Raw genomic sequence first — 563,264 nt, forward strand, 5'->3', positions numbered from 1 at the left:
AGACAGAGCACGAGTGGGGGAGGGGCAGAGAGAGAGGGAGACAACAGAATATGAAGCAGGCTCCGGGCGGCTCAGAGCCATCAGCACAGAGCCCAACGTGGACCCATGAGCTGTGAGATCATGAGCTGAACTGAAGTCGGACGCTTAACCGACTGAGCCACCCAGGAGCCCCAAATAAATAAACTGGGGGAAAAAAAGAAAAGAAAGAAAAAGAAAAGCACTTCCTCCGTAGGATGAAGAGTTGGTGCTCAGACAGGCTCCACTAGGCTGGGCCTACCCTGAGCTGACCCAGCTGACAAGCATCCTCCTCTTCACAGAGAAAATGGAAAATGTTAGGTGCCGCGGCCTGGGGAAAAGCAGGAGAGACCTTGAGGCAAAGCGAGACAGGGATTTCGCGGCTCTTTCCTTCTTCCAGCTCCTCAGCTCACTTTCTCTCTGGAGCTTTCTCCCCCTCACCTGTTCCTGTAACACTGAGGAAAGCAATTCACACCATTCCGTGAATTTAATCCCCTTAATCTTTCTCCCATGGGCATTTGCATTGGCCCCTTTGTCTCTAACCTTGGAGGTTAAAGGGAGCAGTGGGGAACCCCGGCACCCCTGGGCTCCACAGCCCCCACCGCAGGCGTCTCAGGAGGGCTTGGCAGCCACATGAAGTGGATTGGAGATCACACTGGCTGCAGCCAAAGTCATTCCTTCAGCAAATATTTTTTTGAGCATCTACAAGGGGTTCTGGAAATTAAATGGAAAATAGAGCAGACGAGGTTCTTCCCTCACAGAGCCCACAGTCTAGAAGGGAAACAGGAAAAAAGAAAACCGCACGGAAGCAGAAAACAGATAAATTAAGTACCAAGCGTGGTGAGTGCTATGAAGGAGGCAAATGGGCCGTGAGCAGGAGAATAAAGTGTGGAGGATGATCTTGGCGGGGTGGGAGGAGGTGGGGAAGGGAAGATAAAGAGAGGAACATTTGTGTTGAGACCAGAGGATGAAAGGGAGGTTGCTCTGGGAAGAGCAGTGTTTGGGGAAGTGCTTTCCAGGTAAAGAGATATTTATAGGGCTTGAAGTCTGGGTAAAGGCAGATCTTTCAATATAGAGATCTGATTGGGATTGGGCAAAGTTTGTAAGATAACAGTTCAGGATTGGAGGATACGGCGAGGGGAGGGTCTTGCAAAATAAACAATTGTTTGATAAGCTAGTGGTTTGCCAGGTTAAGCAAACTATTGTCCCGAGAAGGGGGCCGTTTGAGCAGTCTATTGTTCAGATAAATTGATTTTCAGGAAGTTCCTGGAGCAAATAATAAAATTATTTACCGGTTTACGGGCTTATCTTCCTGGGCAAGAAATTTCTGGAACAAATATTAAAGTCATGTCGATGTAAGCAGCCTTCGTGAAATTATGTGACTGCAGGTGGTCTCAGTTCTCCGGAGCAGCGAGGCTTTGGTGGTCTAGCTGAGAGATGAGGACGATCTGGGCCAGGGTGGGGACAGGGAAGACAGAGAAGGGGAGGACTGGGACATATTTGTGGAGACAGATCAACAGCACTCACTAATTTGGGTGGATGGAAAGAAAGAATCAAGGATGACTCCTAGATTTTTGGCTCAAACCTCGGGGTGGTACCATTTCCTGAGATGGGAAAAATTTTACAGGGTATATACATAGGCTTGGGGGTGATGGTTAGAGGTCCACTTTGGAACATGTTAGGGTTAGGATGTCTGTGAGATCCTTGGGTAGAAACGTCAAGTGGGTGGTCAGATACAGGAGTTTGAGGTGCACTAAGGCGTCTTGGAGATTTACATAAAAAATTGGGAGACTCATCAGTACATAGCTGGTATTTAAAGCTATGGAAACATGAAATTTCACCTATGGGAGAAGGTAGAGAGGAAAATGAGATACAGAAGGGAGTCAATGGGAAACACTGATGCGGAGATGAGGAGGAGGAAGGATATAGATAAGGGAGGGCGAGAAAGGGCAACCAGTAAGGTCAGAAGAAATTTAGGGGTGTAGAGTCATGAAGTGAGTGTTTCAAGGAGGGAGTGGTCAGCTAGGTCAAATAGTGTCATTTTGGGGTGTTCCCAGGAAATGAGGTAGTAATATAGAAAGACCTAGAATCTTCAAACAACTTCCTCCCATCACTGACTGGCCATGACCTTGAGCTTCATTCTTCTTACCTCTAAAATGATGGGGCACCTGAGTGCCTCAGTCAGTTAAGCACGCAACTCTTGGTTTCCACTCAGGTCATGATCTCACGGTTCATGAGTTTGAGCCCCGAGTTGGGTTCTTTGCTGACAGCACAGAGTCTGCTTGGGATTCTCTCTCTCTCTCTCTCTCTCTCTCTCTCTTTCTCTCTCAATAAATAAACTTTAAAAAAAGGGGGGGGGAATAATGATACCAACCTCATAGAACTGGGATAAGGTACAAATAGATACTGTATATGAAAACAGAATTATATATGTATATTATCTTACTGTGTGTAAGATGTAGTAGGCAGATACTTAAAATATTTCAGGGGCACCTGGCGGGCTCAGTCAGAAGAGCGTGCAACTCTTGATCTCGGGTCATGAGTTCCAACCCCATGTTGGGTGCAGAGATTACCAAAAACAAACAAACAAAAAAAAAAGATTTTTTTTATTTTTAAAACTTTTTTTAAATTAAAAATTTTTAAAAAGAAAAATACACTTCTTTGACAAGTGAAAAAAAGATTTATTGATGTACTAAAAATTAACAGAAAGTAAGACAAAAACCAAAAAAAAGAAATTTCAATTTGGCGGCTGTGATGGGGAAGGGTGGTCGCCAGATACAGTGGATGGGGGCTGTTGGAAAGAGGAGAGCCCATAGCCCATCTCTCTGTCTTCCTCTCTCACTCTGCTGTGGCAAAGGACAGGGGAGGGACCCACAATGAAGGTGCCCGTTGACACGGATAAGGGGCCAGAGGAAAACAACCAGGTATATGGAAAACACAAGCATGCTGGCTGGGAAGAGGAAGGACTGGTGGCACTTGGGTGACTCCTGGTTTCCGAAATGGCTTCATCCAGTCATCCATACTTTGACCTGTTCCACCTCCATCCCCCCACTTCCTTCTTTCCATCCTCCCTATCCCTAGCTTACCTCAGGCCTGTGACTTTTTTACTCTGGTCACTGCCACTGTCTGGTCACCGGCCTCCCTGCCTCCAGCTAGACTGATCTCATTAGAGGCCCTCCTCAGAATCCCTCAGTGACTTCCCATTCCCTTCCATCAACCAATTGATCAACAGCTTTTTATCAAGGTCCGGCTCTTTGCCAAGCCCTCACTAGGCACCAGGGATGTAACAGTGAGCCAGCCAGACATCTCCGCTCTTAGGGAGTTGGCAGTCCGATGGGGGGAGCCACACACATGAACAATGACCACACTATCTACAACCTGGGGTGGGGGTGGGGCTTCTGGAGCCCATACTTAGATGGGGCACCTGACCCAGATTGGGCTGTCAAGACATCCTTCTGGAAGAATTGATATCTGGGCTGAGACCTAAAAGGTGAATAAAGGGAGTTAGGTAAGGAAGGCTGCGGGAAATGATGAGATCCAAAGCCCTCAGAAGGCCTTATGAACCTGGCTGACCAGCACCTGCTGAAAAGCCACTGGCCAGCACGTTCTCTGCGGTTTCGTGATTGCTACTCCTTTCATCTGCTCTACTTTCTGAGCCCCAGTTCAGAGAACACCTCCCCAAGAAGACTCTGATGCTTGTCCCCCCCACCTGAGTGCCCTTGGTGGTCCCCAGGCCCCCTGTGCTGGTCTGATCTTGGCCCTCTCCCACTTCTCTGTAATTCCACGTTCACTCATCTGTCTCCTTCACAAAATGGGAATCCAGAAAGGGCAGGGCACCCTCTCTCATCTGGTGTCCCCAGCACCCTTCTGGGCCAGGCATATTGTAGGTATTTAATAAATACTTTGAATTACTCCTTTATAAATATACTCCTTTATACAAAATATATAAATATAAATACTCCTTTATACAAAACAGCTCAAGGGGGGAAAGAGAGAGAGAGAGAGAACTTGTGAGAGTGCCAGATGCCAGGACTAGAGAATGGTCTGAGGCATTAGGAAGCAGTGTAGCCGCAGGTGGGATGAGGGTCCCAAGGGAGGTTCAGAAACAGGGTCTGAAACCCTAAATCCTGGCTGGCCGGAGGGTGAGGGGGGCCGGGAGTTGGATGGACAACTTCTTGGGTCTTGCTCTAAGGAGCGAAGATTCTTAGTCAGCGACCCTCATACCTGAGCAGTGGGAGGGGGCGGAACCCACCTCTTTCTTTTCTCACCCACCCCCCGCCGCTCTCCCCTTTCCGACAGAGGTTTCCAGCTGCGGATGCCTGGATGGACCTGGCTGCAGGGAGGAGGAGGGAACTCTCTGTCCCTCCCTCCTTCTCCATCTCCCCACCCTTCCTCCTTCCTCCTCCCCTGCCCGCTCTCTGTCTCCCTCCCTCTTTCTCCTCTGAGGCTGTGGAGTCGCCTCGCAGCAGCGAGCTGCGAGCGCCCAGCTCCCAGTCCCGGCTTGAACTGAACTGTGCAAGTGGCGGGTCCTGGAACCCCGGCCCGGGAGCGGCGAGCCCAGGTCTGAGCCCGGGCCAGCGGCCAGCCGCCGAGAGGCCCTGGTTCGGGACCGAGCCCGGGCGCAGAGGCGGGAGAGCCGGAGAGCCGGGCGGGCGGGGCCGGCGCAGCGTCCCGGCGAGTCAGGGAGCAGGACCGCGGAAGGCAGGGAGACGGCCGCGAGCAGAGGGCAGAGGGCAGAGTGCAGAGAGAGGCCTGGCTCGGCGGAGGGCGCCGCCCGGCCGGAACCGAGCTCTCCGCCCGGGACGGCGGCCCGCGGTGGGGCGCGGACCCAGGGTGGCCACGAGTCCGGAGCGACTCCCCGGCCCACGGCGGGGGGCGTGCCTCCTCCCAGCCCGGCCGCCCCAGCCCCGCGCGCCGGTCAGCTGCGTCGCCGGGGCATGTGAGCGGGAAGCCCAGGCTGCCAGCCGCGAGGACCCGTTCGGAGGAGGAGCAGGAGCGCGGAGCCCCGAGCCCGGCGCCTGGCCGAGTAGTAAGTGCGCCCCCTCCGCGCCCGCAGCACGCCGCTGCGCCCCTCTCCCCAGGCCTCCGAAGTTTGACACTCGCGCCCCCGCGTTTCTGGGCACACGCCGGCTCTCGTCTCTGCGAGTTTCCATCTTTTGCAAAGTTTTTCGAGAAGGAACGGACCCCCACCTACCCCCAACAACGCCGGCCAGTGGCGGCTCCTCTCGAGCAGACCCGGGTCCCTGTGCAGGGGGTGGGGGGGGCAGCCTGGTAAGGCCGTGGGGGGGGGGCTGTGTGGGAGGGGGACCGTGCGCACCACGCTTAGCCAGCCTTGGGGTGCCCGCCCCCCCCCCCACCTCGCCGACCGGCCGGGGGCACGGGCACTGGGGCTTTCTCACCAGCCTGTCTAGGCGCCCAGTTCAAGGATTTCCCAGAGGGAAGCCGCGGCGACCTGTGCGCGCCCCGCGTGGGGCTCGGGTGCGGGCGCCCAGAGGCAGATCCACCCCCGCCCTGGTTGGTTGCGGTGCGTGGGGCCGGCCACGCAGTCCTTCCCACCCCTCGGGTTTCGCACCCCATCGGACCCGCCGGGCGCTGCATCCTGTTTTCTGCTCCGGCCGCTCCTGTTTCACCCCTTCCCCACCTCCCACCCTAGCCTCCTTCTTCCCACCCCCCACCTCCAGCCCTTTGCTGTCGGAGGTGAATCTCCGCATCCTGATTTCCCCGCAAAACGAATCTTGCCTGGGGGGAGGGAGGCGGGGATGTGGGGAGGGGGGCCCGTCGCTCTGTTCCCAGCGGCTCGCCATTGTTTTCCCCACCCCGCGCGTTCCGTTACGTAAAACACACACACACACACACACACACACACACACCACACAACACACACACGTGCGCGCCGGCGGCTGTGACACACGCACACACTAGCGGGCGCGCCCACACACACACGTGTGTGTGTGTACGCGCGTGTGCGCGCGCGGCCGGCTGCTGCGAGTCCCGGTCCGCGCAGGAATCGCCCGCGGGATTTTCCCAGCCGCCCGCCTGGCCTTGCAGGCTGGAGGAGCTCCATGACTTCGGGGCTGGGGAGGGCGAGAGACGTGGGGCTGTCGGAGAGTCCCGGGCGGGGCCGCGAGCCGGGCCTGGGCGGGAAGTGAATTTTGAACTTCAGCCCTGGACCTTTCCGGGAGGACCCCGAGCGCACAAGCGGCGGCTCCCGCCCCGGGAGGGCCGACGGCAGCTGCAAGGACTCCAGCGGCGCTCTTGGCTGCCACCTCCGTGACAGGGGCTAGGAGGAAGCCGAGGAGTTTTCCTGGAAGTTCGCTGTGACTCTGTGGGAATTTCCGGCAGGGCGCCTCGGCGCTGGCGAAGGGGCCTGGCCAAAGCCAGGGGAGATGCTGCGGTTCTGGGCGGAGTTTCGAGATCCGGGTTTCCAGAGTGCTCCCTTAGGAAGTGGTGCTCCAGATGCTGGGTTGAGCACACTTTGGTTTGAATTCCTCTCCTACGGGCAGCGTGAGCTCAGGCGAGTCCTTTAACTTTTACAGAATTTCCCCTCTGCAGAACGGGCAGAATTATGCACACATCTTTGAAACTGGCCTCCAACAATCAATTAAGCGGTATTGGTTTGGAAGGCATGAACTCCAAAAGGATAGCCCTCCCCCCTCCACGGGGCCACATATAGCTCAGTGGTTGAGTCAGGGGCTCTGGAGTTAGATGCTAGATCTTAGATCCTGCCACTGGCGACTTGATCTTGAGCAATTTAATCTTCCTGCTCTGTGCCTCAGTTTGTTCGTCTGAATCTCCTAGAACAGTACCTGGCAAGTAGTAAGTGCTGGAGAAATGTTAGCTATTGTTGCCATTATTACTTACTGACCTTGTAAAGAAACCAGAAGGGCGTTTTGAGATTGTGCTCCTGTAGTCAATTATAACAGCTGTCCACTTCTGGAAGGGAAGCAAGCCTCCCCACTTCTTTACTTCTCTGATTCTTCCTAGTCCTTGTCTAGTTTGGTCTTAAGTCTATTATCATCTCCCCTCATGCCCCCCCCCCCAATTATTTCACAGTGTTTATGAAAAGCAGTTTATTCCCTCCTTTTCCTCATTCTTAAAAATTAATCTTGGCCCACCTGCAGTCTTCTCTCCTGGAAATCAGGCCCCGGAAGGAAGCGGCTCCACAAGGGTGTCCCCTGAGTATCCTGGCTTTGGCTGCTGACACAGGATTGGATGTGCATTTGTGTCTCTGGAGCTGGGTGAATTTCTGGAGAGAGGAGCCCAGGTGTCTGGGGCCCCAGGGAGGGGCGGGGGAGGGGCGGTGGTGGAGGGGTAGTCAGGTGGGATTGGGCTAGGCTGTTCCTGGGGGAGCTCTGCTACCCCAGGCAGCGTCTGGGTCACCTGCTGCTGGGGCTCACTTGGGAACCTAGAATATCCCAGCTGCCTGGGGGGATCGGAGACGAAGTTTCATCTTCAACTTTGCACTTTGCAGTTAGAGTATTTCTAGCACTTGGGTTGGTCACAGGCCCTTGTCTGATTCTGGACTCTGCGAATGCACAGCACCAGTAAGGGATGAGCTGGGTGAGGGAGGGAAGGGCGGGGTGGATGCCACCTCGGACAATGGGCTCCTCTGTACTTTCTCTGATACCCTAGCCCCCACCCCGGGCATGGGGGGTGGTGGCCCAGGTCGGTGCTTGGAGAGCCTGCTGGTGGCTGGTTTTCAGTGATGAGAGTCAGTACCTCAGTACCCCCCATTCATTCCTTCAACAGAAATGTTGTTGAAAACCTGTGATGTGCCAGGCCCTGTGCTAGGCAGCGTGGCTTTAGGGACGTGAAACAAGACAGGTAGTGTGCCTGTCCTCACGGAGGTCTTCTTTCTGGTGGGAGAGGAAGCAGGCAATAAATAACTTGAAATAAGTAACCAAGACAACATTAGACCCTATGTGGCTTGGAAGAAATACAACAGGGTCATGTGGCTAGAGAATGTCTGCCTGCGAGGAGAAAGGCAAGGGTGGCCCTGGATTGGGAAGCCAGTGAAAGCCGCCCTGGGGGAGGCTGGCTCAGCGGAGCCCTGAGGGATAAGGAGCCAGCGGGCTCAAAGACCTGAAGGAAGGATTCCAGGCTGAGGGAACAGCAAATGAAAAATCCCTGAGGCCAGATCAGGTTTTGCAACAGCAATGTGGCTGGAGGAGGAGAACTCAGAGGAAGAAAAGATCCTGGTCACAGAGGAGCCCGGATTTTATGGCCAGGGCGATGGGAAGACATTGGAGAGTTTTAAGTCGGGGAGTGACACCATCTGATTTATGATTTAACAGCTTATTGAGTATAACAAGACACAGGTAATCAGAGTTGCCCCAGGGGAGGGAAATGAGGGCCGAGGGGTGGGATGAGATGGAGGAAAGGTGGTGTTTTGGCTCTCGATCCTTTGTCCTCTCGGAGTGTAGGACACCGATCACTATACCATACAAACCAAACCCCAAAAAGCATAGGTAAAAGAGAGTAGCTGATAATTTGGAAGATGTATATCACCAAAAGTGTAAGATAACCTATATAAAGCTCTGTAGGACAAACTACTTCTGCGCGGATAATTGTACGTATACACATGCACATCCTGCACACATACATAAAAAGATTCAAAGGCTGCCTCGAGATGTTTACAGAGCTAATTCCAGATGCGGAACAATGGGTGATTTTTATTTCCGTCATCTTCTGTTGATTCTTCCAATCTTCTACAATGGCCATGAATTACTCTTGTAAGTGGGAAAAAATGTAAAAGAGAGAGGTCGCTCCAGCTGCTAATAGAGGATAGTTTGGAGGGGAGCCGGAATGGAAGAGGCTAACTAGGAGGCTGGATCGGAATCGAGGTGGGGGGTGGGGGGGATTGAGGAAGGGTGGGCCAAGGGGAGATGGGTCTGGGGGTGGAGACAGCAGGTCTCACTAACTATTCTTTGCTCTTGCCCAGAGAGGGCATTCTATCCCCCAGCTCAGATGTCATGATCAGGAGTGTTGGGGTCAGTGGCGGTGAAGGGCGATTTCCAATGCTGCCTTGGCTGGAGAAGCGTCTCACATTCCAGCTTCATCCTTACCCCGTCGTTCCTTAGTGGGGAGAGCCCCGTTCTGAACATGCTGCTCCTCTCATCATGGGCAGATTTAGGGCCACGTGATGTACCCGGGAAAGATTTAGAGCTGGGAGAGATGTTCATCACTGCACGCCTCTGAGCCTCTGTTCTCCCGTCTGTGAACTGGGACAATAACAGCAACAGTGCTTACCTCTGACAGCTCGGGAGCTCACCTCTGGTTAAGCCTTCGGTGGCACTGCATGAATGGCATGGGCCTGGGGTGTGCTGTTGCCCGACACATATTTGCTTGAGAGGCCTGTTCCTCCAGAGGATCTAACATTCCTGCCCTTGAGGAGCTGACATTCTACACGGGTTTACTCCTCTCTGGGGGTGCTTTGAGACCGGCCTTTATTGGGCAGCTCCCTGTAGGTTGCCAGGAAGCCTCTGGGAAAGAGTGGAATTCAAATGCCACCATGCCTGCGCGCCCCTCCCCCCAGCCACATTCAGAGGTAAAGGGGAGCCTTTGAAAAGGGCTCTGTGCTGGGAAGGCCCAGCCAGGCCCACAGTAAGTCGTGCTTTGAATGGGAATTATTTTTGTGCTCAGTGTTTGCTTAAGAGGCCTCGCTCCTGTCCAAACTCGCCGAAGTCCTCACCCTTTGCTAGTCCCCTTTCTGGAACCTGGCTATGTCAGCCAGGAAGGTTGTCACAAGGCCCGTGGAAGATTGCTTTCACCTTTCCTGTCATCTCCCGGTCTCCCTGCTCCCAAGCAGGAAGGCATGCCCTGGATGGGGTCTTTGCTTGGGGTCACCTCCATTTTGGCTGCCTCTTCCTTGGAGTCCCCCTTCCAGCTCCTTGGGAAGCCTCGATTAGGAGATTTGTTACAGGCCAGTTCAGCAAGGCTGCCTCCGACCTCTGCTTGCTTCTCTGGTCGGGTGACTCTGTTTCTTTGCAAAATTCAAATACTCTTTCTGAGCAGCAGTGACATCGTGGTTTCTTCCTGAGCGTGGGTGCAGTGGAGTAGGGTGTCCATTTGGGCCCGAGTGCCTGTTCTATCTCTTGGACCTAGCCAGAGACCCCTGAGGTCATTCCTGCCCAAGCCTGAGGGTGGTGAAGGCCCTTGGAGCTCCCCTAGGAAAAAGTTATTGTCTACCCTGTGTGGCCCACAGCATAGAACCTCAAGGTTACCACCTGCTACTCCAGACATGTTCTTACCTCTCCTGCCCCTCTTTTATTTTTTTTTTATTTATTTATTTTTTCAACGTTTATTTATTTTTGGGACAGAGAGAGACAGAGCATGAATGGGGGAGGGGCAGAGAGAGAGGGACACACAGAATCGGAAGCAGGCTCCAGGCTCCGAGCCATCAGCCCAGAGCCTGACGCGGGGCTCGAACTCCCGGACCGCGAGATCGTGACCTGGCTGAAGTCGGACGCTTAACCGACTGCGCCACCCAGGCGCCCCCCCCTCTTTTATTTAAGAGGACCCTCTGCTCCTGGGACCTGCCTCGTTTAGGAGGAGCCAGGGGCCCTGTGGCCCCTGCCTCCCTTCCCCTCTGACCCACTAGGTGCTGTGGCGGGGGGGTGGCGGGGGGGGGGAATCTAGAAGGACCCAGACATGGAACACTGACAGTGGTCAGACCTCCAAGAGGCCGTGTGGTGAGGAGGAAGTGTCTGGGGTTCCCCTACCTCCTCCCAAGGTCATCCGCAGGCAAATCCAAGACCTGGGCATGGCCCGGGATGTGCCCCGTGTGTGGCTCAGCATCCCAGCACTAAGTGTGCGCGTGGGAGTGAGCCAGGAGAGCAAGCAGCCGGGGCTGAGAGGTGTGCCCAAAGGTTGCCGTGTCCAGTCAGGAGTGTGTTTTCGGGGGGAGAGGTGTGAATGGGCTGGTAGAGGAAGAGGTGCGGACAGTGTCTCCGGCTTCCACGTTTTTTCCTAAATAGCATCCTCTACCCAGGCCCTTTCGATCTCTCTGGGAAGCCTGACACACCCTGTCAAACCTGCGTTCAGTCCCCTGGACACACACAGTCTTCGGACTCCCCCCCCCCCCCAGTACTCTAACATTTAAGCATCCCAGAGGATTGTGGCCAGGCTGGGAGTGGGGAGAGGTTTAGTGTTCCCCCCACATTGTCCCCTGTATCTTCTGGGGACATGTCGAAGGTAGGGTTTCAGTGTTTTGGTTTGAGGAGAGAACAAGAAGGGGCCCGCAGACCAGGCAGGAACTCCGGCCCCCCCCCCCCCCCCCCCCCCGCGTCTGCTCCCTGCCAGGCCTGGAGCTCCCTGGGGGATCCGCCCCAGAGGAGGCCAGACTGTTCTTCTCCCCTCGGCCTTACCTCCCCCAGTCACCACCCCCTGCTTGAATCAGAATGGAATGTGCAGCCTGTGGAACAGGATGGGGTGAAAACTAGTTCCCAGAGGGCCTTGGTCCAGGCCTTCTCCCATCCCCCCTCCAAGGGAGCGGGGAACCTTGGGGCTGGGTCCTGCTCCTTGGCACGCTGGAGGCACCCCGCTGCCGATTCGATTCCAGGGGGCTCAGGTCCCGCTATTTGAAGGATCCCCCCAGGGTGGGGAGAGGGCAGGGGGCTAGCGGGCCAAGGGGGACCCATCCCAGCTCTAGGAGCTAGACCTCTACCCTTTGCTGACTTCTTTTTTTTTTTTAATTATGGCTCATATTTTTATTCTTATTTCTGTGTTTCTGTAGTTTCGGAAAGTAGTCCCACAACGTGCGTTACCTTTGTAATCAGAGTGAGAAGGATTTAAAATATATCCAGAACCTGCCACACGCTGTAACAGAAAAGTAGTCAGTGTTTCTTCTCTGGAAGACACACGGGTTCCTGGCGGGAGGGGTGATAGTGGGAAGTGGGAAGCAGCCTGAAGACTGGACCGGTGGTACCCTTTCAGGATGACAGGCGAGTGGGCCCATGCACCCCGGCCCATGCCCTCCTGTTGGCCCTGGCACCTGGCAGGAGGCAGCAAAGGGAGTAAATCTTGCCTTAAGCTGCCCTCACACTGACTCAAAAGAGTTAACTCTTGCCTGGCCCGCACAGGCTGAGCCAGGCAGGCCCTGTGCCCTCCTCAGAGGGGAGAAAGACGGGAGTTTTCTGACTGCGGGGTGTGAAGTTCTAGAAACCGCCCCCAGCCCTGTTGAAGGAGCTGAAGTCATTCCTTTATCCTGGTGAGGCTTCGATGCCAGGCCTGTCCCCGGAGGGGTGGGTGCGGTGGGGAAGGAAGGGAGAATAAAAGGTTAGTGGGGAGGGGCTGGAAGGAGGCCTGGGTGCAGGTATGACTGGGTTCTCAGAGGCAGGTGGGGCGAGGGGAGTGGAGAATGAATAGGGAGCTGTTGAAAATAGAGGGAGTGGCCCCTCCAGCCCTTACTGTTTCTGTGGCTGACCTGGCTCCCCCCTTTCCTGGCTGGTTGGCCAGGGCACGCGAGCGTGGTGCGTGTATGCGTGCGTGCATAGGCAACCCGGGCAGGGGTGCTGCATTCTAGACCCTGGTTAGCCCCTCTGGCCTCTGGGAGACCAGGAAGTGCCTCTGAGAGCCCCAGGGAGACCAGCCTCAAGAAGGAAAGGAGAGAATGGACTGTGAGGCCAAGGAGAGCCAGAGGGAGGCCCTCCTCTTGTCCCTCCTCTGTGACCTTCAGTATTCTCCAGGGCCTCAGGTTCCTGACAAACCCCAAAAGGATTGGGGTTTCAGTCCCATTCTTCCTGGGGAGGGGCAGGGCAGCGGGTAGTGACCCTCCTTCCCTGCTTTCCTCTCTGTAAATTCAGTTGCCTCCTGCTATGTCCTTGTGAGCCTGGAACCGCAGCCATACCCTCTCCCCGGGAGTGGAGGGTGTCTGGGAGTCTGGCCAGGATGAGGGGCTGGAGGAAGAGCAGAGTATGGAGGCAAAGAGTTAGTGGTGGAATCATGGGGACCCCTAGCTGGAGCTGGTGGGGCAGAGAGGGGGAGGCCTCTCTTAGTTGGGGTGAAGGTGCCCTAGCCAGGAAACAGGTCAAAGAACGGAGGAAGGGGATCTGTGTCACATCTTGCCCGGAAAAGAGGTGTGGGAAGCAGGAGAACTTTCTCTTTGGTAACTGAGGACGTCAAGGGATGAGCTTGACTGCCATGTAAGTTGTGATAAGTGTACAAGTCTGGGTGAATGGGGCTCTGAGGTACATGATGGCCTTACTGGAACTGGGCAGAACGTCGGGGACCCGTGGTTTCCAGGATGTAAGTTCACGTCTCTCCTGGCAGCTCTGCCTGGCCTCAGCTCCATCCTCCTCATCATGACACCCCAAGTTTGGAGGTGATTTGGCTCTTTGGTACCCCTTTCTGGGCACCGATCGACTTGGAGTTTGGGGAACCAGAATTGAGGGGAGGGTCAGTTGTGAGCGGGGGTGTGTGTGGGGGGGGCGGTTTAGTGAGGGTCTGTGTAGCTACCACCCTCCTCGCAGAACCCGAGTCCTGTTGGGACCGTTGGCCGTAGAAGCCAGGTGGCCATAGCAGCGAGGCACCTCCTGATTCCCGAGTCAAGGCTGGATGGATGTGGGAGCCCCAGGAGGGAAGGGGCAGGGAAGACTGAAGAGGGGGGCGCATGCGAGGAGAGGGGAGTTCCTGTCTGGCCCGACAGCAACCTCTACTGGACCCTTTTGCTGGCCTCCGACCCACAGGATCTTCCTTGAGTCCTTGCCCTCCTGTCTCCCTGTCTCATGCTCAAAACTCACCCATCCCTGTCCTTCAATATCTTGTTCTTTGATCTCTGAGGAGATAACTGGCTAAGCGGATTGACCAATCTAAGTTCATGGGCTGGTGGGTAATTCTCGAAGCCTTTTAACCGGCCACAGGGCCTTATTAATCCAGGAGGTGACTGTCAGAGAGGGAACTTGGGGTGGAGGTGTAGTGGATGTTCGGGCCTGTGGGGGCCTGCTCCGTTCACGCAGCCACTCAGCGGGTCCGCGGGGAGTGCCTGCCTCACGGCTGTGCCCTACTACGCTGGGGCTAGGAGACCAGCACGGCCCTGTTCTACTTAGTGAGGAAGGGAAAGAGAAGGAAGTCATTGTCAGATACTGACTGACAAAGCGGGGGTCGGGAGGTGCAGGGCGGAGTGCTACAGGGGCACCCAGGAGGGCACTGCCATCAGAGTTGGGCAATCAGGGAAGGCTCCCCGTAAGAGGAAACCTAGAGACCTGGAGGGTGAGGAGGAGATTGCTTGGCAAGAACAACTCAGAGAGAAGAGAAGGTTGTAAGGACAGATCCCTTCTGGTCAACCAGGGGCCCTACCTGGCGCCCCAAGGGCATGGCAGCTGGTCCTGTCCCTTACCAGGGCCCGAGGGGGCATCAGGACTTTGGAGGGAGGAGGAGTGCTAGGCATTTGAAAACAGGGTGGCTAGAGGCTCCTGGAGCCCAGAGGCCTTGTTCTGCTCCGAGTTGTGTGTGTGTGGGGGGGGGGGGGCTGAGTTGTGTGTGGGGGGCTGCCCGTGGTGTGACGCTGCGGGTTTAGGCGGGACTCGGGTGTGTGGCCCAGGCGGCCGGGGACTGGAAGCCAAACTCTCTCCCAGGCCGCTGGGGCGGGAGAGGATTGCTGGGACCAACTGCAAATTAGCCAGGCTGGCGTTAAATGCCTTCGCCGCTTCTCTCCTTCTCTCCCGTCCCTCCCTGCCCTCCTGAAAATCAACAACTGTGTCAACAGCAGGGTGATTGTGCTTGGCCCGCAGCCCCCGGGGCTGCCAGGACCAGGCAGGTGCTGGCAGGGGCTGCCGGAGCCCCACGCTGGGAGCAGGCTGGGCCTGGCTGCCAGGGCTGTGGGATAAACAAGGCCGCACACAGCCCGGCCAGGAGGGAGGGAGGCCACAGGCAGGCAGGAGGGAGAACAGGTGTCTCAGGAGCTCTGCAGACACAAAGGGCCTCTTGTCTCCTCCTCCCTAGCCCCGGGGAGCAGCCCCCCTCCTCGGCTCTCAGGCCCAGCCAGAGACCAGTGGTCAGGTCAGCCAGGGGGTGCTGGCAGCGAGGAAAGGGCAGGTGCTGACCTCCACACTGCCCCTGCAACTTGCTTGTTTTTTCTTGCCGGAGGCAGAGGTAAAACCAGTCCGAACGAGGCGCCAGCCCCATGGGCAGGAGACTTGCCTCTGAACAGATCCGCTGGCCATGAGGCCTCTGTGGGTCTCAGTTTCCCACTGGAAAGACAGCAGGACCCCTCACCCCTGCTGGGACACTCAAGGAAGGAATGGACGGGAGATAGGAAAAGCACCTGGAGGTTTGGGCAAGAAAGCAGCGCTGGATGTCAGAAGGTGGGACCAGAAGTAGGGATATCCGGGGCCGAGGAATTTCAGGTGGGATTCGGAGCCGGGGGTAGCCGGGGTGAGGCAATACCTTCCTCCTTCTCTACCCTTTTATGCCACAAACCTTTACTGAACACCTAGCATGTGCCAGGCACTGCATTGGGGATGGGGAGGCAAGACAGTACCAGCCTGGGCAGGCAGACTCTGGAGCCAGACTGCCTGTGTGGTCTTGGGTAAGTAGCTTAACCTGTCTGAGTCTCAGTTTCCCCATCTGTAACGTGGGAGTGATAATAGGGGCTGCTGTGACTGTTACATGTGAAGAGGTGCTCGGTGTGGTATCTTGAATAGTAAGGGTTGTATTAGAGAAGGCTATTACTGTCCCTGTCCCTGGGGCTCGGAGCTAGCTGGAACCTGAATGCATAATTGCAGTCCAGTCAAGGAGTAGAGACCAGGGATCTCAAAAGACTCTGGGATGCCCTGGAGGCGCCATCAACTTTTCTAGGGTTATTAGGGAATGATTTTTTTTTTTTAATGTTTATTTATTATTTTTGAGAGAGAGACAGAGTGCGAGTGGAGGAGGGGCAGAGAGAGAGAGGGCGACACAGAATCCGAAGCAGGTTCCAGGCTCTGAGCTGTCAGCACAGCCCCGACGGGGAGCTTGAACTCACGAACTGTGAGATCATGACCTTAGCTGAAGTCGGATGGTTAACCGATTGAGCCACTCAGGCGCCCCGGGAATGATTTTTAATTTTTTAAATTTTTTTTAACTTACATCCAAATTACTTAGCATATAGTGTAACAATGATTTCAGGAGTAGATTCCTCAGTGCTCCTGACCCATTTAGCCCATCGCCCCTCCCACAACCCCCTCCAGCAACCCTCAGTTTGTTCTCCATATTTAAGAGTCTCTTATGTTTTGTCCCCCTCCCTGTTTTTGTATCATTTTTGCTTCCCTTCCCTTATGTTCATCTGTTTTGTCTCTTAAAGTCCTCCTATGAGTGAAGTCATATGATGTTTGTCTTTCTCTGACTAATTTCGCTTAGCATGATACCCTCCAGTTCCGTCCACGTCGTTGCAAATGGCAAGGTTTCATCCTTTTTGATTGCTGAGTAATACTCCACTGCATATCTATACCACATCTTCTTTATCCGTTCATCCACTGACGGACATTTGGGCTCTTTCCATACTTTGGCTATTGTCGATAGTGCTGCTATAAACATGGGGTGCATGTGTCCCTTTGAAACAGCACACCCGTATCCCTTGGATAAATAACCCAGGAATGGTTTTTAAAGAAAGGGCAGCATTTGAGCTGGGCTTTGAGTGAGGTGTAGGAGTTTTCTGGTCAAGAATGTACGAAGGGCGTTCTAGGCAGGGGCAGAGCCAGAGCCCCGTGGCGTGTGAAAGTACACGCCTGCATTACAGGATGGTGAGGATGACTGGGGTGGGTGGGAGGTGGCCTGGGTCAGACTGATAAAAGGGCCTACATGGCCGGTGAAGTTCAGGCTCATCCCTAGCTTGCTCCAGGGTTGGGTGCCAATTTTGGTCATCATTTTGTACCTTTCTTCTTCCTCCTCTCCACACCGATACATTATGAATAACTCAGTCTCGCTCTGGAATAGTCTTCATTTTAGGAGAAGGATAATTCAATGAAAACACCCTGGAGCTGTATAGTCAGAAACTTCTGGATTTGCAGCTTTTGGATTTTGAGTCTCAATATTGGGCATTTTGCCTAATTTCTTTTTCTTTTTTTTTTTTTTTTTAACATTTATTCATTTTTGAGAGACAGAGGCAGAGCGTGAGTGGTCTGAGGGGCAGAGAGAGGGAGGCACAGAATCCAAAGCAGGCTCCAGGCTCTGAGCTGTTAACATAGAACCAGATGTGGGGCTCAAACCCACAAACTGCGAGATCGTGACCTGAGCCGAAGTCAGACACTTAACTGACTGAGCCACCCAGGTGCCCCTTACCTAGTTTCTTTTAGCTGCGTTTTTCTTATCCATATAATGGGGCCATGGGGTCTCCCCTGTGGCAACTTATTGTGAGGATTCTAGAAAAAGGTGTGCCATGGGCTGATGCACAGCAATTGCACAGTAAAGGGAACTGTCGGGATTATTCTCTGTCTTGTCCATGTCATAAGCCTTTTTGGAACTTGGTTTCTGTTATCTGTCTCATGGAAATGGTGGTCTGTCTTCTTCCCATCATTGTCAAGTTGGAAATGGCCAGGCTGCCCCTTTCCTGGGCAGGTCAGTCAGGCCGGGAGGCCCAGGATCCGAAGGACCAGCGGTGGCCTTCCTGGGGCACCATCTAGACCTGCCAGGTTGAAGGGGGGACTGGCTGACCCCAGAATTGTGGCCGATGTGCCCAGCCCAGCTGTCGCTCCCTGCGCATCAGGCACTGGGGCCCCTGTCCTGCCTTTCTTTCCTACGGGAAACCCCTGGGGTGAAACCCTCCAGGAGCCGCTAACGTCTTCCTCGGACTGCTGTGCTGGTGTTTGAGGGTCAGTGGGCAGCTGGGGCCGAGGCCCTGGTCCAGCCTCCGTGCCCTCAGGCTTGTCCCTTCATCTCTTGGGGCCTCACTCTCCCCATCTGCAATTTGGCAAGGATGGTTTTGACCCCTCCTAGGAGAAGACGAGAATGCTGTGATGCTGTGACCGTAGAGTCAGATGAGGGCAATGACGGCCACCCTGGTAATGTTTGCTGCAGTTTCAAATCCAGATGTGGAGTCAGACACTTTGTCACAGTCCGGCATCTGCCGTCTCCACCATGTGCCTCTTTCCGGGCGGCTTGTCTTCGGGTGCCTGAGAAACCCTGTGAGTCGGGGAGGGCAGAGGGTATCTGACCCCTCATTTTGTGGATGAGGACTCTGAGATTCAGAGACAGAGACGCCTCCGAGTGGCGGGGCTTCCTAGTCCCATGCCGGCAGGGACAAGGCTGGTCTGTGTGGCATGTCTGACCCCGTGCAGACCAAGTGGAAACCCACTCTGGGATCTGGCCGCAGAACCCTCTGGCCTCCTGCCACTGGTTTTGAGCAATTGGTGATGGGAAGGGTTGAGGCATTGACAACTGGAGCCCAAGGGGTCTCCTGACAGTCCCATGGAGCCCATCCCGAGACTAGATCGGGAAGGATGTTCACCTTGGCTGAGGCCGCCCTTCTCCCCCTTTCCTCCCTCACCTGCCAGCTTGACTGTGCCCGGTGTGGGCACAGCCCCGTTGTCTCTAAATCCTCTGCACGCCTGTTTTCTCAGGTGGTTGCAAGGGGAGGGGAGGCTAAAGGGAGAAGCCGGGCTGAGGGGCAAAGCTCTGGAATGTCCCGGTGAGGTGGTCAGGTAGCTTTCTAGGTGGCTTGCAGACTGCCTGAGTACGAGCAGGGCAGAGAGAGCAGCAGTGACAAGTGGGTTTGTCCAAGGGCCACGTACATATTTACATGCAATTTGCACATAACCTAAACCCTGAACACAATTTTTATAATCTATCCCTGGGAACATTCAGATTTGTCTTTTACTATGGTTCTTTCCAAAGATGGCGGCTTCTGGCTTTGACTCCTCTCTTTGCCTCCCCACTCCTGTCCCATTTCCCCCCAGATGGCTCTTGCACAGGGTAGGTGACTGGGAACAGAGTCCGGCTATGGGTGTGAGCCCAAGAGGGCTGGGCCAGCCTCAGCACCACTGTTCTTTAGCACCACCCACACCCCCACTGCTCCCTGGCAGCCACCTGTCATCTGTGAATGGGGATTGGGGCACCCCCGGCAGCCACCTCTCCTCTGTGAATGGGGATTGGGGTAACATCCTACCTGGTGCACAGTGCTTGGCACTTAGCAGATGCTCAGCGAACCTAAGGATAAAGTGAAGTTAGAGATGCGGGGACACAAGGAAACAAAGACATTCACAGAAGAGCCTCCTCTGGGCCTGGCTTTTGTGCCTGTGAGGGGCAAGGCTGGGGGGGTGGGGGGGGAGACTGATCCCTTGGGAGTCCTGGGGAGGGGAGGAGTTGATTTCCCACTCTGTGGCCAAAGGAGGCATTTCTTTCTCTTCTTGGCCTTGCAGGAAGCAGTGTTGAGGATGAGAGGAGCAGAAAGGAAGGGCCAAGCCTTCTATTATTTTGTTTTTCAGATTGAGAATCTGTTATTAGCAACTTAAGACGCCCAGGTCTCTAGCCAAGCACATTCTGTTCTCCAGTCTTCTTGGGGGAAGACTCTTAGGGGCCACGGCGGGGGCTAAACAGGAAAGGGGAGCAGGTCAGCAATTTGTGATGGACTGTGTGGTGTCCTGGCCTGTGCTAGGGAATAACTTCAGCATGGGGCCAACTTGAGCCCAGCCCCGTGTGGGGAGAAGCCCTTCTGGATGGCACAGCATCCCCATGTGATCCCTAATGGCTCTTGTACCTGGGGTGAGTGGGCTTCCCTCCCTCGTGCATGCTCACCGGGCCTTGGGCTCCAGATTTCTCCCTGTGAAGTGGGGTCAGGGCTGTGATGCTCGGAACAGAGCCAGCGTAGAGTTTCTCAAGAGAGCAGATCTGGGAAGACACCTACAAGGGAAGAAGAGTGTGTGAGCAGATCCCGGAAGAGGGTGAGCGGGCAAAATGGCCGCCCCTGTGGAAAGAGTGGCGCACAAGCAAAACAACCCCCTTTCTGCAAAAGTGCTGAGCGGATGGAATTGAGCTTGGTGACCACGAGATCGGGCCACAGATAGAGCTCTGTGGGTGCCTGGGCTTTGTGGTGCAGGTTGTTGTGGGGGGTCCTGGAAGATGATGCAGAGGGCAGGAACAGTGCCCGTGGCACCTTCTCCCCCGGGCTGGCCTCCACGACCCCCTGGACTCATCACCGGTCCCTATTCCTGGAAGCAAGTCCCCTTCCTGTGTCCACTCACGTAAGTCGACTTCATTGACTTCTCCTCAGTCTCCTCCCAGCTGGCTTTGACGAGAAATAGCCGCATTGGCCGTTCTTCAAAGGGTCAGCGTCCTCCAGGCATCCCTGGTGCCAAAGGGCAGAGAACCCTGCAGTGGCGGGGGAGCTTCTTAGAGTCAGGGACAGTGGTGCCGGATGCCCTCACCTCTGCCTCATGGCCGGGAGGAGCCCAGGCCGCTTTGGAGAGAGCAAACCACTCAAGTGAGTTACTTGCATCCCAACCGGGTGCTTGGTTGGTGCCCTTGGGTGGTTGGATCAAGGGCAGATTTGCTGGAAGGATCGAAGCTTCTGTGGAACTGTGGAAAGAGCCGGGGCTGAGAATGTGTGCATGGGGGGTGTTGGGGGAAAGGGGTGTTGGGCAGTGAGAGAACGGGCCTGGTTTCTAGCTGTGAGATTTGGACTATTATTATTTTCCTCACACAGCTGACGGCCACTCAGTCCCCAGATGGGTTACTTGTCCTGTGTTCTCTGAGTTGACATCCTCTTCCTCAGCTAGCAAGGCTCTTTCCAGGGGTTCATGAAAGGATGAATTACAAGATCCGATTTCTTGTAGTTACGTTCAGTAAGTGTGTATAGAGCTCGTACTCTGGGTCTGCTACCGGGCTTGGGGTTCATTAGCCACCCCTGGGTCCTGCTAAGATGACTGTTAGTGGGGTACCTCTGTGCCAGAAACTTTAAGGAGCAATGGTGGCTGAGCTACCAGCCCTGAGCCTTGCACAGTAGAAAAAAGGGGCATTAGCTTAGATTGCATTTAGGAAAAGACCACCAAGGTCAGAGCAGGTCAATGGGGAACCAGAGAATGTTTTCAGAGAACTTTTAGAATGGCTAGCTCATTCATTCAGACTGAAACTTCTCTCATTGTTCTATGAAAAATTCCAACAGAACCCTGTTCTTTTCCTTTCCATTCAAAGACATTTTTGCTGCCTCACATCATGCTGAACCATTTGGTAATCGAGACAACTTTCGCTTCCCTGCCAGGGCTAGTGGGCTCCCAGGGTGTGGGGCTGGCAGTCCTGGAGGAGTGAGGGGGGAGGGATATTGCGTTTCCCTGTCTGCCCGGACCCATGCCGCCCTCGGCTTTGGTCCTGCCAGGGCCCAAGTAAGTACGGATGGCCAACTTTCCTGGGAAAGCCAGCAGGTGCCATTTCTTGACAAATGGGCAAATTTACGTTGTACAGGATTGAGAATTATTAATCTCTAGATGCCTTTTTTTGAAGTGTTTATTTATATTTATTTAGAGAGTGGGGGAGGGACAGAGAGAGAGGGAGAGAGAGAATTCCAAGCAGGCTCCTCGCTGTCAGCCCTGAGCCTGACAGGGAGCTCCATGCCACAAACCGTGAGATCTTGACCTGAGCCACAGTCGAGTTGGCCGCTTAACCGACTGAGCCCCCCAGGCGCCCCCGGGGTGTGATGTATTTTTGAACAAATATGATACTCGGGGAATGGATAAGTGTTACCAAGCCCTCATGATGTGAGGGAATCAGGTGAGGTGGGGGGGAGAGGAGACCAGACTGTGCCCACAGGGAGGCTGACATCTGTCCGGGGAGGTGAGGCAGAACCCTAGGCAACAGAGCTACGCCACAGGAGCAACGCGGTTCAGCCGAGTTGGCCGGGGCGCCAGGACTGATGGAGCCCTTTTCCACCTCCACAGCCTTCGGTTGGAAGGCTGGGTGCACGGGGGAGTCAGAAAGACCCAGGTTTGAGGGCTGGCTCTGCTGCTTCAGAGCTGTGTGATTTCCGGTAAGATACTAGAATGTTCTTAGAGCCTGGTTTTCTCACAAAGTGGGAAGAGAATAAAATACCTACTTCACAAGGTGAAAAGGATTCCATGAAGTGATGTACATATTACAGGGCCAGTTTGGTTCTGTACCTGGCTTGGTACAGGGCCAGTTTGGAGAAGGTTCTGGTGAGTGGAAGCTGCTACTCATATGGTAGCCACTGAGGCGGTGCTTGTTGGGGCTTGTGCTGCGGTGGGAGAGGTGCTGCTTTCCCGGCCCGCCTGGATGTGCCGACAGCCCTCCCTCGGGTCTCCCTTGGGTCTTGGCCTCTGGGATCTGGGAAAGGGAGAGGAGCACCTCTCCAGAGGGGCGGGGCGGGGGTGGGGGGGGAGATGGGGTGTTGGCTCTGACACCTCCCTCAGCCTTCCAGAGTTTTCCTTCTTCACATGCCACAGGCAGAGGCGCTCGCCGCAAAGCCCTCAACTGTAAAATGCTGCCGTGTTGGAAGGTTTCAGTTAAAAGGACTGATTACGTGGAAAGTGTTCAGAGCAGCGTCGGGCGGGCGGGAATCTTATCCAGGTGTTTGCTGCGGTTCGTGTTGCTGCGGTCATTCTGTTACCAGCGTGACCCATTCACTCCAAGAAGCAGGGGTGAGAGTGGCTGCCCCAAGTGTTCCAGAAGCTTGGAGCAGGGGCGGGGCGTGGGCCCCCGTGTGCGGACCCCGCCATGCTGGTGCTGGGGAGCAGCCCAGGAAAGCGAATGAACTTGTTTGTCACGCACTTGTGCAGACGGGGCGTTGCCGGGTGTGACAGAAATGACCGTGCGGCCCTGAACATCTTTGTCCTTTGCCCAGTGTCGTCCCTTAAACTGGTCACTAAGGGCGGGGGCGGGGGTAGGATAGATTGTTGTAAAACCTATGAAATTCACATGCAGTTGGGAGTGCTTTGAGGCATGAAACCAGCAAGTTCGCAAAACCCAGCTGCCAGTGAGTTGTAACAATTCATGGTAATAAACAGCCTTTAACCAACCTTTGGACTCCCGGCAGCTCAGGAGCTGTCGGCGAGGACCCGGCAGGAAGTGGAGGCTGCCCCTCGGCACCCAGCCCTCCCGGTGGAGAGGGTTCCTCGGGCTTGGCTGGCCTGTGGGAAGCAGCCTCTTCTCCAGGTCCCTTGTGCTCTGGTTTTGGACTTGGAGTCAAGCAGATCTGAAATAGGATTCTGCCTCCATCCCTTGGCTTCAGGTGCCTCGTCTGTAAAATGGGTCTTGTTGCTGCTGAAAATATCTGTGAAGTGCTCAGCTTGTTGTGATCACTCAGTAGGTGCCGTGGCGATCTTTCTGCCGATTTGGGCGGCAGCCTGAAGGTGGAAACCAGGGGCTTGGTGGCTCGTGTGTTTCCACGGCATCCAAAGACCTTGGAGCCCTTTCCCACTTAAAATTTTATCTCTGGGAGAAGTAATAATTCACAACCTGTGCAAATGGAAGATCGGAGACCTTAGAGGTCGGGTGATGCCTCCTGGGCCCCACGGTGAATTAAAGGCATCCAGATCCCTTTCCCTTGTATGGAGCTTTATAAAGCATCAAGCATATGAAGTGCTTTGACATTTTTAAAAAAATCACTGTGCTGAGGCTCCTAGCAATCTGGTATTTTGACCCCCAATGTACAGATAAGAAAACTGAGGCTGAGAATTAGGGCTTGCTCAGGACTGCGTACTGAGTTTGTTTCAGAGCTTGGGGCTCAAACTCAGAACTTCTGCTTCAAATCCAGTGCTGTTTCCAGAGCACATTCAGAATTCTTACCCGGGCCTGTGTGGACCCCGTCTGCAATTATTTTTCCCTCCATTCAGGTAGTTCTGTTAGGGTGGATAGTCATGCGCTGGCAGGGAGAGGGTTAAATTCTCTAAGCGCCAGAGCTGGTTTTGAGCTAGGCGCCTGCAGTGACCCCAGCGTTGACCCCCACCTCCACCCCTATCTCCCGGGTCAGGGCAGCAGGCTGTGGGGGAAGGGAAACAGAGTGGCTCTAATGGTCCAGTGGGGGCAGAGGGAGGGCTTGGGGAGGCAGGGGCAGGGAGGAGAAGCTCCTCTCCCACCCTCTTTGGACAAAGATGGACAAAGATGCCAGTGGCCTTTTGGTTTCCATAGAAAGTGCGTAAGGGTCCCTTGTGGTAGACCGCCGTCAGCCTGGCCACAGAGCACAGGCAGCTCTTAGAGATACTGGGACCCTGTGATGTGTTCTTGCTTAAGTGGAAACTGGGGCAACCTTTACGAGTAAAGGCACCGCTGATAGAAAATGGAAATAGCAAATGAATCTTAGGGCTGGATGGGACTTTGGTCCCAGTCTGCCATTCATCGAGGAGGAAAAGGACAATTCGGGTGGCCCTCGGAAGCCAGCATCCGTGGAATGAGTGGATGAGTCCCTGATCATTTCCCTTCTCTCCCAGGTCCGTCTGTCCCATCCCCCACCCCGTCCCCTGCCTCTGTTAGCTCAGACCTTCTGGTTTAGAGCTTCCATTTGGACCACTGTCGCTATGTACTCTCCTCACGGACCTTGAGAGAGGCCCAGAGCAGTAGGATGCCTGGCCCTGGTGTGCACAGCAAGTTGGGGCAGATCTGTTCTGGAAACTAGGTGTCAGCCCAGTGCTTTCCTTGAAACGGCCACCCTAAGAAGGACATCGGAGAAAAGGAGTTCGGGAAGGCCAAGGAACCGACTGTAAGGGAACCTAATCTCTTCTTCTCTCCCCCTCTTCCTGCCCCCAGATCCCTTTCCTTCCCTGCTGAGGAATCCCAAATACACCTGTCTCTGCATGGCAGGTGGAAGCCTTTAATTGTTCCTAGAGGCGAGGGAAGCATGGAGGGGACAGCCTTCTAGCTGGTGGGGCAAGTCTGGCACTGTCTGGCTCTGGCCTTTTCTAGACACTTCAATTAGTGATGTTAATTATGGCTTTGTGAGCATGGGGTTCTCCAAAGGTAGCCAGTCTCCAGCCTGCCGCTCTCCCTGACGCCCGTCTGACATTGGTCCCCAGTCTGTGAGGCCGTGTTTATGCTCTTGCCTCTGCCCATCTGCAAGATTAAAGGTGCCATGAAAGTGTAAATAAATTATTAGCAGCTTCATGGTCTCCGTCTTTTTTTTTTTTTTTAATGTTTGTTTATTTTTTAGAGAGAGACACACAGAGCACAAGCAGGGGGAGGGGCAGAGAGAGAGGGAGACACAGAATCTGAAGGAGGCTCCAGGCTCTGAGCCGTCAGCACAGAGCCCTACATGGGGCTCAAACTCACAGACTGTGAGATCATCACCTGAGCCCAAGCGGGATGCTCAACCGACTGAGCCAGCCAGGCGCCCCATTATTTAACCGTTTCTGATTGTACAGTTCGGGGGCAGCGAGTACATTTCACGTTGTGTAGCATCGTCACCAACCATCTCCAGAATTTTGCGTCGTCCTGAACTGAAATTTGTACCCAGTGAACAACTCCCCCTTCCAACCCTCTCCTTGCCCTTGGTAACCTCTATTCTACTTTCCGTCTCTATGAATTTAACTACTCCTACTTCATATAAGCAGAACCAAATATTAGTCCTTTTGTGTCTAGCTTATTTCCCTTAGCATAATGTTTTCAAGGCTCATCCGCATTGTAGCGGGTGTCAGAATTACCTTCCTTTTAAGGCTGATAACAGTCTGTTTTATTATATATATATATTATACACACACACACACACACACACACACACACCACATTTCGTCCGTTCATCCTTCCATAGACACTTGGGTTGTTTTTCCACCTTTTGGATGTTGTGAATAATGCTGTGATGAGTGTGGGTGTACAATATTTCTTCATAGACCCTGCTTTCAAATCTTTTGGGTGTATCTTTTGGGTATATTCCAGAAGTGAAATTGCTGGATGGCTATGGTTATGTTTAATTGGAGGGTGGGGGGGATCTGCCATATTGTTTTCCACAGTGGGCGCACCATTTTACGTCCCCATCAACAACTGCCCACATTCCTGCCAATACTTCTTTAAAAAAAAAAAAAAAAAAAAACAATCCATTGGGGCGCCTGGGTGGCTCAGTCAGTTGAGCGGCTGACTCTTGGTTTTGGCTCAAGTCATGATCTCGCAACTTGTGAGTTCGAGCCCCACGTCGGGCTCTGCGCTGACAATGCAGAGCCTGCTGGGGATTCCTGTCTCATTCCCTCTCTCTCTCTGGCCCTTCCCTGCTCGCACGCGCTCTCTCTCTGTCTCTCTCAAAAATAAATAAACATTAAAAAAAAATAGAAAAATAATCCATCATAATGGGTGTGAAGTGGTATCTCGTGGTAGTTCTCCATCTTTTTCAGGGAAGTCAAGGCCCTGAGAAATGCTGCGGCAGGCCTTCCCCAAAGTCAAAGCCGTCAGACCCTGGGCCTGAGCTTCCGGGCCCCCATCTTTCCACCCTCCATCTTGTACTCCCTTTGCTACTCTGTCCCCAGCCTATCAGGAGGGGGCAGGTGACGTCCTTCCGCTGCCTTGCCCTGCCCGTCCTCAGATTGTCAGGGTGCTCTCCTTCCCATCTGTCACAGGAGCCGAATGGCCGTGATCCACCAGAGGTGTCCAGGGAGTGCGTGACTTTGAGGGCGGAGAGGTTTAAGTAACAGAAAATTTCAAGAGTGGAACCATTTCAACCCTGTGCTTTGGTTAAAAAGAAATTGTGATGCAGCCATAGAGGGGAGGATGTGCAAACATTACAGTCGACTTTGTAAAGAATTTAAAAAAAAATTTTTTTCAGTAATTTCTGATGTTTTAGGAACATGAAGACTCCCCCTGATAGACTGTTTTTTATTTTTTAAGTGTATTTATTTTGAGAGAGAGAGAGAGAGCGCGCGTGCGTGCAATTCGGGGAGGGGCAGAGAGAAAGGGAGACAGAGAATCCCAAGCAGTCTCCCCACTGTTCGCGCACAGCCTGATGTGGACTCTTACCCATGAACCACGCGATCATAACCTGAGCCAAAATCTAGAGTTGGATGCTTAACGGACTGAGCCATCCAGGCGCCCCATGACAGACTATTAAGTGAGGGGAAAAGTAGTCTAAAACTTGCTTATGAGCTCAATAGGGGAAAAGAATACTGCATAGAAAAAAGATTTGATGGAAATCTGCCAAATTCTGTTCAGTGGCCACCTCCAGATTGGTGGGAAATGGGTGACTTTCAAATTTCTCGGTTACCCTAAATTTTGCAGATTTTCTACAATGAGCACATATCCTTTGTATTTAGGAAAAAGGATGATAAGAAAATCAGAATGAGGGCAACCATTCATTAGGCATGTGTGTTGCAAGGGACTATGAAGCAGTCAGTTCTGCGCGATGCCGTTGAGCACGGCATGGGTGGGAAGCTAAGGCAGCAGGTGTGGAGGCGTGGGGACAGGTGGCATGGAAAGAAGGCCAGAAAACAAAGAAGCTGTAACCGGACGGGAGGTCAGGGGCGAAAGCAGCCCTGTGCCTTCCGGAATGCTGCCTCTCATGCACCCGGAAGATGCCGTGGTAGGGACGCTGGCTTTGGGTCGCTTTATCTCTGCAAGTGGTGCGACTATTCCCAGGACTGTTGAAAGAATTAAAAGAGCTCATCCCTAAACGTGACACTTAGCATATTGTGTGCTCCGTTCCTGGTGTTTGAGAGCTGGGTTCTGATACTTGCCTGCTGGGCTCAAAATCACCTCTAGGCCTCGGTTTCTCCACCTAAGACGGAGGCAATAATACCATCTACCTCTGATTATTATGAAACCTAAATAAATTAATATGTGAAAGGTGCCTGGCACATAGTAAATGCTCAGTTAACGTTAGCTACGATCACAGGGGGTCTTCAGCTGATACACACCAGCGTGTCAACCAGTTGTTTGTGGTCAGCATCTGCCACCTCATCTGATTGTCCCATGAGTCCCATCTAATTGGGCAGTGCCCATCACTAGTCCGTTATTTTGACTGTCCCCCTTACTATCTTATTATTAGCATTGTGAGCTCCAGATATCAGGGTCCTTCCCAGAATCACCTCATCCTACCGCTTTGCCGGTATGACTCTTCCGTTGAAGTGGTCCTGCTTCCGTTTCCAAAGGGTGCTGGTGATGCAGGCAGACTGGGGTGCAGGCGGCTGCACGGGGGGGGGGGGCGTTTGATGAGCATTTGGGGTGAAATCAGAGATTCCCTATCATGCTGCTCTCCTCCCCTTGCTTCCCTGCCCTTCTGAAAAGGAGCCAAAGCCAAGAAAAAACAGCCACCCATAAATAAAGGAGACCACGAAAATAACAAAAAGAAAGAAGAAATCTTGCTTTTGTGGCAGGCTTGGCTGCCGATGGGGTAGATAATGGGGGAGGAAACACGGCCTTCGCGGAGAAAAAGAACGGAACGCTTTGTTCGCCTGCAGAATGAATGCTGCTTGAGCAAGAGCCGCCGAATTGGGGTTTCCGATGAGTGAGCTTGTCTTGGGGGAGATGGTGGTGATTAGGCTTACACAAGGCACAGGTGGCATCCCACCCAGAAGCCGTGGGATGGGGGAAGGGGAGGCGACGGGGGAAGGGGAGGCGACGGGGGAAGCCGCAGACCTGAGCCGGTGCCTCATGGTGAGGCAAGGGTGCCCAGGTCCAGCCCAGGGGCCCCGCCCCCATGACCTCAGTGCTGCGGGTCGCCTGGTTCCTCCACCGTCTGCCCAAGCTGGGGAGCTAGATGCTTGAATTGCTCGGGAAACCCCCAGACCTTCTCTCGCTGTCTTTCTCCGTTCTCTCTTGTGGCTCCTTGCGGGGGAGGTACATCCCAGGGAGGAGAGAATGAGGCCAAAGTGGATTTGCTGATTACTCGCATGCTGGCCTTCTGGGTTCCAGGCTCTCTTCCTGTCGACACTGCCTGGTGGCCTTCTTTCTTGGTGACTGGCATTTGCCGAATCCTCTCTCTTGCACCAACTACCCGTCCCAGTCACCTGCCCCTGCAGTGAGCGGCTGAGGCAGGAAGAGGGAAGAGAATCAGGTGCTTTTTCCTGAGCCCTCGGGGATCCAATCCCAGGATGCAGTGTGGAGGTGCCCACGTCGAGAGGGGGCTGTGGGCGTAGACATGTGTGGAGGTTATGTTTGAAGTGACTTTAAGGACGGCGACTGGAACCTGTGCTGGTTTGGGCTGAGCACTCGGGCTAGCGGAGGTTCCCTGGGGGCACATTCATTCATTCATTCATTCAACCTCAACAAGATGAAGTGCCCGTCTCCTTTGCGCCCAGCATTCTGCTGAGTATTTCTTGTACACTACTTATTATTTTTTTAAAAAGCTTTAATTTGGGGGCGGCTGGGTGGCTCAGTCGGTTAAGCCTCCAACTTCGGCTCAGGTCTTGATCTCACGGTTCGTGGGTTTGAGCCCCCGAGTCAGGCTCTGTGCTGACAGCTCAGAGCCTGGAGCTTGCTTTGGATTCTCTCTCTCCCTCTTTCTGTCCCTCTTCTGTGCTTCCTCTCTCTCTCTCAAAAATAAATAAACATTAAAAAAAAAAGTCTATAAAAAAGCATTAATTTTTAGGGGCACCCGGCTGGCTTAGTTGGTTGCTTAAGCGTCTGACTCTTGGTTTCGGCTCAGGTCATGATCTCTTGGTTTGTGAGTTTGAGCCCTGTGTGGGGCTCTTTGCTGACCATGCCGAGCCTGCTTGGGATTCTCTCTCCTTCTGTCTCTCTGCCCCTCCTCTCTCATGCATGCTCTCTTCCCTCTCTTTCTCTCAAAATAAATAAGCTTTAAAAAATTAAAAAAAAATTTTTTAATGTTTATTTATTTATTTATTTAGAGAGAGAGACAGAGTGTGAGCAGAGGAGGGGCAGAGAGAAAGGAAGACACATAATCTGAAGCAGGCTCCAGGCTCTGAGCTGTCAGCACAGAGCCCGATGTGGGGCTCAAACTCACGAACTGCGAGATCGTGACCTGAGCCGAAACCAAGAGACGGACGCTTAACCGCCTGAGTCACCCAGGCGCCCCAGCTTTAAAAAAAAATTTTTTTTTTTAAGATTTAACTTTTAAAGTAATCTCTACACCCAACGTGGGGTGCAAACTTAACGGCTGCGAGATCCAGAGTCGCGTGCTCTTCCGACTGAGCCAGTAGTGATGTTCACTACTCATTAATTCCCCAACAACCGTGAGAGTGGGGTCTCGTTGGCCCCCTTTACCGATGAAGAAACCGAGGTGTAAAGAGGGTAAGTGTCAGGCATTCATTGGGTTCCCACGCAGAACAGTATGGAACTGGGTGACCCCCCCCGCCCCCCTCCCCCAGCCACTCATCGGCTCCCTCACCCCCCAACTTCAGATTCTGATGTGGATGCCCGTTGTGGGGGTTCAGCACGGCTGTGTGCAGGTGCCGGGCCTGTCCTGGAAGGCCTCGATGCCACCCACCCGCTGTTGGTCACTAGTCCCAGGAGAGTTGAATGCTTGGCCTACCCATGCCCCTAGGGAGGGGAGCGCGGGGTTTGAACCAACTGCGCGCTGGCCCACGTGGCTTAGACTTGACGCCAAAAGCAAGAGCCAAGGGCTACCCAGCCCACCCTGGCACCGCTGGGAGGAATTGCTGACCAAGCCGACGCTTTGCCCAGCCTGGTGGGTAACCGTGGATATTTCGAGCTGTTCCTACTCGCCCCTGTCCCCTCCTGGGGGTGGCAGGGGACTGCAGGGGTTAACAGAACAACACTTGATCTGCGTGGGCTCCGGAGGAAAGGAGGGAGCTCCTGAGTGCAGCAGAGCTTTTGTGTCATCAGCCGGGGAAGGGAAGGTGCAGTGGCGTGGCCAGATAAGCAGTGGCCCCGACTACGTGGGGTTTCCTTGGCAAATCCGGGTTCTTTCGGCCTGTCCTCACTCTGTGGCGCCTGGGTGCCTGACTCAGGCCAGGGGAGATTCCGGGGTAGCTGGGGACACTGCCGGAACATTCAGACCGCCCGAGCGGGGTGCGGAGACAGGGCCAAAGGGAGGGAGGCCTGCTGGCAGCAGATAGAGAAGGAAGAGGGTGACGCGCCCCATTGCCCTGTGGGTCTTCTGCGTGTCTGACCACGCGGGGGTGGGGAAGCCTTCCCCAAAGGGTGATGGGGGCGCTCAGGGTGCAAACTTGGGTTTTTTTTTGCTTGGTTGTTTTTTCTTGCTTTTTTGCAAACATTGCATGGGGTCCCCTGAATAATTCTATGAGATAGTTATTATTCGTTCCATTTGAGAGATGGAGAAACAGAAACTTCCTGTGGTCACACGGCTAGCAGTATGAGGAGGGGCCAGGCTTCAGACACAGGTCTGGTTGGCAACAAAGACCATTTTCTTTTCTTTCTTTTGTTTTTGGTTTTTTGTTTAATGTTTATTTATTTTGAGAGAGAGAGAGAGAGAACGAGCAAGCAGGGGAGGGGCAGAGAGAGAGAGAGAGAGAGAGAGAGAGAGAGAGAATCCCAAGCAGGCTGCCCACTATCAGTGCAGAGCCTGATGTGGGGCTCGAACTCATGAACCATTAGATGAACTCATGAGCCACGACCTGAGCTGAAATCAAGAGTCGGATGCTTAACCGACTAAGCCACCCAGGCGCCCCAAAGATCATTTTCTTTTTTCTGTGCCAGGACACTTCCCAGCAGTGCTGGAGGGTCACCCCCGTACTCCTGCCTCCCGGAGAGGTGGGGACAGGGGAGCCTGGGGACCTGCCAGGCATGCTGGGGAGGGAAGCCAAGGAGGGAGGGGGGACAGACACTCCTTGCTTTAGGTCTCTTCCTCCTCCCGCTGAACATATGTTCGGTGCCAGGTTCTCTGAGTATATGCTGCCTTCTAATCACAAAGTAGGTATTGGGATCTCCACTTTCACATGAAGAAACTCAGGTCTTGAGAGGTCGAGTCTTTTCTCCAGGTTCTCAAAGCAGCCTTGATTTCTTTTGACTAATTCTTCCTTGGCCGCGACTCAAGTCAAAAACAACTAGAATCCTCTGAGCGTTGAAGACAGTGGCCAGTCTGTCTGTGCTGGACCGGATCCTGTTATCTGGGGTAGAGGGAGAGCGACGGCGTGTTGGCCGATAGGAAAAGATGTCGCTTTGGGCATCACTGAGGCCTGCGTTCAGACACCCGCTCTGCCGGGCCTTGGGGAGGACAGGGAAATGCGCGGTGAGCTCCTCACTCAGTGCCTGCAGCTGGAGTGAGTGCTGTGCCCTTGAATGCTCTTTAGCCTCTCCTTCCTTTGGTTAATGTTCGGGGCTATCCCCAAAGGGAGGCCTTTGCCAAGCCAGTCAGCCCCGGCTGCACCATTTCTGCGGTGTGCCAGCCCTGGGCTGGGCATGGCTGGTGCAGAAGACCAGACACATTCCCCTGTCTGGGACATAGGCCTAGACCTGGTCACCGGGAGGCAAGAGCAGGACTGCAGGGGCCCCCTAGCACTTTCGGTGGGCTGGAGACAGATCCAGTCACAAGGGCAGGAGGGCCCCCAGAGAAGGGACTCCAGGAAACACTGTTTACTTCTCAGTTTTACCCAGGCATGCATCCCACTGGAACCTCACCAGAACTTCCAAGCTGCCCCCCTGCCCCCTCCTGTCTTTTCCTGGACTCTCATCCTGGGCTGGAAAAAGACTCAGGTGCCTCAGAGACCTGGGACAACCAGATGGACCCATGGATGGGACCATCACCGCTATGGTCTCTGCCTGGCTCCTTCAGTCCTCTGTGCCCCGGGTTCAACTCAAACTGGCAGTCATGAAACTCAGGCTGGATCTGGGCTTCTGGGGGAGCCTGCCGGCTCTCATAGGCTGGAGGACAGGAGCTCGGGAACTCAGAAGTTTCCGTCGGTTGGTATCGGCTGCTCTGTCAGGTGAATACCACTTTGGCCTGCCCAGAACAGCCCAGGGACTGGGGGTATTGTCTGTGACCCTCTCCTGAGCTGTGCTAGACCAGAGAGCGGCGCACGCCCTGGACCCGGTACCCCTGGGGCCCGCAGAGGCTGGAGACGGTGAGGGGGCCCTCTCAGGAAAGCTTTTCCCCACCCTTGTAGCCAGCCCAGCTCCCAGCTCTGAGTAAACATCAGAGATAGGATCGGGCGTAGCCAGGAAGGGTGGCAGGGTGCGGCCTGGGAGAAGAATGGCAGGATGTGGCACCGGGGCACCGTTCTGGGCACCCACGCCTCGGGCTATTGTTTAGGGCTGCCTGAGGCTCTCAGCTCTCTGGGGCTTTGAGAGGAAGTGACATTCCCCTGGGACTCAGGCCCTGCCCCACCCCTGCCGAGTGGATCTCTCCCTGGCTGTGCCCCTTGGAGTGGGCTCAGTGAGCTTGGAGTGGGGGGCCTGCAGGCTTGGCGTGTGCCCGCTGGGGAAGTGTAGTCATGGCCCTCCTTGGGGGGTCTGCCTGTCTGCTCCAGGCCGTCTTCCTGTACCCCTGGGTCTGAGTCACCCGTCATGCTCCGATGACTGGATCTCTATCTTTATCTGCATCTAGATATTTTTTGCGGGGAGGGGGCTGTCGTTGTAGAGGGAGGAAGGGCTGAGGGTGCAAACTCCTTTGATTCCAATCCAGCTGGGCCGGTCGTTGGCTGATCCGGGAGAGGAAGCGGCTGGTGATTTGTTTTGGGTAGAAAGGGGCTCGTGCGCGTGCGCCCGTGGGTGGGGGTCGGAGGGCCCAGGAGAGGGTTGGTTGTGGGGAGGAGAAAAGAGAGAGGACCGGCACCTGCAGTCAGCTTTGTCCTATAAGAGCCTTGTTCTGAGCGGCTGGCCCTCTGGAGTGCAGGCGTCTCTCTATGCCTCGTGCAGGGCGCTGGGCTCTGGCCTGGGGCCTCTCTGCCGCCGGCTCACAGACTCAAGGCTCTGGCCCCTCAGGGGTGAGGATGGCCTGAGCCCTCTCCCCCAGAGGCCTTGACCTCTTACAGATACTCAGGTGAGAGAAGGCCCAGGAGGAAGGCTGCAGGGGGCCTGGGGAGTGGATGCCCTAGAAGGGAAGGGTGGGGAGAGCAGGGGTGCTGATCTGTATCCCAGCTGGTTCCGTGTCCCTACACCCTGCCTCTAGCCCAGAAGCGGTACTGCCGAAACAAGCCACGTGAGCTGGGCCTCGGTTTCTCCATGTATAAAATACGAGTAAGGCTGGGCAAGAGGGGGTGGAGACCAGGTTCACAGGAGCACTTCCTGGGTGGGAGGCCGACGGGAGTGTACGTACTATGGACCTGTGACCTCTGACCGGGACCTGGGGGAGCCCAGCAACTCACAGCTCGCAGGAGCCGAGGGTCCTTTGGCTTTTAGACCTCTGGGGAGAGGGGCAGGTGTAGCTGCTGACCTTCAAGTCTCCTGAGAAACCACGTGTGTAATGGAAACGTGGCGCGTGCTTTTTGAAGAAGGGGTAAACAAATCGAAGGGGTTTTAAGTCTGGAAAAGAAGAGACTTAAGACTCCCAATAGGGTCTTTATTTATTTGTTTTTTATCTTGGAGAGTGCGAGCAGGGGAGAGAGAGGGAGAGAGAGAGAGAATCTCAAGCAGGTTCGACACTCGACGAGGAATCCGATGCAGGGCCCAATCCCACAACTCTGGGACCATGACCTGAGCCAAAATCGAGAGTCTGACGCTCAATCGACTGACCCGCCCAGGCGTCCCCCAATAGGGTCTTTAAATCCAAAAGGGGTGGAAAGTGTTTCTTACCTGTCCCAAGGTAAGAGCAAAGGAAAGGGGTTTGCTTTGGTGCCAGGGGGATTTAGTTCGCTAGCCTGTAGGAGCTTAGATGTGAGGGGGAGGCAGCTGAGGCTAGCTGGAGGCTGGGTGATGTGTAGGCAGCTTCTACCCGATGATGATAACATAGATGGTCTGATGATGGCTCAGCTTAGGAGTTTTCAACTTTATGAGGGTCAGAAAGCCATACGCATTCAGTAGAAACGATACTTTGAATTTTGATCTTTTCCCAGGCTGGCGATTATACGCTATGATGCAGAGTCGTGATGCTGGCCAGTGGCAGCTCCCAGGTAGCCACCAGATACACTTCTAACGATTCTGTGCCTGTTTTTTCCCTTTTGGTGCGGTATTCAGTAAATTACATGAGCTCGTCAACGCTGTTCTACAGTAGGCTTTGTGTAGATGATTTTGCCCAACTGTAGGCGAAAGCAGCTGTTCACGTTTAAGGCGGGCTAGGCTAAGCCCAAGATGTTCGGTAGGTTAGGTGGGGTAAATGCATTTTCGACCTAACGATCTTTTCAACTTCCGATGGGTTTGTTGGGACATAACCCCCTCATAAGTGGAGGAAGATTTGTCGTAGCTGTCGCTCATTATGTGTCCAGGTCTGCCTTGTGGCTATTTTGCTGAGCTGTATACTCCGCTCATTGTATGAATATTTGTTGAGCACCTACTATGCTCCAGGCATTGTGCTAGACTCTGGGGCTACAGTGGTGAGCAAAACCAGGTATGTTTCCACAGTGTCCTGGGGTGGGTGGGGTGCGTTCCCAGGCTACTGGGCAGTCTGAAATAAGCATGTAAAGGTATCATTACCAACTGTGATAAGTGTCCTGAAGGCCAAGTTTAGGGTGTCATAAGAATGTAAAACAGGCACATATTATAGAGTCTGGGGAGTTAATGGAAGGCTCATCCCTTCATGCTGGGTTTTCTTCTCATTTTACGGAGGAGGAAATGAATTCAGAGAGGTTAAGTCACTTGCTCAAGATTGCACGGCAATTAATTGGGTAGAGTTGGATTTCAGATTGTACCCAGGTCCGTCTGACCCCAGGTAACTTTTCTCTTAACCACCTGAGTCTAGCCCATCCTGGGCTATAGGACAACCTAATGGATACTCACCCCCTTATTTAATCTTCTCAGGCACTTGTGAGCTGGGGATTATTATACCCATTATATGGATGAGGAGACAAGCTCCGAGTTAATGAACGTGCCTAAGGTCACACAAGTCAGCTGGAGGCACAGCAGGAATTTGAACTCACGTTGGAGAACCCAAAGGCCTGAGTTTTCCAAATTCTGTACCATTGACCACCTGCTGACCCCCAGGTACCTTTGTTCTACAACAGAGCCTGCAGAGGTGGGGGCACCTGTGCAGGGACCCTCAGCTGCGAAGTGGCAGAGCAGGGACTGACTGCACGTGGACTCCGTACCCTCCACCTGGTTCTCCTTTCGCTCTTTAGTTTATCACCTGCAACGTTTGCTCTGCACTCAGGGAAAAGAGAGCGGGATGGTTTGGGGTTCAGAGCCTGGCACTGACCCTCTTCAGGGGGAGTCTCGTCTCTGTGGGCAGGGAAAGGGGCTGCCCACAGCCCCTTTGAACAGGCCTGTGCTCTGGGAACTTGGGAGGGAGGGAAGGAAGGAAGGAGCTGCCCCAGGACCCTCTCCCCCAGAATGTGAGACCCTGGAGGAGCCCATCAGGTCTGGGCTGTTGCTTCTCCGACAACAAACGTTGGTCCAGAGGGACCAACCGAGAGCCAGTGCCCGACGTTGAGGCAGGCGCCTGTGGAAATGGAAGGGCCCTTGTCTGGGCAGCAGGGTCTGGCAGGGCTGTCTGGTGGGCACCACGCCCTGGTGAGCGGCTTGGCTGGTCACCAGGAGTCCTTTGCGCGTACCGCGGCTTCGCCAGAGGCCAGGATAAGCCATCGGGAGCCCCAGGAGGAAGCAAGCTCCCCAATATAAAGATCCTCCACAGCCCCCGCTGGAGGTACTCCTCGGGGTTAAGTGTGGGTAAAAAGGCCATCAGCGCTCACAGGGAGATGTCCTCGTGCGGCACTGTCCGCCAGAAACATGGTGTGAGCCTCCTGCCTGACTTGAAATGCTCCAGCATCCACGTTAAGAAGTGTAAAAAGAAGCCAGTGAAAACAGTACTTCTAACTCCGTGCATCCAAAACATTGCAGTGTCAACATATAATCAATAACCGTTTATTAATGAGCTGGGTTGCATTCCGCTTTCCATGCTAACCCTTCGAAAGCGGGGTGTCGTTGACACTCAGCCCGTGCGCATGGGATCTGGCCGCGTTACAGGCTCGGTGGCCGCATGTGGTGAGTGGCTCTGGGAGTGGGCAGGGCAGTCCGAGAGTTAATTAGGACTGTTAATCACCTCCTCTGGCTTCACCTTCCGCCCGAGGTGGGGCGGGGGGAGGGGTGGGGAGGAATGCACGGGGCAGCATCTTGCGGGGGGGGGGGGGGCCTTCCGGCCGCCCGTCTAACCTGCGCCCTGCTGTGCCGCTGGGGTCTCTGGGCTGCAGTGGGAGAAAGGCTTCGAGGTAGGAGCTGGAAGGCCAGGTTGGGACCGAATGGAGGCGAAAACCTCTTAGGACCCGAGTGGGGAGCGCGGAGGCGACCCAGTGGCCCGCCCACGCCCGGCGGAGCGGTGGTGGGTGTGGGACGAGGTGGCGCGGAGCGGCCGGGGATCACAAGCCCACAGGCCCGCATTGTTCGCCTGTCACACTTCCTTTGGCTTTATTGCCTTTGTCCAACACCCTATTGTCTGGTTTCCTTTTGTCCCCCTTTCAGCGCGGCTGCCTTTTATTTTCCAGCCAGCCTGGTTGTTTTCATTTCTTTTGTCTGAAGTTCCTGAGAGGAAGGTTTTATTTTCAGCGGTTTGATTAATTCACAGCTTGAGCCCGGGGTTTGTTTGTTATGTAATTGCTGCCCTCAGCTTCGGGATAATACCCCCACCCCGCCCGCCCCGCCCCCACGGCCCCCCCCTGCTCGGGGCCTGGCTCGCCGCCCCTCCCTGTGCCCGGATGGGCCGAGCTGCCTGCTTCCTGGACGCTGTCCAGGCCCCTGCGTGGTGAGAGGGGACCTTGGGGCCGGGCCCTGAAAGCCCTCGGGCGAGCTCGGCTGGGGTCGTGTCTTTTCTCCCGGGGTCAGCGTTCTTCGGGTGGGGTCCGCCCCTCCGTCCTCACCCTGCAGTGCCCGGTCCTGGGTCCCTTGCCAGTCCCCAGGGTACCCAGTGGCAGGAGAGTCTGGTCTGGATGGCGTCAAATCAAATACATCTTCACCTGTCATGTGCGTTCGGCTGTTTCATGTAAAATCCTGTCCTGGGCTCTTGGGTCACTCGTTACAAGAAACATTTTGTTGCATGGAGTTGATGGAATATACAATATTATATATTACACCTGCAACTCAGTTTTAGAAGTTTTACGAGATCTGATTTTGGTCTTACACGCCCCCTCCTAAAAATTTTGCACAGGTGTTCGGTTAAAATTTTTATTTGACGATGCTTCTCAAACTAGTGGGTATCAGCGTCACCTGTAGGGTTTGTTAAAAACAGACTCCTCCACCCACAGAGTTTCTGATTTGTGGGTGACCCACGACAAGCTTCCAAACAAGCCCCCAGGCCATGCGTAGCCTGTGGCCCCCTTGTAGGGACTGCATTTCAACTAGGTGGTTTCACAAAGGGGTGCTCCCTAGAGACAAGTAAATTTTAACAATTCGTAGTCCTCATGAATGCCCATTTTGCAGATGAGGAAACAGGTGTGGAGAGGTTCAGTCGTTTACCCAAGGTCACTTAGCCGCCAGTTGAGTAGCCTGTGGGTACCTGGAGCCTCCTGCTGGGTGTCCCCACTGGTCTTGTCACAGTGACTTTAGGGAGCAAGTGAACTGTAGACATCTGCTCCTTTGGCTCTTAGTGTGGAATGACCACCAGCAGTCGCTCCCCAGGATCCTTTGATCCCCCAGGTGTCCAGGCAGTGGTGACAGCAGGGGAGGCGGTGATGGGAGCATAGTCTGCTTACACCAAGAATTGCCAAGGCATAGGCGGCGATGAGAGCAACTCTACATGAGGGACTCCAGGTAGATCTAGGAAAATATTTTTCTTCAAGCTCTACATCTCTCAGCCTGTTATTTTCCCACTTTTGGTGGTTACGTGGATATGAAAAACAGTTTGCTCTTGTCTTGCCTCTACTATGCGGGGGGGGGGGGGGAAGAATGTGTGTATATGTAGGATAGTTGATGCTTGGTTCCCCTTTCAGGGGGTATTAGGGAGTGGTAGGGACTAAGGAAAATTGGCTTGTCCTTAGGGAGCCCCTGCTCTTCTGCTACTTAATCCTAGCCAATGATTGTCCCGGACAAATTTCAAGAGAAGTTCAAATCCAGATTTCAGATTTTATGTGATGTCTCATGATTTTTAAGTTTTGGTACCTAATTACACACACACACACACACACACACACACACACAGTTTTGGCTTAATGGGCTCAGAAACCGCGAGTTGACCATCTCTGCCCTCTTTAGGTGGACCATTCCACCAACTAGCCCCAACACTGCACCAGGCAGGGACTGCTGAAAGTTGGGCCCAGTTGGCCGTAGACCTTCCTGTTGAAGAAAAAGTGTGGGGCAGAAGCATCTTTTCTAGTTTTTCACTGTGGGTTCCAAAGGGAAGTTTGTGTTTTGCGATGATGGAGCCGCTGTATCCACCACCACCCGTTTCATGCTGTTCCTCCCCCCCCTCAGGATGTCCATGAGGAGCCCTGGCTCTGCCCAGCTGGCCCTGGATGGCGTTGGCACCATGGTGAACTGCACCGTCAAGTCAGAAGGGAAGAGGGAGCTCTGCCACGAGGCCCTCCAGGCCTCAGCCGCTGCCGCTGAACCCCAGCCGGGAGACCCAGCCCGGGCTCCCCAGGATGGTGCTGACTCCCAAGCTCCAGCCCAGGTGCCCAGCACTTTCCCCGGGGCTCCTGGGTCAGTGTGCCCACTTTGCCTCCGTAGCCCACACACCTCTCCTTGAGGCTGGGCGGGCACCCCCTCCCCTCTCTTCAGGCAGACAGGAAGCAGAAACCTCTATCTCTGGGTGGGGGAGGCTTAGGTGGGTGGGGAGGGACTGCCAAGTTCAGTCACACCACCTGTCTCAGCGGTACATGGGTTCAAATCTTGTGCGTGCTCACCGGATCCTAACTACTCCCCCATGTGTGACCAATCCTTATCTCTGAGGACTAGTGGGGGAGACAGGTAATCCAGCATATGATTTGAGAAAATCAGCCTTATTACCCAAGCCTGAGAGAAGTCGCTCAATTCCTCATCCTCAAAATGGAGGCGTTGTGAGCTACATGGGCAATAAGGATTCTCGGAGTTCTTAAAAATCCCGATTCCATGCAAGAGATGTAAAAAGGGGGAATATGTAATTAAAAAAACCAAATGAATGAAAATGAGAATTTTAGGGCTCTGGGGAGGGAACTAGCCTGGAGGGGCTTGGGGAGGGGGGAGGGGTAGTGATAGAGGAAGACTTCCTGGAGGAGTAGGGCCTTGAGTTAGGCCTTAAAGAATGGAGAGGACTCTGGTAAGGAGAGGGGGTGGTGCCCTAAGGAGGGGTGAGGCGGGGGTCCCAGAAGTAACGCACCCAGCTGCAGATGTGGGCGAATGCAAGAGAGTAGTGATTAATAGCTAGCTTGGTACTTGACCCTGAAGCAGCGAACCTCATTCGTGCACATTAACTTCCTTGACCCCAGCAACAATCCTGATAGGGGAGGTATTAATATCTCCATTTTCAGAAGAGGGAAGTGAGTCAGGTTCAGAGAAGTTCAGAGTCTCATGTGGGATCAAGCGCCTCGTGAGTCACTGAGCCTGGACCGAGATCCAGGTATCTTGTCTTCAAACCTTTTGTTCTTTCGCTAAATGCAGCAAAGACCGAGCAAAGGTAGGGAAGGTGGGGAGGGAGGGCCCTACCTGGGGAGGTGGGGGAGAATGGGTACACATGGATTTCTCAGGGTGCACATCACATCCCTGGGGGCTCAGATCCCCCCCCGCAGTCCGCCCTCTTCTCGTGAGGGTGGCGGTGACATTCCTTGTGTTCTGCAGGACTGCAGCTCCCCGGAGAGCATTGGGTGTCTGGAACCCAAGAGACCGGGAGGTTCTGAGGCTGCTTCTGGAAGCCAGGAGAAGCTGGACTTCAACCAAAATTTAAAAGAAGGTAAGATGTCTGCCCTGGCTGGAGGCGGGCCTGGGGCGGGAGGTGTTAGGAGTGCTACTCCTCACCCCCTGGTGTCTTCTAGTCGTGCCAGCCATCGAGAAGCTGCTGTCCAGTGACTGGAAGGAGAGGTTTCTGGGAAGGAGCTCTGTGGAAACCAAAGATGTGAAAGGTGAAGGCCTGTGTGGGCAGGCGGGGGAGGAGGTCTGACCCCCTGTCCCTTCTCCCAGCCTGGCCGTGCGGTCTGGGCCTGTAGGGTGGTTTTGGAAGCTCTTGGTCCCCTCATACCTGCCCTGTGCCCCTCGGGCTCCTGCCCGGCCGCGGGGTCCAGCACCTTCCCTCACCTGGGGACTGAGCATTTGGTCTGGCTCGTTCCCGTGCAAGAGAGGCCTGGTAGGAATCCCATCCTGTGAGTATGGATCTGGGCTCTTACCGGGGACCCTTGTGACCTCAGGCACGTCCCTGCCAATTCCCAGGTCTAACTACATAGAATGAGCTGGATGTTCCCTTTTACTGCCCAAAATTGATTCTAGGCCACCGGGACTTCGCTGTATGAATTCAAGGGCGCCTGTTTGGTTTGTGAGCGTGGCTGTTTTTCCGGTGTGGTCGCTCTCCCCCGACAGGGGAGAGCCTTTCAGACCAAACCAGTGCCCGGGCTCCACCCCACCTGCTGAGTGAGAACCCCAGGGGCTGCAGGCCTGGGCATGTGTATTTTTCAAAGGCTCCCTGAGTGATTCCGAGGCGAATGGTCTGCAGCCTGGCACAGCTGTGCCCGACGCGAGCTGAGGTGGAGGGCAGGGGAGCACTGGCACTCGCGGGTGGACGGCCACCTGCCAGATTCTGGACTCTGCTTTACGTTCATTATTATCTTCTTAACCCTGATAGCACCCCTGGGAAGTGGCCATTCTTGTGCTCATTTATAGATTGAAAAAACAACAACAACAACAACAACGAAGTGCAGAGAAGTTGTTTATTTGTCCAACAACTCCCAGACAGGATGGATTGAAATAAGGATTTGGGGGCGCCTGGGTGGCTCGGTCGGTTGAGCGTCCGACTTCGGCTCAGGTCATGATCTCACAGTTTGTGGGTTCAAGCTCCGCGTCAGGCTCTGTGCTGACCGCTCAGAGCCTGGAGCCTGCTTCCGATTCTGTGTCTCCTCTCTCTCTGCCCCTAACCCACTTGCATTCTGTCTCTGTCTCGAAAATAAACATTTAAAAAAAAAAAAAAAAAAGAATCTGAACCCATGTCTGTCTTGCTCCAAGGCCTGAGCATGTCCCACTGGGCCCCTCCTGTGGGTTAGTTCTCCACGCCGACGCTGTGCCCCTGGGCACTTGAGGACATCCAAGAAGTGATCCGGGACAGAGATCCCCCCCCTACCCGCCCCCCTACCTCACCCTGCCGCCCCCACCAGCGTTTCCAGGGGCTGGAAGCAGCGGTGGATGGTGGGGAACTTCTAGGGTAGCTGCTTATCAGACAGCAAGCCAGCCGCCCCTCTGGGGCAAGGATCAGTCTCCATCATCTGTCGCTCAGCCCCTAACAGGGGCCTGGGAAATAGCAGTTGCCCAATAAGTGTCAGATGGGTGCATAGGTGGACAGATGGACAGACGGACATTCTCACTGGTGGCCGTTTCACTCTGGCTCAGGGACCCAGGAGAGCCTGGCAGAGAAAGAGCTCCAGCTCCTGGTCATGATCCACCAGCTGTCTACCCTGAGGGACCAGCTCCTGACGGCCCATTCAGAGCAGAAGAACATGGCTGCCATGCTGTTCGAGAAGCAGCAGCAGCAGATGGAGCTGGCCCGGCAGCAGCAGGAGCAGGTGCGCCTGGCTTAGTGTCTTTCTTGCTAGGGGAGGGGGTCTGTCAAGGCCTAGAGGGGAACATGCTAGGGGCAGGTCGCGGAGGGGCCGGCGGCCAGGGCCGTAGTAGTCCCGCTTCCGGCGGTTCATAAGCCTCGGTGGGGGCCTGGGAGTGGAAGGGGCCCGCGGGGCCCTGAGTCTGAGCGGCTGGCTACTTCCTGCCCAACCTCCACCCTTGGGCTCTGGGGGAAGAGAACCTGCTCCTAAGGTAGACTGTCCTGCTGCCTGCCCCGCCCAGTGTGCGGTTTGTCCTGGTGTGGACGTCATGGAAGGCCGGGTGCGGCTGGCTCCGGGACAGGGCTGACGTCCCTAATGTCCGTGCCCGCTGCTCTTTCCTGCCACCAGATCGCCAAGCAGCAGCAGCAGCTGATTCAGCAACAACATAAGATCAACCTCCTCCAGCAACAGATCCAGGTAAAAAGGTGGGGGAGGGCCAGAGGCTGAGGGGGTGACAACAGCCTGGAGATGCCTGCCAGGGACAGGGAGTGACGGCGGGGGGAAGTGGGGGGGATTAAGCAGAATCAGACATGGCCCTAAGGAGGGGGCTCATTTCTGCTCGAGCCTGGAACCTCAGTTGTCTTCTCCTGCTTTAAGGGAGGGGCCAGAGTATCTCCTTCCCTATCTGGGGTGGAGGGCAGGTGGAAGGAGGTGATGTGGGGTCAAATGGAGCCTTTTGAAGACTCGCCCTGCACCGGTCGCTGTACCTCTCGCGTCTGGGTTCATCCTCTGTGTTCTGGGCTGAGCTGTTTGGGCCCCCAGGGACTCACACAGGGTTTCTTTGCCCTCAGCAGGTCAACATGCCTTACGTCATGATCCCGGCCTTCCCCCCAAGTCACCAACCTCTACCTGTCACCCCCGATTCCCAGCTGGCCTTGCCCATACAGCCCATCCCCTGCAAACCAGGTGAGTGAAGGCAGGGGTTGAGCCATTAGCTGAGGCTGTCTTGAGGTCAGGGAAGGAGCTCAGGACCACTCTCGTGCGTTACTTTGCAATGTGGCCTTTCTGGGCCAGTGGAAGCTGAATCCCTTCTTCCTGAACCTCTCTGGGTGAATCGAAAAAGAAATTGCACTTGAAAATGATGAAGCGCTTCCCAGATATAAGCGGATGTAGCCCATCTAGTGTCCCCAGCTCTGGTGCGTTTCCTGGACCGGGGTATTAATCTCTTGAACACTATTTCCCGCCACTGAAATCCAGCGAACACAGACTGGGCACCAGCCACACGTCCGATGCCCTGTCGTTGGCAGGTGGCTATGGGGGTGATAAGAATGGAGTTGGAGCTCAAGGAGTTTTTACAGTCTGGGGAGGGAGAAAGGATATCGGTAAGCAGGGAGTCTGGGAAGGCTTTCTGTAGAGGAGGTGCCCGATTGGGTCCCTGGAGGTGGACTGGGGGGGTGAAGCCGGGACCTGAGGCCTGGAGCCTGAGGTCGGCAGCTGCAGCTGCGGGGGTTGGAGTGGAGGGGAGCGTGTGACAGGGTGATGGGACAGGCTGGCAGGAGCAGTTGGGGCCGAGCCTGGCGTTTGGAATTTATTTTGTAGAATGCAGACGTGCTTGAGCGCCTGGGCTGAGGTGTCTTGTCACGCTGACTGGGGGCGACAGGGAGTTGGAGCCTGGGCCGGTAGGGGGCCGCTGAGGTGGTGGGACAGAGGCAGAGATGGAATCCGTTGACCACGATCATGGACACCTTGTTGAAAGGTCACGGGACAGGGCGGGGAGGTTGCCCGCAGTTGCCCCAGGAGTGGGGACAGCTTTGAGGCCGAGCCCATCCGGTCTACCCTCCCTGTTCCGTGTGCGAGAGGAGGCAGGTGAATTCCTGTCATGGGCCACAGGTCATGGGTCAGCACCACTGGCTGTGCTCCCACCTTGCTCTCCACTAGACACTCTAGGGTGGGGGTGGCGGAGGGGGAACACAAAGGACTGAAAAAGTCAGGCCCCAACTTCAAGGAAGTTGCCACTTGGGGAGGGGGGAGCACGCCAGCAGCACAAATTCAGGGGGAACAGAGCCGCAGGAGTGAGGAGGGCAGGGCCTGGGGGTTGTGATGTGTGACGGTGCCTCCGACTCCCTGCTTTCTGGACAAGGAAGGCAGGAAATGCGCCGTGGACGACTTGAACTGGCCAGCCTGCCACCTGCCTTGCTGGCTCCAGAGTCCCCGTTAAGCAGAGGGCCACAGGCTTCCAGATGCCCCTTCCCCAAGCCGAGTGAATAATGCCTCTCCCTCACTCACAAGCCCTGGATGGTGCCACATTGCCTACGGCACGGAGCCTGCAAATGCCAGGCTCGGCCATCATGGGCCCGTCTCCTTTCCCACTTCTTGGCTCTCACACACCCATTTCTCCCCCTCTGCCTGCCTGTCTGCCTGCAGCCACCAGCCCCCCTCTTGCTGGCCCCCCGCCCCCCAAGAAGCCTGCTCCAGCCATCCCAGCCGGAACAAAGTTCTCTGGCATGCTACCCCTGCAGCCCTTGACGCCACCAGCCATGTGGTTAGGGATCGGTGTATACGGCTTCGGTGTATCGGTGTATACGGCTCTCTCTCCACCTGTCCGCCCCTTGGTGCTGGGCTGGGTTGAGGACGAGCGTGGTGGGCCAGGTAGAACAGAGAGGGTGCCGTGTCAGGGGGAAAGGATGGGCTGGGTTCAAATGTCAGGGCTCCCGCTTCTGAGCCGTGTGGGTAACCCACATAACGTCTCCTGGTCTCCGTGTCTTATCCGTAAAATGGGGTGATGTCCTGAGCGCCGGTTCTACGCCATACACTAGGGATTATTGTGAGCTCGTGCCTGAGCGGCATCACACCCGGGGAGCTGCGTTTGTACCCTGCACGTAGTAGGTACGAAACACAAGCGTCCGTAGAACGAGCCAGTGTGTACCTGCCCTCGGGTCACCGTTGGGTTGGGAAGGGCAAGAAAAGGGTGGAGATACCGATCAGTGTGCAGGGCAGGTGGGGGGGGGGATGAGGGCATAGGAGGCCTCCAGCAGCACTCGGGGGCTGGGGAAGGCCTGGGCTGGAAGCTGGGCCAGCTTCAGGCCTCTGCCCGCCTGCTGCTGCTGGGACCTCGTCAAGCAGGGCGTCTGCTGTTCTGTGCTCATCCAGGACTTTTCTCCTTGCCGCCTTTTCCGTAGCGGAGTACCCCCTGCAGTTGCTACACAGCCCCCCCGCCCCGGTGGTGAAGAGGCCCGGGGCCGTGGCTGCCCATCACCCCCTGCAGGTACCGCCCAGCACCCCGGCCCTCGGCTGCCTCCCTTGCCTGTGCCCCGGGGGGGGGGGGGGCGGTGGCCGTGCTCCCCTTCACCTGTTCCCGCTGTCTCTTCCTTTCCTGCCGCGCCCTTGTCTGTTCCGGGTAGGTTTGTCTTTCTGTCTGTGGCCACGTGTCCCCTCTTGCGCCTCCGTGGGGGGTGTCTCAGCCTCTGGTCTCTGGGTCTCCCGCAGGAGCCCTCCCAGCCCCTGAACCTCACAGCCAAGCCCAAGGCCCCCGAGCTGCCCAATGCTTCCAGCTCCCCCAGCCTGAAGATGAACTGTGGACCCCGCCCCCCCAGCCATGGGGCCCCCACACGGGACCTACAGTCCAGCCCGCCCAGTCTGCCATTGGGTAAGCTTTCTGCCGGGAGTACATGATATGACCTTGGGCGTGTCCTTCCCTTCTGCGGGTTACGGTTTCTGTAAAACAAGGGGTGAGACCTGCTGTCTTTGGCCTCTTTTAGTTTCTCCACTGTCTCAGAAGATCCCCTGCTTCCTCTTCCCGACCCCACATCTGGCTGGGCACCCCCACCTCAGGGCTCCAGGCCACCGAGTTGCACAATTTCAGGGAGTGCGATTCTCTGTTCTAGTGTCCTGGCCCAGTGCACCACAGTCAGTGTAACAGCGCCCCCTTGGGCATGTGCAGGGCAGCTGTCCGGGAGGGGCAACAGGCAGCACCAACCCCGTGAATAACTCGCAGGAGTGACCTGGTGTGAACCCGACTGACCCCCTCGGCTCCCCCGCCCCCCCTTTCTCCTCCTCCTCCCCCCCCTTTCCCATAGGCTTCCTTGGTGAAGGGGACGCTGTCACCAAAGCCATTCAGGATGCTCGACAGCTGCTGCATGGCCACAGTGGGACCTTAGAGAGCTCCCCCAGTACCCCCTTCCGCAAGGTATGGGGGGCCTCCCTGCACTGGGGCAGGGCGCAGGGAAGGTTGGGGGCTGGGGTTGAAGACTCAGTCTGAGTCTACTGGAGGGATGGCTGTGGGGTGATGCAGAGGGGCCGATGTGCAGATTTCGTCTGTCAACCCCAGGACCTCATCAGCCTGGACACGTCCCCGGCTAAGGAGCGGCTGGAGGAGAGTTGTGTGCACCCCCTCGAAGAAGCCATGTTGGGCTGCGACATGGATGGTGAGGGCCCAGGGCGTCGGGCTGATGGGCGGGAGGGCCCACGTCTGCTTCCTACAGGGGCCAGGGTGGATCAGGTTGTGTCTCTCCCCAGTGCCTTTTCTCCCACAGTCTGTCTCTGAGGTCCCCTCCCGTGTCTGTCCCTTGTCAGTCTCTGGGTCCCTGGCTGGACCTCTGCTGAGGTCTTGCTTCCGGTGTCCCTGGCTGCGTGGGAGCCTCCCCGTCACCCCCTAGTGGTCAAGTAAGGGAGGTCTCTGCCAGCCCTACCCCAGACGAGCTGCGCTGCCTGGCTGACTCCACCCCTGTCCCCCAGGCTCCCGCCACTTTCCCGAGTCCCGGAACAGCAGCCACATCAAGAGGCCCATGAATGCCTTCATGGTGTGGGCCAAAGATGAGCGAAGGAAGATCCTCCAAGCCTTCCCGGACATGCACAACTCCAGCATCAGCAAGATCCTTGGTAAGGGCCAGTGGGTAGGGGCTCTCGGGGCTCCAGGGGCCGTGCCAGCAAGACCTGGTGGCAGGAGCCAGCTGGGTTTACCTGGGGCTTGCTGGGCGACCGTCCCCGTCACGCTGAGCTCCAGAGGAGTCTGGTGGGGTGTGGGGGTCAGGCAGGAGGACGTGGGGCAGCTGGGTCCTGGGGTGTCGTACCATTGTAGGGTTGTTCTGCACCCCAAGAACTGAGGAGTGTGGTACGTGTGTATATATTCTTTAGCCCCTGATCTCTCCCTAAGCTGTTCTGTTTGCCTGGACCTTTGGAGCTCTGGCTCTGGCAGGAAACAGGGAAGATTGGTGTTCTTGGGCTGTCCCTAGAAAGGTGTTTTTTTTTTTTTGTTTAATATTGTATATTTAATCTGTACATCCAACACGGGGCTTGAACTCCTGACCCCAACATCAAGAGTTGGATTCTCCTAAAAAAAAAAAAAAAGTTGGATGCTGTTCTCCCTAAGCCAGTCAAGTGTCCTAGTAGAAAGTTTTTTAATTTTTTAAAAATGTTTATTTTCGAGAGAGAGCACAAATGGGGGAGGGGCAGAGAGGGAGGGAGAGAGGGAGACACAGAATCTGAAACGGGCTCCAGGCTCTGAGCTGTCAGCAGAGAGCCCGACGCGGGGCTCGAACCCATGAAGCATGAGATCATGCCCTGAGCTGAAGTTGCTTAAGGGACTGAGCCACCCAGGTGCCCCTAGTAGAAAGATTTTTTTTCAAAAATTCTGTGTCCTGATTGGAAGCCAAGGAGGCAGGTGGGGTGGGACTAGAAGGTGGCAGTTGTTTTCAAGACTGAGGCTCTTCTGTCTCTTGTGAACCAAGAGTTCACAAGGTAGTTTGTCCTCAGCAGGGGGCCTGGGGTTGGCTGCTCTTCTGTTCATGCAAATCACGCAGACCAGAGGCCTCCCAGAAGTTGCTGGGTAGTTTGGCATGTGGTTACTCCGTATATGGACACCCATATACATGCCAGCTTCATTCATTCATTTGCTCAACTGGACATCCGAGGGGCACCCATGTTGGTCCGGGTCCTTGCTAAATGCTTGCACATCTGTCACCCGGTCGACCCATCTGGGGACCAAAATCTTGGGGCATGCAGGGGGCTGGGGGTGGTCAGCCAAGCCCAGCACTGACCGCCTGCCCCCCCTCCTACCCCTTGGGGGCCGGGCCAGGCTCCCGCTGGAAGTCCATGAGCAACCAGGAGAAGCAGCCCTATTACGAGGAGCAGGCGAGGCTGAGCCGGCAGCACCTGGAAAAGTACCCGGACTATAAGTACAAGCCTCGGCCCAAGCGCACCTGCATCGTGGAGGGCAAGCGGCTGCGGGTGGGCGAATACAAAGCCCTGATGAGGACCCGGCGCCAGGACGCCCGCCAGAGCTACGTGACCCCGTGAGTAGGCCCTCCGTAGGCGGCTGACCCCCTGTGCGTGTGCCCGTGCCCCTGCTGCTCTTGTGAGTGGCCACTAGCGTGTGGCGTGCATGCCTTTGAGTGTGACTCCAGCGGTGCTGTCTGTCGGCTTGGAGCATCGATGTGTGTGGGCGTTATCTGTGTCTGCCTGGGCCTGCGTGTGTGGCCGCAGGGGTGGCCCGGTGGCTCAGGGTATAGGATTGTAACTGACTGTGGGAGACTGGCCACGTGTACCTGGAGAAGCGTACCTGTGAATCACAAACTCAATAAAAAAAAACCTCAAGGATACTAAGAATGAAGGTGCTTATTATACAGAGGATTCCCGACTTGACAAAAGCAAGCACCTGCATGGATTCTTTTAAACGGGGCTCCTCCCCCCGCCCCTGCCCCCGCCCCCGCCCCCGCCCCCGCCCCAGGGCATTGAAATATAGAACCTCCGAAAACTGGATTCACACAGGAACCTCCAGGAATAGCTGTTGAACACGCTCAGGTTCCTGGGCCTGCATGTGTAAGCATGTGTCCGCTGTTGCGGACAATGAACTTGGCCGTCAGCAAGCAAGCCAGGTGGCTGTGTGCGTGTCTCAGAGCCGTAAGGGTCTTGGGGGGGGGGAGGGCATGCCCTGAAGCAGGCTGGAGGGGAGCTGGATCGGGGGTGCAAAGTGGGGGTCCATCTGCCCGCGTGCTGCTTCTCTGCCCCCGCAGCCCCCAGGCCGGCCAGCTGCAGATGAGCTCCTCCGATGTCCTGTACCCTCGGGTGGCAGGCGTGCCCCTGGCTCAACCCCTGGTGGAGCACTATGTGCCCCGGAGCCTGGACCCCAACATGCCTGTCATCGTCAACACTTGCAGCCTCAGGGAGGAGGGTGAGGCCGCGGAAGACAGGCACTCGGTGGCTGACGGCGAGATGTACCGGTACAGCGAGGACGAGGACTCGGAGGGCGAGGAGAAGAGCGACGGGGAGCTGGTGGTGCTTACAGACTGATCCCGGCCCCAAGCCGATGGGCACAGCCAGCCGGCCTGGACTACGTTGGTACTTGGACATGCCCGGGAGACGGGCACAGCTGTGCACGTGTAGATAGCCTCCTGAGGGGAGATGCCCCACCACCTCCCCTGTGGCCGCACCCGAGGAGCTGCTGGCCGAGGTGGGCAGGACCTGTAGAGTGGCGATGGGCCGAGCGCCGTGGCCCTTGGGGCTCGTGGCCAGCGGACACTGTGTGACCCTCCCTTCCTGCAGGTCTATCACCCCAGGGCTATGGCAGCTCCAGACCTGTCCCCCTGGGGCCACGCGCTTGGTTTCCATTCTTGTCCTGGCTGGACCAGCCCCTGTAGGACCAACCCCCTCCCTCCCACGCCCCTCCTCACGCGCCCCACCCCCCCTCGCCACCAGATCGCTCCTCTATCATAGGATCACTTTGTGCAGAAAGGTCTGGCTGTCCCTCGCTGTCTTTATATCTCCTGCCCAGCCTGTTGTGCCTCTGGCTGCTGGAAGTGTGTGTGCGTGTGTATATGTAGGTGTGTGCACATGCTCGTGTGTGTATTTCCATCCGCTCATTCATTGCACAAGGTATTTATTGAGTGCCTGCTGTGTGCCAGGCACCGTTGCTGAGTTCCTGTGGGTATCTCTCTCGATGCCACCTCTTGCTTCTCTGGGGGCCTCTTCCTGTGCTTCATTGTCCCCAAATTGCTACCTCTTTGTCAGTCTGGGTGTCTCAGGTTCTGTGTGTCCTTGTGTTCCTGTCCTTGTTTCTCTGCAGGGCTGTTCTTCTGTCTCTGTCCCTTTCCTGGCCTCGGCCTCTGCCCCTTTTGACATCGCTGGTCAGCCCCTGGGCCCACCAGCCGCCCTGACCTCTCCTGACCGTCCCTTCACTCCCTCCCCGACTCTGCCCTAGGGTTGGTTCCCACAGAGCCATTTTTAGCTCCGAGCAATGTGGGAATGGGTTCAGCCTTCAAGGGCCTCTGTCTTGGTGCCCCAGTCCCTGGTCCCAACCTGAGTGCCAGGAGTTGGGGACAGGAGGATTGATGGAGAGTAGGGCTCCCCCCCGTGGCAGCTGGTGAGTAGGGAGTGGGAGGGGGGCTCCTCCTCCTTGGAAGGGGTCAGCGAGGGGAAGACTGCCTCTCCACCAGCCTTCTCCTCTCCCCTACTAACACTGGGGACCTCGCCTCAGCTCCTCCTGCTCACTTGGGACAGGTCATTTCCCTAAGAAAATCACATCCCGCTGGCACCTGACTCCAAAGATCCAGAACAGCCCTTGGGATCAGGGTGGGAAGGGAACCCCAAATCCCACAGGGGCAGATGTGGATTCTGGGCCTGCCCCCCATCTTCTCCCTGCCCCCCCCCCCTTCCCTCCAGCCCAACTTCTCTCCAGGCTGTCTCTTTTTTTATGACTGTAAACATAGATAGTGCTTTATTTTGTTAATAAGATAATGATGAGTAACTTAACCAGCACATTTCTCCTGTTTACACTTGGGGGATTTTTTTGTTTTCTGTTGGCATAATAAAGACAGACCATTTCAGAATCTGGCCCTTGTGCGGGGGAGGGAGGGAGGCTGGCCCAGGTCCAGAATTTCTACATGTGCCGCCAGCCCAGCCACCACTGCCCCCTTGTGGCGACACTGGGGAGCTTCGGGCCTGGGACCTGGGAGGCCAGGGAAGACCAGACCAAGCTTCTGGAGTGACTGCCACCACCCACAGAGCCTGCACTGCGAAGACACTGCCCCTGCCTCAAGGAGGTAAGCCAGACCCTCCGCAGATTGCCCACCCAGATCCTAAAAAAGGCAGTAGCGAGAGCACTGTAGGGAGTCAGGGAAACTTGGGTTCTCTCTAGAAGTAGCCACGTGGCCTTGGCAGAGGGTCCAGTGTCCCTTCTGGGCTTCATCATGCTCATCTGAAAACACCGAGGCTAAGCTTTACCCATAATTCTTGTCCCCTTGTGGAGAAGGAGCCCTTTGAAAATCTCATGAAAGCCGTGGGCCCTCATCCTGGGCTCGGGCCATCCACATGAGCCTTCTCCCATGTAGGAGGCCCCCAGGATACTGATTAATGAAGCAAGGGAGCTAGTGATGTGCTTCAGGGCTCTGCGACCTCAGGTTTTGAAGGAGGATTTCAAACATGTATCTGAGAGGACAGTCCATTGGACTTCAAAGGGCTGATAACCAACTTTCAAAGTGCATATTGATAATGATTGATAGGGTCAAAAATTAATCCCCTTAAGGTGGAATGGAGCAGCAAAGCTGAAGGGCAATTCCAATGGAAGTTAGATTTGGGTTGGATTAAGAGAGGTTGTGTGTTCACAACCAGGGAGGTGGTAGAAGTTAGATGTGGTTGATTCCGTCAAGGAATGAAGTCCTGGCCTTTTGATCTAGGGAGGGTCCTGCCTACTGGCCTTTGCTGGTTTTTCCCAGCCTACCTTCCCGGAGCTTTGGGTCTCCTCTCCTTGTCCTCACAACCCCCTGTCCTCTCCAGCCTCGCTGGCCACCCAGGGAAAGACACAGATGGTCCTCCGGAAGAGGAGCGTGGCTGACTGTGGCGCCTGCCCTCTAGCGGTCAGGGGGGAGAATTGCTCATCATCTTAACTTCCTCTGTCCTGGCCTCCCACCCTCCGGTCCACACCACCCCACATACTGTGTTCCTAACCAAATCAGGGCAGTCCGTCAGGACACTCCCAGCCTGGCTCCCCCTCACACCCTGCCTGCCAGTCCTGAGTTCGTCTCCCTTCCCTCTTCCCAAGTCCTCTGTGGCCTTAGGGGAGACTGAGGCCAATACTGTCCTCCTACTATAGGATCCCTTATCCTGCCCTCCTTCCAGCTGCTGGATTCACATGCCCCACATCCTCTTAGGATGGACAGAGCCCTCCACGAAGACCTCTGGTTGGAGCCCTGTCTCCCCGAGAGGCACCACAGGGTCAGGGAGGCCGGGAATAGAAGATGCTGGTCAGGACCAGGGAGGCTGGGGCGTGAGCCTCTGCTCTGTCTCCTACAAAGGCCGAGGGTCCGAGCTCCTGCTAGACCCTAAGGAAGGTCTGAGGGAGTGGAGCCCTGCCCTCCCCCCGGCGTTGCCACAGCCTGGCCCTTGGAACCAGGGGGCAGGGGTGCTGGTTAGTCCGGGGTGGCAGTGAAAGGACAGGACTCCAGGCTTTGAGGGGGAGGGGTGTCCTGAGCTCCCACCTGCCCACTCCCCTGGAGAACTGGAGCAATGAGGATGTTTTCTCCAAGGCAGTGAGATGGTACCTGCCAGCTTAAGTCCTTTGGTGCAGCTGGTGGCCAGGGCTGTAGGGGCACAGGATGGTACCCGGGGGGCCCTGTCCCAGCCAGCTCCTGCTCACCACTGCAAACCGTCTCCAACGCTGTGACATCAAGGCCCCAGGAGGCTGGGAACGAAGCTGCCTTCACAGTGGTTATTTCTGCCCTCAGCTCCAGAGGTGGCTCTGAGAGGAACAAGGAGGGTGGGCACTGCCATTTAGTTCACGAGAAGGCCCCATGCATGAGCACCTGACCCCGCGGTACCCCTCAGGGGCCCTACCTGCCCAGCCCTGGCACGGTCCCCAGGCCGGGGCACATCCTTCCCCGCGTCCTCCGTGACTACCCTTCCTGGGCTTGGGACGGCTGTGCCTGGGGGCCCGGCCCTACTGGATCACCGTGACCTTGAAGGCCCCAGCTGCTGGGGCCAGCTCCGCTCCAGCGGTTGCCATGGCATCCGGTACTTTTGTCGGCAAAAGCCAAACAGCCAGAGTCTACCTGGCAGGCAGCCACTGCTGTTGCCACTCTTAAGGGCACTGGGTACCTTCTGGGGGGCCGCGGAAGGAGTGCAGCCATAGCAACCTGGGCTGCTCAGAGGGGGCAGCCCCGCTCACCTCGGAGCTTCTCTCCCGCCCCTCCGGCCTTGTGAGAAAGCGACACCTCGGGTCCAGAAATCATCCTTGCGGGCTAGCCAGCAGGACAGCACCCTTCCCCCTCAACAGCTAGGAGCCAGCGGTGGCCCGGGAGGGAGTCTCGAGTGCTCCCCCTTCAGGGTCTCACTGCTCCACCCCCTGCCAGGAAGCCACAGCCTAGCTCCCTGGTAGCGGCACCCTCCTGGGGTCAACTTCTAGCCAGACGGTCAAAGGCAGAAGAGCAGGGAAACCAGCAGGCCAGGCCTCGGTGAGCCAGGCGCACGGAGACCGGGGTGGAAAGACCATGAAGAAGCAGGTTGCAGCACCCCCCGACCCCCACTGCGGGAGAACTAGTCATACCCGATACACCAGATCCTCACCATAGGCACTCAGACACCAGAGTGGTCCAGAAATGGCCATTTTAATGCAGAAAACCATGAGAATTTACAAATGAGTCACTTTTTGGGCCAGAGCCAGGAGGCCGTGAGGGCAGAGAGGAGGTGGCGGCCGTTGAGAAGCTGGGGCCATGAGCTCAGCACCTTCACGACCCCTCCGACCCAGGCCCTCGTGTGCCCGGGCGAGCCCTGGAGGTCCCCCGGCCCCTGCCCCTTAGCGCCCACTAATTTCCTAGTGGGAAGACCTTGGGTCAGCTTTAGGACAGAAGGTAGACAAATCTTGGAAATGAGGGCCTGGAGGGCACAAGGCAGGAGTCTGCTGGCTGCTGTTGGCCACCCCACCCGTTGCTACACCCCCTGGGGCCAAACACGAAGCAAAGCCGGGCTGTGGAGCCCCAGGACATCACCCCTCCCTTGCCTTCCCTCCTGGTGGGTGGCAGAGGGACCGAACACAAGCAACGGAGCAAAAAGGGTGAGGGAGGGGAGCACGGGTCCTGGGGCTGAGGTCTGGGAAGGGGCTGTTTGACTGGATCTGGCTTGGAGAAAGGGAGGGATCTCAGATGAGGCGGCTTGGGGGGGGAGCCGTCAAACCCAGTTCTAGACCATCCCCCCAAGCTATGTACATCCATCTGTCAGAGATGGCATGATGCTGGTTTGGGTTCAGCACCTCCCACGTGGGGCATGCAGGGGGAGATGGGCTGGAGGCTCAGGGCACTGGAGGTAGAAAGGAGCCCTCCCACCTTCCCCTTTCCCCTAAGCCAGGAAGGTCAAAGACACATCTAAGGCAGCCCAGATTCTAGCATGGCCCGAGGCCGTGAATACTGGGCTTCCCAAGGGGTGGTTGTGGTCCAGGCCCCCCGCCGACTACAGGCACTTCCCCAATCCCCCCACCCCACCACCCCCCAATCTGGCAAGGTGAAGGGGACCCCCCCAGAGCCGGGGCGTCTCAGCCCCTCCCAACAAAAGAATGTGGTCTCCAGCAGCTTCCACTGGGGGCAGGGGCGGAGCCTTCGCCCTGGACACCCACCTGTCCCCTCTCCCACCTTGTCCGAGGGCGCGGACCCCAGAGCAGAAGTGAACCCTGGAGCACAGGTCCTGCCAGGCATGGGTAGGGGAGAGATGGGGAAGCTGGTCACTTTGGCATCTCCAAGGCTGACACCTGGGGCTTCACCTTGAAGTACTGGTGGAATCGGATCACTGCGTACCTGCCAGGAGACCAGAGGGAGCCTGGAGTGAGAAGAAAAGCCACTGGGCCCCACTGGGGGCGCTCACACCACAAGGAAGTCTCACCAGCTCAACCCCAGGGCAGACGGATGTTTTGGTTTTTTTTACTTCAACTATTTTATTTTTCTTCTTAGATCAGACTAGAGCCGCTCTTCCCCAATTTTTTTTTTTTTAAGAGTTCAGCAGTGTTAAGTACATTTATATTGTTATGCAACAGATCTCTGGGACTTTCTCGTTTTGCAAAACTGAAACGCTGTACCCATGAAGCAGCAACTTCCCATATCCCCCTCCTCCCAGCCCCTGGCAACCACCCCTCCACTCTGTTTCTTTTTTAAATTTCAAGCAAACTCCGCCGCACAGGTGGGGCTCGAACACACAACGCTGAGATCAAGAGTCACAGGCTCTAGTGACTGAGCACCCCTAATTTATTATTAACTAATTTAGTTATTTCATGAAAGTGGAATCCTACGGTATCGATCTTTTGGGGACTGGCTTGTTTCCCTTTGAGGACATGGTACTAAGGTCATACGTTGTAGCACGTGACATGATTTCCTGTCTTTAAAAGGCTGAGCAATATTCCATCGTCGGTGCATACCACATTTTGTTTATCTACTCAGCCATCCACGGCTGCCTCCTGGCTATTGTGAATAATGCTATCAACATGGGCGTGCAGGTATCTCTTTGACACCCTGCTTTCCATTCTGGCCACGTACCCAGCGGTGAGAACGCTGGATTGCACAGGAACTCTATTTTTAACGTTTTAAGGAAGCACAGCATGGTTTTCTCCAGCAGCTGCAGTTCCCCCCAGAAGGGCCCAAGGGTTCCAATTTTCTGCGTTCTCACCAACACTGGTTTTCTGTTTGATAGCAGCTGTCCTGACGGGCGTGAGGTGACAGCTCACGGTGGCTGTGCTTTGCATTTCTCTAATTGTTGTGAACACTGTGAAGCCAGGTGGGGGGGAGGAAAGGGCAAGAAGACTGGCCCAGAATGGAGGACAAAAAGGACTCCCGGTCCTTGGGGACATCTGTTACCTTACACGGTGGAGCCAGCGGTCAAGATCCAAGTATGGTTTCAGTACAGACCCTAATACATCACGGAAGGAGGTCCGACAGCCCACACAGTAAGCGCTAAACCCTGAGTGACCTCACTGAGCCACCTCCACTCTCTGGAACTCTGTCCCCTCCGTTACGGAACGGACAGTTCCATTCAGCACCAGGCCCCGTGGCTACGAGCGCTGGCAGGAGAGCAGGGGCAGTAGAAGAGGTCGTAGGATGTAGTAGGAAAAGCAGTCTCCCACCAGGCACGAGGGGAGGGTTCGAGAACTTCCACTTTCAGAGTGGTACTCTCGGCTCACGTGTGACCTCACCGTGGTGACCTCACCGGCTACGGGCTGGCTGGAATGGGAGCAAGTTAGCAGACCAGAGGACGGGACTTTGGATGCTCTCTCTGGCCTGTTCTCTGCCCCCACGCCCTCGGCTCAAGCTTTTCCTTTCCCCCCACTCTCTGCCGCCCCAACTTGGCCCCTACACTCACCTGAGGAAATCAAAGTCGATGGTGGAGAACTGGTTCTGGATGAGGGCCCAGAGTGCCCAGAAGAAGTGAGATGCCTGGAAACAGACCAGAGTCAGTCAGCAGGGCAATCACCCACTGCTGTAACGGACCCCACGCAGCTAGAGGAAAGTCACTCTGGAAGACACGGAAGTAGGCTGCTGGCGGAGACACGATGGGGTCTCCCCAGCACAGGTCAGGGGAAAATCTTGGAGGTCAGGTCACTGGACAGCATTTGGGGGCTTCGCACCCTTGGGAAAAAGGTGGAGTCGATTCTACTGCCCCAGGAAGGGGTCGGCAGGGTGGTGCTTCCAGGGCCCTCGCTTGTCCCCCAGCCTGGATGACGCCATCCCTGGCTTCTCCCCTGCCCGGGGGAGTCTCCTGGGGTCTTCAAGGCCAAGGTATCCAGGATGAAATGAACCCCTGCACCAGATCACAGGCCCAGTCCCGTGATCATCAGGAAAGACCCCCTTAACTGTCCTTCACCCCTTTCCCTCTTCTGTCAGGAGGTGGGTTGGGTTGGAAAAGGAGTGATGTGTGAGCAAGAAGTCCTGTGTCTGGGCTTTGACTAAGCATTCAACTGCTCTCCTCAGGGCCAGAAGCACCCTCGGGGCCAGGCCACAGCAGTGACATTACTATCCCAGGCCAGGGCCCCCTACCCCCACCCCATGTCCTCTGGGGTTGGCTATATAGCCCCTCCCTCCGCTTTGCAGGACCTTCCATGGGTACAGACCAATTAACAAGTACAAATGATTACTAAAAAATGGTAGCAAGAGAAAGGCATAAGTGGAAGAGTTCAGAGGAAGAACCTGATGGAGAATGTTTTGTGCCAACGAGGGAAACAGGAGGCAATCCAAAATGACAGGTAAGATTCTACTTAAGCTCCACTGAGGTATTAGGAAACCCGGAGCAGTGGGCTTGTCTTCTTGCTTATGCAATGGCTGGCATTACTAAGCCTAGCTGGCAATCCCCTGGACACACGCCACGAGGACCTGGTACCCTGGATAAATGCCACTCAACATCAGCTCAGTACCGTGTGAGCAGGAAGAGCCTCACGGGAGAGGCTTACACAGAGTTCTGAGTCAGCAGAGGTAGTGAACAAGGAGGATTAGAACTGACATTCCTTATCTTCTCCAAAGGCAAAGAAAAAAAAAAAAAAAAACACAAGCATTTAACTGCAGCATGAAAGGCTAGAGAGAACTACTTCTCCAAAAGAGAGAACTGCTGAAATAGGAAGCTGGGATCTTTCTTGGAAGTCTTTCCTTAGGAAGAGGAGAAAGACCTGATGGGGTAGGGGAAAGCAGGGGACAGGGCATCTCGGTAAGATGGGGATGCCCAAGAGGGCGTCTAGGTGGGGTGCGGGATCATATGCTGGGGCCCCAGGACCTCACACCTAACCCCAGGCTCTGCTTCCTCTGCCACAGGCTGTGACAGGGTGGGAACCGCGGGTGGGCCCCTCCCTCCCCTGCCCTCTTCCGGGCTCAGGCACTCACCAGGGCAAACTTGTTGACTTGCACATAGAGCCTCTCCACCTCCCTGGGGGTCACGGCCATCCCCTTTTGAGCCTGTAGGTAGTAGCTCAGCCACTGCAGCTGGGTGTCCCGCCCAGGGTACCGGCAGTAATCGACCTCATTCACACCTGATGGGGAAGGGGCCGCAGGCGGTTGCTGGGGGATGGGCCCACCTGGGGGGTCCTCCAGCTCAGATGTTCCCTGCTCCCCTCAGCACCTCCGTGTGCTTTGCCCCCGAGGGGCTGTGCCCAGGAAGACAGCCTCTCGACCACCGAACTTGGCTAATGGGTGCAGCTTTCCGTGGGCTGAAGGAAAGCACAGAGACACCGTCTTGGGTGGGCCGGGGAACCCCCCCCCATCCCCACCCCCACCCAAGACAGCATCACTGTACCCGGTGCCCTTTACAGAACTAGGGCCCACAGGAGGTGCTCGGTCACAGCACCGCGTCTGCATCCTCATCTTCGGTCTGTTGCTAACTAACCTTGCACGAGACCTCCCCTCCCACTGGCCTAGGCCCCTTCCTTTTGGGCGTCTCAGACGCTGCTTCCTACACCAGTGCTGAGCTGGCCACCTAAAAACATCACCTAGAGAGCTTGGTAGAAACAGATTCCCAGGCATCTCTACCCCCGCCCCCCCCCCCCCCCCCCAATTCTCCAGAGGATTCGGAAATGCACCCAGACTTGGAACCAGATGGCTTCGATTCCTTCCGGTCCTGCCCTTCCTTGAGTCCTCAAGCTGCCAGCCCGATCTGCACCAGCCATGTCCTGGGCACGGTGGCAGAGGCCTTGGCTTCAGAGCTGGGACAGAAAGCGGCGGTTCGTTTAAGACAGGACCAGGACCCGGCCGCCTTCCCCATGGTCTCTTCCTCCCTCTCCTTTCCTTCTTGTCTTTCCCAAGCTTCTCTCCTATTCCTGAAGAAACACAGTCTCTGGGGCCCCAAGAGTATGGCTGGAAAAGAAGCTCCTTGCACGGTTGTAGAAACTAAGGCCCAGAGAGAAGAAACCTGCGCCGGTCACAGAGCCAGTTAGAGGTGAATTCAGGGTTGCAACTCTTCTCTCCTACTTTCAGTACTGGGTCTCCCTGCTCCCAAGAGCCCAGGAGCTCCCCGCCTGGCTCCCAGTCTCCTTCCCTGCCCTCCTCCTTCCCCCATGCTAGGATCTGCCTCCTTCATTCTCAACTTGGGAGCAGGATGCAATCTGGCCCTTTGGAGAAATTCCAGCTGGACTTTGCTCTGTGTGGTGGGTGAGGAGGGCTTAAAATGCTTAAGAGATCGCCCTTCTGGAAAGGCCAGTGGGTCTGGCAGCCGAACACTCACAGGCCCAGGGCCCTGCCGGTGCCAGCCTCTGCTCTGTGCCACACCCCACAGCGTAGCTGCTCTGCCCAGCTGAGGCCCCCTGGTCCCTTGGGTTTCCAGATGCAGCTGGTGGCCACCCCAGGGAGTCACAGCCTCAGGTGCAATCAGAGCTTGACAGACCTGGTCACCTGAGGTTATGGAAGGGACACGGTTGGCCAGGATTGGGCCCGGGAGTGGCTGAGGCTGGGCCAGGTGGCAGCTTTACAGCTGGCCTGGGTGTGCCTCACCTGTCCTAAGCCACAGGGGCTGAGCACACCATGCATCCCACACTGTCAGCCTGGTGATGTCCCTCCAGCCCCAGGGCCCAAGCTCCATCCACGAGTTGCCTCTTTAGCCCCAAACGGTTTAACAATTAAGCCCTCAAGCTGGCAAAACCTACCCCGCTCCCTTTACACAAATGATGCGATTGTACACACTGTGCCTTTACTGAACAATCGGCCACCCCTACGAAACACCCCCCGCCCCCGTCCTCCATTCCTGCGCCGGTCTCCCTTCGCCGCCAGAAGGCCTCCCTGCCTGACATCAGCAGCCGATGCCAATATGATGCTTAGCATGTGCTACTCTCGTGTGTGTATCTCACACTGATGCTACGAAGCAGGCACTAATAATAGCTCCACCTTACAGAGGCACAGAGAAGGTAAGTAACCTGCCCAAGGACCACACAGCGGGCAAGCAACAAAGCTAGGATTTGAACTTGGACAGTCAAGTGGCAGAGTGTATACTTTTAACTAGTTCCACCTAGATTATTCTCATCAGGCCACTAGCTCATTCTGCTCCTTATCCACAAGCAGGATCCTTATTCACAATTGTGCAACAGGAAGCTTGGGCAGGGAGGCAAGCAGAGACTATGGTTGTCCTGTGCTGGCCCAGCTGGCATGGGCTGTGTCTGCCCAGAGGAAGGAGTTGTTTTTGTGGGTTTTTTTAAGATTAAAAAAAATTTTTTTTAAGTAATCCTCTACACCCGATGTGGGGCTCAAACTCACAACCCCGAAATCCAGAGCCACGCGCTCCACTGACTGAGCCAGCAACGTGCCCCAGGGTTTTTTTCTAACTCACACGCCAAGCCGAGTATCCTCAGGGATCCCACAGAGGGCACATTTTCCTGATTTGTACCAAACTGCCATATGGGCTGGCAGGGGTCTGCTCTGTGTATGTGGGTCCGGCCCCCACCATGAGATCCGGAGCTCCCTCCAGGCAGGCTGTGCCTCCCCCAGACGAGTTGTGAGATTTGGGAGGACAGGGGCTGTTAAGCCTCCACCCAGCAAGTACACAACCCCCCCTCTCATGCTCAACCTGGACCTGGCCTTCCTTCATAAGGAAGGCAACTTGGACAAAGACCAAATGGTAATTAATACCCTTCTTACCTGCAAACTCATTGAAATGGTTGCCAATGTCAAAAGCTTGGTAGTTGTAGCCGGCGTATTCATAGTCAATGAACCGTACATGGCCTACAAGGTAGAAGAGAGGCGATAAAAGTTGGTCCCAGGAGACAGGGAAACAGGGCCAGGGCACGTTTCCACGGGCCTCTGGAATGCACCCACTGACTCTCACTGGCCTCTGCAGCAACCCGGCCTAACACACCCTCCTCGGCGGTAATCTTCTAAGCTGTTTCTTTGTCCATCTGCCCTCCCCCTACCTCTGGCTGTCCCTCTCACACAGGGGGACCCTCACGCTCTGCTCATCTAAAGGCATCTGTCCTCAGCATGGCTAAGGGCCAGAAATAAAGGTAAGTACTTCCTAGGGGTGGAGCTCTCATTAGGAACACAGGAAAGTTCTGGCTCCATGAAGGTTTGGGCCATCCAAGAGGTCCTTGGAACCCCAAAATGTGGTCAGAAGGAATAGCTCAGGTGTCCTAACACTGAGGACCTCTGCAAACCAGGATTTTGAGTTCTTTTTTGGCAGAGGTTTCTAAGGGGAAATTTGTTTTCCTTTTTTTTTAAATATTTATTTTTGAGGGAGAAAGAGCATGAGTGGGGGAGGGGCAGAGAGAGGCGGGGACAGAGGATCCCAAGTGGGCTCTTCGCTAACAGCAGAGAGCCCGATGCGGGGCTCAAACCCACGAACCACAAGACAATGACCTGAGCCGAAGTCAGATGCTTAACCAACAGAGCCATCCAGGCGCCCCCTTTTCTTAGATCACCTTGAGATCTAAACTAGAAGGTCTCTTTTTGCTTGTCCAAGTGCCAGTCTGAGGAACAGAACCCCGAAGGCGGCTGATCGATCAGCCTGAGCCCTGCTACTGTCCAAACAGACCCAGAGAACTGTACCTTTGGTGCTGTCATAGATGATGTTCTTGCAGAGCAGGTCATTGTGACAAAACACCACAGGGGAATCCAACTGGGACAGGTGCTCCTTCAGCCAGGCCAGCTCCCGTTCCAACACCTCCACCTTGGGGACATCTGCAGAAAGGCTGGGCAGTGGTAAGAAAGGTGGCCGGTGAGGGGAGGGCTGATAGGAGACAGGTAGGTACTTGGCCTCAAGAGCCCTGAGCTCTGGCCTTATCACTACCATTTACCGCAGAGGGGCCCTGGACAAATGGCTCACCCTTCAGACCCTCACTTTTGTCATCTGTAAAATGGCACTAGGGCTTCCTGATCTCCTGACTTCCTGTAGTTACCCTAAGAAGCTTATTAAAACATGGGCATAAGAACATTTCGCAAAGCATAGAAGTGCCTGAGCCCACGGCATCCCTGCTACTTTGTGGAAGGGATAGGAAGGTAAGGAAGGAGGCAGAGAGAGAGGACAGGAGGGGAGAATGAGCGTCCGCATTCAATGATTCCAGACCAAGACAACAAGGGCAGAGGGGAGAGCTGCAAACAGGCCTGTCTTAGCGTGCTAGAAGATTCCTAGAGGAAGGTGTAGCTCCCTAAAACTAGACGGTCTGTGGAGGCGTCACAGGGCCCTGTGGAGAGGCTGGCCCACTGGCATTCGAGGCGGCAGAGGTATGCCCTGGTATGTCCCCCTCCCTCTCCAGCGGCTGGTGTCACAGGGGGAAAGGACCAGAGAGCTCATAAAGCCTAGCTACTCAGCTCAGAGAGAGACCACTCAGGCCCACTTAAGAAAGCAAACGAACTGCGTCTTGGGCTCACTCCTATAAGACCAAGGGAACATTAGGGCCTTTCAACCCAGCACTCGCTCTGTAGCTCCCCAGCGACTCGTCCCTTCCGCCTGGAAGTATGAGCGTGTGCTTCCTCGACCCAGGCCAGACTGTGCATTCGTGGGCAACTTGAGGGCGGGAACAGAGATGATGGAGGTCACCCCTCCTCTGTGCCCTGCCCCGACCCGCAGCACATGACGCACCACTGCGGAAGGAAACACGCGTGGAGAAGTGAACGAATGGGTCGATCAGGGCTGGTAACAGAGGCCATGCCCTCACTGGTGAGGGCGCACCGTGCTGGGATGCTCTGAACTTTGGTCCCCAGGAAGCACACAGGTCTGTGCACACTGAAAAACCAAATAGTTAGCACAGCCCTTGAAACCCCAGAACCACCAGTGGGTGGAAGAGAGGAGGCTGGGGTTTTATCTCCTGTTCTATCTCCATGTATCTCCTGTTTGCTTTCTTATCCAGAGCGGCCAGAGTATGTGCAGGAGGAGGAGAATGGGATACGTCCTCCTGATCCTCCCCCCAAAGGAGGCCCCGTCACTCCCTCACCCGGTCCAGAGGCTGAAACATGGCAAAGAGCGTTTAGCAGGCATCCCCCTGTCCCCATGGAGAAGGACAAATGGCAGGCTTCAAGAAGGTCAAAACTAAAGAGGATCTTAGGCCTCTAGGCCAACTCTATGGGGAAACTGAGGCTCATGGAAAGACAGAGGCTCTCCAGCTTCCAGAAGTCTCTTGCACAGCTGAACCCTCTTCCTCCTCACCTAAGAAAGGCAACCCCCAGCCTATCCATGGATCCAAAGTCAAGTCGAACCTCCAAACCGTGAGGGCCTCGGTGCCCCTGTCAGAGGCTCTGCAAAGGCCCGGCAAAGGCCAGGAGAATCTGTTAATGGGGGGTGATCTGGGGGAGGCCTTCCTTTATCCTCACTGGAGTTTATCTGTGTTGACTGGTCTGCATAAGATGCGTTTCAATCTTGGCTCTCCTTAAGGAGATACCTTTTAAGATTTTTTTCCCTTGGTCCAAGACCATCTAAAGATAAGAATTAGGAGGCTTTCTTTGGTTGGCCAGGTCTCAGCCTGAAAAACATCTCTGACATCTAAGATACCTGCTGCCCAGGCTCTGACCTCTGCCTGACCCCCACCTTACCCACCCCAAGGCCACGCAGATGGTTACTGTGGGAACAATCCAGGCCTCCTATCTCCCTGGGCAGCCTCCCTTGGCCACCCCGCTTCCCTCCCCTGAGAACTTGAAACTCCCCCAGCTTTGCTACCTTCAGCCCGGACACCACTAGACTCTTTCAAGGCTGTGTGGTTGGCAGAACAGTAACGACCAGTGCATCACAGAAACCATCACACCTCAGGCAGACTGTCCCCTAGAGGCAGCAGGAGGGGGACGCAGGGGCTGCAGGGCCCCCAGGGAAGCCTGGGGGTTCCTCCTGATGAAAAAACTGCTCCCTGCCAAGTGTCCTCAGCTTTCAGGATCCGGGGGGGGAAAACGTACCCACAGTAGGCTATATGCTGGAGCTTCCTGGCCCATCACCTTTGCCCTGATAGCACTCAGCCCATCCAAATCTCCTCCTGATGCCCCCAAAGCAATGATTGCCACCCCCATTGTCCCAGCCACCCCAGACACCTCTATGCCCAACCAAATACCAAGGCTATCAAATCTATTCCAAGTCTCTGACTCACCCCCCATTTCCATCCCCCCCTCCCCCCCATGAAGCTGCCCCAGGGCAATGTTCCTAAAAATGTGGTTCCTTGATCCCCCCCCCCCCCCAGAATCACCCGAGGAACCTGGCAAAGGCAGAATTCTAGGGTCTAACGCAAGACCTCCCAGTCAATCACCAAGGTCAGCCAGGGCCGGGAACCTGCGTTTAGCAAGCACCCAGGGGAATGCTATGCTCAAACGTGGGGAGCCCTAGTTCCAGATCTTGCCCATTCAGTTTCAACACTCCCCGAGCTGGCCGCCCCCCTCAAGTCCCTATCCCTGCTTCCCCAAATCCCACCTGATGCTGTCCTTTACAACGTAGGAGGGCTTTCTTCCTAAACCACAGTCGTGGTCCCTGGCTCAATGACTTCCCGCTGCTAAATGAAATCCTGGCTCCTGAACCTGGCATGGAAGGGCCCTTCCAGACTAGCTCCAACCCACCTCTGCAGCCCCACCTCCCGTAGCCCTTCCCGATCCCTCCGGAAGGCCTGCTCCAACCACCCTCAGCCACTCGTCACCCATGAGCCAAGCATATTTCTCCATCTCCTCCAGCCCGAGTGGCCTCCCTTCCCAGCTCTGCCCGCTACCTCTGCCGAGAAAACTTGCCCCGGTTCTCCCACCCCCGCACGCATTATACACCCGGCCTTCTTTGGTAGCTATGCACAGGCAGGTCCTATGTACCCTTGCTCCTTCCTGAGGTTCCTAAGCTCCTTGAGGGCAGGGCCAATGTCACAGCCATGGTTTTCGTTGTTTTAAAATCCCCGTCAACGTTTGGGAAATGCAGGACTAAACCTGGGTTATTACCCTGTGACTGGAGCTCAAGAGCTCTGTCTTGTCCAGGTCACTGCTCAGTACTACCCGTGTGGGATAGGTCAGGCAGTTTAGGGCAGGCACCGTCCCCAAAAGAGGCTCTGAGAAGTTAAACAACTTGATTTGCCCGAGGTCAAAGGTACGACAAGAGCAAAGGTAGTTGGTCAGTTCTTCTCCAGGGACCACCCTGCTCCCAACAAGGTCACCCCTGAAGGTTACACGGTGACAGTACAGTCAAAGGAAGCTGAGGTGGCAAGGGTCATGCCCGAGCACCCAACCTGGACTCTAGCCCCTGAGCTGCCACTGACCTTGGACAAGCCCCATCCCCTTCTCCAGACCTCAGTTTTTCCATCTGTCAGATGAAAGTGGTGGGTTACGTGATCAGAGGGTCCTGTTGACTTAGACACCCCAGGATCCTGCTCTCCATGTGCTGTTTCAGTCCTGAGGGGGTAGGCGACTCTTGTCCCAGAGATAACATTTGGCATAGAAGGTCTGAACGTGGGCCATCCTGAACAAATAGTCCTAAAGCAGTGCTTGATAATCATTAAATGGGAGGATCCAGATAAAATCGTGCGTGTGTGTGTGTGTGTGTGTGTGTGTGTGACACATGATTGGGATCGGGTTAATTATTGTCCTGTCATCTTAGAGGAGGGAAGGAGATACCTTCCCCCCAAACCTCTTCTGTACCCTACTCCCATGAACCTCTGGAACAAGGGTGATGTTCAACCCAGCAGGGAACATGGAGGGATCAGAGACTCACTACTGCCTTTTCCTGGAGGGGGCAGGGGGGACACTCTTCTCTCCAACTCCCCATGCCTACTCCAGCACTCGAGGGTATGTTGGGGAGCCAGGTACCTGGAGGCTAAAAGGACTCCCAAGTTGCTGGCCAGAGAGCCTCCCTTGCTGTCTGGGAACCCTGTCTTAGCTGGGGAAAGGCAATGTTGGGGATGAGTGGAGCACCCCTTCCTTGGAAAGAGCAGGGAGGACACTACAAGCTGTCAGTTTGAATAAGGTGGGAAGCAGGGTCCCCAGAGGCACATGGGGACAAGAGACATCCAGGCAAGTAGCAGGAGTCTTGATGTCCCAAGGGCTTGTCAACTGATGAGCTGAGTTCTTCTGACTGATCATGAACTCAGCCTCACCCCGTTCTCAGAGGCTGGGTTCTCCCTACTGGTTGCTCAGGAGTCTGCTTAGGTAGAAAGGGCCCTGGGCTGGGAAACAGAACCCTGCCTGGGACGAGCCTGACACTGGGTAAAGCTCTGAGCCTCAGTTTCCTTTTAAGTAAAGGGGAAGACAGTCCCTAACCCCGGTCTCTACCGCAACCCAAAGACTCAAGGAGAAATGAACACTTAGGTGTAAAACTGGGGATCTGAGTTCCTGAGATCCGGTCAGTCGGCTCAGCTCTGCTTGGAGACAGAGCAGTCAGGACTGAAGCCCCTCAACCTCCTGGTGGGGGTCAGATGGAGCCTAAAGAACGGAGGCGGGATTGCATTAAGGCGGCAGAGACAGAAGCAGCCTCGAACCCTCCCAGCTCTTTGTACCTGGGGTTGATCTCGTTCTTCACGAGGGTGAAATAATTGTGCATCTTGTGCCAGAGGGTGGGCTTGGGCAGGCTGCCGTTGGCGTGGATGGTGTGAATCTTTGCCATTTCTAAGGCGATTAGCCTGCAGCAGAAAACAGGAGGGGTACAGTATCAGCATGGGGCAAGCCCATCCCAGCTCAGCCCCTCCTGACCAGAAAGGGGGCCTCCAGGGTCCGTGGTGGGGCTAGCCAGAGGGCCGAGTATGGAACTATCACAGATCCTTTAGGGGCTTTTGCTCCCGCAGAAGGCAAGTCTGGGCAGAAGGCATGAAAAGGAGATAAGGCCTTTGGCCCGGCAGCACCCTTTCCAGAACCAGAGCTGGGGCTGCCTCAGGGAGCGGGAAGGCAAAACAGTGGGCCGTTGGCCACAGGTCAATGACCCTGTCCACCCCCACCCAGGGTCACGTACCCACAGCAACCCCTGGGGACAGAGGGGTCACCTGGGGATGGGGGGAGCGGCCCTCCTCCCTCCTTGGACTCTGATCCATGCCCTGGGTGGGGGGAGGTGAATGCAGGGCACCGAGGGATCCGGGGGTGGTGATGCCAGGCAGGGAAGAAATGGCTGCCTCTTATCAGCCTGGCCAAGGTGGGGAGGGGTGGAGGCCGGCCCAGGGCAGCCCCTTCCTCTGCGGCGGGGAGTTGATGCTGGCGGCCGGGTGCCAAGGACGCAAAACAAACCAGCGTTCTATTTTCAAGTTCTCCTGTGGACATTATCCAAGGTCCCGGGAAAGAAGGAGGGGGCGGTGGGGAAGGCTGCTGGGAGAGGGTGGGGGTGGATGGAAGACTGACCGGTCAGAGAGGGAGGGCCTTGATAAGGACCCCAGCGTCTGAGGCCCTGCATCCCAGCTGGGCTCCCCCAGTCCTCTGCCAGCTCTCCCTTCTGGAGCCCCACCCCCCACCCGGCTGCCAAGCCTCCAACATTCAAGCTTCCTTCGCCTCTGCCTGTTGCTCGAATAATAATCACTGGGAAAGACAACAAAGGCATTGGCTGTTTGAAACCTTGTTACTGAGCTATTCCAGGGACACCCCTCCCCTTGCCAGGTCCTGGGAAGGGGCAGGCCATCACCCAACAGGATAACAGGGCAGTCTAGGGGCTCCTCCGGAAGCCCCCAAGGCTCCCACCTCCTAAAGGGTGGAGGGGGCAGGGGGCGTGGCAGCCACCGGGTGGGTGAGAGATGAAGGCTGTGCTTTCAGAGGCTAGAGGCCCTGGGGCAGGAGGGAGCCGGCCAGGGTTTAGGCAAGGCAGGGAAACAGACCTGAGACCCTAGCCTTCCCTTCCCAAAGGAAGATTCCGACTAGAGCCTGAACAGAGCCTTTCCTTGAATATCAATAGGGCTGTTGTCTGGAGAAGCAATGAGAGTAACCTCAACACTCAGCATTTTTATGCTGCAAAGCCCCAGCAGGCAGAGGTTAGGAGGTGGGGGTTCAGGAGAACATGGGGAAGTGGCTCCCAAAGGCCTTTCCCTCTTTGCCTCTTCCTCAGATACCCACCTTCACTCTAGAAAGATTGGAAAATCATCAAGGAAGAGCCTACCTCCTGCACCTATCCCAATTTCTGGCTCTCTCCCAAATGTAAGATTGTTACCGAACCTAAATCCATTTTCAATCTTCCTTACAGTGATCTTTGTCTCCACGAGAGAATGAGTCACGGCACCAGATTCACAGAGGTGGCCCGAGACTGGGAGTGATCTGGTGAGGACACAAGACTGAAGGAGAGCTGGGAGGATAGGGTGGGAGAAGCCAGGCCAGGATTCCCCAGGCCCTCACCCTGCTCTGACCTCCTATCTTCAGGCTGGGTGCTCAGCCGGAGCCTGAGACCACTGTGCAGGTCTGTATGTCCCCCTACCTACAGACAGACACGTACACATATAGATAAAACATACACCGGGATGTAAAGATCCCAGGGCCTGACCAGCCCCAGAGGCAGTGAGCACTGGAGGGGAAGGCATCTCAGAGTCCCTTCTAAGTCCCTTGAGGGCCTGCCAGGGGGTTCTCCACAAATAGGGCCAGGTGCGCTTACTTGGGGTTAACTGGGTAACAGGTGAGGAAGCACAGAAACTTCTTGGTCTAGTCCCTAGGTGGGTTTTTATTGTTTCCCCCTTGGTATTTGGAAGGCTCCTTCCCTTTGGGTGGGACGGGACTAATCTCAGAGATCCCAGGCAGACCTCTGTGATGTGCTGCTGTCCCCAGTATCAGGAGTCAACCTCACCCTGCCTGGGACCTTGCCGTAGTCTGAGCACTCTGCACGCGGGTGTGGCACAGGGGGGAGGAAAGTGGATACTGCCTCACATCCCTGCCCAGAATGGTTAGAGGAGAGAAAAGGCACTATGGGCTCCTCCTTGGTTCTCTCCCCTTCCAGACCCTACAGAGGCATCCACGGGCCTTGAAGGTTAAGTCCATTTCCTGGGTCCTACACATCCAGGCATTTAATGGGAGAGGCTCCCAGGGGGTCAAGGGTTCTTGTGAGCCTCTGTAAGGAAACCTCGGCAGCTTCCCAAACCTGCGTTCCCGCTCTGTCAGGGAACCCGGTAGAAGCTCAGACTAGGGGAGGGATGGTGTCTCTCTGGGCTGCTAAACCAGGCTCACCCTGGATACGGCCCATTCTCCTAGCATGCCTGAGCCCCTGGCAGGAGGGGAGGGGCAGGAAACCCTGGGCGCTCTGGGGATTTGGCTCAGATTTCATTTCCAAGGCTCCAAGATGTTTCCAGGTCAGACATGGGGTGGGCAGAGAGCTGAGGCATGAGGTCAGGAAGCAGAGCCCTGCTGCGCTTAGGGAACCAGGTCCTTTGGTCCCAGGTTCACCGAATTCTCACTTGCCGCCCCCAAGAAGCAGTCACCCGCGAAAATCCATGCAAAGCTACCGCCCCTCTCTGCAGAGCAATGCACAAAAACGCGCACACATTTTGCAGTTTCAGGAAGTTCACAGACCTTATGACTCAATCGCGGACTCCCCTCCACACCAAGGAAGCTGGCCAAGGATTTCAAAGCCCAAGGCGCGAGGAATAGTAGAAATGAAGGGTACCCGGGGGGCAACCTTCTCACCTGAAGAGCCGAGGCTCCCGGATGTGCTCGGGCCCCAGGGCCATGCCCCGCATGTACTCGTAGCACAGCCCGTTCTGGAAGGTGCAGTAGAGCTTGGGGGCGCAGCCATGTGCTCGCAGCAGCTGGAAGTTCCTGACCTCATTCTCCCGGTCCACCAGCAGCTCCGTCCGCTCCCCGTACACCCGGACCAGCACACAGTCCCCCATGTCCTCCTCCACGTAGCAGGCCACCAGCTTGTTGGTGATGCCATCGGTGAAGCGCTAGCAGGGGGAGAGGGGAGCGCAAGGGTGCATGGGGCAGGGTCTCTGCGCTTGCCCCAAGGCTCCCCAGCCCAGGTGCTCATTTGAATGATGTGAATGCCGAGCACAGCTGCACAGAAGCCCCCATCCTTCAGCCCTCTCACTTAAGCAAGAGCTCAGCATTGTTCCTTCTGTTCCTGATGCTTTACTCTGTCCTCGGTGCTTGGGGTACACTTAGGAGTTCGAGCACAAAACCAAAAAACAAAACCCAGGCCGCCTCACTTCTCCTGGGTCTGCCTCTAGTGGATGGGATTTGGCAGTGGAGGAACTCCCACACTCCTTGGTGGGTAGAAGCCCCCTCCCCCTATTTACTCCCCCATCCCTGAAAGAAACCTCTGTGGACCAGAATGTGGCCAGGGAGGGTCGGGAGCTGCCCGGGATGAGTACATTCCGACCCGGCTGCCTCTCTCCCGGGCGGAGGGCTGTCTGCTGCTCTCACCCCATCCAGCAGCGGAGGCACGGGAGGTACTGAAGTTGGCACCCACACCCACCCCAGGGCTTTGGTGGTCAGAGCTCCTTGGGGCCTCTGAGCTCCAAACCAGGAGAGACGGTAGGCCGTGGGCTGGGGAGAACAGACTCTCGGGGTAGGGTGACAAGAAGGAATGAACCATGGAATTTATGGGGCTTTAGAGGACACGTGAACCAATTCTAGGTGGGGAAAGTGAGGCGCAGGGAGAAGAGGGACTGGCTGGTAGCCTGTTCAATCTGTGCTGGAATTCACCTGGGACGTACCTGGTGGCTTGTGGGTCTTACAACCCAAGTGGGCCTTTTATTTTGAAAATGCTACCCACCCATCCCTTCCCCCAGGAGGTGTCAGCCTCTGCAGCTGGTCTGGGATCCTGGCCTTTCCCCATCCGGAAGACCTGCCCCTCCAGCACTGGCTGCAGGTGCCCAGCTCAGGACGCCTTCCTCCCTCCACAGGCGGCTCCCAGAGGGCCTGAGGGAGGGTGGGCAGGTGAAGACTCTTCAGAGGATGCAGATCAGCCGGGGAGTCTGCCTGAGGCTCCTCAGTGGGAGGCTCTGCCCACATCTGTGTCCCTGAGAATGTGCCCAGCTGGGGGTGGGGAGGCGCCCTGTGTGGGGGTGCTGAGCCGGAGCCTGGGGCGCTGGGGGCTCCGGGCTAGCCGGATTCTGCACGGTGGCTCCAGGGACCGGCAGGAACCGCTCAGAACCTGGAGACTTTGCTCCCACCGCCGGGTGGAGAAGGGGCAGGGATGTGTGTTTGTGTGGGGTGGGGGTGTGGGGGGATGTGGGGGGGGTGTCCCTTAAAAGTTCCTGCCTCCTCAGGTTTCAGTGCCGGCCGCGCGCGCTCCTCTGGGCAGCGAGGGGCACCCGCGCGCGGCGACAGGGGGTGGGGCCCTCGCGCGCAGCACGCTGACGGTGGGCAGGTGGACCTCCGGCAGCCCGCGAGCCCCGGGAGGAGGGGTGGGGGGGGGTGTGTGCGTGGGGACCGAGGGAGGTGGGAGCCTGGCTCTGCTTAGGGACCAGAACAGACGGAGCAAAATACATGCCCGGACCACCATTGCAACCCTGCCCTGCGCAGCAGCCGCGCGCCCCTGGAAGCGCCACCCGGAAGGATGCACGGACAGACGTCCACGCATCCCCGACAGGGCCCCAGCCCGGCCCCGCGCCCGCTCGGCTACCTTAGTCCGAACTTGCTCGGGCTTCCAATGTGGCCGCAGCTCCTGGATGAGGCGCAGGGCGCCCGGGAGGATGTCGTCCTGGTCCACGGATATGCCGAAGCAAGGGACGGCGGCGGCCCTCGGGGCGCCCGGCGGCTCCCGGCAGCCCGCGCCGGCCGCCGCCTTCTCCTCCATGCCCCATGAGCACTGCGGGCACGGCGCCTGCCGCCTCAGGTAAAAGGGCGAGCACGGCAGAGGAGCCGAAGGGGGCACAGCCATTCCCAGCAGCCCCACCCCCTCGGAGCCGCCGCGCGAGCGCTAGCCCCTGCGGGGGGGCCCGGCGCGGCGGTGGGAGTGGTAGAGGAGGGGCCAAGGGAAGTCCATGACTCAGGAGCCCGCTGCCCGCTCGGATCTGCGCCCGAAGCCGACCCGGGAACGCCGGGGCCCGCCGCGATTGTGACATCATCACGGGCGGCGGGCCGCGCGGGGCGGGGGCCCGGGAACGCCCCCCGCCCCGCCCCCGCCCCGGCCCGCGGGCCGCCGCGGACTCCGCGGCCGCCGCTACCTGGGGCGCGGGGCGGGGGGTGACGCCCTCGGGGAGGTCGTGACGCAGGAGGCGGGGCCTGGCTCGCCCCCCCCCCCCCGCCCCACCTCCCCTCCACCCGGGTCCCAGGCCCCGCCGCCGCCGGGGGGCTCGCTCTCCGGCCTCTGAGCCGGCGGGGTGGCCGGCCTCCTTCCTCCTGGCTCGGCGGGGGCCGCTCCCCCTGGGCAGCCTGGGGCAGGGCCTGGGAAGGCCTCTTCCTGCGCCCCTACTCCAGCCTGGAGGATGGAGATCCGGCTGCCGCCAAGAGGTCGGCTTGGACTCGCCCACTTGTGCCCTAGGTCCCTGTCCGCGGTCCCTGAAAAAGGAGTCCCCTGCTGCATCTCAAAGGCCCTTCCCTGCAGGAAGCCCCCCCAGGCAAATCCTCCCCCCCCCCCACGCATATACTCGAGGGAGAGGTGATGCATGTGGAGGGTGGGCGTGCCAATGGGAACCTCACTCATCTTCAGCCCAGGGGGGAGAACTCTCCTTGCCCCATCCAGGAAAGTGCCTACAGAGAGGGGGCCATTTTCCATTTCCCCAAGTTGTCCCTTCGGCCTCTTCAGAAACGTCTCAACCGCAAGGCCCCTATCATTATTGCTGTCCAGAATCCAGCTCTGCCCAGCCGAACTTCCAGACAGTGGAACCGTTCTGTATCCGTGCCGCCCAGTGCAGTGGCCACTAGCTACATGTGACCGTCCAGCACTTGAAATATGGCTAGTGTGACACTTAATTTTAACTTTAATGTAAATAGCTATATGTGGCTGTCATATTGGCCAGGCACAATGGGGAGATGACGGGGAGGCATGCCTCTTTAAGGTCATGGATCCCCAGGATGTCCAGTTGGAAAGGGCACTGACTCCGACTCCGGCTTTTTGCAGTAAGGAAATAAAGCCAGGCAGGCAAGAGAATTCAGAGAATGGGGGTGGGGGGGCCCAAGGCTCAGATCCAGGATTCCGAACACAGGCTCATGCTCTTGGCTTTGCACAGGGACATTGCAGACAGCTCCTGCCTTTGGGAATCTGCCCTGGAGGGGCCCTAGGGTCCCACACAAGGTCAAGAGGTTGCAATTCTAGAGGTATGACATTTGCCGGGGCCTGGCTGGGCCCTTCAGTGCTTCACGTTTTTTGGTCAAAAGAGGGGTGAACAGCTGCCATGAAGAGGGACAGCATCCATGGCCTCAGGTCGATGTTCTCATTCCCCAACCTGGGAGCCCAAGGAGCAAGGGTGGGAGAAGACTTCAGCCTGTTGAGTCCCATGTCTGTGAGAGGGGTGGACGGTGTGTGGGCTGTGTGCTTGTGCACGTGGCCCCTTGCCAGGGTGTCTCCCGCTTTGTACCTGTGGAAGTACACCTGCATGAGATAAGGTGGAAAGCCCCCAGAATCTGACTTATATGGGCTGGGTTCTAATCTTAACTTTTCACATTCCAACGAGCCATCTTGGACAAATGCCTTCCATTCTCTGAGCGTCAGGTTCCCCACATGTACAAAGGGAATATCGGGGTGCCTGGGTGGCTCAGTGGGTTAAGCGTTCCACTTTGCCTTGGTTCGTGATCTCATGGTTCACGGGTTCGAGTCCCACGTTGGGCTCTGTGCTGACAGCTCAGAACCTGGAGCCTGCTTCGGATTCTGTGTCTCCCTCTCTCTCTCTGCCCCGCCTCCCCCCATCAAATAAATAAAGCATTTCAAAAAATTTAAAATGGGAATGTCAGATCTCTGGCGTTCTATAGTTCCAGGTGATGGTGTCTTAGACTACATGTATAAACGGTGACATCGTCGGGGGTTAGGGGGTTTGCAGTGCATGAGAGGCTCGAGTCTGGCTTCTACCAGCTTGGAGCATCTTTCTGGCCCATAATCTACCAGCATGGCATTAGCCCTGGTCCTGCAGGGGCCGGAGGGAGCAAACGACTGTGTGCAAATAACTCCACCTGAGCGGGGATGAATGGCATCGGCCCTGCACGCAGGAGCCTGTGCGTGCAGGTGAGTGCGTAGTCTGTCTTTTGGTGTCACATTCCTGTCTGCACATGATACACGGCTGCGCCTCTCATTTCAGACCCCAGTGAATCCAGGTGCAAAGAGGTTGTGAACATGAAGTCTTTATTCTTCTGTTTGTTCTCAAAGCAGGGAAGAGCTGATGCTGGAGGCAGGGTGAGCGTCTGGGAGGAGCTCTACACCCCACGCCCCTGCGTGAGAGCACAGGCACAGGCAGGGGAGTGTCCAAGAGAGTGCTCTAGCTCCAGGCTAGGGCTGAAGGCAGGGTCCAACCGGGGCAGCAGAGGGCCTCAGCGGGCCAAGGCAAAGCCAATGCGGTTGTTATGGCGATCAAACTCCGTGTAGAATTTGCGGATGAAGCTGGCGCCCAGGACCCAGACAGGCCCAGTGGGCGGTGGGACATCCAGACCATGGAGGGCCAGAGTGCACAGGCCATCATTACCGTAGGGATCCTGGCAGGAAGCAAGAGGGTTTTCCCTACTGCCTGGCACATTACCATTCTCCTCCCTTGGCCTTGCCTGACCCCAGCAGCCATCCTCAGTGACAACCCCCTCCGTCCCCCATGCATCCTGGGCCTCCATTGGCCTTTCACCCCACCATACATCCTCCTGGATGCAGGTACTTAGCTAGACACTGGGCAAACCATACACTGTGAGACCTTCAAGAGCTAACAGCCCGGCAGAACTTCTGGTCCTAGGCAAGTTACTGTGTTTAACTGCCCTAAATCTGTTGAGTATAAGAAGGGCATAAGAGCATAGGAGCACACCATTACTGGGGGCATTTGCTGACAGGATGGAGACAAGGGGATGAGCACAGTGATTCCCAAACCTGGCTGCCTATTGGAATCACCGGGGAGTTTTGAAAACACGGACCCCAGGTGCCCCTAGAGGTTCTGATTTAATAGGTAGGGGATGTGGCTTGTTACTGGGATTTTTAAGGTTTCCAGCTGACTCAGTGGGGGGGGATGGGTTAAATGGGTGAGGGGCATTAAGGAGGCCACTTTTCTGGATGAGCACTGGATGTCATATGTAAGAGGTGAATCTCCTGACGCCAAGACTACACTGTATGTTAACTAACTTGAATTTCAATAAAAATAGTTTAAAAAAAAAGCTTCCAGGTGACTCTAATATGTAGCTAAGCTTGAGAAGCACCGACTGAGCACGGGATCTATGCATAAAGACTTGTCCCTTTTAGAGGGCCCCTGCCCACCCGTCCTCCCTGTGGTCGAGGGGCCGCCTGGAGCCTCACCTTTAACACATAGTCCGCGCTGGTGAGCGTGTAGGCTCTGCCTCCAAGGTGGAAGGAGATGTCCGGGAGTGTGGGCACCTGCTTGCAGTTCACGACGTACTGAGGGGAAGGTAAAGGGAGCCCCGTGAGTGTGGGAAGCCCCCGGGGCAGACACAGCCCTGTGCCTGTGGCCGGGCTCCTCTGCTGGAGAGGGCTGCGCACGTGGCCCGCCCTCTCCCTAGGGGACACCAAGTCACACGTGGCAAGAGAGGAGAGGAGGGCAAGGCCCGAAGCGGCCCCCTTTGGGACCTGATGCTCCCAGCGGTAATTTGGGGGGGCCTGATCAGGCGATGCTCCCACAGCCTCCGGTGTCCCCGCTTCCCCCAGCTTACTTCGTTTGTGCTCAGCTCCTTGGCCCCCAAGGTCTCCATGAGCAGCCTCAGGGAGCTGGTGGGACCCGAGATGTAGGATGCGCCAGTATCCACCACGACCATGCAGCCCTCCTCACAGACCAAGGTGGCCGACCTCACCGACACCCTGAGGGAGGCCAGAGAGTCAGACAGACGGAAGGCTGATGGGACACCACCAGGCCGCCAAGCTTCCCTGAGCGAGGCAGGTGACAGGAGGCCCGTGCTGGTGGTCCCAGTGATGCCCTGGAGGAGGAAAGGTGCCGGTCCCCTCCCTCAGCACGTGGCCTGGTGACCGCCACCTCCTCTCCGTAGTCCCTCCCCCCTCTGTTTTTCATATCTCCACGTTCCCCATCCCTGGACAGAGCACTCAGCAAACGTTGGCTGGGCCTTAAGAAGTGACTGCATTAGGAGAGAGGACAAGATGGAGACAGTACCCCATCCCACTCCCACCCTCCCCCGGCAGCAGCATTTTGGGAGAGCAGGGCGGGTTGAGGGTTCCTGACCCTTTCATTTTGATCTGCCAGGAGCCAGTCTTGCTGACGCTCACGTAGTGGAAGTTCCCTTGGTAATACTGGGGGTCGCTGCCTCCCAACACAACCTCTCCTCCGAGCAAGTGGGAATTCCTAAAGGAAAGATCAGAGCTCTTGAAGATCCGTGACCTCTGAGCCCCAGCACCCCAGCAACAAGGGATGTTGGGCACGGATACAGGGGTTGGGGGGCAGAGGAAGGCGGAAAGGATAGCAAGGCTGGGAAGCTGCAGAAACACATCTCCACCGTTCTCGCCCCTCCCCAAGCCCAACCAGAGGTGGTTCCAGAATAGTCCAGCTGCATCCGATTAAACATCCCCAGCAAGGTCACGGCAAAGGAACGGGCGCAAGGACAGTGAGTCGAGAGCAAGATGAGAATCCCCCCCCCCCCCCCGCTCCCAACTTGGGTTTGAGTTGCTGCAGGTTGAACAGGTGTGTGGGTGGGGTGGTCTCCGGGACCTGCTGGGTGCGGGTGGGCAAGGGGCAGGAGGCAAGCTGGAAGGAGGGGTGGAAAACTTAGGCATCTGGCAGAGCCTGGGCCTGCGGAGGTGAGTTTGGGCTGGTGGGTTGGTGGCGTATGTGAATCTGGACGGGGTGTTCAGGAGGGTCAGGGCCATGTGAGGCGAGGCGGAGTGGTGGGGTGGGTTTCAGCTCCTTACTTGGAATTTCTGCAGAGAAAGAGAGAGCAGAAATGAGGTCTCTGTTGCAGGTGGGCCTCGCCAGCCTGTTGTTGGCCAGGGTGGGTGTTATGCCCTCTTTTTTACCCTTTAGGTGCTGGACTCACCAAGAGGTGAAGTCACTTGCCGGAAGTCCCCCGGGTGGTGTGTGGGGCGATTGGTGCCCAGTCCAAAGCGGACTCCCTTGCTTTCCTCTCCTCCCAGCGCACGCCTCCCACCGCGCGGGGCCTCCCCTCGGGCTGGTTTCCAGGGTGCACACATGGGCTGGGTTTCCCAGCATACGTGTGCAGGCGGTTTAGGTGTGCACGCGTTATGCGGGCCGGTGCAATGCATTGCCCTCTTACAACATTCAGTACGTATGCGCGTGTGCTATAGCACCTGCCCCCGCTGCCCCTCTGCCAACATTTCAAGATCCCCTGCCTGTTCCTTCCTTCTTGCCCCAGGGTCAAGGAAGAGGCAGGCCCTCTTAACAAGGCCCGCCTTCTTCCTGTTTGCTGGATTCTTCTCCCTCCTGCGGCTGCCAGGCTCCTGTGCCCTCAGTTAGCTCCTCCGTTTTCCAGTTTCAATCTCTCTCTCTCTTTCCATTGGCTTCCTCCTCCACCTGCAAGCATGCTCGTGCCTCCTCTAGCATTTTAAAACACCCACCCTTCTTGTCTCCGCTTCCCTCTGCATCTCAGCCTGCACCCCTCCTGACGCTCCCCTGTCTAATCTCTCAGGGCACTCTACACCTGCCCTTTGCTTCCTGACGCCCACATCTACCTCTCGACTGGTCACCATTTGGCCGTGCTCCAGCTCAACAACAGCTCTTCCCGAGGATGCTGCCCCAGAGCCAGCCGGTGGCCTCTGCTCAATGCCTCCCGTTTTCTTTTTCTTCCTTCCTTCTTCTCCATTTTACCTGTGCAATTTCTTCCGACCTTGACCCTCCCTCCACCCTCACCTCCCTCGCCTCCAGCTCTTCCGGTCTTCCCAAACCCACAGCTTGGAGCAGATCACAACCCTGCAGCGAGAGCTCACAATGGCTTCCCCCAGGCTGGCCCAACCACGCACAAGCTCAGCCTAGAGTTGAAAGGCACCCATGGGCTTCAAGCCCCAGGCCCCCTGTCCTGTTGCTTGTCATGTTGTAATGTTTCCCGTCTTCCTTCCTGACTGTAGGCTCTGTGAGGGCAGGGACTCTTTTTGGACGCTGTGTTCACGGCTGCACCCCAGAACCTCCCACAGTGCTTGGCACATAAGCACGCCATATTTGTTGAATCAATGAGTGAGCAAATAAATGAAGGGATTAATGAATAAAGCCAGCTTTCTGTGTGGTCCGTCACAGGGAGGGTCCCAGGTCCCAATAATGCTTTATTTTCCATCACCCCTACCCTGCATTTTCCTCTTGTTCTAGAGAGTGCTGACAGGACTTGCTGCAATGATGGAAATGTTCTGTTATCTTCTATCCAATATGTAGCCATAGTCATTGTGGCTGCCGAGCACTGGACATGGGGCTAGTGTGACTAAAGACTTAAATTTTATTAAATTTTAATTAATTTCAATTTAAGTAGTGACTTCCATATTGGCTGGTGGAGCTCGACATACGGCTTGAATATCACCTAATCATGAACCCAGAAACATCCCGGTCCCAACTCCCCTCTTGCTCTCCCAGCTCTCCTGATACCCTCCGCCACCCCTGCCTCAGCCCCTGAAGCCCCAGCCTCACCTGCTGTAGTAGACAGAGAAGACATCCTCCTTTAGCACCCCTTGGGAGAGGATGTGGTCAAAGACAGGGGTAACCCCGCCAACAGCCTGTGCAGGGAAGCCCATGCCCAGAATCCCATCAAACTTGGCCAGCATGAAGGGTATCAGGGGCAGCTCTGTGACCTCTCCAAACGTCTGTGTCACTGTGATTCCGCCCACCTGTGGGAGGAAGGACCGGAGGAAACCAAGCCTACTGCCTCCCCCGCTGGCCAGGGGGGAGTCAAGGACCCACATCCCCTAGGGTAGAGAAACTGGGGATAAGACCATTTTATCAACCCTCCACACATATCCTCTCTTCTAATACACATGCAGGCTGTGGGGTTGCCCAGGACCTGGAAAGGGGTACTGACAATCAGTAACCACCAAGGTGCCAGAAGCTCTCACACCCTCTCCCCAGGGGCCTAGCTTCCACACTGGCAGGACTGGGTCTCAGTTCCTCACCCCCACTATGGGTAAGGATTTCTCCAGCCCAGCCAGACCTTCTCCCCTGGTTTCCCAGACAACGGGCCTCTCATGTTCCATGTGTACCCTTCCCATAGCTTAGAGCAGGGGCTGGAGTAACTCCCAGAATGGGAAGGGTCCGAGGCAAGCCAAATGGAAAAGAAAACCAAGCCCTGACCTTAATCCTAAACTCTAACCTCAACTAGGATCTTAGAACCTATGCCTGACCCCCAAACTAACTCTGGCCATAATGAAACCAGTACTGCTGAACCCTGACACCGACTCTGATTTCAGTCTGGGGTCTTGTGAAGGGCCCAGTCGGAGCTGGGTGACCTCAGGCTCCGGCTAAGCTCTCACGTGAGTTACACGTAAAAGCTTCCATAAATCACCCAGTGTGGACCCAGGAGCTCAGGCTTGCTCTGTCTCAGGCCCTGCTTCTTTGCAGCAAGGCAGGGTGTTCCTCAATTGCCCAGGCTCTAAGGTGGACTGAACTGTACCCCCCGCCCCCCTCCAAGTATGGGCCCTCCAGTGGCAGGGGAGGTCTGGGACCAGAAGGGCAGAGGTCAGATGACCTGGGGCACTCCCACTTACAGTCACCTCGTCCTGGCTCAGGAAACCTTTGACCTTCCCAGATCCATAGTGGATGGTGAATGCCGTCCCATTCTCCATGTAGCTGGAGGATTCCGAAGAGTCGTAGAGGCTGTGAATCTCTGGCAGAGGGATATAGGCTCAGGTCTGTTCAAGAGAGGCCCGGCAGGGGGGCTGGGAGGCAGGTGCCTGTGGGCGTGGCCCCCTGTGGTTGAAGACTTCTGTGAAGGGGCGGGGAGGCCCTGAGGTGGGAGGCTTGAAAACGTGTTTCATCAATCAAGGAGTGTGTTTCTTGGGCCCCTGTCACGTGCCCAGATCTCTCAGAATTTTGTCTCCAATCAAGCATTCCACAGTGATTCTGAGGCTGGGATGAGGAGAAGATTCTGGTTCCAGTAAGCTCTTGAGAAGAGGGTGTTGACTAAGGAAGGGCGTGGAAGACCCTGAGAGCCTGGGGTGGGTCTGAGGATGTGGCCCCAATCTCAGGAAAGGGGAGAAGTGGACTTCTGGGTGAGCTGGGGCCTTCTAATGCCGCCATTTTACCTTGGCGGCCGTATCGGGAAAATGGGGGACATTGTCATCTGTCCTCTCGGGGGCAACAGGAGCAGAAGCAGGGAGGAAATAGCTCAATTGGTAGCAGAGGGTGTGAGGCAGCCCTGGCCAAGTGTGGCAGGGGGCTCGGGGAGAGGTCCTGTAGGCGTGTGGAGAGGGGGGTGCTCACCACATGCTGTGTAGAGAGGGCTGCACTTGGTGGAGGGCACCCAGAGGTTGGCTGAGCCTGTGTCGAAGATGACTTTGAAGGTCTGGGGTGGGGTGCCAATGCCGATCTCGCCATAGTACTGGGTCTGTGGGGGTGAAAGGAAAGAGGCAGCTGGAGGCACGGGGAAGCTTGGGGCTTTGCTGGATGCCCCCTTGGGCACCTGGGGTGAGATTAGGTAGATCAGACAACCGTCCCGGGTTTCCATTTTCCAGCAGGGCCCGGGTGGGACCCTTAGCACTGTCTTAGGACTTCCCTGGAAGTGAAACAAGAGGGCAAAAGAAGAATACTGAAAATGAAGATGATGCCCCACCCCTCGAAGGGCTGCTAACGCAATAAGCAGGCACGCCGTGCAGAGCCCAGTCACAGAAACCCGCATCTGAGGTCGCATACCCACCCTGCCCACCTTGAAACCCAGAGCCTGGATTCCTGAGTTCCAAACCTAACTCTGCCTCTGGGCTCCTTTCTGCCCTCTGTGGCTCAACCTTTCTAGCTCTGAAATGGGAGTTTTATAGGGCACTTTGTGCATCTCAGCAACTCAGTCATAGGCAGCATGGAAAGAGCAAAGAGAGCCTTGGGCCCCAGAAAGAGAAAGGAGACGGAAAAGCAGGGGCGCTCACATCCAGGTAGTTGGTGAGGACCACAGGGGACGTGCTGTTGCCAAAGGAGAATCTCTTGGTGAACTGGCTCCACTCAGCACCAAGCCTGGCTACGTCCACGCCTCGCTCCTTCAGGCTTTCCCGGATCGAAGGCATTTTCTTGAGGAAGATCCTGACCCGGGGTGAGGGAAGAAAAAAACAGAAGAGCTCTGTACTCCCTCATAACAGTGGTACACAGTCCTGAAGCTTCTGGTACAATTCTCCCTAATCTAGCCTAGACACCTGAGAATCACTCTTGTGCCCTAAGGCCTCTCAAGGAGAATTCGCAAGCCTCGTTGAGTCAGCTGCACTGGCATTAAATAATCCTTAACACACTTCCTTCTGTTGTCTAGTTCTGATCCCCATCACTACGAGGCCATTCGTTCATTCCTTCCTTCCTTTCATAATTACAGGTCGAACACCTACTCTGTGCCTGCACTCCAGTGGATACTAGAGATAGAAGGATAAAGATCATCAGTGGGGTGCCTGGGTGGCTCAGTTGGTTAAGCTTCTGACTCCTGATTTCAGCTCAGGTCACCAACCACGAGATAGAGCCCTGCATGGGGCTCTTCATGGACAGCGTGGAGCCTGCTTGGGATTCTCTCCCTCCCTCTCTCTTTGCCCCTCCCCCCCCAAGTAAATAAACTTTAAAAAAAAAAAAAAAATCACTGCCTTCAAGGAGCTCCGGCAGGCAAGGAGACAGAGGAGGAAACGCAACAGCGACATCCCCTCTAAGATGAAGGCTGGGACGCTCCCCTCAAGGCCGGACAGGACCGGGCAGTGCCGTGTGAGGCCTGTAGGTGGCAGCAGGCGCCCACAGCAGCCTGCCGGGGCTCCAGGATGCCAGGCCAGGGTAGACACCCAGCCAGGGCTGTGGGCTGGAACCTTGGGACTGAATGGGTGGGGTGGGGAGAGCAACCGGCATGTCCAGAGTAACTGTGCCCCCCTGCCTGTGGAAAGATGTGATTTCTTGAGCCTGAGTCCCAGTCCTTCAGCTCCTTTCCCTGACACCCGCCTATCAGCTTTGGGAGGCAGAATTAAAGACCCTGGGGCTGGGTGGGGGCCGGTAAAACATACGGAGGGGCCACCTGGTCAGTTTCAAACACTATACACCCTCCACATAGCCTTCGAGCGTAGGCCAGCCATCCTTATCCTCACGTAATGATGAGGAAAGCAGACAGGGCACGTTGGGTGGCTCAGTCGGTTAAGTATCCGACTTCGGTTTAGGCCATGATCTCAGGGTTCACAAGTTCGAGCCCTGCGTCGGGCTCTGTGCCGACCGACAGCCCAGAGCCTGGAGCCTGCTTTGGATTCTGTGTCTCCCTCTCTCTCTGCCCCTCCCCCCTCATGCTCTGTCTCTGTCTCTGAAAAATAAACATTTGAAAAAATTTCGATGAGGAAGCAGAGGCTCACAGGGTTGTGGATGGAGCAGGGACTCAAAGCGGCGTCTTTGGACTTGTTTCCCAGAGAGTGTCCCCAGGGCTCCCATGGGAAGCCTCTTTGCGGAAGCTTGAGGGGAGATGTCCCTAGCTGTTGGCCAGGGGGTTCTGGGATTGCAGCCCAGTTTATGGAGAACCCGTCTTCTTTTCTAGCTGCTGGCCTCCCTGTACCGCCCTTCCCTCCTCGCACCCGGCACTCTCGGACCCCCTTATGCGAATGCAGCTTTCCTGCCAGCCAGCCTCACATCAACAGAAATGACTCGTCATAGTTGTGTCACAGTTTGCTGTTCACAAAGTCGTTTCACAATTATGATCTTATCCTCAGCCATCCCCTGGGGTGGGTGAGGTTATTATTCCCATGTTTACAGATGGGAAAATGGAAGGGCAGAGAAGGCTTGATCCCGAAGAGGGTGCACTTTCTACTATTTACTCTGAACAGCCTCTGCCCTGGACCCTAACATGTCCCATTCTCCTTTCAGAAGGTCCCTTCCTCGCCCCCAGCTCTCCATTCTTCTAAGCCCAGCATGCATCCCACCTCCAGGAAGCTTGCCCCAGGAACTCCAGTTCACACTGGCCCCACCTCTGCTTGGGCTCCGGCTCCATTTTTCCTCGGGTGCTCGCAGCCTGCACTGCACAGCCTAATGCCCCTGGAGGTGGTGCCGTCTGGTGGTGAGGACACAGCAGTCGTGGGCACATGTTTAAACCCTTTCTTACTGTGTGATTCGGATCAACTTAACCCAACCTCTCCGGGCCTTTCGTGAGCCCCCATCGACTCCTTTGTAAAAATGGACTAAACAGTAGTACCTGCCTCAGAGAATCACTGTGCAGATTAAACAAGCTGCCCACTGCTCAATAAATGTGAAGACTGTGCAGAAGGCAATGAAAGCACCTTGAGAATGGGGCCCTGTGTTCAGATCCCCCAAAGTGCCTTGCGTGACACTGTGCAAATAGCAGGTGGAAAAATTTTGCGTTTCAAAAGCCTCTTTCTCCACTCCTGGCCCAATCCGGTTCTTCTTCTCTTTTTATTTATTTGATTTATTTTTTGAGCATGAGCATAAGCGGGGGAGGGGCAGCGGGAGAGGGAGAATCCCCAGCAGGCTCCGCACTGTCCACACAGAGCCCAACATAGGCCTTGAACTCACTGACCATGAGACCATGAACTGAGCCGAAATCAAGAGTCAAGACACTTAACTGACTGAGCCACCCAGGTGCCCCTCTTCCTGGCTTTTTAAAGAGAACAGGGAGAATGTTTTTACCTCAATTCCACATTTACTCTGGGGGTGGGGGCTGCCTGCAGGCACTCCGTCTCTCACCCCGCACCCCTACCCTAGCAGTTACTCTCTGGGAGCCTGGAAGCAGGTGAAAAGGCTTTGGAAACAAAAGGCCCAGTGTGTGTTGAGGCTCAGCCTCTTACACGTGACCTCCCTGAGCCTCTGTGTCCTCACCTGTAAAATGGGACTGCTGGGTTGTCAGGAGGAGAATTTGAGAGGAGATATGTGGAAAGATCCTGTGAAATCCTCGACATTTTACAGGCTTAGCAACCAGGACTGTGAAAACCTGCCCTCTTAGGGGCACCCAGCTGCCTCCGTCGGTGGAGCGTGTGACTCTTGATCTTGGGGTTGTGAGTTCGAGCCCCATGCTGGATGTAGAGATGACTTAAAAATAAAATCTTTAGGGGCGCAGTCGGTTAAGATTCAGCTCAGGTCATGATCTCGCGGTTCGTGAGTTCGAGCCTCGCATCAGGCTCTGTGCTGACAGCTCAGAGCCTGGAGCCTCGTTCGGATTCTAGGTCTCTCTCAGAAATAAATAAACATTAAAAAATTAAAATAAAGTAAGATCTTTAAAAAGCAACAAAATCCTGCTCTTACCTTGAGGTCTTCTGTTTCCACCACCTGCCCTCCCCACACTGAAACCCTTTCTCTTGGAGACCCTCCCTCCTGCCTCTCCCCTTCTTCAGCCTTTTTTTTTTACGTGTATATTTTTTAAACATTTATTCACTTTTTGAGAGACAGAGAGCGAGTGGGGAGGGGGCAGATAGAGAGGTAGGCACAGAATCCAAGGTGGGCTCCAGGCTCTGGACTGTCAGCACAGAGCCCGACGCGGGGCTCGAACTCACGAACCCGTGAGCTCTTGACCTGAGCTGAAGTTGGGCACTTAACCGACTGAGCCGGCCAGGGACCAGGGCCCCCCTTCAGCCTTAGTGAACTCAGGGAACTTAATGAGCCCAGTTCCCACAGGGCCTGGCACCGGGTGTGGGCGTTACTAGGCCTCCCTCCTCCTTCCTTCAGGCCACGCCTTAAGCCTTTCTTTCAACAGTTTGTAACAACCCACCCTGTGGGACTAGTAACAGCTGGGTTTTTACAGCCTTCGGGCATCAGGCTGAGGGCTTTCCATATCTCTCATTCAATCTTCAAAGCAGACCTGTGAAGCAGGTGCTGCTATTATCCCTGCTTTAAAAATGGTAAACTGAGACCTGGAGAGGTTAAGTAACTTGCCCATGCTTTCCCAGCTAGTTAGTTCCTCTAGTGGAGTGGGATTTAAGCCAAGACAATTCAACTCTAGAAGGCTTGTATTTAACCACTAAATTGTTCTTCCTTGGTAGGCTTAACCATACCACCCCCTTCTTAACAATTAGACTGTGACCTCCTTGAGAACAAGGGGCAGGTCTGAATCATCTGAGTGCCTCGCCTGGCGATCTGTGCAGGAAGCAAGGGCTCTGGGCAGGGATCAAATGATGTGGCCTTCGGGCCACTAGGGTAGTGTGACACTATCGGCCCTGTGACATCGGCCGAGCCACCTCTCTGAATGGGCCCGCGCCTCCCTGGTCATGAGGACTGGATGACATCCCATATCAGAAAGCCAGGGGTGTTAGGAAGGTGGGAACCCCCGCGCCCCGCCCCCCCAGCCTGAGTTACCGTCTGAAGGCGCCAGAGTCTGCGGGGAGACCGAAGGTGCAGGAGCCGCAGAGCACCAGCAGGAGGCCCCAGCGAGGCATTCTGCTCCCTTGGTCCATGCTTCGCCCGGGTGCTCGGCTCTCTTGGGAATCTGCAGAAGCCTTGTGGCTTCCCAGAGCCCTTCTCCTTTTATGCGCTCCACACTTGGGACGGTTGAGATTTAGCTCTGCCCTGATTTATTATCCGGGGGCACATGGAGGGCGGCCAGTAATAAATCCCCCCGATGGGACGGAGCTAGATGGGTGAAGGGTGACCAGGTTTCGACGCAGAGCTCAGGAGCCAGGGAAAAGGAGGGCTGTGGGAAAGCAATGCTGTGCCCAGTGACGCCAGCAGCCCCATCTCGGCCTGGCCCTGCGACCCCCGCCGGGGCAGAGGCTGATGGGAAACATCAGTGTTCCAGAACACGGTCAGGGCTGAGACCGGCACAGAACGTAGGTTTCCAACCTCCCCCGCCAGACTCCACCCTCCGTACCCTTCAAGTGCCATCCTCTAGGTTAACCTCGGCTGTGTTCCTGACCGGCTTCTTCCACTTTGTGTCTCAGTTCCCTTCTGGAACACGGGTGACTCCTCCTGGCTTGTTTGTGACAGAGCCAGACCCAGAGGCCTCCGTGCCGCCTCCCTCCAAGCCTCTGTTAGCAGCAGCTGTGGAGGGGGAGAATACCACTGCCCGGCAGGGGGAGAAGCGCCTTGTATGGGCTTCTGGACGCAGGAATCTGGGGAAGGGGTGTGTGTCTACCCTCAGCTCGCCTCGTGTGGGTGGGAGCCCTCAGGAGTGAGGGGGAGCTGGTCTTCCAACTCCTCCTTCCCTTCCCACGGGGCCCTGAGTCCCTTCTGGGCCCGTCTCTGCCACCTTCCCTTTTCCTTGTAGTTTACAAACAACCTGGGGCAGCTCTCCATACACACACCTGACTCCTAAGTCCCAGGAGGGGTGCTATTTATGCAGGCGAGGATGCCCTCTCCTGGCTTTTCCTTGCTCATGCCTCGGGGCGCATTTCAAATATCACCACCTGCTCCACGAAGCAGGTCCTGATTCAGCCCGGAACTGCCTGCCTTCTGCTGTGGGCTCCCAAGGCGCCACACGAGCCCTTCCAGGAGAGCACGGACCTCAGCTGTCCCGTATCAGAGTGACCTCGCAGACCTGCCTCTGCCTCTTGCCCAAAGTGGTGCTTCGCACTTATCAGCCGAAGGAACTAGGGAACTAGCTGGGGGCTAGTTGTCTGGGACCCCTGGGTTCCGGTCTTGATTCAACCACGAACTTGCTAAGTGACGTTGGACCCCTCCACCTCTCTGGGGCTCAGTCTCTAAATCTGTAGCATGAAACAGATATTGGGTGGGCCCTAGGGTGCTAGTGTTCTGTCCTTTGCTCTGCAACCAGCTGCGAGCAGCAAGGACTTAGAGAAGCTAAAATCTCTTGCTGACGTGTTGCCTAATGAGTATGCTTGGACCTCTGGGATTATGACACCCTTACCACACGACAGGAGGATTTGGCATTTCCTGGTGTAAACTCTCATTGGAGAATTTTTCAGGCACTGTGGTTGGCAGTGAACAAAGTATCTGAGGGCAAGCGGAACACTTTAAAAAAATTTCTTTCATGTTTATTTATTTTTGAGAGAGACAGAGGGCGAGTGGGGGAGGGGCAGAGAGAGAGGAGACAAGAATCTGAAGCAGCTCCGAGCTGTCAGCACAGAGCCTGACGCAGGGCTCGAACTCACGAACCGTGAGATCATGACCTGAGCTGAAGTCGGATGCTTAACCACCCAGGTGCCCCCGGGGGAAAACTTTTTAGAACCCCTCAGAGTGTGGGGGGGGGGTCTGTCTTGGCAAATTGGAGGAGGATTTATGAAGCATTCCAATAGACCTTGGTTCTCTTCATTCATCAGACAGTATTCATCGAGCATTTATTAGTTGCCAGACATTTTTCTAGATGCCGAGATTAACAAAGGTGACAAAAAATAAATACCATTTCTGCTCCTGTGGATCCTACAGTCTGTAGGAGAAATAGGTTATCATCACAACGTAGATGTAAAATAACAATGATGACGAGCACAGTCAGGGAACTCCAGGAAGGCATCGCCAAAGAAATGACACTGGAGTTGTGACCTGAAGGCGACATGGGCAGGCAACGAATAGCTGAAGAGGAAAAGAAATAGAGTCCCGATGGGAGCAGCATGTGCAAAGGCCCTGTGGAGAGAGGAAGCATGATGAGAACAAGGGCCAAAAGAAGCCAGTGTGGCTAGACAGAGACCAGAGGAAGTGGGGTGAGAGAGGAGATTGGGAAGCGGAGATGATAAGAGCTAACGCCAAGTGTCACTCTAGGTGCTTAATGCATGTGACCCTCAAAACAACTGCATGGAGTGGTACTATTTTATTCCACTTTACAGATGAGGAAGCTGAGATATGGGAGGATTCAGAAAGCAGCGTGCCTAGGATCACACCCACGGTAACGGGTGGAGTCAGCCTATAAGCTAAGGCAGTATGTCCCAGAACTCTACGTGACTTGAGCGTCCAACCGTGAAAGTTCTTGAACGCCACACTGTGTTTACCTTAAGAGCACAACGGGTAAACAGGTTCAGACGGGAACGATGATGTAATTGAATGCGTTTTGCAAAGACATTGCGGCTACGGTGTGGCTCAGCAAGGACTTCGGAATGGTCCGGAATCATGTGGCACGTGCCAGTTAGGAAGCCAGGGCACCGGAACCGGCTTGGACTAGGGGAGGTGGGCGTGGTGGAGACAGAAAAGATTGGATGGAATTGAGAAAAACTTAGGAAATAAAATTAGGTCATGGGTGAGATATGGGGAGTGAAGGAGAGGGAGGTTTCTGGATGCCTGGTGATACCAAGTGGAAGAGAATCAGGATTCCAGAGGGGAAAGAGGTCTGGGGAGACCATGAGTTTGAGGACCTGTTGAGTGTGGGGTTGCTTTGCGGAGATAGGGGCAGGGAATAAAAAAAAAAAAAGAAAGAAATATCCCAGGTGTGACATTAAGTGGCAGGTGCACATGTGGACCTGGGTGAAAGATTTATGTGTTATTTGCCATTGGTCATGAATGTCACAGATATGAATACAATTAGCCGAGGGGAGGGGGGGAAAGAGCAAGGAAGCCCTGGACTCCAGCTTCCGTGGCCCAGCGGTGGAGAAACGGCCTGTCTAACAGACCACAAAGAAGAGGACAGAGAGGAAGGGGGAAACCGTCCGGTGTCCCTGAAGCCCAAGGAGAAGGGAGGTTACGCAGCGAGGGTGAGCAGTGGGAGGGGCCGCTTGGAGGTCAGGCAAGACGTGGGTTACAAGGCAGACATGTGGCCATCGGTGCTGTTAGTGGGAGCTGTTTGGGTGATGCGGACGGACGGGAATCCAGACAGGGAATGTGGAAGAATGACAGGAAGAAGGGAGATGAAGGCGGTGTAGCCCAGACAGCCTTTCTGAGAAGCCAGGGATAACGGAGGAGGAGGTGATGGCTGGAGGCGAGTGAGGACAAAGTGAAGGGTTTTCCCTCTCCTCTCCCTGCCTGCCCCTCTCCCTCCTTCCTCTAATGGTGGGAGGGAAGAGAATATATTTAAAGGCCTGGAAAGGACTCGGGGGAGAGGAGGGATAATCATGGCAGTAAGATCCCGAGCAGGTGGGAGTCAGGAAGGCAGGGCCCACGCACGGCCACCAGGTGCTGGCGGCTGAGGGCCTTTCTGTCCGGTGACTGTCCTCTTCTCAGACAAGTGGGGAGCAGGGACCACTGCTGAGAGCTGGGGATGGGGGCGGGGTTCGGAGGGATGCGGAGAAATGGTTATGGAAAGATGAAAGAAGCTGGCCAGGGAAACTCAGGGGTTTTCTGGGAGGAATTAAACGTTTAATGGCTGGAGACCACACCATCGTCGTCGAAAGCCAGTCTGCCCTGTTCTCTGCCTCCCCGCCACCACCACAGTGCTTGGCTGCTTGGGTGGGGACAGCACGGCAGTGTGTGGCTGGCTTCATCCAGGGCTGGGGTGGTGCCACACGTGTTGATCGAAGAGGAGAGCCAAAGGGATTTCGGGGCCCAGCAAAGATGTTATTGAATGATAGACTGTGTCCTAGAAGGTGGATGTGGGAAAGAAGTCAGGACAGGACAGGGCGGACGAACAGGAAGGAAGCGGAGGACCGTGGGCCCAGAAAGGGCTGTGGGGGCGAGGCCACTGCATGGAGGGCGCTCGAGGAGCGGAGAGGCCAGGCTGCTGGCCGGGTCACCGTCTGCGTGGATGGTGATGTCATCCAGAAAGACTGCAGAGGGCATGGGGTGGGGGAAGGCTGTAAGCCAGGAGCCAAAGTCTTTGGTAAACAAGGAGGCGGGACCTGCACGTCCAGTGGTGACAAGGGTTGAGTGAGTGGGACGGGAGGGTCCCAGGCCGAAGGCAGGCGCCTGGAGGGAGAAGTGTCTTCTCCCAATGTCCACGGCAGCCCTGGGAAGCGAGTGGACCAGTGTCCCTCTAACACAGGAGGAAATCAAGACCCGGGAGGGTACACAACGGGTCCTAATTCATAGCTGGGGTGAGGCAGAGTGGGGCCCTGTGTCTCCCCTGCACCATATCCTGTGATACACGGGGGTCCGCCCAGCCACCAAGGGGTGGGGTGTGCTGTCCCGGAATCTCACTTCTCCCTGCCTCTCCCCTGCCTGAGACCCTGACAAGCTTGTGACCTGTCCTGGCCATTGCAGGTGACTGACCACCGCCTCCCTCCCCACTCTCCAAACCCCAGAGCAGGAGCAAGGGAGAAAGCAAGTGGGGAGATGGGGTCAGCCTTGCGGCGGCCTGTGAACGCAGGGAACAGCAGCACCCTTTACTGAGCACCTACCCTGCGCCCTGAAGGACTGTATTCTCTCGCAGCCTCGGGAAGCACGTGCCCTTGCACCCACTGTTCAGATGAGGAAGCGGGGGGCTTCAGGGAGCTTGGGGAAGGATGAGCTGAGAGCTGAGTGCTCTGCCTGTGACTCCCGGCCCCTCTGTGTGGCCGTGGGTGTCAGACGTGACCGGCAGAGCCATGGGATTCAAAAGAGGGGGTGCTGAGCTATGGCTGCGCGGTCAGGAGCACGGCCACCCCACAGCGCTTTAGGGGAGGGAGCTCTTTGAAGCCCAGCGGACCCCCTTCACGGAGCACCCGGGGCCTCAAGTATACTCTAGGTTGACCAGAATCTTCTGTGGCAAAGGCAGGGGCAGGGCTTCCAGCCCACAGGTCTGGGTGCCCTGTGGCCCTGGGCACTTTCCGACCCAGTACCCTCCCTGCCCACATCCCTGTCTCCTGTCTCCTGCCTGCCACAGCACTTCCCGTGGCCCCAGACAGTGGGGCACAGGGGCGAATACTGAGTGTGAATAACCTCAGCAGGAGAGAGACTCCTGAGGGCATGAGGCCCCCGTGGTGAAATTGTGGTCCAGGAGGCCCAGGAGAGGCGAGGGTGACGGAGCCCAGAAATAGTAGCCTCCCTGGTTTCTCCTGGTTACTGCAGCTCAAAGGCTGGGAGAAGGATGGCTGTCCCTTGCCCTTTTCGCGGCTCCCCTCAGTCCCCCTTCTTAACTCCTAGGCCCGAGAGCCTGAGACCAGAGATCAGGCAGGACGGTTGATGGTCTGGAGTCGGAATGAGCAAAGATCCTGAAAGCAAGACCTGAAGGTTCCTGGAGGGCTCTCTGCACGCAGAGGCTGAGCCAGGAGAGAAGCCCCAGGAGGCCACCAGGCCCTTGAAGGATTTTCTGAGGGAAGCAGAGCCAGACCTGACTGTGCGGCCCCACAGTGCAGAACCGAGGCCCCGGGGGTGAGAGGCAGGGATAAAGAATCGGGCTCAGTTCCGTTCCAAGGAAGAAAGGTCTAGCAGTTGGCGTTGCCCAAGAGTGAGCGCCCTGCCGGGAGGTATGCGTCACCCCTGGGACGGTCAGCACTGGTTTTCTAGGATTCCATGTGTCCCCACTCCCTGCCAGGTGGCCCGACCTGTTACTGGACCACATCCACTGTTGTGGGGAAAATGCAGACGGAGGCGGAATCACCACGAGGGTCTGTCCTCTCTGACCTGGGGCTGTGTGCAGGGCCCGGGGCTGTGGGATGGAAAGGAGAGTGGGTAGGACCCTTATCGGCCTATCTCCCAAGCCCCCGTCAGCCCAGGGTCCACTGTTTCTCACAGAGGTTCCCCAGGATCGTACGTCTAGGGCCCAGGCTGCGTCACCTGGAGGTCAAGGGTCATGGAGCTGGCAGAGGCCCAGGGGAAGGGTCGTGTTGCACCTGCCCTTTCCCAGTGGGGCAGACCCCGGACGTGAGAACCAGTCAGGGGAAGCATAAATCCAGCCGGAGCCTGGCCCTCTGGTCAGATCCCACGGCCGGGTGTGTGCCGTGGGGTCGGGTCTTCCGGAGGCCGGTATCTCTCAGGAGACAAAGGGTGCCCAGGGTTTCTCTAAAAATGGTCTCAAATCCCACTTTGCTCCATGACAGTGATCCCAAGGAGATTCGGGTGGTGTGGCCAAGGCTGGGAGTGCCCAGTGGAGGTCGAGGATGAAGGCAGACAAGGCTGGTGGTTCGGAGAGCCTGGTTTCTGCTGCTTTGAGCCAAGCACGGATTTATTCCCGGCCATGGTTAGTTTAGTGGGAAAGTCTTGCCACGCCCACTGGTATGGAGGGAGAAACTGACCTCGTTGAGCCTTCGAGTTGGGGAGATTGGCATCGGGCTGGTCCCGCTTCTGTCCATAAAGAGCAAACACTGACGCAGGAGAAAAGATGAAAAAAAAATGGACATTGTCTTTCTTCCATCTGACCTCCTGCCCACATCATGCTGAACTCCCCAATCCCGGAGGGCCCCAGCTGGCTCCTCGGAGGAATTTTTCAATCAGATGGAGGCCCTGAGCCCAGCAGAGATGAGCAGCTGGGGCCTTGAGAGGGAAAGAAAGACCCAGAATGGAGTTTAATAACCAGCCTGGGCTGCCATGTGTGGGTGGGTCGTCCAGGAGCAATTAGTTGGAGAGCTCTGGGGGAGGCACCAGGGCTGGGACCAGAACCTTGGAGCTGCGGGGCCGGGGTGGAGAGAACCAAGTGCCCTAACCTGTTTGTTCTGGGGACCTTGGAGGAACAGGAATTCAGCCACAGGGTTGGGGTGATCCCACCCTGAGGCCTGCTCAAGAGATGACCCAGGAAAATGGAAGGCAGATCACACAGGTCTTGGGAGCTACGGGGGCCTGAGGGGGAAGCGAGGATTGGCGGGGGCAGGGGCTCGCGGGAGACCCCCGGTCAGAGGGGGTGTTCCTGAGATGAGATGCACCCAGCGTAGTGGGACCAGACACCGAACGCTGAGGCACGAAAGCTAGAAACATAATCAACTGCTTTCCCCCAAACGGCACATTATCCGAAAAACCTTAAACTAGGAGATCCCTTTGCCGGAGGAGGGTACGATGGTGAAGCAGCTCAGTGGAGTGTGCGTGGCGAGGGTGGTGGTGATGCAGGGGGTGGTTCTGACGGGCAGGGAGGTATCGCCAGCAGGGGTAGAGCTGGGGTGGGGCAGGGCTCTTAGAGAAAGTGTATCCCAAGAACACATTTCCTAGAAAATGGACCTCTTCCTTTCTTCTTCTTTCCCTCCGTCCCTCCCTCCCTCTTGTTTTTCCTTCCTGCCTTCCTCCCATCTGGTATTTTTTTTTAAAGTAGGCTCTATGCCCAACGTGGGGCTTGAATTCACAACCCGGAGATCAAGAATCACATGCTCTCCGGACGGAGCCAGCCATCTATTATTTTTTATCAGAAAAATAAACACTCTAGTTAAAAAAAAACAAAACACAATAGGACTAAGAGGCTGGTAATGAAACCTAGCAGTCTCCAGTCCTGCCCTGAGCCCCCAGCCCCCAGTCCCCCCACCCCCTATCCTGCGGCACAGAGGCAACGCCTTTGACTCCCGGTCGTTTAGACTCTTCTCGAGGTTATGCTTATCTTTCCATTTCTTGATTTTCAATTTCATACATTATGTATTGATCTTCTCTCATGGCAGATGAAGATTTCTCCGTCTTATACTCCAACCCTCCGATTTTGGCAAAATCAAAAGTCAGTGTTTACATGATTATAATTAAAGTATGGTTCACAGTGTATAATGCTTACAGTTCCGTAATTTTTCTTTGCTTTTCATTAAGTTCATCACTGCCCACCCCTTCACCTTTTCCCCACTCCTTGTTTTCCTAGGAATTCTGCCCCGATCCCCCAAACCCCCATCTCCACCTGGTGCCATGTTCAGGTACGGTTCAGTGGGATTTTCTCCCGGGAGCTCCGTGCTCCTAGGCTGGCCACATGCTGTTGGCTGAGGACCTCCTTGCTGCTCCCGGCTGTGGCTTTCTGTGTCCAGGCTCCGGGGGGTGCCTCTTTCTCACTCTGTACTTTTGTTGAAGCAGAGCATGTGCTCCCAGAGTTTGCTGAGAAAGGGTGCTTGACAAGCAAACCCTTCCAGCCCTGGCATGGCTACAAATGTTTCCATTCCACTCTTACTCTTTATAGTTTGGGTGTGAATAGAATTCTAGGCTGAAATTCTAGGCTGAAATTTATTTTCCTTCTGAAGTTGGAAGTTGTTTTTCTGATTTTAACAAGTCTGGTGCCACCGAGTCGGGACTCTCCCGTGGCTTTCTCTCTGCGGGCTTTTGCCACCTTTTCCTTTGTCCCTGGCCTGGGTCTCTTCCGTTCATGTACTGAGCACTCAGAGGATGCCCTCGATCTGGAAAATTCGTGTCCTTCCATTCTGGAAAATTGTCCTGCATTGATTCCTTGGTCATTTCTTCCCTCCTATGTTCTCTTTTCTCTTCTGGATCTCCTATTAATAGCATATTGCAGCTTCTGTTTGTTTTCTAAATATTGTATACTTTTTTTTTTTAATTAACAAGCACCCAACTATTAACTTCTTTTTTTTAATTTTTTTAATGTTTTTTATTTCTTTTTGAGAGAGAGAGAGAAAGAGAGAGCACAAGCTGGGGAGGGGCAGAGAGAGAGGGAGACACAGAATCCAAAGACAGGCTCCACGCTCTGAGCTGTCAGCACAGAGCCCGACATGGGGCTCAAACTCAGGAACCGTGAGGTCATGACTTGAACTGAAGTCAGACGCTTAACTGACTGAGCCACCCAGGTGCCCCATAAGTGTTGTAAACTTTTAAGTAATCTCTATACCCAGCATGGGCTCAAACTCACAACCCCAAGATCAAGAGTCACATGTTTTACCGACAGAGCCAGCCAGGCGCCCTTCTCCTGAGTTCTTTTTCTTCTACCTTCTAGGAGATGTCCTTAACTCTAGGTTCCAACTCTTCAATTTCTCTACAATTTTTTTCTCCTGTATATATATTTTTTACTTCCAAGAGCCTTTTCGGATTCTTTGATTATTATTCCTTTGTTTAGTGCCTCTACTACTTGCTTTATGGATGCGGAATTTTCTCTTATGCCCCCCGAGGGTATTAATTACAGACCAGGTTTTTTATTTTTTATTTTTATTTTTTTATTAAAAAAAATTTTTTTTTTCCAACGTTTATTTATTTTTGGGACAGAGAGAGACAGAGCATGAACGGGGGAGGGGCAGAGAGAGGGGGAGACACAGAATCGGAAACAGGCTCCAGGCTCCGAGCCATCAGCCCAGAGCCTGACGCGGGGCTCGAACTCACGGACCGCGAGATCGTGACCTGGCTGAAGTCGGACGCTTAACCGACTGTGCCACTCAGGCGCCCCAGACCAGGTTTTTTAAAAAATGATGTCTGTTTTCTTTGTGCTTGTTTGGTTTGGTCTGCATCCAGACTGGAGGTTTTCTTCAAAACCCCTAGAACACTTTGGCTCTTGGTTCATGGTTGAGGGAGAGAGACAGGTGGAGTGGCCTAGAGATTCAGTGTGCATAGCAGGGCTCGTGCTGGCCCACCCTTTCTAGATGGAAGTTCTGAGCTGGTTTCTCCCTGGGGCACTCCTGTAGACCGAATGCTTGTGTCCTTTCAAAACCATATGTTGAAATCCTAACCCCCAAAGTGATGGTGTTTGGAGGTGGGGCCTTTGGGAGGTGATTAGGAGATGGGGGTAGAGTCCTCATGAGTGGGATTAGTCCCCCAAGGAAAGAGACGAGAGAGAGAGAGAGAGAGAGAGAGAGAGAGACCCCTCCTCCTACCCACCACGTGTGGATACAGCGAAAAGATAGCCTTCAGGAACCAGGAAGTGGGCCCTCACCAAGCAGGGAATCTGGGGCCCTTTGATCTTGGACCTTCAGCCTCTAGCACTGTGAAGAACAAGTTTCTGTTGTTTATAAGCCACCAGCCTGTGGTATTTTGTCATAGCAACCCGGATGGACTAAGGCACCTCCGATGTCAGTATCTGAGGTCCTTTTTTTTTTTTTTAAGTTTATTTATTTATTTTGAGAGAGAAAGGTGTGTGTGGGGGGGGGGGGTAAGGGCAGAGAGAAAGGGAGAGAGAGAATCCTAAGCAGGCTCCGTAATCACAGTGAAGCTTGACTCAGGGCTTGAGCTCACGGGGCTCCAACTCACAAACTGTGAGATCCTGACCTGAGCCAAAATCAGGAGTCAGAGGCTTACCCAGCTGAGCCACCCAGGCGCCCCTCTGAGGTCTTTCTCTGGGACCTTCTCTCTTGGACCTTGCCTGGCTGTGTCGCCTGGGGAGACGGGATGCAAAAAGTTTGACTTTTCCACGTACAGATTTCCAGCCAGTCCCCGCTGTTTGCAGTCCAGGATTCACCCCAGCGACCTCCCGGTCCTGAGACTGGGTCCTGGGGTGCATCAGTAAACCCCTTGGCTGGCTTTGAGGTTGTATCTTCTCTCATTCTGCCAAGCCCTCTAATTTCCATCTTCAAAATCTGGTTGTCATTTCTCATCTGCTGTCCCTTCTCTTTGTCCTTGAGAATTCACGCTCCTCTGTTCCTTTGGTGTCTTTTAAGGGGCTTTGGAAGTGAGCAGACATCAATGTGTCAAAAGTGGTACTTTTTTTTAGCATTTTGTGACGGTAATACATCGAAGGGACAGTTGTTGAGACTCTATTGGACAACTTTAGAGGAAACAGAAACAAAATGTGAGAAGGGGATGAAGGTGTGGCTGTGTGTCCTGTTCCCCTTCCCCCTCCCTGAGCTCCCTACTCTGAGCCAAGCGTGGAAACGTGCTGGGCTCTGATGTCTTTAAAATGGAAGATGGCACTGAAGGTAAGGAAAGGCGTTTTGCTGGCTCTCCCTGGACTTGACCCCCTTCACTCCCGGTGACTCCCAGTGAGTCTGAACTGGGGAGGCTGCTTCCCGAGAGAAGGAGAACGACAGGGGAAAAATTCAGATGCCTGGCCCTTGACAGGAAGTTGAAGGGGAGGAGGCCTGCTCTGGGCCTCGGTGACTTCACCTGTGTTGTTATGAAAGCAGTCTGGAGAGGAATCGGGATAGAGTTACACCGGCTGCCGGACCTACTTCCCAGGACAAATCTTTCAGGAAAAGGGTTGGCCTGACACACAGCGGGGGGCCAGAGAGAAAGGAAAGCCTATGGTGTCTGCAGTTAGCAGGTGGGGGTCTGCCTCTTGGCTCTGTAAGTTTCTTGCTGTGTGACCTTGGGCACACCACTTCCCCTCTCCCAGCCTCAGCTTTCTCTTTTGTACCATGGGGATAATATTGCCCACCTCCTGCAGGTGTTGTGAGGATGAAATGGGGCAGCTTAGCTCACTGCAGGTACTCAAACATTTCTTGTTAGTGTATTAAGTGTAATACCAGAGGCAGAAATGTCCCTGCCCTCCTATTCCTTTCCACAGCAGGTGTGAGACCAGCTTCCGGCTATGCTAACAGACTTCCCAAAGGAGCTGGGACTTGGGAAGAGACCCTCCCCCTTTCCCTTCCTCCAGTGAGGAATGCCCAGGCCTTCCTGGTTATTCAGATCCCAGGGAGGAATGGATTTGAGTGTGCCGGGGCAGCCTCACTTCCACGTCTTTGGGGCCTGGTGCCCTAGCTATCACCCAGAAAGTCTAGAGGGGCAGATGGGAGCCCCTGGGTCCAGGAATGTTTATAGCCCCTCACAGCCTCCAACCTGCCCTGAACACTCCCTCCAATCTGGGGAGCAGGTTCAGAGTCAGGCTGGGAGCCTCACGAAACCAAAGAGATCCCTTTGTCCCAAGACACGGGGCCAAGAACTGTAAATCCCAAAGTCTTTCAGGCAGAAGCATGGGACCCAGCTCCCCTCCTGCTGCCTGCTGGAGGAGGGCCTCTAAATCACCCAGGACAGACATCCTCAAGGACACGTGGGTAGCAGTGGGGGCTGAGAAAGCCTGCAATCTAGTTAGAGGGGCCCATACCACACACAGGGTCACACAGACACATGTGTATGAACATGCACACAGTTGTTCATATTTAGTCCTCTTACACAACACCCTCTCCCACACAGGCCTGCTTCTTATGGGTGAGATCCGTGCCCCTGAAGCAGCACACGTGCACACATACAACGCGTGTGCTCCTAGCTCCTATCTGCCTAAACTCAAGGCTTAAGGAAGGGTTTGGGGGCAGCACAGCGAATTTTGTAAAAACTGGGCTGCCTAAGAGCACATTCCAGAGGCCCTTCACACTCTTCCCACCCACGGTCTTCATCAGAGAAAGGAACGGCCCAGAGAGTAGGAAAACTCACTTAGCAGATAGGTGTTGAGTTTATGACTCCTTTCCCAGAGGTACAGAGACACAGCCTAGGCTGTTTTGGGGGAGAAGTCCCTTCCAAATATCAACAGCATCCCCCTGTCATGCCGTGCTATGACAGGAGCTCACAGCAGTAGCGATAATTTGAAAGATCCTGGAAGATGGTTTCAGGGTAGAGATGGGGGTGGGGCAGGTCGTCGTGTTCCCATGGCAGCCTGTCTCATTGCCATGGCAACACGTTCGCCCTCCATTCAGTGGAGTCCTCGTTTCTGTAATGGGTGGAACGCTGTGGCGCTTCTCAGGATGGTGGTGGCCCCGTAGTCCTTCTGGGAAAGAGCATTTCCATCCTAGGCCAGGCAGGGTAGGAGCCTACAGAGGCTGTCGGAAAGGGCTGGCTTTTCTTGCTGGCAGAAGGGTGTGGATTTCCTGTCAGTTTCCCTACTGACAAGCCTCTACTTCTTACTACAGAAACCAACTCCCCAGCTGTTGGGGGTCCTCCAAGAAGGTCCCCATAGGGCAGACTGACCTTTCTCGATGTCCACCAGGGCTGACTCAGTTGGAAACCCTTCCCGGCATGAAGTGGGGGCCAGGTGCTGTCTGGAGACTGATTAGGCTCACCATTCATTGGCTGCAGGCCTTCAGTGAGTTATGTATCTTTCTGAACCTCAGGGTTCTCACCTGAAAGTGGGGATACTGCATGCCCAGTGCCCTCGGTGGTTACAAGGATGCAGAAAAGTGATACAGGTAGAGAACTGGGCACATCCAGGGCTTTCCCTGGGGGAGGGGGAGGGGTGGCCCAGGCCACTCTTGCATGCAGACTTCAGTGCCTTGAGGCTGAGCGCCCCAGCAGAGGTCTGGGGGGGGGGGTTGCTGGAGTGATCTTTAAGCTTCAGTGGAAAGGGTAGTGGTTGGCATCATTTTCCAGATCAAGCTGTCCAACTGGCTGTAAACTTCCCTGGGAAAGGAGGAGGTGCTTCAGCCGTCTTCCCCTGGCCTAGATCAGTGCTACTCAAAGTGTGGGCCATGGCTCGTGCCCCTCTGCGAAATGTTGTCACCTGCAGGCAATGAGCTAAGTCTAGGAATTAAGAGGACAGCTGCAGCAATCTTAATAGAAATTTGATGTTGCCGAAACACTGAAGCAGCAACCAGTTCGGTTTCTCTTTATTTTTAAAATTTAAAAATTTTTCAGTGATTCATCGCGTGTGTGTGTGTGTTTTAAGTAGTGATCTGCCCCAGACTGGGGAAAAACAATCTGGTTCTGCATATCTCTAGTTTGAAAAGCACTGAGCTTGATAAGACTAAAGTCATCTTAAAACCAGTAAAAATCCAATTGAGGAGCGAGGGAAAACTATCTAATCGGCGCTGCTTGCAAAAATTAGCCACAAATCACACTCAGGATGTTTGGGCAGCATTTCCTTTATTGTTTCAGGACAGAAGCCCCAGTCCCCCTCCCACTGCCCTACCCTCCACCCCCCACCCCCAGCTCAGACGCCTAGTCTGGAGTTTGAAATTCATGCCCCGGCCCTCATCCCGCACCTGGCGCTCAGCCAAGCGCAGCGCCCCCCGCGGACGCTTCCGGGAGGCGCGGTCTGCCGCTTCCCGTAGCGCAGGCCGAAGGAGTTCCAGTTGTAGGCGGACAGGTCCTTCTCCCGCTGAACCAGCACCGCGCCCCGCGGGGCGGGGATCAGGCGGCTGCGGGGGGCGCACAGGCCTGGCCGCTGGGGCCCCGCGGCACTCTCGGGAGGAGGGCACAGCGAGGCCCCCCGCGCGTTGGGTTGGGCCCCGGCGGTCTTTCTCTCCGCGCATCGCGGGCTCTGCTCCCACGGGGCCAGGAGGGCCTGGGATCCGAGCCGCTGGCCTAGGGCAGAACCACAGGGAGAGGTGGAGGTGAGGCCAGGAGAGAAGGCTTTGGAACACCTGCTCCCACCCCTAGCCTGTGCTTCCCTCTCGTAGTTCCTGGTCCCTTTTGTTCCTGAACCTCTAGGAAGCCCAGAGCCCAATGCAGACCATCTTAGCCCCCCAGAGGGTTAGGTCACTGGCTCCTCTTTCAACATAGCTTTGGTTTCAAATGGTTGCCAGAATGATCTTAAATGTCTTTTGTATTAAATCACTTCCTTTTCGGAAGCAAACAGGGTAGAGCTTGGCAATAAGCCTGCAGTATTTGTTGGACACTCAAGTTGGGCATTTCTTGGCTCACTGCCTGGCCCTCTGTCCTGTCTCTGTCTCAGGCTCCCCCACTGGACTGAGCTCCTTGGGGCGGGTGGGAGCCGTGTTCATTCAGTTGTCTGAGTGCTTGAAACAGCGATCTGCGCCTGCACGTAGTAGGGCTTCAAATGCTTGTTAAATATATAAGAGCAAATGAAGTCTGTAGTTAACAAAAACAAGGGTAGAGCTAAGACCACTGTGCCCCACACCTCTCCCCCAGTTAGTGTGACCCCCTAATAAGCTGCATAAGGGCTCAGTGAAGAATGAGAAATTATCTGGGTCACCTTCACCTGCTCACCCCTGCCTCCCCAGATATAATCTCTTTCCTTCACACTGAGGGCTAACAAGGCTAATTAGGAAGGCACTTCACATGCAAGGCTTGTTAAATTCACTGTAATTTTTGGCAGTAAAATAGTGCAACTAGCTCTGAGTAGACAGGAACCCCAGCCAATTGTGGCACGAGATTAGTGGAAATGAGGCCTGGTGTGTGAGTGGGTGTGTTGGGGGGGGGGGGTAGTTGGCTTTGAGCCCTGCTCCTCAATGCCTTGGCATACTTTGGAGGAGAGGAGTGTGGGCGTGGTTCAGAGTTAATGCTAATCTTCCTAGAAGGCCCCTCCCGCCTTGCTTAGGGCCTGGCTGAGGCAGGGAGGGATGATGGCTTTCTTCCCAGTGACACCCATCATCCCTGCAGTAGGATTACTGCTCAGGCTACTGTGTGTGGCCTCACTTAGAGCCACTTGCCAAAAAGAGTCAACAGGTCAAGGTCCCTGGGGGGAAAGCAGTGAGGTTATTCTCTGGGGGAGCCTCCCTCACCCAGAAAGAACACGTGGATCCCAGGAGAGAAGACACTGTTGGCCAAGGGCACCCGGGCCATCTTCTCTTTGCTCTGGGATATCTTATGGGCGCAGTGATATCACACGTGTACAGGGGACGCTCCAAGTTCCATGGCTAGAGAACTACCGCAGGCCGGAGAGGCCAAGCCGCATCTCATGTGCCCAGGAAACTGACCACCAAGCAGTGTTAAACCCACAACTCCTGTTCTGGGGACTAGCTTGTGCTGCTCAGAGGCACGCTCTTGGCAGTTTCTGCACCTGCAGGGCTGTTGCAGCATTTGATTGACTTCTGGGGTTTTCTTTGCCTCTTTGGGCCTCCGTTTCTCCAGCTAATCAGTTGCACAGTGAACTCATAAGGTTGACAGATATTAACAACCTGTCCTTTTGCTTAGGTCTTTTTTTTCCCCCCAAATTCCCCATACAGGGTCTGAGATCACTGATCAGAAAAGCTTGCATAGTACATTCCTTCCCAATGGATCTGCTCAGACAGGTGGTTGGCATAGAGCAGAGAACACACGTGAGGAGGAGCTCAGTGGTTGACCGGGGTCAGCCTCGGATGCCCATAACAGCAGTGAGACATCCCTTGCTTGCAAGATTGATGCGGCCCCTAAATGAATGGCATGTGCTAGTCTTAGGTTCTCATTAGAGGCAGCGTTTAAGTCACATTGATAGACTAGCTTTAATCTGAGAACCATGGTAACTCTTATTTTACGACAACTCATGTGCACCCCCCACCCCGTCCCCGCCCTGCCCCGCCCTTCTTCCCAGACCACGCATACCTGTAGATAGAGGATTCTCCACGGGTGCCACCTTTTCAAATGTCTCTCTGAAGGAGGTGGCACAGAGGAAGAGCATCAGCTGCCAAGAAACCAGCGAGTTCATCCTGGTGAGAAGACAGGACCTGACAGTGCCCTGAGGCTGAGATAGAAGGAAGGAGGGGAGACTAGGTCAGGCGCAGGGCATGGGCAGGGTGCTGCCCAGTGTGAAGAGGAAAGCCCTGGAGGCGGGGGGGGGGGTCGTGTGTGGCACCCAGGAGGGAGGGGTGAAGCGAAGCAGGGCAAGGAGTTTCACTGAGTGGAGGGCACTGAGGTCCAGATATCCTCTGGAGCCTGGGAGCTCCCCGCTGGGTTCTGCAGAAACCCTCCACTTCCTGGGCCCAACTCTCCCGTTAGACTGCAACTTCCCAAACCTGGCCCAGTTCCCTCCTGCTGCAGCAGAGACTTTCTTCTTTTCCTTTTCCAAGAAGAAAAGAAAGAGGCAATCATCTCATTATCTCTCATAACCCTTCGCAGACCTGAGGACTGTCATTAAATTGTCTTATTGCCTGTAATACAGGGAAGAGAAAAAACTTTCCCTGATGTATCAGGTCGGTGCCACCTTTTTCTAGTCTTTGTGGGCTCCAAGAGGATATGCACTCAATTGACCTCGTGGTTTCGGCTGCTGGGGTGGGGGCTGCGTACCCCGACCCACACTTCACCCCCTTTGCCTTTACCCTCTCAGCCTCCCACCCCCACCCCAGCTCTTGCAGCCCCCAAGTTGAATTTCTGTTTGAAAAAGTCATGGGGGGGGGAGGGGCGCCTGGGTTGCTCAGTTGATTAAACATCCAACTCTTGGTGTCAGCTCAAGTCATGATCTTATGGTTTGTGAGATTGAGCCCTGCATTGATGCAGCTTGGAGCCTGCTTGGGATTCTGTCTCCCTGTCTCTCTGCCCCTCCCCTGCTTGTGCTCTCTTTCTCAAAATAAATACTCATTAAAAAAAAAAAAAAGTCATCAGCACTTTGGTATTGTCCAACAAGCATGATTAAAGACAAACTAATGGGGAGGCAGGTCAAAGGGATGGACAAAAAGTGTGTCCACTGGAGCCGCCGTGGTTCAGGGGGGCAAGTGGGAGGGGCAGGGCTATCACTGGCGCCCATCAGCTGCTAAAGAATGGTTGCTTAGCATCGTCTACCCCTTTGTTCTTGCCCCCACCCCCACCCCCCCACCCTGCAGCCTCCAGGATCTGGACACAGGGCAGATAGGAAGACTCCTGAAATGGGATCAAGAATGCCTGGGTGGCTCAGTTGAGTGTCCAATTTCGGCTCAGGTCATGATCTCGCAGTTCATGAATTTGAGTCCTACCTCAGGCTCTGTGCTGACAGCTCAGAGCCTGGAGCCTGCTTCCGATTCTGTGTCTCCCTGTCTCTCTGCCCCTTCCCCGCTCATGCTCTGTCTCTTTCAAAAATAAATAAACATTAAAAGAAAACACATTCAAACCTGGCTCCAGCTCTGCCCCCCTCCCTGTGGGATGTAAGTCACCCCCATTTCAGGACCATTTTGCCTCTCTGTGAAGTAAGAGCATTGCATCAGACTGGACACCAACTATCCCCTCAGATAGTCGCTTTTCCTTGCAGACTTTGATGCTGTGACACTCTGAAATCCAGACAAGTTTTCTGCACCTGCTTTAAGCCCTGGGTGGGTATGGAGGAGAGGCAGGATCAGTTCATTAGAGCAGCGTCAACCATTTCTTTTGTGGCTTCAGACCATGGATGCACACAGCCCAGGTTAGTTCAGAGATCATTCCTGAACTAGGTGCTGTGCTAGGTGCTAGGGGTGCACACGTGTGCTAAGACACAGGGTGCTTGTTCCCAGCTCCTCCCCCAAGAACCTAGCTCAAGAAGTTGAGTCGTCTTAGCCGACCACTTCAAAATAACACCAGCAATGACAGGCTGGCGGCATGTGGGTACCCAGGGAGCTGTGGGGGCTTATCCTGGATGGGGGGCAGGCGGGTTTGCCACAGGGGGTGGCACCACGGCTGTTTCTGAGCACTGGTCAGCTGCGTGAATACAGGATTAAGAAAGGCATTTCCATCAGGGGGCGCTGGAGCTGGCCAGCAGGGGCCGGGCGTGGAGGGGACCACAGGTCCTCGACAGAGCTTCCCTGGAGAGACAGACTGTCTGTGGTGAGGCTGGAGAAGGGGCACGGGGCGGGGGCCTTCATCCCAGTGTAGGCTGAGCCCGAGGGGGGAATGCGTGTGTGTCGCATTTCAGATGCAGCATTCCGGCTGCTATGCGCAGGCAGTGTGGTGAGTGGGGAAGGTGAGGGGTGGGCAGGCGTATGGTTAGAAGGCTAGTGTACCTTCTTCCAAGCTCCTGGCACCCCGTAGCGCCTCCTCCCCATTATAGATACCACCGTGGCAGGTGAGCATGCCCACGTACCCCTCCCCCCCCCGCCAGCACAGGGGCATTGAGCACGTTCCTCTCCCCACCCAGGCAGCACAGGGGCATTGAACATAGTAGAGTTGAATTGTTTGGAAAAGAACCATCAGCTTTCACAGGGCCTGGAGAGGTTGACCTGCTGTAGGCAATTTCTGTGCCCCCACCACAGGCTATGTACCTAATCAGTAAAAGATTCCAGGTGTGGTAGGAAAGCTTTTGAAGTGAGGTGGCTTCCTTCCTGGGGTGACCCCCGGTTCTTGGTGCAGGTGGCTAGCAGGGTGCAAAGGGGCTCTTGGGTTAGGTTTGTACTTGCCATCCGGAAGTTGGGAGAGCTGCTCGGAGGAGACCTGTGGAGCCCACGAGCCCTGAGGGCTTCCCTAGCTCCCTCCAAAAGCTCCCGTGGCCTCTCATCCCAGCCAGAACTCACTCACTGTTCCTATTCCTTCCACTGTAAGGGATCCCCAAGGTCCTGGTTTCATAAATTTGAGTCAGGGTATTCACTGACTAATCCCAGAATAATCTGGCCAACCTGATAATCAGGAAAGATCAGCATCCCCTTTGCCTGTCTGGGCTACAACTGTCGTTCTTGGAACTAAATTCCTGCTCCCACCTCTGGAGCCTCCCTGGGGCTGGGCAGACCCCTCTCCATGTGTGGATGCCCCCGGGCACCTACCTTGGCTCTGTCCGGCCGTGGGTCTCCAGGTGCTTCTTGGGTTGATGAACACGCACAGAATGGGGAGCTGGGCTCCAGGGCTCACCCTCATCAGTGCCCTGATCGCGTCCCTTTTATAAAGCCTGGGGTGACGTCTCGTCTCCAGGCATAGGCCCACCTCTGCCTCCTCCCCGCCCTCAGACCCCTCAGAGAGCACAGCGTTTGCTGTCTCCCACTGCCTGGCTCTCAGCACTGAAAGCAGCCTCTTTGTCCCCCTTCAGAAGGCCTCCAAGGCTGGCTTTCTGATTCCCACTCTTCCTTCCATCCTCCTTACCCCCTACACCCCAGACCCACTCAGCAGGAGACCCATTATGCCCCAAATGACATGGAAATGGACTATGTGAGGGGGAGGGGGGGACCCTGCCCTCTAGACAGGAAGTACAAGCACACCCAGTGTGAAGGAGCAGGAGAAAGGGGGCGGAAGAGAGAAAATCTAGAAGGTGAGCATACCTGGGAAGTGCCAAGGGAATCCAGACGGGTGATTTGCAGGTACAGCATCTGAAGATGCTGCTCGTGGGCTCCCCTCCACACCTCACCATCCCATGGCTTTGTAATCACCGTGTTTGGAGGCAGCGACAGGGCTCCCCTTTGCACCCTGAGCATCTACTCCAGTGCTCGGTGTAGACACAGGGGGCCCTCGTGGATATTTACTAGATGTATGCATTTACATCTATGTAGATGCATTTACATCTACATCTATGTATGCAAATGCATCTATGTATTTACTAGATGTATGCATTGCAAGGGACTCTGGTCTCCATCCTGGGCCTGCAAGAACGCTCTTTACCCTTGGCCGAGGGGCTCCCCAGGACACAGAACATCCCTTCTATCAGGCTTGGGCTCTCTGAAGGCAGGGGCTATGTCTCCGCCCTCAGACGAGAAGCTCTCTGAGCCCAGGTGCTACCTGGAGGGTGTGCCATGCAGGCAGCCGCCTAATTAATGGTTGAGTAGCATTTCCCACCAGCACGCAGGCTGATATCCATCACTGGTCTAATGAGTGAGATAATATGTCTGTAGACCCCTGTTAGCAGTAGGCATTAGGCACAAGGATAAAAATGATAGGCTACGAGAGCAGGCCTGCCCCTCGCCCAGTGGAATGCTGTATGTGTCGGCCTGCCCTGAGTCAGGGACTGGACTTGACAGGCTAGAGACAGTGACTCTGAGTCTCAGACACACTCACAGCCTGGGGATTTAATCTTCGCTCTCCTCCCATAAATACAGGGCAGGATGTAATACCAGCCCCAGTCTGATCGCGGTGGGGCCCCGGATCTCTGTCCGCAGCCATGTCAACAGCCTTTTGAGTTGACTTGGAATCTGAGGTCAGTCATTCAACTCTGTTCTTCCTTCTGGACTTGGAGAGGGCTGGGGATGATGGGGAGATGAGTCACTGCAGGGTGGAGGCAGCCCCCACTTCCTTTCCAGCCCCCTCAACCAATGATCCAAGTTCAAGGAGCTCGTCTCTGCTGTTCAGACCATTGAGCTGGTGCCTTGAAGCCTCCGGAACAGCTGTGGGAGCCAAGAATCATTACTTCAGACAAAGAGTGAGCAGCACACTCCATATCTAGGTTATTGTGGAGCGGGCCTTGAGAGCTGGGCCTTGAATACAGATCGGGAGAGGGGGCCACGGGGATGAGCCAGCTGGCTGTAGGGCCTCCCTAAGCTTCTCAGCTCCTATTCTGTCAGAAAATATGCTTTAGAGAAAGGGAGGGGCAGGGGCTGGGGACCGCTGCCCCCTGCGTGCCTCCAGGAGAGGACAGGATCGGCCACCAGCTTCTGTTGTCACTGGCTGTCACACACGCTCTCCATGCCTGGGGCCCAGACTCAGCCAGCTCCCCAGAAATCTCTGGCACTTTCTGGCTGGGTCACCTAGACTCTGAATCTGTTTCTTTCGCTCTAATGAGGAGCTATGAATAGCCACTTGCCTCAATACCTACGCCTTAGGCACAATGCTCCCGGGTGCCCTCTCCTCATCTGCTCTTGTCAAATGGAGAAGGTGTGGGGATGGGGAGAGGAGTTGAGGGGAAAGGGGCTTGAGGGGAGACGGGAAGGCTCCATTGCACTGGGGCAGCAGTCTCACCAGGGCCCCTCACCCCAAGGCATCATCACCAAGCCACATGCATAATCTACTTACCGCACTCAGGAAGGGGATGTCAGAGGCATTGCCCAGGAAGCCAAAGACGACAGGAAAAAAGCCCCTAGGAGCAGAGGTGGGGGGGAGGGGTCAGCGATGGCCTGGGGCGAGATCTACCCAAAGGCTCCAGCTTTGGTTCCCCAGAAAGCGGGCCCTTGGGCACTGGGGGCAGGCTTGGTTCTGCACCCCCTGGGTTTGGGGAGGCAACCATGTGAAGTGGTTAAGAATAAAGGGGCTGGGGTCAGGCTCCTTGGGTTCAAATCTGGGCTCTGCCACTTGCTCGTGCTGTATAAACTTGGGGCAAAATTCCTCAACTTCTCTGAATCTCAGTTCCCAGCTGTAAATGAGGTTAATAATAGTATCTACACCATAGGGCCTTCCGCAAAGAAACGTTCAAGAAGTGTTTGGGGGCACCTGGGCGGCTCGGTTGTTTAAGCATCCGGTGCGGGTCGCGATCTCACGGTCGGTGAGTTTGAGTCCCGTGTTGGGCTCTGCGCTGAGAAAGCGCGAGGCCTGCTTGGGATTCTCTCCCTCCCATTAAAAAACTTTTTTAAGAAAAGAAGCGTTTGTATCATTGTTACTGTCTTCTCCTCCCTGGACTGGGTGGGTGCTGCCTGCTTCAGATTTCCTGGGCCCCCGCATGGGTAGCTGCTGGCGGCCGTGCTCATGGGTGTTTTCCCTGGTGCCTCGGCGTGGTGCCCACGCGTGGAGCCACCCTTTGCCCTTGGCTTCCCCACTCTTGTCAAACACACCCTGGCAAGGTCTGGCTGGACACATGTGCACCATCGTTCAAAGGGCTTGGAAACACTGAGGTTGGCGTGGGGGGGGAGCCCTGTGTGTGTGGAGAGGCGAGGGGGTTAGACATTTGAATGTTGGCTGAGCTATTTCCTCTCCCAGGGCCTCATTTCCCCGAGGCTCACTGACATCTCTGACGTCCCTTAGAGCTCTGATTTTGGTTTTCTCGCCCCCCCCAATGCTGTTGCAAGGGGTCTTTGTCAAGGTTTACGTTTGGTTGGAGCTACTGAATCTGCAGTGGCCCCACTCACCCTTCTAATCCCTCAATAAATGGTCACTGTCGTCAGAATTTGTCTTCTTGACTAGGTTGCGAGGTCCTCGGGAAGTTTCTCCCTGTTGAGCGCCACATCCCCCCACCTAGCTCTGTATTTGGCACGCAGTAGGTACTTTTTGTGTTTTTGACTATTTGAGTAAGTGGCTGTTTGAATAGTGACATGTCTGGATGTTAAACAAGTGGATGGCAGAGCGCGTGTGAGAAAATTTAGTTTCTCGAAGCCACATTATATGATGTCTAGGAGGTCTGGGGCATTCAGGCTAATCAAAGTGTTTTTAAGGCTGCACTGGGCAAACGGAGGGCTTTATGAGAAGTCGGGGTCCTGGCCCCGGCTCCTTCCGGTGAGTGCATAAGCCATGCTTCTTCCAGCCCGTCTTCTCCATCCCACCACTGTCCTCCAGTGTCCCAGAGACAATAGGCACCTTCTTCCCGACATCCTTTCCTTTCTTCTCCTTAAGCACCCCCCAGTCTCCTCTTAAAACTTGCCTGTCCCCACGGCCTGTCTCAGGACAGGCCCTCCCTGCCCTGGACACCTCCCTGGCCTTGGCAGTGGCCACACATCTTCGCTGACTTCCACCCCACCTTTCAGCAGGCCAGGCTGACACTGGACAGGCCGAAGGACATGAGGCCAGCAGCCAGGGATGCCTGGATCAAGTCCAGATCCTCTGCATACTTTGTGTGAGACCTCCGGCGGGTGGGGGGAGGGGGGGCAGCCTCTCAGATCTGGTTTCCTCATCTGCAGAGAGCAGTCCTGCAGTGGGTTGTAAAGACGATAAAGTGAGGTGACGCCTGTGAACGTGCTAGGGGCATATGAGGGGCCAGGCAAATGCTAGTTCACTGCCCCTCCTCCCTGCTGGATTCTTCAAGTTGAAGGCAGGCCCTGTGTCTCCTCCTTAAGGGCAGGCCTAGGGCCGGGCACACAGCAGGTGCTCAATGTTTGCAGGTGGATGGGCCAATCCCTCCAATTTGTCCTTCGTCCTACTGTCGGAGGGAACTTCCAAGTGTCTGCCTGATGCCCATCTGCTTTTCAGTCCTTCTGTGGCTCCCATCCGCGGGATAGCATCCCTGTGTCTGCATACCCTGTCGGTCGTGCTGGCCAAACCTGGCGGGGTGATCTCAGCTGCTCAGAGGCCCTGGTGGGCTCATCCAGGGGAAAGAGACCCGCACTCACTTGAAGAGGCTAAGGAATCCATAGGTTTCCAGGAACATGCCCAGGAGGGGCCAGCGCAGGAGCACAATGGCCACACCCCCCAGGAAGAAGCTGGTCCCTTTGAGCTTGTGCCTCTGGAAGAAGAAGGAAAAGGTCTTCCTCAGGCCGATGATGAGCAAGAGGCCAGTCAGGAATAGAAGCTGCGGGGGAGGGAGGGAGAGAAGCATGAGAACCAACACACCAACACCCCCCCGGCCCTCCACCAACGGGGAGTCAGGGGCCAGGCCTAGGGCAGGACTTGCTGCCTCTTCAGGAAGAGTTCTGTTAGGAGCAGAACCTCCCCGAGACAGGAGGATGGACAAGGAGGACTTTGAAGGTCTCCATCCGTTCACCCAATTCAACCCAACTTCTTGGCTCCCAATCACTTTTTCATATATGACTTTATTTCTTGTCACACCAACACTTCCCGGGGAAGACGGCATAGACAGAGTCTCTCCATTTTACGGAGGTGAACACTGAGGCAGCCATACCTAGCCATAGCCAGCCATCAGGGCTCCACTGTCTGGCCCCGTCACTATCTTCAGCTTGGCTCCTAATGGTCCCTTAGGAGTGCCCAGGTGTCCATCAGATTTAACTCTCTGGCTTTCTTCCAGCATGTTCCATGCCTTTCCTCCCCTTCCTCATACCTTTTCTCTTGCTGTTCCTTCTGCCTCCACACCCATTGCCTTTCCAAATTCCTTTTCGTCCCTCTCCAGCTGGATAGGCTTTCTTCCTCCAGACATCTTGTTCTAGATTAAGTGTACTTATCTTATTGCGACTTTATGGCTGCCCCTGCCTTCCTTCCCAGTCACGGACATTCACGTTATGTCCCTATCCCTAGACAGGGGCGTTCCACTGGCAGGGACAGCAGCCCATTCATCTTGGTACCTGCAGGGCCTCACCCAGAGCTTTGGCATGAGAATCCACATCCTCGGATTCTCCGCGCCCAGCAGGCCTCGCTGCCCACCCCCGGCCACCCTCACCGGCCCAGGCTTGATGGTGCAGACCCCTGGATGGGCACAATCTGAATGAACTTGGGGCCCATCTTCCTGGCAATTGAGACCTCAGGTAGGTTGGTGGCAGAGGGTACACAGGCTTGGGGACTCACGTTTCCGAAGGCCAGGAGCACCGAATCAAAGTACAGGAGTATTCCAAAGAGGATGAAGAAGATTCCGAAGCCGGTGGTGCCCACACCAATTTCTGCAATGGGCAAGGAGGATGGGGTGGGATGGGCTCTGGGGAGCAGGTTGGGATGCTGTTAGTTTCCCCCACTGCTACTGGACAGTTGCCCTCTGGACGGTGGGGGATGGGACGGCTCCATTTCCACCCAGGAATCTCAGCTTCCGTGCTCACGGGGAATGATGGGACGGGAAGGGAAAGGAAGGGCAGGCACGGGTTTATGTTTCGCCCCTGCACGCTCCTGATCCGTTCCGTGCGCTGTGGCATTCTGTCCTCACCATGGGTCTGTGAGGCGGCTAGTGCTACCCTCGCTGCCTTTTGTATTTTCAGCTTCCCCTTGTTTACAAATGCTACATTGTCTACACGATGGTCAGGGTTGGGTCCCTCCGGTCCTGTCCTCCTGCAGCCGGGAGCTGCTGATGCCCAACGCACACCCAGGCAGAAGGGCACAACTGACCACTCACCACCACCAGCCCCGAAAAGCTTAGAACCGCCCGGCTGTCCTGCTCGATTTCTCAAGAGGCCTGCCCTCCTGGATTATTCTTCACACTGTCCGCTTCCTCCTCTAACTGCCCCATCCACAGCTTTCCGGTGGCGACCTCTCATACTTAATTGGAAAAATAGAAGAATGTGCTCAGTGCTCATCTGGGAGTCTGCAACCTGGCCAACACCTGCTGCCCCACTCTGCACCCTCCCTCCTGCCACAGCACCTTGGGTGGCCCACCACACGCCTCTCAGCTTCCTCTAGCGTCAGTCCCTCGACTGGGTAGTTCTGTGCCAGGTTCTGGACCCACGCCGCCAGCACCCCACCCCGGTTTGTAGTGTGTGTTTTTGCTTCGTGTCCCAGGGCAACCTCTGAAGCTGCAGGCGTTTGCTGAGGGCCAGTGAGCACAGCACAGAAGGGCAGGATATTAAGAAGCCCCTTGTTTGGTCAAGGGGCTACATCTCTGACATTTTGATATATCTTCCAGATCGCTCCCCTCAGGAGGAGTTGTCACAAGAGCAGGATATGAAGTTCCCCTTTTCCCAAAACCCTCTCCAGCCCACAGAATTGTTCATTTTACTTATCTCTGCCACTCTGAGAGTCCACCAGTGACCATTCACTGCGCGGCTTCATTTCTAAATGGAATTAAACTGTCATTTTCAATGGTGATGAAATACACATACAATTCAGCATCTTCGCCATTTCTACGCACACGCCCAGGGGCGTGAAGTACCTTCACAGTGTTCTGCGATGGTCACCGCCAGCCACCTCCCGGGCTTTCCATCTGTCACAACTGAAACTCTGTCCCCATTGAACACTAACTCCCTGTTCTCCAGTCTCTCTCAGCCCCCGGCAACCTCCACTCTATTTTCTGGTTCTGGGAGTCTAACTAGGTGGCCTATATGGGAAGTCATACAGGGTTTTCACATGACTGGCTTATTTCACTTGGCATAATGGCCTCAAGGTTCATTCAGGCTGCAGCCCTCGTCGAATGTCCCTCTTGTTTAAGGCTGAGTGATAGTTCATTGTATGGATGTAACACAGGTTGTTTATCTACTCATCTGTGGGTGGAACTTGGGTGGTTTCCACCTTTTGGCTACTGGGAATAATGGTGGTGTGACCATGGGTGAACAAAGATCTCTTCGAGACTCTGCCTCCATTTCTTCTGGGGTATATACCCAGCAGTGGGTTTATAGATGATGCTAGATGATAGGGTAGTTCTGTTTGTAAGGTTTTGAGGGAGCGCCACACTGTTTTCCACAGCAGCTGCATTTGACATTCCCAGTACGAGGGTCCAAGGGTTCCAATTTCTATGAATCCTCACCAACACTTGTTATTTTTGGTTTTGTTTTGTTTTGTTTTGTTTGTCTTCTTTTTGATAACATCCATCTTAATGAGTGGGAGGTGGTATCTCGTTGTGGTTTGGTTGGCATTTTCCTGATGATCGGTGATCATGAACATCTTTTCTTTTTTAAACGAATTAATTTTTGAGAGGCAGAGAGAGAGAGAGAGAGAGAGAGAGAGAGAATGATCAGGAGTGGGGTAGAGTGAGAGGGAGAGAGAATCCCAAGCAGGTTCTGTGCTGTCAGTGCGGAGCCTGGCACGGGGCTCAAACTCACCAACCGTGAGCTGGAATCAAGAGTCAGACGCCTAACCGACCGAGCTGCACAGGCGCCCCTTGAACATCTTTTCATGTGCTTGTTGGCCGTTTGTAGATCTTCTTTAGAGAAATGTCCATTCAAGTCCTTTGCCCATTTTAACAGGTTGGAGTTGTTGTTGTTGTTGAGTTGTAGGAGTTCTTTATATATGCTGGATATTAACCCCTCATCAGACATATGGTTTGCAAATATTTCTCCCATAGGAGAAATCACTCTGTTGATTGTGTCCTTTGATGCAGGGAAGTTTTCAATCTTGATACACTCCAATTTAACTACTTTTTCCTTCGTTGCCTATATTTTTGGTATTATATCCAAGAAATCATTGTCAATTTCAGTGTCGTGAAGCATTTCTCCTAAGTTTTCTTTAAGAGCTTTATAGTTTTAGCCCTTACTTTGAGTTAAGATAAACTTTGAGTTAATTCTTGCAGATGGTATAAAGTACAGGTTCAACTTCATTCTTTTGCACATGGATGTCCAGTTTGCCCAACATCGTTTGTTGAAAAGACTGTCATTTCCTCACTGAATGGTCTTGTCACCCTTGCTGAAAATCACTTGACCTCTGTACCTGGGTTTACTTCTGGGCTCTCTGTTCTATCCCTTTGGTTTATGTGTCCGTTTCTATGCTAGTCCCACACTGTTCTGATCACTGTAGTTTTCTTAAAAGTTTTGAAACCAGGAAGTGTCAGACCTCCAATTCTGTTCTTTTTTAAGATTGCTTTCGCTCTTTGAGATCCCTGAAGGTTCCATATGCATTTTAGGATGGATTTTTCTGTTTCCACAAGAAATGCCATTGGGATTTTGATAGAGATCACACTGAATCTGTAGATTGCTTTGGGGAGTATTGACATCTTAACAATATTAAATCCTCCAACCCATAAACAGAAGATGTCTATTTATTTGTGTCTTAAAACTTCCATCAGCAACACTCAGTATTTTTCAGTAAGACTTTTGCCTCCTTGGTTAAGTTTGTCCCTAAGTATTTATTCTTTTTAAAAAAAATTCTTAAGCATTTATTTATTTTTGAAGGAGGGAGAGAGGGAGGGCGGGAGGGAGAGGGGGAGAGAGGGAGAGAGAGAGAGAGACAGAGACAGAGATAATGTGAGCAGGGAAGGGGCAGAGAGAGAGGGAGACACAGAATCTGAACCAGGCTCCAGGCTCTGAGCCATAAGCACAGAGCCCAACAAGGGTCTTGAACCCATGAACCACGTGATCATGACCTGCTGAAGTTGGATGCTTAACCGACTGAGCCACCTAGGCGCCCTGTAATTTTCTTCTATTTGATGGTATTATAAATGGAACCGCGTTGCTTCCTTTGAAAAAATTACTGGTGATGTGACACTTCAAGTCTACACTGTAGTTCTGCAACATACTTTATCTATTTCATATATTTAGAATGCCTTCTTTTCTTTTTATTATAAATTATGTGGTAGATGGGGATATGGCAAGACTGTCTTTCTCAACGACAACATGTGTAACTTTATTTAAAATGGCTTCATTTTTAGGAGCACCTGCCTGGCTCAGGTGGAAGGGCATAGAACTCTTGATCCTGGGGTCGTGAGTTTGAGCCCCAAGTTGGGTGTAGAGGTTACTGAAAAAATAAACTTTAAAAAATGGCTTAATTTTTTAGAAATTGAAGATGGCTTAATTTTTTAAAAGTGTATTTATTTTGAGAGAGAGAGGGCATGCACATGTGCAAGTGGGGGAGGGGAGAGAAAGAGAGAGAGAGAGAGAGAGAGAGAGAGAGAGAGAGAGAATTCCAAGCAGGCTCTGTGCTGTCAGCACAGAACCTGATGTGGGGCTCGAACCCACAGACCGTGAAATCATGACTTGAGCCGAAATCAAGAGCTGGATGCTTAACTGGCTGAGCCACCCAGATGTCCCTTAATTTTTTTTTTTTTAAAGAAACATAAAGGTAATTTTTAAAGGGAAAAATTTTACTGGACTTGCTAACGAACATCTTAGAATGGGTCCCTATAATACCTATGAAATTTGTATTACTGCCATACTTTTAGAGATAGTTATAAAACGTTGTTAAAAGTCTGTTATAAAATGTTGTTAAGAGTCTGGTTGTTTCGAGGCAGAACTGTAAAAACAAAACAAAAACAAAGTCTTTGAGACTAGACTTATTGGCTACGTTCTGTTTACAAAGGAAAGAAAATCAAACAACGCTATCATCATCAGGTCATTTTTCATAATCTGTTACCATAGTGAACTTAAGAGGAGTAGGGTCAGGTTCAGTATAGAAATAAGGCCAAAGGACTTCTTTAAAAGAATCATTAAACATAGAGATAAGAGGAGGGATGTCTGGCCGGCTCTGTGAGTAGAGCATGTGACTCTTGATCTCGGGGTTGTGAGTTTGAGCCCCACGTTGGGGGCAGAGATTACTTTAAAATACAAACGAGACCAAAACCTCATTTAACTCACGGTACAGAAAAAAATGCCAGTCTCACTGGGTCTCCCATTTGGCAGAGGTGGATTTTGTGAGGACCCAAGGCGACATCCTCTCTCTTGACATATCCAGCTGCCCAGAATGCATCTCCTACTAGTGGCCGATTCCTTCCGTTTCTGACAAACCTCGGTGACGTATAGGCACTTGTCTCCTACGATTAAAATGTCATTGATTCCAATTCTGATGATGCACCCTTCCCTTCCATCTCCTTTAGTAGATGTTTTTGTATAGAAATGGTGTGAATATCTTATTGGGTTTTCATTTTGTTGTGTTAAAATATCCATATGTCCATCCTGCAAACACTTAAGAAGACCCTCTCACTCACTTTGCAGACACAGCATAAGTTTCTTGAATTCACACTATGTTCTCCCCGCTCCTGCAACAATGATTTACTAGCCTGAAGAGTTATCATTTTTCCAACTTGTTCCATGTCTTTCCTCAATAGCTGGTACAGTTCCAGAATTTTCCTGCACTGGGGGCAGCCTTCCTTAAGGGCCATGCTTACTGCTTCCGGCGCCCAGGGGGAAACTGCACTGTGGACACAAAACCTCACTGAAAAGGGTCAGAAACTCTGTTTCTCACACATAAACCTCAGACCTTTCTTTGCCTCTCGCTCCCAGGAGCTTAGCGATTTCAGTTGCTACCAACCGGGGGCTGCTCTTGAAGTTCTCCTCGGGGTAGCAAGTGAGGTGGCCAAGGGGGCGGGAGATGGGGCATGTCACCAGGAGTGACAGAAGTACCTGCAGCCAATGTCCCCATGAGCCACACAGATGGGGCAGCGCTCCCCCTGCTGGAGACCCGCCAGAGTTGATGTTTCTTCAATCACTTGATTTAGGTGGTGTCCCCCTAAATCAAGCGGGACCCCCCACCCCCACCCACTACAAAGTTACTCTCCAGCCCCCCACCTCGACCCTGCCAGGATGCCCTCCTCACCCTGTCCTGGTGGCACCCTCTCCCTCCCAGCTGACAGCTTTAAGACTAAATCAGGACTAGGAATAGGAAGGAGGGAAACGAGAAGAGAAAGACCCTTTCTTCACTTTCAAAATTAACCAACAGCGATTCCTAGTGCAAACTGCTAACACTCGTGAGCACCCTGGGCCAGGCACAGTCTAAGCACTTCACCCATATTCACTCATTCACTCACATATATTCACACGCATTCACTCATTCATTCATTTTCATCGCTGCCTATGAAGTGGGTTATGTAGGAAACCCTACTGCGCTGTAGGCCCCACGTCACAAACAGAATAGAAACGCGGAGAGGTTGAGTCACTTGCCCAGCAGGAGGCAGCCAGTAGCTGGCGGAACCAACGTCTGCCCCCAGTCGTCTGGCTCTAGAAGATGTGCCTTTAACCAACCCGTCCGGTCCGCTTCTGCCCCCAGACCCCTCCACAGGAGTGGCTCTTGCTCCGGCCGTCCATGATGTCCCTGTTCCCAGATCCGACAGCCATCCATCCAGGTGGGTGTCGGCCCTCATCTGTCAGTGGTTGGCCGCTCCCTTCTCAAAACACCCTCCCTTGGCTTCCGTGACACCGTGTTCTCACTTCTCATCCCAGTCTCCTTTGCCAGCTCCTCCTTCTCTCTCTTCCTCTGGGGGTTTCAGTTGCTCGGGGCTTCAGCCCGAGCTCGCTTCTCTTTTCATTCTATTTCACATGCATTCCCACGTCTTTAAATATCACTTGTGTGCTGACAGCATCGATATTTCTCTTTCCGGCCCATGCCTCTCTTTGAGCTGCCAAACTCACACCCAGCTGCCGGCTTGGCATCCCAGCTTGGCGCTCTCCCTCCAGGGCCTCTGGAACTCCACAGGTCCAGGCCGAGCTACAGGGCTTCCTTCCTTGGTTTTCCCCAAATGAATAAAAATCCCCCCCCCCCCCCCCAGCCAGCAGCTTGAGGCAGAAGCCCGAGAGCCATGCCGAGACCCCCTCACTGCTCTCGCCATCCCTCCTGTTCGGCCCACAGCTAAGTTTTACTGCTTCTTCTTGCCTAAGCTATCTTGAAAGGGGTGCCTTTCCCTCCACCTTTACCGCTAAATTCCAAGCCACCATCATCTCTTTCCTGGACTCCTACAACACTCTCCAGTTTGTCCCCTACTTCAGTCCCCCGCTTCTCGGCCCTTCTCCACACAGCACTCAGGGGCCTTAGAAAGCATACAGCCCAATCATATTAGTGCACCGCTCGGGACCCTTCGTGGCTTCCCACTGGGCTTAGGCTCCAAGTGTCCCCTGAGCCACACCTTGGCTTACAGGCTCTGCATGGTGCGGTCTCCACTTGCCTGTTCATCTTCCTCCTGCCACCATCCCCCTTGCCTATCATACTCTAACCACATTACCCTTCCTCCCTTGCTCCCTCTCCCTCCTTCTTCCCTCCCTTCCTTCCTCTCTTCTTTCCTTCCTTCTTCCCTCCCTCTTTCTTCTTTTCCTCCCTCCCCCCTCCTTCTTCTCTTCTTCCCTTCCTCCCTCCCCCCTCCTTCTTCCCTTCCTTCCTCCCTCCCTTCTTCTCTTTCTTTCCTTCCTCCCTCCCTCCCTTCTTTCCTTTCTTCCTCCTTTTCTCCCTTCTCCCCTCCCTCCCTCCCTGACCCCTCCTTCTTCCATTTGTCTCTTCTTCTTTCCCTTCCTTCTTCCCTCCCTTTTCTTCCTTCCTCCCTTCCTTCCTCTCTTCTTTCCTTCCTTCCTCCCTCCCTCTTTCTTCTTTTCCTCCCTCCCCCCTCCTTCTTCTCTTCTTCCCTTCCTCCCTCCCCCCTCCTTCTTCCCTTCCTTCCTCCCTCCCTCCCTCCCTCTCTTTCTTTCCTTCCTCCCTCCCTTCCTTCCTCCCTCCCTTCTTTCCTTTCTTCCTCCTTTTCTCCCTTCTCCCCTCCCCTCCCTCCCTCCCTGACCCCTCCTTCTTCCATTTGTCTCTTCTTCTTTCCCTTCCTTCTTTCCTTCCTTCCTTCCTTCCTTCCTTCCTTCCCTCCTTCCCTCCTTCCCTCCTTCCCTTTTCATCACTGTGTCTCTGAGCCTTCCTTCCTCAAGGCCTTTGTATATAGGCTTCCTTCCACATTATCTGCCTAAGGCATATGCATCCTTTAAGTCTTAAGGTTCCGGAGGGCAACCTGGTCCACTCACCGTTACCTGACCTAAATCTGGTTCCCTCATCTCTCTCTCTCTCTCATTGCGGACTTCCCACACTTTGGTTTAATAAAATGTTGGCTTGCCACCAGACTCAGGGGTCAGCTCCCTTCTCTATTTTTATTTCCTAAGTCAGCAGTTCTCAACCCAAGGGATGGACGGGCAGGGGTGATTTTGTTCCCCAGGGGAACATTTGGCAATGTCTGCACACATTTTTCAGGGTCACAGATGGGAGGAGGACATACCAGCAGCAAGGACAGACCCGCACGACAGAGAATTGTCCTGCCCCCAAATGTCAGTAGTGGGGAAGTTGAGAAACTGTGCCCTAGGCGACCTCATGCACTTGTGGTCTTAAATACCGTCTATGTGCTGGCAACTCCCAAATGTCTCTAACTCGGCCTTCAACCTTGAACTCCAGACTCCTATACCTGACTGCCTGTTTGACAGCTTACCTGGATGTCTACTAACACAGCAAACCCGACATGTCCAAAACCCAAATCGACCCATCTAATCGCTCAGGCTGAAAATACTGGTGGGATTCTCGACTTCTTTCTCTCATGCCCACATCAAGCCCACCAGCAAATCCTTCCAGCAGTTTCCTCAAAGCTGACCCAGCCTTGACCACTTTCCACCACTTCACTGCCACCGCCCTCACGGCTTCTACCATCTCTCACCTCGGAACTGTCCCCCTGTGGCTGACCGCACACCTCCACAGTCTGTTTGCAATCCGGCACCCGGAGCGATCTTTTAAAAATGTACATAAATTATACAGTGGAGTATTACTCGGCAATAAAAAAAGAAGGAAATCGTGCCACTTGCAACCATGTGGCTGGAACTAGAGGGTATTACGCGAAGCAAAATTAGTCAGAGGCAGACAAACATCACATGACTTCACTCATAGGAGGAATTTAAGAGACAAAACAGATGAACATAAGGGAAGGGAAGCAAAAATCATATAAAAACAGGGAGTGGGACGAAACAGAAGAGACTCTTAAATATGGAGAACAAATGAGGTCTTGTGGGGGGGGGATGGGCTAAATGGGTAAGGGGCACTAAGGAATCTACTCCTGAAATCATTGTTGCACGGATGCTAACTAATTTGGATGTAAATTAAAAATATAAAATTAAGATAAATTTACACAAATCGGGGCGCCTGGGTGGCTCAGCTGGTTAAGCATCCAACTTCGGCTCAGGTCATGATCTCGCGGTTAGTGGGTTTGGGCCCTGCGTCCGTCTCTGTGCTGACAGCTCGGAGCCTGGAGCCTACTTTGGATTCTGTGTCTCCCTCTCTCTCTGCCCCTCCTCTGCTCACACTCTGTCTCTCTCTCAAAAATAAATAAACATTTAAAAAAATTTTTTTAAAGGGAGACTGGGTGGCTCAGTCGGTTGAACGACTTCAGCTCAGGTCATGATCTCACGGTTCGTGGGTTCGAGCCCCACGTCAGGCTCTGTGCAGAGCCTGGAGCCTGCTTCGGATTCTGTGTCTCCTTCTCTCTCTGCCCTTCCCCCACTCACACTCTGTCTCACTGTCTCTCAAAAATAAATAACTGTAAAAAAAATTTTTTTTAAATAATAAAAATAATCAAAATGTCCATAAATTGGGGTACCTGGGTAGCTCAGTCGGTTGAGCGACCGACTTCAGCTCAGGTCATGATCTCAAGGTTCGTGAGTTTGAGCCCTGCATAGGGCTGGGTTCTGTGCTGACAACTCAGAGCCTAGAGCCTGCTTGAGATTCTGTGTCTCCCTCTCCCTCTGCCCCTTCCCAGCTGGCACTCTCTCTCAAAAATAAATAAATCTTTAAAAAAAAGCTTAAAAAAATAAAAATGTACCTATATCATATCACTCACTCCTTTGTACAAAACCCTCCAGTCATTTCCCATCTTGTGGAGATAAAACTAAAGTTTTTACACAGCCTCGTTGTTCGGTGACCTCCCAGACCTAAACTCCTCCTACCCTCCCCTTTACTCACTTTGCTGCAGCCACACCACACGCTAAGTATGCTAATGCCTCAGGGCCTTTGCACGGGCTATTCCCGCTCCTGGAAAAATTTCCCCTCCAGATCATTGCATAGCTTTGCTTCCTTGCTTCTCTGTATAAAAGGAAGCCTTCCCTAACCACGCTATACAACGCAGTAACCCCTCCTACCTCACTCTCCCTAGCCTCCCTACTCTATTTTATTTTTGTCCAGAGGACCCATCACCATCTGACATACTACATACTTATTTCTTGATCTGTTAATTCCCTGTTTCCCCACCCTAGCTTGTAAGCAGGAAAAGGTCTGTTCCATTTCAGTATACTATTGTATACTCTATGCCCAACACAATGCTTGGCACAGGGTGGGGACGAATTTGTTCTGTGAATGAATATTATCTCCAGTTCACAGATGAGATCCTGGGCTCAGAGGCTTTAAATCACAGTTCTCCCTCTGCCCCTCCCACATCTGTGGACTATCTCCCTTCCCTCTCCCTGCAAAGGAAGAGAAGGATATTTGGGAGTGGGGCACCTGGGTGACTCAGTCGGTTAAGCTTGGGATTTCAGCTCAGGTCATGATCTTGTGATTTGTGAGTTCAAGCCTCGCGTGGGGCTGTCAGCACAGAGTCCGTTTTGGATCCTCTGTTCCCCTCTCTCCCTGCCCTTCCTCCACTCATTCTCTCTCTCTGTCTCGAAATAAATAAACTTAAAAAAACACAAAAACACCCATATTTAGGAGTGATGGTATGGTAATCTGGGGACAGGCGTGGAGTTTAGTTTTTGGTAAGAAGAAACCCAAGGTGGAGTGCCTGGCTGGCTCAGTCTGTGGAGCGGGCGACTCTTGATCTCGGGGTCATGAGTTCGAGCCCCACGTTTGGTAGAGTTGACTTCAAAAAATAAAAAAAAGAGAAACATGAAATTTAGAAGAAGAAGAAGCGTGCCAAGACCACAGGAGACACTGAGAGTTTGTGGGGAAAATGTCTGAATGGGCAGAGGCCTCCTGAGTCCCCCTCGGCGGCATCCCGGGTCTAAGAACCATGATGGGAAAGGGAACAGCACGGGGGGGTGAACTTGCCGCCACCCCCCGGCACCAACCTCTGGCTACGCGGGGGTCCTGAGCAACCCTCCCCCCACGGGGAGGCAGAGGAGCCACACCCGGTCCTGGCCCCGCTGCCCGGAGGATGCCAGCACAGCACCTGCCGGCCGCCGGCTCCAGAGGTCGCCTTGCCTGCTGCCCAGAGAGAGATCCCGGCTGGGAGGGGCGGCGTCTCCCTCCGCCCCAGGCTGGATCCTCCCTTCCAGCCCAGCCCCCTCCACGGCACCGGCCCCCCCACTCACTCTGCCATTCGGTGATGGAGATCATGCCGCAGGCTGCCTGGGGGGCCTTCCGGGTCGAAGCTGCCAAGGGGAGAGGAGCAGGGAGGACCGCGCTTGTGCGTGCTCCAGGCAAGCTGACCCTTGGGAAATTGTGAAACGGGCCTCTGGTAAATCATTAACTCCCTCCGCTCTCCAAACCCCACCTCTCCCCCCCCTCCCCACCCAAACGGCTGCTTAAAGTCGCAGGCTCCCTTCTCCTGGATCTTCGCAGAGGACACCAGCCCTGGGCACACGCTCCGCCCACCTGGCGAAGGCAACGCCCACCTGACCCCGCCAACGCCCCCCACTCCCGCGCCCTGAGGCTGAGTGTAACTGCTTCCAAGTCCTTCGCACAACTCAGACTGTAGAGTGGACTGGGATCTCGGGCTCCCCGGGTTCCTTGCCTGGCTTGGTGGGGGTGTGGCAAGAGTTGGAATCCGCGTTTCTCCTCGGAAAAGTATTCAATTCATCGTGCCTGTGAAGTCCGCTTGCTTGGCGCTAGTACCCATGCTAGACGCTAGGGGGCGGCAAGCCACTGGGTAAAACCTGTTGCCGGCAGTCTCTGGGAGAGCCGGGCTGGGTTACAGCAAGGGCAAAAGCGCCCCAGAGGAGTTAGACACAAAAGGCTTCGACCTCCTTTTCCCCAGCGGTGTCCAGCGGCGGACAGTGAGGTTGAGCCAGGGAGGATGAAAGATGAATTTGGGCTTGGGGTAGGGCTGGACGATTTCAGAAGCCTAGTTCTGAAAGTCCACCCACCAGCTGTGTAGACGTGGGTCATCCTTCCCTCCCTCTGTGGGCCTGTAAAAAGAGGGGCAGATAGTTCTTAACATCCTTTCTGCCACCGTAGAGCCGTGGCTCTCAACCCATGAGCCAGCATCCCCTTTGTAATGTCCCCTCTATCCTGAAATGAAGTTCATAGATGATATGAGCAATCTACACACATCAGTTTTAAAAACACAAAACTATATAAAGAAGGGAAAAATCATAATAAAGCACGATGTCTCTCAATATATTAATGTTCAGGCAAGATTTAATGAAGCCATAAGTGAAACAGGCAGATTGCTTGCACCTACTTATAATAAATACACTTAAATTTAAGAGAAATAGACCAGAGAGTCATTATATACAAAACAAAATAAAAACAAAAACACCCTCCCCACCCACAAGAAAATGAGAGAGTAGTAGGAAATGAACAAAAGAATAAAACCCGTTAGGTAAATTACAACAAACTGAGTGTACTTACATATAAAAAGAGAAAGAGGGAAATAGCCTTAATTGAAAGAGGGATAACATAGCAAGGCAGAGTGGAGACAATGAGGAGGCGCGATGTGAATGCAAATGAACTGGGTCTTCTGTGTGTATTGTTAAAATAGCTCCCGGTGCTCTGGCGGGAAAGGAGTAAGCGCGGGCATGTCACAGACACACAGAGCTCTGTCTTGAAATGCTGTCGCAGGTTGCGGGAGAATTCAGTCTAGAATTTGGGCCTTGGAGGTCATGTGTTTCCAACAGGCAATGGGGAATGGAGGCTAGATTGGAAAGGGACTTGGGGATACAAGTGCCTGAGGACAATTGCATGTGGGCCCCCGGGACAGGGGCGGGGAAAGCTAGAGAAAAAACAGACAGCATCCCCAAACATTACCACACGGAATCTGTACAACTTAGGTGTCCATGCTGAGGCTGCAAAAACTTAAAAAATCTAAAGAATGACAATCCTATGAAATAATCTCTAAAAACATTTATTAAGGCGATCTAATGAGATCTACATTTCAGGTATCTTTGCTGTAATGGTCGGTTCTCTCAGATCTCCTCCGTTAGATGTTTGCAGTCGGTCTGTGCTTGCTCAGTAAAGACCCTACTTGGAACCATCTTCAACCACGGAAACAGTACTTGAATGTTCCACTGCATTGTGGGGACAATGTATGCGGTAGTTTAACTCAATTTTTAAACCATGTCTTTATTCCATTTACGTTTCTTCTCCATTAAGACCATCTCGTAACTTACCGAGTTATTCATGAAACTGATTTAAAAAAAACTTAGAAGCTTATACTTCGTACTATTATGAATTGCCGTATGACCAACTTATATTAGAAGTGGGTTTAGGTCGGTTGTACGTTTTAAAGTCCTGCAGGATAGAAGACAGTTACTGTTTTTGGAGATCTGCCCGGTGCCTTGCAGCCACTACAAGCTCCCCGCAAATTTCCAAAATTTCCACTAGGGGGCGCGATCACCCCCATTGAAACCACTGGTAGGTTAAGAGCTTCCGCTCTGAAGTCAGAGTGGGCCTGGGCTTCCTCCTAGCCTCGTGAGACCTTGGACACTTGATTTACCCTTTCTGTGCCTCAGCGTCTTGGGTGAGAGTTGTACCTGTCCCCTAGAGTTAGAACGCGGACTGGTGAGTAAGTGCATGGGGAGTGCACGGAACCGGAACCGGGTACCGGTTCACAGTAAACACTTGATGAGCCATTGTTCTTACTCTTCCAGTATAGTTATGATCATTGCTCTTGTTATTAATATTACTAGTGTTGGTATACTATTAAATGCTGTTATTGAAAGACTTCTCTCAAATGTGGTGCTTAACTGCTCGCACAGGTGTATAAAATAGCAGTTAGGAATATTCTCCACCCCACCCACCCACCCCCTTCCCGCCACCATGGAGCTCGCCTGTGAGCTTGGAAGAACGGGACCGTCCTCAAACTGGGCCCTCCCGGCCTGGTTCCCTGATGGCAGCGCTGGGTACAGGTGTCGGGCCTGGACAGGCTGGTCCACAGCCCACACTCCCAAAGAGGAGCCCCTTCTTTAAAAAAGAATTTTTTTTTAACGTGTATTCATTGTTGAGAGAGAGAGGCAGAGTGTGAGCGGGGGAGGGGCAGAGAGAGAGGGAGACACAGAATCGAAAGCAGGTTCCAGGCTCTGAGCCGTCAGCACAGAGCCCGACGTGGAGCTTGAATTCACAGACCGCAAAATCAAGACCCGAGCTGAAGTCTGACGTTTAACCGACTGAGCCACCCAGGTGCCCCTTCTTAGGAGCACCCCCCCCCCCCCCCCCGCCCAGGGAGGAGGTTGTGGGCCCTGGAAGGCTGGAGCTGGAGGAATAGAGGTGGGGAGGGGAGGGACATCTCAAAGGGCTGGACAGCAGGGGCCCTGGTGATGTCTTTGTCCAAGGCAGTGGAGGTAGCAAAGTGGGAGAACGTGGGAGAACGTCTTTGGGAGACGTTCTCTTTCTTCCCCAGGGGCCTACACCACGTCACCACTGCCTCCTCACATTTGTAGATGAATTTGAGTTTTCAGAGTTTTCATTCGTGTTCCCATTTGACTTTCCGTAGAGCTCCGTAAAATGGTGGTTGATATCCCCATTTCATGGACCAGGAAACTGAGACTCAGGAACTTTGGTGACTTGTCCAAACTTCGGCAGGGCCAGGAGCAGGGCCAGGAGCAGGGCCAGGAGGCAGCGGAGGCTCAGGAGTGAGGGGGCTGTGGAGTGGGCCTCGTTCCCTGGCCACAGAGGCAGGATCCGAAGACTGGTTGCCTGCCTGAGCCCATCGTGACTCTCTCCAAGAATAATACATGACCACGACGTTCCAGAGCAGCACTCTTTGGAGGGCATTCTGCTAGGTGCGTTTTCACTTACATTTCCTGACTACCACCCCCGTTTCCAACCTCAGCCTGGCTTGATTAGAAGGCTGATCTGGGCCGGGAGTTGGAGCAGGCAGAGATCCATGGGCATCGTTCTTTTCTTTTCTTTTCTTTTCTTTTCTTTTCTTTTCTTTTCTTTTTTTTCTTTCCTTTCCTTTCCTTTCCTTTCCTTTCCTTTCCTTTCCTTTTCTTTTTTCCCCCCATGGGCATCGTTCTTGGACAGGAACCAGCCCATTTGTGGAGTCAGCAACACCCAGCCATGTCCTGTGCTCTCCTGTCCCACCACCTCCTCTCCAAGCCTCCGGCTCTGGCCCCGAGGGAACTGCAGACAGACACAGGCCCTGGAGAGCCGCAAGTTCTCCAGGGCACCTCCTCCAGCTCCAGTGGCTTTTCTCTTGAGTCTGCTTCGATCCCAGTTCTCCCGGATTCACAAAGGACCACAGGGCGTCTAGCTCTCCTGGGGATGTGACAAAACCCCCAAATATACTCCTATTATTTGTTAAACACACACATGCTCTCTACTATCTCTTTAGGAAGGAGAACAGGTGTCCAGAGTTTGAAATCAGCCCTTAGAACCAGACTAAAGCAAAATCAGGAATTGAAAGAGGCCTGCCTTCCCCTTTCTTCTTTCTCAAAGTTCTTCTCTACCTTGAACCATTAATGCCTCCACCTCTCCCGAGACATCCTGCAGGGGCCCAGCTGAGGCCTGCCACTATCCTGGGCTCACTCTCTCTTTCTACTCTCCACCGCATAGAATTCACAGGGCTTCTTGACTATTACTCAAGATTTCAAATTGAGAAGCTCTGATAAAGTCCTTCACGCTGAGGATCCATAGCTGATAATCACTGAGTACCTGCCAAAGGTCATAAACCCAAAGCACTGAAGCTGGATGAGTATAATTTGGGGTGGCTTTTCTGATACCCCTCCCCAAATCATCTACCTTGTTGTCCCCTCAAGCAGAAGTACAGGGCACTGTGTAGTAATTGAGAACACCTAAGAATTTTCTTCTCCTGTAGTTCTACTGTCAGTCTCGGAGACGAGTCAAGGGAAGTCTCCAGGATCTGAACACTGATCTAATTAATGCTCGTTACCCAGGACCTTGCTTGGGACACGTCTTGATTCGGGGCTACCCAGACAGAAGAGATGACCGCGGTGGCAGCATACCACGGACCCAGCTTTGCTTTTAGCCACAGGGAAGGCTCCACCCCAGACCCTCTCCTTTTCTGCCAAGCTTGTAAGCTGCCAGGAACCGCGAGGCCAGCCACAGGCAGGCACAGAGTGAGAGACACACGGCACGTGTACAAACCATTGTACAAACCATTCATTTTATTTCCTGTATTGGGTTTATACAAACTTGCAAGATACAAATGCAGAGCTCACTGGGATTCTTCAGTACCTAGATCTAGAAAGAATGCTGCGGGGCGGGGAAGCGAACGTTCACTCTCAGTCAGGAGGCCCCTCCCCGGGGAGGGGCTTGTTGGCTAGAAAGATGCTAAAGCAGCTGCTACAGATGTTTGGTCCCCAACAGAGATGCCCTCTGTTTATCTAACTTTGACTTTTCTTCTAAGGTCACTTTTATACTAAATAAAGACACTGAGATCATACATTTCCTTGTATGGTTTATTGTCTAATGCTAGCAAATCAAATTGGCCCCAGTATGTGCATAAATAGATATATGTATATATACGTATATTTCATATTTTCCTTAGTTTTAAGAGCTGCCAGGTGGGGGGTGCCTACAGGGGAAAGGAATTGATTCCGTCTTGCTATTCTCAGCCCTGCCCCAAGACCATGCCTCTCCCCAAGGCAGGAGAGCAAGTATGCACAGCTTGCGACCTCAGAAAAATCTTTAAAGTGACAGTAGCGGTATTTGATTACAGCCTCTTGGTTATTGATCAGGAAGGTAATGTGCTAATTGGGAAGGCCCTAGAATAGTAACCAGGGCTGTCTCCCGGTGGGTCACTTAGCCCTGGGCCTCCGTCTGGGCCCCGTTCATTCATAACAAGATGCTCCAGGCTGGGAATAGGGTGTCAGTAAATGTCAGAGTTGGGAGGTCAGGCTTCAAATGCTGGCCAGGAGCTCTGTGACAGTCCCAAACCTTTGATTCCGGATCTGGACAAAAGACTTCCATTCTGCCCGAAACCTTGCAAGGCAAGAGCCCCTTGCCTACTTTGTGGGCGGATAAGAGCGTGGAAAGCCGAGCCGGCGGAGTTCAGCGCCCCAGCGGCAGCCCTCCAGATGAAAGTCCCGGGGGGCTTCCTGGGCAAGGCTGTGAGATGTTACCTTGTCCGTGGGACTCGCTTCAGCCCAGAAGCTGACTTCGCAGTCTGGATGCCAGACCGAGGTACCGTCCCCTTATCAACAGCCCCCAGAGGAAAGGTCACAGAGGGAGACAGAGGTCGTCGATGTGACCCAGACCGGAAAGGGATCAAGGAGTGTGAGAAGTCCGAGGAACTTGAATGTGTCTGTGCTGAAGGACCTGTGATCCCAAACTGTTTTCCTTTGGCCTTTGCACTGCATCCTGGCTCCATCAGGGAACAGAATTCTTGGTGCTGTTTAGCATAGGCTGCCATTAAACTGTCTGCCCTTTCCAGCAGACCGATGAAGGGAGGAGGTCCAGGAGCACATCGGGGGAGTGTGTGTGCCCGCACGGGTGTGCTTTTGTGCACACAACTGTAAACATTTCCTTTGAGAGGATTCACATCCCGTAACCTTAGACGGTCATCAAGAGTTGACAGTTGTAATCAAATCCTTAGACCAGGACTTCCAAGAGCCTGGATGCCCTGGTAAGATGCTCTCTGGGTGAGCTCTGGGGGACTGGTCCTTTGCAGACTGGAGAATAGGAGGAGGAAGCTGCCGGGGGGTGGGGGCGGTGGGGGTGGGGGGATAGGGAAGGACACAGGGTCGGACCTAGAGGCAGCCGCCCCAGTCTCCTCCTACCATTGGCCAATTCCATTCAGACATTGCACATTTTGAAAATAGATTTGCTTTTATAATAAAAGCGTAAAATAGATCTGTCTTAAAATAAGTCTGTCCTCTCCCCTTCTTTGGATCAAAAGGCATGGGGTGTGGCCACAACGTGCTAGGTAGGAATGGTGTGGAAAGTGAAGGGGAGAAAATGGGCCTGGGCAGGAGTTCTGGGAAAGGACCAGACATCCAAACAAATATATATATTATGTATATATCTATAATATGTATAATCTTCATAAAACATATATTAAGGCATGTAAAGCAACATAAAGAGCCAGCTTTATGAAACAGGAGGTGAGAGCGAGGTGGCAGGCGTTAATCCTTGGTATTTTACATGTAGTTCTAAAAATACCACTTTAAAAAAGGAGAGACGGACAAAGAAAGGAGAAGGCATGGAAGGCCCCCAAAGAGCCGTTTCTTGTGGGTGGAGAAAGGTGCTGGAAAGAGAGAGAGGGCCAATCCCGCCCGCCAGTGTGTAGGGGAGGGAAAAAAAAACAGGTTTGGGGTGCTCAAGCTGTGCTAAAGATGGGAAATGTAGCCAAAGGTCACGGTCAACACCTCTGCTAAAAGTGAAGTGAAACTCCCCAGCCTGCAATCCCGCAGAAGCACGAGAATATCCTAAGCACCTAGAACAGTGCCTGGTACATAAAAGGTGCTTGATAAATATTTGTTGAATCAACTGCCATTTTTACTTGCATATGAACCAGTAACTGTCCCAGCCGTGAAGGGGTGGAGAAGACTTGGCGGCAGATAAAGTAGTCGTTCTTGGGAAGTCTCCGGGCATCAGCTCTGGCAGAGAGAAGGCCCAGGGGCCGAGGTTTTTCCAGCTTCACTCTCTTCCCTCCCTCCTCTCTGGCTACAGTCCTCGAAGACGAGCCGCAGAGGAGGAAGAATGAGCTTTGCTTCTGTGTCTCCTCCACTGGCCTCCCTGGGTAGGTGGATTGTGAGACAGCCAGGCCGGAAGGGAGTCCTTCCATACAGCCTCATCCGGACGCCTGGAATGCGGGGTGGGGTCCTAGAATCTGGCCTCCCAGATTAAGGCTGTGCTACCTCTCCAGGGCACTCGCTCAGCTGGCCCACAGCCCATTCCAAGGGGAAGGGGGACAAGGAAATGTCCCGAACAAGGTTAGGAAAGGCCCCAAGGCTGACTACACCCTACAGAAGACAGGTCCTTCTCTCGGACCCTGAGCCTAGTAGGGGGAGGCAGACGCTAGGCCCAGACCTAAGAAAGAGCCATCTTCCAACCTGCTCACCCACACCAGCATCCCCACACCTTCGTCCCCACGGCCTCAGGCCCCCACGTGCTTGCTGGTGGGTCCTCCGGGAGCCAGTGTGCGGGCAGCCCGCGGATCTGGGGGACCCGGTGGAGGAGCGGAGCTGACAGTCTGGCACTGTACTTGGCACGAAGCTAAGGCTCCATCCTGGGGAAACCAATCCCATACCCCCTCTTTGCATCTCTGCCTTGTCCTTTTTCTTGCAAACGATTCCTGCTGCTTCCTTGTCCTCCCTCCCACTCGCCTCCAACTCTCCCTTTCTCTCTTCTACCCCTTCTCAACCTGCCCTCAGACGCTGCACAGACCTGCGTGCTGCTCTCTACCCACAGCCAGCACTGTCCCCTCCGGGAGCCGAGGAGCCTCTCCCCACGTCTTGTCATCTTGTCTTTGGCTCAAGCAGGGTGGTCAGTCTCCACTGGACCCCAAAGGAGCACCCATAAGCAGAGATGTGTCAAAGCCCTGGGTACAGCCGGGGCAGTAGGGTGGGGCTGATGGGGGAAGGACATGATGGCAGGTGCCGTCCTCGGTGTCAAGAGGGCCCAGAAGAGGCAGAGTGTCCATCTTCCCCTAGTCCTAACCTAAGACGGCCCAGGGCGTCTCTCCCACCAGGGCATCCTCTTCATCAGGAAATGTTCCAGTAAGGCCATCACCAGCCCGGGCAGGGCCAGGCCTAGCTCCCTGTGACTTGGGCACCAGACAGGAGGGTGCTCCCTGCCCGCCCTCTCAGGCCCTGGCCAAGGACCACCATCTGAGTAGCGAGGGGCTTCGGGGCCGGGCGTGGCGGGCGTGTGGACACTGAGGCATCCTCTCGGCGGCAACCCTGGCCCCCAGCCTGGCTCCCTGCAGCATTCCCACGGGAGCGCAGGCGCGGGGGGCCGGGGTGGGGGACCAGGACCTCGGGGGGCAGAGGCGGCCTTCAGAACGTGGCTCTGTGCAGCTTCACGGCGTTGGCCTCGGCCAGGGCTTGCACTAGAGAAAAGAGAAACGGGTCAGAGAGGTGCTACCCAGACGAGAACCGACTCCAGCCAAGCTTCCCCGGGGGGACAGAGGTCTCTTCCTGTAGAACCCTGCGGAAACCCGCCCCACGCCCCCACCCCTGAGAGGGGGACAGATGAATGGAAGTCCGTGTTCTTTTCCACCTGCCTGATACTGAGCGGCTGTGTGCGAGGGGAGGGGAAGATGCACCACAGCCTTTGCTACCGTTTCCAGTGTGATTTTAATTTACAGGAAGATCTGGGGGTGACCTGGGGGCTTCCGAGGCAGGACCGCTGTGCATCTCAACAGGTGGAAGGCTTGTTGGCCGACAGAGGGACAGCGGGGGCCTCAGCTCTGTCCCTGTCTGCTTCTGGAGAAGCAAAGCCCGCGGGCACTGCGGTACCAAGCAGCGGCCCTGCCAGCCGGCGCCAGCCCAGCACTGCACGCGACGCCGGAGGGCTCAAGCAGGTGGAGGGAGGGGAGGGAGCGGCGGGGGTAGGGGGGGCACTGGGGGTGCGGGAGAAGCGATGTTGGGATGAGGGGTGTGGATGGTTCACGGGGGTGGGGGGCGGGGGACCCACTCCCCGCGGTGGATGAAATACAGAAGAAAAGTTCTTACGTCAGAGCTCAGACCCGCATGGTATGGCTGCTGTCGGTGCCCCGTGGGGATTCAGACGATAGGGGGTTGGCTGGTGGAGTCGGGGAAGCAGGGGAGGTGGGAGGGCTTGGGGTGGCACATTGCACTGGAAACAGAAATGAACAGGGAGGTGAACAGGGGTGGGTGGGGGTGGGAGGGGTGGGAGGGGTGGGGGAGGGGCGGGGAGGCGGGGCACCCAGAGCAAGCGAGGCCCTTCCCCAGGCGGCCAGCCAGGCAGGAGGCAAGCAGAGAGGGGAGCTGAAGCGGAGCTGGCCTCGTTCCCTGGCGCCCCGGAGGAGCACGGGGTCCCCGGAGAAGACGGGGCGGTTGCGGGCTCTGCTGAGAACCAGTGTGACCGCGGCCGAGGCCGGCCTCTCTGGGCGGAGGCTCCACTCCCATCCGCGCAACGGGGAGATGGCGCGGAGGGGACCAGCGACGGCGCCTTATACACGGTGGTGTCGTCGCTAAGGATGATGATGAATAGTGCAGTAAAATCACACTAGCCCAGATCGTCAGGCCCCCATCTGACGACTGGATCCAAGTTGTCACCGGGGTGGGGGAATCCCCTCCATTTAAACGGAGGCTTCCGGCAGGGTTGAAGTGAGCTCCGTGAACTCAGACCAGCTCAAGGTCTTGGAAACACGGCCCCGCTATCACCGGGGAACCCCCTTCTCCTCAATCCAGGAAGGGCAAACTTTACCCCCAAGCCAAACAAATCATTACAAACCTTAAAGTGGTGACATTTGAATTAATGGATTTTACTCTAATTATCATTATGATGCCATGCTGAGACAGGCCAAGTGGAAGGGCAATGGGAAGGGGGGTCGTATTATGAGGGACCAGCTCTGTGCGGGCTCCAGGCCCCTGGGCACCCCTGTGCGGCTGTGAGGCAAGGAGACTGGCAGACAGAACGTCCTCACTTGGCCTCAGAGGAGAACCAGACCTCACCCAGGGTCACACTGTTTCCTTCAAGAGAAGGATCCTGGCATCGAACTTCCTAGTCCCTTGCTCTCCACCCTGCCCTGGACCTCATCACCTTCCCTGCCCTCGGCGCAAGAGAGGGGGCCGGGGCAGCTTCCACTGCATATATACGTACACCCACAGTTGTATATAAGACCTGGAACTTTCTCGTGAGCGGGAAGCTGTGTCTGCCCACACACAATACGTAGTTTGTGCACAGGATCTGATAATACCTCCACACGTGCTGCAAACATCTCAGATATGTGTGCGCGTGCACTTCCAAATCTGTTCTCTTCCATGTGACCCAACACGCGTGTAACTTCACATACAAACACACTCACAAACGCTTTCGAAACACACAGTTGTGCGTCTGTCTGTATCATGGACCCAATGGTTAGTTATGTGGCAGCTTCGACTTCTAAAATAGTCAAAAAGATGGGAAAAAAAAAAAAAAAAGCCAGACAAGGGCTATTTCAGGAAAGCCAAATTGATGTTCCAATGTGCATGAAGTGAGGCTCTTACACTTATTCATAGATGAGCTCCTTGGAATCCAGTTACTTTCATTTCTATACAATTCTTTTTTTTTTTTTGATGTTTAAAAATGTTTTACTTATTGTTGAGACAGAGAGAGACAGAGCACGAGCAGGGGAGGGGCAGAGAGAGAGGGAGACACAGAATCCGAAGCAGGCTTCGGGCTCTGAGCTGTCAGCACAGAGCCCGACGTGGGGCTCGAAGCCACGAACCGCGAGATCATGACCTGAGCTGAAGTCGGACGCTCAACCGACTGAGCCACCCAGGCGCCCCAATTTCTATACCATTCTAATAGGTGTTGACCTGCTGGGTTACTACCCCATGGGAGATCAGAAGCAGGGAAATTAGGGGAGAGAAAGGAATCAAGAGACCTACTGACAGCTAGAAGAAGACACGACTGAGGAGGAAAAAGTCTTTTGCAAAATTAGATATAAAACCTTTAAAAGTGTAACAGTTTGGGAACATTTAGCATAGCTACAGTCTGTACCAACTATAGCCTCTAAGGGCATTCCCTTCAACAGATCCACAAAATAAGGATATTTACAATGATACTAAATTAGCAAGAGCAAGCAAAATGAGTTACGTTAAATATAACTTCCTTACGAAGGCAGAAAAGTACAAAATACATATCAGGAATGTATGCGCTGCAATAGTTAAAATTCACATATGTAGCAGCTATGGATTGGACAGATGTGATATTGTTACTGTGTGTCCACAAGTACTACCCCATCTGCATGCATAAATAATTGGTCACGGGGTGCCTGGGAGGCTCGGTCGGTTGAGCGTCCGACTCTTGATTTCGGCTCAGGTCACGATCTCATGGGGATCAAGCCCCATGCTGGGCTCCGAGCTGACATCGCGGAGTGTGCTTGGGATTCCCTCTCTCCCTCTCTCTCTGCCCCTCCCTGCTCACACGCTCTCTCTTTCACAAACAAATAAATGTCACACGTGCTCTCTCCCACCCTGCACACAAAGATACATCAGTACTGCCACGTGTACATATATACGACATACACACAAGTGCGTTTTATCATTCCCGATACTGCAAAAAAAAAAGCGCCAATCGCACACAAACACGAACGTTCATAAACACCATCTCCATCCTTATATTGTACGCTCACCTACGCATATGTAACTCCGACGGTGTACCGAATGCCACCTGTACTAATAATGGTCTCCACACCATATCCGTAGACATCTTGCACACGTATACACTCACGCCTCACACCCGAATACACACAGATATGTGCGCCTCTGCAAACACCACCCGAATACAGACACCGCACGGGACATCATGCCACACACACAAATTAAAAATTGTCACGTCTTCCCGTATACACCATTCTTGAGTCTGCACACACTGGGCACACCGACAAGCGCTCCAGCGCTCGTTACTGACCACACGCCCACGCTCAGGCACCACGCCTCCAACCTGTGCACGCCGCCCTGCTATTATGGCCCCGGGCCCAGCACTCAGGTCCCGGGCTTGGACCTATGCCCGCACGGCATGTGCCCAGGGACAGTCCTCGCTGTCCCTGGCAGAGCAGCAGCTCTGGGAATCTGGGCCACGAGCCAAGGGGCAGGGGGGACAGTGGGCTCAGTCTGAGGTCTGGCCCCGCTGTGCCATTTTTTAAATAGTTGGGGTTTTGGCAAAAGCGAAGTGATAGTTTGCTTTCAGCGCGTAGACCCTGAAATGTAAGCCGGTGTCTATCAAGAGGGAAATCTGATAGGCTGGGGTGGGTTCTGTTTTCATGGAACCTTTGGCTGGGAGACTACAGCCGAGAGAGCCAGGGGCTGCGGCGAAGGCAGAGGGAAGTTTTAAAAACAGTGTTGTATGCTCTAACCCTCGAAACAGGAAGTTGCCTTCTGCCCAGAGCATGGGGAATTTGATCTTTGGAAGATTCAAGTTCACTTTACGGCTAAACTACAGAGAGGTTAGCTAGAGGCCTCCGTGCAGCCAAACTGGTTTTGCTGCCCTTGGCTTCAGGATGGGGCTGTCTGAAGCCCGTCCCTTTCGTCCCTTTCTCGTCCCTTTCTCGTGTCCTCCACTCCAGCCCAACTGACAGCTTCTTTCTGAAATCCCGCCCCCCCCCCCCACCCCGGGCGGGGGGGGGGGTCTTCCTCGGCCACCCATCTAATGTCCCCTAGACTCTAACTGCCAGTAGGTTCTTCCTCAAGGCGTACTCAAATCCCCCTTGTGGTAGCCGAAAACCCTCTGGTTTCTAAAAATATCCATATTTAAAATAGTTGGAAAAACCACAAACAGACCCTACTTCTCCGTCAGCTATTGCTATTTCAATGAGCCACGACCACCGTCACCAACGCCACCACGACTACACCTGGCTAGCATTTATTGAGCACCGACGAAGGGCCAGGCACCGCGCTAGGTGCTGAGCATTTATTGTTGACATTCCTTGCACCACCAGACAGGTATTTTGATTTGGATTTTACAGAGGAGGAGATGGAGCCTCAGAAAGCCAGAATTCAAACCCCTCTTAATCACCAGCACGAAACGCCATGCCTTCCACCGGGCTCCTGGCCACAGGCCTGACCTCGCCCAGGGTACCGTCCCTGTGGCCAGCACCCCTGTCTCTGCCTCTTCCTCTTCCTCGACCAAAGCCCTTGTAACCCTGGCATCCTTCCTGGGCCTCCCTCTGGACTGGCCCTCAAAGTTCTTCGTCTCTGTCCTCACCACCTTTTGTCTTGAGGAGGAGGACGCGCTCCGTCCCCCCCCCAGGCTTCACGACATAATTGCTGTCTTGGAGCCTCGTCCGTTCTTCCTGATTCCATTCTCACCTTCTCTGGGGCCATATCTCAGGCTGGCTCTGGCCTCACCGTGTCTACCTGGAACCCTCTCGCTTCTGGGTCAGTGTGAAGTCCACTCGTCATGCTCATCTTTAATGAGCAGAAAAGTGGGTTCGGGTCAGGAGCCAGGCTGGTGACTGTATCACTCTCAACTCTGCGGCCACCTAGAGCGTCTCCACTTTCCCATGTGCACGCAGCAGGAAAGGGCCATGAAAGGAGGCCCTGATGCCTGGCCCTCAATCCATGCCTATCACTCCCAACCAGACTCAGTTATCACCTTTTGGCTGTGCCTTTCCTCGAGCTGTCCAGGGGGTGGGGGTGGGGGCTCGCTTGCTTCCTGCGTGGCCTCTGGCCATTCCTCTGCAGAGCTGCTGGGAGGGTCACCATGGCTCTGAGCTCCTGGATGCAACTCTGGCCCCTCTGCACCCCGCGGAGCCTAGCACAGTACCTGGTGCTCAATAAATGCTTATCCTGATCTTGACGGTCTCTCTGTCCCTGGCCCCCTCGCAGCACTGAGCTTCCTCCCCTGCACCTGGTCAGCCGGTCTCCCTGGAGGAGCGAGGCCCGGCCCCTCTCACCAGACAGCATGCGGCCCCTGCGGGAGGCCTCGGTCGCCAGGGCACAGGAGATTTCAATCCGCTTCTCCTGCTCCTGCAGCTGGCTCTCTGAGTCCTGGGGCACGTCCACAAGGTCCCCCTCGCCGACGGGCACCACGTTCTGCATACTGAGGAGGCACAGACACACAGACATGGAGTGGGGGGCGGACAGGACGGTCCCATTGGCTTGGGGCGGGGGCCTGTGGACTGAGGTTGGCAGGGTGGCCGGAGGCCTGTGTATGGGGTGAGTGGGACCCTGGCCGAACACATTTTGGGGCCCCTTCCTACAACGTTTTAAAATGGATCAGAAGGTTCAGGTGAACATTTAGGGCGGCCTCGACGAGGAAGAGAGGTCACCAGAGGGCAACCCATCAGTTTGTCTTGACGACAGCACGTGCCTGCACCCAGCTGTCTTTTTGACCCCCGACGGCGGCGGCGGCGCGGCCCCTGCCACGGGCCCGGGCCTGGTCCGCTGCCTCGAGCCACGGCCTCCACGCGCTCTCCGCTGGGGAGGCTCAGGGCTCCCACTGGCATGGGGTGGGGTGCTGGATTCGGTGGCGCTAATGTCCCAGGTGCCCTGGGTGCCTGGGTGGGCAGAGGTCGTCGAGGTTCACCCAGGCCTGTTACCTGGACTTGGCAATGAGCGTCTTGATCCTCTCCACCTTCTTCTGCTTCTCCTTCAACTCCTCGGGGCTCAGGGGAGTATCGGGCTCCAGGTCAATGTACCGTTCAGGGATGAGGACTTTGTCCGGCGTGGACAGCTGCGGAGGGACCTGGGTCACCACCCCCATCCCACCCCCTTCCAGGCTTCCTCCCCCTCCGCCCTCCCGGACTTCACTCACCTCCTTATTGATGTCCACGTCATAGTGCTGGGGCTCTAGCTCCATTTTGCGGAGCCGGGCGATCTCCTCCCTCGGCGTCTCGTAGGCCTGCCCACCAGGCTCCTCTGCCCGCAGGGCCGCCTCCAGGTTGGAGATGTCCACCTCGTGGATGCTGCGGTGACGGCGCACCTAGGGGACAGCACCGCCGTGACCACACGGGGCCCCTGTCCTGCTGTCGGCAGCCATTTCCCCTGCTACCCGTGTCTCCAGACAGCGCAAAACAGGCCTGTGTCCTCCCTGCTCGTCACGCCCCATCCGGCCACCGCCCCGCGGCCCCACCACCCGGCTACGTTCCTTCCGTGCTGCTTGTCCAGAGCGGGGACGCCTGCAAAGGCCCAGACGCAAAATCTCATCGCTAGGTCTCGTCAGTACTTGGTACTTCGCATCTGGCTGTAGCCTGTGTTCCCATTCTGTGCCATACGTTTTGGGCAGTTGATTAGTGTGCCTGACACTGGCCTTTAGTTGTTGCGTATCAGACAAGCTCCAACCCATCAGGTAGAACGCAAGCTGGTTGAGGGTAGGACTTACGAATCGTAATTTTCCTGTATTTTTGAAATGTGGTGGAAAGAAAACTTAGGCAGATGCCTGGGGCTACTCCCAGCTCCACACTCAATAGCTGTGTGGCCCAGGAATCCTTAATTTCTCCTGACTTTGCGTCCCTGTCTCCCAAACAGGGGTGATAATTCCGAACCTCGCGCTGCTGAGGGACCCGAATAGAACAACATGAGGTTTGGGAACAGTACCAGGTGACAGGGTAGCATCGTGATTATCTTCAGTATGTATCTTTCAATACATAGAAAACGCTCTAGAAACTGCGTGAGCGATGCCTCTCTCTGGGCGGTGAACTTCGCACTATTCTGTGTTAAGTGAATTGTGTATACTTCATTTCCACTAAAGCAATCAACGCATTCTTTGGGGGGGGAGAGTTATTTTTCTTTAAACGCACAAAAAGGAATAGTTGTTGCAGTGAATCTTCTGCCTAGTGGGGAGAAGTCTCCCCCCACCCCCCCGCCTCGTTCTCCCCAGGTGCCCAGCTCGGGCCCTTCCCAGCCCCTCTCCCAGTGCCCCGCACCCAACTGCCCCGGCCCAGGCTGGTCACCCACTGGGAGTGGACACTGTTGGCAGATGCCGGGCCAGGCCCGTGGGTCGCTGCGAGGACATTACCACTTTGTAGGCGGGCCGCGTAGCAGGGTCGGGGGCCGGACTGGCCGGGAGCTGCAGGCTCCTTCGCTTCTCCTTCATAGAGCCGCTCTGGTGCCTCCGCATGCGGTCGATCTGCTCCTCCACACTCATCTTGACCTTGCCCTCGCCAGGGAACACGGCACTCTTGGGGCGCTCCTGCTGCAGGGGGAGAACGGGGCTCTGACACGTGCCTCGTCTGCCCTCCCAGCTTCTTCATCTGCCCTAATCCCTTAGATTTCCCTTCTCTGGGAAGCCTGTCCATAGCGGGTTAAAGAATAGCCCCTGAGACACACGTCCAGGTCCTAACCCCCTAGTAACTGTGAATGTGACCTTATTTGGAAATAGGGTCTTGGCAGGTGTGATTAAGGTAAGGATCTCAAGAAGAGAGCATCCCGAATTAGAGTGGACCCGAAACCCAATCATGGGCGTCCTTACAAGAGACAGAAAAAAAGAAGACGGAGTAGAAGGAGATGTGAAGGTAGGAGTGCCTACTGGAGTGTTGGGTCTACAAGCCAAAGAACAGCAAAGATTGCCTGCAATGCCAGAAGCTAGGACAGAGGCACTGGACGGGGTGCTCCCTCAGACCCTCCAGAAGGAACCAACCCTGATGATGTCGATTCGGGACTCCTGGCCTCCACAACTCTGAGAGAATAAACTTCTGTTATTTTAAGGCCCCAAGTGTGGGATGCTTTGTTAAGTTCCTGGCAGCCCTCGGAAACACATCTACTGCCTTACGTCGGCTCATTTGACCCTGATTTTTGCTGGATTTGTATTTCATCACTGGCACATTATAATAATTTTGTTCAACATCCTTCTATCTTTCTCATGAATTAGGGCCACGGCAAATTTGAGAATTGTTAGGAAGATCAGAACAATGAAAGTAATGTGTATCTTCCTTGTCCCTTGTCCCTCGATATAGCTTCCTGAAGGAAGGCTTCTCCAGTGGAGCTGTTGCCCCCTCCTACTTGTCCTGCCTTCCTCCTCCCGCCCGGGGTTTCTTGATGGTGGACAGATGGGCGGACACAGAGAGGCCTCAGCCCAGCTCAGGCCCACTCGGGCCTCGGCGCCCACAGATTGTACTCACCCGGGAGGAGAGTCCGTTGGTGAGCCCGTCGGCACTCCTCCTCACCACCCTTGACGGGGTTACCTCTTCATCGGTGGGCGACTTCGTCCGAGGCGGCACAATGCCAACTGTAGGGAGGCAGAAGAACCGGTGGGCCTCCTGGAGAAGCAGGAGGGCAGACACACAGGGGAGCCTGCGTCTAGAGGCGGCTCAGTGCCACCTGTGGCCGAAATGAAAGGCCGAGGATGGGTGGGCACTCACTGTCTTTGGTTGTGATGAGCACCTCTCTGGGCCGCTCTCCGACTCTTGGCCTTGCGTCTAGGGGAGGATGGGACAGGAAGTACCTTTGTTGAGAGCTGTCTGCTTCTCTGCCTCCGCCTCTTGCCTGGTGGGCACCAGGTTGATGTCTCTGGCGGTGTCCAGGGGTGACGTCTGGTGGGGGTCTTTCTTGCTTTGCTCATAGCTTGCCTTGGGCTGGGGAGGAAAAAGGAGGAGACGGTTGGTGCCCTAGGGACTGCTGAGGATTTGGCCCCCAGGGGTGTTTCTTTGTTTTGCAATGGTTGGAGCACAGACCCTTGAAAACAAGGGATAAGGAAACTCTAAGTGAGCCAGCTGGGAAGCAGGCAGGGGTGAGATCGAGCCTCCCACTCAGGCCACCTTAAGGCTGGCCAATGCTGGCTCATCTTGGGGAGTGAGGGCCCAGGGCTTCCAGGAGGCCCTCAGCGGAGGCCCATCAGGGAGGCCCCTCAACCTGACCAGTCCTCTTGGCAAACGCCAAGAAGCACAGACTCTGCTGTGAGCCAGAGAGGAGGAATGGCCAGAGGAGGGGTCTATAAGGCCGAGGATCTCTGAGGATTCTGTTGGAATCGCACCCAAAACTTAAGCGAAAGAACCAGCTGGGCTTTGGTACCAAGATTCTGGGCGACGGAAAAGTGCGCTTAGCTTGAGGGCTCGCAGACTCACGAGACTCGAAGGGGCTTCAGATACCACCTGCACCCCCTTTCGCCCCCATCGTGCAGCTGAAGAGTCTAAGTGTCAGTGAGGTGCACACAGAAAGACTGGGCCAGAGGCCAGAAACCCCGGCTCTAGTCCAGGGAGAGAGCACAGGTGAGCCCCATCGCCTCCCCTCATCTGGAAAGCGTGGCCTGCTTTGCCCCCCTCACTGGCAGCCCCTCGGGGCGGTGCACATCCGGCAGCCGAGCCAAGATGGAAATACGGTTCCCTGTTTTAGGCACAGGACTCTTTCTACTCACCGTGCAACCTCTTGCCAGCCTAACTGTACCTCTCTCCTGGGAGAGGGGCTGGGGAGCCAGAACGGGGCAGAAAAGGGGACCCTGTATTCTTACATCCCAGGGCCGAGGAAACCCAAGAGGACACAGGCAAGGCAGAGACAGAGACAGCACAAGAGGACCGGCGTCTGAGGCGGACAGGAGCAGGAGGGGATCGGAATGGCACCGGTCGCTGCGGGTCCCTGGCCTTTCCTGGCCGGCTGGTGCTGGCAGCCAGGGGCTGCCCGGGAGCCGCGGCACGGAGTGGGACAACTCATTGTCCCCCTGTCCACAGAGAGCACCAAGGGGAAAGCCTTCTCCGCCATCCCTCTCCTCACCCCAGGGTCCAACTGGGCAGCTGTGGGAAATGACTACTGGCATGGGGAAAATGGCTCCGTGTCCTGCCTCGCCCCCTCGCCTGGCCGTTCGCCCCGCTCCCTCCGCCCCTGCCCTCCAGGACCCAAGGGTGCTGGGTACCTGACCCCTGGCTGGCTCGCCACGGCGGTGCCAGGAAGGGGAGCTGGGGTACGGCCAGAAGCGGCTCTCGCTAGGGAGTGGAGGCACGTTTGGAGGAGACTCCAGGGGGACGTAGGCTTTGGGAAGGGGGGGCCGCGGCGGGCCGGGCTCCTGAGGCAGAGAGAAGCCAGAGCATTAGGAGGAAGGAGAGCAGCCACTGTGAGAGCAGGAGAAAAGAGCGTTAGCAGGAGGACAGACAACATCGTGGAGACCTGCGGCCCCCATCGTGGACATCCGGGGCCCTGGACCACCAGACTCCCACCCACCGCCCGGATGGAGCTCCAGCTCCAGAGTGAACTCTCAGCCCGGCCTCAGGGCCCTCTTCAGCAGAGCCCCCGCCTGTGACTGCTGCCCCCACTGTTCCCCCATTTTTCTCCAAAGCTCCCTGCTCACTGTCTCATCATCGCGCTGGGCACGTTCGTGCCCCTGTGTCTTTGCTTCTGCCGCCCCTCCTGTCTGTGATGCCTTTCCCTTGTTCCTCTGACTGTCCCAATGCCTAGTGGCCCAAAGTTCCACCGTCTCTTGGGAATATCAGAGCGTTTATGGTCAATACTGAGACACACACTGCCACGCTCCAGAGGCTGGCTGTTTCCTATAAATTGGTCTCGGTCAGCACTGGACGCTGGGCTCCCCAAGTGGAGGGCTGTGGGCACACACGGGCACATGTCTGAGAGGGCCTCACACCGTCCCTGGCCCCTGGGAGAGCCCCTGTAAACTCTTGCTGACTGGCTAGGAAACTGCTCCCCACGCTGACTCTCCACCCTCTCGTGTGCTGGAAAGCTCCGGATTTAAATCCCCACTAAGTGGTATCTTTGTTAACCATCCTGCTGTTTGGGAAGAGACTTCCCCGGAAGGAAGCTAAAGATGGCAAGTGCAGATGAGAGCAAGGAAAGGAGAAATCTGGAAGGAGGTCCGCCAAACTGGGCGCAAGACGACGACTGCCTCGGACCGAAAGCCAAAGCTCTAGGACTGGCGGCCTCTGGGGCAGGGAGGGGCACAGAATCCGGGCCTTTCAGGCAGATGAGGACCTGCTCCCCCCTCCCCCGCCTACCTTCTACTCCATTTTCTCAGCTTACCTCACTGGATCCGGGCTTGGTGGGGGACCCCTGTGAGCCGGACACCAGTGAAAAGGGGCTCAGGGGGCTGGTGAGACTGGCAGAGCTGAGAGGGCTGGCGGGGCTGTTGGAGCTGTAGGTGGCCGTGGGGCCAAGGCCTCCTGGGGGCAGAGGAGAGGAGAGGTGAGGGATGATAGGGTAGGGGTGTGGCCAGGCATGTGGATGGGCTCCACAGGTGGAGGAGGCAGGGCAGGACCCAGGGATGTGGGAGGAAGGTTCCAGGGCCACCTGGGCCTGCTGAAGGGACTTATTATGGGGGCTGGGGTGCAGGCTGGCCGTGGAGAACTGTGCAGGGACAGGGGATGATGACGGACGGAAAGGACACTGTTGCCTCCGAGATGTCAAAGAAAGCCAGCCCAAAGTCCAGCCCAAAGGGCTTCAGGAAGACATTAAGGTAGCGGCTTCAGATCGCCAACGGGCCCATGGGCTTAGGGGTGGGGAGAGGCATAGGTGCTCTTTGACCTTTTCTGGGGAGGAATCTAGACCATCAGGGTCAACAGTGTCTCTGAGGGGTCTGGTGCGTTCTGGGAGGAGAGGGGGGAGTAAGGGAGTCTTACCTACCCTCCCGGGGGAAGATTCTGGAGGCCTGAGAGGGCCCTGACTAGCTCTGAGCTCAGCATAAGGGCCTGGAGAGGTGGGAGCTGACAGATGTGGGATGGACGCCAGAGACACCAGAGCATTTCTGGCGAGCGTTTCAGGAGGCTGGTGGAGAAGGCACCCACCTCTGTGCTTGGCCGTGTCCGTGCCCCGGGACGGGTTATTTTTCCTCAGCCCCTCCATCACGTCCTGGATCCTCCAGATTTCCTTCTGGATTTGCCGGTTGAGTACCTCATTCTGAAACAGCAGAAGAGCAGGTCAAGGGAGGTGGCCGTGAGGAGCGTCCCAGCCTCCTCCCTGTATCCCTTTGGGCCGGCGGTAGACAAGAGCCCCGGGCGCACGCGCACTGTGACGCGCACACAGCCCTCCAGCACGTTCCTCTTTCTCACGGGAAGACTGTGCCCCTCCCTCGGCTTCTGCCAAACGGAATGCGGGAATTGCCAGAGGAGAGGGCCCTGCTATCACAGTCAAGAGCCCCGTTAGGTCAACATGACTCAGCTTCCCCCAGGGAGGTCAGGGTGGTCTTGGAGCAAGTGGCCCTCTAGGTGGCCACTATGGGAGCCAGTTATCAACGGCAAGAGTTCCCCACTTACTAAGATTCTTTGTATCCAAACAGCCCTTTCGTAACACTCACGCCCAATGCATGCCTACACACTCATGGATTCTATTCGGTTAGAGTTTACACTCTTTGAAAACTGACAGCTGCCACTTATTTAGCGCCCGACCCTCCTCCGTGCCGCGTACCAGGCTCCGCGCTAAGTGCTTTGCATACACTAACTCATCTCGGCCGCACCAGAAGTCTGCGAGGCAAAAGTGACAGGTGTCCCGACTTTGGGGATGAAGGGATGTGAGCCCAAGGCCGTCCGTTAGCAAGCAGTGCGACCACCACCTGAGTCTGGGTCTATTTGTCTCCAGAGCTGGTGCTCAGAGTGCTTTCCTACCTCCTAAAATGTTCGTGTTGAAAGTGAGGCTTGCCCACAGGACACGGTGGCATTCAGGTGACCTGGACCAAGAGGGCCTTCACCGCACCCTCCCTAACCAGCTGCAAGTGAGGGTGGTGGTAAGTTTTGTTGCCAGGAGGAAAATAGGGGAAACTGGGGCATTAACCGCAACAGAGAGACAGGGCTTGCACAGCTTGGGTAGATACGATTGATCGAGGGAAAGGATAAGAATTCCCCAAGGTGGATGAGTCCAGCCTCCTGCCTCCAAGCAGAGCGTTCCTAACCCCTCCTGGGAAGGAAAGCCTCTTTCCTATCTTAAAGTTCCTGGGTAGCTTCTCCCGTACTGCCCACTCCTTCTGAGGTCACGAGGGACAGCTACACGTATACCCATATCTATATCCCCGTAGAGACCTATACCCTTGTCTAGACCGATGCCCGTGTCCGTATTTATGTGTTAAATCCTTTCAGTCATAAAATACCTTCTGTCTAACCCAGCTCTCTTGTGTTTCAGCTTTACTCCTTCCTAATGATTTGATGGAACTAAAGAAGAATCCACATTATCTTCGTCCTGAAAGCGTCTGTTTTAAGCGGACTTGAATCCTGTCCTTTGTCTCAGGACCAACTCCCTGTCTCAAGTCTCTGAGATCTCTAAAGCAAGAAAGGAAGCCATTTTGGTCTCTTGTGGCCCTAAGGAGAAGGGAAGGCATGCCAACCGCCCCTCCCCTGCCCAGGGGCCTTCTTCACCTGGACGTCCAAATTGAGCTGCTCCCAGAGGTCGTCGTGCAGGGCAGAGACCTCGGATTCAAGGTTCTCATACTCTATGGTGCTGTTCGTCAGGGCCTGCAAGGGCGGGTGGGTTGACTGAGAAAGCGGCCATTGCTGAAGCCTTCCTCCCATCCCGCTGAGGGGCCCGGGGCCAAGGTACCTGGGGTCTGGCAGGGCGAGGGAGGAGGGCACAGAGGGACAGGTGGAGAGGGCCCAGGGCTGAGACATTCTGATGACAGCCAAACACTGGCCTTACAAGAGGCGCAGTGGCCCATCGTACTGCAGGCGGACACAGGGAAACCAGAATCCTCTCCAGACGTGGGGGTAGGCCACAAGGGGACCGTACGATGCCTGCACCCTACTGTTCTCCCCACACTGGGTGATACAAAGTGGGAGGGCAGAAAGAGAAAACCCAGAGGTGTTTGCTTGCTGGGGGTTAGAGACCTTTCTCCCTTCTGGGCCACGTTTTCCTGGGCCTTTGGCCGCCGCAGCCCGGAGCCATTATCCAGGCAGTGCGTAACGGCTGCAGGGTCGGCCCCGTGCCCACGGGAGATGAGGGAGGTGGCATTGCCACCGGTGTCCTGGATCTCCAGGGGAGAGGACAGAGGTAGGCAGCGAAGCTGTGAGAACAGCCGAGGAAACGAGTAGCCCTCGACTTCACCCTGTCCTGATCGAATCCCGGTGCAGGTGCGGTGTGTGAAAAATAAGCCAGTTTCCTCGGCAGAGACTACGGATCGAAGAGGCCGGCATACGCACGGCCGCGTGCAGGGCGGTACTAAGGTCTCGAGTTTGTGCCCCTTCTGGCCAAGAGCCCCCTGCTGCTCCTGCCCGCAGAGGAGAGTGGGGAGCTAGAGGGCACAGCCTGGGAGGGGCGGCTCCCCTGTCGGGGTGCCCACGGGGGCGGGGGGGGGGGTACCGTGGTCGCCTGTGACAGCTCCACCCGAATGTTGATGAGCTGGTTCTGCAGGGACTCTTTTTTGCGCAGCAGTTTCTCCGGGTAGGCGGGCTGGTTTCCAAACATCTCCAGTTCCTGGTGGGTCCCCATCAAGGCACTTTCCAGGCTCTCCTGAAGAAGGGCAGGGGACCGGCTGTGAACAGCCCTGATAACTCCTCTCTGGGACTTTAAGAGGCCTGAGCCCCAACAGTTCAGCCCAGCAACTTGGTGGCGGTTGTCCTCCCTGGCTGGGGCCCCCGGAAGAGCTTCAGCAGTTCCAGGGGAGGGCGGTACAGAGGTTTATGACAGACCTTTGTCAGCTTAGGGCGGAGATGGCAACCCACACCTCTCCGAGCCGGCCTCTCCCGCCCCCCACCCCACTGTCCCCACATGCCCCCAACCCAAGGCCACCCCTTGGCTCTCACCTTCTCAGCTCGGAGCTGCTGCACTAGCCGGTCCTGCTCCCTCACCACCTTGTTCTGTTCACACAGTTTGCCCAGCAGCTTCTGGGGGGCCCGAGGGGGTCGAGGGAAGGGAGGGAGAGAGAAGGGGGTGAAGGATATGGTTTGATGGGGACCTGGGAATTTGGTTGGAAGGGACTGGCCTCTGGATACCTCCTCCTTTCCCTTGCTGAGGAACCCTAGGCCTTCTTCACCTTGACCTTGGAGGCTCCTGGGAATAGGAAGACGGTCTTCACCTTGGGAGACTCCCCAAGGACCTACCGGGAAGGGAGATGTGCTTATTCTCTGAGGAAGGGAGTCAGCTTGAGAGAGGAGTTAAATGTTAAGCCCCTGCATTCCCCTCCTCCTGGGGGTTCTGGTTCCCGAAGGGTTGAGGAGACAACATGGCCTGGGCCTCCCAGGCCTTCCCGGCGGGCATGGATTGGAGGAGCAGGCAGTCTTGGGAAAACCAGTGAACTGGCTCCCCAGTCTCATAGGACCCTGTTCTCCCCTCCTTCCAGGGTCTCCGGATGGCTGAGGCTGGGATCCTTCTGAGATCTGGTCCTCGCCTGGATGGAAACTCTCCTAGGCCTACTGGGCGGACCCGCTACCCAGGCAAGGCCAGTGGTGATGGGGAGGAGGCAGGTTAGGCCAAACTTCTCTTCTGGGAAGACTTATGCTTTCCCCATATCCACACCTTTATTCATGCCATTCCTCAAACACTTCTCTGGCTCTTTTCTACTGAGCCACATCTTGTCTTCTGGGCCTTTGAACTTCAAGGCCCGGCTCACATGCCACCTGCTTGGTCCCTGGCCTCCCTGCCCTGCCCTCCTGTGGAACCCATCACCGAGCCCATTTAGTATGCAAATCTTATGTCACCACCTGCTGCTACCTGGCACGGGACACTACCCTGAAGCTCCCTGAGGCCAGGACCAGGTTCCTCCCTCCAGTCACCGAGGCCCTCCTGCCAGGCTGGGCCCAGAGCAGCCTGGCTGATGTTCCTCCTAACCAAGTCTGAGTTCCTTGTAATAAGCAGCCCCCGCTGCTGTAGACGAGAGGGCCTAGGGCTCAGTGGAGAAACGCACACAGCTGGCATGGGAGGTAGGGGTAATTGGTACGAACGAGAAAAGAAAGGGGATGAGGAAGGGGCAGGCAGAATGCTGTCTTGGTGGCGAGAGAGGACATGAGTCAAAGGTATGAAGAGCCGGCAGAAGGACAGAGATGGACGGAGGAAAAGCCCCAGCGGAGGAGAGCGAAGATGAGGGCGACAGCGGGAGGGACCGGAGAGGACAGGGGAGCAGGAGAGCTGCTCTTACATCTGTATCCTGCTCGTTTAACTTGTAGGTGTGGAGGCCGTCCCGGAACACTTCTGGGTACGGAGGGACCTGCAGGAACACGAGGCCGGTTACAGCAGCGGGGGACAGGCAGGGCGTGTGGGGACGGGAACGCGGACAACCCTCGCTCCGTTCTTGTCCGAGACCGTGGTCCGTCACCTCTCGCCGCCTCCATTCCGGGAATCTGAGCTAGTTCTTTGCCCCCGGCTGGGAAGCCTGGGATGGCCCCTGTGTAGGTTTTCCCCAATTCTTGAGGCTGATTCTGCCCAGCTCCTACTCTCCCCTCTCCCCTGAGCTCAAGATCTACTGTCGGGAGGGACTCTGGGGGTGCATAGATCCCAGATGGCTTGTTGGTAACGACCATGACAACAACAGTTAACCCTTGGCTGTTTTGGAGGGTGAGGCATGAGGAAATGGAATGAGCATCGGAAACACTTGAGAATTATCATCTTAGTAGATTGAACACCAGCCACAGGGCTCGTGTCTAACCCAGAAGTACACCTGGGTCCGGCAAACGCTCCCCACCCCTGGTGAAGCATCTGGAAATCACCGGACATTCTACACAACCTTGGCACTGGATGGTTCCATATGACACCCCTCATGCCCTTGCCCCCAAAGACGTCTGTCAAGAAGATAACAAACACGAGATAGAAGTCCTGGGCATTAAAAAACAGATTCGTGATCCCTGGCGTGATATGGGATGGTGGTGCTGGCTATTTTGATGGTTTGAGAAACGGGCCTTGGGTCCACCCATGAACATGAAGAACAAGAGAGACACGGTGGGATGAAAGGAGAGGGGCCAGGCGGGGCCTGGAGATGAAGCCTGGTGGATGGAGGGTTGGGCAGAGCAAGCCCCAACCCAGATGGCTTGACCCGACCATGCACAAGCAGCTGAAATGGTGTTCACAGGGACCATGTTGCCAGGCGGAGGCCTTACTTGCATGAAGAGTTGGGCCCTGGGGGAGGAGTTTTCCACCATGCGGTTCACCATACTGATGAGAGTCTCGCTCTCACTCATCTGGAGAGAGGAAGGAATGGACGATTCAAACTCCGGCCCACATAGAGCTATCTCCCCATCACCCGCCTGGGCTTGTTTTCCCAGAAACAGGACAGGACAGCTTCTCATGGGGTCTCCAGCTCCCTGTCTGTTTGGCCTTAGCCATCACTGGCCCCTTGTGAACTGTCCCAGGACCAGCCCTGAAGGTGCCCTGAGGAAAGGCCACAGAAGGGAGCTGGAGGGCTGCTGTGCCTTCGCTCACGGCCCTGCAGAGACCCCCCCCCCCCCCCCCCGCCCAGTGACACTCCCCCAGGGTGCCTGAGACATGTGGGTCTCATCCACACTGGCCAAGGTCAACTCCCTGCCCCAACTCTCTTTCCTCACGTTGCTTCAGTCAAAGACCACACCGGCAGTTGGAAAAACCCATCTCCCCAAATTTGAACTAAATGAAACAGCTGAGAAAGAAAACTGGGGCCGCTCTTTGGATGGGCCTTCACACAGAGGTGGGCACAGCTCTCTCTCCCCGACCCCTGCCCACCTCTTGGCTCTAGAGTAGAAAGGATTGCTAAACACGGTTTCCAGAGCTGGGCTGGTAGCATCCATGCCGATCTTGGATGACACTAGGGAGCAAATAAGGAGGCCAAAACAAGCAAGCCATGTTAAAGGGACACCAGATGCTGGAACACTGCTCTCCCAACAGGTTATCTTTACGTTTCAAGGGCCATTAGGAACACGGAGGGGGAAAGACTACTTGCCAAATGAAAAAGAAAGAGAGAGAGAGAGACAAGGAAGGGCAGGAGAGAGGAAGGACAGGGAGGGAGGACAAGCCGACCGAATCAACTAGAAATGCTATCATTTCCCCCACTGGTTCCAGCTTGACAACATCAAAACGTGAACACATTCGGGAGCGTCCTTGGCTATGTCCCTTTAACTTAACTGACCTACAGGCGAAGGCAGCAGAAAACAGAGGGAAGTTCTGTGGGAAAAGCCTTCTGGGGAGAGGAAGTGAATGAGGGAAGGGACAGAGCCACGTTAGGGCAGAGCTTCTGGGGTCACGATGCAGGAGGCTCTCACGTTTTCGTCCCTTAACTGCCCAATCTGTGTCGCACCCACACGTATTTTTTATCTTATCCATTTAGGTGGTGACCCAGGGGCAGCCTTGCTTCTGTGTGCTGTGGGCAGGGCGAGGGGTACCCACCCACTCCCCTTTGCAGGGTCCACAGCATTTTCAAAGGCTTTCCTAGGATCTGATCCCTCTACCTCTTTTAGCCCTTTGGAATTTTTTTCCATGGCACAAAGTGTTATTGAAAAGGCTTTGAAAAGAGTGGTAGTAAGAGGTTTGTCAAATAGTTAACGGTCAACAGGACATCAGCGACATCTTTCCGTAAGGATCTGAACTCAAGTCAATCCCTATCTTCCTGGAGCCCTGTGTGTATGAGATTGTGTTTGTTGTGTATGGGGTGTGCGTGTGTGGAGTATGTGTGATTGTATATGGTGTGTGTATATGTATGTTTGCATGCTGCTGTGTGCCATGACTGTGTCCTCTGTGTGTGTGTGTGTGTGTGTGTGTGTGTGTGTGTGTGTGTGTAGGGGCAAGGCAGACCTGGTAATGCACCAGGCTTGGAGAGGGCAAAGGCGGCCCAGGCTTCTCCTGGACACCCACTGATCTCATTCCTTCCCCAACCAGTGGATCTCAAGCAATAAAGGAGGGAAGCCAGAATGTTCTCACCCTGGCCTCTGCTCCCACTCACGCTGCGGCTTTGGGGATCTTTTAGCCCCCACAGGCTTTGACTGTAGGATTCCTTCCTCTCCTGTGTGTCCCTTCGGTCTGTCCAAAATGTTAGATTTTGTGAGAAAGCACCTAGCCCAGTGCCATAAAGGTGCTCGAGCAATATTTTAAATTGAGTTTTAGAAGAAAACAAATAAAATCATTATAGCAGCAGTGACCACTCCTCGCCAATGCCTGACAAAGCATTGCCATGTACCCTCTTACTTGATTCTCCAGGAACTCTGTACGGCAGAAAAGGCGGATTCTACAATGGCCATTTTATGATTGAGAAAACCAAGGCCCAGGGAGACAAAGAGACATTTCCAAGAAAAAAGAAAAACAAAAAACAGAACAAAACAAAACAAAAAAACCACAACCCTTGTAAAATGGCAGAATTGGGACTAGAATGTCTGACTCCACATTTTGGACTCTTAGCATATACAACTTCCTTTTAGGGATATTATTCTTTTAAAAAAATTATTCTTTATCTAGAGGAGGTCTTCTGAAGGGTTATTTCTCAAGGCCCCCCCCCCCCCAAGGGCCCAGCCCTGTCATGAGGGCCAGAAGCCCCAGCAGGGGCCCAGCTGTGGCACTGAAGTCCTGTGCAGCCAGGCACTGTGGATGGGCCACAGAAAGGAAAGTCTGCCCAGGAGCCCTGAGGGCACTCAGCCCTGCCCCTCACTACCCAGGGCACCGTAGACCCCGCTTCCTATGGAGAAACGCCAGCACTTGTCAGCGCTGCTCTGGGCTGGCATCCGGAGACCCATCCCCATGTGGACTGCACCACTCATGGTGTGGACACCACGTGCTGTTTCTGGAAGTAAAATGCAACACCCGTGAGGGCTGGGAGCTGTCGCTGCTGATCAAAATGTGGATATCAATTCTTCTTAGTGCCCAATGCCTTCTAAGAGGATGATCTCCCCGAGGCATTGAGGTCTGTGTGTCTAGAACCACCAACAGTTATGGCGGTAGCCTCTCATGTCAAGGGTATGGTTCTCTCTGGAACTCTAAGAGCGAAAAATAATCCTGATGAGGTTTGACTCCTGCTTCTTCATGTTAGTCATTTCCTCTGCTACAACCTGGGTCAAAATCTCAGAGCCACATTCCAAGCTCTGCCGTTTGTTGGCTGTGTGTCCCCTGGCATGTTACTTAACCTCTCTGTGCTTTCGTCTTATCGGCTCTAAAATGGGGATAACAACAGTACCCACCTTGCAGGGGTTGTTATGAAGATTAAGTGCGTTAGGATCTATAAAGACACCATCCTAGGGCAAGTCTGTAGTCCTTGGTTTACAAACTATGTTTAACAACATAGTTTAACAACAGCCTGTGAACTATGATAGATCATTTCCCGGATTCAGGCTGCACTAAATCCCTAGCATTTTAGCCAGCCCCCTCCACCCCCCACCTCCCTGCCTGGCGCTCACCCCCTGTTCAAGGTCTCTGCTGCTCTCTCCAGCAGAAATGCAAATTCCCGCCTACCCCCCAGGGACAGTTCCATCTGGCCTGAACAAATAGGAGGTGGCATTAATTATTCATGTGGTCATTTCTTATTCTCCTTTTCCCCAGGAAACTCCCAGCTGCCCTAAAGGGCTTTGAGGCGAAGGGGGCGGGGCGTGAAGGCGCAAACCAAAATATAAGCCACTTTGTTGTGTCCGGGGGGTGCCAACAAAGGTTGTCAAATGGAGGGAAGATGAGAAGGTGGGGAGGAGCAGGGAGACACGACAGGAGGGCAGGGGAATGGGAGGGGGCACCAGCTCTGCCTACCTGCTGATCCAAATACTCTAGGTTTCTTTGCAACTGAAGGTCTAAAAGTTCATCCTACCCGGAGCCCGAGGCCCAACAGCAACACAAACAAACAGGAACAGGACAACAGAAAACAATAAAAAGGAAGCAAAGCAGTTAAGAGTTAGCTGGGGGGTGGAGGGGGGGGGCGGTGGGGGGCGAGGGGGGGCAAGGTCAAAGAGAGGCCTCTGTCTATCCTTGAGGAGCTCTGGGGAAGGGAAGGAAAAGAGGCTGGGGGCAGGCACCGAGGTTGCCTCCTGGACGCCTCAACCAGAGGAGGGACTCACTCTGGCCCCAGCTCGAGGGCCCCAGTTCCAGGGCTCCCCGTCCGCCGGGCCCTCCCCTGGGAGAGGGAAGCGCCTTTGAAGCAATGCAGTTGGCCCTCCCTACCAGCTCCTGAGTTTTCTGGAAGAATCCATGGTTTCTGGGTGGATGCACGTGCTGTGTGTCAGGGCTAGGGCTTAGACAGAGAAGGATCAGGGAGAAGGAAGGAAGGGGCGCCCCTCCACGTCTGCGCAGGCTCCTCCACCCTGGCCTCCCGGGGCTGTGTCAGGACAGGGGTCAGCAACAGGCCTTCGGGGACAAGGACTCTGCCTGTTGGTTCCTGTGACCCTCCTCAGCATCCCCGGTGGGGCGTCTCCATCCAGTTCTCCGGGTGGAGACCGGTGGAGACCAAAATTCTCCGGAGAACAGATTCCAGGGAGAGACCAGTGGAAAGCAGGGAGGAAAGGAAAAGACACACCATGGAAAATCTTTTCTTCCTTAATCCCACCACTTGTGTCGTTTCCCAGAAGCCGCACTCCAGGCCAAGGACAGACTTGGAGAAGACGTCTGCTAATGGACACTCGGACCTAACTTTTCTTCCCAGGCCGTGACCCAAGCCCCTGACCATGCTGGACGGGAGGCTGTTCTGGAGTCGAGACGATCAGGACATCACGCGCCTCCAGATCTAGTCCCTGCTCCTCTACCTTATGTCACAGAGCTGGGGGTAACTGGCGTCAAGCTCTGCGTTGGGGTTAGAGTCCCGGCCGGGAGGGAGGAGGTATCCAGAGGTTGCTGAGAACCAGGAGGGCCAGGTACCGGGCACAGAGCACCCCTGTGGCTGCCCTAGTTGGGCCCCCGCTCTGGGAGGAGAGGTCGTGCGGGCAGCGGACGGGAGGAGAGGACGTACCATCTTATCGTGGGCCGTGGGGGATGGTGGGTAGTTGTAGGGGAACAGTCCTGCAGGGACTGGCCGCCTGTCTCCCAGGTAATCATACTGGAAGAGAAAGGGGATTGGAGAGGTGAGGGGGTCCGGCTGGGACACGGACTTCCCCACCAACTAACGTTCAAGGTTAGGGATGTTTGTATCCTGTCCCAGAGCAGACTCCAAATTCAAATGGATTTGCAGCATTTATCCACTGCGATAGCCTTGCAGTGACCCGTCCAGTCCTCAAAAGACAGAACCCTCTCTGCCCTCCGACAAGGAATTAGGGTTCCCGGCACAACCCGGGGAAGGGCACCAGTGTTCCTGCTCAGGGGTCAGAGCACATCCCCCAAAGCAGCTCTCCCACAGGCAGAACTGCAGAGCCAGTGGCGTCCTGGGCATCATCGTGGCTCCTGCCAACATACGGTGTGTGTCCCCGTGGGGCACAGTGACCCCAAGAGTCCCAGACGCCTGCACACCTGCACATCTTCTCCGCAGATGGTAGTAGGCTCGTGGGGGACCTCAGGGGATGAGGAAGGAGGGGGCGCGCTGCTGGCTCACCTTGGGGGAGCTGACGGATCGCCTCATCACATAGGCAGCGGGGTCAGCATAGATGTCCTCGCTGCGAGGTGGCAGGCGCTCAAAACGGGCACTGGGTGAGCGGACGGGGGAGTAAATGCGGGCACGGCTGTAGGAGCCCTGGCTGGGCGAGCGGGGCACGGAGTGGGAGCGGGGCTGCAGGGACAGGCGGCGCAGGGAGCCGGATGTGGCATCCAGCTCATCATAATAGACCGGCTGCCGGGAGGGGGAGGGGCCGGGGAGCCAGATGGTGCCATCCTGCCGCCCGTAGCCCGGAGGCTCCTTCCACTCCCGAAGCTGGAAGGCAGGGCCGCCTCCATTGCGGAAGGAGTGACGCTTGTCCTCCAAGGCCCAGGGTGGGCTGATCCGATCATAGGCTGGCATTGAGCAGATGCTGTCGGGCCGCACCCCTGGTGGGTAGTACTGGTAATCATCAGGGTACTGGGAGGAGTAGGGGCCATAATACTCAGGGACCCTGCGGGACACGGGGTAGAACCTAGAGGGACTGAGAGAGAGGACACTGTAAGGAAGCCAGAATGAGCACAACCCCACCCACCCATCTGTGCCCCAGCCCCGCCTCTGTGTCCTCCAGCCTAGAGCAGACCGTGAACAGGTGAATGGTGCCCCAGGCTGACCCTGGGAGCACACAGAGGTAGCCACTGCCTGGGCACTGAGGCTTGCTTCCGGAGGTGCAGGGAAACTCCCTCAAAGCTTCCTCCCTCTCGGGCTGAGGTCACGACCTCACGGTTAGGGAGTCTGATCCCTGCATCAGGCTCTGCTGTGACAGCAGGGGGCCTGCTTGGGCTTCTCTCTCTCCCTCTCTCGCTGGCGCTCTCTCTCTCTCTTTCTCTCTCTCTCAAAATAAATAAATTAATTAATTAAAAAAAAAAAAAACAGCAACTGTATCTCAAAAAAAAAAAAAAAAAAAGGAGCTTCCTCCTTCAACCAACAACCCGAGGCTAGAAATTTCACATTCAGAGCTTCCTGGGAAGAAACTTTAAGCCTTGTTAGTTCTATCCCAGCTTGAAGCACAATGTATCAGATCCTTTCAGAGCAGCAAACAGCTGAAGGAAAGGGAACATACCAGGCACCTGGTGGAGGGAGGAGGGGAAACACCCAACACAGAGGGGACAAAAGGGCGCCTCCCCAGATTTTATGTTCTTGTCAAGGGCGGGACCGGTAGGTTCCTGGGATGCATCCCAAGTGAGGCGCTCACCCCTGGGGCAGGCCAGATGTCCCCAGCGGCAGAGTGCCACCAGAGGTGAGTAGCCTTCCTGAAGGTGTCACCTGGGGTCCCTGGAGCCGCCCACACCCAGGGGAGGGAGCAGCAGCCCCACTTGTCCCGAGGTGAACGAGACGAACGCTATCAGGCTAATAAATGTCTTCCAGTATTTGAAAGCCAGTCACTGGACAAAGGAGGAAATTGGTCTAGAGGGCAGGACTAGGATCGGTGAGTGGCGACATTTCATTTCGTTTCTTTTCTTTAAAAAAAATTTTTTTTAATGTTTATTATTGAGAGACAGAGCGAGACAGAGCATGAGCATGGGAGAGGCAGACAGAGGAGGAGACACAGAATCGGAAGCAGGCTCCAGGCTCTGAGCCGTCAGCACAGAGCCCGATGCGGGGCTCGAACCCACCAACTTCGAGATCGTGACCTGAGCCGAAGTCGGACGCCCAACCGACTGAGCCACCCAGGCGCCCCTCTTTTCTTTTTTTACAACTGCAATAAATAAAGACTTTCAAACAATTAGAGCCGTTCAAAAATGGGGTGAGTGGGCTTGGCAGTCAGTGAGGCTCACGGCGGAGGAAACGCTGGAACAGGGGCTGTTGTAAGAGGGTGGGAAGCACAGACGGATATCTGACGGGAGCAAGGCCGAGGCCCCTCCTGTGACTGCCTGCGCGTGTCCTGGGCACCCAGCATCCTTGTGGAGAGGTGCCGGGGAGTCCGACCCTGTCTCTGAAGCAATCAGAGAGGGCAGGAATCGGGCAGGGGTCACACTCCAAAGACGGTGCCACGGGGGACAGGAAAGGATCTGGACAAGCCTGAGACCCTGGGTTTTGGAGTCTTCTTGGTTTCCCAACGCAGCCTGGCTTCCCGAAGGCTTCCAGCAAGGGAAGCTGCAAGTGTTACTACCCCAGCCCCCGCCCCTGGCCATCGCAGCACCCCAGCTCCATGCCTACGCCCCATCAGGACTCACCTCCGGAGATCTTCAGGGGGCGCCACCCCCCGGCGCAGGTTCACCCACTGCTGCAGCTGGTTCATGGAGCTCTTGCGCTGGGCAATCTTGTCGGGGTTGGCACGTGGGGGGAAGTTCCGCTGGTGCCCCCCACTCTCTGAGTCCGGAGGCGGGAAAGCTGTGCTCCCCGGCCGGCTCGGGGAGCTATACTGCCAGCCATTGGGCTGGGCGGGCCGGTCTCCTCCCCCTGGGACCCTTGGGCCCTCGGGGTAAGGGCTGCCCGGCTCCGAGGATGGTTCCGGTCCGGCTTGGATGCCATTGGCTTTCACCAGAGGCTCGCTCTTGACTTCAGGCCTCTCGGGCTTCCGCTCTGCCTTCTCGCAGCCCCGGCCGTCACCCTCCCCTCGAGTCTTGGCCTCTGGCTCGGGCTTGGGGAGGCTGTTGTGGGACGGCTGGTGGTGGTGTTTGCTAGGAGGGATGTTCTCTGAGTCTGGCTTCTCATGGCTGCAGGATGCCAAGGGAGATGTTGTAAGTGACTCCAGCCCAGCAGCGAGCTGGGCAGGGGGTGGTAGACTGGGAAGGAAAAAGGAGTGGAGAAGGGTGGGCAGGAAGGTAGCGATGGAAACGGGATTCAATGAATGACAGTTCTGTTTCCCAAATGCCCATTTTGCTTTCTTGCTCCAGCCTGGGCAGTTACTCGAAAACACAGTGCACTCTTGCCCACGCGTGGTGTGCTCATTTCCCCCTCTAGGTCCTCTCCACGGCCCACTCTCTGCTCCCTTCTGCTGACCTGCACTGCATCCAGCCTTCGGAAGCTATGGCCAAGACTAACCCGCCCCAGACTTGGTCTCCTCTGCAGTCTGTCCCCGCTGCAGCCCCCCGAACTCGGTGCACACTATACCAAAGCTTCATGATAGTGACTGTCCTTGATGTTTCGGCCATGGAGGCTCGTTACAGCTCAGCCTGCTGTCCTATGCAAGTTCCTTAACTTCTGCAAGTCTTGGGCTCCTCGTTGGCAGGACGGGTATAACAGTCGCTCCCCTCGTAGGACTGTGAGATCAAACACGGCGGGCGCCAGGCGCCTAAGCTGTTGCCTCAAACATCCTAGGCTTAGAAGCATGCTAGTTTCTTCTCCAGGACAAGCTTCTTCCGGGACAGACTCCGCCTGAACGTAAGCGCCACGAGGCAGAAGCATGCAGACTGGTCTTCCCTTGTTTTCCTAGCGCCCCCTACAGTGCCTCACACATACCTATTTCCAGTAAATATTTATGAACTAAATGAGCGTACTTCTGGAAGTGCGCCCCTCAGCTGAAGTGAAGATGGGACCTCGTGACGATGTTTTCCCTACCGCTTCTCAAATTCAACAGATTCAAGCATCCTTGTTGCAGCGTTGCCTGGTAAACACTTCTAAGACACTAAAATAGACTTGGAGTCTGTATCGTAAAAACCTCCTTCTTCTGGATCCCTGTTAACATCTAACTCAAGACTCCCATCTACCCGGTTCCAGCAGAGACAGGCCGTGAGGTTGTGGGTGGCGACAGGTGGCAGGGGTGATGGGGCCGCCATGGGCTGAGTGTTCACTGCATGTCAGGATTTCCCGGCTGCCCCTATGAGGTAGGATTATAACTGCTGCCTTCACGGGGAGGAAATTCAGGCTCAGAGAGGTTAAGTGATCACCCTGATGTCACAGTGTGAGCAAGTAGCTAAGTTGGGATTCGCACCTGAGTCTACCCTCCTCCAGAGGTCATGGGTTTAATGTGCAAAGCCAAGAATAAATGAGCAAATGACCCTGGTCTTTGGCTCCTGGCCAAGCCCCGATGGAACCTGGCTTCTCTCTTGGCCTCCACCAGCCCAGAGAGAAGAGGGAGAACCGGTCAGGGGGAAGGGAAGAGAGACTCCAGGCTCTGGAATCACTTAGCCCTGCTAGGAGGCAAGGAGCGGCTCACGTGTTCTCAGAGGTTCAAGCCAGCACGCCGGGCTCAGCAGGACACAGAGTAGGGCGCTTCCTTGATCCTCTTTCTCTAGCACTCCCCACCCCCATGCCCTGTGCCCTGGGACTCACCTGTGACGCACAGCTTGGGGCACCGACTTCTGGGCTGGGGGGATCTGTACTCGGGCAGCCTCCCCCATGGCCTGGATCCAGGCCTCCTGTTCCTCGGGGCTCTCGGCACTGAAGAAGTAGGTGCGGACCCCAGCGTGCTCAGCCTGTGGGGAGAGGCAGTGCGTGGAACTGGCCCTGGCCTCATCCACCCAGCACGTGGTCACCTGTAGGGAGAAGACACCCACACCCACAGCACGGGCGGTCAGGCGGGCCGTCCCCCTGACCTGCAGCTCTTTTCCCCACAAGGAGCTCAGGGGCAACCGAGCTAGGCCAAGGGCTCCAGCTGGCGTCTAGGCGTCCGCCTTGGCTAGCTCTCTGGACCCCAATAAGCCGCCCAATGGCCAGGTAAGCTTACCTGCCCCACCTGAAGTGATTACAAACAGGAAGCAAATTACCATGCCCGCTCTCCCATCAAATTCCGTCTTTGATTTGAAGGGCAGTTACCCGATGTCTGAGAGAGATGCCCCCCGCCCCCCGCCCCCGGGCCCGCCCCCGAGCACATGCCAGCCTCGGCCCCAGCCTGGCCTCTGAGGACCGAGCGCCGTCTCTTCTGTGCAGAGACAGCCAGGCCTCCACCTCCCTGGGCATGCAAGGGGCACGCACGGACTGTTAGAGCACGCTACCTAGTTGGTGGCCGCGAGCAGGTGCGGCAGGCGGGAACCCAGAAGAGAGCTCCTGTCCAGAGGAGGGGTCCTCACGCAGTCAGAAGGAGGAGAAGCAGAGAAAAGGTCAACCAGACACCAGAGGGAGAGCCAGAAGATGACATGGCAGGAAGGTTGAGGAGCAGAGGGAAGTGGGGAGCTATTCAGTTTACCCCCCTTCTACTGGCTGTCAACCACTGGGACGACAGCACCCAGCGATTCCCGGTTCAGCCCGCCGAGAGCGGGGAGGGCAGAGCTTGCGCCAAAGCAATCGGGGCTGTTGGCGGGGAGGATTCAGGGCGTCGGTGCTGTCCCTGACTCCGGCTCTGCAGCTGCAAACAACTTGGGTTTTTGTTCTGGCCTGACGCGCTGCACCTGTTTAATGGGGAGGGCTCTACCTGGTGAGACTCCAGGTTCCAAGGCCACAAGGAAGAGATGCTCCAGAGCCGAATTCTTTCTGGAACCTCAGCATGCTTCCCTGGTGAGACTTTCAGTCTCCCGGAAAAAGCAGGTAGTCCGGTTTACCCCACTCGACATGAGAAATCCGGGTGGTTACTAGTCTCAGATGTGAACCTCACTTTGGTCTCTGACCCCATGGGTGTGAAATCATGGGTCTCTGGGGGTTGGAAGGAGAGAAGACAGGGCTCTCCTGACCAAGCCCCAGGGCTCTCCGAAGCAGCTGTGTCAAACTGTGTCAAACCCACACCTCCCACATGCTTTCCTGGCTGGACATTCGCCCTGCTGTGCCACCCCTCCCCAGTACATGATTCCCTTCTGACGGGAGTCATCACGCAATGACATGTCCTACTTCTCGAGGAGTAGAGATGGGCCTCTTTCCTCTGGATCCTGCCAGTTCCCACCCTCCAGCAGGGGGCTGGCTTGTGGGCAGCGGGATGTGTTTCTAGGCAGTGAAACTCTAAGGAGGCACCTTGGGTTTGAAACTGCACAAGGGTACGGAGAGCAGGGGCCCAGGCTGGCCTCCTGGAGTGGAGGACACAGGGTTATTGTACAGGAGAGACAGACACAGGCAGGTCTTGTGGGTGTGACCTGGGGCTGGTAGGAGTGGACAGCAAGTGAATTAATTTGCTCGTGAGCGCCCCGTGTGTGCAGAGCTCTGCTCCGGCACCAGTCACAGGAAAACAGACCTGCTCTTTGCACTTGAAGAGCTCACGGTCAAGCTAGAGGACAAAACATGCCCACAGGGAAACAAGGAGAAAGCAAAGGCACGGGAACCGCTTGCAACAGGAAAAGGCAGATCCTGGGAGAAGACAGGGCAGTTGATGGCGAGCCGGAGGGGGATACCAGCCTGGCATTGTGAAACTGGGCCATGATATTGAGGGAGGTCCCCCAGTGGGGTGAAGTCCTTTGAGCCCCCACAGGGCTGGGTTGGGAAGAGGTTAAGGCATTCAGCAGCAGGCTGGGCAGAAACAGTGCCCGGCTCATTATTAGCCATCCAAGAGTTTCACTTGGTGGCCGCAACAGGACAAGCCTCCCATCTGTCTCCGTTCCCTTCCCCTCCCTTCCCTGGGGAAGGGCCACTCGATAGCCACAATTGGAACCCTTTGTGGGCCACTGAGCACAGCCCTCAGAGTTGGGTTTTAAAGAGGCAGTGCGCTTCTTGGGGGAAAGGGAAGGAGGACAGGGGCTGATGGGCACAGCGAGCTGGGGCTATGGCGGGTGTGTGCGTGTGTGCGTGTGTGTGTGTGTGTGTGTGTGTGTGTGTCAGTCACTCGGGGCGCTGATGGAATGCCTGTGGCTGGCAGAGCTCCGAGCTGGAGTGTGGATGTGTCTGTGCACAGGTCTGGAGGGGAGGGTAAGACAGGCTGTTTGACTGTGTGGGTGTGTGCGCGAATGTGTATAGTAGGACTTTCTGTTGTTGGTTAAACAACCTGTTTCTATTTCCCCCAGCTAGAACCTGGTTCCCTGGAGTCAGAGTTTTATTAATTGCTCATTCTGTTCACACCTCTGGCAGACAGGACCCTAGGAGGCTAGGAACTAATTATGTGCCAAAGAAGCCCCTCCTGGTTCTGTCCTCTGGAGCGACACCTGGGCGTGCGGCCCACCTCTCTTCCACAGTCAGGTGAGCAGAGTCTGAAGGACAGGAGGGGGCAGGCTCTGAGGTCCTACAGGCTCAGATACTGACCTGGTGTTAGCAGCAGTTTCTATCACCTAACACCACGGCTTTAGGTTTTCGGGGTCGTGGACGGCAATTCTCAACTAGGGGACAGATGGCTTTGTGCTAGGGCAAGGCATGGTTGGTACCCTGATTTTATATTTGGAAGTGAAAGGAGCCTATGGTCTTTGCGTCATCAAGTACAAAAAGGGCACGGGGTTTTTATTGTTTTCAGTGGGTCATGAATTTTTAAATGTGGAAAAACACTGGCCTGTGATGAGCCAGCTGCAAGTGCGTCTTTGATGGGTGGATTCCCCAGGGGTTCTCAGGGAGTGACACTGAGCAGGCCCATGCGAGGCCCGTCTTCCCGCGCTCTTGTTCTCCCAAACTGCTCTCTACTGGGAGGTTCGCGTTTCTTGATTTGCCATCAAACCCAACTCCCGATTTTCTCTAGAGGCTGAAATTTGAGTCGGTGTGACTGGGGGTCCAATCCTCCGGGCTCGATGTAGGGAGGATTCCTTTCCAGAAAGGATGTCAGAACCCCACCAGCCACGGCCCCTGCCTCTGCTGCGAGGAATTTCCGCAGCGACCGACGCTAGGCCGCTGGGCAGAGGGTTCATTCCCCCCCCTCCCCCCAAGGAACAACTGTGGGACCACCATCCCCATCTCCACGGGCCCCACCTGACTCCCGAGGTAAGAGGAGGCGGCCTCTCGGGCCAGGGGTCACTGCCTACTCTTTCCTTCCGCCACCACTGGGGGGCTCCTTGGGGAGGTGGCTTGTGATCCTTCTCCAGTCCCGCGTGCTCTACAAGAGCAGGCCCCCCCCCCCCCCACCTGGCCTGGGAGAGAAATGCCAACTGACCTTAAAGGTGTGTTTTCGGCTGATGTTGTCCGAAGGCTGCACTGCCGCCACCCGGAAGCTCAGGAGCGGGATGCTACCCAGGATGCTCTCCTCCTTCTCATCTGTCGGGTGAACAGAGGCCCAGGTGAGATGCACGTGCCCGTGGCCCGCGCAGAGGGGGAGAGAGAGAGGAGGGTATCCGCCCTCTTACGACAGATACCGATAAATACTTGTGGCTCATCTACGGCCTGTCAGGACTCGGGGCCGCCACCCACCAAGCACCCAGGGTGTGCTCTGTACAACAATGCGAGGCACGCTCCCGGGAGGTAGGGAACCCGGCGGCCTTGCAGACATGGTTCTAGATACTGGGACTAGAGAGGCGAACGAGAAAGAAGTGGTACGCACCCTCCAGGAGCTTACCTTAGGGTAAACAGATTAGTGACGGCTGACATTACGGAGGGTTTGCTATACGCCGGGTCCTGTTCTAAGTTAATGGCCTTAAAGGATTTCACCGTACCAACAATCCCACGAAAAGGTCCTGCTGCTACCCCATTTTCTGGGGAAGGAGGCTGAGATACAGCGGAGAGGTTAAGTAATTGGTCCCAGGTTACTTAAGTAGAGAGTGGTGGATTGGTCTTTGGACCCAAGAAGTCTGACTCCCAAGCAGGCATTCTTTTTTTTTTTTTTTAAATGTTTACTTATTTTTGAGAGAGAGACAGAGCGTGAGCGAGGGAGGGGCAGAGAGAGAGGGAGACACAGAATCTGAAACGGGCTCCAGGCTCCAAGCGGTCGGCACAGAGCCCGACGCGGGGCTCGAACTCACGAACCGTGAGATCACGACCTGAGCCGGAGTCGGACGCTTAACCAATTGAGCCACCCAGGTGCCCCCCGAGCAGGCATTCTTAACCACTCTCCTGTCTATAGACACTCTGCAAGCAAGACAATTCCAATAGGGATACACATAACAGGATGATAATGGGATCGGGCAGGGCAGAGAGGATAGTCCCCTCTTCGGCTCTGGCTCCTCTGGGTAACTGTTTCCAAGGTTTTCCCAGGCACCCAGCAGCTTGCTCTGTCCTCTCCTGACAGGGGTCTGCCTTCCCCTCTATGGCCCCCATGTCTCCAAAGGAAGACATGCCCCTGCGTAACCTCTTGGCCCTCTGTTCCCCGGATCAGGCTAACAGCCAGGCTGTTACATAATTCACCCCGAATCTCCAAAGGAGCCTGATGGATTAGCTAGTCAGGCCCCCAGGTGTCAGCAGGAGCCATGGAAGGTGGGGGTGCTCTGTGGAATAGGTGGGGGGGGGGGCAACTTTGAGGCCCTGGCAAGCCTCTCCCCATTTCCCTAGGATAGCTCTTGAGTCCTGAGGCTAGAGACCCTGCAAAACCCTCAGGGTTCAGAAGGGGTCTCTGGGATGATACGCTCATGGGTTCCCCTTCTCTTCTTCCTCATCACTTAGATAAGATACTTGGCTTAAGGTCCAGCTTCCTATGCAGACTCCAGCATGGTACCCAGAGGAAGGGCTAAGCCAAAGGATCAGGAGGAACCCAGGGCCGGGGACCCAGGGCTTCTTCAGGGAAATAGGCTGCCATCTTCTGGGGGTGATGGCCTTCTGCCTGGTAGTCTCCAGGCCAGTGTTTACGGGGTCTCTTGAGCGCATCTCTCAGTGGATGGTGGCCCCCATCACAGTGCCTCTTGAGTTCACAGCTCTTAAGTTTCTACCCTCACGCCAGTCCCAGAGTCTCTTGTCTGCAGAGGGCCTGGCTTTCCTTCATATTCGTTCATACTCTGGCTCTAGTCAGCCCTGGGTCCCAGAGGCTCAGCGCCAGGGACCAAGCCTTGGCGGATTCTTCTCCCCCCGTCTTGGGGTTTTCCCTGTGACTGGATCCTGTATATGCAGCCCCTTCCTGATGTCTCTCCTCGGGTTCAGGTGGCAGCAATGCAGGGCACAGGGACAGCAGCATTCTGGAGGGTCACTGGGTACAACCTTTGTTTGTGCAAGTTAATGATTCACTGAATTGCGCCCAGGAGGCCCAGAGGAGGCAGGGCTCTGCCATTCCCGGGGCACGGAGGAAAAGAAACAGCCTCTCCTGCTGCAAAATCACTTTGCCCTTCTCTTCTTGTGGCCCCGCGTCAGCGTGACGGGGCCGTCGCTGTCATCAGCCCTCACTAGCTCCCAAGGTGCCTTCCTTGACACAACGTTGCTGTACGTATTTTAAAAATAACTTCCTGGAGGCTGCCTCACCAAAGTTATTAGGTCTCTTTCTCTCTCTTTCTGTTTTTGAGAGGCTAGAGAGTGAGTGTAGGGGTGCACGGAGAGGACAGAAGCTGGGGGATGTTCGTTTACTCAACACTGGGCACCTACCACGTGCCATGCACTGTTTTAGGCGCTGTGGCGACAGCGGTGAACAACACTGTGATTTCTGCCCCCACAGACTGGATCGGACACTCCAGGGCGACGGGAGGAAGCTCCACACACAAGCCCCAATTGGTAGGTCACCTTACCTAGTAGTGAGTAGGGACCTTCCTCTTTTTCCCGTTCCTACCCCATCCCCCACCCCAGGACTTCACCGCGTGTCACACGACTTTCCTGTTCACCCACTGTGTCCTCCATCCGGACCTAGAACTCTGCCTGAAACCTCGAGGGTGCCCGGGAAGTATTGTCGAATGTGACGTGATCGAGCGCGTGAGCAAGCGGGCTCCGTCTTCACCCCACCGTCAGGACCCACGGGTGCCGGCAGCTACGGGGCATATTTGCATATCCCCCCCACCCCCGCCACTGCCCGGCCACCGTTGGTCCACTGACCAACGTCCACCCGAAGCAGCGCCTGATGATTTGGCAGAACAAGCAAGAGTGGGCCCTGCCTTCCTGTGGCCCCTGCCAGCCCCAGTGGAAGCGAAGCTCACCTTTATAGTAGAAGAGACAGCGATCCACCAGGACGAACCAGCGCTTGTTCCACTGCTTGACCCCGGAGCTGGCCTGTGGGACACGTGGAGACAGACGGGAGGGACCGTGAGCTGGGCACGGGAGGGGGGATGCAGGGGAAGGTGTGCGGCACGAATTATATAAGGACATCCTGCCTCTGGTTACGGTTTTGCCAGTAACCAGTGGCAGCCAACCCCCTTAAGACCTCGGGCGCAGGAAACGGACCCTGGACTATTGCCCGTGACCTTCCAGTTCTGTCTTTCTGCGCCTCAGCATCTCTCCCAGGGAAGATAAAAGGGGTGAGAGATGAGCCAGGATAAGTGGGCAGAGGGCAGTCAGGCAGAGTGGCAAGGTCAAACTGGGAAGAATTAGCGGACCCCTAGACTAAGGACAGTCCCCTTAGCGCAGCAAGAGGGACCTGCTGAGAATGAGCCAGACGGTGCTCTCATGGGGATGGTGACCCAGCGTACTTCAAAGTCACTGCATCTGCCCATCGGGAGACCTGGCTGGATTCCCATATTTGACATTAATTTTTCTGTGTGATTTTGGGAAGATACTCAACTTCTCTGAGTCTTTATAAAATTAGGAGATTCACAGAGATATACCAAAAATAGGATACGGAAGCACATACCAAAACACGCAGGGACTCAGAAATACAGAGGAATCAGAGCGGCGGTCATGGTGGGGGGACCGGCAGAGGAGGCCTCACCTGCTTGAAGAGCCAGCCCGCCTTGGTGACAGGTGCATTGAGATTCCGCTTCATGGAGTGTGAGCGCTTCCCAAAAGCGATGGCTTTGCGGGATGTTCGGGTTGCCTGGGGAGGCCGAGAGAGAAGCAGGCCTGACTTTCTTCCTCTCCTCCTCTCTGCTCTATCTGCAACGGAAGCTACCCTCGGTGGGAGCTGTATCTCTCTCCACGCCTGGGGGACTCGTCACGCCAAGAGGACCAGGTGGGACTCTTGGATCTGTCCTCACTCAAGGGCACAGCTGTCCAATTCTTCGGTGCTTTTCTCTTATCTCTAAAATGGGGCTCAAAATCAGTCCGACCCGTCTCACAATGGTGTGGGTTTTGTTGTGGTTGTTGTTGTGAAGAGAAAGTAAGATTTTTCATTTCCCCCCCGGGCTTTCTTCTACTGTCCTGACTCCCCAACTCTTTTGTAAAGCTTTCTGGCACCCATCCAAATACAAGTACATTCCCGATGTCATCATCCTGTCAGAGTCCTGCTCTCTCTCGAATGGCCGACGTAGCACAGAGCAGGGAGGATACACAAGTGTTCTCCTAGCTCCTTGTTGCCACATGGACACTGTCACCCTTCCGCATGCTGGCAATAATCACTCTGGAAGCACCCCTGATCTTCCATTGTTTAGCCCTTTTCATCACTGTCAGCTTCTAGATCATTCCTTCAGAATCTTGGGATTCTGGTACCAATCATCCCCTTCATTCAAAGTCTTGCCATCACCGTGACCTTGTCCCTGATGATGACCCACCCACTGCCCTGACCTGATAGTACCGTGAGGTCCTCAGTTCCAAAACCATTCGCTTCTACCCCAGCACTCACTCCCATGGCCGCACCTTTGACCTGGTCGCACCCAGGCCCCTTCACCAATGACATCTTCAATTCTGAGATTTCGACTTCCTGATGCCCTCCTGTCCTTTGGGCTTGCTCACCCCATTACTCGACACCATCAGCTTTTCTACTCCATTGGCATCTCCAGCTCCTCAGTCCTCCCCTTTTCTTCTGGATCTGCCAGTTGCCTCTTGGTTGTATCTATTTCCCTAAGAAGCCCAGGGGTGCCTGAGTGGCTCAGTTGGTTAGGCATCTGACTTCTGCTCAGGTCATGATCTCGCGGTTTGTGGGTTCGAGCCCTGCATCGGGCTCTGTGCTGACAGCTCAGAGCCTGGAGCCTGCTTCGGATTCTGTGTCTCCCTCTCTCTCTCTGCTCCTCCCTCGCTTGCTCTCTCTCTCTCTCTCAAAAATAAACAAACATAAAAAAAAATTTAAAAAACTACTTAAGAAGGCCAGGCCCCACATGGGAATAGGTCAACTACCCTCCCAAACACCCCATCCGTTGTCATTGCTTGGCCTTCTCTAAAACTCAAAATCCCCGAGCAATCAAATTATCCTCTCCCTGCACTCACTGCCAGAGTACGGTTCTGGCAGAGGAGAAGCACACTGCAGTACAGATGAGGCCACCACAGACCACCGTCCCCAAGCACAGCTCAGCTCATGAGCCATCATTCCGCTCCCTGCCCCTCGAGCTCCCCCTCTGCCCTCCCCCGTGGTGGATCTGGCTCCCCTCCCGCCAACACACAGATAATCGGGCGATCAGACATGCACTTCCTCAATTTCACACCCTTTTACCTAGAAAATTACTGTCCTCACCACTCATCCCCTCTTCCTCTTCCATGTCAAAAGAGGTGTCGTCTTTCTTTTCGAGGCTAACACATTCGACCCGCCATCTCCTGGGACTTTGCTCCATTCATAATCTCCTCTTAAATCTGTCTTCAACTTTTCCTTCTCTACTGGCTGCTTCTCCTGGGCACATGGGCTCAGTCCTCTCCATCTTAAGGCATCAGTCTGTCTCTGTCTCTCTCCCCTCCACCTCTCTCTCTCACACACACCAGAATCCCCCCTCAACTCTACATCCACTGCCTGTTGTCAGGTAACACTTTCCCTCCTTTCCCTGCAGGAATATTCTCCTGGGAAGAGTCCTGACATCCTCTCCTCGCGTTTACTCCTAACCCCCCTGCACCTCTTTCCTGAAGTGGCAATTGCAATGTCACTGAATTAAGGCTGCTCAGTCTTAGGCCATCATCCTAAGACCCTGGAGAGCATTTACTTTCTCTGCTTCCTGTGACTCTTGGTTTCTGTGACAGTATTCTTTCTTCTGAGCTCCTCCACCTGTGGCCGCTCCTTCTCAATCTCCACCTTTACTCAACTGGTGGGCCTTGACCAAACTTTTAAAATTCTCATTTTTCTTGTTCCACGCTGTCTATGTACCTCATCTATACCCATTGCCTTGACTACCAGCAATGGGCTGAAAATTCCCTAATCTGTACCTAAGACTTCTCTCCTAGCCCTGGTCCATTTTGTAACAGGTTGTCCAGCCAGGATGAAGTAAATGCAAACCCAAGCCCGTTGTCTTCCTAACCAAGCCTGTTCTGTATTTCTCACTTGGTGAATGGTACTACAATCCACCCACTTGCCCAAACTAGAACTCTGAACCGCCTCACACCATTCCCTCCTCCCTCCTCTCCTTATCCCACATTTACGGGTCGGTGAGTCTATGTTCCTAATGGTTCTCGGATCTGTTCTTTCCTGTCGGGTCGTCATCTCTTCTTGCTATGCACCTTCCGGAACAAGTCAGGTTACTTCTCTAAAACAGGGTAATCATGACGCTCTCTTAACGTTTCTTACTACCTCTCACCACTTGGAAGACTATTCAATTTCTTAGCATGGCTCACAAGGCAGGTCTGTAAGAGTCACCGGGCCCATGACCCGCCTTCTGCCCCTCTACCCAACAGGTCCCTTGCGGTCAGGCCAAACTCCTGGTGGTTCTCTCCCATCCTCCCTGCTTTTGCTCATGACTCATGGAAGACAGGGGGATCAGGATCTCCCTTGTTCCCTAACAAATCCCAACTCATCCTTTAAGCCCAGTGTAGACCCCCCCCCCCCTACTCCATAAAACCTCCTGGATCCCCCGGGGCAGTTAGCTGCCCTTCCTGTCTGTCCATTCCTGCAGTCTAAAGCATGTCACACTGCAATGGAACTGTTGGCTTTCCGGCTCCTTCTCCAAACTCTGAGCTCTTTGTAGGGAGGAAGTTGAATCTTATTCATCTCTTCGTCACCAGAGCCCGGCAAGGTATCTGGCTACAATAAACATTTAGCAAATACTTGCAGAAGAAAGGAAAGAAGAAATTGGGATTTATTATAAAGCACACCCCAATCTGGGGAATAAAATTGTTTTCTAAACTTTACTAGTAAAAATCCACATATAAAGGCTGAGATCAGGCACCTGAATCACCACCTACTCCCCTAAGAATAAACAAATCCGCAAATCCTTCCCTTCCTTCTCAGGCTGTCACCTGCCATAGCTTCACCTCCTCTCTGTGGCCTAGAAGCCACTCCCATAGTTCACCACTTCAGCCATTCTCCTGCCAAACCCTCCATACTCTCGCCTCCTTATCTTTCTGCCACGGCTTCCCAGCACCACTCAACCTTAGGCCAATCCAACCGTCTGCCTTCCCTGCTTTCACAGCCAGTCTGGGAGTGGTGCTGGAGTAAAACCACACACAACTGTGGACTGGAGTCAGCCAGAGTCAAGTCTGTGACCTCAGTTGACCGTTCGACATTATCACGCAATATTTCATATTCCCCTCGTTGTCCTCTGTTCCTGTTCTCCAAACCTTGGGCATATTCTCAAGCCTCATTGCCTCTCCACCCACCCCACTCTCTGCAGAAAACCCTACCTCCTACCTCCCTGTAGAAGTTGAGGACGTCAGATGGGAACGTCTTTAACTTTCTACACCCCCACCTCCTAGCTTCACACGACTTTCCCGTGTAGCTCAGGAGTACCCCTTCCCTATGCAGGCTAACAGCACCTCTGCATCGGACTTCTCCTGTCTCCACAGAAATGAGACTCACGGCTGTCCCCTTCCTCCTGAACCCATCTACTGGGCCATGCCCCTCCTGCTCGCACATCTGAAAACAAAACAAGATGGACCAAGCAGACCTCCTGCCATCTTGGATATCTTCTGGCTTCTATCCCCTACCCCTCATTCCCCCAACAGTGAAGTTTCTTTACAGATATGTACATTTTAATATTTCAAACACTTCAGAAAAGTAGAGAATAAATCACCACTTTGTTGGTTTCTAACAAAACGTGACAAATACAGCTGAAACTCCCTTTGAGCCCCTCCTCAATCTCATTACCTTTCTTCCTTCCTAGAGGCAACTGCTGACCCAAAACTAGTCAGCTTGGCAGTGGTTACATGCTTGTACTACAAATATACCTATACATATGCCATATCACTTTCGTGTCCATTTTACGTAAGCGATAGCACGTTTTTCATATTCTGCAACTCGCTTCTTACCCAACATTACATTTTCGAGATTTATCCTCGTTAATACACATAGCTCTCGTGCAATTTAATTTTTGGAGAGCACTCTATTATATGACTGTACTACCCCTTACTGTCCAGTTTCTTAGAAGACTAGTTTCTACTCTTCATCGTCTGTCTGCCCTCCCATCTCCTCTTTAGCTCTCTCCTGCTCGCCTTCTGCCCCCATCCCACCACCTGTCAGGTTCTCCAGTGGTACGCCCCATGGACGCTTTCAGCCCTTATCTTACTGGACCTCTGTGCCACATTCTTGTCTGGATTACTTCTTCCTCCTGAGGCTCTCCTTCCTTTCTGAGCTCTCAATTGGCATCTCCTCCAAGAATGATTCCTCTTTTGCCGTCCCCCTAGATCAGTGGTTCTCAATAGGTGGAGGAGGGGCCAATTTTGTGCCCCAGGGAACATTTAACAATGTCTGGAGACGCTGGTTGTCGTAGGGCAGGTATTACTGACATCTAATGGGTATAGGCTGGGGATGCTGCTTAACATCCTACAGTGACAAGACAGTCCCAAACCACAAAGAACTATCTGGCTCCAAATGCTAACAGTGCCAAGGTTGAGAACACCCAGTCTAGAGATTGATCTTCTATAAGGTTCCGGTCTGACCCTTCTTCCCTTCCTGTGCTCCACCCCTCTTGTATCACCTCACTTGCTCTTTGGAGACTGTTGAAACAGCTGGACAGGCTAGCATATTTCCTAGGATTCCTACCTGACAGCTTGCCTTGGGGGCTAGACTTACCCGGACGCTGGGCCGCTCTGGGGGGACCTCGGACACCATGTTGTGGTTGGATGTGTCGCTGTTGGTGATAGCCGGGCGTTTTCCACCTGCTTTATTGGACATGTCCAAGGCCGATCTGATTTCAGGTTGATGAAAACAGAAGAAAGGGACTGGTCAGAACCCAGAAAGAATGGAAGGGCCCTAGCTGTATTCCCTACCCTGCCACCCACTGTTCCAGCATCAGCACAAAATCACATCCCCTAAGTGCTATCAAGAGGTCACCTCAGCTGCTCCTTCCACTCTTCTGAGACCACATGCCAGTAATCTTGGTTGGGCATTTTCCTCTTTCTTTCCTGTAAACTTATTTTAAAAACCTAGACCTTAGGACTCTGGAACTCCTTTTCCTTCTAACTGAAGAGACACAATGCCTCAGTGGATATGAGAGTCATTTAACGATCTTTCTTTTCCTTCCATTCACTGAGCCGAGGTCCACAGAGGAAGCCGAGAGGAATTCACATTTGGCTCTCAGGGTTATATCACCTTCCCTCAGCACGTCCCTCAAAGGCCCCTGGGTGATACGCCCACCTCAAAACTATCTCACTCCTCGAGCCTGAGATCTGGGAGACACTGGGAAAAGTGGGTGAAGTCAACAAGCTGGATGGCCCTTAGAAGCTTCCATTCCTCAGGACTGAGGTGAGAGACCCTAACTCCCTCTGCTCTCCACACCCCCTCTTTCCCCTTCCCAGCTGCAAAGTGGCAGTGGGGGCGGGGGTGGGGAAGGCTGGAAAGGTCAAGCAGCCAATGGGGGCAGACATACGTTTTCAAGTTAAATTTTTTGTTTTCTTCTGGGACCTGGCCAGTCACTGGGTGCAGAAATGTGTTCCGTCTTTCATTGTGGCTGTGGAGGCAAAAAAGAGAGAGGTTGTGATAAAGACGGAGAAGGCAGAGACACAAGCTAAAGGAAGGGTGGGCCCTAGGCAGTGACAGGGCCCCGATGGCCACATGGGAGATGGTCCCTCTGTCGTCTGTGGGGTCCAGGAGAGGCAGGCTGGGGGGCTGGGCTGCAGAAAAAGCAGCTGCAGTCAGGTGGGGGGTAGGGAGACACCTTTCACGAGTCAGTGCTAACTACTTACACAGATCGCTGAGACTGGAAATACGTCCCACTTAACCCCTTCAGTGGTGACCCTGGGCTTGTAAGTGAGTGGGGGGGGGGGGCAGGAGTCTCCAACAGCCAAGGTTTTGTGTGTGGCAGGCTCTGTCCCAGGAACTGCTCCTGCCCGTGCCCCACATAAAAACTGCTCACTCATTATTTGCTGAAAGAATTCCCTTGTGACCTTGGACTCCTTTCTCTCCTGTTTTATGTTGCATCTCTTGCTTTACGTGAAACCAGAGATCCAGAAACTCCATTCCTGAGCTCGGGCTGGGACCCACTCACGCTTCCAGTCCAGGGTCCCTGCATCTAAGGGGCCACTTGATGTACTGAGGCCCCAGGGACCGTCAGGCATCGAGGTGAGTGCCGGCTCCACAGTCACATCTAATTAAGGGATGCTGGGGCCTGGGGTGGGCTGGGGTGCTGGGAGGACAGGCTGCTAGGAAACGGGGTCTGTGCAGAAGCAGATGGGGAGCAGGGCCGTGGAGGCTCCTTGGGGAAGTCCTGCTGTGGCTCTCTGGCTGGCTGAATGTCAGCCTAGTTTCCTGGTGGCTTCTGGGGGAGACAGACAGTCTGTGAAAAGGGTAGCAGATAGACCTTAGAGGGGGGCTGGTGCTGTGGGTCTAAGCCACCAATGGCAGCCATTGAAGATGGCTTCTGCGAACAGGGGACCACTCGGCAAGAACATTGTAGGATCCAAGCATCTAGCCAGTGGGGGACTGGGTGAGTTTTAAGGTCTTCACTCATCCCTTGTGACAGATGCTGTGAGAGTCCAGAACAGTCTCAGTCCTCCCCAAGAAGCAGGCACCTGGACAGCGCCTGCTGAAGCCATGCCAAGCTTGGGGCTTGTGGGGGGGGGGGGTCCTGACACCAGGCCACTTGAGCACTCTGACAGCGACCAGCCAGGGCTGCCTGGCATGCGGCACCCCAGCCGGCCCCCGAGGAAAGAGAGCCTAGCTTGGTCCCTTCCCCTCCACGTGAGAAGTAACCTTATGGAGACCTGTCTTCAATAGTCCGGGAATCTCAGCCCCTGGGCTGTCTGCTGGAGTTAGAGATAATAACAAACGGTGGTTTTTTTTTTTTTTTTTCAGCTCCCAAACCAGCCATGTTCAGATAGAATCCAAAGCCCTGTGCAGAGAAGCCCGGTGAGCAGTGGCCACAGTCTATGTGGAAATCTAGGGTTTTGCAGCTTGGGCTCGCCGGCCAGAACCCTAAATCTGGCCAGTGTCCCCACCAGGACTGGGTTCCAACTCCAGCATATTGCTCACCTGCTCTCCACGTCTCAAACTTTATTCCCTCCTCCCTCCAACAGGGATGCTCTCCTCAACTGCAGGGCGTCGTTGCAAGGAAGGGTAACTGGTTCCAGCCCCCCCCCCCCGCCCCCCGCCTCTCCCCCATCGGGAGGCGAGCAGTTTGTGAAAATAAGGTCCTCGAGGTGCCAAGATCTCTGCTTTTCTCCGGTGGCACAGAGCGCCTGCTCCCCACCTCCCACGTCCAGCCCGCTACACGTTCCCTGTGCTAACTGCCGGAACGTTCCCCACACACACTGGTATAGACAGACACACACACACACACACACATACACACACACACACACACACACACAGAAGCACACACAGTCTGCTGTCAGCCGGCACAGAAGCACACACAGTCTGCTGTCAGCCGGCACAGGTCTCTCAAGGGACAGCGAATTGCTCCCTGCCCCAGACTCTCCTACCCAGCAACCCCTACAAATGACGTCCTCTCTCCATCCCGGCGCTACCAATTTCAAAATAGCTTCCCCTTCACAAGCACTGCAATGCAGCAGCCATTGACCTAACTCCTCTTCCTTCTCCAGGTCAGGTCTGGCAGGGCCCTCGCTCAGAAGCCCCCAACCCAGCGAGCCGCCCATCAGCCCGCTGACGGAACTCGGCTCACCGGCCACTGAAGAAATCCCTACCTGACCCGCCGATCAGCCCGAAACTTCAACATCCTTTTGGCAGCTCTGTCCCCTGTTCGGCAGCCTCAGAGGACCTGCCAGCCACCCTGCTCCTACCATCCCTCTGAGAAGTAAGTCCTCCGGGTCCCGGTGGCCAGCTCGGGGCGCGAGGCAGGCGCGGCTGGCTCCCCCTCCTCCCGGCTCCGGCACCAGGCGAGGGGGAGGGGCTCTCCCCGGGTGGTGGCAGGGGGTGCCCAGGTGCCCTGGGGGGCCCGTGGCTTCCTAGCATCCAGCCCGAATGCTGCCGTCTGAGTGCTGGAGGCAGAATAAATGAGCAGGGATGATATCCTCCCGGTCCAGGTCCCCGAGGAGAAAACGCTGAAACAGAGGCGGGCGGGCGCCGAGCAGGTGTACAAGTTCCAGGTAGTCCGACCTCCCTGAGCTAAGGACACAGAGTGGCCGGGCGGGCGGAGCCGTCTGGGGCCGCGCTCCCATCTGCGAGGCCTGCAGGAAGACGGTCTTTCCTGCCTCCCGACCCCCAGCCCCGAACGCAGGCCCTTGGGCTGAAATCCACGTGCTTCGCAGAGACCCTTCTGATCCCGCGGGCACGAGGGTTAAAAGAAGCTCCAGGCTCGGCTGCTGCCACTGCCTAGAAGCTGAGATTAAGTTTCCCAGACTTCGGCGCAGACAGGGCACAGCGAGGGGGGCTTCTGCGCAGCAAACCACCCCCCCCCCCCAAACGTGCTCTCTTAGGACCCAGCCCCGCCTGGCTTGCCCTCCGCTTGGGGTCCAGCTGAGGGGCACGGGGAGCCAGAGCTGGTGGCAAGGACCTGGCTTCCTTGCTCTGGTGCACTGGAAGGAAAGCTTCCTCCCAAAGCTTGTGAGGAAGAGGGCAGCAAACAGGGCTCAGAGGGGGTCACCGTGTGTTTACTTCTGCAAATCTTCCCAGATGCCATATGATAAATCCCAGCTGGCGACTGTCGGATCTGCTCAGGGGCAAAGGAGGTTTGCATCGCCTTGAAGTTCCCTGAACTCTCCGGGGGCTGAAGACGATCAGATCTCCCCTTTCCCTAATGCCCTCGGTGTCTGAGGGTCCTGGGACTGCAAGGGCCTTCTGAAGGTCATCTCTTCCAACCCCCTGCCTCCAGGCAAGCTCACTCTGCAATCAATCTCATTAAGTGCCCTGGCTGTTCACAAAGGGCTCCAGCAAGGGAGGCTCCAGACCCGCTGTCAGCTTATGCTGCCAACTTGCTCTTTCTTGATATCAAATTTCAGTTCCTCTGGCTTTCCATATTATTCCATTTCTGCCTTCGGATGACAGAATCCCTTCTGAGCAGCGTGGTCCTTTATCGCAGCACCAGGCAGTCCGTTGACATCATAGTCTGTTGTTATGGCAATTCTGTGATGTCACAACAGACACTGAAAGGGGAGGGCGGATCTAATTTTTTGGATCGAGGTCACAACTCAGAGAACCGTGCAATCAGTGAATGCAAAAGCGAGCAGACAACATTATTATTTAACTGTGACAAGACAAGCCGGCTGGCTAGAGCTGGGGTCAACAGCTACTGATACTGAGGCAACGAATCCTAAATCCAAACGGTCAATATATTCAACCATTTAGCGGTACTTTTGCAAATGGTGACAAGAGCCTTTGGGTGCCAGATCCCACCTCTCTCTGGCCCAGCCTAATTATTTGAGCCCTGCTATGGTTGCGGGAATCTGGGCCCTCCTCTGGTGCCAGCTTGAGGTCTCTGCCTGTGCACAGTAGGTGCCTAATAAATATTTGTTGAACCAACAAGTGAATGAATGAACGAACAAAAGAAACCCTCCGTGCTCCAACTTAATTTTTAGCCACCTGCATTTGGAGTTTGACATTCTATTACCAAGAGCCTCCCTACCTTTGCTCTCTCTTAAAATTAATTACTTCCTCTCCATGAGAGAAGCTCTGTCTCTGCCCCCTCGCCCCTTCACTCAGCTCCCCTGCCTGGCTCCCCCTCGAATATATAGCTTGGCTTTGATCCGTCTTCATTAGGAGGGGAAGAAAATTAAGCTCATCTGTACAGGAGGAGGGAGTGGAGGTGCATTGGGAAAATGAGTTTTCTTCCTCTAGAAGGCAAAAAATATCCCCTTTCTCTTCAAGCTGAGCTCAGGAACCTCCCACAGGCTTTGCTTAAGTTGTAAGCTAAATTACTTCTCCCATGCCCAGTGAAGCTAGCACAAGGGAGTAGGAATGTAGGCTCAGGGGCTTTCCCTGCTTGTCGAGGGCTCTGAAATCTTCAGGGTTCAGGCACACAGAACGCCTAGCTGGGGTTCTTTTCCTTCACCACTAAACTGCACAGAATGACAGGTTGTCATTTTAGGGTAGACGTCAAGAAGAACTTACCAGGTGCAGGATATTTTAAAAGGGAAACAAGGATAGGTGATTCATTTTTTCTCTCTTCTTTCCTTTTTTTTTTTTTTTTTTTTTGGTGGGGGGGGATGTCAAAGGCCTCCATTTCTCAGGAACAAATAGTTATGAGTACATCTCCAAATGGACCTCCTGATTCCCCCCCACCCCCACCAAAAAAGGGGAGAATCTCAAGCAGTCAAGCAGATTGTGTGATGGAGGCAGGAACATCCCTAAACTCCTGGATCTCCCACTGGGTGGCCACCTTATCCACTGTGCTTACAAACGTGGCCCCAATGGCAGTGCCACCAGTGAAAAGAGAATTGGGCAACACCAGGCTTACAGTCCAAGATCCAACGGGAATTAGCAATGTGACCTGACTTCTCTGGTTATTCGTTTCCTCGTGTGCAAATGAGGTACCTTCTAATTCTATGAAATAATAGCTGGAACTTGCAAACTGTGAAATGTTTTATGCATAAGAGATAATGGCGATGATTAATTTGCTTAAAAACAAATCAAGAAACATGCCAGGTGCCGGAGCTAGAAAAGGAAAAACATACCATTCAGGTTTAAGAAGGCTACGTGCGTGGGGCGGGGGCTGGCTTTCCAGAAGTGCCAATACCAGTAAATTACAACAAGCAGAGGCCGGGCATCCCCCTCTCCTTCCTAGTTAGGGCTTTCCTACTTCCTGAGGCGCCCTCAGTCTCCAGGTCCTGGTGACAGCCTCACTACAAAGATAACCCAGTACTGATCTGTCTCCAAACATCCTCCCCAAGCATCGGCATCTGTCTAGAGGGCTAATGGCACTACACGGTCAAAGGCAGCAAATTCAACCCCAGTCTCCGCGACCCTTCGTAGGCATGCATGGTTGCACATGTGCGCGCGCGCGCGCGCACACACACACACACACACACACACACACACAGGTTGGACGCCCAGAGCTCCCACCGTGATAAATATTGAACAACTAGAAAAATACACTCAACGCCTTCCACCCTCTGGGCCCCTCCTGGTTATCTGCCCTACACCAAGCTGCCTCATTTCCATAGCTCCCGAGAATCTGCTGACAGAGAATTAGCCCTGGCTAGGCTTCCCCATCCAGAGAGCACTTTGGCTTCTGGCATCACAGCTCATTATATGGAGAGAGGACATGGGGTGAGCGGGGGGGGGGGGGGGGGGAAGCGGGGGGTGCTGCCTGTGGCCCATCCCTCCCACTTCCTTCTTTTCCCCAGCTAGCAAATTCCAAGCGAGGCCATCCATCCACACTCCTGGGACGGCTGCTGCCGGAGGGCGGGGGGAGGGAGGAAGGTAGGGAGAGGTTTGGCTGCAGCTCCCCACCTCCCTCCCCACCATGTCTCATCATTATTTTTGAGCAGCTTTATCTGCTCCGGCATTCTGTCCCAATTAAAACCAGCTCGGTTTACAGTTCCAACAGCGCTGGTGTGCCTGACCATTGAAGCTCTCCTGATCGTTCCTCGGGAAAAATACGCTGCCCTAGCCAACTTCTCCCCACCAAAGTCCCTCTGTCCTCCGGCCTATTGCTGCCACACAAAGAAGCCAAAGGAGGTCAGGCCCCGGTGGCCCTCCTGGGGATCTGCAGGTGGCAAGGAGCACCTCGGCGCGGCACTGTCTCTTCTCCACGTGCTTGCTGCCTGCAGAGCAAAATACCAGCTCTGCGGGCTCCGGGGACCCAGCTGCCAGCCTCACACCGGTACCTGTTCTCTCCTCTCTGCCCTTGCACCATCCTTCCTCCCAGGCCACAGTCATTTCCAAAAGGGCAGGAATAGGGCGTCCTCTGCCAAGCAAGCTTGGAATGTCCTGAAATGCTAGGCCACTGGGCTGAGCGGCTAAAAGGTAAGACTCGGGCCGCCCCCTTTCCTGCTCAACTCTGCCTATCCTCACAGCCCCCATCCCCACCCCAAAGGGCCAAAACACATTTCCCTTACTATGACCGGTTGTGGAATGCTGGGGGATGTTCACCAGGAGCTCGGCCCCTACCTCAGATAGAAAGCAGATGAGCTGGCTTAGTAGCCAACGGAGGGGAAATCACAAATCAGGGGGCCAGAGTCAGGTTTCCTCCCTTCCCCACCGTGTCCTTCCCTGGGGTCTCGCCGCACTATCTCCGAGCCCCTGCCCTGGGCTGGAAAGAAGCCCCAGACGGCAGGGTAAAGGTTGCGCTCTCGCGGGCTCTTTAGTCCCGGTCACTGTTGGTAGCGTGTACGCGCGCGTGAGCGTGTGTGCGGCGGGGAGCGGCGGATATCTCAGGGAGGGGAAGTTTGCGGGGAGTGTTCATTCTGATCTTGTGCCCCAGCTTGGATTATCTTATCTTCAAAGTGATGACGACGGCGACGACGATGACGATTTTACTTTATGTGATTCCATTCATCTTCTGAAAAATGAAGATAACCAGGGTGGATATTCAGCACAGCCATGCTATGTTATGAAAACGTTGAAATTCTCCCTTATTGGTCAGTAAAGAGCAGCTCTTGAGCGCCCCCTCCTCACCTCCCCACCGGTGCCTGCCCCGCCCCCCAGAGATCCAAAGACACCACGGGGGAGGGGGGGCCCACAGGACTCCAGGCCCCTGCCCTTTCTGGTCGACGAATTACTGAACGTCATTCCTGAAGTCGCCATTCGTTAACTGTCAGAACACCAATGGCCCTTGCAAGTGTCAAGATAGGGATTCTGGGCCCAGAAGTTGTGATGTGCAGGACGCAGGAGCAGAGGGGCCTTTCCCGCTTTTCCACCCCACGCCTGACCCAACTTGGGAGAACTGGGGCAACGCAGCTCCCTGGGGCTCCTCACCTTCCTTGCCCTCACGCTTTGGTTTTGTTCCCTGCTGAAGGGAAAGGAAATTTAGGAAGGACTGTCACTCTGGCTCCACCTTCCCTCCTCACAGCCTTTCCTGAGTGGTGAAGCCTGATGGGAGGAGGGGGAAGGCCCCAGTCTCCTCCCTCAGCCTCCAAGCCGCCTTCTCCTGACAGTCAGCAAGAGTCCCACGAGATAAAGGGGCAGGATACTAATTAATTACTGTCTCCCCCCCCTCCCCCCCGGCTCTGAGCTAAATCCCCAAACCCCAACCTTTCAGAAGCTGAGGCGGCCCAGCTGTCTGCTTCCGAGCCTCCAGAAGGTCACTGGAACCAGCTCTCTTCATTCCTAGCTCAGCAGATTTGGTTCTGCTGTCCCAGACAACAGTCCCACCCCACCTCACCCCAAGGGAAAGCATTCGACAGAGTAAGGGTTCAGAGAACAATGCAACCAGACTAACGTCCCTCCTTCCACACCCTCCAAGGCTACAAATGCCTTCTCAGTTATCAATCCAGCAACCGGGGAGGGTCAAGTTGTCCTGTGCCTCAGCTTCCTTGTGTCAACAATGAACCAATGGTACAGGCACTCTGGAAAACAGTATGGAGGTTCCTGAAAAAACTAAAAAGAGAACTACCCTACGACCCAGCAATTGCACTACTAGGCATTCATCCACGGGATACAGGCGTGCTGTTTCGAAGGGACACATGCACCCCCATGTTGATAGCAGCACTATCGACAACAGCCAAAGTATGGAAAGAGCCCAAATGTCCATCGATGGATGAACGGATAAAGACGATGTGGTATATATATACAATGGAGTATTACGCGGCAATCAAAAAGAATGAAATCTTGCCGTTTGCAACTACGCGGATGGAACTGGAGGGTATTATGCTAAGTGAAAGCGGTCAGTCAGAGAAAGACAAACATCATATGACTCCACTCATAGGAGGACTTTAAGAGACAAAACAGATGAACATAAGGGAAGGGAAACAAAAATGATATAAAAACAAGGAGGGGGACAAAACAGAAGAGACTCTTAAATATGGAGCAGACGGTTACTGGAGGGGGTGTGGGAGGGGGGATGGGCTAAGTGGGGAAGGGGCACTAAGGAATCTACTCCTGAAATCATTGTCGCACTATATGCTAACTAATTTGGATGTAAATTAAAAAAAATAAAATTAAAAAAGAATAATAATTAAAAAAATGAACCAATGGTAATAAGTAGGCCTTGTTCAGTACACAACACAGATGAAGGGGTTCAGAACAAAGGGGATAAATTAAGCTCGTGTGGTCTGGGCTTTGCATTTGCAGGACGGCAAGGCCCGTATCAGAGTCAGGGAAGCTGAGGTCCGTTGTCCCAACCCTAGTGACTGGAGAGAGAAGACAAAGTTCCTGCTCTTTGTCCAATCTGAGCCTTTTTTGTCTCCAGGAAAGAAGAGGGACAAAGCTTCATGATTCAGAGGGAGACACCTGCTCCACCAGGCTGGCTGCAAGAACACAGGGATAAAAGACACAAACCCTCTTACTTGTAAGCCCGTGGGCCATAGGTCTGGGGACTGTGTGTGACATGGAGCGGGGGCGAGGGGGTACCCATGAATGTTAGTCCGACAACACCTGCCTAGGTGCGGAGATGCGGAAGGGCGGCCGCATACAAACTGCTTACTGCCTGGGCCTTCTCGGTTGCTGTTGGCCAGCACCTCACACACAGTAGGAACGGAATGGGTGATGGCCGTGGTTGCAGAGGCAGTGGGAGGAGTGGACGTGTGCCATTGCACTTTGGGAGATGGAACTGTGAGTGAGAGAGGCAGGAGGGCTCAGCTTCCGGTCCCTCTCGCTGGGGGATGTGAAGGCAGGTTCCACATGCTCTGGGGCCCCCTCCTCTCCTCCCCCCTCCCAACTGGCCAGCCCACGCTGATAAGAGTCTATGAAGCAGGGGCTTTGTCTGGGGGAGAGGAGAGCAGTAAATCAATGGGAGCAGAGAGCAGGGGCCTGGACAATTGCTTCTGGGGGGGAGGAGCCCTCATCTCAGGGAGGCGCATGGAGCAAGGGGGGGGCAAAGGCAGGCGGATGGCAGCAAAGCTTTAGTGTTAGCATCACCCCTCACCTGCCCTGGGGGAGCCAAGCCGGCCCCTCCCCCCAGGGAGGGCTCAGCTGCTCATCTCTCCTAGACTGGGGGACACAGATGGATTGTGGGAAATTCCGAACACCTCCTTCTGCTGGGAGTGAGGAGTCTGGAACTTCCCATGTGCTTGGGGAGCTTGCCAAGGGCTCTGAGGGCAGAGGCATCTCCCCAGATTGCTGTCTGCTGTAGGGAGGATCCAAAGTGATCCTGGGAACGCAGGCCACCAGTGGAACGGGCCAGAAAATGGCTGTACCTGGGGAAGGTCATTGCCGTCTTCCCCCTCTGTGGACTGAGGACAGCTGTAGAGTGCTCCCCCTGCTATCCCAGAGAGGAGAAGTGAGATCTAGAAAGGAAAGGACTTAGAGAACTATTGAAGAAGGCTGTCCCATAGAGTCAAAGAATGGAGAGTGTGTGGGTTATCCTTACGGAAAAGGGTGAGGGCAGTGGTTTCCCCATCTGTAACAAAGTGACACCAGAGATGTTAAGTTAAACAAGATCACATGTTGGAAGCACAGAGGAAAATGCCTGGCACATAATCATTCCTCGGCAAATTGCTGAAGTTATAATCATTAATAGATTAAAGGGATCACATAAAACACGTAGCATTATTCTTTTTTTTTTTTTTAATTTTTTTTTCCACGTTTATTTTTGGGACAGAGAGAGAGACAGAGCATGAACGGGGGAGGGGCAGAGAGAGAGGGAGACACAGAATCGGAAACAGGCTCCAGGCTCTGAGCCATCAGCCCAGAGCCCGACGCGGGGCTCGAACTCACGGACCGCGAGATCGTGACCTGGCTGAAGTCGGACGCCCAACCGACTGCGCCACCCAGGCGCCCCCAAGTAGCATTATTCTAAAGCTGTGCCGTCCAGTTTAGTAGCCATTAGTCATATGGGACTATTTACATTGGAATTAATTAAGATGAAATAAAATTAAAATGCCAGTTCCTCGTCATGCTAGCCACATCTCACCGTGTGGCTCAACGGTCACAGTCGCCAGAGGCGACCACACGGGACAGACAGCCATGGCGCACTCTACCATCGTGCAGCAGTCTATCTGGACAGCACGGGGCCAGAGTCTCTGCAAGCCACCTTCCGGCTCTAATATTTTTTGATTCTCTGGAACATGTACTTCCACACCAGCTGCTCTGGGCTCAGGGTCCTCAGGGAGTACAGGTGCCCTGCTAGACCTCAGCTACAGCAAGAAGCAGGGGAAATCTGCCACCACCACCACCAGAGTTTGGTACATTTCAGAGTCGCATCAGAATTGATTTGGAGAATCCATCACTTTTTAAAGCATATACATTAAGAGATTCCCCTCCAAGATGGGGAATACTGTTACTGACAGCCTGTTGGGGGCAGGCTTGGGGGAGGCACTGGGGAAAGGTTACACAGCAGCTCACTCTGTGCAGAGAGGAGAGGTGGTAAGGGGGAAAGAATGGGGGAGCCCGTTCCTCCCCTGCCTTCCTTTTCCTTCTTGGATTGGCCAACTTCTGGCAGAGACCAGAGGGAGGAGGAGGAAAGAGGTGATCTGCAGGGTCCTTTGGTTTAGAACAGGAAGAGCAGGCACACAGGGAAAAGATAGAGGAGTGGCCACCAAGGACAGGGGGCTTAGAAGTCCTCCTTCCCTGCGCCTCCCCCATCCCACCCTACCACCCAGACCTGGAGCCTGTGGTAATCACAGGGAAACAATCTGTCCCTAAACAAACAGCACTTGAAGCCGGTGCCAGAGTGCGTTCATTGATAACCCAGGTCGAGACAGGGGAGGAAGATCTCAGAGGAACGGGAGAGGCACTCCCAGGCCTAGACCCCAGCCAAGGAAAAGAGGGGGACTGCAGAGGGAAGGGAAGAGGGAGACAGAAAGAGGGGACCAACTGTCCCCACCCCTGTTCCCCCCGCCCCCGCCTGTCATGCAATAGCCTCGAAGGAAGACGAGGCAGGGAAGCTGCAACAAGAAGGAACAGAATGCTCTCGGGAGGGGAGTGGAGAGGAGGAAAGGGAGAAGGATGCTGTACTGGTGCCGGTCAGGACAGGTGCCAGTCCGGGTAAGTGACACCAGAGTAACAGGTGCGGCTGCCTGCACCTGTCAGAGCGTGTGAGCCACCGTGCTGCTGTTGCAACTCCCGGCTGGGCCCGGGGACGGCACAGCCTACGGGATTCCCAGGGCCTGGTGCAAAATAAAAACGCGGGGCCCCTTGTTCGAAGATTAAGAATGTCAGGATGGCAACAGCAGAGCATTAAACCAGGCCTTGCTGAGCCTGTGGGGCCCACTGCGCAGGCTGTATGCCCAGGAAGTCCACCCAGCCTGGGGGTGCCAGGCCCTCCGTGCCACTTCCCCTGGGACTGTGAGGGCGGAAGGCGGCCGATCCCCTCTGCGGCTCACTCTCTTAATACAGGGCAGAGCACAACAAGTGGCCCCGCTCCTCCCATCTCTACTCTCCCCCCACCCCCCTTTCTTGGCTCACATGCCCAGAAACTTGGCTTTTGCTCTTGCCCTGCTGGGTCCCGGGCCCGGCCCCTCCCCTTTCTTGTGCCTGGTTTCTGTTTGCCTGTGGGCAGCCCGGCAGCTGAAGCGCCCAGCTGAAAGCCACCAGGGGCTTGGGTTTGCCTTATCTCTCAAATCTGCCTCCAAGATGGCACAGGGAGTGCTCCGTTCCTACCCAACAGTCCCCTTCAGGGCCACCTAACATCAGCATTATGCCCTCCAACCTTTTTTGTCCCAAGAAAGTGGCACGGCTACAAAAGAGCTCCTGGCTAAGGGAGGTGGGGGCGGCGGGGCAGCGGGGTGGGGGAGTCAACATTTCTGCTTTGGAGACAGATCAGGCTTTCATTTTTTGTCACATGTGCACACATGAGTACACACGCATGCTGAGCATACACACACACACACACACACACACACACACACACACACACCATCAGCTGAAAACAGTCCACCTGCCCCCTCCAACAAAACCCAGAACTCTGGTCCACATTCCCTGCAGGAGTCTGACTTATCTGGAGACGGTGCCTGGGTCAAAGAGCACAAATGTTTTGGAAGCTGAGGGAAGGAGGGACCTGAAGTTGAGAGAAAGGGAACGAGAGACACCCGAACCCAAAAGATTGGTCCTCTTTTTTTTTCTGGATTTGTCTGGCTCCCAAATGACAAACTTTGTCTTCTTCATGAGAGTCGCACTCCCGGCCCACTGCCAGCTCTCTGCACCGCCTCCCCCACCGGTTCTGTCCTACCCTCTTCCTCTCCACACCTGACTAAGTAAAAAAAGATGAAAGGACAAGCCACAGCGATCCCAGCCTCTTTGGCGGGGCCTCTCTGCCTTCCCTCCTGCCTGCTCCCAGGAAATCAGCCCACGAGAGGGCAGGCCGGGGGCGCTTCTGCCCGGGGCTCCCAAGCCCCTCTCTGGAGACAATGGCTCAGAGAGGGAGGACGCAGCCAGCCAGCTTTATGTGCAGGGTGGCCACACACAAAACCATTGTCTCCGCATCAGGACAGACAATGGTTTGTATCTCCAGCTCCTGTGCCAAGTAGTTCACCCCCTTGGATGAAAGCAACCCTCAACATTCCCTTGTAAGAAATAGCCTGATACTGAAATCTGGCCCCAAGCTGAGAATTTGTATCCGGCTGTAACAAAAGCCCGTTCTAGCTGACGGACTGGGTGTATCCAGCGCTCCCTTACCTGGTCCAGAGCCACCCAGGCAAACACACGGGGACAGATCACCACTCTCACCACTCACTCGCCGGCCTCTGCTTGCTCGTCCCCCGACTCCTTTCACACTCAGGAATAGGGAAAAGGTTTCCTTTAATACTCACCAGGTCCCTGGTGGGTAGCAATCATTAACAGCCACACATGCTGACTGGCCTTAACCCCTTCAGCGCTGGGTTGCCTCCGGCTGACCGATGGACAGCCCTGTCCTCTCTTCCCAGCCCTGGGCCAGCCCAACTCCCACCTTGATGTCATCCACCTGAGTAATGCCGGCCTCCCATGTGGAGAGCGGAGAGCGGGAGCCCTCTAGTCCCACCCAGGCTGCCCCGCCTGATTGGAGCACACTCCAACCTGAGGCGCTTGGCTCTGGCGTGGTGCCCAATTGGATGAGCCCACATTATGAAATATTTGCCTAGCAGGCCAATAGAGGAGCCGGGATCTGGGGGAGGGGATGCTATTTTTATTTATTCCTGGAGGAGGGAGAACAGACAAAGGTAGTCCCTCGCATCCCTAGCCCTGGGACGGGAAGCAGTGGGAAGGTGGTCTCAGGTGGATGGAAGCGTCTCTAGCTTCTCTGTCCATGTACGGGGCACAATCCTTGAAGGCTTCTGAGCATTTCAGCTCCTGGCTGTTTAGCGAGAGGGCTTCGTTGCCTTAATAATCCCCTGCCTCGCTCAGGAGTTTGGAGAGTCTTAGCAGGAACTGTAACAGAAACCAAGAAAGGAAACTCCTTGACCGGCAAAGGATTGCTCGTCTCTACCTAAACTGTGCAGCTATAGGTGGTCTTCTTTATATTTCAAAGTTGCAGAAATTGTTTTGTTTTCGGGTTCTTTTTTGTTTTTGCATCTTTGGAGGATGCAGCTGAAAGGTGGGCAGGAATGAGTGGAGACAAATCCCCTCTTTATCCCTTTAAAAATAGGCTTCTGATTTGGGGAAATCTAAATCCAGCATAAAAGTATCCACATGTAGGACACATGCAAATCTATGCAGATATGTGCAAATGAGCAGCTCCGGGCTTTTCAGAGTAAGTCCTTGCCAGGATTTTTCTCGTTTGAGCAAGAAACCAGGTAGTGTCAAAACCTTATATCAGAGCATCTTACTAGAGCTTAAAGATAGCAGCCGAGAGAACATAGAGAGCTCAGCAAACGGATTTATCGAACATGTACTACGTGTAAGGCCTTTAAGTATACTCTATTCGAGTGGCAAAAACATGATCATAAATATATAGCATACACAGGAGAATGCAAGTGCCCTCCCCCTGCACGCCCACAATGAATACCCACTTCTCCTTTCAGGGCCCAGTGAGCGAGGTGGCTGCTCTAGGCCTTGCCAGCCTGGGTCTAGCAGCTGGCACCTCCTCCTTATCACCCCTGGTTCCTGTTTGTCTACCAGTAAGCCCAGCCACTGTGGCCCAGGACCCTGGCTTAAACCAGCCCGGGGGCCTTATCTTATCTCCCAGGCTGCCTTCCCAGTGGCCTGATGGCTGGTTGGCCCTAGTCTCTTAAAGGGGCTGCACTATATTTCCATCTAGTCGGACCTCAAGAATACCCTCAGAAATCTAGGGAAGCACAGCCTGTGGGGGGTCAGATTCACCACCCCACCCCCTCTTGGCATTCCCTTTACAGCCACGGCAGGCTGCGGGGCTGCTACTGGAATGACTTATTGACTTAAAACAGGGAAAGATGCTAACGTTGTTACATACCACTTTAAATGCTTATCATATCATGCAAAGGCCCTGCACCTCAGTATTTCCAGGCCCCAGTTCTGTTATTGAGTTTTTAAAAGCGGGGGGGGGGGGAGGGTGAGAGGCTCAGGATACACCGTCAATATAGTAAAATCAGTTGTACCTCTAGCTACTAACCTGAAAATTGAAATTTTAAAAACGCTATTTACAATAGAATTAAAAGTGTGAAATATTAAGAAATACCTTTGGCAAAAGATGTGAAAGACCTATATACTAAAAATTATAAAACACTGCTGAGAGAAATTAACCCAAATATAAATAAAAGGAGATATATATTGTTTGCATGGATCGGAAGATTCCATATCGTTAAGGTATCAGTTCTCCCCGTATTTTTCTGCAGATTCGACACGATCCTTTGTAAACACTGACAAGCTGATTCTGAAATGCATATAGAAATCAAGGGACCTCTAATAACTAAAAAACTTTCAAAAAGAAGTACAAAGTTAGAAGCCTTAGACTCTCTGACTTCAAGACTCATTGTAAATCTACAGTAATCAAGACAATGTGATATTGGCATAAAGATATATGTATAGATCAACGGGACAGAATAGAGAATCCAGGAATAATCTATGCATACATGGTCAATTGGTTTGCCACAACGGTGTAAAGGCAATTCAATGAGGGAATGACAGCCTTCTTAATACAGGCTGCCGGAAAAAACAGAGATCCCTACACCTAAGGCAAACAAAAACAAGCCCCCTGACCCTACCGTAAAAAAATTAACTGAAAAGGAACCAAGATCTAAATGTAAGAGCCACAACTGTAAGATTGCTAGGAGAGACCATAGGAGAAAAATCTTCAGTGATTTTCGGTTTGGCAACTGTCTTAAATACGACACAAAATTCACCAACTTCATCAAGAAATCATCAAGAAATTGAACGTCACCAAAATGAAAAACCACTCTTCAAAAGATGCGGTTACAAAAAGGAAACGGCAAGCCATAAACAGGGAGGAAACATTTGCAAAACATGTACCAGACGTAAGATTTTTATCCAGAATACATAGAGAACTCTTGCCACTAAATATTAAAGACGGCAAACACCACCACCACCACCACCACAAAAAATATGGGCAAAAGACGTAAACAGACACTCCACCAAAGAAGATATACAATGTCAAATCGAGTACACGAAAAGATGCTCAACATCATTAGTCATTAGGGAAAGGCAAATTGAATGCACAATGAAATAACGCTACACACCCGCTAGAATAGCTAAAATTAAGACTAATCATACCAAGTGTTGACAAGACTGTAGGGGAATGGAACTCATCCACTGCTGATGAGGATATAAAGGGTACCTCCACTTTGGGAAAGATTGGCAGTCTCTTAATAAGTTAAACGTGTGGTTATCTTACAACCCACTGATTCCTAGGTATTTACCCAAAAGAAGCGAAAAGCATGTGTCCACACAAAGACTTGTGCACAAATGTTCATAGCAGCTTGTCAGAGCCCCAGGCTGCAAAAAACCCCAAATGTCCACGAACAGGTGAATACAATGTATGTGCTACACCCATACAATGGGCTATGCCTTGACAATAGGAAGAAATGAATTATTACGGGTGCATCTCAAAATAATTATGCCGAGTGAAAGAAGTCAGACGCCCCCAAGGTGGAAAATGTATCCTGTATGACTCCATTATAAGAAATTTTAAAATGCAAACTAATCTATAGTGACAGAAAGCAGATGAAAGTTTGAGGGGGAGTGGGGTAGATGGCAGGATTTCAAAGAGGCAGGAAGAAACTGGAGAGCCACACGTCTGGGGACATTATGTTAACCGTGGTCGTCGTTTCACAAAACCCATCAGATGTTACCCTTTAAATATATGCAGTTTACCTTCAGTTAATTGTACCTCAGTAAAGTAGAAAAACTTTCGTTTGAAACATCAATACAATACAAAACAACACAACAGCTCTAACCCTAACCCTAACCCATTATGTTTTACACTGTGATGGATGTGGGCAAGTGGTGGTGGTGGTGGGGGGGACAGGCTGGGGTTCCAGCTTTGCCTGGTGACCTGCTTTAGTCTGACAGAAATGCTGGTTCAAGCCAGGGATGAGCATGGGCCCTGAATCGGCCTGAATACTTTGCATGGATTCAGGTCAAAAATGTGGCAGATCTGAATACGGTCTTTATAAAAATAAAGGATTATCTTATGACAGAAGGGAAAATATTAAGTATAACCCTTTATGATCCCCAAAGCACTCTTATCCTTATCTCATTTGGTTCTTTCATGGCCCCATGAGGCAGGCAGAAAAATATTATCACCCCTCATTTTAACAAAAACCCTGAAGTTCAAGGAGATGGAGTCTTGGCCGAGATAACCCACCTGCCGTATGGGAGGGGAGGCTAAACCCTGATGGGGTCTTTCAATCTCGGTTCAAGGCTCTTTCCTGTTGCCACAAGACCTGTCCCCAGCGGGGGTGACTGGCTCCGACTGTGGACCGTGGACCAGCGTCCGGTGCTCACCTGCCCTGGGTGGATGTTCTGGTGACTGATCCAGAAGGGGCTCCCAGGGTGGATGAAAACAGGGGCAGATCTAGGGTCAGAATAGGATCAACGAACGGGAACCATGCAGTGTTAAGAGAGAGGAGACTGTTAGAGACGAGAGGATCAAGGATCTAATTTGATCACACATTTGATGAGAAGCGGGAGGATGACAACCAAAGCCACTCCCAAGGCAGGAAGTCTGGTGGGTGTGGAAGCAGCTGGAAGCTGTTAGAGGGCTCCAGGCCAGCAACCCGGCTGGGCTCCAGGCCTCTGTACCCCTCCTCTCCCTCCTCTTCTCTCCCTGCCCCACCCTCCCTCCTCCAGCACTCTGGCCAGGGCACAGGAACAGTGGCTGGCTGGGAGCCCCACCTCTCTCTCCCCCTTGTTCCCAGGACAGGATGCTGGAAGGGAGGAGACCTAACCGTGCAGGGCATGGGGACACGACATGTAAGGGGCATCCAAGAACTCAGTAATCAAGATTGATACTATTTTCTTAATGGAATATTTTTCAAAATAAAAATGCAAAAAAAAAAAGAAAAAAACAACCCATGATAAATGACATATTTTAAATAAAACCCAGATTGGTATTACTGAATTTCCCTCTTGTCTGAGGCTCCAGCATGGCCTACAGGGGCACTGCTATCGGTCCTGTCTTTACTTAAACTGCTGATATTTCGTTCTTTATGAAGTTTTGGCACTAATTTTGAGTTTTTAAAAATATTGCTCTCGGTTGGCAGGGTGGGGGGCACAGGGGTGGCTCAGTCGATTGAGCGGTTGACTCTTGATTGTGGCTCAGGTCTGATCTTACGGTTCATTGCGATCGAATCCTGCATCAGGCTCTGCTCTGACAGCACTGAGCCTGCTTGGGAGCTTCTCTCTCTTTGTCTCTCTCTGCCCCTCCCCTACCTGTGCTCTCTCTCTTTCAAAATAAATAAACAAGAAAAAATAGTAAAAAAAATAAATACATAAAAATACTGCTCTGGATAATTGAGTTTTTTGGCACCCCTTAAGTGTTGTCCCTACGAGGGAACTCACATCCCTTACCTCATTCAGACCTGCTCAAGGATGAGGCTAGGGGGGCATGGGAGGGAGCTGGGAAGACTGGACAAGGCCCAGAAAGGGCTAGGGAGGGTCCTGCACTCTTCGAAACACCTCAAGGCATGAATAACAGAAAAGGCTGAGGACTTCTTCTAGAGCAAAGGGGAATAAAGAGGCATGGTCCTGGATTGGATTCTAATGATTAGGGCAACTGATAAAATTTAAATATGGATTGTTTATTAGGTACTAGTCCTGCATCAACGTGACATTTCTGAAATCTGTTCGTTTGTACTGTGGTTATGCAAGAGAATATCCTTGTTTTGAAAAAGGAAAAAAAAAACAAAAAACGATGATGCAGAAAGAAGGGCTGGAGGGAAGCCCACGCCCCTCTTTCTCTAGTCTCTCTCCTCCCATCCTAGGCAGTCCCAAGAGGGAACAGTAGGAAATGGGGTTGGCAGAAAGTCTTGTCCAAAAGATCGGGTATTGGAGAACCGGCTGGACATTTTCCTCCCGAAACAAGAATTAATTTTGAATTTCCCAATCCTCCTCACCCTCCCCAGGAAGACTTGACAACCGGCACAGAAAAGAAAAGGAAATTAACACCTATCTGTGCCATGACGCCATGACGCCATGACGCTAGCAAATTCTGATAGGTGCTGAGATCCAGCCTAGGGAGGAGGAACCTGAGAGGTCAGGTAGGTAGCCCGAAGCTACAGGGTTAGGAGGTAGGAGAGTTGGGACCATAGCCCAGGACACAGTCCAAAGCCGGCTCTCTTCCCACTTCATGTAAGTTGTGCAACTTGAAATTCCCTTCTCATGCATCATCCTACAAACTAATCCTTTAGTTTATTTTTACTGAGTTGAATCTGCATTGGTCTTGAGATTTTTGGCTCCGGAGTCAGACTGCCCCAGCTCCAATCCTGGCTCCACCAGTTACCAACTAAGGAGCTTTGGGGGAGTGACTCAACCTCTCTGTGCTTTCACTCCCCCATTTGTAAAAAAGGGGTATTATATGCACCTACCTCCTGGGTTTGTCATAGGATTAAATGAGATTATCCAAGTAGAAAATTTAAGAGAGGTCCTGGCACTTAGTAAATGTTCAGTAAATGCAAGTAATCATTCTTATCTGCGCCTGTGCCCTGGACTGTTCACTCATAGGAAGCATATGGCCTGATTTTGACCATAAAGCCCCTTAGCACTTTGATACATAAAAATGGATGGTTAATAATTGCTCCTAAAGAAGCTATTCATCAAGGGGCGCCTGGGTGGCTCGGTTGGTTAAGCGTCTGACTTCAGCTCAGGTCATGATCTCATGGTCCGTGGGTTCGAGCCCCACGTCGGGCTCTGTGCTGACAGTTAGGAGCCTGAAGCCTGCTTCGGATTCTGGGTCTCCCCCTCTCTCTGCCCCTCCCCCCTTGCGCTCTGTGTCTCTATCTTTCTGTCTCTCTCTCAAAAAAATAAATCGGGGTGCCTGGGTGGCTCGGTTGGTTAAGCGTCTGACTTCGGCTCAGGTCATGATCTCACGGTTTGTGAGTTCAAGCCCCGCGTCGGGCTCTGTGCTGACAGCTCGGAGCCTGGAGCCTGCTTCGGATTCTGTGTCTCCCCCTCTCTCTACCCCTCCCCTGCTCATGCTCTGTCTCTCTGTCTCTCAATAATAAATAAAGGTTAAAAAATTAAAATAAATAATTAAATAAACATTAAAAAAAAAAAAAAGAAGTTATTCCTCAAGAAGGCACTTAGCCATTCCTAAATCTGGTTTGTAATGTCTTTAAGGCACTACGCACCTCAGAACAAGGGATCATCTGCAGCGGTCACCTGTCCCCCTATCCTGAGGATCCGGAATAATCAACATCTGAGAATCTCAAATGGGAGGGAGGTTTGGCCTGACGTACTTTGAACTGGAAGGTGCATATTTTTTTCCTGGGTCATATCGAACTTGGAAGTTAAAAAGCAAGTCAATGCCAGGGGCTACATCACTGGGCAGGAGTCAACTGAGGAGCCCCAAGTTCTAGTGTTTGCACCGTACCCCTCCAGCGGTATAATGTGAACAAGGGCTTGCCCCTTGGGGCCCACTGGACAGGAAACAGGGACTCACCTTGCCCAGAGAGTGAACGAGAGGGACCAGAGAGACCACGGAGACCTGAGCACTTTAGGTTCTTCGAGAAAGCCCCTCTCTCGGGCTAATTTCCCATCAGGACCCCTGGCCCCAGTGTAGACCTTTGGACTCAGCTAGGGAGGACCCACAGCACAAGAAGGACATGGACTGACAGATCATTCATCTAAGGTGCTGAAGAGAGGCAGGCCAACGGCAGGGTGGCCAAAAGTCAACAGCAGTCAGGTTTCGCCAAGACGGTCCTTCTGTGACAAGGGCAGAGCTGGAACAGGGCAACTTTCTAACTATAAACAGATACCCGAGAAGCCACAAGGCACACAGGACTTGTGTGGGGATGCGAGTGAAGCAAGGGAGACACCAGGGGGTGTATGTCTAGGGGACAGGGCTGTGCGAAGTGGCAGCAAGGGACTGGGGCAAGTGAATGTATCTTGGTGATGGGGATACAGGGGGCAGAGCCAGATTCTGTGGGGCCGGAAGCTTATGCAACCTGAGGGGTCCTCATTAAGAAAAAGACTACAAATACAAATACAGATGGGGTCTTGGAGGGAGCCTGGAACTAAACTGCGTGGCTCACGCCATGGGGGGCGGTAAGCTCGCCCCCACACCTGTCCGCATCTCTGAGCGGACAGACTCACCTGTGCTTGTTTGAACCTTCCTGCCCCTGCCTCGGCACTATTTCCCTTTCCCTTCACACCCGTGCTTTGCTGACCTGATTTTGCTTCGTGGTAGACAGCGCGAATTAGTCAGTGCCCCCACGCCTTGGAATTAAATTCCTCCCCGCCTCTGCGCAATAGGTATTTGGATTTTGTGCCACGCCCCAGCCCCCCCCCCCCCCAATGCACTGCACCCTCACCATCACCATCAGGGGCTGAGTTCCTCCCTCTCCCAGGAGCCCCACCTTTCCCAAAAGGCATTGCAGGCACCCTCCAAGCTGCCCGAAGGGGTGAAACCGAGGCTCTCCCTGACGCCTGGCCCCTTGCATTCCAGCCCTGCGCCCAGACTTTGACCTTCTCCTGTGGCTGGCTGCAGATGTGTTCTGTGTTACAGAAATAGCCCAACTCCTGGGCCCCTGCAGGCCCTCCCTCTGCTTTACTCAGAGATACCCCACCTCCCAGGCTCCAGGAGGGAAGTGCTCAGTTCTCCACTCCTCTCTCCCACACGCCCCTCACGGCGCAGAGCCAGATGGGGCCTGCCTCCCCCCCTGCTCCTTCCAGCCCCAGTGCTTCTGTGTCATATCTGCCATTACAGCTGATGGAGGGGAGCGGTTTGGCGGAGGAAGGTATGAAGGAGGGCGTAAAGAAAAAGGGGGATAGCACCGTGAAGAGACATACACCATGGCATAGCACCATGAAGAGGTATACAATCTGACCCCCGTACGGTTTGTCTCTTCTCTGAGGTTCATTTGGATAAAGGGCAGCAGCCAACCGGAAATGGTTCCAAATCCCAGACACCCTGGCCCAAATTCCCATTCTCTCATACAAGAGGGTGATTTCATCGTCACGGATTCAATCCTAACCTAAACAAGATGGTGGGCATCGGTCTTCCTCGTGAGTCCAAGATGGAATGTGGGACAATGGATCCAATTACGTTATTAATAACTGAATTTAGAAACAGTAACGGGCTTTCCAACTGTGAGGCTTTTAGATGTTGACGCCCTAGTGTCTGATGGAACAATAAAATCTTTTCATAAAGGACTTCACTAAAAAGACAGAGTGTTACCTATGGGTAAGGCGGGGGCCTGAATGGCCTTCTAGGTTCAGGTTCTGTGCCTTTTCCACTCACAGGGAGTGGCAGTGACACTGCAGTCTGGCCACCGACTAGGCCCCTACCCGTCCCCATGATCAGGCAGGAAAAGAGCCGAACGGGAGAGGTCGGGGGCGTATAAAGTCTTCAAGCCGGACTCCTCTAGGCTTGGAGGCCCATGAAGGGCTAACATGTACGAGGAAGCACCCACCCTTTCTAGAAACTGCCCCGACCCCAATACCCACATAGTTACGGTGGTAACAACCATGTCCCCAAACCTGACGCCACTCTCTTGGTTACAGGGGGTAGCCACCTGGTCTCAACCCAACGAAAACCCTCCTCAGGGATGGGAACTGGGATTGAGAGAGAAAAGAGATCCGAGACCTCCTCCAGGTGACCCGTACACGAGGGAGCCACTGGGGGCCACCTTCTGGACCCCGTAGGCTGCCCAGGAGGCTGAGTAGCCTGTCTGCAGTGAGACCAAAGACTGAAGCCAGCACAGGGAGAGCGGCAAGACATCATACTTGTGGCATTCGGCTCTTGCTTCTAGTTTGTTCCCGTGACCCAGCCGTTTCTCTGACCCTTACAATAAAATCCCCTCTGGGGCCGAAGATGCTGTGAGTGGCTTCAGAAGTCCTAATTAATACCAGGAAGAGGAACAAGATGCCTTCTGGAAGACCCAACGTCTCACTGACTCTGCACACATGGCTGGTATGAGGAGAAAAGGAAGAGAAGCAGAGGAAGAAAGGAAAGGGTTGAGAGCCGGGCCCAAGGGCGGCACGCAACTGGGCCGGGAGGCCCCGGGCCAGCCCAGAGACCAGGCCAGCAGAGAGGGCAAGGAGGAAGGGAAGGGTCAGAGAAAACGAGTCTAAGTTTGCTACTACTCAGCTTAGAAAAGCTTCTCGGATGTTTAAGAGGGAGCCGGCAACCACAGAGGCAAGCGCAGATCCCTAAGGAAGGTGGCAGGTGACCACAGCTGACAGAGGGAGTCAGGGACCTCCGGGCCAACAAGCTGACGTGGCTTTGAGACGTGTTCTCAGAGGACAGCCACGATTCAGGGGAGAAAAAAAAATCATCTTGTCTTCTTTCTCCTGAACTTTCCAAAGCAACCGTGGGTCTTCTGCTACCTCTGAGCCTCACAGTTCTCTGAGTTCAAGGGGACCGGTCTGCCCCTCAGGTCTTCTAAACTACTTCCCTGGCACCATTTCCATGAGCTAATGGTCCCTTTAAGAATATTTTCCCCCCATCTGTTCTCTACTGGGCTGGAGCAGATGTTCCTCGTTCCTATGGCAACGGACCTACCACCCTTCCTAATGGGTATCTTCCTAGTGAAGGGCACAGCATAGCCGCTCTCCTCCCAGAGCAGAGTCCCCTGACAGCAGGCTCCTGACCACACAGGAACACCGTGGACACCCGTGTGCCTAGATTTCGAGAGTTCGGCCCTTACCTGACCTAGAGGTGGCCCAGGAATGGCAGTTGTCATCTGACGACACACAGAAGGTCGAGGGAGGGAGATTATCTATGCCACTGCTCCCACAACAGACCAATGTCCATCTTTCCAATGAAGTGTTAAAAGCACATGCTGTATCTTCAGCAGATTACATTAGCACTTGCTTTGACCTTTTTTCACATCACTAATGAAGACCAGTGAGACCCCCTAATCGAATTCTTATTTCAAGCTGCGCATCACTCTCGCCCTTATTGGGGCTTTGTGATCCTTCCAGAGAGTCCTTCTCGTAAGACCAGTCCCTACTCAAGGCAAGAAGACTTCCACAGCCAGGCAATGGGTGGGGAAGCAGGAAGCAATGTGCATTCCACTGGTTCTGCACGGGGGTTGTTTCCACTGCAGATGATGCTTCTCTCACTAAACCCAACTTGACCCCATTTGTTCTTGGCTCTCTCAGCCCCCATGAAGCCAGCTGGATTCTTCTTATAAGCCACAAAGTTGACTGAACTTTAGCTTCCTCTCTTCCGAGCTCTTAGCCTACTGGGATCCCACAAGTCAATGTATAAATAAGAACAAGCCAATAAATGATCCCTATCAGATGTGCAGAAAGCACCTCCCTAATTGGGTACAATGCCAAAGTCAGAGCTCCCACCCCCACCCTCCGCTCTCTTTCCCTCACTGCTGGAGCGGCGAAGTGTGCCATACCTTGGAGGACAAAGCCCGGCTCTGGAGGTGGACAGTCCTGGGCTGGAATCACCCTTATTGGCTGAAAGGCGTTAGGCAACTTATTGATCATCTCTGAGCCCTAGCTTCATCCTCTGTAAAATGAGAATGCTAATTCCACCCGATAGGATTATACAAGGCAGTACAGAACCACAATGCCTTAACAGCATCTCCAAATCCACAAACATCTGAAAATTGAACGTTTTTCCTAACTCAACGGATGGCAGACCCCAACTTAACCTGAACCTAGTTAGCAGCAAAGCATGACCTGAACTGGCATGAGACTCTTCAGAGGCTTTGTTTATCCCGGTTCTGTGACTCTTTAGATAAGCCCGGCTGCAGAAATATTAATATGTTTGATTTTGGAGCTGTTCCAGACCCTGCTGGAGGCTTGATGTAACACACAGTATGTGCATCATGTTACCGTTCTGAAATGCACAGGCCCTGGGGTTTCAGATGACTAACTGCGGAACTGTCTATACTGGTCCTCCAGCCCCTTGAAGACGGGGGTTTCAGGAGAGCCACCAGAGTTATTTAGGCTAAAGATGTTACAACCATTCAAAACACTTGCCTCGTCACAATCTGGATCTCTCCTGGGTCCCTGGGTTCCTGCAGCCTGCAGCCAGCTCCCCGGAACACACGTTGGCATGGGGCAGCGGAGAGGATCCAAAGACCAGCCTGTCAACCCATAAGAATCTGTGGCCTTTCCACCTGAACAGAGCTGGCAGAGGCCGTGTGCTGCTGTTATCTGGTTAGGCTTCAGGTATAGACATGCCCGAATATTCCAAGCATGCCTCCCAACTTCCCACCTCACTGGGCTCCTCTTTCCACCCTACCACCACCCCACAGCTTCACGTGCGCTACCCAGTCCCTAAAGGCACTCCCAGGGGAATAAGTGACTAAGCCTCGGGGACCACTGGGGATGGAGGGCGCCAGAGTTTGTGGAGAACTGGGCTGAAGAAAGGGAAAGATACTGCGTGTAAGAAAGATCGTGAAGATGGGACGCTCTGGGGCGAGAAGCAAACACACAGCGGAACAGGTTTGGCATGTTTCTCCTGATGCTGTTTCAAGGCCCCAGGAGGCTTTTAAAATGGGAAGCTAGACCTGACCAGTAACTGTGAGCTATGCTGGGCAATGGCTCTTCTAGATCTCTTGGCTCTGGCTGTACATTTCTGGGACTTACGGATGATTATTAAGGACTTGGGCCATGCCGAGGCACGGTCATCCAGGCGGGCCTCTCCATTCTGACTCTGGATCTGCTGTCCTCAGGACACCTGTCTCGGCCTGCCGCCTCGAGCCAACAGACCCTTTCCCAACAGACATGTATTTGCTGGACACAGACCCGCAACACTGGAAGAGGAAGCAGACTCTACTCCTCCTGGAGCCAAGGTCTACCCGAAGTTCCGGGAAAGGCCCTGCTGTCAGTCAAATGGAGAACGGAAGCGTGGCAATCAATTCACCTCCCTCATTTTACAGATGAGGAATCGGGAGGCCCAGAGAGGGACTGAGTTGCCCAAGATCATGCAGTCATGAAGAAAAAGGTGGCCTTGGAGTCCAGAGATTGCTTTCCATAGTCTCGCCGTGACAAGGGAGGGGACGTCTTTAAGGTGCCAGTCACGTTCTTGTTGACCTTCATAGTCAGAAAAAGCCAAGCTCCCCCTTTGGCTTGAACATCTCGGATGAGATGCTGATCTCTAAGAATGTGGCTGTACACCCTGACTCCGTGTCCCAGACTTGTCCAACGTTTAATACAAAATCTTCATTAAAGCCACCTTGGGGAAAGCCCCCATCGCTGGTGACCAGAGATGCCCTGAGAGAACCGTTGCCGTGTCCCCGTCAAGAGCTTGCCCCACGCCCAGGTAGAGACACCAGGTGGACTGTGGAGGGCTCTACCCTCCAGAAGCTCCTCAGGGGGCAGAGATCTTGAATTTGCACCTCTTGGATCCTTTCACCCTCTTGTCTCTCTCCTGCTTCGGCTACTTTGAATAGGTCTGCGGTGTCTGTCATCAGTCACAGCTGTGTGCTTTCCATAGCGCCGTTCTTTTTTCAAGTTTAAAAAATTAAAAAAAAAAAAACCCTCTATGTCCAACGTGGGGCTCGAACTCACAGCCAAGAGCCTCATGCTCTACCCACTGAGCCAGCCAGGCACCCCTCCACAGTGCTGTTCTTAAGGCCTGTGCTGTTCTACCGACCCCTCACTATCCAGCAACCTTTTGGAGAGAAGAATTTCACACACTTGGGCTTGGTCTTCCAGGTCAGAACCTATGGTTTCTCTGTTGTTGTTGTTGTTGTTGTTGTTGTTGTTGTTGTTGTTGTTTCACTAGTTTGTGCCACCTCCCCCTCAGCCCCAGGCAAACTTGAGGTGAGGGGGTGCTACCCACTCCCCCAAATAGAACAGCCTGAGTCAAACCTCAGCTGCTTTCCCGGGCGAGGAGGGCTCTTGTTTCAGAACACGAAAATGGGGGAAAATCAGAAAATTCTCTCCTAACGGAGGAGCTCCTTGGCATCTGTCCTCAGGAGAAGGGTCCTAGAATAAATCTCAAAGAGAGCATCTAGTGCAGTGTCCAGGGGGGTTTCAAACTGGTGTCCCCTTTAACACTTTCTCCTCTGCAGGTCTGTACACGCATGCACACCCAGCCCTGTGTCTCAGTCTGGCGGCCGGGCTGTCCGGGGATTCCCACATATTTGTTGCTATTCCAGGCTCGACTCCTCAGAAGGGAAGACCCAGACATTCTAAGGCTTCCAGGAGCCTACAGATTTCGGAAAGCTCCAGCTGATATTCTTGAGAGTTCAAGAAAGATCCGCTATTTCAAAAACCGACAGCAAGATTTTTAAATGCCCTTAGCTCCTGCCCATCTCAAGGGGGGGTTTTCCAAATGACTAACGCTGGACACCAAGACCCCAGATATAAAATATACCTCGTGCCGTTCCCCTAATCCAATCCACAAACGCCCTCTCTCTCTCTCTCTCTTCCAAGGATAGAAGGTGATTTCCAACATTTCCAAAAGATAACTGCAGGCATAGGAAATGGCAAAGCCTGATCTTGGAGCCCCTCAGAGAAGGGAGAGTCTCTAGGGCACATTCCTTTGCCAGTGAGCGGCCTCGTCCAGGAGGGAAGAACCTCCCACGACTTTTAAAAATGAGAAAACTGGGGCGCCTGGGGGACTCAGTCGGCTAAGTGTTCGAATCTTGATTTCGACTCTGGTCACGATCTCGCGGTTCTGTGGGATCGAGCCCCGTGTCAGGCTCTGCACCGGCACCTCGAAGCCCGCTTGAGACTCTCTCTCTCTCTCTCTCTCTCTCTCTCTCTCTCTCTCTCTCTCTCCCTGCCCCTCCCCCGCTCACGCATGTGCGCTCTCTCTCTCTCCAAATCAAGAAACATTTTTTAAAAATGAGAAAACCAAGACTCAGCGTGAGTCTATCACGATCCAAGGGCCCACAGGGAAAGGACAGGGGTGACAAGACCAGAGTCTGGGTTTTCAGGAATCTGCCCAAAGGAGCTGTTATCAGGGAGATTCTCATCTGTTTGGAGAAAGTCCTGCCTGGAGGTAAGATTTTTGGATTTCATGTACCAGTTACATTTCAAAAACTGAAATTTAAGGAACCCCTATCAGGCTGCCAACTTTTTATTTTGCCAAATAAGGACATTTTGAAAGCCCAACTGCCATCTACTCTCACCACCAGCGCATGAAAAGAATAAAAAAGCCATACCCCCAGCATAAATATTGGAGCGCATCTTCCGCCCCCAAAAGACGACCTTTGAACCGAATGCATTTTGTTTCAAGGGAAAAAAAATCGGATCAGGGTTTTCCTTGTTTCTCTCCATTTCACCTCAGACTGGTGAAAACTCCATCACTGACCAAAAATGGATAATCACTGGGCCAGATGACCGCTTAAGCCTGGAAATGAAGAGAAAGATCCTCAGCTTTGGGGATCTGGACCCTTCCAGGAAACCTGGGCCAGACGAATGGGGCAGACGGGGGAAATCAGCAACCAGGCCAGTTACAAAGACGAGAACAAATGCCGGCCACAGTGGCACACACCCAGTGTTCCGTGAGCATCTACCCCTGCGTGCGGCCTCCCAGGTTTCTGTGAGCCCCTGAATTCTACAGTCCCCTCGCCTGTGGAGACAAGCCAGGGAGAGGAGGGAAGAAGACAATCTTCCCAAGTCAAGAATTATCCGAGATGTGAAGGCGGCCTCCGGTGAGCGGTAAAGGGCAGCGAATCAGCAACGTGACACGGACACGGACCCGCCGATGCCATTTCGGTGGCACAATTAGGAGCCCGGAGAGGACTGACTCCCTTCCAGGGAGCAGTTTTTCCACTCCGCCTTCTGCAGATTATTGCTTCTCGCTCATTATGCTGATGGGGATGGCATGGGGGCTGGAGAGGACAGGGAAGTGGATGCAGCTCGTGGTGTAGAGGGAAAATATTAAAAAAAGGCCCTGGATTAGGAGCTGGTTCTTGATCTCCGTCCTTGGCCATCTGCCTACTAACCATGAGTTCTCTGGCACATTTTGGTTCTGGTTTCCTTATCTATATGGTGGGCGTGAGATTCTCTCTGTCTTCCTAATGGGGCTGCTGTTAGACAGTGAGATTCTCGGGGACAGAACAGGTCTTATCCACATCTGTACCTCAATATCCAACAGGGTACCCGGGGGAGGAAAGGGATTGGTAAACATCTGCCGCATTGGGCCAAAGTGGCAGAGTTATCTGTGGAGGCGCGCCCACACCAGAAAGCTCCGGTACAAGGGAAGGGCTGTTGTTACCCGTTGGCCAAAACTGCACATCACGCCAGCTGTCAGATATACAAAGACACTGGAATTCTCTTTGGAAGTAGATGGTGAGGTAAATAAAAAATAATTTGTTAAATGCCCAGAGTTTCAAAAATAATCAGACTGTACCACCCATTAATGATATTGCCGAACAAATAGCTGCGTGATTGCATGCCAGGTTCGGCCCCCCTACACAATTTCCTGGTTGAAAATGTGTTTTTACTGTCCCTTTCCCTGTCCACATCGCCTCTCATCCATCTTTCTCATTGTACTCAGAAGCCAGTAGACAAACCCTGGTTCTCTCACCTCTTTGAGGTTACACCTATACTGAGAGTTGAGGTCCCTTGGCCGGCTGCAGCTTTGGAAGGTACCAGAGCTTAGGACTCCCTGGTCCCCTCTCCTGACTCCTTTTCTGTCCACTCCACATTCTGCCTCCGGCTCACTCGGCCACAGTCTGCTTCTCATGCTTATCTCATCACCTTAAATCTGCTTTTCAAAAGCCACCTCCAGTCTCTTGCCAGTGTCACGGGTCTGGTCCGCCCACCAGCCCTCCGGACCCTACCACACAGCACGTGCTGCCCACTGGGCATGACTGTACAGACAGGTCTCAGCGGCCAGGGCAGGCTGCCTGCCCACCAGCTCCTGTAGGAGGTAGGGCTCTGGTCTCTGCTCCCGGTCACTGAGAAACACCATGCAAAGCCTGGGAACGTAGACCCGCACGCAGCCCAGCCTTACTCGCCACCCGCCAATCCATGCCAAGCCCCCCCGCCCCCAGGCATCAGCCTCCAACCTGCCCAATTCCGAGACACGGAGAAGAACATGCTCCCAGCACTTGTCTCTCACAGCTTTGGTCTCCTTAGGCCAGTTCACGCTAATTCCACACGGAGACCATGCTGGGACCCATACTGGTTACACCTTCTCACCACAAGGACAGCTACAGGACTTATAGTTAGCTTTACTGGGGGTGCTTCCAAGTGCCTACAGAAAGCAAGCCTGGCTCTCGGGGCATTAGTCCTCTGGAAGTATATTTTCAGTACAGACCCGTGTCCCTAAGCTCCCTCTGTAGCCCCCCTGCCTCCGAGTGAGGAAATATTCACATTCTAGAAGTCAGAAGTTTTTGATGGGAGATCCCCAAGGGAGATGGACAGTCATGGGGCATTCTTATTTGTTAGTAGAGAAAAAGGAAATAAATGAAAGAAGAATGAAAAGAAAATTTGCTTCCCAGTAGAAACACCCCCCAATACATACACACGCACAAACGCATACATACACAAACACACTCTCTCAGTTCTCTCTCACGCTTTCTCTCTCCCTCCCGCCTCCCTCCCTCCTTTCCTCTCTCTCTCTCTCTCCTTGTGAACCACTCCTCTTTGCCCAACATGTGCGCACCCCGTCCTCTCCACTGAAAGTCTGGGTAGCCCCAGTTCTTCCTAGCCCAGGTCCCCAGGACCCCAGATTTTACCTTCCGTGCTAGAAGTCAGGACCCAACTAGAAGATGCAGACAGCTGATTGGGAAGGAATGAGACAATACTCCAGACTGGAGAAAATTGTCAAGGGTGGCCGGTGCAGCTCCCATGAGAAGGAAGGAGAGAGGGAGAGAGCCCGGGAATCCAGAATTTCCCTAGCCTTCCAGGAAGGCTCTGGTGTCAGCTCCCTCCCAGCTCCAGCCTTGACTGAAAACCAGGGGAAAGTCTCCTGATAAAGCGGGGGTCTGAAATCTGAAACTGCAGGTTGGCCGAGTCCTATATAAACACACTCACACCCCCGGCTCCTGGGGTCTGATGGCTCACCCGCCTCGGTCCCCTCCCTCCCCACCCCGCCTGCAACTCTGCAACTCAGTAACATCAGACAGCCCTCTAGCTGTAGCAGCTCAGCTCCAGAAACCCTGAGCAGAGCCAAGCGGAGCCCGGCAGACACAGGAAGCGACCTGTCAGGCGCTCCCAGCCCCAGCCCCGACCCCTTCCCCGCCTCTCTGCTCCAGTTCAAGTTCAGGTGCTTAAGGGGTGCTCAGGGTCGCGCGCGGCAGCAAGGCTGATGGCCAAGTTGTTGGTTTAGGAGCAGGGATTTCTAGCCTCTAGCTCCACATCAAGGAACGGTATTTTTCTAAGGCTCAGATTCCAGATAACTGGTCTGGCATGAACTAATTGCTAAACTCACCTTCCCCTCCACTCCTCTTTTAATTTTCTGCATCTGCCTCTTATGGAGTGAGTCGCCCCTTTCCCTTACGGTTCAGGCCACATGCGAGTGGGAAGGGAGAGTAGGGAGACACTCGCCCATTTTGCAGATGAGGGAGCTGAGGCCAGGAAGAAAAAATGGCTTCGCAAAGCTGGGGAGTGACTCCTGGGCTGACCTGGGTTGTAGTACCAAAAGCCGAGTCTTCAAAAGTCAGATAGAATCACGCTTTAGTCGGTACAACTGGGTATTCATTTGAATCACTGATGGTGAGAAAAATCACTTAACCACAGGTGAGGTCACAGATTTGCACTGAAGATCTCTCCCCAGAAGTTTCTCGCAACTCTACCTCCAGGCTCCAAGCTTCAGTCCCCTGGAGCCCACCCCCCGACTGAGCATCAAGCAGGGGTCAGCAAACTTTGTGTGTGAAGGGTAAGATAGTAAATGTTTTCAGGGCCAGTAAATATTTCCTGGGCTATAGAGTCCCTGTTGCAAACACTCAATTCTGCCTTCATGTTACAAAAGCAGCCACAGACAACGTGTAAACGAGCATAAACAGATGAGGACAAATCAATTAGCATAAACCAAAGAGCGTAGTTGTGAACAAGCAAAACTCTCCTTGCGGGTACGACAACTTGAATTGCATATAATTTTAATGAATCAAAAAGCCTTTTTATTATTTTTTCTTCACCATTTAAAATATAAGGGGCGCCTGGGTGGCTCCGTTGGTTGAGTGCCTGACTTCAGCTCAGGTCACGATCTCAAGGGTGGTTTGTGAGTTGAAGCCACGCATCAGGCTTGCTTCTGCCGGCGCAGAGCCCGGCTTCGGATCCTCTGTCCCCCTCTCTCAAAAACATTTATAATAAATTAAATAAATAAACAGACAAACACCACTTTTGGCTTGTGGGTCCTGACAAATTAGGCGGTGGACTGGATTTGGCCTGGGAGTCATGGTGTAGACCGGCTTAGAGCTTCTCAGGAAGGATACACCGGTTAAGAATGGTCACCTCCAGGGAGGGAGCTGGGGGGTAGATCTGAGATGAAGTGGGAGAGAAACTTTTCTTTGGAAACTATTCTGTACCATTCGAATATTGCAACCTACGCAGGTTAAACACAGTCAATGATTTTTTTTTTATGTTTATTTATTTATTTTGAGAGAGGGAGAGAGAGCTGGGGGCTGGGGGGAGGGCAGAGAGAGAATCCGAAGCAAGCTTTGCGTTATCAGCACAGAGCCCGACACGGGGCTCGATCTCACAAACTATGAGATTATGACCTGAGCCACAATCAAGAGTCAGATGCTTAACCGACTGAGCCACCCAGGCGCCCCACAGAGTCAAATATTAATGGGTTCGCCATCCAAGTTCCCTTACTTCTATCCATAGCAACGTTAACCGTCCCAGTCAAACAGTCTTATAACTGCCAGGTCGACTTTGCCCCTCTCCCGCCCCAGTCTGTCATCCAACAGTAATTGGTGTCCGGAATCCACTGGCCCCGTTCACCCCAGCACCTCTGCCCACGACTAGCTATCTATTCCTCTCCCATGCATGCTTATTATCACCTTTACCACACCGCTGTCATTTCCTACAGCCTTCTACCCTCAACTGACTTTCTACTTGTGTAAAGCTTGTTTCCTTCCACAAGTGACGGAAGCCTTTTAAGGACTGAGGCTCTTAATTCCCTGCCCTCTCTCTCCGCTCTCACACTAGTGCCTTGCACCTAGCAGGAATCCCACAAATAGTTGCTTGATTGTTAATCTCCCATCCTCCCAGAGACGGTTTGGAACACGGGCGAAAGATCCACCCCAGAAAAGAAGTTGGTTCTGAGACACATAGCAAGGCGAGAATGAACACAGGCACAAAGCCTTCCATTGTAGTAAAGAACGTTTAGGGAGAGGAGAACTGTGCTCTGGAGAAGAAAGTCAGGAAGCCCAGTGGGGAATTTTTCCCCTCGCCCCACTCTCTCGTGCATTCGCCTAGTAGGGTAGGGGGAACCTCTGATCCTCAGCTGGGGAATTTGGGTGATCTCGGAATCAGGGGCTCCCCGGTATAGGAGGGACCTCCATGGTAAGCACTTCGCTGTTCCACCCAAAGCAGGAAAAGCTCTCTCCAGCACCTAGGAAAGATGAGCCTGCCACCCGAACTCGCACAGGGACGAGATGTTCTCTACTTCTGAAGGTAGCCTGCTCCACTGTTGAGGAGCGCGGTTAAGCGTGCTTGCTGTTTCCCCCCGCTATTTCCAGTTCTGGAACTGAGCAGATGAAGACTTTCCGAGTGGGTAACACAAAACTAATGATAACTGCCAAATATAATAGAGTTTTCGAATACTTCTTCCTTCCAAGACGTTCAAAGGGTTTTTAAAGACAAAAAAATCATTGACTCTTTGAAAGTGGAAATACCTTTGCTTAAAAATGTTTATTAAATGAAACTGAATATACTCCCTTTTCCTCCTTTCAGTGTGAAAGCACCCAGGTTATGCAGAAAAGGAGCGGTTTTCTTTCTTTATAGGAGGAAGCTTCACAACCACCCATGGCAATGTGGGTCCTAACATCCCCTTTTACACCACAGGAGGTGAGGAGGAGAGGAGTTAGCTAGCTTGCCCCAGATCACATAGCTAGGACGTTCTAAAGCCAAACTTCAAACGTAGGCCTGCCCCAGCTTCAAAATTCACGGTCTTTTCCTTAAGCCCAAAGTTGCTATGACAGATGATCATCTCTGTCAACCTCACTCTGCCTCTGAAACGAGCAGAAATGAATATTTCCACCACTTCCACCAGAAGCACAGGGGAGCTCACCGCATATAACCGCCCCGCAGCCCCTTGCCAAATCCATCGTCACGAGGCCTGCCCGGGATGGCGGGAACGAGGCCAGGATGCCAGCATCCCAGAGACACCCAAGGGGCAGAGTGGCATCTCCCCAGCCCATGGTGCACGACCCCATGCTTCTCCTCAGCCAGACTTCGCAGGGGCCCGGCTCCAGGCCTCCTGCCAGGCCTAGGGTGCTTGGGGGCCCATGAAGCATGGCATTGTTTGGGCAGCACAAACCCCACATTGACCTGGGGCCCGGCACCTTCCCTCTGCAGCCTGCTTTGGGTAAATATTTGTCCGGCTCACCCAACACCGGGCTGGGGGCCTCTTCGGCTCCCCCAGCCCGACAACCCTACTTCTAGGAAGACGGGCTGGAGAGTGCTGGGGACGGGCACCGAGGGACCACAAACACTTCAGCGCAGCCGCTCCTCTCATCCTCAGCAGGGAACTGCCTGCATCACCTGGCCTCTCCCCTGCCCTCCGAGCAGCTCTGAAATGTCTGCGGCCAGGCTCTCAGCCCATTATCGAAGCTCGAAGGGGCTTCAAATCCCCGAGTGGTTCCTGATTGTCCGGTTGGAGCTCACAGCGCTCGGCGAGGCGCTCCTGCCTGGTTCTCCTGCCAACCTATCAACCTGGAAACACACCCGCTTGCTCTCGGCTGCAGAGAGCGCCTCCCTCCGGGGATGCGCGCGTGCCCAGGCCCCTCTGGCCTCAGTGACTACGTAGGAGGCGGGAGAGGACCCTCCCCATTTCTCAAGAGGGCAAACCACAGCCAGGAGTTGAAAGCTCCCACGGGATGTTAATGTTGGAGACAGAAGCAGGCCCCAGGCCCACACTGCCTCTTTTCTCCGTCGCTGCAGAGAAGCGGCAGTCTGTAGTCTGTATTGGCCCAAGGAAACCCCACGATGCGCTACCTCTCCAGCTCCCCCCCACCCCCATTCTCGGGGAGCTGTCCTTGAGACCTTCACCTGGCGCTGTCTAAACCACCCACCTTTTTATCTGCCATCTCCCTGGGAGATGCGGTCATTAGCAGAGAGCACTAGGTAGGTGTCTAATTAAGCAATCAGTAGCAAATGCAAAAACCTGTTCAAGCCACCGCACAGAGCATCCACCCAGGGATCCTCTTACAGTCCCTCCCCGAGCTTCCTGGAAAGGTCCCTATTGTTTGCCTGCAGCACAGCAAAGTGTCCGATTCTGCCCTCCTACTTATCTGCTGGCACTGACTTCCCTGACTCGGCACGCCCTCAGGGGGTGCCATTCACATAGAGCGCAGTGTGAATGGTGCCCCCAGAATTGTGGGACACAGTAGCTCCAGGCAGGCGGGAAAGTGAAGGTCCCCAGATGGGAGGGACAGGGTGTTCTGGGAGGATGTCTGCCTACCTGGCTTTTTCAGGTGTCCCAGAGCCATATCCTGCCGTGCTGGCATTTTGGGGTCAGGACACAGGAAGCGAGGAGCCCTCGAGCAGGTGGGTAGGAAGGTGGCAGGGGTGGAGGTGGGTGGCCCAGCACTCCTCCCACCCGTGTCTCTGAGTCCTCTCTCTTTTTTGCACCGGCTGCTCACCTGTTCCTGTCTCACCCTTTAAATGGAATGTTCCACTTGCCCCGGGAGCCCAGGGGTGGGGGGAGAAATCCCGCGCTCACGAAGAGCTTTCTTCTTTAGAGACTGGAGTCTCTGGGATTCCCTCAGAGGCTGCTGCACATGACAGGTGGAGGCAACGAGACAAGGGCAACAGCGGGGGAGGACCCTTGGGGGTCAAGACAGACTTGAGCTCGCGCCTGCTCCCCCTAGCCTGGGGACGGTCAAAGCAGGAGACTGGAGGCCAACGGACACCTGTTGCCTCCCTTGATCCTGGCGGGTCCCCCTCTCAGGTGTCAGCACCCCGACAAGCTGGGATGAGACACAGCGAGCCCCCCCCAACCCCCACCGCCAACCTCTTCTCCTGTGCCCCTCCCTGAACCCTATCTTGTCTTTCCTCTTCTGGGCCCTTATCTCCCAGCCCAGACCTTTATCGGGCCTCAACTCTTTCACCCTCACAGTGGAGCAGGAGGGGAGGCACCCTTGACTGATGCCCACAGGCTTTTCAAGGGGACTGTGTGTATGCCAGTGCTGGGGGGCAGGGTGGGGGGACAGCACCTTGGGCTAAACCCAGGGCTTCTCATGGGGGGGAGTCTCTCATGAGGCTCCAACGACCTCCAACCCACACCCCTATACCAGTGCAGGCCTCAGTGCCCTCCTGTGCCCCGGGGCTCTGCCAGCTCGGCCCAGAACCCTCGGACACCTGTTCCACCAAGATGTGTGGGTTCTCTCTGGCAGAAATGGGAGAACGACCTTTCTTTCCAGTTGCTGGGCCCTGCCTGCTGTTTGGCAACTCCTAAGAGAACTTGGGCTTTGATTAAAGCAGGAAAGGTTTAGGGTAGACACCAAGAAGCGCCTGGAACAGGTGATAAGGGAAAGTTCAGGACTCTGCCTTTGTGCTTGAGAAATACACCAGTGCCTCCCTGCTTCGCGCCTGCGTTCATCACGTTACTCTCGTTGCTCAGAAACTCCCGGCGGCTGTCCCCTCCCCTGCTGGCTGCAGAAAGGCCTAACTCCTCGGCACCCAAGGCCCACTACAGCACATCCTCATTTACCTTTTGAAGGTCATATCCCACTGCTCTGTAAGTCAATTTTCTTTTTTTTTTAATTTTTTTAATGTTTATTTTATTTTTGAGAGAGAGAGAGAGAGCATGAGCAGGGGAGGGGCAGAGAGAGAGGGAGACACAGAATCCGAAGCAGGCTCTGGGCTCCGAGTGGTCAGCACAGAGCCCGACGCGGGGCTCGAACTCACGACCGCGAGACTGAGCCACGCAGGTGTGCCCCCCTTTTTTTTAATGTTTGTTTGTTTGTTTGTTTATTTATTTATTTATTTATTTTGAGAGAGGGAGAGAGAGCACAAGCAGGGGAGGGGCAGAGAGAGAAGCCGACAGCGCAGAGCCCATCCTGGGGCTCGAAGTCACAAACGTTCACGACCTGAGCCAAAATCAAGAGTCGGTCGCTTAACCAACTGAGCCACCCAGGTGCCCCTGTGTGTCGATCTCCTAATCGGACCACAGTTTCTCGATATTTCCCCCAAAGGCTTTAGGCAGCTGTGTGTGTGGCTGTGCCACCGCTCCCTCTCACCAGGAGTTGCCATCCACCAGGCAGCCTTTCAGGCTGAGCTCAGCCAAACGGATTAAACGACAACCTGGGGAACTTCTCCACAAAACCCAATCCCCCATTCCATCCTAGATGCCTGTTGAATGTAAATCTACCGGGAGAAGCAGGTCGACACTGCTGTCAGGCTGAGCTCGAATGCCACCTTTTCCAGAAAGCCCCTGTTAAATACCCCCCAGCCCATACAAAGTGCCCCCCGTGAGGATACGGGCACGGAATGGTCGTGCGTTCCCTAGACAGGTCTTAAGCAGCCACACAGAGACAGACATAAGATGGGGTCCCTGCACTCCAGGAACCCCAATCTAGTGGCCGGACACACACCAAACCCACAAAACCATCCTCTTCTCAAAGGCAGAGGGTGGTATGAGTGAAGAGTCACGAAATGTCCAGGGAGGCAGCAGCAAGGAGGCAAGAGCCTCTGAGCGATGGAAGGTGGGCATTCCAGAAAGGGAGCCACTGTAGAGGGACGGGAGAATGCTGGGGCCCCCTTGGCATGGCCCCCAGGGGTCATGCTGGGGGGTGAGAATAAGAACTAACATGTATTGTGTGTTTACCGTGCATGTTATTGGAACCGCTCTCTATTTATGGCTTCTTTTCTCCCTTCTAACTAACTGAAGCTGGAAGGGGACTAGGGGTCCGGCTGGGGAGTCCCACCAGGCACAGAGTGGCTCCGGCTCGATTAAATATTTTCTCCGTGATCAACAGATAAATTGATCTCTGAAGGCTCACTCCCAGCGGGAGAAAGGCAGGATCCTTTGGGAGCAACTACGGCTCTGAAATATATTTTCCCCACTTTTTAAACTATTAAAAGCCACACCAGGGCTGATGAGCGGAGGAGGGCCACCGGCTGGGGGAGGGCCTGGCTTTCCTGATGCAGGATGTAAGAGTGGGTGTTAGAGCGCTCCCTGTCCCCACAAGAAACCCAAGCAAGGCTTGGGGAGACAGCTGCCCCTGAAGGACAGCTGTGGGTTGCTCAGAATAGGGACACAGGAGAAATGTTCTCAATGGGCCGGCCCGGAGGTACCCAACCTCCCCAGAAGTCCCTTGTCCCAAATGCCGGTGTGGGACCCGTGCAAGCAGGGTTCCCTCAGCACACCCCAGAGTGGGCAGGGCCTCCTGAACTGACCTGGTCCTTCCTCCCTCTCCTCTTTGTATCCACTTCGCTTAACATCTCCACGGCTAACACGGAATCACGGAATCACGTAATCAACCCCATAATCTGCAGCTGAGGTCACCAGAACTGGAGGCCAGGGGACCCGGGCTCTAGTCTGCTCTGAGCCTTGGCCAGAACATCAACATCATGCCTCTCTACCTTCACTTGGAGAACAGCATGGAACCTATGTTTACCTAATTCAGCCCTTGTGAGTGTACAACTTGACGAATATAAAAATATTTCAAAAGTTGAACCTAAAAAAGCAAAGCATAGGAGCGCCTGGGTGGCTCAGTCAGCTGAGCGTCCGATTTCGGCTCAGGTCACGATGTCGCGGTTCGTGAGCTCGAGCCCCACGTCGGGCTCTGTGCTGACAGCTCGGAGCTTGGAGCCTGCTTTGGGTTCTGTGTCTCCTTCTCTCTCTGCCCCTCTCCCACTTGTGCTCTGTCCCTCTCTGTCTCTCAAAAATAAATAAATGTAAAAAAAAAAAATTAAAAAAAAAAAGCAAAGCATTGGGTACGTTGATAGAACACCAGTCGGCTCATAAAGAGATGCCCGCGCATTTCAAGCCCTCAGCAATGAGCGCCACGCTCTGGGCTCCAGGTTGGAACACCTTCCCTAGGTTGGGTCTGGGAAGGGATAAGATAACCGTGAGCAATGTCCCCATAGCCAGGTCTCCAGGAACGAACAGCTGACCCCAGCTGCAGCCATCTCCTGGGGTCCGAACACGCTCTCTCCAGAGCCCCGCGTCTGGGCACCACGAGGTACCTTCCCACTGTCTCAGAGTCCCGCCTGCTTCTGAAAAGGGGCCACGGCAAGCCTGGCGTGTCTTGTTCCCCTTCCCCTCGGGAGCCTCCCCCTCTCTGTCCTCCTCGCTTTCTGAGTGGATTCTGTAGGCCAGAGACTTTCACACTACCATTTTTGAATTGAGTAAAATCAAGATTGGCATTTTAAGAATTGGATGAAACGGAATAGAAAATATCAGTACACACAGCACTCTGTAAGAAGAGGTGTTGAAAGGGGCGCCTGGGGTGGCTCAGACCGTTGAGCATCTGACTTCGGCTCGGGTCATGACCTCACGGTTCTTGGGTTCGAGCCCCGTGTCGGGCTCTGTGCCTGCCAGTGCAGAGCCTGCTTGGGATTCCCTCTTCCTCTCTCTCTGCCCCTTCCCAGTCGCGTTCTCTCTCTCTCAAAATAAATAAACTTTAAAGAGGTGTAATGTCATATATTTACACCCACAGAGAAGGGTACATGTTTCCTTGCTTACAGAGTAAACATCTGTCCGTAGCGTGGAGAAAAAAACTGAAAACCACTGCTGTGGGAGAAGCTAAGAAGGGTCTCTCTGAGAACAATACACACTTGGACTCGAACTCCCGAGGCTCAGAGGCTTCACAGGTGTCTGCACACCTTGCTTTAGGGAAAGAGGCACAGGTGATGTGATTGAGTGTCCGACTCTCCATTTTGGCTCAGGTCACGATCCCAGGGTCATGGGACTGAGCCCCACATTGGGCTCTGAACTGAGCGTGGAGCCTGCTTAAGATCCTCTCTCAATCTCTCTCTCTCTCTCTCATTCCCCCTCTGCCCCTCTCCCCTATTTGTGCTCACACACTCTCTCTTAAAAAAAAGTTGGAAATAAACTTGGCTAACAGGGCTCATAACCATGATGTACTGAGCACTTGATTAATCTCGACAATATGAACTTGCATAGGGATATTAGACTCTCGCACACCCTTTGTTCTAGAAGACCGGGGTTCTTTCTGATCACGTCTCATTTGACCTCCTCCGTGGCCCAGAGACGCCAGGAGGGGCACCACTGTCCTGTTTGCCAACCCCGAGAAGCCCAGCCTTGCCAGAGTCACCCTGTGAGGGAGCGCCCCGTGAAGCCTGGGAAGGTTTCCGGTGGTTAGGAGCCAGGAAGTGATGTGACCTCTGTCTCAAAGGGCCTAGAGGCACTGGCTCTCCCAGCCTGCCCTTGGTCTCCTCCCGCCTTGACTTCAGTGCAAACTCCCCCCGGACACAAGGCACTCGGTTTACCTCTGGAACCCGGCTGCTACTTCCAACGGGGAGAAAGAGGCCAAAGAAGGTAGCGAAGACTGTGACTGCGGACCAGGCCTCCTTTCCCTTGGGAAAAGTCAGAGCTCGAGCGAGAAGAGGAGCAGGTGAATCTACCCATCAGCTCTACGGACCATTTCCTCTGAAACGCCCGGCGTCCCCCGTTAAGGTCCTCTCCAGTGAGAGCTGGCCAACATCCCCACATCCCAGGCGAAGCCCACGACTCTCCTTTGTATCTTCTCATTCCGTGGTAAACCTCAAACAGTGACCCCGGTACAAAACCGACAAACACACGGAGAAACTGAAGTCCGAAGAGGCTAGGGGGCTTGCTCCCAGGTCACAGACTCTGTGACTACAAATGAGGGTAGGTCCCAGTAAGGCCAGGCTCCTTTCTGAGCTGGTGGAAACTTCCACCCCCTCCCCCATAAATCTTCCCTTCCCCTCCCTGACAGACGTGACCCCTCCCTCTCCTGTGCTCTCTCAATAAATGTTCGGAGAAGACCGGGCAGGAGGGAAGGAGGGAAGGTGGGATGGAAAAAGAGGGAAGGGCAGAGAGGAAGAAACAGAAGGGGAAGGAGGGAGGCGAGGGGGCTGGGGAGGGAGCGGGAAGGCAGGCAGGGGTGAGGGAGGAGGGTGAGCAGGTACCAGGAGATCACAGGCACCTCGAGCTGGTGGGACTGGACCACAGCATGTGGGCCTCTGCGCGTCTCCCTGGGGTGCTGGACAGGCTACCCCAGAGCCACCCAGGACGTAAGGAAGGAGCACCTGTAAGGGGGTAGCCTTTCAGCTACCGAGCAGGCCAGTTTCCCAGAACTCCAGACGCCACTGCCCCGCGCCCTTCTTTCTCTCCTTCCCCACCTCCAGAGCGTGAGCAGAGCCACTCGCCTGTGTTCTTTTCCTCTGCCGTGCTCCCTGGCCCCCTCCTGCCTCGCCGTTCCCACCTGTTACATGAATGCTCCTCCCCGTCCTGATGACGGAATGGGTTTGGGAGAATGGGGGCCCGCAACACAAGCTGGGGAGTCCCCCCCACTGGACCCCACCCCCAACCTGGGGGGGTGGGGTGAGCTTTCAGGCGTCCTTCTCGGGTGAGGGGCTAGTGTCGGCAGAAGCCTGAGGAAGGAGCCATGTTCCTCCACCTGGATCAACCCCCAACACAAGGTCTGCCTTCCCGAGGGGTTGTGAGGCGGGCGGCAGGGGTGGCTTCTCGAGAAGGGGCTCCTGAGCAGCCTGGGTCCCTACGTGACGCAGAGAAACCACCAGAAACCATAACTTAGCAGGTTGGCTTCTCTTTGGAGTTTCGCTGGAGTGAGGAGGCGGAAGGCTTGCTGTGTAGACTGAACGCCTGTGAGGCCCCTTTCTCCTTTTCTAGAAAGTACCAGGTCCCCTGCCTCTTCCAATACGGTCCATTGCTCATATACCAGTCACACCCCCCCCCCCAACACGTGTTTGTGGAGACCTCCTACGTGCAAAGCATGCTGGTCCTGGGGGTGCACTCTTGGAGCCGGATCTCTGGAATAGGTGGGGGCGGGCAGTCGGGGGACAGAGGGGCTTCTTGGCCTTCTCCAAAAAAATCCAGAATAACGCCATAACAGTCTGCGAACCCTGCCCCATCTCTCTTGCAAAACAAGTCCTCAAGCCAAATCTGGCACATGCCAGGCAGCCAGGCACCTGGAAATGAAGCGGGAAGCTATTCCAGGGGATCTTGTGGCTTCTTCTTTGTGCCAAAGAACCGGGAGGGGAAGGGGGGGGCTCCGAGCTCAATCGCACTGGGCTCCCTGAATGGACAAGGCTGTTGTCGAAAGGTAGAATATGGGATAGTGTCAGCCAGAGGCCACGGCTGGCCTGATGACCTTGGCAGTGTCCTCAAGGACAGCAGCCGGAGTCAAGTAACACCAACAGCACAGTCCACCACACAGAGCACTGCTTAGTGGGAGCCAAGGGCGCGGAGCTCTCATTCTGACCTTAGAGCTAACCTGCTGTGTGTCCTCGGACAGGCTGCAAGCCTCTCTGATCCTTCGGCAACACAGCACAGGGCCATAAGGATGGAGGCAAGGAGAAGAGAGGAAACAAACTGTGCCCCGTGCCCTGCTTAAACCCCTGAAAGATTAAATCCGGTCTCCCGGGTAGGGCTGTCAAGGCTCTTCACAAGCCAGCCCACCTTCCAGCCCCCTCCCCCGAGACTCCAGAAGTGTTCTCTGTGCTTCAACCCCTCACCGTGCTGTTCCATGTGGCCCCTGGCCTGCTGCACCCCTTCCGCCCCCTCACCCTGACCTCAAGGCTCAGCCCCAACCCACCTCCTTTCACCCAGCGATCTTCCTTCGTCTGTTTGCAAAACACTCTGCTCACCTAAGCTCAGTTTTCTGAATTCTTTGTTCGTAAGTCTACCTCCCCTACTAGGCCGTGAGTCTTAAAGGACCCTGTCAAATCCATCTTTCATCCAACAAGCATTTAGTAAACGTCTGCTCCACTGTTAGGTGCCAGGGTACAAAGCAGAGGGAGGCAGTCTGACCGTCTGCCGTCCCCTGTGCTCAGGACAGTGCGGGCGCAGAGGGCCCGGCCTGCTACGGGGTTGGGAAAAGCAGGTGCCAGGAGCCGCCCCCCAGGGCTTGCAGTGTGCACTCCGCCTCCTCTCCCTGAGCGGAAGACTGAGGGACATCGGGAAGAAGAGAGCAAAGGCAGAAACTGTAACCGCTTCCTGAGCACTTCATTATAAGCTATTGTCCGTGCTTCTGACACCATTTTTCTTAATCCCCAAATTAACTCTCTGACAAAGGCTTTGGTAGATGAGCAAAGCGATGCCCAGAAAGGCCGAGAAACTTGCTGAAGGTCACACGGCAGGTGGCAGAGCTTAGGTGGGACCTCAGGTCCGTGTGGCCACCCCCTGCCCTCGGTCTCACGTTGCCCAATTTAAATACACTCCCAAATGAGCACCTTGACTGCTTTTTCAAAAGGAGGAAATAACGATCTATCAACCTCCGGGCTCTAAGCTGTGTGACTTCAGTCCTTACTTTCGAGGCGGCCGTCTGGAAATTCTCTATTCTCTTCCCTTTCCGTTGCAACAGCAGTTCCCAGACCCCTAATGAGCCAGGCCAGCTTCCCGCCCTGCCTGGGGAAGCCAGAGAGCTGCCTGCCAGCTCTTGCCACCTTCAAAGTGTCATTAGTGGCCGCTTGGCAGGTGGTCCCAGGCCTCTGTAGCCGCAACCACTGCCCCTATTATCCAGGGCTTTAACCAGTCACTGAAGGGATTCTGCCCTTCACAGGGAGACAGCAGAGAACGGGCCTCCTGCGGTCTGCTCACCACCGACCGCCACCACACTTCTCGAACACGCTCCTGCACGTTCACCAAGCTTTTTTTGTTTTTTTCTCTTACAAAACCCAGCTGTGGCTGCTGCCCATGCAAACTCCTGGGCCTGGGCGTCAAGGGCTCTTTCCCAACATCCTGTACCCCTCTCACTCACTTTCTTCTTCGACCTGCCTCCCCAAGGACAAACCAGCCCAGCTGGCCCTGGGGAGTGTGCCAATGCCTTTCCTGTCCCACGGAGTGTCATTTTACTGATGCGAGTTCTTCCCCTTCTTCCCATCCCAAACCGGAACCGTCTCTTCCAGGCAGCCCTCCCTGATAGACACACCCACTCTTGATCTTGCCTTTGCTTTGCATTTTCTCAGAACTCAATGCCTTCCCCGCATTTACGCTGGTTGGATCTATTCGTTACCTTCACTCATGTGACGAACATTTACTGAGGGGCTACAACTAGGGCCCAGGCATTTATGGTGGGTCTATTGTGGGCCAAGCGCTGCCTTCAAGGAGTTTGTGCTCAGGCCCTTTCCTGAGGGAGGCCCACCTCTGCACGTAGGTTGGGAGCTGTCCTGGGGACTGTCTCCTCTTTGTTCCGCCCCAGCCTGACATTTACAAAGCACTTTCACTTGTGCACCCAGGATCTCATTGTATCTACACGGCACCCCTACAAGGCAGGATGGAACCTACAAGGGTCCACTTGAAAGATGGGGATGTTGAAGCCCAGAAGGACGAAGTGACCTATCCCAGGGCCCCCAGCTGGTTACCAGCCAGGTCATCGACAGAATTCAGGTCCCCTGGGTCCCAGGGAGAGTGGCTTCTGCCCCCATCATGCAGACTAGGATCCTTAAGAGCTAGATGGGTTCTAAGTGACCACCTACTTCTCAACCTCAGTCACTGTCACTGGACCTTAAGGAAGAAAGAGGCTGAGGCCAAAATAGACGGCCTTAGAAAGTGCGGGTGTAACTGGAAACTCGGAACAAGTTTATCCTTGTACTCCTGGCACATGGCAGGCACTCGATGCATATTTGTTAAATGAATGAACAACTTACTGAAGAGGCCAGGGGCAGAGGGGGTGAGCTAGTTGACGGTAATGGCCATTCGATCGCATACTTTGTGTCGGGCACGGTTCTAAACGCGGCTCGTGCTGCCTTCACAACCACCTTCTGAGATGGCGGCTACCGTCTCCCTTCCACAGAGGAGACAAAATGAGGTGAGCCACCCGGAGTGGGGGCACCCGGGAGGAACCTGGGCAGACTGACTCCAGAGCTGTGCTGCCGAGCACCCCAGCCAAGTACAGGTCGGTCACACGCTCCCGCCGTCCATGGTCTTCACTCACTTCTCATTACCAGCGTACCGAGTGAGTGTTCTGACGAGTGCTGAGTGACAACTGAAGTCACGCTTCTGCCCTGGGCCCCAGGGTCCTCGTGAGTCACCCCCGGCTGTAATGCGGTGTAATAAAAATCCAGCCGGGGGGGAGGGGCAGGGGGCCGTGTTTCAGCTGGTCCAGGACCTCGTGGGGCCTGTCCAGTGTCCACACCCCAGAGTCCTGCTGCTACCCCTGGGCCTGTCCCCCTAAAGGGCGGCTCTCCTCTCTGACCTGATCGCCAGACACACCTGGTAAGAGCCAGGGCTGTGGATTATGAGGGGCAGAGGATGGAAGGAAATTTCTAGCATCTCAACCGAGCTGAAGTAGAGGGCAGGGTTAAGGAGGGTAGAACAGTGTTTGTCACTGGGACAAAGACACGCTGAACAAGATTTATAAATAGAATAAAGAGAGGGGCCTCAGTGAATAACCCCTTTATGAGGCGGGATGGGAAGGACAGGGCTGGGCTCCTCTAGCTCTGGCTAATTTCCGTGCCTTGTCAGAAAGAGACTGATCCTTAGACAGGAAAGTCTCATCACCAACCGGACAGGGCCAGGGCCAAAGAAAGAGAATGTAGAAAGAATCACCTCTAAGGCTGGGCTTCTCTGACAAAATCGGAACTGGGAGGGATGAGACGCAGAAGAGGTGATGTGGAGCAAGGGAGACTATTCCAGAAGTCGCAAAAGCTGAAGGTTTTGTGCCGAAAGGCACCGAATTGGAAGTTGGTTCTGATCTCAGTGCTTCTATATGGCCCGAGAGCTTACGAAACTCTCCGTGGACTTCAGCTTCTCTGTTTTCGGAAAAAAGGCTAAGTGTCACCTGTATGTGTCCTTGTCCCTTGGCAGAGAGAACGTGTGAAGGTAAAGGAGACCAGAGACCAGATGTCGCTTGGAGTTATCTAGAGGACAGGAGATGCGGAAAGGCAGGATCTGACCAGACGTCTCAGCAGCGGGCTGGCAGGAGCCACGGGCGGGCTCTGTTTCCGCTGCCCCAATTGCTGGCAGGAAGGAGCAACTAGTTTGATTATCTCAGAGCCCCTGGGAGGTAAAGAAGACACGCCTTGTCCATCTTGGGTAGGTAATGTCTCTGCCCAGTTATGTGTGAGAGAGACCCCATCTCTGGGGTCAGCCCACAGAAGCTGACTGGTGGGAAGAAATGTTCCCCGTGATTTAAGTAACACAGAGAAATGCAAACCGGGTGTGGAGGACTGGCAGAGAGAGGATCCCCTGGCATAGGGTGGCCAACTGTCCCAGTTTGCCCAGCACCGAGGGGGTTCTCAAATGCAGGACTTCCTGTGCTAAAACAGAGACAGACTGGTCACCTTCCCGAAGGACTCACACGTGAACCAAGCCTCTGGTTTGGCGGAGCACCCGTGGGCGTGACGTGAAATCTTCATGCTCAGAAATATCGAAAGCTCAGGTCTCAGGGTTGGTTGGGAGGCTGAGGGCCCAGATGCCCATCCCGGTGAGCCCTTGGCTCGCATGTTACTGTAGGCATACTCGCTGGGCCTTGGTTCCTCTGGAAGATCTGGATACGTTTACCCTCCTAGATAGAGGACAAAGTTGCCCGGAACCCTGAGAAAGGTTCCTGTTGGTGACTTCTTAGAGGAGCCTCTGAGTCAACCCAGGAGGAGGCCAGGGAGCAGAACTCTGCCCCCTGGCTGTCCCTAGAGGTCACTTAGTCCTACAAAGATCTCAGCGGTTGGGGTGAAGAAGGGGTCAAAGGATGGGCATGGGGAGAAGCAGTAAGGGCCGTTTCCAGGTTACCAATGCCAAGCACAGCTGAGCTGCGACTGACTGATAGGTGGGACTGGGCACAAAAAGGGGCAGTGCCCCCGTTTCTCGCCCTGCCCCGCCCCCTTCCTAATCAGTGCAGCACAACGAGCTGTACTTCCCCTGGCCTGAATCCACTTAATTTTCTCCTAAGCTGCTTTGTGGGGCAGGCGGCTGAGCACGCGACATGTCCAGTCCTGCTGTAGCCGACTTTCTCTACGGATGAGGGCAGGCTTTGGTTCCGTGCCCCTTCTGCCAGCTGAAACAGAGCCCAGGCTCACACTGGGCCCCTGAGTTCGCGGAGCCCAGAGGGCAGGAATGGACATTCAGCGCCTCTGTCCCTAAACGGCCGTCTGCCCCGTTCAAGGGCCAGGCAGAAGAGACAGGGCTTGAGACGTCAGGATCGAGAAAGTGTCTCCCTCCCGGCTCTGCCGATTCACAGCCATTTCTTGTTCTTTTTAAAAAAATTTTTTTCAAGACTTTATTTTTTAAAGTAATCTCTACACCCCACATGGGGCTCGAACCCACGACCCTGAGATCAAGCGTCGCATGCTCCACCCACCGAGCCAGCCAGACGTCCCCCCAGCCACTTCTTAATTCAGCAAATGTTTTATCAGTGCCCACTGTGTGCAAAGTTCTGGGAAAGAGACTGAGGTGGTTAGAACCCAAGGAGGGACAGGAGGGCACAAGGAGTGGAGATCTACAGATAGGTCCCAGCTTATACTCTGAGGCCTCCATGTGTGGCCCCAGGCACCCCGTCCAAGTGAGCACACGCAGAGACGTGGAGATAAAAGGGAAAGGAAAGAAACCCAAACCCTGGTTAACTGACGCGGTGCTCCGTGGGATACATGATCAAGCTTCGCTTCCATTTACAACACATTTCTGACAAACGACTTTTGCTGATCGAGCCCTAAGTCCAACCTGTAGATCAAGCTAGAGAATTTGAAGGGTCTAAGGAGGGCGCCTGGGTGGCTCAGTCAGTTGAGCGTCTGACTTTGGCTCAGGTCATGATCTCATGGTCTGTGAGTTCAAGCCCCGTGTCGGGCTCTGTGCTGACAGCTCGGAGCCTGGAGCCTGCTTCGGATTCTGTGTCTCCCTCTCTCTCTGCCTCTACCCTGCTCATGCTCTCTCTCTCTCTCTCTCTCTCTGTCAAAAATAAATAAACATTAGAAAAAAAAATTTAAAGGGTCTAAGGAGAAATGTAATCAACCCCCCCTTTCCTTTTCCTGGACTGGTTGGTTCATTCATCGATTCATTCCTTGATTCCTTGATTCATTCATTCATTAATCCATTCACTCATTCAGTTCACATTCCATGAGTGCCTGCTGCGTGCCAGCAAAGAGCTTGGCACCGGGACTCAGGGAGAAAGCTCAATCTGACCTCACTCGGCGTCCGCTGCCCCCATCGTCCCCATTCTGGCGGTATGATCTAAATGTGCGCCCTTGAACTCTGCTCGCTGCCCCAACCCTGGGACCCCATTCTCAGGCCGGACTGATCCAGGCAGAAGCCCGCTCTGTACAGCCGCCTCTGTAGTGTGAAACCACGGGCAAAGCACCCACTTGGGTTTCTGCCTCTCCCCAGTCTCTCCCCTCCCCTTCTCCTCTGCCTGGGATGGAAACTCTGTCACTCTGGGCTCACACGCTTGAGTCACAAGGCTGAGCGCCCAGCAAAAGAAGTAGTTCAAGGATATAACAGGCAGGAGGCCAGTGAGACAGAAATATGGCATTTCATTTTGCTCATTATGTGCCGGGTCTTCCTTTTTTGAGGCCTAAGAAAGAAGCGCCAGGGCTTACTGTGCGCCCAGCCCTCCTACTTCTCCTTCCCACCTGGAACGGAGGCCTCACTCCCTATGTATCCTCGGCAGTGTTCCTTTCTGTATTTCGCTCAGGGCCCACGAAATGGGGTCTTAGTGTCTGCATCGCCCAGCACGTGGAGAGTTACAGGAACCAGCTAGCGATAAGGAGCTAATGCAGAGCAAATGAGCTTGCTGTCTACCAGCCGCCCCCCTCCCCCCCTGTAGGAGCCCCCCCCCCCCTCTGGAGCCCTTCCTGGCCTGGAGTCTCTGGCCCACTTAGGCCAAGGAGCGTGCTGGGGGCCCCCGTGGTTGATTGGCGCCTCGCAAGGAGGCTTCTCCTCTGGCCAGGCAGGTCGTTGGGTCTCATTGTCTAACTGCAGATTTCCATCTCTGATCTGCATGGGCAGAGAGAAAGTCCAGGCCTCCAAAAGGGAAAAATACAAGAGCGAGTCTAAGCCAAACCCCGCGTCCTCCTACTCCCTCCCGCTTGCTCCCATTCCTGAGGAAAGGGCAGAGCAGGTGTTAGACGGCCAGGGTGGCGGGGTATCCTTTCCCATTTTAGGCACGTCTTCTGACCCTCTGTGCTTCTGAGAGCAAGTTCCTGACTTCGGGTACAACCTCATCATCCTTGAAATTCAGGCTCGAGCCCAGGCCACTTTGAGATGCCCGGCCGGGGTGAATGAGAAAGAAACCACTGCTCGGACCTCCTTCTGGCTGGATCCCGGAACAAGCCGCGCACAATCCCAGCCCTGTGATAACCGGTCAGCTTCCCTCTGCCGCCGCACTGTCCTGGGTCGTGTCTGTAGAGCCTCACTGTCGCAGACTGGATCGCTATGAGCAATAGCTAACAACGTGCCGGACGCCGACCGTGTGTCAGGGACTGTGCTCTCTGTCCGCATCATCTCACTTAACTCATAACAACCCTGTAAGGTAGGTGGAGCCACTGATGCGGAGAGAAGTTAGCTAACTTGCCCAAGGCCAAGCAATTAGGGAGTGGTAGATCGAAATCCGCACTCAAGCAAGCTGACCTCAAAGCCTCCCTCGATCCCTCTCGTGTATGCGTGTGTGTGCGTGCGTGCTTTACGAACTATAAAGTAGTATACAATTATGAAGGGTTATTATTAGATCACTGGTAGTAGTATGAGCCAGGGCTGGGTATAAGGGATAGTCAGGGAAGATTTGTGTCTGACCATTAATCTGATTAACTATGGCTGAACTGTATTTCAGAGCTAATTGGAAATGTTAGAGTGTCTTGCGTTCTGACTCTCTCCGTCGGCGCAAAGACTTGAAATTTGGCTGAATAGAGATGCAGAGGACTCTTTCCAGGACTCCCAACCTGGTATTTATGGGATGCCGGTCTTAGCAACCCACAGGGAGGCCGGAATGGGTGGGAGTGAGCCACCATGTTGCCGTGTGGTCTCGCCTTCCACGGCAACACCTCTCAGAGAAGGAGCCCCCTTCCCAAAGTAAGGGATCACTTATTGTGGGAGCACAGAGCAACGTCTAATTAGAGAGAGTCATTAATGGGCAATTAGCCCGTAATGAATGAATGGATATCTAGGCAATGATCATCAAGGCTGGGAGCATCACAAAAGGAGAGACGCCCAGACATTGTGTGTCTCCTGATAGATGTACACCCCGCAACCAAGGGATTCTTGCACACCCCCCACAACAAGTGAATGAGAGGAAGCTGGATTTGATTCAACACTAAACGTAACTACACATACAAGAAATACGGGGACAGCGGAGTACGTTAAATGACATGATGATGATGCGATCGGCCAAATCCAGACGGTGAAACGTAGTCTACAGGACAAACCACCCAGTTTCTTTAGCAAAGCATGGCAAGAGAGAAGGAAAGAGAAAAAGAATATAATTGAGAGTGACTTAAAAATCTGTAACAACCAATCCCAATTTCTATGGACTTATTTGGAGCCAAATTAAAGAAAAGAGGAAAAACATGTACATGATTAATCAGAAAACTATGAATACCAACTAGGTATTTTATCACATTACGGAATTGTTATTTCTGTTTAGGTGTGATAATGATATATCTCTTTAAGAGTCCCATCTTTTTGCTATGCGGTGTGTTAACTGTCTTGAATTTAAATAAATAAATTTTTAAACAATAAAGAAATAAAACAAAACAAAAAGAGTCTCTATCTTTACAGATGAAATGATAAGCTGAGTAGGATTTACGTAAAATAATCAGAAGGTTAGAAGGAACTGGAGGGATGTCTGATACGAGAGGGGCCGTGAGCTGAGTGCAGAAACACTGGAGCTTGGGTACTTGGAGATTATTGTACACTATTGAATACGTTACACCTCATCTTCTACGGCCAGATCCTTGGACAGGGGTAGGGCCATTACTACGTAGAAGAAAGCAACCCTCTCAAGGTTCTACCACAAGGTAGGGGAGGAGCCACACTCAATCTTCAGAGGCAAAATTCAGCACTTCCCCTCCTCCCCAGACCACCTTGGGCCGGACCTGAAAACTAGGAGTTTTTCCAATCCCATATTGAATTCAGCCTCCCACTACCCTGGGGTCTGGAAAAGAAGTAGCATCTCTACAAAGCAGCATCTGTGACGGCTGGGGCAAATGCCTTCTTGCCTTTCTGCCCCCAGGAGATGCCAGAGTAGAGAAGGGGAGGAGGGGAGAAGGAAGAAGGTATGGGAAGGAGGGCCCCAGAAGAGCCAAGCACCCAAGCCGGTGCTGAAGCCCAGCCCAGCCCAGCCCAGGCGCCCAGGCTGCAGCCAACCCCGCCTTAGGCAAACAGCTACCTCCTACGATGGTCCTTCCCTTAGCACTTCCTGGTGCTTCTGATCACAGGGCTCAAGGGGAGAGAGAGAAGATGGAGGGGGAAAGGGAGGGAGAATTCAGAAAGGAGAGGGAGAGAAGGTACCGGGTGCCTGGAGAAGTCCTCGGGAAGGGCAGAAGGACAAGGGGAGAGCACCAGACCTGGCACATTCCAGGGCTCAAATCTGCCGAGGAAATAACTGAGTCAGAGAAAGATTAGAGAGAAGGAGAAAGAAAGAAGGAGAAAGCAGCAGTAGGGATTGAGGGAGAAAAGATGGAGCAGGGAAGGTTCCAGAGGCCCCCAGGAACATATAATCCGGGTCACCAGTCACCCAACCACCCACCCCTGCTCCCACGGTCCCGCACCTCCAGTGGCCCCGGCCACTGTGTTCCCAGCCCAGTGTTCCCAGGGGGAGTTCCCAGCCCAGGAAGGGTGTGTGGGAGGCAGCTCCCGGACTCACCACATGGCCCAGAAGGTCCCTTGCCTACCTGCTAGCTGCCTGCTCCTGGAAGAGATACAAGTGGGCTGATCCACCTGCCTCCTGAGGGCGGAGTGCCAGAAGGGAGGCTCCACCTCAGACCGAGGGGCCAATCAAGGGAGCCGGAGGAGCCAGCCCGGAGCCCTTGGGGGCACACCGCTGAAGGGGACCCAGGCTTCACTTAGTATTCATCCAGGGTGCCTGTTCCATATTCATGCCCGTGCCGGGCGGTCACAGGGTGACCGCCTCCCACCTCCTCACTCTCACTGACCTTCAGGGGCCACAAGGCCCAAGGTTACCTGGGTGTCAACCCACACCAAAGCCAGGGGGCAAGCAGGCATCGATGGGGGGCGGCGGGGGGGGGGTGGTGGCGGTGAACACTGACCCTTCAGGCACAGAGGCGGTGGCCCCACAAAACCCTCACTGACGCTCTGGGGCCCTCCCACTAATCCTGGGGCAGCCCTGACTCTGAAACTCAGATCCGGGCTCTGCCACTTGCTGGCTGCACCACCCAAGGCAAGCCATTGCACACCGCTGAGCGTCAGTCCCCGAGCTGCTGCGACGATCCTCTCTCTCAGCTGCACCTCCAGAGCGTGGGGAGCGTGCACGGAAGAAGTGCTCTGGGCTCCCGGAGGAAGCGCCGCTCTATAAACGCAAGGTATCATTCCCATAAAGGAGAGTTCCTGCCACACCTAGGAAGGGGGAGGCAGGTTTCTGCCAGGCTCTGCAAGCCAGCCCCAGTAAGGATAAGGCAGAGGACCGACCGGTCCCCCTGCCCGGGAGAGCCGAGGCGCCCCCAGCTCCATCAGAGGGAAGTGGGACAGGCTGGCCAGGAGGAGGAGGAGTGAGGAAGAAGAGGAAAGAAGGGACAGGGCGGGGAGGCGTGATCTGGGCCTAGGATTTGTATCTGTGGGATGACTGGGGTTTCTCTCCCCATCCAGGGCTTGGCCCAACTCAGAGGAGCACGGAAGTCCCACCACATGGCTCCTCCTTCACTCCCACAGGGAGGCAGCTGCGGGCTAGCAGGGCTTCTCGGCCTCTCCCGTGAGTCATAACATTAATAATAATCCCCAAGAGGAGCCCGGGTGGCTCAGTGGCGTAAGTGTCCGACTTCAGCCCAGGTCACGGTCTCACAGTTCGTGAGTTCGAGCCCCGTTATCAGGCTCGCTGCTGTCAGCCTGGAGATCCTCTGTTCCCCCCCCTCCCCCCTCTGCCCCTCCCTCGCTTGCACACACACTCTCTCGAAAATAAACATTAAAAAAAAAATAATAATAATCTCTGACATTTGCAGGGCTTTTCACACACGTTGACTATTTTTCACTGTGCCTTCACAGAACCCAGAGAAGCCTTATGTTACTGGTCTGGGTCCTCAGCCGATAAACAACTGGGGCTCGGCAGATAGTGTGTGAGCTGAAGTTGTACATCTTATGGAAGTGCCAATGTCCAGACAGGAGCAGGGGAAGGAAGAGAATTCAGAACCTTCCCTGGAAGCATCCGGGGAAGCAGGCAGAATGGACTAGACATGCTGCACCCCGGGGACCCTGAAAAAGCTCCCCCCAAGCAAGCCTGCTCCCAGACAGGAGACCAGGACAAACAGCGAGGCTAACACAAACCCCCAGCTCAGAGGGCGGAGTCAGGTGGGGCAGGCCACAAGGTGGGTGGGAACAAAACTCCCTTTCATCCTGCTCAGTGAACTCTTCCAACTCTGTGCCGAGAAAAGGCGCGACTCAAAGACCCTGACCACCCGAAGAACTTCTGTAATTATCTATGAAACACACTGACACTCCTCATAAGATCACCACCGGAGGCCGGCTCTGGGCTCGGTCTTGATGAGACCACCTATCTAGGAATCAGACAGAGACACCGCCCCCCTGGACTCCTTCCTTCCCCTTGGCCTCTCAAGGGTTAACCTACGGCCCACCCCCAGCCCCCATTCCCAGCCAGGCCAGGAAAACAGGATGGCTGGGGCAGCTGGTAGGGGGGTGTTTAGCTTGGCCTCTGCCCAGCATGCAGACAACTCCCCTCAATGTACAGACACCCAGGCTGGGCCCCTTGAACGGAGTCCTTCCCTTCCTCCCCGACCCGAGAAAGGCTCTAGAGAAGGCCTCTCTTGGCAAGAGGGGGTGGGGGAAGGCTATTTTTCAGGATTAGGGGACAGTCTGGAGGACGAGCCCATCTCTCAAGTGCATCTTTGAAGCTTCAGTAGGCAGCTACACCCTTCTCTGCTCTCTGCCAGAGCGACTGGGGATCACAGCTCCAGGGACGGCAGTGCCAGGAATACGGTGCCAGTTTCGACGAGGGAAGACAAAAGTGACCTTGAGAGAAAGCTGATAGACAAGGAGCCATGTCATTCCCTCCTCCCCCTTTTCTATCTGGGCAGTAAGGGCTGAGCCCCCAGGGAGAATGGAAGGGCCATCTATTCTGAGCATGTAATGGGGGTAATGGGGCCAATATGACATCTGTACCTGCCTTCAATCCTCCCTCGACCCGCACCATGGCCACCGTTCCACCACAGTCCTCTGTCACCTGGCCTCAGCTAAGAGGTACCTCTAAGGTGTTCCAGGGCAAAAGCCCTCACATATGGGGATGATTCAATGTAAACTTCTCTAGTGTCAGGCAGGGCTTTCTAAGGGGTCATGCCACCTAATCCCTCATCTGGTCCCCTACGCCCTACCCATAATGCTTCTGCCTCCAGTCGCCAACTCAACTCTATCCCTGAAGATTTACCCTAGGTCTTGGATTCCCAACCTCACCTCCTGAGCCCCTGAAATAGCTCTGAGTATGTCATCAGAAACCCCCATTACCTGCAGCAACATGGATGGAACTAGAGTGAATTATGCTAAGCGAAATAAGTCAGAGAAAGACAAATCTCACATGACTTCACTCATATATGGAATTGAAGAAACAAAACAGATGAACATAAGGGAAGGGAAGCAAAAATAAGATAAAAACAGAGAGGGAGACAAACCATAAGAGACTCTTAAATACGGAGAACTAACTGAGGGTCGCTGGAGGGCTGTTGGGTGGGGGGATGGGCTAAATGGGGGATGGGCATTAAGGAGGACACTTGTTCAGATGAGCGCTGTGTATTATAGGTAAGGGATGAATCACTGAATCTATTCCTGAAATCATTATTACAGTACCTGTTAACTAACTTGGATTCAAATGGAAAAAAATGAATACTCATTAAAAAAAAAAAAAAAAAAGAAAGCCCCATAACCAATCAATCTTCCCTGTCCATGACATAGTCTAAATTAAACATGAGTATACATGAGTAGAGATTAAACATGACCCAGCGACCTGCCTGAACCATGTTATCCCCAGTCCCACTGCCCTGGAGATGAACGTGTGCTCCTGAATTTGTCTCCCTGCTCTCTCCAGATGCTGATTCTACCACGCCCTGACTCACGGGCCTTCATCGTATCTCCATGCCTACGGGATAGAGGATACACTTCCTAGCTCAAAATACAAGGCCTTCTACCATCCATCCTCAATGTATTAGTCCAACGGGATCTACTACCACCACCCTACAACCAAAAGCGTAGATTTTTAAAAAAATGTTTATTTATTTCTCTTAGAGAGTGTGAGTGGGGGAGGGGCAGAGAGCGAGAGGGAGAGGGAGGATCTGAAGCAGGCTCTTCGCTGCTAGTGCAAAGCCCGACACGGGGCCTGAACTCACATAACCGTGGGGTCACGCACGGAGCCGAAGTTGGACGCTCAACCAACCGAGTCACCCGGGTGCCCCTAAAAGCATAGATTTGGGTGGCTCAGTTGGTTAAGCATCTGACTCTCGATTTCGGCTCAGGTGGTGATCTCATGTTTTGTGAGTTCGAGCCACACATCAGGGTTCTCACTGACAGCGTGGAGCCTGCTTGGGATTCTCTCTCTCTCTCTCTCTCTCTCTCTCTCTCTCTCTCTCTCCCTCTCACTCTGCACATTCTCTCTCAATCTCTCCCTCTCTCTCAAAAGTAAATAAATAAACTTTAAAAAAAAAAACCATAGATTTTCTGTTAAGCGTTCTGAGTCATTGATGCCAGAGGAATTCAGTGGAAAGAGAGGTCATTTCCGGCTAGGGCCATCAGGCCAGACCCCAAGGAAGGGAGTCTGCGTGTGCGCATGCACGTGCGTGTGTTAGAAAGTGTTTTCGCAGAATCACCAGCGGACCAGCTTACACGTAGCTCTACTTTCTTCCCTCTACTTCTCCCCACCGTGGGCTTGTCAGCATGAAGGACATACATTTGCAAACCCTCATGGGTGCACGAAATGCTTTTCTGCGCTTGAAGATTTGTGGGACTCCAGGCGTCCAGGAACAGAATCAGACTGGAACAGAATCACAAAAGCTAGCAACGGTCTGAGAGGAGCCCCTGCTGATGCTGGACCAGAGAGATGAAGAGAGTGGGGTCTGGAGAGGCTTCCTCCATGGCTCCTGGCAAGCGGTTTGCTGGGGTGGATTCCATTTCACCTCCCCTGAGTATGCTGCTCTCCCAAATGACCAGCGCTAGGAGGAAAGAATTCTAAGAAGCTCACGTCTTTCTGGACTCCCAGACTTTTCAGTTTGGATCTTTGGAGGGAAGGGTGTGAGAAGAGTTAAGGAAAAAAAAAAAAAAAATCCAACCCCCTCTGCCTTCTGTGATTCTGGCCACTCCATGTTATACATCAGTAGCCAGGCAGGGGAGTGGAAGAGAGGCCCGGCCTTGGAATGAAGGGACAGAGGACCAGACCAGACTAACGGACGCCGAGACTAGCCAGCTCTCCCTTCCCAGGCAGCATCTCGAGCCAGAGAATGATGAGGCCAGAGCCAAAGCAGTAAGAGGGAAAGGCATCAGGAAAGGAAAGACATAAATTACTGCTATCCCTAGCTCTACCACGAAACCCCCTTCCCAGTGCCGTAGTCTCCTCTCCAGGCCATATCATAACTCATCCGGTGGAACGCTCCCACTGCACACTCATCCTGAACTGGGTCCTTGCGTGTGGTGAGACCGAGAGAGACCCCCAAATGGAATCAGAGCGGAGAGGTGAGGGGAGCAAGCGAGAATGAGGATGAGGAAAAAGAAAGAGAATGAACGCGTCCTTGTTGGAATTCATTTTCAAGGAGCAAACAAAAGCAATTAATGGGGGAAGATGGGCTCCCCAGGCCTGGCTGTGGTTAAGGGAGGCCACCTGGGTGACTGGGTCCTGGCCGTCTGCAGGGCGATTAGAAAGAAGGTGAGAGGCTGCCTGCTGGAGGACAGTCCACGGGAAAGGGCTCTGAGCGTGCTCCACAGGGAGGGAAGGATGCAATCTGGAAGCGTGTACCAGAGTGATTACGCGTTGTGTCGGTGAACAACGCACACACCCGGAGACCTAGCGGGGCAGCTCCATCAACCGTCACTGGCCAGAAAGCCATCCCAAATGTTAGTGTTTGCCAAACCCTCGAGAACAAGAAGTTACACCGCGATGGGTAACGTGGAGTATGTGCCTGCTCTACACCGAGCACAGGATATTCTACAGGTCTTACTTCCTTCCGTCCAAATGACAAACAACTATTGTCCACCCCATTTTCCAGATGATGAAACTGAGCTTCCAAGAGGTTAAGGGTCCAGGAGAGAAGATTTGCCCTAAGTTCCCAAGGACCTAGGTTTCAATCGCAGCTCTACAACTTAAAAAAAAATTTTTTTTAATGTTTATTTATTTTTGAGAGAGACGGAGACAGAGCTTGAGCAGGGGAGGGGCAGAGAGAGAGAGAGGGAGACACAGAATCCAAAGCAGGCTCCAGGCTCTGAGCTGTCAGCACAGAGCCCGACGCGGGGCTCGAACCCACGGACCGTGAGATCATGACCGGAGCCCAAGTCGGACGCTCAACCTCCTGAGCCACCCAGGTGCCCCACGGCTCTACAACTTTTTAACCATGAGACCCAACGATGTCACCTTGGACGCACCACATAACATCTCCCCACTGCACCTTCATCATCTGCAAAACAGGGATACTACCACGTCCTTCCCAGCTTGCTGTAAAAATTAAGACAATTTATAAGTATAAGCTCCTAGCCAGTGCCGGTAAGTGCACACACTGAGTGTTCAGCAAATGTTTGTCCTCCTCCCCGCCCCCTGTCTTTCAATAAGATGATCTAGTCGTCCATTCAACACACAGTGGAGTGTCCAATGTGTGAAAAGGGGGAAGGAAAGAGAATTTATGGAGGCCCCTTTTCATGCCAGGCGCGTCGCTAGGTCTTGAGGGTAGGTGTGGAGATGAACAAGGACAGAGTGCCTGCCTTCAAGCAGGAGTTTACAACCTAGCAAGCCAAGCCCATAAGTAACTGAGTGCCAGGATGTGCTGAGAGCTGTGTGAGACAGCGCGACCAAAGACTAGAAAAGGGGAGGGAGGCCAGATGCAGGAAGAGAGCTAGGACTTCTGTGGGGGCCTCAGGAAGGTTCTGAGAAGAGGTCACATGGCTTCCGCGCCTCGTGAAGGGCTGGATTTGGAATGGAAATGAAGGGGTGGGGCTTCTTACCGCCTCTCCAGAGGCAGCCACGCAGGGGATTCAATAGTTTTCTTTCCAGGGCGGGAGGAACAAAGGTGATGCAAATTCTCTGCTGATCCTCTCCTGAGAGGTGGAGTCTGTTCCTTCCCTGGGCATCAGGGCAGGTCTGGGCTCTCGGTTGGACCCACAGAATGTAACAGAAGTGGGGTTGTGTGAATTCTGAGGCTTGGGCATAAGAAACCCCAAGGGGTGCCTGGCTGGCTCAGTCAGTGGAGCATATGTGATTCTCAATCTCGGGGTTGTGAGTTCGAGCCGCACGTTAGGTGTACAGATTACTTTAAGAAAAGAGTTTCTGAGGGGCGCCTGGGTGGCGCAGTCGGTTAAGCGTCCGACTTCAGCCAGGTCACGATCTCGCGGTCCGGGAGTTCGAGCCCCGCGTCAGACTCTGGGCTGATGGCTCGGAGCCTGGAGCCTGCTTTCGATTCTGTGTCTCCCTCTCTCTCTGCCCCTCCCCCGTTCATGCTCTGTCTCTCTCTGTCCCAAAGATGGATGGGCGTTGAAAAAAAAAAATTAAAAAAAAAAAAAAAAAAAAAGAGTTTCTGGGACACCTGGGTGGCTCAGTCGGTTGGGGTTGAGCGGCAGACTCTTTTTTTTTTAAAAGGCAATCCTTTTTTTTTTTTTTTTTTCAATGTTTATTTATTTTTGGGACAGAGAGAGACAAAGCATGAACGGGGGAGGGGCAGAGAGAGAGGGAGACACAGAATCGGAAACAGGCTCCAGGCCCTGAGCCATCAGCCCAGAGCCCGACGCGGGGCTCGAACTCACGGACCGCGAGATCGTGACCTGGCTGAAGTCGGACGCTTAACCGACTGCGCCACCCAGGCGCCCCGAGCGGCAGACTCTTGATTTCGTCTCAGGTCATGATCTCATGATTCCTGAGATGGGAACTGACAGCACGGAACCTGCTTGAGATTCTCTCTCTCTCTCTCTCTCTCTCTCTCTCCCTCTGTCCCACCCCTGCTCATGCTCTCTCTCTCTCTCAAAATAAATAAACTTTAATATAAATAAAGAAGGGGCGCCTGGGTGGCTCAGTCGGCTGAGCGTCCGACTTCGGCTCAGGTCATGATCTCGCAGTTTGTGAGTTTGAGCCTCGCATCGGGCTCTGTGCTGACAGCTCAGAGCCTGGAGCCTGCTTCAAATTCTGTGTCTCCCTCTCTCTCTGCTCCTCCCCTGCTCACGCTTGGTCTCTCTCTCCTTCAAAAATAAATAAAAACATTAAAAAAAATTTTTTTAAATATAAATAAAGAAAACAAAAGAAAGAAGGTTGAAAAGAAAAAAAAAAAAAGCCTGAAGCTTCCACGTGGATCTCTTGGAATAGTCTCCCGGGACACTCACCCTCTTGGAACCAGCTGCCACGTCCCCAAGGCAAGTCCAGGCCACGGGAAGAGGCTACATGTAGGTGCTCTGTTAACAGCCCCAGACTCACACACACACACACACACACACACACACACACACACACACACACGCCTTCCATGGGGTCTGGCCTCATGGCCTCAGCCAGAAGTGACCTCTCCCTCTCCTGAATTCCCCTGGCACCAATGACAGCCGGGTAAGAAGCCACCTTGCCTGTCTGGCCCAGTCCAGCCTTCAGATGACTACAAGGGCAGGAGACAACCAGGCAAGCCCCCGCTGAGCCCGGTAACCCAGAGAACGCTGAGAGGTCACAATACATTACTGCTCTAAGCCACTACATTTTGGGGTGATCAATAGCGAACCAGAGGACGAGGCCCCTATTTCACTAACTTGGGCTGTTACTGGGCAAGTTGGAGCCAGGGTCCACACTAGAGGTGGATGAGACAGAGGCGAGGAGGAACTGTACTTTGGGCCAAGGAAGGGAGGGAACCAGTTGAACACCCCCTGCCCCGCCCCCCAGACTCCAGCTTCCTCCCCACCTCAGCTCTTCTCAGCACCGTGCCAGATCTATATGACTCATAATTCACTTCACCCCGCTGGGAAATAGCTGGGGGGAAAAAAATCAGTAACATATAAAGATGTTCATAGCACAGCTATTCATAAGAGCAACAAATTGGAAACAACCCAAATTCCCAGTAATAAGAGAAGAGCGCTCCAGTAATGAAGTAACCTGACGGAATTATTTATAGCTATTTAAAATGACAAATGTATGGGCCATTGGCATACCTGGAAGTATCTGTGTAGAGTAACGTTACACACAAAACAACGCGTGACACAGGACGATGGCCACACGCTAACTACAACTGTGAAATACAGAGACGAGGAAGGGCCAGTGGAATAAGGCATACATTTTAGCATTCACTTACACCCTTTTCGAAAAGACAGGTGTGGCTTTCCAAAAAGGCACCAATTCAACCTCACAAATCCTAAAAACGGGGTCACGACTGCATGGGAATTAGGAGGTGACATTTTGAAGATAGGGACATGTTCTCTGTCACCCAGGGACAAAACCCCAGGTTGAGGGGAGGCCCCTGGATGTGACAGGGGTGGAGTGAGCAGGGCTGCGGCATCTCCTCAGCAGGGTAGCTGAATGTTAGGAAACAAACCCTCGTGTTTGCTGACTCAGTGCAAGGAGAAGGACTCACACAAAAGCCACCCATTATCCCATAATTATTGTCTCTCTCGTGCCTGCAATTAACGGCTGTCTGAGAGGCGGCTGCTGGGGTAAATAAATGTTCACCCGCATTAGAGTCAATCAGCCAGCTGAAGCGCCAATTAACGAGCCCACTGCAGAGACACTTGGGGACCCAGCGGCGACTGTGGGGAGGAAGGGGACAGGACGAGATAACACAGATCTTGGACACACTCCTACCGCAGAAGCAGGGAAGGGATGCTTACAGCAACATCCTGAGCCCTGGGGTAGAAGCCGGTCTTGCCCCAGATGAGCCAGCTGGGTAAGCAGGTGCTCCGACCCCCCAGTGCCAAGTCAGGGGGGTCTGCGTGCATTCGTGTGTCTGTGAGCAAAGGTTCCTGGGAGCTGCTGCAGCTCCCACATGGGGCAGCCCTGGGCCTGTGGGGGGTGGGGGTGGGGTGGGGGTGGGGAAAGAGCTGCAAGAGAAGGCTCAGAGGTGCTGTCACCTCCTGAGTGACAGAGGAGGACAGAAACGCGGGGCACAGAGAGGAAGCGGGCAGGGAGCCATCTTGACTGACTTAGGCTGCAACTGACTTACACTGGCCTTTGGCTATTCTCCTTACACCGCAAGCTCAGAAACACAGGAAAGAAGCTCACATCAGAGAAGTCAAAGATGATCCTTTTGTCCCGAGAAGGGCAGGAGAGCACGTGGCTGACAGCAGCCACCCCACGTCCTCTCCCAGGGATTTGGGGAAGACAAGAGTGCCCTGAAGTCCTGCATGGCATGCCCAGTGCCCGGCCACTGTGCTACACCAGCCAGCCAGGCCCTCTCTCCATGGACCTTAGCCAGCAGACCTCCGGCTTGGGACCAGAGCCCCCAGAAGATGCCTACCAGGCATCAGGGAGCCTCTGAGGTCAGAGGGGAGGAGCATGCATGTCAGAGGCAATCTGGCCCAGCGGTTCTCAATCCTGCCTTCACACCAGAATTACCCAGAGAGCTTTTATTATTATTTTTTTATTTTTAGTGTTTATTTATTTTTGAGAGAGAGCGAGCGAGCATGAGCGGGGCAGGGGCAGAAAGAGAGAGGGAGACACAGAATCCGAAGCAAGCTCCAGGCTCCGAGCTGTCAGCACAGAGCCCGACACGGGGCTTGAACTCACAAGCCACAAGATCATGACCTGGGCCAAAGTCGGGTGCTTAACTGACTCAGCCAAACAGGCGCCCCTATTTTTTTTTTTTTTAATGTTCATTTATTTTTGAGAAAGAGAGAGAGAGAGTGCAAGCAGGGGAGGGGCAGAGAGAAAGGGAGACACAGAATCTGAAACAGGCTCCAGGCTCTGAGCTGTCAGCACAGAGCCCGACGTGGGGCTCGAACTCACAAACTGCGAGATGGTGACCTGAGTTGGACACTTAACTGACTGAACCACCCGGGCTCCCCACCCAGAGAGCTTTTAAAATACTAATGCCTGGGAACCACCATAGACCAACTTGATGAGGTGGAGGCCCAGGCCCAGGCAAGGGATGAGTCTCTGATGGTGTGCCACAGAGGTCTGTTGCGATCCTGTTGTGTTCCACGTGTTCATCCACGGTTGGCACAAAGCCTCAGAAGGCCAGGCTACCAGATTTGCTACTGAGAAAGCCGGGCTGGGCGGCTAACACACCTATGGCAGAATCAGCATTCATATACTGGAATAAGGGCCTCACGTCAACAAAACGATATAGCTCATAAATGTAAAACCCCACATGTAACATCAACAAGATTCTAACTGTACATACAAGCCCCAGGTGTTGAAGTATGCTCAAGAGCATGTTACTAAGAAAATGGGGGAAGTGCACAATCTATGTTTTCCTAAAGTGCATGAGTGTTTTAGAAAAACCGTATTATCGGCATGCCAAGAGGCAGGCAGAGAACGCGGACGGTTTGTGATCAACTATCTTAGAAATAGTTTTATGTCTGTCCCTGGGAGCCTGGTCAGTAGGACTTATTGTGAGATCTTGGAAGACAGGATTCTTCCCCCCCGACCCTCCTTCCTACCCCAAGCTGAGTAATGCAGGGCAGTACTTTGCAAATTTCAATGTACGTATGAGTCACCTGGGAGATCCTGCCAAACGCAGATTCTGATTCAGTAGGTTGGAAGTGAGGCCTGAGATTCCACATTTTTAACAAACTCTCAGGTGATGTCGACGCTGCTGGTTCATGAAGAGCAAAGATTTGGAGGGTCTCAGAGGTTTGCCTTGAAACCAGGCCTTCTGGATATGCCTGGGGCACCTGTGTCCCTTGCCCTGTAGGCCTGGGAAGTGTCAGAGCTGGATTTGGAGGTAAGGAAGGCCCCGACCGGACATGCTCAGCTCAGTTGATAAGCAAGTGCATCGGGATGAACGGAGAAGAGTAAAAGTGACCCAGTGAGAGAGAAAAGACCTTCCCGCTAACTCACACATCACATCATTTATGTAGGAGAGAGGAGGTCTAAACAGCTGTCCACGGGAAAATAACCTGAGGATTCCAGCACAGTGAGCTCAATTTAAACAGCAGTGACTCACAAACTTAGTCTGGGGTCATAGAAATAGATTGTCAAGTAGGGGGCATCGGAGGCCTGTTGAATAGACCCTATCTGGAGTATTGTGTTCAATTCTAGACAGTTTATTTTAAGAGAATGAAAGCTACCATGTGCCAAGTGACTTCCAGTTGCCAGGCCCTGTTCTAAGCTTTTTACATGTGTTAATTGGCTTAATCCTCCCAACAACCCTATGAGGTAAGTGCCATCACTATTTTTATTTTACAGGTGCATAAAACTAAGGCTCAGAGAGGTTAGGATTACAAGCAGGGTCACACAGCTGGCGAGCGTGAAGTCAAGTGCGGGCCGAGGCAGAGGACCCCAGAGCCTAGGTTTTTCCTACTGTGTCCTAATGTCTCTCCACGCTTGCCTGACTCTTGAAACCAAAGGATCGGGACAAGTTTACCAAAGGGTAGAAGACCAACTTGAGATCAGCATTAAGGAAGGCTACACGTTGGAGCCGTCTACCAGGGCCCAAGGCTGCTTCACACGGGAGTGCTCCTAGTCACTGGGGAATACAGTGATCATGTGTCTGGGAAGGTGACTGCTATCTGGGAGGAGGGCTGGACCAAACGAAAGGTTGCTTCCAAAGCTGAGACTCCGGGTCGCTCTCCTGTCTGGGTCTCCCGGTCTAGAAAAAACAGACTCTGACACCCGAGTACAGTGTTTATAATGAGCTACATTTAGCCTGGACCTGCCCACAGATTCTGGCGCATGTGACGGAGAGAAAAATGACAGCAATGCCCAGACTACAACCTGCCCGGGATGGCTGAGAAATTGAGCCAAAGGAAGGCTTGTGGGAAATATGCAAATGAGCTTCTGCTGCCATCCCCTTCCCCTGACTTGTCATCCTGCAAGGTCCTTGTGGGAGTGATGAACTCCTCTAAGCTGGCTGAAAAGAGCTTGCTCCTTCTCGGAGAAATATTAAAAATACACAGGCATCCTCAAAAAGAAGGAAAGAGGCTCAGCACTGCCTAACCCAAACTAAACTGTGGGCCAGCACCTTATCTGCATCATCTGAGCGCCCCAGCACGAGGGACAAAGCGATGCGTCCAAGGAGAAACGCAGAGAAGGATGCAAAAGATAGCATCAAACTCTACCTACAAATCCTTCGGCCGATGGCTGGGAGACAGCGATCCCGGCTCTGAGCCAGAAAGTGGAGAGATCTGAGGTCTCAGCCCACCCAAAGATTTGGGCTGAGAGCAGCTTCGCATCTTACCGCCTTGCAAGTTGCCGCATCCCCAAGCATACTGCCCGGGGAAGGTGGGGGAAGGTACGATCAAGTACCCGCTAGTTCACGGCAGTGTGCTAATCGCCGTGGGGAGACACAAATTTATCAGAGGGAAGGACATATGTGAATGACAACATTTCAGAACCACTTCTCTTTCCAACTGGCTGTTTCAACCAATAAAAGACACTTTAAAAATACATATAACTTAATAAGTGTAAGTGTTGATAACTTGGCCTTGGTCCTGACAACACCAGATTTGGAAGACGCCGGGCCCAACCGAGATGCTTCCCGTTTAGATCCAACAAAGTCTTTTCTGGGGTCTGGGCGCTCTCTGGGTCGCTGTGGCTCACCTGCTGGGCCTCCAGAACAGCCGGCCGGAGGCGGCCCATCGAAAGGCACACACTCTCCATCTGTTCCCCCAGAGCTCTTGGTCTCTCCTTGGTCTTCCTGCTTTCGTCCCATGGGGGATCTGCCGCCCCGAGGCGGGTCTGTGGGGTCTCCCTGTTTATCCCCCCATCAAAGCCTGTATGCGCTCTGCCCGTGGTCCAGCCTCACCCACAGTACAAGTCCTACAGAGCCAGTGGTCCCACAAAGTGAGCCCTGTGATAAGGATACCGGGGCCGGGTGGAAACATTTGGGAGCAGCAGACAGGGGAAAAGAAAGGAACGGGTCAAGCCCACTTTGCAGGCTGCTGCTGGAGGGTTAGGTTGGGCCTGAATGAGGACAGAGGGTTTCTGGACTCAGACAAGGCCTGTGCCACAAAAGGAAGCCATGTATGACTGCTGGAGGAACTGGCCCCGTTAGGTAACAACCCCCCACCCCCCTTGGGCTGTGTGTGGAGGAGGGAGTGGTAAGGACCGGCACTCTCTCATTCCCCCTCCAGCCCAGCTCAGCCTCCAAGCCTCTGCCTCAGCAGTTTGGTGGCTTGCTTTCTGCATGATCTGAAGGGCCCCTTGGTCAGACCAGGAGCGGCCAACGGTCCCTCCCTATATGCACATGAACATGCTAATAACACATGCACACCACCCCCCACCCCACTGCCCCAGGTAGTGGCAGCCCCCTTTCCCCCCCCCCCCCCAACCTCTCCCAGGACACAGGGTCTGGGCCCCTAGGGAGAGGAGGCCAGCCGGGCGGCCCTGAGCAGCCACGAAAGAGCCATGACTGTTGGGGGGGGGGGGGGGTGCCACGACAAAATGGAGCCAAAAGAATAATCACAAGCTACCCCTCCCCCCATCTCCATGATCTCACTGCTAATGTATTTGCATTCAAACTTGGGTCACACGAGGGGTAAGGAGGGGTAAGGAGAGGGCTCGGGCAGGAAATGTGGAAACAGCCACAAATTCTAATTCTGATTCTCCCCCCACCGTTCAATGTGGTCTTGAGTAAGTGGCCATTGGCTCAGAACTGCAGGTTCTTCACAAAAAGAGGGCACCAAAAGTCACCCTGGACCAGCTAGAAGGAATATGGTATATAGTTTATTGGGTCCGTGCAGAACGTGCAGGTACAGCGACAAGGGGGAACCTATAGGATACTCTTCCAGCTTCACGGTGTGAATCAGTTTATCTTCAAGCAAGGCACAGTCTCCTCGTATGATCCCAAGCCACTGACTACCCTTACTGGGAACCCATCTCCCCAGCCTCCGTTCACCCGGCCTCGGACAGAAACTTCCATCCCACTCGACTTCCAGCAGAATTCCTGGTCACACACCCACCGGCCTGGCCTGACCCGTTACAGAGGCACCAAGAGCCTGAGATCAGAGGCCTGGACAAGATACCTCTGACTGTTCTCGTTTTTACCGTTGGAAGTGTTGACATTCAAATCAGTGGGTGCTGAAGAAATGAAAGGCAAGCCCAGACAGACAGGCCAAGCTCGAAGCGCCCCCCCCCCCCCCCGCCCCGTCGCCTCTAGAGCCGCAGGCCCTGTGCCACCGGCCCCACCACGCTACCCCTCAGCCCCCTCTTGGGCACCTGGTGCGTTGGGCAGCTTTCTGTGCAGTGGAGTGACGTGTGGAAGCTGGAAAGGGAATACACCCGAAGGGAAAGGAAGTGCCTCTCTGCTATAAATGCCTGGCCCGAGCTTCTGTTTGCAAAGGGCAAAGTCTGCGGTGGGAAGGGACTGAACTGCACCCATCTTCTAAGCCCCTACACATGGAGAAACCAAGTTCTGAGGGACTGAGCGGCTAAATTCTCACAGCAGGGTTGAGAACAGAACCAAGCAGTATGGATTCTGCCCCCTGCTCCTGATTCTTATTGCGGGCCTTATCTTGGATCGATCACAGTACATATTTATGGGGGGGGGGGCGGGTAGGATTCTGCCTGAGTATTCCAGAGCCCCTCGTGCCCTCCCCTCTCCGGCCACTCCCAGCCTCAGCCGCCTGGTGCTAAGCTCTCCTTCAGCAGAACCTACTCTGCGGTCAGGTCCGCGCTTGGCAGGCCTCCTGCTGACTATCATTTCTGTGGCGGCACAGGAGGGAGACAATTAAAAGCTGGCTTCTCAGGGGACTGGCTTAAGTCTTTCCTGTCGGAAAATCTGAGGACTTTAGGCATGGCCCCAGGACCCCGACACGGAATCTTTCCTGACAGCCCTACCCAGCCCAGCTCAGTAACCAGAAAAGTTCCTTGTTCAGCCAGGCCTCCCTCCCCGCCGCCCGCCGCCCTCCCAGACTTACCCCCTCGCAAATGCTGAGGGAGCACCCAGGCTGCTTCAGACTCAGTCTCATCTTTCGACAGCGCTCCTCAGCACCCAGCCGCTCCCATCCCTGTGACAACGGACCAGACGCACGGAGTTCTGCTCTCAGCTCCGGGCCCTCAGTTTCTTCGAGGCGCCTGCGACAGATCCTTTTGGGCATTGAGATCCCAACGGGCAGAACTGAGATCCCAATTTCTCCCCAAGAAGAACCCTCCAGCTCCTCTCACCGCAGCAGGATCAACACACACAGGGGTGCCTCACGCACCTGAGCCACAGAGACCCCGGGTCAAGCCTTGGCTCTGTGACCCTGGGCAAATCGCATGTGCAGCAACCGCTGATCTGTGAGCTTGGGCAAGCCACGTGACCCCTGAGCTTCAGTTACCTCATCGACTGGAGCTGTGAGGATCCAACCAGAAGGTGAGAGAAGCCCGAGGCCCCACGCACACCTGAGGGAGCGTGTTTCTCAGAGCTTGTCACGCTGAAGGCAGTGGCTGGTGCCTCCTAACTGCTGAGCTGGGGGACCCGCCTCAGGGAGACCAGGCAGTGGGTGACCCGCCGGTGGGCGTGAAATCAACCTGAGGAGCCAACGCTTTTTTTTTTTTTTTAACAAAACAGGCCAGACTAAACGAAAATCTAACAGGAAGCTGGTGTGCACCACACAGAGTCAGGGTAACACAGACGCGTTGGCTGGTTCTGTGGGAGAAGGTATTTCTACTGGTCGCAGTCACAATTTCCAATTAGGCCTTACTTTGAAAACTTTCTTGCAGACGTTCCCACTTACAAAAACTTGCTTCCAGCCCTCAGCAGATTGGGATGGTAAACTCTTGAGGGTGAAAGTCACAGTCTCTGGGTCCTCAAGGATTCCAACCCTCCCGCCCCCATCCCCTGCCGCAGGGGCCCCAGATACAAGCCCTTGGTGGCTGGAAAGCATTCACGGAATAGAAAATCAGCACGGGAGGAGAGCGGGAAGCCGCCATTGACGGAGACAGCCACTGTCCCAAACAATGTCCCTGGAGGTCTGTGTTAGCACCTCCATTTTACAGATGAGGAAACTAGAGCTCAAAGAGGTGACATCGTCCAGGAGGCGGGGGAACCAGGATTGAGATCGGGGTTTGGCTGGTCCACGGCCTCCCCTCTGGATCTCACTGCCTGGGAGATGCTGCCCGGCCCTATCAAATCTTCCCAATGTCCTGCATTGGCCAAGAGGATTCATCCCACAAAACACACACACTCGCACACGCACGCACCTGCACGGCAGGAAACAACACATCCTTTCCTACCTGCCTTTCTCGGGCTTTCCCAATCCCATGAGGGAGACTGGAGAGGGCTGTGCTGGGGGCATCAGGGATTTGTCTTCGTCTTGGTCCCGCCCTTGTCCTTCTCTGCCTCTTTGAGGCCGATTCCCCCCAGCTCCCCTCCCCCTCCCCCAATACCAGCTAACTGGTTACCCCGGCAACCCAGCTGGGAGGCTGCCAGTTACCACGGCAACCCAGCATGGCCGCCAGGCTGCCTTGCTGTGGAAGGTCAGGGGACCAGTCAGGCGACAGAGCCCTGGGATGTTGCCGGCAGGACTGGCCTGGCCGGGCCTACGTGCCTGAGGGAATTAAGTTCCTGCTGTCAAAGGACCACGTCCTGGTCTCCCTGAGGCGGGTCTCCCAGCTCAGCAGTTAGGAGGCACCGGCCACCAGCCGGCCTCCACCCCCACCCATCGCCCCATTGCCCTAGCCTCATCCCTGCAACCTTTTCTAGGGGAGTTTGGAGGGCTTCTCAGACTCAGCCACTGTCCCTCGGCCTAACCCTGGCCCCCTTCGCCCACCTTCCTGAGCATATCTGGGAGTCAACGGGCATGCAACCTGTGCGTGTCTGCGTGTAGACGTAGCCTCTCCGTGAATTACATTGGCCATGAAAAGGGAGCTGTTATGTTCTAGCATTTACTACGTGCCAGGCACGTTCTAGGGGCCTTGGGCGTGAAGTTCCTCCGCCGACCCGTACAACACACCCATGGTCCCCACACTGCAGCTAGGGCAGCCGAGACTTGGAGAAGTCAGGGAACTTGTTCCAGGTCGCACAGCGATTAGCTGGCAGAACTAAGCAGTTCAGCTCTGGGGGTCAGCTTCGGAAATTCCTTCGGCTCCTGGCTCCTGCCCCTCCCCCACAAAGCAATCACCCGCTCCAAGGGGACATTTTTTCACATTTATTAAACGATTATTCAGCGTCAGATGGTGCACGCATTATTTCATTTCATTTCGCCCTCCCCTCTGTGAAGGAGGCTATAGTTCCAGTGAGACGCTGCCGAGATCTAGCTTCAGACCCCTTCCCTGGGAATCCTTTCCTGACTCTCCAGGGACAGTCTACCACTTTCTTTCTTGGCCACCAACATATGTAGCATATGTCTCTATCGCATACAGGACAATTATTTGCTCACACGTCTGCTCCCTTAACTAGACTGTGAATTTAAAAATCCATTTTTGCAACCTAGTACCTGCCTGGTGCATAATGGGCATACAGTAAACAAGAAAGCGGCAGGGCCAGGATTCTAAGATTCTGCTCATCTGACTATCAGGGCCATGCTCTATCACCTTACTCTGTCTCATTCATTCGTTCAATCATTCATTCATTCAAAAAGCAGTTACTAGGGCGCCTGAGTGGCTCAGTCGGTTAAGCCTCTGACTTCGGCTCAGGTCACCATCTCGCAGTTTGTGAGTTCGAGCCCCGCTTTGGGCTCTGTGCTGACAGTTGGGAGCCTGGATCCTGCTTTGGATTCTGTGTCTCCCTCTCTGTCTGCCCCTCTCCGGCTCGCACTCTGTCTCTCTCTCTCTCAAAAATAAATAGACATTTTAAAAAATTAAAAAAAAAAAAGCAGTTACCAAATAACTGCTATGTGCTTGGCTCTGTGCGAAACATCACAAAGACAAAGACAAATTCAAGACCATCTCTAGCCTTGAAGCAACTCAGTCCAGCGGAGCCAGGGGCAAGGCTGAGGACAGGAAACAAATGCCCCCCCCCCAACCCCTGCCACATACCAACAAAAGCTTTCCTTGAGCCCAAACTCTCTTCCATCCAAAGCTCCTATAACCAACCAACATTTATTGAGCACCTGCTATGTGCCAAGGCCCTCAAATCAACCACGGTTTGTGGGGAGGAACCAGGCACTACCAGATAGTAGGAGGAATGATTGATAAGGGACAGGGGACCCAGGGACACCGAGCTTGTTTGTGCAACTCCGAAAGGCTTTCACACCTGATGTGATAAAGCAGTTTCATGTTGCACGGCTTTATGTCCGTATCCACCTCCTACGTTAGCTCAGTTGAACCTCCGTGTTGCAGGCCGGGCAGGAATTATCACCCCCCTTTTCGAGATGAGGAGACTGAAGCTCGGAAGGGGAAGAGCATTGGATTAGAAGGAGGGAACCTGGGTTCTAGACCTCAGTTGTGATGCCGATGAGTCTACACCTGTCAGCACCTCCCCACCCCACCACCCCACCAACAGCAGGTTTTCCTTCCCCGCTATGACCTCTTCCATTCTAGGCAGTCACAGTTTTAGGCGAGGCAAGCAGGCTTGTGGTCTCTGGGTGGCCCACTGATGCCAATGAGGACCCAGGAACCCGACAAAATCAGAACAACGACCTCACCACCAGGGGCCAGGGTGAACTTAACAGGCTAATTGCAAGCATAGGGCCGATTAAAAGCAAATTGGGACCTGCGGTTAAGGACTCGGGTTTTCAGGGGATGATGAGCCAGACGGGGTGGATATGGTGATGTCAGAGCTAAACAGGGACCTCGCTTTCTCCATGGACGGGGTCCTCGACCCTGCAGGAGTAAAGCCTGAGCACCCATGAATGCTCAGCATTGATATACCCCACCTTATTTCCTGAATCCACTCCATCAGGACCAACCGTCTAGAGAGACTAAATTCAGTGAGGGAGGCAGATTGGACAGTCACCCTAAATACCATCAGCCCTAAACACACGTTTCCTACTAACCCACCTTGGCTCTGGTCTGATCTTTGAGCTAAAGCATCGCCTTCTGATATATTCTGTTCAAATGCACACATCGAACGGACGTTTGTATAATTATCTGCATTTTACAAAGCACTTCCGTGTATGTTACTCTTCTAGCGATCAACTAGTTACGCGGGTAGTGATACAAACCCCATTTTTCAGATGGGGAAACAAAAACCTCAGGGATATGAAGTGACTTGTTACAAATCATACAGCCTCTAATTTGGACCAGGATTTGAATCTAATGTCTTCAAATTCCAGACGGGCATCCTTCCCACAACCCGGGCGGGCAGTGTCCCAACTCTCTCTTATTGCTACTTTGGGAAATGCAAATCGGGCTCACAGGAATAAGGAGGGATTGATCAGTACAGACGGACGCAGCGGGGAGGGGGCTCCAGTGGAGTGTCCCGTTGGCAGGAGACGCCAGAGGAGCCAAATCCCCTTCATCCGGGTACCTGCCAGAAGTCCCCAGAAGTGCGACATCCCAGGGGATCATCCCGGGAATGGGGTGTGGCTGCCTCATCACGCTCTGTGCTGGTGGGACCACACCCCAGTAAGGCTCCAGAAAAGCCTGAAAAAGGAAGTGGGATCATTGGAGGCATGGGGGCACTTAGTCTAGGACAAGGAGACTTGGGGTGCTTGGAGGAGGGAGATCATGATACTGTCTTGACATATGTGTGTGTTTCGCACAAACCAATAACGGTAAGATGATAATAGCAAACACACGTGTCGCTCTGCTTGCCATGATTCTACCTGCTCTGCATACATGACTTCACCTATCTTTACAAGAAGTCCAGGAAATAGGTAACATTGTTATCTTCATTTTACAGATGGAGAAACTGAGGCACAGAGAGGTTTTTGTTTTTGTTTTTGTTTTTTTTAAGTCACTGTCAAGGTCATATTGCTGGTAAATGACAGAGTCCAGATTCAACCCAGATTTCACCCCATAACTGCCATCTTGACAACTGCACTAAACTACCTTTTAAGAAAAGCCAAAATCTCGAACAAATGACAACAGATGGACTATTCATGCTTTGTACACCTCCTTCTGGGGCGCCTGGGTAGCTCAGTTGGTTAAGCGTCCAACTTCGGCTCAGGTCATGATCTCGCGGTCCGTGAGTTCAAGCCCCGCGTCGGGCTCTGTGCTGACAGCTCAGAGCCCGGAGCCTGTTTCAGATTCTGTGTCTCCCTCTCTCTGACCCTCCCCCGTTCATGCTCTGTCTCTCTCTGTCTCAAAAATAAATAAACGTTAAAAAAAAAATTAAAAAAAAAAACCAAACTTTAAATCTCACCACTAATCAAACCAATGGGTTAAAACAATGAAGAAGCAAGGGATTAAAGCAATGAAAATGTTTCAGCATTCGATGCTGACGCTCGCGTAACAAAATGCATTCTCAAACACAACTGCAGGGAACGTAAATTAGTAATTTCCAGCCAAGAATTTGGCAAAATACGTCAAAATGTTTTAAAACAGCAATTCCCTGTTGGTGGGAATGCACACTGGTGCAGCCACTCTGGAAAACAGTACGGAGTTTTCCCCAAAAAGTTAAAAACAGCACTACCCTAGGATCCAGCAATCGCATCACAGGGTATTTACCCAAAGAACACAAAAACATTAATTCAGGGGGATACACGCACCCCTGTGTTTATAGCAGCATTATTTACAATAGCCAAGATGTGGAAGCAAGCCGAGTGTCCATCGACGGATGAATGGATAAAGAAGATGTGGGATATACATACAGTGGATTACAATTCAGCCACAGAAAAGAATGAAGTCTTGCCATTTGCAACAACATGGATGGAGCTAGAGAGTATTACGCTAAGCGAAATAAGTCAGAGAAAGACAAATAACATATGATTTCACTCATATGTGGAATTTAAAAAACAAAACAAACTAGCAAAAGGCAAAAAGAGAGAGAGAGAGAGAAAAACCAAGAATCAGACTCTTTGCTACAAAGAACAAACTGATGGTTGCTGGGGGGGCGGGGGTGGCCAGGGAATGGGTGAAATAGGTGATGGGGATTAAGGAGGGCACAGATCTTGATGAGCACTGGGTGATTAAAATAAAAACTTAAAGGGCGCCTGCGTGGCTCAGTCGGTTAAACGTCCGACCTCAGCTCAGGTCATGATCTCGCGGTCCGTGAGTTCGAGCCCCGCGTCGGGCTCTGGGCTGATGGCTCAGAGCCTGGAGCCTGCTTTCGATTCTGTGTCTCCCTCCCTCTCTGCCCCTCCCCCGTTCATGCTCTATCTCTCTCTGTCTCAAAAATAAATAAACTTTAAAAATAAATAAATAAACATTAAAAAAATAAAAAATAAAATAAAATAGAAACTTTAAAAAAATAAATAAAATAAATAAAAACACAGCAATTCTATTTCTAGAAAGGTAGCCTAAAGGGAAAAAAAATCACTGATATATGTAAAGATTAAGATATTTATATGTTCATTGCAGCATTGTTTATAAAGCTAAACAATTGAGGGCGCCTGGGTGGCTCAATCGCTTGAGCGACTGACTTCCGCTCACGTCAAAATCTCACAGTTCGTGAGTTCGAGCCCCGCCCTGGGCTTGCTGCTGTTAGCACAGAGCCTGCTTTGGATCCTCTGTCCCCCCTCTCTGCCCCTCCCGCACGGGTGCTCTTTCGCGCTCGCTCTCTCTCTCTCTCTCTCTCTCAAAAATAAACATTAAAAAAATTTTTTTTAATATAAAAGCAAAAAATTGGAAACCCCTAGTTTAACAGGGGGTCAATTAAACAAATAAATGGAATAGATATATAATGCAACACTAAGAAGTCACTTATGTAAGTGATAAAAATATATATTCTTGGTCCAAAATCTTAACGTATACATGCATATCTTGCTAATATAGTCATGCATCTGTGCATGAATTCGTAAAAACATATAGATATCAAAATGGTAAAATTATATACCAAATCTCTGAGACAATTATGGGTAATTTTAATCTTTTCTCTATATGTGTTTCTATATTTTTTAATGACTATGTATTACTTTTCTACTCAGAATAGTAATTTTTTAAATGTATATACTGGGGCACCTGGGCGGCTCAGTCTGTTGAGCGTCCGACTTTGGCTCAGGTCATGATCTTGCGGTCTGTGAGTTCGAGCCCCGCGTCAGGCTCTGTGATGACAGCCCGGAGCCTGGGGCCTGCTTCGGATTCTGTGTCTCCCTCTCTCTCTGCCCCTCCCCCACTCATGCCCTGTCTCTCTCTCTGTCAAAAATAAATAAACATTAAAAAAAAATTTTTTAATAAATAAATGTATATACTTCATCGCATTAATTCTGTGTCTTGAGATTTATCCTAAGGAAATCATCCGAACTGCAGAAAAAGCCTTCTGCACAAAAATGTTCACATTGTATTATTTGCAAAGGGAAAATAAGGCTAACGCCTTATAAGTGTCCAACACAAAACTGGTTACATAAAATACATTACATCCACACATTACTATATGCTATTTTCATGTGAAGAAAACCCTCGTTATCACCATGGGAAACAGAGCTTGACTTGCTTTGTTCTGCTTCAAAGAATCAGAACCAAAGGGCAGACCTTGGAAGTGGGCCGATTTTGATTCCACATAGAATGTTCTAACCACGGAATAGGTTGCCTGGCGAGGTAATGAGCTCCCCGTCGCTGGAGGCTGGTGCTCCCACCAGGAAGCGTACAGAGGGCTCGTCTGGGCGCGGAGGGAGGCTGGGCCAGACGGTCTCTGGGGGGCTTCTGGAGGTGCGGGTGCCAAGCAGGAACCCACCTGGACTGAACAGTTGTCAAGGGAAGGGTCCCACTCAGCCGGCCTCAAGTCCTCTTTGTCTCTGTTCCACATTGATTCTAAATGTTTCCCAACCAAAGTGTTCCTTCCTCTCACTATGTTTTTAATTGGTCGGGGGCTGGCCTGCCAAAGTCGTCCCACTAGTGCACTGGCCTCCAGACCACCTCAGCCCCGAGCTCAACCCACGGGGCAAAACCTCTGACAAGCAGGACCTGTTCCCGCAGCCACCGGCCCCTGCCGGTCAGCAAGCTCTCCCTGACGCCCAGTGACAGTCCTCGTCCTCCTGACCCTCCTCTGGGGGACCCATGTGGATGGGGTCCCTGCCAGGTACCAGTGGCTTCGGGGAACCCCACGACAAGCCGGGGAGGAAGACAGAGAGACCGCAGCTGACCAGGACCGGCCGGCACGGAGCTTCCTCACCCTGGGCTGGGCCCCCTCTGGGCTCAGCTTCTCCTGTCCACTGCCCTGGGCCCCAGGAGCTCTCTCGCCTGAGGCCAAGGCCACGGGCGGGGCCTGGGCAGGCCGTGATGTCAGCCTGGGAGCCAGAGCTGGCTGCCGAGCTCCCTGACTTCCTCGGTAATTACTTCATTTACACCGAGCAGGAAGAATCCAACTCAATAATCTAGGCAGACGCGTTAAAAGTAATTATCTGTGTAATGCGTCCTGCACAGTCACCTTCCTGGGAAGATGGGAAAAAAGCTGAACCGGGAGGAAAAAAAAAAAAAAAAAAAAAGCCCCCATTGTCTCGAGCCTGTGCAGCCGCCCGCCAGGATTAATTACACACCAGCGCTAACACATTTATCACCTCGCCACTGATTGGAAAACCAAGGACTTTTAATAATTCATATCTGCAGCCCGGCTCTCTGCGCCCTTGCGAGGGGACACAGAGAGCCCGTTTTCCATAAGGGAGCCCAGCGATGGTGCCAGGCAGGCTGCCCGGCCCCTCCTGTCACCCCCACCGAGAGATGGCTCCCAGCCTCAGGACACCATCCGGCCCTTCCAGGACCCCACGCAGGCTGTGTAAGAGAGAGGAGCAGTGTCTCTTTGGGACCTCCCTCCCACCTCCTCTCCACCACCAGGATCTGCTCATCTGTCCAAGCTGAAACGCAGCTTCCCTGAGGGGGGAGGCCACAGAAATCCTCCCCAGCTCCCTGCTCCCCGAGAGGGGCCTGGAAGCCAGGATTTGGGGGATTTGTAGGGTGGGTGCCTACGATGCCCCCAAGGCCATCTGGACAGCAAGCTCAAGCAGAGACGTGCCCACAGGGCTCCCACCCCAGCCGGCGTCCAGGAGACCACCCAAACTGCCAGATTGAGGGCGAGGGGTCTCTAGGGATAGGGAAAGACCTGCCAAGCTCAGAAGGCCTCCACCCTCTCTGGCTCTGACTCTGACCCCATCCCTCCCCCCATCTCCCCCTTTCTGCAGCCCTCCCTACCCCTGAGCCCTAGGGCTGGCTCCCTCTGTCCTGGTTCTCCCATCCCTAGCCTTCCCAGGCTCCGGCCCCCTCTCTTCCCTCCCCTGGCTTGTCTGTGGTCGCCAAGAGCATCTCTCTCGCCTCTCTTCTCCCTCTGCCTTCCTATCGAATCCCCCCCCCCCAAACCCCCACCCGATCTCTCACCACCCCTCTCTGCCAGCTCCCCCACCTTGCTCCTTTGCCCGGAAGCTCACACAATACGGCTGAGGCCCTGCTAGCTGCAGCCCGACCCCACCGTTACAAACCCATCCCCTCGGGCTCACGTACCAGGCCTCAGCTCCTCAGGTGCTCTCCACTAAACCCGAGATCCCAGAGATCAGATGCCCCTAAGAATCCAAGGGCCTCAGCGGCCCTGGGCCCCCACCTCGGGCCCCTAAAATACACATGGCCTGGTTCCTCTCCACACGGAGGGAGGTGAGTCCCTGGGGCTGACCCGAGCCTGACCCCTGGACACCCCTCCACCTTTCCTTCCTGCTGGCCTTCAACTCACTTCTGGCAAGATTAGAGGCAGGGTGGGGCTGGCCTCTTTGCTCTAGCCAGGCTGGGGGGGTGGGTAGGGGGCAGTTAGACCCTAGGAAGCTGGCAGCACCAAAGCTGGTCTCACCCAAGAGATGCAATTCAAATGAAAGAAATGCAAACAGCATCAGCCCTGACTGGGGATCCTGGAGGTGGGGGTGGGGGCACCGAGCGGGTTATAATTAGCATCTGCAGCATCCATGATCCCCAAGTGAGGCTGCCAAGAATGAGGGACAGGGAAGGCAGTGGCACCACAGTGCCAGCAGCCCAGACTCACACGGCGGGCGGCTGCCAGCCCTGACCAGAGCACAGCCTTCCTCCTCCCGCCTCATCTATATGATGCATCAGAACAGACTCACCGGCTTCAGAGGTGTGAGCCCCGCGTTGAAAAGCTAGAACTCTCCGGGCCCCAAGGCACCCCTCCCCCAGCTCCGGTCAGCCGGGGTCCTCCTCCCCCGCCCCTCAGGGCCCCCCGTCTGAAGAGCGGGGCTCTGGATCTGATCTGGTCTAATCAGTCATCTCTCCGGCCGGCAGGTCCCTGGCGCGGGGAGAGGATGCTGTTGTGACTGCAGGATCCAGCATCTTTCCCAGGCAGAAGCAGCTGGGCATGCTCCATCGGCTCCCGCGGGGATTTCAGGGCCACGTGACTCTCCCTCCCCAAGCTGTCACTTAGGATCAGGAGTAAATAGTCCCTGGAAAGGTTTAACTCCATCGACACCGGCGACAAGCTGCTAACCATCCAGGCTTCCTGGAGCCCAGGAAAGGACGGAGCCCTTGGGCACAGCCTTCCTGGCCTTCCACCACCAGGAAGGGCTGCCCCCCAAAGGCGATCCGGGCCGCCTTCCTCGCGGGAGCTGCATTTTGCTGTTCTCCCGCTAGAGTGCAGGGAACCGGAAGGTGTCCAGGGGTCTGGCATCATGGGGACTCATCAGACCTGCCTGTGGTTGCCTTTCATCTCGGTGGCTGTCCAGCCAAGAGATGGGCACACCTCTGGGTGTTAGGAGGGCTTGGTAGGGGTCCTGGTGCCTTCCCACCCCCTTCCCCCCCCCCCCAACAAGGAATTTAAAGAAATAATGTCTGGAACTGGTTGGACCCCATTACAAGACGCCAGGACCTCCCGGGTCTTCAGCCCAAATTGGTCTCCAGTGACCTGGAGCAAGGAGGCCCGCCAAGCCAGGGGGTACCCGTGTTTGCTCAGAGACAGAAGGGAGGGCTTCAGACAATAGGACTGCAGCCCCATTTCTGCTGTAGACAAGCCCATGCCATTGAGAGATCTCTCCCGATCTCTCTCTCTCTTTCTCTGCCTCACTTTCCTTCTCTTCTTCACATTTCTGGAGATGCGGGGAAAAAATAACAGATTCTCTGTGACAGTGCGGAAGTGCAATAGAAACACTGAATTTCACAACCGGGACCAGAAAGATGGGAAGAAAATGGCATATGCCTGCCGGGACGTCCAGCGGGCTCACTGGGTCTCAGTCCCTCCTGCTCCTGAGACCTGGAAGCTACAGACCAAACCGGATGAGCTACGGTGGTCACTGCTTTCTTGTTTTTTAAGTTCATTTATTTATTTTGAGCGACAGAGCACTAGCATGGGAGGGACAGAGGGAAAGGGAGAGAAAGAATCCCACGCAGGCTCCGCACGGTCAGCACAGAGCCCAACGCAGGGCTCCAACCCACATCCACGAGATCGCGACCTGTGCCGAAACCAAGAGCTGAATGCTCAACCAACTGAGCCACCCAGGCGCCCCTGGGGTCACTTCTGAATAAAGACTACTTCAAGAAGCAGGGGCTAGATGGAGGGCATCTGCAAGGACTCACCCACCTATTATATCTTTTTTGAGTATTTATTATTACAGCAACTTGATTTCAAAAATTAAGCTTCTCTTCACTCAAATACAATGATTCGTCCTTCTCTGTGGGTCTCTTTTAATGTGATCGGAGTACAAGCATCAGTTACCCAACTGAAGCCTTTCTCTTTAAAAAGAATCTGCTATGGAAGGGGCAGGAGCACAGGCTTCCCTTCCAGGGTCCAGGAAGAGCCACGTGAGTGGGGAGGGGGATCGTTACAGGGATGCGATCACACCTGAGAGAGAGAAAGAGAGAGAGAGAGAGAGAGAGAGCTACTTTCAACCCCAGAGTAGGCCAGGCCAGAGCTGAGAACCTCAGGTTAGACCAGTATGCACCTGCCTGCAGCCGTGGTGGGGAGGAGGATCCCTAGGTCACCCCTCACCTCTCTCCCAGCCCGGCTGAGATGCTGAGTTCATCGGCGATGAGAAAGGCACTCAGCTGAAGGGACAGAGAAATCCTGGGTGCAGGCCTGGTGCCAGGTAGTACTGATTAAGCCCAACCCACCTGCCCTGGCTGTCCAGGATTTGGCAAGCCTGCCCAGTACCGGCAGGGGGAGAGCCGGCTTCCAGCCAAAGAAAGACGAGGGGCTCTGGGGGGGCATCTCTGGCCTTGAACAGTCAATGGAGCAAAGCAGGGTTGGGGCCAGAGACTGCAGCATCTGGGAGGGAGACAGGCAGGGCGAGGAAGGGGATTAGGACCCCAGCCCCAACCCCACACGATCCTTGGGCAACTGGAAAAGGCAGGAGACGGACAGAAGGGCCTGCTGGGAGGGTTTCCTCTCTGGCAGACAGAGGGCAAAGGCTGCAGACAGATCCTGCGAGAGGTCTGAGCTGGCTCTGCCGAAGTCTCCGGGCGATCGGGGAGGCCCCCGGGGCATGAGAAACCAAAGGGAGGACTTCTGTGGGAGCAGCACCTTTGAGGAGTGGGGTGAGGGACACCTGGCATGAGGAGGGTCTCAGAGTTCCAGCAAGGGCATGCAGAGGAACAAAGAAAATAAACTCCCTTTACCAAGTCTACACTCTCTCCCTGAGCCCAGCAGTGGAGAAGCAAGACTCCTGTGACACTCAGGTGGGGAGAGTGTGAGGAGGAGGCATGAGGGAGGAAGGATCCTGAAGAAAGCGCCCTTAGAATCCAGGCCCCCAGGCTCAGGGGGGGCAGGTCCAGAACTCTGGGCCACTATGAGTCGCTAAGCACAAGCACGCGGGTCCTCCTGGCCTTTTGAAGGTCATCACAGTCTCGGTGGCCATGAAATTGACGGACTTGTTGCCCCATTCTTCACCCCAGCCGCGTCCACACGGGCCTCTCTCTCTGCCGGAAGTACCAAATGGGGAGCAGAAAAGGGAGCCCCCTGTGGTGAGCTACCTTTGAGGACCTACTGAGTTCCAATTCCAGTTCCTCCCCTTAACCAACTGAGTGACTTGGAACAAGTTCCTTGGCTGCTGAATCTCAGTTTTTTCATCTGCAAATGGGGTTTCTCTTCCCTGAGCCCCCCCCCCTCCCCATTGCATTCAGTACCTGTTCTCATCTGTCTCATTTTACTGTTCTGGGATATTTTGTGCCCCCCCCCCCAACCCCGAGGGCAGAGCTAGTCAGGTCACTAAGTATGAGGTTTGTTCCCCCTGTGACTCCTCTCCTTGTCCTGTCTGGGTTCTGGAGACAACAAAGCCCAACGTCCGGGGTGCCGCCTCCTCCGGGGCCCCGCGGGTTGGGGTCTATGTGATGACTCCCATGAGCACCTGGGGCCAGAGCCCCGGGCTTCTGGATCCTGCCTTCCACAGCCCCTGGCGCAGCACTGAGCAGCCCATGGAGGAGCAGAAGGCACTGGTGGCGTGACCGCCCATTCTGACACCTCCTTAGAAGAACATGGAAGAAGTGACAGCCGCTGGGTGAGGCTCCCTGGGATGGAGGAGGTGCGGGGCCCACGGGGGCACCGGTGTCAGGGGGTGCGGGACAGAAGGGGCCCAGATTGGGAACAAAGGTTATCGGGCTCTGCAGAAAGCATCACTACCGTGCCTCCCTCCCTGCCAACTTTGGGGAAAGAGAGAGGCACTCTGGGAGACTGAATTGGCAAGCTCCACAGCTGGCTGCCTTAGCAGGAAGCGGGGGAGGAGTCAAGGGCCAGAGAAAATCAGGAATGGGTGTAACACACCCAGATCTCTAAGCGTTTGAAAGGAGTCTACCAGATCCATAGTGGTTGACCTGTGGCGGAGGACGGTCGAGATGGTTCTGGAGTGAATCTGTGGGTCACACCACTGAGCAAACGCCGCAGGGCCTTGGCCGGGCTGATCACGTGTGCTTTGGCGCCCTCTTCTGGATTCACGTGATACACGCACACTGGGGGTATTGCTGGGGGTTTTACCCACATTTTAACACTTGGCCTTTGCTCTTCTCTCTGAACCACCCTTCCTGTAAGTGACACCCTCAAAACCGCAGGCACACTTGAGCAATGACATCAGTTGTGGACACCACGAGAGTCACCTCCCAGACACCATGAAGGGAAGGGCTTACTGACACATAATTATCATATTCGTCCGGTCCTGGGCAAATGTCAATGTTTGCTCATTGAAATTTGACCCGTCCACGCTAGAAGGAAAAAGAAATAGCTTCTCGAGTTGTCTGTATACCTGACTTTCTTTATTATGCCTTGGGACCCATGTCTGGAGTCCTCAGGGTCTCCGACTCACCCACCAACCAAAGGTCCCAAACCTTGGTAGGGATTTGATCATGCAGGGAACCATGAAAATGAAAGGGCCAGAGTCATTCACTCATTCACTCACTCACTCACTCACTCACTCACGCAGTCGGGGTTTCCTGAGCACCTCCCTTGTCTGAGCCTGGCACCAAGGATTCCAGAGACAGCTGTGGCATCTCTGTGGCGTTACGCTAGGCGCACAGCCTGTGAAATCAAGCAGACGTGGGGCTGAATCCCAGCTTTGCTTTCCACAAGCTTCATGACACTGAAGGGGTTTTTTTGCTCAGCGTTAAATCTCAGTTTTAAGTCTCTATAGCCTCCTTCCTTGCTGAAACCGTTAGGGTTGTTAGCGCCTCCCTCCCAATGCTATCGTGAGGACTGAATGAGATCGCGTGGTAAAGCCCAGCTCTCGGAGCGGCCACTGCTGCTCCTGACGCATGGGGTGACCACCACGCTTACCAGCTTGTTGCCAGTTCATTGCGACGCATGATGAAATGATACTGTCTGTGTTTCCAGACTTTATGGCCACCCTACGTGTGCCCTGCCTTTGACCGGCTTTCAGTCTAGCCCTGTGGTCCTCAAAGCGTGGTCCCCGGACCAGCAGCACCGTCATCACCTGGGAAACCTGTCAGAATGGCAAATTCTCAGACCTTCTGAATCAGAAACTCTAGGGCCAGGGCCAATCTGTTTTCACAAGCCCTCCGGGTGATTTCGACGCACACTCAAGCTAGCGAACCACCAATCTAGGGAAAATAACACACATGTAAACAGTTACAACACCGGTGGGCTTCCCTAAAGGAGTGATGTCATGGGCCGAGTTTTCAAAGAAAGGCAAGTATTCACAGGTGGACACAAGCCCTGTGAAAGGAGAGATTAGCACTTGCAAAGGCTGGGAGGCATGGAAAAGAGGTATGTGTTGAGGGAACCACAAATGATCTGGTCTGGCAAACTGGGGAGTATGGGAGGTGAAGTCAGAGCAGGAAGGCAGGAAACCAGATTATGAAGCCCTTTGAAGTACCTGAGTAAGGAATTTCGATTTTATCTTGTAACTGACAGGAGCATGAAAGGTTTTTTTGTTTTGTTTTGTTCTTTTTTTTTTTTTTTTTCTTGGAGTGACAAGGGGCAGGGGGAGGCGGGCACTGGGGATCCGAAATGGGCTCTGTGCGGACGGCAGACAGCTCAGTGCGGGGCTCCAACTCACGAACCATGAGATCAAGACCTGGGCCAAAGTCGGACGCTTAACCGACCGAGCCACCCAGGCTCCCAAGCATGAACGGTTTTTAAAGCAGAATGATGTGACCAAAGCTGCGCTTAGCAAAGAAGCATTTGTGCGGCAGTATGGCCTGGAGGCAGGAACACCAGTCGGGAACCTGCTAGAATGATCCAGGTGAGAGCCCGTGTGGGCATGAAGTCAGGCTGTGACCACGGGGTGAAAGAGATTTAGGAGGAGAATTGCCAGGCAGTGGGGCTTGAGGCTGTCTTGGAGGGATCTCCTCTGGTGGTGCTTCTTTATTTTTATCTTTTTAAGTTTATTTATTTATTTTTAGAGAGAGCGCTCAAGCAGGGGAGGGGCAGAGAGAGAGAATCCCAAGCAGGCTCCACACTGTCAGTGCAGAGCCCCACACGGGGCTCGAACTCACGGACCGTGAGATCAGGACCTGAGCCGAAATCAAGAGTCAGTCGGTCACTTAAGCAACTGAGCCACCCAGGGGCCCCTCTGGTGGCACTTTCTGAGAAAGACGGAACTGGTGTTGGCGAAGAAAAGGTGAGGAGCTCGTGATGCTCCGGGCTGGTAGCCGGAGGAGTCAATGACGCCTGTGTGGTTTACCTCCCAACATTTCCATTCATTTATTCCAGCAAATATCTCAGATTCCTCGCACACTCCGGCAAGGTTCTAGGACACAGTGGAGCATGAGATAGCCAGAATCTGTTCTCAGGGCTGACGAGGCAATGGGGAACACCACCGATGACTAAGTAAATATAGAAATATAGAAACGACAAACTTCCAAGTAGTGGCGGGTAGTCTAAAGAAAAGTAAGAGGGTCTGAGGGTGCCTGGCTGGCTCAGTCTACACAGCATGAGACCCTTGAGCTCAGAGTTGTGAGTCTGAGTCTCACGTTGGGCATAAAGTTTACTTAAGAGAGAGAGAGGGTCTAAGGAAGAGCAGAGCAGGTAGTGAGGAACGGTCCCTCCGAGAGGATAACATTCGAGCTAAATGATACATAGGGGCCAGATGCACAAAAACAGGAGGAAAGTGCCTCCCAGGCAGAAGGAACAGCAGATGCAAAGGTCCTGAGGTAAGCATGAATTTGGCACACCGGAGGAAAAGAAAGATAAAAATCACCGTAGCTGGCCTGTTATGGGAGATGAGGTCGGAAAGGGTCAGGGCCAGGCCAAGAAAGGGTCAGGGCCAGGCCACGGCAGGTGGTAAGTGTTCAGGGGTGGTTGAGATGAGGTAATACGGGTGGAAGTACTTAGGAGATGGTCTCAAGCACCAGATCCACCTAAGGAGTATGAAGATGGTTAGGATTTTTTTTATAATTAATTTTTTTTAATGTTTATTTTTGACAGAGAGAGAGAGACAGAACATGAATGGGGGAGGAGGGGCAGAGAGAGAGGGAGACACAGAATCTGAAACAGCCTCCGGGCTCTGGGCTGTCAGCACAGAGCCGGATGCGGGGCTCGAACTCACAGACCGGGAGATCGTGACCTGAGCCGAAGTCGGCCGCTGAACCGACTGAACCACCCAGGAGCCCAGAAGATGGTTAGGATTCTTAACCGAAGCAGGGGTTTGGGCTCAATTTCAGGGAAAGCTCAGGCTATGGAAGCCACGTCCTAGCTGAACAGTCTCCGAAGCAGATAATTTGTCCATTTTGTTTTGTTTTTGTTTCAAGAAGACGGTTCACAGCCAAGCTGATGTAAAGGCTGGCTGGTCTGGAGGGAGGGTGGGCGCTCATGAGAGATGAATGAAGATTTGGAAGGGGAACAGGAGGGGGAGGAGATGAGGGGGGCCCTCCCTCCCCCGGCCGGGCAGGGGATGCCTCTGGCGGTGCCCACGCCCCAACCGTCTGCTCAGCCACTCTCTTACCAGCCCTGTAGACTCCGAGGCCAGGCCAGGCGCAGGCCTGAGCATGCCAAGCCTCGCCCGTGGGAACAATGCCAGGACCCAGCCTGCCTGGGAGATGGAGAGACCCAGGCCAAGGCGGCGGGAAATGAAACCAATCGGGTAGACGTGGACCACCCCAGCCCAAAGAGTTCTCTTCTGCTTCCAAGGTTACATCCGGGGCGCCTTCCCCAGGTGTCCTGCCGGCTGCCGAGAGCACCAGCTGGCCCGGCCCACGGCGGAGCGTGACCAAACCCCAGGGAAAAACAGCACCGCACGTACCCCGCCACCTCCAGGGTCACAGATGCTCCGTCTAGGAGAGCAAGAGAGACGGAGTGGGCCTTGCCACGGCCCAACCTGCCTGTCCGCGCACCTCACTCACACCTTCCCTCCTCCTGCCCCACTCCCTGTCTCTTACGGGCTTCCTCGCGCTCCGTCTCCTTCCTCGGAGACTTTTGTCCCACGGGGGTGTCTAAAGCAGCCGCTTGGCTTTACTTTGTTGAGCCATCCCTGCTCCCCCCAGCACTCCACCCACCCATCCAAACTGGGAAGACTTCCCATGATTGACACTGGCCCTCCCAGGCCAACAGAAACATACACACCCCATATGCGCACGTGCATAAACACACACACACACACACACACACACACACACACACCACCTAGCTTTCTCTGCCAGGCTGGAGGCCTCCTGGCCACTCACAGACCCCAGCAAGGCCTTCGGTGCAAGAGCAGCCCCTTTAACAACCCCCCCCACCCCCCACCCAGGGAGGCATCAGTGACCAAAACGGCAGACCCAACGGCCACACCAGAAAGAAACTCCCATCTTACTCACTTGATGAAGTACACGGCTCCCTCCTGGGTAGAATCCATCTCCCAGCCTTTGGGCAACCCTGTGAGGAAGCAAATTCGCAACATGACCCTCTCTTTCTTCTCAGCCCCGTACACCGGGTCTGCGCTCAGGAGGGATGGGGCCCGGAGAACCAGGAAAATTCACAGACCAGCCAAAAGTGCTCAAACCCACCTATCTCTCACCCTTTTTGGTCCGTCATCCCCATCGGTCTGTTTCTAGCAAAGAAGAAGAGGGATGGCAGTTAAGTGACCGAATGGATCGCTACCTCACAGGGTTTGCTCGTTCATTCGACAAGCTTTTCCTGAGCAGCTACTCTGGGCCAGGCCCTGCGCCAGCCCCAGGGACCCAGCGGTGAACGCACAGGTGGTTCCCCTGGAAGGGCGCTCAGGGCGGTCCCACAGCCCTCTCCCTTCGTCGCAGAAGCACAAGCAAGATCCAAGGGTGGATCCCTTGCCCCAGGCCTCACAGGCGATTAGCACCCAAGATCAGAACAGGACTCAAGCCTCCAAACCCCAGGCCAGTATCATTACCACCAGCTTCTGCTGCTTCTGGCCAAGATACTGAGGACTTTTTCTTGCGATGAGAACTTTTAGGATTTACCCTTGGCAACTTTTACTGACTATAGTCACGGTGCTGTACATCATATATTTCCTTATTTTCTAATTGGAAGTTTGTACCTCTTGACCTCCTCCATCCGTTCAGCCCCCCACCAGCTCCCCTCCCCTCCAGCAACCACGGTTCTATTATCAATGAGTTGTATTTAGCCTGTTCTTCTGTCTTCCTGTTTAGATTCCACACAAAAGGGAAATCATACGGTATTTGTCTTTCTCACGTCACGTCGCACACCCCTCTCCTGGTCCATCCTTGCTGTCACAAGTGGCAGGATTTCATTCTTGTTTATGGCTGAGTAGTATTCTATCAGATATATACCATGTCTTTACCCATTCATCGGCCATATTGTTTTCCAGAGTGGCTGTAGCAGTCTGCATTCCCACCAACGGTGCATGAGGGGTTCCCTTTTCTCTTGTATCCTCGCCAATGCTTGTTGCATCTACTCTTTTTGATAACAGCCATTCTGACAGCTGTGCTGTAATATCTTGTTGTGGTTTTGATTGCCCTTCCCTGAGGATAAGTGATGTTAAGCATCTTTTTGTGTGTCTATTGGCCATCTATATGTCTTCTTTGGAAGGATGTCTATTCAGGTCCTCTGCCCCCTTTTTGATCAGAATGTTTTTTGTCTTGGGTTATGTGTTTTGTGTGTTGTGTGGGTTTTTTGGTTTGGTTTTGTTTTTGCTATTGAGTGATATGAGTTCTTTATGTATTTTGGATATTAACCCCTTATCAGATACATGACGTGCAAATATGTTCTCCCATTCTGTACGTCGCCTTTTCATTCTGTGGATGGTTCCCTTGGCTGTGCAGAAGCTTTTGAGTGTGATGCAGTACCATTTGTTTATTTTTGCTTCTGTTGCCCTTGCCTTTAGAGTCAGCTCCAAAAAGTCATCACCAAGACTAGGGTCAAGGAATTTATTGTCTTCTAGGAGTTTTATGGCTTCAAGTCCTACATTCAAATCTTGAATCCATTTTGAGTTCATTTTTGTGTATATGTAAAATAGTGGTCTAGTTTCATTCTTTTGCATATAGCTATCCAGTTTTCCCAGCACCGTTTAAAGAGACTGTCCTGGGGCACCTGGGTGGCTCAGTCAGTTAAGCATCCAACTCTTGACTTCAGCTCAGGTCATGATTTCATGGCTCATGAGTTCGAGCCCTGCATCGGGCTCTACAGTGGCAGTGCAAAGCCTGCTTGGGATTTTCTCTCTCTCCCTCTCTCTCTGCCCCCCCCCCCCCGTTGCTCTCTCTCTCAAAATAAATAAATAAACTTTAAAAAAAATTTTAAAGAGACTGTCCTTTCTCCATTCCATATTCTTGCCTCATTTGTCATAAATTAATTGACCATATATGCGTAGGTTTATTTCTGGGCATCCCTGAAATAAATACCATTCAATCATGGTAAATGATCCTATTAATATCGTGTTGAAGGCGTTTTGCTAATATTTTGTTGAGAATTTTTGCAATTATGTTCATCAAGAATATTGGCCCATAATTTTCTTTTTGCCTGGTGTCCTGGTCTGGTTTTGGTATGAGGGTAATGCTGGCTTCATAAAATGAGTTTGGAAGCATTCCTTCCTCTTCGATTTTTTAGAAGAGATCGAGAAAGATAGGTATTAAATCTTCTTTGAATGTTTGGTAGAATTTACCCATGAAGCCATTTGGTCCTGGGCTTTTGTTTCTTGGGAGGTTTTTGATTAGTGATTCAATTTCCTTATCAGTAATTGGTCTATTCACACTTACTATTTCTTCACGGTTCAGCCTGAGAAAGAAGATGGCATGTTTCTAGAAATGTATCCATTTCTTCTAGGTTAGGTAATTTACTAGCATATAATTGTTCATAGTAGTGTCTTATGATCCTTTGTATTTCTGTGGTGTCAGTTGTAACTTCTCCTTCACTTCTGATTTTATTTACTTGAGCCCTCTCTCTCCTTTTCTTGGTGAGTCAAGCTAAAAGCATGTCAATTTTATCTTTTCAAAGAGCCAGCTCTTAGTTCATCTTTTTTATTGTCTTTTCCAGTCTCCATTTCATTTATCTCCACCCAGAGATTTGTTATTTCCTTCCTTCTGCTAACTGTGGGCTTCACTTCTTGTTCTTTTTCTAGTTCCTATAGGTGTAAAGTTGGTTTGGTTATTTGAGATTTTCTTGTTTCTTGAGGTAGACCCATATTGCTATGAACATTCCTCGTGGAGCTGTTTTTGCTGCATCCCAGAGATTTTGGTATGTTGTATTTCTGTTTTCATTTGTCTCAAGGTATTTTTTCATTCCTCCTTTGATTTCTTTGTTGACCCATTGGTTGGTCGGTAGCATATAGCATCCACATATTTGTGATTTTTCCAGTGTTCTTGTAATTGACTTTTAGTTTCATACCATTGTGGTTTGAAAAGATGCTTGATATGATTTCATTCTTCTTAAATTTACTGATACTTGTTTTGTGTCTTAAAGTGTGATCTACTTTGGAAAATGTTCCCTGTGCCCTTGAGAAGAACGTATCATCTGGTCTGGGGTGGAACGTTATGTCTGTAACTATTAAATTCATTTGATCTAATATGTCATTTAAGGCCATTTAAGGTCATTAATCCTTCTCTGTTGATTTTCTGTCTGGTTAATCTAGAACAAAATTTTTTTTAATAGCATCTCTGAAAAAAAAATATCCATGGAAATGCTCAGAGCAGAGAATCACAGGCTTACAGAGTGAGCAAAACCTGAAGAGATATAGAAGGTGACCATGGCTCGGAGGTGCCCAGGCACTCCCTGCAGGTGGCTGCAGCCCCTAAGAGTGAGGGGCTCTATTAGCACTCTATCTCTTAAGAGCGCTCTATTGGGTACTGTTTCATCCTACCGATCCCCCCAAAAGAGCATCCTGCCTCCCTGACAAACAGGATTCCTCCACCCCAGGGAAGAGGAAGGGTCTTCTGAGAAACTCAAGGGAAACCACTGTCCAAGGTGGAGACAGGCAGGGCACTGGTGGAGATCATTCCTTTTGGGCGTGCAAGAGCCCTGTGGCTGACCTATTGTAAAACATGTGTGGATTCTCTTGACAGATGATCACTGCCACCTGTCTGGTCAAGCCAAACACCTGCCTTGTGTATGAGGTTTTACAAAACATAGCCATTCACTCTCGGTCTGAATCTCTCCCGCCACATTATCAGCTGCCTCAGGGCACAAGCTGCTGGAGAGCAGAACCTGGGTTCTACAGAGTGGCGGGCCCAGTCTGTATAATTCATTTTATTCACCTCTATTTCTCAAGGGTCTAGATTTCCATGGTTAGTGTTGGTGGTGCTGCTGCTGCTTCAAAGTATCAGGGAAGCCAATGAACCCAGCTCCCCTCCCAGGGCTTGGTCCATAGAAATAATAACACCAGCTGCCACTTAGTGCTTCCTTCCTCTCAGCTACACATTTTACCACTGTTAGCATATTTAATTTGCACAAAAGCAATATATAATAGGCATTGGCTTGAACATTTTTATAGACGAGGAAACTGAGGCCCAGAGAGGTTAATCAACTTGCTTAAGGTCACACAGGAAGTGTCTGGTCTGGGATGTGAGTCTGGTCTCTACTGCCTCCAAAGCTGACATTCTTTCCTCTGTGCTGCTCCATAAATGCTACTTGTTCCCCTCTGTCCCTGTGGGAGGACGTTCCCATTCAGAAGGGCGTGGGTTGGCAGTCTCCCCAAGTAGAGGGATCCCCATTGGGTCAGAATCATAAATAATCCTGCCACTGTGATGTGCCTGGGAAAGAGGCCAGCGTGGATTTTGTCCCCTGCCTTTTCCAGCAACTTCCCTCCACACTGCCCTCTCTGCCCGGGCAACACCAAGAAGTGCTTATATTCCTGTCCAGGCGGAGTGCCCGCTGAGGCAGCTGCCCTCCCAGCAAGCTTCAGGGGCATCTTAACCCCTTCCCAGCCTCGGACAACCAGTTGGCTGCAGCCCAGAATGAAGTAATTGGCTCACAGGCTTTTATCCGTCTTCTAGTCCTACCTAGGGCCATAGCGAGGTACACGCAATCAAATTTTAAACACGGATAGCAGCAAAAACAGCAACCCAGGAGAGGGACACAGCCCGATCTTGGGGTAAGGGGCCTTACTTCATGTCAGAAGTAACAACAGTGACCACAGCGATAGCGGTCACCTCCATTGATGGTGATTCTCTTGGGTAGCCTTTGGTATCATCTTTGGAGGTTCGCTGTCCTATCCCTATTTTGCCAATGAAGAGGAGCCAAGTCCCGGTAGATTTAAGCCACTTGCTCAAGACCACCCTGGGGGAAAGTAGAGTCAAGATTTGAGCCCAGGCCTCTCTGCCTCTAGAACTCAGGCATTTCACCCTGGCACGGCTTTGCGCAGCTGAACGGCCAGGTACTTCCTCTCTGTTCTTCGATCTTCCCACCCTTGAAAGAAGGCGTTGGGTTCCAGGGTCCCTGAAGTCCCTTCCAGCCCTGACAACACAATGATCCTAGCCCAGAATCTAAAAGAAAATGGGCTCTGGGCACGCCAACACCTTACTTAACCCAATGTGTCCCGCAGTGCTGGCTGTGTCCCGTGAGCGACCCAGACTCCTAGAACCACGTGGTGTGCAGTCAGCGGAAGGGCCAGAAGGCCAGCGAGGGTGGGTCTGTGGCAGCATTCTGAAGAGGAACACTGCCTGTCCACTCGAAGTACCCCAGCCCTTCTCATTCTCGGTGTCTCTGCCTCCCCCATTTAGACTGAAATTCCGTCTGTACGTGTCCTCACCTTCCCACTGGCCTGGGCTAGCACTGGAGTCTGCTCTACAGTAAGCAGTCAGTGTGGGCCCCGTGCCCTTTTCTCTCATGTCCCCCCACCCCCACCCCAGTGTGAAGGCATTCCTACTGGCCATGTGGGGCTACTTAAATTTGAATGAATTCAAACGTAACAGTTCACTTCCTCAGCCACACTAATCACGTTGCAATCGCTCAGGAGCTATTCGTGGTTAATGGTGGCTCTGCTGGGCAGCTCAGAGAGAGAACATTTCCATCATGGCACACGGTTCTATGGTACAGCACCAGGATCTGGGATTACGCCTAGCTCAAGAGCTCTGAAGATGGAGAGGAGTTTCTGACTTGGCAGGGGGATGACAGAGGGGTCAAATCTGTGTCCTCAAAGATCGGTCCCATATGCTAACTACAGAGCTGGAAACTCAGAAAGACCTCAAGGTGAGCATCAACGCTCCTGCACCCTCCCCTGGTGGTCCAAATGCTAAGCTGAATCCATCCATGCCGAAAAGAGAAAGTCAGAAGCAAAGTCAGGGCAGTTATGCTGCCTCAAGCCATTGTTTCCTCCTCAATTGCAAAGGTGGGGACAGCCAAGCTCCTTACCTGGGCTGGAGGAGTGTCCACTCTGGATGGGTGATTCCGTACCAGGGTGCACCCAGCTGGTTGACTTTTCCTCATCGCTACAAAAAAAAAAAAAAAAAACAAAACCAATAAGAAAGTGTCAGATACTGGGGTGCCTGGGTAGCTCAGTCGGTTAAGCGTCCGACTTTGGCTCAGGCCACGATCTCATGGTTGTTGGGTTGGAGCCCCACTTCGGGCTCTGTGCTGACAGCTCAGAGCCTGGAGCCTGTTCGGATTCTGTGTCTCCCTCTCTCTCTCCCCCCCCCCCCCCCGTGCTCTGTTTCTCTCTGTCTCAAAAAAAACCCAAAAACCCATAAAAAAAAAAAGTGTCAGATACAATAGAGGCTTCCCGGAGTAGGACATCCCTCTCCCAATTCACACCAACACTGACGGTCTGATCCCAGGCACGTGAGATAGATGAATCCACACAGCCATTCATTCATTCACATGCACAAAGCATTTACTGAGTAGATGCTGAGGATTCAGAAATAAATAACATCTGACCCTGACCTCAAAGAATTTACAACCCACGGGGGAAACAGACATATAAAAAGACGGTTGCAATGTAATATAATAGGACGTATACCCTATCCCTATTATAGCTACGCATAAAAAGCATTATCCCACCACAGAGGAGGAAGTGCTATCCGGGACGAAATTAAGGAAGGGGAACAGCACGAAGGGTGTGCTAAGGAGGTGACATTTGGGGTGACAGGTGAAGTCTCTGGGGAGAACAGTGAAGGGCCTTAACTGGAAGCTTCTCAACGGATACAAGAGGAGGAGGCTAGGTGAACCCCTAGTCCTCGGGTGTCTCAATGTTAAATATTTTCGTTCACAACAGTCCTTCACGTGAGGAATTTTACAGATGATGAACCTGAGGTTCAGAGAGGTTAAGGGACTTGCCCCAAATCATATGATCAATAAGTGATGAAGCCAGGATTCTAGCAGCTCACTCCCGGCAAGCTGGGCTCCCCAAGACCACAGATCCGCTGGGTCTAGACTGGGAGGCAGATGAACCCATCAACATTTCTCCACCCCCACCAACCAAATGATATTAATTCTTCCAGAGCCAGATGTGACCCACACGAGGCACCTGACTTTCTGGGCCAACCCAGGCACGTGGAAGAGAGGAGTCTGTGTCACCTGCATCATCCAGGCTTTGGGGTGGGGCCCGTCTTGGGGTCCAGGACAGGACTCCACTCGCTGATGGTAAAGTATCCTTAATACTTTAATTCATATAACAAATCTCATTAAGAAGTCTTATTGAAGTAAGATATACAATGTACAATGCTGCACATATTTAAAGCGTACCATGTAAAGTGTTGACGTGCGTATATACCTGTGAAACTATCACCAAAATCGAGATGTGAACCCCCCAATTTTCCTTTGTGCCCCCTCATAATTCCTCTCTCCCACGCTGTCAGCTCTTTCCACCTGCACCGCCCCCCCCCAACAACAACTAATCTGCTTCCTGTTACTGTAGATTAGTTTGCATTTTCTAGAGTTTCTAGAATTTTATATAAAGGAATCATGCAAGCTAGACTTCTTCGACTTCTTTCTTATTTTCTTCCTCCTGCTCTCCTTCCTTCTCTCCCTTTCTTTTCTCTCTCTGTCTCCCTTCCCTCTCCGTGGTAACATGTGTTCATACTTGATTCCGCTTCATCACTGAGTAGTATTCCATCACAGAATATACCACGGTGTCCATCTACTCACCTGGTGATGGACATTCAGGTTGTTTTCAGGTCGGGCCATTACAAACAAAGCTGCCAGGAACACCTATGCCTAAGTCTTTCTGTGGACACATGCTTTCTTTTTTCACTGGACTCCACTAATGTTTCTCTGAGTTTGGACACCTGCTACAGGACGGGGTTTCCCAGTGGACTCACCCGTCTGATGAGGAGACAAGAAACAAAGTCACCGTTCTGGTGCCCCCAGGACCCTCGAACCATTGTGCACCCACAGAGATGCCCTGTGTCGTGGGCTTTGGTGCCGGGAGGCGGTGGGAGAGGAAGCCCAGGAAGAGGAAAGTCAGCCAGTGTGAACTTTAAGTGTGCGGGGAAACTCACGCCCTTACACTTCCTCTACAGCCACCCGGACACCTTCTGGCCCCGGTTCCTCTTCTCCTCTCACATCGTTCCCTCAGACGACCATCTCCACGCGTCCTGGACGTCATGGACGATCCCAGGGTCACAGAGGTGGACACGATCCCGCAACCTCAACGTCTTTCCCCTGTCGTTCTGCTACTCCCCTTGCCAGCTCCTGGCCCAGAACGATGCAGTCACAGGCTGTCTCCACCCCTGGCTTTGGGCTGACAGAGAACTGTAAAACTGGGAGGACCGATGTCACTGCAAACCCACAGTCCCCACGCTTAGCTGGTCCCTAAGTGCCACCTAGCATCTTCTTCAGGGGCTCCGGCCAGTTGCCGTTTGCAGAGTGTTCTAAAGCTTCCCCGTCAACCTCAATCCCCTCACCAGCCTCCTCTTTCCTCCCCCTTCCCCGTTCTCAATGGACAATCTTATCACTTACTTCAAGAAAAACCAGAAACCATCAGTCAGGAGCTTCCTCAATACGCCCAACCAGCCACCCCCCAAAGCACCCATATCCCCACCTTAATACTTGTCTCTAGGGGCACCTGGGTGGCTCACTCAGCCAGTTAAGCGTCCGACTGCAGCTCAGGGCATGATCTCATGGTCCATGGGTTCGAGCCCCACATCGGGCTCTGGGCTGATAGCCCAGAGCCCGGAGCCTGCTTCAGATTCTGTGTCTCCCTCTCTCTCTGCCCCTCCCCTGCTCACGCTCTATCTGTCTCTCTCTCAAAAATAAATAAACATTGAAAAAGTTTTTTTTTTTTTTTTAATTTTTTTTTCAACGTTTATTTATTTTTGGGACAGAGAGAGACAGAGCATGAACGGGGGAGGGGCAGAGAGAGAGGGAGACACAGAATCGGAAACAGGCTCCAGGCTCCGAGCCATCAGCCCAGAGCCCGACGCGGGGCTCGAACTCACGGACCGCGAGATCGTGACCTGGCTGAAGTCGGACGCTTAACCGACTGCGCCACCCAGGCGCCCCGAAAAAGTTTTTTAAAAAATACTCGTCTCTACGTGAAGAAGCGGCCTTCCTCCACGTAAGGCTAATCTCTCTGCCTGGGTTATAGTCCCCGTCATCTCCTGTTTTTTCCAGAACTTTATTCTATTGAGTATCACAAGATTGTCTCTTCCACTTCTCTCTCCCTCTCAGGTCATCGTCTGCTTAGCCCCACTCTGGTCTTTGTCTTCTGGTCTGAACCCTCCGCCTCCCCTCCCAGCTTGTTCCTCTTCTTACTGACCCAGCATCCTTCTTGGAAACGGGTCCCCTCTAGCTGTCCCCACTTCCTGGTCTCCCTCTCATCCATCCTTTGCAATCTGGTTTCTGTCCTCAGTCCTCGCCTGAACCCACTTTTCTTAGAAGGCAGCAAAGACCTCCTTAGTTCCAGCCACTTTCCAGCTTTAAGCTCATTTGGCCTTTCCACTCTTGACCGTCCCTTCCTCTTACCATCTCTCTCCTCCTCCTGCTAGGGCAGTGCCCTTCCCTCGCAGCCATCCTGCAATCTCTGGTCTCTCTTCCTCTATCCTTTCCTTCTACACTGGTGCTGCCTGGGTACCCCCATCGTCTTGGTCACACATTTCTGGATGGTTCCACCCCTATGCAACGACTCCCAGGACTTCCTCTCCAGCCCAGGCCGCTGTCTGTACATCCACTTGCCTGTCAGACATGACTTCCTGAAGGTCCCGCAGGGATTTCAAATTTAATACTTTCCCCTGAATCTATACGCCCCCTAAAATCCATTCCCTGTCCCATATGCCTCATCTCTGTCACACTCAAGTTAAAATCTCTGAGATTCATCTTTGATTTTTCCTTTTCCCTCTCTTCCCCAACATTCAGGCTGTAAATGGACACCCTCCTAAAGATTTCTCCTATCTCTCCTCCCTGTAACCTCAGCACCTAAATCCAGGCCTCATCAGCTGCCTCCTGGACTTCAGGAGTCACCCCTGACTGCTCTCCAAACCCCAAGTTTCTCCCCCTACGCCCCTGTTCAGCCTTTAAGTCATCATCTGCCCACACAGCTGCCAGAGGGATCCTTCCAAAACCCAGGTCTAGGTGTCGATCCTCTTAAAAATCTCCTTTGGGGGTGCCTAGCTGACTCAGTCATAAGAACGTGTGACTCTTGATCTCGGGGTCCTGTTTGGTGTCGAGATGACTTAAATAAGACAAAAAATAAATAAATAAAAATAAAGGGGCACCTGGGTGGCTCAGTCAATTAAGCGTCTGACTTGGGCTCAGGTCATGATCTCACAGTTTGTGAGTTCGAGCCCCGCGTCGGGCTCTGTGCTGACACCTCAGAGCCTGGAGCCTGCTTCGGATTCTGTGTCTCCCTCTCTCTCTGCCCCTCCCCTGCTTGCACTCTCTCTCTCTCTCTCTCAAAAATAAAAAAACACAAAAAAATTAAAAACAAACACACAAATAAGTGAATAAACATTTTAAAAATCATAAAAATAAAAATCTCCTTTGGTTTCCTATCACCTGCAGGACCAAGTTCAAACCCCTTAGCCTAACGCACAAGGCCTCTCCAAAGCTGCCCCTTCTTATTGGTCCTGCCCCCTCTTCTGCAGCACCCCTGCAGCCTCCACTCCACCTCCACTGACCCCCTCAGAGTGTTCTAGACAACCTGTGCCCTGGCACTCATCAGCGCCCTCCTTCCCACAGGCCTCTGCTTCAGGGCCCCTTTCACCCTGGTCCTCTGCTCCAGAATCAGCCCAATGTCTCCTCCTCCAGAAAGCTCTCCCTCCGCTCCCCAAAGAACGTCAGTTCTTTTTTTCTTGTGTTCCTAGACCATCATGCAAATACCTCGAGAATATATCCTATTGTTTCCCAAGTATTTATTTGCATTTTCTCCCTATCACCTTCAAGGAAAAACCTGTATCTCACTGTTTTTTGTTTTTTGTTTTTTTTTTTAATCTCTAATGCCTCGCGGTGTGGCACACAAACAGTGGCTACTCGAATGTTCGTGGAGTGAAAGGCCAAGAGAAGCTGGAAGGCACGCAAGAGTCTGGGAAGAAAGAGGAGGACAGCCACATTAACCACTTCAGCTGAGGAGCTCCTGGAAATACACAGGCGAAGGCCCCGCCCCAGATGTGGATCTCTGGAGGCGGGGCTCAGGAAGCGGCCTTTTCTCCATCCATTCCTCGGGTGATTTACATGGACTCAAAACTCTGAAACCACTGACCAAAGGGACTCCGGTTTTAATACCGGTGAAGTTCTGTTATTTAAGAATCTGACCCAGGATCGAGAACTTCAGTGGAGCTAATTTCTAACATAATCTAATTACAGCATCAATTATGATCATGGCGATGATAATTACAGAAGAAAGGCCTAAAGCAAGTGCGGCAACGGAGAGGCAAGGGGAAAATCCGCTGGCTTCCTTGGGCTCCAGTTCGGTGCTGGAGGGAAAGCAGTGCTCTAAAGTCGGCGGGTACCGGGCTTGGCCTGAGCTCTGATTAACAAGTGGTTTTATCTGGAACAAGTACCCTTCCTCTCTGTAGACCTCACCTCCCCATCTGAAAAATGAGGGGGTTGCAGCCAAGGCTCCCTTTCAGCTCTAATGTTCTGTGAGTGGCTATCTTGAGGAAGAAAAAACCCATCATGTGTGGGTAACAGTTCAGAATGCTGTGCTTCTAGACCTGCTACATTATCGGGAGATTTCTATCCTGGCAAAGAACGGCTATAGCAGGAGCGGGCCAAAATCGCACCAGCGAGGCCACTCTGTTATAATGAGATTATGCCAGAGCCATTTTGGTTTATGAAATTAATATAACGGTACTAATATATTACTGAGAGCAGCAGAGGCTCCCTCTCCTTAAAGAATGCCAAATGCGCCGTGGGCATCTTCTCCTTCCCCTTGACCACACAGCCCCATAAAGGAAGCAGGAAGGGAGAGGGGCTGTCTTCCTGGTAACACAGAGTCCTGGGATGAGGGACGGCCAGGAACTGGTGGCTGAGACAGGGTCTCCTGGTGTGATGTCTCTCAGCCCAAGTGTTCTGTAGGAAAATCTGGTGGGGGGGGGGCAAGAGAAAGAACATACCCCCGGCCCTTTCAGGGGACGGGGTTGAAAGGAATGACGGGCCCACTGGACACTGGGTCCTATCATCCTGCTTTGGGCACCCGCTGCCCTCCCCCACTCTGTCCCCCGTGAATGGGGACCAACCGGAAAGGCCCGCACCTGCCCTGCCGCGCCCTGCCTTTCCAGAGGAGGACATGCCCAGCCTTAGCTGGACCTTGACCCATTGAGGAAAAGGCGGGAGACACATTCAAACAGGCGGCGATAAACTTATTAGTCATGCCTGCCTTTCCAGCCATCGCTTCCCCCTACCGCTCAGCCTGCCCCCCGCCCTGCCACCTTCCAAGTTGGACAACTCGAAAGAAAACATAAAATGGCAAAACGAGAGAGACCAACGTACTTGATGAAGAAGATTCTCCCACCGCGGTCAACTCCGTAGGTCCACCGGCCGGGCAAGTCCAGCCAGTCAATCTCATCGGCCATCTCGGCCCCTCTCACTCTGGGCACCCCCCCGGGGCGCGGGGCTGCGGGGGGGGGGGGGGAGTTGGGGGGAGTGGAGGGCTTCCTGCCCAGCAGCCCCCACTGTCCGCCCTCCCGCAGGCGGGGAGGGGGACGGAGGTGGGGGGGGGGGGGAAGGGTCCTTGCGGGGCGCCGGCCTCTCACTGAAGGCGGCGGGCCGCCAGCCGGGCAGCAGGGAGCAGGCGAGACTTAACCCCGGCGGGGCCGGGCCCCCACTCCAGCCGCCGCCTCCCCGCCCGGAGCCCGCTTCGGACGCCTCCTCAACTTAACGCCGGGCAATCCGCGCCGCGGGGGGTTCCGACGCTCCCTCGCCGGACTGCTGGCCGCCGCGCCGAGCGCTGTCCCCTCCCCGCCCGCAGCCGCCCGAGGAGCAGGTCGCCGTGCGCGAGCGAGGGGTGTCGCCTCTTCGCTCCCAGCTGCGAACCTGCACTTGAACCGCCGGCCGGCCGAGGGGAGGCGGGGCCGCGCCGCCGCCGCCGCCGCCGCCGCCGCCGAAGGTAATTCACAGCCGGGAGGACTAACAGCGGCAGCTCGGCGGGTCCCCAGCCCCCGGCGCGGGGCGCGGGGAACCAGTTTGGCCGAAAGGGCTTTGAATGACGAACCTCGGGGACACGTCCGGCCCCTGACCAGAAAAGGGCGGGTAGTCAAACCTGGTTCTGCTTGGAGGGAGGTTAGTAGAGGAACAAAGGTCAAAAGCAGGGAAGGGTGGCACGCACGGGTGTGGGCAGCAAGGGGCCCTGGATGTCAGCCTCATTAGTCAAGCGAGCTCTTACTTTTGTTTCTGAGCACTTCCTCCAAGAAGCCTGCCATGACTAAGGAGAATCGGAGGGAGACCTTAGGAACACACCCAGAGAACAGCAGCTTTTGTGTCCCTTCCCCCTAACTTGCACCAGAAAAGGGAAAGGGAAAGGGAACGGAAAAAAGAAAAAAAGAAAAGAAAAAAAAAAAAAAAGACTGGAATGTGTTCTGTGCACGGAATGCAGGTTGCAAACATTCAAAAGTGGCATATCAGAAATAGTATTGCTGGAACCCACAGTTGTGCTGTCTCTGTATGGAAGTCCGGGTGTAGTGAGCTTTTCCCAACTTCCTCCGGACCAGCCCCTGGGGCTCCTATTAGGTGCACACCGTTCCAATCCATGTGTTAGACCCAAGGGAGTCGTTAGACAATGAGAAAGACACCTGCCTTTAGAGGAAGCAACGTGTTGCACGGCAGCTGGCAAGTATGTGTGGAGTGAGCGTGCTCACTGTGAACATTCTAAGGGATTTGATCCCTGTTCCACCTAGGAAATCGCGTCTGCCCATGTGTTACCTCCTCCGGGAAGCCAAGCTTGACTCCACCCCAGATAGATTTGTCTGTCCATCCTGTCATGAGGCCTTGTTAATAACCCTGTGGTGGAACTTATCACACTGTAATGCAATCCTTGATTTACTCATCTGCATGAGGCAGGGGCTCATCTTACGCATTTCTGTAGCCCTGGCACCGACCTGGGGCACCTAATTAATGTTTGATGATGACTGATACTGTCATAGCTGCGAACATCCCTTAACTCTAACCACAGTCCTGTACTTTGGGACCTTATTTAGGGGTCGGCTGAACATAGCCATGAGCCTCATTGAGGTGAGCATAGAGCGTGTTTTCTGGAAAAAGAAACAGACAGTGAGCCTTCCCAGGTATCCCAGTGCTCAACCTGGAGGACGTAACATGTACGCATCTGATAGTGAAGATAGAAGATGCCTCAGAGAACATCTGGTCCAATCCTCTTGTTTTAAATATGGGAAACTGAGGAACTAAGAGAAGGGGCTGATGAAGGTCACTGAGCGAGTGGTGGCAGACAAGGATGTGCCCACCAACGTCCGGGCCAGAACTCTTGCCATTACATCATTTTGCCTCCAACTCTGGGAATTCACTCTGCCAACGTTTCCAAGTTGACCCCTGGATGCCAGGTCAAAGCTGAGCCCGTTCTGCGGATGCAGAGGAGTAGTAGAACCCCACACCCAACTTTGTCCTCCCTTCTCAGATCCTATGGGTTTCTAACCGAAAAAGCTGCGTTGGAGAGCAAAACAGAGCTACACCTGAGAAGCACAGGTGAGGCCCTGTGCCACTAACTTCCTGAATGGGGGAGGCTGGGAGGGTCAGGGATCAGACTCCCCTCCAACTTCAGTCGCCTGTCCACAGTCCCCAGTCTTGTGAAACACCTGTAAGGGACTCATCCTGCTGATAAAGCACAGAGCCACCTACCCAGCCCCTGTGATATCGAAGGATCTGAACCCCCAGAATTATTGCCAAGATGCCCCCAGGGAAAATACCAGCAGCCAGCGTGCTCCCAGTCTAACCTGAGCAACCAGTAAGGGCAGCTGCTTGGGCCGAATGTGGGTGGAAATAGGGGTTGAAGTGACATATATTTGAAAACATGTATTCTGCCGCTGTCTTCTTTGAGGTGTAGGGGTTCCTGTTGATTTCTTCACGAGATTTTTGCATTATTTGTCTCTAATCCACCCTGGGGTTCCTTAGAATGTTTACCTAGACATGAAAAGGGTGTTGGTTGAGATTTGGAAATTTTTTTTTACTCATGTGGAAGAAGCAGTTTTGAAAATACTTTTCCAATCGTGGGGCATCCTCACCAGTGACTTTTCACATTGTAGATCTTGTTTATCAGGTGTGATCAGTATCAGTACTGCTCAGAAAGACATTTTATCAAAAGGAGTTCAAAATGAGGCAGAAAAGGAGTAGTAAAGTCAAATAAAAACACAGCCCTTGCTTCAACAGTTACCTGGAAGAGAGCAGGGGGGTTGATACGTTGAAATGAAAACCTTATGTGCTTTGTGGACCAGTTAAAAAGGTAGTTGTTCTCCCCTGAAGCAAATTTTATTTTACTTTTTTAAAAGGCAACAAAGCATGTGGATAAAAAGTACCTGTAATGTTTAGAAATGATTCTGATCCTCTCATATATTTTGAGGCCTCAGATTCATCACTTATATATAATTATGCTTTTCATTTGGTACCAGTGGTGGGTTGAAAAACAGCTCCCAAAGCTGTCCATGTTAAATCCCTGGAATCTACGAATGTGACCTTATTTGGAAAAAAGGTCTTTGCAGATGTAATTAAGTTAAGGATCTGGAGATGAAGAGATGATCCTGATTACTCGGGTGGGTCCTAAACTCGATGACAAGCATCCTCCATAAGAGACACGCAGGGGGAACTTTGAAGCAGACCAAAGGGGAGGAGGCAATGTGACCACAGAGGCACAGACTGAGGTGATGTGGCCACAAGTCAAAAATATGGACAGCCACCAGAAGCTGGAAGAGGCAAAGAAGGAATTCTGCACCCCCCCTCCCCCCCGAGCCTCCAGGGGGAGTGTGGCCCAGCCAACCTCTTGATGTTGGACTTCAGGCCTCCAGAACTGTGAGAAAATGCATTTGGGTCATTTTAAGCTGCCCAGGTTGTGGTGACTTCTTACAGCGGGCCTCAGAAATTGATGCAGTGCTTGTAAAAAAAATCTTACTGAGGCCTCAAGGAAATGTCTATTATCTTGACTTGTCCAATATCTAATCTCCTTTCTTCTGTTAATAGCCCCTGAATTTCCTTTCTGACATTGTCCCTTCTGCCACTCTCAGCCCATGGGGGTTGGATGGGCTGGCCTCGCCCCACGCCAGCCCTACTGGGGGGCAGGGACTGTGGCACGGATGTGGTGAATCTGACTCTCTGTTCCCCTGGCCATAGTGATTGGTTCAGGAAAGGACACATGACTCAGACCAAATCAATGAGATTTACTTTTTTTTTTTTAAGTTTATTTATTTATTTTGAGGGGGGGAGTGCAGGAGGGGCAGAGAGAGAAAGAGAGAGAGGAAGAGAGAGAGAATCCCAAGCAAGCTCCACACTGTCAGCGCAGAGCCCGATGTGGGCACTTGAAATTACAAACTGTGAGATCATGACCTGAGCCGAAACCGAGTCGGAGGCTTAACCGACTGAGCCTCCCAAGTGCCCCGGTGAAATTTACTTTTTTTAAAGGACCCAGAATTCTCAGGTAAAATCCCTTTTTTCTCTTGGATTTGAAGCTGGCAATTGTCATTGGGAGCTCCTGGGATCTTCGGGTGGGAGAGGCCGCTGAAAGAGAAACCGATACAGGAAAAAGTGGAACCAGAGATAAGGAGAGCCCGGGTCCTCCTTATATCCCGTGAGCCCTCGGACCCAGCTCACCAGAGGACGCACTACCTCTGGGATTTCAACCTGTAGGTGCCCTTATTTGCTTCAGCCAGTTTGAATTGGGTTTCTGCCCCTAACAACCAAAAAGTCCTGACCAATACAAAGGTCACAGTGTCTCGTGTTTCTTTTCCTTTGGTGTAAACAATGTGGTTTTTTTGGGGGGAAAGCCAATGAGATAACCACCTGCATTTTTTGTGATGCCCAGAACGAGAACGCTTCTCTTTCAAGAAAACCACAATTTTAGATCAAGAGAAGATCTGAGTGATCATCTCATCCGAAGCCTGCATTTTCCTCTTGGAGGACACAGGGAAACTCAGGAAGAACCCAGAATTGCGGCAATTCCACAGTAGAATTCCACAACTCGGGTCTCCTGGAAACCCAATCTGCAGCAGAAAGCTAGATTTCAAGACATTTACTTTATCGTGTAAACGTATTTGGCCAAGAGACTTACATAGTCACAAGAAGATTATAACAGATTCCTCTGCTGTATAAAGAATAACAACGATAGTAGTCTTTATTGAATGCTGGTATTTAATAGTTATGTTCGCCTCTAAATGAGGTGGAGAGCCAGTGGAGGGTTCCCTGTAGGGGTGCCATGATCTTCACGGTTTAATGTTTGGGGTTTTTTAATTTGTTTTTTATTTTGTTCTATTTTAGAGAGAGAGAGCATGCGAACCGGGGAGAGGGGCGGAGGGAGAGAGAGAAAGAATCCTAAGCAGGCTCCACGCTCAGCGCGGAGCCCAACGCAGGGCTCCATCCCATGACCCTAGAATCACGACCTGAGCCAAAATCAAGAGTCAGACGCTTGGCTGACTGAGCCACCCAGGTGCCCCCTTCCTGGCTTAACATTTTCTCGAGGATCATTCTGGCTGCTGTTTGGACAGGGTAGAAGCAGAGTCCAGCTAGGAGACTACTGCAAGATACAGGGATGGCTTGGTTCACGGCACTGGGGGTAGAAACGGTGAGAAATGGTGACTTTTTCTGGGTATCTGTTGAAGGAAGAGCTGACAGATTTTCTGGTAGATTAGACTGTAACTGGGCTGTGAGGGGAAGGGAGGAGTCAGGATGACTCCGAGGTATTTGGGCTGAGCAGCTGGAGGACTGAGTTGCCATAGACTGAGAGGAGAGACAGGTGTGGCAGGGGAGAGTGGGGAGACGCAGGTTCGGTTCCAAGCACGTTACGCTGGAGATGCCTAGGAGATACCCAAGTAGAGATGCCAAGGAGGTGACTGGCCATACGAGGTGAGAGTCTGTCTCAGGAGTAGAGATACACATGTGGTGTTGCCCAGTGATTGGATGGTGGGAAAGCCACAAGGCTGGTTGAGGTCACAAAGGAAGTGAGTGTGGGGAGGGAGGAGGCGGGAGATCAGGGGCTGAGAACCGGGCACTCCGACCCTGAAAGGTCGAGTTAGTGAGAAGGAATCCGCAAAGGCAACTGGAAAACACGAGGCTAGTGAGGTAGGAGGACAAGAGGGAGCGGTGTCCTGAAGGGAAAAGCCTTGAGCGCAGTCACGTCCCTCGTAAGAAGGAATGTGCAGATGGATGCTGCTAGTGTTCTAGAAGGGCTGAGGTTCGGGTGGGTTCTGTCTGAGCAGGAAGCGACTTGCACTCCTGCGTGAAAGGGTGGGGAGACAGCTGGGGTTATTTTTAAGCTGGTCTGACAACGGGCCTGGGGAAGATGATCGTTTGGCTAATGAGCCCTTGCCCGCCGGTGAGAAGTTCGCCTGAAATGTGCCCCCCTCAGCTCCATCTCCAAGGCGCCGCTCTGGCTTCTCCTGGGAAGGACGCCAGCCCAAGATGGCTGGCTGATTTCTCCTGCCAGGGCCGCGTCGTGGCGAGGAGCACTGGCACTGGCAGCTCCCCAGAGAGGGGAGGGGAGGAACGAAAGCGTCAGGCCTCCGCTCCGGGCAAGGAGATGTGGGCTGGGTGGAGCCGGGAGGACCGGCCCCATAGTCAACCTGCTGAGGTTTCCTCTCCGGGTCCCTTCTTGAATCCACGGTTCAGGCAATGCTCTTGTCGCGCCCCCTTTAAATGTCTGACCGGGGGTTCTTCTAGAAAATGGCAGCTGGTGCTGACTTGGGCATTTCCTGGAACTAACACAGCACTTTGGCTCAGTTTAGCTCAATAAATGCATAAGGCACCATTATGCGCCTATCTCTATGTGAAAATGGCTCCAGCCTTCAGCCAACCGGTTTCTTCCCCTCCGGGCTCTGCCACCCCCCACTGTGCTGGTCTACACTCATCAGAGACTTTGGCTCCTGGCTTAGCACGTTCCTCGCCATGCCTTGGCTCCCTCTCATTCGGGGTGATTTCAGTACTAATGTGAGTGAACTGACCAATGTCCTAACCCCACGATACCTTACTATTCTCACCTCCGGGAACACTCACCTCCACGCCGTTAAATGATTCATACCCAAGACCATGCCTTAACCTTTTCGACCACCCAGATTCACTCCAACTTGGAAAACGTGAACTCCAACATCCCGCTTTCTGATCACAGTTTGGGCCCTCCTAACACCCTCGTTCCTCTTTTCTCCCTTCCCACCTGTTCCTGGCTTTCCTACAGGACCTCTGGGCTTCTCAGATTTCCTCCAAATCTATCAGTGAAAGCCTCACGTCACTTCCTGCGCCATTCAGCCCAAACTCACGGCCTCTCACAACATCCCCCACTAGCCAAAACCCTTATCCATTTGTCCTTAGCCGTATACATACTGCAAAACTACCCTCCGGATCAATCTGTCCACCTTTTCTGCTCCCGTGCCCAGAAAAGCTACAATATCCCCACTCTCCCTCCTTCCACTTCAAGTTGCTTAAAGAAGTGATGTCTGCGCTCAGACGGCCTGACTCTTTGCCTCCCAGTTACACCCAGTCTGGTGTCTGTCCCCACAGCTCCTTGAAAACGGCTGAAACTATTCTGGCAAAGGTAAGCACTTACTTCCAGGTCGCTAAGTCCAACAGGTGCTTCTTGGCCCTGCCTCCTCCCTGCCCTGGGTACCCCTGTCTGCTTCTCTACTCTGTGCCCCAGCCATCCCGAACCCCCTACAATGGCCTGTACCTTTGTGCCCTAGCCTCCTCGGCCTGGAGAACCCTTCTCTGCCTTTTCAGTCTCCTTCAAGGTGCAGCCCAGGGAGGAACCGTCTACACTTGCCTGGCGTCCTGTGCTTATCACTATCTTAGTACTCATACCTGTACAGGAATGGACTTTCCTGTCACCCCACAAGACTGGAACTCCTTGGGAGCAGCGACTGCCTTTTTGGGGCATGTATTTATTTATTTTGAAAGAGACAGACAGAGACAGTGTATGCACTGTATGTTTGCAGAGAGAGGGAGAGAGAAAATCTCAAGCAGGCTCCGCGCTGTCAGCACAGAGCGCAACTCAGGGCTCAGTCCCGCAAACCGTGAGATCATGATCTGAGCTGAAATCAAGAGTTGGATGCTTAGCCCACTGAGCCATCCAGGTGCCCCCCTTTTTTTTTTAAAGTTTTTATTTAAATCACCCTGTGTTCATCAAGACAAGTGCACTCCTTAATCCCTATCACCTGTTTCACTTATCCCCCCCTCCATCTCCCCTCTGGTAACCATCAGTTTGTTCTCTATAGCTCTCTATAGTGTATTTCTTGGTTAATCTCTCTTTTATTTTCAGGGACTGTATTTTAAATCTGCTTTTTTGTCTTCATTTTTCCCAGTAGCATTTGGCCACTCCCACCTTCAGGAAGCCTGCACGACACCCCATTCTCCTGGGTTACCTCCCACTTCAATGGCTATTCCTTCTTCATATCTTGGGTAACTGCTTCTCCTCTGCTTAACATCAGAATGTTGAGAGAATCCAAACTTCACCCTCGACCTGGATCTCCCCCTGGGCCATCTCCCCCATTGTGTTAAATTCCATCTATGGGCTGCTGGCTTCCAGATTTTTATCTGAATCTGACCTCTCCCTTGGGCTTCAGATGCATATATCCCATTGCCTAATCACTCACAGGGATGTTTAATAAATATCTCAAACTTAATGTGGTCAAAACAGGACTCTCGATTTCCGGCTCCAGATCTGTTCTCCCCAAGTACTCTTTATCTCAGTATGTGGCACGTTCAGTAATCACCGCATTGCTTGGCCCAAAAGCCTAGGACTAGGGTGACCACTTGTCCTGGTTTGCCCGGGGCCGGTCCTCGTTTTAGCCCTGAAAACCCTGTCCCAGGAAACTCCTCAGTCTCAAGCGAGCCAGGATGTTTGGTCATCTCACTTGGGAATCACCCAAGATCTCCTTCTTTTCTTCTCATTCCTCATCCAATCAACTGGATCTCCATCCAGATATACCCTCTTTCCACCTCCACTGCCACCTCGTCCAAGCCTCCATCATGTCCCACACAGACCATCCCAATAGCCTCTCCATCTGGTGTCCCTCCTCCCTTGCTTGGCCCGCTGCTTTTTCACACAAGAGCCAGAGGATCTTTACAAAGAGAAAAACACACCACTAAGGGCTTGAATACCTACTAGTTCAAGCACTCCAACTACACTTAGAACAAATCCAAATTTCCTTCCTGTAGGCTCTGCATGATCTGGCCCTCGCCTCTCATCCACTGGCATTTCCTAGTTCACTCCCTTCTTCCCATCCCTCCCTTCCCCCATCACCTTATGACTCACTCCTTCCTACCATTCAGGTATGAGGCCAAAGTTACCCTCATGACTGTATCCAGAGTCATTCCCCAAGTTTCTCCCTATCGGATCTCTCTCTCTTCCATTATCTTCAAGGCATAGCTCACCACCTGACGTTACCTTGTTCATTTTTTTGTTTGTGTATCAACTCCCCCATCTAAGATGTAAGCTTGAGAGCAGAGCCCTTGCCAGCGTTGTTCACATCCCTGTTCTCAGCACTTGGCTCGGCACACAGCAAGTGCTCAGTAAATCTTTCCTAAATAAATGAATATTCAGCTGAGTACAGGGTCTCTCACTGTGGTCATAAAAGATATTGAATGAACAAATTAATGCGAGTCAAGCAAGCTCTAGGCTAAGCTCTGGGCCCACCTTCATAACTAAGCTATGGTGCTTTAGGAGTTTATGAGAAAGATATGTAAATCAAATTTTAAACTAAATAGTCATAACAATTATGAATATGCTGGGGAGTAAGAAATGTCATAACTGGGTGCCTGGGTGCCTCAGTTGGTTAAGCGTCCAACTTCGGCTCAGGTAACGATCTTGCAGTTCGTGCGTTCGAGCCCCGTGTCGGGCTCTGTGCTGGCAGCTCAGAGCCTGGAACCTGCTTCCGATTCTGTGTCTCCCCTTCTCTCTCTGCCCCTTCCCTGCTCACACTCTGTCTCTCTTTCTCTCAAAAGTAAACATTTAAAAAAAAATGTCATAACCTTTTCCTTTTTTTAAGTTTATTTATTTACTTTTGGGGGAGGGGCAGAGAGAGAGGGAGCGATAGAATCCCAAGCAGGCTCCACACTGTCAGCACAGAGCCCGATGTGGGGCTTGAACTCACGAACCAGTGAGATCACGACCTGAGCCGAAACCAATAGTCGGACGCTCAACTGACTGAGCCACCCAGGTGCGCCCCCCCTTTTATTTATTTTTTTATTTTTTAATGTTTATTTATTTTTGAGACACAGAGAGACAGAGCATCAATGGGGGAGGGTCAGAGAGAGAGGGAGACACAGAATCCGAAGCAGGCTCCAGGCTCCGAGCCATCAGCACAGAGCCCGATGCGGGGCTCGAACTCATGGACCGTGAGATCATGACCTGAGCCGAAGTCGGCTGCTTAACCAACTGAGCCACCCAGGTGCACCCCCCCTTTTATTTTTAACTAAGCTTTATGCTCCACGTGGGGCTCGAACACAATCCATCTACCAATGACCCATGAAGTAATCCAAAAGAACCAGTTTGGCCATGTCACCGCCTTTATGTAGCATGAAACAGACCAAATCTCTTAGCATGGCCTTCAAAATACTCTATCATTTAGAGTAACAACTTTATTCTCCGCTACATGCTACATTTTCCATCCCATAGAACTCATACCCAGCTTGCCTGACCTATTAGCCGTTCCCCAACATGTTTCTATATTCTTCCATTTTCACATTTTCTCTAAAGCTGTTTTTCCTACCTGAAATATCCTTTGCCTCCTTACCCATTAACTGCCCCCTTTCCCCAACATTTACCCAATTAAGAGTACTTATTTTTTCCAAGTCTAGCTCTATTTCCATCTCGTCTATGAAGACTGCCTGAGAGGGATGAGGCAGGGACTCGGGAAGCAGACTGGGTTTACCTGCCCATTTTTTGCCATTCTTCCTAGTTGTGTCATCTTGGGTAGGTCATGATGCTTTGGGTCCTTCATCTGTAAATTGGGAGATAGATAAAATACATCACATAATTTACAGCAGAAAGAAGGAAATGGATTACAAATCAGAAATTACTGGACCAGGGGCGCCTGGGTGGCGCAGTCAGTTAAGCGTCCGACTTCAGCCAGGTCACGATCTCGCGGTCCGTGAGTTCGAGCCCCGCGTCAGGCTCTGGGCTGATGGCTCGGAGCCTGGAGCCTGTTTCCGATTCTGTGTCTCCCTCTCTCTCTGCCCCTCCCCCGTTCATGCTCTGTCTCTCTCTGTCCCAAAAATAAATAAAAAACGTTGAAAAAAAATTAAAAAAAAAAAGAAATTACTGGACCAGAGGGGCACCTGGGTGGCTCAGTCCGTTGAGCAACCGACTCCTGATTTCAGCTCAGGTCATGATCCCAGTGTCGTGGGATTGAGCCCCATGTCGGGCTTTGTGCTGACAACACAGAGCCTGCTTGGATTCTCTGTCTTCCTCTCTCTCTCTGCCCTTCCCCTGCTCGTGCTCTCTCTCTCTTAAAAATAAATAAATATTTAGGGGCGCCTGGGTGGCTTGGTTGGTTAAGCGTCCGACTTCAGCTCAGGTCATGATCTCACGGTCTGTGAGTTCGAGCCCCGCGTCGGGCTCTGTGCTGACAGCTCAGAGCCTGGAGCCTGTATCAGATTCTGTGTCTCCCTCTCTCTCTGCCCCTTCCCTGTTCATTCTCTGTCTCTCTCTGTCTCAGAAATAAATAAATGTTAAAAAAAAAAATTAAAAAAAAAATAAATATTTAAAAAAGTTTTAAAGTAATAATGGAAGGTATAGGTCTTTAAAATATATATATGTGACTTCGCATTAGGGAAAGATTTTTGAGAAATGGCACAAAAAGCATGGACCATGGAAGAAAAAATGGATAAACTGGACTTCTACAAAATTTTAAAATTTGCTCTTAAATGACATGATTAACAAAATGAGGGGTGCCTGGGTGGCTCAGTCAGTTAAGCATCCGACTTCAGCTCAGACCATCATCTCGCAGTCCATGAGTTCAAGCCCCACGTCAGGCTCTGTGCTGACAGCTCAGAGCCTGGAGCCTGTTTTAGATTCTGTGTCTCCCTCTCTCTCTGCCCCTGCCCCACTTGCACTCTGTCTCTGTCTCTGTCTCTCTCTGTCAAAAATAAATAAACGTGAAAAAAATGAAAAGGCCAGCCATAGACTGGGAGAAAATACGGGTAAAACATATACATGGTAAGGGATTTATATCTAAGTCCCAAATACACACACACACACACACACACACACACACACACACACAATCTTGGTTAAAAACAGACCAAAGATCTGAACACATACTTCACCAAGGAAGATATTTGCTGTTTCAAATCGACTTATGAAAAGATGTGCCATAACATTAAACGTCAAGAACATGCAAATTTATACCAGAATAAGATACCGCTGCAAATCCACTAGAAGAGCTAAACTTAAAAAGACTTACAATATCAAGCAGGGGTAAGGACATGGAAACATTGGATCTCTCATACGTTGCTGCCAAGTGGTACAGCCGCTTTGGAAAACTGGAAGTTGTTTCCTTATAAAATTAAACATATACTTACCATGTGATCTGGCAGTCTCACTCCTAAACTTATCCAAAAGGAATGGAAATGTATGGCCACAGAAACACTTGTATACACATGTTCACAGCAGCTTTATTCATTTATGCAGCATTTATGCAGCTATTTATTCAATAGCCACAAATTGTAGACAAACCACCTGTCCCTCTACTAGTGATTGAATAAATAAATTGTGGTGTAATCGTACAAGTAATACCACTCAGCAACTGAAAGGGTGGACAACTGATATACCCAAGAGCATAAATGAATTTCAAAAGTATTACACTCGATTAAACAAGTCAGACACAAAGGGTACATACCGTATGTAAGATACAATTTTTGTGAAACTCTAGAAGAGGTAAAATAGTGATAAAAAGCAGGTCACTGGGGACGCCGGGGTGGCTCAGTTGGTTGGGCATCCAACGCTTGATTTCAGCTCAGGTCGTGATCTCGTGGTTCGTGGGTTCGAGCCCCGCGCCGGGCTCTGCACTGAAAGCGTGGAGCCTGCTTGGGATTCTCTCTCTTCCCCCCTCTCTGCCATTCCCATGTGCTCTCTCTCTCTCAAAATAAATAAACAAAGCAAGAAAAAAAGAAAACAAGGCAGATCACTGGCTGCCAAAAGCTGGAGGTTGGTTGAATACGAAATAGTGTGCGGGAGGGGCACCTGGCTGGCCCAATCAGTCCAGCATGCAACTCCTGATCTCAGAGTCTTGAGTTCAAGCCCCACGTTGTGCGTGGACCTCACTTAAAAAAAAAAAAAAAGAGAGAGAGCATCGGGGAGCTTTTTGGGGTAGTGGAAATGCTCTTTATCTACCTAACGAGGAAGTGCCTTTCATAACACCAAACCTCATGCTCTCACTTGAAAGAATCACCTGATTTAAAACTGTAGGTGTAAATTCACCACTAGTAATACTAGCTTCTCAAGAACACCGCAATTACTATAAATAAGCATAATGTGTACGTGGAAGACAGACTTTCCACACATTTAATTGCTTTTCTGAAACACACGAGTCAATAAATTCCTGAACTGTGCGTGTTGGTGGGGGAGCCGGTCCACTGGGAGGAGGCGGCCATGGAAATTATCACTAGAGTTGACGAAAAGTATGTTGTGCCCCTAAGACATCCGGGTTACTATGCTGCACCCCTGGAGGTAGACCGGGGCCAGCCCGTGGAGCCAATACCAACTTACCAAAGAGCGGTCCTGGATGTCCACCTGGCCTTGGCTACTAGCGTTAGGAGGGAATCGGGCAACAGCAGCCCGAACCCCCAGCCCAGCGGTTCTTGAGGATCCTTTCCACCTTCCGAGCTGGTCTCGTGTACAGCTCTGTGATCAGACACAGTGATTCTCCACGCCTCGAGCAATGTGCCACCCTCTCTCCTGTCACTGAGGATGACTGCCCTGGTTCACCAGCATGCAATAGCAAGCAGAATGCTAAGCAAATAGCTGAGTGAGATGAAGCCCTGGACTGGAAAAACCCTAACCCGGAAAGTCGAGCCAAGATCCGACATCATCGGCCTCTTAGATTCCACCTCCAGTCTCCTAAATTAGCCTCTCTCTGTGGAGCTCAGGAAGAATCGATTCACTTGTTCGCGTTCAAATACAAACCTTGGTACTCCCACAGGGAACCGCCTCCACTTCCGGGCACTCACCACCAAAAGGTGGAGTCACAATGGGCAGGCCTGGACCGGGCAGGGCAGTTCTCCCGCCCGGTTACACACCGCGGGAATGGCCTCCAAGGGAGCAGTAGTACATTGGTAACAGCAGGGATCCACCAGGCACTCTGAGATGGTGGGGAGCGCCATCTAGTGGAATCAACGGAGCATCTCTAGAAACCCCCAGCCGCAAGGGAAGAGAACAGATACCCTGGCGCCGCAACACAGGCTGTTAATTCTGGAAAAGAAAAGGACTCGGCCGATGTGCTCACATGTGAAAGTCAGCAGTTGACATGCACCGTATTAAGGACACTCGAATGAACTGATGTGGTATCCCCAGCCAGGTTGACGCTTGCGATTCCATTCCACAAAGTTAAGAGCGTCCGGCGGCTTCCCTGGGAGGACCTTTCAGTTCCGTGATTCGACCTCATCTATGATCGGGGCACATTTGTTTGTAATCAGACCTGGCTGCGTCGATGAGACCTCAGCGAACGCTCTGTGAGAGGTGACTTTACCAAAGTGATTAACCTGGAGCACCTGGCTGGCTTGGCTGGAAGAGCGCGCGGCTCTTGATCTCGGGGTTGTGAGTTTGAGCCCCACGTTGGGTGTAGAGATTACTAAACACACACATACACGCAAACGAAGGAAAGAAAAGAAAAAAGTGATTAACTCATTCAAGAGATTAGACAAATAAATAAATAAACAAATAAATAAATAAATGAAAGTGATTTACTCATTCAAATCTTTGTTGAATATCTATATGCTAGTCACAGTTCCGGGCCAGCGAGGGTGGCAAAAGACAAGAAACAAGTGAAAATGTTAACAAGATGAGGTCAGACTGAACATAGTTTTTTTAAAAAGGTGAAGTGAGGAATGGGGCACCTGGGTGGCTCCGTCAGTTAAGCGTCCGACTTCGGCTCAGGTCATGATCTCACCGTTCCTGAGTTCGAGCCCCACGTCCGGCTCTGTGCTGACAACTCAGAGCCTGGAGCCCGCTTCAGATTCTGTGTCTGCCTCTCTCTCTGCCCCTCTCCTGCTCAGGCTGTCTCTCTCTCTCTCTCTTAAAAATAAACAAATGTTGAAAAAAATAAATAAATAAAAAGGTGAAGTGAGGGAAAGGGCAGGTTGTGGATAGGGCAGTGAGGAGTCTCTTGGAGGTACTTTTGAGATGAAGGACTCATCTTCTCATGAGGAAACATTTTTAAAGACAACCATCCCAGAATATATACGCAGATGCGTTTTCAAAACTGTTTTGGGACTGACTCCTCTCTGGTTTTTGCCTTCTGAGCCAATGCATGAACTCCACCAAGCAAAGCATGCTGGGGCACCCGGGTTAAGCATCTGACTCTTGGTTTCGGATCAGGTCATGATCTTGCGGTATCGTGGGTTCAGGCCTTGTGGAGGGCTCTGCGCTGAGAAGTGCTTGGGATTCTCTCTCTCCCTCTCACTCTTTACCCCTCCCCCACTCGCGCTGTGTCTCTCTCTCTCTCAAAATAAATAAGTTTTTAAAAATTAAAAAAAGAAAAGAAAAGCATGCTTGGGGGCACCTGGCTATCTCAGTCGGTACAGCACGAGACTCTTCATCCCGAGGTTGTAAGTTCAAGCCTCATGTTGGGGGTAGATATTACTTAAAATCCTAGGGGCACCCGGGTGGCTCAGTCAGTTGAGTGTCTGACTCTTGATCTCGGCTCAGTCATGATCTCACAGTTCGTGAGTTTGAGCCCCCCATCGGGCTCTGCAGCTGATAGCGTGGAGCCTCCTTGGAATTCTCTCTCACTTCCTCTATCTCTGCCCCTCCCCTGCTCACATTCCCGCTCTCTCAAAATAATAATAAACTTTTAAAAATAACATCTTTTAAAAAAGAAACAGAAAAAAAAAAACAGGTTTAACTCAAAATGGTATACTGCATGCAGCTTTACTCTTATCTCTCTTTTTGACCCTGAACATCTTTGGGATATTTATGAAAATTAACCCAGTCTTTTTTTTTTCCAATTATTTCTTTTTGAGAAAGACGGAAAGAGAGAGAGGGGGCACAAGCAGGGGAGGGGCAGAGAGAGAGGGAGAGAGAATACCAAGCAGGTTCCACACTGTGCTAACCCTAACCCTAACCCTAACTCACAAACTGTAGGATCATGACCTGAGCCAAAATCAGGAGTCAGACACTTAACTGACTGAGCCACCCAGGTGCCCCATCTCAGTGTATTTATGTTTTTAATGTTTATTTATTTTGAGAGAGAGAGAGTAAGCAGGGGAGGGGCAGAGAGAGAGGGAGAGAGACTACCAAGCAGGTTCCACACTGTCAGTGCAGAGCCCAGTGGGAGGCTCGAACCCACGAAACAGATCATGACCTGAGCCGAAATCTGAGAGTCTGACAATTCACTGACTGAACCCCCCCAGGCACCCCCAAAATTAATCCAGTCTTAAACCACATATATGGTAACCTATTATTTTGGTGGGAAAGTACACAGCAAGCTCTGGAGAGAGTTAAGGCCCCTGTGAGCTCCTTTCTTCCTCTTGGGTAGACGGTGTCTTTAATGAGCACACACCTCTGGCAAACTGTGCTGTTCTTCTGCTGCGGAGGTCCTCATGCTTGTCTTCTAGGGAAGGATCTGCAAGAACAATAGTGAACAGATGGAGGAAAGAGTAAAAGATGAAAAGAACAAAACTTGCTAAATCACTCCCAAGTTCGTCCCTTGTAGTTCAGGTTTCTGGACCTTATGTCCTCATCAGATCCCTGGGGTATCTTCCCGATGGGTCAAGCAACCCGCTTTCTATACACCTAGCTTCCTCTGTCTTCCCTGGTGAGATTACAGAGCCGGCGGATGGTAAAACAGGGATGCAACTCAAATTATTACATAGTAACACATACCCCTACCGACCCCCTGTATTCTCCATTCCATGTGTAAAATGGTTTCTTTAAATTCCCTGATGGCAAATTTGTCACTAAAACATATTAATTGGAAGCAATATAAGTCTTGCTTAGTGAATCCTCAAAGTGAGTGAGGTTAGAAGAGATTGATGTATCCTATTTATTACCCCTATTGCTCTAGATATTGATATCACGCAACCTTTGTATTTTAAAGTCATAACTGACCGACACAAACAGTCTCTCTGGAGCAAATCCAGGGAGCAAAAGACTAATGTTTTCTATTGACCACAAAGCATTCAATGAAGTCCATAAGGAAAAGATCCTAATGACCAACACAGAAAGATTCCAAAAAAACTAACATTCGTGTTATAATCAGTTAAATGAAGAAATATCAAAACCTCCTTATACATACAAAAGAAATGAAGTCTCTCAACTCAAAAGGGTACCCTGGGCAGCATACTTATTTTTTAAAATGTACTAAGAATTTTTTCATATATCTCTATATTAGATACTTTTATAACATGTGTTTTGTGAGAAAAAAAGACAAACAAGATATTTCCACTTTTTTTTTTTTTTTTTTTTTTAAAGAGAGAGAACGGGAGAGGGACAGAGGGAGAGAGAGAATCCCAAGCAGGCTCCATGCTCACTTAGTGCAGAGCCCAACACAGGGCTTGATCCCAAGACTCTGGGATCATGACCTGAGCCAAAATCAAGAGTTGGCAGCTCAACCGACTGAGCCCCCCAGAAACCCTCCATTTATTTTTAAAGGTACACAGAAGGGGGCGCCTGGCTGGCTCAGTCGGGAGAGCATGTGACACTTGATCTCAGGTTTGTGAGTTTGGGCCCCGTGTTGGGTGTAGAGATTAAAAATAAAATCTTTAGGGGCACCTGGGTGGCTCGGTCGCTTAAGCGTCCGACTTCGGCTCAGGTCACGATCTCACGGTCTGTGAGTTCGAGCCCCGCGTCAGGCTGACAGCTCAGAGCCTGGAGCCTGTTTCAGATTCTGTGTCTCCCTCTCTCTGACCCTCCCCCGTTCATGCTCTGTCTCTCTCTCTCTCAAAAATAAATAAACGTTAAAAATAATAATAAAAATAAAATCTTTAAAAAATAAAAGATAAAAATAAAAGGTACACAGAGAATCCAAAGAAGTCTCCAGATGAGACCACCAAATTCCTAAATCTGTAACCAGCAAAATTTGCCTTAAACTTTCTATTAAAGTAGAAAAAAAACAGCACAATTTCTCCATGATATCAGCAGTCATAGCAATAAATCTGGTTTGATGTGAATATGGCTATTTCCATAAAACTTCCGGGAAGAGAGAGCCAAAAATGCTTCAATTAATCCCAAGATGGTATAAAGTATAACCTGGGGCTATCAATTCAATTTGTACTAAATACTGATTGCTTGCAACTATTTTTTCCTCCCGGTTCAGAACTATATCTTTAATAAATTTTCTTCATCAGCTAGGAAGATCCAAATACCCAAATTAAGAATGCTATTATGCCTTAATCCATTAATAGGCTTGTTATAACCCAAATGCTGTCTTTTTTTCAGGGTAAGAAGTTTGATTTTTCTGATGCGGCCGTCACATTTATGCAACATTGTAAATGGGAGAATGTCATGATTTACAGTATCATGGTTATCATTAATAATAATGCACAAACTAAAGAAACATTAAGATTTCCCTGCTACTTAACTGGCGCAGCCACTCTGGAAAACAATATGGGAGTTCCTCAAAAAGTTAAAAAACAGAACTGGGCGGGGGCATCTGGGTGGTTCAGTCGATTGTCTGAGTCTCGATTTCAGCTCAGATCATGATCTCACGATTCATGAGTCTGAGCCCCACATCGGGCTTTGCACTGACAGTGTGGAGGCTGCTTGGGATTCTCTCTTCCTCTCTCTCTGCCCGGGCCGCCCCCCCCCCTCACAAAAAATAACCTAATTTAAAAAATCAAAAAATAGAACTATCCTGGGGTGCCTGGGTAGGTCAGTAGGTTGAGCATCCGACTTCAGCTCATGATCTCACAGTTCATGAGTTCAAGCCCCATGTGAGGCTCTGTGCTGACAGCTTGGAGCCTGGAGCCTGCTTATGATTCTGTGTCTCCCTCTCTCTCTCTGCCCCTCCCCCACTTGCTCTCTCTCAAAAATAAATATTAAATAAAATAGAACTACCCCACAACCCAGCAGTTGCACTACCATGTATTTATCCAAAGGATACAAACATGATGATTTGAAGGGGCATGTGCCCTGATGTTCATAGTAGCGTTATCAACAATAGCCAAACTATGGAAAGAGCCCACATCTATTGGCTGATGAATGGATAAAGAGGTGGCATATACACACACACACACACACACACACACACAATGGGGTATTACTCAGTCATCAAAAGAAATGAAACCTGGCCATTTGCAATGATGTGGATGGAGCTAGTGTGTTATGCTAAGTGAAGTCAATCAGAGAAAAACAAATACCATGATTTCACTCATATGTGGAATTTAAGAAATAAAATAGATGAACATAGGGGAAGGGAAGAAAATATAAGACAAAAACAGAGACAAACCATAAGACTCTTCACTATAGAGAACAAACTGAGGGTTGCTGGAGGGGAGATGGATGGGGGGGGATGGGCTAAATGGGTGAGGGGTATTAAGGAGGACACTTGTGGGGTGCCTGGGTGGCTCAGTCGGTTGAGCATTGGGCTTTGCTCAGGTCACGATCCCACAGTTCGTGGGTTCGAGCCCCGCGATGGGCTCTGTGCTGACAGCTCAGAGCCTGGAGCCTGCGTCGGATTCTGTGTCTGCCTCTCTCTCTGCCCCTCCCCTGCTCTCACTCTGTCTCTGTGTCTCAAAAATAAATAAAGGAAAAAAAAAAAAGACACTTGTGATGAGCACTGGGTGTATATAAGTGATGAATCACTGGGTTCTACTCCTAAAACCAATACTATACTGTGTTAACTAACTTGAATTTAAACTTAAAAAAAAAAAAAAAAAAAAAATTTCCCTGTACCTAAGAGAAACACTACGCTAAGCCGAGCATGTGAATTTGACTGCTTCTGTGAAATACTCCATTTTACTGTTTTCTTTGCAGAAGTGGATGCCTGGGCCAATTTTGGAATCAAATCCCCAGTCTCTAAGAAGGGCATTTCATACTCTAAGAACCAAATTCCCCTATTAAAACTTGGTTTGCAATCCTACTCATCCCCTTAAAATTCCTCCCCTTCAACAAGCTGAGGTGCAATTTACATGTCACATAACCTTTTTAAAGTACAGAAATTTGTCCAGCCCCTCTAAGTTTATAGTGCTTTCACACAAGTACCTGAGTTAATCCTGAAAATTCTGCTCAGTAAGTCCAAAGCTAATGTAAAATACTAGGAAACATACAATATCAACTTGAACCAAAATATCATGTAACATCTAATAATTGCAAATATATTTATTACAATTTACAGATTAGTTAAAGTTATATACACAAATATAATTTTAGCTATAAAATCCCAACAAACTGGTTACATTTAAATCACTGCATCTGTAGAAGCCAATTTAGAGTCTCCTCGTCCCCTAAATTCACCTTCCTTAAATTATAAAAAAATAAAATCTGACAGTTTTGATTTCAAGTTAAAGATGAAGAGGCGCTGTTATCACATTTCAAACACTCAGAAAAGGAAATTTTACCTGTCTGTACAAAGCCTTTCACATGCTACATTGATACTTAAAGCACCATTGCAAGACTTGAAACGTACACAATGTTCAGTGACAGCTTCCAGGTTTGACTTTGTTCTAACAACTAGGATTGGGATGAAATGACAAGAATTTTTTTCTCCTTCAGCCCCACTTAAAAATAGCCCCTTCTGTCCTTTTCATCACTGTCTGATCGCTTCTTTTAAAGGAGGGTGGTAAGTGGGAGAACTCTTCCCCAAGCTTTTACTCATTTGGTAGTGAGGTCGGAATCCACAGGGAACAAGGTTCCAAAATCCAATACGTGTCAAGCTATGCCATTATTTTCACATAAGCGAGAGGTGCAAGATTTCAGGCGGAGCCTGTGAAATAACCAGTAGGCTGCAGGCTGGTTTTAAAAGAACGCCTAGACGCTTTCCATAAGCTTTGTTCAAGGCAAATGGTGCCTTCTTTCCATCTGACACAGCGGTGCTTGAAACCAGCCTGTTTCCACTGCGCTCCAGCAGGACTCTGCAAGTGCAGCCCCTACAATGGCCTCAAGTGGAGGCGCACAGCGCCCGGGGGGTAAGGGCTCTGCAAAAATGGGACCGGCTTTGATGATGGCGTACTCGCCGTGTATTCACCTGTGAGTATGTATGTTATCACTGGAGGCAATGCTTAGAGCAGACTGGATGGAAGTAATGACCAGGTAGATTATAAACTGAGGTAGTAACTCTGCCAGCACTTCTGATGAAAAATTTGTTTCCACACTGAAACAAATTGAAACTGAAGAGGTCACCTGTTCTACTCATGTGTTCCATCACCTGCGACAGGAGGCACGTGGGGTAAAGAGGGACCAATAGGAGGAGATCAACATTACCTCGGCCTAACAGATGTGCATCATGTAGAGCCAACCAAGCAAACCAAGGACAATCAGTCACTGCAAAAACTTCAATTCAAAAGTGAACTTTGGGCTAAAAATATTAAGACTTTCGAGTTAAGTCTATAGTACCATCCTGGAAGTACAGGCCTTGTCTTACTTCTCTCAGTAACAGAACACAATAAACTTGGATATCAACTGAAGTCTGTATTTTATGTTGCAAACTGGAAAATTCAGAACTGCCCATTTCCAAGTTTACAGTGTCCCCCTGACAGGTTTTAAAAGTGACGGTGCTGAGACGTGAGATTAATAACACTGGTTTTCTGTTGAGAGCATACACAACAGAACCAAATTGCTCTGAGAGGTCTCCTAGCTCCTTCCTAGGACAATTCTTGGCTTTTCAACTTAAAAAATAAATGCCTATGATGCAATCATTGCTTTCCAGAGTCTTTTACAACAATTTCTACCTGCTGCAACATGCAAAGAGCCATTGAATTGGGAACGACAGTAACATGTACAGAACCCTCTCCGAGACGGTTTGCACACAAGTTAAACGTGTTAGACATTACAATTTGGCAGAAAGATGCAATTTTCCTAAACACCAGAAGAGTCCTACACATGGAAGTTTTGTGGCGGTTCCTGAAAGTGTCTTAGGTAGAACTTCACCTAGAAACAATGACCCACCACACAACTTTCAACCAGAGTCATTTTTAGTAGAGGGAAAAAAAGTTGACACAAGATAATTTAAGCTGGTAGCATACACAAGATTATTTTCTCAGCTTTTAAGTTAGAAGGGCCACATCACTGACATAAAAATAGAGAGAGAGAACATAAAAGCCTCTTAATTTTAGAATGTCAGGGAGAAGAGCCCAGCGTTTTCAGACAGGTAAACATAATTTAAATTAGAATGGAAAATGGGCTTTGCACCCTATAAATATTGTTTCCCAAGAAAATAAGTTTTGGAAATGCAAAATTACACCTTAAACGGTCCCCTATTTCACCTTGGCAAGCACAGAACATTCAAAAACACATCCAACTAAGTCAAAAAAGGGAGGATTAGAAACCACATCATCTCATCCTTCATTACCAGGGCTCGGCTTCAAACCTGGACATTTCTGAGTGGGATTGGTTGCAAAAAAAAAAAAAAAAAAAATTAGACTAGGTCACTGGGTCCAAGTTGCATATCCTCTAAAAAAAAGGACAGCTGCCAAATTTTGTTTTTAAAAGAAACCTCTCAAATAAGAGGTAGTGTATGCTCGAGTTAGAGGCTGTCAAACCATCTTAACATTGCTCGAAAGCAGTAAGTCCTTTGAAGCATGTTTCCTGGAGTCTATTGAACATTCTTTCTCTGTGCTCAACTGTCAAGCAATATCCAATAGCATCTTCTGTTTCTTGAATTCGTTTCTGGAACCTGCACCCATCCCGTGCAAATTCTTCCCATGGTCCTTTGCGGTCCTCATCACCACTTATATAATACTCAGTAACTTCTTCAAGGAAGGTTACCTATAAAGACAAAGACTATTTTTAATCGTGCTCTAGGATCTTACAATCATTGAGGTAATTAACCAAACCTTTATGCTACTAATTCTTTCGGAATATCAAACAACCCAGTACCTCAGAGGAATATTTGGTTTCAACTGTAACAGAAGTTTAAGAGAAAAAGAAGAAAGCAGCAGTAGTTCTGACTGATTAGATGGCCTCTCAATAAATAGTGAGCAAATGGCCATTTGCACCTACATGGATGGAACTGGAGGGTATTATGCTAAGCGAAATTAGAGAAAGACAAATGTCATAGGACTTCACTCATAGGAGGAATTTAACAGACAAAACAGGTGAATGTAAGGGAAGGGAAGCAAAAATCATACACAAACAGCGAGGGGGACGAAACAGAAGAGACTCTTAAAAATGGAGAACAGGGGCGCCTGGGTGGCGCAGTCGGTTAAGCGTCCGACTTCAGCCAGGTCATGATCTCGCGGTCCGTGAGTTCGAGCCCCGCGTCGGGCTCTGGGCTGATGGCTCAGAGCCTGGAGCCTGTTTCCGATTCTGTGTCTCCCTCTCTCTCTGCCCCTCCCCCGTTCATGCTCTGTCTCTCTCTGTCCCAAAAATAAATAAACGTTGAAAAAAAAATTAAAAAAAAAAAAAATGGAGAACAAACCCAGGGTTACTGGAGGGGTGGTTGGAGGGGGGATGGGCTAAATGGGGAAGGGGCATTATGGAATCTACTCCTGAAATCATTGTTGCACTACATGCTAACTTGGATGTAAATTTAAAAATTAATCAATTAATTAAATTTTTTTTTTTTTAAAGTGAGCAAATGCCATCTTAATTTCCTTCACACATACACATACATTCCTGCCCCCATCTGTCATGGTGTTGTTCTACCTCCCTCCTCTTGGTTTTGGTGTTAAGAAAATGAATCCAGATGGGGAACTGTAAGTCTCCTGATGTTATCCTTGTGTTTTTTTTTTTTTTTCCAATCCTTAGGGAAGCACAGTTCTGTGACACTTTTCTTCCAAAATGACAAATGTTTCCCCCAGAACTTTTCAGAAATATTTGAAACAGTTATTCGTCAATGTCAGTTGATGCTTTTCTTACGGCACCAAAAGCTTTAACAAGACCTTCACTATTTCTATTCTTTTTCCTTTTAAATAAAATTTCACTTTTTCGGTGCTTTCCAACTTTTGCATCATGAACATGTAGTGTTACTCTTATACTATTACTTTTGTAATCAGACTATTAAAAAGGTTACTTAGTCAACAAAATACAGCAAAATTAACATATTTTAAGGCTATGTTGCTAAGAGACTTTATGGTTGAGATAAAAACCCTTTTCATTCCTCCTTAATATGCTATCATTACATACACATGAAATTGTAAATATTATACTATACATGATTTCACGTAATGAGTGACAGTCCCTTTTTAACCCCTACTTAATTTTTAATATAGAAGTTTCTTTCGGACGGAGCTAAGTACAAAAGTAAATACTTGCTCTAAAATATGTTCGATAGTTACATCAGCTAATCCCACCGTGGCCTACTCCTTTCTCCTTTCCTTCCCTTTACATCAGGCCAAGGAATGCCCTCGAGGACAATTAGCAAGCATGTAACATCTTACTAGATATTGCATTCTAGAGTTACTCACTCATGGTGTCACTAAATAATAACAACAACATGGATAGAGTGTTTACCATATGCCAAGCTCCCTTCAGAGCACTTCACAATTTCTACCTCATTTAATCCTCACAGGACATGTACGATTATCACCTCCATTGTATAGAGAAGGAAAGAAAGGCAGGGAGGTTAATGGGCTTGTTTCAAATGACACAGCTTCCAGGAGGTGTAGCAAACAGACTGCAAACCGAGTGCGGCCCCACAATCTGCACTGTTAGTGCCGTGGCACAGGCGTTTCAAACTCCCATAGCTCAATGTTTCGTTTTAAGAATTAAACTATCAGGGGCGCCTGGGTGGCTCAGTCGGTTAAGCGTCCGACTTCAGCCCGGGTCGTGATCTCACGGTGAGTTCGAGCCCCACGTCGGGCTCTGTGCTGACAGCTCAGAGCCTGGAGCCTGCTTCTGATTCTGTGTCTCCCTCTCTTTCTGCCCCTCCCCTACTCATGCTCTGTCTCTCCCTGTCTCAGAAATAAATAAACATTAAAAAAAAATTTAAAAAAAAAAGAATTAGGCACTATCCACAATTCCCATCTACCTGAAGAATGTCAAGTACTAAAAGGCTGCCCGAATAATTTTACTATGTTTTAGACATAATCCTTTATAAATGTTGCTTCCACTTCATAGTCAGTAGTCTCCCAGCTACTTGATTCATCTCATTTTTACTCAATGAGTAAGCGAAAATGAGACATGAGACATGAGACTGGCCTGAGGTCCCTGAACTGTACAGCTACCATTTAAAGGCAAGGGGATGAATTAGGAGTGTTATTTACTCATCTCATTTAAATCATGCAATAACTCATACAATAGATGCAATTATTACTCCCATCAGATAAATGAGTCAATCAAGGCCATGAGAGGTCAAGTTACTTTGCAGGTCTGGCTGTCTTCCCAAATCTCTTGGCCCTAACAGCTCAGCAGGAGGGAACACAAGTCTCCAGATACCAAATGTGCATTCCGCTGCCCCACTTTGCTTTTTAATCTAGTCACGAAATAGGTCATTTTGTCAGGGGCCCATTAAAAATATAGAGAAAAGATCTTTTATGACGACATTTACAGAAGAGTGAACGAATTTTTTAACATGACTTATTCTACTTCTACAGGCGAGACATACGTTATCACCATTTAGAGAAATTTTCTACCCAGGAAGAGTTTCAAAAGATTAATTCAGCTGGCTATTTGGAGCCAATAGATTATGGCCCTGTCCGCTTGAAACTCTGATGCGGCAGAATCAGAGGGCAGCAATAATTTCCCCTTCTTTCTCTTTCCAAATAAGTGTACAGGAAACTAAAGAAACTTTCCCTCTACAATAAAAGACACCCTGTGTGCTTAGAGGGATTCCTCTCCAATTAATAACTTTAGCTGAATAAACAATAGAGGGAAAATACAAAGCAATTCAAAGGGCTTCCCAAAATAAGATTAACTTGACAATGTGTTAAAAGAATAAAATGTTCCATGAAGTTTTTGAGACTAGTTTAGGAAGCAACTACTCAAGTTAAGCCTAGTAAGTGACCATCATTGTTACAAATGATTATTAACCAGTAACTGGCCAATGAGAACTAATAACTAATAACTAATTGCACTCTTAGGAAAAGGCAATACTATTTCCTGGTTTTTGAGTTTTTTACCGTCAAAGTCACGTACATGTCAAAAAGTCTTTCATATTGAAACTAGTGTTTTCTTTCATGGCAAACAACCAGACAAATCTGGCCTGCTACTTGGTACCATCATCCCTCTGGGTCCTAATGGACAGTAATGAAGACACTGTTATCCCATAAATAAAATATTAAGGTCTGCAAATGACGTACCACATTTAAAAACTCTATGGCTACAACAGGACCTGACCAACCTCCCGAAAAATTTAAATTGTGTATACACACAAGGTTTAATTTTTCTGTTCCGTAAAAAAGAGTGGAAAGTTGAAGTTTGCATGCAAATAGCCCAGAGCTACAAACCCAAATGAAAAGGGCACTTTCCGGGGCGCCTGGGTGGCTCAGTCGGTTAAGCATCTTACTTCGGCTCAGGTCATGATCTCACACTCCGTGAGATCGAGCCCCACGTCGGGCTCTGTGCTGACAGCTCAGAGCCTCGAGCCTGCTTTGGATTCTGTGTCTCCCTCTCTCTGACCCTCCCTCGTTCATGCTCTTTCTCTGTCTCAAAAATAAATAACCATTAACAACAACAAAGGGCACTTTCCTGCTAACGTCTATATCCCAGTGTCTTCCATCTGGACAGGAACAACATTCTACAAGAGGGAAGAAGGGGGGGTGGAGGTGGGAGGGTGTCATTTCTTAATCCGAGTATATAAGCTTAGAGTCCTTCTGCGCAAAAAATATGCACGACTATGCCTCCAGAAAAGTCATCCTATTGTATTTAACCGCATCAAAACAGTACAAATTAACAGGCACATTAGAAGAAAGACACAAACCTTTTTCCTCTTGATACGCGTGTGTCTTTGTCCAGAAAGAACCCCACCCTGTCCCAAGTCTGGACCTTCGGTTTCTCGGCTCCCTAACAGGTGCACCTCACAAGAAAGTAAGGTGTGATACTCCGAAATGGCCGCAGCGGGCTCAGACGGCCTCTCTGGGTCGCAACAGCCTTTCCAAATTTTCCCTGATGTTTGAAAAGGAGCCTTAAAATTTAAAAGGTTGTAGGGGTCATCGGAATTACAGAAAGAATTCCACAGTTTGAGATTCTCTGCTTCATCTGCACTAGATTCCCAGTCCTCTTCCTCCCCAGAATTCTGGTCAGGAGACTCGGGAAGGCTTCCGGTCTGGGGAGAATTCTCTAGGTCAGACTTGTCAGACAAATCCTTCTCGGAGTCAGAAGGGGCTCCAGGAACAATTCTGGCAGCAGTCTGAATTGTTGCCGTAAAGTTTCGGGGATTATACGGATCTACGCTATAGAAAGAGTTCCAAAGCTGAAGCCCTTCAGAGTCTTGTTCAAGGTCTGATTCTGAGAATGAGCTATCACTATCAAAACCATCATCCTCAGCCTCCTCATCCCAACCCTCACCTTCGGAATCAGAACTTGTTTCCGGGTCACTGGATGCGCCTCCCAAAATGTAATCTATCAACCTGTTGCTACAGGCTGGTCTCGAGGATAAGGGAATGTCATCCTCTAGGTCTGAGGAGTCAACTACACTTATTTGGTCCTCGCCAGGCTCTTTTTCCACCGGTACCTCACGAGATGGACAGCCTTCTGAAGGCCCCGGTTTCTCCACAGCAAGCGGGTCCTCTGTGGTCACCAACGCGACTTCCTCCTCGGTTCCCGGTTTCTGGGCGGTTCCGGGAACGGCTCCAGCAGAGGGAACACACTGTGTCGGACTGTCTCCGCCGGGTTGCGGATCCATCCGGAGCAAGCTGTGCTCCTCCTCCAGACTGTGGTAGCCATGATCTTGGTCTGGGCTGGGTAACGCTTGCCCCTTGCTGGCCTGCTGGAGGAATTCCAGCCGTTTCATGCGAAGATGGTGGATTTCGGGCAGGCCCTCTCTAGAAAGGGGCGGACATCCCCGCCACGAAGCGCAAGTGATCTCTGCCTTCAGTGGCTGGGGAGGGTCATGGGCCTCAGTCACACAGCTGCTCTCGGGGCTGAGGGTCTGGAAATCAACTAGCTCGCCACTTCCCACGCCGCTCTGATAGCCGAGCCCCACCCGGGGCAGGGAGTCCAGATAGGAGGGGTTCAACAAATAGGAGACCACGCTGAAACTGCTTACACGCTTAACGTTTGGAGGCCCGGAGGGCAAAGAGCCAAGTTCCCTGTCCGAGCAAAGATGGCCTTGAAGGCCACTCGGCAACAGCTCCACTCCCCACAGCTGGTGCTCTAACAGAAAAGCGTGTGCCGCGGGGTCCAGGGCTCCAGCCTTGGCTTTGAGTTCCGATGTTAGATCTAAAGACGAGCACTGCCAGTGGATCCCCTCCTCCAGCCAATTGAGGGGGCTGGCACCAGAGTCGTCCGAGGGGTCGAGCCGCAGCGAACTCAAAGATTTCTGCGCGGGGGGCGCGGCTGGGTCCTCCCGAGCCTTCAGGGCCCTCAGGGCGCTGGACCCTCCAGCAAAATCTAGCCATCTGGTCGGAACCATCTCTCCGAAAAGCTGGCTCCAAACCAGCAGCTTCTGAAGCAGGCTGGGGAGTGGCGCGAAGAGCTGGGAAAGCAGCTTCACCCAGTAGCTGGTCCGAGGCTGGGGGGAAGCAGCAAGTCTGGGGTCCCCGGAGTGTTCCGGGGCAGGAGGCATGGGCAACTTGGAGGTGCCGGGCTGCGGGCGTCGAGGGAAGAAGGGCAGCCGGATCCGGGGGCCCGGCCGAGAGGCTGGCCGTGGCCGAGACCCGTCTGCTGCCGGCTCCATCTCCTTGTTCTTGGCAGTCTTCTCAGGGCTGAAGGTCGGACGGGATTCGGAGCGGCCTAAACAGTCTTGGCCGGAGTCGGGGCCCCAGGCCGATCCCCGGGCCAGCAGAAGAACCACAGCGGGAAGCGGCTTCCGCCGCGGGCGGCAGACCACAGTCCGGAACGGCAGGCGCAGGACGTAGCGGCCGAGACGACATTCATCCTGGCGGGAAGAAGGTGTCCTAGTCCGCCCGAGGCCTCTCCACCATAGATAGAGCCCTCCCGCGGCGACGGCAGCGACTGTCCAGAAGAGACGGACCGTTAAAAAGCCCCTCGGCAGCGCGACCCCGGAAGGGCTGGGCAAGAGGACGCGGGTGGAAGCGAAGCCCAAAATGGCCGCGGGGCCAGCGCGGAGCAGGACACCCCCAGGCGAGAGAACGAGACGAAGGAGGGCGGCTGGCTACGCCACCAGCCCCGCGTCGCCCAACGTCACTCGCACAGCCTCGGCGGGAGGGCCTTTCCCCACTCGGGCGTGCGGCCCCTGACTGGTCTCCGGCCGTTCCCTGTCGGCTTCCTTACTCTCGGCGGACCCAGCGCGCCCGCCGGAGGTTGCATCAGCCGGGCCTAGGCTGTACGCGTGCGCACTGGTTCCCCCGTGGTCTCCTAGGAGACCGCCCCGCCCCGGTGCCCCCCAGCCCCACCCAGTCCTTTGGGCGAAAGGGGACTTTGCCAGATAACCCGACAATTCCCGGAAGCCCTCTTAAGGTCCTAATACACACCCAAGTGTGTACACTTACCTTAGGCTTGCATATATTGGGGTTCCTGTATTGAGTGCTAAGTAGATCGTCAGCATGAGATCTTAGTATAATAAGAATTGACAATACTGTGTAAATACTCGTCTGGTGTTAAGACACTAATCATTTGGAGTGAATAATGAGTGCAAAATCATAAGGGGAAAATGAGTCATTCTTATGCATTCGTGCCCTTTCGGTTTTCGAGTTTCTAAATCACTACTTAGCTTTGCCTACGACCCAGCTTTCAGGATCTAATCCACATACATCTCCCCACGAAAATGTGAACTCTTGTTTCTTAGGTGGTGCCCTATTAGACTGTCCCCTTTCAGGAGAGGCAAACTGAAGTTGCAGAGGAGGAAAGAAACGTAGTCCTCGGAGGTGTTGACTCTCTTATATGCTTCCCAGGAGGCAACACATTCAAGTCCTATTTATGTCCTGAGCCGCCCAGAACCGCAGGATACAGCATGTAAAGGACACACGGACCGTTATCCTTTGAAAAAATTTTGTCTATTATAATTGCTATATTTAATTCTCTTTAGTTCATTTCTTTTTTCTGCTAAAAGTTTTTCATTGACACCTCTGAAATTAAAAAAAAAAATCTATTACAGACGGAGTGTGGTAATTTTAAGCACTTAGGGACTGCGATAAGATCTTTCAGGAACCAGGAGGAAGCCAGCTGCTCTCCCTGCTTCAATGGGACTGTTCAAAGAACAGCCACTTCCTTCTAGGAATCTAAAAGGTCGTCAGTTTCTGTGGTTTACCCCCTTATTATCTTATCCACAGCTCTGGAAATATCTCATTTTCAATCCTAAGAACTTCAGAAAAAAATGTATTAATAATAGGAGGTTAATAGAAAAGAGATCTAAACATGAAAATTAAATACTTGAAGCCTCAGTTTCTTGGTTGTCAAGTGAGACTAACAATTCCTCTTTCAACAGGTTGGTGAGAGAATGAAATTCCTAATACAGTGCCTAGCCTAGAGAGAGTAGGGGCATAACCATCAGCTAATACTTGTGATTTGGCAGCTAACAATGGTTTTCCATGGCCTACGCAATCAAGGCTCTGTACAGCCTGTCCTCCCACTATGCTTTGCCAGCCTTCTCTTCAGTAACTTCCGTTCATGCGTGTTAATACTCCAGAACTTTGGACTTGTGGCCTGCCTCTATGCGTGCTGTTTCTCAGCCAAGAAAGCCCTCTTCCTCCCCCTTATATAAGTACTCATGCTTCAAGGTCCAACTCAAACATCAACCCCTTCTTGAAATCTTTGTTGACTTTCCGGGTCAGAACAATATTATTATACACTACTTGAACACTTCACATGCTACACTACATACACCTATAAATGTTCTTTCCTGCTGGTTTCAGCTCCTTGAGGGCGATTTTCCAATACCTAGCCCAGTGGTTCCCAAAATATGATCTGGGCACCCACAGGGATCCCATTTTCAGACCCTTTCAGGGGGCCCTCAAGGCCAAAATAATGTTCATAATAATATGCAGCTGTTATTTTCCTTTTTAACTCTCATTTTTTTCATGAGTGTATGTTGGACATGTATCTTCTAGAAAATACATGATAAGTGATCTGGCAACCCGTGGAATGCAACAACAGATAGGAGATTCGAGTTATCTTCTATCAAGCCAGATATTAACAACATTTGGGGAAAAAAAAGTAAAACAATATCCCTCTTCTTGCTACATTTTGTTTTGAAAAATAATTTTTCATTAAAAGTGTTACGTTGACATGTAGTAGGTTTATTATTTTTAATGAATATTTAAAAATTCCTCAGTTCTGACTTCTTGAATGGTAACTGTTGATAACTATATAACACACATAAAAAAAAGTTCCTTGGGGTCTTCAATAATTTTTAAGAGCATAAAAGGGATCCTGAACCCAAAAAGTTAGGGAATGACTGACCTAGATGTTGGCTGGCACATCATAGGTGACCAATAATGTTTGCTGCATGAATGGAAAAGTATTAATACTCTAAAACCAAAGCATCAGGGGTGCCTGGGTGGCTCAGTCAGTCAAACATCCGACTCTTGAGTCAGAGAAAGACCAGTATCATGTGACTTCACTCATATGAGGAATTTAAGACACAAAACAGATGACCCTAAGGGAAGGGAAGCGAAAATAATACAAAAAACAGGGAGGGGACAAAACATAAGAGATTCTTGAATATGGAGAACAAACTGAGGGCTGCTGGAGGGGTTGTGGGTGAGGGGAGGGGCTAAAGGGGCAAGGGGCATGAAGGAGGACACTTGTTGGGATGAGCACTGGGTGTTATACGTAGGGGATGAATCACTGGAATCTACTGCTGAAATCATTGTTGTACCATATGCTAATGACCTTGGATGTAAATTTTTTTAAATTATTAATAAAAAAAAGAAAGTCTGACTCTTGACTTTGGCTTGGGTCATAATCTCACAGTTTGGAGGTTCGAGCCCCACATCGGGGTCTGTGCTGACAGCGTAGAGTCTGCTTGGGATTCTCTCTCTCCCTCTCCTTCTCTGTCTTTCCCCCGCTGGTGTTTTCCCTCTCTCTCTCTCTTTTTCTCAAAATAAATAAATGAACTTAAAAAACTTTTAAAATAACAGCATCTTCCTTATGGCTAAGCCTTTTGTTTTCCACTGTCGACTTTGTGGCTAACACCACATGTCCCCCCAAAAGTTTTCTTAAAGCTTTTTCTTTTTTCTATTTTTTTAGTGTTTGTTTATTTTTTGAGAGCAAGAGAGACAGAGTGGAAGTGGGGGAGGGTTAGAAAGAGAGGGAGACACAGAATCCCAAGCAGGCTCCAGGCTCTGAGCTGTCAGCACAGAGCCCAACGCGGGGCTCGAACTCGCAAGCGGTGAGATCATGACTTGAGCCGAAGTCGGAGGTTTCACTCACCGAGCCACTTAGTTTTTCTAAGTTTATTTATTTATTTTGAGAGAGAGAGACAGAAAGCACAAGTGGGGGAGGGGCAGAGAGAGAGGGAGAGAGAGAATCCCAGCAGATTCTGCACTATCAGCGCAGAGTGAGATGCGGGACTCGAACCCACAAACCATGAGATCATGACCTGAGCCAAAGTCTGAGGCTTGACCGACTGAACCACCCAGGCGCCCCTTAAAGCTTTCTTGAATGAGCCTCCCCTTCCCCATCTCGTCCTTGAATATATAATTTGATTCTCCTTACCTTGGAAGTTGTTCTAAAGGGGAAAAAAAACACAGTCATAAAGTATCAAAACCTGTAAGAATTTGTGACTTAGCCCTGTCAGTCCCAACAGGAAAATAAAGTGTAAACCAGCTTCCTCGAGCCTGCTATCAACCAGAGGGTGGAGGGAGGGTAGCTCTGGACACCGAGATAACAAAGTGTTGCCATAGCTGTAGGCGTGCTGGTGAGGACAAGAAGTCCTTGGACTGGCAAGCTGACTGGCACTTTGGCAGAAGGTAAGGTTTAAACCTCAGTTGATCATGTTTATTTTAAAAGATTTTGCGGGCCTGAGGCAGAGGGTATGCAGCTTTTGACTTCATTTGTCTGCCAGCACCACCTCCAAAATCTCACTTCTAAGTGTCCCACACTTCACGTGGTCACCACCTGCCATCTTTCCAACTCACTGCCCCGTATCCCTAGTCAGCGACTTATCACCCCCTGGAAACCTCCACACCACTGCCGTTTCCACTTCTGTTGTGATTTCTCGCCCTCCTTCACTTCCCTCCTTACCCAGCGTGAATTCCACGATCCAGTATCAAAAGCTAACCCACTGCAAAGACGCTTCATTCTCTTGCTCTTCGCTGGCCAAATCCCAACCCTAGTTGAACTCAACTACCCACTTGTTCTTAGTCTACGCACTCAGCTAATCATGGCCGAGGAAAAGCACTCAGCAGTGCCGACTGACTTGCTTCGTATTTGTGGCCACAAATTTCATCAGTGCCGGGCATTCCTACGACAGTTCATAGTTCCTGCTTTGTGTCTCCCACACTCTGAGACTGTTTCACAATTTCTTCCAATTTCCAGCATTCCCTTAAATACACATCCTCAGCTTATGGTCACACCTCATACTTCATTGAGAAACCAGACACAATTGGACATAAACAACCTCATTTTTCCACCACTAAATCCACCCATCTTCCAGCATTTGGACCCACATACTCCGCCTTCAATCCCGTAATAAGAAAAGAAGCCTCCTGGGGGCGCCTGGGTGGCTCAGTTGGTTAAGTGTCTGACTTCGGCTCAGGTCATGATCTCACACTCCATGAGTTCGAGCCCCGCGTCTGGCTCTGTGCTGACAGCTCAGAGCCTCGAGCCTGCTTCGGATTCTGTGTCTCCCTCTCTCTCTGCCCTCCCTTGCCCTCTCTCTCTCCATCAAAAATAAGTAAACTCTAAAAAATAATTAAAAAAAAAAGATTCCCTCTATCTCAAAAAGAAAAAAAAAGAAAAAGAAAAGAAGCCTCCTGGATCCTGTCCCTTTGTGTCTACGGAAGGAATTCCAGCCTTCCTTAGCCCCTCTTTCTTGTAACCTATAATTGTCTCTCTCAAGCTTCTAGAACACTCACATGCAGTTAGTATCACCCATCTTAAAAATAAACAAAACTCTCTCAGATTCGTGCCCTCCAAGTTTCTGCAGCACTACAGCAAAGTTTCTCGAGCGTCACCTACTGTCATGGTCTCTACTTTGTCACGACCTCTTCTCTCTTCCACCTCCTCCAATGTGACCTTTGTCCCCACCACTCAAACAGCCTTTATCAAGGTTGCCAGGAACATTTGCCAAGTCCAAGCCTCTGACTACTGTGGGTTGAACTGTGTCCCCCTAAAAGATATTGAAGGTCCTCATCCCACAGTACTTGTGAATGAGACCTTGTTTGGAAATAGGGCCTTCGCAAGTTAAGATGAGGTCATTGGGAGGGTCTAATCTAATCTGATTGTGTCCTTATACAAAGGCTAATTTTGGACACAGACACACATGCATGAAACACATGTACTTGTGAACACCATGTGAACACGAAGGCAGAGATTGGGGTGATGCCCCAACAAATCAAGGAAGGTGAACGACTTCCGGCAATCTATGAGAAGCTAGAAGAGGCATGGAATAAATTCTCCCTCTCAACCCGCAGAAGGCACCAACTCTGCCAACCCCTGGATCTTGGCCTTCTAGCCTCTAGACCTGTGAGCAAATTCATTTGTTGTTTGAGCCACCAGTCGGTGGCGCATTGTTACAGCAGCCCTGGGGCACCGACGGAACTTTTCTTTGTGCCCCCATGATGCCCCTCCCCTGGTTTCCCTACAGTTCCAGTGGCTCCTCTGAATGTTGGTCTGTATCAGCGCTCAGTCCACCCATATCTTTTTTTTTCTAGCCTCTCTAATCTAGGTGATCTCAACCTATGCTGATGACATCCTTACCTAAACTCTAGACTGACCTCACCCATGAGCTTCAGATTCCACTCTCCTGCCTCACCACGTGGATGTCTACACATCTCAACTTTATCATGATCAAAACAAAACTTTTTTAAAAAAATAATTTTATTTATTAAGTAGGCTCCATGCCCAACATGGGGCTCGAACTCATGACCCTGAGATCAACAGTCACATGCTCTACCGACTGAGCCAGCCACGCACCCAAAACAAAAGTCTTTTTTTTTTTTTTTAAATGTTCATTTATTTTGAGGGGGTGGGGAAGGGCAGAGAGAGAGGGAGAGAGAATCCCAAGCAGGCTCTGCACTCACAGTGCAGAGCATGTCTCGGGCCTTGATCTCAGGAACCATGAGATTATGCCCTGAGCTGAAACCAAGAGTCAGACACTTACCTGACTGAGCCACCCAGGCGCTCCCCCAAAATAAAACTCTTAATTTAGCTCCCCCAGGCCCATCTTCCCCATGATCTGTAATGCCCCCAGTCCTCCTCACCCAGCTGCCAAGGCCCTAAATTCAGGAGTCACCCTCACTTCCTCTCAACTCCACATCTAATCCATCAGCAAATCCTGTCAGCACTACTTTGAAATTCACCAACTCTCTATCCGAAATTGACTCTTCTCACCATCCCCACACTATCACCTCCCTCCTAGACTCCCGCAGAGACCTTCTCTGCAGGGACCTTCTCTGCTGCATCTAGTCATCCAGTCCTGCTTCAAACAGCAGCCAGAATGACCTTTTTAAAATGTAAATTGGAGCACTGCAGTCCCTTCCTCAAAAGCTTAGTGTGATGGCAGCCCCATCACACTAAGAATAAAATCCGGAGTTCTGATCGACTTTAACGCTCAGTTTCTCCCTGTGAGGCCTTCTCTGCCTGCCTGCTCCCTCCCTTTTCCTGCCCTCGTCTGGCCCTGAGCCGCTGCACTGTCGCTTTTTGTTCCCGGGTCTGCCTCCCTAGCTGGATCTACATCTTTGTCATTTTAGTAGCCACACTGCCTGGTTGCCCTGCCTGACCCAGAGAAGGCCATGAGCGTGGTTTGTTGAACAGACACCTCAGTCTGTTTGTTGCACAGACGTCCCAGCCACCAAAATTCCCTCCCGACTTAAAAATGCTGCCTCCTTTTTAGGGGCGCCTGGGTGGCTTGGTCAGTTAAGTGGCCGACTTTGGCTCAGGTCATGATCTCGCGGTCTGTGAGTTTGAGACCCGCATCATGCTCTGTGCTGATTGATGCCTCGGAGCCTGAAGCCTGCTTCTGTTTCTGTGTGTCCCTCTCTCTCTGCCCCTCCCCCAGTCGTGCTCTGTCTCTGCCTTTCAAAAATGAATGTTAAAAAAAAAAAAAATGCTGCCTCATTTTTGACCTTTCAAGTCCAATCTAATCTTTGCCCCCACATCCCAGCCAGTCAGGTTACTTCATTTCTGCCACCTCTCTCTGAACTCAGAGAACCCAGCCTCCTGGGCTTCTCTTGTTTCTCTTCTCCCTGAGCAAGCCCTCTTACTGTACTCCCAGCTCTCACCCCCACGCCCTCAGGGTGGTTCAGATTTCTGCCCCATTTGGCCAAGAAATTTCCTCAACTAAGACTCTTGCCAGATTCAAGTTTAACTTTTAAAAGGTCCCCTGGGATTTATCCAGAACGGCAGTGACATCTCAAAACCACTTAGAAACACCGCAGATGGGTAACACTTCCCCCTGTTTACTACTGAAAGTCCCTGGGAAGCCTCACAAAATTTCCTGGTGTGAAATATGACACCCCACTGGAGAGTTTTGAAAACTTCTGGGTGAAATGCTGGTACAAGGTTCACACCACCTCCTTCTTGCATTTGGTGGGTTCTGAGCTATGGCTCTGCTCTAATGACTTTAACAGTTGTAAGGCATCTCAGAGGCTCAGTTTCCTCGTTTAGAAAATGGGGCTGGTTAAATATCATTAGGCAGTAAACTTTTAAAAACATTTTGTTAATGTTTATTTATTGTTGAGAGAGAGAGAGAGAGAGAGAGAGAGAGAGAGAGAGACAGAGCATGAGCATGGGAGGGGCAGAGAGAGGAGATACACAATCCGAGGCAGGTTCTAGGCTCTGAGCTGTTAGCACAGAGCCCAACATGGGGGTCGAACTCAACAAACCGCGAGATCATGACCTGAGCCAAAGTCGGATGCTTAACAGACTGAGCCACCCAGGTGTGCCAGCAGTAAACTTTGTAAAGTTTATTTATGTATTGGAGTGGGGGGGCAGAGAGAGAGGAGGACAGAGAAGCCCAAGCAGGCTCCGTGCTGTCAGCTGGGAGCCTGATGTGGGGCTCGATCCCGTGAATCTCGAGATCATGACCTGAGCTCAAATCAAGAGTCAGATGCTCAACCGACTGAGCCACCCAGGTGCCCCTAGGTGGTCAACTTCTTAAATGCAGAGAGTGTTTGAATTTGTCTTTGTAACCCTCAGCCCGGTATGTGGCACAGGGCCCAACGCACAACCCCAGGAGCTATATTCTTTGTGGATGGAGGCATGTCACTTTGTAGCACTGGAAAGCATGGTACATGTTTGTTGATAGAATTAATGAACGAACCAGATCTACTTTTGACGGTAGCGTGACAAAAAAGGACATCGTTTATAGTAAAACACACTGAAAACGAACAAATGTTACGCCAACTTAAAGGGCTGTATTAAACATTACCTAGGAGTTTGCACAAGGTTTGGAGCCAATCCTAGATTCCAATTCGAGATCCAAGGCTGGTTGGCTGTGAGTTTAAGACAGATTACTTAATCTCTCTGAGCTTCCATTTCTTCACCTATAAAATGGGGATTCTACTCACCTGATCAAGCTGTTCTGAGGCTAAGATTTCACTGACAAGTGTCGAATGCCCAGGGCAGTGCACCAATGCATATCTTCCAATCGTAAGACTACTACTGTTATTATTTTCATCTTGTACACCAGGTGTCTTCATGTGAGCATCGACCAATTTTGAAAAGGATGGTTTTGTTTTTCTCAAATGTCATTTATTAGAAAATACAGTTCCAGAGAAAGTAGCAGATACAAGGGAAGTGGATACAGTACGCAGACCTCTTTCAATCAGGGGCAGAGTGGGTCAAAATAAAATGAGCTACAGGCCAAAAGCCAGTAACGCATCTATGGTCCATTCACCTGGAGGAGTTCTGCCCCTGTTCCCCACTTCCCCCAGCCCCTCCCCCACAGTGGCCACCTTATCCTTGACATTTTTAACCTAAAAGAAAAGTTTACATTTCCTTGCTACCCTGTGGCTTCAGTGAACGGAGCTTCTTTCTCTGGTTATGGAATGAGTCAGCAAACGGGGGAATTTCTGATCCTTGGAGCTGAGAAGGAAGCTGGGGAGGGATAGTTCAGAGTCTCCTCGATTCCCTCCATGCCCCAACCCTGGGGTACATCCAGCCAATTCCGGTTTAAATATATCAAATTCAAAGTCTCTCCCCCTTTTTTTTTCCCCCCAAAGGATACAACCCTTTGGAGTAAAGCACAAGAGTGAATCCGAAATCCACCAGGTAGGGAATAAAAAGTGTAAGAGACAAGAGACCCAGTCTCTCGCTCCTAGCTCAGCTCCCGGGGATCAATCACCGCCCCCCCCCCCCTCCGATCCAGCCTTCTCGCCACTAAAGAACATCACTGGAGTCCCCCACCCCACGCCCCTTTTCCTCCGCTTAGGGCATCCCTTTGGCTCCAGACTAAATAAGTTTATGGCCCCAAAAAATGAGGGAAATTCTTATTTAAAAAAAAAAAAAATGTGACAGAAGTGGAGTTTGGGAAAAGCAGCACACAAAAAAGGGGAGGTGTGGCGGGTGATGGGGCCACACTGGCATCTGCGGCCTAGCATCTCCTTCCCAGGGCCAGGATGTCCTTGGGCGGGGTGGGGTGGGGGGACCAAATCTGAGGGCTGACGCAGCACTTTATCCCACCAGGGAAAAAGGAAGGGAGAGAGACGTGTGGAGAAGCACCCCCAGCATACCCTCAGGGACCAGATGGTCCCCAGAGGGGTCGTGAGAATGGAGGGGTAGAAGACCGTATTCGGAGCACGTCCTGGCAAAGTCGGGGAAGACGGAAGGAAAAACTCCCCCTGAAAGAGGCCAGGTCCCTGAACACAGGTCCTCGGCAGGGCCCCGTTCGGAAGGCCCTCCCTTACACCCGTAGGTATCACACCACTCTCCTTTGGAGGCACAATCAGAAAGGCCCACAGCAGGCCTCAGTCCAGCACACCAGACCCTCCCCGCCCCTCCCCGGCCTGCCCTTAGAGAGGGAGGGCTCTCACCCAGGACCCACTGGGCCCCTCCCCAAATAATTCCCATGGATAGAAAAACACAGATGAGAAACAAACAAGCGAACAAACAAAACCCTAGGGGAAAGTCCAATAAGAACCTTAATCGTACAAAAAGGCCGACGTCTTCCTCTTTCGCCTTCCGAGGCATATGCGAGTCCCTTCTCACGAGGCTTCCTGTCCAGTCAGGACAACATTACTATTTCATTTTTTAAAAATAAAAATAAAGATATCCACCCACCCTCCCTCAAAACGCTACTTCATTCAGCCCGCCCCACTCACCCCCAACCAGGCGTTGCTCCCTTGACACAAGGTAACCTTAAAACTTCGCGGCAGCCTCACAGCCGCTCAGCACAGCCAACCCAAATGCCGCCGGGCAGAGGAGGGGACAGCAGACAGCATCTTACTCTGCCCGCCTCCCGTCACAGGGGCCCGAGCCACCCGGACAGAGGGGAGGCCCGCCAAGGGCTCTGCCCCTTCACAAGGAAAGGGCACATGGAGCAGGGGAGAGTCGTCTCCCCCGGCACCCCCAGCCGCCTGGGGTCCTGGGCGGGGGTTGGTGGGGGGGATGGGGCGGGCTCTGCTGGGCTCACAAGGTCTCGTGACTTCGAGATCCCAGTGCGAACCAGCCAGTCTTCTCCTGGGCCAGGTCCAGCTCTCGAAGGCGGATGTGCACCTCCCCGAGGAGAACGTTCTCCCAGAATCCTTGCTCGCTCAGCACACTCAGCTGCAGCTCCCGCTGCTGTAGGTCTCCCTTGGGGATCCCGTCATACACCAGCTGCGAACAGAGATGGGGAAGATGGGGGGACACAGAAGAGGGAGATGCTTAAGTCTGTGGAGGTTCAATCTGGCGGGGGCTAAGACGGCTTCTCTCCCCAGCCCGAGTCCACGGGATTAGAGAAGGTACTTGGAACCCAAGAAGAGCTTTACAGAACTCTGCTCTTTGGGGCAACCTGGCTGGCTCAGTCGGAAGAGCAAGCGACTCTTGGTCTCGGGGTTGTAAGTTCAAGCCCCACGTTGGGTGTAGAGATTACTTAAATATCTAAAAGCAAATGAATAAATAAGTAAATAAATAAAGAACTTTGTTCTTTTTTTTTTTTTTTTTTAAGTTTCCTTTTTTCCTTGGGGCACTTGCGTGGCTCAGTTGGTTGAGCGTCTGACTTCAGCTCAGGTCATGATCTCATGGTTTGTGAGTTCGAGCCTGCATTGGGCTCGCTGCTGGCAGCACAGAGCCGGCTTCAGATCCTCTGTCCCCTCTCTCTCTGCCGCTCCCCCACTGGCGCTTTGTCTCTCTCAAAATAAACTTTAAGAACAAGTTTCCTTTTTTCCCCGTTTCTTCATTTTAGACAGAGAGAGCATGAGCAGGAGAGAGGGGTAGAGGGAGGAAGGGAGAGGGCAGGAGAGGGAGGGAGGGAGGGGGAGGGGGAAGGAGAGAGAAGGCGGGGGAGGGAGAGAGAGAGAAAGAGAGAGAATATCTCAAGCAGGCCCCGTGCTCAGTGAAGAGCCCAATGCAGTGCTCTATCCTACAATCCTGGGATCATGATCTGAGCCAAAACCAAGAGCTGGATACTCAACCAAGGGAGCCACCCAGGCACCCCACAGGTGAGGGCTTTTTATTGGGGCCACGGCTCATTATCAGCAAAGGACCAGCAGGCTCCTCCTCCCCACGGGACAGGGCCAAGGCCATACCCCAGCTGTGGACTCCCTGACCGAAGGGTCAGCAAACTTGTTTATGTGAGGAGCCAGACAGGAGTACAAACAGTCTGGTCTATGTCACAAGCACGCAATCCTGCTGTTGCAGCAAGAAAGCAGCCACAGAGGACACTTCCGTGATAGGTGGGGCCACATTCCAACACAACTTCATTTACACAAACAGGTACAGTTTGCCAACCCACCCCAGCCCCTCCTCCACACACCATCTCATTGTAGGTGGGGTTGCAGGTTTTCCGGGCCACTTTGGTTTTCTTCTTAGTGGTTTTCTGAGGGTCAGGAAGGAGGTAAATCTTCACGTAGGGGTCTGGGTCATTTCCATCCTGCAGCAGTTGCTACGAAGGGAGTGCAAATTTTACAAATGTTACAAAAAGAAGATTCATACGTCTGTGTCCCTATCACCATTCCTGTGATCACAACCTGATCCAGACTCTTCTCCCTCACACCTGGCTTCTTACAAGGCACCATAATTTGTCTGCTTTCCAGCTCACTCCCTTCTGATAGAAATATCTACCATGACAATGTTACGTGTCCTACCAAAACATCAATCCGATTGCCCATTACACCCAGTCTATACTTTTCATACAAATGCTCGGGGCATGCCATAACTTGGTCTGTTTCGACTGAGCCATCGTGTCCCCAGATATCTTCCTGCCTTGCCCAATGTCTTTGTCTATTTTGTCATTTGATCCAAGTAACCCCCAAGAGGTGCAAAATGAGTCAGAGAGATATTAAGTTGCTTGCTGAAGGCCAGCCAATTAGTGATTCATCCAGCCTGATCCTTTTTAATTAGATCTTGTCGTGCCTCTGCTCAAAACCCTCCAATGGTTCCCATTTCATTCTGGGTAAAAGCCACCGTCCTGACTGTGGGACTCAGGTTCTGGAGTGCTGTGCCCTTTCCAACCCCAACATCTACTATTCATTCTCCCCTTTGCTCTGCAGCCTTCAGCCACAATGACCCCTTGCAGTTCCCAGCACACCCCAGGCAGGTTCCTGACTCAGGGCTTTGGGATTGAACTGCTCCCTCTACCTGGAACGGTCCTCACCTTGTTCCGTCTTTGCTTGAACACCTTGTCATCAATGAAGGCTTCCCTGACCACTCTTTATAAAATTGTCACTACTTCACTCCACCCCAGTATTTGTTCTCTGCTTTATTCCTCTCCAGAGCACTTACCACTATCTGACCTGCCATATATTTCACTCGTCTGTTTGTCTGTCTGTCTCTTCCTACTAGAATGTAAGCTCCCTGAAGGCAGGGATTGTGTTTTGTTTACCCTTAGATCTAGAGCTAATAAATCCGTGCCCGGCACAGAGGAGGCACCTGATGAACATTTATTGAATGAATGAATGAATGAATGATGAATGAATGAATGAAGTTGTCAGAGTGAAACCCAGGTTGCTCTGATTCCAAAGTTCACGCCCCTGCCACACACCAGTGCCCCAACCCACAAAAGTCCAGCACATGGCAGGTATTGAATGCAAGTTCCCTTCCCCTTCCTACCAACAATTTTGTGATTATATACTGCCTTATGCTCGAAGGACATCATGTGGGTGCCTTATCTCTACAACCAGGTAATAAGCCCTTTGGGCCTCTTCCTCATAATAATCATCATAATTGCCACAACAGTAATACCAGGCATTCTGTTAAGTGCTCTGTATGCGCTATTTCATTGAAACCCTCCATAACTCTACGAGGTAGATACTAACATCTTCATTTCAATGAGGGTCGGGACACTTAGATAACTTGCCAAAGACCGCAGGTAGGAAGAACCTGTATCTGACGGTGCTTGCCCACTTAGTCATATCTCAGGCCTGGCCTGGTTGCAGGGCCACTGGGGGTACTCAGTAACTTCTGTGGTTACTCTCATGAGAGGAAGGGAGAAAACTTCTGACCAGTCAGAAAACTACCGGAAGAAAGATACAGAACCACGTGAAGGCTGTGTGTGTGTACTTACCAAACCCCGAATATGCATCACCATGATGAAGAGTTTATTGTTTTTGTAGGAGATGGACAACTTCACCTCCCCTCCCACCTTCCCAACGGGCCGGGCCCATGAGCCGTCTGGAGGGACAAAGAAACCAAGAAAGGTCACGAAGGAAGTCTCGTCCCCAGCTGGTGCCAGGCAGTTGTTTCCGTTGTCCTCTACCCCTTCCCCCCCACCCATCCCCCAGGATCTCCCTGTCAGGTTCTTGATATCAGATGGGGGAACTGTCAAGTGATGTCTGTGAACATGATTCAGAATCGGGTTGAGATGTTCTGTCCAGTTTGTGTGGTGTAATGAGCAGGCGGGTATCCAGTCGCTGGGAAACCTGCACGAGGAGCCGGGGGCCCCACAGCCTGAGCGGGAAACCAGATTCTCCAGCCAGTAGGCGAAGAGACAGAGGCAGGTCAAGGGAAGAGAACTGGGGAGGGAGGGGGGCAGGAGAGACGACCTTTGGGAATGGTTCAGAGAGGTTGGCAGGAGCGTCACAGAGAAGGCAGCGTACCTGAGGACTTAGGAGCTGGGCTGGTGCCCGTAGCCTTGTCATCTCGGGGCAGGGGGTGGAAAAAGGTGTATACCAAATCACACTGAAATGATATCAGACACAGAGTCACTCTTCAAGAAGGCAACGGACCCATAAAAAAAGGCAAGGGACTATTCCAGATTTAAAAAAACTTGATAAAACGGAACCACCAAATATCTTATGCACTTCTTATTTGGATCGTGGCTCAAACCAACCAGCCATGATCTCATGGCCAACCAGCCATGGCTCAAACCAACCAATTCAGTAAAAAGAATTTGGGGGATGACAGGGAGATTTTCAATATGGACTATATATTAGATGGTATGATTTCTATAGTTATATAAAAATACATAGTATTTAGGGATAGAATGTCATGATGTCTGGGATTTAGTTTAAAATACTTCATACAAAAAGAGATGAAGCAAATATGGCAAAACATTAACTGTTTGGGTGATGCAGATATAGGCACTCATTATACTGTTTCTCTGCTTCTCTAGATGTTTGAAAGTTCTCATAACAAAAGTTCTTCAAAAAGGAAAAAAAAAAAAAAAACCCAAGTCACATCAGGTCAAAAGCAGTCTGTTCTTTTGTGCCGCCCCCTCCCCTATGGACGCACATACACCTTTCAAGCAGAGAAATATTTGAGCCAACTCTGGACAGAGCCCATGAATCCTACTCTCAAGAATGGTTCCTAAGTCTGTTAGGGAAAACAAAAACTAAAATGTGTGAAAATACCTACTCTAGCGTTAATAGTGAAAAAAGGGGGGGGGGGCATAATCTCTCTCTCAAGAAGCAAATGGTTAAGGAGATTTTGGCACTGCAAGTCAAAGTATAATTTCGTACAGATATTCAAAGTGCTGCTTATTATAAACACCAAGTGAGAAAAATATTATCTAGTGATATTGGAGCTAAAGCAGTAAGAGTCACATTTGCCTATAGACAAATAGGAAGGAAACACAGAAATGGGGTTAGACGATGGGTCGGGGGATGGGGCTCCTGATGCCTACATTGGTTTTTATGCCCATTATAATACCAAATTACAATATCATTTGTTTAAAAAAAAATCTAGGTAAATACACACTCAACCTGCTCAAAAATCTCCTTTCCTTCCCGAGGTTCTGAATACTCCTAGCACTCCAAGACCGCCTCTGATACCTGCCCCAGGACAGCACACGTTCAAAGCGTTTACCAGCACGACCCCAGGCGCTGCAGCCACGCCCCTCCCTCCCTCGCTGTGCCGGCCGCCGCCCTCCTCGCAAATCCCGTCCTTGACCGCCAGGGGGCGCGCATCCTCCCTGCTTCCACTACATACCCCTCCCCTCCCCCCCACCCCCCACCAAACCAGACCTTCCCCGAACAGCCCGCAAGAGAGAGCCCACTCACCTCGGCCACCTCGGGGGCTGCGTGGGTCAAGTGCCAGATGTAGCGGTTTAACTCCTCCCTCCGCCGCTCGGCCACCGCCTCTCCCCTCGAGCGGCCAATCACGAAGCGACTAGGGAAGCTGGCGAGGCAGGTGGGCCGTGGGAACGCCGGAGGGGCAAGAAGGGAGAAGAGGCGACAGGCTTTAGCCACCCTTCATTGGCATTTTCAGCGACCTGACCCACACGTCTCACTAGCCGTCCCCATTCCTCCCGCAGCTCCCGGGGTCTGCTCCAGCGACACACTCCTTCCCGCAGCATCTCGCACCGCAGTTCCAGGGATGCCAGGCAAGAAAACCACGCTGATGGGCAGCGTCTTGTGGCTCCCCGGAAGTGCCTCGGGGGCTCTGGAGGAGCTCGCAGTTTTCCCCATCAGGGCCAAAATTCATTTGAAAAATCATTTTAAAAAATTGTGTTGACATACACAGAACGTAAAATTTACCATCTTAACCACTTTAAAAAAAATTTTTTTAACGTTTATTTATTTTTGAGACAGAGAGAGAGCATGAGCGGGGGAGGGTCAGAGGGAGGGAGACACAGAATTCGAAACAGGCTCCAGGCTCTGAGCTGTCAGCACAGAGCTCGACGCGAAGCTCGAACTCACGGGCTGTGAGACGTGAGCCGAAGTCGGCCGCTTAACCGACTGAGCCACCCAGGCGCCCCATCTTAACCATTTTTAACTGTACGGTTCAGTGGCATGAAGCACATTCACGGAGCTGTGCAGCCATCTCCGCGCCCCTCTCCAGAACTCTCATCTCACATGACTGAAACCCTGTACCCATTAAACAACTCCCCATTCCGCTTCCTCCCTCCAAGCCCCGGTAGCCACCATGCTACGTTTGGTCTCTAGGAATCTGGTCACTGTAGGACCTCATATAAGTGAAATATGAAACAAGATTTGTCTTTTTTGTGACTGGCTTATTTCACTTAGCGCAAGGTCCTTCAAGGCTCATCCATGTTGTAGCATGTGCCAGAATTTCCTTCTTTTCAAGATTTCAGAACATTCTATTGTATGTATATACCGAATTTTGCTTATTTATCTTTTTCTCTTTAAAAGACCAGAAACTTTGAGAGGCTCCTGGGTGACTCAGTTGATCAAGTGTCTGACTTCGGCTCAGGTCATGATCTCATGGCTGGTGAGTTTGAGCCCTGTGTCGGGCTCTGTGCTGACAGTTCAGAACCTGGAGCCTGCTTTGGCTTCAGGGTCTCCCTCCCTGTTCCTCCCTCTCTCTGTTCCTCCCCCACTCACGCTCTGTCTCTCTCTCTCTCTCTCTCTCAAAAATAAACAAACATTAAAAAAAAAAAAAGAGAAGAAACTTTGAAACAAAGATTCGGTCAGTCCTCTTAGACCCAGTTTTCTCTCCTTCTGGCGGGTGGGCTCAAGCTTATTTTCAAGACTGGGCTGAGAAAGTCAGGAGATACAGGCCAGCAGGGGGGGCACTTGCCATCACACTGATCACCAGGCCAAGAAAACCAAACAGATCTCGGAAAGGGTACTTTCAGGATCCTGCAGTACCCCCCAACCCTCCCCCCCCCCCCCCCCCCCCCCCCCGGCCCTCTGCAGCTCCGGTCTCCCTCCCCAGGATCTCCCTGTGCAGAGAAGAGAGGGGACAGCTACCTGGGCAAGAGGGAAGAAGGAAAGAGCAGCCGCAGCTTATTGTGTAATTCCTGGAACTCTTCAAACGTCCGTTGGATGTAAGTGGCCTCGTGAGCATTCTCTCGCATCACCTTCACCACATAAACCTGCAAAGGTTCAAGTCTTAGACAGTACCTGCCAACCCCTGTGCACCCAATGAAGGGAGTAGGTAAGGGAACAGAAGAGGGTGTGCGTGTGTGTTGGGGGAATACACTTTCCAGAAGGAAAAGAGCAAAAGTGCCTCCAAAGAAGAAGAGGATAGACATTACATGTGCAGGAATCTGAAAAGCAAAGATTTCCAATACATGTTTCATAGGATCTTTGACCCAGAGGGAATAACCACTCAATTCAGCTCCCTGATTCCAGCAGCCCACTTGGGCACGGGAGAGGGAAGTGGTCTGTGACTGCGTGGCTCCTGGCACGGGATGCTCACAACTCCAGTGCCCACGTGTGGATGTGAAGAGACAGAATCCCAATATGCTGGGGGCGGTGGGGAGCAAGGCAGGGTCATATTGGAGAAGACACTTACATAGCCCTTGTTGGGGTGGAAAATCTTCTCGTGGCGGCAGAGGAAAACATCACTGATGCGGCCAGAGCTCTTGAGCGTGTGTGTTCGGGGGGCAAAGGAAAGGGTCAGCCGGTCGTCTGAGCCTGTGAATTTCATCTGAGCCAGATTATGGATGAAGAAATTGAGCTTTGTGGCTACACTGCCCAGGCTGGACTCAATCAACCTGTTGGTGCAGGACGATGGGAATGAAAAGATGTAACCATGGACCCAAGTCCCCACTGGCTGGACAGAGCTATCTCAGCGAATATCCTCTGACACCTGAGACCCCCACACAGTTCAGACAGAATCATTTTCCCTGGGTAATATCCTCGTAGAGTGCTCGACGGGCACGTGATCATCTACATGCAATTTCTTCATGTGAATCCTGGGGGCTTGTCTCCCCTCGCTGCCCTCCTGAGCATCTCTGGATGGTTAAACCAAGGTAGGAAGGAATGAGGGATTCCACCACAGGGTCAGCATGTAAAGGTCTATATATAGTAGACATCCAGTACAGTGAAGCCTCACCAAGCACCGTTCAATCTAGAGACTTCTGATCAAAAGGAGAGGTTCTCTGTTAGAACACATTGTCAAATGTGGGAACATGGAACCATGGAACTCCACGTTTTGATAAACGGAAAGGCTCTGATCCAGAGAGCCGAACCCTAAGGAAAACCCACAGTCACCCCATCAACAAAGTCTTTGACCAGCACCTAGCAAGAACGTAAGTAACAGATTGCAATGGCTCTGTACACACAAAGCTCAGCACCAACAACTGAGTCAGAGAAGTCAAGTAACCTCCCTAAAGGCAGAGGCAAAGTCAGGACGACACGTGTTGTCGACTCTAAGCTCTGCCATCTGAGCTAAGCCTTTCCTGTCTCCCCAGCCCTACTCCTCCCCATCCTCCTCCAGGCAGCCCGGACATGAATTACTCGGGGTGGGCAGCGCTGTCCTGTGCACAGGGTATTACCTAGTGAAGTAGGTAGTAGCATTGGCCTCCGTGTCCTGAGGCCTCAGAGCATCATACACATATTTGAGGTCCTCCAGGTCTGAGAGCTCGGGGATCCCACAGGACAACATCTAGGAGAAAAGCAAAGTTGGAGAGAGGGCACCTGGAACAGCCAGGAATTCTTGGTGCTTCTTCCCCTGCTATTTTCTATAGCGAGGCTCCCTAACCCTCTTAGAAGGCGGTAGACAGATGCCGTGGGCAGTGGCTAGAAGGCCACAGGAATGGAGGGGCTGGGGCAGGAAGCCAGACATTGCCCAGACACCACGGTCACCAGTAGTCTGGGCCCTGCCTTTATCTAGACCTCAGAGAAACAGATCTCCAGAAATCCTCTGAAGCCAGACAGGGGAGTCTTAAAGAAGGTGCCAGATGATAAGAGGGAGGGGTTCAGAGAGAGATGGAACTCCTCACCAGGCCCAGAAGGTTGAGGAAGAGGTGGGTGTGCTTGCGAATGAGGTTGTAGGCTTGGCAGCAAAGGTCAACAAAATCATGGAAGCGGCTGGAAGGCTTGTCACCCCCGTTGATGACATACGCCATATCCGAGGTGAAGACAAAGGGGGCACGGTCCCTGGGCCAAGGGGAACATACAGGTAGAAGGTCAACATGGAGGAGGAAGCCCACCTTGTGGGGTTACATCAGAGAATGGTTCCCCTCAACACTTGTGGGAACCTGGGGAGACGGGGCTCTAACTTTATCCTTTTTCTCTTCCTACCTTAATCTTAAAAGATCCCCAGAGGGGCACCTGGGTGGTTCAGTCGGTTGAGCATCCGACTTCGCCTCGGGTCATGACCTCACAGTTCGTGAGTTCGAGCCCCGCATCGGGCTCTGTGCTGACAGCTCGGAGCCTGGCGCCCGCTTCAGATTCTGTGCCTCCCTCTCTCTCTGCCCCTCCCCTGCTTGTGCTCTGTCTCTCTCTCAAAAATAAATAAACGTTAAAAAAAAGAAAAAGAAGTTTTTAAAAAAAGATCCCCAGAGACATCCTTCATTGATTCCCTGTCCGTGAGCTACCAGTATTTTTTCCTGGATGTCTAATCGTGTTCCCTTTTGCTGTGGTTTGGGCCCGTTTCCCTTTGCTCGCTCCTCAGCACGGAGGGAGAAGAGCTGGTCCCCACCTTCATCTGCAAGGCCTTGCAAGGACTTGACCTCTGTAGCAGGCTTCCCTTCTCCGGAGGTGCTCAGCTCAGGGGCTGAAGTACAGCCCCTTCCGTTACAGGCTTGTGTTCAGTGCTGAACCATTTCTACTGACCTCCCTGCCCTACGCACACAGCCTGGCTTCAGGAGAGCACTTACCGCTTGATGTTGCCAAACATCTGTGCATGGCCCAGGAAGCGGCCAAAATCTATGTGGAACATGTGGCCCGTGGTCTTCAGCATGATATTGTCATTGTGCCGGTCACAGATGCCCAAGACGTACGTGGCCACGCAGCAGCCAGCACAGGAGTAGATGAAGTTCTCCACAGCCTGGGAGGAAGGCAGGCAGATGGGAGGGCAGGACATAAAGCCGGATCCGAGGGACTCCAGGGGCCACAGCCAGACTGAATTCGGCCCTCGTGAGCCCCCACGGCACCTCACACCTGCCCGTTCAGCCTTCATCGTGTATGGACATACACACTCAGGCACATAGAAAGTTCTCTCCTGTCTTACGGGGCATAAGGAGACAGAGGGCTTGTAAGTATATTTCCGCCACTTGATCTGCAATTCACCTTCTTCTGCACCTTTGTTTCTCCTAGGGACACTGGTTGGAAAGCCCATGAGCTCATCTGGAGCTCAGACTTGACCAGCCCAGACGGAAGAGACCTTGTTAGATAGGAAGACTAACGCTTACAACGTTCCCAAACGGCTGTGACCATCTCAACTCAAGCAGAGCACTGAGGCAGTCAACTCAAGGGTCCATTCCTGACCCTGCTCAGAATTCTTCCAGGCTTCCCCCTGCCTCACAGACACCTCCCTTACCCACAGTTACTGGCAGCAGCTCAGCACTAATCTAATTGAAGTCATTTCACACCAAAGAAGAGCTGAGCCAGCTCAACACTCCTAGGGGTGTTTTACACTTGAAAATCGGACATCTGTAGTCGGTAAACTGCGTGAGGATATTTTTAAGTTTAAAGCAGGGGGAGAGGGGCTAAGATCACCTTAGGTGATCAGGTCAGCCTCCGTCCCCTTATTTGTCTTTCCAAGAGGTAAAAATAACGGAATTAGCACATAGATACCTTTCACCCTATGAATCCTCTTTGTGTGGTTCATAGAATTCTTAAGAAATCAAGAAAGACCCATCAGCAGAGGGTAAAAACTGTCATAGTCAATGAGGAATATACAGACTTGAGAATGAGAGAAAGCTTTCCAAATAGGGAATGTGTGCTGCCCCCCCACCCCCACCAGCCTCTTCCTGCAAACTTCCACTCATCCTTCAGGGCCTTGAGTCCCAGGCCCTCCCAGTTCCCACAACCCCCCCCCACCCCCCCACCCCCCAATGAGCCCCAACAGCCCCACTTGCTATCACTGTTCACTCAATGCTCACTCTTTTCTCTCCCCAGGGTTTTGGGGGTCTTCTCTCCCTGCAGCTTCTTGGCCATCCACAAGGCCTGTTTCAAAACTAGCCACACAGGGGGGTGCCTGGGTGGCTCAGTTGGTTAAGCCTCCGACTCTTGGTTTCAGTTCATGATTTCACGGTTGGAGAGTTCAAACCCCACATTGGGCTTTGCACTGACAGTGCAGAGCCTGCTTGGGATTCTCTCTCTCCCTCTCTCTGCCCCTCCCTTCCTCCCTCTGTCAAATAAATAAAAACTTAGAAAAATATATTAATAAAAAAAAAAACTAGCCACCAGAAACTCCTGCCACTTGTCTAATTGAACCAGGTGACTAATCCACAGGAATCTAAGAACAGAAAATCTATAAAATCACAGAATGCGCCTTCTGGAAGAAAAAGACTATTCTTAGGAAAGGGAAATAGATGACTGAAGACAAACCTCTCAAGAAGGAACACAACCCGTCACCTCCCAGTCTGGACCTTCACGTCTATCAGCTTGTTTTCCCGCCACAGATATTCCTTCTACCCCAAATGCATCCTATCTTGACTCACAAAATAGTGATATGCCCGTGGGTAAGTGACTCAAGTGTCACCACCGGAGTCATGTGGAGTATAACTGCAGGAAATCTCACCAGGTCAAGGGCGCTCTCCTGATTTAAGGGGCTTTCACTTGAAGGCTGTGGGAAACTCTCTTTGCTGAGTGGCCAGGAGACAAACAGCTCTCAGCTCTTTCCTACTGGAAGTCATCAGAAGAGACCACCGGCACTATTCTAGCAGAAAGCCTAGAAGAGCTGAGAGGCTACCTTTGAAAGACTGATATTAAACACAAAGACACAGAGTTGGTTTCTCTGTGTATTCTTGCTGTATGTACTTCTATCATGTTTTTTTTTGACTTTTTATTACATCGGCCAGAAGAAATCATAATTCTAGCACCAAGCACGGTGCCTCTGCATGGTGGCCATTTAATACCTGAAAAATGTACGTTACTAATAAATAGCATATGGGATGGAGGGGCGGGAGGAAAAAATCCATATTGCTCCTCTCCAAGGGTAGAGGATCTGGAATGTGGCAACGTAGAGAGGGTGCGTTTTGAGGAATAGGGAAGGGAACACATGGCTGGGACATAAGTTACCATAAGAGAGGAGGTATGGTGGATGATACGGTAGGGGCAGGCGGGGCGGGATCACCAAAGTCTTTGTATAGCAGGCTACGGAAGCTGGACTTACCTTTTCAGACACAGGGAAGTGACATGAGCGGTTTATACTTTACTTTAAAAAAAACAAGCTCTGACATCAAGCAGAGGATAGCCACAGAAGGAGAAGATAGAAGGATAGAAGGAGAAGCATTCCAGTGGCTCAGGGGACAGATTCTTTCCTCCCGGCACAGCTGAGCCGTCTCCTCTGTGCGTGTGCAGGTCTTGCATTAACACAGCAATGTGCCCGAGGCGGGCGCACCCCACCCTGTCTCGCCCCTACCCGCAACCCTACCTTCTCATACTCGTCCTCCCCGGGGTTGTGTTTCTGCAGCCAGTCTGCCAGGGGCCGGTCCTTGAAGGAACCGGTCACCCCGTGCTCCACCTGGATCTTGCGCAGCGTCTCGGCATTGGGGATCATCTCCACCATCCCTGGGAGAGAAAGCACGGGTAGGGCACTCCAGGGCAGAGCGAAGGGGACCGTGGGGAGAGAACCACAGGAGCCTCGCTGGTGCTTCCCTGTAAATTAGGCTCTAGGATATTTGGACAAAGTCTGATAATAAGGGGAAAAGGATAGCACTAGGAGGAATACCATTCCCCAAGCCTCACTGTCCACACTGGGCCCCTGGGACTCTTTGGTCTCCCTTAGAAACAAAAAAAGAGCAGCGGCTATGAACTAACTTTTACTATGGGAATATGCGAATCATGTTCAAGAATAATTATTCGTATATATGTATGAACATGTTACATACGCACATGTATGAATAGAGAAAGGTATCATGAATTCACGCATAACCATCACCCAGCTTCAAAAATTATCAACATTTTGCTAATCTTGTTTCACCTATTTCACCCACCCAACCCTGCTTTTTCCCTCCTTCTTGGAGGTTTTTTTTTTTTTTCCTTCTTCAAAGTAAGCCCTGCGCCCAATGTGGGGCTTGAACTCACAACCCTGAGATCAAAAGTTGCACGCTCTACCCACTGAGCCAGACAGGTGCCCTGTTACGAATCCCAGACCTTTCATTTCACTCATAAATATTTCAAGTACAACTAACAAGGACATAACCACCATGCCATTAGCACATCCAAAAAATTAACGATTATTCTTTACCCTAAGTCAGTCTATATTTGAATTCCCCCCTAGCGTCTCAAAAAAATACCTCTCTATGGTTGGTTGGTTTGAATCAGAACCCAAAGTCTACACACTAGGTTGGCTGTTATGTCTGCCAGTCTGTTTTATTTTATTCCAGTTTCTCGCTCTGCCATGCCTTCCTTTTTTTAATGCCATCCCCACAGCTTCTATTGAAATAATCTTGCCCTTTTTATTTTTCTGGAGAAGTACACAATTCATGCTGGGGGACGGGCAGAAGGCCAGTAAGCAAAGGGGTGCCCTCCACCCACTCCCAAACTGACCTCTCCCCCGGCCAGTGGAGAAGCAGCGGAAAATGACCATGCGCATATCCAGCCCCTCTTGGACCCAGATCTTGCTCATGATGCGAATCATCTGCAGGGTTAGCATGTCCTGGCGAAGGTCGTCCCCGCACTGGAGGAAGAAAATGACCAGAGCTCATCTCCACTGCCTCCCCCGGCTCCCAGACCCCCCAAGAGAACCACATTGGCCCAAACAATGACAGGGGACCGTCCGGTTTTCCCACCTCCCGTCTCACCTCACACCAGCTCAACCGACCAGAGATGGGTCAGTAATCACATTTGCCCACGTGATGTTTCGGCTCTTTCTTCAATCCCACATCCCCACCTGAATTCAAATTCCTGATCATCAAGCCTTTTTTAAATTGGAGCATTTATACCTTGGGTGTGGAACTTACACACAGCCAATAAGTAAGTTACAAAGTCGCATACATGCATTTCACCTCCCCCTCTAGATTATCTGCTCTCCGACTATCATTTACTTCTCAGCTGTATGGATGCATCCGGTAGAAAGGACCCGAAGGTTCATCTAGTACAACCTGCACCTGTTATCTTAATTTCCTTTTCAACCTTGCTGTGGTGCAGTGATTCAGCCTCTGCTTGAATGCCCTCGGGTACAAGCAGATCACCAACTGCATCCATTCATCGTCGGGACAGCCCTGCCCCCTAGAAAGCTCTTCTTTTGGTACACGGAGCAGCCAGTTGCTTCATTCCACCTGCCAACGTTCTGTTCCTGGCCCGCGGCGCCCATGCAGAATTAGTCTATTTCCTTTGTCACCTGATAGTCTTCCACGTGTGAAAATGGTAGCACCCAGTAAGAGGATGACAACTGCCCTGGGGCTCCTGACACCCTTCGACCCCCTTTCTCCCCTTCCCTCTACCACCTTCATCCCCCCAGGCTTGAGAAGTGTCCTCACCTTGAAGATGACACGGATGTTCTCACCCAGGGGATCCACGTTTTGGAAGGAGAGCTTGAGGGGGACGGCGTTGGAGTTGAAGTAGGAACAGTCCTGCCATGGGAGACAGAGTAGTGACGGGGGGGTCACAAAGGAAAATGGCCTCAGCATCGTGGGTCAAGCTGCTGCCGGTTGGCCTGCTCGTTGTTTGTGCCGGGTTTCTCGGGAGCCCGCACTCCTTCCTTCCACCCCCTGCCCCCACCGCCGCTGGGTCCACTGCCCTGCTTTGCTTAGTTACGGCCTCGGCCCTGACATCCACGCTCCCATCCCTTCGGCAGACAACCTACTAGTACGTGACTCCCATCTATACCTCAGTCTTACTCCTCTGTAAAATGGGGCTCACAACAATACCAACTTCGTAAGGGGTGTGAGGGTAAAATGGGATAACCAGCGTAAAGCACTCAGAACAGCGTGGGCACAAGGCGGTACTCGGCAGTGACAGAGGACAGCTGCTGTCATTATCACCAGCCTGGACTTAAACGCAGCGTCATCAGCCCCCGACCCAATTCCTCCAGCCTGCGCGGCTGTCAGACAAAAGTCCGTACGTGCGAGGGCCGAGAAGTGGCCCCGATATGCCTTTCTTCCTCCTATCTGTCAATAACCAGGGTGGGAGGGCCTCGCCTCCACGAGCCCTCCCTGCTCCAAGAGCCCCAAACCCACCAGTCACTCACCCTGGGCACGATGCCCTTAACCAGCAGACTAGGGCTGAGTGGCAGGCGGCAGGAGCCGTTGAGGGCAAAGAACTGCCTCACCTCCTCCAGGCCCGTGCGGAGGATCCCCTGAGAGGGAGGGGGGGAAAGAGTAGGGGTCAGAGGGGTGCCCGTAAGCTCCCCTAGGAACCAGGCCCCTCCCAGAGGTGGGCGCCATATAGTGGTTGGTATGAAAACCGCCATCTGAGAAGTGCGGACACCCCCCAGGAGACCTTGAAGAAGGAAAAGCACCCCAGCCTGGGGTGTCGTGCCTGGGACAGCGCGTGGGCAGCAAGCCCAGACAGCTACAGAAGCGAGGCAGATGACACAACAGTGTGAGGCAGGCTACAATAACTGAGAGAGCAGGTGCATCTCAAGGGGGTGGTGCTGCTCAGGCTGTTGCCAAGAAAAGCCGGCAATCTGGACTTTAAATTCTCCCAATTTTTATTTTTATTTTTTTTTTAAATGTTTATTTATTTTTGAGACAGAGACAGAGCATGAATGGGGGAGGAGCAGAGAGAGAGAGAGAGGGAGACACAGAATCCAAAGCAGGCTCCAGGCTCTGAGCTGTCAGCACAGAGCCCGACGTGGGGCTCGAACTCACGGACCATGAGATCGTGACCTGGGCCGAAGTCAGACGCTTAACCGACTGAGCCACCCAGGCGCCCCTAAATTCTCCCAATTTTTTTTTTTTTTTAATTTTTTTTCAAAGTTTATTTATTTTTGGGACAGAGAGAGACAGAGCATGAATGGGGGAGGGGCAGAGAGAGAGGGAGACACAGAATCGGAAACAGGCTCCAGGCTCTGAGCCATCAGCCCAGAGCCCGATGCGGGGCTCGAACTCACGGACCGCAAGATAGTGACCTGGCTGAAGTCGGACGCTTAACCGACTGCGCCACCCAGGCGCCCCTAAATTCTCCCAATTTTTAAATGTTAGCATCCAGGAACACTGTTGGCCTAACACAGCCCGGTTGTACAAACAGATAAAGGTCCCTGCTCTGGGTAGCGGCGGCCCTGAGCTACGCCTCATAGCACAGTGAACAAAGTAGGACTAGATTTCAGCCCACACTTGCCCTCTCTGGCTGGGTGCTCTTGTGCAGTGAACAACTTACACAAATGTGCTTAGCCTTTAAGGCAAGCCGTTAAATGAAAATGGAATACTTTGCAGGCCAAACAAAACACATCCATGGGCTGAATCCAGTTTGCAGACTGTCAATTTTGTGGCCTGTAGGTTAGAGGCAGAGGCACCTCCTTCCAGTCCCTAAATCACAGATGGTCAAGTACCATCCTGCTGGCCAGGATTTCTAAGGAGTTAATGACTAGTGACAAAAGCCGGGGACCAGAAATGGGTAGAGGCAGCCCCACCCCACTCACCTGCCGTGCAGATGGGGCAGCCTCTCGGACCTGCTGGGCCAGCTTAGCCAGGGTGTTGACAAGCCAGCACTGGCGGTTAAATTCCTCTCTCAGCCCCTTGCCACAGCAGCACAACAAGGCTGCCAGCAGATATTGGTAGCGGATGCTGAACTGAGAGTCCTTGAGGCCATCCTTCAGCAACCTGCAAGGCAAAGGGAGTGGGGAGTCAGGACTGGGGATCAAAGGTAAGGGTGTGTAATGGGGGGGATGGGGTCAGATCCAGCTCCCCCGAAAACCCACCCCAAAGCTGGGAGGAAAATAGACTCTGCACGCATACAGAAGTGTTCATCAGCATCCCAGTCTGTGTCCACTTTGCCTTTATTAGAGCTCAGAGCCCCCCGGCATTTCATTTCTCCTTTATATATATTTTTCTAAATGTTTGTTTATTTTTGAGAGAGAGAGAGAGTCGGGGAGGCAGATAGAGGGAGACAGAAGATCCGAAGCGGGTTCTGTGCTGACAGCAGAGAGCCCAATGCGGGGCTCGAACCCACAAACTGTGAGATCACGACCTTAGCTGAAGTCGGACACTTCACCGACTGAGCCACCCAGGCACCCCTCTCCTTTATATTTTTCTTTTTTTTTTTTTAATTTTTTTGAAGTTTTTATTTATTTTTGAGAGACAGAGCGAAATCGGGGGAGGGGCAGAGAGAGAGGGGGAGACACACAATCTGAAACAGGCTCCAGGCTCTGAGCTGACAGCACAGAGCCCGATGCGGGGCTTGAACTCATGAACCGCAAGATCGTGACCTGAGCTGAAGTCAGACGCTTCACCGACTGAGCCACCCAGGCACCCCCTTTATATTTCTGCCATGTGTGGGTGGAAGGGAGGGCCAAGGGATGACCCTTGGGACTGAGACCCCCTTCCCCCCACCAAGGAAAAGGTGCTAGCCTGTGACCACATAGTAAGTTAGCAACACACGGGGACCCAGACGGCTTAGCTCCCCGCCCTTGCACACCTAAGAGTAACACACTCCCGAGTTAAAGATGCAGGTCTGCCTCCCACCTCCACACACGGTCTTACCAGAAGAAGCAGTGGGTCACTCTCAAGTCCGAGACGGCTCGTTTCAGGAGGAATCGCACCAAGGGGCTGTCCAGGTAGCACTCATACTTCAGGGCCTGTGGAGGGGAACGGGAGTAGGACGATGTATTGACTGTCCTCAGTCTACACCTGCCACTATCCTGGGGACCCTGGGTCCCACAAGGACAGTGCAGACTGACGTGGGGCCTGGGGAAGGGATCATCAGAACTGGAGGGAAGGCCGGTCTGCCCACCTGCACGAGCTGCGGCAAGTAGTCGAGGAGTTCAGCATCCGACAGCGAGCCGATCCACTGGACGGCCATACGACGCACCTCCTGGTCCGGGAAGCTACAAAACAGAGCCCAGCACTCTGACGACCCAGTCGCGGGTGCTGCGACACAGGAGTGAGCAAGCACCCTCACACCTGGGCTTCAGAGACACAGGTAGAGAGAAGGCAAGGCCTCTCGGAATCTGCAATCCTCAGCACCTTGTCTGGAGAGCAACCCTTGAGAATGGCCCTGTCTCCTGGTCAGAGCCGGCATGGGGCCGCTGGGGAAACAGGAGGGTGGCCACCATCATTCCTGGTAGGACTTAAAGAAAACCGGACAAGGTCTTCAACCCCATTCCTGAAGATCGTCTCCTTAACTCCCCCTGTGCCAGAAATTCCCGTCATCAGAGAGCCCCTGTGTGGATTAAAGCATGATTGTGTCTTCTTGGTACCATCCTTTAATGCAAAACCGGCCAGACGAAGAATGGAGAATCACAGAGTTTCATATAAGCCAGTACCCCCTTGGCAGAATTTAGTTTAGCAGAGATTAGCAAAAACGTTGCCTCAAAAAGTCCTGAAGGCAAGACACATGGATCGGGTACATTTTAATTACTAAGAGCAGCACGAAAGAAGCCAAGAACACTGGGGACCATCTGGAAAAGGCAGCCCAGGGGTCTGATACTGGGAGGCACATGTCCCCAGAGGACCCTTCGGAGGGAAAGAGGGAGAGAGGACTTTAAAGTTGAACTAAGTGGTAAGGTTTGGGTTACACACGGGTGTGTGTGCGCCTATCAACAGCAAGTGTACAGGTTAAGGCTCAGGCATTTCCTTGTATGTAAATTTGGCCTCAAAAGAAAAAACAAATACTGAGTTCTAGTTAAATGATACAGATATGCTGGAGTATCTGGGAGGGAAGGAGGATGTCTGCAGCTTAGACTAAAATGTATTACAAAAGAAGATGGATTGATGGTTGGATACGCAATAAAACAAATATAGCAAAGAGTGAAAATGGTCAGAATCTAGGTGGCGGGTCCATGGATGTTCACTGCAAATTTTTCAGTTCTGTAGCATGCTTGAAAAATGTTCACAATAGAACGCTGCGGGGAAATGAGACAAAGAAAAAGCAAAAAAGGAGAAGTGAAAGAGCCCTGAATTTCTTAGCCCACTTTACCATTTTCCCCAGGGCTGGCTCAGGTTAGCAATGGGCAGGGCTAAGCCCCGGCTTCTGGAAGGACACATGGTCAGGAGAGGTGGGTGTTACAACTCACGTGGCATGCAGGAGCCCCAGGGCATCCTGGTGGTTCATGTGGGTCCACTGCTTCAGGAGAGCATAGATGTCGGGCAGGCAAGCCCACTCCCAGCTGGGGGCGCTGGCGAGCACCAGGGGGAGTGAGCTCACCTCCGAGTGGCAATAGTATCGCTTCTCCCACAGGCGCTTCTTGTCAGCATCAGTGAGCCTGCCGTGGGGGTGTTAGGGGAGGAGGTGAGAGAGAACACCTTCAGCCAGAGTGTAGGGTTACTTACTCTCCAAGAGAATGCTACACATTCTCCCATTCAGAGGTCCCCCCACCTTGCTGCACATTACAACCACCTGGGGAATTTTGTGAAGTTCCCATGCCTGGGCCACAGGGAACACCAGCTGAGTCAGAAGGCCTGGGGAAACCAGGCATCTGGGGAAACCAGGCGTCGGTATTTTCAAAAGATCCCTAGGGGTGCCTGGGTGGCTCAGTCGGTTAAGTGTCCAACTCTTGGTTTCGGCTCAGGTCACGATCTCACGGTTTCGGGAGTTCGAGCCCCGCATTGGGCTCTGTGCTGACAGCATGGAGCCTGCTTGGGATTCTCGCTCTCCCTCTCTCTCTGCCCCTGCCCTGCTCACGTTCTCTCTGTCTCTCTCGAAAATAAATAAATAAATAAATAAATAAATAACATTTCAAGAGATCCCTAGGGTGATTGCAATGCGTGAAGCAAAGATTGGGAACTGGGGCCAGGATCTTTGATCCTGACATTTCGGGACGTCTCTCAGTCAGACAGACAAAAAGGCCAAGGGCACCAAATTTGCTACCCCTCCTGTGGATGCCCTCAGAACATCACTCCCAAGTTGAGCCACCAGAGGGCAGTGGTCCCCACACGTCAGGGTCTGGATGGCTGTGAAGCCTCTGGGGCTTTCCTGGGGCCAGCTGGAGGTTTGATAGAACCCACAGCTAATTAAGCCTTGCCTGAGATCAGGTGTCTAATGGGAGAAAGGAGCTGAGGGGCTAATGAAGCAAGGGGTCAGCAGAGGAGTGGGGGTGGGGAGGGTCTCTAGTCAGCTACTCTGGCTCCCTGGGTGGGACATGAGATGAGCCCTGTCTCCTTGTCCCCAGACCCTCCCCCTACAGACATGCCTTAGGGCCATGCAGGAGCCAGAGAGCTACACGGGGAGAGCAGTCAGGGCGGGAGCCCCATCCTACCAGCAAATCCAGCTCTGGCTTCCTCACCCGACCCCCTCCAATCCTAGTGAGCAAAGCAGCCCCAGGGATGACATCAGCTTGGACTCACTCACCCCTGAGAGCTGCCAGCTTGCCCTGACACCCGATCCTTTTTGGAAAGTGGCAGGGCCAGAGAAATGCAAAGGCTGTGGGTGTGGAAGGGGCAGGAGGAGGCAGGGTGGTGAGGGCAGGAGCCAGCTGCCCCCATGGATACAACAGGTAGTAGACAGCATATCTGGGGCGTGGGGCAAAGCTCTGGTCCTCTGGGCCAGAGGACTGAGTCTGAGCCAGGCCCCCACGGTGGGGATGGGCATTCCTAGATCTAATTTCCTGACCCTGGCCTCTCCATTCTGCTTAGTGTCAGCTCATGAAAAAAAGCCTGGAGATTGCCCTCAGCAGAGCCCTCCCTCTCCTGCTTCCTGCCCAGGGGCAATGCCCACTCCATTCCACCTCCGCTCCCAAGGCAGGAACCTGAGCTGGCAGGTGAGAGGTCGGATAGAACAGAGCCTGAGCCACACATGGGGAAGACCCCAGGACCCACCAGTACAAGGACTCCTTCTGCATGATGTTCTTAAGCACACGCTGGTCTTCCTCCCGGAGGCTGCCAAACTCATAGCGGGGGCTGAACTTGTCTCCAGGGGGGCTGGTGAACTTGATGTCGAAGGCTGAGGTGGGGAAGTCAATCTGGAAGATGGCATCAGAGAAGCGAGGAGAGAGGACAGGCAGGTGAGTGAGGAATGCCACCTCCCGGGTCTCCAGCTTCTCTGTCGCACACGGGGGGTCCTGCCCTTCTCCCCCACCTCCCCTTCCCTGCAGGTTCTTTGTCTATAAAATAATGCTGATGGACTTGGCGGTCCTTAAAGTCCCTTCCGGCAAAAAAGTGAGAAAACAGAGAGAGGGAGAAAAATGGGAAACTGAGAAAGAGGTTGGGCTGAGATGTATCCGGGGTTGGGGGGGGGGGGGGGACTGGCTCCAGACCAGAACTTTGAACAGAACTGTCACCAGGTTGAGCCAGCGGGAGCCTCCAAGCCAACGCTAGGGAGCCTTCAGGAGCCCTGGAACCACACTGCTGCCTGATGGGAGGTGGGACCACACGCCCGGTGAGGGCCCTACCAACTCTAAACCCTGTGATCCTGAGTCCCCTTGCTCCATGCTACCCGGTGCCCATCCTCTGAAACTGGGTATCAGAGCTGAGTGAGCCGGTTCTCAAAAAGAGTTCTACGTTCCCTCCTTCGACAGATGTTTATTGACCCCTGATATGTGCCAAGCATTTTTCTAGGTCCTGGGCATTGAGTACAGTTAGTTAAGATAGACAAAGATGCCTGCCTCTGGAGCTTCCACTCTCTCTCATTCTATTTCATTCTATATCCACTTTGATGTTCCATATTCCGTACCAAAGCATCTCGTGATCATAAAAGGGAGCCAGAAGCCGGTAAATAGGCTTTGGGCTTAACCACCCCCTCCTCCTCTCCACAGAGAATGGGTCTACCCCGTAGAGCACTGAGGGACTCCCGGAGGGCTTCCCCTCAGGCTCCAAGGGGGAACAGCTCAGATTTAACAGACTCAGCAACATGAGGGTTCAACACTGAGCTCTGGCTGGGGGTGGGTGCTCAGGCTCCTGCCTTCAGGCTCCTTGAAGTCCAAGTTGACCTCCAGGAGACGGCACACAGATTCCACAGAACTCTCCCACTCCGGGACTGCCGGTCCAACCACATTCACCCAGCTGCTTTGATCGCATCGCCATCCTGTGCCCAATGGCCCAGCTCTTTCTCTTACCATTCTAGCCCAAACCTGAAGGTAGAAAGTATGGAGCTGACTCTTGAGCAGTCCTGAGCAGTGGGTAGGACGGAGGGCCCCGGGGCTGGAGTCTCACCTGCAGGATGACGCTATCTGGCTGGTGGAAATTAGGCGCGCTCCAACGGGCACTGGGGTTTTCCTGTGTTGCTGGCCATAAGCCCAGAAGCTTCCGACCACAGGTCAGGACTCTAAGGAGGATGCAGTGGGGGATAAGCCAACAAATGCAATGGCAAAGGAGGTGGTTTTCCTCCTGCTTCCCCATCCAAAAATCTGCCTTTGAAGCTATCACCCAACTCCTTTCTGTCGTTCTCCCCTTAAGACCATAGGCTTTTCCTTCTTCTAGGTCCTAAAAAAGCACACCCCTTCCAGGAAGCCTCTGGATGACCTGGTAGTTGGGATGCCCCATGAAGCAGAGAGCTCGACTAGATGACCTCTGAGGCCCCTCCAATGACATCACCAGATAACACATTACTGGAGCACTACATTTCCATGCCCCCCCCGCACAACCCTCCTGTGCCGCCAAGTCCTGCCCAGAAAGCTCTTGGTTACATGAACTGTCCTGGTCTCTAGTCCCGTGCCTTGGTCCCCTCCACCAGGGCCACGGCCCTTTGGGCTCTGTTGGTGAGCCCCAAGTGGCCAACCCTCCCAAGGGGCATTGGTCAGTGCGGCCCCTCTCTCTATCCCCCTCCTTCCTTTCCAAGGCCAAAAACGCCGCTGCCCTGAAAACCACGTACTGCCTGAAATTGAAGAGCGGGGTAGTGACCCAGCCCAGGGCTTCGGGCACACGCCGCTGCTTATTGGCCTCAGAGGAGCTCCCAGGCAGGGGGATGGGCAGAGCATAGAGCGTGGCACACAGCAGGGTCTCCCGAGGCAGCCGGTTCACCTGCACAGGGAAGCAGATCCTAGGGAGAACAGGAAACCAAATCAGGAGGTGCCATCCTGGGGCTTCAAAGGACAGGTGGCCCAGGAAGTCAAGTGGAGGCCGAGAACTTGACCTGTCTCTTGGGATATCAGATGTGCTCCCTGGGGAAGCCTTCTTGCAGAACCAGGACAGGTTCTGAACCAGAGGCAAAACCCCCACGGGGTGCTCCCAGAAGCACAGTATGCTGCTTTTTGCAGCCTCTCAGTACAGCGAGGCTGACATCCTGATTCTGAGGCTCCCCATGGTGACCAGACAGAACTTGGGTAGCCAGAGCCACCTCAGAGTTCAGGTGATTGCAGGTTCCATACTATGAGCCATACTCCTTCCCTTGTTTTAGGATTTCTGCAGAGGGTCACCAAGAAGCTGCTCCTTTTGAGAATCCTTCTGCACTGAACAATCCTCATCCCTCCCCCACTCCCCAGGCTGAAAGCAACCAGGAAGAAGCAGCCGTGTGTTCTTTGCCCTCAGGTCACCCTCCTCCAGACAGTCCTCCCACCTGTCTGTCCTCTCCTGTCTCCTCTTCTCCCAACCCCCAGGGCACCAGATGGTTTGTTCTCACCCCAAAACATTTTCAAAGCCAAAGGGATAAAGAGAAGAGGCTTCCCAAAGTCCCCGGGGCAGAGGAAGCAAAGTGGCCAGAGATAAGAACTAAGCCACATAAGCCTTGCCACTACCCAAGTCCAAAAGTGCTCTCCGGGGGTGGCCCCGGTCCCGGAATCATGCCCAGCCACTCCCTCCAACTTCAGGATAAGGAGCCAGGGTGGAGTGAGATAGAGAGAGGAGGGAAGCTGTAGAAAGCGAGGGAGGACCCACGTTACCTTTTGGGGAAGCTGTCCCTGGGCCAAAGTCCACACTGTCACGCCCTCCCCGCCAGCCAGAGGGCACAGAGGCAGGCCGGCCAACCCAGGGTCGCAGTTTCCTGATCAAGCAGCCTCCCTCCACTGCTACCCCTCACTCCTGCAGGAAAATCTCCACCTAAGTGAGGCACTCCCTCCCACCCACCAGAGACTGGCAGAGCCCTGCTCTGCCCCAGCTGCCTGTACTCGGGGGCCCGCAGCTATAATTAGGGCCCCATCAGCAGCCACGCCAGGCCGGGCTTGGGGGGGGGGGGGGAGGCCAGGCAGAGTGCGACTGCTGGGCCTATTTTGAGAGTTAGCTGATCCCTGTGCTGCTGCTACAAGAGTCAGCTGATCCCACAGCAAAGTGGAGACGGGGCTGGCCCCGACCCCTCTCTCGTCAGCCCCAGAAGAGGCTTCCAGCTTTGCCTCTGGAGGCAAAGGGGAGTGAAGACACCAAAGCCCCGAGCCCTAGAACCAGCCAGAGTCCCCTTCTCCTCAGTGCTGGAGTCTGCCTGGCATTCCCAGACCTCTCCCACGACTGTCATCTGGGGCGGGTCAGGAAACCAGTACAGACTGCAGCCTGAACCTCCTCCCTGCCGGAGAAAGCCCTCTCCCTCCCTCTGCAGCCCTTCCTCAACATCACATCACAAGGGCTGCCTCCTCCAGGAAGGGCTCCTGGGATGTGCGGGTTCCAGTCCTGGATTTGCCACTTGCAACCTTGGAACGCCTCACATCTCTGCACCTGTTTCCTCATCAGTGGAGAGGAGAACACAGTTTCCCTTGTGTGATGGCTGTCTACGTTGTGTGCTTTTTGCTATGTGACCTAAGGCTTCTGCCCTGGAACTGGGCCATGCAGACAGGATTTGCATGCACAGATACCTCTGTTTATCAGTCACTGTGTAAGTCACTTGCAACAGGGAAACCAGAACTGAGAAGGTTTCCTCAGCTACAAAGATGACAACAGAGAAGAAGAGAGCTTTTATCACGTGCTAGGTACGGTGCCACACGCTTGCAATGTCCCAAAGGGTCTCAAACAGCCCTGTAAGGTAAGCTCTATTATGCCCAAGTTTCCACCTACAGTAAGAAAGGGTGAGTGCGCCCACGCCTGTGCTTTGAACCCTACGCTATAGCATCTTCTCCCAAATGCCTTGATCTTGACCAGGAAAGCGCTAAGAGTCTCCATGGGGCACGTAGGTGAGGAGTGCTGAGAGGAAAAGGCTATAGGCAGCGACCAGCCCTTTGGGATTTGAGGCTGAATCCAAGACAGGGAGCGAAAGGAGGCCCACCGAGTAGGCAGGCTGAGGTCGGAGAGGCAGGCTGAGGTCAGAGAGGCCAGGATGCCTCCACTCCTGGGTCTAACGGCAATTTTGTGGGGTCTGCCCAGACTGGAGCACCGTATAGCATAATTCTCTGGGCAGTGGTAGTAATTGAGGCCAGAGGGAGGGAAGCGGAAAAGTCCAAAGCCTTTTAAGGCAGCCATCCCCTGCCTCCAAGGAGTCTCTCCTGCCCTGGCAGGTGTTTGATTAAAGCTTTATTTACACTTTTTTTGCTCTCTAAATTCCACATGTGTGAAGACAGAAGAAGGGGTCTGCCCCCCCAAGCTGTTCACCTGTACAATAACCTTCCTCTCCCGGGGTTTGCACAGGCTCTCTATCGACCTATTTTGGCAACCTTGGCCTCCCCAAGGACCCCATTCAGTCTCTGATCTGCACTCCAAATACTGAAGTTCCAGTTCTGCTCTGCAAATAAGGACTGACACACAGTCAGTCTGGGGAAGTGACGCTGGCGGAGGGGAGGGGGGCAGCAAACAAGGGGCTTTCTGACAGTGGTTGGGGGGGGGGTGCGCAGCACAGAAAAGGCAGGGGGCAGCCAAACACCTGCAGAGTACCATTCAAGGCCACTCATCTCCATTTCCTTCTTGCTTTGCTTGGCTGACGCCTGACATCCCAATAGCAAATTATTGTTAATAAATGCTGATTAATACTATCTTGTGCTTGTGGTTTCATAGTTATATATATAACCTATCTCATTTCAATGCCACAACTGCCCCTGAATTAGACACATGTCCCCACTTTACAGTTTGAGGCACAGAGAGGCAAAAGGGAACATAGGTCTACAGACAGATCTAGAAATAGAGCTTTATTCCTGTGGCTCCCAGGCCATTATTCTTTCTTCTGGACAACCTTTCCTTTCCTATCTCAGAGGAAGAAAGCACAGGCCTCGCTCCACATTCTATGAAAACTCTGGGAAGAAGGAAGAGGATGAGAATCCCTCAGACTAGTTAAACATTTTAAGGGAGACAAGGTCAAGACAACCAATTATTATTAAAGCTACTAAACTTGTATATGATCCTTTATGGTGTACAGAGAGAGTCCTTGTGGATATTTCTCATTGGAGTCTCATAACAACTTGAGAGGTAGAAATGATAGGTGTCCCCATTTAAAGGTTAAGGAAGTAAGGGCGCCCCGGGTGGCTCAGTCGGTTAAGTGTGGGACTTCACTCATCCGCTCAGGTCATGATCCCAGTTGGTGAGTTTGAGCCCCACACGTGGGCTTGCTTGGGATCCTCTGTCCCCCTCTCTCTCTGCCCCTCTCCCACTCGTGCTCTCCCTCTCTCAAAAATAAACATTAAAAAATAATAAAGGTTTGGGAAGTGGAGAGGCTGCCGGACTTGTTTGGGTAGGGTTAGTGATGGAGCCTAGTCTAATGCAGGGGGTAGGGGCGGGGCGAGGTGGAGACATGCAGGAGGCTGTGTGGGTCTGCAGGGGCCCTGGCCCTGGGGTCTGGTGGGGGGGGGGGTGCTTACTGCTGGTCCCAGATGATGAGGTGGAAGAGGTACTTGGAGAAGTGAGCCCTTCGCGTGTGCAGGGGGCTGCACAGTTCCCTCCCGCCATGGCTGAGGGAGCAGGAGAGGTAGAAATCTTCATAGCTGCAACAGAAAGAGAGCAAGGACACTCAGCTCCCAAACCCCATCTAAGTCACCCGACCTCTGCCAAGCTCCATTTCTCCTGCTAAAACTCCTCCCTGGCCCCTGGGGTCACGGGACAGGACAGCCAAATTGGATTTGCGAAAGCGTGCTCCAGGGGAAGCAACTCGATCTGGGTCCCTCCGCCCAGCTTCAGGCTCCACGCTGGGCCCTCGGTTTTCCTCCCTTCTTTATGGGGACTAGCCGCGCAGCCTCCTCCTTACAGTCGGATGCAGCCCATGGGGTGTCTGCGTACAGAGGCGCATGCGCAGGTGACCAGGGTGGGGGATGAAATCGACATATGCCGAAGTGAATGCCAACACATGGGGGTCCCTGTGGCTCGTGACAGGTGCCTGACAGAAGAGGTCAGAGAAGGCCCTGGTTTCCCAGGCTGCCTCCTTTGTTCTCCGCCAATCGCCCAGAGGAATACATTAAGTGAGGAACAAAGAGAGAGGGGGAAGGGAGAGGGAGGGGGGTCCGGAAAGGGTGGGGGTGGAGCCAAATGCCTTTTCCCCTAGGCCCTGGATGCAGGGGACCAGGCAGAGGAGCTGAGGATTACCACAGGAACGTCCCCCTCCACCCACCCCTGCAGGCCTAGGGAACTCCCCACAAAGGGTCATCTCCCACCTCCCCACCCCCTCCCATTGTGCATCTGCAAGGGAGTGCAGTCATTGGCCTTGGGGCATGCACTCTATCTGGGAAGCGGCCATCTGTCGCAGTGTCTCCATCAGCTGGCCTTGGATAAATGGGGGGCAGGGATGCCGATGCAACCAGCACCAACCAGCAAAGAGAGGGCACAGCAGGATCGGGTCCATCTCAACCCATCTTGCTGCAGCCTCTTCTCCATACCCCCACTGGGGGACCTCTGTCTCTTCCTGAGGATGTCCCAACCCACACCCCGCTCAGCCCAGGTGCACCACATGCCTCAGACCATCAACTCAGGATGTGTGCAGACGGGAGAAGCCACCTGCACGTCAAACTCAGCCCGCTGGGCTCACCTGGTGGCCCAGGTGATGGGGATGCGGTGGGTGGCATAGACGGTGAAGGCCAGGGGCCCGGTGAAGTGGCAGGCCTCCTGGACCAGATCGTGCTTGCGGCTCCCGGGCACGGCTGTCTGGAAGTCGGCATTGAAAGTGCTGCAGTATAGCTCCACCAGATCCAAGATGGCAGCTGTTAGAGCTTCCACGACCTTCTCTGTGAAAGGAAGGGGTCAGAAGGAAAGGTCACGAGGCCTCAACAAGCCCCATCTTGTTGCCATGGCACTGGCTACGATGGTATATACCCCAGGACAGTGGCCCCCAAATGCCAGTCGGTTTCTAACAGCCCTGACAAGGCTCACCCATCCGTGGTGAAATGAGAGGAAAAAAGCAGGAGCTTCTCATAAAATGATGCTCAATTTCAAACCTTCTCCTTATTTTTACGTATTGCTACTTATTTTGTGTTAAATGTCCTTTCTTTTGGGAAATAGCAGGAATGATTATTGACAACAATTTTAAAAGTCATTGCCTGGCAAAATAAAAGCTGACGGCTTCTACGTTGGTCCCCAAAACAGTGCTTTGTGGGACACGTTATTAGTTCATGAAATCCAAAAGACTGGGAATCATCGACCAAGAATCCCGGAGACACGGACTTGAAAGACTCCAGGTAAAAAATTCCTTATTACCCCCCCTGCCCCCCTCCATTCTGAGTTCCAAAGGCAGGGGTTATGGAGAATAATGGCAACCAACCCAAGTGAGAGTTCTCTCATCGGGAGCCCAGGGCTAACTTTGCCTCATCCTATCCTCACCACCATCTCCCAGGGACACCACAGGAATAACTAGTAAAAATAACGAGGAAACATTTTGTGGAAAGAAATGTGCTCTCCAGCTGGAACACACACACACACACACACACACACACACACACACACACACACACAAGCAGATCCGGACTCATAAATCAAGGGGACCAAGGGAGAAAAAGGAATCTGGGCAGAGGCTTGTTTTCAGCCGCCCCTACTGAATGAAGACAGAGAACAGTTCCCTTACCTCGGTTTTCCCTCACAGCCAAGACACTGGGATCCTATTGGGGAAGAGGAGAGGGAGGGGAGCTTCAGGGCCGTGGCCTTTTCCGGCACAGCTGGAAGAAGGGCTTTTCAACAGCTGTGCTCATCTGGACCGGACTAGACTGTAATTGGAGGAGCAGAGACTCCCCGGGGGAGACAGCGTCATGGTTTGTACCAGAGCCATGCGATGGACAGAGTGAGCCAGGCCAAGGATAAAATCCACCCAAACGAGACACTCCAACCCGCAGGCTGCTACACTCCAGTTCACAGTGCCCGTCTGCGAGGCGCAGGGCCCCCAGTGGGGAGTCGTGGAGCCAGGAGGGGAAGGTTTGCGTTTTGCATCCCGGCAGGTATGCAAAGTGCCAGGCAACGCCTGGGTGATTATGAATAAAGCCTTTGGGCTGAGCTCCTGGCAGTTAATCCCCGGGGGGGGGGGGGGGGGGCAGACCCTAGCCCACCCTCACCTTCAGGAAGAAGGGATACGAGAACTCATGTGGTTCAACTACAAACGTGAAAGATGGAGGTGGAGAGAAGACCTTTTTAGTAAGTGGGCACCTAGTCACCTCGTTACTTGTGAATACTGCTCTCCTCGTTCCCCACACTCTGGGTCCCCGTTACCTTCTGAATTTTAGGCTGCATGCGGGAGGGGCAGGGGGGCAGCTGGTTGAGGGCGTTGGTGATCTCAGGGGTCTCTACGGCGGCTAGGGCGTTGCAGATGGCCTTGACGGACTGGACCACCCTGTCGGCCTTCAGTGGGAAGTCCCCCTGTGGGAGGCGGCCCAGTGAGGCTGGCAGGCGAGCACCCCAGCACCCACCCTGTTGAGGGGAATGGGTTGGGAGGAGCGGGGGTTCACGACCCTCAGGAGTAACTAGTGGACTCCCATGCTTTATTTTCAAACATCCGGAGTTAGCGAACTGTCAATCCTGTTGAATTAAGTGAGCCACGCCCACACTCCCGGCTTCTTCCAGCCACCCTCCCTGAAGGTCCTCTTATTCCCAGATCCCCTCTGGCAGCTACTATATAAACACGAAACACAAACACATCCCCCAGAGACATGCAGTTTTAATAAAACCAATCCATAGGAAACAGCAAGGAAGCCAGGGACCATATTCAGGCCCCTTTGCCTATGCAGCCTTATGTCTCACGCTGTCACCTAGAACTTCCGGCGGGGATCTCATCTCAGCGCCACAGACAGGCCACGCCCCTGTGCTCCTCTCTGCACCTGGGCTCCCGCAGTCTCCTCACTGGGAATCCCCTCACCTGTCCTGCCCTGATTACCTGCATAAGTTCAAGTCACGGACCAGCGAAAATCAGCCTCCTTCCCAGAGTCCTCCTTGGTCGGTCCTCCTATCACTCTCCAAGAGCCCTTGATGAATTCATTACCATCCTGTTTTGTCTACCAATAGCTTTACAGTTTTTTAAAAGGCTTATTTATTTTTGAGAGAGAGAGAGAGAGAGAGAGAGAGAGCGCGCGCGCCCTAGCGTGCAAGAAGGGGAGGGGCAGAGAGAGGTGGAGACAGAGGATCCAAGCAGGCTCTGAGCTAATAGCAGTGAGCCCGACTTGGAGGTTGAACTCATGAACCGTGAGATTATGACCTGAGCCGAAGTCGGACACTCAACTAAGTGAGCCACCCAGGTGCCCCGACAAATAGTTTTATATTACTATTTCCTTTTTTTTTTTAAATTTTTTTAAATGGTTATTTATTTTTGAGAGAGAGAGAGAGAGAGGGAGAGAGACAGCGAGTGAGTGGGGAGGGGAAGAGAGAGAGAGACACACACACACACACACAGAACCCACAGCTCAGAGGACAGGACTCCAATTCACGCACCGCGAGATCGTGACCTGAGCTGAAGTCGGACACTTAACCCACTGAACCACCCAGGCGCCCCACTATTCCATTTTTCTAGCAGGAACACAAATTCCCTGAAGGCTAAGATGATCCTTAGGCTTCTCTACCCATAGTGGCCACTAAGGTAGGACCAGACTGGTGCACAAGAGGTGTTCAGAGACCTTCGCCCTCATCACAGTAAATGTTCGAGCAGAGGTTGATAGAGAAGGGATTCTGGTGGTGGGTAGAGGACGGAGCCTGATGCAATGCTCAACTCCCCCAAAACGAAGAGTCCGATGTCCACTATTAACTGGATCAATGAGACAGGGATTGGTTGTGAAGATCGTTGTCTGTTTTCTGTTTTGTTTTTTAATTTTTTTAACGTTTATTTATTACTGAGAGACAGAGAGACACAGAGCGTGAGCAGGGGAGGGGTAGAGAGAGGGGGAGACGTAGAATCTGAAGCAGGCTCCAGGCTCTGAGCTGTCAGCACAGAGGCCGACGCAGGGCTCGAACTCACCAACTGCGAGATTGTGACCTGAGCTGAAGTCGGTTGCTCAACCGACTGAGCCAGCCAGGCACCCCTGTTTTGTTTTGTTTTTAAGCTCCATGACATTTGGGGCAAATGTTTGTTCTCACAATGTTAAGGGTTAAAACTCCATGAGAATCCAAGTAAGGAGAATCCTGGCCCTACCCTACCTTTGAGACCCTTCACCTCCTGATAGTTTTCTACCTGTGACACCAGCACATCAGACTGTCTCAAATCTGAGGTTCCTGAGCATTGCTCACAGGAAGTACACTCCGGTGCACATTCAAGTACAGCAGCTGACAACTCTATGCCCCTTAGCTCTGGAGACGCTACTCCAGAGACAGGGATCAGGGCACGGTTCTTGACCTATTTCTACAGGGGAGCAGAACCCCTGTGAACACACTTGCCAGCTGCCCAACAGCCAGCGGTCTTGGTTTGCCCAGGGGCTAGGGGAATGGCAAGAAGTGCCCTGCTGACAGATTTTCAGTGTCTGCTCCAGATCCCATTAGGGCTGGCGGAACCCAGGAGGACTTTGGGAAAGGAGGGGAGGAGCTTTGGGCAGCTGGGCCAGCCCTGGGATTTATACTCACATCAGCCAGCAGGAAAGCATCAACTTCGTTGTGGTATGTGTCGAACAGAAGACTCAGGGCCTGCCTGGGGAGTTGGGGACAGGGAAAAGTCACAGGAGAGGTCAGGACAGACCCGGTGTACTGGAAGACCTCTTCTCTCCCTCCCTTCCCACAACTCAGGCTTCAGACTCTAGTTTAAAGGGGTTCCCACTCTTTTCCATAAGTCTCATGAAGACTGAAGGATGGTGAGTCTTTTCTGCTTCGCCACCCCTCACCTGGAGAGTGATGGCAAAGTACTAGAGGGACAAGATGTAACACACCCTAGAGTGGGGACCTTCTCCTACGATACTCTTGGGTCTCATCCCTGACACCTGTAAGAACCCCTGGTAGAAAGGTAAGCAAGGTTATCTGTTGGGGTCCCCTCACAGTTCCTGCTTAGCCCACATCCAAGATGGCACCCACTCTCACCTGCTGATGGTCTGTTTGACTGGCCTCTCTTGCAGATGGACGAGGTAGTTCAAGGTGGAGGGGCTCTGGTCATCATTCACCTATGTAAGAAGTGGCCTATTCAGTCTACGGCCATACCACCCTGAACGTGCCCGACCTCGTCTGATCTCGGAAGCTAAGCAGGGTCGGGCCTGGTTAGTACTTGGATGGGAGAAGTGGCCTATTCAGAGAGGAGTGGTACCCTAACCTCCACCCAGAGCTCCTCCCCTACTCCCACTGACTGTGTTCTGCATCACCTCCTGCCCCCTCTACCTCCCCATCCCCGGGGAAGCTGTCTGCTATGCCCCCACACGAACCGTCCGGGCCAGGTCACTGCGTACAGCTTTCTGCTCCATCAGCTGTAGTCGAATGTCGATGTCAAACTTGCGGCAGTACTGAATGTACTCATGGCTGCCCAGGGCATGCTTGCTGGTGGGACAGGGGAACAAGACCATTAGCACCCTGGGGATGCAGTGGGAAGGGAGATGCACACCTTGGCCTTGGGAAGACAGAAATAAGAGGGTGTAGGCAGTGAAGGGTACTTGGGCTCCTGGAAACTGTCAGAGCAGAGCTCAGAGGTCTGTCTAAAAAAAAAGCCACCTAATACACTTAACCTTGGTCTGCACAAACTTTGATTTTCTTAGGCATTTATTACCTGGATCATCATCACCGATCACTCCAGGGGCGGGACCTTCTGGAAGGAGTGGGGAACAGAGACTTCTCGGAGGGAGGGGGCAGTGATTAAGTCCCATTCTCTTGGCTTTGGTATATAGGACACTTTGAATGTCACCTGTGCTTAGGTGTGGAGCTCACTGATTGACACTCTCCCCACACTGTGATCCTAAGGCTCCCACCCCCTGCCATCAGTGACTGGGGTGCTAAGGCCAACCAAACAAACCTACCAAGATTCCAGGTCTGTTATTCCTACACCCTAAGAAGTCTGCTTCTCCCCTTCCTCCATGGGTCCTGCTTGACTGTGAATAACAACACAAATCTCTATAGACTTCCTGATAAACACCCACCTGCAGGCCATTCACTGCTCAAGCAACAACAAGTGAGACCCTGTCTACCCAAGTTTCAGAGAAGGCCTAGGAGTCCTTCTGTGACCCAGCCTTTTCCTCCCTCCCAAATCACACAGTAGTCAGAAAGGAAACCCAAGAGAAGGGGCAGAATGAGTGTCCTGCAGGCCAGCCCTGCAGGCCTGGGCCGGGTCCCAGCAGCTGGGTAACAGAAGCCGGAAAGGGACTTCCTTCCTCAGCAGAGCTGGGAATCTAGGCCAGAAATGGAGGGGAGAGGAGAGGAGCAAAGGGGAGGAGTATGTGCAGAAGCCTAAGTGGTGCCAGCCTGAGAGACCAGTCTGGGTCCAGCTAGGACTTAAGGGGTTCTCCACATCCTGAGGGGCCAAGCCCCGGATCCAGGCCCCAACCTGCCAAGGCTGAGCCGTGGCTAAACCCTGGGGGTGGAGAGGCTGGGCAGGGGGCAGGTCTGGAGGGAGTGCCCTTGGAGGAAGGAAGAGTGTGGTTGGGGATGGGGGAGGTGGCAGGAAACCCAGCCCTCCCCTGGGACTGTCTCAAGGTTCTTATCTGAGAACAGCCTGCATCCTGGACCCACCACGCCCCCTTTACATCAGGCCCCGCTCGGCAAGGGTAGGAAACCACAGGGCTTCCTTGGGAGCTAGCCACTTTCTGGAACCCCCAAAGTGTCTTCACCCCCACCCAAGGCAGCGTCTTGTGCTCAGGGTCTTCTAGGCTTTTCTGTTGGGTGAGGAAGAAAGAGCCTTAGTGGAAAAGGGCGGGGGGGGGGGGGCTTCTCAAACAAGAGTCAAGGACACTGGGCTCCTCTGGGGACTTGACTGACCTTCTCTGTGGAAGGCCTTCCTCTGGATGCATTCAAGTTAAGAGTGGGAGGGGCGTGACCCCAGGACCACCCATCCACCCACCCATCACACTGAACACTCCAGCTAGGTCCTGACAGGAAGTCAGAACCTCACAGCTTATCTACCACCTTCAGCCCCGAGGGCTCAAGGACTAGGTGAACTGCAAGGGAAATAACAGTATTCAGCTGATCTGAATCCTCACGCTTTCCCGTCTTTGGGCTGGTCCTTCCCTGCTCCTTGGGTCATTCTCACACTCAGTCCTTATCACATTTAAGGGAAGAAATTGAGGATCAGGGTCTTACAACTAGTAGGTGGCAAGCTAGAACCCAAACCAGCCACATCGGTGTGATCCATGATGTCCCTTCTCCCTTACAACAGTGCCTGGGGTGCTCTCTGCCAGGAGACCCTGAGTCTGGGACCCCTTCTTATTCTTCTAGGGAAAGCAAGGGCCCATGGAACACACTTGAACAGTGTTCCTGGAGTTGCGCCATGCAGGGCCCTGCCCCTGCTTTCCCTCAGCGTTCCAGAAAGGCCCCCCAATATTCTCAAGGTGGGAGAAACCAGCCAAGGACTGCTCTAGTCATTGGTCAAGCACCGTTGCACTAGACCTGGATGTAGGAGAGAGAGAGAGAGCGTGCAAGTTGGTGGCACTAAGAGCTGACATCCGGGTCCCTCCCTTCCCACTGCTGACGCTTGCTTTCTCCAAGCGGTCAGGGGTACTGGCCAGGGGGCTTTCTCCAAGCGGTCAGGGGTACTGGCCAGTGGGCACCCCCAGAAGCTTGGGGAGGAAAGCAGATCTCTGTTTTCCTCATCTGCTGCCTTCCGGCCGATGTTACAGCACCATCTGAAGGGTGCACACCCTCTCCTCCCGCCCGGGGCACCCAGAGCCCCGGGGCAGCGGAAGGGGATGGCTGCAGCTGGTCCACATCAGACTTTCCAGGGAGGCCGCCTGCTGCAGGGGGCACTGGATGGAGAGGAGCTGGAGGCGAGCCTCTGGTGAGGAGGATAACCAGCTGCACATGCCAAGGGGGAAAGGCTCGTTGGCAGGGGCAGGGCGAGGAGGAAGCAACTGTAATTTCTCCCCCAGGTTCCACAAGGGCACTTCTGCCCAGTCCTCCATCTACCACAAAGAGACCGCACAACCTAAGAGGAGCAGCCCCCCGCACGCCTCTCTCCACACGCAGACGTCTGCAAGCAGATATGACCTAGTCTTTGCCTGCTTCCAGCTCCAAGCTCTTTCCGCAGCAGACTTGGCTCAGAAGCAGGCCAGCCCTGCTGGAAGACAGAGCGCTGGGGAAAGTGCGACGTGGCTGCGAGTGTGCCCAGAAAGCGGCAGCGGGATCAGGGAGGAGCTGCCGGCCTGGGGCCGTGAGCCCAGCACCACCCCAAGGAAGCCCCCTCAAAACCCTACCGCCCAGAAGGCAGGTGCCATTTCCTACCCACGCTCCCTGCCCCCTCCCCCCCAGATTCACTCACTTCTGCAGGAACTCCTCCAGCCCACAGGGCTTCAGCACAAAGTCCCCCACGTCCACATCTCTCAGTTCGTCATGGGTGTAGCACAGGGTCTGGTGGATGAGCAAGTCTACCGTGGAAGAACCTGGAAGGGGTAGGGCAGGGGAGCCATGATGGGGGGCGGGGTGCCGGGGCAGGCGGGGCTCAGGGTCCCCGTCCTGACCTCCCCGCCGCCCCCCACCACGTTCCTGGCTAAGCATTCTCTAGCACCACTGCTATCACGATGAAGCAGGCAAACACATAATTCGGGCTTGGACAAAGTGACTGTGGGCCCAAAAAGCTCGCCCCTGAGCCAGTCCCCCAGAGGAGCCCCCCCACTGCCCCTCACTGGAGCCACAGGTGGGGTGGGAGTTGAGGTCCAAGGATCCTACGGTCCAAACCACAGTCATCCCTGCCCCACCTCAAGGGATGCTCATACCCCCTCCCCCGCTTACAGTTGCAGGTAAAAGTGAGTGGCTCCCGTAGGCTGTCACACAACACGGTCACCTTCAGGTTGACTTCATCCCCAAGGTGCTCGGGGCTGGGGGTGACAGCACTCCAGACATATCCGGTGAGGGAGTAGTCTTGGATGTCAGAGCCAGATCGAAGGCTGTGCAGGAAGAGAGGGAGAAGGACCCTCGCTGTGCCTTCAGAAGAGAGCAGTCGAGAAGAGGCCTGCTGGGACCCTCCCACCCTGAGGCCAAGGGCCCTTCCGTCCCTCCAGGTCTGCAGGCCAGGCTGGGGGCACTGGGGAAGCAGCTCTGGGAAACCATGTTCTTGACACATTTACTACGGTTACGTAACGTTTCCCAAGCCCAGCTGAGCGTAGGGACAGTTCTATAGTGACAAAGTTTTCCATGCTAAATTCAAGGGAAAAATTCTCCTCGCTCCATTTCCTTTCTCTGTTAGCTCCAGGTAATATTCTTATCTCCATCTGGGGTGCATTTGCTCCTGGGGGCAACCGAGCCTGAAGCCCTTGGGATAATGTGGCTGTTGGATCAAGGGTTCGTAAACTTTGTCCAAAATATGAAACTTCTAAGATTTCAAAAAGCCCACAAACACCTGTTGTAGGCAGCACCTCATAGTGATGAATTGAAGATTTATTAAATGTGGCTCTTTTTCCTTCCCAGAGAAAGTTCTGAGTGGGCTGGCCCTCCCCCACCCCCAGCCCCCAGAGCCCTCCCCAACACCCCATTCTTTAACTCTTACATATCCAGCATGTGGCAAAACGCAGCAACTTCCTCATCTCTCTCCTCTGAGACCTCAAACAACTCATGGCCATTGGTGACAGCATGGGGCCGGGAGCCCACCTTTAAGAGAAGAGCAGCTGACTCAGTGCCTTTTGCCTCAGGGCATTTCCCTTCCGGCGGGCTGCTCCCAGATCTACCCCCTGAAACTCTGGGTATAAAGGCTCTTGAAGCATTGAACACTCATGGTCCCAGGAAAATGCGGGAAATCCAGGAAGCTCTTTATCGGCTGCCCTAGGAGACCAAGAGCCAAGTGAAAAGAGGGAGCCTTGGGGCACGTGGGTGGCTCAGTCGGTTGAGCATCTGACTTTGGCCCAGGTCATGATCTCATGGTTCATGGGTTCGAGTTCCGAATTGGGTTCTGCACTGACAGTGCTGAGCCTGCTTGGGGTTCTCTCTTTCTCTCTCTCTCTCTCTGCCCCTCCCCCACTCATGCTTTCTCTCTCTCAAAATAAATAAACTTAAAAAAAAATTGAGGGGTGCCTGGGTGGCTCAGTCGGTTAAGCCTCTGACTTCGGTTCAGGTCATGATCTCGTGGTTTTTGAGTTGGAGCCCCGCATTGGGCTCTGTGCTGACAGCTCAGAGCCTGGAGCCTGCCTTGGATTCTGTGTCTCCCTCTTTCTCTATCCCTCCCCTGCTTGTGCTCTGTATCTCCCCTTCAAAAATAAACATTATTATTATTTTTTTTTTTTTTTTTTTTTTAATTGAGAGACCCGGAAGCCTTGGCTGAGGCTGGAAGTCTGGGTGGGATGGACAAGCGTGTGGCCAAACCTCCTCTCCGGGGAGGCAGTGTCTAATAAGCTCAAGCAGGTTAGGCAGCGCACAGCACTGCTGGGTCACCGGGCTGGCTTTCTGGGGGTGCTCCTACGGGTGTGGCTGGGAGCTCTGCAGGCAGCCTCCTTTTCCCAGTCCCAGCTCAGGGGTCAGGGCAAGAGGGTTACCCAAACAGTGCCTGGGGAAGCCCGGCTCCGGGCAAATGGCTCGGCATCGACAGCGAGCCCCAGGGACCCAAAGCAGAGAGAGACCGAGAACACTCAGATGCAGGCGGTGACTCAGACCCACGTGCCTTCTCGGTCAATGCTATTTGAGGAAGAAAGCATCAAAGCGGCCTTCTGAGCAGGAGAGAACCTGGCTCCTGAGCCTTTTGGCCGTGAACGGCTGGAATGTCAGGGCGCCCGCCTGGGCCCCGGTTCCCATCAGAGAGAACACGGAGTGTGGTGGTGGGGATGCTCTCTCCGATGAGACTCAACCTGCCTCCCAGTACAGGGCTGTTTTCAGTCACCAAGAGGAGCCCTAAAGAAGCCTGCAGCCCAGCCCCAGGGAGGAGGAAGTGGTGGTGGTGGGGGGAGCTGGGGCATGACAGGTTTCTGCCTGACGGGCCTGCCCAGAGCCGCCAGGGGAGGCCACCCCATGGGAATGGCAGCTCAGATGGAGCCCGAGCCTGCATCCGGTAAAGCAGCCGCTGCCAACAGCTGCTTCCGGGGAGCTCAGGCCTGTGCACATAGCAAAGCCTCACCTCTCACCCTCCCACTGGCTCTTCTCACGTCCTCCCCGCCCCTAAGGGCAGATGGCAGCAACTGAGCTCCTCATTTGAATATCCAAATTGTTTCCTCTGAGTGACCCCTCTCATTAGCCTTGCTCCCCAGGGTGAGGATGGAGGGGTGCGGAGGGGAGGGCGGCAGCGGGGGCAGTTGGCATGTGAGGCCCTTGCTCTGCCAAGTTCCAGCCTGTGTCCCGCTCACAACAATAGTACCACTGTCAGCAATTAACCCACAAAAGTGAGGGTGAGAGAGAGAGAGAGCGACAGAGACAGTGAGACAGAGAGACAGAGGAGGGGAAGGCGAGGGGGATAGAGAACAGAGTGGCTACTGAAGGCCATTTTCATGCCCCTTCAGTACCACTCCCTGGCTCCATAAGAAAACAAAAGCCACTTACGTTTGCCCTGCTGGCAGGCCCTGGTGGCATCGCCCGATGCTGGCTGGGGGAGTCTGCCGGGCACAGGCTGGCAGTGGGGGTACCAGGCTGGCATTTGGAGCCACCCATTTCCAGAGCTGGCTCCACAGGCCTGGGATAAGGAGGGTCCCTCCGTCTGAAAGCCCGGCGGAAGCGGGGCGGCGGGATAGGCCGCGGGTCCAAGGGGTCCCCCCTCCCGGTGGGATGAGCCCCTGCACCAAGCTGAGGTGGGGAAGCCCAGGGCCGCATTTGCCCCTTAAGAACTGGCCAGAGCTTCTTGCTCTGCACTAGCTTCTTCAAGGAGACTTTGCACCAAGCTCCCTCTCGGGACCCTGGTGACACACAGGGGTTGGGGGAAGGACGAGGCAGTGGAGGGAGGCGAGAGAGAGAGGGAGCGACAGAGGTGACCACCTACCCGGGCGGCCTGACTCCGAGCAGGCCCAGCTCTGGGTGAGGAACTCGGAGCTGGGAACAGGAATCTCCCCGTCCCTATAAATAGCAGGAGCCGCCCCACCTCTCAAGCAGGGCCCTTAAAAAGCCCTGAGCTCCAGAGTCATGACTTATCCCAGAAACTGATCCTGCTTTGGGGGACTCTCTTCGCAGAAGCACAGGAAGGAAGGACCACGTGGCTTTTCCCAGGCTGTGAAGGATCCCAATTATTGGGACACACGGTGGGAAAGCCCCGGTGTCCCTTAAACAATGGATAAGGAGGAAACAGGGACGGAATGAAGTGGAAAGCTGTTCCTACGGAAGCCATCAGTTATGAGGTAACTTTTGACTCCCTCTGCAGCCAGCGTTTCCAGACCCAAGGGTGAAACTCAAAGTGGCCTCAGGTCCTACCCACGGAGATGCTGCTGCTGACATTTGTTTTTGTTTTTTTTTTTTTTTTTATTAAGAGAGAGAGTGAGAACAGGAGGGGAGGGGCAGAGGGAGAGAGAGAGAACCTTAAGCAGGCTCCGTGCTCAGCGTGGAGCCAGACACAGGGCTCGATCCCACGATCCTCAGATCAAGACCTGAGCTGAAATCAAGAGTTGGACGCTCAACCGACTGAGCTGCCTACGTGCCCCTGCTGACACTTTTTTAAGCCAGAAAAAAAGGTCAAAGCTGCCCTGGAACCCACCTGTGCTTCTATGGAGGCACGGTGCTGTTTTATACTCTGCTGGTCAAAGCGAAATTATTACTGTCGTCCTGCATGTGTTTGCTAAATATTCTCCCCGTGAGAGATGGACGGTGGTGATGGCTGCACAACAATGTGAACGTGGTCAATGTCACCGAGCTGGATGCTTCAGATCGGCCAAGATGGGTGAATCTTGTTGTGTATATTTCACCAGAGTAAGAGAGAGAGAAGGAGAGAGACAGAGAGAGGCAGAGACAGAGAGAGAAAGAAATAGGGGCGCCTGGGTGGCGCAGTCGGTTGGGCGTCCGACTTCAGCCAGGTCACGATCTCGCGGTCCGTGAGTTCGAGCCCCACGTCAGGCTCTGGGCTGATGGCTCAGAGCCTGGAGCCTGTTTCCGATTCTGTGCCTCCCTCTCTCTCTGCCCCTCCCCCGTTCATGCTCTGTCTCTCTGTGTCCCCAAAAAAATAAATAAACGTTGAGAGAAAGAAATAGAAGCTGAGAGAGAGAGAGAGAGGCAGAGACAGAGGGAGGGGGGAGAGAGAAAGAGGGACAGGGAAACAGAGGGAGACAGAGAAAGACAGAGGGAGAGAGCAAGTACCGGCAGGCTTTGAAACAAGAGAGACCAGAACTGCATGCCTTGGTCTATCAGGCAGGGTTGTTGAGGGGTCTGGACCAGGCTCTGGCGACCAGTGAGCACTAAACACTGGTTAATGCCGTGACTGAGCCTCATTACCACACAGCGTTTTGGGCACCGCAGGTCAGAAAGCAGAAGCAACTTGCTCCAGTCCACAAGGCCATCCGGCCACAGGGTCACAAAGAATCCCCTAAGCCTGGTTCAGTCCTTACCTCGTGAAGTGACTACACACTAGGAACCGAGATTCCAAACCACCTGCCCCCACAAGGGCTGTTTGGGCACAAAACTCAGCCCTGAGGAGGAGCCATGTCTCCACTAGCGTCCCTCTTCCTCTCCCCTGCCAGGGCCCAGGGGCCAGGAGACAGAGGCAGGGGGAGGAGAGGACTACCAGGGGGAGTATGCAGCAGACTGGGGTCTGGAACAATAAGAAGAAAGGACTCCTCTCCGTTTCCAAACGGCACTTGCGAAGGGGAACGGAAGGCACACAACAAGGTCCTCACCGGAGCAGCGGAAATCCGGCGGTTCTTGCCAGGTGTCGTATTTTTTCGGTTGGCATAGCGGGAGGCATAGGTTCGGGGCGGCACCTGAGGGGGCATGGTCTTGCTCCGGGCCACGGGTTTTCCGGGAGTGTCCTTGCTGAAGTCCAGGGGCCCCCGGCCCTCCTTCCAGCCCCTGGTGGTGTCACGCAACATTTCTGCATCGTAGGTTGACTTCAGGTTGAGCCGTGTAATCGCATCATTGATCCCGTCATAGTCCACAGGCCCCAGGAGGCGCCCCGGACCCCCACCCCCCAGCTCCTCGTCCTCTTCTAGGATGCGACGCCCTAGCAGTTTGCCTGGAGGGTGCTCGACCGAAGAAAAAGTGTTGACGTCATTGGGCTGGGAGATCTTGGAGGATGAGGGAGACCCCTTTCTGGGAGGCAAGGGAGGGGTGTCCCAGATAGAGACTCGGGGTGGCAAAGGAGGTGGGGACAATTTCTTGGAGGAGCCATCTATATCTCCTGGTCCTGGGGACAAAGAAAGCCCTTCATCTGAACCATCAAAAATATAGAGATAGTCTCCAGCCAGAGAGCCTTTGGGCCAGGGATCTGGGCCAGGCTGGGAGCCCTGGGAGGTAGAGTGGTTGGATAACCCTTCCTGTGGGGACAGCGAGTTGTAATTGAGGGTAGGATCAGAGCCAGAAAGACCGCGTAAGAGCTTAAGGTCCTTCTGCCTCCCCGCCGGCTTGCTGTAGAAGTCTAGGACGGGCTCGTCCCAGCTGATGAGAGTGGGGTCTGTGCTCTGCTTGGCTCTGTTCTCCTCCTTGTCGTGCCGGAGCTGGGACAGTGCATCATACTCCATCTGCAGGGCTTCGGCCATGGCCAGCTCTTTGCGGCTGATGCCCACCGACTCCAGGGACTTCCAGTGTTCCCCATTGCCCTGAGTCGAAGACATGGTGAGGATAGGTGACCGAGGAGACAAGGAAGCCTTCTACTTCCTGCCAGTGTCAGGGCTGCAGGGTTCTGGCATGGTGTCTCGGCACCTGCAGGTGAGGGGTTAAAAATGTCAATCATTCAGCCACGAAATGACTTGTTTTAATAATCTGACTTAGGCGACATCATCTGGGCCACTGCCTCCTTCTTGCGTGCCTGTAACCGATGGGGAGAAACAAAAAGACGGAGAGAAAAAAGAGATCCCGGGGCGCCTGGGTGGCTCAGTCGGTTAAGCGTCCGACTTCGGCCCAGGTCACGATCTCATGGTCCGTGAGTTCGAGCCCCACGTCGGGCTCTGTGCTGACAGCCCAGAACCTGGAGCCTGCTTCGGATTCTGTGTCTCCCTCTTTCTCTTCCCCTCCCCCGTTCATGCTCTGTCTCTGTCTCAAAAATAAATAAAACATTTAAAAAAATAATAATAAAAAAAGAGATCCCAAGACAACTCTATCTATGTAACACATCTACCCTTCCACTCATCAATAGACGTTTCCATCTGTGGTCCCTTGCTCCCACCCTCCTCTCTCTCACATGTGCCCCGAGGAAAGGAGGAAGCGCCTTGCATCAGCCAAGAGAAGATGGAAACAAGGGCTCTTTGGTCCGTTTAAAGAGGACAACTCTCAGACACTGCTGGTGGGGAATGAAAAATGGGACAACCACTTTGGAAAACAGGCAGCCTCTTGTGAAGATAAACACCCGCCTACCACAGGACTCAACTATCCCACTGCTAGTTACTGTCCCAAGAAAAATGAAAGCATATGTCCATACAAAGACTCGTATACGCATATTCACGGCAGCCTGGTCATATCCCCAAGCTGGAAACAACCCGGGTCGGTCCATCAACAGGTGAGCGGATTAAAAAATGTGATTACGTGCACATAATGATACCAACTCAGCGGCAAAAAGGAATGAAATTACTGACACGTGCAGGGACATGGATGCATCTCAAAATAACTATTCTGCGTCAAAGAAGCCAGACCCCCCCCCCCCACAAAAGTATGAATATGTAGGATTCCATTTATATAAAATTCTAGAAAATGAAAACTATCTACGGTGACAGAGAGCAGATCAGCGGTTCTCCGGGAAGGGGTGGAAAGATGACACAGAGGCATAAAGGAAACTTTGGGGGATGACAAATATGTTCAAGGACTTAATCGCAGTAATAGCTGCACGGATATATAAATACGTCGAAACTTATCAAATTGCACACTTTAAATACGTGCGGTTTATTGTACGTCTAATAGACCTCCATAAAGCCATAAAGTGAAATGTACAATAGAGTCCAATGAAACAGACCGTATAATTACTCAGACTGCACTAAGGTCCTCCCAAAATACACCAATGTGAGCAATAAAACAAAGCCTGGCAACAGGTGAGACCCGGGTACTTGGTGGATGATAGGTGTGCCATATTAATTCTCCTTGGCCCTCAGGAAGCCAGGCAGGAAGGCAGAACCCCCAGGCTAGCTGCCCCTGGCCGCAAGCAGCCCCCTTCATGTACCCCACTGTTAGTATCCTTTTCTTTAGAAGCCACCACACGAAGATGGCACTGAATGGTTGTAATGACATGGCTAGCCTGGCCCAACGGTTCTCAACCCTGGTTACTCATTAAAAACACCGGGGGCGCTTTTTTTTTGTTTGTTTTTTTAAGTACTGATGCCTGGTTCTCTTAAGAGATTCTAATTTAATCGGTCTGTGGTAGAGCAGTGGTATTTTTAAAAACCCCAGGAGATTCTAGTCTGCAGCTGAAGCTGAGAACCACAGACACGTGTGTGTGTGTGTGTATGTTTCGGATTAGGTTGGGGGAGGTGAAGGTGAAGTGGCCACTTCTGACCCTTAGTGCCAGCAGCCAAGAACTTCATGATTTCATGGAATCATCAAAAATTATTCATTCTGTTGCGCTGCTTTACCCAGCAGGTAATAAACATGAGCATGTTGTTCCTTATGATTAGAAAGTTGAAAAAGTCAAAAGGAAAAAGGTTCCGATAGATACTTGGGTGGCAAATTCCATCAGGTCCCAAACGAGTTAGGACAAAGGTATCCCTTGGCCTGAGGTGCCTGTCTAGGACCCTGGTGCCGCCATCAGGCCCAGGTGCAGCACCCTGACCTGAAGGCCATGGCTGGCTCAGTGAATCTTAACAAGTAGTTCCCCAAGGATGGAATAGCCCAGGGCATATGACGTGACTCTTTGCCTGTTGAGTTTACCCACTGTCAACAGCTTCTTATGTATTACCTTTTTTTTCTTCACTTTTTATAGTTTATTTATTTGAGAGAGAGAGAGAGAGCATGAGCGGGAACGGGAGAGGGGGAAGGAAGGAAGAGAGAGAGAGAGAGAGAGAGGGAGGGAGGGAGGGAGGGAGAGGGAGAGGGGGAGAGAGAGAGAGAAAGAGAGAGAGAGAGAGAGAGAGAGAGAGAGAGAGAGAGAGAGAATCCCAAGCAGGCTCCTCGATATCAGCACAAAGCCCCACGCAGGGCTTGATCCCATGAACCATAAGATCAAAACCTGAGCCGAAACCAAGAGTTGGATGCTTAACCGACTGAGCCACCCAGGCGCCCTCTTACAGATTACTTTTTACCTACTAAGGCTAAGAGGGAGTCTTGCTATTTGAAATTCAAAGGAATTGGATGAACAGATGGAAATACCCAGAACACAGCTGCTGGGAGTTGGGAGACTGGTCCCAGGAGAAGGTCCTAGTGCTTTAGACAGGAGATACCAGATAAACGCTCCAAGCTGGACCAAGCCTTTTATTCCAGAGAGTATCAAGATTTGCCTTCACCAGGCACCACTGTGAGGAGGAAAACTGAGGCCGTTGGAAATGATCTCTCTCAACGTCCTGCCTCTCTTCCCATGAAAGTATCCACACTTGCATTCAGCCTCCCCTTCTTGCCCTTTTTGGTCTCAGGGGAAGAGGGTTCCTGCCTCCTGCTGAGGCACAATCCCAGGAACCTCCCTTCCCTCTGCTGTATCTTCACTTCTTTTCCTTAACGGGGTCTCTCTCTTCAGCACTTTAACATGTTCAGGCTGCTCCTAGCCTTAAAAAGAAACAATGAGGGGCGCCTGGGTGGCTCAGTTGGTTAAGCCTCTGACTCAGCTCAGGTCACTATCTCACGGTGTATGAATTTGAGCCCCACATCGGGCTCTCCGCTGTCAGCGCAGAGCCTGCTTCAGATTCTCCGTATGCCTCGCTCTCTGCCCCTCTCCAACTCTCCCTCTCAAAAATATTTTTTAAAAAAAGAAAATGAAAAAAAAAAAACCCAAAACCCTACGCCGTAAGTACCTTCTCTTGACATTCTGTCCTCCAGCCAATACCTTCTCTGTTCTTCCTTCCCTTCCCGGCTGAGCTATACAAGAGCAGAAGACACCCGAACTTTCCCAATTTCCATTTGCCCTTCAATTCACTGTAATCTGGCTTCTGTCCCCATCCTTCCACAAAAACTGCCCAGCAACAATATCCCGGCCATCCAATTCCACCGGCATTTCTGTCTGCCCAGACATGGCTGCTGCATTTTGCTCTATAGACCCTTCCCTTCTACCCAAAACCCTCCACCCCTTGGCTTCCATGACCCTTTTTTTTTTTTCTTGTTCTCCACTCCCTTCTTTGTTCTGCTCTTCCTTTGTCCACCCCTGAAATGTTGGTGTTGGCTCAGGACTCCACTCTCAGCCACTGTTAACACCCAGGCAACACTCAGGCAGCCTCGCCTCTTCTCATCTTCCCATTTGTTCCACTCATTGGCAGTTCTAAAGGTGTATCTCACCCCCCCAGTTTCAATGCCCACCCCATACCTCGAGGCCCGAATGCCCACCACTGAACTGTCACCTTCTCCTTTCCTTCTAATCTGCCCCCGCTTTAAGGCATTCGCCCCAGAAAAGCCAGAGGGCTCTTTCTAAAGGGTAAACCTGATCGTCTCCTCCCGGCCTCAACCCCTTCAAAGGCTCTCTATCCGCTTCCTTTACAAATCCTTTATCACCTGCCCCATCTCCCTCCCATCTACAGCCATTCATTTGCCACGTACTCAATACCTCAGTGACTTCTTTCAACATTGTCCTTCCCCTGGGTACGCCCTTCCCACCTCCTGTCGCTTTCTGCCTGTGTGACTCCAACTCGCCCCTCAGACTTTGCCCAGATAGCACATTCTTCAGGAAGCTTTCTCTGAACTCCCAGATAGGACTAAGGAACCCTTCTTTATGCTCTCAACAGTACCCTGTCCCCACCTCAAATATAATCTTAAAGTAGTTTATTCACAATTAAATAGGTACGTATCTGTCACCCCCCCCCCCCACCATCAAGCTCCTTAAGTTCCAAATTCACCTCATTTCCACCGAGAAAAGCAACTGGAACTGGGATGTAAGGGCAGAGCTTTCTGGCGGGAAGAGTTTTTAGACATAAGACCAGTGATCCGGATGCAGCTGGCAGCCTTCCTTGGGGTCCTACACACACAGGACTGGGTTTCACCTCAACTGGGCCAGCTTTGGCATCTGTGCAGGCAGGTGGGCGGACGGATGGGACCACCGCACAAAGCACCTCCCAAGCTCTGGGACTCTGACTTGAACCGATTGGTTTCCTTGAGTCAAATTTCTCAGCGGGCTCCAAAGCCGTATCCCGGAGCTAAGGAACAGCCCCAGCCCCGGGAGGAAAGAGAAGACAGACCCACAGATGATCCAGCAGGCCTGGCTCCTGAGGTTCTTCCAAGACTGGAATTCAGATGAGGAAAGCCGAGCTACCCCTCTCTAACCACCGTCCCCTGGTGCCTGGCCAGGACTCCACCAGACTGTCTGTCAGCCAGGCAGAGGAGGCCCAGCGGCTGACAGATCTTTGTGCCCGGGGCCACACTGGCAGCTGCTCCTTCTAAAAGGCTCAGTGCTCTGCTCACTCTGATGCTGAGGGATCTGAAGGAGGAGACGGACAAGCAGCAGCCCCCGCAGGACCAGGAGAGCCCCCCCGCCCCCCCAAGGTGGAGTGAAGGTATTGAGTGGTAGCCTGGCATAGGGGAAATCCAGACGGGGGGAGGAGGGAAGACAGGAGCGACAGTCCTAACAACCTGGAGCCAGAGCAACCTGGCTTCCCCTCTAAGAAGTCAAGCCCCAAATTTCATTTTCTGGGACGGGTGGGGATACACAAAGTATTTTCGCAATCAGAGTCTCAGGTTTCCTGCCTTCCCCGCCCCCCTCCCCAATTCAGCTCCCTCTCTGCCAGCCTCTGCTGGTTGACAAATCAGAAGCGGCTCTATTCCCTCAGTCCCCAAGGGCAACTAGGGATTCTGTGAAAAAACCCATGTAGGTCCCAGGAAAGACATGGGGTGGTGAGGGCCCGGGGCTTTGTAGCCCATCCAAAAAGAGACAGCTGGGGCCAGTATGACAGTGTCACACAACTCCGGGGGGCGGGGGGGGTACCCACACACCGTATTCTATGTGAATGTCACCCTCGGACCACAACAAAGAGAACCATGTGAATGGCGCCCCCTGCAGTTGCACACCTCGGTGGCATGGCTGTGTTCCCTGCTCCCGTCCATCTTTCAGATCACTTTCAGCCAGTTTCCCTTCCCCACCTCTGCGCGCTCCGTCTCTGCTTAACCATTTGAAAGTTAGATGCAAGGGCTCCACCTCCAGATACTTCAGGCTGAATCTCTAAACAACTAGCGCGCTCTCCTATGTAAACACAATGCCATTAGCACAGCCACAACATTTAAGGTGGACACGATAATATTATCTAATACATAGTCCACAATGGAATGTTCACAACCGCCATCTGGGAAGTTTTTCAAACCTACAGGTTCCTGGCCCCTCTTCTGGGGGGGGGGGGTCTGATTCAGTAGGGTGAATCCCTGGGCTCTGATCAATTCAAAGCCCTCTCCCCTAGGCAATTCAGACGCGCCGCCAGGGCTGACCGCACAGACCGCGGTTTCGGAACTCCCAGGAAGACCAGAGGTTAGCGGGGCAAAGGGACCCCACCAGGCAGCTGGTGAAGGAAGAGGGGCGTGCTTATGGCTGAGCAGGTCGGTGCCAGGGTCCAAGCAGCACCAGGCACCGAACAGTCCACACAGCTGCCAAAGGATGGCTGGAGGCCGGCGGGGGAGGAAATGGGGTCGGGGCAGAGCTACACAATGGTCTGGAGTCCAAGGGTGGAGACAAAGGAGAGGACACTCCCCTCCGTTCAGTCCCTGTGCCAGTGAGCCAGCAGTGACACCAGCTGTGCGCGCAGAGGGCTTCCGACTGCCCGGCTAGAGGGCACCTTTTTAGAACTGCTCTGCCTTTGCTCAGCCTGTGAGCTCTGGGTCATCTCCTCACATCCAGAACCCCGAAATTGAATGTCAATGGCCAATGAGTACCGGTTACACGCCAGGTGCCATGCTGGCCCTAGAAGTATTCAGAGGGCTGTGGCACACTTCCGGGGAGCTCGCCACCTAGCAAAGATGATAGACATATCCATAAATAATTCAATCCCCCCCCCCTTGGGGCACAAAGCGGGGCAACACTGCATGTCTTGGCCCGTGTTCACTGGGCAGGGAAAATGGAGAGCTACTGAGCAAGACGGTAAAAAAATATGAAGGGTCTCAAGCCCCCAGCCTTGGGCATCCCACCTTGTAGTAGTTTTTAATAAGGGAAGAAGACTCAGCTCTAGGACTACCTAGGAAGGGGCCTTCAGCACCTCCTCTCAGAACAGAATAGGTCAAGGGGTTAGAGGCCATATGGACATAGAAGCTCTGGCTTCCAGAATTTTGTATTCAGATGACCCCTGCCCCTCACCACCCCCCAACACCCATACTCATCCATACCCCAAATCTCACTGGCTTTGCAGCCAGGGACCCATCCCCCACACCTCACTCCACAGGCCTGCTGCCCACCCCCGACTCCCCCCCCCAGAGGCCCAGTTCTAGGAAGGAATGTCAGCATGCCCTGCGTCAACTCCCCCAACAGGAAGGTGTATCCAAAAGGTCAGGCTCCCTGTCTCAAACAGATGTGTATCTGATCCCAGCTTCTGTACTGTAAGCCTATAGGTTGTACACAGCTCCACGAGGTTCTTTGATGTCAGGCCCATCACGGAGTCACATGCACCCACAAGGTCTTTCTCCTATCTGTTTCTTCTCTGTGGCTGTCACTTAGTTCCAAATGTGGGGAGACACAAAACAGCTGCCTGTGCTCTTGTCCTACTCATCCAGCTCCTCTCTAGCATCCTCTGCGCCAAATTAAAGCAGCCCCACGTGATTCAGCCTTTGCTGCTGGAACTTCATTTTTCATCCCTGGATTCCCTGGGCCTACCCCTGGACAGTCCACTAATTTGAAGCCAAAGTTGATACTGGAGTTCGTAGAGGGTTCTCTGGGTCCTAGGAGAGCAGAGACAGATGCCAGAAGCCTGTGCGACAGGGTTAGATAGAGCTCTGTTTGCATTCAGAGTCCAAGAGTCCTCTAGTCCAGCTCAGAAATCACGTGTGCAGCTGGTCTATGCGCGCGTGCGCGCGCGCACACACACACACACACACACACACACACACACAATCAATCCCTGGCAATCATAGCTCCTACCACAAACCCTGCAGATTTGGGACTCGGGTAAGAAGAGAGTCAGGATGGAAGAGGGCAGGCAACTCGTGGCTCCTCTCAAAACTTTCCTTCCTAGGGGCGCCTGGGTGGCGCAGTCGGTTAAGCGTCCGACTTCAGCCAGGTCACGATCTCGCGGTCCGTGAGTTCGAGCCCCGCGTCGGGCTCTGGGCTGATGGCTCAGAGCCTGGAGCCTGTTTCCGATTCTGTGTCTCCCTCTCTCTCTGCCCCTCCCCCGTTCATGCTCTGTCTCTCTCTGTCCCAAAAATAAATAAACGTTGAAAAAAAAAAAATTAAAAAAAAACAAAAAAAAAAACTTTCCTTCCTAGAGCTGGCGACGTGGATCAGGGGCCAGGAGCTGGCAGCCACCTGAATGGAACCCCTGGCAAAGAGGGAAGAGAGGTCTTGGCAGTGTGTGGATCTCTAATCCAGGAACCATCCCTGGAGCCAGAGCCGCCACATCTCCTCTCTGTCTGCTCTATACTTCCTGCTTCCTACCACCCCCACCTGCCCTCAGCCACCACAGCCTCAAAAACCAGCCCTTCTAGTTCTGATCAGCTGGGTTCCCTCCAAGCAGCATGTGGTTAAGAATGCCTTTACTTCCCCCAACTCCCAGGTATATAAGCAGTCTCTTCTCACAATCCCTGGGCAACTCTTTCTGCCCATGAGTCGTGTTCCCGTGCTTTAATAAAATCACCTTTTTGCACCAAGAAAAAAAAAAAAAAGGAATTCCTCTTCCAGGGGGCACCTAGGTGGCTCAGTCAGTTAAGCGTTGGGACTCTTGATTTTGGCTCAGGTCATGATCTCAAGGTTCAAATCGGGCTCTGGAATGACAGCACTGAGCCTGTTTGGGATTCTGTCTCTCCCTCTCCCTCTGCCCCTACCACACACTCATGGTCCCTCTCTCTCTCAAAATAAACAAACAAACATTAAAAAAAAAAAAAAAAGAATTACCATTCCAGCTTCCTTGGCCATCCAGAGAAAGGCAGTGGGATAGGATGGGGGGGGGGGGGGGAGGGAAGAGCTCCCAGGATGACCTTCCTGTGCTAATCTTGGTCTCCAGCTGAGGGGATTCCTTTTTTTTTTTTTTTTTAATTTAAATCCAAGTTAGTTAACATGTAGTGTAATAATGGTTTCAGGGGTAGAATTCAGTGATTCGTCACTCACATATAACACCCCAGTGCTCGTCCCAACAAGTGCCCTCCTCAATGCCCATCACCCATTTAGCCCATCCCCTCCGGCACCCCTCCCTTTGTTCTCTGTATTTAAGAGTCTCTTATGGTTTGCCTCTAGCTGAGGGGATTCCTAAGGGAAGTTCGTTTCAGACAAGATTTACACGAGCCCATCCCGTGTCATAAAAACAACCCCAACATTTCCAAACACCAACATCTATGAACCTTTAATCTCTCTGAGGGTATTAGAGACTCCACGAAGTATAAAGGAAGCCCCTCTGGGAGAAGGATGTCACAAAACAGGTGGAAAGGGGGATGGGGACACAGCAGCCCTCACGATCCTTGCCACCCCCTCCTTTACTTTGTCACACAGGGCCATTGGCTTCCTGCAAACCAAGGGTTCCTGCAAGGCCCCTTGCTGTCACCTGTCACCTCCAGCTGAACCTCCAGTCCAGCTTCCCCAGCTCAGTCCTTTGGAATCCAGTTCTCCAGGATTCCTGTGTAGGCTGGGGAAACTCCCTGGAGGAGGCCAGCCCGTTAAACAGAATCCAGAAAGCAGGTCACAGCTGTTCCCAAACGGCCCGTGGCACCAGAGGGAAAACAGCACACCAAAGAGTCTCTGCTTTGCCTGGAGGACTCACGGGAGGGAAGAGGACAGGCAGTGTGGGGCCACCTCACTGCTCCGTGCTGCTGCCCCAAGTCCTCACATGCTGGGCACGCTGGGCGGGGCTAACCCATCAGAGTCTGCAAGAAGCAAGGAGCAGCACTTCAGATTTTGGCCCAGGCCCACGGCAAGGGGAGGGGCGTGTAGCTCGGGGAACTGCAGAGGCATCGGACTAACGAGAGTGCACGGAATAATGCCAGTGGGACTATCTCCAGAGGGACATCTTTGCTGGAGATCAGAGCTTGGATTTTTAAGGAGCATCTCCAATTAATTCACTTCTAACAATCCTTTGGTTGTTTTCTGGTAGCAACTTCCTTAGACATCAGGGAAGCGATCTCCCCACAACAGGGCCCCCTTGACCATTAGAGATGAGCAGACTGAGGCCCACTAAGGGTCAGCGACTTTGGCCCAGGGACTCATACTGGATCTGTGGCAGGGTGGGGAAGGGGCCACCGACCCGATGTGGGGGGCCATAGGGTGCTAATACTCAGGAACAATCTTGTCCCTAGCCCTGTGCTATCTGCCCCCACAAGTACACCCCTGGGACCAAACCCCAGGATGAGAATGAGAAGGACTCGGAGGACCGGTCCCCAGAATGATCACACACACACAGAGTGCAGCAAGTGGGGCCCCAGCCCCCATGTGGTCTGTGGGAAGGTTGGGGGCGGCTGCCTGTAAGCCTGGGTGAGGGAGCCAGTGGGCAGGGACAGGCTGTGGGGGCGGTGGGCTGCCATTGGCTGAGAGCCACCTGCTCAGCTTGCAGGAAGGCCAAAAGGAAGTCAAGCAGAAAAAGGCTGAGCCAGTCTTCCTCAGGAACCTGAGGAGCTGGAGACCAGGCCCCATACCGTGCCACCGGGCCCAGGGCAAGCTGCCCTCCTCTATCCCGGTGGGAAGGCTCTACGCGGTACGCAAGCCCTGCCCGCTGCTCCTCTGCCACCGCAGTCCCTAAAACAGCAACCTGGACATGTGATCTGGTAAGAAAGAGTATCTGCAGTTCGTGCTAACTCCCCAGGATCAAGAAAATCCCTGGTAGACTAGTCATTCTCAGGGACCTACAGTCTTGGTAATCACATGAACTGCATGTACCCCCACATCTTCCCCCACGTCCCCCCACACATCCATACGTAGCTACTACCACGCACTCCCTTCCCTGTGCACACCCCCTCACCCCCCAAGACCTATCTCTTCCACCTCCTCCCTCCCCACCCTACACACACCCATACCTTCCCCCAAGCACACACTCTCCATGCATACTCCATACCCCTCCCCCAAGCACACACGCCTCTGTACCCCGCGTACCTCGCACAATCCCCACACCTTCCACAATTACCCACATCTGCCCCTGCATACCCCTCATACCTTCCCTCCCTCCAGGTCCCCCCCCTCCCCTGCACACCCCCTCCACCTCACTCACTCCCTCATCAGCTCCCTGGGGAAGTGGACTTAGACACCAAGAGGTCATGATCTTAGTGTCCCTGGCAAAGACGACTGAGAAAATAGATGGAAGGGTGAACCCGGAAGAAAAAGGAAAACAGGACCTTTCCGCTCCAGGGAGCAGCTCTGGGCCTTCGGCATCCACATTCCAGCCTACTGGAGGCAGGCTCGCAGGCCCGGAGGGGACCAGAGAGCCAGAATGCAAGGGAAGGGGACTCCAGGGAGTTGAGCCCAGGGGGACCTTCGCCCAAGGGCCACCTAGCTTCTGGCAGGCCTCAGAGGTGCTCAGTTATTTCCTAAGTTCAGGGTGCAGTGGAAAGGCCCTGAGATCCCTACAGACCAGGGTAGGAAAGGAAAGGGGTGCCGCTCTCAAGCAGCCCCCATCTTCAGCCCAGAAACACACACACACACACACACACACACAAAACACTAGCAAACATCTGATACTAATTTACACAGGGGTGTGAGAGGCCAAGGTGTTAGTCCCACCCAGGGACATTTGCATCTAAAAAAGCAGAGTCTGAGCAGAGGAGGGCCCAACCCAACCCATTCTGGAAGTGGAAAGGGAAATTTCCAGTGGCCTGGGAGGAATGACCCATTAATAGGTAGGCGGGGTGGATCTTGATGGTGGCTGTGCCTCCTCATGGCCTCCCTGGTCTCAGCTCCTGAGGCCTAGGCATCTCTTGTCCTTGTCCAGAACTCATGTCCCCCTCAGTGAGGCCCAGCAGGCAGCTTGGTCTCTAAGTCACTGACCCCTCCTAACCCCGGCCTTGGGTATTGTTGGCCAAGATTGACCCAGGAGGCCCCCAGGCCTTCTTCAGTAGCTGAGAAGGATATCCTGCTCAGGGTCAGCCAAGGACACTGACCCCCAAGGGAGACTAAGGATGCTAGCTTACCCCGGTCAAAGGAGAAACTCCACTCAGGATGCTGGGCCCTAAGAGGGAACTAAGATTGAGACCCTCTCCAAGATGGCCTCCCAGTGTTCAGAATCCCCAAACCACAGGGAAAGGGATACAGAGATGGCAGCCTGGGAAGGAGGCAGCAGGCAGTGTCCGGTGGTACCAGATCCCAGCCAGGACTCCCCACATCTGTCTGGTCTCCAGACCTGTCCCAGCGGTAGGTTCCAGAGTCCTCAGAAGGACCCATCGGCACTCACAGCCTGGTATAGACTCCCCGTACCCTATTTCCCCACCCGGTTGACTCTTAGGGCCTCCAAAGCCCTGGGTGCAGCTGGAGGCTCCCTCCCCTTTCCTACTTTCTCTGTCTCTCCTCTTCCCACTCTGACTCAAGAGCCCCAGAAGCCTTCCCTGGTCAATCCTTCCAATCCCTGCTTTTGCTTTCAGTGTCTCCTTAACATTCTGAGGCTGTGTGCGTGTGTGACACAACGATTTGGTGTTGCTCTGTACCTGCCTGATGCCTTTCTCCCATCTCCCATGCCCCACTCTGCACAGGAAGGTCCCAAGGGAGACCGAGGTCTCCGGAGAGCAGGGCCTCAGTCTACGCTGAGCAAAGGGGACCTTCGACAGAGGGGTGATCAGCCTGGCACAGCGTAGCTCATTAACATCCCACCAGCCCCGTCTTTATGGGGGCCTTGCCCATGTGACCCTCACTCAGGGCACCAGGGTAGCAGGAGTCACAGACCATTCTCAGTAGGGATTAGGTGACACTGCTGGCAGCTGGGTAAGTGTAGCCAGGGTGTGACCGTGGGTGCAGGCCCATTAGGGCTAAGGTTCCATAGGCACCTTGCTGAAATGCCAGTCCAATGTATGTAAACACCATCACAAAGTCTGTCAAGTTAGTATCCCCAGGGATACGTCCCCAGTCCTCCCTGGAGGGAAGGTGTCATACTTTGTTTAGGGGAAAGGGAAAGGGAGGGGGGGCAGGCAGCGTGGTCGGGGGGAGGTCAAGTGAGGAAAGAAATACACCTGCTTTTCTCCTCTGGCATTTTGTGCCAGGTTTTGTCTTGTTTAATCCTCACAACAATCCTTACGTGTGGATGTTAATATCCTTATTTAATGGATGAGGCAAGCGGAAAAGAGGAAAAGGACTGAATAATTTACTGCCCCCCCCCCCAAGGTCACACAACTAGTAAACGACAAAATCAGGAATTAAACTGGAACCTGTTTCCGGCCAAAACTCATAGCGTTTTTCCTATCTCACAGAATGGGACCCAGGCACGTCACATTTTACCCAACGGGCAAGCTGACGTTGGTGATTATCTTGGTACAACGCCTCCACCCTCTCCCCTGACACCCCAAGACATTTCTTCACCGTCGCAAGCCCCTCAAAAGCAAGCAAATAATAAACAAGAGGAAACCAAAGGACGATGCACCATTTTCCAGATAAGAGAACCAAAGGCTGAGCGTCAAAATGGGAGAAGGGGAGTGGGGGATACGGGCTTCCAGTTATGGAATGAGTAGGTCACAGGAATAAAAGGCACAGCACAGAGAATCTAGCAGACGATACTGCACCAGCATCGCACGGTAACAGACGGTAGCCGCGCTGGTGAGCACAGCGTAACATACAGAGAAGTCGTATTCCTGAAACCAAGATAACATTGTGTGTCGCCTATACTCAAATAAAAACAGAGAGAGAGAGAGAGAGAGAGAAAGAACCAAGGACCAGAAGGAGAAATGCCTTGTCTGGAGTCACACAGCAAGTCAGTGACAGAAGTGGGACTAGAAACTAGAGGCGGGTCCCAGACTCCCGCTCCAGTGCTCTTTCCAGACTGAGCCACCACCAGTCTATTTCCAGTGAAGGAAATCTCCCAGCCTTCCTGTTCCAGTCTCTCTCAGACTGGTCCATTCCTTTCCAAGCTTCCGATTACTTTCCTCAAGTTAAATAACCTACTGAAAGCACCCATTAGGCACCAAAAATTATTTGTTTAATGTTTGTTTATTTTTGAGAGAGAGACAGAGAGAGAAAAAGAGCACGAACAGGGGAAGGGCAGAGAGTGAGGGGGACTGAGGATCTGAAGCAGGGTCTGTGTGGACAGCAGGGAGCCTGATGTGGGGCTCAAACTCACGAACCATGAGATCATGGCCTGAGCCGAAGTCAGACGCTTAACTGACTGAGCCACCTAGGTGTCCTAGCACCAAAGATTATTATTCTTTCTCTTATCCGAACAATTGAAACAACCTCCTAAGCGTCTCTGTCTCCCCAGTGACCCCTAAAGCATCTGCTCCACAGCCACAACCCTGGAGCAATGGCTCTGTTCATATCATCCTTCTGACGAAAAGGTTTCTGTCTCTCCCTGCTTTCATACTGGACATTCAAGACTCCCCACACTGAGCCCCAGCCCAGTTCCCTGCAGGCCCCCCAAATACTGATGGTTATTAAGCATCCCGTGGGGCCACAAGTTTTCCCATGAATCTTCGGTCATGCTAGTGCCTTCTGGAATCCTCTCTGGCTTGCCCTCTACAAACACCTGTCCTTGTATTTGAGCCTTCTATCATCTCCTATGACAGAAAGTGACTTTGGCTCTCTTGAACATCTCTAAATATACACAGCATTGGGGCGCCTGGGTGGCTTGGTGGGACGAGCGTCAGACTTCGGCTCAGGTCATGATCTCACAGTCCGTGGGTTTGAGCCCCGCATCAGGCCCTGTGCTGACAGCTTGGAGCCTGAAGCCTGCTTCCGATTCTGTGTCTCCTTCTCTCTCTCTCTCTCTCTCTCTGCCCCACCCCCACTCACTCTCTGTCTCTCAAAAAATAAATGTTAAAAAAAAATTTAGGGGCGCCTGGGTGGCTCAGTCGGTTGAGCGTCCGACTTCGGCTCAGGTCATGATCTCACAGCTCATGAGTTCAAGCCCTGTGTCAGGCTCTGTGCTGACAGCTCAGAGCCTGGAGCCTACTTCAGATTCTGTGTCTCCCTCTCTCTCTGCCTCTAACCCACCTGCATTCTGTCTCTGTCTCTCTCACAAATAAAACATTAAAGAATTTTTTTTTTATTTAAATATACACGGCATTCAGTGTTTTGTGTTATACCTACTAGTGATTAGAATAAAAGTAATTTTTATCCAGGTGGGTGCTTTATAGTTACAAAGCACTTTCACAGACATAAGCCCATTAATCTTAAGAACAAAAATTACCTCTTATTTATCTTGTCTTCCCCACCACGCTCAGCACAGCGTTTTACACTAGGGACAGAGCTGTTAAATACCGTGTTCTGCGGGTGGTCAGACCAAGCCAGAGGAGAATATTTAACACCTCCCTGCTACAGAATCAGAGATTCTGGATGAGGAAGGCAAAATTGTAGTTTACGTTTCCGGGTTGATACCCCATTGCATTTATTAGATTCTTAGAATTTAGACGTCCCCAAAATATTAAACGCTATTGTCCTAGCTTCTATACTTCTATGAAATGCTGCCTCAGATTATACCACCTCTTGGGGCAGCCATGGACAACTGCCTCATACCGAGTTTATAGGATTACCCCATTCCATAAAGCAACTCATGCATTCACTTGTAATTTCTGGAGTACAATGTGGTTACCTCAAGGTCATGGACCATATTGAATTTAAGTTTGTATCCCTAGGGTTCAGCACAAACTTGCCTGAAGGATGATAATGTAATTGTAACCGCCACCATTTTCTAAGCCCTTACTATTTATCAGGCCCTATTCTAGATGGTTCATTAATGAACTCATTTCATTTTTACCACAGCTTGTCCCCCCCCCCCCCATACTATTATTTTCCCCCATCTTACAAACCAGGAAACAGAAGCACAGAGAAATCAAGTAACTTTCCCAAAGTCAAACAACTAGCATGAGGGAGAGCTAGGCTTCGAACCCATGGAATCTGGGTCTGAAGCCATACTCATATGTACATACTGAATTTATACTGCCCTTCAGTTGATGAATCAATAGATGTAAGAATGTATGAACAGAGGCACTGAAGATGTTTTTGTCGGAGAACAAGGAACCAACCATCAATTAACCCACCTCTTGCCTCCACCCCATGTTACCCATAGGACTATCACAAGAGTATTTCTCAAACTTTCCCTAAGTTCCGCCAGAGTTTATCTATGAGGAATTCCCTGATATACCGGTATAGAATCCCTGTCAGCAAAATAAAAAAAGCTTGGTTTAATTTATTCCTTAGTGAACTAAATTCTCCCAGAATACAAACTCCAGAAGGACAGGGTCTATGTCTGTCTTCTTCCACTGCCGTGCACTGAGGAGAGCATCAGGTACGTTGTGAATAAAAGATAAAAGGTAAACTCCTTCAATGGTTCTGGTCAGATTAAAGTACCTTCACTTTACCCCCTTTGCCTTTCACTTCATCCCCCACCCCAATTTCTACTCATTGTTCAGATCTTGCTAACATTTAATGTTTTTATTTATTTTTGAAAGAGAGAGACAGAGACAGAGCATGAGCAGGGGAGGGGCAGAGAGAGAGGGAGACACAGAATCGGAAGCAGGCTTCAGGCTCTGAGCTGTCAGCACAGGGCCCGATGTGGGGCTCGAACTCGGGAACCGTGAGATCATGACCTGAGCCGAAGTTGGACACTTAACCGACTGAGCCACCCAGGAGCCCTTTGACTAACATTTAATTTCTTCCAGGACGTCTGACTACCCCAAGTATCCCACTTATGAGTTTCCAAAGCATCCCATGCTTCACCCCCGACCCCCACCCCGCCCCCAACACACAGCCCATTTACTTGTCTGTATTCCCCACTCAACTGTAAGTTCTGGAAGGCTATCAGTCCTCATCACTGAAAGCACCTAAAGTCATTATTAGTAAGCCCTCAAAAAACATCTGCTGAATGAATGAGTTCTTTTTTAAACATTCTCTGACTTATCTCCCTTTGTGACCATAGCTTCACCACAGATGGCTTTGAAAACAACCATTTCTGTTGTCAACTCTGTCAGCAGACTCTTGGGGAAGCCCTGTCTCATTCAGAACTTGGGGCTCACTGACACTTCTTCTCAGCGGTCCCCTCAGGGGAGCACCAAGGGAAGAAACACAGGTGCTGGAAGTTTCCTGACCTGGACTCAAACTTTGCTTCTTCTCTAACTAGTCCTACAATCTTCGGCATGTTTCGGAATCTTAATTTGAACTAAACCTAACCGCAACCTCAGGTCTCACATCGGTGAAAGGGGAGGAGACAATTTCATCATCGCGGTTTTCTCCAAGGTTAGGGGAAGGGGAAAGTACAGATAACGTTTGAGAAGCTACAGGCGGACAATACCTGACATTAATATAAAACTGTATGCTAACAGGGATTAAAATAAAAACTAAAAACAAGAACAAAACCCCCCCCAAAAACAAAAAATAGCTACAGGTGGACACTCAGTGCCGGTGGTTATTCTTCATCATATGCTCTTGCCTCGTGGTACTTGAACTTGAGCTCAGGTGGCTCCTTTTCGCCTTCCTTGCTGAAACCGTCTGCAACAGCGTCACCAAAATTGCACTTGGGAGACTTGGCTATCCCTTTGGAACCACTCTATGTTTCAAAGTCTCCTGTCAGGGAACTACATCTAACTTCTCACTTACTTAAAAAAAATAATAATCTGCCTTCTTAAGGTCTAGAGCAGAAATCTGAAATCCTGGCCATAATATTCTTGGGGAAAATAATATAGATGTCTTCTCCCAGCTTCCCATAATACCCAATTTGCAAACCATCTCTCCAGTTTTGGTCAGCATTAAGTGCACTTTACAGGTGCTCCTTGTCAGTTTAACTTCCTTTATTTACCTGTAGGAAGGGGTAACAGCACGGCGAATCAGGAATGTGGCAGATGCCCTGCTTTCAGAAAAGGGGAGCTCTCAAGAGGGGTCTCGACCCTGGAAGAGCCCCATCATTACACCTACCTACATTCTAGATTAGCCTGCGACCTAAGACAAGAAAGGCTCATATCTGTTTCTTCTCGCTAGCAAGGTAAGCTGTAGCATTTCCTGAAAATGGAATCTCCTTGGTTCCTTCCCCTTTGCCCCTCCCCTTATGTCTTCTGGTTTGCTACCAAGCGGACCAACTACTCTGAGATAGAAGAACTTGGCTGAAAAGGATGCCTCCATAGCGTTAACTCCTGGTGGGCCTGGCTTAGCCAGGCATGGGACCTGGGCAACCGGCCATGTGAGCACAGCAGCTCTCATCTCGGACACCCACCTCCCTCTGGGGAGAATACAGGAGAGGAGACAAAGTGGAATCTAGCCATTAGGACAGGACCCTCAGGAGCAGAGACATAGGATGCACAAATCATGGCAGGAAGAAGCGCAGAGAAGAAAACTATTGCCCAGGAGATGACTCTCGGTGACTAGGGGTGGCTCGAGAGAAAGGTCCAGGAAGAAGAGAATTGACCAGCATTTTCAGCAAGGAAGAGAGGCAGGAGTCATAACATTTTGGTGAAAGGAAAACATTTTCTGAAGAGACAAATGACCTTTGGCTCCTCTTTGAAATGCCATGGAGCCTCTGCTGGATGAGACTTCCTACAGGAAGTATCTCAAAAGAGGAAGGCGTGAATTGCAAGATTCCTTCAGTCACAAGTTCTGCATTCTGCCTCAGGAATATCAAGAACCTCTTTCCTCTTCCTTCTCCAGAACTTGAAGGCCTCTGCCCCGACGCACAAATGGTGTCTTCTGTGTCCTTAATCTCTTTCACCGACATAGAAATTTGGGGTGAGTGAATTCCACGACCAGTGTTCTTTTTTTTTTTTTTTTTTTTTTTTTCAACGTTTATTTATTTTTGGGACAGAGAGAGACAGAGCATGAACGGGGGAGGGGCAGAGAGAGAGGGAGACACAGAATTGGAAACAGGCTCCAGGCTCCGAGCCATCAGCCCAGAGCCCGACGCGGGGCTCGAACTCCCGGACCGCGAGATCGTGACCTGGCTGAAGTCGGACGCTTAACCGACTGCGCCACCCAGGCGCCCCCCACGACCAGTGTTCTAAGAGAATTTCCCAATCGTCCGCACACAACTCTAAGGTGCCGAAAGGCAGGTCCTGTCATTGGTCATCTTGTGATCTGTGGGGCAAACGTAAAGTTCCAGCATCGCTAACTGCATGACCTTGGGAGAGTCACTTCTCAGGGCATCGATCTCCAAAATCCTTTCCGGTTCTAAAAGTCATATGTAGGATATGCAAGAATAATAATTCCCTAAATTCCTAAATAAAATAATAATAATAATAATATCCTAAATTCCTAAATAAAATAATAATTTCCTAAATAAAAAAGACACAAAATAAAGCAGATATAGAAATACTAAAACAAAAGATTTGCCTCAGTTTCCCAGAGCACCTCAATTCCCAAACGGTATTAGTGTTGCCCAGAAGGTAGCAAAATTGCTTGACTTCATTATCCCCAGCCTTCTCCTTACACTGAAGGTAGGGATACAAATGAGAAAGCAGAGAAAGGCTGTGAGGTAGAAACCCCAAGGAATTCACCCTCGACCCCCAAACACCTGGGAATTAAGGAGGCGCGATGCTGGGCCCTTGCCCTTGAGAAGTTTATTGTCTAAGGTATGTCCCAGTCTGGTGACATGTCAGGGGCATTGGAATCCAAGGGAAGCCAGTGTGAATGAATTCCGTGACTCTGCTAATCCCTTTCCATTCTCCCAAGACCCAACATCTCCCTGATAGTGGCATCAAGGTTATGAGCACAGGGTCTGGAGTGAAACAGCCTGCTTGAAATCCCTCCTCTGTCATTAACTAGCTGACTGACATCAGTAAACGTTAGCTATTATATTATTTGCCAGCTCAGCACTCCTCTATGGACAGTAGCCAGCCTTTGGGGTGGGGGGCGGTATATGTCTCCCCACTTCCCTACAAATATTATTAAGCAGCCTTTTCTTCTCTCCTAGCTCCCATCCTGCCCTTTTTAAAGTAACCCCCCCTCCAAAAAAAAGAGAAGTAACCCAAAACATAGCTATCTTGGTATCATCAGATCACTCTTCCCATGTCCTAGAACATTCTCTATTCCATCCCTTTCTCCCACTCCTTCCCCAACCCCCACCAGCTCTCCCTCCTTTGTTGTTACCAAGGCTAAACTCAAGAGTGAATAACGCACATTGCTATAGTACTCTGCAGCTTTCAGAGTGCTTCTGCACACATGATTTTATTCAGTTCACGGGAAGCAATGTATTTCACCCTTAAAACAACCTTGTGAGCCCAGGGTATTATTTTTTCCCCATTTTACAGATAAGCAAACTAAGTCTTAGGTTCACAAGCTGTCCATGCTCACAGCGCTAGGAAGTCAGTCATACAAGGACTGAAAGTCTCCTGACCCCCAAGCCACCCACCCTTTTCTCTACTACTCCGCACTGTCACGTCCAAGTTCACATCCTGGCATCGTGAGGAGCCTGAAGTTTATGGCCGGTCACGAACCCCCTAAAGGCAACAGAGTTCTCTCATTTTTCTCCCTGCTGGCTGCGGCAGGGCTGTCCAGGCTGAAGGCCCATCCATATGAGGTACCTGCAAAGTGCCAGGCCCAGGTGGGGTGAGGAAACCAATGAGAGGGGTTCAGAGGCCCACAAGGCTGCGGGGTGCCTGCTAGAGGGCCACTATGTCATGGCAAAGACCAGAAGAATTCCAGGTCATTGGGCAATCCCGAGGGAGCACCCCAGGGAAAATCCAGCACACCCATGGGCCTCCCTCACTGACGCTTCCAGGGAGAGGGAAACGCACAAGCTCCCTTCTGGCCAGGGCTGAGAGCTTGATCAAATTCAGACACACACACCCATGCACACTCAGCAGTAAACTCAGAGCCATGGAAATCAAACCTTGAGCTCACCCAAAGGCCAAAGGAGAAGCAGCCACAGCCTCAGTCCAGGGCTCCGGCTTGGAGCCACCATCGCCTCGGACGCTGGCTGCCAGGCAGAGCTATAAAATATGCCTCTACTTAATTTTTCCATGGACACAACCCCAGATGCGACTGCCAGGCTCTGGAGGAGATGTAACTGTGTAGCCTCCTAACCTCTCTGCTGTAGGATGCACAGCTGGAACTGGAGAAGGAGGAGTAACCTGGGATCAGGTTTGCCACCCTCTGGAACACTGGCTCTTCCGATATCTTTCCAAGGCCTGGTGCGGCAGTGGAGTAAGTTTTCATTCAGCAACTGATACAGGCTTGGAATTCGGCGCAAATTGCTTACATCTGCTTGGCCCCATCCCAGACAGTCAGGTAGTTTAGAGAAAGAAGGAGGGGCAGCGTTGGCCCACTTCTGGAAGCCGGGGTAGCTGTGTGCTAAGGAATCTGGTGCCATGCTGGGACCAGCCAGCACAGGGTACAAAATTCACCAGCGGAATTGAGAAGAAGGAAAAAAAAAACAACAAAAAACCACATCAGGGCAGCAGGAGACAATAGAGATTCCATTCCAGGCGTGGCTGGTGGGACTGGGACAGGGAAGCCACAAAGACCCCAAAAGGGGGTGGGGACAGAGGGAGAGAAGGTTGGCCCGGGGAATAAGAGCAATGGCAGATTCTTCACACACACACACACACACACACACACACACACACCCTCGGCCAATTAGGGTGTGTGCACTAACCTCATACATTCGGTAACCTCTTCTCACAACCCAGGAGCTGGCCAAGCCCCTTGGCTCCCCACCCTACCCCACCCCTGCTTGGCAGCGTCCCCAGGGCTTCCTGCAGCTGCCATAACTCCCCAACATCAAAGTCGCCGCTGTCGCGAGCTGAAAATGAGAGACAAGTACCAGCCAGGAGAGCAGCGCCTCCGCGGAGGGCCCGGAAAGTCAGGCCTGAGGGTCCCTCTCTCTCCCCCAAGCTTCTCCTGGTGCTGCAGTACCCTTATAAGGGAGAAGCCAAGTCGGCCATCCGTCTGGCCAGAAAATGTATACATTCCCCCGGCTACATGCTGACTTTTCACCCACCGCAACAGAAAGCACCATCCCCACCACCCCCACTCCGGGGCAGGTTTTGCTTTTTATTTCTCATCTTCAACCCCCAAACCATTGGTTGGTTCAGATCGCCGTGCAGCTGGAGGGCAGGAAGTGTGTTTAGAGGAAAGGGGTGGGAAAGGGGTGAGAAGCGGGGACCCGAGACACCCCGAAACTGCTGGGGCGGGGTGGCGGAGGGAGCCGGCAACCTGCAGGGCGCCGCGGACCGGAGCTCTCGCTGCCACCGCGTCCGCAGCTCTGCCGGCCGCCGGGAACCCGCGGCTCCTTCCATTGTTGCACCTCGGCTGTTGCCATGTTGGAGGGAGAGCCCCTTGACCTCCGCTCCCTCGGCTCGGCGGGCAATCTGCAGACCCCGGGCGGCGGCTCCCGGCCGGATGCGCGTCCTACCTGTGCTCGCTGCGGGCTTCCCTGCGAGACCCGACGTGTCGCGTGCTCGGCGACGTGGGCTGCCGGCCCCGCAGCTCCAGGCGTCCCCGCGCCCGCGCGCGCCGCTCCCCTCTCCGCGAGCCACGAGCGCCGGCCCGGGTGTGGGGGGGGGGAGGGGGGAGGAGGGAGCCGGAGGCTGGCGGGGAGGCAGCGGAGGACGCGGGACCGGCTACGGGGGGCGCGGGGGAAGCCCTCCGGGCCACGAGCGTGCGCGAGCCCGCAGAGTCAGGCCACCCCGGGCGAGACAATAGCGGGAGCAGCGGGCGGGAGCGGAGAAGCCATCTCCCGGAGACCCGGCGCACTGCACGGCGACGCGAGGCGCGGCCAGCCCCGGCCTGGACAGGCAGCCGCCCGGCCGCCCGCTCCAGCCCGCAGCGCCGAGTCGGCGGCGAGCGCGAGGGCGGGGCGGGCCCCGGAACCCTGACCGCCCTCCACCTCTCGCTCCCGCCTCCCGCCTCCCTCCCTCCCTCCTTCCCTCCCGGAGGGGGCGCGGGGGCGAGCAGCGCGCTGGCGTCCGATTGTGCTCGGGAACCCGACTGCCCGCGCCGCCGCTTCCCGCCCGGGGGAGGATTCTGCGGATGGTCGTTACTTCTCCCTGCGGGGGCCCCTTTGCTCCGGGTCGGATGCACGCCAGGTCCTTCGGCTGAAAACGAACCACTTAGCGGTTCGAGGACATCCCCCCTCCGCCCCCATCTTTATCAGGATTGCGACGCCCGCCAAAGTCCCTACCTTGAGGGCGGCGGAGGGGGAGCTGTCACCGCGCTGTGCGCTCAGCCTCGTTGGGTTTTCTTTTCGCCCAAGTGGGTCGTCCCACCTGAACCCCAGAGAATAGCAACCCTTAGTAGGGGTGGGGGAGGTAGAGCGGCCTCCACCCCAACTATGGTAGGGAAAAAACCCGCTTCTTTCAATTCAGTAGGTCATGTTTAACATTTTTACTCCGAGTGCCTTTCTTCGAGCAGTGGTCTCTAGAAGAATTTTCCTAAAGACTCCACCCAAAAGAAACCGAGAATTGGCCAGCTCCTCACTTGCATTTGCTTGGCATAGTAACTATGATCCCTGATCTCAAAGTACATTTTCCTCACACTTGTATCCCATTCTCCCCCAGGGCCCTCCTTCCTTTCTGGCGGGTCTGTGAGGATCAACACCCGACTCCCAGGCCCCCCGCTCTGCAGTCCCCTTCAGGTGTCCAGGGTCTCAAGGCTCCCAGCCTCCCTCAGAAGCCTAGCCCTCCCCAGCCAGGGGAATCCCATGGAAACGTCTGCCAACCTCCCCCTTCCCTGGTCTCAAGGAAATATTTATTGAAATGCTACTATTTCAGTCTGTTTAGGGTTTACTAGAGTTTTACTTTTTTAAAAAATGTCAGAAGGGCCTTTTTAATAAGATACAGGGCCTTTAAATTTTCCTCATTAATACAAAACTGTGCAACAAAGCCAACACGATACTTAGATTCATAGTTGTAGAATTGGAAGAGACTCCAGAGCTCAGTAAGAGGCTATTTATTAGGAAGGGAATTTGAATAACCGGAGGACGTCCTACGTGGAGGGGGGGGGGCGGGGGGGAACAATATGAAAAGTGACTTTGTGGTTCACAAGGATTTCTTGGGATATTGTTTTGTTCTCATATAAGATGAAATCTGAGTGAATGCAAAGGATCCCTAATGAGAAGGAGAAGTTTGCATTTCTCTCGGCCCTCTGCCAGATGACCTTGCGTAGCCCCCTCCACCCTCTTAAGCATCAGTAATATCAGCTTCACTTCCTACTCTGGGCTGTTATGCGGCTCGAATGAGAGAATGTGAGTGAAACTAGTTAATGGCTAGACAGAATGCGGCGCGTACATCATAATGTACACATGATCCTAGTCCCGATCCTCGAGAGCCACGGGGGATAAAAACATGTGTTTACTCCCCCATTCACCACTTGTTGGCGAGGCAAATACTTGTGACAGCTTACTGTTTGCCTGTCATTGGGCTAAGCTCAGAGGCCTGAGAACAGAGGAGCCCGTGGGCCATCAGCATCTGTGTGGCTGGAGTGAAAAGTCCCAAATGGAGAGCTAACAGGAAAGAGGCCCGGGTCACTGGGTTGAATGTCTTATCAAAGGCTTTATAACGCACTTTGGTGGGGAGAAAAATGTCCTTATAAGAGAAATCAGGACGTGCCAAAAAGTTTAGATTTTGTCCTGCAGGTGACAGAGAACCCAGGGGGTAGACAAGTGGAGCTGGGAACGATCTGATCAGAAAAACCTTCTGGCATGTTACACGGGAGGAAGGATTTGGAAGATGCACTGTGTGTCCTCCCTTTGCTCCTGCAAACGCAATCTTGACCCTCTGGCTTCCTAGTAGGGCGTGGCCACTGGGGAGCCCTGGCCGGAGATTGGAAGGAAGGAGGTCAAAGAGGTCTGGCTATTTGTTTCTCGGGATTTCCTTCTCTTTGGAGTCACTGTGGGCTGGCTGCCACCCTCAACCAAAGTTCACAGCTCCCCCTAGGTGGTTCCCTCTCCCTCTCTTCCTTCCCTTTTCTCAGTTCCTTTGCCTTCGCAGGCCTGGGGGTGGAAACTTGCTTTCCTGCTGGCCCCAAAGTACTGCACACTATTCCTGTGGCTTTCCTTCACCCTGCTGACTCTTTGTAAATTGTCTCTTCAGATTGGAGCGTGCCATCTGCTCCCTGCCAGGTTAGGAGAACAGGCTGAGAGCTTAGGAGGCCATGGCTATGTTCAGAGTGCAAGATCAGAGAATCTCTGATGTGCCAGGGCTGTGGCAATGAGGATGAAAAGGAAAGGACAGGTACGAGAGATGGTTAGGAAGTCACATCAATAATATTTGATAATAGGGGTGCCTGGGTGGCTCAGTCGGTTAAGCGTCCGACTTCAGCTCAGGTCACAATCTCGTGGTCCGTGAGTTCGAGCCCTGCGTCGGGCTCTGGGCTGATGGCTCAGAGCCTGGAGCCTGCTTCCGATTCTGTGTCTCCCTCTCTCTCTGCCCCTCCCGCCCATTCATGCTCTGTCTCTCTCTGTCTCAAAAATAAAATAAACGTTAAAAAAATTAAAAAAAATAATATTTGATAATATATTGAATGTAGGAAGTGGGGGCAGGAATCTAGAATCCCTCTCCGCTTGATGCCATAGGAATTGGTGGCAGGTGGTGCCAGCACTAAGTGGGGGACTACGTAAGACAGGGCCCGGGTGTTGGGGGAGCAAACGTGAGTTTAATTTTGCACATGTTGGGTTTGAGGAACCTGTGGAATGTTTAGGTGAGGTTGTCTAACAGACAGTGGATTTCTGAAGCTAAAGTCAGAGCAGAGGCACGGACAGATGACAGGAATTTTGGACTCTTCAGATTATAGATGGTCGGTGAAGCTGTGGGCATGCGTGAGATCACCCAGATGGGCGTACAGAGGAAGCAAGAGCCCTGCAAAAGAAGTGGAGAAGAAACAACCACGTCGATAGGGGAAAAAACTGAGACCATAGGGTGTCAGAAAGGAGGGTGGGAGGAAGTGTCAGGAAAGTGACCGGAACACCAGTGTGGCGGGGACATCCAGGGGAGGCAGGGCCGGAAAGTGCCCGTTGGATTGGCAGGAAAGTCACTGGGACCCGTGCTGTGAGAACAGTCAGAGTAACACCAGGCTCCAGTGGGTTAAGGAATACAAGAGACCGAAAATAGCAATGAGCATTTTTTTCTAGAAGGTTGACAGTTAAAGGAAAGGAGAAATGTAAGGCAATTGGGTGGGGGGAGGGCTGCAGGATCAAGGGAAAGATTTTTGTTATGTCTTTCCTTTTTCAGAAGGGAAGGCTTAAACATGCTCATATGTTGAGGGGGGGAGACCAAGGAGATAGAGAGATGATTAATGAAAAATGTCGCAGAGGAGATGGGATCTGGACACATGGGGGTAGGGTTGTCTGGGATATCTAAGAGGAAGCGTGCACCCGCAGATGTTTGTGTAGATCGGTAAGCCTGGAGGTTAGGCGCTAACTGGCTGCTACCTGACGGTCTGTAGGTAATCTCCTGAGAGAGAAGGGGGTCAAGCTGGGCTTGAGGAGAGTTCAGGAAAGTGGTTCAGGCAAGGAATGAGGATGGTAACTTCTTAGAGAGGGAATGGAATTGTCAGCAGGGTGGAGGATGTGGCTGGAATCAGATATTCTGATATGTAGTGGCTACTGTATTAACGTTTTCATCCTTTTCTTCTGCAGCACTGGGAAGCCCGGGTGTAGAATGTTCAATCAGGGCTGGGGGCGGGGAGCCCGGCGGTGTTGCAGAATAGGTACCCTTGGAGGATAAAGGGGAAAGAAGGTTCCTGACAAAACAGGAACTGGCCAGGGAGGGATGTGAAGGTGGGGAAAGGCTATGAATCTTGAGGAAGGGGGTTAAGGGGCTGGGCTACCTCTAGTCTTGCTCCACTCCTGTCTCTTTTCCAACACCCTAGCCAGAATGATCTTTCTAAAGCAGACATCTGCTTCCCTTTCTTAACATCAACTAGCCTGTCAACTCCATGAGGGCAGGGATTTTTTTTTTTAAAGTTTATTTATTTTGGGGGAAGGGGAGAGAGCAAGAAAGAGAGAGAGAGAGGGAGAATTCCAAGAAGGTTCCAAACTGTCAGTGAGAGCCCAATTCAGGGCTTGAACCCAGGAACCATGAGATCATGACCTAAGCTGAAATCAAGAGCTGATCGCTCGACGGAGCCACCCAGGGGCCCCAGTGCAGGGATTCTTTACCTTAGTTTTTAATTTTTGTTATTATTGTTATTGTTTTATTATTATTATTTTTTACCTTAGTTTTTAAACTTCTGTATTTCCCAGAGCCTGAAACAGTGCCTGGTATGTAGCATGTGCTCAATAAAATTTGCCAAACAAATGGATGAATGACTCTGTATAGCTCTTGCATGAAGCTCAAACTTTTAAGAAAGTCAACAAGGCCACTCATAACCTGGCCCTTGCTTTTCACTCTAGCCTCAGAGGATAAAAACTGTCTTGTTCATCTTGTATCCTCAGAATGCCCATAATATCATCATTTAATAAATGGGGCTTGAATGAATCACTCCCTCCCTCATTCCAAGGCAAATTCCATGTTTCTAGAATACATGTGATTCCCAACTAGGGGTCTTTCTACACGCTCTTCCCACTGCCTGGAAAGGGCCTCCTACCCGCCAAAATCCCACCTCTGTTGCCCTTCCCATTATGTGGCTGTCTTTCTACATGGTAGGCAGAGTAATGGCCCCCTTGAGGAAGAAACGTCTGCTTCCCAATCCCTGGGACATATAAATATGTTATCTTACATGGCAAAAGGATTGTGCAGATATGATTAAGTTAAATACCTCCAGATGGGGAGATTAGCCTGGATTACCTAGGTGAGCCCAATCTAATCACACTGGTCCTTAAAAGCAGAACACTTTACTCAGCTGAAGCCAGAGGGAGATGTGATGATGGAAGAATGGCAAAAGGGATATGACGTTGGTGGCTTTTAAGTTGGAGAATTGAGGTTCTGAGCAAAGGAATGTGAACATCTTCTAGAAACCGGAGAATGTAAGGAAATAGTTGCCCCCCAACAGCCTTCAGAAAGGAACATGGCCCTGTTGACACACTGATTTTAGCCCAGTGGGCTCCGTGTTAGGCTTCTGACCTACATGATAAGCTTTTTATAAATAGTTTCTCTGCGTGGTCAGTGCAGAGCCCGAGGTAGGGCTCCATCCCACAAACCATGAGATGGTGACCTCAGCTGAAATCAAGAGTCAGACGCTCCAGCAACTGAGCCACCCAGGCGCCCCTAAGATAATAAACTTTTAATCCACTAAATTTGTGGTAATTTGTTATAGTAGCAATAGCAAACTAATACACCCTATAATTAGCTTTCCAGGAAGCTTCCCTAGAGTGCTTCCTAACAATGTCTAGATACACCTGATAGCTGCCTGGATTGTAACACTCATCACAGAGTGTCAGAATTGCCTGTTTGCTTTTTTTCTGAATTGGGGAGGGGACAGATGAGGAGGGTAATTAGAGTGTAAGCTTCTTAAGGACAAGGCAATCTCTGTTGGGTTTACCTTTGAATTTATAGGACTAATTCATTGCCTGATCGAAAGCTGTTGTTCAGTATATACTTGATGAATGAATGGGTGAATGAAGAACTGGTTACTAGTTAGGGAGCAGGTGGTCGAAAGGAATGAGAGGAGAGGGTGATTAAATTTGTGCTGTGTTCTCTCAGGGCTCTGCTCTGGGCCTGGGCTTATCTGTAAAACAAGTCTGAGCTAAAATTGCAAAGGGCAATGTTTGTACCATTTTCATTTAAAAATCCTTCAGTAGACTTTCTTTGCAGAGATCCAAATATTTTTGCAAAGGTGAATGGATACTGGAGATGGGGTAGAGAAACTCTGTAAATATTTGGTGATCAGACTGACTTCAATCCCTTTGGGTCCCACTGGCCTCGAAATCAGTCCTGCTTCTCTCTTACATCTTTTCCATGACCCAGAACACTTGGGGGCTGCCTTGTTCAGGGAGAATATTAATCCTAGTGTCTGAGTTCTTGAGGCTGTCCAAGATTATTGGGCTGCCACCCTCTCTGTATTCTCAGAGAGGAGAAGAGTAGGAGGGCTCACCTGAAACCCAGGATGCTCTCAGTTTGGAGTTTTTAGGGCCAAACACCAGAGAAGGCTTCTCCAAACAACTTCTCTGTACCATGCATCTCCCTGGTACCTTGTAATGGTCTCAACTCCAAACACTCTACACAGTGATGATGGAAGATGGGGTCTTTGCACAGGCAGCTACACCTTGCATTGGTTTGGGAAGCCCTGGGAAAGCCTCTTAAAATTAAAACCTTTCCCGCTGGCCTAAAATTCCACCGTTACAGGGGTGTCTGTGTGGCTCAGTTGGTTAAGCATCTGACCCTTGATTTCAGCTCAGTCGTGATCTCACGACGGCATGGGGCCTTCTTGGGATTCTCTCTCTTCCTCTCTCTCTCTGCCCCCCCCCCTAAATGTATAAACATTAAAAAAAAAAGTCAACATTAGAGATGTTTTCTGGCTCTTCAATACAATTGTATTCAACTCCCAACTATCCATATGCTTTCCCTGTCATGCGCCACTGTGGGAGTCTCAGGATGAGGAGGACAAGACCTCACCTTGCACGCAGGTGCCCCTAAGGCCTTGTGAAAACAGTTTCCTCTTCAAGGCGTAACCACATAAGCTAACGTTTGCCAGCTGTAGGAAGAGGACTGTGTCAGGGTCCAGGTAACGGACGGTGTCACTGAGAGGGCAAGAAGGAGCGAGAACTGCAGAGACCTTTCTTGCTCCACAACTTTTCCCGGTTCTGATACAGAGCTGGTGGTGATTTTCAGACAGGTGAGTCTGGTGAATGGCGGGCGGTGTTGGGGGGGGGTGGTGGTTAAAGGGTGAGTGGGGGGGGGGGTAAAAAGCATCCCTTTAAAAATTAGTGGGAAAACACCTGAAACTAATGTAACACCGTCTGTTAAGCATACCAAGTTAAACATTTGATTAGAAAAAGACAAAATAGTGGCGGAAATTATGTTTAAGAAATGTGGGGAGGGGAGAGGACCCAATATGGAATCTGTGACATTCGACTGCCCTCTAGTGGGAGAACTAAGTTCGACAGTCTAGGCGAGGTGAGAAATGAAGAGGCACTCCCGGAAGGGATGGTGGTAAATAAGGTACCAGATGGCACCCTTGTTTGTAATTCAACTTGGGGAAAAGCGGATTCAGTTCACGCTACCTCAGGTGTGACACTGCAGTGTGAACAAGCCAGACTTTTGATTCAACTTTCAAACTTTGCCATTGCCTGTACGACACAATTTTTCTCCCCGGCCCCGGATAAATCTGGTCAGCTGTCTCCAATCTGGCACCTCCTGTCTCTACCTCCCTCCATTCCAGCCACACTAACCTATTCACCATTCTTCACCCCCAGTTGACACTCCCTGCTCTCCTTCCAGGTTCAGTGTTTTCCTTCCCACTGTGTCTCGTTTACTGCTGTGGAAATAGTAGGTATTCAACAAGCCACTTGATGGGTCAATCCTATCCAGTCTATTGAACTTTAAACAGAAGGAAAGGAGAGGGTGATTAAATCTGTGCTGTGTTCTCTCAGGGCTACCACGGAATACCACATAACAAAGCCATTGGGCAAGGGGGAAAAAAACCCTTCAAAGCCCCTCTATTCTCTCCCCTTTAGGGAGCCTAGACAGACACCATTTCCCTTCCTTAAACGAATTTAGGTATCGCACGTTTCCACATCTCCTTCATAAAAACAGAGCGAGTTTTCCTTAGTTAACAGTGGATGCTCAAGAAATGCCTGAATGAATAAATGACAAACGTCTGCTGGCTCATTACAATCTACTCTGCACACCTCTGACAGTTATTTGCTGAAATTCAACTCTGACCATGTGTTTTCCTTGCTGAAAACTCCAGGGCCCCTATCCTGGTTTTGTAACCATGGCCTTGCTGCCCATGCTTATGCCTCTCTGTACTTGAATTCGTCTTGCTGCACTTAGTACTTTGCTAAAGTGGTTTGCTTACGTGTCTGCCTTCTTTCCCAGGCTGTGAGCAGGATCCGTGTCCTACAGATCTCCGACTCCAGAGCTCGTGCAGGACCTAAGCCATAATAGATGATCAATAAATATGCAGTTAAATCATTCCTTCCTGTTGCATTTCGAGTCTGTTCCTTCTAATCTTATTCACTGTGGGAGAAGGAAGAGCGTGGTAAAACTTCAGATTTAGAAGGTATCTTACAGGTCATTTGATCAATTTCCCTCATTTTATAGATGTGGAAACCCAGGACTGCTCAGGATCACACAATTTGTTGGTCTTTGTTCTAAAAGAATCAGACAATTGTGGGAAAGAAATTCCTCCAACCAAGGCTGAGCGGTTTTGTTGTTCATTGTGTTCAGAAGCCTCCAGTTCCCAGAAACAAAAATGAGTTCCCTTATCAGTCTTTGGAATTTCATAATCCTGCCTTCCCCACCCCATGCGTCAGGGCTGCTGAAACTGATTTTGGGAAAAACTAGGCTGATCTGGAGGTTTATGTTGCTAATACTCCACGTTGTTCCCACTGGTGCACGCTGACACTGCTTTACAAGGGCTCATTTTGTGAATCTGACCTGGAAACTGCAAGGTGCCTAGAAGGCAGGGAAAAGCAAAAATTTGGTCAAAACCTAAATTAAAAGTCTAAGCTCCTTCTCTCTCGTCTAAATTTGGACCCACCTTTCCACTGTCACTTCTATTTTCCTATATTAGCTGCTCTATTCGTGAATCAAATGCGTCTTTCCTTCTTTTGTGCTGAGGGATGCTCATCTAACAGCTGTATTATCTAGTTAATGGAAATGTATTTTTCATTAAAGAGAAAGATACGGTCATCTAGTTCCGTGGAGTAACTAAAATTAAGAGGTCCTATTGGCGAAGTGATAAACAGAAGACACAAGAATTGTAACAAAAAGAGGTCACAGCTCTATGTCTGAAAGTTTAATGTTGGTTGCCCTTTCCCATAAGTCGCTACCATTTCGTTTCAAAGTTTAGTAGATACTGGCAATTGATCAAATATGAAATATGAAAGAACTTCAAGAACACATGTCTTAAGGAAATGGAGAAATAGAAAAATGAATGCTTTTTTTAAATCTTGCTAAAAAAGATACTTTAAATATGGTTCAACCAGAGAAGTAATTTATTAGAATTATATCAAGTAAACAGAAGAGCAGGGCTTCCCAAGAGCGCCCGGATAGCTCAGTCGGTAGAGCATCAGACTTTTAATCTGAGGGTCCAGGGTTCAAGTCCCTGTTCGGGCGTCTGTGGCTTTTGCCCCTTACTTACATTACCAAATATTACCGTATGAAAATCTCAGCCCTGAAGCAAACTTCTGCCTCAAATTGAGTTTTTTTTTCCCTTGCTTTCAGAATATGCGAGGTAAATATGTTCTCGGGGAAGAAAACACTGACTACGCAAACTCAATTTCTTGGTGAATATGGAAGTTTTTATGTGGTGGTTTCCCAGTGAGACGGAATTTGTGTTGTTCAGATTGTTAAAAATCGAAGCTAAAAAGGAAGGCGGAAGTTAAAGCAAAGCGCCCGAACAGGGACTTGAACCCTGGACCCTCAGATTAAAAGTCTGATGCTCTACCGACTGAGCTATCCGGGCTCTCACAAGAGAAGGCTCCTATTACAATGCCTTACATAAGAATAAAGAACCTTGCGTAATCGCTTCCTTCCATCTACATTTTGTGAAACCGTTTTAAACCCAAGAAAGCTCACGATTCATACAACAAAGAGAAACAGAAGACCTGAGTCATGTACTTGTCAGCAGCGTTAGCAGCTACTTCAGAACTGAGAGGTATTTATGTGCCCAATAGCCATTATTACGTAGGCTTCTTTGATTTGTAATCAATCCAACACATCCAGGATTAAGAGAACGGCAAGGTACATCACTTTTGAAGCGTTGTGGTGGCATCAGGTCTCTTTTATTATTGATAATCACGTGGATATCAGTTCTAAAACTGACCCGACAACAGAAAAGAAGAAAAGAGTCTAGGAGAAGAGTATAAATATGCTGCTGGGAAGCTACTGGGTTGAACTGCAGAGTACAAACTGGGAGAAAGGACCCTGCAGAGGGATAGTGTGATTGTCCCGCAGGTCCCTTGAAGACGTCCAAATAATTTTAAATGATGCAAACCCTGGATGAAGTCACCAGCAGTGATCCTGGGGGTACAAGCCCTGCCAGCCAGAGAGACAAGAAAGCTGAGCGTGCCTGCAGAGAGGTCTTACTGATCATGGCATTCGAGGCTCTTCTCTTCCACTGCCATCAGTGATCTGAGCACTGCCTTCTGCTATAGGGCCGGCTTTGAGACTTATCCACCATGGGGCTCAGGGTGAAACATTAAAGAATTTCTGTTCGCTGGTGTTGCTCTCCCTTAATCCATCTGCCTAATTTCAACACTTTAGGAGTGGTTGTTCAGGCCCAGCAATGTCACTTTTAGGAATTTGTCCTGAAGAAATAATCAGGGATACATAAAAAGACTTGGTTACAGGAGAGATCGTCATGATATTTTAAGTGGAAAATACTGCAAATGACAGAAATGGCTATATAAATTATGGTACCGTCTTAATACATGGAGTATTACGTAGCTATTAATAATCATGCTGTAGAAGAATACGACTTGAGGAAAATGCAAAACATTGTTAAGTTAGGAAACACTTCAGACCAATTTTTTAAAAAGGTGCATATACGTACACTGAAAAACCGAAAGCATAAATGTCTCTCTATAAAGTCTGTGTTCTGAATCGAGGTGCACCTGTTTGAAACCTTCCTTCCACTGTGTGATCTTGAGTAAACTACTTCTCTGTGTCTCAGGACAATGGGATAATTGTGAGAATGTATAAGGTAGTTTATACAAATTGTTGGGAACAGTGTCTGACAAGTAAAAAGCAATCACGAAGTCATCTAAAGACTTAATGGCAAAGACGTAACAAGAACAGACTACAGATTCTGCTCTAGAGTTCTAACACTGTCTATGCTTCGACAAGCACTTAGCTTATTTTTAACAATTTTTTTTAATCAAGATCTAATTGACATATAACATTAGTTTCAGGTGCACAACATAACTAGTCCGTATTTGTATATATTGCAAAATGTCACCACAGTGAGTCTAGTTAACATGCATCACGACACATAGTAACACGTTTTTTCATAACGATGAAAGCTTCCACGATCTGCTCTCTTACAACTTTCAAATATGCACTACAGCATTATTTAACTATAGTGACTGTGCTGTATCAGGCTTAACATATTTGAATGGATTCAAGGAAGATGTTGAGAATTTTGAAGGCTGACAATATTGGGTTAACTCCAGACAAAAAGAATCACTTTATCCTCTGAGCAATGGGGGAACTATTAAAAGTTTGGCTTGGGGTGCCTGGGTGGCTCAGTCAGTTGAGCATCTGGCTCTTGATTTCGGTTTAGGTCATGATCTCAAGGTTTGTGGGTTTGAGCCCCACGTCAGGCTCTGTGATGACAGTGCTGAGGCTGCTTGGGATTCTCTCTCTCTCTCTCTCTCTCTCTCTCTCTTCCCTTTCCCTGCTCATACTCTCTCTCAAAATAAACATATAAACTTAACAAAAAAAACTTTTTTTAAAGTTTGGCTCAATTATGTTCCAATTTCCCACTGAAAGGAGCACACATTAGATTTTTTTGTGCTACAATAAAAACAGTAACAAGGACTACCATCAAATATTCTCTGTAAGAATCACATCATCAGAATTAATCATCTGCTCAAGGCTAATGGTACAGGTTTCTAAAATTGGCTCTGTGCAGACAGGATGTTTAACCATCAAGTTAGGAATATTAGACTGCCTTCTCTTTGCTCAAAACCCTTTGATTCTTCCCTACTACCTCACTGAGTAACACATGGAACTTTTTATAGCAGCATTCAAAATCCTCCGCAATCTGGCCCTGGCCTACTTTGATACCAATACAATACAAACCAAAATTGTTATTTAAAATTTTCCAGTAGCCACATTTAAAAAAAAAGTAAAAAGAAACAGATGACATTAATTTTTATATTTTATTCAACCCAATATTTCAAAATATTATCATTTTGATATGTAATCAATATGAAACATTATTGGTGCGCCTGGATGGCTCAGTTGGTTAAGCGTCTGACTTCGGTTCAGGTCATGATAATCTGACACTTACTAGGGTCACGCTCTGTGTCGGGCTCTGTGCTGACAGCTCAGAGCCCTGGAGCCTGCTTCGGATTCTGTGTCTCCCTCTCTTTCTGCCCCTTCCCCGCTCATGCTCTGTCTTTATTTCTCTCTCAAAAAATAAACATTAGAATAAATAAAAATTAAAAATATAAAACATTATAAATAAGATATAGTATTTTTCACTACTAAGTCTTTGACATATGATGTGTATTTTACACTATTGCACATCTCAATTTGGACTAGCCAAATTTCAAGCCACATGTGGCTGGTGAATATTATATGAGACAGTGTGATTTCGATACCATGCCAATCTTTTACTCAGTAACCAACACTTTGATCAAAGTAGATTCTTTCAGTTTTAAGATCATACCTTCCTATTCATCTCTTTCTTTCCTCATTATTTGTGCCATGTTTCTTCAAATGACTTCTCCTATTTACACCTCCTGAAATCCTATTCATTTTTTTAAAGTTTGTTTTTAATGTTTATTTATTTTTGAGAGAGAGAGAGAGAGAGAGAGAGAGAGATGAGAGGTGGAGGGGCAGAGAGAGAGGGAGACACAGAATGGGAAGCTGACTCCAGGCTCTGAGCTGTCAATGCAGAGCCTGATGCGGGGCTCGAACCCATGAACTGTGAGATCATGACCTGAGCCAAAGTTGGACGCTTATCCCACTGAGCCACCCAGGCACCCCTCAAAATCCTATTCAATTTTTTAAGGCCCCACTCAAATGAAACCTCTTCTACAAAATCTTCAATGATTGTGTTAACTAGGAAGAAAAGATGAATTCAAGAGACTATAGATAGACTCACATTCAGTTTACAGATTCAGTAATAGAGACGTGTATTTATTCTTCAAATTGAAAAAGTAAAATTGGATCTCCATGTTACAACATACACAAAAATCACTTGCAAATGAGCTAAGGGCTTATATGTGAAAAGGACATCTTTAGAACTTTTAGGAGAAAATATATGAGTATCTTTATGACCCCCTAACAGGGAGGAATCTCTTTTAAAAAAAAAAAAGGAAGTGAAACATAAAGAAAATAATTAATAAATCTGACTTCATTAAAAAAACTTCTGAAAAAAAAAAAACTTCTGTTCATCAAAAGACAACATTAAAAAACTGAAAACAAGGTATAGATTTGAAGATTGGTAATACATAATAATCAAGAAGGATTAATGTCCAGATTATATACAGAACTCCTACAAATCGACAAGGAAAAGGCTAACCCATAGAAAAATGGGCAAAAGATATGGACAGGCAATTCATAGGTGAGTAACCATAGTCAATATATACGAAAAAATGCTCGGTCTTACTCTTAATCATGGAAATAGAAATCAAGCCACCATAAGAAATTCTCACATCTATCAGCTTCGTTTTTTAATAGTCTGACGATACCAAGGGTTGGCAAAAATATGGACCAAGAGACTCCTATACACATTCGTGAGGAGTGTATATTCCCACAACCACTTTGGAGAGCGCTGTGTTATGATCTGACAGCATTGACAATGTGTTTGTGACCCAATAATTCTACTCCCTGGAGTTCACAAGTACAAGAATGTCGATGGCAGCACTGTTTGTAACAGTAAACGACTGGAAGCACCTTAGTATTTATCAAAGGAGGAAGTGAATAAAAAATTGTGGTATGATCATTACAATTATGGGCTGAATTGTGCCCCCCACCCATTAATGTGTGGAAGTCCTACCCCCTGAGCATCTCAGAATGTGACTCTATTTGGAGACAGGCCTTTTACGGAGGTGATTAAGGTAAAATGAGGTCATGGGAGTGGGCCCTAATGCATTATGCCTGGTGGCCTTATAAGAAGAGATCAGGGCACAGACCACTTACAGACCGAGGGGTGAGGACAAAGCAAGAAGGCAGCCATGCGCAGGCCAAGGAGAGGTATCAGAAGAAACCAAATCTGCCAACACCTTGATCTTGTACTTCTAGCACCCAGAACTGTGAGAAAACAAAGTTCTGTTGTTTAAGTCATCCAGTCTGTGGTATTCTGTGATGCCAGCTCTAGAGAAGCACACTTACTGTATAACAATTAATTCTACAATTTAATATATTATGGTACAGTATTACTCCACAATATTGAAAATTAACTAACCATATGTGATTCAACATGGTGGAACTTCACAACAATGAGGAAAAAATGCAAGTTGCAGAATACATACAGTTTGATGCCATTTACAAAGATTTTAAAAGCATAAAATTCCGAGGGAATATATACATATATAAATCCTAAAGGTCTAAAGAAGTGCATGGCAGGGGTAAATACCAAATTCAGAATAGTGGTTCCCTATGGAGTTGAAGGAGGGAGATGGGACTACTGTAGGAAACCTTTTTGTAACAGGTAAAGTATCGTTCTTTAGGAAAAGTGGGAGGGGGGGTGCCTAGGTGGCTCAGTCAGTTCAGTGTCCAACTTCGGCTCGGGTCATGACAGCACAGAGCCCGGACCCTGCTTCGGATTCTGTGTCTCCCTCTCTCCCTGCCCCTCCCTGCTCGCACTCTGTTGCTCAAAAATTAGTGAACATTTAAAAAAGAAAAAAAAAAAAAAAGGAAGAGTTACGGGGAAAAGATTAGATTCTTCTTTATACTTTTTTTGTAAGTGTGAAGTAGCTCATTATGAATTTTTAAGAAAGGCTATAATAACACTGACTTCCAATTCCTTTAGAACTACCAGGGGCTCTAGAAAAATCATCTCATTTAGCCATTTTATTTACAGACTGGGAAACTGTAGAACTGTGTAACTTTCTGGTTTCTAGAAATAGCTAGACTAAACCCAGGTTTCCTGTCTCTTTATTAAATAAACAGTTTTTGAGTATCGTTCTTAGGGAAGGAAGTGAGGATCACTGAGTTAGTTATGAGCTTAAGCTAATTTCATTTTCTTTTTAAGTGCATTTGACGAGCAGAAGAAATGCTATAGTTATGGCTTATTTTCATTAGAGCAAGTCATGTGATGAAGTTTTATGAAATCCTTGGGAAAGGATAGCAAAATGTGTCCAGATATTGACCACTAGTAGGTAGAATCATTTGTGGTTTAAGAACAACATTCAAGGATGAATGATCAATCACGAATTAATATCAACCATGACAGGAAAAGTTCTATTCTTAACCATGTCCTATTCAGCGTATTTATCAAGACTTTCAGTGAAGACACGTTAAAGATCTTAATCAAAATTTTTGCAAAACGTAAAAGGAAAAGAACTAATCCCTCTCAACCTTCCAGGCATGGTTAAGTGCAGCTCATCAAGCATTGCACTTATCACATTCTCCCACCCAAGTACTAACCAGGAGTGACCCTGCTTAGCTTTTGAGATCAGACGAGACTGGGAACGTTCAGGGCGGTATGGCTGTAGACCCACATTCTCCTTACCTGGACTGTCTGAGTCCTCCACTAGACAGATTCCAGGTGTTACTTGTTTTGGAATCTTCTAGGTTGGTGTTTGGCACACAGTAGGTGTTCAACAAATGTTTATCTTAAACAAAATGAATTGCATGACAGGATCATAATTCCGAGTCCAGGAGGCAATAGGAAGAGACCTAAACTAACCGGATACTATTTGAAAGATACAAAACAAACTCCTGTTTGGGAATTAAACCAAAAAAGCACTCAACTTGATTGCATAAAAAGAGAGGGGAAACAGTGGAGACTGGTTCACCTAAAAAAGCCCCTCCCCTCTAATTTTTGAGAGAGGTGGTTGCTGACTTCAAGCTCTTTCAGAGCAACTGTGAAAAGGCATTACTTTTTCGGCTCATTTGCAGAGATCTGGATCTCCAGCTCTGCCGTAAGGTTATGCCTGAAATGGTGCAATGTGCAAATTAAGGGGGGGGTGTCATTGCCCTATTTTATTTAGCATGGGTTCGTACCCAGTTCTGGGAACCACATTTTAAACAGAACAAACAGGTACTTGTTCAGAAGATAGTGACCAGGGTGGCTTGAAGCCATGTCAAGTAAGAAATAGTTGAAGGCTGTGAGATTTTTAGCTTGCAGAAGAACAAGGCACAGGATTAGAGATGGGACATGGTAACCGTCTTCAAATGACTGAACAGTATTCATATGGTAAAGAATGAAGCCTTACTCTATGTCTCCCAAGTGTAGAAATGAAACCAACGGAAACTGCAAAGTAACATACTTCAGCTCAGAAAATCCTCTAACATTTAGAATCATCCTGAAATCAATGAGAGGAGGTATTTGGGAGAGACAATACCATTTGGCACCTTCTGAGGTGGAAGTCGGCCAACCTGAGAGGTTTGTGGCAGGAGCTTTTATATTGGGACTCGATGACCGGGTTGCTGATCCAAAGAAGCTCCACCTCCCTCGTTCTTTGCACCTCTTCCAGCATTTATCACATATCTTGCTGTTATTCGTGTATATCCTAGTTCTATTTCCCCCAATTAGCGACAACATTAAGATGCCGTTTGCCCTCTGCAGCCACTATCTCTGGGGAATAAGAATGAATACGTTAACTTTGAGAAACAGAGGGAGTGGTGTTTTTTGGAAGAGCGGAAGGCTTCCTCTGACTACGCTATTAGGTTTCTTCCATCCTCGATTTTTGATGTCCTAGGACACATCTGTAAATACCATCAGACTCTGCGAGCTCCTCAAACGTTTTCTCTTGAAACTTCACAACTTAGTCTTCCAAGTCCTGCAACTCTCTCCCCGGACTGGCCTCTACTCTATGGTGGCAGTCTTTCTGCCTCTCTAGCCCTCCAGTGGCGTCTCTATGGTTTCCGGAGGCCTCACCGGAAGCCCTGGTGTGAGATGGGTTCAGGAGGCCGGAAGTTGCGCGCTCACTACTCGCCGTTTCAAAATGCTGCTGAGGCCTTAGGGCCTGAGACTGACGCCCCCTCCCCCCCCGGGCTCGGCGGGGGAGCGACTCATGGAGCGGCCGTAAGGTGTGGCTCTTGGGTTTCGGCGGCCGGGTCCCGGGCGGCTGGGGGCGGGGAGGCGGGGAGCGGGCGGCGGTACGGCCAGTTCGGCGGGCCTCGGAGCCGGGGCAGCTGGCGGGTGGAGCTTGAGGCGTGGGTGGCGGCGCGGGCGGAAGAAGGGCTGGTGGGGGAAGGGTTCTGCGTTGAGGCCCCGCGGAAGGTAAAAATGGAGGTAGACTGACGTGCTTGCTGCAGTTCTGCCGGCTGGTTTACAAGTCGGAAATCGAAATCGTCGGTCGACGATGTTTTTAACTGGACGCAAAATTGGAGAAATACTGAGGCCCTTTGGAGGAAAGAGATGGGCGCAGAGGGAGGCGGGAAGAGTGACACTGAGGTGTCCCAAGAATTGAAGGTAGTAACTTTCAAGGGCTCGCGCGCCATCTGTGCCCGATGCACTTGAGTGCTTGTTTGAAGAAGGCCGGTTTTGGGGCCACACCCAGACCCGCCCAAGCAGAACATCCGGAGATGGGGCTCCGGAATATACATTTTAATCAGCGCACCCTCCAACTGAGTTTTGTACACCGTGAAGTTTGAAAACCACTGTCTTACAGCGACACCCGGAGAGGATGCTATTGCTCTGCCCCGTCATTAGGAAATCTCGGTGTTGGTGAGGAAGCCCCTTCACGCTGAACAAATATCTGTCAAACGTACTTGGGGTCTTTGGTGTGAAGTATTACTACCTTTTGGTTTAGGTGTTGTCTCCTCCCTCCTCCTCGTATCAGGAATCTCTGATACGAAAAGGCAATTGAGTTTAAAAGTGTTTATTTCACAGTATTTTGTTTGACAGTACTGGTTACGATCACACATGTTCGTTGTTTGAAATAAATAAGTGCCTGAAGTTAAAAAAAAAATGCACACAATACAGAAGTGTGTACAGTTTTAACTGTTCATCAACCCTAACGGGTTCTCTCCTCAGGCTAGCTGCTGTTGACTGCTTGATGTTAAGATCCGTCCTGATTTTTTCCTACAGTACTCACATTTTTAAACAACAGTGGGGTCACATTGTACGTATTGTGTATGCGCCTTACGTTTTTAAGATGATAGCAGGGACACCTTCCATCCAATATACATGTAAGGCTTTCTTTTAAACATTTGCACAGTATTGCGTTATAGAGTTTGTACAACAATTTTGTTCCTCATCAGTTCCTCATGGATGGAGTTTTAGGTTGTTCCTGGCCCGTTGTTTGTTTTGCAAACTATGTAGGAGTATACTCTTGCTACACACTTGACCTTTGTAGGTGCCTTGCAGACTTTGTAAGAACTAAAACAACATCTGAATAGAACAGTAGTTGTTATTTTTTTTTTTAAGTTGTTTTTCAAGTATGTAGTTGAAAGAGAATCAGACAGTACTGTTTAGTAGAGGCCCTTAGGGCTTTGAAGAATTAAGAATGATTATTCCTGCTAACTTCTGACAAGAAGTCTTTAATTCAGTCTTAAAATCACAGTTGTCTTCAAAGGTAGAAATTTGAAGATGAGGTGTAGGAATCTCTTGGACTACATGTAGGGTAAAACCAGGCTTGCATTATCATTGAGAGATGAGTAAGACAATTTCGATCCTCTCTGGTTTCAGTCCAGTAGAGGACACAAATAAAAACCTAAGTGGTAATAGAGGTGCTCTGGTGACATCTTCCCTTGGAGAATCAGAAGGCCTTGACCAAGGAAGTGATTTTTGACCTGGGTAGAATAGGAATTGTCAAGAGTAGAGAATAGATCACAGAAGAGGAGAAAGGACAAGCGCCAAGGCAGTGGATTTCCAACTTTTTTAACAATGATGCCCAGTAAAAAAAAAACGTTTTATGTTGTGACCCAGTACACACAGGAGGGGTAATGAATGGTTAAGCTCTGGCTCTGCAGCCAGAGTGCTTGTGCTCTAAGACCACGATTTTCAGCAAGCTAGTGTCTTCTCTGCCTCAGTTTCCTCTTCTGAAGTGCGGACAATAATATATTTACCTAATAGGATTTCTGTATGGATTAAGTAAGTTATTGCAAAAAAGTGCTTTAAAGAGTGCCTGATACAAAGGTGCTTAACTGTGTTGTGTTGGCTTTTTTCAATAACAGAAGCAGGTTCCACAAAACAAAACTTAACCTTTGTTACTTACTTTTATTTTCTATTCTGTTCTGTTTCATTAATAGAGGGGAGGGATTAAGACCAACTGGGGTACAACTTGTAGTTTGAAAAACTCAGTACTAAAAATACCTGGGAGGTGAGTGATAAAAGGGCTTACGGATTCAAGGAACTGAGTTCATCATTCATCATGGTAGATACTGAGTGGTGGAAGTGGAAACTTGAAGTGGAAACCGAGGTGGAACGGAGAGAGTAAGTTGGAGACAGATCATGGAAGCTGATGTACACATACCCAGTGAGGGCAGGGGAGTGAGTTTCTGGAAATGAAAACGCCTTGTGAGTCAGCTGTATAGGCCCATGTGGGATTGTCCTTCACTCTTGAGATGCACTGAAAAACCAGGGTATTTTGGCCTGCCCTGGGCTATTCCTAGTTCTGCTGTGTTGTGGACCAAGGTGGTGGGATGACTTCCTTTTCAATAAACACATCTCTCTTGAGGAAGAGTCCTTTTGTTTTTTTTAATTACTATTTTTTTTTTTAACTTGAGATATAGTTAACACACAGTGTTGCATTACTTTTAGGCGTAGTGTAGTGGTTCGACAACTCTATATGTTATGCTGTGCTCGCTACAGGTGCAGCTACCATATATCACCATACAACGCTAGTATAATACCATTGACTATATTCCCTATGTTGTACCTTTTATCTGTGTGCCTTATTCATTCCATTCCTGGAAGCCTGTATTGCCCACTCCCCTTCACCCATTTTGCTCATCCTTCCACCTCCTCCCTTCTGGCAACCATCACTTTGTTTCAGGGAGAGTTTTTTTGAAAGCAAGAAAAAACTGCAAAAAGGACTTTGTTCCCTCGTTCATTTAAAAGTAGGCAAATTCTTTTCAGCTTTTTATACTCCTTCCTGAGGTTTATTATTAGCTGTAAAGAAACAAACTTCCAGAGAGCCAAAACAGTACCAATTAGTGATGTAGATTCTTTTTTTTGTAACTGGAGTGTTTCCTAAGACTACTAGTTTTTTCAAGATGCAGGCAATAAACAATGTTTGTGATTTCTTTCCATTTGGTGTATACCATTTAATAAAGTAAAACCTATTGTTCTAATTCAGTATTTTTTCTATTTTTCTCAACGTTTTAATGAAATATTGTTTAAAATGTTCTTGAGGGAGAGCAAGAGTGAGTGGGGGAGGGCAGAAAGCGGAGGGAGAGAATCCCAAGCAGGCTCCACACAACCCTGTGCAGGGCTCCATCCCGCAAACAGTGAGATCGTGACCTGAGCCAAAATCAAGGGTCAGATGCTTAACTGACTGAGCCACCCCGGAGCCCCATTAATGAAATTAAAAAAAATTTTTTTAATGTTTATTTCTGATAGAGCACAAGTGGGGCAGGGCCAAGAGAGAGGGAGACACAGCTAAGCTGTTAGCACAGAGCCTGACGTGGGGCTTGTGAATTCAGACACTTAACTCACTGAGCCACCCGGGTGCCCCCTTTAATGAAATATTTTAAAGCATATCACAAGTGTGTCATTTTACCTTTAAATGTGTTAGGATGTATATCTTACCAGATCAGGATTAAAAAAAAAAATTACCATAGTGCCTTTTTACTACAATTAACAGTTTCTTAATTAACCTAGTACATAACTCAAAATTTCATGATTGTTTAGGGAAAAATGGCATTTTACAGATGATTTGTTTGAATCAGGACCTGAATGAACAAGATCCACATGCTGTGTTAGGTTTATGTTTTTTAAGTCTCTATGATGGTCTCCCCACTTAAGCGTATTCCGCCACCGGAGGAGATCCTGTAGAATTTCCCGTGATCTGGGTTTGGGTAATTATTTGCTTTTGGTATTACTTATTCCTTTACTCTCCAGTTTTCCTACAAACATGTAGTTAGTAGTTAGATCTAGAAGCTTGTTTCGTTGTTTTTTTGTCAGGAATACTTCGTAGGAGGTAGGAGCTTCTAGGTCCTTCCTATTGCTTCACATCAGGAAGTGTACGATGTGTGAATGATGCTCTTTTAGAGAGTGTTGTCAGTGGTCAAGTGCTCTCAGCCTTCTCCATGTGTTTTAAAGTTCCCCCTCCCCCAGCCTTTTACTTTAATGGTTTAGCATCTATTAATGATTGTTGGAGGAGGTGATGCTTAACCTGAGACTAAAAGGTCTAGGATGAGTTAGTCTTGCGCAGAACTCACAGTGCTATAAATGAAGGAACGATGTGTGCAAGGGCCCTGAAGCAGGAAGTAAATGCTCTGAGAAACTAAAAGATCAGTGTGGTGAGGTGCAGGGAGCATGGAGAAGAACATGAGGCACAAGAGGAAAGACTGGCAAGACTGGGGCTAGGTTCTGTATTTATCTTTAGAGCAATAGCAAGCTATGGAGCAGGGCTCGGCACTGTAGGATTGGTTTTGTTTAATTTTTTTTTTTTTTTTTTTAATCCTTCTAGCTGTAGTGTGGAGTTTGGTTTGAAGGCGGTTAGACCAGTTAAGAATCTATTTCAGTGATGCATGCGAAAAATAACACTTTTTTGTTTGGGGAAATGGTCATGCAGATGAAAAGAAGGGTGGTTTTGAAAGATTTAGAAGTTAAAATTGATCAGGTTTCATGATGTGAGAACAGGGGAAGAGGGAGACAAAATGACTTCTGACTTTCTGGTTTGAGTAACTGAATGTAACTACTAACTGGTAGCATAGTGGAAAAGGATAAACTTTAGACTTGGGCAAGTTATTTGACTTCTTTAAGGCCGAGTTTTCTCATGTAAGGAGCAGGTAACAATACCTAACCCTGCTGTAATCAAAAGAGATTCCAAGGGGTGCCTTGGTGGCTCATTCGGATAAGTGTCCGACTTCAGCCTAGGTCATGATCTCACCATTCCTGAGTTTGAGCCCCACGTTGGGGTCTGTGCTGATAGCTCAGAGCCTGGAGCCTGTTTAGGATTCTGTGTGTGTCTCTGTCTCTGCTCCTCCTCCACTTGCACTCTGTCTCTCTGTCTCTCTCAAAAATAAATAGACATTTAAAAAAAAAAAAAGATTCCAAGTGGGAAAGGGACAAGATCTTGCTTTGGATTCAGAGCTTGTCATTTGACTCCATTTCTCACACACGCCTTGAACAGTGCCTTTGCTGGTGTTTTCTTTCCCATTCTTTCCACTATTCTGCCATTTTATTTTATTTTTTTTTAATTTTTTTTTCAACGTTTTTATTTATTTTTGGGACAGAGAGAGACAGAGCATGAACGGGGGAGGGGCAGAGAGAGAGGGAGACACAGAATCGGAAACAGGCTCCAGGCTCTGAGCCATCAGCCCAGAGCCTGACGCGGGGCTCAAACTCACGGACCGCGAGATCGTGACCTGGCTGAAGTCGGACGCTTAACCGACTGCGCCACCCAGGCGCCCCTCCACTATTCTGCCATTTTAAAATCCTTCCACTCCTGTCTCCATTCCCTCTCAGTCCTCCTTTGCCTTGCAATCAAAAGTACTGTGTCCTACACTTAACTTCCATGGGCCTTAAAGCAATGCCTTTTTTATGGCACAACACTTTTTACCGGGTGTTAAAGCAAAGTAGGAAAGGCTTATTGAAGCTTAAATTCTTCAGACCTGTCAAGTGGTTAATTCTTGTTCCTACCAAGATGCTGAACTAGCATGACTCCTGGCTCCCTCCCAAAATCATCCGTATAGGAACTGTAATAGGAAAATGCCGTGAAAAATAAATGCGTGAGGTAGGCTGTTTTGAACTTGTGTGTGTGTGCATAGATGGGACAGTGTTTCATCTGGGACAGGAGTCAGCCAGGTATGGCTGTAAGAGAATAAAACCATGGGGGAAGGGAACTGCTGGAATACTACTCTAGTTTCTCCCCTGCCTCATTACCTTGGAGTTAACCTTTTTCTACGCTTGTGACTCGGAGCTCTAGTCCAGCTTTCCTCAAGAGTGAATTAGGGCATTTCAGAAGCATATACTTGTGTGAAGTTGATGAAAAACAGGAGATGACTGACTTTAGACTGTCACTTCTCTGTCCCTTGCCTTCTTAAGCCTTAGGTCTCCCGAATCCTATCCTAATACTGCTTCTCCTTGGAGAACAGAGGGTAAGTCTTTGATCTGGGTAGTGATGGCATGGGGTGGAGAGTGATTGTGGTTTCCTGGTGTTTGGGACTTTCTACTTTAGTAGTAGTTCTTCTTCTTTTAAAGGTTTTATTTTTAAGTTATCTGTATACCCGACGTGGGGCTCAAATTTATAACTACCATATCAAGAGCTGCACGCTCTACCAACTGAGCCAGGCAGACACCCCTAGTACTTATTTTCTACCTTACTCCAGCTTACTGCAGCCCTTGTGGGCTGGAATCTGGCCTTGCCCCATATTCTTTGCCTGTCAGGGTATCTGCTATCCTCTAGGGAAAAATAAACAAAGACAGTTGAAAAGCACAGGTATTTCAAGAGAATAATGTATAAGTTTCATTGGAACAAGCAATAGAACAGATGGACCAAGAGTTTAAAGCGAGACTGGTAATTATTCTAAAAGAAATAGGGAAGATCTTAACTTGAAACATGAATAAGCAGGGACTGAGAGAAGCAAGTGGAAATAGTAGAGTTGAAAAATGCAGTGGTTCAAATAACAGAATGGATACAGTTAATGAATTAGAACTCCAGGTTGAGAAAATCTTCCAGAACAAAAGAAGGAAAGGACAAAAAAGAAAATATAAAAGAAAAACTAAAAGGTAAGGAAAGTAGATGTAGAGGTACTCACATCTAAATAATAGAGATTTTTAAAAAATTTTTATTTTTTTAATTTTTTAAAGATTTTTAAAAATTTTTTTAACATTTATTTATTAAAAAAAATTTTTTTTTTTCAACGTTTATTTATTTTTGGGACAGAGAGAGACAGAGCATGAACGGGGGAGGGGCAGAGAGAGAGGGAGACACAGAATCGGAAGCAGGCTCCAGGCTCTGAGCCATCAGCCCAGAGCCTGACGCGGGGCTCGAACTCACGGACCGCGAGGTCGTGACCTGAGCTGAAGTCGGTCGCTTAACCGACTGCGCCACCCAGGCGCCCCAACATTTATTTATTTTTGAGACAGAGAGCATGAACAGGGGAGGGTCAGAGAAAGAGGGAGACACAGAATCTGCAACAGGCTCCGGGCTCTGAGCTGTCAGCACAGAGCCCGGCGCGGGGCTTGAACCCACGGACCGCGAGATCATGACCTGAGCCGAAGTCGGACGCTTAACCGAGTGAGCCACCCAGGCGCCCCCTAATTTTTTAAAGATTTTATTTTTTTATTAAAAAATTTTTTTAATGTTTATTTTTGAGAGAGAAAGAGTGAGTGAGTGGGGGAGGGGCAGAGAGAGAGAGACAGAGAATCTGAAGCAGGCTCCAGGCTCTGAGCTGTTAGCACAGAGCCGATGTGGGGCTGGAGCTCAGGGACCACGCGATCATGACCTGAGCAGAAGTCGGACGCTTAACTGACTGAGCCACCCAGGCGCCCTTAAAGATTTTATTTTTAAGTAATACATCCAACATGCGGCTCAAATTTACAACCCTGATATCAGGAGTTGCATGCTCCACCAACTGAACCAGCCAGGTGCCCCTAAATAGTAGGAATCTTAAATAAAAATGAAAAGGAGGGGGCACCTGGCTTGGCTCAGTTGGAGGAGCATTTGACTGTAGATCTGGGGTCATGAGTTCAAGCCCCACGTTGGGCATAGAGCCTACTTAAAAAAAAAAAAAATGGAAAGGGAGGACATCCTTGAAGAAATAGTGGGAAAAATAGTTTTCTTTTAAAATTCAAAACAAAAAGATGAATCCTCAGAGGGAAAGTTTCCTTAGAAGGCTGAAGATGAGAGATCAGGAAAAATTTGCTTCTAGTATCATTGTAATGAAATTTAGAAGTAACAAAGCAAAAGAAGCCTCAGAGAGAAAGAACAGATTACTACAAGGAACAAGAATTGAAACCAGTTTTGAACAGCATTACTAAATACAGGAAAACAAAAAAGTGCGGAGTTTTTTTTTTTTTGTTTTTTTTTTTTTTAAATATCAACGTTTATTTATTTTTGGGACAGAGAGAGAGACAGAGCATGAACGGGGGAGGGGCAGAGAGAGAGGGAGACGCAGAATCGGAAACAGGCTCCAGGCTCCGAGCCATCAGCCCAGAGCCTGACGCGGGGCTCGAACTCACGGACCGCGAGATCGTGACCTGGCTGAAGTCGGACGCTTAACCGACTGCGCCACCCAGGCGCCCCGAGAGAATTTTTAAGAAAGGTAACATATTAGAAAGAAGCATAGGAAGAGTAGACCAAACGAATGCTAAGTCAAGGTGGTAGGAACAGATCCATATATATATTAATTACAGTGAATGGACTAAATTTACTAGTTAAAGGTAAAAACTGACAAGGTGGATTAACCCTCCCGGCCTGACCCAAAGTCCAGATACATGCTTTTTACAAGGGACACCCCAAAGGTTTAATGGCATTTAAAGATGGAAAGAAAAAGATTGAGAAAATACATACCTGGAAACCTAAAAGGAAGCTGGCATGACCTTACTAATGTTAGGTAAAATATACTTTAGGACAGTGTGTTAATTGGGGTGGAAAGAATTACTACATAACGATAATCATTATATAATGGCAGTATAGTGACAATAATATAATGACAGTTCACCAAGAATATACAGCAATTTAAAGCGTGCATGCCTCTGATTAAAAGTCTTTAAAATAGATGATGCAGAATTGGTAGAACTCACACTGGGATAAATGGACAAATCCACCATTATAGTAGATTTTATTACATCTCTCTTAATTGTAGGTCAGGCTGACAAATTAGATGTGTAAGATTGTAAAAAGTCGACAGGCTTAACCTAACGAACGTGGAGTTTTGCAAGCATATTTTATACAATGGTCACCAACTAGACCAGGTGAAAGCCTTAAAAATTTCAAAGAACTGGGGTGCCTGGGTGGTTTAGTCCGTTGAGTGTCTAACTTCAGCTCAGGTCATGATCTCACAGTTTGTGAGATTGAGCCCTGTGTCAGGCTCTGCCCTGACAGCTCAGAGCCTGGAGGCTGCTTCGGATTCTCTGTCTCCCTCTTTCCCTGCCTCTCCCCTCCTTGTGCTCTGTCTCTGTCAAAAATAAATTAAAAAAGAAAAAAATTTTCGAAGAATAAGTTTTACAGAGAGTATGATATTGCCCTACAGTGCTTTTAAATTAGGAGTTCAAAAACATAAATTTCGAAAAATCACTGCATAGGCATAGCTATAAAGCTCATGGATTTATAAAATTATGGAAATTTAAAAATATACATGAGTGATAATGAAAACTTCATATAGCAAAATCTGTGGGCTGAATTAAAAATTGTGCTAGGGTGGGAGGGGGAAGGAATTTTAGCCTTAAGTATTCAAATTATAAGAGAAGGGGTAAGCTAAATGTCTTAAGAAATCAGGAAATGACCAACAATAAATTTTTAAAAGTAGAAGAGGTAGTAAAGATATAATATCATTAATATAAAGGAAGATGCATTTGTGTACAGATAGAGAATACCATCAATTATGTGCCAATAATTTTGAAAACTTAGACAAATGCAAGAAGAAATAACAAGCTTGAAAAATCTAATATTTATTAAAATGGTTGGGGGTGCCTGAGTGGCTCAGTCTGTTGAGCATCCAGCTCTTGATTTCGGCTCAGGTCATGAACCCAGGTTCGTGGGATCGAGTCCCTCATTGGGCTCTGGGCTGAGCATGGAGCCTGCATAAGAGTCTCTCTCCCTCTGCCCCTTCCCCGGCTCATGCATGTGCACGTGCTGTCTCAAAGTGATTAAAAATCTTCCCACAAAGAAAACACTGAGTTTTATGTTTCAAAGGTGAATTCTACCAGTCTTTCAAGGACCAGACCATCTCAATTTTGTGGAGTTTTTTTCCCTGGCAATAGAAAACTAGGGACTATTCAATTTATTCTAGTAGGCCTGCTAGCCCTGATAACCAAACTAGACAAAGACATGGCTGGAAAATTGCAGACCCATTTCCCTCCTTAACATAGACTTTACAACTTAAACAAAATAGCAGTAGTGTACAAAATGCAATAGTGTACCAATAGTGTGCAAAAAAATAATACCCCCAAACCAAGTGTGGTTTATCTCAGGTGTGTAAGGATTTACTTTGGTTTTAATTTTTTTAATGTTTATTTTCTGAGAGAGAGAAAGACTGAGTGCAAGCAGTGGGGGGACAGAGAGATGGGGAGACACAGAATGTGAAGCAGGCTCCAGGCTCTGAGCTGTCAGAGCAGAGCCCGACGTGGGACTCGAACTCCATGAACCGTGAGATCATGACCTGAGCCGAAGTCAGGCAGCAAACCGACTGAGCCACCCAGGCACCCTCTAAGGATTTAATACTAGAAAGTCCCTAAATGAAGTTCCAGAGTCATCACATTAATAGATTAAAAGAAAAAAAATTATGATCATTTCAATAGCTACAGAAACAATATTTTACAAATCACTTTTCCGTGATATATTTTTGTTAATGAGGAAGGAAAGGAACTCTTCTAAACTGATAAAGAGTAGCTGTTAAAAAACAAACATGATATAGGGAAACATTAGAAGCACTTCCTTTAAAATCCGAGACAAAGATGCCCATTATCATTAATGTGTATTTAACATTGTATTGACAGTCCTAAGCAGAAGACAGAAGAAATTAGGAGCACAAGAATTGGAAAGGAGGGAATAAGATTTTATTATCTGCAGATGATATAACATTTACATAGAAAACAGAAACTTCTACAAATTATTAGAAAAAATTATGTAAAGAAAGGTAATTATGTAAACTTATATGTAAATTTTATCCAAGTGACTGGGTAAAAGATTAATGAAAGTCATTTGTATTTCTGTATATATGCAAAAACTACTAAAAATCATAAATAGAAAGCATCACAGTAATATCAAAATCTGCTTTAGAAATTCTAACACAAATATGTTAGATTTTTTTTTTTTTTAATTTTTTTTAACGTTTATTTATTTTTGAGACAGGGAGAGACAGAGCATGAACGGGGGAGGGTCAGAGAGAGAGGGAGACACAGAATCTGAAACAGGCTCCAGGCTCCGAGCTGTCAGCACAGAGCCCGACGCGGGGCTTGAACTCACGGACCGTGAGATCATGACCTGAGCCGAAGTCGGACGCTTAACCGACTGAGCCACCCAGGCGCCCCGACAAATATGTTAGATCTTTAAAGGGAAACACAATTTTACTAAAAGTAATTAAATAACTAATAGAGAAATATATGATGTTAATGATTGGAAAACAATTTGATCTGTATATTAAATGTAGTTTCATTCAGAATCCCAACAGGGATTTTGATGGAACTTGATAAGTTGATACTAATCACATGTACATGATTCCATATGAATATGGAAGAGTTAAGGGGGCAGGGATGCAAACTGGTGCAGCCACTGTGGCATAGAGAATGGAGGTTCCTGAAAAAGTTAAAAATAGAATTATCCTCTGATCCAGTAATTGCATTACTGGGTGTTTACCCCCAAAATACAAAAACATTAATTCAAAGGGATACATGCTCCCCTATGTTTATTGCAGCATTATCTACAATTGCCAAATTATGGAAGCAGCCCAGGTATCCATCAATAGATGAGTGGATAAAGAAGATTGGTATTTATACACAATATATTGGAATATTATTCAGCTATAAAGAAGGGAAATCTTGCTATTTGCAACAACATGGATGGAGCTAGAGAGTATAATGCTAAGCGAAATAAGTCAGAGAAAGTCAAATACCATATGCTTTCACCAATGTGGAATTTGAGAAAACAAGCGTAGGGAAAAAAAGAGACTAAGAAACAGAGTCTTGTAGAGAAACTATAAAACTGATGGTTACCAGACAGAGGTGGGTGGGGGGGGGGTGGGTGAAATAGGTGATGGGGATTAAGGAGTACACTTACCATGATGAGCACTGAGTAATGTATAGAATTGTTGAATCAGTGTATTGTACACATGAAACTAATAGAACACTGTATATTAACTATACTAGAATTTACATTGAAAACTCAAAAAGGTAGAGCGCCAAGAATATCTGGTCACTTCTGAAAAAGAATAGGGAGGAGGTGGAGTGGGAAAAAAACAGGGAGAAGACTTGATTAACCAGATAGACTCATTGTAAGATAGGAATTAAAACAGTGTTAAATAAGCACTAGAAAGATTGATCATTGGGAATGTGAGGGATGAGAAGATTGATAAATGGAATAGAGAACTCGTAAACATCCATTTTGTAAAATTCTGTATATTGAGGTCTAATGGGCAAAAAATTACTGTGTGGGGACTTCAGAACTCTTTTGAGTTGAAATCTTGACTCTAGTAGTTCACTAAATTGTGTTATCTTGTGTTATCTCTTGCCTTAGATGTAAAACAAAGGCAATAATATTGTGTATGTCAGAGGATTATTAAGTGGGTTAATGTATGTGTCTGGTATAGTGTAAGCTCTGTGTGAGTCTGCCATTTGTTTTGATTATCTAAACCACAACTTAGTTAAAACAACAGCCATTTTATTTATTCTGTGGTCTGAGTTGAATGGTTCTTCACTTGTCTGCCTGCAGCTGTAGTCAGGTGACAGCTGGTGCTGGAATGTCCCATGATATGTGGTGCTTTGGAGGGAATGGCTGGAAGGCTGGGCTCAAATGGACAATTGATACTCTCCACTTGGTCCTTTTGTGTGATCTCCAGTAGAGGAGTCAGATTTTAGAGGCCTCCAAAAGCACAAAAAATGAAGCTGCGAGGCTTGGAATTGGCACATTATCTCACTTCCGCTGTATTGTTTTGATTGATGTGGTTCATTGGGGACCATTTTTGGAGACCATCCACACTGTTACTATTTTTTTCTTTTTTAAGATTTTAGTTTTATGTGTAGACCCATCATGGGGCTCGAACTTAAAACCCCAAGATCAAAAGTTGGGTGCTCCACCAACTGAGCCAGCCCCCACGCTCCCTTCCACACTGTTATTGATATTTGTATACATCATGTTGCTTTACAGTGTGTATAATTGTCAGTTTAGGCACCAAGGATTTATTAATGAACAAATACAAAAACTTGCTCCTTATGTTTTACATGATAAGTGCTTAAAATGTATAGTGACCAGGACAGTAAAGAAAAATAAGGCAGGGAAGGAGATAGGGAATACTGGGGGTTGGGAGTTGTGGTTTTAAAAATGGGTAGTCATGGAAGGCTTCCCTGGTAAACTGACATTTGAGCAGACCAAAGGAGGAGATTAGGAGCTAGTGGGGCAAGGGTGGAAGCAAGAAAACTGGAGGGTAGTGCAGTTGAGAGGTAGGTCATTTGGATTAGTGCAGTGATAATGGAAGTGGTGAGAAATGGTTAGATTTTGGATATATTTTGAAGGTACAGCTTTATAATTTATTTATGAACTGGGTGTGGAGTGAAAGAAAAAGGAATCAAGGATGGCTTGGAGGTCATTGACCTGAGCAACTGAAAGGATAGAGTTGCCATTTGCTGAAATGGAGAAAGCTACAAGGACTGGCAGGTTTTGGAGAGATCAGGATTGGTGTTTTATGTATAAGGTTTGAAATGCTAATTAAAAGCTAGCTGCTTTAAAATTGTAAATTATGCTTCTATCCTGTCTGACTTCCCATTCTGTTGCAAGGGAAGCAGATGGGGGAGGGAGGAATTCATATTTTATTGCAGTTAGTAAGTGTTCTTGTTCTCAGAAGATTGAGGAATCTTGTTGGTTTTAGCCAGAGTATTTGTCCTTTTTTCCAGTCCCCTTTCACCCTTCCCCTGATGTGACTTGTTACTGATAAATGTCACTGATCGTTTATCACCTTTTTACTAAAAAAAGACCTGAAGATAAACAAGTTTGTTTAAAAGTTTATTTTTCCTTATAGCTTTTTCTTTTTTCTTTTTTTAAGGAGAGATGGTAGAAAGTGACAATTTTAACTAAACCTTACTCTCTCTTTCTCCAATTCATGCTGTATCTTTCCGTGATGATATATGTCCACCTTGGCTTAACCCATTTTGTAGGTATTTAGTTGCTATGCTCTTTGGGTTTGGCACATGTTAAAAGCTGCTTTAACTGACGCTGAGTATTTTGATTCTCACTGTCCTGTGGTTCCTTGCCAAGACATGTTTCAACATGTTGTAAAGGTTTTTCTTGATGTGCTCTTGGCATCTTAAATCTATTACTTAATCTTGGTAATTCCCCCAGCTCCACAACTGTTGTCTTCCAGGGGGTGCTCTTGAGCACTGTCCAAAGAGAGGAGGAGTTACTGAAACTCTGATATGCATTGGGGAGGTGATGATTGTAAATTTGACTTTCAGCTAAAACAGTTTACTCATTATCATCACTGTGGGGGTTGGAGCATGCCTAAACCTGTTTCAGGCTTCACCTGAGGGAAGCATAGATGGTTCTTACTCTTAATTAGACTCTTCAGTTGTTTGCAGGATCTGAACTTAGGAAGTGATCAGAAGGGTATCAAGAACCTCATTATGGATATATTGCATTTCTGTAGGGCGCTCTGATACACGTGTCTTTTTCCTTCTGCTGGCTGCTATTTTGTAAATCTTAAAAGAGAAAATTTTCTACTTTAGAAGAGGTTTCATCATGTTTTTTTTTTTCCCTTTTAGATTTATCAACAGACTGCAATTTCTTCACTGCCAAAATGACATCATTTTCCACCTCTGCCCAGTGTTCAACTTCTGACAGTGCTTGCAGGATCTCTGCAGAACAAACCAATCAGGTAAATCATATTTAAGCCATTTCTAGTTTTCAAAAATCTGAATTGGGGCATGTAGGTGACTTTACTGACTGAAGGATTTTATGTAGAGCAGAAAGGGTTATTTTTTAAAATGTCTTATTAGGGAAACTAGTGAATGGTATCAGTGTTCAAAATTCGAATTGATTATTGATTAAGTAAATGTATAGAGGTTACAGATTGTTCAAAATATGGTACCTTTTGAAAATTACTGTGTTTTACGGTATGGGTGGCCAGTGGAGAATTTGGGGCCAAGATATATGTTTGGTTTCTGTTTCTCTCACTTCATTTTAACCGGTCTGTTTTCTTTAAAAATCAATTTTAAATTGCAACTAAAATATTGCAAATGTATTCTTATAAAATATTCAGTTTTCTAATGTATTTATCTATAAAGTATTTATCTGTAGGGACTCCTTGACCATGTCTTCCCTTCTTCCCCCAAAGTCCCTTCCCTCTGAGATAACACTTTGGTGTGTCTTGTTCCAGATCTTTTCCTCTAACATATAAAAAGACTTAATTTTGTGTTTTATTTTCATAAATATTGCACAATATGTAGTATTATGTACCTCAGTACATGATAAAGGTGGAATTTGGGTTTGATGGGGGAAGATGTGGCTTATGTAGTAAATGGTTTCGATGTAATTGTCCATCTCTGGAAGGAAACAAATGAAGACCTCAAACTTTGTGCAAAAACAAATCCCAGATAAAGATTAAACGTAAAAAGTAAAATAATATTAGAAAAAAATTTAGGAAATGCGTGTGAAACTTTAGGATGACGGAGGCCTTCAGTAAAACAAAACCAAAGAGGTGGTGAGAGGACGAGAGAGACAAATTTGACCATAAAAGTTTTAAAATAAAATTGTGTGGCTGAAGATAGACTCTGCAGTCAGTCAAGGGATGTCAGAGTCACTGTCCCTTATATGTATATACCACATCTTGTTTGTCTGTTCACCTGTCCTATCTGTTCACCTGTGAACACTGGTGTGCAAATACTTGTTTGAGTCTTGCTCTCAGTTCTGGGTTCATATGTAGCAGTGGAACTGCTGGGTCATATGGTAATTCAGTGTTTAATTTTTTGAGGACCTGCCAGACTGTTTTCCACAGCAGCTGAGCCATTTTACATTCTCACCAGCAGGTGCACAGTGGTTCCAGTTTTTCCACATCCTTGCCAATGTGGAAGGCGGTTTTTTCCCTTTTTTCTTTTTCTTATGGCTGTGCTAGTAGGTGTGAATGTCCTGTCTTTTGAAAATGTGATTTTTCAGGAAGGTAACAAGTAGTAGTCTGATTAGCTGCAGTTACTTTATATATTGGAAGGTTGTATGTGATTAAATGATAAGTATTTCTACCAGAGTTTGTAAACAAACAAAAAAATATTTAAGGAGGTTCTCTTATTCTTTAGGGTTTCAGAAACCAATTTAATTGAAATGTAAATAGCAGGTTTATTTTGTTTCTGTCAGGTACGACCAAAACTGCCACTTTTGAAGATTTTGCAGGCAGCAGGTGCACAAGGTGAAATGTTCACTGTTAAAGAGGTAAGCCATCAAAGAAAATTCTCAGTTGTAAGAACAGCTAAGAAGTAGAAGCTGACGAATATATAGTTCTGAAATCAGGCCTAAGAAAGCAAATTCTACTTCTGAGGTGCTAGAGAGGCAACTTTTTCTTTATATTAAAGATCATCGAGCTAAATTGAATTTCATTATTTCCTTTAAATTTCCTTTTGAAAAAAATTTTTTTTTCAACGTTTTTTATTTATTTTTGGGACAGAGAGAGACAGAGCATGAACGGGGGAGGGGCAGAGAGAGAGGGAGACACAGAATCGGAAACAGGCTCCAGGCTCTGAGCCATCAGCCCAGAGCCCGACTCGGGTCTCGAACTCACGGACCGCGAGATCGTGACCTGGTGAAGTCGGACACTCAACTGACTGTGCCACCCAGGCGCCCCTAAATTTCCTTTTGAAGTGTGTTGTCAGCCAAACCTAAAATTAACCATGAATTCATTGATCTCAGAGTTAAAATGCAAAGCGTGTACAAGATTTAAAAAATGACACTATGATTTATAGGATATACTGACAGGCAGGAATTAAATGCAGTAGTTTTCCATTATAAATGTGTCAGATACTCTTCTGAGCACTGTGAGTTACTTTAAACACTTATGCATTTAAATAACTTATTTAGCATCTAAAGGTTTTTTTTTTTTCTTAAGAAAAACAAATTGAATTCCTTAAGTGGAAAAACTCAATATTAAAATGTTAATCTCTTTGAACTGCTTACATTTAGTAGGGTAAAAATCTAACCTTTTCTAATTGGAGGAAACAAAACTATCAAGCTTTTTTTTGACTTTTTTGAAAAGCTTAAGACCTACTAGCAACACTGCATTCCTGAGCTGTTACAGTTTTCTTTTTTTTTTTTTAAATTTTTAATGTTTATTTAGTTTTGAGAGAGAGTGTGGGCGGGGGAGGGGCAGAGAGAGAGAGAGAGAAAGAGAGAGAGAGAGAGAGAGAGAAGGAAACACAAGAATCCGAAGCAGGCTTTAAGCTCTGAGCTGTCAGCACAGAGCCTGACTTAGGGCTCGAACTCATGAGCTGTGAGATCTTGACCTGAGCCATAGTTGGACACGCAGCTGACTGAGCCACCCAGGCACCCCTCCTGAGCTGTTGGATCTTTCAAGGAAACAAATTGGAAGCATTTTTTTTCTAGAATACTCATATTTCCTGAGCTGTTCGATCTTTCAAGGAAGTAAATTAGAAGCATTTTTTTCTACAATACCTATATTTCCTTTATCATTTTAAATTTAAGTGCATCGTCTTAAATTGTATCTGTAGAGTTCTCTTAAGTTTTTTTTTTTCCAAACTATTACTGAAGTATGGATTTTTATATCAATAAAGTTATAATAAATTATGCTATCTCCTTTAATAACATGGCAGAATTTGCCTGGGTTAAGAATAAATTAAGTACATATTGGTCAGAGAATGTTTTACTGGGGAAAAGTTGGACAGAGTCAGTTTACATGAAGCTCTCTATTACGAATCTTGATCCTCTCTGGTGCATAAAGAATTTCTTAATTTTTTATTTTATTATTTATTATACTTTTTAGAGAGAGCATGAGCGGGAAGAGGGGCAGAGGGAGAGAGAGAGAGAGAGAGAGAGAGAGAGAGAGAGAGAGAGAGAGAGAGAATCTTAAGCAGACTGCACGCTCAGGGTGGAGCCCCACATGGGGCTCAGTCCTACTACCTTGGGATCATGACCTGAGCCAAAATTAAGAGTTGGATGCTCAACCGATTGAGCCATGCAGGTGCCCCCACCAATTTTTTTTTTTTAATTTTAATGTTATTATTTTAAAGTTTATTTATTTATTTTGAGGATTGGGAGGAGTAGAGAGAGAGAGAGAGAGAGGGAGAATCCTAAGCAGGCTTCTCACTGTCAGTGAGGAGCTCCATGTGGGGCTTGAATTCATGAACCATGACAAGCTGAGCTGAAGTGAGATGATTTATCAACTGAGCCACCCAGGTGCCCCTCTAATTTTTTATGTTTAAGTATTGGTTCTCAGTATGTGTGCATTGAGGCAGTATGGTATAGTGAGAGTAGTAATCATGTACACGTTTATTTTTAATTTTTATTTTATTATTTTTATTTATTTATTTTTAAATTTTTTTAACGTTTATTTATTTTTGAGACAGAGAGAGACAGAGCATGAACAAGGGAGGGTCAGAGAGAGAGGGAGACACAGAATCTGAAACGGGCTCCAGACTCTGAGCTGTCAGCACAGAGCCCGACACGGGGCTCGAACTCAGGGACTGCGAGCTCATGACCTGAGCCAAGGTCGGACGCTTAACCGACTGAGCCACCCAGGCGCCCCTAATTTTTATTTTACTTTAAAGAAATGTTTATTTTGAGAGAGAGAAAGAGATCGTGAGTGGGGGAGGGGCGGAGAGACAATTCCTAGTAGGCTCCACATTGATGGCATGGAGCCTGATACAGGGCTTGAAGTCACACATCATGAGATCATGACCTGAGCCAAAATCAAGAGTCGGATGCATAACCTGAACTGTCCAGGTGTGCCCCAGAAATTTACTTGTTAAAAAAAAAAAAAAATCCACATGCTGGCATTGTCCAGAAAAATGTAACAGGTTTATTTATAATTATTGTGAAGTTGAACTGCTAAGACGTGTTCACTAAAACATTTTGACTTGCATTAATGCTTTGGGTCCCACATTTGTATTAAAAATTCACACACAAGGGGCGCCTGGGTGGCTCAGTCAGTTGGGCGTCCGACTTTGGCTCAGGTCGCGATCTCACTGTCCGTGAGTTCGAGCCCCACATCGGGCTCTGTGCTGACAGCTCAGAGCCTGGAGCCCGTTTCAGATTCTGTGTCTCCCTCTCTCTCTGCCCCTCCCCTGTTCATGCTCTGTCTCTCTCTGTCTCAAAAATAAATAAATGTTAAAAAAAAAATTAAAAAAAAAATTCGCACACAAATGAAAATGGAAAAGCTGCCAATACCCAATTTCTGTACCCTGTTTTTCCACTCGCAATCATATACTTAGGTACCTTTTGACCCCATGGAAAAAAAATAGTTTTTTTAAAGAATGAAATAGTTTCCATCATAGTGGATTCTTAAGCACATTCTCCATGTGTGTGGTGTGCTAGCTGGATGTCTTTTGGCATAATTGTTACATGTTTGGCATGGACAGCACACAGGTTGGTCTTCAAAAAGGCCCACCGAGGCTCCGTAGCTCAGGGGTTAGAGCACTGGTCTTGCAAAAAGGCCCACCGATAGGCCTCACTCACTTGCCTCCTGCAAAGCACCCATAACTGCACGCTGGAAACACAGATCTGTTTTGAAGTCCTGAGCAGTTTCTCACACCAGATGCCGGAAAGGAAGTTTGCAAATCACAAGTTCTGTGGAGTTTCACGGAGCGCCACAGTAGCAGAGCTGTAATGGTGAGGTTTCTTCACTCCTCCAGTAGTGGGCGCACTCTCACCAGGGGCTTTTGTAGTCAGTGGCTTCCTCGGTGCTATACCACCCGTCGATTTGGGAGCAGTCTGCTTTGGGCAAGCCATGATATAGCGAATTTCTTACTTACCCCCCTCCTTCTTCAGCTGGGGCCTGGGAGCTGGAGGTGGCGGTGGTGGTGCGGTGGGAGCTGCAAACATTTAATTACGTACTCATGTAGAGTAGTGTTGTAGAAGATCTTATTTTGCATACTTACAGTGGATTTCTTTTTTACAAGTTGGACAGGCTAAATATAAAACTTTCTCCTTTTTCTTCCAGTAGGTGCTCTTCCCCATCTTATTTCCCCCTAGATATTTGGTTAGGTATGACAGCACCATTAACACTGGGACAGAATGTTGCTTGGGATGGAGGGGAACCTGGGAACATTTTTGTACCAATAGTGGGAACAGGGTTGGAAAAATCTTCTGTGAAGATACCTAATAATTCCTGAGAAGTTGGGACCTAAAAATAAAAATAGCTGCTTTGGCCTGTTTGTGATAACAAAATTCTTATTGTCATTAAGGGAATTTAATTAAGCAGTTTAAAAAAATTTACCTAGAGAAAACATTATGAAAAAAATAGATGACTTAAAAATTTTGAATCGTGAACTTGTCTGAGTTCCTTCCATTGTTGTGAACTTTGAAAAAAGCCAGATAGGCTAAACTTTTATTGATAAACACTAGATTCTATGTTTTATGCACTTATGGCTTATTAACCCTTGTACTTCATTTGCCAAAAACAAGTGAACATGCATCAAAAACCTCTTGTAGTTATGGGTCTCTGGACTTGGAAAATACTTTTATGACCCAGGCACATTTAATGTTTATTACTTCTAATGATAGAACAGACGTCTTTATCTGGATTGGTGAAAAAATTTTTAAGGGGATGGGGTGCCTGGGTGACTCGGTCAGTTGGGTGTCCAGCTCTTGGTTTTGGCTCAGGTCATGATCTCAAGTTCATGAGTTTGGGTCCCCCATCGGACTCTACACTGCTGGTGTGGAGCCTGCTTGGGATTCTCTCTCTCTCTCTCTCTCTCTCTCTCTCTCTCTCTCTTTCTCTCTCTCTCTCTCTCTCTCTCAAAATGAAAAGAAAAAAATTTTAAGGAAATACTAGGAAAATTCACTTTTTATCATTGTCAAACCTACATTTCTAAAAAGTAAGAGTTTGGGAGCACCTGGGTGGCTCAGTCAGTTAAGCGTCTGACTCTGGATTTCAGCTCAGGTCGTGATCTCACAGTTCAGTTTGTGAGATCGAGCCCTTGTTGGGGTTCTGTGGAACTGACAGCATGGAGCCTGCTTGGGATTCTCTCTCTCCCTAATGTTCTGTCTCTCTCAAAAATAAATAAACTTAAAAAAAAGTAAGTCTGTTAACGTCCAGCATGAGAATAAGTGGATGAGCCTGGTGGTTGAGGACAGCTCTCTTGTTGTAGGACTCCTTTCTCAAGCATGACAGTCATGTTCATAAATGTTTCCTCTTTCTCTAGCAAACTATCTTCTCATAATGAATTTGTGTCTTTTGGAGCAGCTGCACAGACTTCTTCGTGCTTTTTTATCACCATGTAGGTCATGCACTATCTAGGCCAGTACATAATGGTGAAGCAGCTTTATGACCAGCAGGAGCAGCATATGGTGTATTGTGGTGGAGATCTTCTGGGAGAACTGCTAGGACGTCAGAGCTTCTCCGTGAAAGATCCGAGGTAGGGAGAGCGAAGGTTGGTTTATCTTTTTGGGGGCTTCTGTCTAACCACTCAGTCTCCATAGGTTATTAATGGTTATCTTTTTTTTTTTTTTAATTTTTTTTTTTCAACGTTTATTTATTTTTGGGACAGAGAGAGACAGAGCATGAACAGGGGAGGGGCAGAGAGAGAGGGAGACACAGAATCGGAAACAGGCTCCAGGCTCCGAGCCATCAGCCCAGAGCCCGACGCGGGGCTCCAACTCACGGACCGCGAGATCGTGACCTGGTTGAAGTCGGACGCTTAACCGACTGCGCCACCCAGGCGCCCCTATCTTTTTTTTTTTTTTTTAGTCAACCAATATTTAAGGGTCTGTGTATGTCAGGTAGCCTGTGAAGCACTGAGAACAAGTCAGTGAGCACGCAGTCTCAGATTCTATGGCACTTAAAGGGTAGTTAGACAGTAGATGTGCTTCCCCATCTTAATCAGACAATCACACCAGCACAAGGTAAAATTATACCATGGGTAAGTGTTACAGAAAAGAGGTACATGCAGCTGTGTTGGGGGTGGGATTCAGGGTCTTAGGAGTCAAGGGAATGCTCCTTGAGGAAGTGGTTTGAACTGAGAGCTGAAAGAGAACTAAGGAGTGAGGGGCCTGAAGGAGAGTGTTGAAGGAGAGCTTCTGGCAGATTGCACGTCGTGTGCAAAGGCCTGGGTGGGAGGAGCTTCACGTGGCTAGGTTAGGATTCTGTGAAGCCATTGTAGAGAGAGGAAAGTGAGCTGGTGAGGGAAATGCAGTGTTGCCGGGCAGCTCGACGTTGATGATGGGCCTCAAGAATCGCGGTAGAGGTCCTCTGACCTGTTGTGTGACTTTCTCCAGCTGCATGGGGTGTAAATGGTTGTTACAGAGTCAAAAGCTAATAGGTAATTGGGAAGCCAGTTGTTCTCTTTGGATAGCTTTGTGATCACTGTTTCTTCTGAGCTCATTTTGTCTTATATTGGTAAGACTCCCTTCCACCCCTTCCCCAATTAAAATTGTAAAAATTTCTAGAAGGAAGGAATGGTCTCTAAAGGAAATCTTGGGCTGTTAGCTAATTAAATAAAATGTAAATTAATTAGTTTTTTAATGAGGGCAAAGTAACAAAAGGGCTTGGGCATTAACATTCTTGACTTTTAAATGATTACAAACAAATCTATCCTGGGGGGAAAAAATATCTGCCTTTTTGTGTGTTATAGAGAAAGTTGGAAGATCACATATCAGATAGACACATAACATCTAAATTGGAAAACCATGGGGTTATTAATTTTTTTTTTTGTCTCTCTGACAGCCCTCTCTATGATATGCTAAGAAAGAATCTTGTCACTTTAGCCACTGCCACTACAGGTATGTCACATCATATTTCTTCAGTGTGTGTCACAGCTTTGAGCTCAAGGGGGCAAATGATGGGAAAACGAGGATTGAGGTGGAAATGAAATGCTGTGTTGGCATGATCGAGAGGGATTCTTGTCACACAGAATGTTATTAGTATGTTAATTTTTCATTGTGAAAAATTTCAAATATACTGAAAATAGATTAGTATGATGCCTACCTCTTAGTAATTGTTAACGTTTTGCCACATTTGCTTCACCTGGACATGCTTTTTTTTTTTTTTTTTTTTTTTTAATTTAATTTTTTTTCATCTGGACATACTGTAAAAATCTCTAATTTTTACTGTCCAGTAGCCAGTGTATGTATAGTTACCCCCAGTTATCTCCGAAATATCTTTCACATTTGGCTTGTTCAGATCAAGATCCAGACAAAGTCCACACATTGCGGTTGGTTGAAACACCCCTAAGTGTCTTTGTAAAACAATCCTCCTTTTATTTTTATGTCATTTATTTGTTGAAGAAATGGCTCATTTGTCCTGTAGAATTTCCCACATTCTAGAGGTTGCACATTGTATCCTTGTGATGTTGTTAAACGTCTTCTATTTTCATTAAACTAGTAATGCTTGAATAGTTTGAAGTTTAAATTTTTTGCTGAGAACATTTCACGGGTGGTGCTTTGTACATCTGTTGCATCACATCCGGGTCATGTAAGGTCTGCTTGTCCCTCTTTCCGTGATGTTCAGGTTCTGTGGGCTCACGTGGTGTTACCCTGACCCATCTGTTATAAAGGTCCCCCGAGACCCTTTCACCTAATGGTTTTAGCTTTCTGGTGTATGAATGCCAATTTGCCTAACCCTTTGCTTGATTCTGTATCTTTTAAATACTGCCCTTTGAGTTTAAGTTAGTAGGTGTGTGCAGGAAACTGGCTGCTTTGGGGTCTGATGTTTGGTGTGTTAGAGATAAGTGAATCAGCTGTACATAACTGAAATGTAACCCGATTTCCCTTGCTCGTTGCCAAATGATGACAACTTTTTTTTTCTCCATTCCTATGTGAAGCCCCTTCATGAGCTTCAAATCAGATTTTGGGGTAACATTGACCTTTGAAGAAAGCCCAAGTTTGTAATTCTTTTATTTATTTATTTATAATTTTTTAAAAATGTTTATTTATTTTTGAGGTAGAGAGAGACAGAGCGGGAGTAGGGGAGGGGCAGAGAGAGAGGGAGACAGAATCTGAAGCAGGCTCCAGGCTCTGAGCTGTCAGCACAGAGCCTGACCTGGGGCTTGAACTCACAGACTGTGAGATCATGACTTGAGCTGAAGTCAGACACTTAACCAACTGAGCCACCCAGGCATCCCTAGTTTCTTTTAGATTGGTTATCTTTCAGTAGTTCACTGAAATAAATACTGTAGTTGAAAAGAATCTGTTTCTAATAAAGACTTATGATTTAAAGTGAGAGCAGAGAGACTTTGCTTTCATATTGAAATGTGATTTTGAACTTACATTGAATTTTGGAGCCTGTTGACTTCATTGAGCAATTTGCCCACTTTGCCCACTTCACCCAGCTGTAAATTTCTGTTGCGAGGAAAGGCCTTGTAAATAATATAGTGCTTTATTGAAATTCAGTCACTTGTGATACAGTAGGGCTTTTCTGGGATATTCACTGCAGACTTGAAATACACAGAGGATTTTATATTTGCTGATCTACTCTTTCGGTGGAATTTGTTTTCTGATTGATCTGTTCTCTGAATATCTAGAGTGGGTGTGATTCTCACTTTTTCTCTCTCTTTCTTGCACTTTCTCTGCAGCATTTAACATGCTGTGTATTAAGATGAAAATTTCTGTAACAGACATTTCAGATGATCCTCACAACAAGGCTGTGAGGAAGGTCTGGAGATGAAGAAACTGAGGGGTTTTTTTGTTTTGTTTTGTTTTTTGTTTTTGTTTTTTTTTAGAATGAGTGCTTTGTCCAAGATTAGTTGTCACTGACAGTTGGTAGAACAGATATTTCTGACTGGCCAGTTCTTGTTCTTTTCATCGTGCCACACACACACGTTGGTGTCATATAGAATTTGCCCGTTAGTTTTTCTTAACACATTTTTCCTGTGAACATTAAATCTTTAAAACATTTTGTTTGTTCTTAAACGTGTGAACCTTGAAATAACTTCAGTTACGGAAAGGTAGTAAAAGTATTATAAAGAGTTCCAGATATTCTTTACTCAGATTACCCAGATGGTAACATCTTATGTAACCACAGTATAATGTTCAAAACCAGAAAATTGCACCAAAGTAATTTTGATTGATTGCTCTGACTTGCCCTTGCATTCGTGCTTGTGGCTGGTCAGCTCTGTTGATCTTCATAAATTGAGTTACATGTGTTATATTTAAAAGGGCAAATGAGAAAAGTGCTTTCCATGTACACCTTTGCAAGTGAGTTAAGCCTTTTATTTTGATGGTTGCGAAATGCCATTAAAGTAAAGGTGGGTCTTTATGAATCATTTCTCCAAATCTCCACGTGTATACCAGTAAAATGAAATATGTGACAAACTTTGCGCTTATTTTAAAATTCCTTTGTACTTTGTAGTTTTCCCAGATAATTTCTTTTTGCTTCTAAATGTTTTAGCCTAAGTAAGGTAGTAAGGTTTTAGAACTACAAATGACAGTAATCAGATTGCTTTATTAAAGAAATGCTTCATCTGCATTGTCTGATAACTGATCTTTGAAAACCACTCTGGTCAGAAAGTGCTGTCTCAAACTTCTCAGTATCTCCATTTACCTATAAAATGATTGTAGAAATAATGCTGTTTATAATTACAGTTTTGAAATTGCTTGCTTTGTGCAAAACAATTGAATCATCAGACCATTGTAGGATCTGTATTCTTTTCTTTTCCCTGGCAGTCTTTATTATGTGAGGACGAGGTTTTCCGTAAGTGTCCTATCTCTGGACCTGATAGTAGCTAATGAGCCCAACCCTTGGTGGACTTATTTGGGAACCAAAGGTTACATATAACCTCACAAAATGAGAGTTCTAGGTTATTCAGTTCTCTACAGCTTGTTTTCCTGTTGGCTATGTTTTCATCTTCTGTTCTGCTTGAAAAATTTCCAAGTCCTTGAAGTACATTTCTCTCAGACTTAGAATGTTTCTCAGGTTACTGTTTTCTTTGCTATTTATTGCCTTTGAGAAAAACTTTATCTGCTTCCTCTTCCTTCTTAGGAAATGTTGATAGTAACTGGGGAAAATAAAACTTGTTAATTAAAAAAACTCTATATTCAGGTGGTGGGAATTTAAACCATGAAGTCATCATACACACTTAGAATGTAAGTTTACACGAGGTGCTATTGTGTACAAAGCAAATGGGGCAAAGTCCAGATTTGCAGATTTCATAACCCTGTATAACTTTAACAGTTGAAAACAAAAATTAAAGCCAGACTTTCTGTTTGTTTGTTAGTTTACAAGTTAGGCACATTTGCTAATAAGCACCTTTGGGAAGATATGGTAAAAATACTCTCCGTTATTTTTTGGTTGGAATCACTTTCATATTAAAATTTGAACCCTTACTGTGAACATTTTTTAGTTATTTTTCCTTTTCTCCCAGATTACATTTTGGTAACGTATCTTGAATATAGCCTGTCTTGGTCTTTGCCATTTTTATCAGTTTTGATTTTTCCCTTTTGGATGAGAGCCTTGTCCAGCCAACATGGAGAAGTACATCGTTAGGGACTAAACCTGGCTCCAGGGTTGTTTGCTGAGGTCCTTTTTATGTGGAAAGAATGGTTATTACCAGGGAAGGTTTTCCTTTTGTTTTACTTGCTATCCAGATGCTGCTCAGACTCTCGCTCTCGCACAGGATCACAGTATGGATATTCCAAGTCAAGACCAACTGAAGGTAAAATCACCACACGGTGACTTCTTTTGTTGTACAGAGTGGCCCCTTCTCTGTACCTGTGGATCTTGGACTCCCAAGACCTTTCCCTGAATGTGGTAAGAATTTAATAAGAAAGGTTCTTGGGAGTTCACAGACCAGGGACAGAGTGAACCTTCTCTGTTCTGCCTATAACAGAGTTCCAGTCTCTGCATCTTTCTTTGGGATGTAGCACTTCTGATCTTCAGTTCCTCCAGTTGGATTTTCTTTGGGGTTTTTGTGTGTGCCTGTATGTGTGATGGTGTATGTACATAGGTGTTTGAGAAAACTGCTTTATTCGATTTTAACAGGCTTGCGGCAGTTAAATTCATGTCAGGCCGTTCTTAAAGCTTCCCCAGACCTGGGAGAATGTTATGATCATCTTGGTATATGCTGAGGGTTTCACATGTTTTCTGAACGATGCCTAATTTTGTAGTCTAGAGGCTTTATAGCGATAGCCTGTTTTTAACAGTCGGTTTGGACCTTTTGTGCAGAGATTTTTTTCCCCCAGTTTTGGGGTTCTCCTAGTTCTGCTCACAGTGGGTTGAGGAGAGGTGTTGCCTTTATTTGATGACTGTTGTGAACTCCAGAGATCTCTTTCTTGTGCGTAACCCATTGTGCCGCACACTAACTGGTGAGCCAAAGTGGAACTGCTACATCCCCTGGTCTCAGTCATTTTTACTGCACTAATACACCTCTTTCCCTTTTTTCCAGCAAAGTTCAGAAGAAGGTTCCAGTTCTAGGAAAAGAATGGAAGAAGGCAATATACCTACACTGCCTACCTCACAACATAAATGCAGAAATTCTAGAGAAGGTAAGTTTTGGGTTAAGGCTATATACACTTATTTTTTTCTCTTTTTCATTTTTTTTCTTTTGTTGATGACTTCTAGAAATGGCATTTATTCATATTAAGCACTGGCTGTAATTGGGACCATTATATAAGCAACTCAAAATATAATGTACTTTCTTTGCATATGAAGTAGGAGGGGCATATGTCATACTTCTGTTTCTCATTCTTTTCTGAAAACGTTTTCTTTCCCCCAGTGACCATTATTAACTTGGAAGAGGATGGTAGTGCTCCTTTAGCAACCCGTGATTTCTGGGCTGGAGCCAGTCCCTTCCTTTGGCTAGTGTGCTAATAGAAGATAGCTACACATTTATCAGTTTGCTGCCTGGCGAGTCAGCTGCCTTGGCCTTTTAAATCCTGTCACACCTGTATATGTTCAGTCTGGTTACAATTTTTATTTTTATTTGTCTGCTTGAGGCAGAGGCTAATTTTCATAGAGTTTTGAAGTTTGCAAAGATATGTACTTAGTATGTTAGAGCTGAGAATGAGGCATCGGAAGTCTAGTAGTTCCTTTGCCCTTGGATGGTAGTCCTCAGCTCTTTGCCATCCATACTGGATATGCTATGGTCAAGTTAAACGAGTTAGTCGATATTTTGGAAGTTTCCCCCGTGCCCTGCTTTATAAAATATGTCCTAACATTTTTTCTACAAAGGTGTATACTGTCATAAATTACTCAGAGGTGTTTCATGGTCCGATAGTTTCTAGTCTTAGGCACCTGGCTCACACTTGGAGCAGTGGCAGGTTAGACCTCCAGCAACCTCCAGAGAGTGATGCTGCTGAAATTGTTTTCGTTGTTTAAAATTGAAACAATTTATCATGCAACTGAATTTTGGGCTGCCTGTTCACCTTGGAGCTTATTCTGTTCTGAATGGTATTAAATGTGTATTTTTTTCTATAACTGCAGGTCCTTGCTTATTTGCTACTCAGAAAGCTATTTGAAATATAAGAATAGCCAATTCAAGAGATTATATGTTGTTTGTAATGTAAACTTTGAGAATAAATAGCTTAGTATCTTCAGGAAAGTAGATAGAAAGGACAGACTTTTTATACGTGGAAAGTATATTTCTGTTCTCTTTACAAGAAGTTATAGAGCTTAAATAGATGAGAATAATTTTAATATGGTGCCATCTCAGGAATTTGGATTTTGATAATTCTAGTAATGAATAAGTAAAAAGTTGAACTTTCTCCTGAACTTAACGGGCAGGGATCATTATAATTTGTAAGTAGATAGGTAACCTTTTGTTCTGACAGAGATCTATTTATTACAAAAGTTGCCAAGCACGTGTACCTCAGGACATTTAAACACTTGTGGTTGCCATTGGCGTGCCTGGTGCATTGGGAGGAGTAGAGGAGAGTGAGAAAGTAGGAAAAGAGGAAAGCACAGCAAAAAAAGATTGGATGATGGGAAAGAAAGAAAAGAAGTTCTTGTGGTAGCAACCACCTTGAATGCCATTTGGATGTACAAAGCAACATCTCTTACTTGGAATATGTGGGGCCTTCTTATGTTTTGGATTTGTAATATTTCTTGATTTTAGATAATTCCAGGAGAGCCCATTGATCTAGAAAGGACATACTTACTTGGATAACCTTGAGTTCAGCATTTTATGATGGTTGTTACCTGTCAAAACGTGAGTTAGTGAGAAACATTTCCTGAATATGTGGTAGCAGTGAGACTGCCTTGTCAACCTTGTGAATGCGCATTCCGGTCTGGGCTGCCTTGGTTCTGTCTCAAGTCGGACCACCATGCCGCCACCATTTGCAGTTCAATGGATCGAGCCATTATCAGGCATCATGTGCTACAGCGAGTCATTCTTTAGTTATTGCTGTGGTAAGAATGTTTAACATGCGAATAATGACCATTTTGAAATCCTCTAAGAGCACTGTCGTTGTTTGGATGCTTTCAGAGTTTAGATTTCTTGATAAATGATCCATCTACTTCTGGTGTCAATGAATGAAGCCTAAATAGGAGGTTTGGCTCTGCCACTTTTGTACTGGGTGTAGACATGTCTTTTTATCTGTCTTAGAAAGAGATTGTAAGTGTTACAAACCGAGTTTTGATTCTTAGTGTTGTGTACATAGTTACCATTCTTTCCCTTTGACCGCTGTAGGTGAAGACTTCATAAAAAACTTAACCCAAGGTGAGACCTCTAAGCTGGACCTTGGGTTTGAGGAGTGGGATATAGCCGGACTGCCTTGGTGGTTTTTAGGAAACCTGAGGAACAACTATACACCTAGAAGTAATGGCTCAACTGATTTACAGACAAATCAGGTAAATGTCACATTTGAAGAGGAACTTTTTGTTTTCTTTTGAAAGAGTAACATCCTTGGTTGCTCTTGACCACACATTGCATTCTGTAAGAATTCTCATTCAGTGCCACGACTTTAAGCACCATCTGTGTGTGCCTGATGCTCAAATCTGTATCTGCAGCCCTGACCTCTTCTCTTAAATGCCCACCTTCTATATTCAGCTGCCTACTCAACACCTTCACTTAGATGATCTGACATTTAACGTGTTCAAACCAGATTTTTCTTTTAATTTTTCTTTTTCCCCAAACATTCCTATCCAGCCTTTCTTTTTTCACAAGTCTACCTTCTATCCAGTAATTCTAGCCAAATCCAAAGGGATATCATTGATTTCTTTCTCTGTCATATGCCGCATTCACGTTGTCAGCTCTACCCAAAACATATCCAAAATCTAACCCCTTTTATTACTTCCGGTGTCATACCCTAATGCGAGCCATAATTATTCTCTTCTTTTATCTTATTTTATATTCTCCATTGCACTTCTCGCTTTGTAAAACTGTTACTCTGTTTTGTTTTATGTATCTCTTGTCTGTTTACCCCTACTGAAATGTAAGTCCAGGGCTTTCGCATCATTTACCACTCTATTCTGTTACCTGGTACTTAGAACAGTATCTGACACGTAAAAGGCGTTCCGTGAGCATTTGCTCAGTAAATGAATGGGTATATTATAGTGGCAAAATAATAAGTTTTCTTTTAGGAATATTGGAGAAAAGCATGTCATAAAATATCCATAGTTGAATGTGGAAAGAAAGTTATATTTAAAGTTGTTTGGGAATTCAGAAAGAAGATTTGAGTTACTATCAGTATTTCTCATATTTTTTTTTTTTTTTAATTTTTTTTTTTCAACGTTTATTTATTTTTGGGACAGAGAGAGACAGAGCATGAACGGGGGAGGGGCAGAGAGAGAGGGAGACACAGAATCGGAAACAGGCTCCAGGCTCCGAGCCATCAACCCAGAGCCCGACACGGGGCTCGAACTCCCGGACCGCGAGATCGTGACCTGGCTGAAGTCGGACGCCCAACCGACTGCGCCACCCAGGCGCCCCAGTATTTCTCATATTTTAATAAACATTATTGACTGTCAAGGAAATGATGTACCACAGTTAATAGAATGTCTTCTAGGTTCTCAGAATACCACCTTTGGAAAGGAGTTGAGGGAATGGATTCTATTTAGTTGAGCAGCTATGAGTCTTTAGCCTTTAAGCTCTTTAGTACCATTTCTCAAGTGTTATACTTGAGTTACTGTTAAAGTAGAGAATTCTTTGCCAGACTCCTGCGAGTTTATACATAGTAGATGCGAGGTAGATGTCTGTGGAATGAATACATGTCCGTCGAAGAAAGAGGCAAGGTGTTCTTTGGAGATGTGTAGGGACATTGAGTTTTGGGTTCATTTTTATTGGTTCAGCATCACTGATAAGCGTCTGACTATAAACCTTTTTTTCTACTAGGATATAGGTACTGCCATTGTTTCAGACACCACAGATGATTTGTGGTTTTTGAATGAGTCTGTATCAGAGCAATTTGGTGTGGGAATCAAAGTTGAAGCCACAGATACTGAACAAACAAGTGAAGAAGTAGGGAAAGTAAGAGACAAAAAGGTATGTTTGGAAACAATTCGCCTTGTTTGTATCTATGTGTACCTAGCATAATCTGTTCAGGTCTGGTATCCCAACCCTTTTGTACAACAGATGACTCACATAATTCCCCCCTTTAATTTCTTTTTTTAAAGTTTGTTTATTTTGAGAGAGAGGGCACGAGGGAGGGGGGGAGAGAGAGAGAGAGAGAGAGAGAGAGAGGGAGAGAGAGAGAGAGAACGAGAACTCTAAGCAGGCTCCATACTGTCAGCATAGAGCCTGACGTGGAGCTCTATCCCGTGAACCGTGAGATCATGACCTCAGCCGAGATCAAGAGTTGGATGCTTAACCAGCTGAGCTTTTTACTCATTACTTTTTCATGTTTTTCTGTATCCAGTTTTAAGAGTCACATTAAGTTAACCAAGGCTGTCTTAAAAACAGAATAGGACTGTTTGGGTGAAACTCCTCCTCCTTTAGAAGCAATAAGCTGCCCTTTCCTGTTTGTCTGATCTCTCACTGTGGAGTTGTTTCTTTAGGAGACCTTTCTTTGCTAACAAGGCAACGTTCTAAATGGCCACAGCAACCTGTAGGGAAAGAAATTCTTATTTCTTGGACATCTCAGTATCTTTCGTAGCCATTTATATGTAAATGGAAATAGATGAGTTCTCCCTACGTATTTTAGAGTTTAAATAAGGGGAAAGAAGAGAGAACTCCAGATACACATGGCGTGAGCACACCAAGATGAAGCATGTGCTCAAGTCTCAAAAGAAATTGGACACCAGATCCAGTGTCCAACATTGACAAGATTCTCAGTAAACATTCATTGAATAAATGTAGCAAAACACACACCCTGAATAGGGTCATTTTTTTAATTTAAGGGATTTTCATAGTAATTTGGGTTCCTGAAGGATATGTTGGTGTGTTTGTAGGCAGATAGATGCTTAGGTCCTGCTAGCCTAGTTGTATGTTGGGAGCATTAGAAGGGACTACAAGTGGCTTGAAGGAAGACAGAGGGGACATTTGGAAACTTCCATGGAGAGAGGTGGGACTTAGAATACTTGAACTTGCATGAGAAAGTTGCTATACTGAGGTCCCTAATTGAATCATAATTGGTTTTATTCCATTTACCAGATCACAAAGTAGGGTGTTGTTAGAATTTTAAATTCCAAATTTTAAAATTTAGAAGACACTTCCCACATTTCTTGACTTTCTGTGTCCTGGTCCATGGGCATGTTGTTACAGGGCAACCAGAGTATCACTTAACTAGGTTTACTTTTGAATATGAAAAGTAAAACTTTGAAATACTTTGTTTTCATTCTTGACATCTCAGTTCCTTATTTTATATAGTATTCTCCACTTCCGTTTTCTCATGTAATTCTGAATGCCTACCTAGATTCCCAACATAAAAAAATCACATTTAATGATTTGTAGCTTTTCTACTCTGATATTGTTTATTTTCATTAAAGTCATACATTTGGGCGCCCTCTTCTATTTGATGACCTTTCTGGGTACTTTTTAATCATTTCTTCTACTAAAGTTCTGGCTGGGTGCATCTAGAATCATTTAAGCTATTTTCTTTCTAAGTGCTAGTGATGGAGGCAGAATGTAGTTTTAAATTGAAGCTCTTCTGTCTTTTTTGCTCTCAGGTTATAACCTCCTGTAAACTAGGTGAACCTCACTAATGAGATGTCTTTGCCCTCATAGGTGATTGAAGTGGGAAAAAATGATGACCTTGAGGACTCCAAGTCCATAAGTGACGATACTGATGTAGAAGTTACCTCTGAGGTAGGGGTATCTAGTAAAAGAGCTGTTTTGCACCCCCCGCCAGTGTGTACGTTCCAGCACTGCACTTGTGTTGAAGAAGGCCGTTTCCCCCATTTCTATCTCCCTTTCCTTGACGTTAAGACATGTTGGCTTCTTTATATTTTGTTACAGGTTTTTATTGGAATTTGGAGAAAGGGTGACTTAAGTGCCTGTCTGTATGCCTTTCTCCCCGCTGACGAAATTCTTTGGACCTGATGCAGTGGACACACAGAGTTATTCAGAATAGTCCTGCACTGCTTTCCCCACTAGCCACCCCTCTGTAATCGTAAAGGTAGACTTATAAGCTATCTAAAATTCTTTGTCAAGTACAAAGATCTTATTTTCAGTGCTTTGTTAGAAATCGACAAATGGAAAATGGCTTAATTTCCACACAGGTTTATATTAATGGAGGGCTAGTAAATGAAAATGTAGTATTAAGCTGGAAAGGTAATAGGTATGGATTTGTCACCAAATGACAACTCAGGTTTAGACTCAGATGTATACCTTTTCTCTTTTCATGCTGGTTCCCCATTTTCCTTTTAGTGCTTCCCTTGGCTAAAGGTGGGGGAAGGTGGTGGGGGAAGGACAGGGGAGGAGAGTTTACAGTTTGCTGCTTGGGGATAGAAAAGTGGTATGTTGTCTTTGGTTGATCCTCCCCAGCTCCTGGCCTGCCACTGTTGCCCATTATGGTAATTGACTGCAAATTATCTGTCCGTGTATAGCTAAGTAATAAAGTAGAATATATTGGTCTGTTAAGGGTTCTTGACCATAATACAAATAGCAGAGATAAGTGTTTCCATCTTCATCAGACTTCTTTGGCTACTTGGGCCCAGAAAATCTATTAAGCAAATAGACTGTATTTTATCAAATCAAAGATGCCATTGAATTTAATAAGCCCTATTACTTTATGTACTACTAAAAAAGAAAAAGTGGTGCCAGTTAGACTGTGACACACCATCAGTTATGAATTCCAAATCTTTACGAAGCCCCTTTGAGTATCTGGATAGCATTTCAGATGAGATGTGAGGATCTTAAGCCGGCAAGAGTGTTGTGAGGCTCCCTGAAGACCACCCAGTTTAACAGATGGTCGCGTCCCTGCCTCTTGGCCCATGATATTGAGTTACGACTTTTAAACTTGAAGTGTGTGGCCTTTGTTCTGAAAGTAATCAAGTCTGCCTGTGTCCAGTCATTGATCCTGTCAGAGCCAGGCAATTAGCCACATTAAATACCCTTGACTTGTTCCAGGTAGCTACCTTTGCATTAAGCAAGGCATTTAAAATTCATTGAGCTCCAGTATCTCCTAATTTGGTATCTACTAATTTGGGTATGGAGGAGTAGGAAAAAAGTTACGGGCATCCAAGGACAAGAACGTTCATTTTTCAGAGGGTATGGTTTAGGCGTATAGTTAGCTAGTGAGAGACCATGAGTAAATTTAGTAGTTTTCAAATCTCATTTTAATTTTAGCTTCCTTTTTTGCCAAATTTTATATTTCTTAATTAGTGGGAAAGAATGAAAGTGTTCTCTTTGCTTCATTCTTTAGCTTCTTGCTCAGTAAGAGAGTTAAGTTGTACAAAGAAATGAACTAAAAAGAAGGCAGCAGGGAAAAGCCAGCAATCAAAATTCCATCCAGATGAGATAGAATGCCAAAATAATGAATTTAACTTTCTTAAAGATAGCTATATAAATCTTGACTTGAAAATGGCGGTTGTGTCACTATCATTGTAAAACTTGTCAAGACTTTCTTCCACGTGGCTGTGGAATTTGCTCATATGCGAGGCTAGACCACTGATGGGGAATGTCCGGACTCTCACTAGCTTAGTGAGATGATGAGCCAAGGCCTACCCTCCCTTTTCCTCAACTTCATGTTTGCCACGGAGTGAGTGTTAATTGGCTGCACTTGTCTTTGTAGGATGAGTGGCAGTGTACTGAGTGCAAGAAATTTAACTCTCCAAGCAAGAGGTACTGTTTCCGTTGCTGGGCCTTGAGGAAGGATTGGTATTCAGATTGTTCTAAGTTAACCCATTCTCTCTCCACGTCTGATATCACTGCCATACCTGAAAAGAAGGAAAATGAAGGAATTGATGTCCCTGATTGCCGAAGAACCATATCAGCTCCAGTTGTTAGACCTAAAGATGTGTATACAAAGGAAGAAAACCCTAAACTTTTTGATCCCTGCAACTCAGTAGAATTCTTGGATTTGGCCCACAGTTCGGAAAGCCAAGAAACCATATCAAGCACGGGAGAACAATCAGATAACCTTTTTGAACAGAGAACAGACACAGAAAACATGGAAGATTGCCAGAATCTCTTGAAGCCGTGTAGTCTGTGTGAGAAAAGACCACGAGATGGAAACATTATTCATGGGAGGACGGGCCATCTTGTCACTTGTTTTCACTGTGCCAGAAGATTAAAGAAGGCTGGGGCTTCATGCCCTATTTGCAAGAAAGAGATTCAGTTGGTTATTAAGGTTTTTATAGCATAGCTAACTCAGCGAATTGCAGAAAATATTAACAGGGCTAGGTCATGTTTCAAAATGTCAGTATTGAGCATCTCTACTCAGTGTAGCCCATTACATCTGTTTATTTATTTAGGTAAACATCTGTGTTCCCCAACATTTTTGCTTCTAAACTTATATGGAATTTGAGAATGAGTTCTTTAGAACTAGGTTGCCAATTTGGGGGACGCTGTTAACATGAAAAGATACGTTAACCACTTCATTCTCTCCTCAAAGATGAGGATCTGGGAGAAAGCAACTGCCAGTACTAACAAAGATACATTAATTCGCTCACTTACCAAATTATTTGAAGATTTACTATTTCCTTAGTTAATTGTATTCCCCATTCTTTTTTTCTGTTAGGGAATGTTATTAGGCATTAGGATCCAAGGTGGCTATTAGAAAAATACTAAAGCTAACAAAAGAAATAATAATAAATTTGATTAGTCAAGGTATGTAATGCTATATAGATTGTTGCAGTCAGGCTGCACGATTCAGATAAGCTAAAAGAAAAGTCTTGATAAACAAGCGCTTTCTTCCATGTGTGCCTAGAACAATGGTATGGAGCATTTTTGCTAACATACTCCTAAAAGGATTTTGAAAAAGTATATGTAACCTTTTGCACATTTTACACCATGAGGTATATAATTAACAGACAAAGTTTCCTTTCTGGTGAGTTGTAGACCTCTGAGTAGCCAGCCTAAAACAAGCAATGGAACATTTCTGTCTCCTTAGAATGTTTCCCTTGTTCCTCTTTCCAAGCAGTTCCCCCTCCATTTCGTGCCTCTCATTCTAGGTTAGCTGTCCTTTTGCACATGTTTAGTGTGACATCTAAATTTTAAAAATACCTTTAAATACTTAGAAAGGGTACCCTATCCGATACATTGTATATGTGCCTTAAAAATATTTTTCTCAAAGCCTTGGAGCTGTAGGTTTCGTTGATTAAAGTTATAGAAAAAGTCCTGTCATATAAAGTAGCAAAGCTGTTCTCATTTTAAAATTCATCAGCCAAATCAGATTTCACTTTCACTCAGAAAATGTTTGACTTTATTTTTAAAAATAAATGCATTAACACATTTCTGGCACAACCGTCTCAATTACAGTTCTAAGGTAGGTAAGGCATAGAATTTTTAACCTAAGCTCCCTTTGCTTTACTCTGTCCTCATTATCTTCTGAGAATCCTCTGGAGGTTTTTTGTTGTTCTTTTATTTGATGCCTCTAGAGGTTTTTTACATTCTGAGGCAATGCCCCATAGTAAGATTCTAGATGGGTGAGAGGCAGCCTTTCCTTTGGAAATAGGGAGTTATGGCAGTTGTGAAAAGGATATTAAGAAAAATGGTAGATCTGAAGAAGCCTTATCTGAGCACATTAATCTTAGGACAGTACAAATGGAAGTTGAAGACCTTTAAGCTGATGTCTTTATACCTATCCCTGCCTGCTTTCTCCATGGAAAAATCTTGAAGTATGCCCAGGGGTATGCATATGAGATTTTGGGGACGAGGGCCCTAGAATTAACAAATTTACTGATCCAAAAAATTACCTGGGTTGCTTGTTAAAACAGCCCAAGTTAAAAAAAAAAAAAAAAAAAAAAAGCCAAACTCGAACCCCCCTCCCCCCACTTTGCCCTGGAGTTTCCATTTGAACATGTGTTCCTGGAAGCTGATTCAAGTGGTCCACAGACCACACTTTGGGAAGCCCTGCCCTAGAAGGAAGGGTTTTCCCAGTTACAAGAAGTAGAATGAACAAGATCATTTTTAGCAGCATATTTAATTTTCTGAGGGGGAGTTTTGTTAAAAGTTCTAGAATTTTAAAACTAGAATGCACTCATATACTCAAGCCCCTGTTATTTTGCACTTGAGGCTAAATTTAAGGTTAAATGACTGTCAAAAGTCGCAGCTAGTGATGCAGCTATTACTAGAATCTAGGTGACTTGTAGTAAATCTCTAAACCATGCTCGCTCCCTTGTCGTTGTTTGTTAAATATATAAAGCGGGATGCTTCTCGAATTTGTGGTAGCTCATCATCCTAAAATACTGCAGAATGTGACTTGCAGCCAAACTAGGACTTTAGAGAGAGTAATAGCTTTTAACACTTTCTCCCCAAAGAAAAAGGCCCTATAAGTGTCGGGCTTTCTTATATAATCAGATGTCCTCCCACAGGGAGGACAGATAAAGGTGCAGAGGAGCCTGATCCATTGTCTCCAGTATTGTTCCTTCTTGGGGAAGGAAGGTAAGTTCCTGGCTCTCTCTAGGCATCAGGGACAAGGGTTTGTTTTCCTTCTAGAAGTAGAACGAGTCCTTTGAGTTTAGTGTTTTGTTAAACCATGGTAAATGCTCCACCACTCCTGCAATTTAAATGACTTTTTCCCCTATTTTCTCTCAAGTACTACTCTCTTCATAATAGTTTGATAGCCCTCAATTTTGTTTGATTTTTGCCAGTTCGGCGCTTTTGCAAATGGTAACTTAAAGGAGGGACAGGGAGAGTTGGGGATCTGCACTTGTACCCTCTGATTCCTCTTATGAAAAGTCGCAGGTTTTTTTAGAAAATTAAAAAATTGGAAAATTTTGTGTTTGTAGATATTTGATGCCAGTTTTGGTACATCCTTGCCTAGCACAGGATCCTCTTTTGCTACTCAACTTTCCTGATCTCCCCCTTGCTCACCTGGGTTTTATACTGTCCCCGTTACCACGAAATACTTTGCTTAGAACATCCCAAGCTGTATGTTTGAGCTGTGAGTGGTATAATAACCTAGACTCGGGTTTCCTGGATCTCTGATGAGAGCCGAGAGCCGTGGGACTGACTGCAGCTGTTACAGAGAAACGAGTGATAGTATCTGCAGGAGGAGGCAGCTGGTATTTCTTGGTAGCTTCTCTGAAATCCGGGATGCCGCTTCCCCTGCAGATTGTTTCCTTCATCCCGGATCCCTATCCTGTGTAATCACCCCTGGGAGTGGAGGATAGCAAGCAGGACTTGTCTATTCCTTGGGGTAGAATGGGTGAAGAGTCCTACAAAGGGCCACATCACGCTATCAGAGCAGTTCGTTACCTGCATCTTGATTTATTTTTGGTTTTGTTCTTTTTTTTTTCCATGCTACTGCGGTACAGGTATATTTTACTCACTGCCAGTAAAGCAAGACATAGTTTGTATGTGAAGTCTTCATAGTTTTACTTCTGCCAGGTAAATTCCTAATTTCCAAACACTACTATTTATCTTTTAGTTGTATTTAGGGTGGACAGTGTGCTCTGGTGTTCTGGAAACAGTGCCAGTTTACCGCTCTTTTTTCAGCAGCCCATCTGATTTATCTCCTTTTCTCCCTTTTCACTCCCAGATGCTTGAGTGGAAATCTTGATTGTGAGGAGGGATCTCTTAAAGTGGGTGCCAGTGGAGTTTAACTTTTCTGCATCATGCCATAGATTTGTGATCAATGAAATCATACCATATTAGCACCAAATTTCTTTTTCCTTCTTTCTTTCTTTCTTTCTTCTTTCTTTCTTTCTTTCTTTCTTTCTTTCTTTCTTTCTCTCTCTCTCTCTCTCTCTCTCTCTCTCTCTCCCCCCCCCCCTCTCCCTCTCCCTCTCTCTCTGTCTTTCTGTCTTTCTTTCTCTTTCTTTCTGTCTTTCTAAGTAATCTCTATCCCCAACGTGGAGCTTCAACTTCTGACCGAGACCAAGTTGCATGCTCTACTGAGCCCAGCCAAGCATCCCGGCACCAAACTTCTTATTTTAATTACCATTATTAATATTTATGATCAGGTTACCCTGGACAGAAAATTCAGAGCAAAAGTGACAAATCTTAAGAAACAATGAATTTTTAGGTTACAGCTAAAAATGTCTCCTGTCTCATTAACTCCCTGTACTTGCACTATACTTATATTTGCTATGCTTTTGTATTAAATACTTAAATCAGACTTGATAAAAATATTTTTTTTTTTCCAACGTTTATTTATTTATTTTTTTTGGGACAGAGAGAGACAGAGCATGAACGGGGGAGGGGCAGAGAGAGAGGGAGACACAGAATCGGAAACAGGCTCCAGGCTCTGAGCCATCAGCCCAGAGCTTGATGCGGGGCTTGAACTCCTGGACCGCGAGATCGTGACCTGGCTGAAGTCGGATGCTTAACCGACTGCGCCACCCAGGCGCCCCCAGACTTGATAAAAATCTTAAGACCAATGCATATTGCCATTTTTTCGTAGTCCATCTATGGAATATCATAGGTTCTCGGTCCTAGGCTTGAACAATGGGTCAGCGTCTAGCCAAGCCAGCCTACAAACTGCCATGAACTTTTCTAATATAAGATGGAATCACTGCCAAGCATTTGAAATATGCAGTTGTGTTTTAATAATAATTTATGTATATTTAGGTGTATATAATGCTTTGTAGGACATGGTTTTATTTGTGAGAATTTTTAATGGTCAGGATCATTTGTAACCTTTTTTTTTTTTAATGTCAACTCAATGCAATATTTGGCTCCTTTGAAAAGTCATTAATGAGAAATTGGTGAATGCTAGATCTTGGGTTCTGCAGAAGTATTGTGTTATCTCTTGGTTCTCTTTAGAAATGAGGAAACTTGTTAACCAGTTATTTGCAACCCCTCCCCCCGCCCCGAGAGTTATGTGAACTTTGAACTATATGCCTTTAGATACTGTGAATCTGTTGTTTTCCATTTAGCCAAGTATCTACTTAAATTGTTCATCAGAGCCCTAAAGAAGAATTTACTTTGATGGTTCTCTTCATTCATGGGTGTGTATATATGTATGTACATACACTATCAAGACTGCTAATGCCTTTGCTGAAAATGGCTATAAAATAGGAAGTAGCTGTGTTTAGGATCTGCACTTCAAAGAGAAAAAACCCGTAAGCTCTCCCCTGTGCCAAAAGCAAAATGTGCAATGTTTACAAATGTCTGGAATTTTGCACTGCCGTAGGGTATGCTGAGGTTACTTTGCTGGATTTGTCCTGAAGGTGATTAATGGAGTTGCAGTTCAGCATATGAGGAGAGATACTGAGGGTCTGCAGCTGAACTGAGGTAGTGGTTCAAGTGACTCCCTGGCCTAACTTGGGGACAGTTTTTCCAGACTGCTTTGGGACATCCTTTCCGTGGACAGAGCTTTCCTCGGTCACCATTGCTACATTCGTCCTTTACAGGAGCCGCCAGATCTCTTCTCACCTGTGGGAGATTGTATCCTAAGCATTTTGAGATCTTTTGATAGAATGAACGTGCAGTCCCAAGTAATGCTGTTACTGGTGCATGTGACCTTGTTAAAGAAAATACAACCTTAAAGAACACTCGGGTTTACTGTACCTCCGTCAGAGCCTTTTGAATGACTGAAAATGTTACAGAGAAGTGTATCTGCAGAAAGAAGTAGCTGATATCTCTTGGTAGCTTATCCAAAATCAAAGATGTTGCTTGTCCTGCAGATTGTTTTCCTTTATCCAGGATCCTTATTTGATACCTTCTGGGAACATAGCACAGCAAGTGAGAGTCCTCATTTCTTGGGGTAGAATGGGTCAGGGATCTTGAAAAGGGTCAAGTGCTGTAGAGTAATTCCTGTGTCAGAACAGTCGCTATCATTCGGCAAATGCTTTCTTGAAAGTTGACATAATCACTAGAACACTGACACCTATCAGAACACCTAATGTCTTATCCTAAGGCTTTTTTTTTTTTTTTTTTTTTAACAGCTACCTTGATGTCCTACCTTTCCTCTTCCTTCTTCCCTTACTGTTGCTCTTTTTTCCTCAGAGTTCAAAGAGGTCTGCTTCTGGATACTGCTTTTATACCAAAGGCCTTCTGTATCACCCCCTGGGTGGTTGTAACTACAGTGATCTTTAGATAAGATTCCTCTTTTCCAGTCGGTCTGGGGGAGTGTTTCTGTTGGAGAGTTAGGTGGCAGATTCTAGCAATCAGGAGGGGAAGCTGTGACATCAGAGCTACTATCTAATAAAAAACAACTCGTAGTTTAGGCTTCCTTTGCGTCCATGATGGGAGAACAGGGAGGGCAATCAGTGCCACTGTTGTCTCCGCACTAAGAGATTGAGGCCAGCCTTCCCCTTTCCTACGGGACTTTTTTCCCCTTCAGTTTGCCTTGCTTTTTCACTTCCTTTTAAAATAATCAAAATGTCTCCTTTTGGGTTTTTTTCTTTCCTCCTTTTAAAAATAATAGAAAATGTTTTAAAAGGGGAATGAAATGTTTCTGGCCTCCTCAGCACTTGGCAAGGTAGAAGTTGTAAGCAGCCTTTGAACAGGACTCTGTCCTTAGTCTGTAGGCACTATTACGTGCCTTTTGGGTAGAGATGAGGAGTGAGATCATTCCACCCTCTGTGGTCCTGGTCTTGACCTTCTTAAGCCTCAGTTTTTCCCATCTGTAAAATGAATACTTGTACTACCCTTTTTCTACCTCAGTTTGTTATGGAGATAAAGGATGCGGGAGCAACCTAACCTGTAAATTGCTTTAAATAAGATGTTCAGAATTGTTATACCAAGCTCTGGGGTATGTATTCAGAATACCTCATGTTCTGGAAGCCGAGCACAAGCTCCTCTCTATGCCTGCCTAGCAGAGCCTATGTTGCTTCCTTATACCCATGCCTCTAGCCCATCTATTCTTTCCTTGCTATGAAGCTCTTGACTAGAAAAGAGGCCATCTCTAGGTTCTGAGAGAAGTGTGTGTAAATTTGGATAGTAGATACAACTGCCACGCTATGGTCTTGATCCACGAAAATTTTCTACGTGCACTTGAGTAGGTGGCCTAAAATGCACTGCCAATACACCGAAAACATGCAGTTTTCCAAATAACATATCTCATCAGGTAGCATAACCGACAGGAGTGTAGCCAATGTGCTTGCATCGCGTGGAAGGAAAAAAGCAACTTTAAGTAACTGAATGTGTCCAGCTTAGTAAATGGGGAAAGGAGACAGACAGCTTCATGTGTTCTCATCTAGTCCTTTTAAGCGCCCAATAAAATAGCTCTGTATCTTTTTGGTTTTTGCACTATGTAATGCTTTTAATCCCTGTTGATTCTGTTGTGCCTTTTTGTGTATTAAATATTTTTCATTTTGCCGTTGTGGTGTCATTATTGGGGAAATTTGTATATAACAGAATCTCACTTTTTGTTTTTATATGCAGTCTTCTGTCTGATTTGGGGACGGAGAGAATAGAATTTGCTATAGAAGTTGCTGTACTTAATCAGTAGTGACTTTGATAGTTTCCACCATTCACCTATTAGAGTATTGTATTTCAGTTTTAGGTTCCCAGTCCTTCAGTTTCTTTTTAAAAAAAATTTTTTTTAACATTTATTCATTTTTGAGACAGAGCATGAACGGGGGAAGGTCAGAGAGAGAGGGAGACACAGAATCCGAAATAGGCTCCAGGCTCTGAGCTGTCAGCACAGAGCCCGACGTGGGGCTCGAACTCACATACCGCGAGATCGTGACCTGAGCCGAAGTCGGACATCTAACCGACTGAGCCACCCAGGCGCCCCAGTCCTTCAGTTTCTTTCTGAAACTGAAAAGATTTTGCAGAGTTGCTTTGAACCTTGAGCTAGTTAGGTCAAGTGGAATTTCCCCAACTATAGCCCTTGAGAATTAGAGAATGTATCATACCTGCATGTCTAGGGTGATTTGAGACAAGCCTGCCTTCTAGGCACCAGTCTGTACCTAACTCTTCTGAGCCCACGACTATATCACCTTGTCCGTCTTTGCTACTGGAGAGATTTCAAATGGTGAGGTGACAGATTTGCCTCTACTGAGTTGACGGAGACATGCTAGGTGCAGGCTTCTATTTTGTGTTTCGGATTGGGGCTAGTTCAAGAGGTAGCGAGGGTTTGTCACAAAGTACACATTGATTTATCACTTCCATGCCTAACGTTTGCTGAGGTTTTTAGATTGGGGGGATTCTAGCCCTCCTTGAAAAGCTAATGAAACTTAGGAAATTCTTATAAAAAAGCACAACATTTTACGTTCATTTTCAGTAGCTTCATTGAAACCACTGGTCTGTGGCCCTCCTGTTCTGTTCTTTTGAGGGATATCACGAAAACCTGTCCACCAGAGAGCTTGCTAGCCCACGTTCTCAGAAGGTCATGTCCTCCCAGCTGGGACCGTTAAGGTGAGTGAAACTCAGGTCAGTTGTCCTGAGCTCAGGGCCACTGCAAAACAGACACGGATTGGTGTATGCTGCACAGCTGTTGGGGGCACACTTCGTAGGCTGTCTTATCTAGAGTTATGTAATATGTACCTGTATGAGGAGCTCCTGGGGGTGTGGGGTGATACTGGAAATACTGGGGATAGCATTTAAAAATGAAAAAAAAAGGAGGAGCATCAGAGCCAAGGATGAAGCCAGTTTCCGTGTCCACAACCCTTTCCACCTTTTGTGACCCCTTTAAGGTACTTTGTATGGATTCCAACTGCACAACATATTTTGTTTCCTGGATTTTTGCATCCTACTTAACCTGGTGCTGCAAGCTGAATCATTGTTGAATGTAGTCTGGGGCTAGAGTAAGGCGAGCTGAAACTAGTCACTGATTCAAATTGCCATTCGCAGACAAATGCCTAGTTGGTGCTTGATTGCTAGAATTTTTTTTTTTAAGTTTATTTTTTGGAGAAAGCACAAGTCGGGGAGGGGCAGAGAGAAGGAGACACCGCATCGAAAGCAGGCTCTTGTGTCATCAGCGCGGAACCCGATGGGGGCCTCCAACTCGAGAGCCGTGAGATCACGACCTGAGCTGAGATCGAGGCAGATGCATAACTGACTGAGCCACGCAGGCACCCCTGTTTGCTAGACTTTGCACAAATCCACACTCTAAAGGTATCACAAAAATCAGTGCTATTAGAAAGATTGCAGGTCATTATGGGTTTGGGGATGCAGGGATAATCTCACTACATACCTTCCCAACCCTGAACTCATGTGGTTAATACTTTCTTTTTGCTTTGTTTCCTCTTCAAAATAAAGCATGGGAGTTCAATTCGGTCAATAAATACTTATTTGATGTTAATCTGAGCCAGATCCTGCTTGGCACTGGGAATAGCACAGTGAATCAGGAAGCTCCCTCAGTTGCCTGCGGTCTGCGCTGGAGGTAGGGATGGGGGCAGTTTGCACACGGGCCAGGCAGTGGCAGTGAAGGAAGTGGCTTTGGTGGTTCCACGTGACCGTGACCGGAGCCAAGGGTGTGATGGGAGAAGTGCCGAGAGACGGCCCTGGGGTGTGATGCGGGTGGGCTATGCCAAGCCAGGAAGGTTGAACCTTATCCTGAAGGCAGTGGAGAGCCATTTAAGGATTTTAAGCGGGGGTGTGACATCTCATTTGCATTTTGGGGAGCTTTGGGTACATTGTTGAGAATAGACTGAAGTGCCGGCCAGAAGCAGGGATAACAGGGCCTGGCAGCAACCTGGGCTGGAAACGATGTTCCTAGAGTGATGGCAGTGGACCTGGCAAGAAGAACAGTAGATAGCACTTACTGAGCGTTTAGTGGGTGCTGACTGGGCATTTACTAGTCCCATCGGGTATTTAAGGCTTAGAGGAAGTAAGTAACCTGTCTGAGGGAATGAACCTAACTGACAGAATCGAGTCAGTGGTTAAAACTATTGTGTCTGAGACAAAAGCCCAAAAGAAGAAGTACGTGGAGTTGACAGAAACCCAGGCGGAAGGGATGCACTTCCTGAATGAATGCCTGGGGCTGTGAGGGGAAAAAGGGAGGAGTCAGGGATGGCTTGGGCAGTTGGTGGATGGCGGTGCCACTCACGGAGATCAAGAATATGGTAAAAGGGGAGGTTTGTGGTGGTGGTGAGGTAGGAAAAAGTGATGAGTTTTGGACGTGTTGACTTTGTGCGTATGAGAGATCCAAAGGGAAATGGAGACACCTGGGCTGTAAATATTAAGCACCTGTCACTTATCTTGTACTTTGTAGGTCCCGGGGACACTGTGCTGAAACTGAGGAACGTGGTCCTTGCTCTCGTGGCTTCGGGAAACGGGCTAGGCAACACGTAGGGTTAGTGTCACGCGTGGTCTGTTGGGGGCACACGTGCTGCTGTGGGAAATACAGAAGAGGGGCCTGATCTAGTCGAGAGTTCAGGAACAGCCTCCTTGAAGAGTCGAGAAGCCGAGAGCTCAGGGAAGGACGGGGGTTGGGAGATGGGGGAGCATAGAGGTAAGAGCAAACAGGCAAGGGCCTTGGAGCTCATGGTATCTGGCAGACTGGAAAGTTTAGTGTGGTTGAAAGCAGGGAAGGAGAGTGCAGTCCCGCGGGGGAGGCAGTTGGCGGAAGGGTTTGAAGAGAATGGAGGAAGTCCGGGGAAGAGGAGAGAACAGACTAGAGAAACTTGCTAGGTGATTGCCTGACACTAGCGGGTCTCTGGACCAGGGCTCCTCAGCCTTAGCACGATGGACATTTGGAACTGGGAGATTTTCTGTTGTGGGGACCGTTGTCCTGGGCATTGTAGCATCCCTGGCCTCTATTCACTAGATGCCAGTAGTGCCCCTTCCCAAGAAAAACTGTCCGCAGGCACTGCCACGTGTCACTTGAGGAGAGAATTACCTCTGGCTGAGAGCCAGTAAGCCCAGCCGCTGAGCACTTCAGGAGAAAAATCATACAACTTGCAGATTGCTGTTACGATGCATTCATGTCCCCAGCCTGGGCTCTCAATTCTCCCTGGTTCTCCCGTTCCCCTAACAGTTGAAGTGATGTTTCTACCCTCGAAGATAGGAAGGAGAAAGTGAAGACAAGTTATTATTTGACTTCTCTAAGTCTCAGCTTCGTCATGGGATACTAGATGTTAAGTCAGCGCCTACGAAGCGTTCAATAAATGTTATCTATCATCATTATTTCTGGGAGGGGCTGATAGGAAATGGACAGGCTGAACGAAGTTGAAAGATGGTATGGTAGGAGTGGACTGAGAGCAGGAACGACAGGCCGCTGTGTTCCGAGATAGACTGATGTTCTTTTTTATTTTTTAAGGTTTATTTTTGAGAGAGAGACAGGCAGAGCGTGAGCAGGGGAGAAGCAGAGAGAAAAGAAGGCATAGAATCGGAAGCAGGCTCCAGACTCCGAGCTGTCAGCACAGAGCCTAACGCAGGGCTCAGACTCACGAACCGCGAGATCATGACCTGAGCTGAAGTCGGACACTTAACCTACCGAGCCACCCAGGCACCCCTAGACCGATGCTCTAATCAAGACTTCCAAGATTGTGATAGATGGTGTCATCAAATCATCTGCCACTTCTCTCCACCACGCTCCAGAGAGGGTGGGTAGTGCTCCGTGCCCTGGTGGCACCAGGCCTGTCCATGAAATGTGGGCGGGAATGAAGTGTACTGCTTCTGAGCAGAGGTTCGGGGGACATTGCGAGGGTCAGTCAGGGCTTCTTCCCTCAGCATGAGGCTAGTGCACCCCAGAATGAAGGCTGCCCTGCAGTCTGGCTCCAAGATTGACGAGAACAGGGAGCAGAGCTGCGGCTGTCCTGCAGTGGGCAGAGAAACAAGACTTGGGGGGCGTGCTGCTGACTTAGTCTGAGCAGACTGGCACAAAGGTGGACAATCCCAGGGGAGGGTAGGTCCCAGGCGTGGCATGGAGTGAGCAGTTCAAGCATCATGGAAGAGGAGTTTTTTGATGTTGGTCAATGAGGAAGGGTCCTGTGAGGCTGGGGGTGTCGGATGGGTCATTCCTGTGGCGTCGATATCACCCAGGATGTTGGCAGGATTGTGGGAACCCAAAATCGATAATGAGTGAGCAAAATATCTGGAAGGTAAGCAGATGGCACTATAAAGGAGGTCTAAGTCTCAAAAGAGCAGAGATTCTGTGTGGAGGGATAGTAGTCTGGATGCGGTCAGGGAGGCCCGTCTCCTCTACTGAAGGTGCATGAGGTTTGGAGAAATGACTGCCAAGGTTCCTTGGGGGAAAGCCAGGTATCTGTCAATCATCTATTTATTTTTGAGATAGTGTGAGCAGGGGAGGGGCAGAGAGAGAGGGAGACACAGAATCTGAAGCAGGCTCCAGGCTCTGAGCTGTCAGCATAGAGCCTGATGAGGGGCTCGAACTCACGAACCATGAGATCATGAGCCAAAGTCAGACACTTAACCGACTGAGCCACGCAGGTATCCTTTAAGCCTTAAAGAAACAGAGGAAAGCAAAAGAGTATATGGATGCAGGCAGGGGGATGTTTACCATGAAACAGTTCATAGAGTCGTAGTTCGTAATTTGCTTGGGGTCAAGGGGTGGGTGCTCTGGATCGCCTCTTGAGAGAAAGGATATACACGCGTGTAAAATCTTACGTGCAAACCCAGGAGGTTTTGACTACAGTTTAAACTATAACTAACGAATGCATTTGGTCTGGGTAACCCCATCTTGCCTCCTCGCACTCTGGGACTCTTCCCTTCATCGTTAACCTTTAAAAGAGTCACTGGTGGGAAATAAACCATGCATTCGAATCAAGTTAAAGAAATGTGAGACTTCCTGGGCCCTAAATTGGGAAATTTTAACTCAAAAACTCCAGCTTTATACTGCTCAAAACTGGGTAAAGCTGCTACCTAAATATGGGATGCATATTGGCAAAAATTACATCCACTTTCTTCTCTCTCTCTCTCTCTCTCTCTCTCTCTGTGTGTGTGTGTGTGTGTGTGTGTGTGTGTGTGTGTGTGTGTGTTTGAAACACTTGTAACCATTGGGATTTCTGGAATCCTTGGCACTGAATCAGAATTGCCAGTTAGCTACTTGCTGGGTGACCTTCGGCAGTTCACTTAATGTCTCTAAGCCTCAGCTCACTGATCTGGAAAACAGAGCTGATGGACAAATGAGCTAATGCACGTGAGGTGCTTAGCACCTGAGACTTCCTTCCACTTGCTTGCATCAGAGCTGGGGAGGCGGCTTCCTCAAATAGGAGCCTCAAATCTCCGGCTTCTAACCAACAGACATAACCTGTACTGTCCACCAGAGGGCACCAGTAACTCGTAAATGTAAGAGGAATGTTCCTTTGCCCTTAATTGAATCTGCCTGAGGATAACCCCTTAGGTTCAAGTCTTTATTTAAATATTCTTGCTCTTGGTGCCTGAAGGAATCATTTGCAAGATTCCCCAAAGTGCAGAAGGGAAATCTGAAGTAAGAAGTTTAGGGTAATTGGTGCTCTTACTCTACATCAGCCATCAAGAGAGTTCTATTAACGTTGTTTTATTTTGTCCATTTCTACCATCCATTGTCTGTCTCTTCAGACTATCTAACCTAGTTACAAATTATTCTCTCAGTAATAAGTTGTTGCTGGTCCTTTCTTCCTGGTTTGTTCCAATGAACTGAACTGCTCTTTTTCCCTTTGATGTGCAGCCTCCCTCCTGTTTCCCCTAGTCATGGCCAGCCTTCCTTCCAGCAGTGGGGGCTGGGATCCAGTTCTGATCCCTTTGCCTTACTGTTGAGCCTCAGAAGCCATTTCCCTAAATCCCTTTGAGGTGAGAATCTAGTGATGGATGGGTACTCATCACAAGAGGCTGTGTTCTCGGCGGGGGGGGGGGGGGGGGGGGAAGCCCTTTCTCCATCTGAGGAGGGGAATAGCTAGGAAAAGTTGAGGCTACCAGCCACTAGAGCCTTCCTCAAAATGTCATGGATTTCAGGGGAGCAGTGATATCCAGGGTACCCACTGCTTACTCTTTTTTTTTTTCTTTCTCTAATTTGAGAGAGAGGGAGAGAGAGCAGGGGAGAAGGGCAGAGGGAGAGAGAATCTTAAGCAGGCTCCACACTGTGTGGAGCCCCGACACGGGGCTCGGTCCCGTGACCCAGGGATCATGACTTGAGCTGAAATCAAGTCGGATGCTTTCTCGACTGAGCCACCCAGGCGCCCCTGACCATCCCCTTGTCTAGATGGGTTGTCATGGCTGACGTTTGCCGTGTGCTTCGTATTGGGTCATCTATCCGTTTGGTTTTATGTCATGTGATCTCCACAACAACCCTGTGAGAGAAGTGTGGTGTTGGACTACCCCCGCACAGAAGCACAGAGAAGCTAAATGAAGGACAGGGAAGGCTTCGCCAGGGTTCCATTTCAGTCAGCATAGGAAGCATTCCACAAGGCCAAGTTTTGTTCTGTTCTGTTTTGTTTTATGGATTGTCCCTTGCATAGGAGGATATTTAACATCTCTGGCCCCCAAGCCCTGTCGTTAAGGTACTAATTATACCTTCCAGAAACCCCAGAAGGTACAGTACAGGTAGGTGGTCCTGCCACCTGTTAGAACCACTGACTTATATGCATGGTCACAGGAAAAAGGAGGGTTAAACAAATTGCTTTGCTCCTCTGGTTATTTTTATGTTAATGAAGGTCACTAGATGAAGATAACAGAACAAAAGGAAGGAGATCCCTGGGGGTGAGCAGAACTCTGTAAGGGAAGAGGCTATATTATAAAGGAAGGGAATGAGCGCTAGACCAAGGCGATCTTCCTTTCTAATCGCTGCTAAAACCTGGAGCGTGGACAGAGTCTGGCCTCTCAGACTCATACCTTTAGAGACCAATCGGTTGTCGCAGACCAGGACGGCAGCCGGGTCAGGGGACAGAAGGGAGTGCCGGGGCTGGAGCCGTCTGGACAGCCGGGCCTACACAAAGGGTGTTTTCATGTGGTAGCTCGGGCTCCTTGTTGCCAGCCTTTCTAATATTTCCAGAGAATCCACCAGGCCAGATTTTTAAAGGAAATCTCTCTATTGTAGATATGGGATGTAAAAGCAGTTCTAACATTTGTTTGGCCGATGGATGGCTGAGTCGGTTGAGCATCTGACTCTTGATTTCAGCTCAGGTCATGATCTCACAGTGGTGAGACTGAGCCCTGCGTCCTGCTCTGTGTTGCTGTGGAGCCTGCTTGGGAATCTCTCGCTCTCTCTCAATAAATAAATAAATACATACACATTAAAGAAAGAAAAAAGAAACATTAGGTAGGCCAAGAAAAAAAAAATGCCTGCAAGTGAATTTGGATCGTCTTGACTTGTGAGTCAGGTCGTCTTTGAGAGGCCACTCCCATCAAAGGTGCCACAGTGTATGTCCACCGTGCTGGTGACAGAAGAGATACAGGTTTCAGTATACACAAAAAAGAATTTCCTCCCCATCCCAGCTGCAGACAGCCGCAGGGCAGGCTGGGCAGAGGACGAACGGGCATTTCTAGGGGCAGTGGGACCCCCAGAAGCTGAAGCAAGGATTCCTGTGCCATCTTTGGTCCTTTCTGGATCTGAGATTCTGGGATCCTGGGGTTGTGATTCCTCGAAGGCAGAGCTGGGAACATGGAAACTCTAGAGCTTGGCCAGTGCCTGGAGTGCGACCAGCTCAGGCCCTGTCCTTCCCCCTGATGTATAGGAATGGGGAAGAGCTGTCCCTGGAGTCCCTGCACACTAGAGGCCCTTTGTCTCGGTTCTCAGTACCTGAAGTTTACACATGCAAGCTGCTCTTACTGTCTCGCAGCCAGTGGGTCCCTGACACCAACTGCAGAGCTAAACAGCCAATTTTCCAGCCCAGCTGTTCTGCTACACTGACTTTAAGCTTAAATGCACTTTTCTTTAAAACCCATCAGGAGCTGTCTCCTTCCCTCTGCTCATTTTCTTGGCGTTAATCCAGCAGAAAGCAGGTACTCAGGATAGCAGTACTTAACGCTTAGAATGCTGGGGCCCGTAGGTCCTCCATCGGACTCCACCCACCTTCCCCTTTAGGGCCACGATGGGACGTCCATCTGGTTTGTAATGGAGCTCCCAGTTGCCAGTGCCTGTGCCCTCCATGCTCTCTGGGAAGGGGTCTTGCTCTCTGGTTGGGCAGCCTGTGCCTTTAAAAGCAGTGCCTTTGCTGGTTTCTGACTTGCAGCAGTGGGATAGTCAAATGTGGGGGAGGAAGCAGGGCTCTGGCAACCAAACTCCTGATGTGGAGGAGTTGAAAAGCCAGGCTGCAAATGTTACTATCTAACATTGCTGGGAAATCTCTGTTCCCATTCTTCAGAACTAATCCGTCTTTGGCTTCTCAAGTCCGTAACCCTTCTCCTTCTGGGCTTTGCTTACATCCCTACATCCGGCATTGGGGCAGGCTCTCGGGAAGGGAGGTGGTCCCCAGCCCTGTTCCTTGCCCTTCTGGTCCATGTGCCAGCATAGACCAGGTTTTAATGAACCTCAGAATCTTCTGTGCCACAGACGGGGAGGACCGTGTGGATGAAGGCTTTCCACAAGCCATGGAGCACAATGCATGGAATAATCTGGAGACTCGCCCCAGAGAAGGTCCTGGCTCTCCTGTCTCAGCCTCCCTCTGGCATCCCCAGGACTCAGTCCGTAAGTCTCATTTTCTTCTCCCGTCTCTCTTCAGCCTCACATCTGGAGGCCTTGTCCAGGTTAGGTGCTCATCCTCCACTAGGACCAGGGGAACTCTGATCAGCTGGGAGACTTGGGAGGCGGTGCTCAGCACGGCCCTCAGCCACTTTACCTGTTACGCAAAATTTCAGAATTGTGAATGGGATCGGGGCTTCTAGATTTTAGGCTATCACAGATGAATAAGATAAACAATAACAAAACCCAAGAACAGCAAAAGCCGAATCTGTATTTATGAGATGGAGACTCAACCTAGGGTTTCCGGCCTTTATTTCATCAAACGAGTACATTTAAAAAGCAACAACTAGTAACTACTGTCTATGACCACCATGTTTTCAGAAAGGAGAGGACATATGAATGCCACAAATGTATGAAGGATGTGCTCTGCAATGAAGGACTGCCCTTTGAAGGGCATCCTAGAACTTTGTGGGGAAAATGACCTCATTCTTGTTTTTCGAAAGTCATCCCAGATGTGACATCGTTGTCACGGACTTCCTCCGCCCTCAGATGCGACTGGCCCTGGACAGGGTCCCCCTTCCCACTCTCTATGCCCATCTCTGTCTTTTCTGCTCCGTCATGAAAGGAGGGTGATTGTCATGTTAGGAAAAGTTGTGAGAGCCTTTGAAATGGGCAGAAAAGATTGTTGTTGGCTGTCCTGTCTGGTTCCCTCTGGATTATCTTTGTCTTCCTTTGTCTTTGAGCAAAACTGTAGAAAACCGATAAGAATGCAAATGGTTTTGCCCAAAGAAATATAAATTGTGTCCAGAGGAAATGCAACCGATTATTGCCCTGCAGATATCAATAAGTTTGTGTCTTTGGTGCCTTAGGTGCAGTTTCCTGATGGCGGCTTATGTATGTATCTGCTCTGGACTCTCCGAGCACCTGTGACCTCTTACTAGTTCCCTCATTAATTGTTGAGTGAAATGAAATCACTGACATGTGTTACTTTTATATTTGCACAAGGGTCTTGATTTGACCTTTAGCGCAATTGTCCGTCCTCAGCAACTACCGCTGAGAGATGTTGTAGGAGTGGAACGAGGTCATGGGTAAGCATACACCTTGCCTTCTGCCACTGGGACAATCCGTGCTTCCTCCTGCTTTTGGAGCCCCAGGGTTGCCCTGTGTTTTCACAAACAAATCAACAAACAAAATCTTCTCATTAAACTTTTCACATTGCAGTATTAGGGACCTTGATGTCCCCGGGACTTGCACATGTCATGAGAGGATCTGGGGAGGAGGGAAACAATGCTTACCCAGAGGTCTGGCTGTAACGGAGGAACTCCAGGGGAGCACAGTGCCTGGTGCTGTGGGTATTTGGAGCCAGGTGCCTTTAAAATCACCTGTCCTACTGGGGTTCAGCTGCTGAGGACAGTTTGGTATCCTTCCCCTCACCCTCTTTCCAGTGTCAGAGGCACCAGCCTTACCACGCTAAGGAGGGTCGTTTCAACCTTGTAACCAGGATCTTAAAATATATATGTTTTAAATCTTCTGACATCTGTAAGGTGGGTGTGTTTATTCTTGTTCTTGATGATAAGCAAAGACAGGTTAAATGTCTTGCCCAAGGTTGTACAGCCAGGAAGTTGTGCCAGGATTTAAATCTAGGGTCTGAATTTGGAGCTGTGGATTTGAGCCATGGAACGGTCCTTCTGGTGAAAACTCTTTTCCCTCCCGGTGCGCCTGGGTGGCTCAGCCAGTTAAGCGTCTGACTTCGGCTCAGGTCATGATCTCACGGTTCATGGGTTCAGGCCCTGCATCAGGCTCTGTGCTGACAGTGAGGGGCCTGGAGCCTGCTTCGGATTCTGTGTCTCTCTCTCTCTCTGCCCCTCCCCCACTCATGCTCTGTCTCTCTGTCAAAAATAAATAAATGTTAAAAAAAGAAAGAAAAGACTCTTTTCCCTCCCCCAATCCCATCACCACTGCTAAAATCCTGTGTTACACATGGGCCAAGGCATTGCTCCCGTTAAAATGGAAATGACCTGGAAGGCATAGCACACTTGTAATGAAAATAATGTCAGAGACAAATCGATCCAAGGGTTAGGGCGCAGCCAAAGAGGAGCAAGGGCAGGTGAGCCGGGAGCTCCCTTGGGCAGGGGCCTCTCTGCTCAGTGGGGATTGAGGCGGGGGGGGGGGGGGTTGATTTGACCAGAGAAGGAAGAAGCCAGGGAGGGTCGGACAAGTAGGTTGGTGGGAGAGCAGTGAGCACTTACTCCCTCTCTCCTCAGACCCTGATAACTGGGAGAAGTACGCAGGCCTCAGGAGCTGAGGAAGGCCAAACCTGATCCCTGGCTTCCTGAAGGTTAACCAGTCGGAGCTCCTCCTGTGCGTTGGCCTGGAAGATTCCATGGCCTGGGCCAGGTGTGGTAGGGCTTGTGGACGCTGGGATGGCCCTTGATGCTATGGGTCAAGGACGATGAGTCAGGCCAGTGCAGCATCTCTGCCAAGCTGGAATATAGGAGGCCTGGGCACATGAAGTCAGGTAAGTGGGTGTCTTGGTGATGGATGGGAGTTTCCCGGCAAGTGTGACCTTTCCCTCCGCTGAGTCCAGCTGGACCAACCCTGTGGCTCCAGGGCCCCTTGTCATCCACTGATTGCTTTGTGATTAATGCACAAGTCCCTTATTCCCACCTCGTGTCCCTGCTCTATGCTCCCCCAGCTCCCGTGGCGGACCCTGCTGCACTTAGGCAATTTACTCAGAAAGGATCGTCCCAAGAATCTCTCCACATGCTTGGTGGGCAGGTAGTGACCAACGTCTGTGTGTGACTCCCCTGCAGAATTCAAAACCAAGGACAGACATGCCAATCACAGCATTAGGGGAGAGACTTAAAATACCTGCAGTGAGTAGAGCAGGGCCCAGAAGAGGCCAGGATCTGTCCTGCAGGCATCGCCCCTTCTTCTCTGCACATTTTTGGGCTCAGCAAGAAAGCCATGAGTTTCCACCTGGCAGTCATTCACTGGGGCTGCCTGTGGGTCCCAGTGCCGTTTCACAAAGGACAGGCAGCCTAACCCTGGTTTGTCTGGGAACCAGAGAACTGCAGAGGGAGGAGAGGGGCCCAACCCTCCGGTCCTAGCACCAAACCAAGTGGACCCCCCACCAAATATACAGAGGGCGAATGGTCCCGAATGGACAATCCACTTTTCAAACAGTGTTTTCACCTTGGCCTGGGGGCCCAAGCACGTAAAGTGGGTTTCATGCTGATTTGGCTGCATGGACTTTATAACTTAACCAGAGTAGGAGAGACCGAATCACGTGCTGTTAACAGGCATTCATTCAGCAAATATTTACTGACTCCCAGACAGGAGAGAGGGCTGGTTTGTGTCAGTTCGCTGTGAAGAGCAGCTCCTTCGTGCTGTAGCAGAACGTTTGTCCCTGTCCCCCATCCCCCGGAGGGCCTCCCTACCTTCCTCAACAGGGCAGATGAAAATGTTTTTGTTCAGGTCAAGAAAGCTTTCTAAGGTAAAGGATGGGGGATAAAGGCTCTATTTGCATAATAAGGCCAGGAAAATTTGTGAATTCCTTCCAGGGGCCAAATGGGAGCTTTGGAAAGAGCTTGGCGGTAAGGTGTATTTGACCTAAGGCTTTTTAGGAGGAAGCGGGTGCTGTGAGGACAGGAAGCCTGCAGTCAGAGCGGGGAGGCCTCCTGCCAGCAGCTCTGGGCCCCGAGCTCAGCCCTGGCCTCTGCAGAGCTGGCGGGCACCCCTTTCCTGGTACTGCACTGAGGAGGAGGGCATCCAAGGAGTGCCATGTGCTGACCCCCTCATTCCCTGACTCTCTCCACTTGCTCCCTCCACACCCCTCTCCCACCAAACTCCCCCCTCCCCATCGAGGCTCCATGCCCCCACTCTCATATGTGGCCTGGAGAACCGTGCACAAGGGAATGCTACCGGGTTGTGGAAGCAGGCGTGGCCAGTGGGCTGAATGAGTGTGCCTACCACCCTTTGGAAAGGAGCCCTGGCCAGCTGGTCCAGCGGGGAAGTGGTCATGGCAGTGATAATGGCCTGTGCTTGCATAGTGTGCTCTTCTAATCAGATATTTGCTCATATTAGTTCATCAACAACAACCCTGTAAAATAGGCCCGGTCATGACCCAATTTGACAAATGAATAAGCTGGGGCACAGAGAAATGACTTGCCGGGTGTCACGCAGCTAGCAAATGGGGACAGAGATTCAAATCTGGGCAGTTTGCCTCCAGAGTCCACCTACTTAACGACTATCTATTCTGCCCTCCTAGATGAGCATTCTCTTCTGGTAGGCTGTTTTGGATGTGAGTGACAGAAATGCGACCCAAGGACAGTCCAGACAGAGCAGCAGTGGCAAAGGCTCAGGGCCCAAGAAAGAAGGTGGGTGGTCAGCGAGGGCTGTAAGTTACTGGGAGCGGAGATGGAGAGAAGTCACAGCAAGGGTCTTCGGTTGAGTCAGGTGCACAGAGGCAGGGGCCTTGCAGCAATGACCCAGAGCTGAGGACACTGGTCAACTTGTCCCTGAGGCTAGTGGGGAGGAAAGACACCAGGGAACCAAGTGTGGCCTGGAACCAGGGCTCTCCTTGGCCCGTGTTCCTCGTCCACTCTTCTACTTCTGACTCTCCTCTTTACTCATCTACTTTTTATAGTTTTCTGAGTCTTTTTCTGCTTCCAGCTCCCCTGGAGAGCCAGAGCTCCAGGGAAGGAGATCTGATCTGTCTCAGCTCTTTGCAGAGGGTGGTCTCTGGTACAGATTAAGCATGTAGCTGGACACCCATCCCCATCTATGTCCTGTTCTTTTAACGAAAGATTCAGCGGTTCCTGGCTGGTTCAGTCGGTAGAGCTTGCTACTCTTTTTTTTTTTCATAAAATGTTTTGAGAGAGAGAGACAGAGACAGACAGATAGACTGCAAGACAGGGAGGTTGCAGAGAGAGAGGGAGACACAGAATTCGAAGCAGGCTCCAGGCTCTGAGCTGTCAGCACAGAGCCCGATGTGGGGCTCGAACTCACGAACCGCGAGACCATGACCTAAGCCAAAGTCGGATGCTTAACTGGCTGAGCCACCAGAGGCCCCAGAGCTTGCTACTCTTAATCGTGGGGTTGTGAGTTCGAGCCCCACGTTGGGCATAGAGATTACTTAAAAACAAAACAACAAAAAAAGATTCAGTAGGAGGGGGGTGCTGTGCCCGGGGCTGAGGGAGTGGATCCATGGATCAAAGCCTCCTTTCTTGAGGGAGTCTGTTTTTTGATTTATTTTTTCCTCCTTTGCTACTCCCGCCCCTCCGAGTTTTACAGTTTGAGTTTTCCCTGACCCTCCACAGTGAACTGACTTAGAAGACAGAGCTCCTCTCCTGCACATCTAGCCACCCACCGTACTGAATGTGGCTTTGGGGGTTGGAATGACAAGATGGCCCGGGGGCCTGGACAAGCCTCTATCACACACTGGGTGGCTTCCTCTCCCTGCTTCTGCATGTGAACTTGAGCAAGCCATTGAAACTTCCCAGGCTTCTGCAGCCTTAATGTGTCAGGCAAGGTTATCTGTGACCGCCCCTCCCAACCTCACACATAGGGATTGACAGGACAGATGGGACCGGTAGGAGACCCAGTGAATAGAAGCCCAAGTTGTCTCCCCCTGAGATGCCCAGGTCAGAGGGCTCACACCACCCCCAGCAGAGGGTCCAGCTGTAAGTAGCTTCTGGCTGTTTACCTTGGCATCTGTTAGGCTCCTGCGGTTGGGGCATGGGGGAGACACCGGAGAGGGGACACTGGAGAGGATACAGTGGCAGAGTGGGTAGGGGAGGGGTAGAGGCTCTGGGTCAACACACTTGGTGGATATGGGGCAAAGCTGCCATGAACACAGCCTCTTCCTCCTCTCCAGCCAGCTGCTGTGCTGACAACCAGGGGCAGATGGATGAGGGGCAGATCTGTTTGGGAAGCAGGAGGCAGAGGGGAGAGGGCAGGGCAGAGAGCAGTGCTACCAGCCAGATATCGTGGGGCCTGTGTCCTAGGAAAGGCAGGGAGGTCCTGGCTTGAGATTTGGCCTTAACTCCCTCTGCTGAATGCCTGGGAGCTCCTGAGAATCGGGGAGAAGGGGTCTTGGAGACCTCAAGGACAACTTCTTTATTCCACTGTGAGGGAGAGCAGACCGGGAGAGGGAGAAGGTCATGCTCAAGGTCTCAGAGCTTGTGGATTGCAGAGCTGAGAGCTGATCTGTTCACTGAGGGTTTTAGGCATTTCTGATCATCTCCCAGAAGGGTCGCCCCGAGTCCTAACCAATACATGAATAAGATAGGGTGGCTCTGGCTGTGACTTCTGATGGCAGGGGTCTTCAGTCCTTGACATCCAGCCTATTAGGTGGTAACTCTGTGCAGCAGAGGCAAAAGTAGAGTAGGTCTGGGCTCCGCCACTGGCTCCCTATGTGACCTTGGCCAAATCTTCTCCCTCCTCTGGGCCTGGTTTCCTCATCAGGGGTAAGTATTCCTGCCGTTTTGTGTTGACAGATTCAGAGTCTAAAGTGGGACATTCTCTTATCTCAGATATCTGCAACTTGATTACAGACTGATTCTTAACCCAGCCTGATGAGAGAGATTCTTAACCGTACCTGTAAAATTTAGGAGGTCTGGGGTTCACTAACCCGCATCATTTTTCTGGGAACCCAGGCCGGCCCTGGAGACCACAGGGGCAGGCTGTCTGAGTGACGCGAGGCTGAAAGTGCCCACCCCTGTCCCAGAAGCATGCAGGTCAGTGGATCCCAGAGGTGAAAGGAGTTTACATTTACTGAGAGATTTTTTTTTAATGTTCCTTGGTCTCTGTATGTGTTATTTCATTGAAATGTCACCACCGCGTCAATCACTACCACTGAGCTCATTTTATACATAAGAAAACTGAGGTGTGGATAAAGTAAGTACATCCAGTGACACAGCAAGCAAGTGGTTCACGGGGCTCCAAAGCCTTGCACCACGCGGCTTCTCTACCCTCTGCCTCTGCTGGCCAGAGGGGGCGCTGCAGAGGCCTCGGGGCAAGGGCGCCCCCTGGCAGCAAAGGGGGCTGCCGTGTCCTGCCAGGGGCTCTGCCAAGGCCTTTGCCAAGGCAGCTCTCAAGCCGCCCCCTCCTTTCGGAAGCCTCCTCGAAGCCCCCAGGGCGAGGGGTTCCTGACTGTACTTCCACAGCGCCTTGCCTGGGCCTCTCTTATAGCCTCTCCTTGTGTTAGTATGTTTATGTTCTTGCAGTTTGTAGGAAACGAAGTCATACTAGGGCTTCTCCCTCATTACCCCGCAAAGCGCTCCGGAACAGGGACTGCCCATGGCACCTGGTAGAGGCCCTGCAAAGAGTGGTAGGTGATCAATGAATATCTGCGGCATGAACACTTGATAGTGACCCTTCTGAAGATAGTCAAAAGTGATTTCACACACATTATCTGGTGGACCCGTCCATTCGCACCGTGTGGGCTTCCCGGTAGCCTGCCTAGACTTCACTAGAGGTCGGGTCAAAGACAAAGTAGATGCCTGTCTGCACAGGGAGCTCCAAGTTGTGGGGAGGAGGTGGGGTGGCACAGCCAAGAGCCTAAGAAAGGGACGAAACAGAATAAGAACTGGAAACACAGACCACGGCAGGAGGCGCAGCTCAGCACGCGTTTGGGTGAAGCCCAGAGGGGGCCCCCCAGCCCGGTGTGGGGGGGTTGTCAGGGAAGGCAGCAAGGGCCGGGGACGCAGGGTGGGGCCTCGCGGCCAGGCAGGAATGCGGCAGCCAGGGGAAGGGGGTGGGGGAGGCTGGGGGAGCCTCAGGGGAGCCCCTGGTGGGGGACTGGACACATTTAGTAGCTGAGTACGGCAGCTGCCTGGCGTGGAAAGGGAGTTTTGGGGACATAGCGGGAAGAAAGAATGGGAACGACACCTTTGACCTGAACCTGAAGTGCTTTGTGTTCCTCAAATCCCTTCCACATCTATGATCTCAAATTAGCTGACAAACAGCAGCGGCTGCACCCTGAGCGCTTCCCTGCACAGAGCTGCTCCTCGGGCGCCTGTGTGTGCCATCTGCCTGACCTCCGGCCACAACCCTGAACGTAGGCGCTGTCACCACCTCCTCTGTGCAGAAGGGGACGCTGAGGCCCTGAGAGGGTGGGCTTCTCCAGGAGGGGAGGAGTAGGCCCTGTCCTTCTCACGCCGCAGTGGAGGACAGGACAGGTGTCTGGTCCTGGGACTGGAGCTCAGGCCTCTACGTTCCCAGCCCAGTGCTCTCCCCCAGAAGTTTCTCTGCCCCCTCAGATCACCATGTCTGGACTAAAGCCAACAGCCAGATTGTGAGTGGACATCAGCTCAGGCCGCCCTGGTGTTTCTCCACCGATGAGCTCCCGCCTCTGCCACTGAGGGGCCAGGACGTCACTGCCGACCGCAGCGACCTGGGCTTTGAGTCAGCCAGTGGTTCAAGGGCAGAAACCATTCCCTCCCTCCTGGGCACACGCTGCCCAGGAGGTTCCACCGCAGGCACCCGGGCTTGCCGCTCATTTCAGTTGGCAAAGTTAATCCAGCGAACCTGAGTTCGTAACAGTCTCCAGTATCCCTTCTGGTGCTTCCTGTCCCCTCCACACCCACCTGTCCTGGGGCTCTTGGTCACCAGGGAAGCAGGGGCCTGTCTGTTGGTCTCCTCCAGCAGGACGCAAACTCAGTAGTCCTGCCCTACCCATGGGGTCCCCGCTTTCCTTCCGTCCTCAAAGTTCCCCGGGCTGTGGTCTGCAGCATGAACAGTCTCCTCTGCCCTGCTTCTCCCTTTTTTGAACCTTCTCTAGTGACTTACTTCTCGGGAAGGAATGTTCTTTGCAGCGACAGCTGCAGTTGGCCAGACTGCAGCAACGTCCTCTTCTTTCGAATCCTGGTTCCTGAAATGTTTTTTACTTTTCCTTCTCTTCCTTCCTTAATTGCCTCTCTTGTTCTCCCTTCCTGGAAGGAGCTCAGAGCACAATGGTGACAATGCCCTTGGCCCCTGAGCCCACCACCTTCCCTGAAGCTACAACTAGCCATTGGCCCTCTAGTTGGTTGCCCAGTCTGTGACCTACTTTGCCCCCTGCGTGCTCCTTTCTACCATCTGGCTCTGTGAACCCTAAAGTCTTCCCCGGTGACCCCCATTTGTCACCTCACATGGTTCTGGAATGAACCTATGCTATCTACTCCTCATGCTCACAGATCCTCAGCCACTGAGGCAGGGACCAGAGTAGATAGGTAATTGGTTCTCAGAGTAGTCTGGTTTGGATCCTGGCCACTGCCCACAGCCATACAACCTTGACCGAGACTTCACCATATTTCTTTGAGGTGTTGTGCAGAGATCATGTGATCCAAATTTTAAATTACATTAGTATTTAAACAATAAGCTTCAACAAATGGTAGCTATTTATTCACAGTAACAGCTTTTCAAACGATTTCTGGGATTGTAAATTTGAAAGTGGTTGGAAATTCCAAAGTGCTTCCCCTTCTCAACTGGAAACCCTATGAGGGCAGGGGCCTTGTCTTTTGTCCATGATGTCTGGTACTTGGTAGACCCTTAATGTCCACACAGCAGTACCCCCCTTACCCGTGGTCTCACTTTCTGTGGTTACTTGTGGTCAACTGCAGTCGAAGTAGATGATCCTCCTTCCGACCTGTCATCAGGTCAGTAGCAGCCTAACGCTACGTCACAGTGCCTACGTCATTCACCTCACTTCATCTCATCACGTAGACCATGTCAAATCATCACAAGAAAGATGAGTACAGTTCAGTAAGAGATTTTGAGAGAGAGAAACCACATTCACAAAACTTATTACAGTATATTATTATCATTGCTCGATTTTGCTCAGTTATTATTAATCTCTCACTGTGCCTAACTTATAAATTACTTTATCAAGGCATGTATCTATAGGAAAAAACAGGATGGATAGGGCTCGGTACTCTCTGAGGTTTCAGGCATCGCCTGGGGGTCCTGGAACATACTTCCCGTGGATGAGGGGCAGGGGACTACTGTATTTATTTTTGGATGAATGAATAAATCTATACTGTCTTCAATTCTGCTTCTAGGATTCCTTTTGAGTGTTCATTTTTTCCCTGATTATAAAAGTAATACACGTTCATTATAGAAGAGTTAGAGAATAGTTTCAAAAACTGGGTAACAGAAACTAGCTGTGAGCCTACTCCCTCGAGATGGCCACGGTCAATGTTTTGATAAATTTCCCTGCTGCCTTTTTTCTGGGCTTATATATATTTCAAAATTTCTGTATCCTGTTTTTTCAGCTGACCAAATGAGCATTTCTCTGTGTTATTAAATAACTTCCACAAACATAATTTTAAGTGCTGTATATATTATTCCGTGATATGAATGTATCATAATTTATGTAACCAACATGTAGTGGTCGGATATTCAAGTTGTTTCAGCTCCTCACCATTACAAATGAAGCTGCAATGAGCATCCTTCTGCATAAATCTTTGTATATATCTCGGAATGAAGATTTTTCTACCAAGGATACATTCTAAAAGCCAATGATTGGACCTAAGAGTGGACGTTTTAAGGCCCCTTCTAGTGTTAAATGATTCTTCAGAGAGGTGGTACTAATAGGCTTTCCTCCCACTATTAAAGTAAAAGAATTCTCACCACTGAATATTATCATTTAACATAAAATAAAATTTGCTAACTGGAGAAGTGACACATAGACTCTACTTTTATATAAGGATGTTCCCGCCTTAGACACACATAGTAGCTTCAGTTATACCAGGGTGTCTTCACTGCGGCCCTACCGACATGTGGACTGGATAATTCTTTGTTGTCGGGGGCTGTCCTGAGCATTGCAGGATGTGTAACAGCACCCACAAGCTCTACCCACTACATGCCAGTAGCACTCCTGGACCCCTAAGTATGATAACCAAAAATGTTTCCAGATATTGCCAAATGTCCCCTGGGGAACAAAGCCACCCCAGGCTGAGAACAACTGAATTACACCCCAGTAACTATTTGTTGGTTGCAAGTAACAGAAATCACTTCTAAGCAAAAATCGGGACTTGGGTAGAAGAATCTGAGGGTATCATGAAACCCAAGGGCATAGATGCACTGGGCTTCTCTTTTCAGATCTGACTCCTCCTCCTCGTCCTCGTCCTCCTCCTCCTCCTCCTTCTTCTTCTTTTTCTTCTTTTATTTATTTATTTATTTTGAGAGAGAGTGTGTGAGCACATGCAAGCAGGGGAGGGGCAGAGAGAGAGGGAGAGAGAGAATCCCAAGCAGGTCCCATGCTGTCAGCACAGAGCGTGATGTGGGCCTCGATCTCGTGAACCTCGAGATCAAGAGTCGGATCCTTAACTGACTGAGCCACCCAGATGCCCCCAGACCTGACTTATTCTTTTCTTTTGCTCTAGACTAGCTTCCTCTGTATTTTTGCCTATATGGAAGAAAATGGCCACCACTAAGTTCTGATGTGTACGTCCCTCTTATTTATGAGAAAGCCAGACCTCACTGGGATCTCTTGGTTCCTAATTTTCTTTTCTTTTTTTTTTTTTTTTAATTTTTTTTTTCCAACGTTTATTTATTTTTGGGACAGAGAGAGACAGAGCATGAACGGGGGAGGGGCAGAGAGAGAGGGAGACACAGAATCGGAAACAGGCTCCAGGCTCTGAGCCATCAGCCCAGAGCCTGACGCGGGGCTCGAACTCCTGGACCGCGAGATCGTGACCTGGCTGAAGTCGGACGCTTAACCGACTGCGCCACCCAGGCGCCCCTCTTGGTTCCTAATTTTCAAGGAAGAACTCTGACTGGCTCAGCTCAGGCAGTCTTCTGGTCCATTTGCCTGGCTGGAGTGGGAGCAGGAATCCCTGGGACTCTTGCTGTGACCACATGGGTGTGTAGTTTCTAGAAAAGGGGCCACTGGGCAGGTGATCCCCTAGGAGTCTCCTGTGTGCTCACATATCTGGTGGCAGCTTATCAAGTGTGCACCTGCATAACTGTACAGACATCCAAAGTGCACACGTCTCCTGAGAGGGCAGGGACTATCTGTCTTGCTTGGTGTCCCCTCCCAGCTCAGCCTAGACTTCCAGGCTTTGGTTTAGGGCCCTTTCTGGATGGAGGGGCCCATTTCTCTGTGACTGGCGGACATCGCTTACCCAAACAGGTCCAGCTGAGCGAGCCAACTTGGGAGCCTGGCGCTTCCAAGTCCATAAAGGTGTTTTATGTGGAAAAGAACGGCTGGTCCTCCATCATAAAGCTGGCTTTGGAGCGTGCAGCTACCGAGGTCGAGGAGCCCTGTGCCATCCCTGCACCGTGCAAAGTGCTACAAAGCCGGCTTTTGCCTCCAAGACGAGAGCAGATTGGTGCACGGGCAGCCCCTGAGCAGAGACCTCTCCAGCCACAGATGCCTGGGACCACTGGGAAGTGGCAGAAGGGAAGGTTGTTCTCCAAACACATAGTAAAGACAAGCTCGTTTCCTGTTGTCCTGAAAGCCTTTCGTCTCACAGATGCCATTCCCGGCTTCCCGTGCTGTGACCTTGGATGAATCACTTCTCTCAAGGTCTCAGTTTCTTTCTCAGAAATGGGAAGATGCCTGCCCCGCCTTCTTCACAGCCCCCAAGAGGATGTTTGGTAATAAAGTAGTTTCAGAAGTATATGCAGGCACACGTGAGTCTTACTGTAATAACGGGTATTTATGGTCATTATTTTACCTCCTTTGAGGCCTCCTGTGGCTCAGCAGAGGCAGAGGAGGAAAAAGCGTTTCCCCCAAGCCGGGCCTCCCAGACCTGGAGCTGAATCCAGAGGTCTGCTGCAATATGAATATGTCAGAAGTCCGTGAGCCTGAAGGTGAGTTGGGTCTCTCTTACCTGCATGACCATGGACATGTTGATTAACCTCCTGGGCATCTGTAATGTCTCAGCATCTGTAAATGGGCACACTAGAGGCTTTCACCTCTTAGGTTATTAATACGTGTAAAGTCCTTGGCACATGCAAGGACTCACTCAGTGTTTGCTCTGTGTATTCCTACTGTAATGTGCCAGGTGCCGAGCCAAGTGCTGAGCATGGAGAAATGAAGAGAACACAACCCAGCCCTTACTTAGGGTACTCGCGGGGTACCAGAGGCGGGGGGCAGCCAAGGTGTGCTGCAAAGCAAGGTGGCAAATCCGGTGATAGTGACCCGTGCGCCCCTCGGATTGGGCTCCTCCCCATTGCTTCTCCTGGGACTCTGGGGAGATGGGTCAGGAAGGCAGGACACAGGGAAACACCGTTTTCCCAGGCTCTCTGCAGAGCAGACAGTTCTAAGACTCAACTGCTCCAAGATTCGGGAGGAATGTACTCCAGGGGAACACTTGGAGGGGGGAAAACCCTCCCTTAAAAAAAGAAAAAGAGCACCTTTAAAAAAAAAGGGAAATTGCCCAACATTTTCAACTGTAGGCATTGGTTAGTAGAGGAGATCTTGGAGGTGGGATATAATGCATGCGTGAAACTGATACCAACCAGATCGTACATGGCGTGGAAAAGCACCTATGTCGTACATCGTAGAGTGGCTGGTCCCTGGTGTCCCAGCCCCTCAGGTCAGAAGGGAATAGCAGGGATTGCACAAGAACTGTTAGCTGTGTGAGAACCTGCCAGCCACCGCGGACCAGGGAAACGTGGGAGAGGGGCCTCTACTGAGAGAAGGTGGAGGCATCTCAGTGCTGGGGCAGGAGTGGCGGCGCAGAGCCAAGGAGTCAGTGACTAGAGCCAGAGAGGGGCAGCGGGGCCCTCAGAGGAAGAAGGATCTGGACACTCGCAGCAGGTGTAAGCACAATGCCAAAAGCGGGCCCGGGTTGGGGTAGGAGGAGGGCTGGGGGGGAGGGGATGGCCAAGAGGAGACGACTAGTAAGGAGTCTGCTGTCTGCGGTCTAAGACTTTACCGGATGGGGCGCGGCTTTGCTTTCTTCAGCTGGTCATCAACTCTAAAGAGCGAGAGCCTAAATCAGTGGCCTCCCTCATCTTCCAAGGCAGGCGTGACAGAGGGCCTTGCCTCTCAAGTGCGCGTGTCTGTGTTGGGAGGCAGAATATAGAATTCCAGCTTCATTAAGATTACAGTGAGATGAAATCACATGGCCACGCATGGCACAAGGAAATCCAAACAAATTCCTTAGGGCGGTAGAGGGGCGGTTTGCCTATTTATAACCCTTTGTCCCATTTCTCTTTTCCATGTAGAGATATGTACTGCATCCACACGTCTCCACCTGCACCTGCACCCATGTCCACACCCATGTCTGCCCCATCGCTGTCCGTGTTTGTACCTACACTTATACTCACACCTGTGTTCATCAATCTGTTAAGATTTGGCAGCCGGGAGGCTGGGCCTGGGTGGCTCAGTCGGGTAAGTGTCTGACGTCAGCTCAGATCACGATCTCACATTTCGTGAGTTCAAGCCCTGCGCTGGGCTCTGTGCTGACAGCTCAGACAGAGCCTGGAGCCTGCTTTGGATTCTGTGTCTCCCCCTGTCTCCTTGAGCTCTGTCTTTCTCTCAAAAATAAATACACATTAAAAATATATTAAAAACATTTTTTAAAGTTTATTTTTATGTATTTTGAGAGAGAGATTGAGAGCAAGCTGGGGAGGGGCAGAGAGAGAGGGAGACAGAACGCCAAGCAGGCTCTGCGCTGATGTGGGGCTTGAACTCACAAACCAGGAGATCGTGACCTGAGCTGAAATCAAGCGTTGGGAGCCCAACCAACTGAGCCACCCAGGGACCCTCCATCTATCTGACAAGAAGCAACCTTCCCATTGTAGGTAAATGCTAGTTTCCAGAACGTTTTTAAAAAATTAAAAAAAGTCAGCAATATTCCTGCTGTGTTGGCTTCCCCCAGGCCTTGCCTCTCCTTCCTTCTCACCTTACCCCTCCTTTCCCTTCTCTCCTGTACCTCTTTCCTCTCCTGTTTGTCCTCCCTGTACCCCCGGCTGCCTCCGGTGCTCCCCATCCCTACCTGACTTTGGGCCCTGAAGTCTCTGACCAGGTTCCCTTCTCCCAAAAGGGGGGAGCGCCAGCTGCCTACATTTCGATGGGGATTGGTAAGAAGGCTCAACTTTGGCGGCTGAGGTGCATGTGAGGAGGCATGTATAACCCTTGCAGAGACTGGGCCTACTTTTCGGTCTCTTCACGTTGTCCTGGGCAGGCCTCTCCATCTCCTGGCTTAAACCAGCAGCTTAAACATGCAGGTGCTTCCCAGAGCTCTGCCCCATCTCTGAACTTTACAGCCATGAATTTAGATGCCTGCTGGACACCTCCCCCTCCCCTGGCTGTTTCAGGCTTCCCAAAGCCAGTGTGTCTAAGGCCCAAACGATCCCATCCCGCATACAGACGGGCTTCTCCAGCAGACCCTCCGTGAGTCCCCTCACCCTACCCAGGGCCTGGGGCCCAACAGGGAATCACCTTCATCCCTCCTCTCTCTCTCACCCCCAGTTCATCCTCACATGCAGCCTGTGTCCCTCTCCCTCTCCCTCCCCACCGATGCTGCCTTGGTTGACTTTTTCTTTCTTTCCTTTTTTTCTTTTTTTAATACGGTTTATTTTTTTTGGAGCGATTTTAGGTTCACAGCAGAATTGAACGGTAAGTACAGAGATTTCCCATATATTCCTTCCCCACACATGCACAGCCTCCCCCATTATCACCATCCCCCCCCAGAGGGGTACATTTTCTATAATTGATGAACCCACACTGACACATCCTAATCACCCACAGTCCATAGTTGACATGAGGGTTCACTCCCAGTGTTGTCCTTCTGTGGGTTTGGACAAGTGTGTAACGATCTGGGTCCACCATCATAGGCTCACGCAGAGGGGTTTTGTCCTAAAAATCCTCTTTGTCCCTTTTATTCCCTACCCTCTGGCCACCACGTTTAACTAGCTCCTAATTTTGCCGTTTCCAGAATGTCATATACCTGGAACCGTGCGGCATGCAGCCTTTTCAGATCGGCTTCTTTCACTTAGTAACGTGCATTTAAGGTTCCTCCTTCATGTCGTGTCATGCTTTGATAGCTCATTTTTTTTTTTTTAGCACAAAATAATATTCCATCGTCCGAATGTACTACAACATATTTATTCACCTCCTGAAGGACATCTTATTTGCTTCCAAGTTTCGGCAGTGGTAAATACAGCAGCTATAAACATCCGTGTGCAGGTTTTTGTGCAAACATTAAGTTTTGGACTCCTTTCGGTAGATTGCTGGATCGTATGATAAGAGTATGTTTACTTTGGTAAGAAATCGCCAAGCTGTCTTCCAAAGTGGCTGTACTTTTTTGCATCCCCCCCCTCGCCCCCAGCAACGGATGACATTCCCAGCAGCACCTGGTGTTGTCACTGTTGTGGATTTGGGCCGTTTCTGCTAGGTGGGTAGCATTTCCCTGGTGACCTGTGATGTGGGGCCTCTTTTCCCATACTTACTTGTCGTCTGCGTATCTTTTTCGGTGAGGTGTCCGTTTAGATCTTCTGCCCATCTTTTCATCAGGTGTTTGTCTTCTTACTATTGAGTGTTAAGAGTTCTTTGTGTGTTTTATTTTTTTATTATTTTTTTGAAGTTTATTTTTTGACAGAGAGAGAGAGAGAGAGAGAGAACACAGGCGGGGGAGGGGCAGAGAGCGAGGAAGAAAGAGGATCCCAAGCAGACTCTGCACTGTCAGAGTAGATAGAGCCTGATGCAGGGCTCGGACCCATGACCCGTGAGATCATGACCTGAGCTGAAATCAAAAGTCAGATGCTTAATCGACTGAGCCACCCTGGTGCCCCGAGTTCTTTGTGTATTTTGGACAGCCGTCCTTTACCAGACATGTCTTTTGCAGATATCTCTTCCCAGTCTGTGCCTTGTCTTTTCACCCGCTTGACAGTGTCTTTCACGCGGCACAAGTCTGTAATGTTAATGAAGTCCAGCTTATTAATTATTTCTCTCAGAGCCGTGCCTCTGGTGCTGTGTGTACTATGACGTGGGCCACACCAGTGGTCTGCTGACTGCTGGCTCCCCTGGGTCCTTCATTTCTTGCCCTCCCTGCCCTGAACTTTGAGGCTCTCCACGAACTTCATTAACACAAGCCTTTCAGTTGCTGAGATGGCCTCACTTTCTGCTGCCTTTGCCACCCGGCCTTTGGAATTCAACCCCTAAGCTTCCTTACGGGCACCTTCCCTGAGGTCCTAGTCCGCAGGGGTGCCCCTCTCCCATCATGTCCCTCCTAGGCCCTGGCTTCTACTTCCTCCCGCTTGTCACAATTGTGAGATGCAGGCCTCCTCTGAAGGTGTAAGATCCATGAGGGTGGGTGGAATTTCTTTCTTTTTTCTTTTTTTGGAATTTCTTTGTTGATCACTGTTTATCTCTGTCTAGCACTGTGTTTTAATCATAGCAATAATTATTTTAATAGCAAATACATCTACAGCACTAGGTGCCAGAAATCCTCCAAAGCTGGTTGCATTTTTTTTCTAAATTTTTAAAAATGTTTATTTATTTTTGAGAGAGAGAGAGAGAGAGAGCGAGCGAGCAAGCGGGAGAGGGGCAGAGAGAGAGGGAGACACAGAATCCGAAGCAGGCTCCAGGCTCTGAGCTGTCAGCACAGAGCCTGACGCGGGGCTTGAACCCACGGACTGGGAGATCATGATCTGAGTCCAGGTCGGATTGAGCTGCCCAGGCGCCCCAGCAGGTTGCATATTTAGCTTATGAGTGAGTATTTGATTATTTCCAGTTCACAGACAAGGTATCCAAAGTATAGTTTGTCCAAGATACAGAGTTAGTAAGTGGAAGAACTGGGGTTCAAACCGAGAAAATCTGGCTCCAGAGCTGGTATTCTTTCTTGTACTAGATTGCCTCTCAAGTTCATTACATCTTTGTTGGATAAATGATCATGTCAGGGAGAAAGACAGAGACAGAGACAATTAGGAAATAGTACAAGAGAGTGAATCAGAGTGAATGAAAGAGGCATTTGCCTCTGAAGGGCTCTTTAAGGTTGTTGACTGACTGATGGACAGACTCTGGAACAGGGACACCATCCTGCCCCAGCCCCTCCTTCCCTCTGAGATGAGCAGCACAAGGCAGATAATTGGTGAGACAGAGCCTGAGTCTTTTGTGAGGGGTGCGTTGGAAGGATGCCACAGGGCCCATCAGTACTGAGCCACAGATAATTACTGCTGAGACGTTCAGGACATCAATTAAAAAGATTCAGTCAGTCATTCCCAGCAGCTCTGGCTCAGCCACAGCCTTTTTTAGGGGAAGGCACTGCATCAGCCAGGGGGCCCTGAGGTCATCGCCCCCATTCCTGCTTCTGACCCAGTTCTGGTCCCGTCAGGGGTCTCCATTGTGGCAGATATTTGTGGCAGGGGTCTCCACTGTGTGCAGAATCCACCTCCCTTCCCCAGTCACCCTGTGTCAGGAAATTTCGCTATCCAGTTGTCATGTATAAAAGCAATTTTCCCAGACAGTGAAAATATAATTGAGCAGCCCTGGGGAATGTTCTGCTCCTCCCCAGGGAACACCTGGATATCATACCCTCAATCGACAAGTCTGGTTCCCCGAGCTAACTTGTTCATTCTGTGAGTCAAGCCATTTGCATTGTCCTTGCTCTTTAAATGAGAAAAGAGGCACTTTTTACGTGGCAAACAGGGATGTGGTGGGGCTCCGGAAAGGGAAGCCAGCTTTGACGGAGACGAGAGGCATGGGGCAGGTGCTGGCTCACAGAGAATCTGGTGTGAAGGCAGAAGCCCTGCAGAGATTGTGTCCGCTCTAGAGGTTCCCAGCTCCTAGAAAACCAGAACCAAGATGGCGGCCCAGGACCTCAAAGGAGACGGTGGGGCTCCCCGAACAAGCCTAGATTCCTGCCTCCTGGAGACATGAGGAAGGTGTGGCCAGGAAAGTACAGGACAGCCTCAAATGCTGGGAAGGAATCTAGAGGCCAGATAGAAAGGAGTCTTCCTTCCTCAGGAGGTTAGGGTAACTCCTGAGGTCCACGGCAGTAAGAGAGTAGATGACTAGCATAGGCTCAGTATGCCCCTGGTGCTCACACCTTGAGAGGAGGTAAGGGGACGGGTCCAGAAGGATCAGAGGCTCCTCAGACCCAGAAGTTGGGGCCCCTGAGCTTCTGTGGTTATCACCCACCTCCTAGAGGGTTGGGGCAAGCAAATGGAACTAGGGATTTGGGAGGCCTGGGCAGTGCCATCTAGGCTTGCCTTTTCTACGGTTCAGTTAAAACTTGGGGATATGTCACGTCATTGTGTTGGACATTCCTGAGGATTGCCTTTAACTTCTTACAAAAATCCCCTTTTATTTCTTATTTTATCTTTAAGTAATCTCCACCTTCATCGTGGCACTGGAACTCATAACCCTGATATCAAGAGTTGCACACTCTACCGACTGAGCCAGCCAGGCGCCCCACAAAAGTCCCCTTTTATTTTTTAATTTATTTAATTAATTAATTAATTAATTAATTTTTAACGTTTATTTATTTTTGAGACAGAGAGGGACAGAGCATGAACGGGGGAGGGTCAGAGAGAGAGGGAGACACAGAATCTGAAACAGGCTCCAGGCTCTGAGCTGTCAGCACAGGGCCTGACGCGGGGCTCGAACTCACAGACTGTGAGATCATGGCCCGAGCTGAAGTCGGACGCTCAACCGACTGAGCCACCCAGGCGCCCCCAAAAGTCCCCTTTTAAAACCTGCTCTTATTATGGTAAGAGGAAGAAACGGGGGCCCCGGCCTAGCTCAGTCAGGAGAGCATGTGACTCTTGATCTCAGGGTTGTGAGTTCCAGTCTCACACTGGGGGTAGAGATTACTTAAAAAAATTTTAGCGGGGGGGCTGGTGCCTGGGTGGCCCAGTCATTTAAGCGTCCGACTTCAGCTCAGGTCATGATTTCACAGTTCGTCAGGTTCTGGGCTGACGGCTCAGAGCCTGAAGCCCGTTTCAGATTCTGTATCTCCCTCTCTCCCTGCCCCTCCCCTGCTTGTGCTCTGTCTGCCTCTCTCTCAAAAATAATTAAACATTAAAAAAATTTTTTTTAAAAATGTTTTTTTAAAAGAGGAAGAAACCGTTTATACCCTTAGGTCCATTTGCGTGATGCCCCAGAACTGATGACATTTATGACAAATTAGAACAGTGGTGGCCTCTGCTGGGATCTTCATGGGGTGATAGGAATGTTCTATGTCTTAATTGAGGTGTTTGTTACCTGGTTGTATACAGTTGTCTAGGCTTACTGAATTGTAGACTCAAGATCTCAAATAAATAAACAAGATAACCCTGTCTCACTATTTTTAGGGGAGAGATTTTCCTTCTCTTCTTCACTGTAGATAGGTGGCTGGCCAGGCCAGGCCCCCTGGGAAGCAGTCTTGTGTAGTAGAAATCACACTGATTTCGGAGTCAGTCTCTGGTTCTGATTCTATTCTGCCACTACCACTGTGACCTTGGAAAGCTGATCTCTGTTTTCCTACATCTTTAAGGTGAGTTGGGGAATTGTTACAAGTCAACAAACAAATTGCCTGGCATACACTTGGTGCCCCGACATCACCTCCTACAGGAAGCCTTCCCTGTCTTCTCCAGCCTTCCTCATTCCCACATGCCAGCCTTGGTGTGGTTAAATCTGTGTCTCAACAACAGTACGCATCTCTGACAGTCACAGACCCCTGTGGTTGCTTCTCGAAGAGTCAAACTGCAAATCTGGAATCTCCAAGTGCCGAGGGTCCCTTTATGTAATATTTTTATCTTTCTGGTCCCCACCGCCCGCCCCGGACGAGGCTCTCGATCTTTATTTTTTTTTTTTATTTTTTTAAATGTTTTTATTTATTGTTGAGACAGAGAGAGACAGAGCATGAGCAGGGGAGGGGCAGAGAGAAAGGGAGACACAGAATCTGAAGCAGGCTCCAGGCTCCAAGCTGTCAGCACAGAACCCAATGCGGGGCTCGAACTCACAGACTGTGAGATCGTGACCTGAGCTGAAGTCGGATGCTCAACCGACTCAGCCATGCAGGCATCCCGAGGCTCTCAGATCTTGAGGCCAAGTGCTGGGTCTCGCTCAGCTTTGTATCTCCCCTGCTATATAACAAGTGCTCAATAAACATTTGACCAGTGAGTGAGCAAATAATAAGTAAATCAGTACAAGCATAAGTAATTGAATCAGTGTGTGAAAGAATGCACTCTCTAGTGAAGGTATGGATCAGTGAATGAGTCCATCAGGGCATGAGGGAGGGGACAGGTGAACGGTGCATCAGTGAGTGAGGAGAGTTGAGTGAAGGAAGGATGCCCATTCCCTTGTGAAAGGTTGTATGGTGGTAATGGCTTAAATGGCCCAGTTCCAGAGCCCTGGGAAGAGTCTGGGCTGTGGCTGCTCGAGGGACAGCGCTGAAGGAGGGCTCAGCAGCTGGAGCTCCCCAAATACAGCCATTCTAGAGACTTCTCTCCCCTGCCTTCCAGCAGGGGACACAGTGGTGCTGAGGGAGTGTGAGGCAGGGCAAGCCTCCAAGCTAAGTCCATAGCTGTCCACACCCGGACACCCCAGCCACAGGCAGTGAGGACTCACTCCCCGCCCCCCCCCATGCCCCCGCCTCGACTCCATATCCCCTCGCTGATCTCCCCTGTCTTGTCGGCAAGGGAGAGCCTGTCAGGGGTTTGCATTATTTATCTGCTCTGTAACATTTACTGGGATGTAGTGTTTAATAACTGTCACTCCAATATATCTTTTCTTAATCCCTTCAGATCTGCTGCTGTAGCAATTTTAAATATTTATCAACACTGTTCATGTATTCGCTGGTTGGGTTGCAATTTTCTTGTAATTAAAGATTTACAAGACACTGCTTGAGATTTACAAAGGATTGGTAGAGATCAAAGGGGGAGCAGAGGAGAGATCGGGTCTTGGAATCTGTTGCTGGGAATGCCGAAGCTGGATTTGCTCTCCCGGGAAAAGTGGAGGCTCCTTCATGGGCTCTCACTGCCCTCTCCTTCCTGCTCTTTCCCACAGCCCAGCGCTCCAGTAAAGCAGACCTCACAGCGCGACCCAGGCCACAGTGTGGTCCTGCCTCTCTCTGGAGCCCCTGTGGCGGCATGCCAGCCTGGGGCTGGGTGCTGGGGGACAGCGGGGAGCGAGGCAGGGAAGGTCCCTGTTCACATGGGGCTTACATTCTAGTGGCAGCGGCGGACGATAAACGTCAACAAAATTAAAATTATTTTGGGTTTTGAAAAATGCTATGGATGGAGTAAATAGTGACTGAGGGTAGGAAATGAGTATCAGAGTTCTTGCCCTCGAGCAGTAGAAACTGACTCAACGAAAGGAAGTTTCTGAAAGGATAAGGGGAGTTCATAAGGGACCAAAGGAAAGAATAAAAGTGAAAAAGGATGAGCGGAGGCAGGCACCCACAGATGGTCTCTTCAGAGGGTGGCCTTTGGGAGAAATGTCTCTAGACCGTGTTCTGTTTTTGTGACATTCTGCCCAGGAGTCACAGTCCAGAGACAGAGGTGTTCACTCTTGGGCTGAGGAAGGCAGGGCACCTTGAGTGACAGCTTCACCAGGGCTGTCCACTGGGGGAGGGGTGGTCATCCAGATGAAATCTGGGTCACAGGTAACGGGCTTACTGGAGCCTCAGGTGCACATTATATCTCAGAAGGCCTCCCAGGGGTTATCTGAGCTGACACCAAAAGGATGAGAAGGGGCTGGTCACATGAAGAACTGGGGCAAGAGGGACTAGAAAGGGCAAAGCCCGATGGTAGGAAAGAGCTTGGATTTTCAAGTGTCTGGTTGGCCGGTTCTGTCTTCCCTCACAGACTGGGCTTGGGAATGGGCCCATCTCCAGTTCTGCAGAGGCAGATCTGGTTTACATTATGGGGCCAGAATTTTGTTTGTTCCAGATGGAATGGAGTAGAGGGCGTTCCCTACCTCCTAGAACAGGAAAACCAATAATGGCGGAATTTTGGTTAAGTCAAGTCATGTTTCTGGAGGCCTTTGGACTCCTAAGAATGGACGAGGTATGTGCACAGTCCTCAGAGCGCTTACACCCTTGTTGGGGAGACACACACAGATCAGGGCAGTGATAGACGTAAGCCTAGAGAGGCGATTTGAAACCTTGCTTCTATTCTAAACTAAGTGTTTAGTGCTCTAAATTCCCCTTAAGTACTGCCATGATTTTTGTTTGTTTCTCCAAGTCTCTATTTCGTCAGGTACAAAATGAGAATAATAATAGTACCTTATTCATGTGAAACTTTTCTAGGGATTAAATGAGATAATACATGTAAAGTACTTACATATGCCTGGCACATAATAATATTCACTCAATAAAGTTAAGCTATTATGATTAATAATAAAAGTCATGTAAGTATCACTACCCCAAAACCAACGATTTTGATGTCGTATTTGTATTTTCATCCGACTCAAAACGCTTCCTAATTTTCCTTTGTTCTGCTCCATGGATTGTGTAGAGGTGTGTTATTTAGCCCACAGAGTTTTAGGGATTTTCTAGTTATCTCTCTGCATTGATTTCCAATTTATTTCTCTTGTGGTCAGAGAGCATACTTGGTATGACTCAAATCCTTTAAAACTCATTGAATGTTACTTGTGGCCCAGAAGATGATCTTTCTTGATAAAAGTTTCGTGTTTCCTTGAAAGAATGTGTATTCTTGCTATTGTTGGGTAGAGTGTGCTGTCATGGTAAGTAGGTCGAGCGGAGCGACAGTGTTGTTCAGATCGTCTATATCCTTGCTCATTTTCCGACTACTTGTTCTAGTAATTAATGAGGGGGGGGGTGGAAATCTCTGACTGTAATTGTGAGTGTGTCAGTTTCTCCTTGTGGTTCTATCAATTTTTGCTTCACATATCGTGGAGCTCTGTTATAAGGCGTATTGAGGTTTGCAATTGTTATACATTAAAGAACGATCTGGCCCCAAATGTCAATTGAGGAAGTTGAGAAGCAATAATCTAGAGCTAATTATTCCCCTCGAGTGAGACAAGACTCTTTTATGCGCCCCGTTCGTTGCCCCACAAGGCATGGGGTTTCCAGTGTGGGCTGTGGGAGCAGACGCTATTCCCAGCATGCGTGAGTGGTGAGCACTCTTCACCTTAACCTTTTCAGTTTACTCTTTTCCCCAGCTTCGCATGGATTCCTCACCTGTACAGGCTGATGAGTACTCAGCTGAGGGATGGAGGGAGATTCTCTTTGTGGATCTCCAGAGTTCTGTGCAACTTTTTCTCCACTCTTCTTTCAGGCAAATTCTACCTGCCCTGTTCCACCTGGCATCCCCTCCCTACCTGTAGCCTGGAAACTCTCTGAAGATAGCGAGCCTGGACAATCATCGGGATGGTCTTGTTTATTTCTCACCTCGAAAGGATCACTGTGCTACATTGCCTAGCATGTCATGTCTCATAAATGGTTGCTTCATATATTTTGTCTGGTTTTTGGTTGTTTTAGGTGGGAGGGTAAGTCCTATCCTTATTACTTCATCTTGGCCGGAAGCTGGTCCCTTTGGATTTTGGAGGCCAATTTTTAAAAAACATATTTATTTATTTTTGAGACAGAGAGAGTGAGAGTGTGGGGGAGAGACAGAAAGAGAGGGAGACAGAGAATCCCAAGCAGGCTCCCTGGCTTTCAGATGTGGGGCTAGAACTCATGAGTCATGAGATCATGATCTGAGCCCAAACCAAGAGTCCGATACTCAACTGACTGAGCCACCCAGGTGCCCCTGGAGACCAATTTTATGATGCCAATGTCACATGTGGCAAACTCAGTAGGAGCATCCCAGTGGAGGTCCTGAGGCATCGGGAGTAAACATACTCTCTCTTTCTCAAGTCACTATTCTTCTGAGTGATAGTTTTGGCTTTGTTCTGGCCCTGATAGACAAAAGCCCTGACCACTGGACCACACATGAGCTTGTAGCCAAAGCGACTCATCATGTTGACCAAGTCAAAAATTCAGGCATGCCCAGTAGCACTTCATCATGAAATGCAAATGATATCAATGGAACCTGGCCAAGCAGATACTAATGGCTCACGTTCTAGTAACAAGTCATTCAAACTCTGAGAGGGCCCACCCTTGTGGCTTTGCCACCTCTTCCTCAATCTACACCCATGGATTCATGGAAAGTTGACCAAGGAGAAGAATAATCAAGATTGCTTTGCAAAACTCTTCATGCTGTATTTATATCCACCCAAAGGAAGCCACCTTAGCATAATAGCTCGTTCGGAAGGACCCCTGAAATTGAGAACAGATATCCTCCTGGGGGGAGTACTTTGAGCAGTACGACTTGACTAATTTGCTTGGGAGGAGGAGAGACGGCCAGAAGTAAGGTTCTCACTGATTCATGTGCTTTGCTAATGGTTTGGCCAGATAGTCAAGAGCTTGCAAAGGGTAAGATAAGATTCAAGAATTGGTGACAGGGAAGTTTAGAAAAACATATGTGGGTGGGCCTCTTGGAATGGGCACAGAATGAGAATATCTGTGTTCCACTGGATATTTACCAAGGTCCTATTGGTAATCAGGTAGACAAGATGGTCTACTTCATGGATGTTCATTAGAATTTTCCCTCAGCAACCCCAGAGTTTGCTCAGTGGGCTTGTGAACTGAGTGGCCACGGTGCCAAGTTGAGGGCTTGGCAAAGGATTAACCTCAGTCTCACCAAGACTAACCTGCCGATGTTAAATGCCCACCATTCCAAAAGCAGAAATCAGCCCTGAGCTCCTGACTTGGTAGAATAACCAATAGAATCTACTATTCTATTGGTAGAATAACTAGGTGGCCAGTCAGCTGCTTTAGGCCACGTCGGTTATTTCAGATTCCATCCATGGAGATGTTATGATTTGTTCTCCTGGAACAGACAATTATTCCTAGTAGAATGAGGGTCCCTGCTAACCAGGATCACTTTTGTAATGATGGAGGTCTGCAGACCTTTGTCTGTTAGTTTTCCCAAGGAATAGATTCCTGGAATAGAGCCAGGCTGTGGCAGACGGATTTCACTGCCAATGGGTGGATCATCAAGAGGGTTCAGAGACGGACCGTGAGGCAGTGCGTGAGCCTAAGCTGGCTGCAGGAGTGAACAGCCAAGTCCTGAAACATTTATGCTTTGCACAGAGTTCAGTGATCGTCGTGTTGATGAGGGCATGGCGGTGTGTGCGTGTGTGTGTGCGCGCGTGTGTGCGTGTTTACTGCCAATATCTCATCTTTCTGATCCACTGAGGAGGGCTTTCAGGCAAGGGATGATTGAAGAGGTATCGGGGGAAGGGAAGAGTGAGGCAGTCTCTCAGTCCTTGTTTGTTCAGGGGCTAGTGTAGGTTCCGTCACAGAGTAGTTTCGTTTGCTGAACGAGAAAAAAAGAACAGAAAAGAACACAAGTGAATAAATCTGGGTTTCCTCTGTGTTAGAAGGGATCTCAGAGATGATCCAGCCCTATCCCCAACCATTCTGAGACGCTCTTTGTTGATATCCCTCAACCGGTAGCCGCTTCATGTCTGCTTGTCATTGTACCTAAGAATCGTTTTAGCGACAATTTATCAGGCGCTTACTTACCCTTGTGAGGTACTCTATATGCGTTAACCTCATATAAGCCTCAAAACCTGAGGAGGTAATTATGCCTACGTACGAATGAAGAAACAGTTTCAAGTGACTACTTCAAAGTCACCCAGTTAGTAAATGATAAGAGTCAGGAATTGAAGCCAGATGTATCTGACTTGGTGGCTTCCGTTCATAAACACTATGCTGTACTGTTGGAATATATACTGTGACAGAGCTGTCAGCACCTCAAGAGATAACTCATGCTCTAGATATAGATACAGATATAAATGATATCTTACGTATGAGATGGATATAACTTAGCCAGCTTTGGCTGTTAGAGAATTTCTTTATGCCAAGTTGAAGCCTACCTCCCTGTAGCTCACGTGCCCTGTTCTGAGCGTCCCCTGTAGACGTCTGGAAACCACACTCTTCCCTCTTCCATATGATCATCCTAAAGCCATCTGCAGCTGGCTCTCGCAGGCTGCAGTGTGGAAGGGTCTCGGCTAGACCCACTTCTGGTGCCTTCGCTGACGGGGCCCCAGTTTTTCGATGCTATTAGCATGTGGTGCTCAGGCCGAGCAAGGTGAGGTCCGACCAGCGCAGTTTCCAGATCACTGCCTCCTGTGTGGACGCTATACGTGCATGATTAATGCCATCTCACCTCACGTTTGCTTTTTTGGCAAGAGAAATCTTCCACTGCTCTAGGCTGCTTGGCTGCATGACTCTGGAACTTAGCTCAAAGCAGGAAATAATATGAGACGGCAAGAGCCACAGGCTTCTGGGGTCTGGTCTGGTCTGAGTCACCTGTGATTCTGGTTTCTGAGTCTAAGTACTGGGCAGAGGGGGAGGGAGGGGAGCTGGAGCGCCTCTCCTGGTTTGTGGGGTGATGCTTGGCAACATTGTCTTCTGGAGCAGAGCTGTGCTGTGTGTGTGTGTGTGTGTGTGTGTGTGTGTGTGTGTGTGATGTAGCAGAGTAATCTAGAAAACAGCTGTTGAGCACAAGTCTCAGAGCTTCGTCTATCTGGGCCTTTCCATTCTCACTTTGAATGTGATGGAATCTCATTTCACTGGAGAAAGCATCTTCCAGACTAAGCTGAGCTCTGCCTGCGATGTAACCTCTGGACCTTCCCCCACGGACCTCCAGCCCCCTATGCAAAGAGATAACTGAGGAGGCTGCCCTGGGGCGGGAGCCAGGAGGTCCAGGAGCCCAGTTCTGGCAACCCGTCCGAGGCTGCAAGGGTTTGGCACACTGTCTCTTGCCCTGAGCCTGGGCAGTGTCCTCCGGGGCCCGTGCGGGTGGAGTGGTCGTCACTCTCCATGGACGTGTTCCTTGCATGCGACCCCATGCGAACTGCCTCGGGTTTCCTCCTGATTAAGATGTAATGTGGCTCCTGATGTACAGAAGGGAATGGGCATGAGAGGTCTTGGACGCTCTCTCTGCCAGTTCTGGAAATGGGTGAGAGTGGGGAGCCAGCTGCACCCAGGGGCAAAGAGGAAGGGCAGCACGGGGCTCTGTTCCCCGCCCCCCCCCCCCCCCCGCCACAGCATGGCTGCTGAGAGAGGGCAGGTGTCTTGGTCTTCTGTCCCAACATGGCCCTCGGTTCGCTATGTGACAAAGGGCCACATCTCACCCACTTGCCGCACGAGGGGATGGCTCTGGGACCAGACAGGTTCTGGTTTGAATCCTGGACCTGATCTTGGTTAAGTCACATTAATTTCCAGACCTTGGTCTCTAAAATGAGGTTAAAACTCTTCATCTCAGGGTGCCTGGGTGGCTAAGTCGGTTCAGCGACTGACTCTGGATTTCGGCTCAGGTCATGATCTCACGGTTCATGAGTTCGAGCCCCACGTCAGGCTCTGCACTGACGGCACAGAGCCTGCTTGGGATTCTCTGTCTCCCACTCTCTCTGCTCCTCTCCCTCTTGCTCTCTCTCTCTCTCAGAAATAAACATTGAAAAAACCCTTCTTCCTCTCCTGGGATTTCTGGGAAGATCAAAGATAATGTGTGCGAACCTCCTGTCTTGCAGGGGACACCTGCTGAAGAATGGTAGCCATCATTGTAAGGAGACCCTGCCTGCTGTTCCCACCCCCTCAGCGACGGCATGGGAGTGACAGGGCTAATGGATACGGAAGCTCTTTGGGGTTCTGCATGCGGTTATTAGTGTGATAACAGCAGTATTTACGTAAAATTCCCTAGAACTCTGCTCCCAGAATGTGCAGCTGGGGAGAGAACCAGAACTTGGGGATGGGTCCCCTTCTGCACACCTCTCCCCCAAATCATTGCTCTTCCCTCCCAAATGTTCCCGCTTTGGGGACCTGCTGTTTATCAGTTGCAGGAAAAGGATTCAGGATGCTACAGGGGAGACTTTTGTCTTGCTAAGTCTCTACACTCCGCAGGGAATGGTCAATTACAGCCCAGCTCTGAGAGGTGCGTCACTGTCACACCTGGCTTGTAGGTCCCCTTGGCCAGTCTGGCTCCCTGGGCAACTGGCCATAGAGCACAGCTGTCTCCTAGCAGGGGGCCGGAGAGCCGAGGAAGGGGGGGGGGCGGTGAAAGACATGATCACTGGGTGGAAGCTGGGAAGGCAGGGAGGCCTTGTCATTCCTCAGTGTCACAGGATAGGGGACAGCCAGGGAAGTTTAAATATGCCTACGTTCCAGAGCTTTGGATCAGATTCGGAAGGAACCCCAGCGTTCAGGTGTCGTTTGCATGGTCCCCACCCTTTTTCACCTACCCTCATTTCCCGTAACTTTGGGGAGGCACTAAAGGCCAGAAGACAAGAAAGAAGTCAAAAGATCTGGCTAATTTTATTTTTGTTATTATTTTTGAATATTTATTTATCTTTGAGAGAGAGACAGACAGACAGACAGACAGATAGAGCACAAGTGGGGGAGGGGCAGAGAGAGGGGGAGACACAGAATCCGAAGCCTGCTCCAGGCTCTGAGCTGTCAGCACAGAGCCGGACGCGGGGCTTGAACCCACGAACCGCAAGATCATGACCTGAGCCAAAGTCAGACGCTTAACAGACTGAGCCACCCAGGTGCTCCAGATCTGGCTAATTTTAAACTTGACATTAGTGGTTGCATGTTAGAACACTTTATTTATTTATTTTTTGGACAGAGAGAGACAGAGCATGAACGGGGGAGGGGCAGAGAGAGAGGGAGACACAGAATCGGAAACAGGCTCCAGGCTCTGAGCCATCAGCCCAGAGCCCGACGCGGGGCTCGAACTCACGGACCGCGAGATCGTGACCTGGCTGAAGTCGGACGCTTAACCGACTGCGCCACCCAGGCGCCCCAGAACACTTTATGTGGGTGGCAGGGAGATGGATGTCGGCCAGCCCCCCCACTGCTCCCGTGTCTCATCAGCCCCGTGATTCAGGCCTTCATGCATTTACTCACACGTTCATTCGCGCGTCAAAAACTTGTAACACACACCTACACTGAGCCAGGCTGTGTTCTAGGTGCCAGGGATACAAAGCGAACAAGACTCCGCTTTGCTCCCAGAACCGAGTGTTTTAGGGACACGAACGAATCACCAGGAGGGCATACACCCGTGCGAGAGGCCTCTCGTGATCCCCGTGGTAATGCTGAGAAGAGGCTCCGACTCAGAATCGGGGAGACCGTGGAAGGCTTCCTGGAGGAAGTGACATATAAGCTAAGACCCTAGGGATGAATAGAACCAGCTGGATGAAGAGAGGAAGGACGGTGTTGCGAGGAGAATGTTCCAAGTTGAGAGTAAGCAATGTCTCAAGATAGACGGCTAGTGTGGTATATTCTAGCCAGTGAAACTCATTTGTGTGGCTGGATCTCAGACAAGGAGGGAGTGACACAGCAGACGTATGGAGAGGTAGGCAAGGCTGGGTCATGAAGTGTTGTGATTGTGTGTCCAGGAGTTTAGTCTGAAGGCTATGGGGAGTCGTGACACATTTCCAGCAGGGGAGTGATAGGATTGGATTGAATTAAAAGACAATTTTTTAAATGTTTATTTATTTTTGAGAGAGAGAGAGAGAGCACAAGCAGGGTAGGGGCAGAGAAACGGAGACACAGGATCCGAGGCAGGCTCCAGGCTCTGAGCTGTAGGCACAGAGCCCGACGCGGGGCTCGAACCCACGAGCTGTACCTGAGCGGAAGTTGGAACCTCAACCGACGGAGCCCCCTGGGCGCCTCTGGATTGGATTGAATTTTAGAAGGAGCGTTTTAACTGCTGATTCTCTACCACATGCAAGAAGGGCGTCAGAGAGGCCAGGCTGGGGACTGTCACGGAGGTTCAGGGGAGAGTTGACTGTGGCCTCGACTCCCACGCCTGTTCTCCCCGGCCAGCCTCTCTGCTTCCATCCCCTTGCCCTGGGCTCTGGCCACTTGCCCCATGCAGCCAGTTCAGGAGAGGGTGGTGGCCCCTGTTCCCTTTCCCCCACACCTGTCTCACGGCGGCATGCTCCTGCGGCGGGAGCTGCTATGAGAGCACGACTATTCTTGGGCATTGCTTTAACTCACTGCCTTCAAAGTCCTTGTTTTCTTTGCTCCTCTCAGGCCTGCTGGAGGACAGCGCTCATCAGGCCTCGTCACGGCCATGAGACTGCCCCACAGGGGACGTGGGGGCTCCGAGGAAGAAGGCAGGCCAAGGTGGGACCCCACTCGTTCGAACTGGACTGAGGTTCTCACTTCAAGTCCGGAGGTGCGGGGAGCCCCTTGTGCTCAGTGACCTAAAAACAAGGTAGCGTGGAAAACCCGGGAGCTTGGTGCGCCGATGGTTGTTGGGGTAGGGATGTGAAATGGTGCAGCCGCTGTGGAAAACAGTATGCAGTTCCTCAAAAAATTAAAAACAGAAATGTAATGTGATCCAGTCATGCCCCTTCTGGGTGTAGACCCAAAAGAAGTGAGAGCCGGGTCTCAAAAAGATACACACCACGTTCCCAGCACCATTGTGCACGAGCGCCGAAGGGTTTAGGCACGTCGGGTGCCCACCAGTGGCGAAATGTACAATTAAATGTGCTGTATACACACAAGGAAGTATTACGCGGCCTTCCGTAGGAAGGAAATTCCGCCACAACGTTGAGGACGTTGTGCTAAGTGAAACAAGCCCGTCACAAAAAGACTGTATGATTCCACCTACTTGAAGTCAAATTCACAGAAACGGAAAGCAGCGTGGCGGTTACCGGGGCTGCAGGAGGGGACGGTGGGCACATGTTGCTGAACAGGTAGAGCTTCAGGTTTGCAAGAGGAGAAAATTCTGGCTGCTGGTCGCACAACAAGGTGGATACGCTTTATGCCTCTGATCTGCACCATCAGAAGTGGTTATGATAGTAAATTTTGTGTTACGCGTTTTTGTTTGTTTTTCAAGTTTATTTTGAGAGAGAGAGAGCAAGCATGAGCAGGGGAGGGGAGAGAAAGAGAGGGAGAGAGAGAGAGAGAGAGAGAATCTCTTGGGGCTTGAACCCAGAAACCGTGAGATCATGACCTGAGCTGAAATCAAGAGTCAGACCTTTAACTGACGGAGCCATCCAGGCACCCCTGTTATGTGTTTTTTTAACCACAATTAAAAATTAAAGAAGTCAGATGACTTACATAACATTTTTTTTAAAAGCCAAGCAGGAACAAGGGTGGGTGGTGGGGGCGTTAGGACTTCCCGCTTTCTGAGGGCCGCAGGAAGTGAGAGAAGGTCAACCCAGATTCTGACTCCCCTGGCCTGGGCTGCCCCAGGTAAGGACATTTGACTCCCAGACATCCCCTCGGGCCTCACTGGTGCCCGGTGAGCACAGAGGCCGCTGGAGGATGAGGAGGAGGAGCTGAGCACTTACAGGTACCCTGGTGGCCAAGGATCACAGTTGCCATTTTCCCAACCGCGTCTCCTCCCCACGAACACTCCCTCTCTCCTCCGGTACGTATCTGCAACTTACTTTCCCCTCTGTGTTAATCTCAGCCTGTTTCTTCTCTGCAAAAATAGGGGAAGGCTGAGAGGTGGGAAACATGATGTTCCCTTCGGTCCCACACTCCCCTCGCCGTGTCTCTCCCTCCCTCTGCCTCTCACCTGGTTTCTCTCCAGAAAACTAGCTGAGGTCCAGCTGGAGGCAGGGATGGATGTGATGATGGGTGGGAAGCCCCTTTGATCCATAAGGGGAAGAACCAGCATGGAGGGAAGGGGGCGTGGATTTCCCTTCAGCTCGAATGTGATGTTGACCTTCCTCATGTCGCCTCAAGCTGAAGCAGCCGGACCCACTGGGGTCCCAGCTTGGGCCTGCCGGGGCCCCGATGGGCTGGGCCTCAGTCACCCAGGCGCTGGAGCGCTTTCTCAAGTGCGCCCTTCTCCTAGGGGGTTCCTCCAGCTCCAAGCCTGCCTCTGCCACTTGGCCTGATCCATTGCATGTTCGTGTTGTGGGATCTCGACCACGAACACTGCGGTTGAGTTCTCAGAGTGCTGGGTGCTCGGTTTTCCTAAGCTTTGGGGCTTCTCTCGACCGGGATACGGTGGGTGTCCGCAGAGGGGTCAGCAAGGAGGAACATGGTGTCTTTCTTAAAAACAGGCTCCCTCTTGGCGAAGCCTCACTAGCCTTTCTGGTCTCTGTTGGTTCTCCTCTTCCGAGCTCTTAACCTGTGTTTCCCCTTCATCTCACTCTAGATCACTGCGGTCTCATTTTACCGGCATAGTATAGAAATGGTTTCATTGGGTAAGACTTGCCTCCCTAATCACGTGGTAGGTTCCTGGAGGGAAACATTCTTCATCTCTTCTTTGACTTTGCAGCAGGATTTTTTTTTTATTACAAAAATTTTTTTTAATATTTATTTTTGAGACAGAGTGTGAGTGGAGGAGGGGCAGAGAGAGAGGGAGACACAGAATCCGAAGCAGGTTCCAGGGCCTGAGCTGTCAGCACAGAGCCCGGCGCAGGGCTCCAACCCACAGACCGTGAGATCATGACCCGAGCTGAAGTCGGATGCCCAACAGAGCCACCCAGGCGCCCCCTGCCCAGTGGGATCTTAATGCAGGTTTTGTTTGGTGGAAACATCGTAGCGTTTCATCCATTTCCCATGGGCCTCTCTCGATTATTTTTTCTCTCCAGCTCCTTTACTTTGGAGGGAGCTATTATGTCATGGTCCTTGTTGATTTTTCTCATCCTCAGTTATTTACTGAGCCCCATGAGCCTGATTTTTTCCGTGGCTCTGTGGGTGATTTAAACACTCCTCTGACGTTGGGGGCCGAGATACCCAATTTCATTTCACAGCGGGTTTGAGTCACATTTGTGTGGTGATGACCACCCGCCATCAGCAGACACGGACAAAGACCTCTGACACGGGGGCTGGGTGAGGCTGAGGCTGTGGCTAAGCGGGAAAGAACCGAGTGGGGGTAAAGGTCAGAGCGTGGTCGGTTCCTCGGGGAGTACTTGGCGTTATGTTGACTCTTGTGTCCCCACACAACCTGTGAGAGCCAGACAGCACTCAGGTAAGGACCTCTGTACCGGCCTTTGATGGCGATGTCGAATGCACTCTCGATTTGCCGGTTCTGGGTTCCTCCCACTGCAGAAGGAATCTACGGTGCCGTCACCGTGGGGGAAGCCTGGGCTGAGTCGCTTCCAAAGTTTGGAGCTAATGAGAAGGAATCACAGACCCGGGATTTCGGTTCAGTCTAAGGAAGAATTTTTGAACAAGTAGCTGCTAAACCAGATGGGCTGCCTTATGAGGTAATGAGCTCTCGGCCACTTAAGGTATTTAAGCTGGGATGAGATGGTGGGTGGTTGCGGAGAGAACTTTGGTGACGGGTGAGGGGTGGGGCTGGAGGACTCTTCCAGATCCGAGAGTCCATAGGTCTGTGTCTTTTGTATTACGGTACAAACTCTGGACAGGGCTGGATTTTCTTCATCCCCGTGTCCTCCCAGGAGCTGCAGAAATACAGTCATAGCACCTCGGTTGACGACTGAGTGAATGTCTGACGAACTTCACTGAAGGCATGGAAAAAGTTCGCATCTTCCAAATGGGCCTTCGCACGTGGCCACTGTAGAAGCCAGAGCCAAGGTTGAGTTTCCCCACCGCCCTTCCCCCGGGAACCAGAGTGGGCGACTGGGGCCCTGGGGAAAGAAGAGAGGTCCTGAAAAGAGGGGCAGCTGGCTTAGGCATAAAAGTTGTTTTAAATGTCTTGAGCTCTTACTACAGTGACTCTCAACCTTGACTGTGCATTTAAGTCACCTGGGGAGCTTTTAAAAACAGTAGTAATGGCTGTACCTCACCCCCAGAGACTCTGATTTAATTGGTCTGTGGAGTTGGGCATCAGGTTTTAAAGCTCCCCGGGTGATTCTAATGCACGGCCAAGGTTGAGAACCACCACGTTGCTAAGTGCCAGGTGCTTTACATATATTTTCTCATTAATCCTCACCGCAGCTCAGGAGTTAGGGTCGCAGCTTCTTAGAGCCTGGTCCCGAATCAGCGGCACCACCTAGGAACCTGTGTGAGAAATGCAGATTTTCAAGCTGTATTCCAGACTCACGGGATTGGGCCCTCTGGGGTTGAGCCCAGCAATGTGTGTTTTGAACGCCCTCCAGGTGGCTGTGGAGAATGCTGCAGTTCTCTGGGAGAACTGGAGTTAGGTACGGCAGCCCTCATTCACAGATGAGACCGACGGGTGTAGTCGCTAGCCCAAGTCCCGGGGATAGTAAGGATCACAGCAGGGATTTGAATCCAGGTGTGTTCCCCGCGCAGACCTGAATGTCCTCCCCTTTACGTAGGGTCCTCCGTGGTCAAAGCTAAGACACGCCAACACGGTTTGTGGGGAAGTGACTGGGGTCTCCTGCTAGCCCTGGGTCGATTCTTTCTCCTTCTCTTGGTGCCAATATGTAGCTCCATCTGGAGCCCGACAGCTCTCGCCCTAGGGGAGCACAGGGCAGAACACCCCGGGATTCGTTCTAAAACAGTTTTATTAGGTGCTTAAAATAGCTTCTAGCAGATGGTGTGCAGAATGGGGGACTGGAGCCGAGCTGCAGACGACATTTACAGAAGTGTGTGTGTGCATGCACATGCATGTGCACGTGTGCGCACAGCTGGTGTGTGTGCACGTGGGGCGGAGAGGGGTTGTCAGAGAAGTTGAGGAACTGTGGAAGGAGAAGCAGAACAGGAGGGATGACTCAAATCTGCCTAAGATTAAAGAGGGGAAGGGCTGGAGGCTGGGTTTCCCCTGGCACTTGGGTGAATCCTGTGCCCTCCTGGGGCACTTGGTGGCCAGAAAGATGCTGTTGACCGGCTGAGTGATCTCTAGTGTGGCTCTTAGGGTTGGAAAAGCCGTGGAGTGGACATGGGGGTGGGGCAAGAGTTCCAGGAAGCCCGTAGATGTTGGCGATCTGAAAGCCTGGCGTTTGGATCGAAGGTTAGGGGCAGATACAGGAGCCCTTGCTTTGCAAATGGAAACACCGGGAATTCATTTTCCTCATTTGAAAGGAAATGTCTGTATGTGTAAATCTGAATCCCAGTTAGGTGCAGAGATGGTGGGTGTTCACCGACCTGACCCTCCCCGACAGACCGTCCAACTGTTGTGGGTGTCTCTGTTGCCCTTGGCAACAACTCCCAACCGTACTCTCGAGGCTGTGTACTTGGGAGTGGGTCCTGGGACCTTCTAATGTGGCGATTCTTGTTTTTTCTGGGTTTTGGACCCATTTCAGAATCTTATGAAATCCAAGGTGCCCTCTCTCCAGCAAATCTCATGATCATATACACAGAAAAAATTGTCGGGAGCTCATAGAGGCGCACGGACCCTCCAAGAGCATCTTTGAACCACTGGCTCCGGTGGAGGGCCCTGAGGAGGATGGCTTTCCATCTTCCAGTGATAGTCCAGCCCTGCCCTGAACCAGGACACCAGAGTGCTAGTTCCCTTCCACCCCTCACTGTGACATGAATGGAGATAATGACATTGAAGCCATTGGAAGGCAGGCTCCTGAATCGGAGGACTCTGTGCCTGGCTTCAGCCGCGAGAATTGGGACTAAACCAAGTGGTGGCCAGTGGCCATTGAGCTCTGGAACTATGGCACTTGCCACAGCTCACCCTCTCAGCCCGTGGCTCCTCTGCCTCGATCATCACTCCCACAAGTCCTGGGGCTCTTGCTCCCGCCCACCACACACCCATTCCTTTCATCCTTGTCAGCACAAGTGATACCATCTCGTTTTTATCCTCTGTCATTGGTGCCTGATTACCGCTATCTAGCATCCCACACCCCTGAGAGGAATGCACCCCTCTATTCCTTGGTTTGTCATGTAGAAGGTAGTGGGGGTAAGTGGACAGGGCATGGGCATTTGGAATTAGAAGACCAGCACTCAAACTCCAGCTCTACCCTTATTGGTTGTGTGATGCTGGGTAATTCATCTAAAGTTCCCAAGCCTTAGTCTCCTTACCTGTAAAATGGGGGTAATAATCCTGTCTGTGCTGCCTAACTCATTGAGTAATTACTAAGGGCAGATGAGAAGGTAGATATCCAGGAGCTTAGTAATGGACCACAATGGGCCATACATTATTCTTACCATGATGTTGAACATGGGTTCCTTCTTCCCTCCGTACAGGCCGACAGCCTGGCCGTTTTTGATTTCTGACAGTGGCAGTGAAGGGATGAAGTAGAGGTCCTTCCCACTCCATCAAACCTGCTCCTGTCCTCTTGTTGCCGAGGGAGCTGCCATTTTTCACGGCAGCATAACCAGCTTGTAGATGAAGATACCAAGGAGGATGGCTCAGCATTGTGGTATGAGAGTGATCCGGGCCACCTGGCCAGAAGGAGGCCATGTGAACCATATTTCTTTCTTTGTTTTAAAAAAATATTTGTTTTTGAGAGACAGAGAGACAGAGCATGAGCAGGGGTTAGGGGAGAGAGAGAGAGAGAGAGAAGAGAGACACAGAATCCGAAGCAGGCTCCAGGCTCTGAGCTGTCAGCACAGAGCCCGACGCGGGGCCCAAACTCACGGACCGCGTGATCATGACCTGGGCCGAAGTTGGACGCTTAACACACTGAGCCACCTAGGCGCCTCGGGACCACATTTTCTAATCAATGTTGTCTAATGGCGCAAAGGCCGGGAGAAGTCAGCGACAGCTACTCCTGCCGCCTAGACACTTGTTTGGTGCTTTGCTGGGCTCAGTGTCGAGCCTCTGAGGAGCTCCTGACTTGCCCAGCTGATGTCTGAGCTCAGAAGCAATGGAAACCCATTGGCAAAGGCTGCTCCGGACGTAATTCTGACCGACACAGAAGAACTGGTCGGTGAGGGGAGGGATCAGAAACTCTGGAGGAAGCCACCACGTACTTGTAGAGTTCACAGTATCTAAGGAAGGGAAGGATGAGGGGACAAAGTCAGACCCCCCCCCCGCCCCCACCCAGACTTCTACAAAGGATGTTTCAAAAATTCAGAGAACAGAATCAAAACTGTGATTCTCAAGAGAATATAGTTCAAGAGGTTTCACAACGGCAGTCTTGACAATGGAGTCACAAATTATCTTGAGCGTAAGAAAGAAAAAAAAAGAGGGCAGCGTCTAAAAATAAACGTGGCTGTGCAGGAGCTCTCTAAGGCATGCAGATTTTAGAAGTTCGCGTGTTCTCGAGAAACTACTGACATACTTCTGAAGTATATGAATTTGAATATACTAGAGCAGGGTGGTTAAACCTGAGCCCTTGGAATCAGACGGTGTTTGAAGCCTGACTCTGCCACCCACTAGCTGCGTGACCTTGGGGAAGTCATTTAACCTCTCTGAGCTCTGACGTCCAAATTTATCAAATGGGGCTAGTGGCATCCGCTATATAAGGCAGCTGTGGGTTGAAGTGAAGCGGCGTGTGTGACACATCTGTGAGAGTAGCCACACGTGGTAGGTGTTCAATCATCACCGTTACTACAAAAAATACAGGAGAGGCTTTTAATTAATGGGCAAGTGCAAAAGGACTGTGCAAATGCGTCAGAATTGTACTGGGAAGGTCAGGGGCACCTGCGGGGCTCAGTCACATAAGCGTCCCACTTTGGCTCGGGTCATGATTTTGCGGTCTGTGAGTTTGAGCCCCGTATTGGGCTCGCTGCTGTCAGGCTGTCCACGCAGACCCTGCTTCGGATCTTCTGTCCCCCTCTCTCTGCCACTTCCCCACTTGAGCTCTCCCCAAACAAATAAATATTAAAAAAAAATTGTATTGGGAAGGCTAAAGATACATTGATTTGACATTTGGGAAACCTTTGAGGAACACACGAGGGTTCTTTGGGTAAAACCAGCAAGAAGGAATGTAGACGTTGGGCCTGGAACAGCCAAGGCGTTGTCAGTGGTTGACAGAGGAAAGGGCAGGGTAGGGGCTCCGGCAGTCACTGTGGCCTCTCCCCGAGCGACTGACGAACACAAGATGGAACTCAAGGCCAGTCAAGGTCATTCCTCACTCCCTTAAATGACCTCCATTGGCCATTACTGGCAAGGGCACGGACAGAACTTGCAAACATGATGGTAGAGCCCCCTTTGAAGAATCACCTGGAAAAGCAGAGCAGCAGGGAGTTTGTGGAACAGTCAATGTGGCTTTGATTTTCAAAATGGGGAAGGGGATAGATTTAGAAAATACAGAGGTGCGCTTAGTGCCCATCCCTGGCAATGTTCTAGAAGTGAGTACCCGGAGGTGATTATTGCAGACGCCCACCTGGCCTCTCTGCTTCTGCCCTCTGCCAGCCCTGCCCCCACGCTGTTCTCAACCAGGAGGCATCCCCTCAAGTTCAACCATGCCACGTCTTCCCAGGACCCTGCTGTGGCTCCCCCTCTAACTGGAGGAAAAGCCCAAGTCCTTCCAGTGGCTGACAAGGCCCGACACAAACCCCCGTCACGGTTGCCCTTCCCTTTCCTCTCTTGCTGTGGCCACACTGACCTCCTTGCTCTTGGCCTTCACCTTTGCTATTCTCTCTGTCTGGATCTCTCTTCCCCCAGATAACTGCCTGGTTCGCTCCCCCCAAGGCTTTGCTCAGATGTCAACTTCTCAGTGAGGCCTTCCCTGAACACCCCGTGTAAGGCTCTACACATCCGCTCCTCCTCTTCCCTGACTTATTTTTTCTCCATAGTACTCGTTACCATCCTACAAGACTACATATTCTTACTTATGTGTCCTGCTCATCAACTCTCCCTTCTCACTAGAAAAGCCAGGTCCACGGGCTCAGAGGTCTGTATCTGCGTCCCTATTTCCTACAGCCGCGCAGACCATTACGTTCATTAACTATTTGTTGATTGGGAGGGAGGGTGGGGAGGGAAGGAAGGAAGAGGGCGCCATTAGAAAGAGGCTGCTCAACTAGGGTGACCCACCATCCCAGTTTGTCCAGGACTGGGAGAGTTCCTGAAACAAAGGACTTTCAATGCTGAGACCAAGAAAATTCTACTTGGTCACCTACCCTAGCTCAGCCAACCGTGTTTACTTCTCTGATGCCGGGACCGGACCGACAGCTCTGAGGAATGCCTCCAGCTCGCTATCTCTGCATTTCACACAGCCTCCCACGAAGTCCATCTGGGGGAGAATGCAGAACTGTGGGCTGCAAGATAGCATGCTTAAGCTGTCTGCAGTTGGCCGAGTGGCCATCCCAGACGTATTGACTGATAGAGCCTGTCAAGGAGATGGGAAGGCTGCCGTGGTGAGCCACAGAACCGTGTCCTGGCTCCGTGGACGAGCACATGGAAGGCAAGGGGACCTCTGAGTGGCATGCCCTAGGGAGGGAGAGCTACTACGCTCAACAGCTGGGCTGGGTTTTGAAATCGTCTCAATAGATGGCCCTACGTAACACCTTAAAATTTAAGGGGAAATAAATATTGCTTTCTATTTAGGGTTAAAAAAAAAAAGAGCAATCTTAAATGTATAGGAGAGACCAGGCTTAATAGCTGTTTTGTTGGTTTTAGACCCAGCATGTTCAGTTGCCCACAGGCTCGGTCTAGTGTAGAAGCCGGGACGGCCAGTTAGGCTGTCTAAATAGACCTCCGGGGCACGGTCGCGCTGTCCACCCCGCCAGGCAAAACACACCCGAGCCATGCACCTGGCTCTCTGTGCCAGGGGAGAGGCTGCTCACTCTCATTTGCTCGGTTTCTAGCTCTTCTAGGACACAGCAACCCGCAAGGTGCCTCTTCCTCCCTGTCCCCAACTGGCTACGGATGTCCCTCTAGTGGCATCTCTGTGACAGAAAGGAGGTCACTCGCTCCATCCTCTTCCACCTCGCCTAATTTCTCTGGGATGGCCACCACGTTTAGGACTGGGATTCAGAGGAGAGACAGGTTAAACCCCTGTGACTGTTTCTCCCCCCAAGAAGGAGGGATTCATTGTCAAGGGTGCAAGCAGTATAAGCCCCGTGGCAACGGGGAGGCAGCTTTGCCGAGAGAGCCTGGATGCCTGAGACCAGGAGCCTGACTCGAATCCCCTTTCCTGGGGACCCACGGCTTGTATGATTCCCGCAGGGTTCCCGTCTGTAACTGCGGAGTCCATGCGAAAGCAAAGCGGGTTCTTCCACCTCCCAGCCTCCCCCCCCCCGCCCCCCGTCTTCCAACCTCAGGCACGTTTACAGGTACTTTGAACCAGCAGGCTCCAAGGCCCTGGGCCCCCAGCTGTGCGGATGGCCACTCTTTGAGTTGCTATGACCAGGCCCAGGGCTCACAGGAATGTTCTAGGGTTGGCAGCAGAGGTAGCAATGCGACGGGGCTGCAGAGCTCCCCAGGCCTCACAGGGCTCTGGGGGCTTATTCAAGGGAACAGCACCTTGACTCTCCTTGCCATGTGGGCCTGTCAAGGAAGGCAGTGAGCGCCTGCTGTCCTAGAGGAAAGGACGGGTGATGATTTCCAACTCCCGTTTTCCACGCTCAGCACGGGCCCTGCCCCACGTCTTCCCCACAGAGCTCTGGATCAACCCTCACCGATGGAGAGAACCAGCTAGATCCCACAGGCCATTTCCAGCCAGTGGGTAGGGCTGCCCGGAGTAGCTGAGGTGACCCCAGAGCTCCTCAGGTAGGGACACTGTGAGGCGTTGGCAGTGTCGGCCATGGGTGCCCAAAGGGGAAGGGGAGCCAGTGTGTCAGATCTCTGCTTTCCCAGCCCCTCCCCTAAATAGCACATAACTGGCCCGTGGGAAAAAACATGCACGAATCAGGGCAGAGGGTGGTCATTTCGTGATGGGGGCTGAGCAGACCACCAGTGGAGGGGAGGGGGCCAGAGGCACCATCCTCCTGCCTCTTTTCTGACTCTCCTGGACCCAGAACCTTTACCGCTACCCATAAACACACTGGGGCCGGCAGCGGAGGGAGCGAAACCTTCTAGCCCCCGCAGGCCGGACTCCGTGGTTCTCCAAGTGTGGTCCCGAGACTCAGAGAGGAGCGCTGCCCTCTGGCTTGGCGTGAGTGTCCTCCTTCTAGGTTCCGTGGGGCCCGATGCTCCGTCTCCTGGCCTGGCTTCCACCTGCGTATACGTTTGCAATCCCCATGGCGGCTGGGAGCCAACCCGCGATGAGTCTGCCCTCTGGGTCTGTAGCACAGGGGGGCTCAGGTTCCGATGCTGCTTCTTCAGTCCCAGGAAACCCAGGGCCGTCTCAGCCCGTTTCCAAAACCAAAGCTGTGGCCAGCGGCCTCTGCCCTGGAGCGGCCCCCTTGACCGGGCACGGCAGCCCCCTCCCCTGGGCTCTATTGCCTTTCCGACAGAGACCCCTCTTCGCATTTGGTCCTAACAAGTCAATCTGTCTTAAAAACCAAAAAAGCAAAAAAAACCAAAAACCAAAAAAAAAAAAAAACCCACCAAAAAATACCGCAAACCAAACCAGGCTCATGGCAAATGATACCGAAATGGACCGGAAAGATCCATGCGGCAATTTCTTTCTCCCACAGACTTCCCCTCCCCAAATCCCCTATCACCCCACTCCCCCTTCTGCCCCAGTGAGCCAAAGTTCTTGCTGTCTTGATGATTTGCAATTCTCTGCATGACTCTGCCTCTTGGGTTTGTTTAATTAGAAATAGGCCGGCAAGTGCTTCCTATGCACTGGCATGTTAATTGCTTATCAGGGAAAGAGAAGGGGTGACAATGTTTGGTGATGGAAATTTCCACTCTCTCTCCCTCTCTCTCTCTGTGCTTTCCTCCATTTTTCTCTCCCACCCTCTCCTTGCCTCCTGTGGTTCCTCCCTCTCCTGTCAGCCTCCCCCAACCGCCCCCCACCCCCACCCCAGCAGGCCCAAATTCAGACCTACAGGGAACACCTGTGCCCTCTGTCACCATCTCCCTCTCCCCTCCAGTCCCTTCCCAGCCCCTCCCTCCAACCACCCCCCTGGGTATGAAGAGATTCCAGAGCACAGAGCTTTTCAGTTACACTTAGTATTCAAAGATTATCCTCCCTTGGTTTCCTTTCCCCCCTTACTATTGTTATTCTTGTTTATTTTTATTTTTTACAAAACAGGAGAAAAGAGTGAACTGGGTTGTGGGGAGGTGACACGTTTCTCCACAAAGGTACAAAATTGCCTATAGAAAGTCAACCTCAGAGTGCCAAACCGGCTGCCAAGATCAGGCGTTCCTGGGCATCCCTCTCCCCAGATGTCCTTCAGATCCGACCAGGGACCCACTTTGGGAGCGGTCACCCCATGGTGGGGAGGAGAGGCCTCCCTCAGCCCTTGCCCAGGAGGGGAAAGAGCAAGCAACTGAGACTGTGCAAAGAAAGAGAAGAGGAGGGGGCGCATCCTGTGGGCCAAGGGCCTGGGGACACAGGCAGGGGACATCCAAGCAGAAGCCCGGGAGCCTCTGGGCACACAGACAACGAGGGGGGGTGGGAGGAGGCTCTGGCCAGAGTCCCTCCTGTCCCTTGGAGATGCTCGTCAGAATGTCAGCGGACAGGCTCCCGGAAGGTAAGGGCAATTTTTTGGAGGCGGTGGGAGCGCCCCCCTGAGGCTACAAAGCCCGTCTGTCTTGGTCCAGCTGCCAGGCCTCAAGCACGCGGGTCCATGTCACTTTCCTGGCAGGGCATCTGGCCCAGATCGCTTCCCTTTTGGTAAAAAGTAGTCCTCGTTATTTGTCTACTGCTGAGAGCGGGCCGAGCTTCAGGAATTTTGTAGCAATAGTGGTGATGGCGTTTCCCCTTCCGAAGACCGGGACAGCTTCCTTCCAGGGTTCCAGGGCAAGACAAGGGGCACGGATACCACTCGAACGGAGGGGGCACTCCCCCAGCCCCAGAAAGCCCAGGCCGGAAGGAGAGGCCGCCCACCCGCCCCCTGCCTGGGCTGACCACCGCCAAGGTGGGCGGCTAGCCCGGCTGCCAGCAGGAGGACAGCCAGAGCCAGGATGGCTATGAGCCCTGGTCGGTCCCCTAAGGCTCTGCGGCAAGGAGCGGCCTCTTTAGTCCTGGTCCATACACATGCCAGCTGGGTGTGGGCATCGGCAAAGGCCACTTGCAGGCAGGCCCAGTACTCCGTGGCCTGAAGGAGGCGGGTGATGTTGTAGCTGTGGGTTCCCCTCGGCAGGCGGGCCAGAGCAGGGGCCCCCTGGCCCCGGGGGGAGGAGGCGCTGGACCAGGTGAGGTTGGTAGAGACTGTGTTGGGTGGGGGGACCCAAGACAGCAGGATGTGGTAAGGGTGGGTCTCCTGCACCCGGAGCTCCAGCCCCCATCCCTTGTCCCGGCCCGGCTGCGGGGGGGCCCGGCCGACGACCACGTTAACCGTCTTACTGTCAGCCCCCACCAGGTTCTGGGCCACACAGGTGTACAGGCCTGTCTCTTCTGCCGTCACCCTCCGCAGCTCCAGGGTCCCCTCGGGGTACACCCGGTACTTCCTGCCAGCACGGGCAGGCGTCAGTCGAACCCCGGCTGGCGTGACCCAGTAGATCTCAGGTTCCGGTTCAGCCAGTGCCCGGCAGTGTAGCACCAGGCTCTCTCCGCTGGCCACCTGGAGGCTGGGGGGGAAGCTGCGGGGGGAGATGAGGGGCAGGCAGTGGTCCGTCATCTCCCGGAAGGGCACCTCGCGGACTGGGCGGCGCTGGAGGTCGGGCGGCTCGGCGCACAGGGTGGACTGCGGCTCGATGAAGCGGACGCGGGTGCCCGTGGCATTGGCCCAGCGGATGACGCAATCACAGCGGATGGGGTTGCCATGGAGACCCACCTCCTGCAGGTTGGGCAGGGACTCCACCGTCTGCTGGTGCAAGGCACTGAGAGCGTTGTTGTTGAGCATGAGGGTCTCCATCTGGGGCAGATGGTGGAAGGCGCGGGGGTGGATGAAGGACAGCCGGGGGTTGTTGGTGATGTCCAGCTTGGTCAGCTCGGGGAGGTTGACCAGGGCGAACTTGTCGATGGAAACCAGCTCCTCCATGTTGTTGAGACCCAGCTCCTTGAGGTGCAGCATGTTGGCAAAGTCCCCAGGCCCCACCCGCTGGAGCGGGTTCTTGTTCAGGTCTAAGAACTTGAGCCCGGGCACCTGCTCCAAGGCCCGCCTGGGCACCTGGGCCAGCTGGTTGTCATAGAAGGAGAGGCTCTCCAGGCTTTGCAGCCCCTCCAGGGCGTAGTCGGAGATCTCCCGAAGGTTCATGCCTGCCAGCACCAGGCTGCGCAGGTTGGCCAGGGGCCGGAAGTTCATGTCCAGGATGGCATCTACCTTGTTGCCGCCAATCATGAGGATCTCCAGGTTGGGCAGCATCTCAAACCAGCGGCCGTCAACGGCCCTCAGCAGGTTGGAGTTGAGGTGCAGCCTCAGCAGGTTGCCGAGGCCGGCAAAGGCCCTGGGGGCGATGCGGTAGAGCTGGTTGTGGTTGAGATAGAGCTCCTGCAGGCTGGCGAGCCCCGCAAAGCTGTGGTCCTCCAGCCGGCTCAGCTGGTTCTCCTCCAGGTGCAGGCTCAGCAGCTGGGGCAGGGCGCGCAAATCACAGTCCCGAGCGTCCGAAAAGCTGTTCTGGGACAGGTCCAGCTCTGTGAGGTTGGCCAGGTAGTTGAGCTCACTCTGGTCCACGCGGACGATGCTGTTGCTCTGCAGCAGTAATGTCTGCGTGCCCGCGGGCAGCCCGGGGGGCACCGCCGTCAGGAACAGGTCATTGCAGTCCACGGTGGTGGCCTCACGGTAGGATGACCGGGGCGTATACCAGGGCCGGATCTGGCAGGCGCACTGAGGGGGGCAGGGCACACGCCAGGGTACCACGGGCACGGCGGCGGCGGCACCGGCCACCCACGCCAGCAAAAGGGGGGCCACGAGGAGCCTCATGATGGAGCCGCAGGGTAGGGAACCATCCGCAAGGAGAGTCTGGAGTCCTACTCTTAGCGGTTCGCAGGCCGAGGGTCAGCAGCCTTGCCAGGGCCTGGGGAACCGCCCTCCCGGGACGGTCATTCTACGTGGGGATGGGTGGGCATCGCTTCTTGCCCTCCTGGGTACGGCTCTCCATCCTCGTCCGCTGGGGCGGGGCCTGCTCATTCCTTGCCACGCCCCATCGGGGCAGCCCTGGAAGAAAAGGATGCACAGTCAGGAGGTGGCAGAGAAGCAGAATCTACTCCCTCCTCCCGTGTCACCCCTGCTTGACTCCAGAGGGCAAAGGAACGGAGAGACGGGGACAGCCAGGGCTCCTGGGTTCCGTCCTACAGCCCTGAGGCTTGGGTGTCCTTTTCTACCATCCGCTGGGGGAGGGAGCAACTGTGAGCCTTCAGGGAAGGGGCGAGAGATTGAACTGGGAAGCTTCCGGGAGAACTCGGGAAGGGGTGTACGTGCACGTGTGTGGAGGAGAGGAGATGCTAGAATGACCGTCATCTCCACAGTCCTTCTGAGCCGAGAGATGTGGAGTAGATTCTCTTACCTTCTCACATCTCCCCTGCCCTCTTTGGCTCACTGGGTAAAGTTTCCAGGCATCCCTCTGAGCAGTGTGTGTGTGTGTGTGTGTGTGTGTGTGTGTGTGTGTTTGTGTGTGTGTGTGGAGGGGACGGCGGTGGTTGTGGAAATAGTACAGATTCGAAATTCCAGTGTGGGCTCTCAGGACTCTGGAAGTAGAAAGGCAATGGTCCCTGACCCTACACCCAGACAGGCTGGGGAAGTTGGTGCTCCAGCCTGGGGTCGGCATAGGCTCTCCTAGTGTATGGCTTTGGTTTTTGCCAACTTTCCCGCCTGGAGGCAGGACCTGCCAACAGCCTGACTGAGCTCCCTGGAGGAAGGTGGTGGGGTTAGGAAGCCTGGGTCTGAGCTCCTCAGCGCTGCAGGTAAGACCTTACAGGACCTGTCCCTTGCCGATCTCCTGGCTTCTCTTGCTGTCCTCTTGCTGTTCGCCTCTCCTTCTATGACGTCCTGTCACACGTATACATCCCAGAGGCCCTTGCCTCCTGCCTCCCACTTACCAACTATGCACAGCAACGCTTTTGAGTTGAAGTTACCCTGACGTGCCCCCCTTCTCGTGTCTCCTCATGGCCTCCTAGACAAGTCCTAGTGGTTCTCCAAGCCTCTACTTAAGGTCAGTCACCTCCTACAGAAGCTTCTCCCATCCCCCTCCCCAACTCCCGGCTGGCTAAGGGGCCCACCTTACGCTCTTACAGTGCCCCATGCTCCCTTCTGTCATAGCCTGGACCACACCACATGGAAATATCTCCCCAGCTGGGGACCTGTCTTGGTCATCATTGGGCTTAGAGCACACAGCAGGTGCCCGGTGAATGTGTACTCTACGAATCAATCTCTGTGGCCCCAGAGCCCCTTCCCCCAGGAGGTCGCTCACCCCGCCCCCCACCCCACAGCCTAGAATCTAAGCCACTGTTTCCCACCTCCTAGGTATGGGTAATCCAGGCTCCCACAGACCCCAAGGCCAGGCTGAATCACCCTGGAGGCAAATCCAGCCTTGGTTTACAACGAACATGGGGGAAAAACCAAGGGGCCTTCCTGGGCCCGGTCCCCTCACGAGTAGAAGTCCGATTTGGGTAGTTTTCCAACCGCGGGTTATGAGGGAAGCACACCAACACTTACTCGTCACCTGAGATTTGCCAGGACTCCACAGACTCTGAGTATCTTATTTCACTTAACCGTCAAAACGAGCCGGCAAGATAAGCATTAATATAATACCCCCAGTTTGCGCATGAAAAAATTGAGGTTCTTCGAGGTTAAAGAACTTCGCTGAAGACACGTAGCTGGTAGGCGGCAGGAGACGGGAATCCACCCAAGTTCTGGGGTTGTGCCATTTACATCACGTTTCTTTGTCCTCAGGTCCGGCCGCGGGCCGGGTGCCCATTCTCGTGTCCCGGGGCGATGCGTTCTACCACCTTCCAGGCAGGTGCCGCTCACCTGGCCAGAGGGACTCTTCGCCCACCTCCCCCTGCTTCCAGGATGCTGGGGAGGGGAGCGGCTGGAGGCGCCGTCCCTCCCCTGAGCAGGAGAGTGGTATGCCTGTTTACATTTGACTACCTCCCACCTTCCTCTGCAGCTATTTCTGAAGGTGGGAAAACAACCGTGACTTAAAATGCACAGAGGTTTTGCGTGGGGGTGTGTGTGCACTGACACGTAAAACTCAGAGCAAACAAACACACGTGCGCACACGCACGCACGCCTGCATACACGTGCAGCGGGAGCCCAGGGAACCTGGCCGCCCAAGCTAGTGACTGGTGGGCAGGAAGAGGGCAGGGGACTCTGCGGTGTACTGTGTGGGTGGAGAGGAGGCAGGAACGAACTGAGTCCCAGGATGGCCCTGTCACCGAACGGGACCTAGGCCGGTGGTCCTGTCACACGTACACATCCCAGAGGCCCTTGCCTCCTGCCTCGACCCGGCACGAGAGAGCAGAGCCCACAGGCGAAGAGATCCTACTCTGACTTCCCACCTCCCGCCAGAGCATGCTGGGAAAAGGGATCGGCTTCTCAGAGCCTCTGTTCCTTCCGTCTAACATGAGGTTGCCGTTAGGATTAAGGGAGCCGAGTGGGGCGCACCCAGAAAGAGCTCAATAAATGTCAGTTGCCTCTCGGCTCCGGTCCTCCCCCAGGGCTGGGAGGCTCTCCAGCGGTAGGACTTCTCAGGGGGAACAGAAAGTGCGTCCAGGTCCTCCACGAGCCCCTACTGGGCTTGCCCACCGTGGCCCAGCGTTGCCTCCGGGTGGCATGGGGGAGCGAGGAACAGAAATAGATAACACGTCACGACATTAACCTCCTCCACTCCGGCAGGGCTGAAAACTGCAAAACGATTAGAAGAGCGCAGGACAGTCCCAAAGGGCAGAGAAGCCTGCAGTGAGTGGAGAGGGGTCTCCCGCCAGGCCGGGCCGGGCCGGGCCGGGCCTCCCCCTTGGCCTTCAGACGCGATCTGAGCCGCAGGGGTCTCTCCTCCACCACCTTGGCTCTAACGCCTCCGTTCTGCGGAGGCTCAGCTGCGTGGCGGGGATGAAGGAACCACTTAAGACTGAATTCAAAACCTTTTCCTCCACCCCACGCAGCAGCCCCTCTGGCTGGGTGGGTGAGGCAGTGCACCTGCTCCCCCGCCAGGAGCCCAGGGCGGGCATTCGGCGCCCAGAGGGAGGCGGTGGCTCAATGACTCACGTTCGGCCGCACCTCTGATCCCAAGGCTTGGCAAAGGCCCAGACGAGTCCTCCCCCTCGCGGCTGAGCGCACAGCCCCTTCCAGGGAGGAAGGCAGAGCTGCCCACTCACCTGCCATCGCCGTCTCAGGCTGTCTTGCACCTGCCCACCCGTGCAGGCTGATTAGCAGTTTCTGCCGGGAGCTGCGGAGAAAGCTAATTGTCTTCTATCTGTGATCTCCGGGGTGAGCAGGAGTTCACACGACTGCGTGGACATTTTCCCCACCTGGATTTCGAGCTCCTCGTGGCGGGGGCCATGCCGCACACGCTTTCTGTGCCCCCACGGCACCAGGCGCAGGGCCGAGCACGCGGAGGGGCCTTGTAGATGGACGCCAGTGGGGAGCCCCCCCCCCCATCAAGCCCGCGCGTGGGCAGAGGGGGGATTTTGTAGTCTCATCCTGCAAGGGAAGCAACTGAGGCTCCGACGGGTCGCATGACTCGTCAGAGGTTGAGCAAACGTCCACATGGCCGGGTTGGGATTCAAACCTAGGCCTCGGACTCCACAACCTGGGCCACCAGCCCAGCCAAAGCTTGCCGCCTGGTGGATCCAGGCCGGCCTTACGGGAGCAGAGCACGGGGCTGGCCCCGTGTGCCTTCAGAGATGACCTGGGTCCTCAGCTCCTCCGCCCCTACAGCCACCTGATGGGCCCCCGCACACACCATTCCTTGATTTGGGGCTACAGCGACCCCCCGCCCCCGACTTGGGGGACAGCAGAGGGAAGACATTGCTCCTGCGTGAGTGTGGCTGGGCCGGCACCGCAAACGGACAAACGGAGCCAGCGGGCTGCACGTGGACTCTCGCCCTGCCCTCCCCTCTCTCCCCTTCCCTCCGGCGCGGCCTCCACCCAGCCTCCGGAGCTGGAGCCAAGGGTCCGGAAGGAGCAGCGGCGGTGGTGATCGATGGCCTGGCCTTCGCTGCTTCAGCGTCAGGTCCCCCTGAGCTGCGGAGACAGATGGGCAGCGTAATCGAGTGTAGCGTTGATAAACTCCGGCCTCCTCACCGGCAGATAAGCGCGGGGTGGGAGGGGTGCAGAGGGAGGGAGGCCAGCCCTCCATCTGCGCACCTGGCCTCCTGCTCCTCTGGGAGGGGAGCCCGGCCCCTCACTCCCACCTCTCATTTAATCGCAGACAAGCAGGACCTCAGAGCTGGAGGAGACCTCCGCATTTATCTAGTCTTGCAGAGTCTGAATTCCATAAATAACTTATGCAAAGGAGGAGCGGTGGAGCGGGAGGCCCGGGCTCTGCCATCAGAGTTGGAGCCTGGCGCTGCCGTGTGACCTTGGGCCAGGCAGGCGGCCTCCGGAGCCAGTGCCTGAGCTGGGGAGTGGGGGTAACAGCCTCCTCGCAGGGCCGCGGGGAGGAGTGCGGGAGTCCCGGTGCAGGAAGCGCTGCGTTCCCTTCGTTCGCCCCCCCTCACCCCTGCCTCTCCTTCCATCTTACCACCTACTTCTCATCTCTCACCTCTTGTGATAAAGAAAAATATTCTGAAGTGTGACATATGTACAGGAGAGTGACTACATGGCCCTCGTCCGAAGCGCACGGCTCGATGAGTTTCTCCGTGAGTAGGTACCCAGACGGCCACCACCCGGAACAAGACGTAAATGTTTCCAGCCCTCCAGAAGGTTCCCGTGTGGCCCTCCCGGTCAGTCAATATCCAGCCCCCACCTGGACTTAACCATTGTCCTGACTTCCGTCACCATCAATCAGTTTCATCTTTTAAACCCAGAATTCCTCTTCCTTCTCCATCACAACTCGGGACCGGGGACTCTGGAAAACAGTTGACTCTGGCTTTAGGGACCCCCCCGGAGCTTGACGCTTGAAATTCCCTCGCTTCATCTTCCTGCCGCAAAGTGGGCTACACTTCTCGGGGTGTCTCGCGGGACCGGCCATCTCCAGGAAGGCGGGAAGGCTGGTTCCTCTCAATCCCCCTTTGTTCTTCCACAAGTCCCATATCTGGAAATCGCTCTACACCTCGGGTCCCCCTCTCCCGGGGGGCTCCTCAGGGCTGGGTCTGTGAGTGCCATGTGCTGAAGGCGGGAGGAGGGCGGGAATGACCTGGCCCCACGCAGCCCTATGCCTCTCACCTGACCTCCTTCACCCAAAGCCCTGCTGGGTTTTGGCCACCCCCCGGGGTGGCCCTATTGCCTCCTTTCCACCCCTACACTCCTGGGTCTTCTCATTACGGAGTGTGGGGCACCAGGCAAGAGGACAAACGTGGGCGTGGCCAGGAAGGAGAGGCCCAGACCTGCGGCTAGCTGCCCCCGGACCCCTCCACCTGGCTGCCTCAGAGCCTCTTCGCCTCGACTTGTCCCACACCCCATGTCTCCCACCAAGCCTGCTTTCGCTCCGGCCGCCCCATCTCTGTCCTTCGGCACCGCCGCCCAGCAGTCTCCGAGGCTGGACATCTCTGCCACCTTGACCTGTCCCTCTCCCACCTCCCACGCCCGCCACGGTGCCTGCACTTCCTTCCCCCTTTCGTTTCTTGTCTTGGCCCTTAGGATAGCCTCTCCTGGGGCCGCCTCCTCACCTCCCTCCCAGCGGCCCTCTCCTTCCCGGGCACCCCATGCCCCCACCAAACAGGACTTGCCAGTTTCTGCCACACCTCGGACCCCTCCACGCTGCACAGCCCTCCTCCAGCTTCAACCTCAGCCACAGAGGCCCGTCCCAAATGCTCCCTCCTCTGTGATACTGTCCACGATTCCCTCCAAGAATGGTGGGCTCTCCCACCGCCTCGCAGTCCCCGAGACTCTTGGGACAGACCTCCTCCTCCCCGACAGCACCTTCCTTACTGTCCGTCTGTGAGCCTGTTTTCCATACGAGGCTGTGAGCTGCTGGAGGAAAGGGTGCTTTGTTATTGATCTGCGTGTCCTCGGAGCGTGGCACAGCGCGCACTTTCCCGGTAGGGGCAGGAGATGTGCTGCGTGAACGGTGAATGGCAACCCGTCAGTGGGTCATAAAAACAACTTAAAGTGGGTCACAATCTGCATTTCAAAAAAATGAAATACAACAGAAAACGCCAGAGCGCATTGGCGGTAGCTAGACTCAGCACCGTTTTGAGAAGTTTTATGCACACACATTCACACTTGGGTACAGACAAGAGCATGAGGCAAAAACCATGCAGTTTTTGCCCTTGGGTCACAGTGATCAAAGCTCGAACACCATTATTCTACTGAACATCTCTCTTTGGTAAGGTGAGTCCCCTCCGCTCTGACGCTACTGGACGGGTGACATAAAGGAGTGTCTCAGGAGACAGACGGGACATTCCCGAGCCCCTTCTCTGTGCCAGGATTTCTATTTGCTCCCCACGACCTGAGAGGTGGCTGCTTCACAGACCAGAAGGCTCCGGCTCGGAGCTAGGGGGTCAGACCAAGGGCCCGCAGCTAGAGTGCGGAAAGCCCGGCCTGGAACCCAGGGTGTCATTCGCCAGCCCTTTCTATTTCCACGGCTCTGGTGCCACAAGCTGACATCTGAGAGTCCGGTGGTGGGGGCCTGGGGAGCAGGGAGGGAAGCGGTAAGGTATCTCCTGGGGAAAGGATGAGGGTTCCCTCCTCCACCGCTGCCCTACCTGCCTCTGCGATGTGAGGAGTCAGCGTTCAGTAAAATCCCCTCCTTGCCCCGGAGGACAGGGCCTTGTCCCAAGCAGAAGTCCCGGCTGGCCTGGGCAGAGGGTGCTAGAGTTCTGGGGTCCGGAAGGGAGCCTGCCTCCTTCCTTCTTAATTAGCAGGGGAGGGCGCCAGGAGGTAGGGCACAGCCACCGCTGTCTGGGGGCAGCTGCTGGGTCCTGCCGATCATCTGCCCACCCGCAGGTAGCCGGCCCGGACCCCTCTCCCCCTGTCCTGGCTCCCAGCCTCCCTCCATCATGAGCCGGCTGGTTGTCGGCCTGTCTCTCCCACCAGGACCGTGAGCCCCTCAGGAGAAGGAACTGTGCTCGAGTCGCCGGTCCCTCCCACGGTCTGGCACACAGTAGGAGCTCAGGAAACATCTGTGGAAGGACAGCGAGCGGGAGGGCAGGAGGGAAAGGAAGGCGAGGAAGGGCAGGTGGGGCAGCTCAGAGTCTGGGCTCAGGCCCTTCCGCCTCCTTTCTTGCCACCCGCCAGGAGACCACACTCGCTCCCAGGGCCCGTCTCCCTTAGGTTTGCACCCCTGCCCCTGGCTTGGGCCTTCCCTCGGGGGGGGGGGGGGCGGGAAGAACGCACTGCTCTCTGACTCAGGCTTCTGCCTCTGGATTCGACCTGCTCCTACGATGGTCTTCACCCTTCTAGAGCTCTCCAGGCCCCTCCTCGGGAAGTCCCACGGACTCCATCAAATCCCGTGAGAGCTCGGGTTAGAGGTGCAGGGGTAGGCGCTAGAGGCAGCTCTGCGCCTGAGTCCTGGTGCTGGCTGTGTGACCTCGTGCGTCGTCACTCGGGTTCTCCCTCTGGACATGGAGCGGTAGCCTTGCTCATGGGGGAACCTGAGAAAGATGATGTCTGTAAAGCGCCTGGTGTTGAGTAGCGCCCCCTTCCTTTTTAGTTTGTTTGAGGCCCGGTCCCTGGCTTCTAGACCACCTTTGCACCAAGCCAGCACCGGACTGCCCCCGTCAGTGGTCGTGTGGCCTCGAAGGCAGGCACCTTCTCCTAGGGGCCCTACCACCGCGGGCTGCCGGTCCCTCCTTATGCAGCCAGCTACCCTCCAACTGTGATCCTGTTTCTAGTCTCCAGGACAGTCGCGGAACTCAGCTCATTTACAGGTCACTGATGTCTGACACAACTCGCACTCAGGAAACAAGGCGGCTCCTCCTGGCTTAGGTGAGCAGTGCCTCTGTTTCCCCCAGGTGCTCCCTGGAAGCTGGGATAGGGCCCCTCCTGCAGCAGAGTTTAGATGTTTCAGCCCGAAACATTCCACACCGGCCACAGTCCCAAGTCAGGGTGGGGGGCAGCCAAGCCCGGCTGCTGACTCACAAGCCTCTCCAGCCTCCTGCCCTGGAGCTCCCCTTGGCCCTCCTACGATCAAGTGGGCATGGTGGGAAGACCCTGCACAGTTCTGGAAAGGCTCCCTCCCACAGCCAGTGTCCCAGGACATCTCTTCAAACACAGTAGGTCCCTGGGAGCCAGGCGCAAGGGCAGGGGGAAGAGCGGGAAGATTTCAGAGAGAGGCAAGCAATGCTCTTTCCTGCCCCTGGGCCTTTGCACGTGCAGGGTCTTTGCCCAGAAGTCCCGTTCGTCACTCGCGCACCTTGGGCCCTCCTTCCCATCCCCGAGGTCTTCCCTGACCGCGGCCTCTCCTACAAATTAATCCATCCCTCTCTCCCCCCGCCATCCTCTGAGAACCCACACCCAATACGATGTTCGATGTTCGTCCCTTCCCTCAGATTGCGAGCTGTCCCAGCACGGCGCTGTGGCTTTGCGGCCCTGGAAGGAACGGAGGGAGGCAGCGCCGTCTGACGTGAATGGGGAGCTAGGTGAGGAGGTTTCTCTCTCCATAGTGTTGGGGTGCGGACGGAGGGAACCCCAGGGCACGCTGGGGGGGGGGGGTCAGGGGAGATGCCTGGCCGGGGAAGGGCCTGGGGCCCCGGGGCAGCTGAGGAGAAAGGCAGAGCGAATGGGGAGCAGACCAGTTAAACGAGGAGAAAGGCCAAACCCCTTCTAACGGAAAAGGAAAATGAAATCAGAATGAAAATTGATGAGGCGGAGAGAAAAGGAGACCCGTTTCATCAGCAGGTTTGCCAGACGAAGCTCGGAGATAAATCACGCGGCGGAAGGAGCCCCGGTGCCCGGCGGGCCTCGCTGCCTTCTCCCTCTGTCAGCTGTCTCAGGCAGCCTGGGAGATAAATGGCTGCAGCTGAGGCCCCGGTGGAGGCGGTTTCCTCCCCGAACTGCAGCGAGGACGGCCTGTCAGTCCTCGCCACCCCCTCCGGGCCTGCCCTGACCATCCCTTCGCCGGGTCCCCCTCCCCGGTGCCACCGGCCTGGCCCTCAGCAGCTCACGGCGGGCCTGCAAAGAGCACTTCTCGGAAGCTCCGTCCAACCTTCCCCACCCCTCACCCAGCTTCTCGAAGGCCCAGAGGGGGAAGCGGAGGCCAGGCATGGGAGCTGGTGGTAGACGACACAGGACAGGACAGGGCTGGGCTCCAGTCTCGGCCTGGGTACAGACCTGGGGTTATGCCCCCTTACTTCTCTCTTCCCTCTTACTTCTCGGGCTCCTCCCCGTGAAATGAGGCAGCTGGTGCTGGAACAGCGGCTCTAAAACCGCGGTCCCCGGACCAGCCATGGCAGCATCACTTGCAATGCAGGTGACCCCACCCCGAGAATGGCTCCAGAGTCACGAGCTCAGGGAGTGGGGCCTCGTAACCCAGCGATGAGCAAGCCCTCCGCCGGGTGATTCTGATGGAAGCTCCTGTTGGAGAATCCCTGGGCGAGATCATCTCGAAGGTCCCTCCAGCTGAGACCAGAACTCTGTACACAGGAATGGTGCGGGCTGGGAACGCTCAGCTACAGGCATGACGATGTGATAACTCTGCTGACGGTTAGGACGGCGGTATTCCAGATCCCCTCACCCCTTCTGTCCTGGCCACAGGGAAACTCTTTACCCAATGAGCATTAATAGAGCCCCGACTGTATGTTGGCACTGGGAAGGGTTCAGGATGCAAGGGCAGGCAGGGGGTCACAGATTAAAAAAAAAAAAAAAAAAACACCCAATCTACTAAAGCATGATAAAAGTGGTCATGGAAGTATATACCGAGGGCAGCAGGGGCAGAGCCTAGAGGAGAGAACATGCCGGAGGCCTGATGTGAGCGTGCACCGAAATGACAGGGGTTACGAGTCCCTTCACCGATGTGAGAGGGTAGGTACGTCACTCAAGAACACCCAGCTGGTGGTGACAGGACTCAGACGAGGTTCCGGCTGGTGCCAAAGCCTAAACGCTTCTCTAAAACCTGTGCTCTGAACCCCGACCTCACATCCTCCTCCTCCTCCTCTACCTGCCCCTGCCCAGTTCAGCTAGGGCTCAGAATGGAATGGCATTTCCAGTGACTTCTCATTCAACTTCCCCTGGCCTGAGCCAACGTTATCAGAAAGAAACCGGCCCCTGGCCTATGCTGAGCAGCTGTCCTTCAAGGGAAGGCCCTTTCCAGTCGGGCACAGGCACCCTCTCCTCCAGGCCTGTTCGTGCCTTCTGGGCCCAGCGCACCTGCTAGGGGACCGAGGGCTCCCAGACGCCCCCAGAGCCCAGTGGATGGAAACGCTTCCATCTGTGATCGATAACAGGCATAATTCAGTGACTGCGGCAAGTACAAAGGAGTGTAGGTTAAATCAATATTTAGAAGCTTCAAAATTAAACTAATTAAGAACAAGTCTTAGTGATTTTTACTGTCTGGGAATAAAAAAGATAAAAAGCCCACCTATATTTCATGATTCTACCTTAGTAACTTGTAATGATTTGGGAAGAGCAGAAGACGAACAGTGCTCCCGGCCAGCCCCACTTTCTCCACTGCAGGGGAGGGGAGCCCCTTGTCTTCGGGGGAGCATGGGGAAGAGAGAGGGGGGTGGGGTGGAGCATAGGAGGCCAAGAGCATGCTATAGAAGGCCACTGGCTTGGGACAAGGCCCATTGCGGGTTGAACTGTGGCCCCCAAAACGTATATTTAAGTCCTAACACCCAGTACCTGTGAAGGTGACCTTAATCTGGAAATAGGGTCTTTGCAGGTGTGATCAAGTTAAGATTATACAAGGTAAGGTCATACTGGATTAGGGTGGGCCCTTCTCCAATGTCTGGTGTCCGTGTAAGAGGAGGGGAGTTTGGACACAAAGAGGCACAGGGAGAATTCCACATGATGACGCAGACAAGGACTGAAGCCCGGCAGCTACAACCCGAGGACCTCCAACGACAGCCAGCAGGCACCGAGAGCTAGGAGTGCTCCCCGAGGGGTTTCGGAGGGAGCACGGCCCTGCCGCACCTTGATTCCAGACTTCGGGCCTCCGGAACGGAGGCGATAAATTTCTATTGTTTTTAAGCCACCCAGTTTGTGATACTTGGAGATGGTAGTCCCAGCAAACTGATACAGGGCTCTTGGATTCTAGTTCCCGCTCTGACATTTACTAACCATGCAAGCTTGGCTTCACTTCTATGAGCCCCCGCTTTCTCCTCTGCCAAATAGGGGTAAGACCAGTACCTTCCGTCTTTTGTGCAGAGATGCGGTGCAGATGAGATGAACACATGAGTGTGAAAGGCACGCTCTGAGCCGCCGGGGCTAACACAAACGTCACCTAGGCTCTGCGGCGGCGGGAAGATTCTGGGAAGGGGCTCAGGAGTCCCTAGCAGCTCGCTGGCCTGGTCAAAAACCCGAGTCAGATCCCAGGTGTGAGAGGTCTGCATCGGTAGAGATATTATATGCACGAGGGGTATTTTTATTGTCATTCTCAACACTATTTTATTTGCTGCCCACTTGGCCCTGGTTTTCTCATCTGTAAGATGAGAAAGGGTTGGACAACGTTATTTTATAGGCGTTTTTCAGGCAAATATATACTCGTTAATGTATATATTTTAAAAGGGCAGTGTCTCTTGAGAGCCCAACCTCATTCTCAGCCTTGAAAATCTCTCTGAAACCCAGTAGCCCGGGACAGCTCAGAGACGTGCTGGCTAAGGGCCGTAGCGGGAGATCAGGAGTGTTCTGGGGCTTTCTGCCCTCTGCCCTTCCCGCCTGGGTCAAGGGAGAGGGACCCAGAGCGGTTTTCCTCTGTCTTCCCTCGAGCGTACCGGGCAGGAAAGGAACGGGAAACCATGGAGGCAGCAAATAAAATCTCTATTGATCATGAGATGGCTGGCATCCCAACCGGGCTGGCTCCCAGGACTGTTCATCTTAAATAAACGTTCCTAATGACCCACTGGTACTTCATACCAGAGCTGTGTCTTGTTTAAGTGCAGCAGGACAGGGCGGCCAAGTGTGGAGCTGCTGTCGCTCTGTCGGGGCCTCTTCCAGGTCTCTGGGAGGGGGGGGGATAAGGTTCTCAGGTAGCTTCTCTGAATCTTGGAAGGAGCTGCCCCTTGCGGCAGCGGGGTCCTCAAACGGGGGGACCAACCTTCTGGTCACGTGGCGAGCGACATTCTTCTCAGACGGGATTAGCGTGGGGAATGCGCGTCTGTCTGCACACCGCCCTCACAGCACAGGTGACCAGCAGCATCACCATGAGGACGGTCACCACCGCGTCATCATGGCGGTTCCCCACCTGCAGCCTACCCTCTCCGCCAGTATCACCAGCCTCACCCTTGCCACACTCGCTGCCATCCCCGGACACCATCGCCTCCTCCGTCCGCTACCACATCGGAAGTGCCCCATTCGTCACATGGAAACCTGCACGCTTTCGTCACTGTCACATGTACAGAATCTGAAACGGGTGTGGCCTTCGCCACTGGAAATACACATCAGATGGTGAGACGCCCGTGATCCTAACACGAGAAGGAGTGGATTCACATGCACACACAGGTACCCCCCAAAAGAAGCACGAATGTGGTTGTACGAGGTACACACGGAGAGCACCAGGGGAAGGGAATCCGCAGGCGACAGGCCAAGGTGCGGCCAGGAGACCTGCACGTTCTGCTTGGGGGAACTAAAAAGGACAACCCTTTGCGTCTTATTATCCCTGGGATTTTCAACTCTGGCTGCACCCCACAGAACCATAGAGGGATCCTTTAAAATATTCTGATACCTACATGTAACTCCAGGCCAATGAAATCGGTCACTGGTAGTGTCATGCAGCCATGGTATTAAAAAAAAAAAAAACCTCTCGGGGCACCTGGGTGACTCAGTCGGTTGAGTGTCCGACTTCAGTTCAAGATCTCGCGGTTCAGAAGTTCAAGCCCCGCGTCGGGCTCTGTGCCGACAGCTCAGAGCCTGGAGCCCGCTTTAGATTCTGTGTCTCCCTCCCTCTCTCTCTGCCCTTCGCCTGCTCACACTCTGTCTCTGTCTCTCAAAAGTAAAATGTTAAAAAGAACTCTCCAGGATTTCTCTATACGTAAATCTTACATCGAAGGAAAAAAAAAATGCCGTAGAACAGGATTGAACTCCATTGTCATTGATACTGAAGTATTTAGGAAAAAGGGTACTGACGTCTGCAGTTTACTTTGAAATGCACCAAAAATGAGATGGCTTGACAGGGAGAGGGAGGTGAGAGCAAGTCTAGGAAAAGGCTAAGGGTAGAATCTAGGTGGTGGGTATATGGTTGTTTGCTGTGAAATTCCTTCAACTTTGCTGGATATTTCAAATTTTTCGTAATAAAATATTGGGGAAAAAATCCCCAAGTGGTTTAAATGTGAAGCCATGACTGAGAACCACTGCATCTGACGGAAAAATCCATAAGCAGGGATGTTTCTCTCTCCTCCACCCTCCTCGTGTGAAAGAACATAATCCCCGCCCCGTGCCCACGCCCCCCCAACCCTGCCAGCCCCTCCGGTTCTCATCAAACCAATCAGGCTCTCGCCCAGCTCTTCTCCATCCTTCTTAGGTCACGGCACACACAGCCAAGTGTGTTTGTATAGTGCACCGGGGGAGACGGAGGAGGCCACTTGCAGCAGGAGCGAGCGGCTGGCTGGGGAGAGGCCAGGCTGCCCCCCGGGCCTCCCAGGGCTTGCCTGGGACCCACCCTGGCCCTGCCGGCTGGCTCTGCTCTGCTCAAATGCCCCTGAGTGTCCCCTTTGTGAAGCCCTGGCTCAGCATTCTTAGCAAGGATTCAGTGCTTTCCCAGGAAAACCAGACCAGAGTCTATTGCAGTGCGCGCGCGCGTGTGTGTGTGTGTGTGTGTGTGTATGTGTGTGTGTGTGGTGGGGAGGACACCGCGGGCAGGGCTGACCCCACGCCTCATCTGTATGCTCCTCCACGGCCCCGCTGGCCCTGTGTGTGTGTGTGGGGGGGGGGAGGGGGGGCGAGTGCCATGGCAACACCGTGCCCTTTAAACACGGGAGTTTGTGCTGCCGTCGCAAAGCAGCATTAGGCAATTTAATTAAGGAGCTGGCAGCAGACAAACTTTGTGAGTTAAAGGCATTTTATTAAATCCCATTGTATTATGCAGCTCAGATCCCCCAGGAGCTGCAGAGCTGGGGAGGCAGAGAATTTGCTGGGGTTTTCTTTTCTCTTCTCTGCTTTTTCTGGCCTCCCTTCTGCTTCATGAAAGCATTCACTGAGCGTAGGGGGACCCCGCCTGTGACTGCCACTCCCCCCAGCTTGGGCCTGGGCCTAGGTCTGCAGGCTGCAGTGTGGGGACCATGATCAGCAGCTCTGACCCTGTGTGTCGCCTTTCAGAGAGCACCTCGGGGCCGGGCCTCGGGCCCTGGCTTCAGGATCCACACAGCACACGCCTCACGCTGCGGACACCAGCTCTGTGCTTCCCGGGAATATCTCAGTGAATCCTCCCACACCCTTGGAGTAGGAACTGCCGGCATTCCCATTTTATACCCAGGGAAACTGAGGCTTACGGACGCTAAGCAGCTTGCCCAAGATCTTGTGAGTAGAATACGTGATGGACAAGCACAGCCAGATAGGCCAGGGTCCAAAACAGACCCCAGATACCTCTCAAGGCTGGGGGTTGTCCTCTCCTGTTTCAACCTAAAGGGTGGGTTCCACTCCAGCCACCCCGCCAGGAAAACAATCCCAGGGTAAAGCTGGGTGGGAGTGGTGGTGCCAGGACCCTGGCCTCCTAACCCCAGTAGGTCCAGAATGTGCGAAGGTGTCTCATGAAAGGCTACACCCGGGCCCCGGGAACCTGCTGACGTCCCCAGGGGGTCCGATCACTCTTCCTGGCCGCCCATCTCTGTCTAGGACCAAGGGTCAGGAAACCAGACGAACTACCCGGGGATGCTGCGGCTGGTTGTGGAGAAGAACTTTCTGGGCAAGAGACAGGTGGAAACGTAACAGGCGTGACCTGCCAAGAACGGCAGGACACCCGATCTGCCCTTAGTGGAGCAGGGCTTGGGGCCTGCCTGTGGGGGCCTGCCACCAGGCTCCTGCTTCCAGGCCTGGGGGAGGTTCTCTGGAATTCCGTGAGCCCACGGAAGGATCCCATCCTGACAGCGCCCTCCTCTGGCGGGCCTCCTCAGCTCCTCACCTATGGGAGTCCCTCTCGTGTGAGCAAGCATGGGGAGTCCAGCATGACCCCAAGCCGCTCAGGAGAGGCCCACTGCCTTCCGGGGCTCCAGTAGGCCCCTGGGCCACTGGGGCCTCCTCAGCCTCCCCAAGTGGTCAGCCGGGCTGAGGGGGAGAGCCCGGGCTCGGAGCGGTGCCAGCAAGGGGCGAATCGTCTCTTCCCGTGCCAACATCTCCTGAGACCCGCCCTGCGCACGGCACCGCAGAGATGATACCACAGGGTGCCTGACCTCCAGACCTGTGCTCTCTCCTGGGCTCAGTCTCCTCAGCTCTAAAACGGGGCAACGACATATGCCTTGTGTAGCTAAAACAGACGCAAAAAAAAAAAACCAAACAAAAAAACAAGCTAAGTTCATTAAGGCTGCCAGGGACTTTTGCCCCTCGTTATCTCTTAATCCTCATAATAACTAACTACCATGCCCACTGTGCAGATGCCGAAACTGAGGTTAAAAGAAATTAAGCCTCTTTCCCAAGGTCATACAGCTAGGGAAGGGCAACAACCAGTGCTCTTAGCAATGTGTATCTAGCTAAAACTCGAACACGTACGTGTGTGTGTGTATGTGCATTTGCACGTACGTATTATATGATTATATATGTTAGTAGCAGCTTTGAGATACAATCCATACACCATAAATTCACAATCACATTATATCTGACAAGTAAATTTAATAGCTGGATTTGCCACCAAGCTTAAAGATGTGTTATTGTCTGATAGATAGGAAGACGGGCTTTGTGAATGTGGGGTGTCTCATCTTGGAAGGGGTCCTCAGGAGCTGCAGCGAATCACGCTGGTCCCCGGAGGCGGCTGTGAGGCTTGTGTCCCCTTCCCCTGCCCCACCTCTTTTCTCGGCTCTCCCATCTCTGCCCCTCCTCCACCCTTGCTCTCCATCCATCACCATCCTCTCCCTGCCCCTGCCAGACCCTCAGTTTTCCACCCAGCTCCGGGGTCTCCCCTCCCTGTCCCTCACTGTCTCACTCTACCCAGCAGAGACTGAGCCACGGGTTGCGGGAGCTATCCCAGGCGACACCCCCCCCCTTTTTTTTAAAGCAATTAATTTATTTTGAGAGACAGCGTGAGTGGAGGAGGGGTAGATAAAGAGGGAGAGAGAGAATCCCAAGCAGGCTCCGCACCGTCAGCACAGAGCCCGATGGCGGGGCTCGAACTCACAAACTGTGAGATGTGACCTGAGCCGAAACCAAGAGTTGGACACTTAACCGACTAAGCCGCGCGTGCGCCCCCCCAGGGGACCCCTTTGGGAAGTCCCTGGAAAGGTGGCCATGTGTGTGGGGTTCTCCCCGGTGGTGGACACAGCTGGCTGCATGGGAGAAGCCAAAGGGCCAATTCAAGGGACCCCAGTCCCAAACTGCCACCAAGTCGGCCAGGGAAAAATCAGCCTCTGAAAGGTCTGGCAGTAAGAGATCCAGTCTGGGTAGAAATTCAGAGATTCTTTTTTTTTTTTTTTAAATCTTTACGTATTTTTGAGAGAGAGAGAGAGAGAGAGAGAGAGAGAGAGAAACAGAACGTGAGCAGGGGAAGGGAGAGAGGGAGACACAGAATCCAAAGCAGGCTCCAGGCTCTGAGCTGTCAGCACAGAGCCTGACGCGGGGCTCGAACCCACGGACCGCGAGATCATGACCTGAGCCGAAGTCAGACGCCCAACCGACTGAGCCACCCAGGCTCCCCTAGAGGTTCTAATCCCAGCTCCACCATGTACCAACTTTGGGACAATCTCGCTGAGCCCTATTTCTTCTCCTCTGTCACATGGCGACAAGAATGTCTGCCTTGAATTTCAATACGAACCATTTATTGAATGCTTACCGTGTGCGGGGCCTTTTACAAAGCTTACTTCTTACTTAGTCCACACAACCAGCCCGTAAGAGTGAAAGGGAAATGGCGGCTCAGAGAAGGTAAGCAACCTGCCCAAGATCATACAGCTAGTACGTGTGGAGGCCGTGATTCAAGTCCAGTACTGTGTGAGGCTCAGCCCTCAACTGCCAGGCTGCGAGGGAGCCTATGGAATGATGCGCGCGCAAGTGCCTGTCTGCAGAAATCTCCAGAACGCTGAAAGCAAGAGTCTTCCCGCGGACCTTGACGTGGCTCTGCTACGGGTAGCTTTACGAGTTTTCTTCCGGTGAGGAGGTAAGAACAAGAGTTCCGGGGGCTACGTGCCCTTCCCCGTGCTGGAGCACTGTGTGTGTGTGCGCGCATGTGCGAGCATGTGCACAAGGTGCGTGTGTACTGGGGGAGGTGGCGGGCAGGGAGGCGGGTGCCCAGCTAGGTGAACCATGCTTGGCGGGGTGGCGGGGGAGGATCCGGAGGCTGTGCTTTGCCAGGGCTCGCTCCCCTGGGCACAAGGCCTAGGTGTTGGCAACTTGTTTCCACAGCCATTTCCCCAGGGAATGGACAGGGGCGTATGCTCCTCTGTAATAATGATAAAAATAATAATAATTAACACAGCTGTAGCTTATGTTTCTCCAGAGCCTCTCTCCCCAGACCTCAGAACTCTGGGCAAGCAGCAAATCTGGCTTTATAGCCACACCCCAGGGCCCGGAAGCCTCAGTATTGCCCACAGTGTCTGACTCCTCCAGCTGGGAGGCCGGGGCAGGTGCACACGAGACTGCCCTGCCCCATGAGTGCCATGGCAGGGCTGGGGAATGATCCGGGGCCTCCCTGCTGCGTCCCCTCACGTTCTGGGATCACCTTGTGCCCAGGAGCAGCAGAGAAGGGGAAGGGACGGAGCAAGGTGTCAGTCGTCTTTGCCCGACTTCTAAAAGCTCCCCCATCAACCCCGGGGCTCCCTCCCCCCCAGCCAACTCTGCCTTGGGAAGGAGTGCTTCCCTGCACCTGCGGCCAGCCGGGACACGTCCGGCAGGTCTGCTCCCTGCAGAGGACGGCTGATGGCTTTCTCTGGTCCCAGCCAGGAGTCATGACGCACCAAATGTCTAGTTTAAACAGGTGATGAGGCAGCTTTATTAAGAGCGCACGTGTTTCCAGCCAGGGAGGGACAGGAGCTCCCAGGGGCGGCCGGGGTGGCGGCGGGGCCCTGCGGGAGCGGGCTTTTCTCCAAAGCATTTTTCAGTGAGTTCAGTGCAAGGTGGAGCTCCCAGGATTCTGAGGGCCGGCATCCTGAGTGGCGGGGAGCCTGACCCATTTTCAGACGGGGGCCCACCACGGATGGCCCAGGCAGGCCGTGTGCTCCCTGACGGATGCAAAGACCCTCAAGCGATCCAAATACGCAGAGAAGCCAGAGCGCTCATGTGGCCACTGACTTCCACCTCCCCCCGCCACACTCACGAAAGCAGTTACTGGCCCTGAGTTCCATTTCCTTTGCTTTCTCCAAACACCGCAGGACCAAGAAGGGGGTGAGTAGGGGAAACACGGTCAGGAACTATGTTTATCATGAATCTATTCCCCCAGCATCTCCAGAAAGAACGCCCACCGAGCCTCTGGAGTCCACAGATGGGCTGAAGAGCGTGGAAATGCCTCCAACTGTGTGCAGACACACGTGCGTGTGAGCGTGTGTGTGCACACGGAGAGAAGGGCACCGCCTGCTTCAGATTCTCAGCGGGGTCTGTGACCCCCAAAGCATTCAGAAGCACCGCCCTCCTCCTTGGGCTGTTCTGAAGATGGTGGGCTGGCCAACCTTTCCACGAAGGTTACTTCATCTTTCAGAATCGGGGTGGGGGTGGGGTTGAGGCCTGGATTCCGCCTGCTTGAAGACGGGGGGCTAGGATGGGTTCGGGGGGTGCAACCGAAGCAGAACGACGACAGAGCCTTCTGCCAGGCGGAGCGGTGGCTGCCTCTAATCCGGAAGCAGTGATGAAGTGCCTTCCCCATCACCTCATTTTTCTCATTGTGACAGCTCCATATCTACTGTTCCCTGTCACCCTAGTGACAGCCTTCTAATGATGAAGGCAGCATCAGTGTCATATAAATTCCTCCAGAACCCCAGGGGCTAAAAGGAGATCAGGTTCAGGAAGCTGGGATCCAAATGCTCTGTACAGCGGGGGGGCGGAAAGAACAAAGCTTTTAGAACATGAAAGACCTGAGTTCATATCCCGACTTCAGTCTCTTACTAGCTGTGTGACCTTGAACGAATTCTTTAACCTCTCTGTCAGTTTCTGTAGCTGCAAAATGGGAACGATACCTCACGGGGTTATTCTGAGGATTAAACGACGCAATACGGCCAATCTGGCACAGTGTGGGCACAGAGAAGGCGCTCGATACGGGAGTTCTCTCTGCCAGCAGGCACGGGCGGAGCCCCGCACTCTCCGTCCGTCTGCTGCGTCGCTACGGTGTCAGAGGAAAGCCCCCCCCCCCCCCGCCGGGGACACGGCTGCTTGGCGGCATGTGAATGGGGATCGGAAGCCGCTTTCTCCACACGGACCGGAATCTTCTGAGCCTTCATGGCTCGCCTGGGGCCCCTCCTCCTCCATGAAGTGTCCCTCACGGTGCTCCGTCCTGACACCCCACAGCTGCCATCTGGGCTTTCTGTCTGTATCACACACACCTTTTGTCTTGTGATGAGAGAGGTCACTGCTCCCCTCGATTGAAGGGCAGGGCCCTTGGCTACTCCAGCAGCGGCACCCCCCCCCCACCCCAGTCGCATCCCTGCTCACCTCTCCAGGCCCTCCCCTCCTCTTCTCTTTCCCCAAGCTGTGTAGGCACTGGCTGTTCTCTTTTGTGCTTTCAGGACTTTGAACTTGTTGTTTTGGAGTGTGCTTCTATTCTCTGCTTGGGGAGCTCTTAAATACCCCCCGAGCGCCAGCTCAATTGTCCTCTCCTTTGTGGCGCGTTCTCGCCCTCCTCTTGCTCTCGCAGCACCCACCCTAGTCCTCCCCAGTCCGAGCTTCTCCAGAGCACAGGCTGGGCCTGCGTCATCCTTCGCCTCGCACAGAGTCCCACAAGCGGTCGGTGCTCAATAAACGTGGCGGGAGGTAAACTAACAAATGATGTGCTTGCCCGTGGCTGGCAGCGGGGTCCCCCTTAACAGAAGGCTTTCTATGAAGGTGGCAGTCCCCCCTCAGGGGTGGCTCACGTGGGTCCTGCTGAAGTAGGGCCTAACCCCATGTCCAGACTAGATGCGTAGGCGGGCGACCGAGGCTGACGTGTCCATCCCGTTTGGATTCCACACGTGGCTAATCCAAGGCCTGAGGCGAGGGCAGAGGGTTCTGCCAGCCAGCCCGGAACCTGTTCCCCCTCACAGCTGCACAGGGAGAGGGAGAGGGTGGGGAGGGATGAGGAAGGGCGGTGGTGACCGCTGGTAGTGTTGGGTCTAGCTCTATGAGACTGGCATCCTTGGCCCATCTCACAGATGAGGACGCCGAGGCTCAGAAGCGGCTTCCTGGCAAAGAACCGCGCCTGAAGAGCTCAAATCGGAGCGGGCTGGTTCAGCTCCAGAGCGAGCATTCTTTTCTTTACGAGACGCTGTCTTCTGCAGAAATCATCACACAGCACCCGGAGGAAGCAGGAATGGGGAAAGGCTCACGCTGAAAAATCGTGTGAGTGTGTGCGTGTGTGTGTGTGCGCGCGCGCACGCATGGGGTATTTCTTCTTCACTGATGATGACGAAGACAAAGAGAATCGTCGGAGGATGGTTTGAATCAGTTGCCAAAGTGGTTTTGGACAGACATCCAACACGTCTGGATGCGGGTCAGCGCATCTCATGCTGGGGTTTATGTTTACAAGGCAACCCTCTACACGCTTCCGTGGCCTGTGGCTATTTTAACATAGCGGTTTCTTCCTCTAACTCAGGGACAAGCCAGGAGCCTCTATGCCACCCGTTTCTAACCCACCGTATCTGTTACTTGCACTACTTGGCCCAAGCCTCAACCCCCAAAGTGTGGGGAGGAACCGCGGGAAGGGGAGGAGGAAGCGCTCCGGAGTGAGAAAAGAGGGGGACTCCAGACACAAGGGTGAAATGGGGGAAGGAGCCAGGAGCCGGCTGCTTGGACTGAACCAGCCCCGCCCATCAAGGACTTGAGTGGCCTTTATTTTTGATCAGAAATATGTGATCGGAAAAACCTCGGCACTTATTTCTATGCTTTCTCGGCAGGCTCTGGGCCAGGCTCCGGAGGGCTGGAGGAGCTGGGGCAGGGCGGGAGGGAGACGGGGAAGGGAAGGGGAATGACGGGCAATCACATCCGGGAAGAGGAGGCTGTCTGCAGAGGAGGCTGGGTTTCCTCCCGGGTTCACATCCAGGTGAGAGTCACAGGCGACCCCAAGCACCTGGGTTCAGGGCCCGGCGTGCGCCTTCTACGGCTTCCCGAAGGGGCGCCACTAGGGTGGTTGGCTTGACTCCTGTCAGAGCGGGAGAGGAGGTGCCTGAGAGTGTGACTGGAAGATTCTGCCTCCGGGCGGGGAGGGAGGCTGGAGAGTGAAGGGAAAAGAAGCTTCGGGGGAGCCTAGTGTGGCAAGGTTAACGGTTTCTTTCCTTCAGGAGGGATTTCGTGCCATGTTAGATAAAGAAAATACTACGCAACTGCGGAAGACGCATTCCACAGCGTATTAGATACCACCACACCGCCACCGCCTGTCAGCCGCCATCAGGGTGACTGATGACTTATCAAAGGCCACTCTGACATTTCCAAATGAGATGTTTTGATAGAGGTGTCATTCACCGGGGCCAAAAATGCCAGATAGAACCTGAATGTAAATGAGGAACATTTGTCACCTTTGTCTCACCTATTTAAAGGTTTCTTGTCTGACAATAAGGCCTTCTCCAGGAGAGAGCTAAGGAGACAGAGGGGATGAGAGAGAGAGAGAGAGAGAGAGAGAGAGAGAGGTGGACTGGAAGATGGGCAGGTGAGAGGGAAGGGGAGAGGAGCACAACCCGGAAAGAGCCCAGAGGAAGGGAAGGGCTGCTTCCTGAGGACAGTAGGAAGTCAGGGGAGGCAGAGGCCAGAGAAGATGGCTCCGGATTTTATGCTGAGTCACCCCGTCCAATATGGTAACCCCATACATGGCCACCCAGCACTTGAAATGTGGCCAAACTGAGATGCGTTGCACATGCAAACGAACACCAGCTTGAGAAGATTTAATACGGACAAAGGCTGCGGAATATCTCATTAATAAGTTTGTTATGCTGATTAAATGTTGCAATGATAATGTGGGGGATATATTGGGCCAACTAGCATTATTAATTTTAGCTGTTACTTTTATTTTTATTTGAGAGAGAGAGAGAGAGGGAGCAGGGGAGAAGGGCAAAGGAGGGAGGGAGGGAGGGAGAGAGAGAGAGAGAGAATATCTTAAGCAGGCTCCATGCTCAGTTCAGAGCCTGGCTTGGGTCACCCAGGCGCCCCTCACCTGTTACTTTTTACTCTTTATTTATTTTTGAGAGACAGAACACGAGTGAGGGAGGGGCAGAGAGAGAGGGAGACACAGAAGCCGAAGCAGGCTCCAGGCTCTGAGCCGTCAGCCCAGAGCCCGACGCGGGGCTCGAACTCACGGACCGCGAGATCGTGACCTGGCTGAAGTCGGACGCTTAACCGATGGAGCCACCCCGGCGCCCCCCACCTGGGTCATTCTGAGGGGCAAGCAGCCGCAATGGCCTGAGGATGGGGGGGTGCGGCATTGGTGCTCCCGTGGGTCCTAGGGTGACAAGATGTGCTTGTGCCTTAATGACAAAGACACCGCTGCTCTCTGGGCTGGGGTCTGGAACCCGTGAGGGGCTATGCTGAAGCTTCCATAGCATCCGTATGTGACATGTGACGCCTGGGGCTGTGACCAGCTGAGTGAGCCCAGGTGAAGAATTCAAAGTGCTTGGATCACAAAGTATGTCCGCAAAGGTGAGAGGGGCCTTAAAACCTTTCGCTGGGACACCACAGCATTGCCTTATCCCCGGGGAGAGAAATAACTTTCCTACAGAGATTGTCCCTGCTCCCAGCTGCCGCCCCCCAAGCAGCCCCTCCCCTCTCCCGTGGCTCCCACTCCTCAGCCAGTGCAGCGGGGGTGCAGGTCAGGATTGCCAGGGGCCACCCAGGCGGGAAGAGGGTGCTGAGAGCAGCCTAGAAACCTAGGGTCAGTCGCTCCTTGAGGCCCCTGACAAGACGGGAGCAGGGAGCTGATGGTTTCTCTCTCTGCCCCTAAACTCCAGGGCCTTAAAGACAGGAGACAAGGGGCGCCTGGGTGGCTCAGTCGGTTACGCGTCAGCCTTCTGCTCAGGTCGTGATTTCACCGTCCGGTTCGTCAGTTCGCACCCTGCATCGGGCTCTCAGCTGTCAGCACAGAGTCCGCTTCGGATCCTCGGTCCCCCCCCCCCCCGCCGTGCCCCTTCCCCTGCCTCTCCCACTCCTGCACTCTCTCTCTCAAATTAAATTAACTTACAAAAAAATAAGAGCAGGCGACAAGAGCTCTGCCTGGTGGATCCAGACCAATGTTTCACAGACGGCGGTCCAGGGTCTTTCCGAGCCACGATCATCCGGCCAGAGTGCCTGTTCATCATGAAGATTCCTGGAATCCACCCCAGTCTCCCAGAATGGGCCTCTCTGGAGGTGAAACCCAGGGGCCTGCATGCTTCCCCAGGTAGCCCTTGATAACCACAGATGGAGATCCCAGGTCTGCCCTCACCTGCCCACCCCCAGCAGGACACCCACTTCTCCACGGGGCAGCTGCATTTCCGCGGACCCCATCGGCCGACGGGCATGAGATATCTGAGCAGAAGGGAAAGACCAGGTATGCGTTCTGAGGGGAGGGGGAGACACTCGAGCACCTGGGGTCACGGCTCACGCTGCAGCAACAGGGGTTGCCGTGAGGACGTCCTGCCATGAGGAGGCAGCCGTGCTGGAGGGGCTGGTTCCTGTTCTTTGGTGACAAGAGACGAGCGTCTGATGATGGGTTCTAAGCCTCCTCTGACGGGAACGGGTACTGAGGCTGTGGACCCGACCTCCCTTCCCTCGGGCCAGGCCCAGGAGAGGAGGGAGGCAGATGCGGCCTCCGCCGGAGCAGACGTGGGTGTGGGGGCAGCGTAGGGAGGAAAGAGATTCCAGGCAGGCGGCCCAGCTAAAGTCACCAAAGGCCAGACAAGCAGTGGGGAAGGGAAACGGGCTGGGGGCACGCAGGGGGGAGGGAGGAGATGATGGAGAAAATGCCAAGAGGAGGAGAATGTTGGAGAAGGGCAGCCTTCCGTCAGGAGACAGCAAGAGGGGCCCGGGCAGGACACCAACGAGGCCGTGAGCTCTCGCAGGCTGCCCTCGCTGTTGGAGGGGTCTCCACTGCAGAACTGGGCTCGTCAGGGTTAGAAGCCGGAGACACGATCCAGCCCAGCGGCCCCAGGAAGCCGAGGCCGAGAGAGGGAGAAGCCCTTCCTCTCCCGCTTCCCCGTTTCGTGTACCTTCCACCGGCCCACTTGCCTCCACTGGGGTGAAGGGCGGCGCTTGAGAGGTAGGGACCACCGGGGCACAGTAATAACACTCTCCTAGTCGTGGGGTCCGTGGGCACCTGCCGCTTGTCCGCCGCTTTGTAAACACCTGCAGGGTGTCACCTGCAGGGAGACCTCACCACACAGACAGCTGGTCGCCACCTTCCCCGCTTTGCAGATGAGGAACAGGAGGCTCAGGGCCTCCAGGTGACCCAGCGGTGGTGGCAGGCCGGGACCAGACACCAGCACATGGAACCAGGATGAGGTTGCGCCAAAGTCACAGAATCCAGAGGCGGAAGCTGCGGAACCCGGGGCCCTGGCTTCCAGACGGGAGAGCCCGGGGAAGGGATGTGCGCAAGGTCACATGGCAAATTGGTGGGGAAGCCGGGACAAGAGCTCAGGATTCCTGACTCCAGACTTACAAGCAGCAGCGACTCAAAGATGTGGGTGAGCTGAGGGTGGCCCCGCAGCCAGGGGCAGAAGCCAGAAGCCAGGGTTGATTCCTTTACCTGCCGCCACTCGGGATCTGGGGTCACGGACGAGCCACCCACTGAGGGTTTGGGGCCCAGGGCTGAACCACTAGACTGTGAGGTCCTACAGGGCAGGAATGGGCCTTACTTGTCTCTGTGTCCCGGCACCTAGTATGTGCCCCCCCCCCGCCCCGCCCATGGCTCCAGCAATGAACGAGTGATGTGTGAATGAATGAATCGAACCCACCTAACCAGAGCCGAGGCTACGTGGGGGGAGGGGCGTGGTAGAAGAACACAGACGAGGACTCGGGCCCTGGCATTCTTCCTTCTCTCCTGTATCTGCAGTACCCCGGGCATTACGCTGGCTACCAAGCCTGGGGCCACAGAAGAAAGACGTGTCTGAGGACAGAGGACACCATTCAGTAATAATAACAAAGCATGACGGACCCGTGTGTGACCTAGCACAGGTCCCTTCCCTCTCTAGGCCTTAGCGTGTTCAGTGGGAGTTGGCGTTAGACCGACCCCCGTGACCAGCAGGTGGTGGGCCCGAGAGCCCTCTCCAGCCCCTCTACGAAGAGCAGCGGGGTGGGTGAGGAAGAACAGGGCCGGGCAGAGGCGCCCTGGCCCAGGGGAGGCAGCCAGATGCTCCTGGAAGCAGGTCCCCGGAGACTGCGCAGCCAGAGTTAACTGGCTGTGACAGAGGAGCGAGCCAGTAGTCAATTCTGTTCAATAAAACTTTGATTGCCTGGGGGCCTTGTAAACAGGCAGCTCCCCTGTGGGCCGGAGGCACTCTCTTCTTCCCTCCCTCCTGCCGGCACCTGCTTTCTCCTGCTCAGCCCAGCCACGGCCCCCGTGCCAGCCTGCAAGCGTCCCTCAGCCACTCGTGCGAGGCGGGCAGCTGAGGGTTAAATGCCCCTGGCGGGTGAGGGCCCAGGGCCACAGGGCAGTGGGAAGACTGGCTCACTTAGCCCTCATTAGTCCAAATTAAAATCAGGAGTGAGATGACAATTACAATTTGCACTGGGCTAATTGTTTTCCCTCCGAAGCTGATCGTTTTGCAGATTGGGGAAATTAATTGTTTGAAGTCCCAGGTGGATTGGCTTTGAACCCAGCGGAGGCATAGCAGCCTCTGCCTCCTCCTGGACCGGTCCTCCACCTCTTCACCAGGCCTCAGGTGTCTGCCCTTTAGGACCCTCAGGCAGGGACACCGAGGATCTGGGGGTGCTGGGTGGGAGAAGGGGAGAATAAGTCAGAAGGGCAGGGTGGGGAAGCGGCAGGTCAGAAGGTAGAGCGGAAGCCAGCCGGGCTCAGGGCTCCAGCGCAGCTGCCAGGAGGGGGCGCTCTAGCCTTCGGGTGACTCCCTGCCGGACCGCCTGTGATCTGACCAGCTGAGGGGTGAGCTCTGGGAAGCCTCCTTGGACGTTGCCAGAAGTTCTCATTTCTACTGAGCATTCAGCAGCCCTTGTAACATTCATTCATTCAACCGACACCAGTGACCTACTGCGCGCCAGGCACTGTTTAGGGACGGTTAGGGACACCGTAGTGAACAATAGAGACACGATCCTTTCCCTCGTGGAGCTTAGGATAGGGGAGGAGGATGGACAATGAATGGAGAATCAGCATGTAAGTAAATATGACATCAGATGGTGCCAAGGGCTCTGAAGGAACATGGAAAGGAGGATGGCCCTCCAAAGATGCCCACCCGAGCGAACTCAGAAGCAGATTCTCTCCAGAGCCGCCGACACCTTGATTCTGGCCTTTTGAAACCCGGAGCAGAGGGAAACCAGCCAAGCCAGCCCAGATGGGCTTCTGACCTACAGAACCGTGGGCCGCCATGTGGGTGCTGTTCCAAGCGGCTAAGTGTACGGGAAGTCTGTGGCAGCAACAGAAAACGAGTCCCGTCACTCAACACGGAGTCAGGGTGGAGTGGCTTGGTGCCACTTTCCTCCGAGGGGCCAGGGAAGCCTCTTTGGGGAGGGGACACGCGGCCTGAGACCTGAATGAGGAAGAGGTGGGGCACGGTGACTAATTCATCCCTATTTCCCGGCATTAGCGCTGAAGTCCTGAATCCCCCCAAACCCCTTCTGTCCCGGGCAAGCCAAGTGGTTGGTCACTGTCAGGCGGAGGGAACGGCCAGGGCCAAGGCCAAGGCTCTGGGGTGGGGGCTTCTCAGAAAGCATCCTGACCGAGGCGCTGTCGGACACACGAGCAGGTGACAGGGCTGCGGAAACTCTCAGAAAACTCTTTAGAATGGGGACTGGGTAATTCTGCCTAAGGTGCAGGGGTGGGGGTGGGGGGTGGGGATGGGAGGGGTGAGAACTCTTGGCACCTCCCTCCTCCCAAATGTAGGGCTTACTCATTACCTCCCCCTCCCCTACCCCAGCCCGGGGCTGCTTCCTCTCTCCCCTGCTCTGTCCCCCTTCCCCAGGTGTCCCCTGCGGGTGCCCAGGTGTCTCCACGGTGCGAGGGTACCAGGTGCCGCAGCTGCCTTCCCGGAGGGCTGTGGGCACACTGCCAGCAGCACACAGCAGGGGGAATTATTCCAGGCGTCTTTAATTAGGGAGACGATAGGAAGCTGGGAAGGAGGGAAGACGGAAGTTGCGGATACTTCACGCCCTGTCCAAACGGCTCCTGGGAGCCTGAGACTGGCCTGAGAGGCAGAGGGACAGGGCAAAGCAGTGATGGGCAGCGGGCCCCTTGTGCCCTCCGCTCCTCCTCTGCATGAACCCCCCCTCCCCTCCCAGTTCAGCAGGGCACCTCCAAACACCGGAGGCAGGCAGGAAACAGCCGTTTAGGCCCTAAGCAAAGAGCCAGGCTTGTGCGGTAGAAGGGCAAAGAAGGACCAGAGTTAAAAATGTTGGCTCTTTGTCTGCTTATCGGTGTGATGTCTGGCCAGTTAATTGCTCTGGGTCTCGGTTTTCTCTTCTGTACAATTAGAGTAATAATACCTACTTTACGGGGTGGTTGTTGTAAAGATCAGAGATGTCAAAAAGTGCCCCTCGTGGAGTAGGTGCAGGATGCATGGTCCTTATTTCGATTATGAGCGCTGAACCTCCTCTCCCAAATCCCAGCCCCCTTGATCCATCAGTTCTCAAGTCAACGTGCCCAAGGGTCACCTGGAGCGCTTGTTCACATGCAAATACCCATCCCAGTCCTCTGGCCCGAGCCCAGAAACCTGCCGATGGAACTGTGACTAGTTCCGAAGCAGGCGATTCTGATTTGGCGGCTGGCTGCAATACTTGCTGTCCCAGGCCAGTGTCTCCCTCCTGGGGGAAAAAACTGGCCCAAGGCTGTTCCGCACCTGCACCCATTTCAGAAGCTGCGGGTGCGGGTGGAAGGAGGTGGTTGGGAGGTGGAGACTCCCCCCGTCTCTACCCTCACCTGGGGGCCCGCGCCTTGGGCAGCTTCTGCGCCTAAGCAAGGTGAGCTGGTCCTCTGTTGCCCGGGATGTTGCAGGGTCTCAGGTCAGAGCTGGAAGGCACCTCACACCCGTTTCATTTTGCGTCCTTGTTTTTCAATGGAAGAAACTGAGGCCCAGAGCAGGGAAGAGACGTGTAGGAGGTCACACACTGGAACTCTGGGCTTCTGATTCTGACGAGGCCAGTAAAAGTACTTGGCCACAGGAAAGCTGGTCCCTCTCAACTGTGAAGTTCCATGTTGGCGGGGGGGGGGGGGATTATTTACAGCAGGAGTTGGCTCCCCCGGCCCCAGGCGGGGGAGCCCTGAGGGACGCCCAAGGCTGGTCACCTTCCTTGTTCTCTAGCCAACCTGATTTCCCAGCCAGAAGGTCTATAAAAACTTTATGGCATCCCGACCCTGGTCCCATTCAGTTTCTGGTCTACATTTGGTGGGGGATTTCTCCTTCCTAGTTTTTCTTTTTCCCTCCTCCCTCCCTCCATACATTCAACTGAAGCATTGATTCTGTGCCTGTTCTCTGCCAGGTGTCGGGGATAAACAAGATGAACAAGTCCCCGCTCTGTCCTGGGGCTGTTCTCAGCCTAGCAGAGCAGATAGACCCTCACGGATCTGGAAATATGGAAAAACATATGGGGGAAATTTAAACAATCTCCTTTTCCACCTCCTCAGGCTAACCACTGTTATGTTGGTGCATATTCCTTCCTGCTCTTCCCTCTGGTGGTAAGTCTTCCTACCGTCGGTGTCTCTCCCTGGGTTTCGTGTCGTTTTTCTCATGTCGGTGGGGCACATCCTTAAGGTACCGTCGAAAAAGATGTTTCTTGAAAATGTGCACGTTTGAAAATGTCTTCATTTGCTCTCCCTAATTAATGGATAGATTGACTGGAAATATAACTTTAGACTAAAAACAACTTTCCCTTGCATGTTTGAAGGCATTTTTCCATGATCTCAACAGGGGACTGCTGGGAAGTCGGCCGCTACCCTAGAGCCGGTCTCTTTCTAGAGACTTGTAGACTCTTCCCTTTATCCCCGATGTTCTGAAATTTTGAAATGCGTCTCACGAAGACACAAAGGGTCTCTCTTCATCAATTGTGGGGCACCTCGGGGATCCTTGCAATTTGGAGAGTAATCATTTTCATTTAAGGAAGCGGAATATATAAGTTCACTTTATAAGAGCTCATTCTTATTCTCTGCATTTTCCTTAAAAAACAAAAATCACCCAAAATGCCCATCACGTGATAAATGAATGAAATGTGAAATATCCATACAGTGCAGTGTTTACTCAGCCCTAAAAGGGAAGGAAGCCCAGCTACCTGCCACCATATGAATGAACCTTGAAAACAGTGTGTGGAGTGGAAGAAGCCAGTCACAAAGGCCACGTCTTGTATGCTTCCACTTACGAAGTGTCTAGAATAGGGAGGCCCAGCATAGAGACAGAAGGGAGATCAGTGCTTGCCTGGGGCTGGGGAAGGAAAGAAGGGGGAAGTGACTATCGTACGGGTATGAGGTTTCTTTTGGGGATCATGAAGATGTTCTGGAATTAGATGGTGGTGATGGGCGCACAACCTTGTAGATGAAAAACCACTACATTGTATATACTAAAAGGGCGAATTTTATGCTATGTGAATTCTATCTCAATTTTTTAAAAAGGCCGCTGTGTGTTCTGTGGGCACCCTCATCTTTGAGGATGTCAAGGGTGGTGGTGGTTTTTAAATGCTCTTTTTTAAAAAACAATTTTTTTTAATGTTTATTTATTTCTGAGACAGAGAGAGACAGAGCATGAGTGAGGGAGGGGCAGAGAGAGAGGGAGACACAGAATCAGAAGCAGGCTCCAGGCTCTGAGCTGCTAGCACAGAGCCCGACGCGGGGCTCGAACTCACAAACCATGAGATCATGACCTGAGTCGAAGTCAGTCTCTCAACCGACTGAGCCACGCAGGTGCCCCTAAAAAAATTTTTTTAATGTTTATTTTTTGACAGAGAGAGAGAGGCAGAGCATGAGTGGGGGAGGGGCAGAGAGCGAGGGAGACACAGAATCTGAGAGTCTCCAGGCTCTGAGCTGTCAACACAGATCCCAACGCGGGGCTTGAACTCATGGACCACGAGATCATGACCTGATCCGAAGTCGGACACTCAACCAACTGAGCCACCCAGGCGTCCCAAATGGGTGGTGGTGGTTTTTATGTTTTCTTTTGTGCCTTGCATAGTACTGGCCTCTTCGGGTTGTTTTCCCTTTACTTTGGCTTATGTTTCTTTTTATATTTGATGCTCTTCTCAAAACTCTAGTAATCCCTGGCTGTTGGCTCATATTTACGAGCAAGGCGTTTAAAAGCTGACTGGGAGCTCTGTGTGCATCGGCACAGTTGTTAACTGCTGGTCTCACCATGGGGAGGGGTCGGTGGAGCCCCCAGATGTGGCCATTTGCCCAGCCACCAGCATTCCTAAAGCCAACAGGAGGAAAAGGGTGGGGGGTGTCTCCATTTGGTTTGCAAACTTCCAGGAAATTCCCACTTTTCCATATATCACCTCACCTCCTCTGGGGGATCGCTTTCCTGTTTTTGGCCATACTCCCTACCCTATTTTCACATGTCACCAATGTCTGAGCCTTTCTGCGGCTCTATAGCAAGAATCTGCCCATTTCTGGGGTGCCTGAGTGGCTCAGTCGACTAAGCATCTGACTTTGGCTCAGATCATGACCTCGCGGTTCAGGAGTTCGAGCCCCATCTCAGGGCCTCTCTTGTCAGCGTGGAGCCCTTCGGATCCTCTGCCCCCCTTTCTCTCTGCCCCTCCCCTGCTCAGGGGGGGTGCACACTCTCTCTTACTCTCTCAAAAATAATGAGTAAACATTTCAAAAAAAAAAAAAAAAAAAAAGAATCTGCCCATGTCTCGTTGGTGCCTCCGGGGTCTCCAGGTTTTTCTCTATCAACCCGAGTCAGTTAGCTTCTCAACTTCCGAAGCGGTATAGGCATTGCTGATTGCTTTCGTTCTCTCCCTTGCCCTTGGGGGCTTCTGTAACTTTCCCACTCCCTGGCGTGGCAGCAGAGTGGAACATGATGTTGGGCCTACCATGTTTAACCGAAGTCCCTCGTGGCTGTGTGGTTCGAAAAGCAGCAGACAGTTGGCGCTGTCCGGTTTATCATAAAGTGATTTCTCCTGCAACAAGCAAACCCCATCTGATACGGAGCGGTGCGCGGTGCTGAGCGGCACGTGCCAGAGACCCGTCCAGGGAAACGTCCCGGCAAGCGGAGCTCGATGACTCTGCCCTCGCTAGCCACGTCCCCCGTGCAGTTCTCCGTCCTCCTTGGCTGTGTTTGATGGGGAAAATTACGTGGCAGTCTCCACTCCGTGGATCCAGGAAGGGCTATGATGTCTCCCTCGGGATGTAAAGGGTCTAGTGTACCTCTGTCACTATGGAAACTAGCTCCCTGGTGGCAGTCAGGCTTAGTGACATCCACGATGGCTTGATGCATGTGGATTCTGGCTCTGGTAATGGGCAGACAGGGGGCCACGCTCCCCCTAATGACCAGGCATCATCTTCAGGACATCTCCTGGGTCCCTTTCTACCTGAGCACCTAGCGTGGGGCCTGTCTTGGAGCACTTCAGCTTAGAGGATGAGGACAAGGACAGGGAGAGGGTGAGCCGGTCTGGCCCACGATCTGGACTCATTCAAGCGTTCCCGGAGCTGCTTCCAAATCTAGCCCCCCCCAGGACTTCTGCGTCACGTCACCCCAGCAAGGGAGACTGGGCTCAGAGCTTTTCAGTGGTCAGCTTTCACAGTGTGTGTGTTGGGCTGCGGTGGGGAGGAGACAGAGAGTCCAAAAGTCATTCTTGCTTGGCTTTGAAATGCATTAGTATTCCCCCTCCCCCCGCATATTTACTATGCAAATGAACTAATACATGGTAAGTGCTTAGAACAGCCTGGCTCATTGTAAGTGCTTTATAAGTGTTTGCCATTATTATTATTATTATTGCAAAAATTGTATTTAGCTTGGATCCATATGAAAACAAATTCGTAGTCCCTGCGTCTCTGCAACAACTTGGACTCAGAAAATGCACGAGTTTCCAGGGATTGAGAACTCCTGGGTTTTTCACTCCTCTTTACACAATAGGCAATACGCCCCCATCTGAATTTTTTACTCATTGGCTGTCTGGATGGGTGAGCTCACTCCCTGCCAGCCACACTCCTCCACACTTCACCAAGAACCGATCAGCTGTTGGTGAGGCTTTCTGGCCAGGCTTCCCTCGTGGTTGGCCTTCCCTGGTCCAGGACTTTGTACCCTTCTGCTCCAGGACATCCCTGGTCTTGAGATGGCCTTGGCTTGCCTGGGGTGGGGGTGGGGGTGGGGATGCTCTCACTCCTCCTTTCCAGCTGTGTGTGCTCATCGATGTCCTGCACACCCTCCAGCTGCTCCTCCCTTGTTTCCTTCTCTTCTCGCTTTTTCTCTCCTCCTCACGTCTTTTCTCTCTCTCCTTCCCCTGGGCTGGGAGCCCCTTAAGGGCAAGCTTTGTCTGTTGTTGTAATCTGAACACTCAGCACAGGGCCTGCACACAGTGGGTGCTCAAAACGTTATTTTTTCCCTTCTTTTTGGAATGACCGAATCCTCTTTTTGTACTGTCCTGTTTCCGCATCTGCTTTGGGTCCTCTGCCTGTCCCCTCCTACCCCTCCCCTCGCCTCCCCCCTGCTAGCTTCCCCTCAAAGCTTCCTGGGCTGCTCCTCTGCCTGGCCCTGGCCAGATGCGAAGGGGTTGGGGTTCACCGAGGCTGGGAAAGCCTTTCTGACCTCAGCTGCAGGGGAAAGCCTAAAGAAGTTGCTCAGCTCAGCATGTCAGGACTGATACCTACTGATGAGAAGTAGGCTTGTTCTGTGCAATTTCCATCTCATTTGTCTTTTCATTTGTAGCTTAAATTGGCCAATTTCATCTGGAATGTGCTTGGACTCTCTGGCAGTCCACACACAACAAATGAGTGGTCCCGGCAGCTGATGGAGAGATCGGCAGGGGAATGGGCGGCCAGGTCCTCCGCGGCCGCAGAGTGACAGGTCCTGAGCCTCCAAGAGCACTAATGCTTGAAGGCCGGTGACCGAACGTGACTTCCACAAGGCTCGAGGAGGGGAGGACAGAGAGGAAGCTGCAGCAGAGGGGTTTAAGGTCCGGACCTAGAAGACTCTGTTTCCTTTCTTTCTTTTTTCATTTGTTCCTATCTGCCTGCCTGTCTACCTACCTATCTTGGGGGAAAGGGCAAGTGCAGGGAATGGAGGAGGAGTTGTCTGGGCCTTTAAGAGTAAGGAGTATTGACGTAACATTGAAAGAAGCCAATGCTCCAATCATACGAAATTTGAAAACAGCGAGACTAGCCCATGTCGCTGGAACTCTGAATAGTGGCCACGTCTCCAGGTCACATGAGGGAGCCTTCGGGGGAGCTGGAAGGGTTCTGCATCTCCATCTGGGCTGGGGTAACCTGGGGGGCATCACGAACCCTGTGGACAAATTCATCAAGTTGCACACCTCACGATTTGTGTGTTTCACTGTAGGAGTCCCACCTCAATAAAAATGAGAGAGGAAAAAAAGACACCAACGGCTTTCAAATTTTACTGTGCGTAAGAATCACACGGGGACTTATTTAAAATGCAGATTTCTGGCCGCTCTGGAATCTATTTAGTTGGTCTGGGGTGCCGTCTGGGAATGTACATTGTTCATAACATCCCTGTCCTCCCCAAGGGTGATTTTTGAGACACGTGGTCCACAAACAAGACTACAGGGGCTTGGACATGTGCCCAGTCAAATGGCCTAAGTGCCATCCTGCTGGGAGCCATGAGGGGTGGCGGGGTGCTTAGGGACTCCCAGATGCCCTTGGCAGGGAGGGTTAGAGGTTGGCCACACTCCAGCATAGAGGAAGCAGTAGTGGGAAATGTGGGGCAGCTCTCTGGGCAAAGAAGGATCAGGACAGGGAGTGGGCCCCCTCATCAGGGAAAAAGAATTGTTCTGACAAGGAGCCCTCTCCAGCACTCCTGTCCCCTGGGCACCCTGGCAAACATCACGGAGCAGTCTGCTGCTGGCTGGGGAAGCAGAAGTGGAGCACCACGGGATGGCCCTTGGACAGAAAGAAGAAACCCAAAGACTGAAGACACGGGCTTAAAGAGGAGACCCTGGGGAAAGTGCCGACAGTGTGGCATTTCCACAGCTAAATGCCAGGACAGGCTGAACGTCTGAAAATGTATGCAAATGATGTCTTCTGAGTCGACCTTGACTTGAAGGCCTGGGAGGGATGAGATGCAGGGCAGGGAGGAACATTTTGGGAGCACTTACTGTACGTCTGACCCTTTACAAACACCATGTCATCTGGACCTCGCGATAATTCCCCGACCCGGCTTACTTACGTCCACCTTATTAAAGATGCAATCAAGACTAGGACACATTCGCCAACTCGTCCAAGGCCACAAACTCTCAAATAGCTGGCCTGTGAACTCTGTAGGATTCAAGCCCTTGATCTTTCCCTGTTCCCTGCCACCTCTCCCTCTCAACCTCTAACTGTGACAGCACATTTGAGAATCTGCACAATGCTTTCTCACATGTTATCTTATTTTCCCAAACATCTTGGCGTTAGGGTGTAAGTCTTATGGATAAAAAGTTGACCTGGAGGTAAAGAATAACTTCAAGGTCAAACAACTGGTAAGTAGCTGGGAGGAAGGCCTTAGACACAGGTCAGGTGGCTCTAGATTAGCCACAGTCCCTTGTCTGGACCCTGAGAAACAGTCCAGCCCTGTCATAAGTCTGGGAGGAACTAGGGATGCCACTGCCTAGGGCACGGCACAGCTTGGTTTCATGACGACTGGCAACCGGTTCTACCAACCTCCCCGCTCAAGGGACTGAGATGGAAAGATGACATCAGCAGGGACACGGAGGCCCCGAAAGCTTTGGTGAGCTACTCAAGATTAGACAGGACACTGAGGCCGGAGCGGAAACCAGAACCCATGTTTCCTCCAATGGATCGTTTCCAGAGCCTGGCTATTCCTTCAATCTTATGTGCTTTCCCTTGGAGGCCCTTTCCGGCCTTCATTTGGACCATTCACACTAGCGGATAGCAAACGTGCAAAGGAAGCATCAACCAATGTTGGGGGTGGGGGGGGGAGGGGAGGGCAGCAGTCCCTGGGGGTCTTCATAGTTCCTCCAGCGAAGAGCATCCAGAGGCATCGGCCTGTGGACTTGGGGCGTGTCAGCAAGGTACAGGTAGGGACAGGGAAGTCCTACCGGACCGCTGCCCTGACGTTCCTCCTAAGGGATTTGCCAGCCATTCTCCCTGGTTAACATGGCCACGAAGGGGTCAACACGCAAGGCGTGAGGAATACGTTGACCAGGAACCTGCCAGCATCCGGACTGCTCTGGTGCCTCAAGTCTTAGGACGGCAGCCATCACAGACCCTCCATCCTGCTTGTGCTTGCACTTGAGGATTATTCACTTGGTGGCTTTCCAACAAACATTTTTTGCCCATCCTGGTTTCTCCTCACTGCCTACTCTACTCTGGGAAATGCAACCAGCGTTCTCCAAGCCAGACGTGATTAGACCAGCAGATCGGAGGCACTGAGGTCACCACAGCACATACCAAGCACGAGTGGAAATACCGTTCGGATTATCCTGCAAGCTCTTCCCTGTGCCTGTTTGTCTCCTTGGATTATCCGTTGTCTGTTCCCTGCCTTCCATCACCTCCCTCGTGGAGAGGCCCGGGCAGTCCCCCCACCAGCCGGCATTCATCTTCCCCGTCTGACCCCCTTGCAGGCTATTAAGCTGCGGCCTCAAGAGCAAGGAGGGAAGAAAAATGAGAACAGGGCAGAGAGAGCAGGGGAGGGCAAATGCGGGTCTTTTAGAACCGGGCCCACTGATAAGTCGGGCCAAGTAGAAATGGCCTCAAGCTCTGCAAAGTGCAGAGTTCCCCAGGCGACAAGGCCGGGCGAACGGACCTCCTCGCTGGGTCGTTCACAGGAAGGGGCCAGGCTGGGAGGGTCTCTCTGCAGAAGGCTGGGCAGCCTGGGAAACTGAGGCCACTGCTGCCCCTGTCTCAGTTCTCCCCGCCCCCATCTCTCTCCTCCCAAAGCATCGCAGGGAGAAGTACGGAAGCCGACAGACCAGCCCTATTATAGATTCATGATTCCGGCTTCACCCGCCCCCTCTGCTGCAATCCGTTCATTCCTCTCCTGCTGCCGCCCTGGCGCACTCTGCAGAGCCCTTGTCTACACCTGCTGCTCGCTGTGCTTCCTTCCTTCCGCACCCTGCGCTCCGCAGAGATGACCTTGCCCACCTCAGGGGGCCTGTGCCTGTGGCGGGCGTGACCCCCTTTGCCCGCCCCCTCGCGGCCCACTCTCTCTCGCTGCCCTCTGACTTGGGAGAGAGGTTTTCTCCTTGTGAACACCACTCTCTTCCCTTCCCCCCTCCTCAGGAAACCTAGTCCTTCATGTATCCTCTCTCCACCTTTGAGAACAACCATCAGAATGCCCCTTCTGTCTGTTACTCCCTCGAAACACACAGCCTCCTCCCTCTCCCGGCCATGCGCCACCATCCAGCAGCGTTTTCTCAGGGGTCGGTGGGCTCTGGGGCTCTGGGGCTCTGGCCAGAATCACCCAGCGTGACTAAAACCCTTCCTTTTGGGAGCTTTCTTCCCGGCTTCCGTGCTCCCAGCGCTCACCTTCCCTCCGGGACCAGCCTCTCCCCACTCTTCCGTGGCTGCCTCTCCTTACGGCCTCGTGCAGCGTCTCCCCACTCCCCCCATCCCAGCAGCTCTACCTCTATCCCAGTCACCGTCCCAGGGGTAGCTCCTCCCCATTCAGTGCCCTAAAGCGCCGAACCTCCACCTGAGTTCCTTAGGACATGGGTCTCCGATCACACATACCCTCTCCCCAGTATTGGGCCCCACTGCCTAACTTGCCCTTTCCCCCCAACAGACCGTTCTGCCTCCCCAACTACTCCCAACTATCCTCCCTTCCTCCAGCTCTTCCTCGGAAGTGCCTCTGACAACAGAGAGGGGTCATGCATTCCCAGGGGTCTGAGGACACCATCCCGAATCGCCTGCCGCAAGGTCAAAATTACTCTGAAGCCTTGTTTCATGCCCCTTGGTGAACTCCACACTAGCTCCGTATTTGCTTTCGGCCAACGCTTTCTCCTGGAGCCAGTGTCACTGGTTTAGCACCGCTGGGAAGCACGTTCCCAGGCTTATTCTTCAGCTCAGGTTTGCGGGGGGCGGGGGGGGGGTATGTGTGTGTCTCACCTCCTCCAGGACATGTCCTCCAATTAACGCGGTCTCTCGTTTCCACCCACTACCATAAGCTTTAGGGCCTGTACAATTTAGTTCCCGCGTTTAATTATTCTTCCTTGCTTTGAGCGGAGGTCAACCCATTAGCAGTTCCTTGAGGGCAGGACCTACCCGGACCTACCCTTTTTATCTGTCCCTCTAACCCCGGGCCCTTGGTAAGGCCTTGGTTGGAATAAAACCACAGGTTCCCCTGGAGGCCCTGGGACACGTTTCCCAACACCCTCTGTGAAAGTCTCGCCCTGGAGACCCCGCTGATCTCCGATGTGTCCCTGTCGCTGGAGCCTGGGGCTGGCTCTCTGGCACACCTCTCCCAACCGAGGGAGGGCAGAGGTGCTCAAGCGAGCCCATCTCCCGGGCGCTGTGCCCAAGAGCGAGACTAGTCTGACTTGTGGTTCTCTTCCAATCACTTAATCGCATTTGGCTCTCCACACCTGAGGCTGAGGACTTCCAACAGCTCCACAAATCCTCCTTAATTAAGCCTCCGGAGGCCCCTGCCGAGTGGCAATAATGCGGCTCCTCTTCTACAGGAGAAAATGGCCCGGCGGACTCTTCAGCCTCGGGTGGGTGAGTTCAAGACCCGACCCACTGTTTCTGCAGGCTGTAGTGGCACAGCCTGACCCGGGAGCAGCTAAGAGGGCAGCGGCGACAAGAAGCAGGAGTTGTAAGGGTTTCTCCGCGTTGTGCTAAAATGAGCAACCTGCAAATTAGATGCAAACTACCATGCAAATATGGCACATATTAATTTGGAACCAATGGCTTTGGGCATTTTAGGCAATTAAGTGCCAGCCCTGTGTATGACCATATTTACTGTCCCAATTTTCCTTTTCTGATATTCCAAGAGAAGCTGAAAGTGCAGTTATGTAAGACATTGAGAGGGACCTGGTTCTCTCTCGTGAATGTCTAGGCACAGGGATAGGTTAGGCGTGGCTGCACCCGTGTAAATATAGACGCCGTCTCGTTCATAGCCTCACTGGCAAGCATCTCTTGAGCACCTACCCTGTGTAAAACACCAGAGAAGAACGTGAAGTGTCCTCATTGAGCTGAGCTTGGTACAGTAAACATCTATTAGGTGCCTGTTACTAAATGTACACTAAGTGCCACTTCCTAGTGGAGCAACCCCGGACAACTTGGTTTTCTCACTCGAATGGGGTAATGCAAACATACTGCGGTGCATGAATGGTTAAACTATGGCACATCCCTATCACAGAATACTGCTGGGCAATGAAAAGGAACAAACTCTTGACATAGGCAACAACCCGGATGAACCTCAAGGGAATTATACGGATGGTAAAAGAAAAAAAAAAAGCCCAAAGCAAAAGATTATAGACAGTGCGAATCCATTTAGGTAACATTTGTGAGATAATCGTAGCCATGGGGGCAGGGGGCAGATGCCAGGGGTTAGGGATGAGCGGGTGTGGTTAGAAATGTTGGCACAAGGAGCCTCGGACAGGTAAGTAATCTTGATTGTGGTGCTGGTTACACAAAGCTACACGCACACAAACGAACGCATATATGACCGGTGAAATTTGGATGAGCTCATTATATCAATGTCAGCTTCCTGGTTTTGACATTGCACGCTAGCTATGTATGCTGTTAACATGGGAAGGGCTGGATGAAGAGAACTCAGGACCTCCCTGTACATTTCTTTGCAGTTCTAGTGAATCTATACATATCTGAAAATAAAACACTTATTTTTATTTTTATTTTTTTGTTTTTTTGAGAGAGACAGGGCACAAGTGAGTGAGGGGCAGAGAGAGGGAGAGAGAGAGAGAGAATCCCACAAAGGGCAGAGAGAGAGAGAGGGAGCGGAGCTCACCCGAAGGAGGGCTCGAGCTCACCCAATGTGGGGCTCAAACTCATGAAGCATGAGATCATGACCTGAGTTGAAGCTAGATGCTTAACCGACTGAGCCACCCAGGTTCCCTAAAAGTGTGTGTGTGTGTGTGTGTGTGTGTGTGTTTAAATCGGTATAGTACCTACAGCATAAGGCTATTTTTGAGGTTCCCTGAGTGAATATAAAGCACTTAATATAGCGTCTAGCACATCGTAAGCCATTATTACATATTGTTGTTGTTACTACGATACGCCGGGCACTGGAGTCGCAACGTGGATAAGTCACAGTCTCTGTCCTTGAGGAGCTTCCTTTTCGGCAGAAGAGGAAGACAGAGCAAAGAGAGATCTTTAACAGGATGTGCTGAGTGTGCCCCCACATGGGAGGAGTTCTGCGGGCTTGGGGGAAGGTTTCCTGGAAAAGATATCATTACAGCCAAGTATCGAGTCATGGCAAGAATCAGCCAGGCGAGGAGAATGTGAAGGGCACCCAGGCAGAAGGAACAGTCCAAGCAAAACCTGGAGGCATGGGTGGCACGGGATGGCTGCGGAACCAGGGGCAGTTGGTTTTACCTGAGCACTTGGGAGGCGGACGGAAGCAGGAAAAGAAGCTGCAAAGGAGGCATAAGTCAAGCCAAGGAGGCCGTGTATGCCCCCAGAGCCCAGACTTTGTCCTTGGGGAGGCAGGCGTGAGGAGCCACTGTCCCCCACCAGCTTCAACCACCCTGGCTCTTTACTGTGTGGATTCCCCGGGCACTCCGGCTCCGGGGACCCCAGAGAGAGCTGGACCGCTGAGTCTATCCCAGCACTGAATGACGAACTGTAAGTATCTGAGCGAGTGAGGGGCCCAGCACGGGCACCGCAAAGCCAACCCGGACTGGCCTTAATCACACAGGAGGTCAGACTCCTGAAAACCAGACTGCGCGCCACCCTCCAGACCCGCCCTCTTCTTCCCACACCACGTGGGTTTTTGCTTTTTGTGGACTTTTTCTTGGTACCACTGCTGCGGATAAGCCAGAACCCGCAGCATCCTCTTCTCTACAAGCCTGTGTGGAGAGCGTGGAAGTGAGGCCACAAGCACCGGGTTCAAGTCCACCTTCTCACTGACCAGCCCCGACTGTGGGAAAGCCGCCAAGCCTTCCTGAGCTACAGGTCCCCCCACTGTGAACCAAGGGTCCGTAACACACAGGAAGCTGGAGCGTGGCTCAAAAGACATAGAAAACTCAAACACCACAACATACGCGGAAGAACTTTTAGGCTGTAAAGAACTGTTCAGATATGAGAGATTATGGCTATTGCTGCTGAAAACTATTGGTGAAGAGGGGCCTGTACCTCTGCTTGGAAAATCGGAGTAAATCCCCTTTGAATCCGGGCAGAGTCTTTAGGGAGGCGAGGGCAGAGAAGGGAAAGGAGGAGAGAGAGGAAGAGGGGGGCCAGGCCTGGTCAGCTGGTCTACCAATGCCTCACTCGGGGTTGCTCTTCCCTCTGGCTTTTCCCATGAGATCCATTTTGTATCTAAAGACCTTTCACTAAGGAATTCAGCCCCCAAATGTTCTCTGAACACCTCACACGTGCCAGGAACCAGTGCTACAATGGTGGACTGAACAGATAGGGCCCTGGCTCTCATGGCGCCACAGTCTACTGGCAAAGACAGACATTTATCTAGTAAACAATTATATAATTAGATAACATGACGCATCTTATGAAGGAAGCCTACAGGACATGATGAGAGTGTCTAACACGGGCCTGAGAAGATTCTCGAGGTACCCTGGGGAAACTCTTCTAAGGAAGGGCTATCTGGGCTGATATCTGAAAGACGGGAGGACGAATATGAGGTGGAGAGAGTGACCAAGGGCCAAAGAACAGCAGGTGTAAAGGCCAAGAGGCGAAAAAGAGGCCAACAGTCCAAGAACTGAAAGAAGCCAATGTGCGGGGTGCAGAGCAGGAGAGGGCACTGGTACCACTGAAAACACTGAAGTGTTTTGAGAGTTTGGGAGAGTGTGCTCAGATCAGATCTGCATCCCTTAAAGGTCACTGCGGTCGCTATTCCGAGATGGGACTTGAAGTGTGAGGGTAGATGCAGGCATACCGGTCACAAGGTGACCCCAGTGGTGCAGGTTGGGGTGACGTGGAAGCTGTGAAGACCCCTGTGTGGCGGGGTCTGGGTGCTACCCGGGGATCAGACAGCCACTGGTGAGGGGCCGGACACCAAGGGGTGCAGGGCGGGGGTGCGGGGAAGCTGGACAGTGACTCCCCGCGTATCCAACTGGCTGCAGGAGGTGCCATTCTCTAACACTGGAGGGGAGCCGGCAGGGGGCGGAGAAGGCAGTGAGAGATTTAGGACGAGAATCAAGACTGTCTTTCGATATGCCAAGTCTGAGGTTTCTCGGGACACCCAGCTTCGTCAGCTGGACGGGTGGATGTTAAGGATACGAACGGAGATGAAAGGATGCAGGCTGGGGGCGTACTCCTGGGTGCCACCTGCACGTGGCTGTTAACAGACGCCTTTCATGAGATGGCCTAGGGACAAGTGTCTAGTCGGAAGAGAGTGCCTTGAACCAGACCAGACGGAACGCCAACGTTTAGAGATGGAGAAGGGAAGGATGAGTCAGCAAGATGACTTGGGAGTGAGCAGAAAAGCCAGGAATATGGGGCCAGAGAAGCCAAGGGAAAGGAATGTGTCAGAAGGGAGTGAAAGATGCTTCTGAGAACTAAAAACTGTTCCCTGGTAGAGCGCTCTGGAGAGCAGGACGGGGGAGCGAGCCGGGCTGGAGCGGGGCAGGGGGAGAAATGGGAGGTGCAGACACCAGCAAGAGGAGAGGAGAGGAGCGCCAGGGAGGTCAACTCTCCCGGGAGACCTGGAGACCTGGCTCGGCAGGAGAAAGGAGACAAGGTGCAAGGGAGCAGAGCTGGGTCCTGAGGAAGGCTTTTGCTTTTGTTGTTGAAGATGGGAGAAGCTTGAGCATGGTGGGAAGGATGTTCCCAAGGAGACCGGAGAACAGGATCAAGAACCCAGCTTGGGGGACGAGTGGCCTCCTCCGCTGACACAGGAGGGAAGGAGGGAAGACAGGCACCGAGGCAGGTGTGTCTGGGGGTCTGGTGTGACGAGCTGAGGGGTCCTGCCCGAGGCCTTGTGTTTCTCTGTGAAGAGGGAGGTGAGGTCCTCTGCGGAGAGTGAGGGCGAAGGTAGAGGTTTGGGGAAGAAGGTGGGACACGGGCCTTGTGGGGAGTCAGGAGAGGGACAACCAGGGGAATGTGGTGGGAACACCAGGTACTTCTGGAGAATAAGGTGGGTTGGTGATGGTGAATTTCTGGAGGTACCGATCTGCCTTAGTTTGTGCCTTTTTCTAGAGGGTTGAGTTATCTGGATGCGGGCAGAAAGCAGCAGAGAGTAATTGATCCAGAACCGGGACTTCGCCAGACTGGGGTAATAAAAAGACAGAGGGTCAAGAGAGTTTAGGATATTGGAGGGGGCGGTTCCTAAAATGACGGAAGATGGAATGTATCTGGAATCAGGGAAGGGAAGGCGGAGGAAGGCTGTATCTGGAGAGAAAGGAGAGGTGCCAGTGGACCGAAAATCCCAATGGGGTTACAGAATGGTTGTGGGCGAGTCATTGGACAAGCAGGCTGGGAGACCAGAGGTGGTGACCAGAAAGCAGGATGCTCTAATAGGTGATGGCAGCTTTGCAGGCGACTGGCTGAGGTGGGAAGGGCTGATGGGTCTGGGCGTAGTAAGAGCGGCCCCTGGAATCACTGGTCTCACCCAGGACAGCAGATGGGCTCGGAAAGGGGAGGATGTCTATGGGTGGATGCCAAAGGCTTCGTTGAAATAGGAGGGTGGCTGGTGATGACGGTGGCGGGGAGGGGGGGATGTAGCCTGATTTTATGAGATTTGGGGAATCATGGTCTCTTAGAGAAATTCTATTCCCTTGCCATCTGAAGCATGTTCTCCAGGAAAGAAAATGGAAGGAGTCTTTAGAAGAGGTAATAGAAACGGCACAGGGTCAGAAAGTTGGGAGATTTATATGCAGTCCTGATGAGACTAACATGCTATGTGACCTCCCTGGGTCTCCGATTTCTCATCAATAAAAATAGGCTGGGGGAACTGGCTTGACTAGACCTCCCCAACTTATGTTAGGGGGCCGCAGGAATGGGTTTGGGTGTGCTGAGATGTTGACCGCCCCCCTTAGCCCTCGGTCAGAGTCCCGGAGCCATCATCGCTGTGTGTGTGTGTGCTATAAGGTGAATGAGAAGGTGGGGGAAGCGTGGGCCAGACACCCTCCAGGGCCCCGGCCGTGTCTGACGTTCCGTTTTGCGCATCTCTGCTGCTCGGTCTCGGAGGGAACGGCAGGGAGGCTGATAGAAGAACAGACAGACTCCCGCTGCAGGCATAAGTCCATCTGCTGGCAGAGGTGGAAGCCAAGTCCCCCGGCTCCCCCGCTGCTCCCCTCGCCTCCCTCCCAGCCCAAGCTGAGGGATCCGTGATCCGCTCAGGTGCCCCGGTGAGGGCAAGCCACTTGTCTCCAGTGGCTGAGTGGTCCCTGGCGGCCCCCTCAAGCCTCAGCAGGGGCTTATGAAAGTAGGGGAGCAGCCACCCACTGACTCCTTCACCCACTTTCCAGTTCCCAAAAGAGACTCACTGTTTCTGGGGAGTCAGGCAGCAGGTCTCGCTGCACAGGACTCAGACGGAGCCTTTACAAGGCACACGTTTCCCTTGGGGCCGCCACGTCTCAGAGATCCACGGAAGGTCCACTTATGTGGCTGATCTTGGCCCGCTCTCCCTGGCCTCCCTCTCCTTCCATCTCCTGTCAGAGGCTATATGCGTAGAGAGTATACACGCAGCCTAATTCCACCCTCATCGTAAATTATCAGGGAAGACCCAGCACTTGACCCAGTACTTTGCACACAGTAGATACTCTATAAATATTTACTGAATAAATGAAGACTATTCTCAAATATTTAAAAAAGAAAACCCTACTGAGCCCACTGGAATTTTTTAAATTATTGATCACATCGCTCCTATTTATTTGGGTGGATAAAAGATCACTTTTAAAATTCTTTCGTATTTATTGGGGCTAACTGTGTGCCGAGCATTTTACAGGTATGAGTGGGTTTCCTTTTCACAACCTGCGCGATGGGTATTTTAACCCCATTTTACAGAGAAGCAAACCAAGGCTCAAAGAGAGGTTAAGAAACATGTCCAAGGTCATAGAGCTGGGAAGCAGGGGCCACGGGATCCTAACCCAGGGCCAGCCAACTTTAAAGACAGTGCTCTTTGCGGCCCACCAGGCTGCCTCTAACGGTATACAAACAGAACAGCATGGACAGAGACAGAAGGGAGGGGGGAGGCAGAGAAGTGTGCAGGAAGGTTGTTGCAGCAACGTGGTCGGAGGCTCCCTACTGCCTTCCCCTGGGGAAGTAGTTTTGAGGCTGGGTAAGTTCTGCTGAAGAAAAGTGAAGCCAGTCACCCCCCAACCCCCACCCCATCTCTCCCCCTTTGATTGTTTGGCTGATTCGCCCACTACCTATGCAAGCTGGCATTTCATCCAGCGCTGCCCAGCTTGGTCCTCTGAGCGTATGAAGGGCCGGGGAGCTGCCAGGGCTCGTCCTGAGGACAGACCTTCCCTGCTTCCCTTCCCGTGAGGCAGAGAGGCTATGGGGCCTGGGGAGCAGGCAGGAGAGCGTCAGGAAACACAAGCGGTCTGACCTGCTGGGGATGAACACGGCTGTTGTCCCCCACCCCCTGCCTGCCTGCCTCTGCCTGACAGGTGAGCAGCTGTGCTCCACATCTGTCTGTCCATCTGTCTCCCTCTCAGGGGCCTGGAGAGAACGGATGCTCCTGGGGGTTGGGGGGGAGGCCCTGGACCAGAAGCAGCTCCCTTACTTCAGATATTAGTCAGCAGGGAATAGGAAGGGTGGGGCGGGAAGGAAAGTGTGCCTCTGTCTCCATCCCAATCCCCAAACCCCGCCCCACCGCTGCGTCCCTCTTGCTGCCCCCCACCTCCTCACCAGCACCCCCCCCAGCTCTGCCTGCCAAGCTCTGCAAATTACCACACTTGCCAATAAGTCATTAGAAACCAGAACGGCAAATGCGGGGTTGCCATGGAGACCGATACCAGGAGCCGGCAGCCCTGGGGGCCGGCCTGTGGCTCAGGTGTGCTGTGGGGAGAGCTGGGAGGGCCTGGCAGGGAGGAGATAACGTTATGCTATCGGGGTGCTGATTCCGGGCGTTGGTCCCCTCCTCAGGGCCCAGCCCTGCGCCCCCGAAGAGCGTCAGGTCGACAGATGCTGCAGGGCTGCAGGGGGGCAGGTGAGCCTGGGCCTGGGGGGCCGGGCCCCTCCCTTCACAGAGCTGCACCTCTACCTGAGGAGGTGCCTGTGATCGGGCCAGTTGGGGACCGGCCCTAGGTCCCTAAGCACCCTGTGCGGAAGGCCTGGGTTTGGAAGAAACTGAGTTCAGGGAGGAGCCGAGGGCAGGATCAGCACTCGGGCAACGCTCTCCCACCTTCCGGAGCTTGGAACTTGCTTTTGCTTCTGCCCAGTGCTTAGCACAGCACCGCGTCTTTGCAGGTGAACACACACACATACGTTTGTTGAAAATGGATGAGTGGGGGCGCCTGGGTGGCTCAGTCGGTTGGGCGTCCGACTTCGGCTCAGGTCACGATCTCACGGTCCGTGAGTTCGAGCCCCGCGTCGGGCTCTGGGTTGATGGCTCGGAGCCTGGAGCCTGCTTCCGATTCTGTGTCTCCCTCTCTCTCTGCCCCTCCCCCATTCGTGCTCTGTCTCTCTCAGTCTCAAAAATAAATAAACATTAAAAAAAAAATTAAAAAAAAAAAAAAAAGAAAATGGATGAGTGGACGAGGGAATGTGTGTAAGCGCCCGAGATTTCTGACAAGACGGGCGCAGGCCCTGGATCGCAGTTTGTGCGGTTCCGCTAACTCGGTGTGACCTCTGACAGAGGCCCTTCTCCTGGGCCTCAGTTTCATCGTCCGGAAAATAACCGGATTGCGTTTCACACGCAGTGTGTTTCCCACCGAGCTGTCCAGAGCGTGTGAGTTGTGAAGCGGTTCCTCTGGGGTTATGGGTCAGGAGGAGGCCGAGCCCGTGGGGCTCTGGTCCACTGGCTTTGCTCCACCTACAGCCGCCTCATATTAATTTCCTGTGGCTGCTGTAACATAGTACCACAAATTTAGTGGCTTAAAACAACGCATTTATTATCTTACGGTTCAGACGGTCAGAAGTTCAAATTGGGTCTCACCGGGCTAAAATCAGAGTGTCAGCGGGTCTGTGCTCCTTCTGGAGGCTCTCGGGAGAATCGGCTTCCTTGCCTTTTCCAGCTCATGGAGCTGCCTACATTCCTTGGCTCATGGCCCTTTCCATGTTCTCAGGATGAAGGTCTTGTCAAGTCTTTGCCCCATCTCATTGCTCTAACAATGACTTCTGCCTCCCTCTCCCACATTTATTTATTTATTTATTTATTTATTAAAAAAAAATTTTTTTTCAACGTTTATTTATTTTTGGGACAGAGAGAGACAGAGCATGAACAGGGGAGGGGCAGAGAGAGAGGGAGACACAGAATCGGAAACAGGCTCCAGGCTCTGAGCCATCAGCCCAGAGCCCGACGCGGGGCTCGAACTCCCGGGCCGCGAGATCGTGACCTGGCTGAAGTCGGACGCCCAACCGACTGAGCCACCCAGGCGCCCCCCTCTCCCACATTTAAAGGACGGTTGTGATTGACTACACGGGACCTCCCTGAGTAATTCAGGATAACCTCTTTATTTGAAGGTCAGCTGATGGCAACCTTAAGACCCTGTGCCACATAACATGGCAAATTCATAGGTTCTGGGGAGTCGTAGGTGAACACCTTTGGGAGACCATTAATCCTGCCAACCACACATATATCATTGACCCTTGGACAACACAGAATTCAACGCATCGACGCCCCCTCCCCCACCACGCACAGTTAAAAATCCACGTATAACCTTTGACTCTCCCCAAACTCGAACACTTAACTGTTAGCCTCGTGTTGACCTTCCAGAAGCCTTTATGCTAACGTAAAACTGTTGATTAACACATATTTCACATGCTCTATGATTACACACTGCATTCTTACAATAAAGCTAGAGGAAAGAAAATGTTAAGAAAATCAAAAGGGGGGGCGCCTGGGTGGCTCAGTAGGTTAAGCGTCCGACTTCGGCTCAGGTCATGATTTCACAGTCCGTGAGTTCGAGCCCCGTGTCGGGCTCTGTGCTGACAGCTCAGAGCCTGGAGCCTGCTTCAGATTCTGTGTCTCCCTCTCTCTCTCTCCCCCTCTCCCTCTCGCACTCTGTCTCTCTCTCTCTCAAAAATAAATGAACATCAAAAAAAATTTAAAGAAAATCAAGAGGAAGAGAGAATACACTTACAGCGTTGTGCTGTGTTTATTGACATTGCAAGTTTCTGTCATCTGTTTGTAAGATGAATCATCGGTCAGGACCTATATCAATACATAATACATGATACAAAACACTGTAGATGTGCAGATGTTATGCGTGTTACTAATGCCACATGTCAAAAATGAAAACAATGTGAAAGAGAAATTCATATTTACTTACAAAATAAAGTTTTTCCAATGCATATATTTTTTCTGATATATTTATGGGGGAAAAGAATCCATGTACAAGTCGACCTGCGTAGTTCAAACCTGTACTGTTCAAGGGGTCAGCTGTACAATCGTTCTGAAGAAAAATGTACCAATTTCTATAAATGTGTGCAAGCCACATGGCCAGAAGACTCTCTCAGTTGCCAGCAGTTTTAAAGTGTTAGGACTTGGATGCTTTTTTCTCCCTGGGGGATCCCCGCAAGCAAGTTCAGAGGAGGTCTGTCCACTGCCCTGAGGGTGAACGTTGGCAGACTTGGGCTGTCCTGCTGGGGTGTGCAGAGACCTGGGTCTCCATGTCCACCAGAAAAGGAGTATCTGGGAAGGAAAAAAGGAGGGACGTTTCGGGGAACCCCCCTGCCTCAATTCTCTCCTCGCCATTCCATAGGCGCCCATATATTCAGACTAGTCTGCAGTCCTCTGTTCCTATTTTTATGTCCGGGTAAGGTCAGATAGAACCGTGCGTGCATGCGTGTCTGCACATACACGCGAATAGTCTCTCCCATCAGACTGAAAAGTTCCCTGAGGCCGTGACCTTGTTCTTCTTTGCTCCCCATTACCCACCTCCCTCTCTTGGTGCTACACCTGGTGCAGAAGGTATACCGGTTTAATAGTCATAAAGTTGAGATAGCATCCTTGCTTCCCACACCTTGACCTTCAATACTGTCTGTCTTCTTCCTAGATTTGTCCAGAGAAGTCCCCAGATTTTTTATAACACACTCTGGAAACGGTACCCGAGTTCAGAAAGCATACGTCTTACAATCTTCCTACTAGCACCCTTCCAGGCCCAGAATGAAATACTCCAGCATTTGGAGGTGGGACAGGCTTTGACGGCCCCTGGGGGACACGGTGGCCTCTCATTCTCCTCCCTTGCAGCACGGCCTCTGTTCTTACGTCTGCAAGGCACCCTCTGCTGACGGCCTGGGACCCAGTGGGGCTAAACAACAAAACTCTTATGAGAAAGGTGCCCTGGGTATTAATCACAGCCCTGGTGTTTTAAGATGTTATGCAAATTCCTCACCCTCTCTCAGCCTTATTTTTTCCCTTGGTACAAGCCGACAGCTCATTCTCGTTGTTCCCTCTGTCATATGTCCCAGGGGGTGCTGGAAAAGAAATGTGATGTGGTAGGGAGAGCTATTCTTTGGAGGAGTGGCGCTGGGGAAATTGAGGAGAAGAGGAACTCACATTTATCCAGCTTCTGCTTTGTGGCGGGCACTTTACATAGATTAGCTCGTTTAACACGGCAGTTGAGAACCAGGGCTCTGGAGTCAGAAAGGTTTGGGGCTGAATTCTGGCTCTGACATCTCCTGGCTGTGTTACTTTAACGTTTCCCAGCTCGGTCTCCTCAACTGCAAAATGGGGGGGAATAATATGTAACCCACGGCGCTCTGTGGATGAAATGAGCTGAAGGCAGTAGAGTTTTCGGCTCTCCCCAAGCACCCGACGAGGTTAGCTCTTGGTATTAACGACCCTATGAAGTGGGCGTTATTGACCCAGATTTATGGAGGCTCAGAGAGGTTAAGTCAAATGTCCAAGGGCCTGCGGTTAGGGAGGGACTCTAACCCAGTTCTGGCTGATCCCGGCTCCTCTGGACGGTGAGGCACGAGGAGCCTTGGGGTCAGGCCTGCATCTTCCAGGTCGTTGTGCCAGGAGCCTCTGGGGCAGCGCTGGTGGGCTCTCCCCCTTCCCCAGGCTGCCCACGGCCCAGAGGAGGGGGAGAAGGCTGCTGAGCAGACCGCTTTGCCCATGGGACCCTTGGCTCCTGCTCTTCGCCCTGCCGCCCCGGGGAATGGGGGTCGGGGGGAGTGGGGCAGAGGGTCCGCCTGTGTCTCCAGTACGCAAGGGCACTACCAACGGATCCCACTCCACTCCAGGGCGAGCTCTGCACACATCGGGAGTGAGCCCAAACTGCCGAGACCCAGGCAGCTTCTCTCCAGGGCGAGGGCAGACGCCCCTCAGCGGCGAACGTTTGCTCCTATTGGCTCAACTTGACTTCCAGTTCATCCTAACTGAAACTCACTGGAATGTTCTAGGAGTAACTCATCAAACAGGAGCCCAGGCGGTGAGAGGAAAGAAGAAAAGAAGCCAGCTGCAGGCTGGGTGAAAAAATGGAGTTCAATGGGGCAGGGGTGGAGAGATTGGGGGCAGTTGCGGGGGGGGGGGTTGTTGGGAGAAGCCTGGCGGATGGTGGCAGACCAGGAGAGCACCGATGTATGAGAACCGCTGGAGAGCTGGAAACGGGACCTTCTCAAAGCAAGAGGGCTTCACGGGACCGAGATGCTGGCCCTCCGTAGGAGAGGGCAAGAACCATGCGGCCCGGTTTTCATTCTCCGGAGGGCTGCTCTCCTGTCCCGGGATGGTGGGGAAAGGCCTGTACCGGGGACCAAGTGCCTGTCCTGGGGGAGCTTCTATCCTGGCAGCGCCCCACCCTGCTTGTCCCCCCCTTCTCCCCCTCCCCCTCTCCAGCTGTAAGTTCCCCACAGGAGGGCCCCCCCCCCTCTGCAGAGCCACAGCCTACCCCCTTTTCCAGGCCCAAGTCAGCCGCACCTCCTGGAGGAAGCGTCCCCTATACCCTCCCACACACAGCTCACACTTCTGATAACATTTATAGTCGAAATCACACAGTTTAGCACTTGGTTTTAAATAACTGTCTGGTATTATTCCCTCGTTATTTCTTGTGAGTGTAAGTTTTGCCTCCCCAGCTGACTGGTAGGTTTCTTTAACAGTAAAGACTGCGTCTTTTGTTTCTTTACATTCTACACCACCACCACCCCCCCCCCCGCCTCCCCGCCCCGCCCCACACCACAGCCCACACTGCTCGGGAGACAGTACCCACGAAAAAGGGACTTAGTGGGTAAGTTCTGATGGACTGACTAGCTTGGCTTCGATGGCTGGACAACTTCCTGACTAGCCACCCAGTGAAATGCCGAAACGGATGGCTGAAACCTCAGGTTTTAAAAGACCGGGTCATGTCACCCCTGCCCTAAACCCTGCAAAGCCTCCCCATCTTGGTCTGAGGAAAGAAGAAACTGTTCGTTCCACCCCCAGGGCTCTCCGAGGTCTGGCCTCCTAATGTCGCCCAAACCCACCAGGCACAGCCCTGCCTCTGAGCCCCGCACCTGCTGTTCCCTCTGCCTGGTGTGACCTTCCCATCTTGCTTCCACTTCCTCTTTACTCACATTCTCAGCAAGGTCACCTCGGGCCCGCGCTGTACAAAATTACGAACTCTCCTCTTCCTAACACAGACTCTCCTACCCCGCCTCCTTCCTTCTTTCCTTCCTCCCTCCCTTCCTTCCTTTCTTTTTCCAGCACTTGCCACACTCAAACATACAATTCTTTTTACCATATTCCCCAGACCATAAAGTATAAGCTCCTCAAGGGCAGAGATCCCTGGTTGCTCACTGTTGCCTGTACTCCCAGTGCCTGGGATAACTACTTGCTGAATGAAGAGACCCCAGTCCCACCCTGCGTCTGAGATGGCTCAGGCACAGTTGTGCTCAGAGATGGACGATGGGCAGGAAAATTCTGGATGTCCCCTCTTGAAGTGGGATTCCAGCATTCCACTCCTGGACTAACTCTGGGGAAGCACCTTCTGAAGTTCAGAGGCCTGAAGCTGTGTGAGCTTCATCCCACCGGGAGGTCTGTCCCGAAGTAGAAGATGGGCCAGGGGCTGCCAGGCAAGGTCAAGTGCCTCCCCTCCCTTTATGCACAGCTTTTAAATTTCTAGCTTGCCCACCAGCTGCCCCTCTGGGGTCTCTCTCTCCTGGACATCCCACCTCTGCCCTCCCAGGCCAAAGACAGACGCTTCATCACCTGCCTTTGAATGTTCACTTTGAGAGCACTTTATAGAGGAACATAACCTTTCCTTCTTTCTTCTCTCTTCCCCTCTTTTCTTTTAAAAAGAAAGGGTCAGGTAAGACAGACCCACTTTTCCTGGGGGACCCATGCTGGCTGTCTAGCACTGTTGCCCCTCCTTACGTGTGTTTTTTTTCCTGAAGGATCCGCCTTGTGAGATGTTTGTAAAGACGAATGATTGTACTTGTTCCTCCCAAGACACATGAGCCTCCCTACTTAGAGGCACCCCGCTGGTATTTCCAAACCATCCCCACCTAATCTGGGGTCTGCACCCCACCCTCACATCTCCCAGAAGTCACCCTCATATTGGTTCCCACTCCTGTGGCCGTGAGGACCGGCTGTTAGGGTCCCCCTTCCCTAAGGCCATTGGCTCTGTGTGGCCTGGAGGCACTTAGCTGAAACAGAGAGAACCAATGTTGGCTCTCAAAGAGCTGTGACCTACAGAGGCAAGAGAAGAGAAGACCCTCTCTGAAGGTCCCCCAAAGGGGACAGGCAGTTCCTAGCTTGGACAGGATTTGGGAGCTTCTTACCCTAGGGAGGGAGGGGAATGGGCTAGATGCCCCCTGAGAACCTTCCAGGACGAAAGGGCACTGGATTCTGAGAGTGGATAAGGGGCAGGAGCCCTTGGGTTAGAGAGAACTCCTTTGTTTTATCTAGCTCTTTGTCCTTGAGCAAGTTACTGAACCTGAGTCTTGGTTTCCTTGAGTTTAAACTAGAGACAGGTGCGCCTGGGTGGCTCTGTCGGTTGAGCGTCTGACTTCAGCTCAGGTCGTGACCTTGTGTTTCGTGAGTTCGAGCCCCTCACAGGGCTCGCTACTGTCAGGGCAGAGCCTGCTTTGGATCCTCTGTAACCCCCCCCCGCCCCTCCCTCCTCTCAAAAATAAAGAAACATTTAAAAAGTAAATAAATAAATAGAGACAATAAAAGAACCTACCTAATGGGGGTGTTTTGGAGGATTTAGTAGGATAACGTAGGTAAAGCCCTTGGCACGGTGCCTGGCACACAGTAAGTGCTGAAGAAATGCTGGTTGCTGTCATTAGTGCCCTTCCAGTATGACAGGTAGAGGCTGGGAAACAGTCGTCACCCCAGGAGCCCTCTGCCTTCTCTGCTCTTCATCTCAGGACGCCAAGTCCATCAAATGCTGATCAGCAGGGAAAGTGTGGGTGGAAGAAATGTACAGAGAGCAACAGAATTCTAAACCAAACCTGGTTCAGCTCACCCGCTAAAAGGCAGCTCCCTCAGGCCATCTGAACATCTAAGGGACCATGGTCCTGAGACCAGTCCCAGCAGGGATGCACCAGATCCCTTGCCCAAAGGCCAACAGTTCTAGGCTGAAACGTGTGGGGCTGTTCTGGGCAACCTGCCAGCTTGGGAGCTCAGCTCTGAGCCCTGGAAACAAAGAGGCTAAGGAGGGACACGTCCAAGGTGTTCCTGATATCCATAGGAGGCAACACGCATACAGCACGACACCTTTCCATACCCAACTCCGGGGTCCCAGATGCCCTCGGCACCACGCTCCCCAGACCCACCACCTGTGCCTGGTGGACTCAAGCCTTGCCCCAAATGTCACGTCCTCTGAGAACCATTTCCTGACCTGCGGGCAGAGACGGCCACCGCTTTAACTGCCCGTCCCTGTGTTATAGCACTGGCATCATTATTGCTAGGACTGACCGCCCACTTCAGCACACAGCACTTCCTGTGCCCCGCCCTGTTCTGACCCGTTACATGTATCAACTCATTTAATCACCATGACAACTCTATGAAGTAGGTGCTATGATTATCCTGTTTATATATGAGAAAACCGAGGCGCAGAGAGGTTAGATGACATGCCCAGTGTCACCCAGCTAGAAGCGGGGGAGCCTGGATTTGAGCCCCAGCCGGGCGGCTCCAGACTCTACAGTCTTCCTGTGAATTCCTGGAAGGCGGGGGTGACATCTAATTAGTCTCCGTCCCTAGCACCCAGCGCAGGTACGTGGTAGGCGCTTAGAAAAGATGGGCTGACTGCATAAGCAAATGCCTGCTTCAGGCTAAGCTGGTGAATATTCCAGCCTCTGAGCTGCAGGACAGAGAAAGCGAGCCCCTCAGGGAAGTGTAAGATAAAGGTACGCCACCCCCCCCCCACCACATTCTCCTTCTCTTAGCATTCCCACCGCAGCCTTGTCTGTCCTGTCTGCTTGTCTTATCCTTTGCCTTCTGTTTTTCTGTTTCTCAGTTTATCTTCTGCCTTTGTGCTTCTCCTCTTTTGTTCCTTGGTCACTCTCTCCCTGTCCTGCCCCATCCAGCCCCCACTCACTGTTCTTCCCAGTAGCTCTTGCATGCTTCAAAGCCGCCTCCCCCCATTCTTGGAGCGCTTATGGAGCCCAGGCTTGCCCAACGAGGCTGAGAGCCCAGTGATATTGACTCATTACACTGGCTGTGGACCAAGCCTCTACACCTTGACCCTGAATGAAAACAGCAACTTCCCATCAATTCTACCTGGATGCAGAGTGGGGGTGCAGGTGTGTGTGGGGGGGTGGTTAGTTGCCTACCTACAGCTAGTCACGGATCTGTATGGGACAAGGAAGATCCACTGCTCTCCCTGCCTCCTCGCTCAGGGTCTCAACTCCTCCAAACAGTCTCGCCTGATCACTTGAGACAGTTTATTCATGCAACCATTCAGCGAATCCTTATATATTCGAATACTCTTACTGAGAAGAGGAGGCATGCTTCTGAAAAACTTGGTTACGATATAATTTCGGATAACCTTGCAAGTGACCGGATGTCACAGACATCATAAAGACCAAAGGAACTGCAGACAATCAGTGATTTTAAAAGAGGCCTATATGACCTGGGGCCAGTGGTTTATTCTCTGTGGTCCTCAATATCCTAGCTATGAAGAAGGGGATGATAATCTAGACCTTAGAAGGTCAGGAGCATTGAATGGGATAGTTTTTGTAAAGGTCCTGATGGATTGGTGCTTGGTATGTGCCAAATAACACGTTTGGTTCTTTCTCCCTTCTCGGTCTAAACAGTGGCCTTCTCCTCCACCTCTCAGATAAATGGTGAGATACGAACGGGCCCAGCCTTTCAGATCAGAAATGTCTTAAGGACAGGATGACCCTGGTCTGTAAGCTTTGTGGTAAGTGGTAGGTTGTGGAGACGGGCCTCTCATGCTAGAGGTCACTCACTCACTGTGATGATGACAATTCACTAGAATTGTCTCCCCCCCACCTGCCCCTTTCCCCCAAGCAGTGGGTCTTTGAAAAAGCCTGGTGGATGCAGAACTAATCAGGTAGGAAGACCAAATACAAGTTCGGTTCTGCCCTGAGACATGGAGGTTTGTCGAAAGTGTATTTATTTATTTTAAGAGTGGCAGAGACAGCATGAGCAGGGGAGGGGCAGAGAGAGGAAGAGAGACAGAATCCCAAGCAGGCTCCGCACTGTCAGTGTAGAACCTGATGCGGGGCTCGAACTCCCAAACCGTGAGATCATGACCTGAGTCAAAACCAAGAGTCAGACACTTAACTGAGCCACCAGAGACCTCGACGTAGAGGTTTGTTTCATTGCTGTATCCTCAGCTCTTAAAATAGTACCAGGTACATAGTAGGTGCTCAACAAATGATTGAATCATTTAGTTTTTAAAGCAATGGGTTTTCTTTTTCTTTCAAATAAAAAGATGGGCGGGGGGTTAGAAGGGGCAAATGGTAGGGTTACAGGGGGCATGCCAGGGAAATGCAGCTGCCCGGCCTGCCAGCCGTGGCTCCTCCTCTGCAAAAGGAATACAGCAAAGTCAACAGTGCATGTGTCCCCCCCTTCAGGATGTTGGGGAGCGCACATGCCTGCCTTGTGGTTTACGCTGCAGTTTTCAGAGGAGAAGGGGGGCAAAGGTGGAGACAGAGATCAGGGAGGGAGGGAGGGAGAGGTCCTGGAGAGCAGGGGGACAGAAAGGGAGACACGGGGATGGAGATGCGGGTAGAGGAAAGAGAGTGAAGGGGAGGAGAGAAAGAGGAGGAGGGAGGGAGGCACAGGGAGAAAGAATGGAAGTAGGGAGCAAGTGTGGACAGTTACAGAGGAAGCCTGCTGTCTCAGCAGACCCCTGGTTCCCACTGCCTCTGCCGTCTCTTTCCGGTTAGGCTGTGCCAGCGAGTGGGTCGATTTGGGGATGCTCCTAATACCAGTGTCCACCAGGCCCCTGGCAGGGCACTGAGACCTGAGTTCCATCCCTTCCAGATAATGAGGTCCCATCCAGGTCCGGAGGGACCCCCTAGGCAGGAAGGAGGAGACTCAGTGTGAGCCAGCCCAGGGGCAGGAAAAGGGCCTGGAAGGCTCAGACCCCTAGCTGTGCCCTTCTCTTTCCACCTTCCCCACATAAGGGCACCTGGCCAGCCGAGAAAGTGGGTCAGGCCACCTACATCGGACTTTTTTCTAACAACAACAGGGCCCACAGGCAAGGGGGGCCTCAGTGCCCTATACACGGCCCTTGATCACCCCATGCCCAGTGGTCTTTGCTGGTGGGACCTTTAAGAAGGAGGGGGCAGTGGGAAGGGATCCTGGCTTTCTCACTCAGGAAGAAGACACGGGGTGGGGGGGGGCAGGGCCCATCCCAGGCTGGCAGGGAAGAGGGAGTCTGCTGTTGGTCTGGTTGCATGGAAAGACCCAAATCTCAGTGATGGTGACAGAGCTGGTGGGGAGCCACTTCTCTTCCTCTGACCTGGGGCAGATGTTCTGTCTACGACCCCACCACCTGGGGGCCTCAAGCTGCGGACCCACAGGTCCATCGCTGGCCACTGAATGCTGTGTCCGGCCCACCCCCTCCGACCCTGCCAGTCGTCCAATTAGAAGCTGCGTTGGCTCCAACAGATGGGAGCTGCGGCAGCCTGAGGAAGAGAGCACAAAGCCCAGCTGACATTTTCCTTCCTGCTCCTTCGGCGGGGGAGGAAGAACAGGGACATAGGGGGAGCACAGCAATACCCCTAGGGCCCACCCCCAGTGCCCAGGTCTCCTGCACCTCTTTAGTTTCTCAGCTCAGCCCTGAATGGAGGTCAGTCCCCCCACCTTCCCCCCCACGCAACCAGCGGCTCCTCGCTGGCTGGGCATCAGAGCCTGCGCCGCCCTTCGCCCGCAGGACAGACGGACCACCTGTGGCTGGCCAACCCCTCCTGTCTCCTGGGTGCTGCGGTGGGCCCAGAGCTCGCTTCCCACTCCCAGAGCCCCCAGGCTGGGCCCAAGCCCGGCCCATCCCCCACCGCAAATGTCCCATCCCAGGCTGCGGACAGACCCCTGCCGGCCCGGGAGAAGCCTGGCTCCTGGTTCCAGATACTTCGAACAGACACACCAAGGCCACCTTGTCCCTCCGCACGGACACCCGAGCTCCAAGGAAGGGGAAGTCCCCGCGGCCCCGGAGAGCTTCCACCCCGCCAGTCGGCCCCTGTCCCGCCTTCCCTATCCCCTCGGCCACCGCTCGGCTCCCCGACATCTCCGGGCGCCGCTCTGCCACGCAACAGTTTGGGGCGGCCCGGGCCTCCCCGGGGGCGATTAAGGCCCCCCTGGGGGATCAAGGCCCAGCCGCCCCCTCCCCCGCCGCTTCGGGTGCTGCCCGCGCGGTCGGCCGCCGTCTTTACATTCTCGAGCCCCGCTTCCGTCTGCCCCGGCGGCCGCCTCCCTCCCCGAGTCCCCAGCTCCCCGGCCGGCGTCCCCGCGGCCCGCCCCTCCCCCAGCCCCCGCCCGGCCCGGCCCGGCCCGGCGGGGAAACCGGGCGGCGGGGAAACCGGGCGGCGGGGACCCGGGCCCGGCGCTCCCCCGCCGCGTCCCCCGCCGCCACGCCGACGGCCCCCCCCCCCCCCGCGCCGCCCGGGGCTCAACCCGGGGCCGCACACTCACCCGCGGGCGCCGTCCGGGCTCCCGGGGCCGCCGTCCGCCGCCCGCGCCGCCGCGCCCCGTTCGGCTCCGGCTTCGGCCCGGGCTGGGCTGGGGGAGGCCGGGGCGCGCCCTCCCTCCGCGCCGCCGCCGCCACAGGCCGGGCAGGGTCGCGGGCGCCTTCCCCGCCGCGGAGTTGTCCGGGGAGCGGTCCTGGGCCCGAGCCGGGCGAGCGCGGTGGCAGGCTCGCCGTCCTCGCCGCCCCCGCCCGCACCGTCCGCGCCCCGGGCTCCGCGCCGCCCTGCGCGTCGTGGCCGGAGGCTGGCGGGCGACAGGCGGGCGCTCCCTCCGCGCCGCGCGGCCGCAAGTGCACAGAGCAGGCCCTCGCGCGCCCCGGCCCCGCCGCGCGCCCCTCCTCCCGGCTTCGCGCTCAACCTGCTCGCCCGCTTCGCCGCCGCTCCCCCAACCTCCGCGGCCCGCTCCGGTCGCCTCCTCCCCGTCTGCAAGCCACGCCACCCCCACCCCCCCCTCCAGTCCCGCTGCCAGTTTAACTCCTGAGTGGCCAGAGGCCCCCTCTCCCTAACGCACACGCACACCCGGGAGGGAGGAGTAGGGTGGGGCCGATGTTGAGGCTGGAGTCTCTGGGGCCGGTGGTGGTCTCGTGCCTTTGGACGCTAGGCTTGGCTGGAAGAAGGGGACGCGGCGCCTGGATCTGAGGGGGGAAAGGGGTGGCTCTTCTGACACTGCCTCAGCCTCTTGCAAAGGCCGGGAGGACAGAAGGGAAATTCGGCAGCTTTTAGAGGACAGGTGCATCTCACGGGCATAGCGCTCCGAAGACCACATTGTTTACTACCCTCCCGAAGTTAACAGCGGACTAAGGAATGCAGTGGTGGGTAAGAACGCGTTCCTGGGCACAGGCACCTCTATGCTAAAGAATGAAGTGAGATACCTGTCCCCTCCCCCCCCCCCCCCCACCAGTTCTCATGCCCTTCCAGAGCTGGGCAGTGCTGGCGTTCTGGAAGACCCCATCGTGACCCTAAGTGAAGGATGTCAATCTACATCGGTGTGAGGCAGGAACTGGCAAGTCCCCTCAGGGGCTCGGCTTTGGGGGATGCCCATTCTGGGGACTGTGCTATGAGCACTGGGAAAAGGAGAGCAGGGCTAATCCATGCTGCAGGTGGGTGCTGGGCTGCTGCCTGCCTGGTGCCTTAGAAAAGCTGGATCACTACCACTGAAATCGGGGCTTAGGAGAGTGGGCCTCCTGCTGGAGCCAACCGCTTAAGGCCCTTGCCCTGGTGGGGCCTTCAGCCTGGATCACTCAGAATGCACACAAGCTCAGCTCCATGATGGGTTTTGACCAGAGTGTACAGAACACATCATAGGGGGGTGGGTGAGGGGGACCCCAAGGTATAGGGAGTCCCGCCAGAAGTGACAGCCATCCAGTCTGCCTTCCTTCATTCAGGGCTTGAGCGAGCTCAATGCCTCCTGTGAGCTGAGCTCCGGATGGAACATTGACAGAGCTTTCTGGTTCTGTCTTAGATTCCAAGGGCACAGCCAGTGGTAATTCCATGCCTGGAGGCTTTGATAAAGTCTGCTTGAAGGTCTGTGTGTTCTGTAAGCACAGAGCGGGTTCTCACCTTCGTATATCCAATGAGCACATATTACATTCCCATTATACCTCCTAAACCACCCCCATGCCTCCACCCTCCACCCCTGCTGTGGGGCATAATGGTCTCAAGGAGCTTAGGAGGACGAGTTGGAGGTATATGAAACAAATTTTAACATCTCAAGGCAATGGAAGTGTCATAGAAATACAGAATGAGAAAGCCATTATTGGCTAGGATTATTCACAGAGGGTTTTATCGGGGAGTTGAGACTCAAGGTGAGACCGGATGGCGGGGCAAGATTTGAAGTGGCAGAGAAAACGGGGACCAGCAAAGGCAGGAAAGTGGAGCCAGGCAGAGTAGAATGCATTGTGTGGAGGGTAGATGGCAAGAGGCGATTTATAGAGCTACTATTAGATGCCAGGCCTGTTCACATATTTCTCTCATTTTCCCCTCCCCATTTAACAGACAGGGGAATGGAGACTCGGCGGAAGGTCTACAGGCAGAATTTGAACCCTCTTCTTGAAACACACGCTGCCCCGGCTGTAGCACCATCTCGGAGATACGCATGCAGAGTGGGGGCAGCTGATGAACCTGAATTGCCAGGCTGAGCAGTTTGGCTGTGGCCCAGCACACAAGGCATTTGGGACGAAAGAGGCAGGGAGATGGGAGACCGGTGAGGAGGCCAGTGGAGAGCGGTGGAGAGGGAGCCGTGAGCATGGACAGTAAAGACCATGGGCCTTTGTCAGGAAGATCTGGCAGAACTCTGTCGCTGAGTCAGAGTCATTGAGTCAAGAGGTGAAAACCTGACTCCAGACTTTTGAGCATGAGTGTTTGGGTCCCATGGCAATTCAGTGGGGCCACCTCACCCTCCGGAGGGCCAGTGTCAGCGTATTCACAGATTGATCGTGAAAAGGAGATGTTACCTGCCCTTTACCCTCTCAGTGGCCCATGCACTCAATCCCGTGTCCACCCCTCCCACCCCCCTGAAATATCTGTCATGTGTGTTTCAGCTCCCAACCAGAACGTGTCCCTCTGGGGGACTGAGACTGTCCTGTACAGTGTCAAGTCAGGACTAGTACCTTAAAGTAGATGCTCAGTAACTGATTACTGAGAATAGATAGGGTGGGGGGCACCTGGGTGGCTCAGTCGGTTAAGCGCCCCACTTCAGCTCAGGTCACCATCTCACGGTTTGTGAGTTCGAGCCCCCCATAGGGCTCCCGCAGAGCCCACTTCGGATCCTCTGTCCCCCCACTTCTCTCTCTGCCCCTCCCCCATTCGTGCTCTCTCTTTGTCTCTTTCCAAAATAAATAAACATTAAAAAAAGAAAGAAAGAGGAATAGATAGGGTGAAAGCAAGGAACGTTTGCCAAGTGGCTGGGTCCTGAGTGACAGACCCTGTGAGACACATGGTGAGTAAAGCAGAGATTGAGGCAACGTTCTCCTGAGTTGACTCTAAATTTCCTGGACTCAGTGGGACCGAGGCAAGAGCACAGGTTTTGAAGCCAGAGGTTTGAAACTATTTATCACTTCCTTTGTGTCGCTTCCGGAAAAATGCTTAACTTCTCTGAGCTCTAATTCTTTCCCGTGTCACAATGTTAATTCAAGTAATAGCAGTTGATGCTTGGTGAATACCAACACGTAAGCCACGAGGCTAGGCGCATTTGTGCATTAGCTCATTGAAAATTTCACCACCCCGAGGACTCTGGAGCCAGGGGGAAACACACATTTTGCATTTGCATAACTCGTAGTGATAGAGCGGAGCTCGAAACCCAGGGCGATCGGACGGCGAAGTCCAAGCGCCGAACTGCTACCCGGCAACATTTCTTCAAGATGGGGGTAGCAATGAGGGTACTAAGTCATCCTCCTAGGACTGTTGTGAGATGTAACAGGGGTTACACGTGCCTGGCAGGGAGCACACCTCGGTAAATGGCAGTGTCTCTCTCTCTCTCTCTCTCTCTCAACCGGGCTCCCATGGTGGCCACGCTGAGCCAGACGCTTTGCTGGGAAAAGATGGGGACTCGGTTCCGACATTTGGAAGCTCTTAGGTAATTACTCCCGAGGATTTAATGGCCCCGTTACTGACCTTGCGCCCGGTAAGTTTAATCTCTAAGCTTAGCCATGCATAACTCCCTGCCAGGAAGGCTGGGGCTCTGTGACACCAGTGTCTCTGAAGAAGGATGCTGTGCACACGCCTCTGCAAGCGATCCTCGGTTCATCTCCCTGGGCTCTTAAAGTAGGGGTCAGACACTGAGCTGGGTGGCATGGGGGCGGTGAGGACCGGAGGGCTCCTCCTGGAGCCTGGCAGATGAGCCGAGTCAGGGCAGGAAGGCTGGCGATGTGATGCACCTCCTTCAGTGGGAGCTCTGCTTCTGTAGACAGCCTCTGCCCAGCCCCCACCTCAGGAGACCCTGGGCGGGGCCTTTGGAGTCCCAGAGGCCTGTTGCCCCACCAGCGGCCCGAGTAGGGAGAGAGTGTGGCTCAGAGCAGCGGCCCTTAGGCTTAAGCCTCACCTACAGCATGTGTGCAAATGCAGACCCACGGGTCCTCCTGGGAGTCTGATTCTGCAGTTCTTGAAATCTGCATTTTGGCAAGCTCTCCGGGCGATTCTGATTCAGGTCAGTGGAGGAGCCCTGTTTTGAGACATACTGGCCCGAGGTGCCCGTTGCTTTCTGACCGCTCCCTGCTTGGGCTCAGCAAGTACAGAGCCCTGTTCTGGCTGTTGGGGAACAGTTGAAAGGTGAGCAGAGGGTCTCTACCAGAAGCAGTTCATGGGGAAGCTGATGAAGCTTAAACTTTAGGGTCGCTCACTTGTGGGATGACGGCGGGGGGGGGGCGGGCAATGAAAGCTGGGAGTTGTAGAGCGTTCTAGGTGGGGAGAGGAGGCCATTTTGCAAATAGGAAGCATTTTTATGTAAGCATTTCTGGTCCACTGAATGAAGAGCTATCGGAAGAAAGGGATCTGAGTTTCCCAGGCTTGTGTACTTTGCTGTGATCTCTCTAGTTCTAAAGAAATATCACCATTAGACTGAATTTTGTATTTTGTTCTTTTTCTTGAGAGGCCCCCGCGAACCCTGGCTCCTCCCTGGCCCCTGCCTTCAGGGAGCTCCCAGGATCCACAGATACCCTTGGAACACAGAAAACCAGAAGGGCAGGAGGACAATGCAGACGGGAGAGCTGTGTGGAACAGCAGGGATTCCACAGATTCCTGGAAAAGGCACTGCAGGTAAAAATGATGCAGGTTGAATCTGTTTTTGCCCAGAAACAATGCGATAATGGAAATTCTATTCCTCATCAAGGTCCCGGTGCCCAACTTTTTATAGGAATAAGTATACATACCATAAACACCATATTTAATCAACTGTAAATGATACACTTGTGCTCAGTAAAATTGCATCCGAGTATACAAAACAGCTAAACTGGGCAATATGGTAACCAAATCCCATTCTGTTTAATTTAATGTATGCAGAAGATTCCCAGGAGAATTGTTATTTTGGGGGGCAGGAGGGAGCGGTGGAGAGGATCAGAGAGACTCCCCCTTCCCTCCATATGGAACCTGTAAAGGCAGGAGGGAGACTCTCAGAGGTCCGAAGCTGAGGGACAGGGTTTTGTACCCCCCTTCCCCCGCCCCTGCACCTCTGAAAAGAGACCAACCAGGCAGCATCATCTGGGCGCACCTGGCTGATTCTGAAGTGCATGTGTGTGAGTCAAGGACCGCCTACACACACACCATGTGTGGGAGACATTTAAGAAGGCTTGGGGTGCTTGAAGTTGGATGAGGGTGATCTGGAATGATCTTTCTGGAGGAGTACATTTTTGAGAAGATACTTGAAGGCAGGAGCGGGAAATGGTTAGGTATCCTGAGAGGTTAGCATCAGGGAGGTCCAACACATTTTCATCTGACTTTTTTTTTTAAAACATTTATTTATTTTTGAGACAGAGACGGAATGCAAGTGAGTTAGGGGCAGAGAGAGAGAGAGAGAATGAGAGAGAGACAGAGTCCGAAGCAGGCTTCAGGCTCTGACTGTCAGCACAGAACCCGACGCAAGGCCCGAACTCACGAGCTGTGAGATCATGACCTGAGCTGAAGTCGGATGCTCGACTGACTGAGCTACCCAGGCGCCCCCATTTTCATTTGACTTTTGACCCACCTCACCATGACCCACGGGCTGTCAGAAGACTTTGTACCTAAGCGTTCATTTCCCACCTCCTGTCCTGTTCAGTGGTTTTCAAACTACAGGTGGGGACCCATCAGCGGGTTACAATGAGAACTTGTTTAAAAAAAAATTTTTTTTAATGTTTATTTACTTTTGACAGAGAGAGAGAGAGACAGAGCATGAGCGGGGGAGGGGCAGAGAGAGAGGGAGACACAGAATCCGAAGCAGGCTGTAGGCTCTGAGCTGTCAGCACAGAGCCTGACGCGGGGCTCAAACCCATGAACGGTGAGATCATCACCTGAGCCGAAGTCAGATGCTCAACCGACTGAGCCACCCAGGCACCCCATACGAACTAGTTTTAAAAAAATGAAATGGGATGGGAAGGAATGTCTTTCATTAACACTTTTGTTCATTTCATGTAAGCGTATGTGTGTACCGAGTTATGGCATTCAGTGTATTTCTTACCATGGGTCTTTATCAAATCTTGGCTTTTTAGTCCCAAAGCCTGCAAATAAGATACACGTGGGGTATCTCACGTGTTAAGAATAAAGTATTTACTCAAATCCAGCCTTTTTACTTGGCATTACTTCTGTTGTCTTCTTTTCCAATCAGACTCTATTCATTTCTGAACATTTCATTTCAGAAGTGGTTCACAGGGCAAAGAAACTGGGACTCCATGTATCTGAATCCTGTCCTTTTCTCTTTGTACTGTCTCTGACCCCTCTCTTTTCCTTCTTATTTTCTCACAGAGAAGGAAGTCTTTATGGTTTTACTTCCAATATTTGGACTAATTCCAGCATAGATCTTAGAGCTCACAGGGCTCTCCAAAAATCATTCCTAAGGTCTGTCCCAGCAGCCAGCACCTGGGTCTATTTTTGCTTTCTAAACTCATGCTTCTGAAGCTGTGTGTGCAAAAGAACCACCTGGGGAACTGATTAAAACGTATTTCCTGGATCTCACCTAGTAGGGCTGAAGTGGGGCTCCTGAACTGCATTTTTTAGAGCTCCCCAAGTGGTTCTAAGGATCACCCTTTGAAGAATGCTATTAATAAACCATGGAGAAAATTCCACTTCTTCCAGAAGCTTTCTCCCATCACTCCTGATTCTGATCCCTCCACTGTTTCCCTTCCGCAGGAATAGTCTTGATTTATGCCACTTTGTGTTTATTTGCAATCATTTGCACCTTGTCTGAGAAGTTAGTACTTGTACTGAGAAGTACCCCGCCTTCCCGATTAAATTATAAACTCCCCCAAGGAACTGATCAATCATTACTGTTTTCCCAGAGTGCCCAGTAAGACCTTGCTCCTGGCAGACTTCCCTTATCAGAATCCTCCCATATATCCTCCCTGCCCTTCCCGGCCCTTGGCCTCTGGGTGGGGGTCCCCACCTAGCAGTTTTTAGTGGATCAAGCAGCACTATTGATTGGGTGATTTCGGCTCTGTCTGACTTTGTCCTTTTCATCTCACCTCTATGGGTTTAGGGAGAAGTGAATTGGTAAAAACTAATGAGTCCAGATGACCCCCTTGGGATTGTAGCTTCATCACCTACTGTTATATCCTTCCGGTCTAGAAACACATCGCACAGCAAGGGCAGAAGACTGAACAGCTTTCTAGAACTAGAACGAGGCAAGCTGGCGCCTAGGGGGCAAAATTTAGGGAAGCACGCACTCTCAGGGGCTGACCTTGCACTTGCAGGGGCCCGAGAGTGGGTACCCTCTCTGGGTGCTTCCCCGCCTCACCTTAGTCCCAGCCCTGCAAGGCAGCCTAAAGCGAGCTCCCTGGGCCCTAAGTGCTGACTGCCAGGCCTTACAATGGACCGAGGGAGAAAGATTAAGCGGTTCTTCAGGCGGAGGTCAGGTTGGTCCATTTTTCTGTCCCGAGGAGCCGTCCTGCGTGATAGCAGCTTGGGTAGAATTGACACTGAGCTCCTGATTCTGGGCCGTGAGTGTTCGCTGTGATGTCTCACTTAGTCCTTATGAGGCTCTCGGAGGCTGGGCTCCCGGCGAGGAGCCGGCCCAGATTCTCTGGTGGAAGTCCACTGGATTTGTTTGGTTTTATTTTGCCTTTCTTCTCCCTCCATATCCCCCCCTGCCTCTCCTGGAAAAGAGATCCCACACTCCCCAGGCACCACTTGTCAAAGGGTTTAACATGTTCACTTTCAGAAATTTCATCCTTATGTTTTATCCTTACAGCTCCTTCTGCCACGAATCACGTTTCTTCCCGTCTGACCCCCGAGGCGATGATGAACAGGCTGTCACTGGGCACCAGCCTCTGTGTGTGGGGACCCCGGGGCCTTTTGGCTCATGAAGTCTCTTTTGTGCGCTTTTCTTCAGGCACTATAAACTCCTCTCCTTTGCTGGGGTTTTCTTTTCTTTTCTGACAGAAGAAAAATTAGAAGGAGAGGAAAAAGAGAAGCGGGAGGAAGAAGAGAGCTGAGGAAATAAAGTCATGGCATGTGTCCCTGAGCTGAGGGGGACTGATCTTCCTGAAGGGGAGACGTGAGGAGGCGGCCCCCGAAATACCGGGCTCCCTGCAGGCAAGGACTCGCGGCAGAGAATCCAGGAGCTTGGGCCACTTCCGTGGGCTTCTGCACAAGTAGCTCCCGGTCCGAATCCCTTCACAGACCCCAGGCTCCTGCCTCTGTTGGGTGGCTTTCACCCTGGATGCCTTGGTCACAGAGGAGTGGAATTTTCAGCCTCCAGATGGCAGGACAGAACCCTCAGGGCTGGGGTCAGGCACCCAGCTCCTGTCCTTCTCCGCCCCCTTGCAATGTCAGAGATGGTGTCCCCACACGCTGAGTTGGGTGGCTGGAGCGGATGACTAATGCACGTCAGTTTCAAGATGCTCTCTCTGCACAGGAAAAGTACATTCAGATCCAGGTTTTAATTGTGTGTGATTTTAGCTGAGATGGCGTTAATTTATTTCCTTTGCTACTTCAGCGGCTTTTCCTCTTTCATCGCGGTGAAATTATCTGGAATGTATCTTTTTTTTTTCTTAAGGGCCAAGAGAAGAAGCTGATCTAGATCCTTTTCCACTGATTGAGGTTTACAACATTAGGGGCTGCCAGACGATGTTTAGGGGGTGCCTCGGGTCGGAGACCCTATCGTCTCCCGCTACCTGCTCTCCCTGCCTTCCAACTGCCGGATTTCCCGAAGGGAACGCTGGGCGTGTGGGGCCTGTACTACCCAGGCAGACCCTCTGACCAATTCACCAACAGAGTGGATTTTTTTTTTTTTTTTTATTTATTTTAAAAAAAAAAAATTTTTTTTCAACGTTTATTTATTTTTGGGACAGAGAGAGACAGAGCATGAACGGGGGAGGGGCAGAGAGAGAGGGAGACACAGAATCGGAAACAGGCTCCAGGCTCTGAGCCATCAGCCCAGAGCCTGACGCAGGGCTCGAACTCACGGACCGCAAGATCGCGACCTGGCTGAAGTCGGACGCTTAACCGACTGCGCCACCCAGGCGCCCCCAGAGTGGATTTTTCAGTCAGGGCTGAGTCCAGTCAGTTTCTAGCACGAGAACGCCTTGCTTCCTCGGACAACCTTAGAGAAAAGGGGGAACAGCTTGACATCGACAAAGGGTTTCTTGGAGGAAAGAGACTGTTAATCAAAGAAAGACGGGGCAGGAGGCGCCTAAGGCCCCCGACTGGTGCTGCAAAGCTCCCGCTTTCTAACTTTGGTTGAGAGAGGGTCTTTCGTGTAAGAAGGTGGGTAGGGCCAGCGTGGGGATGATAACCCCCTGGTACAACGCTGGGGGGTATTTTTTTTTTTTTCCACTCAAACTCTCTTTGTGATGAGCATAAAAATAGCACACACACCTTCAGAGATTCTGCTGTGTCTTGTCCCAGAACTTTGCCCTCTTTGAGAATTATCATTTTTCTGCGTCTCTGCTCTAGCTAAAACCATTTTATTAAGCCTGACTTACTCTAGTTTTTACTATAAAAGTAAAAGGATGGTTATTTTCCAAGTGTAGAATTATAGTGTCATTTCGAACATGCTTTTCAATCTCTATTGAAGTTCCAAACCGGAGGTTAAACTTCCCTGCACCTCCCTATTGGAGAATCACCGAATCATTGCCCAGATATCTAGTACAGGAAGTCAGAAAAGCATTGACTATGCCAACCTGGGACCATCCTAGGACATTTTTGTCTCTTGTCCTTCTCCCCATCCTGTGAAATCAGTGTCTTCCTTGGTCATTCTGGCACATAGTAGGAAATTCAAGAAGTATCTGTTGCATGAGTCTCATAGTATTAGATTATTATCTAGTGGGGCGCCTGGGTGGCTCAGTCAGTTGAGCGTCCGACTTCAGCTCAGGCCAAGATCTCAAAGTTGGTGAGTTTGAGCCCTGTGTCGGGCTCTGTGCTGACAGCTCGGAGCCTGGAGCCTGCTTCAGATTCTGTGTCTCCCTCTCTCGGCCCCTCCCTCTCTCTCTCTCTCTCTCAAAAAAAAATAAATAAACATTAAAAAAAATTATGTTCTAGTGCTTGGCACAGTATACGGGTGCCTGACAAGGTGTCCAGTGAGTGTTAGCCATTGTTCCTCACCTGCATGTTCTAGAATCTGCCCTTTTCAGAAGCTCCAGCTGGTGGAGATGTTCATTTTCTTCGTGCCCTGGGACAGCCCTCAACATCCTCTTGTTCTGCAGGACTTAGGTTTTGCCTCTAGATGCTTGCTGCTTATTCAGATACCAGATTCTTTTAGGTATAGTCAGAAGCCTAGCACAGTGCTATGCACATAGTAGGACCTCAGCTAATGTCTGTTGAGAGAGACAGTGAATGGTCCAGGGGCCTCCACCTGAGAGCCTCTGTGATCAGGTGTGGCTGCGTCTGGACCACACAACTCCTTGGCGAACAATTAAGCTCTCTGTGCTCTTTGTGTACAGGGCCCTGACTTACCAGCACGTGATTATGGCTTGAAAATCATTCTGGTCAACCCAGCATTCTAGCATGGTTAAGGGGGTTACTGGAGGCCAGTTTCACTCTGCTGCTCACAATCTGTTTCTGAGTTCTCCCTGGATTGCTTTGCATAGCTTTGGAGCTCAGATAGCTCTTCCTTCCAGTTGCCTGTGGCCGTTTCCTGGCGGGTCCCCGGCAACCTTCGTCTTTTTAGGGCGGTAAGTAGACGTTCCCTTCCCAGCCTGCTCTTCCCGATGCGTCTCTGTCCATTTGCCCCCAGCTGCTGTTTCTTAAAAACTAAGCATATACTTACTATATGATCCTGCACTCCCTTAGCTAGGCATGTGTCCCAGTGAAATAAAAACTTATGTCCACTTAAAATCTCGTACAGAAACGCCTGTAGTCGTTTTATTTGTAATAGCCCTGAATTGGAAACAGCCCGAATGTCCTTCACTGGGTGAATGACCAGACAAACTGTGGTCCGTCCTTGCCACAGAATAAGACCCGGCAACAAAAAAAGGGAACGAACTCTTGATACATGAAGCAATCTGGATGGATCTCAAGGGCATTCTGTTGAGTGAAAAAAGCCAATTTCAAAAGGTCACATACTGCATGATTCCATTTATATGACATTCTCAAAGTGATAGAATTATACAGATGGAGAACACATTAGTGGTTGCCCGAGTTTGGGGTGGTTAAAAAAGAGAAGCGGAGTATGGTGGGATTATAAAGGGATAGCACCAGGGACCTCTGTTCCCGTGTCTTGATTATGGTGGTGGTTACGGGAAGGGACACGTATGATAAAATTGCCTAGAACCACATACATGTGCGCGCATATGAGTGCACGTGAAACCTTTGAAATCTGCATGAGGTCTGTGGGGGGTCCCAGTGTTCATTTCCTGGTTTTTGTTTTTGTTACAAAAAAAAAAGCAGCTGCAGATTTTGTTACCACTCTATGTCAACCCCTGGTCTCCCTTTGATCTCGGGCCTGACGCTCAGGGTAGGTTTGGAAGGGCCAGATCCTCTTGGCGTTCTCAAATATTAGGAACGTAGCTGAAATACTTTAGTTCTCCTTCTAACCTACAATGAAGCCATTTTCCCCAGAATCACTATAATATCATCTGGGAGCTCTATGTATTTCCAGCCTATGCCTCCTCTTGGGGTATTGTATTCTAAGTGGATTATCTACCCTGTGCAGTACGACTATAAACTTATTTTGTTTATTTGATTATCCTAAGCCTAATCAGCTTCACCTTCAAGTTTAAGGAGGATCCTGAATTCAATTACCCTAGGCTAGGACTTGCAGGTATACGGTTGCTTTATTTCGGGGCCAACTCTCTGAACTCATCATGTGCTCCTGGTGATCTGAGGCTCCACCCTGCAGTCGTCATGGGATACTTAGTGCTCCCTGGCCTGGGGGTGTCCAGGATGGGTGGGGGGGGTCTGAAAGAACCATGATGGTGAGGAGCCTGCTCCGGATTCTCTCTCTCCCTCTCTCTCTCTCTCTGCCCCTCCTCCCACTCTTGCATCCACATACTCTCTCTCTTTCAAAAATAAATGGATAAACTTAAAAAAATCATTCCATATTTGTGTCCCTCATGTTTCAGCTTAGATAGCATTTGCCATAGAAAACCTTGCCTGGCCACACAATAACGGATGGAGCACCCTCCTCTGGATCCCCTGGCCCCTACGCTTGTCTACCTGAATATTTCCACATCGTCTAGTTGGTCTTGCCAACTAGGCTGAGTTATTTGAGAGCAGTGTCCACACTTTTCATCTCCCTATGCCCAGGGTTTAGCACAATGCCTGGCAGATAGTAGGTGCTCAAGAAAGATTTATTGAATGGATGAATGAATAAAGAAATGAATGAGTGAATGAAAGGATGATACAAAAGGGTGGGACTTGATGTGCCCTCTCCATACTGGAGACTAGTCCTGCCTCTGGGGCTTTGTATATTCCATTTCTACCTTCCAGAATGTCTGTCCCTACCTATCCCTACCATCCTTCAAGGCCTATCTGGAATCCTGCCTCCTCTGTGAAGCCTTCCCTGATTATTCCAACCCACTATGATCCCTCCTGGGTCAGAACTCACATGGGAATTATTGGGCATTGATTTGGGCTGTCATTTTCTTTTCGTATTTGTGTCCTTTCTCCCCAAACTCTAAGTTCCTAGAGGGCAAGGGTTTCACCTTATTTTCTTCATATCCCCAGGGTACTTTGTAAACCTCAGGGGGTCACTAAATGAGTCTGGCCTGAGAGTCAGAGGAACTGCATATGAGGCAGAGGGGCCAGGGGTGCTCCCCAACTGTGAGCTCGTCAAGGGCAGAGATGAGAAATCAGTCAAGGTTCCCTCACCGGTGTCTCCCATTGTTCCCACATAGAGGAGGCCCACACTGCTTGTTAGACTAGCTGAGCGATAGACTAGCTGAGCTATGGGGGTGAGTGGAAAGGAGGATGCTGGTTAAGAGTGAGGGGTGTGAGGGCGCCTGGGTGGCTCAGTTAAGCGACTGACTTCGGCTCAGGTTTGTGGGTTCAAGCCCTGCATCAGGCTCTGTGCTGACAGTTTGGAGCCTGGACCCTGCTTCAGATTCTGTGTCTCTCCCTCTCTCTGCCCCTCCCCTGCTGGTGCGCTCTCTCTCTCAAAGATAATAAATAAATGTTAAAAAAAAGTTATTAAAAAAAGAGTGAGGGGTGTGATGGATGGAGATGGGAACCAAGTGCAGTCGAACCAGCGGAGGGAGCCTGGCCTGGGCAAGAGGGAGAAGGAGGAGGTCTGTCTCCTTCTGGTCGGTCTGTGTCTGGGTTAAAGAATGCGAACAGCAGCGTCGCTTAGGCTGGCACTATTACCGGAGGGATTTCTGAATGGGTCTATAGGTGAGCTTGTGGTTCGGGTGGCGGTGAGAGAAGGTGGTCTTGACTCAGAGCTGTGGCTGGAGCTGGTTATCTGTGCGGAACCAGAGCAAACAGGATTCAGCAACTGAGTTGCCATGACCTACCCAGCTTTCCACGGCTTGAAATCGCTGTGGGCCCTCCTGCAGCCAGGAAACTCAGCCTTTGAAGCTCAGCTCTGTGACACGCTCCTGGATGCCCCAGGAGAGGCGGTCCCTCCTCTCCGTGCTCCTGTGCGCGATTAACGAGAGGCCTTGACATCTCTTCGTTGACATGCAGGAGAGGCCGTCTGAGGCCTTCAACGTCTAGCCAAACACTTGATGTGTGCGAGGCCCCCCAGAGAGGAGAGGCTGTCAGAAATAACCAGCTCCCCCTACCTTCCTCCCCGGAGTCCAGTGGGAGGGTCCAGAGTGGGACCAACTCCTCCCCGGGGACCCCCTTACATCCACCCGTTGGCTGCCTCCTTCGGGTGCTCTTGCCCGCGTTCCCTCCCCGAATCATGTTGGCTCCTTTCTCACATACATATCCACCGCCTTCCTGCCCCGGGCCCTGCCCAGAAGTGACAAGAAGGGGGCCCCAGAGCTGTCATCATTTCATAGAAGACACAATCCCCCACAAGGGAACTGCAGCATACAATCGAGGGCTAATCTAGGGGCCGTCTGTTATGGACCACGAGGGCGTGGGCAGGCACAGCGATGGCTGGGCTGTCCCCTGGGGATAGCACGTGGCCACGGGGTGATGACATCATCACCCCCTTCTTTCTGCCAGACATCATCCTTGGCCCCAGTCCCCTCGGCACCAGGGAGTAGCTGGCCAGGTAGCCGCATAAAGGGCCGGGGAGCAGTTTCCACATATGCTCAGCCAGGAGGCAGCGAGGTTTGGGCCTGTCCTCGTTTCTCCGCGGGGGGCTGGGGAGCCCTCACTGAGGTGCTCCGTGCAGCCGTGAGCCAGCTCTGGTTTCCCTGTCCTGACCGGGCCCGAGGGAGTCGCTTGGGAGGGTCTGTCCCAGAGGACCTGGGCTCCTCAGCGCCTTAGACAGAGGCCCTGACCCAGCAGACAGGCTGGGAGGGCCCAGGCAGAGGGGAGACATTGTTCCTTTGGCTACTTTATTTCTTTGGTTTGTGGCCGTTTGACAACAGCAGTAAAAACAGCTTATAAATTAGGTGGCCGGCTGTAAACTGCAGAAGCAGCCGTGGCGCAGGAAGCACGGACGGGAGCCTCCCTCCGCGTCTCCCCGCGCTCTCCCCAGGCAGGCCTGCACCCCACCCTCTGCCAGCACCCCCAGGCCCCGGGGCAGGCAGGGCCGGGAGGGCTGGCATCTCTGACCTCCAGCGCTTTCCCTGATCACGGAACGGCCAGGGAGCCACTATCGGTTCCTCAGGGGCTCTTCAAACGGAGAGATGTTTATATCTTTTCGGTGCGGTCCAAATTACAAGCAGGAAACTGCAGCCTGGGGAACATAAACCAGGGGATACAAGGTAGGGATTTTTTTTTTTTTTTTGAAGCTTGATTTAAATCAACCTCCAGAAGCTCTCAAATGAGGCCAGCAGGGAGGAAGAGCTGCAAGGAGGGGCCTGGCTGTCATTTCGGTGTGACCCGATCCACGTGTCCTCTGTTTCCCCCTCGGTGCCGTGGCTTCTCCCTCCCAGCTGGTTCTGGGGGCCGGTTGTTTTCGTGCAAGGACCCAACAGAACCGAGGATGGGTGTCGGTGCAGCTTTGTGGCTGCCCCAGGACGGGGCTGGTTTTCTGGGCCCAGCCCTCTATGGAAGCGCCTCCTCTCTGCCCTGGCCCCTTGCCACTTCACCTTCCTGCTCCAGGCCCAAAGGGAGCTTCAGGACCTGGCTCAGAGCCTGTGGGGTCTAAGCATCCTCCCCCCACCCCCCTGCCTCCCAGGAGTGCTCTTTGGAGACCGTACGTGGAGGGGGCTCAGGACTCGTGTACCCACCAGAGCTTGGCCTGAGAGTTAGCTCCCGAACACAGAACACAGATGTTTGGACCCAGCACCCTCGGTGATGCGTCTCTGCTCATTCCATCCACCCCCTGGCATGGCCGTGTAAAGCTTCTGCAGCTGGCGGATTCCTCTGCATTTGTTTGTTTTCTTTGCCTGTGTCAATCATTGTGTGTGTGCGTGTGTATCCTGCCCACATGCGCAGAGCTTGGAGCGCAGGCACGAGGGCTTCTCCCTCTTCTAGATCGGGGGTTCTGCTCTGGGAGCAGGCCTGGACGTAAGGAGGCTGCCAGGCAGGGAGAGGACACCCAGGGCAGCCAGGGAGAGGGCGCCCAGACGATGTGGACGTGGGCACACGCAGTGACATTGACGTGCAGGTCACAAGTCTCGTGGGCGCTGCCTTCTTTCAGGGCATTTTAGTTTTTTACTTATTGCCTCATCTTGTAGGGCTGCTGCCCACACGCCTCCCATCCTGGCCCAAGCCCAGGAGGTCTTAGAGGGGCAAATTCCCCAGGCTGTGTTAGGCCAATGTTAGACCAATGAGCTACAAAGCAATGTGAAAAAGAAGACATTGCTGACCCGCTGGAAACGTCTGGGAAGTACTCTGTCAAATCTAATAAGCTGTGTGACCCTGGGCAAGTCACTCAACCTCTCTGAGTTCAGAGCTGTTCATCTTGGGAGTTGGGAAAGTGATCCCTGTGAAATTGCTGTGAGGAGCAAGTGAGATAGTAGATGAGAGAGCGCGCTGAAAAGTCAGAATGCGCTAGCGTGTCTCGAATTTGGTAACAACCACAATAACCACTATGAGCAGCAGCTGTGAGCTGGTGGGCACCAGGAGGAAGCCAAGTACTCCACAGGCCGTACTGGGTGTGCGTGCTCATCACTGGTGCCTGCTGGTCAGATCCTCTCTCTTCTGTGTGTGTGTGTGTGT

General features: G+C 51.8%; 10 protein-coding genes, 4 long non-coding RNA genes and 3 other non-coding genes across 49 annotated transcripts; 6 read left to right on the forward strand and 11 right to left on the reverse strand.

Moving 5' to 3' along the window:
• The first annotated feature begins 4,468 nt into the window (after window positions 1–4,468).
• SOX13 (SRY-box transcription factor 13) lies at window positions 4,469–51,174 on the forward strand. 3 transcript variants are annotated; one of them, XM_030302372.1, is made up of 14 exons: window positions 4,469–5,044; window positions 39,277–39,475; window positions 40,618–40,729; window positions 40,812–40,898; window positions 42,370–42,542; window positions 42,927–42,995; window positions 43,370–43,484; window positions 45,698–45,783; window positions 46,005–46,164; window positions 46,595–46,704; window positions 46,846–46,942; window positions 47,253–47,396; window positions 48,592–48,808; window positions 49,529–51,174. In XM_030302372.1, exons 2-14 carry the CDS (start codon window positions 39,278–39,280, stop codon window positions 49,803–49,805), a joined length of 1,845 nt encoding a protein of 614 aa, XP_030158232.1. In that variant the 5' UTR covers window positions 4,469–5,044; window position 39,277; the 3' UTR covers window positions 49,806–51,174. The 3 variants fall into 3 exon arrangements, with proteins under 3 accessions (XP_030158232.1, XP_030158228.1, XP_030158230.1); XM_030302368.1 differs by lacking the exon at window positions 4,469–5,044 and adding an exon at window positions 15,134–15,317; XM_030302370.1 differs by lacking the exon at window positions 4,469–5,044 and adding an exon at window positions 15,134–15,317 and having other exon boundaries at window positions 43,373–43,484.
• A 23-nt stretch (window positions 51,175–51,197) lies between these two features.
• Window positions 51,198–72,367, reverse strand: ETNK2 (ethanolamine kinase 2). Of its 4 annotated transcripts, XR_003965888.1 has the most exons (9): window positions 71,907–72,362; window positions 69,965–70,224; window positions 66,883–67,005; window positions 61,991–62,133; window positions 61,088–61,171; window positions 58,352–58,497; window positions 56,844–56,917; window positions 55,114–55,291; window positions 51,198–53,247 (listed from the first exon to the last, which is right to left on the reverse strand). XR_003965888.1 is itself a non-coding variant. In XM_030302377.1 (8 exons), exons 1-8 carry the CDS (start codon window positions 72,162–72,164, stop codon window positions 55,219–55,221), a joined length of 1,161 nt encoding a protein of 386 aa, XP_030158237.1. In that variant the 5' UTR covers window positions 72,165–72,362; the 3' UTR covers window positions 54,094–55,218. The 4 variants fall into 4 exon arrangements, 3 of the variants coding, with proteins under 3 accessions (XP_030158237.1, XP_030158238.1, XP_030158239.1); XM_030302377.1 differs by lacking the exon at window positions 51,198–53,247 and having other exon boundaries at window positions 54,094–55,291; XM_030302378.1 differs by lacking the exons at window positions 51,198–53,247; window positions 66,883–67,005 and having other exon boundaries at window positions 54,094–55,291; window positions 71,907–72,367.
• A 2,178-nt stretch (window positions 72,368–74,545) lies between these two features.
• REN (renin) lies at window positions 74,546–85,957 on the reverse strand. Of its 2 annotated transcripts, XM_030303370.1 has the most exons (10): window positions 85,810–85,957; window positions 81,438–81,588; window positions 80,782–80,905; window positions 80,067–80,185; window positions 78,997–79,193; window positions 77,280–77,288; window positions 76,597–76,716; window positions 76,076–76,220; window positions 75,705–75,803; window positions 74,546–74,908 (listed from the first exon to the last, which is right to left on the reverse strand). In XM_030303370.1, exons 1-10 carry the CDS (start codon window positions 85,905–85,907, stop codon window positions 74,747–74,749), a joined length of 1,224 nt encoding a protein of 407 aa, XP_030159230.1. In that variant the 5' UTR covers window positions 85,908–85,957; the 3' UTR covers window positions 74,546–74,746. The 2 variants fall into 2 exon arrangements, with proteins under 2 accessions (XP_030159230.1, XP_030159231.1); XM_030303371.1 differs by lacking the exon at window positions 77,280–77,288.
• Window positions 85,958–99,955: 13,998 nt separating this feature from the next.
• Window positions 99,956–102,364, reverse strand: KISS1 (KiSS-1 metastasis suppressor). Its single transcript, XM_032591688.1, has 2 exons — window positions 102,262–102,364; window positions 99,956–100,302 (listed from the first exon to the last, which is right to left on the reverse strand). Exons 1-2 carry the CDS (start codon window positions 102,362–102,364, stop codon window positions 99,956–99,958), a joined length of 450 nt encoding a protein of 149 aa, XP_032447579.1.
• A 4,043-nt stretch (window positions 102,365–106,407) lies between these two features.
• GOLT1A (golgi transport 1A) lies at window positions 106,408–122,150 on the reverse strand. 2 transcript variants are annotated; one of them, XM_030303086.1, is made up of 5 exons: window positions 121,968–122,150; window positions 110,890–110,981; window positions 109,764–109,876; window positions 107,524–107,587; window positions 106,408–106,898 (listed from the first exon to the last, which is right to left on the reverse strand). In XM_030303086.1, exons 1-5 carry the CDS (start codon window positions 121,990–121,992, stop codon window positions 106,860–106,862), a joined length of 333 nt encoding a protein of 110 aa, XP_030158946.1. In that variant the 5' UTR covers window positions 121,993–122,150; the 3' UTR covers window positions 106,408–106,859. The 2 variants fall into 2 exon arrangements, with proteins under 2 accessions (XP_030158946.1, XP_030158945.1); XM_030303085.1 differs by having other exon boundaries at window positions 109,764–109,942.
• A 4,779-nt stretch (window positions 122,151–126,929) lies between these two features.
• Window positions 126,930–269,721, reverse strand: PLEKHA6 (pleckstrin homology domain containing A6). Of its 10 annotated transcripts, none has more exons than XM_032591697.1 (28): window positions 269,639–269,721; window positions 263,126–263,202; window positions 257,167–257,224; window positions 171,168–171,248; window positions 170,372–170,486; window positions 165,224–165,328; window positions 164,496–164,568; window positions 161,609–161,709; window positions 157,954–158,156; window positions 155,913–156,395; window positions 153,697–154,219; window positions 153,121–153,207; window positions 148,340–148,420; window positions 147,385–147,453; window positions 146,054–146,134; window positions 145,611–145,760; window positions 144,674–144,769; window positions 143,114–143,225; window positions 142,353–142,492; window positions 141,238–141,387; window positions 139,837–139,966; window positions 139,514–139,620; window positions 138,412–138,585; window positions 137,209–137,376; window positions 136,994–137,127; window positions 136,349–136,494; window positions 131,457–131,580; window positions 126,930–130,831 (listed from the first exon to the last, which is right to left on the reverse strand). In XM_032591697.1, exons 1-27 carry the CDS (start codon window positions 269,719–269,721, stop codon window positions 131,465–131,467), a joined length of 3,843 nt encoding a protein of 1,280 aa, XP_032447588.1. In that variant the 3' UTR covers window positions 126,930–130,831; window positions 131,457–131,464. The 10 variants fall into 10 exon arrangements, with proteins under 10 accessions (XP_032447588.1, XP_030158196.1, XP_030158197.1 ...); XM_030302336.1 differs by having other exon boundaries at window positions 138,412–138,588; XM_030302337.1 differs by lacking the exon at window positions 148,340–148,420 and having other exon boundaries at window positions 138,412–138,588.
• Window positions 170,493–178,193, forward strand: LOC115505015. Its single transcript, XR_003965883.2, has 6 exons — window positions 170,493–171,043; window positions 171,741–171,859; window positions 172,592–172,645; window positions 173,338–173,549; window positions 177,561–177,658; window positions 178,139–178,193. It is a non-coding gene; the product is annotated as an uncharacterized LOC115505015 (long non-coding RNA).
• A 3,997-nt stretch (window positions 269,722–273,718) lies between the features above and the next one.
• Window positions 273,719–299,041, reverse strand: PPP1R15B (protein phosphatase 1 regulatory subunit 15B). 9 transcript variants are annotated; one of them, XR_003965759.1, is made up of 5 exons: window positions 296,521–298,941; window positions 286,066–286,128; window positions 283,056–284,136; window positions 280,219–280,287; window positions 273,719–273,862 (listed from the first exon to the last, which is right to left on the reverse strand). XR_003965759.1 is itself a non-coding variant. In XM_030301748.1 (3 exons), the coding sequence occupies exons 1-3, from the start codon at window positions 298,435–298,437 to the stop codon at window positions 283,928–283,930; spliced, it is 1,602 nt and encodes a 533-aa protein (XP_030157608.1). In that variant the 5' UTR covers window positions 298,438–298,951; the 3' UTR covers window positions 282,393–283,927. The 9 variants fall into 9 exon arrangements, 4 of the variants coding, with proteins under 4 accessions (XP_030157608.1, XP_030157609.1, XP_030157607.1 ...); XR_003965758.1 differs by lacking the exon at window positions 273,719–273,862 and adding an exon at window positions 274,723–276,054; XR_003965757.1 differs by lacking the exon at window positions 273,719–273,862 and having other exon boundaries at window positions 279,719–280,287.
• Window positions 299,042–304,724: 5,683 nt separating this feature from the next.
• On the reverse strand, window positions 304,725–304,797 carry TRNAN-GUU. Its single transcript has one exon. It is a non-coding gene; the product is annotated as a tRNA-Asn (tRNA).
• A 2,769-nt stretch (window positions 304,798–307,566) lies between these two features.
• Window positions 307,567–373,838, reverse strand: PIK3C2B (phosphatidylinositol-4-phosphate 3-kinase catalytic subunit type 2 beta). Of its 3 annotated transcripts, none has more exons than XM_030301744.1 (33): window positions 373,449–373,838; window positions 350,439–351,459; window positions 346,196–346,296; window positions 345,442–345,596; window positions 344,972–345,092; window positions 341,937–342,048; window positions 341,602–341,681; window positions 341,155–341,218; window positions 338,824–338,970; window positions 338,189–338,222; window positions 337,160–337,355; window positions 336,003–336,125; window positions 332,171–332,338; window positions 331,513–331,624; window positions 330,181–330,323; window positions 328,440–328,628; window positions 327,158–327,251; window positions 326,908–327,002; window positions 325,848–326,028; window positions 324,456–324,563; window positions 323,746–323,838; window positions 322,814–322,943; window positions 321,696–321,832; window positions 318,973–319,142; window positions 318,094–318,250; window positions 317,647–317,756; window positions 316,662–316,863; window positions 316,115–316,239; window positions 314,462–314,579; window positions 313,061–313,142; window positions 312,529–312,635; window positions 310,780–310,908; window positions 308,039–309,641 (listed from the first exon to the last, which is right to left on the reverse strand). In XM_030301744.1, exons 2-33 carry the CDS (start codon window positions 351,369–351,371, stop codon window positions 309,453–309,455), a joined length of 4,905 nt encoding a protein of 1,634 aa, XP_030157604.1. In that variant the 5' UTR covers window positions 351,372–351,459; window positions 373,449–373,838; the 3' UTR covers window positions 308,039–309,452. The 3 variants fall into 3 exon arrangements, with proteins under 3 accessions (XP_030157606.1, XP_030157604.1, XP_030157605.1); XM_030301745.1 differs by lacking the exon at window positions 373,449–373,838 and adding an exon at window positions 360,756–360,858; XM_030301746.1 differs by lacking the exons at window positions 350,439–351,459; window positions 373,449–373,838 and having other exon boundaries at window positions 307,567–309,641; window positions 345,442–345,633; window positions 346,196–346,423.
• LOC115504697 lies at window positions 348,680–360,771 on the forward strand. The gene is made up of 4 exons (XR_003965765.1): window positions 348,680–348,953; window positions 350,283–350,690; window positions 359,612–359,613; window positions 360,761–360,771. It is a non-coding gene; the product is annotated as an uncharacterized LOC115504697 (long non-coding RNA).
• A 9,342-nt stretch (window positions 373,839–383,180) lies between the features above and the next one.
• On the forward strand, window positions 383,181–383,253 carry TRNAK-UUU. The gene has a single exon. It is a non-coding gene; the product is annotated as a tRNA-Lys (tRNA).
• Window positions 383,254–383,529: 276 nt separating this feature from the next.
• TRNAK-UUU lies at window positions 383,530–383,602 on the reverse strand. The gene has a single exon. It is a non-coding gene; the product is annotated as a tRNA-Lys (tRNA).
• Window positions 383,603–383,637: 35 nt separating this feature from the next.
• On the reverse strand, window positions 383,638–390,948 carry LOC116737864. Its single transcript, XR_004343145.1, has 3 exons — window positions 390,381–390,948; window positions 389,546–389,648; window positions 383,638–384,446 (listed from the first exon to the last, which is right to left on the reverse strand). It is a non-coding gene; the product is annotated as an uncharacterized LOC116737864 (long non-coding RNA).
• On the forward strand, window positions 390,942–430,188 carry MDM4 (MDM4 regulator of p53). Of its 5 annotated transcripts, none has more exons than XM_030301751.2 (11): window positions 390,944–391,068; window positions 405,788–405,900; window positions 407,373–407,447; window positions 412,467–412,600; window positions 413,908–413,963; window positions 417,765–417,832; window positions 418,562–418,661; window positions 420,803–420,963; window positions 422,447–422,596; window positions 424,277–424,357; window positions 426,285–430,188. In XM_030301751.2, the coding sequence occupies exons 2-11, from the start codon at window positions 405,823–405,825 to the stop codon at window positions 426,855–426,857; spliced, it is 1,476 nt and encodes a 491-aa protein (XP_030157611.1). In that variant the 5' UTR covers window positions 390,944–391,068; window positions 405,788–405,822; the 3' UTR covers window positions 426,858–430,188. The 5 variants fall into 5 exon arrangements, 3 of the variants coding, with proteins under 3 accessions (XP_030157611.1, XP_030157612.1, XP_030157613.1); XM_030301752.2 differs by lacking the exon at window positions 390,944–391,068 and adding an exon at window positions 391,242–391,708; XM_030301753.1 differs by lacking the exon at window positions 390,944–391,068 and adding an exon at window positions 391,302–391,453.
• Window positions 430,189–434,290: 4,102 nt separating this feature from the next.
• LOC115505077 lies at window positions 434,291–467,451 on the forward strand. 3 transcript variants are annotated; one of them, XR_003965911.1, is made up of 4 exons: window positions 434,291–436,204; window positions 436,269–436,844; window positions 445,376–445,629; window positions 467,277–467,451. It is a non-coding gene; the product is annotated as an uncharacterized LOC115505077 (long non-coding RNA). The 3 variants fall into 3 exon arrangements; XR_003965908.1 differs by lacking the exon at window positions 467,277–467,451 and having other exon boundaries at window positions 445,376–447,956; XR_003965910.1 differs by lacking the exons at window positions 445,376–445,629; window positions 467,277–467,451 and adding an exon at window positions 437,811–437,853.
• An 18,423-nt stretch (window positions 467,452–485,874) lies between these two features.
• On the reverse strand, window positions 485,875–489,015 carry LRRN2 (leucine rich repeat neuronal 2). Its single transcript, XM_032591831.1, has one exon. The coding sequence runs from the start codon at window positions 488,708–488,710 to the stop codon at window positions 486,569–486,571; it is 2,142 nt and encodes a 713-aa protein (XP_032447722.1). The 5' UTR covers window positions 488,711–489,015; the 3' UTR covers window positions 485,875–486,568.
• Window positions 489,016–563,264: the final 74,249 nt, after the last annotated feature.

Source organism: Lynx canadensis, chromosome F1, assembly GCF_007474595.2.
Source record: "Lynx canadensis isolate LIC74 chromosome F1, mLynCan4.pri.v2, whole genome shotgun sequence".
Lineage (NCBI taxonomy): Eukaryota > Metazoa > Chordata > Mammalia > Carnivora > Felidae > Lynx > Lynx canadensis.

Excerpts from the sequence above, each read along its gene's own strand:
- LRRN2 (XM_032591831.1), bottom strand. The coding sequence starts at position 488,710 with ATGAGGCTCCTCGTGGCCCCCCTTTTGCTGGCGTGGGTGGCCGGTGCC.
- REN (XM_030303370.1), bottom strand. The coding sequence starts at position 85,907 with ATGGACCAAGGGAGCAGAATGCCTCGCTGGGGCCTCCTGCTGGTGCTC. Across the intron at positions 76,221-76,596 it reads TGGCAGATCAAAATGAAAGG|GGTGTCGGTGAGGTCGGCCA; the intron begins GTCAGGAACCCT and ends GGCCTCCCTCAG. Across the intron at positions 75,804-76,075 it reads AGGAGCTGAGCACAAACGAA|TACGTCGTGAACTGCAAGCA; the intron begins GTAAGCTGGGGG and ends CCTTCCCCTCAG.
- SOX13 (XM_030302368.1), top strand. The coding sequence starts at position 15,175 with ATGAGGCCTCTGTGGGTCTCAGTTTCCCACTGGAAAGACAGCAGGACC. Across the intron at positions 39,476-40,617 it reads ACTCCCAAGCTCCAGCCCAG|GACTGCAGCTCCCCGGAGAG; the intron begins GTGCCCAGCACT and ends TGTGTTCTGCAG. Across the intron at positions 43,485-45,697 it reads GCCCATCCCCTGCAAACCAG|CGGAGTACCCCCTGCAGTTG; the intron begins GTGAGTGAAGGC and ends CCTTTTCCGTAG.
- PPP1R15B (XM_030301747.2), bottom strand. The coding sequence starts at position 298,437 with ATGGAGCCGGCAGCAGACGGGTCTCGGCCACGGCCAGCCTCTCGGCCG. Across the intron at positions 292,428-296,520 it reads CGCGTATCAAGAGGAAAAAG|GTAACCTTCCTTGAAGAAGT; the intron begins GTTTGTGTCTTT and ends TTGTCTTTATAG.
- KISS1 (XM_032591688.1), bottom strand. The coding sequence starts at position 102,364 with ATGAACTCGCTGGTTTCTTGGCAGCTGATGCTCTTCCTCTGTGCCACC. Across the intron at positions 100,303-102,261 it reads GGAGAATCCTCTATCTACAG|GCCAGCGGCTCGGATCCCAG; the intron begins GTATGCGTGGTC and ends GTTCTGCCCTAG.
- PIK3C2B (XM_030301744.1), bottom strand. The coding sequence starts at position 351,371 with ATGTCTTCGACTCAGGGCAATGGGGAACACTGGAAGTCCCTGGAGTCG. Across the intron at positions 331,625-332,170 it reads CCGCTCTTCAATTTCAGGCA|AGTCCTGACCTGTGGTCGGA; the intron begins GTACGTGGTTTT and ends CATCCTCCTTAG. Across the intron at positions 322,944-323,745 it reads ACATCCGTGTCATCTTCAAG|TGCGGGGACGACCTTCGCCA; the intron begins GTGAGGACACTT and ends TTCTTCCTCCAG.
- MDM4 (XM_030301751.2), top strand. The coding sequence starts at position 405,823 with ATGACATCATTTTCCACCTCTGCCCAGTGTTCAACTTCTGACAGTGCT. Across the intron at positions 405,901-407,372 it reads CTGCAGAACAAACCAATCAG|GTACGACCAAAACTGCCACT; the intron begins GTAAATCATATT and ends TGTTTCTGTCAG. Across the intron at positions 413,964-417,764 it reads TTTAGCCACTGCCACTACAG|ATGCTGCTCAGACTCTCGCT; the intron begins GTATGTCACATC and ends CTTGCTATCCAG.
- PLEKHA6 (XM_030302336.1), bottom strand. The coding sequence starts at position 269,721 with ATGGCCGATGAGATTGACTGGCTGGACTTGCCCGGCCGGTGGACCTAC. Across the intron at positions 153,208-153,696 it reads GATCCGTCAGCTCCCCCAAG|TATGATTACCTGGGAGACAG; the intron begins GTGAGCCAGCAG and ends TTTCTCTTCCAG. Across the intron at positions 147,454-148,339 it reads GGGCCCAACTCTTCATGCAA|GTCCCTCCGTACCCAGAAGT; the intron begins GTAAGGCCTCCG and ends GTGTTCCTGCAG.
- GOLT1A (XM_030303085.1), bottom strand. The coding sequence starts at position 121,992 with ATGATCTCCATCACCGAATGGCAGA. Across the intron at positions 110,982-121,967 it reads CTCCATCACCGAATGGCAGA|AAATTGGTGTGGGCACCACC; the intron begins GTGAGTGGGGGG and ends TGCCCATTGCAG. Across the intron at positions 106,899-107,523 it reads ACATCCCCTTCCTGAGTGCG|CTGTTCCGGAGGCTTCAAGG; the intron begins GTAAGTAGATTA and ends TGGCTCCCACAG.
- ETNK2 (XM_030302377.1), bottom strand. The coding sequence starts at position 72,164 with ATGGCTGTGCCCCCTTCGGCTCCTCTGCCGTGCTCGCCCTTTTACCTG. Across the intron at positions 56,918-58,351 it reads AAGTCAACAAGTTTGCCCTG|GCATCTCACTTCTTCTGGGC; the intron begins GTGAGTGCCTGA and ends GTCTGTTTCCAG. Across the intron at positions 55,292-56,843 it reads ATCGACTTTGATTTCCTCAG|GTACGCAGTGATCCGATTCC; the intron begins GTGAGTGTAGGG and ends GTCTCCTGGCAG.